Source organism: Vanacampus margaritifer, chromosome 13, assembly GCF_051991255.1.
Source record: "Vanacampus margaritifer isolate UIUO_Vmar chromosome 13, RoL_Vmar_1.0, whole genome shotgun sequence".
Classification (NCBI taxonomy): Eukaryota; Metazoa; Chordata; class Actinopteri; order Syngnathiformes; family Syngnathidae; genus Vanacampus; species Vanacampus margaritifer.
The window spans coordinates 6,990,009-7,566,724 of NC_135444.1; the positions used below are offsets into that span (position 1 = coordinate 6,990,009).

General features: G+C 38.6%; 32 protein-coding genes and 1 long non-coding RNA gene across 58 annotated transcripts in view; 23 read left to right on the forward strand and 10 right to left on the reverse strand.

Annotated features, from left to right (window-relative positions):
* Positions 1-30,047, forward strand: part of rabgap1l (RAB GTPase activating protein 1-like) — a 95,783-nt gene extending 65,736 nt beyond the window's left edge. For 3 of the 5 annotated variants that reach the window (XM_077583946.1, XM_077583947.1, XM_077583948.1), the window contains 10 exons: positions 1,565-1,708; positions 4,653-4,694; positions 11,124-11,252; positions 22,225-22,317; positions 24,045-24,155; positions 24,350-24,454; positions 25,702-25,785; positions 25,865-25,936; positions 26,510-26,710; positions 27,733-30,047. In XM_077583946.1, the coding sequence (XP_077440072.1) occupies positions 1,565-1,708; positions 4,653-4,694; positions 11,124-11,252; positions 22,225-22,317; positions 24,045-24,155; positions 24,350-24,454; positions 25,702-25,785; positions 25,865-25,936; positions 26,510-26,710; positions 27,733-27,888 (1,137 nt within the window). In that variant the 3' untranslated portion in view covers positions 27,889-30,047. Of the gene's footprint in view, positions 1-1,564; positions 1,709-4,652; positions 4,695-8,371; positions 8,565-11,123; positions 11,253-16,676; positions 16,924-22,224; positions 22,318-24,044; positions 24,156-24,349; positions 24,455-25,701; positions 25,786-25,864; positions 25,937-26,509; positions 26,711-27,732 lie in introns of those variants that run through there. The other 2 variants (XM_077583949.1, XM_077583950.1) reach the window with 2 other exon arrangements.
* Positions 30,048-52,720: 22,673 nt separating this feature from the next.
* LOC144062139 (uncharacterized) lies at positions 52,721-57,165 on the forward strand. Its single transcript, XR_013296343.1, has 3 exons — positions 52,721-52,797; positions 55,577-55,709; positions 56,779-57,165. It is a non-coding gene; the product is annotated as an uncharacterized LOC144062139 (long non-coding RNA).
* Positions 57,166-62,222: 5,057 nt separating this feature from the next.
* Positions 62,223-76,385, reverse strand: arrdc2 (arrestin domain containing 2). 3 transcript variants are annotated; one of them, XM_077584506.1, is made up of 9 exons: positions 76,272-76,385; positions 73,080-73,129; positions 72,382-72,642; positions 66,702-66,919; positions 66,516-66,618; positions 65,485-65,741; positions 65,217-65,379; positions 64,704-64,870; positions 62,223-63,411 (listed from the first exon to the last, which is right to left on the reverse strand). In XM_077584506.1, the coding sequence occupies exons 3-9, from the start codon at positions 72,638-72,640 to the stop codon at positions 63,358-63,360; spliced, it is 1,221 nt and encodes a 406-aa protein (XP_077440632.1). In that variant the 5' UTR covers positions 72,641-72,642; positions 73,080-73,129; positions 76,272-76,385; the 3' UTR covers positions 62,223-63,357. The 3 variants fall into 3 exon arrangements, with proteins under 3 accessions (XP_077440632.1, XP_077440631.1, XP_077440630.1); XM_077584505.1 differs by lacking the exon at positions 76,272-76,385 and having other exon boundaries at positions 73,080-73,215; XM_077584504.1 differs by lacking the exons at positions 72,382-72,642; positions 73,080-73,129; positions 76,272-76,385 and adding an exon at positions 68,028-68,508.
* Positions 76,386-77,717: 1,332 nt separating this feature from the next.
* uba52 (ubiquitin A-52 residue ribosomal protein fusion product 1) lies at positions 77,718-79,147 on the forward strand. Its single transcript, XM_077583233.1, has 5 exons — positions 77,718-77,852; positions 78,287-78,398; positions 78,566-78,652; positions 78,743-78,845; positions 78,995-79,147. Exons 2-5 carry the CDS (start codon positions 78,296-78,298, stop codon positions 79,086-79,088), a joined length of 387 nt encoding a protein of 128 aa, XP_077439359.1. The 5' UTR covers positions 77,718-77,852; positions 78,287-78,295; the 3' UTR covers positions 79,089-79,147.
* A 646-nt stretch (positions 79,148-79,793) lies between these two features.
* Positions 79,794-126,881, reverse strand: LOC144062171 (homer protein homolog 3-like). 3 transcript variants are annotated; one of them, XM_077583230.1, is made up of 10 exons: positions 126,451-126,881; positions 124,373-124,418; positions 109,721-109,877; positions 106,211-106,342; positions 104,403-104,510; positions 94,346-94,482; positions 89,412-89,568; positions 85,692-85,805; positions 83,860-83,940; positions 79,794-82,114 (listed from the first exon to the last, which is right to left on the reverse strand). In XM_077583230.1, the coding sequence occupies exons 2-10, from the start codon at positions 124,393-124,395 to the stop codon at positions 81,929-81,931; spliced, it is 1,095 nt and encodes a 364-aa protein (XP_077439356.1). In that variant the 5' UTR covers positions 124,396-124,418; positions 126,451-126,881; the 3' UTR covers positions 79,794-81,928. The 3 variants fall into 3 exon arrangements, with proteins under 3 accessions (XP_077439356.1, XP_077439357.1, XP_077439358.1); XM_077583231.1 differs by lacking the exon at positions 124,373-124,418 and having other exon boundaries at positions 126,451-126,880; XM_077583232.1 differs by lacking the exons at positions 109,721-109,877; positions 124,373-124,418.
* A 2,516-nt stretch (positions 126,882-129,397) lies between these two features.
* On the forward strand, positions 129,398-134,991 carry klhl26 (kelch-like family member 26). The gene is made up of 3 exons (XM_077583229.1): positions 129,398-129,894; positions 131,232-131,414; positions 131,957-134,991. Exons 1-3 carry the CDS (start codon positions 129,845-129,847, stop codon positions 133,551-133,553), a joined length of 1,830 nt encoding a protein of 609 aa, XP_077439355.1. The 5' UTR covers positions 129,398-129,844; the 3' UTR covers positions 133,554-134,991.
* Positions 134,992-136,264: 1,273 nt separating this feature from the next.
* crtc1b (CREB regulated transcription coactivator 1b) lies at positions 136,265-154,831 on the forward strand. 2 transcript variants are annotated; one of them, XM_077584728.1, is made up of 14 exons: positions 136,265-136,450; positions 137,802-137,918; positions 138,385-138,510; positions 141,055-141,116; positions 141,326-141,420; positions 141,935-142,005; positions 142,089-142,132; positions 143,333-143,556; positions 143,901-144,052; positions 145,051-145,269; positions 145,574-145,660; positions 147,647-147,733; positions 147,816-147,990; positions 151,188-154,831. In XM_077584728.1, the coding sequence occupies exons 1-14, from the start codon at positions 136,325-136,327 to the stop codon at positions 151,397-151,399; spliced, it is 1,797 nt and encodes a 598-aa protein (XP_077440854.1). In that variant the 5' UTR covers positions 136,265-136,324; the 3' UTR covers positions 151,400-154,831. The 2 variants fall into 2 exon arrangements, with proteins under 2 accessions (XP_077440854.1, XP_077440855.1); XM_077584729.1 differs by lacking the exon at positions 145,574-145,660.
* A 2,528-nt stretch (positions 154,832-157,359) lies between these two features.
* comp (cartilage oligomeric matrix protein) lies at positions 157,360-174,415 on the reverse strand. Its single transcript, XM_077584035.1, has 19 exons — positions 174,198-174,415; positions 172,394-172,467; positions 172,134-172,185; positions 171,256-171,404; positions 170,335-170,472; positions 168,013-168,090; positions 167,654-167,806; positions 167,279-167,383; positions 166,136-166,243; positions 163,858-164,017; positions 163,632-163,750; positions 162,565-162,617; positions 162,299-162,492; positions 162,057-162,235; positions 161,782-161,830; positions 159,820-160,016; positions 159,484-159,656; positions 159,256-159,395; positions 157,360-158,814 (listed from the first exon to the last, which is right to left on the reverse strand). Exons 1-19 carry the CDS (start codon positions 174,256-174,258, stop codon positions 158,756-158,758), a joined length of 2,241 nt encoding a protein of 746 aa, XP_077440161.1. The 5' UTR covers positions 174,259-174,415; the 3' UTR covers positions 157,360-158,755.
* A 1,687-nt stretch (positions 174,416-176,102) lies between these two features.
* On the reverse strand, positions 176,103-187,514 carry tmem38a (transmembrane protein 38A). The gene is made up of 6 exons (XM_077584036.1): positions 187,028-187,514; positions 182,629-182,785; positions 180,110-180,294; positions 179,923-180,010; positions 178,086-178,203; positions 176,103-176,700 (listed from the first exon to the last, which is right to left on the reverse strand). The coding sequence occupies exons 1-6, from the start codon at positions 187,149-187,151 to the stop codon at positions 176,497-176,499; spliced, it is 876 nt and encodes a 291-aa protein (XP_077440162.1). The 5' UTR covers positions 187,152-187,514; the 3' UTR covers positions 176,103-176,496.
* Positions 187,515-188,720: 1,206 nt separating this feature from the next.
* Positions 188,721-190,460, forward strand: smim7 (small integral membrane protein 7). The gene is made up of 5 exons (XM_077584255.1): positions 188,721-188,813; positions 189,000-189,041; positions 189,125-189,177; positions 189,252-189,342; positions 189,821-190,460. Exons 1-5 carry the CDS (start codon positions 188,788-188,790, stop codon positions 189,834-189,836), a joined length of 228 nt encoding a protein of 75 aa, XP_077440381.1. The 5' UTR covers positions 188,721-188,787; the 3' UTR covers positions 189,837-190,460.
* Positions 190,461-191,829: 1,369 nt separating this feature from the next.
* slc35e1 (solute carrier family 35 member E1) lies at positions 191,830-200,729 on the forward strand. Its single transcript, XM_077584692.1, has 6 exons — positions 191,830-192,230; positions 194,364-194,434; positions 196,698-196,835; positions 196,967-197,092; positions 197,171-197,416; positions 199,979-200,729. Exons 1-6 carry the CDS (start codon positions 191,903-191,905, stop codon positions 200,219-200,221), a joined length of 1,152 nt encoding a protein of 383 aa, XP_077440818.1. The 5' UTR covers positions 191,830-191,902; the 3' UTR covers positions 200,222-200,729.
* A 2,158-nt stretch (positions 200,730-202,887) lies between these two features.
* Positions 202,888-207,169, reverse strand: LOC144062898 (prostaglandin E2 receptor EP4 subtype-like). Its single transcript, XM_077584693.1, has 2 exons — positions 206,402-207,169; positions 202,888-204,129 (listed from the first exon to the last, which is right to left on the reverse strand). The coding sequence occupies exons 1-2, from the start codon at positions 207,131-207,133 to the stop codon at positions 203,878-203,880; spliced, it is 984 nt and encodes a 327-aa protein (XP_077440819.1). The 5' UTR covers positions 207,134-207,169; the 3' UTR covers positions 202,888-203,877.
* Positions 207,170-217,233: 10,064 nt separating this feature from the next.
* Positions 217,234-226,153, forward strand: LOC144062772 (FYN-binding protein 1). Of its 2 annotated transcripts, XM_077584466.1 has the most exons (16): positions 217,234-217,308; positions 219,236-219,791; positions 221,488-221,590; positions 221,752-221,807; positions 222,004-222,041; positions 222,256-222,287; positions 222,816-222,897; positions 222,972-223,134; positions 223,312-223,441; positions 223,522-223,538; positions 224,228-224,288; positions 225,117-225,159; positions 225,316-225,481; positions 225,617-225,650; positions 225,782-225,819; positions 225,900-226,153. In XM_077584466.1, the coding sequence occupies exons 1-16, from the start codon at positions 217,306-217,308 to the stop codon at positions 225,953-225,955; spliced, it is 1,578 nt and encodes a 525-aa protein (XP_077440592.1). In that variant the 5' UTR covers positions 217,234-217,305; the 3' UTR covers positions 225,956-226,153. The 2 variants fall into 2 exon arrangements, with proteins under 2 accessions (XP_077440592.1, XP_077440593.1); XM_077584467.1 differs by lacking the exon at positions 223,522-223,538 and having other exon boundaries at positions 224,193-224,288.
* A 266-nt stretch (positions 226,154-226,419) lies between these two features.
* Positions 226,420-230,819, forward strand: pex11g (peroxisomal biogenesis factor 11 gamma). The gene is made up of 5 exons (XM_077585184.1): positions 226,420-226,630; positions 227,571-227,768; positions 228,881-229,059; positions 229,849-229,911; positions 230,007-230,819. The coding sequence occupies exons 1-5, from the start codon at positions 226,568-226,570 to the stop codon at positions 230,206-230,208; spliced, it is 705 nt and encodes a 234-aa protein (XP_077441310.1). The 5' UTR covers positions 226,420-226,567; the 3' UTR covers positions 230,209-230,819.
* A 204-nt stretch (positions 230,820-231,023) lies between these two features.
* Positions 231,024-239,714, forward strand: LOC144062652 (uncharacterized). Of its 4 annotated transcripts, XM_077584250.1 has the most exons (4): positions 231,049-231,132; positions 234,390-234,486; positions 237,177-237,327; positions 237,976-239,714. In XM_077584250.1, the coding sequence occupies exons 3-4, from the start codon at positions 237,222-237,224 to the stop codon at positions 239,100-239,102; spliced, it is 1,233 nt and encodes a 410-aa protein (XP_077440376.1). In that variant the 5' UTR covers positions 231,049-231,132; positions 234,390-234,486; positions 237,177-237,221; the 3' UTR covers positions 239,103-239,714. The 4 variants fall into 4 exon arrangements, with proteins under 4 accessions (XP_077440375.1, XP_077440376.1, XP_077440377.1 ...); XM_077584249.1 differs by lacking the exon at positions 234,390-234,486 and having other exon boundaries at positions 231,024-231,132; XM_077584251.1 differs by lacking the exons at positions 231,049-231,132; positions 234,390-234,486 and adding an exon at positions 234,522-234,953.
* A 2,252-nt stretch (positions 239,715-241,966) lies between these two features.
* On the forward strand, positions 241,967-251,334 carry LOC144062981 (amyloid-beta A4 precursor protein-binding family A member 3). The gene is made up of 11 exons (XM_077584836.1): positions 241,967-242,213; positions 242,727-243,648; positions 244,024-244,054; positions 244,364-244,509; positions 244,573-244,659; positions 245,925-246,101; positions 246,867-247,046; positions 247,354-247,566; positions 247,847-247,966; positions 248,246-248,386; positions 249,307-251,334. Exons 2-11 carry the CDS (start codon positions 242,740-242,742, stop codon positions 249,376-249,378), a joined length of 2,076 nt encoding a protein of 691 aa, XP_077440962.1. The 5' UTR covers positions 241,967-242,213; positions 242,727-242,739; the 3' UTR covers positions 249,379-251,334.
* A 2,839-nt stretch (positions 251,335-254,173) lies between these two features.
* Positions 254,174-257,058, forward strand: abca7 (ATP-binding cassette, sub-family A (ABC1), member 7). The gene is made up of 3 exons (XM_077584837.1): positions 254,174-254,264; positions 255,060-255,306; positions 256,296-257,058. Exons 1-3 carry the CDS (start codon positions 254,197-254,199, stop codon positions 256,395-256,397), a joined length of 417 nt encoding a protein of 138 aa, XP_077440963.1. The 5' UTR covers positions 254,174-254,196; the 3' UTR covers positions 256,398-257,058.
* Positions 257,059-257,572: 514 nt separating this feature from the next.
* r3hdm4 (R3H domain containing 4) lies at positions 257,573-267,089 on the forward strand. 2 transcript variants are annotated; one of them, XM_077584650.1, is made up of 8 exons: positions 257,573-257,820; positions 259,232-259,389; positions 260,509-260,633; positions 260,762-260,879; positions 261,469-261,554; positions 261,869-261,954; positions 263,544-263,599; positions 265,201-267,089. In XM_077584650.1, the coding sequence occupies exons 1-8, from the start codon at positions 257,780-257,782 to the stop codon at positions 265,302-265,304; spliced, it is 774 nt and encodes a 257-aa protein (XP_077440776.1). In that variant the 5' UTR covers positions 257,573-257,779; the 3' UTR covers positions 265,305-267,089. The 2 variants fall into 2 exon arrangements, with proteins under 2 accessions (XP_077440776.1, XP_077440777.1); XM_077584651.1 differs by lacking the exon at positions 263,544-263,599.
* A 1,900-nt stretch (positions 267,090-268,989) lies between these two features.
* Positions 268,990-322,255, forward strand: arid3a (AT-rich interactive domain 3A). Of its 3 annotated transcripts, none has more exons than XM_077584715.1 (9): positions 268,990-269,283; positions 286,202-286,836; positions 288,807-289,086; positions 308,564-308,636; positions 310,574-310,757; positions 312,617-312,864; positions 312,968-313,258; positions 314,756-314,845; positions 316,977-322,255. In XM_077584715.1, the coding sequence occupies exons 2-9, from the start codon at positions 286,499-286,501 to the stop codon at positions 317,117-317,119; spliced, it is 1,647 nt and encodes a 548-aa protein (XP_077440841.1). In that variant the 5' UTR covers positions 268,990-269,283; positions 286,202-286,498; the 3' UTR covers positions 317,120-322,255. The 3 variants fall into 3 exon arrangements, with proteins under 3 accessions (XP_077440841.1, XP_077440842.1, XP_077440843.1); XM_077584716.1 differs by having other exon boundaries at positions 312,971-313,258; XM_077584717.1 differs by lacking the exon at positions 316,977-322,255 and adding an exon at positions 314,909-315,045.
* Positions 322,256-322,860: 605 nt separating this feature from the next.
* ctdspl3 (CTD (carboxy-terminal domain, RNA polymerase II, polypeptide A) small phosphatase like 3) lies at positions 322,861-329,512 on the forward strand. 2 transcript variants are annotated; one of them, XM_077584182.1, is made up of 11 exons: positions 322,861-323,161; positions 324,465-324,570; positions 324,762-324,902; positions 326,099-326,207; positions 326,407-326,518; positions 326,732-326,818; positions 327,526-327,588; positions 328,276-328,355; positions 328,455-328,581; positions 328,676-328,771; positions 329,041-329,512. In XM_077584182.1, the coding sequence occupies exons 1-11, from the start codon at positions 323,006-323,008 to the stop codon at positions 329,104-329,106; spliced, it is 1,143 nt and encodes a 380-aa protein (XP_077440308.1). In that variant the 5' UTR covers positions 322,861-323,005; the 3' UTR covers positions 329,107-329,512. The 2 variants fall into 2 exon arrangements, with proteins under 2 accessions (XP_077440308.1, XP_077440309.1); XM_077584183.1 differs by having other exon boundaries at positions 322,861-323,143.
* A 777-nt stretch (positions 329,513-330,289) lies between these two features.
* On the forward strand, positions 330,290-339,365 carry LOC144062891 (uncharacterized). The gene is made up of 5 exons (XM_077584687.1): positions 330,290-330,400; positions 332,077-332,372; positions 334,826-335,386; positions 337,042-337,255; positions 338,917-339,365. The coding sequence occupies exons 2-5, from the start codon at positions 332,099-332,101 to the stop codon at positions 339,107-339,109; spliced, it is 1,242 nt and encodes a 413-aa protein (XP_077440813.1). The 5' UTR covers positions 330,290-330,400; positions 332,077-332,098; the 3' UTR covers positions 339,110-339,365.
* A 1,833-nt stretch (positions 339,366-341,198) lies between these two features.
* Positions 341,199-344,165, forward strand: ndufs7 (NADH:ubiquinone oxidoreductase core subunit S7). Its single transcript, XM_077584122.1, has 8 exons — positions 341,199-341,290; positions 341,795-341,831; positions 342,119-342,190; positions 342,310-342,430; positions 342,720-342,899; positions 343,231-343,277; positions 343,463-343,551; positions 343,937-344,165. Exons 1-8 carry the CDS (start codon positions 341,275-341,277, stop codon positions 344,032-344,034), a joined length of 660 nt encoding a protein of 219 aa, XP_077440248.1. The 5' UTR covers positions 341,199-341,274; the 3' UTR covers positions 344,035-344,165.
* A 1,091-nt stretch (positions 344,166-345,256) lies between these two features.
* Positions 345,257-349,449, reverse strand: gamt (guanidinoacetate N-methyltransferase). Its single transcript, XM_077585234.1, has 6 exons — positions 348,619-349,449; positions 347,406-347,551; positions 347,240-347,303; positions 347,095-347,162; positions 346,898-347,008; positions 345,257-345,499 (listed from the first exon to the last, which is right to left on the reverse strand). Exons 1-6 carry the CDS (start codon positions 348,797-348,799, stop codon positions 345,359-345,361), a joined length of 711 nt encoding a protein of 236 aa, XP_077441360.1. The 5' UTR covers positions 348,800-349,449; the 3' UTR covers positions 345,257-345,358.
* Positions 349,450-352,893: 3,444 nt separating this feature from the next.
* Positions 352,894-370,184, forward strand: dazap1 (DAZ associated protein 1). 3 transcript variants are annotated; one of them, XM_077584652.1, is made up of 14 exons: positions 352,894-352,926; positions 353,703-353,806; positions 355,822-355,862; positions 357,010-357,176; positions 357,574-357,639; positions 358,802-358,909; positions 359,103-359,151; positions 361,869-361,951; positions 364,394-364,541; positions 364,669-364,701; positions 365,028-365,177; positions 365,456-365,620; positions 368,038-368,127; positions 369,372-370,184. In XM_077584652.1, the coding sequence occupies exons 2-14, from the start codon at positions 353,775-353,777 to the stop codon at positions 369,536-369,538; spliced, it is 1,299 nt and encodes a 432-aa protein (XP_077440778.1). In that variant the 5' UTR covers positions 352,894-352,926; positions 353,703-353,774; the 3' UTR covers positions 369,539-370,184. The 3 variants fall into 3 exon arrangements, with proteins under 3 accessions (XP_077440778.1, XP_077440779.1, XP_077440780.1); XM_077584653.1 differs by lacking the exon at positions 352,894-352,926 and having other exon boundaries at positions 353,584-353,806; positions 358,805-358,909; XM_077584654.1 differs by lacking the exons at positions 352,894-352,926; positions 368,038-368,127 and having other exon boundaries at positions 353,603-353,806.
* Positions 370,185-371,001: 817 nt separating this feature from the next.
* LOC144062633 (dipeptidyl peptidase 9-like) lies at positions 371,002-384,917 on the forward strand. 3 transcript variants are annotated; one of them, XM_077584209.1, is made up of 21 exons: positions 371,002-371,119; positions 372,993-373,083; positions 373,725-373,969; positions 374,313-374,425; positions 375,738-375,911; positions 376,335-376,503; positions 376,586-376,696; positions 376,810-376,938; positions 377,413-377,474; positions 377,619-377,719; positions 377,860-378,037; positions 378,112-378,271; positions 379,082-379,161; positions 380,139-380,309; positions 380,552-380,687; positions 380,889-381,034; positions 381,194-381,340; positions 381,463-381,615; positions 382,326-382,468; positions 383,348-383,459; positions 383,796-384,917. In XM_077584209.1, exons 2-21 carry the CDS (start codon positions 373,028-373,030, stop codon positions 383,886-383,888), a joined length of 2,679 nt encoding a protein of 892 aa, XP_077440335.1. In that variant the 5' UTR covers positions 371,002-371,119; positions 372,993-373,027; the 3' UTR covers positions 383,889-384,917. The 3 variants fall into 3 exon arrangements, with proteins under 3 accessions (XP_077440335.1, XP_077440336.1, XP_077440337.1); XM_077584210.1 differs by having other exon boundaries at positions 371,002-371,104; XM_077584211.1 differs by lacking the exon at positions 371,002-371,119 and adding an exon at positions 372,720-372,866.
* A 283-nt stretch (positions 384,918-385,200) lies between these two features.
* On the reverse strand, positions 385,201-388,380 carry LOC144062634 (angiopoietin-related protein 4-like). The gene is made up of 7 exons (XM_077584213.1): positions 387,865-388,380; positions 387,670-387,780; positions 387,502-387,589; positions 386,426-386,539; positions 386,249-386,344; positions 385,889-386,170; positions 385,201-385,810 (listed from the first exon to the last, which is right to left on the reverse strand). The coding sequence occupies exons 1-7, from the start codon at positions 388,300-388,302 to the stop codon at positions 385,650-385,652; spliced, it is 1,290 nt and encodes a 429-aa protein (XP_077440339.1). The 5' UTR covers positions 388,303-388,380; the 3' UTR covers positions 385,201-385,649.
* Positions 388,381-401,951: 13,571 nt separating this feature from the next.
* kank3 (KN motif and ankyrin repeat domains 3) lies at positions 401,952-432,977 on the forward strand. The gene is made up of 12 exons (XM_077585048.1): positions 401,952-402,084; positions 417,339-417,411; positions 417,931-418,016; positions 419,208-420,983; positions 423,488-423,587; positions 423,715-423,942; positions 424,009-424,099; positions 424,357-424,576; positions 426,184-426,330; positions 427,530-427,726; positions 429,345-429,446; positions 431,713-432,977. The coding sequence occupies exons 3-12, from the start codon at positions 417,980-417,982 to the stop codon at positions 431,770-431,772; spliced, it is 2,958 nt and encodes a 985-aa protein (XP_077441174.1). The 5' UTR covers positions 401,952-402,084; positions 417,339-417,411; positions 417,931-417,979; the 3' UTR covers positions 431,773-432,977.
* A 1,688-nt stretch (positions 432,978-434,665) lies between these two features.
* LOC144062784 (GTP cyclohydrolase 1-like) lies at positions 434,666-436,282 on the forward strand. The gene is made up of 4 exons (XM_077584492.1): positions 434,666-434,670; positions 435,855-435,886; positions 435,964-436,048; positions 436,153-436,282. The coding sequence occupies exons 1-4, from the start codon at positions 434,666-434,668 to the stop codon at positions 436,280-436,282; spliced, it is 252 nt and encodes an 83-aa protein (XP_077440618.1).
* Positions 436,283-437,271: 989 nt separating this feature from the next.
* LOC144062512 (phosphatidylinositol 3-kinase regulatory subunit gamma-like) lies at positions 437,272-457,912 on the forward strand. Its single transcript, XM_077583960.1, has 12 exons — positions 437,272-437,873; positions 439,629-440,227; positions 443,493-443,627; positions 443,879-443,981; positions 444,199-444,297; positions 445,801-445,981; positions 446,171-446,293; positions 446,396-446,535; positions 446,669-446,845; positions 447,027-447,095; positions 448,908-449,069; positions 449,146-457,912. Exons 2-12 carry the CDS (start codon positions 439,996-439,998, stop codon positions 449,333-449,335), a joined length of 1,611 nt encoding a protein of 536 aa, XP_077440086.1. The 5' UTR covers positions 437,272-437,873; positions 439,629-439,995; the 3' UTR covers positions 449,336-457,912.
* A 2,661-nt stretch (positions 457,913-460,573) lies between these two features.
* Positions 460,574-468,681, forward strand: LOC144062458 (gamma-interferon-inducible lysosomal thiol reductase-like). Of its 2 annotated transcripts, XM_077583851.1 has the most exons (8): positions 460,574-460,703; positions 461,202-461,350; positions 463,459-463,647; positions 463,737-463,808; positions 464,123-464,212; positions 466,451-466,603; positions 466,852-466,920; positions 468,503-468,681. In XM_077583851.1, exons 2-8 carry the CDS (start codon positions 461,207-461,209, stop codon positions 468,560-468,562), a joined length of 777 nt encoding a protein of 258 aa, XP_077439977.1. In that variant the 5' UTR covers positions 460,574-460,703; positions 461,202-461,206; the 3' UTR covers positions 468,563-468,681. The 2 variants fall into 2 exon arrangements, with proteins under 2 accessions (XP_077439977.1, XP_077439978.1); XM_077583852.1 differs by having other exon boundaries at positions 460,587-461,350; positions 466,451-466,658.
* Positions 468,664-558,448, reverse strand: pde4cb (phosphodiesterase 4C, cAMP-specific b). 4 transcript variants are annotated; one of them, XM_077583846.1, is made up of 17 exons: positions 558,286-558,448; positions 546,566-546,613; positions 535,788-535,990; positions 486,519-486,710; positions 485,528-485,564; positions 484,436-484,509; positions 484,305-484,354; positions 483,967-484,079; positions 481,509-481,602; positions 477,926-478,098; positions 477,763-477,861; positions 475,335-475,499; positions 475,152-475,251; positions 474,859-475,013; positions 474,019-474,141; positions 473,713-473,895; positions 468,664-472,689 (listed from the first exon to the last, which is right to left on the reverse strand). In XM_077583846.1, the coding sequence occupies exons 2-17, from the start codon at positions 546,578-546,580 to the stop codon at positions 472,165-472,167; spliced, it is 2,301 nt and encodes a 766-aa protein (XP_077439972.1). In that variant the 5' UTR covers positions 546,581-546,613; positions 558,286-558,448; the 3' UTR covers positions 468,664-472,164. The 4 variants fall into 4 exon arrangements, with proteins under 4 accessions (XP_077439972.1, XP_077439973.1, XP_077439976.1 ...); XM_077583847.1 differs by lacking the exons at positions 535,788-535,990; positions 546,566-546,613; positions 558,286-558,448 and adding an exon at positions 533,333-533,535; XM_077583850.1 differs by lacking the exons at positions 535,788-535,990; positions 546,566-546,613; positions 558,286-558,448 and adding an exon at positions 510,483-510,625.
* Positions 558,449-559,856: 1,408 nt separating this feature from the next.
* On the reverse strand, positions 559,857-568,628 carry cist1 (colon, intestine and stomach enriched 1). The gene is made up of 5 exons (XM_077584918.1): positions 567,986-568,628; positions 567,590-567,643; positions 564,254-564,523; positions 563,888-564,051; positions 559,857-560,486 (listed from the first exon to the last, which is right to left on the reverse strand). Exons 1-5 carry the CDS (start codon positions 568,032-568,034, stop codon positions 560,442-560,444), a joined length of 582 nt encoding a protein of 193 aa, XP_077441044.1. The 5' UTR covers positions 568,035-568,628; the 3' UTR covers positions 559,857-560,441.
* Positions 568,629-568,933: 305 nt separating this feature from the next.
* Positions 568,934-576,716, reverse strand: part of mpv17l2 (MPV17 mitochondrial inner membrane protein like 2) — an 8,443-nt gene continuing 660 nt past the window's right edge. Inside the window, exons 2-5 of the mRNA XM_077584917.1 lie at positions 574,250-574,411; positions 573,778-573,854; positions 571,986-572,114; positions 568,934-570,467 (exon numbers count right to left, since the gene is read on the reverse strand). Coding sequence (XP_077441043.1) covers positions 570,363-570,467; positions 571,986-572,114; positions 573,778-573,854; positions 574,250-574,411 — 473 coding nt within the window. The 3' untranslated portion in view covers positions 568,934-570,362. The remainder of the gene's footprint in view (positions 570,468-571,985; positions 572,115-573,777; positions 573,855-574,249; positions 574,412-576,716) is intronic.

Below are 576,716 nucleotides of genomic sequence, written 5' to 3' on the forward strand. Positions count from 1 at the left end.
TATGTACAATTACATATGATTGTAATTGATTAACCACACTGGCGCAATTGGATTAAGAGGTTTATGAGCGATTCAAATCTATCTTCTAATACTATCAACGATTCCAATGTAGCATTGCAACTGATGTTCAGTTTCAATTTACGCTGTCAGAAAAGTTATTTTTTCAAAAGGGGACATACAATATTAAGGAAAACTGAGTTTTTATGAGACATTTAATTGGGTGTCTGACGGGTCTACCCAACCTGCACACCCAACAGCCAACTACATTTCTTGTGTGCTTTGTCCTGTGAATGTGTGAGCGCTTTACATGTCATCATTGCATTGCCAAATATGGCCCAGTCCTTTCCAGTTTAAAAAAAACTGCATTATTTGTTTAGTAGTGTTTAGACTTGCCCTTAAAGCTCCTCCAAAGCACCGAGCTGCATATTAGGAAAAATAATTTCAAATGTACAGTACAGTATGTCTCATCTTGCATCAATAGAGTCAAGTCAATATTCTTCTGAATATTGTGGTTATGTCAGATACAGGTTATCAATATGGGCATTGGTCAGAAACCTTACATCTCCAAAACCGTCATTTTTCAGGAAACTAAAGAGTTGGCATTTGTTGAGCCAATGCAAAGTACTCAAGTTGGCACACCCCACAATAGAAAGGTGTGGAAGGAACATTGGCTTCTTTGTATAATAAGAACTGCAAAAAATTATTTATGAAAAAATATTTATAAAAAAAAAATCATATATGTGCCATAATTATTGATTCTAGTGGTTAGCCCATGCCTGTCAGAGACACATTATACCACGGTTTGATCAGAGGTGGCAAATCCAGGTCCAGAAACTAAAAACCCTGCCACAGTTTGGCTTTAGCTCCAGGTGTTCGCTACCGAGCATCTAGCTTGCTCCCATGGTGCTCTTTTACTTGCTACTGTGGCAGGGTTTGTACTTTCAGGACCTGGATTTGCCACCTCTGGGTTTGATCTGTGTCACCTTTAACATAATACATTTTGCTGTGTGCAATAAAGGGGCCCCTTGCATTCTTGGGTTTGGTACCTATTCACTTTTTTTCTTTAATTTTTATTTTTTTTCCAACATTTATTTATATTTTGGGGAATATATTTGTGGAGAAAACTCAATGGATGTTTGTCCCTGTTTTTCCAAGAATTGTTTGGGTTAATAAAGAAATCTTCCAACACATTTATAATTTGCGTCAGTTAAATGTGAATTTTTGCTATAATAATGTATCGGATTATATAGCGCTTTTCTAGACGCTCAAAGACACTTCACAATGGAATGGATATGTTATCTATGCACTCACACATTCACACTGTGGTGGCGGTAAGCTACTTAAGTAGGCTGGGGCAGGCAGACCGAAGCCTACGGCCCCTCCGACCATCACCAAACATTCGCACCTTCTATACAACAGTGTGAGTAGCACTGCGGGCCGGCCCTGTCACTCTCCTGCACAAATAGCAGGGGTCCTCTATTGCATAATAGTGTTGACACTTTTTTTTTCTTCCTGTTTACAAAATCCCCCATCTTTCCCCCCAAATACCTGTCTTCTTTTCTAGGAACAGCTCCCCGATCTGTGGTCCCATTTCCAAGTACTGAACCTGGAAGCACACATGTATGCCTCACAGTGGTTCCTCACTCTCTTCACTGCCAAGTTCCCCCTGTGCATGGTTTTCCACATCACGGATCTGCTGCTTTGTGAGGTATAGTTGGAAGCAGTGCACTATATTATATTGAAGTTCTTGAGATTGGTTAAAGGTCTTTTTTTTTCTAAGGGGAAATGGTATCAAGGAAGGATTGGACAGAAAGGCCGGAGGTTAGTTAGTGTTTAGTATGGGGAGTTGTCAACAAGAAGGGCAAAAATACAGCTGAAAGGAAGTTGTTTGGATCATGCACAGCAGGTGTTAAAGCCCCAAGTAGAAGACACCGCTATATGACCATCAGCACCAATCCATAGTGCATGCACCCTGCCCTTTGATTTGATCTGTCTAATCAATAAAGATGTACCTATCAGGCTTTTAGGTTGATAAAATCGTACATAGAAGGCTATTAGGAATCCTGACCCTGATTGCCGATATTTTGAAAGATAGTGTCTGTAAAATCCAGTGTTTTCTTGCTGTAGCTAAAACAAATACATTCATTTTGTAATGGTTATAATAGTACCGGTATGCAAGTGCATTGTGTGCATTAATAGCAATTTCTCTGTCTACAGACCACTCAAAGTAATTTACAATACAATAACTAAATCATATCCACCTGGTTAAGTAGATGAGAGCATCAAAACATGTCTTCCCTCAGCAGCTCCTTAATATCACATCTCATACCTAAAATTATTCATAGTGTCATCGCATGGGATTCGATTACGCTTTCCTTCAAATCACCTGATCCCACTTATTAAAGGTTGCATCGCAGAGTATATTCCTTGATTACATTTGGAATCCCACCTAGTGCTCCATCCCACGCATTGAACAAGACCTTTTTCACAGCAGTCATTGTTTAATGAAACAGTCAATAGTAGGACGGATATCGATTTCGATCAACCTTTCCACAGAGGTGGTGCGCGGAGTAAGAAGAACTCATTACAAAATGGTGAGAGTCGGAATGAATGATGAATGTTTTTATTATAGCTTTTTATTTGTTGGCACATCCTCACAGGACTAAGGTTGGGGGTTTGAATCCAGGCTCCTGCCTTCCTGTGTGGAGTTGCATGTTCTCCCCCATGTTTATGTGTTGTTTTTTTGTTTGTTCTTTTTTGTTTTGATACTCTGGCTCCCTTCCTAGCATGTGTATTAGGTTCATTGACAATTGTCCACAAATGTGTTGACAGTATAATGATTTGTACCTTGTGATTGGCTGGTGGCCAGTCCAAAGTCAGCTGTGATAGGCTCCAACACACCCATGACCCGAATGAGGAATATGTTAACTGTATAGAAAATGGATGGATCACCTTCGTAACATAAATGGGACTTTCCACCCTAAAGGAACCATTTTCATGATGGCTCTTCAGCCTTCATTTACTAGGAAGCAATCTGTCAACGAACAGATGGACAAATAACACAAATAGGTTGTCACACATTATTTTGCACTTTTGCCAGCAATTTCGCCTTGGCGTAGGTGGTATATCCATCTGTGAAGTTTCACTTATATATGGTTGTTTTAGCATTGCTTAAAGGGTAAGTCAAACTTAAACATTTCTTGACAATAATATGTTATATGTGACCTCACTAGTCTAAACATGACTTTCCGATTAATATTACATTTGTGGAATATGAATTATGAAGCAAAATCCAGCCATTTTTAGCCATGTCAGTGGTCGGCCATTTTGCCACTTACTGTCGACTGAAGATGACATCACAGTTGCTCAGGGCATCGACCAATCACAGCTCACCTGTTTTCTGAAGCCACCCTGTGATTGGTTGTTACCTCAGACCTGAGACCACCTGTGATGTTATTTTCACTTGACAGCCAATGGCAAAATGGTCGCCTTCTGATATTGATAAAAACGACTGGATTTGAACACAATATTAATCAGAATACTGTATTTAGACTAGTGGGACTGCATAGAACTACCAGTGTCAGTCTAGAAATTAATATTGTTTCAATATTCAAACAATTACAAATACGTTGACTCATTTTGGTCAAAAATGTCATTTGTTTTTCACTCTTCATCCCTTCTTATTTGATTCCTCCTACTGCCCCCAGCCGAACAATAAGAAGCTTCCCAGTTTTTCTCAGCCAATGAACCGCATGATAAGAATCTGTTCGTTAAACCTCCGTTCTCATCTCCTGCTACTCTGACAGCTGTTCTCCTCGTGTAACATTTTCTCCCTCCCATCACTGTTATTTATGCGTTCACTTTTCCCTTGTTAAACACACACCACTGGAAATAGAAATAATTAGATAATAATAAAATTTGAAAAAATACTCTTGTGGAATTCTTTCTTCAAGATGTTCACTGGGCTGTGTGGTCTTGTGAGTGGAGCATGACATCATGCATGATTACAGTTGAGATCAAGTAGCAGGAAGAAAGACTTTCATAGTCATAATGAACACATATCACATGCGCATTGCATTTGCTTACATTACTTTTTGGGAATGTGTTTGAAACAGAAAAGCCAGAATGAGTTTAGAATTTTCCACGTTGTGTATCATTCCGCCGTTACTATTTCTCCTCTACCTGCCCTGTCACGTTCCCAGTCTGTAACCATAACCCTGTTTTTTTTTTGTGTGTATTTGCCGTCCCCATCACTAACACAAAACCTCTTTGATCCTGACTCAGCATTGCAGCGCCATCTTGAGGCCTCTGCATATCAGTGTGTGAAGATGGAGCTCCCCCTCGCTTTCCTTATTTTTAGTGCTGTCTGGATATTTTTAGCTCTGTGTTGCCATGTGAACTCATCACAGAGACTAAGAAGACGTGGGTGTTCCCGCAGAGCTCCCAGCTCGACATTCTCTTCATGTGTCGTAATCACATGTATGATGTATGTGAGAGATTCTATTCCAAACAGAAATTCATATATGAATCCGTTTTTGATGTGTGTTCCTGATTTGAAATAAAATGAGATATTTTGTTTTTGCCTTTTTTTTTTTAAATCTATATTCTCATTACTGACCTGTAATGATGTATTTAAATGTGTTGTGTTCCAGGGTCTGAACATCATCTTCAATGTTGCCTTGGCTCTGCTCAAGGTTAGTTGCTCAACTCATTCATTGACACACGTTCCATTTACAAGAATTCCAATGTTACTACCAACAACATTTTATTAAAACGTACTGTCCACATACAGTATAGGCTTGAGCGCATCAATTAACATTTAAGTTGTATTATTAAGCAGCGATCATTGGGATATACAGTAACGTACGTACAGTGCTTTAATATTGTTTTGTAGAATTGAAAAGTGGAGAGTGTCCCTTTATCAACTTCATTTGGTATTTGTCACCACCTGATGTGCAGCTGTAGTAGCTGCAGCTGAGGAATAGGACTTTAAAAAAAAATAATCTGTATTTTCTCTCCCCATTCCAAGTTAAGGTTTATGATTTTACACGTTTGATACAGGGGGGTGGGGACCTTTCTGCCTTGTGTCATATATATAGCTAAGATCATCTGTCAGTTACTAAACGTTATACATTTTGGTGCTGAATCTCCATTTTCAGAGAAGAGAGAATATTGATGTCAATAAACCAAAATGGAACCCACGGCCTAAAATGAGCACAAGGTTATTTCCTCAACCACTTTGTTGTTGTCTGTGTGGTGAGGAATTCCTGTTTGTTGTGTTACCAGATCTCCTTGTGGTTGGTTGTATCGATTTGTTCAGCACATGCGTATGGCTGGTTCATTGTGAACAATTATTCATCATTTTTATTAATGTATTGCAGAACTTTTAAAAGCACACGGAGAACACGCCATCCTCTGTTATATAGGTTTGGTGTCTCTGGTATACATTGAATTTCATAATAAATATCAGAGAATGAAATTAAATCCTTAATAATAGCAAAACAATTACCTGAACATGAATCATCTTTAAAAGGGATAGAAAGAAGTCATAAAGACTTTTCTCGTCATACACATACCCACTCAATTCCAGACAGGTAAAAAAGGAGAAAAACATTTTTTTTAACAAATATGGCTTGTTATTTAAGCTTGTGATCATGACTACATTACAATGCATTACCTAGTGTGCACTGTTTTGCATATTTGGCTATTGCTGGTCATTGGTTGTGATGGCTTGCAAAATAATATCCTCTTCTGTTCTGAAGTCAGTGCAGTGCAATAATTTAGTTCCTGTTGGCGTCAGAAGCTCATTTTCTAGAATTGTGCTGTCCGCATCTTGCACAGCTACTGCAATTACACCGGGGAACGCAGTTTTTGTTGAGTTAGGTCTGACATTTGCAAATTTTTGGGTTACAATCCAAAACTGATTTCACGTGATCGTGTCAACTTTTGGATGTTTAAAAAAATATTTATAGGAACCCCTTTTTCTTAAAAGAAAATAAAACAAAGAAATATGTGTGTATGTATGTAAATAAAACACTGAGAATAGTTACAAGCTTTTAAAACATAACAAACAGCATAAAACGAAATATAACTAAGAACGTTGTGCCCATGGTTTCAAGAAAATCCAGAAAGGGTAAGAGGAAAAACAGCACTCATCCTCTTAATAGCTACTTTGCTAGCTTTCTTTTTGCATATCTTGATGGAGTTGCACATACCTCTCACCATCCCAATTGTGACTGCCAACACAATTGGCCACATAGCTGTAGATGAACAATAGTCATCTCTTCTTACTACAGTCTTACTATAACTAATCAGTAACATTTTGCTCATCTGGAGGATTTTCTGTGGAGAAAAAAAACAACTTACTGCAATTTTGGAATCAGCATTCCATTTTTAGTTTGAATCTAAGTCAACTGATTCTCCCAAACCCCCCAATTGTTTTCCAGTGTGTGTGTTATTGTTGTGGTCTTGTATTGTCGCACAAGTTGTATGCAAGTAGAGATGAAATGAATGTTTTTTTCTAAATAGACAGTCAGTCCCTAGTTTCAGTTGAATATAAGCATTTGTAGTAGTACCTAGTAATAAATTTAACAATTGGCATTCTCTATTTCTGGCAAGTGCGTATTGTGGCGTGATCGTGAAAAAGTAATAGATGATCAGACAATACTAAAGTAAGAAACAGTTTCATTCATGTGCCAATAATTCTACATGAATAATCACGTAATACCATGCAAGTTCAAATTATTATTATTATTATTTATTAATCTAATAAATAAATACATGTGCAAAGCAAGCTTAGGCTAAGGATGGAAAATAATCAGCCTTTAAACTATGCATATTGACATTTTTCTGATACTATTAATGTTTTATGTAATCATAATCAAATAATTATGCATTCCTATTCAATGTCTTAGCAATAATATATTTTCAGAAAGAGATACAAAGTGGTTGCAGTAACAATTGAGGTTTTGAGGTGGGTGGAATGGGATTCCACTACCAGCCTCCTATTGGCCAACCATGACGACATTCTATCCGCTTCTCCCTCCCTCACTCCCTCCATTGCGTTCTCCTCGCGCTCCCTCCATCTGGCTCCAGCTCCCTCCCTTTCCTGCTTTACCGTCATCATCCACATCACTCCTTACTCCCAGAATGTAAGGTGTACCATCAGCTATCTGGACCTGGAGGAATTTTTTGTTGTTTCTTTTACATTCTGTTCTTCCTTACCAACACAAATGCTTGTGTGGAGCTTCTTCTCGTCGCCTGCAGTTTTTCATTCTGTCTCTATGCTTTGACCCACAACCTCTGCCTCCACATCTTTAGTCATCTGCTGGATATATATTTTTGCAGCACGCTATCTCCGACCACCTAATTGGTTGCAGCAGAGATGACATGCTAGCTGCTAGCTGTTAGCATCACAAAGAGGGAGTGATGGCAGGACCGGCAGTGTTCTAGAAACACTGTGTGTTTTCATGCTTCTTTTTTTTCATCCTTTTGCTTTGCCTCGCCCCAGTTCCTGACCAGAACAATCGCTCCTGATGGCACAAGCCTATTCATTGACTCACAGATGCATCCATTTAGCCTGTGTTGTTGAGAATCAAGTGACTTTCCACCACTACAGAGCCTCTGCTAATGGCGATCTGCTTGAGGAACACCGTATTGCTTTCTGCACAGCAACTGTACTTTTTTGAGTTTGAGATTTTTCTACCTCCTCTCTAACAAGTGCCACAGCAAAAGGATCTCCGTCCTGCTTCTCTCGTTTGAGGATTCATACTGTTATATTGCTTGTTTTGCATTTCAAAGATATTCTGCAACCTCCATATTGGAAGCACACTCCATGCTTCCTGAAGGATATTTTTTCTCTTCCTTAAATCGAATGTCGAAGGGAAAATAAGAAAAAGGCGGAGTACTTGTCCATTACTGCTTTTTGTTGGAGCAGTAACCCACGTGTGGAGCTGCTTTGTTGCTTAGCAACGACATACCGGATTGTGGTTGTTAGTGCAGCAAGTTAAGAGTGGCTTGCAGGTGAAGACGGCGTTATGCAACAAACGGCATCACTTCCTAGTTTTTTTACTCTAACATTGGCGCAACGGTTGGTCACTTGTGGGCTCTGTCTTTTCATCGTTATTATTAACATAGGCTGTGAATGTGGCCATACTCTCCTCTGACCCAGTAGTCCAGTCCATACTCTTCATTCAGCAGAACTCCATCAGTAGGACTAATCAGTGGATAACTACATCTTTGCTACGAGTTCATCCGTCCTCAAACTCATATTAGGGGGACATTCGGGCGACACGCTGGAGTCATACGCCTCCTTAACCCCAAAGAGGGACTGCCCTTCTCCCTTGCCCTCTCCAACCTCGCCACTATCTCCTCTACCCTCCCCACCTCCTCTATCGGCCCTGACACCTCCTCTGCAACTCCCAGCGGTGCGAAGGGCATTGGAGGATGGAGAGGGAACGGCAGAAGAAAAGGCCCAAGGCAGTCAGGCCTCAGCGGATTCCTTCTGTAAAGTGATGGATCTCCTTGGGATGGGACATCGACTCTTTGTCCCCAAGCTGCTCGCGGTGAGAGTGGGGACTGGGAAGATTCCATGTTCACAGTTAGGAGGAGGGCAGGGAAGGGTTTTTGTATTAATGTAATCAGCTTCTCTCTGTCCACCTGGTAGCATATCTGTATGTGTTCCCTAAAGTTATATATTGTAAGTCTGGTTGGGTGACTGTATGAACTCTTCACTTCTTTGTCTGCATATGAGTTAGTTGTCAAAGGTAGGACCAACTGACTTACACTAATAGAGTTCCCCCACAAGATGGTGGTATTGATGTGTTTCATTTGGTTGGCACATAGTGATATTACTCTTTATTTAAAAAGAAAAGAAAAATGAAACTTATTCATGAGTGCTAGCTGTTCTATAATCAAAATGTCATGATTGAAGCAAGGTGTCTTGTCCTTGTTTTATTTTATTTTATTTTTTTTGTCTTTTTTTGTTGCATGTTGTCCATTCATTGAAGAATTGTGTATTTTGAGGATCTTAGTTAAAGGTGTAGTCCAAATGATTTGTTTTGGCCTGTCCATGACGTTTCTGGGCGGAGACTCAACATTTTCCTTCTAGCCAACGAACTACTATCAGTGGCATATGCAAATTTTGCCGTGTGAACACCCGCTCCTGATTGGTGGAATGTTTCCGCAGACATGTTAGGAGTTTGAGTCCCGTGTCTTGTCTGCATATGCAAATTCGGCTGTGCGAACCCCTGCTCCTGATTGGCTGGTTTCACGCTCGTTCATGCTTCCTTGAGCATCAGTTTTGAATGTTGTGTTTACAAACAGCAACAAAAGAAACGTCGGGCAGCACCTTTAAGTTTGATATGTTAACTTTGAGATTGTTATGTCACTAGTCTCACAATTCTGGGCTGTTTTAATTATTCGATCGGGACACTTTGATATGATTTCCCAGGAAATTGGGTTTAGAGTAGATTTGTGCAAAACACGCACAGTTCAAAGTTTGATTTTGTCTATATATGAGATGTGTCAGACATTTTCTGGGACGTTACAGAAGCCAAACTTCAAGTTTTCCCATTCAAAGTAAACCACCTGTCATCTAACAACCTTTTCCAGTTTTCTCTGCCAAGCCTTCATTCACCGGATGCCGTCACGGCTATCTTAATGTTGTCAAAATAAGTCCCCTTGAAAAAATTGGGAGAAAATCACAGAGCCAGATCGAGTGAGTGAGAAGGTTGCTCCAGCATTGCAAAATTGTTCTCAGCTAGGAACTGTCAGATGCTCAGGGGATTGTGAGCAGGTGCGTCATCATGGTTGTCCTCTCCTCTTCTCTCACACTGAGCAAAGCAATCGCCACAGGATCCTGTTGCACGCAGTCCTGGAACTTTTCTGGCAAAACTCATATATATCATACATAATTGTTTAAAATTCATTTGGTCCTGATCAGCCTATAATATGGTATGGCTCTTAATCCCCTTTTTTGCCAGTTCCAGCCTGAAACAGCCTGGTTCTGCTCTGTCACTGTGTGGTCACTTTTCCATTGCCGTGCAGTTACAATAGAACCGTTCCTAAGAAGTTCTTCCAACCTGCTGTTATAACGCAGGCCGAGCAGGGCCGTGATGTCACTATCATCTGTTTAGCTGACAGATATAGGCATTTCTTAATCGAACTCCGCTGTGCACACCCATTTCCTGGTTTTAAGCGAGCGAGACTTTGGGTGCCTCCAAATCATTAAAATACAATATATACCTTACACATATATTTTACAATAACCAAATGTACAATTTAATTTCATATATGTACCAGATTATTTTAACCGCCTTAAAATAATGTATAAAGCCCATCATGAAACTTTACCAATTAACATGCAAATCAAATTTAAGAAAAGGGAAAGTGAGTACAAATTAAGACGAAAAAATATTTTTTCCAAACCTAAATACAGAACAAAACAAAAAGAACGATGTAGTTCAACTCATGGTGTCAGTTTGTGGAACAATCTGGATTATAAAATTTATTATTATTATTTTTTTAATTATAAAAGCTCAATTACTGGAGAAAAAAATATATATATAGCACAAGGCAATGCTCTTGAATCATTTTGTTTATCAAATAGCTTCTTGACTGCTTAATGTCATTTATTTTGTGTTGACTATCATTACTCTTATTGTTATTTCATTTTTATTCTATTTTATTTATTTTATTTTTTGATCAGGGGCAGATACCACAAGTTTCACTTATTTCTGTCCCCTTTCATTTCTTTTTTAAAGAATAATATTGAGAGACCAGAGAGATGGCACTTAGACAAATTTAGCCCCCCCCCCCCACCCCCCAAAAAAACATTATTATTTTTTTAGGTTTCTAATTTATTTCGATGTTTTTGATGTTGGTTTTGGTTCATCCCTCCCTATTATACTGTATGTATGGGTTTAATAACTCAAAATGGTGAGAAATGTATTCTCTGATCCACCCCGTGTCCATATGTTGCAAGTGATCAATAAGTGTATTTATTTCTATTGAAGTGAAGTACAGTAAACAACGAAAAGTCAATTTTGAAAACCAACAAACAAGTATGACTAATATTTCCCCCTGCCTCCCCTCTCCACCTGGCCCGACCTGTTTTCCTGCAGACATCCAAAGAGGATCTCTTGCAGGCCGACTTTGAAGGGGCTCTCAAGTTCTTCAGAGTGCAGCTCCCCAAACGCTACAGAGCTGCGGAGAACGCCAGAAGGCTGATGGAACAAGCTTGCAACATCAAGGTTTGGCTCTTTATAAGCACATGCAACAAGCGCTCGTCTTCTTTTTAGCCAAACATTGATTTCAGCCTGGAATGTGTTAAACTATTGATAGTGAACATACAGTTTACACAGAGTTTCTGTCAAAACTAATCAGTACAGTTGACAATTTATTCAGCTTCCTTGTGAAAACCGATTCACTAGAATTTTAACACATACCACAGTATTCAGGCTAATTTTTACCGCTACAATTTCAGTTCGCAATATTGCTCATCATTATTTACTTTATTCCAGTTTTATCAGATATGATGCGGCTTCCATGGATGGAGGTCATCATTTTCGTACTGCCTTTTACTGACATTGCTCTATCTGCTCACACACAAACACGTTATCATCTTCCTCCTGACTTGAATTAGACTTACGGCATTTGGGGAATTTGCTGAGGTCACCAAAGACCCAAACGAGTACACAATGTAATAGATTTGATTTTGTGCCTGTGAGTTGTGTGTGTGTGCGTGTGAGAGGGAGAGATGAAGGAAGGGAAGTTGGCAGAGAAAGATGGAATAGATAATAACTTTGCCTCCACCCTTTCTCCCAGTCACTCCCATGTTGCTCTCCTTGAATTGACATACAGTTAATATTTTACATTTCAGGCATTTTTCTAGTCTACTAGCCAAAGACACGAGTGACTTGGGGTGTTTGGCTTGTTGGTGATCCACATGGCTGTTTTGGGGTGACTCTCGATACAGGCAGGGTTAGTATAGTTTTGAAATTTTTCATTTTAGTTAGTTTTGATTTCGTTTTGGTTTTTAAATGTAGTTAGTTTTAATTAGTTTTCAAGGTGGTTCTGTTTTTATTAGTTTTAGTTATTTCATAAATGCTTAGTTTTAGTTAGTTTCAGTATTATTTTTAGTTTTTTTTGGGGGGGGGGGGGGAATGTGTATTACTTGTGCGCAATATTTGAAAAACACCAAGGAAGTAACGTCATCTGAAGGTGCTTTTCTATTGGCTGCTGCTAGATGACATCACTTTTGTGTGACACACTTTCAAACGTCCTTATTCCGGTTAATATCCAAATAAATCTACTTGAAATCTCATTTAAAATCATCCCCAAAGGACATTTTTACTATAATTATTATAATTACTAGTTTTTGTTAGTTTTGTAAACATAAAATGTAGTTTTAGTTAGTTTTCGTTGTTTAAAAAGCATTTTTGTTTTTATTTTATTTCGTTAACAAATTTGTTTTTTTAATTTTAGTTTTAGTTTTTTCGTTAGTTTTAGTTTTTTCGTTAGTTTTAGTTAACTAAAATAACCTTGGATACAGGACATCATGTTATGTTTATCTCTGGGGCTTTAGTATTTTTTTGTTCTCTAATGCAATATAGTTCCTAGCAAAATGAATTCTCATTCTTGGTTCAGTATTTTACTTCCATAAAACACTAAATGGAAAATCCATCAAATAGAGTAATTTCTCCAAGAACGTTAACCGAACAATTATGGGGGAAGTTTATCAGTACGCCAGTTTTTAATAATTCAGCCGCAGGGCCGGTTTAGTACCGTAAGAAAATATATCATGTTCTTGTCAGATGAAGCTGTTGTGTGCTCTTCTCAGAGTGATTTTTCTCAAGCCTTCATCCACCTGAAACATCTTTTTTCTACTGTCTACTTTTAGACAAGTCACTCTTCAACCTGTGAAATAGAATATTCCCTTGGGCAGTACGATATTGAGAGAGTTCTTCAGAATGAGAGACTCAGGAAGAGAGGAGATGGATAAGAAAGAATCCGAGGGAAAAAATGCGGCTTCCGCTTCTAGAACAAGATTATTTTTGCTTTTGACTGTTAAGTTAATACAAGCCAGCTAAGTCAAAATGATTACCAACGTTTGCTTGACCCAGTATTTTTTTAACTAAATACTGTGATTAATATTTTGAGATGGACTAACTGATAAAACTACATTTACAGGCTGTCAAGCACATGTTTAAGCATGTTGCTGTAATTGCTCATATGAGTTAATTTCAGTCAATCAGAATGATGTGTCTGCACTGCTAAAGGCAATAATTTTGAACTCCGACAAAGAGGAATGTCCGGACTGTAAGATTCTCCTGCATCACCGCAAAATAAAAGTCACATTGGAACTTTGATCAAAATCAGCTCATGTTAAATCTAGCAAACAATAAAAAGGTTTTCAAGGGAAACAAGCCCAAAACATTGTTTTTCCTCACCCAAAACGTTCAGCCTTATTTATTTATGTATTTATTTATTTATTTATTTATTTTGCACCTTAAAGATTCCACTGTACTGTTGACAAAAATCCTGGAAACCGTTCCATGCCTAACCAAGTTTAATCTATCTTCAGCACCCTCCCCCCCCCCTTTTTTTTTTTTACATGTTTTTCTCTGTCAACGTATAAAGCGGATCAGCTGAACTTTGTAAGCTGCTTAAAATAGCGAACGCATTCCCTGCCACCTTGGCTTGATCAGCACTAGTTGTAAGGGTGGCTTAGCTTTCTTGAGGATTATGTGAGGAATTTGAATTTCTCAGGATCTTAGGCATCCTTTGGACTGAAGCTAGTGTGATGACTTTGTGTATTCAAAACTCATATATGCTCTGCTTTTGGCTCTTAGGTCTTTAATACATACAGATTTGAGGAAATTAAAATTAATCACATCTTAGAATTTTGAATAATCATGATTAATCACTTAATTTAAAAGACTTTTTATCAACATTTTTGTGGCGGCCGTGGCTCAGGGTGTAGGGACGGTCGTCCAGTAACTGGAAATGTCGGCTGTTCGATCCCCGCTCTCCCCCAAGTCATGTGTCGTTGTGTCCTTGGGCAAGGCACTTCACACACATTGCCTCCCTCCAGTGTCACTCACACTGGTGTCTGTAAGATGCGAATGATTGGGTGTGGTTGGAAGGGCCGTAGGCGCACACTGGCAGCCACGCTTCCGTCAGCCTGCCCCAGGGCAGCTGTGGCTACTTAAGTTTACCACCACTAGAGTGTGAATGTGTGAGCGCGCGAATATTGCACCCACCTTGAAGCGTCTTTGAATGTCCAAAAAAGCGCTATATAAATCTAATGCATTATTATTATTATCATCATTTTTTGCCCACCAAATTTCAAAAGCACATGTTTTGTGTTAATTGTTTAGACATTTAATGTTACGAGGACGTCTTCAGCATTTTTTGTTCCACTGCACACTCTTATCCTCCTCTTTTTCTATTCTCTTAATTACTTGCATAATTTAAAATTAAAAAAAATTACCCCAGTAGTTTGACATTTATAAAATGCTTTATATATATATATGTGTTTTTTTTAAAATAATATATTTATTTATTTACTAGTTTGTTTTTTAACTCTTTGACTGCCAAAAACGTTAAATAACGTTGAGTAAAATCCTACGGAGGAGCGCCAAAGACGTTAAAAGACGTTCACCAAGTTTTTTGGGGTTTTTTTTGGAAACGGGTGGAGGAAAGCCTTGGCCAGCTGTGCTGAAAGTATCAAGCAGATCTAGTTAGTATAATGACTATTTTTGGCCCCTAGATGGCAGCGATGACTCTCTTTGGACAAGATTGGGTAGGCGTCAGTAGTAGAAGACGTGAGGCGGAGCTAGAGTGTTGAGGGGACAATGGCTGAGAAAGCGAAAATGGCGACCGGTGGCAAGCAGCTCACGCTTGATCGTTTTTTTCAAAGAGAAGCATCAACCAGTCCTAAAGAGCACATTGATGACGACGATGATGATGATGGTGACTCCGAGGTTGACGCCGAAGTTGGAAGCGTTGACGCGGCGGCTATGATCACGTGATAAAGCCTCACCGGCTAGCGATGCTAACGCCGGAAAACGCGGAGCACAACCGAGCACTTCTGCACAGGCGGACGTTCAATCGGACGACGAAGAGTGCCCCGAGTCCAATGCATATTCATCGGAGGAGTGGGTACAGTCTGATCACGGAGAAGACACTGGTTATGGACTATGATGCCACCATGAATGGAGCGGATAAGATGGATCAGAACATCTCTTACCACCCGGTATAGGAACTGAAGGACATGAGGAAGCCAGACGTAACACCACCGTAACGTCACCGTATCATGATCCTGAGAGTAGACTTGATGGCAACATGGCCAAACACACACTGCAGTATATACTTGCTATTCCCCGGGAAAAAAAGCCAGCAAAAAAGTGTAGTGTCTGCAATCGCAGTGAAACTAATCTGTTGTGCAAATCCTGCTGCGTCCCCTTGCACGCAGGGGAGTGTTACAAAAAGAAAAACTGTATTTGAAACATCCACACAATTGTAAATAGTACCACAGTTGCACACATTTGTAAATAGTTTGCCAAATTGTTTTGTCAAATTGTTACACTGTTGAATGTAAATAAACGTATTTTGCTATCAAAAAACACTTTTTCATTGTTGGTGGTAGTGTTTTACAGAAGTAAAGCACTGTTTAGGTGTTTGTGGCATCACTCATGGAAAAAAAAAAGGTGTCAAATTCACTAGAGTGCATGAAATAATATTGTTTCACAAAAAGCTTGATTTCTCCGTATTTTGTTTCAAAACAGTGCATTTGGGTGAAACTAACCATTTTCTATTGTTGATTACTGAAGAACGGAATAAGGTAGAAACAAACTTTTTCTGATGAAAGATGAGAGTACAATCTTTCATTTGGTAATATGTGTGTTTCCATAGTCCAAACACACAATTTTCTGTGGACCTTGAAAGATCAGTCAAAACGCTTAAATCGGCTGGCACCCACGGCATCCCTTTTCTGAAAACGTCTGGCAGTCAAAGAGTTAAATAATATATAATGCATATAATAATAAAAATTCCCACAATGCATTTCAATTGGTGTCAGTTGAATTCCTTAAGTAATTAGTAAGAAAGTAATTAAGTAATCATGGCTGGCAATTACTACATAATTGCAGCAACAATTAGGTCATTGTTCACAGGAGTCAATTCAGTACAACACCCAAACAAAATACATGGGATACAGGTTTCACCGGACTGGTAGTGTAAAACAATTACAAATGACTTTCTTTAGCGATACAGTACTTATTCACATATATATTTTACAGCTTCCATAATTCATGTGCATCTGCTAAAGGGGAAGCTTGTTTTGGCATCATAAAAGCAATCATATGTAGTCATGAAAAACAAGTCATTCTGCTTGACGACTTCCCTTTTTATGTGGCTTGAGTGTAGGTGTGAACAAAAGGTTTAGAAATAACTCTAATGAAATAAATATTTCAGAGTGTCTCACAAGGAGAGGGAATGATGAGGAAAAAACATCATCCACCTTTGTCATGCACCGCTAGTGTTTCAGGGAGGGGATTGACGGGGGAGTGGGAAACAAACAGGTGTGTTGTACTGTTCGCTCACTCCCCCCCCCCCCCCCCCCCCGCTCAGTGGGCAGGGCTCAACTCCTGAGTGAGAGACTCTTGAAAGCAGTCGGTCGCCTCCTCTGCTTTCAGAGAGACGCGAGAGCTGTCAGCAGCACTCCTCCCTACTCTTAGTTCATTTCTTCTCTTCCGCTTCCTGCTCGCTTCTGGGTACGAGCGAGCGGCATTCGAGATGATGCAGGAGGTGTCCATCGTGGTGGCATACGATGCTCATGTCGTTGAGAGGCCGGGTGAAGAGGACGCTCTGGCCCGTTTGGTTGCCCACTCCCGACCTGTCAGAACTCCTCGACCTGTGGTATGTCCGCTTAGATTTTTATGCGTGTTGGGATTTAATTTCCACTGTAAATAAGAATTTGAGACCTGAAGTGGAAACTGTTGTTAAATTGTTTATTAGGCTCATACTTATGTGCAAGTGCATGTTGGTGTTTTTTTACTGGTGGTGGCAAAGCTTTTGTCAATCGGTCCTGCTCCAAAGCGAGATTTGTTTCAATTACAATTTCTTACATCTGAATTTGGAATCAATGGAGACCTTGTGTGTGTATGTGGGAGCTGGTTTGTTTGCCTCACGTGGCTAATTGAATTCCATGGCCTAGATTTTCCTGGGATGTCCACTTGCCTTTGTCCTTATTTCAATATTCAAACTCTTCTGGACTGCCATGGGGCCGAGGCCTCATCACCAAACGCACACACATGCACACACACACTCATTTAGCAAGATAATACCCAGTACAACACTCAAGCTTCGGCATGTGATCTCGACCTGGGGACCAACTCCAATTTCAGTTGCAAGGATTCAGGTCATGAAATCTCAAAGTGAGCCCGGTACCATCTCCTGCAGCACCACATCTTTAATCGCACTACCTGAGTTATACTGAATATTTATTTTGTAACGTGAGAGAGGCTGATTTGTATGACGGCCACGTAAAAATGTGTAATATTCCGAGAAAAATACCTCACAAATTTACGAGAAATAAACTCGCAGATTTTGTAGAAAAAAACTTGAAGAACGAAGTGCTGGCTTTTGTCCACCAGGAACTATATAACGTGAAGATTCGTAAGCAATCTTTATAAAATGATAAGGCAGGATGGAGACGGATTTCTAAACTTTACTCATTACACGCAGAGCTACAGCAAATACACTTCCTGACCCCATATCAGCTTACTAACACTTACAACCAATCAGAAGCTAGCAGACTTTAGGTAAATGCAAGTGAATGACTGAGAACAGCAGATTCAACTCATCAATTTAGTGACTTATATCCAACGCTTCAAAGTGTGAATGCTTAATATGATACAGTTGATCTCTGCTATAGCAATTACTCTTACCCTACTCCTTATTGGTACAAACTTCTGAGTCTGCTATACGTATTTGTCGCAAGTTTCTGAGTTTTTTTCTTCTTCTTTTTCTTCACTTTGTAAATAGACACCTAGAGCACACAACACAACAAATTTGCAAGTTTATTTCTTGTAAATTTACGATTTATTCTTTTCTTGCAAATTTGCCACTTAATAACGTCACACATCTGCGATTTTTTTCTCGTGAAGTAGTGAGGATTGTTTAAGAATATTACCCCACCCACCAAATAAAATATATATTAATGCTAATACAACGTCATAGATTTGAGCATCTTACTTATATTTTACTACTATTAACTTAAATATTTTTTGTAATTTGGATAGCTCTCAGTATAAAGAGCAGTTATACACCCATCACAATATCACACTTTTTTTTCTGGTTTTAGGGTGTCATCTCGATAAATTATCAGTGAAGCTTTAGCAAGGGTAGCACAGTCTTCTCAATTCAGGCCTTATTGTGTTCACAGTGCTGTGGTTTATGCCACAAAAAGTTAGCAACGGGTTATCTTTATTGCCACTTTTCTACTGCCCTGCTGTACTAGGCTCCGCTTGCTTTGTTTTTTGGCAGTCTGTGTTCCACTTCAAAGTTGTACCGCTCCAGTAGTCATGAGAAACTATGAAAAACACACCGCACTGAATCAGTCAGAAAACACACCCTAACAACAATGAAGAAGAGCCAGATTGTCTGTTTAATTCTTTGCATGTGGCTTTTGACCATGCAAAAGGGAAAAAACTAAGCAACAAAGTAAGCTAACATTAGCCTGTGTGTTATTTGTCTATTTCCTATCAATCTATCCTCAAAGCTTAAAATGACGCCGCAATTCCAAATCTGCTCAACTGTTGAGTAATGATTTACATCATTATATGGTATCAGCTCAGCAATCTCGGAACCCCAGTTGACCAGGCACCGTAAATAATACCTGATAGTATCTGGTTGCACCTGTTTTTGCTAGTGGAAATGTGTCAATAGTGAGTAGAGCCACGTAGATACTGCAGTGGAAAAGGGGCGTGTTGAGTTTTTTTTGTTTTTTTTTACCCTTTTCCACATTTCAGACTTCGAACATAAAAATATGAAATTACTTTTGATTTTTTTGTTTTTGTAGATCTTTGTATTTTGTCCAAATCATGTACCTCTTGGCTGCATCTCTGATCAGTACTCACATTCTTTGGGGGCTGAAAGTTTAGCGAGACGGCCGAGTCTTGTTAGGTTTATGGTGGACTCGTATCCCAAGGTAAAACTTAGAATGAATTGGAAAATATCCTGGAGTATAGTAAAGGGAGCAGAGCAGCCTGTCTGCCATTATTATAAAACACAAAATATGCTGTATACTAACCTGCACATTCAAACAAGATTCAATAACAAAGAGCTCCTCTTAATATTCATGTGATTGTAGTTTGCAGGAATATTAAACTGCAGCTCTCAGTGAGTCAGGTGATTTGATAACACAAACAAGACGCAACTATGCATCACAAGGGAAGAACACTTGACCACAATCCCCAGACGTAACATTTGGCACTATGGTGATGTCGTTTCCACACAGGGGAGATCAAATTACAACCTGCTTGAAACCGACACGCACAGAAACAGCTCAATATCTGAGAGTCTTTCGGTTGTCTCATTTTTTCCCCAGCTGTTTTAGTTGAAACAGCTCCGTTTCAGATTATCTTTTGGAATCCATCAGTAAACTGGTTGTGTATTTGATGTGCGACGTATTGGTTTTATAGGAGTTATCTGAAGTGTTGTTTGCTTTGTAGGTCAACATATTTTAGCTCAACACTGGGAAAAGGTTTTCTTAAGTTCCTACTTTCAAAATGTCTGTTCTTGATTTGAGCTTTCCTACTCTATTTTGATACAGGCAAATGATTGTAACGATTTGAGTCTTTCTGCTGTTTTTTTTTTAATGGCACAAAAACAGGTCAGAAGTACTAACTTTATACAATCTTGTATTATGTGCATGCTCTACTCTACATCTTGAATGTTTTCCGTTGATTTTGCAAAAATGAAAACGAGAAACTGTGCAACACAAGCCACAATACCACAACACTGTCACAAGCAACAGTCGCTGTTCGACGTGACAGTTAGTTTCAGAATATTATTTGTAGGGATGTTCGGTATCACTTTTTTTCAGACTGATGCCAGTGTGAGTGTTCACTTTGAGTACTCACCAATACCTAGTACATTTGATATATAAAATGTCATTCAACACAATGCCCCAAAATTATAAAGTGCTTTTTTGTGACACAAATGATGATTTGCCGATGTGGCAAACAGCCGCAGTATATCTGCAACTACTGAATCAGGAGTTTTTTTGTTTTTTTTTAAAGAACACAATGATTAGCAAATGCTTTTGAACCTATATTCACTTGAATACACTACAAAGACAAGATATTTAATGTGCAAAATGATTGCACGTTTTTGTTTTGTTTTGTTTTTCTTTGCAAATCTTATTAATTTTTTTACTTTGATGCCTGCAACACATTCCAAAGAAAGCTGCCATTCCAAAGAATTGAGGGATTTCGACATCCATGATCTACTTATCAACAAAAGATTCATGGAATCTGCAGAAATCTCAACACGTAAACGGCAAGGCCAAAAACCAACATTGCTTGTGACCTTCAAAACCTGAGGCGACACGCCATTACAAACCGGTGTCATTGTGTAAAGGATATTGACTCGTGGGTCAGGAACACTTGAAAAAATCCATTGTGAGTTAACACAGTTACATCTGCAAATGCAAGTGAATACTTTAGCATGTAAAGTGAAAGTCATACAGTCCCCTCCAAAAGTATTGGAACAGCAAGGTCAATTCCTTTTGTTTTTGTTTTACAGTAAACTAAAGACATTTGTATTTCAGATCAAAAGATGAATATGAGACAAAAGTTCAAAAATCCAGCTTTTATTTACATCTAGATGTAAACAACTCAGGACAAAGCACCTTTTGGTTAAAGCCATCCACTTTTTAAGTGGACAAAAGTATTGGAACAAAGATTATTAAATAAACTAAAGTTTGTAACATTTTATATTTGGTGACATAACCCTTACTTGCAATATCTGCATCACTTACAGTAATTTCTGGACTACAAGGCGCACCTGACTATAAGCCGCAGGTGTTTTAACTCATTCCCTGCCATTGACGGCTTTAAACGTCAAAAATTCATTTGAACTATTTCTATTAGTTTAACATTTTTTTTCCACTTTTGTTAACAAGAGTATGGAAACCTAGAATTTTTTTTTAGAACAGATATGAAATGTGTAATTAATCGCGAGTTAACTAGTGAAGTTATGCGATTAATTACGATTAAAAACTTGAATCGCCTGCCGCCCCAAATTTTTAATCTTTTCTTTTTTTTTATTCATTCACTGCCATTGGCGTCAAAAATTTATTTTAACTATTTCTATTAGTTTAACATTTTTTTCCCACTTTTGTTAACATAAAAACCTAGAATTTTTTATTGTACATTTAGGACCGATTAACTAGTTAACTAGTGAAGTCATGCGATTAATTACAATAAAAAATGTAATCGCCTCTTGCCCCAAATCTTTTTTTTTTTATGAATTTATGGCAGTGAATGAGTTAATGTTAACGCACCGGGTTCCCGCTACTTTCTTTTCCACAATGAGGGCACAAATTGTTTCCCTCTCATTCTGTCTCTCCTGCTGTATTTGGGCTCACTTGGTTTGTTTTGCTCTGCCTGACGCTCTTGCTGCTTCCTTGATAGTGCGCCCCCTTGTGATCTGATGGATAAGCCGCACCTTTGTATTAGCCGCAGGGTCAAATGCAAGTGAAAAAAGTAGCTGCTTGTAGTCCAGAAATTACTGTACTATTTACTGTATCCTCTTTCAGTTCTTGTTTGTTTCTGAAGGTTTCTCCCTTCAGTCTCTCTTCATGAGGTAAAATGCATGTTCTATTGGGTTAAGGTCCAGTGATTGGCTTGGCCAGTCTAAGTAAGACCTTCCACTTTTTCCACCTTCTGAAGTCCTTTGTTGTGTTGGCAGTGTGTTTAGGGTCATTGTCTTGTTTTGCAAGATGAAGCTTGCATTTTTCTGTACATTGCCAGACATTCTTCAAAGATCAAGCTACTGGTGTCGCTGCACATAATAGAAATAAATATGGAATTCCCTTTTGACTAATCTTTGACCATTCCCTTCCGAGTTAAATATAAGAGCACCTACTTTGTATCACGAGGCACTGACGCTGGATTTGTGTACATCACATTAATTGTGCATTTGTGTTTTTAGGTTCCAACCAAGAAGCTCAAGAAGTTTGAGAAAGAATATCAGACTCTGAGAGAGAGCCAGCTACAGCAAGAGGACCCCATTGACCGATACCAGGTACAAATATACACACCTTTAGGATCAGTGTACTTCTCTTAATGTAATGTTTGCTTTAATATGCATTTGCAAATTGCATTGCACATTTAGTTTATGCGAAATATGCCATACAAATCAAATTGACATTAGTTTGTATGGTGGTTAAGTTGAATATGTTGTTTCCACAAACTCTCCTACCCTCACTTTTTAAGTGTATTATTCTAAGTTATAATTAGCATCGTTGCTGGGATTAGAATTGTGTGAGTGCTCCTTTCTCAAGTCCTGCTTTCTATTTTGCGTTATTCAGGCTCAAAATGTGACTTTTATCACTGTTAAACATCTATCAGATCTATTTTTAGTGCTGTCAGAGACCTTCTGCACTTAAAAATGTTTTTGAAGATTCACACACTGAAACTACTGTAAGTGTTCCCAGTTGTATTGGACGGTTTTATATTTGACTTTTCTCCAAATCAGTAATTATGAGAACCATTTTTAAATTGAATTCATTGCAATACTTGGTAAAAGTAAGTCATTTTCTACTCAAGTAGATTGTGCTTGCTTAGAAAAAAATCTAACGACACCGAAAACCTTAACATTCTCTTGTACTGACTGTTCTGAAGTTACTGAGAATTGTTGAAGACAAGTGGTGCACATAACAGAGTTTGAGTAGAAACTGCAACCGTTTGCTTTTGGAAAGTAGGAAGGAAACATTTACTTTTGATAAGATGTTAAACTGCATTTTCCTCTTCCGCCAATAGTGAGTCTGTACTGTATAAGGCCGACAAGCAACTTCCTTTTTGAGGGGCTACACCATATCACCATTGTTCTGTGGTTTAGTAACTCTTCATTTTCTGTTCTGTTGCTGCTTCTTTATCTCGGTCCATAAGAGTGACAAAAGCCAGAGTAGGGAGAGAGAGAGAGGGAGGCTGGAACTTGCTGGTGCGAGACGGGAAACTCCTATCAGGATCATGTGTTAAAGTTTAGTTTGTGCTGCTGCTGCTGCCTTGATAGCAAGACTCTGGATTGCAGGTCGTGGTAAGATCTTTCTGCTCCCTCGACCGGTTTATTGTAAGAAGATATTGCATACCTTTGTGAGGATATTCACATGTGATATCAGGCAATTGTGTTAATTTCCCCAATGGAAGGATACAAAGTCAAAGAATTGTAAACATGCTAGTGTAATTGAAGAGATAAAAAGATTCGTTGTGGGCATGTACAGCAGTAGAATCTACCAGCAGGACCTCACTGTAATTGCTTTAATTTGACTTGTTACTGACAGGAAGCGACAAATTGGATCACGAGAGTGACATTCAAACTACCCCTGCTACTTGCACCAACTGATGGTCTCATAAGATAACCAAGGAATGAACTTCATCCAAACTCATACATTCGTGCATATGTCAGAATTTGTATATTAGGATCGAAATTCGAAAGAAATTGTTGTTGTTGTATAAAAATTTTCTGTGTCACGTGGCTGTGTCATTATTAAGTCAACGGTGTCATGTGAGAGACTTTTTAAGGCAGTCATGAGATTCCAGTGATGGGCTACAAAGATGATGTTGTTGCCAAAGACTTTCATCTGTTTTGGATTGTGTTTTTCAGATGAATTTTACTGTTTGAGATTTATAAAGAGAAGCCATTTTTCTTATAAGAACACTTCATACTGTCAATATAGTTTGTCAATATCTCCATGGGTCTCTTATCATCTGTCATACAGTATGTCGTTGTGTATGTGTTTGTGTTTATAGAGGGAGAACCGTCGTCTTCAAGAGGCCAGTATGCGGCTCGAACAGGAAAATGACGATTTGGCCCATGAACTGGTCACCAGTAAGATTGCCCTAAGAAATGACCTTGACCAGGTAATTACAAATCAAAGATCTCGTCTTTAACAAGAATCTTTCTAAGGTGATCATGTATTGAATCTATATGCAGTGTTATGTTGAATAATGTTTCGGCCTGTATGAATACTGCTTTAACTCAATTTGAAAAGATGGCAGAGCATCTGTTGTGTAGTATGACACGGCTGTATGTTTGTGTGTTTCTGTGCATTCAGGCAGAAGACAAGGCCGATGTTTTGAACAAAGAGTTGCTCAGCACAAAGCAGCGTCTGGTGGAGATGGAGGAGGAGAAGAGACGACAGGAGGAGGAGACTGCTCAGGTAACAGCTCCTCTATCGCTGCCTTTCCGCAGAATTGGCGCATCAGAGGAATTGCAGTAGAGGCGCCATTTATTTGCAAAGCTGGAAATTGCCATGTCCACTGTGCACTTTCACGCAGATGTTGAAAAAAATGTCGATAATTATGAGTGCCATGTTAGTGACAACCTCTGAGACTGTTGCTTTTAACTAGGGGTGTCAAAATTAGTGCAGAAACGTCCACGTCAAAATTTTGCAGTAATATATTTAATCATAATGCATATATCTGTGAAGACTGGGCTCAAGTTGTATTTTACTATTTTAATCATGTGCAGAATTTCACAAGTTACCTCATGTTAAAGATTAGATAGCTCTTAATATGAAAAGAAAAATGCACTGAGCTATCACCAATATCTTAGAAATGCAATTATGCCATCTTGTGGCAGAAAAATGACCTCAACGTAAATCAATATCACATTCATTTTTTTACAGTACAGTACATCTTTTTTAATTTTAACTCAATTTTATGAATTATTTTGAAATTCCTGTATCAATGACTAAAAGATGCAGCCATATGTCTATTACTTTAAAAATTTTCTCCACTTTTATGTTAAGAGTATATAAAATAAATATTTTATCGTAACAGATATCAAATGTGTGTTTAATTGTGAGTTAACTATTGAAGTCATGTGATTAATTATGATTAAAAATTGCAATCGCCTAACACCCCTACTTTTAACACAAAGTGCCATGAGTAGTGACTTCCTTTTCATACAGTATTTCGTGTTTGCCACAATAGTGAAAGTACAATAAATGTACTCTGCATCACACAACGAGGTGTTTCATTGTTTATCTTATCTAGATAAATTATAAGTAGGGATGGGCAATTATCAGCATTAGGCCGATACCCCACCTCATTTTAAGGTATCGGTACTTGCAACGCCCTCTTGTGGCTGTTAAACAATCAGAAACTAGAAATTAGAAGACTAAAAAATGACCATTAATTTCATGCAATTTCCTTTTAGTTTTGTATCGGTATTGGTGAGTGTTGACTCCTCAAGAGTTGAGCACTCTATTGGCATTGGTCTAAAAAAAATGGTATCAAACATCCCTAATTATTGGAATAAAGGATAAAAGATATAAAAGATAAAAATGGAATATTATCATTGGTATAAAAAGCTTTTGAATGCAGCCTATCAGATGCTATTCGACTGTCATTTTAACTGAAATGTTTCTGTTCTTTTTTCCTTGCCTGTGGATGACACCATCAGCTGAAGGAAGTGTTCCGGAGGGAGCTGGAGAAAGCCGAGCTGGAGATCAAGAAAACCACAGCCATCATTGCCGAGTACAAACAGGTCCGATTATATCGTCCGTTCAACTTCATCGAAAGTTCAAGTCTTGTGTGTCGTGTAAACAGCTCGCTGTGTGTTTCAGATCTGTTCCCAGCTTAGCACCAGGTTGGAAAAGCAGCAGGCGGCAACAAAGGAGGAGCTGGACATTGTCAGGGTGAGATTCGTTTCATTCACAAGGCAGCAGATGCAACTTTGTCGCTGTTCTTTAGGACTGTGGCGCAATTCAAATACACGCATCGAGATTGACTTTTCATTAAGTTTCCTTTTCGTCATCATTCATGATGTAACAGAAGCGTCATTCGAGGCCACTTAAACATATTAACGTTTTGACAAAAAGAAACATGATTCTTAGCAGAAGTAACAAAGATGCCATGCGTTCACCTTTCACAGATACTTTCCTGCAAGAGCATATCATTTAACATGTGTGCGTGTGTGTGTGGTGTTGTTTTTGTTACATAGTGGGGCCAACATTCTGGGATTTGACAGAGTTGTGGGGCCCAACAAAATGGCCCCACATGGACAAGTTTAGACCGCTTTTTGAGGGTCAAAACTTGGTTTTAGAGTTTAGGTTTGAATTGGGTTATGGTTGAGGTTAGGGTAAGGAATAGGGGTAGGCAATCATTTTTGATGGTTGGGGTTAGGGGAAGGGGCTAGGAAATGCATTATGTCAATGAGATGGCCCCACAAAGATAGTAAAAAAAACTTGTGTGTGTGTGTTTCTGTGCAGAGCAAAGTGACAGGTTGCGATCACTGTCGAGACCTTTTCACCACCCTGGGCTCCCTGCAAGTGTCGTCTCCAAGTAGTGACAACGCAAGCTCGGAACCGCTGGACGAGGAGAAGGACGCACTGAAGGAGCAGCTCAGGCAGATGGAACTGGAGCTGGCGCAGACTAAACTGCAGCTGGTGGAGGCCAAGTGTCGCATTCAGGTGAGCAGTGTGGGGGACCTAAACTCTGCTACTGTGCTCCGGCTGAAGCCTTGTCTAATATAGCTTGAAATAAATTCATCAACTGCTTTGACTTATTTGAACTTCATTTTATTTTGCAATTTGTGTTTTTAAAGGAATTCACCAGAACTAGTTTTACCTTCCCTTCCACGTCTATCCTCTTGGTCTTAGTTTGCAAATTCCTTTTTCCTTAACTTTTTATTATTGTTGTTGTTACGTTCATGTGATTGGGTTGTTTGCTTTTCATTGTCTGGGATTTGTGTTTTAGTTGCACTTTGTAAACATAATTTTTAAGGTGCTATACAAAAAAATTTATTATTATTATCATCATCATCATCCTGAAAGTCGGTCTTATTTCAAGGTATCAGTATGTCGCCCTCTTGTGGCCGTTTTACAATCAGGAAGTAGAAATTAGAAGGCAGAACAATATAGAATTGCTATTCTGTTTTAAGGAAAATTGCTTTTTGGGCATACATAGGTAATTCCTTAAAATTATCATCAGTCATTGTTATTATGGGAAGAAATAATATGTATGAAAAATACTAGTGGTATTGATACTTGGAATTGGTGACTAGTGACTACTGGTAGTGGTATCAAACATCCCTAATTATTTAATAAATGTATTTCTTTGTAACCAGCGTGTGGCATTCTGGTGCCTATGAACTATGTAGAAGTGGTGGCGAAGGGAGCTAAAAGTTCGCCTCGAGTTTTAAAACATTTTTCTTGTCACAAGTAAAATTTGAACATGCATGTTTTCTTTGTTTATTGAAAGTTTTTGAACTTGAACAAACCCTGACGATTCCTGACAAGAATTCAACATTCGCTAGAGTTGCAAACATTCACCCCTCAGCAGGCTTTTAGTCAAGCCAAAGATTTACCTAATTGAAAAAATAGTGCTTTGCCGCCACCATGTGGCATCTATAGGCAATAACAAATATTTTTCTTCTTTGAATAGCATGTGTTCAATGTACACATTTGCGAGTTGTGCTCATGTGACCCCGCAGGAGCTGGAACATCAGCGAGGAGTCCTGATGAACGAGATCCAGGCAGCCAAGAACTCTTGGTTCAGCAAAACGTTAAGCTCCCTCAAGAGCTCCGCCGCATCCTCGTCCACGTCGTCGTCCCAGAGCCCGAGTTCGCCAAAGGAAGGCCCGGCATAGAGTTGGACTCCTCATCGCTTCGGCAAAGAACAAGTGCAGTGTTCCTTTTCTGCCTAGCTGGACTGTGGCAAGATAGAAGAAGGAAAGGGGATACAAAATGGAAGACTGGAGCTGGTCTGTGTACAAAATGGCCTCCTTTGCAGATGACGGACTTTTCGTTCTGTTTGGTCCGTTTTAGCTCGCAAACCTCACTAAAAAGCTGGATGGCTCGTTAGTGAGGTCGTACTGCTTTTACACAACTATAGAGATTTCATTTGGATTGATTATTGTGTTTGCGGTAGCTGATGCTCGTCTTAAAAGCAAGATATTGTTGTCTGTGATGACGCAATAATATCACGAGCTGAAAAGCAGCAAATCTACTCTGAAAAGGAATACTGCATTGAGATGCAACCCACAACACAACATTTGTGTTTCCTCTTTGTAGAATTCTAACTTAATGTTCTAACAAATGTTTAAAACGAATTCTTGTTGGTTTTTTTTAAATAGCATTGTACAGTTAAAAAAAAAAGTGTTTTTTTTCTAAAGTTTGAAATGTTATTGTGATCCGTGTAAGCACAGCGTGTTGAGCGTGTCGAGTCGAAACGCTGACGAGCCAAAACGACGTGTGCAGACCCTCGTTCGTCTGTTTCACTTCTGCCTCCCCGCTCAGGAGTTTTATCGGACTCCGCCAATGTCATTTCATTTGTTACCCACACATCCACATGCTGCCTGCAAGAATTTCCTTTGCGTTTTTAAGGAAAGCAAATTTCTATCGAAACAAACAAAGAGGGCATGTTCTTTCTATAGAACATGTCTTTTCCGTCCTTTGACGGTTTAATTCTGTTTTGAATTATATAAGTCACACTTTAATGCATATCTCTGCTACATGTTGGCTACCAGTTTAAGTATTAAGTTTTAAAATCGTTCCCTTTTCATCCCAACCTGCAATGTTCCTGTCTTTACTGCCAAAATTGAAAAATGCATTTGCACGCCTGCACCATCACCTTGATTGCTTTTCAGCATATTAATAAGAAGAATATATAAATATAAATACCTCTGACTGTTGTGGAGGATGGTGACTCCTCTGCTCGGTGCTCACATTTAACAAGCCAACTACAGAAAAAAAATCCGAGCTGATGTTTAAGAAAGAGTGACAAAGTTTTATGGTAATTTTTATTTTTTACATTTTATTTTATTTTATTTTTAGAAAGAGTCTATGGGCAGTGCAGTGGCGTAGTGCACTAGTGGTTTGCATGTCTGCCTTTGGGGTTTGAATGTGGACACTGGAGTGTGCATGTTTTTCCTGTGCTTGTGTGGGTCTTCTCGGGTACTCCGATTTCCTTGCACATTTAAAAAACAAGCACATTGAAGACTAAAGTGTCCATAGGTATGAATGAGAGTGTAAATAGTTGTTTGTCCATATGTGCCATGTGATTGGCTGATGACCAGTCCAGGGTGTGTTCTAATGAGGAAGAGTGCTATAAAAGTAGATCAACAATTAGAGTTTAAAAGAAAAGTTTTAGCTTTAGCAATTAGCTTGCCGAGTACTCATTTTTTTATGCCAACAAGTTACTTTTATCCAGCCTTTGTTGTATACGTGTGCGCGTGTATGGCCACTTCAAGCATATTTGAATCTTTTCAACTGGCCGCCTTTTTGTTGCTGACTGAAGCCGTTGTTCGTGCCAAAGCAGCCTCCCTGGTCCTGTTGGGTTTTGTTGGACCCTCCACCGGTGCACGTAAAGTAGCTGCTGGCCATCAATTAGCCTGATTGGACCAAAAGGGAAACGCTGACATTTCCGTTCACATTCCGTCTGCTGGTTGTGACCGTCCAAACAACAAGTGGTGTCATGTCAATTTTGGCCCGGACCCTCGTCATTTACACGCACTAACATAATTTTAAGATGTTGGTCGCTTTCGAAGTTGTTTGAAGCACAGAGCAGCCGCCCGTTTCCAATTCACTCAAACTGTTCACTTTGAGAGACTTGTTCTCAAAACCTGTTTGCTGTTAAGTAACTATCTGATCTGCATTAATAAATGTCCGTGCTTCGATTCATTTGTGCGTCAATGTTATGTTCATGTAAATGTCTCAACTGTTCATTTCCGAGTCGTGCAAATGGCAGGACGTTTTGTTCGTTAACTGAAGAATAAAGAGGCTTTAGCAAATAAAGAGTGAAATCCAAGCTCTGTCTGTCTGATAACGTTTGTGTATTTGCTGGGAGCATCTGTGGAGCTTGTTGTCATGGTGATGTCAAGGTGGGCGAATTGGGAATGTAACGTAACATGGTTAAATATATATTAGCAGATGTTTGAACAATACTTTTGGTTTCAAGTTCGCACAAAAACACCACTGGATTCACAAGTGACTGTTGGGTGAGGTAAGTAAGCTTAATTTGTATTGCGCAGAGTTAAACACTTAACTCACACTTGACTATGTGGACTTGTACCTCTTTTAGATAAACAGGTATGCTATTAAATCATGGTACATACTTTCGGTCTGCAAAGGCGTAGCTGTACAGTAGTTGAGACTGAGTGTGGTTTGTGCTGGGCATACGTCATACAGCACACACGTGTAACTATATCCCCACTAGAGGGAGCTCTACTATCGCAATAAAGAATTGCGGACTTGCCTTCCTTCTGTAGTGAAAGAGAGCAACGTCAGTTTGTAATTGGTTCAAATCTGTACATTCCATGTATTATTGATAAAATGTTTTTAAAAAACGACAGGATTTTAAGGAAGTTAGAATATAAAAATAGACTCTATTGTAGTGTGACCAATGCGTTGGACATGGCAACATTAAAGACGTCATCCTCAGCATCACAGTTGCGACAAAATATATGACATTACAAAAAACTGGATGTCCTCCAAAACTGTTGAAAGGACAACAAGTAAAAAGGCTGGCTGGCAAACAAGTCAAAACTTGCTTGCAAACTATGCAATCACGTTTGCATTTGTAATGTTTATTTGTATTTCCCAATTCCACATTAGATCTTTCGGTTATATGAAATTTGTGAATCCTTTTTCCTCCTACTCCTTATATTTGCATAATTATTATTTTACAAGCGTGCTAATGTTAGTTTGGTTTAAGACAAAACAACTTCTTCAAATGTAATCACGTGAAGCTGAGACTGATTATAACGTGGGTCACATGATTGATCGGCTTCGTCCACTAGCAGAGAAAGCAAAACAAAGAATGAACAAGTTATTTTGCAAACAGTTACTTGGCTTTCTAAGCCTCTCCCCTTCATTGGACTCGCCCATTCTGCTCTGATGGGATTTTTATTGGGAACAAATATGATCTTGCCCTCCCAAATTTAGTTCAATGCAATGAACAACAACTTTTACACAACAACAGCATGATGACCTACTTTCATCTCCGTCACGTTTCTCCAATTCATTCTGTATTTCCACAGATGCTTTTGCAAACCAATCTCGGTTTTGATTTTACCCTGATTCAACAGCAAAGAGATGAAAGCTAGACGACAGTTTTCCAGGGGAGATGAAGGAGTGATTTTTACTTTTCTACAAGAACATTATAATCTTGCTCTTGCAGTCTTTGAACAAACTGTTGGTGCTGGTAAAGCTTTGTCACTATCCAAAGCATTTGCTGAGTCAAGCTTGTTGTTGAGTTTCAGTGCAGCCCTCTGGATAGACTCGATGGCTTTGAGCAAATGCCTGCTCTAGAAGTTCGGGAGTTTCGTTTTTTGAGAATCCTGCCATGGATAATAAAAATTGTACTTGGTGTTGGAGCAGTGTGCCATTGACATGCTTTGAAAAACTGCATGGCCGCACGTCTGTCCAAATGTACCCGAAACAAAATTGTACAAGGAAATCGTCTGAGGTGCAAACAATTTTCTCAAACTGCAGTCACATCTGATCACATTAAGTTAGCTCATGAGCTGGTTTCTCCTCATCATAAGGACAGTATGGGGGTCACCTGTCTAACTTCACAGCTGTGCTCTCTCTCCCTCAGTCTCTTATTACTGGCTGAGTCATAGTTCACATGAACAAGTGGTGTTTGCATCTCCAGCAGACATTCCGCTGATTCATGGACACAAGCAAAGCAGCCAACACGTGCTGACCAAGTTTAGAAAACAATCAAGTGAGTATAATTCATTTACTGTTTTGTTTTCTTGTACAAAACAGAACAATAAGTGAATTAGTGGCGCCAATGTGGGGCTGTTGTCTATTATTATATTCCGGCATGCAAGACTAGGATTGTCTATGCTAACATTTAGAACAGATGGATTAAATCCATAGCTGCCATTTGTGTGACTCTGACCCAGATGATAATGATCAATATGATTATAAATAGTAGAAGTAGTAGTAGTACTGTACTGTCTCTTAATGTCAGACTAGTGGGATTGTACTAATTAGGGTCTGACTAGCATTTTTGCTTCGGGGTTAGCCTCACAGTTGAGATGTCATAGGTTGAAATTTTGGCTCCGACCTTCCTGTTTTGGAGTTGGCGTGTTCTCTCCTTGCATGGCTTGTTTGGCTTCCTTCCACTTTCCAAAAGCATGCATGTTAGACTACCCGTAAATGCACACTCAAATTGTCCAAAGTCAGAAGGTTTTTTGTCTAATATGTGTCTGACAGGGGACCGGTCAGGACGTACCCTGCCTATCACCCACTATCAGTCGGGTGAGCGCCCCCACGCCCCTCCCTTGACCCATACGATGATTCTTATATGGAAGCAATGGTATTAATATTAACAGTTGCAAAGTACAGTTTTGTCTTTGAAAAGTTCTGTACAGACGACAATGTCGAGCCTACCGAGAAAAAGGCTGCAATATGTATGAGATGAGAGTTTATAATTTCACTCAAATAAAAGTGAAATGTTTGAATTTGGAAATTTCATAAACCCTGCTTCATAATATTAGCATTTTTTTATGGCAGTAAAAGATACACCGAATTTCATTCTTCCTAGAGTTGGTTAAAGCACACCAAAAAAATGAATATTTTGGAATAGATATTCAAGGAAGTTCTTCACTCATGCAGCCAAATTCGTCAAAATCCTTGTTTATCTATAAAATATTCATTTTAAGTAGGACACCCACTCGAGCGTCCCTCTCTGCTCACCAAGCATACCACAACCAGCAATTTTGTTAACCTCTTTGATCCCAATGTCCGCATTACATTTGGTCCATCTCCTTAGCCATTTTTTGCTCTAAACGACTGGAACACTCTGCAATGTATAAAACTCACCTTATTCATCCTAATATCATATTATTATAACGTATTGTAATGCATCAGAAGTTTGTTTATGTTTGTATTTGCTTTGTTTTACTATACTCAGGTGGACATGGTTAAATGAATGGGGGGCTTTGATTTGTCATTTTATGTCAACAATTATTAAAGAGGATATCCTTGTCAAAATTGACCTGGGGCATACTTTGTATAAAAACTGAACAGTGTGGATATTAGGTTTAAAAATTGTCAATTGTACAGTAAACTTCCCCAAGTCCATATCTTTCATGTATTTCACATCAGACAAGCACGGATGTCAATTTGGTTCTGGCAGCTGCAGGGCGGCCGGGACATGATGTTCCAGTGATCAGGTTCTCATTGCTGCCATGTGTAGACCATAGATAGACTAGACTGCGCATGCTGCCATATGATGGTCATCATTACACTCTAAGTGGAGCTGTATGGAGTTATGCAGTACACTACAGTGCTGCCAACGTAAGAAAATGACCCAATGAGTGAATGCGGGTCGCATTCCCTCATTGGGTCACTTTCTTACATTCTTTGCAATGAACTGCTCCAAGTGGTCTTGCAGTCTCAACACGTTTATGCTAATGAGGTCTCCTGGTGTTTGTTCTGTTTCTGTGATCCTGATACGGCAGATGTTTTGCTGAGTGAATGCGGACTCCTGCTTCTGCACGTGATTTTCGCAGTCCTGCCTGTCAGGCAGGATGATCCATTTTGTAACAGTAACAAGATCCTCTGCAATGCTTCCAAGCTGGATTCTTCACAATCACACCTTCTTCCAACAAAAGCTGTCTATTTGGCGCTTTGTAGCCTTGAGGTCCAAAAGGAAAATAGAGCATAAAGAACAGTTCCACATTAAAGTCAAAGGTCTGTTTACGAGACCATGACGCGTCCCTCAATGTAAACAGATATGTGTGCATAGTAGAGTGCATGCATACTGTACATCACTACTGCTGCACATACAAACTTCCTGACTCAGCATGGAAGTGGACATTGTGATTTATGGCAGCTGCGCACGTGCGCGACTCACATTCGAGCAGCAGCCCCGAAGTCAAAACACACTCGTCATGGAAACAGGAGAAAAACAAGATGCACACATTCAAATAGTACGAGAACATCGTGGAAACGTGACGGATGCTAACGAAATGATAAGATGCTCCAGTGTGTTTACCGCTCACCAGGATGTGCTCACTACCGCTCATGAGCTGTAAACAAGCCTTAATTAGAAAGTCGAGCTATTAGATTTCCAGCTGACACCAGAGCTGCATGTTTGTGCACATGATTTGGCCCGCCAGAGCCCGCAAATAAGGACCATAAAAAGACTTTGGATTGAATGTGTTTGCACGGAGTAGTTGAGCACATAAAAGAGTCACACAGCTGTCGGGACCAAAAAGTGAGCAGATTGTTTGAAAAGTCAACAATTACAGCTGTAATATCCATGACCACTATATCGGTGAAAACTGTCAGCAAGGAGCACGTTTTTACGTGAAGGGAACTTTCAAGTCATTATGACTTTTCTGATGTTCTCTTGGGCTGCCGAGACAATAAGATGAAGACAGGAAACTAGAAGGAGGAAAAGGGTAGGGGTGGCGGTGAGTGGTAGCAGAACCGGTCTGATCCAGTGTGGGTTGCGTGCGTGCCCCCTCCTCGCTCTCTTCCCTGACTCAGTCGCCGCCGCCGCCTCCTCGAATGCTCCGTCATGTGCTGATGGTCACCAGGAACAATTTGGATACGCATTCCTGACAAGTGGAAGGGGATCCAAAGCACATTTAAAGCCCCCCCACCAGACCCCAGCTGATGTCGGGACACTTAAGGTCTAGTAATGACAGGCAGGTGTTCCCTTGCAATCGCAGGAATCTCAAGGTGACCCCTGTTATTAAATGTATTGATGATCTTGCACGCATGCTCCACATTGCTTTGCTTGGATGTTTGCTGTGCTACTTAATACGAGCCTATTTAGCTTGCCCTTATCTATTTATACTGTATGTGCTTACTAGAAAGTTTCAGAAGAGAGCACGCGGACAGGAAGGCCATAGACAAGATTTGAACCCAGAACTTCAGAAGTGTGTGGCCAACATGATAACCACTATGCATCCATACTGCCCTACATTGCCCCATGCATTACAGTACACACTTGAATGAAAGTACATCAGTGAACAGTTTCTAGTGCATTATATTTTTGTAAACCCTGCAACTCTTCCACAGAAATTGAAAATTGAAAAGGAAAATTTGCAGCTTGAGATCAATGTAGCAAGTGCATTGTAGAATATGATTTAAGCAGCAAAATGGCAGCCATGCCGGCCCCCAGTCAGATGAGAGACGGCAGCTCCCTGTGGCCATGAACTGATTCAACAGTAGCGGCATAGTGTAATGGTTGCACTGATGGGTGGTCCCAAGTGAAGACAACAAAAAGAGTTTATTGTTCCGATGGAGGTGGGCCGCGACACATCATGAACGCTGCTTGCAGCAGGTTGGCGAGGTCACGCTGGCTGCAGATCACACACATCATGAGAACTGCTGCTATTAGTGGACTCAGCCGGCTTGCCAGATCCTAAACTTATTTTCATACTAACCCTTCTTCTACTTTCAGTCAGGATCAGAGGCACAAACTATTAATATATTTTACAGCTTCACCGTTACAGCAAATGAGAGTCTCACACTGGCAACAGGTTGTTCGTGCTTCTTTCTACCAAACACACGTACAAGTTTCACCACGTTTTGTCACTTTGTGTCATCCACAAGCAAAATAAACTAACCACTCCGTCAAATAGGCCGCTGCCTTTTTGTGTGTGTGGCTTTTCTTATCCCCAATATCCATCCATCCATTTTCTTGGCCGCTTTTCCTCACTAGGGTCGCGGGGGTGCTGGAGCCTATCCCAGCTGGCTTCGGGCAGTAGGCGGGGTACACCCTGAACTGGTTGCCAGCCAATCGCAGGGCACACAGAGACGAACAACCACACTCACATTCACACCTAGGGACAATTTGGAGTGTTCAATTAACCTGCCATGCATGTTTTTGGAATGTGGGAGGAAACCGGAGTACCCGGTGAAAACCCACGCAAGCACGGGGAGAACATGCAAACTCCACCCAGGAAGGCCGAAGCCCGGACTCGATCTCACATCCTCTGCACTGGGAGGCGGACGTGCTAACCAGTCAGCCACCGTGCTGCCCTATCCCCAATATAGTATTGGCAATTTAAAATGTAAGTTTCACTTGATTCTGTTAAACTTGACAAACCTTATTAATATAACTGTAAATTGACTGTGGTAAAACACTGAGCTCCAAAGCAATGTGAGAAGGAAGTCCGTTTCCAAGCCGAGACGACCTCAGGCTGCGTGCATGCGTGTGCGTGCACAAATGTACATGCCAGCTCACATGACTCATTTGATGAATAGTCATAAAAATCAAGTGCTCCTTCTTCAAATCCAAATCCGCCTTGCCGCCTAATCCAAGTCGTGAACTTTTTGGGCAAAGTCTCTCCTTGTACCAGGGCTGAAAATCAGTTGCACCTGGACGAGGGTGACGCCGTACCACTTTAATTTTTCCATTGCGAAACTCCTCAGCTGTGTTTGAATTATTTTTTCCTGACAATTAGAATGTGGCCATTTCCTTTACGACGAATGGCTTTAAATGTTTTATGCCGGCATGCTCAGCAGGAAATGTTTTGAAAATATTTTCTGCTGTCAAACCTTCTAGACGTGTATGTATGTTGTATTTGTTTTGGACTGCATATGGCATTCAGCACCTATCCATGAACTGTCACTTATTTTTTATGAGTATATTCCTCTGACTGATGCAAACAAAACGTCACATCTTAAACATGCTTGTTTCTGCCCCTAAGCATTGATGTCAATCTTCATGAGAACTACAAGAAATATTTTAGTACAATGGTACCTCAACTTATGAACTCAATTGGTTCCATGACCTCGTATGTAAGTTGAAACGTTCTTAAATCGAGGTAACGTTTCACACTGAAATGAATGGAAATTCAATTAATCTGCTCCAGGCCCTTTTGTGATAAATGCAATATATATATATATGTCTCCCTAGTTTCAATTGGTGTGTGGTTGAAAATATACTTCATTACTATGTAGAAAATCCCACACTAAATAAACAAGTGCTTAGTGTGCTATAACTTTATGAGAAGAGGCAAGAACAGCTCCTCCACTGAAAAAAGAGTCTCCTTCCAAAATAACATTATCTAATTCACCTCAATGAGTAAAAAAACAAAACAAAAAAATCAGCACTATGAGTTACGCACAGAGCCAATGATGGTTAAAGGAACTTAAATAGTGCGAGACCCACGGCATGACTCGTCAGCTCACCCATGCTGAGAAGGTTCATAAAACAAAACATGTTCGTAAATAGAGGCATTTCTACCAAAATTGTGTCTGTAACTTGAAAAGTTCGTAAAACGGGTCGTTCGTAACTCGAGGTTCCACTGCAATTCATAATGGGCACAAGACTTTGGACACTAAGCTATCAAGCGAGATAAACAACGCAGGATAAAAATTTAATACAATTTAAAAAAAAAAAACTAACCTAAATAGATGCATGGATACGACCCTGCAATACCTTGAGACCCAGAGCTCGGCAGTAAATGCACATCATTGGTGCTCTTGGAGAAGCTCCTGTAAATGATCGCTGTGCTTTTCCACAGATTAAATATCTTGAGAAATGTCCGGCGGTCACACTCACAGGGACACTAAATTAAATATAGTTGGGCTCGTTTCCACATAGCTGGAGTGTTGGATTGGCCAAAGTTTGCCAGAGCGTGACATGCTTGTAGTTCTGTGGCCCGTGTGGATGTGTTGGCGGCCTGCATGTCTAAAGTGTCTTCAGTGTTCATCGCTGTGTGAATGTCTCCTGTGTTGCTGAAGAAGTTGCATGGGCGACGTTCAATGCCTGATCATCACTGGTCACTCATTGGTCAGAAGCTTGCTTATCTTGGTTGGCGATCAAATAATTCTGCCTCTCTAAGAGCTGAAGGAGCGGTGGCACAAATTATGAAAGTTGGGAAAATAACAGGTCTGACAGGAATTAATCTAGCGGTGGTGGTCTGGTTGGTGGCCTGGTGGGTGGTGTCTGGTCGGTGCTGGATTTCACTTTCCTTTCTTTTCTTTGGTCCTTCCTCGGGTCTCCTGACGGCCTCACGACTCTGGCTGGAAGTGTTCGGTTTAGGTGAACGGTTTGGGATTTTTTAATAGGTTTTAGGTGAACTAATTAATACACACACACTCACACGCACGCACACACGCACACACACATACTCACCCACATACAAAAAAAAGAAAAAAAAGAGAGCAATGATGATGACATGTCAAATCGGTCAAATTACCAAATGAACAATACTGAGCTCTCCAGAAAAAAGGAAAAAAAAGAAAAAGGAATGAATCAAGCGGCCAGAAAAGTTTTAGGTGGCACCAAACATTCCGTTTCCACTTGCTAATGCAAGTGTGAGCGGTTGTCTGTCTCTATATTTGTATGGGTACTTGACTGGCAACTGAGCTCCAGCTCCCCGTGACCCTGATCAGGCTAAGCGGTCTTAAAAATGGATGGATGGAGTTTCCAATTTGGAATTACTTTGAGATTCCCTTCCCAGGACATTGATCCTCTGTTCAAATAAGGTCATGGACTTTGACTAGTGATTGAGATAATAAGAACGAGACGTCCAGAGGTGGGTCAACAGAGTAGAGTTTCTATCGTCCTTAAACCTTGCGACAGTTTGACTTTAGCCACAAGTGCTATTACTCAACTGGCAAGTAAACGAAATCATTTGATTCTTAAAGCAAAACTGTGGCACTGTTTTTTCTTTCCAGACCTGGATTTGCCATCTCTGGTCTGGCTATTTGAAATAAGTGTGAGCCCTTGAAGTACAACCATAAAAATGTTGAAGGGTTATGTTGCTGAGCTGGACTGTGAGCATCTTACGTTTGCCCAGGAGGCACTGGAGTGGATTTCTAGAGAAAGGCAGGCCAGTGGAACCCAATGCCATTTGCTACTGCAACCTAGATAAGTCAAACTGGCAGCCAATAGGGGAGAAACAACAAGAGTTAGCACTGTCTATGTTGCAAAGATGTCCATGTGACACTTGAGTATCAGCAGAGGGTGACGCATGCGCTCCCTTTATGCTGACAGCTATTATGGCAATGATGCACGAGACAGGGTTGTGAAAACTTAATAGGGCAGTTGGGCCCTAAATCCTTGTACCCTCCTGCTAACCTTGCCAGTGAGAAGCAGCACAAACCGGAGTGAGCCAGTGCCGTTGGCTACCTCACTCCCGACGCCTCCTTCTTCCTCTTACTTCTTCCTCCCATATGTGCACACACTCACGTGCTTGCGAGAGCTATTGTGTCTGTATTTGGTCGCTAATATTTCAGTTCTACAACTTTCTCTTGATGCGAGATAGTTTATGTTTCCTTTTAAATGTGTTTGGACACAAAATGTTATACACTTTCAGTTCCATCATACTGTTTCATACTTCCAAGCCTTTGTAGGTCATTTGACTTGACTTTTGTCACTCTTACAAAAGAAGCTCATAGTAATAAAGTTGTGTCTATTGAACCACAATGTATGTTTACATGGTGCTACAAGAAATTGAATTATTCGGTTAGTCTGACTGCAAATATTTTTAATTGAATTTCTCATAGCTGCGCTCGCAAACCTGGATAATGTGATTAGAAGCCAAGCTACTGCAGCAGATAAACAGCAAACCAGACAAGGTTAAATTCGTTTACACACGTTTATTTTGATGTGGAATGTTGACAGCCACAAATAAATGAGCAAATGGTTGTGTTGAATGTTTATATAATGGAAGAAGTCGCCCAAATCGTTCACCATACTAAAAAAATGACATGCTAATGCTAATGGTTAGCTAACCTTGTCTGCTACTACTCTTTCTCCTTCTTTGTGTTACCCAGCAGTCTGGATTACCTGTGGCACCCTGCTGCCTCTCACAGGTCAGTCTTAGTACTACTACAGAAAGCTGGTTTGTAGAGAGTAAACTGGTGACTGTCGATGGAGATGCCGTCATACATGTGGTGTGCTGTGTTGATCATCTCAAGTAATTGACTGGGGACCAATTAAGGGTGTCTGCCGTTTACTCACAGTCAGCTGGGATCATCTCCAGCTCACCCTTGATCCTAAAAAGAAGACTCAGTCAAGGATGGATGGATAGACGGATGGATTGTTGATCTATTTTAATGACTTAATAGGTCAACAGTAATAGACTAAATACAAAGACGCTAAGCGGCCAATAGTCAGCTGTCTCAAGCTAGACATGCACTGTGAGAAGAAAGCCTGACTTTGAGTTGGCCGATTTCCTGTGTTACCAACTAGCTATATGAAGGCTACACAATAAAGGCTTCTTTACATACACTCGATGCATTGTTTCGGGTGGCACATCTGCGGCAACACATGCTGCGCGCCGCAAATTGTTCCAGCGCATAGAATGTCGCACAGATCTTCTCGTGATTGGTCCGTTTACTCACATGCTTTGATGCCGTACTCAGCTTGCCGTTGCGAAAGGTAATTCATGATATTGAGATAATACAGTAATAAACAGTGAAGTTCGTTCTTTGTGAGGCTCTTGTACAGGAATCCTAGCTTGAAACGCGCACTGATACCTGTTTTCATGGAAAAATAACAAGATTTTATTAACGGAAGCAACGCAAAATGGTTGCCCTCAGACTTCAGCCGTGAGTGACGACTGGCAGTGCATTTTATATGTCTGCGTAACCATCTTTGCTGCCGCCTTTTTGATCAAATTTGTAATACAGTTGAACACATGATCTGGTCATGTATGAGGTGCATTTGTTTAAGCACGCTATGTTCCACGGTCTCCATTGTTGTCACTTTGTTGCTTGTTCCTCAAAGTAAAAGCGGCTATGGTAAGTTGGCAACTGGTATTGGATAAAAATTGCGCAATAGAGACCACCCTGTCATATCTTGCTACAGGACTAAAATGGAAATTCACTGGCCTAAGCGTGAAGAGTGAGCACATTCTTTCCTTTGCATTGCAGGTTATTAAATGAAAACAACAATTGAAGCCCATCTTTAGTGTACTGGCTGCAACCTAAAGTGAAACTTTATGCCTGACCTTGCTGTCCTAATAGGGAAATAGAGAGATTTTCCCAGTCAAACTTGAGAGCACAAGGCACATCCTCCAGGAACGCATACTTAGATAACACAATGATACACAGGAAGCACTTTTGTGCCATTTTGTATAACACGCAAGTCTTTAGCATTTGGCTGCCACCAGCTCAAACCAGCAGCTGATGCTATCACTTCTTGAACAAAACTCTGACCACAGCTATACTTTTGTCAATGTTGCCTGGCACAAAAATAACTCAAGAACTTTAACTTAAAACCCTAAGAATGTACCTCCATCATCCACAAGTATGGTTGTAAATAAAAAAAGCCCTTGAAGGGGGAAAAAAATCATCAAAAACAAATGATAGACTTAGGGAATCTAAGGGAATGAGATAAGAAATAAAGTTCAACTGAAAAATCTAACGTGTTGAACATTATGATGGCCGATTCTCATTTTAGAAACAAAAAGTAGAGAAAGTGCCAAGTGGCTCATGGGTTTGTTGTGCTGGCCAGTCAACCACTTGGGCGTGACCTCTCACCCACTTGGTCTTGTCATTTCCCTCCTGCAAAGACATAAAAACAGCTGCCTGTAAACACTGTTTGGGTAAAGCACTGTTGTGGCACAAAACATTTTTCATCACTTGTCTTTTGTCATACTTTGCAGTTCATTCAAATGGTTGTTTTATTTTGGAGAGTGCTCAGGTGGATGTTTTTAACATGTATCTGAAAAATCTGATGATGTACACTTCAGTTTAAAACACTGATTATGTTGGTGATAATTAATTTCTGTAAATGTTTGCCAACATTCCTAGAAAATCACAATATCCTGGTGAGCTATTTTTAGAGGGCTACTCATGGGGTCCTCGGGGGTACTTGGTGCCCTGTTCTAACACTGATTTTACTGCTATTTGTGTTTGGGAGTGTTTGCCTTCACCTGCTGATTGCTGACTCACCAACTCAAAGGAAATGGAAAAATACTGTCAACATTAACAACATCAAAGACGAAGAACTGGCTGGAGGAGTTTAATATGAGTATCTAATTGTGTCATGACATTTAATTGCTACTTTTACATAAAGTCTGCAAGTAGGTCACCTGTCATTCACAAATTGTGAGACTTTTGTGGTTTTTTTTATTTGTGTATGTGTTCTGTCTTGTTTCTTCTGTTGTTTAAAGCCCTCGTGACGTCACCACCACAGCCCCAGATAAGGTGTTGCGTAAAAGCCGGGGGAACTTTTCGCTCGGCTCTTATTGGCTGAGCACGCGCTTGTTTTTTGTTAAATTTGCTTGACAACAGCTCAGCCAATGAGAGCTGTGTTGATGTTCAACAGCTGTCCCCGCAGCAGACATGCACGCACACGCGAACACTGTCGGGGTTTCATTTCCCTTTTTGTTTTTCCATCTTAAAGCCAGTTTGTCTACTCTTTGCAAAGATCATCTAGCTCCTCCTTTCAGTCATGTTAAGGAGAGAAAAAAAAATGTTGTTTTTTTTAAAACGACACAAAAACACTTTTGTTCATGAAATAACAAGTTAAACTACAAATAATTCTAACATGCAATATTTATTTGTGGGCTGATTGGAGCTAATGTATACACGTTGATCAGTTTTGTTTTATTTTCATTTTTATTGTTTGTCGTTAGACCTTTGTGCAATTTTTATTGCAGTTAATAGGCGCCAGAATTGCTCGTGAGTATATGAAGTTAAACACACTCGCAGATTGTAAACAACAAAAACATTACAAGGTCTCTGTGTACGAGACGCGCACACACAGTGGCATGCACATCCTCCATATGTTATTACACTTGAATGCTATAGTCTCAGCACAGCTGGGGCTGGACAGAGGAAGTCTTGTGTGCGAATGTGTGTGCGTGTGTGCGTGTGTGTAGGGGGGAGGTCAACTAATACTAGCCTGCTGGTATTTAAAAAGCAGTTGACACTTGCCTGTCACGCTCCTGTATGTTGAACTGTACACTGTGTAAATGTGACACTTGATTGCATGCATACTGTACATTTCTCTATTAATATGCATAAAATATGCATCCAGTGCATGCAAGTGTGTTGCCTTGTAGCACAATTCTGATCCGATCTGCCTGCCTGTGTATGCATGTTTTGCATGGGGGTCAAGTGACTTACCTCATCTGTGTGTGCTCGCTTGTCGCCTCATTGTATGACGTCTTTGCTCATGTGAACAAAGACAACACTTTGCATTACAAATCAATCTGTTTTAACAAAAGATATGCACTGACCAGCCACAAATTGACACAATCTACTGATATCCCGTATTATATTTTAAGATGTTTGCCAAATAAATCTGCCTTTATAAGATAATGGTTTTAAATTTTCAGCAGTAAAAAGTTTTTAATTTGGTCGCTTCATTATATTCCATGAACAATTAATACCTTTAAAAAACACAGTTTTCCACTTGCTGTCGACTGAAGAGGAAATAGGTAACGACCAATCACGGCTCACCTGTTTTCTGGGTTTGGTCAGCAAACTAAGCTATGATTGGTCGTTACCTGTTTCCTCACCTTCAGTCGTAAGTGTGCAAAGCAAGTGGCAATATTAGTGTTTAACTCTTTGACTGCCATGGACGTTAAAAGACGTCAAGTAAAAACCTACGGAGGGCCGCCAATGACGTTAAAAGACGTCATCCAATTTTTATTTTTAATTTTTTTGGAAACGGGTGGAGGAAAGCCTTGGCCAGCTGTGGTGAAAGTTTCAAGCAGATCTAGTTAGCCTAATGACTATTTTTGGCCCCTAGATGGCAGCAATGACTCTCTATTGACAAGATTGGGTAGGCGTCAGTAGAAGACGTGAGGCGGAGCTAGAGGGGACAATGGCTGGGGAAGGGAAGAGAACATGGCGACCGGTTGCAAGCAGCTCACGCTCGAGCAGTTTTTTTCAAAGACGAAAAGCATCGACCAACGCTAAAGAGCACATTGATGACGACGATGATCATCATCGATGATGATGATGGTGACTCCGAGGTTGGAAGCATTGACGCGGCAGCAGAAGACGTGAGGCAGAGCTAGATGGCTGAAGAAGCGAACAATGGCGACCGGTTGCAAGCAGCTCACACTTGGGAATTGTTTTCAAGGACGAAAGGCATCGACCAACGCTAAAGAGCACATTGATGATGACGATGATCATCTTCGATGATGATGATGGTGACTCAGAGGTTGACGCTGAAGTTGCAAGCGTTGACGCGGCGGCTATGACGACGTCATAAAGGTTCACCGGCTAGCGATGCTAACACCGGAAAACGGGGAGGACAACCGAGCACGCTCAGGCGGACGTTCAATCGGACGACAAAGAGTACCCCGAGTCCAATGCATATTCATCGGAGGAGTGGGTACAGTCTGCTACTTGCTATTCCCCGGAAAAAAAAGCCGTCAAGAAAGTGTAACGTCTGCACGCGAAAGGAGCCATCGCAAGTGAAACTAATCTGTTGTGCAAATCCTGCTGCGTCTCCTTGCACGCATGGGAGCGTTATAAAAAGAAAAACTGTATTTGAAACATCCACATAATTGTAAATAGTACCACAGTTGCGCACATTTGTAAATAGTTTGCGAAATTGTTTTGTCAAATTGTTACACTGTTGAATGGAAATAAACGTATTTTGCAACCAAAAAACACTTTTTCATTGTTGGTGTTAGCGTTTTACAGAAATAAAGCACTATTTAGGTGTTTGTGGCATCATTCATGGACAAAAAGAAGTGTACAATTCACTAGAGTGCATGAAATAACATTGTTTCCCAAAAAGCTCTTTTTCTCCGCTTTTTGTTTCAAAACAGAGCATTTCGGTGAAAGTAACCATTTTCTATTGTTGATTACTGAAGAACGGAATAAGGTAGAAACAAACTTTTTTTCTGATGAAAGATGAGAGTTGAATCTTTCATTTGGTAGTATGTGTGTTTCCATAGTCCAAACACAACATTTGGACCTTGAAAGATCAGTCAAAATGCTTAAATCGGCTGGCACTGGCGACATCCCGTTTCTGAAAACGTCTGGCAGTCAAAGAGTTAAAGTTATTAATTGTTCATGAAAAATAATGACGTTATAACATTAATTACAGGCAAAATATTATCTTCTTAATGTTGAAAATGACTTAATGTGTCAAGTATCACTTTTAACCTCTGAAAATGTTGGATGCTTCTGTTTTTTCCTCTCCCGCCGGTCTGTTTTTCTTTTATAATGATAAGTGAGATTTATATTGTGCCTTTAAAAACACCTAGGGATGTTTTTGTGTCCAAACATTTGTGAAGCAATGAAAGTTTTCCCTACTATGATACTTATTCCAATTGAAATCCATTGATTGTTTATGAGGCCTGGAGTCTGTGCGACAGGGAAGCTGAAAGGTGTTGTTGGCAGGAAGTTCTCTTGGCTAATCCATTTGTCATCACGCTTGCAGCATGTCCACAAAGCGGCTTGAAAACATTGTTTGCCTTTCCCTCGTGCATCTCTATCACGAGTCTTTAATTGTCTGTCCATTTATCACAATTCAGATCAGAGTGCAGATTAGATTCAATTCATTCCTGGGCTTTTTAAAGTACAAAGATTCATCGTTGTGTTTCAACGGCGCACGTGACTTTGCAGACACAAATGCAAACGTCGCTCGCTTCATTGCTTGCTAACATTTGAGCTTATATGCTCTTTTTTTCTATTTTACATCATCCTATGGTGGCGCTGCAGAGGTTGTTTTTGCTTTAGTAGCTATAGGTTTCATAATAATTCTCTTCTCCCCATCACTTCTCTCAAGTTACAGCGTTGCGTGACTACAGACTTGTTGCGTAATCCCTCAGGGCTGTTTTTCAGACTTTTCTATATTGTATGTTTTTCAGTGCATTTGACAAGTAAATGACCCACGAGCGGTCTTGTATAATGTAATGCAGATGCGACCCTGCATAACTCACGCCAAGTTGTCTGTTGCCATTCCAAGAATTGGCGAGTAAATAGAAGATGGTGAAGATGAATGCATACAAATAATGTCATCTTGACATTTTTGTATTTGGGAAACTGGATGGGAAAAAAAGAATGTCATCTATGTTTATCAGACATTTTCTCAGGAAAGTTAAAAGTTGAGTTTCATTTGTTTGTTGAGGTAATTAAACCGACGAGCCAAAAGTGCAAGGAATCTGTGTTGTTTTTCTGTCCGTGTGTGTGTGTGTGCATGCGAGAGAGAGAGAGAGAGAGAGAGAGAGAGAGAGAGAGAGAGAGAGCGAGAGAGAGAGAGAGAGAGAGAGAGAGAGAGAGAGAGAGAGAGAGAGAGAGAGAGAAAGAGAGAGAGAGAGAGAATCTCTGGCCTCCTCATTGACATAAAGGCGCTTGCTCTCGATTCTGCAGTCTGGGAACTCTTCTAGAGTCACATTAACAAGCTTCCAAAAGTCAAGAACACCGAGGGGCCCTTATGTTATTTTGTTTTTCAGGACATCAAGCTCAATATATTGTGGGAAGGGGTTGTTTTTTCTTGAAAGAAATGTTGCCTTCCAAAAATGGATGTATTGGAAAAACATCGACAACCCTTTGCTTTGCCTTTCCTAATGAAGTGCGTATATGTGACCTGGATGTGGGACTACATCAGCTGGTTGACCTTATGACCTACCCAGCTGTACTTTTGACTTCAGATTCAGATGAGGGAGGGGCCCTGGGGGATTCCCATGGGTCTCCCTTTTTTATGCGTGCCAAGTCAAATCTGTTTTTCACAGAAAGCCGTCAGTCCAGCAGACCTCGTGTTTGGCTACACTACACTACACGTGATCATTTAACACTCATTCTGTTTATATTAAATGACAATAAAATTAAGTAAATAAGATTTAATTCATCAATATGTTGAGCAAAATGTTTCCTGATGGGAAATAATGTCTTTAATGAACTATTATAAGACTATAGAATGAATGAATGAATGAATGAATGAACTAGCGCAATAAACATTAGGGCCTATTTTGTTGTATCTGGTGGAGAATTTTCTATTCAATTACTATTTCAATACAAAGCACATTAGTGAGCATGTTCCTCACAGTTTGGGGTTCGTACCTCGGTTCATTTTTGTTTGTTTTGAAAATGGACGAATGGATTCTGCAATACAAAGAAATCCTCTTTGGTAAAAACAAAGGCTGAACCAATTGAATCATCTTAGTAGAATGTGTTTTCGCCTTTTCAACAAACAGCTGACAGCTTGCTCAACTGGTTTTTAAGATGGAAACAGCCACACGACACAACGAGCCTCCCTCATGTTTTTGTGCTGGAGGACTCCCTGTTGGCCACTCGGCCAAGAAAGAGAGAAAAACAGACCCCATCAGGTTTCGGCTTTCAGCTTCCCCTCACAGGACAGAGGAGAAGACGCGTTGAGGAATCGGCTGCTGAGGGAAAAGCCTGTTTTGTTGCCCTCTGACATGGAAGCAGCAGGCGCTCTTCTGAAGTAGCACGATGTTGCGAGGTGGTGGGTGGAGGCCCGGGATGGTTGTGACACTCACGATTCCACAAAGTCACAACCAGTCGCCAAAAGTCTGCTAATGTGTGCGCCAAGACATTCATCAAGTCGGCACGTGTCAACTAGAAAAACACCTGAGGCATACCTGCCCTGAATTTTGACTCCTTATAAACTGTAATAGCATTTTTTTTTAAACATTTTTTTTTTAAAATCTCTACATTATAGCTGATGTTAATCTTCAGAATTAAATTTTGGTACTAATCCAGATAAAGCAGTAAATCAAAGCATTCATGTTGACTTGTTTGACTGAGTCAAGAAATGCTGAGTGAGGAGGGAGAATTGTGCACATATGTCTTGATATGGAAATTTTTATGGTGAATTTTTGGAATGTGCACTTTTTTTGCATAGCAAGCCACTTCCTGTTCAATCTGGGACACTTCCTGTTGATTTTGTGGCACTTTTGGGTCACTTACTCTTGATTTTGGGGTACTTTCAGGTCACTTCCTGTTAAATTTGGGGCACTTCCTGTTGATTTTGGGGTACTTCTGGGGCACTTCCTCTTCAATGAGGTGCACTTCCTGTTGATTTTGTGGCACTTTAGCATCACTTCCTGTTTAATTTGGGCCACGTCCTGTTGTTCTTGGGGCACTTCCTGATGATTTTGTGCCACTTCTATGTCACTGTTGCTTTTGGGGTACTTTCGGGTCAATTCCTGTTCAGTTTGGGACAGATCTTGTTGATTTTGGTGCACTTCCTGATGTTTTTGTGACACTTCCAGGTCAGTTACCGTTGATTTTTGGGGTATTTTTCGGTCACTTCCTGTTCAGTTTGGGGCACATCCTGTTGATTTTGGGCCACTTCCCTGTAACTTTTGGTTGATTTTGAGGCACTTCTGGGTCATTCATGTTAAATTAGGGTCACTTCTTGTTGATATTGGGCCGCTTACCGGTCACTTCCTGTGCAATTTGGGGCACGTCCTGTTGATTTTGAGCCACTTTCCGGTCATTTTCGGTTGATTTTGGGGCACTTCTGGGTCATTCATGTTAAATTAGGGGCACTTCCTGTTGATTTTGGGGCACTTGTGGGGCACTTCCCTTTCAGTTGGGGCACTTCTTGATTTGACTTAAGCTGTTTCTCAATATGCGTTCTTATCTGTTCTTACATCCTTGTGATATCGTGAAACGTCATCAGTCACGGCCCAAGTACTGTTCCAATTAAAAGTACGTATACAGCAAGAACGCATGGAATACCCGAATGTTGTTCTTTTCAGCTAGCTTAAACCAAGGGTGCATCGGTTGTTGCTTATGAATCCTTGGTTAATAAATATCCCAGCTGTGTAATTGTTAACTTACCAACTGGGCACAGCACTTCAGTCGTGATAAGGATCGAATCTGGTTTGTCAAGAGGAGCATTACTGTTGATTTCATCAGCTACTGAGCAGCACCTGATGCACAACCTGCTCGTTCAGAAAGTTTTATTGCAGCTATGGCTCCAGTCTCATGCTGTTTTTTTTTGTTAAATTGACACAAGGGACAGCAGTTTTCCAATCACTAATGAAAAGTAGGGATGCTGAAGTGTCACCGTATTAAATAAATGCATTGAAGTGTGTTGCAAGACAAAACATCAAAACAACCACAGGCTATGTTTCCACTGACATCAGCAAGATTAATTTAACTGCACCTTTGTTCTTAGCTTTTTGCCAAATGGCAGCTGGTCTCTCTCTCTCTTTTTTATTTCTTATTTTTATCATTAAACCTTTGAACAATACTTGGCCAAGAAAAGACTGCAGATAAGTCAAATCAGAATTTCTGTGACCCTTGTGGGTAGCTTTTGATCTACGACAAGAACATTTTATAATGCTTTAAAAAAAATAAAAATAAAAAACAGTAACAGTTCAGTCAGCGCACACATTCTGTGTGTCAAAGTATTTTTTTGTTGCTAATGTTACATGTACATTGTGTGATTTCCGTCACACCCAGAACAGTGATCGAAGCTTATTTAAATTCTCTGTAAACAGAGATGCTTTTTTCCCCCCTCCTGTCCAACTTCTGCTTCCTTCCTCTTTGAATTTCACACACCAGTCAACTTTATAACACCTGAGGTTAGGCACATACAATAAAACCATGACGGTGTACTCCTGACTTCATCGATTCTCATCCACTCTCAGTACACAGTGATTTAAAATACGCTTTATTATATCTGCACGATATACATGTGGTCAGCAATATGAACAAACAGTAATTAATAAAAAAGAAAAACTTGCATAAATGTAGCTAATACTGGAAAAATGTAGAGGCTTTACCTGATAGTGGTTGAATGCCTTTGTCCTGCAATGAAACTGCAACTATTTATTCTTCTTTTTCTCAAAAATTGCGAGTCTAATATACACTGGGAGGAAAAATGCAATGAAATTTACTCTAAAAAAGCTTGAAATAAAATTCACACGGACATTGCTTGTAATCTTCACTCAGAATATTAAGTAACATTTATTCTACAATCACTTATTTTTATAAATTACTCAAGTAATCTCACTTGCAATACTCACTTATAGATAATACATTTCACTCAGATAAGTGTTGCAATTTGAGGCGTGCACCCTGTACTGGGCTCCGGAATATCCTAGCGTACATATTGACAACCGTCCACATACACACATTCACACCAGTTGACATATTCAATTAACCCAAAAATGCATTTTGGAATATCTTAATGTGTTCCATTTTTGTATTTACTCATGGTCATTATACTACTGCACATAAATAGGAGCAAAAAGCATGTTCCGAGTCACATGACAGACATGCCATGACGGAAAGCTAGACTGTTGAATTCGAGGAAAGATGTGAACAAACCCCCCCTTAAGTCACCTTTGTTGCGATCTGTCTGCTCTGTAAACACGCCCCAGCGTTTCTGCTGAACTTCACACTGACGTTAGAAAGTTGGCCAGACCGGGTCCACTCAAGTCAGCACAAAGCTCCACATGCACAACTCCACGTGCACTCAGTCATGAAAGAGAGAAACCCCCACCTCCTTAACGTGACTCCACATCAGCCAATGTGCTTTTTCTTTGTTTTTGTCTTCCCTCGCTTATCGGTTTGTTTACTTACCCATAAAATCTGACGTCAGATTCGAGCCTTTTTCTTCCAAGGGATCATCATAAATTGATAAGAAATGAAAATGATTCAAAGCTCAAGAGATCATGCTTGCAACCACTTTCGATAAAGAATGGAAAACTGAAAGTTAACCACGAGTAGTCCTGCATTTATTAAACTTGAGAATTGGTAGTGAAAAATATCTGATACAAGTGTCCAAAAAAATGTTGAAATGATAAAAACCTATCTACTATCTTGAAAAAAATCATTTTATTACATTTCATCAGATCAGAGCTGAAATTTGCAAAATAACAAGTACATTTCCCAAAACAATTGGTACAAATAGCATAACGTCATGGATTACCTGCACAAGCCAATCTCTCACTGAAAATCCTTAAGTCTGTAAAATGTAAGCCACTCAGGGGCGAACATTTGAGATGCTAACAAATATTGATTTCACGCCAGCATTCGTTCAAGGTCGCAGTGTTTCCTAACCCGCCTTAATTGTTCTCTAAATAGTCTCAATGGTCAAGGAAATTTTGAACATTTCAACATTCAAAATTTCCTTGAAACACGGAAGACAAACTGATTAGAGAACGTTTAGGAAACACTGCAACCTAACACTAACAAATTCTGACGTGAAATCCATATTCGCTAGCGTTACAAATTTTCATCTCTCAGTGGGATACGTGCTTTAGCTCATCTCTCAAAAGGAAATAAATGTGTCAATTAGCATGTCAGTGCCATTAGAACGACAAGTCCTTGTGTCACTGTGTCCGGATAAGACAAAGAAGTGAAATGTTGCTCAGTCATGGTGTCAATATTACAGCATATTCTGGAGGGATAGATAAAATACTGATGACAATTATTTGAATTGTAAGTTACACCAATTTATGCGGGAGATTGATTGCAAGGGATTGGACAAGATTCACTGTGTTGCTTTTACTGTTTGGATTGTTCATTTGTTGGCAGCCCGTCTCATTGTGGAAAAGAAAGGAAAAGACAGCGCTGCATAGCACAAAGAAAAAGAAACAAAAAAAAAAGTAGGAAAGTGAATGTAGGACAGTCTCCTTGTGGAAGGAGTGGGAATTACAGTGCACTTTATGGCACGTGCGCTCTGGCTCTTATTTGATCAGGAACTTGCAGTTGTCCTCAGCGTCGTCTGCTTCTTCTGCTGTTTTGTCTTAAGACTTCCTCGATAGATAGATAGATAGATAGATAGATAGATAGATAGATAGATAGATAGATAGATAGATAGATAGATAGATAGATAGATAGATAGATAGATAGATAGATAGATAGATAGATAGATAGATAGATGAGCTCAGTTTCTATAACAACCTCTTATAGCAAGCAATACCAAGTCCCAGTTAGGCAGATTCGAATTACATTCAGAATAACATTTCTATTTTTCGCATCTATAAGCCACTGTCAAGATAAACAGGAGGAAAGTCAAGACGAGGGAGTTTGATTTGTGAACTTATAAAGAGGAAATACAAGACCCTAAAATCCATGTAGGCATGATCCTCACGTGTGTGGGCTTTTCACCACAGAGTGTGATGACAGGATGGTGATTGCTGTGGAAATGGTGTGACATGACATCACATCAATGTCATGTTGTTTAGAAACCTCTCGCTTTCTCTCTCATGTTTTTTTTTTTTGGAGCAGTTTGTTTCCTTTACATTCTATTTCTGTTGTTAAAAAAAGACGGCAATTTCCTGTCGACCAAAGCAACAGTCAGCAGTACTGTGTGCTACTTCCACACTCTCACTACCGGCTGATCCATCATGGCAGAGGTGGCAAAAAGTGATCATGTACAGGATTGTACTGTAAAGAAATGGAAAATGACACCCTGTGTTTTATAGTCTTTTAACATTTTTAATAACTGAAATGTGAAAAAAGAATGGAAACGCTTGGTCAGCTGGCTCAGGAAGAGGTGCAGTTCTTACGTAATTAAAGGGGAAGTCAAATATTTTCTTTACAATAATATGTTCTATTCAAAAAGAGCCCCCTCTTTCCCACCCCCAGTCTAAACACTATTGTGTGTGTGGGTGTGTGCGCCTAAGGACTCAGCTTTCGAATACCACATACCCAAACCCAGAACACAGGTGAGTCTTAATTGGCTTACTACTTATTTGATGTGATGTAATTTTCAGATGACTGTAAGTGGCAAAATGGAGATGGAAACGGTAATAGCAAGATGCGAGGAGGTCTGGGGCTTCTCTTAAGGTGGTGGTTGATTGGCTGGCTAATGTTGACGTTAGCTAAGATAACATTTTTGTCCATTTTTGAAATAGCCGCTGTTAACCACAACAAAACACAAGTAGTAGTCTTGCTAACACAACACACTTTGCCTATTGTACATCCCAGTGTATGATGGACTTTCATTAAATGAGAATGAATAACATGTGCTTAAAGTGTGTGTAGATTCAAGTTCAAGATTATTCATCACATACTCAATTAACAGGTTTTACTAGTAGTCAAATAACAGTACAACGTTGCAATATTCACATTTACCGTCACCTAAATAAATAGGACTGACAAGTATGTTCCACCATTGCAAGTCAATGTGTTTGGTTATACTGTGTATCCATTTTTTGCAGAATGTATATTGTACAGTACAGTCCAAAAGTTTGGGCACACCTTCTCATTTAATACTATGCTTTATTTTCATGACTATGTACTTTGTAGATTCTCACGGAAGGCATCAAAACAATGACGACAACTATGACAACTAACGAACACATTTGAAGTTATATACTTAACAATAAAAAGGTGAAAATAATCAAATAAATACATAAATAAATAGCCCCTCTTTTCTCTGATTACTTTTTTGCACATTCTTGGCGTTCAAAAGTCACCTAAAAGGGTTTTCCAACAGTCTTAAAGGAGTTTTTTCAGGTAAGAATATCAAGAGTATGCAAAAACATAACCCGGGCAAAAGATGGCTATTTTGAAGAATCTATAATATGAAACATGTTTACAGTTATTTCAGTTATATCTCCAAAGAAACCAGTCATGAGAATAAAGCAAATAGAATAAAAAAGTATGTCCAAACTTTTGGACTAAACCGTATGTAAATTTATATTTGAGGCGAATGAACTGCTACACCATCAGTGAAAATTATACAAATCTGTCAACAACAATATCACAAGCCAGTGAATATCCGATGAGCGATGTATTTGTGTTATAGAGTATAGGCTACAGTGAACTTCCCCGTATGTTCACAATTTGGCATTCACAGTCTTCTTTAACTCATTCAATGCCATTGACGGCTATAGACGTCAAAAATTCATTTGAACAATTTCTATTAGTTTAGCTTTTTTTCCCCCACTTTTGTTGACTAGAGTGTGAAAACCTAAAAGAAAATGATTGTACATTTAGAACAGATATAAAATTTGTGATTAATCGTGAGTTAACTATTGTAGTCATGCAATTAATTACAATTACAAATTTTAATCGCCTGACACCCCTAATTTTGAATAATTTACTCGCCTGACGAAAGTAAAAAAAAAAAAAAAGATTATTTAAAAAAATGTCTAGGTTTTCATACTGTTGCTAATAAAAGTGGAAAAAAATTTAAACTTCAAATTATTTTTGGACTTTTATAGCTGTCAAAGTGAATGAGTTAACTTGATCCTCCAAACTCCAGATAAAAACAACAAACAGCTGCCTAGAGTAAGAGAGCATTGTCATGTCGTGTGGTCTAAATCAGTGGTCCCCAACCTTTTCTGTACCACGGACCGGTTTAATGTCTGACAATATTTTCACGGCCCAATCTAAAGGTTTAGCTGATAAAGACAAAATAAAATGACAAGAAAAAAACTGTGGTATTTTCTCTATAATAATAATGAACGTAAATCTACTGTGTAATCATGTGCAACTTTATTAACGTTGTCCGTAACGTCGCACCAACAACAGAGTTGTCAAGTGAGATGGATGTAACAGACAGAATCCGGCCACTTTTCAAAATAAAACATCATTTTCGAAAAAAATAAAAATAATGCAATTTTTGTTCTTTTGGTACCAAATGACTCACAGCCCGGTACCAAATGACCCCCGGCCCGGTACCGGGCCGCGGCCCGGTGGTTTGGGGACCACTGGTCTAAATCACATGAAGTCTTTGTTGACTTACATTTGAATTGTTACTTACTAACTTTTATTTTTGCTTTATTAACCTCGTCTTTCAAGTTGTTCTCTTGCCCAGTTTCTTTTTTTTGTTTCATTCTGAATGTCATTTTTGAAACATGCAATGGAATTTAGTTTTGTTGGAAGAATATATTTGGCGCCTCCTCCTTGCTCTATACTGTGAGACGCACATACTTTTCTTTCTTGCACATCGTGTTCCTTTTGCACTGGTAAACAGAATGATTGAGCAATGCACGTGAAAAGGTTGTCTTCTCATCAGCTCTCCTCCACTATTGTTTTCTTCATGCTCTGTCTCAGGACTACGTGCTAATCTGGTACCGTTTCCAAGAAAAATACATTCCTCCGCGCTGCTTTCATGCTTGTCGCATAATGGCGAGTACGTTTCTCATTCCAGACCTGGCACATCGCCAGATGCTCCATCCAAACATCCGCACCACGTGCAAGTGGGGGAAGTCATTACTGTATGACTTCTACGCAAATAACACTCAGGGAAGACATTCGCACTGTCTGACTAGCAACACTGGGTTGGATTTGACTATTGCTTCGTAAAAATATCTTTGTGTCCCGCAAGAAGCCCTCTAGCTACTTCATCTTAACTCCATCCATCCATTTTCTATAGTTAGTCCTTATTAGGATTGAGCTGTGACCTATGCTAGCTAACTGAAAGATTCGAAACATTAGCTACTAGCAGGGCAGGTGTGCCATGACATGACATGTGCTTCCCATTTTGCCCCCCAGCTCGACGCCCATGAACATAAGAGGCATGTTTTTGGAATGTGGCAGGAAGCCAGAGAACCCACACAAACATGGGGAGAAGATGCAAAGTGCATACAGGGAGGACAGAGCCAAGATTCAAACACCAGGCCTAGAAGTAAGAGGCAGACATGCTAACAACGTTTCACCGTTTTGCAATAATAAATGTATTTTCAACTACAAAAGCTGTGTTGTATGTTCATGACCTCATCCTGCAATGAAGTATGATGTATATTAAGTGCATGTTGATTTTTCCACTCCCTCCTTCCTCATGTTTACTTTTTTCACACCAATGAAACTCAGGGCGCTAACAAGCGAACCGCCAGTCTTCCCATTCTGTCTCCCTCTGTTGTGTGTCATTGTTATTTTTTGTGTTTTTTTCCGGACAAATTGTGTTTTTACATACTTGGCCAATGAATCTGATGCAGATGTTGGTGTTTATATATATATATATATATATATATATATATATATTTTTTTTTTAAATCATATATTTAAATAATTGTTTGGATGTTTAGCATATTGCCTTTGGATCTGAAATGTGCTGATTAAAATACATCTTTATTTTTGAGTTTTTATGATGTCTGTAAAGTGATGTTCTTTGGTCGTACTAAAATCAGATAATATGACACAAATCTCAGTGCATCTAAACTGTATGTAGAAGTTTTTTAGCCAATTAGAAATCTATCAGCAATTTCTGCTTAAATCAGGAGTTGGTCGACTTGTTCTGCCTCAGGTGGAATGAGTGCTGTAGTCGTTAGGCAGAGTCCAAAATAGACGTCTCGCTTGCCTGCCAAAGCGACTTAACGATGCCTGCTTTAAATGGGGTTAGTTCCACGCAGGTGTTGATTTGATACTTAGTGTCTGTTACTAGTTTTTCTCTTTGGCTTTATATCATCTCTAAAAATTCACTCTGGCTGTGACGAGTGCTATCTACCCAAGTCTGACGTTTGACTTATCAGATAAAATTCACCATGTGAGGTCATGCATTTGTGAAGAAAGCTGCCAAACAAAGCGTGCTGCAGACGTCTCAAACAAAGGGAGACAGATCGTTAACAACAAAAGGCAACAATACATTTTGCAAAACTAGGACTCACTTGCAAAACAAACAGACAAGGCTACTTTTTTCCAGCTTATTTTGGGATGTTGTTTACTACAGTCTGATTTTTTTTTCTCCCCACTTTCAGAATGTAGAGTTTTGCGTGCGGTTCTTTCACTGTGGTGGGTATTCTCTGTAACCCTTCTGAAGTTCCACGGATTTCCATGAAGTCTTGGATCGGAAGGGGAGTGCAAGTCGATCCCCACATCTCTCGTTGGAGTCAACAACATCCTGACGTCACGCCGCCTGCATGCGGACCGCTTTCAGCGGGAAGTGGGCGTCTGCATGCAGCCCTTTTATTGGTCAGATCATCTTCTTGGCCTTCACATCAAAAGAATAGTTCATAGCAACCACTTATGAATTTCCTATTCATCGCACGCAGAGGAAAGACACTCCAGAGACTCCCAGTGTAGGAATCGATGTTTACTGAAGGGTGAACTGAATGCCTATTTGTTCTTTTATTCGCTGAGAATAAATAAAGTTCATCGTACTGTACATGCATAACCAAACAAAGTTCTAATTTTCTCAATTTGCATATCATTTGAACTCTCTTAACTCATTCACTGCCATTGACAGCTATAGACTTTAAAAAATTCATTTGAACTATTTCTATTAGTTTAACATTTTTTTCCATTTTTGTTAACAAGAGTATGAAAACCTAGATTTTTTTGTACATTTAGAACAGATAAAAAAATTGTGATTAATTTTGAGTTCACTAGTGAAGTCATGCAATTAATTACAATTACAAATTTTAAAAGCTTGATGTTCCTAATTTTTAATAATCTTTCATTATTTTTATTTTATTTTTTGCATTTTTTGTTTAATTTTTAATAATCTTTTTTCTTTCTTTTTTTAAAGAAAAGATTATTAAAAATTAGGGGCGGCAGGCGATTACAATTTTTTTATCGTAATTAATCGAATGACTTCACTAGTTAACTCACGATTAATCACAAATTTTATATCTGTTCTAATACAATCTAAAAATTCTAGGTTTTCATACTCTTGTTAGCAAAAGTGGGAAAAAATGGTAAATTATATATATATATATATATATATATATATATATATAGTTTATAGTTTAGAGGCTGCATAGAGAAGTTTTTATGGCACATCATTATTGTGCCATGACTCACCAGCTTCAAACAAAATCTGGGCGGCTGGGGCTTGGTTGGAGTGGATGGCGGGGGTGGGCGTGGGGGTGTTGGTGTGTTTTTTTTTGGGGGTCTGTGGACCGGTGGGGTGCCTGGCGGGCCTGCCGTGCCCCGTCCTGCTGCGTTGGGTTGGGGGCGCAGGCCGTGTTGGGGTGGGTCGACGGCTCCCCTCTTTGGTGGAGATTTTCATGCATACCAGATCCACCACACCAGCATCTATCGAAATTCAAACACGCTCTGCTTCCTCCTCTGGTCGTTGAATCGATGGAGGCTGGTGTCTGTGGATCTCACTCTGCTTCATCTGTCCTTCCTTCCTTTCCTCAGTCTCTCCTTTGGTCTCTTGAGGTCTCCCTAATTTGTTGGAATTTAGATGTTTCTGGGGTTGGTGAAAGACTCTGGCTGGTAACCCGGTGGGTAGTAGGTAATGTCTGGTCAGTGCTGGATTTCACTTTCCTTTCTTTTCTTTGATCCTTCCTCGGGTCTCCTGACAACCTCATGACTCTGGCTGGATTCTGAAGTATTCGGTTTAGGTGAACGGTATGGGATTTTTAACAGGTTTTAGGTGTACTAATGAATACACACTCACACGCACACACACGCACGTGCACATACTCACCCACATACAAAATAAAAATTAATTTAAAAAAAGAAGAAGAAGAAAAAAACGATTCAGCTGCGCTGGAAGAGGGAGACATGGAAAACAGGCTGGATAGTGGCTCTCGAGGACCGAACATGGTCACCCCTGATCAACACTTTATGAGCTATGTTAAAGCAGAGATTTGATGGGGAGGGGCGGGGGGTTTGCGGGGGGATACTTGAAATTACTGTCAAAAGTGAAGGAAATTGACAATTTTTCTGCCAAAATGAAAAGAACAAATCCATTTGGCAAGAAATCGTGGGGAGCAAAATAATGAATGAATGAATCAATGAAATAGCAGGGCAGATCTGGGCCTTGAGTTTGACACCTTCAGTGGGCAAAGACTTTTCCAGACATGAAATACAAAATCTAATTTGCCTTGTAAAAAAACAAAAAAAACTAAAAAAAATACATCACTCTGATATGCCAGAATAGGAAAAGCAAATGCGACTTGTTTTGGTGTGTCTGCCACTGGCGCTTCCAGCCATGTTGTGATGGGGATGGAATGTACAATGCAACACCAGAAGAAGGACAGGTCAAATGTGTTGATTTTGAACTTCCTGACAACCTTGACAATATGCGTTGTGTTTACGTTTATTAACAGCGACGTCAAAATGACTCTAACAGGTCCGCGATAAGATAAGCTCAGTCGGACAGTTTAGTTTGAAAAAAAAAGAAGAGGAAGTTTGGAATCAAACGTCCTTGGGTTGTCTGTGTAATGTGCAGCAGTTCAGACCAAAGATGCAAGCAGTAAACAATAATCATGTGGCTTTGAGTGTATTTTACAATATTACATAAACATCTCACACAATAACAAGATACTGCACACTGTATAGTGTATCTCATTTGGTTTCCAGTCATGGAATTTTCGCAGACATTAAATCAGCCAACGAGTCAAGAAAAAATATGTGCTTCATAACAAGGAAAGAAAGATGAAGGATACAATTGAACATTTTATTAGCTTTACAAATGGGCATGGTCACACTATCTGCTGTTTTTCAAGTTGACATTGTGCAAAATGTTCTTTGCCCTGAGGATTCTTGGAAACTTTATATCAGGAACAGAGTATAGTCATTTTGTGTTTTAGACTGTAACCACACTGTTAAAAAAAAAATAATAATAACTCTTAGGTTCAGTCCCAGGTCCGTTATGTGGGTGTCTCTACTGGTCTAGTTATTGCTACTACCTCCTCCATTCTCTTCCTTCTCCCCCATAACTCATCTACTTGTGACGTTCACCACTGATGTTGCTGCTGTCATGCATTACCTTCTTAAAAGGCAATCCATGTAAGAAAGGCCAGGAATACTGGAAATCACCCACTCGCAATTATTGTGCATGCAGGCTACTCTATAAGTCGTCTTATATTTGTTGTCTGTATGTTTTGCTAATGTCTGCATAGGAAACTATATTGGAATATGACCCTATTTAAAAAAACAACAACTGCATTGCCTCCTGAGGGCTGTGACCTTCTGATGGTCACATGGTTTGATGTTTATTGTTCTAAATGTCCCCCTTAACGTGCAAGTGAGTCTCCGAAGAAGTTGGTAAACAGGTTGAAGGTCCTCTGCTCAACATGTGTCATAGATCCTTGCATAGCAAATCTCTAGCATTATGCATTATATATTGAGCTCTTGTAAATGGTCCAACCATGAAAGACTCTTCTCCCTTTCTGTTTGGGTTGAGGGTTTTGATGGTGATGGATGCAAGATGTTAAGCAAGGCAGTAGTGCAGCATGTACTCAAGCAGAAAAGTTTTTTCAAAAGGAAAACAAGACAAACAAGGCTCAGGGAAAAACAATAAAATGAACAAAGTACAACAAAAACAAAAATCCAAATTGGGAGACACAAGGGGGCCAGGCTGACGAGCAAGAAAACAAGACAAAACATGACACAAAAGTAAATATAATCGAAACAACATAAATACAGATCATTACACATTCACAATTTACCATCACTAAAAAAATTCAATTATCACTCAAAATCAGTCCAATTCAATGTCAGTTAAGACAAATGATAATGATCACATATAGACAAACAACATTTACACCTATTAACGATTTAGAAGAAGTATGTCACAAACTGGACTTAAGTAATCTTATGTTTTGTAACAACAATTTTTTTAACAAGCATTTACATTGCACAACACAAATTATGGACAGAAACAAAAAAGTTTTACTGTGACACAACCGCTGTGTGCTGGAAAGCATTGCCCCTCCAAAATGTAATCAGTAAGGAGACAGAAAAACTATCAAGTGGTAGTAGCATGTCAAAGCAATGTTTCAAAGAACATTTGTATCTCACTGACGTTCATGTGACCAGCTAAACTCAATTACACGCTGGGCAATCAGCGGGGATTAACAAGAGTGCGGGTCTGTGTATGTTCAAAAACATCATTGCCTTTATTCATTCATTCATTCATATGTCTTTCCCAGATCCTATAGTTCAAGCAAATAAAGATTAATTAAACGTTTCCCTAATTTTCAATTTTTCTCAACTGGTCTATTTTGTCAAATTAGTAGTAGTACAAAGTAGTTTTAAAAATGGATGCCATGCATGGACTTTTTTAGTACAGTATCTACTTGTGAAAAATTGAATTCCGCAACAACAACAATTTTTTTTTTTTAATACATCTCATGGGGCGGCCATTTTATCACTTGCTGTTTGCTCAGGCAATGTCCAATCACAGCTTAGTTTTCTGAAGCTGAGCCATGATTGGCTGTTACCTGAGCCCTGAGCAACTTGTGATGTCATTTTCACTAGATAGCAAGTAGCAAAATAGCCGCCCCTAGTGCACCAAAAAAACAAACAGCTGCTTCCTGAAATGAGTCAAAACGGGTGGATTTTACTGCTTAATTCATATTCAGCATACACATATATTAAATCAGAATGCCATGATTAGACTAGTGAAGGTGTATATTATTGAAAAAAATATTTTTGCATTGACTTCCCCTTTAAATTAATTATATTTGCTTCATTATAATTCCAAGACAATATGCAGTTATGAATATTTACTATACTGTATCTATTATGCCATATTCCCATAATATGTATCACTGACACAAAGGCACATTAGGGCCACATTGGAAACGAAATAAAACAATAGTTCCCGTAGTGAGAAAGCAAAAACAAAAAAAAGCACCTCATCTTTTACGTTTTTTCAGACTAAACTGAAACATCTTCAAAGACTGAAAAAAAGTAATGAGCCAAAAAAGTACAGTACTGATACTTTTTCAATTGGAGTAAAAGTTGTCAGTAAAAGTAGAAATGCCTGAAAAATCTTCCAAGTACTACTGGAACAAACTATTTGTACTTTGCTACTTCCCACCATTGGTTCTAACCTTACAGAGTTTCTGCAACTTGTTTCAAATCCATGTTTATGTCTTTATGTAACACGGTGTAGAAATCAGTGAGCAGCGCGTGTTATGTTTACGTATGGTAAAAATAACCAGGATCAGCGTTGAGGCAGAACAAACAGTCCAAGAGGAAATGAATTCCACATTTCCCTCAGTGTGACATGAGGCATTGCGGCTACGGCTAACAGCACGTGGACGTTTTGGGCCTGAAAAGTGCACAATAAGAAATGTCAGTGGCACGACTTGAGCCTGGAATTGTTTTGATCCGCTGGGTGTGGCCCGCTTCCAGGAAGCTGTGCCTCGGGCAAGAATATATTTTCTGACTTACTTCCCTGCTGAACATCGTGTACCATTTCACTCACATGCGATATTAAAAAAGGGGAACACAAGTGAACCATATAATTCAGTTTTGTTTATTAAAAACAAAAACAAAATTAGGAAACTTTGGCAAGGTTGTGATTTAACATTTGTACAAAAATAAATTTCATTTTTAATTCATGATATTGGTATGACACAGCTGACACAGAAAATGTCTATTCATGACTTATTTTTTCTCAAATTGATTAAAATTCCTAATCCCAGAGTCAGTATTTGGAATGTTCTTTGTCCGTACACTCCAGAGGCATCGCTGGTTTAAAGCTTGTCTTAAGTGTGTTCTGGTTGAGCTTTCCAACGCAGCTCAGACCAACGAGGCATCTGGCTCCCATCAAAAGCTTGCAACCACAGTCCAGAGGTCTGCAGCTCCTCCTTTTTATTAGCAGCTAAGGGAGCTTATCAGTCAGCCTCTTGCCCATTTTGTTTCTGCTTTTGTGCTAACAAAACTCACTTGCCACTTCCAAGTTGCGCAATACAACTGCTTTTGTTCAACAACTTCCTCTTTGACAACACATGTTTAAGGCATATGTAGTTTTCCCTTTGACATATATATTTTTTTACTGCATGCATAAAACACATTTCTGTCTTGCTCTAACCATCAATACACGTTACAGTATGTGCTTGGTTAACAGTAGAAACGGTCACAGGCAAACCTGGCAAAAGGGACGTAGAGACTGAACAATAATTGCACTTCTCTTGACACCGTTGAAAGATGACAATGTGATGGCAACCGTCAGTTTACATTACAACAAGGCACTTTTTGACACAAGTAACCCCTTCAACAACATGTCCCAAATTCCTTAAATCTCAATTCAGGTGAGGGAATCGTTGATTGGGAAATGCGTGTCGCTCACATCATCAGGATTTTAGAAAAAGAAGAAAACAAATCACTGATGTGGAGCCGCTGCTTCCATCTCAGCAGATCCGCAAAGAGTCCACGTAAAGACTGGAAACAAAGCAGGGGGGGTTGTGCTCCTCCGTCTAAGCCCCCAGCGGTGGCGGCGGCGCCGCCTTTCACCGTGGCGCTCACCACAGTCTCTCAGTGACACTGGTACGGCCAGGTGCCACTTTTCAAAGAGGAGGAATCGAATACATCTCCCGATTCATAGGATTAATCTAAAGTCGCTCGACACTCGGGCGGGGTCTTGCAGTTCAGCACGTCATGCAGCGAGGCCTCATGTGGAACGGCTGAGGGTTGGGGTCAACCTGGACAAATATAGAGAACGTCATTAATGCCTACACATAAACCTCAATGACATTTTAGAAAAACCAACACATACTATAAACTAGTTGTTTTTTTTTAGGACCGATACTAGTGCGAGTAGGCAAAACTTGAGCATTCACTGATACCAAGTACAGACACCACTACACTTTTGATGTATACAATTTCTCTTAAACCAATGAAAGATAATTTTCAATACAAATCTATCACAAAATAGCTTTTTCTTTAAGTTGCATTTGATTAATAGTAATTTTCCAGCCTTTTTTCCATTTGTTCATAAAATACATATTTTGTATAGAACACAGAATAAAATTAATTTAAATAATGAAATAAAATGAAACAAATAATCCAGTTTCCAGGAAAAGTCTTAATTAAAATATGTGATAGTACAACTGACACTGGTATCGTCCGCCTATCTCAATACTTTGAACATAGGCTTTACACAATCAGGATTTTTGGGCCGATCAGCAATCAACAAATTTGCATGGGGGACAAAAAACAATCTTCAAAAATTGCTGATTAACATTAAATATAACATGCAATGTTTCATTTCGGGGTTGCCGATTAATGATGTCACTGATTGATCAGGCAAGTTAAGACATTACAGCCACTTTGCATAAAATGTTAAATATCGTCAATCAGTATCAGTACTAGCTCATCTCGACTATAAACGCTAACCATAAAGCCTTTTAGCAAATCACAATCTGGAGAAGTGCATTTCATTGAAAATTCTACTTAAAGGGATACTTGACTCGTTGAGCCGTTTTTTTTCAACAGTAAGAAGATTTTTCGTCTATAATTAATGTGATAACTTCATTATTTTTCATACCTTTAAAAACTAACTTTTCCACTTGCTGTTGACTGGAGATGATATCACCTGTGCTGAGGAAAGAGGTAACGACCAATCATGGCTCAGTTTGCTGACCAAACCCAGAAAACAGGTGAGCCGTGATTGGTCGTTACCTCTTTCTTCAGCACAGGTGATGTCATCTTCTGTCGACAGTAAGTAGAAAAATGTGTTTTTAAAAGGTATTAATTGTACATAAAAAATAATGAAATTATCAAATTAATTCTGGAGAAAATATTATTTTTTTTCTGCTGAAAATGGCTCAACGAGTCAAGTATCCCTTTAAATAGGATGCGAAGAAGACAATGCATACGGCGTTCTCAGAGATGTCCGCATTTGTTTCCATGAAGTGACAAATTTCATATCAAGTCGAACCAGTCAAAGTAAGTCAATAGTGCGTGGGGGCGCATGTTGTGTGCTCTGGCTCACCTCACTGTACACAGGCGGAGGTCGGAAGCGGAACTCCTGCACGAAAGCCATGAGGGGCCGCTCCAGGATCCCACTCAGATCTTCGGCCGGCTGCGGCGCCGCCGCATTGCTGTTGCTGCACTGCTCTGCCTCCCCCTCCGCCACCACAGAGCTGTACTCTGGAGGAGCTGCGGGCAAACAAACACAATTCATCTGCTGGTCTGACTCAGAACAGAACAGGTCCAAACGTGAAGCTGCTGACTCATCACTGCATTTCCAATGATTGAACCCGCATGACAAACTACTGAATCTCATCAGAAAAAAAGTTTTACGTGTTGGCATTGAGCCTTGTGGCAAGTTCACATTTAACAACTATCAAACCGAATGCCCACGCGCTAAATCACCTTGACAACGTTATTTGATTATTTATTTTCAATCATTTTAAGTGATGCCGTTGCTCATGTCATTGCGCGGATTTGGACTAACAACGTCCGGACATTGTTCCCGCCCCTCTATCGTGAGTGTGAAACTTACGCTCAGGCTGCTCTGGGATGGCCATACGCAGCCACTCCAGATTGACGCTGTACTGGCTGCTGACGCTCGAAGTCCTGCTTCCAAACGGATGGAGCGGAATGGTGCCGATGACCAAAGGCAGCTCTAAAAACAGCTTGGAAGTTCCCGGGACATCGACACACACCTGTTGATACAAGATCAATAAAGTCAACCCATACATTCTAGTGAGGTCTGAGAGGAGGGCAGTATTCGGCAAACAAAAAATGTAAACAATCGTGAGGCTGCTCACCTTAAGCATGTATTCCACTTTGATGATGCGGCACTGCAGGATGGACGGACCCACGGGCGGGATCTTGATAGCGCGACCGTGCCACGTCTCCCTGCACCTGGCGCCCACCACGTCGCCGCTCAGCGTGGCCACCACCGCGCGCTTCTGCTTCATGGTGCCACGGGCGATGAAGGTCTGAGTCTGAGTGATGTACGCTTTGGGCACGATTGACCGCGAAGTAGAATTGTCAAACTCCGCAAAAACAGGTATGACCTCGCCTGCGGAGAGGAGGAGAATGTTAGGATTGCGTCAACAGATACAGAAATTATATGAGCGTTACACATCAACGTACATGTTTACTTTATTATAGTGAATCTATATCGGAGTGAATGTTTCACAGGGAGAGGAAGTCAACGCAAAAACAAAAAAAATCTTGACAATAATGTTCTATGCAGCCCCACTTTTCTAAATATGGTATTTTGGTTAATATTGCGATGGTGGAATATGAGTTAAGCAGCAAAATGCAGCAGTTTTTATCAATGTCAAAAGGTCGGCCATTTTGCCACTTGCTATTGACTGGAAATGACATTACAGTTGCACAGGTTTCAGGTAACAACCTATCACAACTCAGCTTCAGAAAACAGGTGAGCTGTGATTGGTTGGTACCTGAGCCTTGAGTAACTGTGATGTCATCTTCAGTCGACAGCAAGTGGCAAAATGGCCGCCTCCTGAGATGGATAAAAACGGCTGGATTTAACTCATATTCCACAAATGGAATATTAATCAAAATGTCATGTTTAGACTAGTGAGGTCACAGGTTGACCTCCCCTTTTAAAATGCGATTTCTTTTTGTAATGGGTTTTGAGGCTTCAATATATATATATACATTATATATGGTCTCACTACCCCATGGGTGGATCTGGAACGGGGGGTAACATTGTTTATCTATTAATCTTTGCCAATTAACATGGACCAGACCATGAAAAGTGTCCATTTTGAGTTACCAAATATGGTTCCCTGAGTGGTAATAGGTTTAGTTGGCACAATCTTACCTGGTGTGTAACCTTTGCGGTCGATCTTTGCAGTAACAGACACTTGTCCAAAGTTTCGGTACCACGTCCGTGCCATCTTATCCTTCGTTCCGGCCTGTGGTGCCTGAGAATAGAACGCAAAAAGAATAGTGAGTGTGCTTCAAAAACAATTAGACCAGACTAGAACATAAAGATGAGGAGGCTCACCAGCAATGCTGGTGTGTTTATGTCAATGGGCTCAATGACAGTAAACTCCTTCTTGATCTTCCTGACGGTGGCCCAGGGTCTGTGCAGCTTCACTTTGACCCAGTAACGAATGCTGCCATGTTTGCCCTCAAAGGAGGTGACTAGCGTCTCCTCTGGCAGCTGGAAGCTGAATGGGAATTCATGTCTGCCGGCAGGAAGGATATTCCCTTCGCCATTATCTGAGGGAGACAAATGAGACCAAACCCATCAACTTTAGTCTTATTTTTCCCTTCCATTAATCATGTTGTTTACATGAAATGCTTAGCCAGAAACTGGTAGTCAAGCGATTAAAGGCATCATAAAAGTAGATCTTTCTTAAATTTGTTTATCTTGTTTCGCACTTACTCATTTGTAAATCATTAAAAATTTGAGGCCAAGATATAACAAACCAAATATCAGCAGAAAATCATACAAGCCTCCGCCGAAATGCAACTCTCCTTCGCCACAATTGGCCGCATTGCTCTTAAGGGGAGGTACCTGCACCATTCTGCTGACTGGGAACATGTTTTCCTCGAGCCCTTCTCAACTGATCTGTTTTTTCCCTCCACTTGCTGTCCGCGAAGACCCACGGACACGTGTTTTTGTTTAAGGCATACTTTGTGTTTGCTTCCCTTTGTTGCTCTGAAATTCCCATTTGATTTCCATTACAATACATTCACTGTCAAATTCTATTGATGGCTCGAGTGGGTGAATGTGTTTTGGTACACCTGTAAGAATTAGTACTTAAAAGTACAAAAAAAATGGTGCCTTTGCAGTGAATTTCCACTTTGTTTTTAATAAACATGTGCCCAATGAATGAATGAGCAGGAGAAAAGAACCCAAGACTGACTAGCTTGAGATTTGTTTTCATACTGAGAGGTTGGTTGCTGCACAATGTTTGCTCACTTCAGCAAGTTTGCTTCACTAATAAGGAAGCACTCCATAACAAAGAAAACATCTCAACAGTGTATTCCTATTGAAATATGAACTTTGAATTGAAACAAGTGTGCTTCAACTCTGCATGAACACTACTGTAAACACCTATGAAGAATCAGCAACATGTATAAAAGTGACGAAAACACCTAATCATTTTGAAGAACAAGGTGCCACATTGGGATTTAGCAACCACACACCGTACATAGTTTCAATGACACACCTGAAAGTCTCTTCTAATAATCAACTCTTAGGCATTTGCTTGGAATGGGGGGACTCTGGCACCCTATTGTGATGCACATGATTGAGTGCACCTCCCAGAGAGGATGCAACCTTCACACTTCACAGAGAGGAGAGGACTCCGAAGTGACTGACCTGCCTGCAGCAGCACCTCTCTCCGGTTCAAGTACTCCACCTCGTCGCTATAATTCTGCGTGTAGGCGGTGCTGGATCCGGCCGAGCGCGACTCGGTCCAGTGCACTTTGGCGAACCCTTCAGCGTGGAGCTTCAGCGAGTCCACGCGACTCTGCCCGGTGAGCTCCAGCACCACCCGGCCAGACACCACATCCCCGCTGCTGTACACGGGAGGACAGTCCAAGTCCGGAGCGTCGAAGACGATGTCCAACTTTTTCAACTTGTCGAAAATCATTGTTGCCAGTCGTCTTAAGTTATTCCTTTCGGCGTGCGGGGTAGCGAGTGAAATTAAGATGATGTTTGCGCTTGCTGGTTTAGAGTTGAGACTGTTTTGCAGTTTCATTTCGAGGCCTTTTTGCAGGAGGAGAAAGTGGGCGGAGCGTCCGTGTAGATTCATTATGTAAGCCTCAGGAGAGGTCTGTAGGCAGGGCGATGATGCCTTCACGTACTCTTCCTTCGCAACGATTTTTCAGTACTTCTATTATTTTTCGTTAATAAAAAATGGTTGTTTGCATCAGTTCCTGGAAAAAAATAATGTTGGCAAGTCTGAGATCAATGACGTTTACTGAAAAGGATTTTTTTTTATTACAAAATAATAATAAACTCTTTTGTTGCTGGGGCCATAAACAAAAGAGCAAACGCCCAGCGTCAAAAACATGTCCAGGCAAAGACAAACTACCAAAAGTCCCTGCGATGTCAGCAGTGTGGACTAAAAACGAAACAAAAACATAAAGGAAGACCTTTAAACTTATGTCTCATTCAGATTAATAACTTTAGTCTTCTCTGCTAGTGCTACTTAATCATTGTTGAAGTGATTGTTGCCATAGCGGCCACATTTCCGGGTAGACTGTGAAGACAACATTAAAAACATGCAGACTGGGTGAGGAGGAGGTTGCAGCGAGGAAAACAGGGTCTGATCATCATGACTGGTACGTGGTTCCAGGTTCTTAGAAGAAAACAGGCGTATACTGACTGAGCATGCCTCAGTGTTATAGGCCTCCCAGAAGAGGAAAATACATTCACGCTGGCTAGACCAAAGCTGTTTACGCCGCTTCTTCCATGTCACTTTGGTCACACTGCCAAGAAACTTGCTAAACAAAAGTATGCAGTAGCTGCTACTCTCAATCAATACTAAAACACAATTATACATTTCCTCTATGGTCGGATACATTTCCAAAAACAAAGCCTTATTGACTCCATTGCCCTATATCTGTTCACAAAATAAGAGGCCTGTAAAAGGCCTATTCTACCAAGCCAGGTGGGGAAATGGAACCCCCTGCCAGTTGGCATGTACGTGGTTGCTTGGCCAAACTACAGTGATTTGCTTAAACTAAAAAAATAGGTCAGCAGCAGAATGAGCAGAGTGCTGCTGATATTGGGCAGAAAGCAGATGCACTATTTGCTGCCCTTGAAGGATTTGACTGTGCATGCTGCAGGACACAGTATTAAAGGGCATAGTAAGAACTGGGTCACTTAGCAGAAAACATTACAAGAAAAGCCCTTGGACTCAGAGAATCAATCAATCACACTTTAATTCAGTCCTGATCAATTTAAAAGCAAAAGTCTGAATCTTGGAAAACAAAGTTGTTTACTTCTCTGTTCACTGGGGCGGGGGAGTTAGCTCTTTAGTGCCCCCATGTGTCGAGTTGGATGTAGTGTTCACTTGGAGCTGCAGAGCACCATTTGGCTTGGCATGTTTGAATGTGAGGAAGCATTACACTGTTGACTGTTCTATGCCAAACAACAACTGCCCTTTCCTCTTCAGTATGTCTATTTGTGGAAAGACAAACTAGCAATAGGCAGCGCCGTAGAAGTCAATGTTTGAGACTGAGTTTTAACCAACATGGCTTTTAAAAACCTTTACAACTTCCTGCTGAGATCAGCACACCTGTCTCACACTTGTGAGGTTCGGGGGGTTGAAATCTCCTGCTTGCAAGTTCTCCCTGTGTTTTCTGTTTGTTTTTAAATTATGAATGTGAATGCTTGTTTACCAGCCCTGTCATACAGCAGGAAATTGTCTTGTTCAGACCAGAACAACTTTTCTGAAAATAAAGAAAAATACTAGAAAATACTCAACACTCGAATGAAAACAAACTACAAAAAATGCACGTCTGGATAGTTTTGGACATGAACTAAAGCTTGTAGTGCCACCTGCTGGTAGGTTCATGACAGATGCCAGCATTGCTCCTGATGAGATATTTGAATAACAGCCTGTAACAACCTGATCGTCAAACTGCCTTTGAAAATAACTTTGACCTACAAAACACTCTCCATAAATGTATAGCTTTTAAGCTTAGCTCGTGGAGTGAAACTAAACTGTAAAAGATCCACAACTCCTACCTCACCAAGAGTGCTAAAAAAATCCACATGGACTACAACAGACGTTCTGACCTAATCCAATCATATGAACCACGTCTTGCCTTTAGCAAGTGCTGGAAGAGGGCAAGCAAAGGGTACCATGTGTTGTTTTAACTGTCGTCATTGTAACGCTTGCCTGCATTTTCAAACTTCCCCCACCCATCACCCATTCCGTCTTCCTTCCTTGTTGCACTCTTTCCTCATGCTCTTGTTAGAGCAGATTGTAAACATTGAACCATAAACACTAAACTTTCATCAGTAAAAAAACAAAAACAAATTTGTCTCAATAAAACAACTTAAACATTTCAGAAATAAAGAAAAAAACAGCAAGACAACGAATTGGGTCTACCACACAAAGGCTGTAAACAATTTGTTGACACTAGCTTGTTAGTGTTGAAAATATTAATTTTGGCTCAAGTAACTGGGTCATGTTAGTGAGCAGATACACGATCATTCACTTATTTGTTGTTCTGCCTTGCAGCTAAACAGGGCAGTTTGTGTAGTTAAGAATTTGAAAGTTGGACATTTCTCACACTGGGCAATCCGTACAGTCCTCAGGCACACCTGACCTATTGTTTAACTAGCATGAACACTCCATACACTTTCCAGACCCCAACATAGACATAAGACATATACTCGGGCTCTGTGCCATGTTCATCCTCAAGCATGTGCATGGGCATGTAAAATAGCCATGAAGTTTAAATTATGCAATTATTCCTTGCACCATGTGTCAATTCTTCCTCGCATAATGTTGGGGAGTTTATCATTCGAGCTGGTAACAAAATAATTGAATGAAGTCGGGTAAAACATAAAAAAAAGCACATTTGCATCACGGTCAGAAGTTCTGGATTTGAATCACAGCATGGTGTACTTCCCATCCTTGCATGATAGGTTTGGTCAGTTCATTCATGTGAAGTTTCAACATTCATGTTAAGTTTGCTGAAAACTTTATACTGCACTTGAGTGTGAATGTGAATGTATATGCGCCCTTATCTGTGTATAGCACATAGATGGCTAGTCCAAACAATCTGAAGCATCAAACTAAACTGCACTGTGTTCAAAACACTTGATGAAACATTAACTGCCACCTACTGTTTACTTACTTTGATATTAACCTCAGGTTAAATTTCACTTTCATATCTGTAGAACTAGTTATTGGACTTGGATAGGGGTGGGAATCTTTGAATGTCTCACGATTCGATTCCGATTTTTGGGTGTGCGATTCATTTCAGAATCGATTTTCGATTAAGAGCGATTTTTGATTCAAAATGATTTGATTGACAATGATTTTTGCTTCAATTTATAGATGCTCAAGGAATTGTAATGATTTACTCTAGTATGACTCGCTAATGCTAATTGGTGCTCTACTTGTGGCACTTTTATCACTCAAAAGCTCCATCCTGCAAAAAACAACTTTTGATTGAATAACTCAATCGTGACTTTTTCCTTCTACTCTCTAATGTGGCTACAACTTAACAGTGTATCAGACCGCGTGGAACCACACTGCCCCTAAGTAGCCAAATCGGGTACAACATGAACAGCACTCCCAATAAAGGCACACACAAACAAAGGGAAGACAGTATAAATTTTATTTTATTTTTTAAAAACGATTTTGGGACATTTAAAATCGATTCTGAATCGTACTAAATTAGAATCGCGATTTTTATAAGAATCAATTTTTTTTGGGCACACCCCTAGACAGGGTCAGAAATTCCAAATCAACAGTTGGATGCATGCTACCTAGAAAGATTATATTATATAAAGTGTTTAGGATGCTTTAAATATTCCATAGTTTTTAGAATTATGTAAAAGTGAGAGAGAAAAATATTTATTAGACATTGTACTGCTATGAATGGGATGTCCTTACATCCCTAAAACCTGCTCATCTTCACCTTTGCAAGTTTACGTGACATTTTAAGTTTTATTAGTAAAATTGTTGCTAGTTTCAATAACTGACCTCGGATCAGATGCTGCCTCTTCCTGAAGTAAGTGAACCTGGAGGTGTAGTCGTTATAGACGGAGTTCATGCCACGATTCTCCAGCCAATGTGCTGTAGCTACACCTCGTCCTTGCACTTTTATGGAGTGCACTTTGGTGTCCCTGCAGAGCTCCAACACCACTTGGCCCGACACCACCTCTCCTCCAGTGAAGGCAGCATCGCCCTCACCATCCAGCTCCAGTTTGAAAGACTTAATTGGGTTCAACTTCAATGACATGTCTGTGTCAAAGGGAAATAACAGAGGCAAGATTCAATTAGCACATTGAATAGTGTCCAGTTGTTTTCAGACGGTAAAAAATAAGAAAAGAAAAAATACCCATCCCATGGGATGGGAGAATTAATTCAACATTCAATACGTATTATTTATAGTGTATACAGTTCAACGCAACAAAACCAACCAATGACCACCACTGCAAATACAAATAATCTATTTAAACTATTCTTGTCTCGGTTATTAATACACATTCTACACGTGGTTGCCGGTTGGCAATAATAAATGGGCGCTTGCATACTTCCACAACCGTGAAAACACACGGATTAAATGGCAATGCCAAATCTCAACCAATCAGACTTGTGAAAGTCGCTTCGCACGTTACAAATGCAGACAGCTGTTAACAACTCGTTGTAACGTCACGCTGACAGTAAAAACTACTCACCAGTATGACATGGGGAATCCTCTCGAAGGACGAAAGAGAACTTGAGAAATCTGCAGGGAGAGCGCACAGTCGTATGCTTAGGCAGTAATCTTTAAATAACATGTCTAAGACTGTCAGGCTTGAGCGCCCAGTAACTGTTTCACTCCTCCACCAATCACAATGGTCGCACGTGAGTCACGTCCGCCCACAGCAACCGATTAGTATGTTTGACATTTCATATTAAGTTTTCTACCTATGACTTGTTTTCCCGTAGGATTTTATAGAAAAAATGAATTTGTTTTATACAAAGAGCAACGTAAAACAAACACGCGTTGAGGTAACTACTTGCAAAAATTGATTTATTGGTGCATGTGACTGCGCTAAACTTTTACTTTGAAGGCATCGATATGTCGTCGATAGTTAGGCTGGATAGGTTCAGTTTATTTTTATTCCTTCAATTTCTTTCAACTTCTGACACGCACTGACTATAAACACCACCGTACTTTATTTTAAACATATAGCAGTGTATCTGACGATCCAGGAGTTATAGGAACTACACGTATGACGGTTGATTGCAGTCAAGTAGCAAACTACGGTATATGAATCTTTTTGTCATATCTTGAGTACCCCGTCACTCACGTGTTAATGATTCTCCAAAAGCAGAACCCAAGTCTTAACTTTTTCTCTTTTTTTTTTTTTAACTCAAATGAAAAATAAAAAAATATATGTTGCATTGAAAATGAGTAATCCATTTCAAAATTGTGAATCAAAATAAATCATTAAAAAATTGCTTTATTTTGTAACGCTGATACATTTACAACCAAAAATTGGAGCTCCTTTGAATAACTTGTAATACATTATCATATATTAAACTTATCAGGAAGAAAACAGTTAACAAAAATAATGTTCAGACCCACAATAGCAGTTTTACTTTCTTTTCATTATTCTGATCTTGTCTATGCCCTCTTAAAGTTCCCACGTATCCCTATTGAAACACTGGTCTGTATCATGTTTATTGTCTAATCATCGTGACCACCATAAAGTGCTGACCACCATGAAAGGTTTCTGCATTTAGTTCTCAGCCATGTTGGAATCCCACCTCGTGATTACTACTGTAGTCCAATCATCTTATTTTGATTGTTACTGATAACATAATTTTTTTAACACAGTAAACCAGTGTACCTAGATGATCGAGTCTATTGTTTGCTATCTGTCTATCTTCTAAATTTGTCACACCACTAAAAGTGTTGACAGCGCTGTCAAATTTGAAAATGACATACTAATGCAAAATGAGGCTTCAAAATCATGAAAAATAAAGCAGTTCTCTATGACATAAGCCTTTACTCATTCACAGCATATTCACAATACACAATATACTACAATTTATGAATAAATATTTTTTAAAAACATACAACAGGCTATAATTCAGTAATTAATTACATTAATAATTGTACCTGGCTTCAGCCAGCTAACATTCAATCTTGTACCCTAACTGCTGCTGTTGCGCCAGGTTATTGAACTCCAAATTCACTTTATTTACATTTTCTTGCCGGCCAACGTTTTTTGTTTTTACAAGCCTGCATATCAAGGTCAAGGCTATGTTGCCACTACAACGCAGATTGTTTTTAGGGCTCATGTAATGTCAGTTTTGCTGAAGAATCTTTCTGCAAAACTCACACCAAGTGCTTCATCTTGAAGTTGATAATGTAAACAAGGTTGAAGTAGGGCAGTCAGTGCAGAGTCTCTCCGAATATTTCAGAAAAGGTTTATGTTTAAACCACATAACTGCAAAGGTTGGACATTAATATTGCTCTGCACACTTTTTGCATATGTATTTGAAAATGTTGATTTAATTAAAAGCCAAGTTTTAAAAACTGCATAAACTGAAAGAGCAGCCAGGTCAAGTGAATTCCTGGAAATGCGGGAAATATTAACACATATGAACTACTTTTGAAAATCCCTTGAGGTTAGGTCCTTCTTGGAAAACTTCAAATGTATTCTTAGAAGCACTCAACAATTAAGTTTTACAATCGCCTCACATGAGTAAATGAATGTTATGTTTTACGTGTTTATACAGTATGTTTACATATAAACGTTTGTTTGGTCCGAATGGGGATTGGGAACTGTTGTGTGCTGAATATATTTTGTAATGATCCTCATTTCAAATGCCCTTTAACTCATTCACTGCCATTGATGGCTATAAACGTCAAAAATTCATTTGAACTATTTCTATTAGTTTAACTTTTTTTGTTCTCCACTTTTGTTAGCAAGAGTATAAAATCCTAGAATTGTTTTTCTACAATTAGAACAGATATAAAATTTGTGATTAATCCTGAGTCAACTAGTGAAGTCATGCAATAAATTACAATTAAAAAATTGTATCGCCCGACGAGATGATTTAAAAATTAGGGGCGTCAGGCGATAACAATTTTTTATCGTAATTAATTGCATGATTTCTATAGTTAACACACAATTACAAATTGTACATCTGTTTTAAATGTACAATAAAAAAAATCTAGGTTTTCATACTCTTGTTAACAAAAGTAGAAATAAAATGTTAAACTAATAGAAATAGTTAAAATGATTTTTGATGTTTATAACCGTCAATGGCAGTGAATGAGATGATAAATGTTACATTATAGTTATCAAAATCTACAATCTGCATTGCCTATAAAGTAGACATTGTTACACATTTTGGACAGTCCTCCAATAGGACTTGATGATTTTGGACTATGTCTACCTGAACCAGGGCAGTATACAGTATGTACCTTTCTTTCATTTGTATAATATGAAAAAAAACATTGCGAGACACTCAAATTAAACATTCAAAACAACTATGAGGAACAGCACGTTCTTCGTCACACTATTATGTGTCATTGTGTACAGTATTAGTGAGGCCGGCTGAGGTTTCTACCAGGTTTATGTTGTTTTCCTGTTCTGATGGGACTTTCTAAGCCAAGTGGTCTATAAATCTATATGGTTAGAATGTGTACACATTTTAAAAGTTATGTTAATTATTTCTTATTTATATCTCTTTTTGTAGAGCAGCATCGTGGCAGAGGGGTTTGTGTCCCAGTGAATGAGGAGCTAATTTGTCTAGAATCATAAACCCCTGGCAAGGTCACCCATGGCAAAAAGATCCTGGTGAGAAAGGGCCCAGACAAGGTACAGCTCATAGATGATGAATAAAATATTTGCACATCGATTACCCACCCCGGAACACACGTCGCCGGGGCCCTCCTCTGGAGTCAGGCCTGGAGGTGGAGCTGGTTAGCAAGTGCCTGTTGGGCCATGGAGCCCACGCAGGCCGAGACCAGAGAGACAATGTGGGTCATCCTTCCTGTGGGCTCACCACCTGTGGGAGGGGCCAAATAGGTCGGGTGCGCAGAGAGCTGGGTGGCGCCAAAGGCTACGGTAGTATGGGGTACCGGACACCAGAGGACAGGCTGTTCGGTGTCTGTATGACTGGTGTCAGTTTGGTCCGCATTGCCGGCAGTAAGCCGGGTTCATTTTCTGGGAGGTTTTGTCTCCACCCAGGCTGCCCTTTGTCACCGATTCGCTTAATAACCTTTATGGATAGAATTTCTCAGCACTGCCAAGGTGTGTGAAATGGTTGGGACCTCGGCTAAGTGAAAGAGACTAGTAAACCACTATACCATCCAAGACACTCATTAACATCGACAGGTAACTTTCCAAACTCCAGAACTTTTGCGGCAGGCTACTAAGCCATCGTGTTGTTCAACATAATGTTTAGTAGACAGTAGAGTCAGTAAAATTACATTTTGACACAGTTAAACAAATTATTTAAATTTAACATATTTACGTATGACGTCGTTAACTTACTCCAGTGGTGGCAACTCATCACACTATATTACATAAGACCACATTTGCCTAAAGAGTGCATAATTGTCTCAAATTATCAGTGACTTTTCAGTGTTAGTCTGTTTGTTTGTTGTTTTTTTGCCTCCAAAGGTGTGTTAAAAAATGTCACATAATAATTTCTCTTTTATTAATTTACTTCGTACTTGTACTGAATATGAATAGAAGGGGAGGAAAAAATGATGTGACCTGAACAACAAACTGCTAAATTAGCAAACGATGACCAAAAGAAATTACAAGTTAGTTGTATGTTTCTTCAGAAGAGATGTTTGAACGGCAGCAGTTGGCAACTTTTAGGCTGGCAGACACAGTATTTACCTTTAATCAATTTGTAGCCGTCGACATCAATCAAATCTCTGGATGGACGGGGAATATCTTGCTTCTCTTGATCTGTGAATTTTCTCTGACTCACATTCCTTCCTGTAGCTGATGTCCTTGATTATTCTGCCTTATTAGTCAGAACATTTCAATTAAAATCTCTGCCATAGTGATTGTACGTCTTGCTATATACGCATTTTCACGTCATATCTAGCAAATGCAGAGTAATGCTGATACTGATTGTAAATTGAAATTATTGAATAAAGTAAAAAAAAAAAAGCAGAGTAATGTCGGTCTTGACGAGTAGAAAGTACGCGTTTTCCAATTAGTGAGTCCTCAGAAAAGAAATACTCTACTCACGATAAGTTTAAATATCCGTAAATATGTTAAGTATATTAATATATTTATTTTTCTTATTTCAGAAATCCCTACCACTGACATTGACTGGCAAATCTCGTAGAGAGAGAGAGATTTTTTATTTATTTTTTTAAGGTAAAATAAGGGATTTTAATTTGTAGGAGCTGTGGCAGAGGAAGTGACGAATTACTGAGACTGCTTTTTCCGGTCTCTTTTCGTTGAGGCTCAGCTAGCGGCCGGGTGGGTACACATTTTGTCCAATTCTTATGTCGCCCCTTAAGTTATCGAAATACACATTATGCGGGCAAAACACACACACCGTGTTCATGTTATCACGGCGTCACCGAAGTCTGAATTGTGACAAAAAGTCTACATCTCTAAAGGCCTATAGTGGGAATAGTTTTCACGCTAGCAGTCAGCATGTGGCGAGGCCTCTGCTCGCATTTAGCACAATTAGCCTTAGCTGACTATGCTACAAACTTTAAGTCAATCCACGCCGGCTTTGTCATAAAGCTTTCCACTTTGTCATAGAAAACGTAGACTAACAGTGACAACGATACGTGTGTGAGTCGCCAACGGCGTGTGTTATTTTAAGCAGCCGAGAGGTTTGAGAATTAAGCTGCTCCGCTCAAAACTCGGCGCTAACATTTCGCTTTACTTGTGATACTCTTCAGCCTGCCAACATGCAGATCTTCGTGAAGACATTGACGGGCAAGACCATCACCCTTGAGGTCGAACCCAGCGACACCATCGAAAATGTCAAGGCTAAGATCCAAGACAAGGAAGGTGAGTCACCCATAAGTATTTAGCAGTCACATTAATACGTCCAAATTCGTTCTGAGGTTTATTAGACTAAGAAGACCTCGATGGATACTTGCAATTGTTTTTCATTATCCAGGGACACGATTATTTATATTTTTTTATGTATGTTAACTTCTAATGAATGTGTGTAGGAATCCCCCCTGATCAGCAGCGTCTGATCTTCGCCGGCAAGCAGTTGGAGGATGGACGCACTCTGTCCGACTACAACATCCAGAAAGGTAGCAGTTCATTCAAATGTTACTTTGCTAAACCGTCTGGGAAGTCATTTAATATGCAAGTGACCTTTTTTTCTAACCTTCCTCCAATAGAATCCACTCTTCATCTGGTGCTGCGTCTGCGCGGTGGCATCATCGAGCCTTCTCTCAGACAGCTGGCTCAGAAGTACAACTGCGACAAGATGATCTGCCGCAAGTAAGTTGCGATAACCCTTTTTCACCCCGTAATCAATTCCCAACTGTGATTGCTTAGTTTAAATTGGGGCTTAATTTGATGAGTTCAACTCTGCACCAACATGCTTGATTGGCATATTTATTTGAATATATTTGACTCCCCCTTCTCAGGTGCTATGCCCGTTTGCACCCACGTGCTGTCAACTGCCGTAAGAAGAAGTGTGGGCACACCAACAACCTTCGCCCCAAGAAGAAGCTGAAGTAGACATTTTTACTGTATCAGCTGTGCTCGTCACATTGTGTTAAATAAATTTAGGAAAACTACTTGACTGGTTGCAGTAATTCATTTAGTGGATCACTTTAATTAATCTTATGGGTTTTTTTTAGAAGGCGGGAAGTTTGCTGAAAATAATCCTAGAGAAATAATAGTTTTGGAGAATGTCAGGTCTATTTTTAATTTACTAACAGAATGATTGGAATCATGTTGGAAACCAGTTAACTGTCTCAGTGCTGTGAGGCTTTTGCTGGCTGTTGACACATTTCCAATCGTTTTCAGGCCACATGACTCGGGCCGTCCAAATTTCACTGACAAATTTGATCCATAAATGTGGTTAAATCACATATTTGCTTTTTAACTCTTAATATTTGTTTTATACACTGAAATTGATCAATCTTATTTTATTTTTGCTGCCTCTGCACATTTTTCAGTCAGACCCTTATTTTGTAATGTGGATGAAAATATGTATAGGTGGTTTGGAGAATGGATGCCTGCTGGTTTACATAAGATACGACCATTGCAAGACACTGACAAATTTAGAATAAAATAGCCTTTTTGCATTCGGTACAGATTGCACATTGTAACAAACAACGGTGACAGCTGAATCTTGCAGTACAGTATCCACAAATCTTTAAAAGTTTATATAGTTTGCTCACATGGGCAAAGGATAGGGATGCTAAATGAAGAACATACTTGTGTTAAAGCATTGATTTTAATTCAAGACTATTACAAATAAGCATTTCAATCTCACATACAAAGATCTTCAAATTCAGTCATGAGAAATCAGCATTGTGACCTTAGTAGACCACATTCACTTTTTTTTTAATTTTTAAACAATACAATACTTAAAAACAATTCAGTCGTACATACAAAGATCAAATAAATTGAATAACATAATGCAATGCAAAAACTATCCTGTCCTTGATGGAAGGTGGTTTGTGAATTACAGTTTAGGGAGTGACAATTCAGGTTCTGTGTTGTACTGTTTAACAACCAAAGTTCCAAAGTAGTCTGTAAAAAGCAAACAAATTACTATATCATTTCTTATTTCTGGTCTTGTATTGCCAGTTTGTCAGATAAGTAAAATATGAGGTGGAGTCAAATCAAAGCAAATAAACCTAAATGTGATGACGGTATGCCTACTTGTTGCATGTCAACAATCAGAACAATACTAATTGTGAATCTACAATACTTTTTTTGTAATGCTAAGGAATGTCACAAGTGTAATTGGTCCGAAAATAAAAAATATATATTTTTAACTTTTTAGGTAACTTGGACATAAGTCGAGTGTAGGATAAACTCATCTTATTTGAGATTGTACACCTCAATAGGCTCATGTGCTGTTGAGTGTTTGATAAACTAGTGATCAGGATGAGGAGCCAATTTATGGTGTGTTTTTTGTCTGTTTGTTTTGGTCAAGAATGTAGACGTGTTGTATTCATGCCAAAAAAAAACCTCAGATACACAAACTAAACATTATTGCTAATTCAAGAAGGCTGGCAAGTGTCTGCTGAGGTCAGATAAAGCTGACTATGCTGAAAATGAAATCATAGTGGAACTTGTTAATGAGGCAGACAAGATGTTCCAAGTGAATAATCTTATCTGACCACTTAACATAATCCAAGTCGAGTAATAAACTCCTGATCCATTAAAAAGGTTAATGGATGATATAATGAGGTAAAATTCTCGATTTTGCGACGACCCTGTTTAAATCACATTTAAAGCAAGTGAAATATGTCATGAGCTTTGCCAATAGCCTGCACCTATTTGTACCAAGATGACATTAAATTGAGGACATACAAAACTTTTCTTTGCGATGCATCAATTTCACAAAGTTGACAGGCAAGTCAGTAAAGTACCAATTTAGTCAACTACTGCAGTTGTGCTTATTGTTTAGTCAAGTTGCGTGCACACATAATTCCTACAGTTTCACATTACTTGGTACTGCAGAGATGATGCAGCGTTCTCGGCTGAAAGTCTTTTCTGCAAGTCTTGTGAGGAGTGTGGTAAATAGCGCTGCTAATGCTGAAATGAATCACTGCAATACTGACAAAACAAAATCAAACTTGGCACAAGCATTAAAGAAGTGCAGCTGTGTTTGGACCTCAACATTGGCGCAAGACGACATCTCAAGTGAAGAGACGATGACGGCGAGTGGCGAGGGGGTAAAAGCTGCCAGCCTGGTGCTTCAGTTTAGCAGCATTTCTCTGACTGCAAGCCATCGATCAACATGAATAATAAAGGGAGAGGAGAGGAGAGCAGTCGAAACAAAGTGAGGGAATAATGCAAGTTGGTGTTCCACAGCTAGATCGGGGTGCTCAAATGTGAGTCCAGACCAGACTGCTGATAGTGAACTGTGGCTGACTTGTACGGTAATCGGGCCTTTTTATCTCCATTTGTCCCTTCCCTGACCTTGTGCCAACCGGGTGCATTTTCCACAGTCGAGGATGACACTGGAAGTCATTTGGAAATCATGACTAAATGATGCCTCGCATGCATAAATGTTGTGCTTAAAAACAAATATTTCTGCTGCTACAAATGTCTGGTTTGCAAAATAAGTAAATCTAAATAAAACAAAACTTAATGGTTTTACTCTACTACTTAGTAGCTTGTTTGTCGCCACTCTAAATTGGCCTGCCATGTTCGTACTGTAATATAAAGCACAGATGCTTTATTGTGCGCAATGCACCTATGAGAGGTTTCTCAGGCATGCAATGATCTTATAAAGATCTACTGTAAACTGCTGCGTCGGCGAAATACAAATGAGATCAGAGTAGAGGAAATGTGCCTTGACTGTGGAGATGCACCCCGCCTGCCTGCAGTCAGGACTACTTATCAACAAGGTTTACTAGACTTTGTCTTAAGTCGTTCAGGTCGCAAATTTTCACATCCAGGGCCTCGAGGAAATGCCGGACCTCCACCTCTGCCTTCTTCTGTTCCTCCCTGCTGGAGGCCAGCGTCTTTTCAGTGCTCGCAATTTGACCCTCCAGCTCGGTGTTTCGTCTCTCAAGTTCCTGCAAACAAATGGATGACCATTAATTGAAAAGAGGCTCCCATGGATGGATGGATCCCATCCCAGCTGACTTTGGGCAACACACTGGACTGGTTGCCAATTCCATAGCACATACTGTACACTTCATACTCACACCTTTGGGCAATTTAGAGTCCCAGACCTGTGAGTCAGACATGCTAACCACTAGCGCACCATTCTGCCCAGCCAGAAATTCACTAATTATGTTAAAATAGAATATAAATTATTTTTTTAAATATATAAAACTCAATGAACTGACAGTGAAGCAGTGAACTTGTTAACTTTCTCAATGATCGAATGCCCATCCGTAATTGTAGATACAAAACATCTGTTCTCCTAAACTAAAGCCCACATTCTCTGAACATTGCTTTTGTCAAAGTACTCCAGTTTCGACAAACAAGATTGCTCACGAGCGCTTTTTCTGTTTGACTTTCATTTATGTACAGCTGTGGCGTTGTGCTCTATAACTATAATTGAGCCAAGCCGAGTTCATTTTTTGTATATGTTTTGCGTACCCGACTTGTACCAGTACCAGACTATATAAAAATAGTCCAGTTTCTGCTTCAAAGTCAGTACATTAATTATTTCCCATCTTGCAATGGGCTGATGTAAAATTTTACTCAAATTGTTCCCGGCTATTTTCTCTCTTCATCCGTTTATAATGCAGATTTAAATTGGAAATTGAGGTCTTTATGAAACAGCACTGTGTGCTGAATTATCAATCAACAGTTTATGAAATAGGCACAAAGACAGCAAAGGTTACGCATGAATATACATAAATCAAAACTGACACCGGGGCTAAAAATGATAGAATACCTAATCGAGGCTAAGCAGTATGCATTGGCCGTATTTTCTGCATTGAGATGGGGAACATCGTTTTGCTCTTGATATCCAAAGCCTTCCAAGGGAACCAGACAAAACCATTGAGCAGTAAAACTGCATTTTCTATTAGTTTGCTGTATCATTAGCTTGTTGTTGGTAATTTTTGGCACTGTTTAACGCAAATATGACTCCATTGAATCCATTTATTTTCACATGTCCTCACTAGGGTCATGGGTAACTGAAGTCTAACCCTGGAATGGGAACCATTCATACTCACACTTTTGGACAAATCTTCATTAAATCTATCATACATGCATTCTAAATATTAATAAAAAAAAAAATCTCAGTCCCCTATGCATGGATCTGTAGCTCCACGAGAGAAAAAAGTCCTGGAGCTGTACCTGCCGGAAGTGGCTGGAGACCCGATCCCAGATAAGCAGAAAAAGATTGATGGATGGAAGGTATTTAAGTTTAGCCTGGTACATCTGCCTGCATATTGCAATTCATTTTTGTGCCAGCAGAGACTGTCATTGTTCAGCAAAAGCGACACGCCAACAAAGTAGAATGCTGCATTTCTTAAGTCTCCTTGGTTAGGATCCAGGTGTGACTATGGGCAAGGGTTACTTGATGAGGTCTATTTTTCAGCAAGGCTCTCTACCTCTGTCCCATGAATAGTGGTATTTACTGTTTTGTCCCACAGGGTTGCTTTCTAATCAGATGCCAGACAAGGAGGAGATGGAGTGAGAATAGCAGTCTGTTTGTTAATGGCAAGGTTTCAAACCTACTCTACAAGTGTTATGTACGTCATAAAAGAAAAAAAAAGACAAAGCTTTTAGTCAAAACACTTGACACCCCACAAGCTGTTCCCCGTTAACTGGCATAAGAAGTGAGAAACAAACAACTTACCTGGAGTGTCTGTATGGCCTCTTCTCTTTCCCTGGTAAGCTCCCCCACATCAGTTTTCTTGCTCTGTAGACTGTGTATCTCCTGTAAACGGTTATATCAGAATGTCACTTGGGAAGCACCATCATGGTTAATATTCAACATGACTGCCTTTTGTGTTGTTTTTTTCCCCCTCATTAAACAGGTTATTTATCACACATCTTTAAAGTTAGGCCCAATGGGATTGTGCACCTTGTTTATCTGGTACGTACGACAGACAAAAGCAACAACTTCAAGGGACTATTTCGCTGTGATTTCATTGTGAATGTTTCCTTCTTCCCTCAATTGAGGTGTAGTCCAGCTAGAGCTTTGCAACTTATTTGTATTGCTGTATATAACACACAGCTCAAATTCCAGTGAAGTCTGGTGTGAGCTTGCGAGATCATCAATCAACAATGTAGTGTAGTGTACACCAGCAAAATTCCAATTATCATGTACGTTAATTATAAAAAAAACTAGTTCTTAAAAAAAAAAAAAACACTTCCTTTGTAACAATTTGCCCCAAAATATATTTACAGTAAGTCTTTTTATTTGAACATTTAAGACTGAAACATTTTTTAATTAGTAGATTAACACCTTAGCTGTTCATAATGGGAACTCCTGCAAGCCTCTGGCCAATAGTTTTCAGACATGAATCGGGATTGGGTTTGAATTCCCCGCCCTCTGTTTGCGGATGTGACGTCATGTGCACATTTTGGATGTAAAGAAGGGAAAATGCAGTTTCATTTTTTGGCCACAAAAAATTCGAAATTAAATTTTATGCATTCAGTAGCTTTAAAGACGCAGTACAATAAGTGACCACGAGATGTCGCTATAGCATAGAATGCAGCAGAAATGCATGCATTTAGAAACACGCACACTATGGTGGCTCAGAGAGACCACACTTCGCAAGCCTACCACCTCGGCAAGCGACGGTAGCTTAACATAACGCCGACAGACCGAGCGAGACGGATTTAGTCGGAGCAGCTAACAAGAGCGGCTAGCGGGAGAAGCTAGTTAAAACAAACAAAAAAAAACAACGCTAGTTAAAGCTGAGAGAGCAAAGCAAAAGGTGTCAAGCGACGGGAGCCCGAATTACGGGACTCTGTGACTACCACTTGCAGGCCCCAGCTGCGGAAGGTAAGCGGCGGTCTACCCATTGAGTCCGACACTCGATGCAAGCACCACCAGGGCTAACTAGTACGTTCATGAAGTTGTCTTTTGGGCATCCGTAGCAGGAAGATGGCGGCGAAACATGGCAGCCTCTAGTAAGGTGAGACTAGAGCCATGTAAAATAATTAGTGATTACTAGACCTATGATCATAATACAAAAAAAAGTATGTATATGTAATACTTTTTTTTTTTTTAATAGTCGTTTTTTTTAATGAATGAATTATTACTTCACCACTAAATGGTGCTAGGGATCATGATATTGCAGGAAACAGAGGTGGTCCTAGAATAGCTATTTACTGATTTCTCCAAAACAAATAGATACAATTGAAAATGCAAGCTAGTTTCAGACTAGAATAGAACAGACAAAAATAGATGAGATATTCGCACCAGGTTGTTGCTCTTCTCATTATTCTGATAATGTCTGTCACATCATCAAAGCAAGGTCTTTTAACTCCAGTCTCATTCATTTTGTTGTGTTTAGTAACCATCCATTTCGCAGACCTCATGAGCTTCTCTTACAGCAATATACCAACAACATGAAAATTATATTTGCTTTGAACTTTCACATTTAACGTCAAATTAAGATAACGAACAAATGTGGACGCTCGTGCTACAACCTGGGAGGTTTGTGTCTTATATTTTACCTGGTCTTTGGCACTAAGCAGGGCTTCCAGCTCCTCCAGTGAGCGGCTGAGCTCCTCATCAGTGTGAGCAGCAGCAGCAGCAGGATGGCCAAGCTGCGTCTCCAACTCTGCCACCTTCAAACACAATGCGCTGATAATTAATAGAGTAACACATTTCATCGCTGGGATATTGCACATAACAACAAGGGTACATGCTCGGATACTATGCTGGTGTATTATTTATCCATTACTTGCTCTTTCTACAAGTCGACCTAAGGTGCAAAAGTAGTTTCAATTTTGCAGCATTTTTCATGAACCTAACTTTCTTCAGTAAAAGTCACCTATTTACTGTAGGTGGGCTAGATAATTTTTCTTCTCTAAACATGGCTTAGTTTAACCTTTCGAGCTGTTGTGATTTCAATTATAAGCAATACAAAAATAAACAGTACCGACTCGAATAACACCAGATATGGTGTTTTATTTTATTAAAATGTGTTGCCTTTCATAAATTTAAGCACAAATGAGGAGGTGATGGTTAAAAGAACATCATCCATCAAGTGATCTCGTTATGGTGATTATCCAATGAGGGGCTTTGAGAAGGTTAAGTAGACCTAATGATTGGCTGCTCATCTCCTGTGCAAACATGAATGGGAGCACTATTGTAGTCTAGGTATACTCTATTATTTTTTACTCTACATGCCCCTTGTTGTTTGACTGGCAGTAGTCACAGCAATGAAACATCAAATGTGACATTGAGAACACTTATGTAAGCTGCTTTCCTTTTCTGACTCACTTTGAAATTTTAAATATACATTTGGAAAAGGAAGAAGAAAAAAAAGCAAGCAAGCTATGATGTTATTAAACAACTAAGTCAACTTCATGGTTCACTGTGTTTTCAGTTTTCCATCCTCTAGTCTGAAGCTTTAACAGTAATTGGAGCATTCAATTCCCATCTGAATACGCTTATTAATAATAATTTTAAAAAAACTATGCAACTCTAATTTAAAAAAAAAAACTGTATACAGTACTCGTTTACTTATTGTTTATGCACCTACAGTAGTGATCTAAACAATCATTAAAAAAGCTCTCCAGTGTAAGCAAATATAGCTTCTTCTATAACCTTCAAGGCTTTCTTTGTACTGTACTTCTCTTATGATCCTTTTTTTCTGCATGTTGATGTATATAAATACATTTAAATATGACAAGGAAAGATAAATAGTGCAAACTTGACTATGTTTGTCATCAAACTTATTCTTACACAATACAACGTAAACCATTTAATCAATTAGTGGCTTATGACAAAATCAGTATAGAATTTCAAATTTTGCTTTAATTAAAAAGATTGATAATCACAGTTGAAATGTTTTATATTACAAAACAAGATATGGATAATGCCGTTTGTTTATTCACCTTCTCAATAAAAGTGAGCTGTTCGAAGCTTGGCACTGCGGGTTGTAAAATGAATGTGCAAAAGTATACTCAATTGTGCAAAGCTGCCCTACCATCTTGCGTAGAGGAAGCAATTCCAAATCTGTGCATGACTCATTTTGATTATTGCAAAGTGGTGATGCATAAATTGCACCCACCAATGTTATTGCTCGCTTCTGTGCTTAATGAATGAATGCAAAGGTGCATGAAATGATAACACGTGCTAAACAGGTTCCTGGCCCATTAGGACAAATCCCCGTTTTTAATTTTCATGGAATTGCTCCATATCCTGGTGGAGCCTCAGAAAAGCCATGCAGACCCACTTGTGTTTTCTGTACTTGACAGCGACTTTCTCCCTAAAGCGCAATCTCTCTCTGAACGCCACATGAGTCAACAGTATATAAGGGAACACTGATCTCTATCAAACTGACTGTCAACAAGGATAGTCAGATGGCATTTCATTAGGTACACCGTACACCTTTTGTATTTTGTGTCAATAGAAGCTATAACAACAAAAAACATTGTTAGATGAATTGGTCCTAGACTGTGTCAGTCAAAATCAGGCAACTCTTAACCTTTCAATGGGAGATAATTTTTTAATACAGCATTTATATTGGATCTCATTAGATTGTGCAGCAATCCATCACATACCAATCTCATATGACACATTTTAATGTATGTGCATACAGTAAATAATAAATAAATAAATAAAAAAGACTCCTCCACAAAACAATGACAAATATGTGACAAGGGATTTTAAAGGATCCCTGGAGCCTTAAGGTAATTTATCATGTTCCTCTAAGTGGGGCAGGAAGGGAAGGGAAGCTGGACAGTATAGGGTGTCTACCCTCCCCCCTGCCAAACCCTGGAGGCCTGCTCTAGTTCCAGCCACCTGGTTGACTTTGCAGCAGAGTGTGTGTCGATGTGCGTGTCGATGTGAGGTATAACCTTCAACCTGACTCCCACTGATGGAAGAACCCGAAGTGACAATAGTTTTTGCCAAAGGACAGTTGTTGCATAACTCTATTTAGTCACCTTGTTTTGATTGACCAAGGCCAAATTGTTCGCTTCTTGACTTAAAATTTAAATACTGGCCCTGCAATTATCACCGAAGCCTGTCAACAAAACTATCCTGAATAGCGAGGGGCAGGATAAAAAACGCCAACTGGAGGAGATAGAGTTTACATGCAGTCAATAACGAATTTCTAAACTTGCACAAGGCCATGTAAACACCCGCAAAAAGGCTAAATATTCATTAAAAGTTGAATATCCATTGGAAGTCTGAGGGTCTGGTTACTTCAGTCTCCTTATAGCTGCTAAACAACAACAAAATACCTATCTGAAATGTTTATGTTTTAGAGAATGAATGAGAGATTTACGTTTCATTCAAAACTTTGATAAGGTCACATGATGCACAAGTTCAATTTCAAGGATAACATTTGATCAACACATACCACTGGGAAGATGAACTGATGGAATCAATCAACAACTTGATAATTACTCAACTTGATATTCGATAAATCAACATCTTGATCATCTGTGTCCTAGGGAATTAATAAACTTCAGCTTCATCCTGTCAGCCCTTTTTCTGTTCGGGTGTAACTATACATGTTGTAAACTATGTTGAAAATTGTCACAATGATTGTCCGAAAGGAAAAATAAACAATGACGTAGTATCAGTCAAAACGTGTGACTTATATCCGGTCTTGTAGTCGCTCATTCGCAAAATCTGTTTCCATCGCCAAAATACCCATTTTCCTTTTTTCAATACGCTTCAAAAACCACCCCCTCCAAGCGTAAAAACTTTTTTGCGAATTTTGGGCCTTTTTTTGAATTTCCATTCAGTTTCTGTTTTGCAATTCTTGAAAATTCGAATAAAAATAGGTGGATGGAAACCCACCTATTGATTGATACAGTAATTTCACAATAATTTATACAATTGAGTTAAAACTAAAAAGATGTACATGCTGTAAAAAAAACTAATCTTAACACTCCTACTTGCGATCATTAAATATTTGCAGGAGGACATCACCACACGACTAGAGCACTGTTTCTCAGCCCCGGCCCTCGAATACCCCTATCCAGCCTGTTTTTCATGTCTCTTTCAGCCAACACACCTGAGGATCATTATCAGGCTTCATGCAGAGCTTGCTGATTAGCTAATCGTTTGAAACATCTGTGTTGGACATGGAAAACAGGCTGGATACTGTTACTTGGGGTACTTGAGGACCGCGGTTGAGAACCACTACACATTCAGGTCCTAGCCACCTTCATATCAGGCGAGGGTCTAATAAAGCTATGTAATTTGCCCACCTGCTCTCTAAGGCGATCCGTCTCCTCCTGGTACTCGGCCAACTGCTGCTTCCACTGCTCCACGCTGCCGTTGGCTTCCTGCAGCGCTGCCACCAGCTTAGCATTACTGTCCTGTAAGGTGAAGAGCTCTGCCTCTAGGTTGATTTCACACATGGACCTAAGGGCAGAAAAAAGTGTGTTTTTGTTAGGAGTAGTCACATACACACACGCGCGCACACATCTAAGTGTACACCCAGCAGCTGAAATCAAATTCATTAATTCAGTTATTTCAAGACACAACCCTGTCATCCTGTTCGTAAAGTGAATAATTGTACTCACCTTTTAGGTCTAGGGAGATATTGTGTAATTTGGTTACTAAACTACTTTGATTTCTGCCTAAATTGGAGCACAGTGTGTTATTGGGGAAAAAAGCTGGCTGTTGAAACCTGAAACCCAAAGTAAAATGCATACCGAGCTGCTGTGTAACCACAAGCTCATACTATTGACATATGAGATGAATAGAGGAAATGGTGCATAAAAGGTGATAAGAATTTACTGTCCTAACAAATTATCATTAGATATCTTGCATGAAATATAACAAAAATAACATTTCTTTTTTAAACAAGCTGTCTGCTGTAACCTAATTTTCCCCTTTGGGAATCAATAAAGGATTATCTTATCTTGAATACGAAATGAAGCAACCAGACAAATTTGAGTTTATGTCTTGTGCTAAGCACATTCAGTATTTGCAAAGCACCGTTTTATCCTACTATATATCATTTGTTCTGCTTTGAAACTGAAGGGCAAACAGAGTGCATTTAAAGTGCTATGACTAAAAAGCCTTTAAAAATGTGCACACTGCTGCTCACAAGGCTCTTCTTTTATCTGATATAACAATGACACAAGAAAATAAGTGTCAATGTTCATCTCAATCTACCTCATTGAGAGGCACATTATCATGTAAAATGTAAATATAAATGTAAAAATACTCAGGTAAAAGTCAAAGTACCAATATGAAGTAATTTTAGCTTACAATAATGTCTTGAAAACTTCACTGGCATGCAATTGAGAGAATAATTCCTCAGTCAGTGTCATACTGACCCAAGTATAATATAATTGGTGGACCAACCTAGACAGTAGGCACACCTCTGACGTTTTCTTATTGCTAACAAGCCTCCATTAAAAGGGGAAACATTTCTTGACAATAATATGTTATATGTGTGGAAGTGTGTGTATGTGTTAGGAAGCAAAATCCAGCCGTTTTTATTCATCTCAGGGAGCGGCCATTTCGCCACTCGCTGTCGACTAAAAATGACATCACAATTTCTCAGAGACCTGAGCAACTGTGATTTTCACTCAACAGCAAGTGGCAAAATGGCCGCCTTCTGATATTGATAAAAACTGCTGGATTTTGCTTCTTAACTTATATTCCAGTAACGCAATATTAACCAAATACTGTATTTAGACTAGTGGGGCTGCATAGAACATATTATTGTCGAGAAATTTTGAGGGGGTCGACTTCCCCTTGGGACAGTGTGTAGGATTTCTTGATTTTTTCCGTTAATTCATAAAAAAACAACAACACTATTATTTTCAATAATATGCAAAAAAAAAAAGTTCTATCACACTCAACGTACAATTTTTTATATATAATCATACGTCTAGTAAATCGCTAATTATATTATATAAGTTGGAAGCCGAAAGAGAAGAACTTGGTGGTAGGCTTGCAAAGTATGGTATCTCTCTGAGGCACCGGTGTGTGCATGTTTCAAAATGCACGTGCTTCAAACTTAGGTCATCGAATTCTATTACAGTAGTTCACCACTACATGGTTCCAAAATCTAAAAAAAAAAGCTGTGTGCTGTACAATAAGCACTAAAATTATTTTGTTTGAATCCAGTTAAAGGTGTGACTGACCAACGACCATGTCTTTGTTATTTATTTTACATTTAATTACCACTCTACATTTGTATTGCCTAACATGAATTAAATGTAAAATTATACTTCCAATCTGTAGGGAGAACCACAGAACGAGTTCCCTATCCATCTATCGATAGCCTTAATTGTATACTTTTATAGAAAGAAAAAAAAAGCAGTCATGAGCTGAATTAGATCATGGAGGGAAGTCACTATTGAAATGAAATGGTGGCAAAGGTCAGGATTTAGTGAGAGTATCAAATAAATCAGAGAGCTTTGAAATGCATTAAGTCACATCTTTCCACAGCTTAGCAACCGTATAGCTACTCACCATAGCAACAGAGGGAAAGACCCTGCACAGGCTTATAGGAATCATCATCAAATAAAAGCATCTGGGTAACAGTGGCTCAGGAAGTGTTTTTTTCTTTTCTTCTTGATATCATACAGACCACTGAGAGGGCCAAGGCACACAGAACAAACAAACACACGGGTTCAAACCTCATTCAAGAAAATTGGAGCTCCTCACTAAAGCCACCATTCAAACATGTGATGCGTTTTCCAAAACACAAGGACACAATCTCCTCTTGGCAAAGTAGTTTTTTTCTGAGTGGAGCACTCATTCAGTGTCTGCTCCACTTAAAGATGTGTTCTCATCCTCGTTACATCACTCAGCTGTGTGTGGTTTTTTTTCTGTGTATGACAATGCATGTGCAAGGAAAGGCTGGAAAGCTTTTTGTATAGTCATCTGTTCAAGAGGAAACATTTTTACTTCTAAGTGAGCACGCGCACGCACGCACACACATACATACACACACACACACAACCTTATAAATGTTCCACTGTAAAATCAGTGACAATCAGAATTCTGAGTTTGGATGTGTGTGTAAAGGGCAACTTATCTAACAAGTGCATAAACAATTCTGCCTGTGGAAATAATCTACTGTGTGGAGCATGCATTCATCTACCTATTATCGGGTAATAGACACTTCAGGCTCAATTTCACTTTCTGTTCACCTTTCAGTCACGATGAGCCCCTTTTAAATGGCACTCATTTAGGAATCAGATCCTTAGTACCATATTGGCTTTCAGCTCATCTCTGGAGTCTGGATGGATAAGCTCAAGTGTTTTTAGGAGACATTTCACCACATGGCCACTGTTACGTTTATGAAAATGTGTTGAAGTTATTTAATTCGGTTGAAAGGTGAGCAGAAGTGCAGTATTAAATGGTCTATCTTTAATTACGGCCTATGTGGGGACCTTATTTAGCACTACACGGGTGAGGCAAAAATATTTAAAAGTATGACAGTGCAGTTTTACACCACTAGAAATTACAAGCACATATTTGAATAAATCGATATCTCTCTGGCAATGTCAATGAAAAGTACAAACACAATTCCGAAAAAGTTGTGACACTTTACAAATTGTAAATAAAAACTGAATGTAATTATGTAGAAGTGCCAAATTTTTTATATTTTATTCAGAATAGAACATGGAGAACAGGTCAAAAGTTTAAACTGAGAAAATGCATAATTTTAAGGGAAAACTATGTTGATTTTAAATTCCATGGTGTCAACAAATCTCCAAAAAGTTGGGACATGGCGATTTTCATCACTGTGAGGCATCACTTCTTCTTACAACAGTCTGCAAACGTCTGGGGATCGAGGAGACAAGTTTCTCAAGTTTAGAAATAGGAATGCTGTCCCATTCTTGTCTAACACGCGTCTCTCTAACTGTTCAATTGTCTTTGGCTTTCTTTGTTGCACCTTCCCTTTTATGACGCGCCAACTGTGCTCTATAAGTGAAAGAAGTGGACTGCAGGCTGGCCATTTCAATATCCGGATCCTTTTCCTACGCAGCCATGATGTTGTAATTGGTGCAGCATGTGGTCTGGCATTATCGTGTTGAGAAATGCAAGATCTTCTCTGAAAGTGATGATGCCTGGATGGGAGCATATGTTGTTCTCCAATCTGAATATACCTTTGTGCATTGACGATGCCTTTCCAGATGTGGAAGCTGCCCATGCCACACACACTCATGCAACCCTATACCATCACAGACGCAGGCTTATAAACTGAGTGTTGATAACAACTTGGGTTTGTCCTTGTCCTCTTTAGTCAGTATGATATATCGTGATTCGTCTGACCACAAAACAGGTTTCCTCTTTGCCATACTCCATTTCTTCTTAGTCTGCTTTAGAAATGGCTTCTTCTTTGTACTGTCGAGTTTCTTCTGGCAACGGCGGCTGGCACGGTGGATTATGTTGACCCACAATGTTTTCTGGAAGTATTGCTGAGCCCTTTCTGTGATTTCCCTTACAGTAAGCATTCCTGTTTGCGGTGCAGTGCCGTTTAAGGGCCCGAAGATCATGGGCATCCAGTATGATTTTTCGGCCTTGACCCTTACACACAGAGATTGTTCCAGATTCTCTGAATCTTTGGATGATGTTATGCACTGTAGATGACGATTACTTCAACCTTTTTGCAATTATTCGCTGGTAAACACCTTTCTGATATTTCTCCACTATCTTTCTGCGCAACGTTGGAGGAATTGGTGATTCTCTACCCATCTTCGCTTCTGAGAGACACTGCCACTCCGAGAAGCTCTTTTTATACTCCAATCAAGTTTCCAATGGACCCCATTAGTGGTAACTGGTCTTCCAGTCGTTTTTTTTTTTTTTTTAGAAGTGCAATTGACTTTTCTAGCCTCTTATTGCTACCTGTCACAACTTTTGGGAGATTTTACCATGAAATTTACAATCAACATATTTTTCCCTTAAAATGATACATTTTGACCTGTCATCTATGTTCTATTCTGAACAAAATATTGAAATTTGGCACTTCCACATATTGCATTCAGTTTTTATTCACAATTTGTATAGTGTCCCAACTTTTTGGGAATTGGGTTTGTATTATCTTTTGGCTAAATCTTGGCTATAGCGCTTGTGTTGGAGATGATCTGAATTTGTGAATTTATTTTTTATCAACATTGGGATGCTGAAAAAAATCTCGTCAAAGAGAAGATAATGTAGGTGTTATTACCCTTCAGATAGCATCTTCTTGACTCTCTCCTTCTCCACTGTAAGCTCCACTTCTGCACTTTTACTGCGAAACAGCTTTTCCTCCCCCGGCCCGTTCACTGTCAGCAGTGGTGGAGAATGACGCTCGTCCGACAGCTCCTAGACCAACAAGAAACCATAGAAATAAAGTGTTTCACCAAAATAATTATTTTGTTGATGTTTTTTTTTTTTTTTCTCCAGGACAGCACAGTGGATAGCAAATCTGCCTCACTGTCCCAAAAATCTGGATTTTAATCTTGTCTCCAGTCTTCCTGTGTGGAGTTTGCATGTTCCTGCATGTTTTCATGGAGTGGTGACTGAACTTATTTTTTTTAATCAAAATCATATCAAAAACTATAAAAATGGGACCCATTGCCGCCCTGTTTGACACTCAGCATTAAGGGTTGAAATTGGGGGGGGTTAGATTGCCAAATGATTCCCGTGCGCGGCCACTGCTGCTGCTCACCATTCCCTCAGGGAATGGGTCAAATGCGGAGAACAAATTTCGCCCCATTTAGGTGGGTGTGACAATCAGTGGTACTTTAACTTTAAAATGCATTTCTCAAAAGGGAGTGCTTGAGAGAACCTTTTCCTGTTCGAAACTAGGGCTGTCGCAAATGATTATTTCACAAATTATTTTTGCGATTGTAAATTGCAGTTTATCACATCAGCAAGCAGTTGCTCTAATACAAACAAAATAGATAAAGATAATAAATAGTACTTCCAATTTTTAAAAAACTTTGCAGCTTGTACTAGCATGCCTGACATGATGTTTACAGCATATATAAATATTGCAAATCAAAATGAAGGGGATAATCTGGCCTACAACATTTTTGCTATATGTTTAGTGCACTTTAAAATAGAACCAAAAACTGTGCACCACCATGTACAATCACAACAAGGAAGTTATAACTGAACATAACATTTCACAGGTAAAAATATTTCCCCCCAAATGTTCGGTATTTGCATATGCTTTGACGGTAACAAAAAAGTCAACCTCATGAAATTCGGTTAAAAGGGATGTCAACCCAAACATTTTCTTTACAATTATATGTTGTATGGGCCCCCAATATACTAAACACGACAATCTGATGCATATTGAGTTTGTGGAATACGAGTTAAGCAGCAAAATCCACTCGTTTTTATCCATCTCAGTCGGCGGCCATTTTGTCCTGTAGTGCCACATGAGATGAAAGTGAATGGATTTGGCTGCTTAACTCATATTCTACAAACACATTATTAAACAGAATACAGCGTTTAGACTAGTAGGGCTTGACAGAACGTATTATTGAAAAGACAAGTTTTGGGTTGACTTTCCCTTTATGAAATGAGCACGTTATGACTAATTTTCCAATTTATATTAATTGCTTTTGATGTGAACATGGCCACCATGTAGGCACATTTCAAATATCTGACTGAGATTACTGTCCCTGTCCATTAGAAATAGAATCAGACAAACAGTGCTTTCTTTTTAGATGCTTGAGTATCATGTCATATCGCCAGGAAAGGCAACTTCTGTCTCACAGGGTTTGCATCACATTTCTCTCTAGTATTTTTGGTGAAATTCTCAACATTTCGGGCCCCTTTGATAAGGCTGGGTCTTGATGATACAGTTAGCGGCATCTTTTTTGGTTCCATCATGGCCGGATTACCACTACTGCGCACGTGCGTCAAATACCGAAGGCACACAGCAGTAGCAACCGTGAGAGACGACTGAGTTTTGCGCGAAAAACAAAGCTTAACGCAAGACCATCAAACTTTCAGTTTTTGTTGATTACGGCGGCACCATATGGACAAAAGTGGTAGTGTTTTGTGTGTAGGAAGACCACATTTCCATGAGGACCAGCGCATAGTGTCATTTTTTAGCTCATACCAGCTAGTGAAAGCCGGAAATACATGTTTGTTACAGTACAGTGTGACACTGAAGTTGAAGTGAAAGTATCCCAAGCAGCATTTTTATCCAGACATTTGAACAGGACTTTTGCTGCATCATCATTAAGTTCGAACAGCACGCGTCAAACTAAATTAAAAACGATCCAATATACCAACAAGTGCCTGTGCAGGGATTGATTGCGGATGTTGATAAGACATCATGCACAGGTAATATGATTCTAGCTTAGAGGCTCGGGTTTCAATTGATGACAAGTCCATTGGACTCTCTCTATAGGACCAAAGGGGAGACACGACCGCATGGAATTGATTTGTCCCATTTGCTCATAACAACATAAACACACATTAGATAGAGAATGCTATAATAATACTGGAACAATATCAGTATTTCAATTCAATATAAGTACATTGTTCTTTGTGAAATTACATGACTACAGTAATTTCTTGACTACAAGCCGCTACTTTCTTCATTTGCATTCGACCCTGCGGCTAATACAAAGGTGCGGGTTATCCATCAGATCACAAGGGGGCGCACTATAAAGGAAGCGTAAGAGCATCAGGCAGAGCAAAACAAACCAAGTGAGCCCAAATACAATAGTAGAGACAGAACGAGAGCGAGACAATTTGCGCCCTCATTATGGAAAAGAATGTAGCAGGAACCCTGAGCGGGAACATTAAAACACCTGCTGCTTATATGTGTAACAAACTCTAGTATTCCCCAGATTTAGCTAGCGCGGCTTATAGTCAGGTGCGCCTTGTAGTCCAGAAATTACTGTACTGGGAAATCTGAAAGTGAAAAAATGTATCACAGCTAAATGCAATACAAATGGGGATGAAAGCAGTTACTGCTTTTTAAGTACTATGATATTTACACAGTATTATTATTTTATCTTATGTTTTTAAAAAACATGTTCTAGTGGTTGAATACCTATAATTTAATGTTTTAATCAGGAAAAGGTGAACTATATAATTTTATTCATTTGTTGTAAAACAATACATTGGAAATGGATAACAAAAGTTCATTATATTTAAGGTAAAGAGTATCGACATACAGTACTGGTGTAGCAACAATTACAGAAACTTAATTACAAATACCTGTTATTTTTGGAAGCTGTGCAAAGCTGTGGTTTTTGAGTTTCTTACCACACAGATTTTCCAGAGGATGTAGATTTGTTTCACGCATTTCTAGACTCCCTCTCATCTCATTTCTTTTTCTTTCTGTGCAGAAACCAATGCCAGAAGTCAAATAACAGCTGCGGCATTACACTCCTGCACTTACTGTAGAAAAGCCTTGTAATATTAATTTGAGCGAGCTTGTCCATATTCCCCCAAGGAGTATGGCGTATTATCTAGTATTTTGCAGCCCTGTCCGTCCATATGGAGGCATGTAATTAATACACAGCCCACACATGTAGAAGAGTATGACGCCCCAGTTAAGGAAACTAAAAGCAGCAAAATCAAAGTACAAGACAACTGTGGTCAAGCTCTAAGGGATTGTCTGTGAATACACAAAACTGAATAATTCACTGTGTGGATCATGTTTTTTTAAGTCATAAATAGGATTACACATGTGCCACGTTTTTCCCCTTCATGTTGTCCTCTAACAGGCTGAGTGGAAATGAGGCTTGAGATGCTCTTGCACAAACTACCAAGTAACAGCTCATTAGTCAAGTTCAAAGACTTGACAGTCTCTTTTAGAGAATTTGTGAATTTCCTGCTCTCGAGGGTTTTTACATGACCAGAGAAGCATATTAGATGGATTTTTCCAATAAATGTAATTTTGCGTCAGAAGGTGCAACATTAGTTGCTGTACAAGAGTAGAACAAATTAGGATGACGTACAATATAAGTGCATGAGTGTGTTAAATTGGATTTTACATTTTAAATTGCTGCCAAATGACAAATCTAGATTAAATCTAAATGAAGCCTGGTTTGATATTGCATATTTTTGATGAAAGCTATGATCAAACAGCCTGGATAAGATTTTTTAAAGCGATATGCTTTTTGCAAGGCAGTAGCCTCAGATGGATTCATGCCATCAAATACTGAGTTTGCATATTCATGTTGTGCTTGTGTGTACATTCTCTGGGTACTCTGACTTGTTAGGTTAAATTCCCGACTACCAGTTTTTAATAGGTTAGAATGTGTGTGAATCATCCAGTCAACTGTGAGAGCCTCCATCACATCTGTGACCCGAATGAGGACACGCGTGATACAGAAAATTGAAGGATGGATACTCTTTGCAGTTTCATCCATAATATACAGTATATGGACTTTTTTCATATTGATCATTTTTAATATCATGCTACTTACTGTAAATCTAATGGAGATATCATTTCATGAATACCTTCTTCTCCACCACAGAAGACAAGCAAAAAACTAGCTTCATCATCAATACCATATTATTGTCAATAGCCAAAGGCACACTAATGAAAATAACATTTCCTTGCAAGATGTCTTTGCACTTCCAGTGGTAACAAAGACTCTTACTTCTCTTTGTGGAAACCACAAGCGAGCGGTGTTCTAAAGTTACAGTACATTTGCTCTCAAGTCAGATTTGATCAGACTGCAGATTAATTATTGAGCGAGATCATCCATGCAACACAGAGATGAATGACTAAGAATACCATAAAATACCAGCCTTAATATTGCCTTAGGAGTTTGTGTTAACTTTCACATACCTGAGACAGCTGACCAGGGTGTCGATGTCCCATGATGCATCAATGCAAAGGAGAGAAAGGAGATAAATGGGAAATAGTCATTATGTATTTGCTGGATGTGGAAGAACAGAAGTGAAAAATTTTAACTCATCCAGCTGGGTGACTGGTAGATGATCCCAGGAAGTGTAGCAGTCATAAATTTAGGATTTTATTCAATTCTCAATCTTAAAAAACTAAACTAAAATCATGACAATGAAATAAGAAAGCAAAAAAGACACATGCACTAGCATCAATTACATGTCCAAATAATGTGATAGTAGGGTTGTTGTCAAACTAAGTGAAGAACATACTGTACAAATTTTGGGAAGAGTCTTTGCAATCTGAGATCTCAGAAATTTTAAATATGAAGTTGCTGTCCAGAGAGCTTTTATCGTGATGTGTCTGCACTGCTGTTTTTCCAAGTACATTACACTATTTACTTATTTATCTAAGCCTCAGTCCATTTTGCGCTCTGAGCTTATATAAAACTCTTGTCTCCCCATTCTGGGCTTCATTGAGACCACAAGCCTCCATCATTTATTCATGGCTCCATGCATCAGTACATGCAAGGCTTGCCTTGAATCACCTGTGTCCCTCACGGCACTACACACACACCTGCTTTAGCATGGTTTCAATGCCAAGATATTGTTTTAAAATATGGATGACTGGCATTTATTTCCCTTTTTGCCTGTATCTGCATAGATGGGCTATTGTGTATGATGTAGGTTACAATTAGGAGGCAGACAAATATGACAGTTGCTTCTGCATCCAGCTGACATGACGTACTTCACTATATAGACAAAAGTATTGGGATCCCTGACACAAGTGCATGAAGTGAAAACGGAAGCAAATATGGAGTTGGTCATGTCTAAGTACTATCTCCTTCTTCTGGGAAGTCTGTCTGTTTTGTCCATTTACCCAGAAGAACGTTTTTGAGATCACTGCTATTGGACCTGTGAGAAGACCTACTCGCTATCAATCCATTTTCTAGGTCAATTATTCTCAAAGTGTGGTAATAGTCCATACTTGTAAGCGTTGAAGAACAAACTCATGACTTTCAGCATGGTGACAGCCACTCTACCACCTGAGCCATGCCACTCCTTCTGTATCTTAGTATATTGCTATTAGACAGGTGGAATCCTCGCACCGCCAACAGACCGGTTTTGGTCTAATTTTGGCCACACCAGCAATGCAGTATAGTGACAATCAGCAGATGTGGCATGGCTCAGGTGGTAGCATGTCTGTCTCCCAAGCTGAAGGTAATGAGCTTGTTCCTCAACACTTACATAACTTTTTTATTTTATTTTAAATAAACTAGTAAAATGTACTCAAAATTCTCATGTAAAATTTACTTAGAATTTCCGAGTGAAAAAACTTTACTATTTTTTTCCAAGTAAATATTACTACCCATTTTTTACAGTGTTTATACTATAGTACGTTTGTTACATTTTAAGAACTGTATGTTTTTATACTTTTGTTTTGCAACAATGTCATTTTGTTAATATATATATTTTTTTAAATCAATTGAATAATTATTAAGTACATTTCTTTTATTTAAGCAGGGCAGTACGGTGTCAACTGGTTAGCACATCCGCCTCACAATCCTGAGGTCGTAGGTTTGAATCCGGGCCCCAGCCTGTGTTGAGTTTGCATGTTCTTTCCATCCCTGTGTGGCTTTTCAGCAGATGTGAATGGTTATTTGTCTATTTGTGTGCTGCGATTGGCTGGTAACCAGTATAAGGAGTGACCTGTCACTCACTCGAAGACAGCTGACAGGAACCAGCATGCCCGTGACCCTTGTGAAGATAAGCGGTTCAGAGAATGAATGTTCTTTAAGCACAATGCTAATGTTCAATATATGTTTTTATCCGTCGGAGGGGCTGACATTTTGTCTCGTACTGCCACCTGCTGTTGACTGAAATTGATGTCAAAATGCCCTTGAGCTCGCCTTGTGAATGCTATGTGGCCACACCCAGGAAACTGATGAGTCGCAATCTGAGCCCATGGGCACTGTGAAGTCAATTTCAGTTCACAGCAGGTGACAGTAAAAGAAATAATGCAAATGGCTGCCCCCAGAGATTGATCAAAACGGGTAGATTTTTCTGTTTAATTCTTATTCCACAACCATAATGTTGATCAGAATGCTGTGCTTAGACTAGTGGGGGCACACAGAACATTTTATTGTGTACAAAAAATTCTGACACAGCTTCCACTTTAAAGGGACAGTGTGTTGTGTGTATTTAGTGCCATCTACTGGTGAGTTTGAAGCACGTGCATTTTGAAGCACATGCACTACGGGTGCCTCAGAGAGACCACATTTCGCAAGCAAAAAAGAGCACAATATTGTGCATTTGTAAATAACAGCAATGCACACAAACAACCTATAATCTCTAATAACTCTTAATATTGAGACACTTACTTGCTAATGCACACACACATTGAGTTCCTCCACATATTGACTCGATTCATAAGCATGTTACATTCCCCTTCATCTGACCTTTAATGTGGATTTTAAACATAGAAGGGCCAAAACATGCTGTATGAAAATTCAACTGCACTAAAAAAAACTAACCACCAGTGGGTGGTAGAACTGCACAAATGTAAATAAACTTGACATTTTTAACAGATGTGCTGCTTTTAATATTGTGACATGACTTATGACGATATTGTGTCAGTTTTAATATTGCGATATCAGAATATTGCCATTATCGTTACATCCCCACAAAAATGTCTGCGTAAAATAAAGAATTCAAATTCATATTCGGTATAATAAGTTCTTCTGACCTTTTAAAACACTACACCTTACTGCCTGCTGTCCTTATATTCCAGAGGCTGCAGTGTACACATCTGCTCATGTAACAGACCATCTTAAGCCTAAGTGAAGTGGAAAATAAAATAAGACCGTTTTGCAGATTTTTCCACTGTATGACAGATGTATTTTTTAATGCATTTTTTTCTATGGTGCTTACAATAATTAGAGTCAAGGGAGTCCGAGACCATTCTAGCTGACTTTGGGTAAGAAGTTGGCTAAACCCTGAACTGGTCACCAGCTAATTGTAACATAAAGACTAAAAACAAACAAACAACATGCATTCCCACCCATTGAAAAGTCTTCAATGAGCTAAACATGCATGTAATTGGGATGTAGGAGGAAGCCGGAGTACCTGTAGAAAAACCACAGAGAGAATATGGAAATTCCAAAAAGCAGGGTCTGAGCAGAGATTCAGTCCCTGAACCACACCCCTGTATTGTTTGGTTCCGGTAAAAAAAAAATGGTTTGTCCCCACCCCTCAAAAACGTTTATTCATCCAGGTATGGCAATTGAGAACAGATTCTCAAGATTCTCAGAGCCCATATGGCTGCAGACAGCAGACTATTTGCTTTATGTAAAAAAAAAATTGCGACATGCCCCCCAGTGGACTTGTTGACTGTCATAGTATTCTGCTGTTTAGGAATGGATATAGACATAATTGATGTTGCACATTGCCAGTCTACTACAATACTAAATTCCCATCACACATTCAATGGCAGCTGCCTCATCAAGAAATCAATACATGCTGATGTGTCTAGGTCCATAATGAAACATGCTCCGAGCTAACAGTGATATCCCACTGTCATCAATCCATCTGGTTAATTTATTTGCTATGAAGCGTTAAATAATTGTTTCTAGGTTTATTCACACCAAGGGGTGAGGTTTGTATGTGCAGCTTTATTTAGACCACACTCACTGTTCCATCCATCCTACAACAGCTCTTGTATGCCAAGCAGACATGCAGAGGCAGGAATGTCATTTCCCACTCACACTATTACAAAATACTTGATCTCCAGCTTGAGTTTGATTCATACCTTGAATGTCGTGACTTGTTCTCTGTCATTTCAATTGTGATATGCAACCAAAATGTGACCCAGAAATATTCTTTCAATTATTGGATTTGTACTTTACTATAACTTTAAAGCTACTGTAATACAGAAGTACAATTACAATCATCAAAACCAACAATAGCAGAAGTAAGTGACATCCCAGCTTTCGGAAATGTATTGTGTTGAACATTAACCTACCAATCTTTTGTCTGTCAACAACCTAACACATAAATGTGAGAAAAAAAATTATTGAAGTTATTTCTAATTGTCAAGAGTGATGACAAAATGTGTTTAAGTTAGACGTGTACAAATTAATTTCTAAGTATTAATCTCTTATATTAAGGAGTGTTTTTCACAGCCTCTTGATAAAGTCATTTTGAGTGTCAAAGGAACTTTGACACGGTCACAGAGATATTCCTTTCTTATGTTTACTACTGTGGTTGTAGTAACCAGTGTTTAATAATAATAATAATAGAATTAGCAACAAACATTTTAGAAATACCTCTTAGTGTGATGCAGTGCAGTAATACATACTGTGTATTTTTACATGAATGTTTGATTCGTCATATATACCTCATTAAATTGATCACTTGTGGTCACCATGCTGTGGCTGCTTGAGGTGTTTAAAAAAAACAGGCACTGGTCAAATACTTAAAAGGTTTGGGTGCCAAAACCTGTGAGGTTTCCTCCACGTGACTACAACTGAGTGCAACATTGTGTGCTACATGTTAAAGAAACACATTGTGATTGCAGGTTGACTTTTTCTTATCAATAGATCTGACAAACTTTTATATCCCCAAAACAAACCTCCAACATGTCAAGTCTAGCATGAAATCAAAGACGTTGGCAGGATAAAATTTTGTCATTGTCCTCCAAACAGCAGCCAGATTGCCTTCAATTATGAATGATTCAGCTGCTCTCCCTTCCTCTCTATTATGCTTTCACTCAGTCCAGGCTATTGTCACCCCTTTAAAAACACCTTCAGCTATGCATTTTCCCAAAGTAGAGACCTTAATGGTTTTTAAGCATGAAAAATCCCTCCTCATTCTGTATATGTTTAAAATAGAAACAAATGCTTAGTGTTGATCTGGATATGCTCCAAGATGCAGTCTTGGCTTTTGGTTAAATAAATATGCAATACAAATTCTCAAAATTTACTAAATCAATATAAAGAATAAGCCTGCCTTTGTTATATTATATAACTTTGATTCTCTCATTTAAACTTTTAAAACATTTAACAAGAATAATATTCAGACCCACTGTAGCAGTGTCATTCTTTTTATATGCAATTTCAATTTTAATGAGACACTGGAGCTGATGTGGCTGTTGTGATTTTGGTGTGGCTGTGCCAAAAAAATTTCGTCCCTGGGGAAACAAGTTACAGCGCACATATACCATTTTTTATTGATGCACATGAAATGACTGAGAATATTTACTTATCTTGGAGATATATTATTAAATGTTTCCATGTACTGTGAAAAAAATGTGTAGAATGAGCAGAATTAAACATATACAGTATGAGTAGACCTATGTTATCGTGAGACAACAGCGTTAGTGTAAACATAAGTGTGCGTAGGTGCTAATGCTTCACCTGTGGAGCAGCGATGTTGAGCGCAGGGTTGGCCAGTTCGTACCTCTCCTGGGATTTCTCTCTGGCCAGCCGGGCCGCCTCCTTCACCTCCTTAAATTGCTCTGCAAACTGAAGGTGGACAAAGAGGTGAAAGAGCTATGCCTGCATATACCCAAAAGTCACTACTGCAATAAAAACACACAAATGAATGCTTTACCCCAATCACTAAACGAGCAGCTGCTCACTCGTCCAATCACAATTCACACTCAGACACCTTCAATCAGTTCACTGCCTCACACACACAGTGTGTCTGACTTGATATAACTCTAGCAAGAATCCATGAAGTATGCTCAGTAGCAAGGTCGTTACAATTTATTGCAAAGCCTTTTTTCCACCAATGATATGCTTTTTTTAAATACATAGTAGTGAGAGTAGCAACCCCGCAATTCTATTACGCGAACTGTAGTTAGACTTAAACTTTGACAGTTTCCGACTGTCTGCAAGACAGTGAAGGAGTCTGAATGTGATTGGTTAAGCGTCTGTATGTGATTGGATAAACAAATGAGTCAGCGGGTGGGGCAACTGCACCCACAGCCAGTGGAAAGTATACTGTGCGTCTATGATGGGGAATTAGGAGACTGAAGGCAAACATTTGGCAAACACTTTAACCCATTAAGGCCGGAAGCGCGTGACCACGCTTCTAGCGTTAAAGCCGGGAGAGCGGATAAGTCATTTTGTCTTGTTTTGACCAAATCTTGGTCTCTTAGCTTTACATTACATGCATCAGAATATACACGAGAAGGTGACGTGGGCCTCGTAGCATGTCCTGGAATTTTATTTGAGCATTTATGGTTGGCGCAGATTCGTGGGAATTATGAAATAAATGATGCGATTGAAAACGGCACGGGAGGAATTCAAATCAATGTAACGAGTAGACCAGTGGTGTCCAAACTCGGTCCTCGGGGGCCGGTAGTCCCGCAGGTTTTGGATATTTCTCTCCTCCAACACAGCTGAAGCTCATCAGCAAGCTCTACTAAGCCTGATAACAATCCTGTTGATTGAAACAGGTGCGTTGGAGCAGGGAAACCTCCAAAACCTGCGGGACTACCGGCCCCCGAGGACCGAGTTTGGACACTGGAGTAGACAGTGACATACTGTTAAGAAATATGTTTATAGACAATGAGGATGTTGAAAATTTTTGCGTCACTGTAACAAAATGGACGACGAATAATTGCCACCCGATCCACCGAGGTTATTACAACTGCGCTCTAGTGTTGAAGGTAAATATATATGGAGTTATATATCCGCAGATGCGACATTTGTTTGTTGTTGTTTTTTTTATATTGAAGGCTTATAATAATACATTTAATAAATTTGAAAAACGCCACAGGTGTAAGTTCTAAAATGTTTTTGGAATTACGTTTCTATCTGCTTCAGGAGCTGAGATATTAATTATTTTAAACATTGTTGAATTTTCAGGAAAACTTCAGGTTTTTAGGGGTAACTCAAAAGTCACCCATAGGTTTTAGAGGCATGTTTTTTTTAGGCGCTTTAGGCCTTAATGGGTTAAAATATATAAATGATGTCATCAGTTAATTGACGTCGACTGAAACATTAACTGAGAAAAATCTGAAGTGGTTCAACCCCTAGTGTGTACAGTACTAGGGTATTTTCCAAAATACAGCTAGAAGCTATTTTTTTCCAATCTACAAAACTGCTGTCAACCATGTTATCAGGCTTAATCTTTACTGATGTGTACATCATAAACATTTCCTAATCTATTTTGCTTATAAAGCCACTAATCAATAAAAGTACATTTTCATTGTTACCTGCTGCAGCTGCTGCTCTGTAGAGAAGCCAAGGCCATAAACGGTGTTGGCCCGGCTATCTGCCCATTGACCAAACTTCTGGGAGGTTTTGGTGAAGGTCATGTTAGGGGTGATGGTGCTGTTGATGATAGCCTATCGCCATGAAGAACAAAAGAACAACAAATAAGGAATGTGAATAAAGTAGCAGAGAAGTTCAAGTAGTTGAACCCCAGTTGACGAACTCAATCTATTCTCTAAAGGTCTAGATACACCAATCCAATGTGACCGGCACATGTACCTTCAAGCGCATGTGCGAGAAGTAATTCCACTCCATACCATCGGCGGCGGTAGTCATTATTCCTAAAGGCAACCGTAAACCGGGGGAGGGATATAAAAACGTAAACAATGCATACCGATTACTTTTTTCTCTCATGATATCCTCCCACGAACCAAAGAGACAAAGCCATCTTCCCGAACTTCTGTCTCGACAGACATTGTACGTTCAAAAGCTGAGGGGTACAGCAGGGTGACGATGCGCAAAATGAGCGGGAAAAAAATGGTCCTGGCTTTCCACCAGTACTGTTTATCCGTGTTCGACACTTCCTCTTCTTGCCCCATGCGTTGATTCGCTAGCTAACAGCCAATCACAATGATCAAATGCCCCAACGCCGATTCAACATGTCGAATTTGCTGAAAAACGTCCCCAGACGTATTCCAACTCGATCTGACTTCACGACGTATAATTTATACACTCATAAGACGACGCTTGCCGTCGGCCCAACGCTGTCCGACTCCCGACGTCGGAGTGGTGTACTAAGCCTTAACATTTACAAACCAAGATAATGTTTTCCGCTGAAATGAATGAAAATACAATTAATCTGTTCCAACTTCAGAACAAAGAAATATTCACCTTATTATTTTTATTTTATTTTTATCAGCATTTGGTTAAAAATAAATATTGTACAATATTGAAATAAGTAAAAGCAAAAGTTTTTATTTTCTTTGGGCTGATTTAGAGCAAAATAAAATAAAATAAAGGTACACTCTAAAAACAGTTAGGTCAAAAATAACCCAAGTACGGGCCAAAAATGGACTGATCCTCTATTTGGGTCAATTTGACCCAACTTTGAGTCAAGAAATGGGTCTTTTAGTGTAAAACAACTCATAAATATTGGTCAGATCTTTTACTTGGGTCAAAAAATTGGGTCATTTTGTATAAAACAACGCAGAATGTTAGGTCAAATGGACCCATGAAGTGGATTGGTCCATTTTTGATCCCTAATTGGGTTACTTTTGACCCAACTGTTCTTAGAGTGTACCTCCAACGTGTAAGACACACAGCCAATGACGTTGACGCAGCGCAAGAAAAGGCACAACTGAGTCTTCTGCAGCCAAGCCAAGGTTGTCCGTAAACCAAAAGTAGCACACAGCAAATTATTAAGAATAGAGCTACTACCAACATTAACTGCAGTGTTCATGCCAGGCACACAATGGAATTGCATATAGTACATGAGAAAATAAAATTGCATTTTAATTGCATTAAAGCAGTAAAAAAAATTATATATTCTTTTTTCTTATACATTTTAATTACACCAACTAAATCTTCACCTACAGTATCTGTTGTATGATAAAATTAGCAGGGAAGTTTCCATGCTCTCAGACACATACTTTTATCAAGCTCCTCTGTACTTGCTCTCCAAAGGAGGTCATTTTCAATGACACATTCTTCACAGGCAGTCTACTCTTTAAATACCAAAATGGTTATGTTCATTTGTCATTTCTCTTCCTTAACTTGCAAATGCTTCCAAAGTGGTAGTGGGACTTTTTTTTATTTTATTTTTTTACATGGATTTCATTCATCATAAATACAGGGGTGTGCAAAACGGTATACAATTAGGAATGTCACTTTACTTCAATTCATCATACTGGAGAAAAATAGAAGAAAATACATTCACCATATCTGTCACAAATTTCACAGATGTTATTAAACTGTATACCTACTTTTGCATCCCCCTTTATAATTTTCTAATATTTAATACTCAATATGATCCCTCAAAGGGGAAATTCAACTCACCCTGCTGTAAATTTTGTGTTGCACACCACAAAGAGCGCCTGATTACACACATGCAGGGTTCCAGAGAGCAATTCAGAGTGAGAGTGGTGTGCAAACAGTGCTACACTTCTTGAGCAGTGGAGTGGGGAAGGTGCCTTGCTCTCGGGTACCTCGACAATAACAAATAGCCAGGCTCCAAGCCCAAATGCTTACACTTGAGCTTAAGATGCATAGCAACATCTATCATTGTATCACGTTTCATCATCTTCTGCTTGTTGTACGAACAAGCATAATAAGTTGAATCTGTTTCGACGAGGAATGTTCTGAACTTGCACCTCGGACAAGGAAAGATTGTTGTTGTGATAGACTGTAGTTTCCAGTGTCTACCCAGGGATGAGGAGCACAGAAGAATTAGTCTGAGAATCTTCATTTGAAAAGACAATCAGAAAGAGAATATTTTTGGCTATTTAGTGAATATTTTGGGCCATTTAGTGAATATTTTTGTCCCTTAAATGTCTCAGATTTCTCCATAATGAGAGCTATCATGAAATTTTGAACTGCAGTAATTAGTAGTCAACTACTACAGCAAACAGAAAGAGAAAAGGGGTTTAAATAGATTTCTGGTGAATATTTCATCTAGTTTCTCCGTAATGACATATCAGGAAGTTTTGTGTACAGTAGTATGCAAAGGTCTATCATTTACAGCTACTACAGCAGTCAGAATGAACAAATGTTATAAATTATTTGATTTAGAGGGGTGGGGGTTCATTATGCAATGGAAATAACGGTGTTTCCAGAATAATTATTTACTGATTTCTCTCAATCAAATTGAAAATGAAAGCTAGTTTCACTATCTTGATTTAAGAAAAAAAAATCAATGATGTACACTGACAGGCCAAACAATGAAATAGTATTCTACTAGATGCATAGTAAATGGTATGTAATGAAGTGTGAATCCACTGTTTGTGAGAATTTTGTTCAGTTAGTTAAGTGGTGAGCCGTGAGATTTTGACTGAAAAAAAGGTTGGGAGACAGAATAGATGTCACATCCCTCAACCATCCAATAAAAAAAGCTAAGTGAAAAAGCTTGTAAAATATATGTTCACTAACTTTGTCAAGTGAACCATTTGATGGGAGGGGATTAATCTAGCAAAATGCCAGTTGCTTTAATCTGTCCTTAAAAGCTTTTCAGAGCAGTGTCAAGAGATGCGGTGCTTTACACAGTGGAAGTGCAGATACAATTCTTAAGCGCTATAAATCATCTGCAGTGATGTCAACACACTCAATGAAACTTAGTCCTGCACGAGTTCAAGCGCTGTGTGCTGCTTGATTACAGAGAGCAAGATGATTTCTCTGACCGCTCTAGCAACCCCCTACATGATTCTCACAGTCTTTATGATGCCTTTACAAGTGTGATCTATGCATGACTACTGTAGTGCTGATATGGATACTAATGTGTGTGATCGGCTCTCACTCACTTTAGTTCCGCCAACGCTGATGATGCGGTAGACATTGCGGTTGGCGTCATAGAAGAAGGACACTGTGACGGCATGCTTGCTGGCCGGCAGCCAGTTGCGTTTTGTAGCCGGGTCAATCTGGAAAACATGAGCTCGGGCGCTGAAGATGGGCTGCTCCCTTTAAAATACATGAATATTGGATGTTAATGACCCAATTCATTCACAAGCCCAAACACAGGAAACATGCTTTACTGTTAGGGCTGCACAATTTAACGAAAAAATATCAATATTGCAATATTGGCCCATCCAATATGCATATTGCATTAATATGGAATTGTATGCTTTTACCTGGATTTGACCAGTCAGACAGAAACTAAAATGTGCATTACCATCCAATAGTTGAACATTATCTAGAGTAATTACAATCAATCAATTAAGAATGCATTGAGCGTATTTTGCCGCAATAAAAAAAATATTATTCTTTCATTAGATAATAAAAATGCCACTTCTTCAGGTACATGTTAAATATCGCAATAATATCGATATCACTATATTCAACAATTATATTGCATATCACGTTTTTCCAATACCGTGCAGCCCTATTAACGATGCTAGTGTTACTAACCTAGAGTGACAATAAAGGCCAAGAGGAGGAAGTATAAAGTATCTGTTCCTACCCCAAGAGCTCATTAATTTCATTATCAATATTAGAGGTAGACCCTTTTAAAAAAATGTGGATATCCTCGAAAAGTTGAATAATTTCCAAATTTCCATTCAAACAGTCAAACTTTCATAGATTATAGATACAGGGCCCACAATTTAAGTGATTTCAAGTATTTATTTGTTTATTTTTACATAATTTGGGCTTCCATCTTATAAAACCCACAAAAATAGAATTTAAAAATGTTTGAATATGGTAAAGAAATCACCATGTATATAACAGTGTTTTGCATTGGGCAAAAAAATGGATGGATGAATGGTATTTTCAAAACGATATGTCAATCTTCAGTAGTTTGGGAATCCCTTTGCCTTAATCACTGCCTCGATGCGCCGTGGCATTGCCTGGGGGCCCTGTTTGCCTCTTGCATCCTTATTGTAAAGTTTGGATTGTGACAATTTACTCCAAATACAGTATAATGCAATGAGTTGCGTCACAGAAAGGATTGTCATTAAAGTGGGTGGTAGCGATGTATCTTATATTGCTAAAGGGACAATGGAATGCTGTATAAGGTGGCGAAGATGCATGTAAGCAATATTTCAATCCTTTTATAGCTCTAATAGCATTATCTCCGTATGCAATAAGACTATCTTATTGCACTTTTCTGATGTTAATGAGGATAATATGGGCCAGCGAAAGCACTGGTAATATGAAGAAAGTTCCTTTATATGGGTCAGCAGTGGCTATATGAAGCATTGTTCCATGTAGATTTGCTTGAAATTGCCCAACATTTGCATACAAACAATAGTCATTGTTGCTGAAGCTGCAATCCTAGACAAAAGCAGCAGAACCAAGATGCTCCCGAGTGTACTTTTTGTCCACTCTTGGACCAGATAGAGACTGAGTAACTGATGAAACAAAGCGTAAAAATATACAAATTTAGCAAAAAAAATACAACTTTACAGGTCATGGTTGGCTCTACACATTAGTTGGTAAACGTTAAACATTGAGGTTGTCTGTAAATGGTCAAATCAGATTGCAATTGCTGAGAGCAGGTTTTCCCTGTCACCTCCATCTCACAGATGGCTGAAATAAATATACTACAGAGTTGGTATCAAACCTGAAGGGACAATGTTTTTGGCTGTAGATAAAGTATTTGCAGAAGCAACAAAAAGGAGCTGAAGAGAGAAGACAAGACATGTACGCTAACGAGCCAGCAGCCAACTGGAATGCATACTGTAATTTAAATATATCTCAGACTAATTAATTTCCCCTTTTGATTGGAGAACAGCCAGGTTGCTTAATTACTGCTTAAAAAACATGTATCATTCTGTGCGGTGATTCTCAAGCAGAGTGCTGTAACACACTGGTATGTGTCATATTATATCTGTCCATTAATCTCCTTCATTAATTATAAGCAATGTGTGCATTACGTTTGCGCATGCGTGAAAATCAAGTTTTTAAAAAAACTTGCTACCAAACAAAGCTGTCATTTGAATGGATGAATGAAAGTGTTTGCGTAACTGCACACATTAAAGCTTGCAAGCATTGTTTAAACGACAGGTGCACTTAGTGCCATTTTTAAATGTCCTAATGGAGTTTATCGGCAAAAACAACAACATTGCAAAGCTCAAGAAGACGGAAGTGTACGCCTGTAAACCTCTGTTCACTCTTCCCATTTTCCAGACAGAAAAGAAAGATCCAAACGGAAGTATAAGAGACTAAAATTGATTATTTATTTTTTTAAACATTTATTTTGTCAATATCCTGAAAACGATGGAACAGAAGGAAGCATTACAAAGCTTGCTAGCGGACGTGCATGTAACCAAACTAATGGAGTGACAGTCATTTAAGAACCTGCTTCTCGCCCCAATTGACCCCTTCAGTGAAGAAAGCTCCTACCCGTCTCTTGATCGCGTCCCGGTGTTGTGTCCTCGATACAACTCCCGGTATAGCACACACATTCAGTCAAATAATAAGTACTTAAATAGGCTTAACTGTTGTGTCCTGGCAGAGGGCAGTCAGTAACGACATGCTATTCATGTTTAAAATAGATTCAATAAAAAACATAAACTTTCCAACTAGGGATGCACGACAATGCTATTTTCAACCGATTCCAATAAACCAATAATTTAGGAAGTGCTGATGTCGATAACCAATAAGTAGGTCGACAATTGTTTGCAAAATGAAATTGACTAGAAAAATACTTTCAAGTCCTAACGTGTACAAATACATTGAAATATTGTGTAAAGAACCATGAAGCAGCATTTTATTGATATCTCTGCTTCAAAGACAACCACTAACTCATTTTGAGTTTGCCAAAACAAAACAGTCATGTTTTAAAAATGCAACACAGAAAAGAAAGCCCACACTGGCGACTGCCATGTCGCCATGATGCATCTTCTGTGAACACAAGGTTGTGCGCATTATGTCACAAATATGCAACACCACCATAGGAGAGGGGAGGGGATGAGGAGTTGGGCACAACTTGAGCCACAACCACAATAGATGGACCAACATGACATGTCTATTATTATCGGCGAATTTCATTATTATCTGGTTTATCTGTATGACGTCAAATTGGTTGATAATTGCCGATAATTATCGGCAGCTTTGTTTATTATCTGTTTTATCTGTTTGACGTCAAATTGGTCGATAATTGCCGATTATTATCGGCCACCGCTATCGTGCATCCCTATTTCCAATGGTTGAATTGGTCCAAATCAGCACTTCCCCCATTAGTTTTCAATGACAAGTTAGTAGCAGGCTACCAGCCGGCCTACCCATAATGCACCGCGCTGCCGAGAAGCGCACTTCGCTTATTAGAGCACCTGCACTACTAATCCATTACAAACTACTGTTACATTACTTTTAAACATTATCTTGTTTACAGATACAATAAAGACATAAAACAAAGTGGATGCTAATCTGCCTGTTAATCCCCCCCCCAAAAAGAAGATCAATACGAGAATCCATAAAGAAGTGAATTGTTAAACAAAATCCAAATCATAAAATTCTGTGAGGCAGTAATGCTAAGTACTTAACCACTGTGCAGACAGAAATTTGAATCAGACAAGAAAAAATGTGCAGGCACTTTAATGCAGTTCAACAAGATTAGCGATGGGAATAGAGAGAGTCAATTTATCATATTCCTTAGCTTTGTACTCTGCAGTAATTATCTCTTGTTATCAATCAAATTGTTGGACTGTTGCTATTTGTTGCAAAGCAAGCATGTGCATGACAAAAGAGGAAGAGAAACGCTCTTGGCTAAAATGATGGCTTTATTTCCAAAGTGATGATGACAATGTGGCCAGTTGTGGACATTTGTGTGGTGGGTGGAAGTGTGCACTCCAACATGGTCCTACACATTCCTTGAATGTCATTTGTTTGGCTCAAAATAATCACATTTACTGACAGAGCCGAAAAAGCAAAGTTTACAAAGTTTAGATTTAAAAAAGAAATGCTGATATGTTAAATATATGATAAATGTCGAGATATACAAAGCTGACAAAAGTACTGCAACAACCAACTATCACACTATCAGGAAAAACTGCAGGAAGATATGGAAAATGTGTCCCTATCACAGCTTCCAATCTTTTGGGAAGATGTTGGCGTATGTCGGGGGAATTTTTGTTCATTCTGCCAGAAGAAAATGTGTGATGTCAGGGGTCAATATTTACTAGGGCTCAATCCCAATACCACCCCTTACTGCTCGTCTTGTCTCTCAGCCCTCGGAATGTGCGTTCACGATGACGAATACGTTTCTGAATTATCCGTAAACTATAGGGTTAGGGTTACAGACAAGGGCTGCAGGGCCCTTTTCATGAAGGACGCTGACCTCCCTAGGTTCTCCCTGACTACAGTCATGCCCCCTCGGCAACACAGGCGGAAACCATGGCGGAAGTAATGGCGACACCAGGAAATAACAAAAAGCAGGAGACACATAAATGTAAGTATGTAAATATTTATTGAATGTCCTAGTAATGATAGTGGTTTTATCAGATGTTCTATACTTTGGCAGAAATTGGCACAATTGCATGTTTTGGTAAACGCTCGCTATTGTTCCATCTGTTACGTAACAACCAGCACGCAGCTGCAGTGGCTCGAGGCGACGATATAGCAGATTGGATAGCAATAGTTCGTTTCCAATTTCTAGCCGGATTTTTTGTTTTTGCCTTCCAAAAGAAGTAGAAGGGAGATAGGAGAGTTTATGATTGAGCTTAATGAGCCCGTTTCATAGAGTAGTACAGCATAGATGGGCATTTATTTTAAATTAATATTCATTGGACTTTACACCACAACTGGTACACACAATGTGTTTTGAATGAGCCTGATTCACCGGCGGTCAACGGCAGCATGTCCTCCACATCCACAGCATACCTCGCATTGTTGCCAATTTGTGGGGCTGAGAAAAAAAATCCAAGCTTAATTTGTTTTGGTTGCAAAGCACTGCCGTTGTCTCCTCCTGCATTTTTTTTAGGGATGCACGATAATGCTATTTTCAACCCATACTGATAAACCAATAATTTAGGCAGTGCCGATGTCGATAACCGATAAGTAAGCCGATAATTGTTTGCAAAATGAACTTGAATACAAATATACTTTCAAGTCACAAATATGCAACACCACCATAGGAGAGGGGAGGGGTTGAGGAGTTTGGCACAACTTGAGCCACAACCACAATAGATGGACCAACATGGCATGTCTATTATTATTGGCGGATTTCTTTATTAGCTGGTTTATTTGTATGACGTCATATTGGTTGATAATTGCCGATAATTATCGGCAGCTTTGTTTACTATCTGTTTGACGTCAAATTGGCCGATAATTGCCGATAATTATCGGCCACCGATATTATTGTGCATTCCTAGCATTTTTGTCTCCTAAATTCATAGAACGTATTAGTGAAAGATGTTCCATCAGGCTTAAATTGCTCAACACCAACGTAAAGAACCAATTTTGTCCATGGCTTAATGCACATTCGTCGTGTGCATTCTTTCCTTTACGGGAAAAAAAGTCATGTCTACACTTCAAGACAGTTAAAGAAGGCAGCTTCACATGCAATTTTAACCTGGCTCCCCATTCTTGTTGTTTATCATTTCCTCAGTCCTCACAATCACGACTTGTCGACTCTTTGTGTCTTCGTGTGCAAACTCCTTGTTTTTGTTTGTGTCAACACCTGCCCAACTCTATATCTGATTACCGTCAACCAATCACCTACTGGTGTTGTGTTGGATCCGATAGTGGGGAAAGATGCCAGTCCCACCTGGCAGACCCAAATGTTTTATGAGGGTCTGATATAAACAGCTTCAGTGATCTAATCATTAAAGTAATGTGACACATTTTATGACAATAATAGTAACGGTGATTTATGATTGAAAAAGTAATTAGATGATGTGTCACTGGAAAAAGTAACACAGTTAGTAACACAATTTATTTATAATGCCAAATGAATATTTGATTAAGAGGTGTGTCTTATGACTTTCTTCCATCAAAGCCACCAAGGCACTGCAGAAGACCTGGAAGATATCAGGTCAAAGCAAATAAAAACAACCATGAAGTGTTTGTTTTTTTTCCTCGATAAAACCAATTACCTGACTGAATAACAGACAAAAGAAAATAAGCCAAACTGAATTAATTATCCCAGCAAACGAGATTCAGCCAAAATTCCCACTCTATCGTCCTCTCATCTTAATGAGAAGTGATGATTGACAGCTCATCAGCTCCTAGTCGTCACACACCAATCACACGGGATGGAAATTCTGTCATTTATTTGGCTCGTCTTGTTATTGCTTCATGAAAAGACTCTCGGGCTAATCAGCTCAGACAGGAATCATCACATGGAGGCTTGACGAAACGAGCAGATTCAACCAGGATTTAAGTCTCCCCCTGAGGTGAGGACGAGCAAACACTGCAGAGCAGCTCGACAGTTGTTGGAAACCTGTCTGATGCGATAATCACAGTTTCACGTACCGATACTTTGCAACACATCAGAACCAATTAACCTGAAAGTCTTTAACTTTTTGCTTTCAGTAACTATGAGTTTAAATCTGAATGCCAGGGGGGAAAGATAAACCTATATTGAACAACTGATAGCCGTATAGAGGGCAGTAAAACACAAAAAGGGATTGATAATACTGTAGAGCCACAGCACATCTTACGCAGTATTACCTTGAGGCAAATATGTCATTTTTTGTTTGTAAGTTACTAACTATTGCCCCATGTTTTTAAAACCAATGCAATTAATTAATTTTAAGTTACATTACATACATATTATTCAAATGTATAATTTTGCAGCCTGGCTAGTGTCTCAGTATTCAAGTTCCATGGTTATGTGATGCTAATTATAAGTAACAATGCTGCATAAAATTACAAGATATATATATATATATATATAATTATTATTTTTTACACTGTCATGCACAGGCTTATGATTTATTCAGCACTCTGCATGAAAAAGACCAAGAGAGCGCTGGAGGTTGACAACAGACTTGTGAGCAACCAGGCCATGCTGTTTGATGGGACATTTTATTGAGGGCAAGCACTTATTTTACATTGCCTGTAAAGAAAAAATATGGCTTCGTCTGTGCATGAAAACACCAAAGAAGACGCACAGGCACAAAGAGACACCCAACTCCCATCCGATAATTTTAGCCACTTTTCACAGGCAGGATGGGGCAAAGACAGTTTAGAGATCAGGAAACTGTTGTAACAGTTTAACTGTGCAAGATCATTGGCCAAATATTTCTGCTTTTATCATTCCTAGATGTGCTGTCCTGCATGTTTGTGCTTCAGCAATGATGTGGTCCGAAAATGTTGAAATTACTATTGACCTTTTGCACGTGATGTCACCGCCCCAATGGGAACGCCCCCTCCGGGACGCTGGACGGCAAAAAAAAACGCTTGCCTGTATTGTAACCATTGAATCTCGTACAGCATAAAGTCCTTCATCTCATCAATTATCTCATAAAATGCTCATATCTTGCTGTGCTGTCGGTTGTACAGATAGACAAGAGACTAAACCAAATATTGCTTTTTTATCGCATACCTACTAATGAAGACAAAAGACGTAGATGGATAGCAGCAATCAACAGAAAGGAGTATTCACAAATTTGCAGCGATCATTTTGTGCGAGGTTAGTAGAAAAATGTTCAGCCATTATCTAGTAAACTTACACTCTAATAACTAAGAATTACGTGTTCAAAATCACATTAGGGAGCCAGATAGCTAGCGTCCACTCCAACTGCACGTAGACACATCTTAGTTTTAAAATGTATCTTCTTCAAAACTATTAAGTGCATTTGACCGTTTAATAATGGGGGATTTTGTTTTTGTGCTTGGAGTTTTTTCACTCTGGAGCCGGCCGGAATCATATTCATGAAATGACTGCATAGCTTGCCACTACCAGTCTTTTTTTTTTTCCAAGCTGGTCAACATAACATCATCACAGCGTTTCAATACAGAACGGAATGTGTCAAAATAAGTCAGCTATGATGATCAACAAGTTTTACCTTTGCATTACGAGGTATATTGTCCCCCCGGTGCGAGCGTAGCATCTCATCCTAGAGACCGCCAGTGACAAGTGTTTAAATCAGCTCCGGTGTAAGGAGGAGAGCCGGTTAGACACCGGCATTGACTACATAATGATATAGGTCATGCGCTGTGAATTTCGGCAAAGTCGCCGATTTGATTAACTTGGTCAAAACAGCAGGCGACAGAAGGTAAGTTGTTTTCAAACTAGCGATCTCCAATTTAAGTAAACATCGTGCTCTATGAGTCCCGACTAAATGTGCAACTTCAACTGACAGGCGAACTTTGGTTGAAGTAGTAGATTCCATGGCTCCATGGGCAATAATAACTTTTCATTTGTAAAATAACAGTCGCCAAGTCACTAAGTCGCTCTGGGTCACGTCCACTTCCATTCAACAATCATTTCCTTCTGCCGTCCGTCATAGGACAGTCACGTGATCACGTGACGTCGGTGCAAATGGTCAACATAATGAAGAAAATGAAAAAGTTCAGCCACTACTGCTGTTTTTTGTTAATTGTTGATTGTCACTATGGGGGTCTTCTCCCCCACGCTGCGAGTCACTGGCCTATATTCTGTGACAGGTCATCGGAATCAATCAGATACCATCTTTTCCAGGTCATCCGTTCCTCCACCCCCACTGTCATACACACTCATTGCTGCTCATCCATGCATAAGGGCACAGCGAGCGCATGCAGATTACAGTTCAGTAATTAAAGGGGTCGCAAACATGTTCACTTATGTTTATTTAAAGGCATTGTTTTCTTCTTTCGCTTGTTACTACTTTGCTATGGATGCATTACTCAGGTTTGTTTCTGTGCTTTGGTCACATCCACAAGTTAATGGTTGGCCTTTATTAAGTATGCAAATGTACTTGACTTCTTCAATGAAATGTTTAAGATTTTGTTTTGAAAAGGTAAAGTTTTTATTATTTCACAGGAGGAAAAAAAGAAGGCCAATGAATAGAGGGTGTGTTCTATGGCCACTAATTGATTGTCTGTATGACGTGCAATGGCTGTGGGCCAATTTCACATTGTTACAGTATGTGTGTTTAAGCATAATTGTGGATATTGATGTCAGACAAATTCATTGTAAGGAACGACATTTTGTGACTCTCCCCTACAGAAAAGCCTGACATGACAGCATAGCGACCTTTCCTTACATTTCTATGGCAATTGTTTCTATGTGGGTCTTCATCATTTGAGAGCAGCATTAAATCATGATTAAGAACAAATGTGTTCACGTTGTTTGTTTCCAGTTACTATTGATTGCGCTCTGAAAATGTCATTCTTCAGTAAAACAAACACAAAAAAGCATTTTTAAAATACAAATAAGAAAATATAATCTGGTGTGATATAAAAGTAATGTTCAAACAGGGAGGGACACAAAATACATGTCTTGAAATGTGGGGGGCAAAAGTAACATTTTGTAGAATCTGAATAAATAAATAAATAAATAAACAAACAAACAAACAAACAGTGCCCAGAAACATTCATGACATTAGTATGTAGAAAGGTAATTTGTGTTAGTAAGTATTACTAGTTCGGAGTCTTTCATTATATAAAGCCACTTTTTCTTTCAAAAGAGAAAATCTAGCTCAGTTTTGTTGGGTTTTGATATGTATTTAGGGTCAGAAAGACAGTCAGGCAAAACAGCTCCGCTGGGATTGCAGTTCAGACAATCCAGTGAGAGAACCAGATGGAGTCCTCCAGCGGCGCTAAATACTTTGGGGAAAACAGTTTTTCATGACTTTCTGGGACATTTTTATTCCTTTTGTCTGTGTCTTTGGATTCCTGTGCTGCACAAGTGCGTGGCACGGTGGGGCTTGTCACCCCTGGATGAGCTGATCTGGTGCCAGCTGATGCTTGTACAACTATTCCCTGCCTCAAAGAAACAGCTGAAGTTTGGCCTTGAGAAAACCTTTGTTTGATACTTTGCCATGGTCAAGTGAAGCACTATCTGATCTGAAAGCTCAAGGGTAACATTTCCTTTAAGTCACAAACTGTCTTCAAATGAAGAAGCACATAAGCCCGAGGCTGTCAGCCACACTCATGATAAATGAATTAGCATTAAACTATTAGATGAATGAATGATGTGGGTGTACAGCGCTGACGCAATGTAGAGCCATGAGACTGTTGAAGCTGGACAACAAGGTCAATGCAATACAATTCTGCTTGTTCAAACTGTCCTCTATGCTCTTGCATTATATAGTAGTGCCTTGACAGGGTTTCCTTCAGTGTTTAATCAGCCTGGCGTGCGCCAGGTTCCCTCCAAAACTGCGTGCCCCGCAGCCAGACTAAGAGTGTATTTTTTATATGCACCTCGATTTCACGAATTAGCTATTTCAACTATTCGATTTTTAAAATGACGAAGTAAGCGTATTTATTTTGTTTATTGCCCAGCCGTAGCTATCATACTGAAATGCTAAGCTATGTAGTTGTTTCAAATACACAAAGTGTAATTTTTTGTTTAGTTTGACGATGAACTTCAACTGTGAGTAGCAATAAACAGTTCGCTATCTGCCAAACTGCTGCTTGTTGCGAGTTTACTTCCACCATACGGGTATCTCAAGTCTGCATTCAGAAGTCAAAGCAGAAAAGTTAGCTGAACAACTGCTCGTACCTTGAAAACCTGTACAGTAAGTGGAGTCACTCGTATCTCAAGGCAACATTGTACTGTAGTCAAACTGAAACAAATTACTGTACACAATTATTTATCTTGGAAGTAAATTATTTATTCTGATATATACTCTCGAATACTACTGCAATCTTTAAAATTGGGACTTGAGAGTAAATTGAAATCTGAATAACCTTGAAGTTGCATTTTAGTGATTTCAACTAGCTCATTGTAAGGGACTTTTTGAAAAACGTATTACGATCCATATTGTATTTTATTTAGTAACTGAGAAAATACAACATACATTAATCTGTTCTTTATTTGCAGCAGACTGTCGGCAAAAACGTTAAAAAGTGCGAGTGAAAGTACTGAACGCCATGCCGCACTGCAGTGCGATGCAACACAAGATTGACAGTTGACACATGCCGTGATGCGGCATGCCCTCGAATTGAAAAAAAACAAACTTCAAATTCTAGAGCGGCGTCACGTCAACGTGGGAAGGCACATCTACTAGGAGAGTGGCTGGCGGAGTGATTTCAGAGCGCTAACGGCAATAGACCGACCAGCTGGAAAATCCTTCCAGTTGCCTCCTGGTAGGCTCCAACACAGACACTTCCAAATGTGTGAAACCTTGTGCATTGTCATCCTTGTGTGATGCCCTACAGCGAAAACTAAGACAACCAAGCGTAGAGTGGAAAGTCCTTTACCCTACTGATGTAATGTTACAAAAGTAATCATGGAATCCGCAGAGATGTGCCCTGAATCTGACCGGATACAGATAGCTATTAGCAATTGCTACATTGACTCTTCATGCTCGCACTGTCCAAATGTGCTGGTGATGTGATGCAGTAAAATATTACTTTTAGAATACAAGTACTCAGAGCTGGTGGGGCGGTGGGTAACCTGTGTGATGTTTACGACGTCATCTTCCACAAAATGTGCCATACAGTACATTATGTTTGCTCTTCAACCTTGGTCTGTCCTGGATTCTGTATAGCAGCCAGTCAGCCACAATGGTGTCTAAATGAGCACATCAGTTGTACACTTCTTTTTTTTTTTTTTTTACCATCTGTGCATTAAGAAGACACAAACTTGGTCCCTAAGGACTGAGGGTTTTTTGGAGGTCTTGTTGTTTTGGCAGACTTTGTTTCGTGTGAATTTCTCCCAAGGGTTGCTTTCTTTTGAACGTTCAGCCAACTACTTTGCAAAATAATAAAAAGAATCGTATAGCACCTGGCCAGACAAACACCAGCACCAAATATATTCCTTGCCCTATATATTTTTTTTTTTGCACAATAAAAGGAGAAACTCAAAAGCACACAAAAGCTGAAATTCTAGCAGACAAGGAGAGACAAAGGACTCCACGTGGAAAAAGTAGCACTTATGTGAAGGTCAGACAGTCATGCAGGAGAACTGACAACCTTTCCTTTTGAAATTTCTTTCCCACTGTAGTTAGTTGGGCTGTCAGAGGTGTGTAAAAAGTGTGCTGTGTGGTTTTATGCTGCATGGCCAATGGCTACACATGTTGAGCCAGTTCAGAGTCAATATGTTTTTTCTTTTATAATCAATTACCCGTTTTGACTATTACAATATTGCATATATAATGCAGAGATAACCCTACTGATATTCGTGCTTGTGTGCATGCGTATTTCGAGCAATGAAAAATAGCCGTCCCGACTACTTCCTGTTTGTGACATGCCAACACACCAATGTAATCAAGAGCCCTTTATACCCTTAAAATGCATCACTATCAAAAACAGTTGTTACCAATAGATTGGCAAAAAGAAAATAGAGCACAAACTGTCCATAATGTGACAATATGTCGGCAGAAAAAAACGTTGGGGCCATGAGGTACCTCCAATGATTTACAACTGTACTTAACCTTATACAGACGCTCCCCTACTTACAAACATTCGAGTTACGAACAACGGTACATACGAACATGTCTGCGCGCAAGCATGTCAAAAAATGTTCGGAAAGAGATGCTGTAAGTTAGATTTTGTATTGCGCACATTTTTCTGAGTACTGTAGTACTTCTTTCCGCCGCTAATACCGACGCTTGGCGCTGTGAGAGCTCACCCAGCATTGGAGGCTCAGCAACGTGTCGAGGAGGAGGAAGAAGAAGAAACGCCTGTCGCTCATAGATAAAGCCATCGCACTCTTCGAGCAGCAAGACCCAAATATTGAACGTTGCACAAAGGTTGCAAATCAATTGAATGATGCCATACAGTGCTACCGCATCATTTATGATGAAAAAAGAAGAAAACTGTGCAATCGTCGTTAGATCGCTTTTTTCGGCCAGTTTCTAGTAAATCCTCCAAGGAAGATACTCATCAACCTTCATCTTCTTCTCCTCGACCCTCAACTTCTTCCTACATTGAAGTTACGGAGGAGGAAGTAACTTTTGAAGCCCATTCCAGCGACGACGAAGAACCTCTCATGATATAAAATCCTCCTCTTCCTCCATCAAATCCTTAAGCATCGAGTACATCTTCCAAAAGTAAGTTAAACTTCATTTTATTTATCTTATTACGTACATGTACATACTGTGTGTCTCTCGCTCTCTCTCTCTCTAACATGCGTAGTACAGTACTGTACGTATTCTCTTTAAACATCAATTATAATACAAAATATAGCACTGAAGCAACTTACGAACAAATTCACCTTACGATCGCTCGGAACGTAACTCGTTCGTAAGTTGGGGAGCGTCTGTACTTACATACAGAAAACTACTTTGGAAAGTAGAACCGGAAGTTCAATGGTTTAACTTTAAAATACGGTGTTAGCATGTTTAAAAAGCACTTTCGCTTATTCAGCGACGACTGAATGACGAATACAGTGTAATTGGTATTGGTATTGCATGTGTGTATTTTTCGAGAGGGAGACCTCGATGCGATCCGCTTGCATTAAAACGCAGCCCATTTTTAAAGTTTTATATCAATCAGCAGCTCTGAGCAGCTCATGCTTGAGCTGTTTCCTTTCTTTGTAAGCACTGGGCTCCTTTTGAGGTACTCTGAATAACAGACGGGCACATTTGAACAACGCTCACAGGGTACATGCTCGCCTGGGGCACATTAATTTACTGTAAAAAGGCGTATTAAAAGTATTGATACATGGTTTTATGGATCAATATTAGGCTATAAAAAGCAATATCGGTTCTATATTGATATATCGATATTTTAAACCCAGCCCTAGTCTTTTATGACCACTCATTATGGTCATTAAGTAGATTTATGATCATAGTGACTTTGCCCAACCTGCTATGCATATGCAAGATGAATTGTTTCACAAATCCATGGTAATAAGGTGTCAGAAACTATTACAACAATGTCAGATACTTTAAGGGAAACAGGTGGTTGATGACTATAAAGTATTTTTTTTCAACACAGACACAAGGTTTAAATGAAACCACTAGGAATCACATCACACACTCCACAATGAGAAACATCAACAGGTGGATCGGGAGATAATTGTTTGAAAAAGTAGGGATGGGCACAGTGATCACCATTAGCTCCAGAAGAAGGCCTGTTGTTTCTGGAGACTCATCAAAGTTACAGACATCATTGCAAAAGCTCCTACGCTATAAAGGACTGACAGAACAAAATGTTGAGGAAATCTGAAGAGCCAAACATCATTTATATTCACAGATGAATCAATTATCAATGAATGAATCAATCATAAATTTACTTTTGACTAGTTCTTATGTCTTTGATGAACAGCATCATTAAAAGTGATGCTCATAATCACCACTGCCATCTTAACCATTAGTGAGACGGTATCGCTAATAATAGAGTAGGTCATTACAGATCACTTGTTGCCCATCCCTGCCATACACGGCTGTGAGACAAGGGAGGCAGGGGTGTGTACGTACCTCTCTCTGTGTAGTGGGTACATTTTATTGCTGGAAGGCAACTCCTCTGCAGCACAATCAAAAGAAAGTCAAACACACAGGGTAAAGAAGTTAAGAGTGCAAAGAATGATGTTTGACACAAGTATTTACGTTCAGGGTCCAATATACAGTGGAATCTCTAAATTCAAACACTTCTGGAGGTTTGCAGCGTGCACAGCCTCAAAATTTGCTCAAAAATTGTTCAACAGACATCAAGCAAGAGTTTAACATATTTCTCACAATGATTCAGCTCGGTTAAAAGTGAACTCCACAATGTAATTTGCTTTTTGAATTAGTTATTTTGTAATGATAGCCAATCAACCGGAAAGAAAAGCTATTGCAACATAGGAAAGTGGTATGTATGGTAACCTAATAAAGAAAGAAGAAAAAAATAGTATATCTTTTTTTTCTTCTATTTTTGTTTTCCAATGTTCAAATGTTTGTGACATTCCCTTGGCGTTCATAAATGAACCCCTAGGTAGGTACGGATCGTAAAGGTCTTATAATGGATATATTCAAGGGTACAGTAAGTACAATAAAGCACAAAGGGTGACAACATTGGACTCTTTTAAAGTACAAATCAGATTTTACTGTCAGTGTATAAAAGAAGTACCCACATTTGCTTGTATTATGTAACATTCAGTACAGTTAAAGCTGATCAACTGTATCTCTTAGATGTTGGCATACTGTAACAATTTGAACAACTTCAATTTACCCTATGGATTGGACTTTAATAGGGCACAACAAAAAATGTAAACAGTAAGTAATGAGGTTTTTTATGCAATGCTTAACTTTGCTTTATACTTACATAAAAGTTAAGACTGAATATTTGTGTCTTAAAGCATCACCAGGATATCACCAGGAATAAAGGTTATGGATGAAAGTCTTGATTCTGAGTGGGATTAATTCAATGTTTATTCTTTTCTATGAGAAATGTGTTAGGAATTTTAACAGAATGAAGGTTAACCAATCTCCCAGAACAGATAGTGACCAAATTTAGAGTTTCTACTGTTGTGATCAATTTATTTAGTGAGAGCTACTTAGTGTACAGTTATTTTACAAATGGTTTGTTATAAGCTACTTCTGCCCTACAAGATATCAAAATAAACATAGTCTTCATCAGCGAAGCTGAGCAGGCCAGAGTGAAATGATGGCACTGCTCAAACTGCTAAATGTCAGTGCTGGCTGACATTTGCTTTGTTGGGACGTGAGGTGGCATTCGCAAATGTCAGTGGATGTGGATTATCTGATAATGCGTTTAATGTTTGTGGATAGAAATCTTACGTGATGTAAGAGGGTCATGGATGTCGTGTTTGTATGGTGGAGGGCTGTCAACTTGATGATTTGTTTGATTTCTTAAATGTAAACCAAGAAGAAATAAGAGTGCTACACTTGAACAATCAACAGCAGTGAAGAAAATAACAATGGCAAACACAACTAGTAGATGTGATTGCATTCTGCCCATTGTGCTCATGTGACGGTTTGACTTCTAGCTACTAAGAGGAAACTGATTTTGCACCGAGGGTGACTGTGTTTGAACCAAACTATTGGCAGCAAGCATAAGCCAAACCAAATATACACTCTACAGCTGAAGAGACACACAGCACAGCTTGAGCTTCCGCATGCAAATAAACCAAGTATCCACTTTGCAGTAAAGCGGTCCACTAGTGTTTGATTGTGTGCTGTGGATGGAAATAGAGGAATAGAAAACAGGAAATTAGCGTAAATTGCACACATGGGTAACCTCTGTTTATGTGTTTCATCACATGACTGTGAAGTTGGAGCAACCTGAACCCATATTAGAACGCTAAAAGTCCCTAAAATGGTAATTAATAGTATTTATTTGCATGTCAATCATGACCTGTATGTTTGACCTTCGTGGGGTCACGCGGTTGAAACCAGGTCAAGATTTTAAGTTTACAAATGCAGCCTTTTCAAACGGCGAAAAACAGAGACGCGAGCCAAGTCGTGCAAATTTCCTAATGCTAAATTCACTGTTATGATGTCCTCCATTTACCCCAGACTACAACAGTGGAGGGAACATAAGACGTCAAACTTACCCCATGCTCCGAGGATCTTCAAATGAGAGCTGAACGCCGAAAGCGTTTCCACTGAAAACCCCCGTCTATTGTCCAACCTCGGTTTCCAAACTGTTATTGATTTTCCGTCAAAACGCTCCAACTAAAATTTTTCCTCGGGGGGGGGAAACACTTCCGACTCCCCGTTTTTCTTCCGACAGGAGTCCTCTCTTCTCGGCTTGCCTCCCTTTGTCCCCGGCTTTCCTCAGCCAACAACGCCGCGGCTGTGACTCCGTGCGTAATTACGCACCGGGATCTGTTTGGCAGCTCTAGAGTCCACACGGAGAGTAGAAAGACGCGAAACAGAGCGCTTTTGGTCAAAGTTCCGCCGGGACTTGAGCTCGGTTCTTCTCCCGCCTCTCCGCCAAGTCACACTGGGATCCCACTAACACCCATTGGTGGGACCTTGGAGTATTATCAGCGCCATCTGCTGGTAATAGAGCGAAAAAGCACTAAGCACCCCGCCCCCAATTCCATATTCAATGTCAGTGTAAAAGCACCCCAAAATAAATCAAATGAAATACAAAACAAGATGTGTATCCCACTTGTGGTATTCTGACTTTATGAATGTAATAAAGCTTAACTTGTCTGAGAGGTGATCATTTTAAAATGTGTTTATTAGGGTGCTTGTGCTTTGCAGCTGTAAAACTGCACTGTATCATATTGAGAGCTGTTCATCATATTTTGTTTTCCTTCTTTAACGACTTAGGGTATTAGAAAAAAAGCTCTCTGTATGATGCAATGCAGTTCTACACCACCGACAACCACTATGGATGGATGGAAAACAATGATTAAAATGTTTGCCCATTTTCTGACACGTTTACAGACGGTACCAGTCACAGAATCATAAATAATGGTTGTTTGTGCATTTTCTACACTGTCAGCTTGTAATACACCCTGTTTTTCAATAAAGGAGATGGAAATTAAAACCGCTTTTTTTTAAATCCAATTAATTTAATTGACAAAATAATCAACAGATTAATCGCTAATTAAAATAATCATTAGTTGCGGTCTGAATTTCAACCACAATGTATACAAAAAAAACGATGGGGTGAAAAAATCAGAAGGCCTTTGACTCATTCTTTATTTAATCTTCACAGCCCATTTCTTCCCCCATGAACATTCCAGCTGAGAAATGCTTTAAAAGAATTAGACACACCTTATTAAATATAATTTGGAGACAGAAGTGGCTTTTGCTTATGGAGGCAAAGCAGAAGAACAGAGTCAAACGGAACGGATAAGCAATGAGAGCAGTTTTTGCCCGATTTTTTTGTTTTGTTTTTATGCTCTGTGGCGATTTCTGTACAAGGTAGTACAAACATTAGATCTTGTTTACAGTATTATGGAGGACAAGCTGAACCAACAGACCTGTGCTCACCACTGGCAACCAAGTGTGCTGACACAAACGTGTCTCTTTGGTGAAGATGTTAAAAAAGGAATTACCTGCTGTTGTGATTTTAGACCAAACTTGACAGTGACACTTTGTGTCTATTAGCATAAAACAGTAAAAACACAGCATGAACAGATGATCTTTTGACAGTAAAAGGAGGAATTTCAGTAAAGCAGCAAGTGTACCAATTTAGCTGCATGAATTCTTTCATGACTTTCCGCATCAAATGACCGCATACTCTCACAAAATCATCAGAGAATCCCTGCACTCCATGGACAAACAGATATAACAGGCTTGATTCGAAATATTGTGTGTTGGCACCGTAAGGCCGAGGGACGCTCATAAAGCTATTTGGTTATTGTGACAGCTGCGAGCGACTGTTTGAAAGCACTCTATAAATAAAGATGACAATTTTTTTTATCCTTGATATCCATGAACTATAATATAATAATCTCTTCCTGCTGAATAGTAAGACGGTTCAGCGCACAAGTAGAATGACTGTGTCTTACTAGAAGCATTTATCCACCACTACATGACATTTCTGTAAATACAGTACACTACTAACCCTCTACCGAACCACTTGATATTAACTAGTCAAAAGAAGTAATTAGCAGCAACAGTAGTGCCAAAGTTATCATACAAGTGAGGACATTGAGGGTACTAGTGCATCAACCTTAAGATGGATACCATCAAGCCGTTTGATTTCCTTGATACCAACTAAAGCATCAAAGCATTGTTTGTTTATTTGGCATCTAGCTTAGACTGTGCTTGGAGGCCAAAAGTGGTACTTAGTGGGAAAAAAAATTGTATTAATAAAACAGTCAAGTCTTTCTACTAGTGTGCCATAGTTGTTCTATTGCTAGTGCGCTGATGTTTTTTTTCTCTTTCCTTTCCTCTTGTGGTGAAGATCAGGGGACGTTATTAATGTGTCAACCGTGGGTGTGCGAAGCCCTTTGAGACTCTTTTGTGATTAAGGGTGTAGCGTTTCAGCTCAGTGCAGTTGAGACAATACACGAAGCAAGAACAGACATCCACGCCAAAGTGGGGGTTCTCGACAAAGCTCGCCTTTTATTCTCTTCAAAAGAATTCGCCCGGTGGAACGTCACACGGTGGCAGAATGAGCCGTGTGACCAGTAGACGTTTTTTAAGTGCAATAAATTGTCTTACGATTAGTGCACCAAGATAGATTACCATGGATGTTGTATGAATGCTCAAACAGCTTTAAAAGCATTTACTTGATCATCAAAGAGCTTTCAGCTTTTATTAAAGGTCGTCTATAATAGAACAGATTCACTTATATTCCTTGATATTGATGCATTTGCGCATTTATTTGACAAAACTGATATCCAATTTATGGTTGTAGCCTACTTGGGGGCTCAAAGTGTCACTAGTAATTAAACAAAATGTTTCTCGTAAAAACCGTTGAGTAAAGCAGTCGTTCTACTCGTGTGCCCTAACATAGTGACATGGATACCAAGGCTATCAAATAAACGCCTTTTTGTTTTCCGTATTTGTCTACGAAGCCTGAGTCGTCCTTACTAACACTTTGGCTAAATGGGTGTCTTATTCACATTTGTATTTTATTTACAAGTTTGCGTTTCATTTTATATTGGTATTTTCTTTTTCTTTTATTCTTCTGGAAAGATTCATTAGGCATATCTGTTTGTAGCATATGTTCTGTACATTAGAATAAAGTTAAATAAATTGCAAACAAATAAAATAAGCTACAAAAAAACAACAACCCCACTGTGACGTATCGCTTACCGATGCATGCTGCGCCGCCAAGCGACCGGAAACTGTCAATACAATAGGAGGGCGTTGGAGATGTCGTCACCGGTCACATCAGGCGTCAACAGTCGATCGCTTTCTGCTTTTCCTTGACGACGCTGTACACTGCCTTTAAACACCATGCCCTGGCAACGTGTTTATTTCATTTTCTCATGAACTCTTGCAAAATGCTCTACGAGTTTCACCGTGTGCTAGAAGATGGCGAAGTCGGATGGTGGGGCTATCGCATCGACACATTCGCAGAACAGGTGAGTGAGTCGGAGCTGATGGCTGTGGCTTGTCCTCGGGGCTCGGTTGATGGTTCTTTTGGCATCGCCTTGTACCCGCATTCGAGCTAGGGCTGGACTATAGGAAACACCGAGGATCAATCCGGGCCTCCACTCTTGCCGGAATTGTGCTAGGCTAGGAAGAGCAAGACATTGGTTAACAAATTACGAGCAGAGCTCAACCGTTGCGGGCATTTCAACTGCAGTGTTAATTTCTTATGTTCCTACATTATTTATTCAAGATGAAAGCAAATGGTGGGTAATGACAATACTGCTGTTACAAATCGTAACAGTGTCTAAAAATTAGGGGTATGAATTGCCTAGTACCTGGCGATTCGATTCATATCACGATTCAATACCGATTAATTCCGATACGAATCTATAAATTGATTATTGTGATTTTTTTTTTAACTCAAATTTAGAAACTACTGATCAGTAAACTTGTACATGTACACTGTAAGATTTGTATGAAAATGTATTTATCTGAAAATTCAGGTTGCAGTCTGTTTCATGTTTGAATAGCACTAAATTAAGATATTAAGGCTTAATGTTCCATTTATATAATTCTGCCATGCTTAATGTGTAAATCCTAACCCTAAGTAAGACGTTTTGTTGAACATTCTCAACAATATTCTCAACAATATTCCTACATACCAATAAAAATACTGAACACATAAAAATATCGAACACACAATTACATTGAAATTAACACTTTCTTGATTTTGAAATATGTATTAGTCAATATTCAGATTTTTTACCTCTTAAGTTTTACTGTGCTGCAAACATTTTTCTGTTTGTTCGTCAGGTCCTTCCATAAGGAATGGCTTGAACGAGATATGAAGCCCAACCAATGTCAAATGCCAGATTTGATACTTTGAAAAAACAAGAAGTAGCAACACAAGTAATACTTTCTTAAACGTTTAAATAATACAGAATCTGCATCTGAAATAATCACTGAAACTTATATCATGATGATACAGGGCCAATGCCAGTTCTTGCAGGGCCACTACCCCAAAAAAGGCTTAATATAGAGTTCTGGTGACATTTGTTGAGCAATAAAGTGTCACGAAGACACCACAACATTCTGCATGGTATTCACTGAGCAACAATGTTTACTAATACCAAATAATTCATGCTGATCTACTATAGCGACTGCCCTGCATAAAGCTAAGTAAATTTTGCCAGTGAAATAATTTCGACAGCGTTGTTACATTCAATTCCCTTGTCCGGCAGACCTAAAATGTCCGCCTAATTCCGTGGAAGAATCTTGAGAAAAGATGAGTTACTTGTTTCACTCAAAGGTCTTTTTTCTGTTTCAGTATGGCTAGCAAGAATAGCACCCTCCGCTGCACGTTTTCAGCCCCCAGCCACAGTGCCACTCTCCTCCAGGGCTTGTCGATATTGAGGGCTCAAGGTCAACTTCTTGACGTGGTGCTGGCCATCAATGAGGAGCGCTTCCAGGTTCACAAAGCTGTGCTGGCCGCTTGTAGTGATTACTTCAGGTCAGTGTGGATCACGGGACTATTTCCGATCCCATTTACATTTAAAATTCAAAGCACTTGACGCTCGCACTCAAAGCAAAACACTTAGTGCAACTAGACTGAAAGTAATTTGGTGGGGAGTGAAAAGTAATTCGCTGGAAAATGTCAGACACACAATAAAGTTCAAAATGATGTTGTTTAGAATATATTCTGACCTGAGTATGTATGTATTCTTATTGGCCGAACTTCACAAGTACAGAAGTATGTTTACCAGATGTGATCACTAATACTAAAACTAGAGTCACTAGGACATAGTTTTTGGAAGAAAGAAATGGAAATAAATAACATGACTTTTGAATGGCAATTAGATATAAAGAGGGTCTTGGTGCGGGATTCCCTGTGCAGTCTAGACCTGTGGGATGATTCAGAACAATATAGAGATGTCAGCCCCTTGTGTTTTCATATCATTAAGAACTCTGACCTTAAGGAAAGAAGCTACAGAGTATGATTTCAGACGAAATATTATGTAAGATTTACCATTTGCACTTGAATTTATGTTGCAGAGCTATGTTCACTGGAGGCATGAAGGAGTCAAATCAAAATACCATTGAGCTGAAAGGTTTGTCCGCCCGGGGCCTAAAGCATATTATAGACTTTGCTTACAGTTCGGAAGTCACTTTAGATCTGGACTGCATTCAGGATGTCCTTGGAGCAGCTGTCTTCCTCCAGATGGTCCCTGTTGTGGAACTCTGCGAAGAGTTCCTCCAGTCAGCCATGAGCGTTAAGACATGCCTATACATCGACCAGATGGCAACCACCTTCAGCCTGTCTTCCCTCAAGGCGTCGGTAGATGCCTTCACCTTTCGCCACTTCCTTCAAATAGCCGAGGAGGAGGACTTCTTGCACATTCCCATGGAGCGCCTCGTCTTCTTTCTGCAGAGCAACAAGCTGAAGAATTGTAGCGAGATTGATCTTTTCCACGCAGCTATTCGATGGCTGCGGCATGATGAGTCTCGTCACGCCCAAGCCAGCAATGTCCTCTGCCATGTGCGCTTTCCTCTCATGCGTTCGTCTGAGCTGGTGGACAGTATTCAGAGGGTCGACATCATGGTGGAGGATGAGCAGTGCCGCCAGTACCTCCTGGAGGCCTTCAATTACCAAATTCTTCCATTCCGACAGCATGAGATGCAGTCACCACGCACGCTCATTCGTTCCGACGTCGTGTCTTTCATCACCTTTGGCGGCACCCCGTACACCGACAACAACTGCACAGTAAGCACCAAGGTTTACTACCTCCCTGACATTGCTTCCCGACAGTTTAAGGAGTTGACTGAGATGGACACGGGGCTTAGCCACGCTTGCGTCGCTGTCCTTGATAACTTTGTGTACGTTGTGGGCGGGCAGCATTTACAGTATCGCAGTGGCGAGGGGGCTGTTGACAGCTGTATGCGCTTCGATCCGCATTTGAACCAGTGGCTACGTATCCAGCCAATGCAGGAGGCCCGCATCCAGTTTCATCTCAGCGTCTTGAACGGGAAACTTTATGCCACTGGAGGGCGCAATCGATCTGGGAGCCTGTCATCTGTGGAGTGCTATTGCCCAAAGAAAAATGAGTGGACCTACGTGGAACCATTAAAACACAGGATTTGGGGTCATGCAGGGACTCCATGTGGAGAAAAGCTGTACATCTCCGGTGGTTATGGCGTCTCTTTGGATGACAAGAAGACTCTTCACTGTTACGACCCGACGTCTGACCAGTGGGACTTCAGAGCGGCCATGAATGAACCTCGAGTGCTGCATGCCATGATATGCTGTAGAGATCGGGTTTATGCTTTGGGTGGACGCGTGGACCGTGTTGACCGCTGTTTTGATGTGCTGGCTGTCGAGTATTACGATCCACAGAGTGACCAATGGACCACAGTCAGCCCGATGAGAGCAGGGCAGTCTGAGGCTGGCTGCTGCTTACTAGATGGAAAGATCTACATTGTCGGGGGTTACAACTGGCACCTGAACAATGTCACAAGCATCGTCCAGGTGTACAACACAGAGACTGATGAGTGGGAAAGAGATTTGCACTTCCCCGAATCCTTTGCTGGCATAGCTTGTACACCAATCATACTTCCACAGACACATGTTGAATATCTGACCTCTTGGCTGTGATCATGTGCGTTATTCAGGCTCATGGGATTTAAAGGGGAAGTCAACCCTCCAAAACATTCTTGACAATAATATGTTCCATGTAGCCCCACTAGTCTAAATACAGTATTCTGGTTAATATTGCATTACTGGAATAAGAGTTAAACAGCAAAATACAGCAGTTTTTTTTAATCAACATCAGAAGGCGGCCATTTTGCCACATGGTGTCTAGTGAAAATGACATCATAGTTTCTCAGGTAACAACCAATCACAGCTCAGCGTCAAAAAACAGGTGAGCTCTGACTGGCCGTTGCCTGAGCCGAGCCACTGTGACGTCATCATCAGTCAGAGTAATTGGCAAAATGGCCGCCCCCTGAGATGGATAAAAACGGCTGGATTTTGCTTCATAACTCATATTCCGCAAATGTGAATTAATCAGAATGTCATGTTTAGACTAGTGAGGTCACATATAACATATTATTGTTAAGAAATATTTAAGGTTGACTTCCCCCTTTAAGACAAGGACCATAAATGGTAGTCATGGAATGAAGTGTTTTTTTTTTTTACTAGATGTAGGGACATAGCACAATACATTTTGATGTGAAGTTCATACATGATTACTTGATGTGACTTCACGTGTAGTCCATCTTTTTGTTGAATTTCATATTATAATAATTTCACATTTGATTTGGGGCCATTTGATATAGCAAATTATGTCCAATCAGTCATTATTATCAACAGCAACAACATTATTACTTGATCAGTGAGTTAATCATTTTCATCAACATTTATCATACAAAGATGAAATCATTTAACTGTTAACTCAATGGCATTTTAAAAAGTAATTTATGGGTTTAAACCTTATTATCTGTTTTATTTTTTCTTGTTTTTATTCCATGAGTCACTAACCAACTTGCTAAAGGATCTATTTTACAGGCCTTGCCTTGATTTGGATCAACTGTAAATGAACTATATACTGTATATCTACCGAGAACCAAGTCCTTAACTTAATCTTTTTCTTCCTCACTGTGCTCTTGTTTACCAAGCTACTTACTATCTTTATATATAATCCTGTGTGTGGACCTTTTGTGACAGCAACCTGACACATTAGTGTCTTTGAAAGTCAGCTCTTAAGTGCTTTTGTCTTTGTGTATGAAACGTTTGTGTCTTTTGAGTTGATATTCCTAGCTGCAGTCAAGGGATCTTTCATTTGTGGCTCGATTTTGACTGCATTTTTCAAAACACAAGGAGACATTACTAAAGTTCTTTTGAAGGAAAATGATGGCCACAGATCTGAGACAATGACCGCAATGCACAAGCTGTTAAGGATATAATGTGCACTTTGCCCATGTCAGTAAAAGCACATTGTTTTTTGAACATAGTTTTTTGAAGTGCAATATAAAGAACTCCCGTCACATGAGAATGTAATCATTTAATAAAGCTGCATCTTGGTTTAAAACAAGCTCTGTGTTTTGTTCTTTGGGTGCAATGGAGTATGAAACATTGTGTCAATTAGCAACTGTGGATGTGTTTGTACTCATTTACATTTTCTTCACAATGCAATCAGATAATTATGCACCCATACTGTATGCCTGTTTCCATAAATTACTGTACAGTTGGTCAGAATAAAGAGCTATCATATAGATTCAACCACCACCAGGGAAATTAATACATGAGTGTGTATATGTATACAGTATATTGTTAGCAGTACTCTACTGGTTCTGTTTGCAAAGTTTAACGAAGAACAGATCACCGGAGGGATGGAATCTGCACTCTGGACCATCCATACACAAGGCTTGTTGTCATTAGAGTTGGGTGCAGTGACATGGGAGGAAATTGAGTTTTAATTCCGGGACCTAAGAGACAGGGTGCTAAAAACTAGGAGTCTACCGTTCAGCCCCCTTTGAACCTTGCTTTCACAAACTTTTGAATTTTGTTTCTTCCTGGGATCCAAACATAGAAAAATATCTTAAGTGTTTTGTCATAACACTAGCATATACACATAGATTTAAAATAAAGGACACAAAATACATTAAAATTACAAAAAGCTAATTGCCAAGATTTGTTTTCATGACAATAATTGATAGTATTATGTTCACTAACTGATTCTCGTTTTAATGCTGACCTAGCATCAGAAAGCAGACTAAAACAAAGCAAAATAGACAAACTATACAGTGTCATAGAGTTACATAATATATAACTGTACATCATAGCACAGGGTGAAATGTGAATCAAGGGTTGGACAAAGACATTTATTTTTGACAATTCTGAACATCCGGGCATTTCTGCTATTTCCCCAATGCAACGCTTCCTTTTCACAGTGAAAACAAACAGCGGATTTTACTGCGTTTGCCTGTGACTATCGTTACAATTTGACTTGCGACGTAAACTCGGAATTGTTCATACAAAAGCAGCCATTTGTCACCATCTTGTGGTACAACAATTTTGAGTGAGTGGTGAGGGAGGGAACTCAACAGTATTTCACTTTCAGTTAAAGTAACTAACTGGTTTGGGTTCTAACCTTTTGAATTTTCCCGGCCCTTTTCACTGTTGTGCAAGGTTTGTCGTTTAGACTTCTCAGAATATGACAAGTGCCTCACGATTGAGATCCACATCGGCTAGTGAAGATTGACTTGACCAAAACATGTGGACATATTGACAAGTAAAAGGTGGGCGCGGCTGCATGGTCCGACCCCGCCTTCCCGCGCTCGGAGGCGCAGACTGTGCGTGATGACGACACCAGAAGGCCTCAACGTGGTGCGTAACGTAACATTCCATTCAGAGAAGAGGGAAAGATGGCGTCCTCTAACAATCCCCGCAAATTTAGCGAAAAAATCGCTTTGCATAACCAGAAACAGGCGGAAGAGACAGCGGCGTTTGAAGAGGTCATGAAAGACTTGAATATCACCAGAGCGGCACGGGTAAGACGTGCATAAGCCGTTTTTCGCATTTTGTTGCAACGCCGTTTGGCAGCTCTCGAATGCTGTGAAAATAAATGTGAACGTATATGCGCTAAAAGTGAACGTGTCTGTTGCAGCAACAAGAACCGCTACTCTGGATGACTATTTGACGAAAAATATGCAAGGAAAGCATCCAATAATAAACACACCTTTTGCGCTAATTAGCCCAGTTAGTGCATTGGAGCTGAGAATGAATGTGCACCTGTCCTCTAGCTGGTTGATGCGAACAGGCACCGCTGACAGTTAATTAGCAAATGAATCGTTTGGCTTGTAAATCACGACTTTACAAAGCAGGCAATTAATTGACGATAAACTGTCGGTATTGATGGAGAACCCTGAAGGGTTTATGTTGGCAAGCCGAGCTAACGTTAGCGGCAATCAATGTTAGTCGCCTTCTCCAGCTGTTCTCCAGCTGTGGTTTGTTTTGATCTCGTCCTCTACCTAGCGCTACATTAGCACGCTAGCACAGCACTCATTTTAAAACAGAAAAACATTGAAAATACATTAACATTTAATTTGACATCACTTTTCATTTGAGCTGGGTTCGCATTCGACAGTTGTTGTCATGATTATCGATTCACGCCGAATAAAAATAATCCACGAATTAATAAATTCCAAGAGAAATGTGGCTTTAACAACGAATGTATGCAGTTTTATATTGACATTTTTTTGTCTTGTAATTTTAAATGCCGAATTTGTAGGATTTTATATTATATCTCTGTCAGATTATTTATGATAAAGAAAACAAATTTAAAAGTATATTTGAATTTTGTTCTTATTTAAGGTGACTTTAAAAAAAAAAAGTGATTTCAACTGAGTAAATTGAAATCCAATATTTTATCTGCATTTTTGGAAATATAATTTGCTTCAGTGTAAACAGTTGTAATGAAATGTTAGTCACTATTGTTAAAACAACATTTTTGGTCTCTGCGTTTCCATTGGACGGGACATCATTTCATTGCATTAGATCATATTATTCCATGTTGACTGGCTGGAGAGCACTCCATCCTTGTGTTAGTATGAACCTAAATTAATTTGGACTGATAAGGAAATGTCTGTTGCAAATCATTCTGAACATATTAATAGTTGTCAGGCATTAATAGACATGAGTTTACTTACTATGGAAGATCTTGTCTGAAATGATTGCCATAACATCCTCATCTGCCTGATGTCATCAGGTTTCATCTGTCAGGTAACAAATGCATTGTCTTTAACTGGGGACTAGTAGGCATCATTCATTTATTTTGCATTACTTTTTGTACCGTCAGACCCGCCATGCACTCATGCTGTCATGCAATTTTACTTTGCACAGTTGCAGTTACAGAAGACCCAGTATTTGCAACTAGGGCAGAATCGTGGACAGTACTATGGAGGCTCACTGCCCAATGTCAATCAGATTGGGAATGGCAACATTGACCTGCCTTTTCAGGTGAGCCCTTAGCCTTTCTCGGCTGGTTTGTTTTTGTCCAGAGAAACCTTCAGGAAAAATAATGAATGGTATATAATTGGGTTTAATTAAAACAAAAAGCAATCCAGTCTTAGATTGGACTTTTTTTTTTTTTTTTGTGGTAATGCTTAACAGTTGCTTTGGTGGACCAGGAGTTCTTTTGGATCTTGTGGTTCACAATGAAACAGAAGCAAGATGTTATCATCAGTTCTTCACTGCATTGGAATTTGGTTTTCAAAAATTGTAGTGTATCATTGCTTGTCATGGCTTTCCATTCTAAGATACATTTGCCAGCTCAAGCTTCAGTATGGGCCCCATGGCTTGACTCATTTTGAAATTAACACATTTGCACCATTAGTCCTGAGACCTTACTGGTATATTTTGGTATGTTGTTGTGTGAGATAGCTTCATTATTGCCCTCAGTGACCTGTGAGTGTGTTCTCCCTAGAATTCTGTGTTGGACACCAGTCGCACAACAAGGCACCACGGTTTGGTGGATCGCGTTTACCGTGAACGAAATCGCATCACATCTCCCCACCGCCGACCTCTTTCAGTTGACAAACACGGACGACAAATATCCTTTTTTTATGTATATGCTATGGACAAAGTATTGTTATTTGCTTAGTTTGAACAGATACAGTAATTCTACATGAATCCATGTGTGTATCCAATATTCAGCAAAGCCAAAACCACTCTGAATTGAGTCATAACACTGGATTTGTATGAGTTGAATTAGTCCACAGTCCAGTAACGGCTCATGTAACAAATGGATTCTAAGCATGTACCAAAGATTAGTGCTATGTGAAAGAACAATTATATATACATTATGTGGTATAAAAAGTCTACCGTAACATAACTCTCCATAGTTTTTTATCTTATTATTTATGTGTTGGGTATTGGATTGGGTTATTTCTGTTGCTGCACTGATGTAGCATCTGAGACTGCAACCCAACAACAGTCAATTTTTACTACGTCATATTTGTGCCTCCAAGTATGACAAATCAAGTTACACTAAATCCAACTATTACACAAATGTAATAACTGGATTAAGTGTGAGTTGATTGGTCATGCCTGAGTGCAGGCATATGTTGAAAAGGCGACTGTCAATTGTTTTTTTTATTACGCCGCCTCAGGAAGAAGAAAATATTTTTGCACCCACTCAACTCTCCGCCATGACTACAAAAAGTACACTTCTGTACAGGCGCTAATTATCCACCACTATTTGAGAAGTACTGGGTTATGCTCAACGCTGTTCAAGTGTGAACTGAGTTCACTAAACACGTACGAATTTGAGATTTGACACAACAGTGACTTTAGACACATTACACCTTGTACGCTACGCCAATATTTTATGAGACATGATTGAAGTTTAATGTAATGCAGCAAAGCCTCTACTATGTGGTAGCATTTTTACATCACCTGCAAATACTTGTTAACAGCACTGCTAGCGAAACATGATTGTAAACAAGCTTAGCAGAGAACAAAGTGGTAGCATAGCCCACAGTGTTGGTGCTGAAGAGAGAACCGCAATGCCATTGTTTTTTTGTTTGTTTAAAAAAAAAAAAAAGTCATAATGCCAAACGTTGGCTATTTTCTACCACTACAAGAAGACATGACATGAAGAACTGTACAAAGACGGCATGAAGTTGTGACAAATATGGAAAGATACAATCAAATCAACAGTCATGAAAGGGGGGGCGCAGTACATGGCACGATGCTACCTAGTTACTGGTAAACGGTCTTTCTCAGATCTCTCAAACCTGAAATAGATGACCAGCTTTTCCTGTCTCTCAACGTACTTAACGCGTGAAACATAAAAAAAAAAAAAAGTAAGTTGTTATAAGAGGTTTCATTTCATGTTCCAATGTTCCAACAAGCTGCCAAAAATGTGTTCCTAAAACATAACCTCTGAAGCTTTCATTAGGATTTTTACTGGTTTAATGATATGCATGCTTGAATGTAGAAGTAATTAAATGATTTCTCAACAACTAATCAATTATCAAATGAATAGTAAAAGTAAGATACCACTTTTTTCAGACCAATACCAGTACGAGTACTGAACTCTTGACTGCTGTAGTCACCAATACCGATACCAAACACCTATACCACTAGTACTTTTGATACATAGCCCCCCCCCCCAAAAAAAATAAATAAAAATAAAATAAAAATAATGACAGATTGTTTTAAATAAAGACCTATATTTCCCAATATAGTATTTTTCATTAAAATTGTGTGAAATGAGTGTGTCACTCATGCCAACAAATTAATCCAATTATTTTTGAGAACCGATTAATTATTTAGATATCTTTTTGTAATTTAAAAATTTCCAAATGCTCAGAAATTCAGCTGGTGTTTAAAAACTTTGTTTTTACTTTGTAAAACAATGGTTTACATTTTTACCTATTTTCTGACAAGTTAGGGACCAAACCACCAAATCATGATTAATGTTTTCTGCACTGTTGATTTGAAATAATGTCCTGGTTTTGAACATAAGAATGGAAATCAAAACATGTTTACCGATTTTTAAATCCGGTAACAAAATAATCAATAGATTAAAAGATGATTAAAATACTAGTTTGTTGTGATTGTACTCGAATGTTAGTTGAAGTACTTTATTGTATTTATTAAAAAAAAATTGAACGCTTTATTACATTCCTTGAAAAGTGGTGGTGGTATTACCGCTTTAATGGTATTTATCTATTCTACTATAAAAAAAATTCTGCATTTAATTTTTTTTTTATCATTTTATTTTCTGAATGAAATAAGAGAAACTTGCCATGATGTTCATGTAGGAGGATATGTATCATTATGACGTTATAAATTTACCTGTTTTGGAATATAAAATGATGTCTCTCATACAGCAGCACTAACCAAGAATAGAGTACTAAACATTGAATATTGTTTTATATTCTTCAAATGTCGTTTCCCCACAGAAAAATGTCTTCCCCTGTGTGAATAGGGGGATACTTTCTGTTACTCTTCTAGCTCAAACCGTTGTATTTTCTTTCTTGGAATAATGTTGTTGATTGGCTCTATTTGGCCTAATGAGCCAAGAGGCAAAATTAAGATCTGGACAATTTTTCATTCCTTCTTCTTTATTAGCCCTAACTCGATTCACATCGACAGCTGCCCCTACAGCTCAGTTTACCTCTCCCCGCCACCAGACACAAGCTGGAGAAGGTAAGCAATCTCCCCTTTGCCATTTTCCAGAATGAAACCCAGGACAGGCAATATTGCCAAAATTAAATTACATGAGACTCAGCTGCACACAAGCTGTGCTTTGGGCAATATAATGTATATTTGTAAGGGAGCAATTGTTTTTATAGGTAGGATGTTTTAAATACACTATACTGCCATTGAGAAAAGACGAAACCCCATCTCTCTTACAGGACAAATTCAGACTCTGCCTTACACCAGAGCACCATGAATCCCAAACCTCAAGAGGTGTTTGCCGGCGGATCACAAGAGCTTCAACCTAAACGAGGTAATGGATTATGTGGTCGCAAAAACTCCACAACTGCTGTTATTAATTCATTGCCGCAGTCCTCATGCACAAAATGTCACAAAGCCGCATGGTCTACTTAAGCGGGTGCAGATCGCGACCAGTCGTCAAATATTTAGATAGCTGTAAAGATACAGCCCCGTTGCTTCAGCGTGCTGCTGCTTCTGTATTTGGCCTGCCTCCAGAGGAGTGGAATCTCTGAATGGAGCTGACTCAAGGTGATGGAGAGAGACCGATCAATAATTCACTGATATTCCATGGATTGTGTGCGAAGCCTTGATAAAGCGAAACCTTAATTGGTTGGCATCCACCCAGTCTGCCTGGTGGTCACCTTGCTATTTTTAGGCTCCCTGGAATCATGAGCACAGCGCCGTAATCTGCCTGACTGGCCGGGATATTGATGACTCATTTCTGGCCCTGATGTGAATCATTGTGTGTTTTGTCATAGCAAGCAACTGTGTCTGGATGTTTGACTAATTAGTACTGCTGCTAACAGTGCCTGGGACGGAGAGCTTGGAGACAAATGCAGACAGCGATGCACAGAAACAGCTGTGGGATGACGAAAAGGTACAAATGGAAAAGGAAAGGGCTAGTTTGTTTATTTTATGTTAGTTCACATATACCAATCTTGAGGTGTGTCCTGTCTTCAGGGGGATTCACCAAACCACAACACATGTGATGTCCCAGGAATCAAGTGAGTGTCTATCATACATTGGGTTCTCTTCTTCTTGGAGATTGAATCTTTGTCAGAGAGAACTTTCTCAAAAGTAAGGGTGTCAAAATTATCGCGTTAACTTAAAGAGCCTTGCACTAATTCTTTTAACGCTCGATTAACAACTGCCCCTTATTTGGAAATCCTCTACTGAAGGGAATTCCTGTCATGGCACAGCAGAAACGTCTACGTCAAAATTACCCAATAGAAATGCAGTGTACTACACTGGAGCTAAAACACACAATGTTGAAGGGGCAGAATGTTAGTGTGGAGTCGTCATTTGCACTGTGTAGCACTGCCGCCGGTTCTTTGCTTTGAAAGAACACACTCGTTAGCAACGAGCTAGGTTGCTCCAGCTCTCCAAGAGGTGTCCGTGGCACTCTTAAACCCTGTGAGAACCAAGAGCCGAATGGATGCCGTCTTGTCAGTTGGAGTGACCTCAAGCCACTTGATCTTTAGATGTGAGGCGTAGTTTATTCAACAACTCCAGAAAATAGCTCGTAAGTGTAACACATAGTCGTGCTCTATCTTGGCTCGCTCGCAGCAGAGTGGCTCTGGCTTCAGGCTTGCAGTAAAGCGGTGTCACTTTACAATCAATGCGCATCCAAGAACTTAACAAAATAAAAGCATTCAACGTCGTTCAAAGGAGTCACTGTAACACAATTTAGCAGTAATAAATTCAATAATAATGCATATATTTGTGGGGACTGGCGTCAAGTTGTATTTTACCTTTTTTTTTTAAATGCAGAAGTTCGCAAGTTACTTCGTATTAAAAATTAGTCAGCTCCTAATATGGAAAGAAAAATGCACTGAGCTGTCACCATTGTCTTACAAATGCAATTATGCCATGTAGTGACAGAAAAATTACCAACACAAATCAATGTCACACTCAAAAAAAAGAAGAAAAAAGTATGTATTATTCTGAAATTACTGATTTAATGATTAAAAAAAATGCAACCATATTTCTATTGGGTTTTCATTTCTTCCCACTTTTATGTCAACAAGAGTATGAAAAATTTGAAAAAAATATTGTACACTTTATTATAAATTTAGATTTAATTGAGATATACAATGTGCTTTTAATCATGAGTTCACTATTGAAGTCATGCGATTAACTACGATTACAAATTTTAATTGACTGACACCTCTACGAGTCAAAAGTAATTAAAAATGTTTTTGTAGCATTTTCCCATCACCGGACCAGGAATTGAACCCAGCGGTGCTGCCTGCTGCACACAACACAGGCGGCTCATTGCCTGATCTCACCAACATCCAGTTCCCTCCACCGCTGTCCACCCCGCTGGACCCTGAAGACACAGTTGCCTTCCCGTCCCTCAGCTCGTCCAACAGCACAGGCAGTCTGACCACCAACCTCACCCATCTCGGCATCAGCGCTGCCAGCCATGGTATCAACTGCAACAAATTGTATTTTCTTAATTTTATTTTAATTTATTTACATTTTTATTAAAATGTATATATTTCAATTCATTTGTATTTATTTGTATTTTACTTTTTTGTTTTTTTACATAAACAGCACAATATTTTCGAAACAATAACAGCAGAAGTTCACTTTGGCTGATGTGTAAACTGTTGACTTTTGCTCTTTTAAGCACTGCAATTTCTGCATAATGAATCAATATGTACAGTATAGCGCAGCAGTTTCTTGTACAATCTGCACTTTTGTGCAGGGTGTGGGAACGCTACTGTTTTCTGGAATTCTTACACATGCGTTTTAAAATTTTTCTCCCAGGCATCCCTCCGACGTCTCAGCCCTCCATGACTGTAACAGAACAGCGCCGCCAGCCTCCCGTGGTGCCACTTACACTAACCACCGACCTCCATCTTCAGAAGTCCACACAGCAATTGTCGCCCACCCTCTCCTCACCTGTTAACATCACACAGGTGACATTTTGCTCGCTTGCCTTGACTCTTTTGGACTGGACTCTTCTTATTGGTTGAATTTATTGTGTTTATTCTTGTGTTCCGAAAATATTCAAAGATTACTTTGTTAGGGATGTTTGATAGTACTTTTTTTCAGACTGATACCAGAACGAGTAGTTAGTCCGACACCAAGTCCCGATTAGCCTGGCAAGCCACACCCACTTTCTTTTTCAAGTGGGTCTGGACAGGCATCCGTATACAACGATTCGGCACCGAAAACAGGCCAATCAAATTCGTCTATTCGCGTTGATGTCGTCTTCGCTAACGCTGTTCCAATATCAAAACAGAGTGACTCATGACACCATGAATCTTCAATTTTTTCCCCACAACAATGGCATAAGTCTTTCACTACTGTTTCTCTTCGGCTGGTAGCCATTTTGGATTTTTACTCTAAAATAAAAAAGAAATACTTCAACAAGTCACTTTTCGCGCATCGGTTCAATTCCACTGTCTGTTAACTTAGGTTTGCCCCACCTCAGAAATGCAACTGATAGGGCGGTTGACCAGACTCACTCTCCTGCAAAGCTGCGAGTGAGTAGTGCGTTAAGTTTACTTATGAGCACAACTTGTGTCATAATATCCAGTGAAAACATGCAATGTGGTATCTAGCCTGTCATCGTTTAGTCGCAAAACTTGTTTCCAGAGCCAAATTTTGCATTTTCCGGTTTCTAAATTCTAGTTCCTGATTATAAAACGCCACAAGGGGGCGGTGTCACGAAATACCGATACCTTGAAATAAAGCTGTGTATCGATCCGATAGCGATACCTCGTATGCATTGGTAATTGATGTGGATCGACAACCAGTAACTAGAGTAAGAATCTGTCGTCGCACAGTGTAGTGTACAATAAATAATGGAATGGGAGCGCTCTGAATTGTAATCGAGTCATGAGGTGATTAGAGATTCCTGAGATAACTTCTCAATTCAAATCATGAAATACTTTTGCTACTTTTCCAATAGATTTTTCCAACGGAACAGCAAACCCTGGAGCAACAGCTTTCCCAGTTCCCCCTTTTCAACCATCTGACTGCTCAGGCCCAGGCTCAGTTGCTCAGCGACCTGCAGAAACAGCCGCCGCAGGGTATCCAGCTCATCACCCTGCCCACTCTTCCATCCACTGGAACAGGCACTGCCAACAGCCCATCCCCGGACAGCCAGACCTCAGCCAGCATCAGCTCGGTAAGACAGCAAGAAACTCAATGCCGGGTACTCTAGAATTACAGAGAACAAAGATCATCACGTACTGTACTGGATCTTTAATTTCTTTCAACCACAACTTTTTCGGCTCGATAGGATGTGTGGCTTTTATTGTACAATCACATTTGTAAAGACCACTGATGAAGCGGAGTATCTACTAAGTCATTTTGCTCTTAGTGAACGCTCCGTAATGACTGAACACTTTTCTGAAGCCACCTCGCGTCGTCGAGATTTGTGTGTGACTAGCCTGGATCTTAGCGCTCGCTAACCCTCTTCCCTCCAACAGTATCGCAATCAGACTGGCTCACCAGCCACTCAGTCTCCAACCTCCCCAGTCTCCAATCAAGGCTTCTCCCCCGGCGGCTCGCCTCAAGTAAGAGCCCACCCAGCAAGCTAGCTGCTTTTTGGGGAAGGGCTTTGTTCCTGGGGGGGAAGCTAATACTTGATAGGCTGCTTTTCATCCTTTTGTATCAGTCATGGTGTACACATCTCATTTCCTCATCACAATTGTCACTGTTTGCTGTGCATGACACTACGGCCAGTTTGTTGATGGAGGTCCTGATCTTTAGACTTCCTCAAAGAGTCATTCACCTTTTCCTCATTATTTGGAACTCACAGACAGATGTATTTTAGCAGCTAGTTGGAGCCCAGTTCTCTGTTAACATCTGTTATTCACATAAACATAAACATCTCTATCTCTTTTGGGAGAAAGTCATCACCTTTTCCGTAAAACATTTGGTAGAGGGATCAGGGATCTTCCATGTGTTTTTACACTTAATCCTTTCACAGCAAAGGGTGATATAAAGGAAGGAAAACAACTTTGGGACTACTAGTTAAGTTTAGGTAGATTTTATGTTGTTGGCAAATTTATGTTTTTTTTTTTAAATAATCTATATATTTCTGTATCTTATTATAATAACTTAAAAAGGACAGTTTGTATAGTTTCTTTTTTATTTTTCAATGTTCATTTATTTTGAAAATCAGCTATTTAAATAATATGCAAAAAAAAAAGTTCTGTCACATCAACGAACATTTTAAAATGTAATTGTAGGTATGGTAATCAGTGATTATATTACATGCGATGTGCCTCTCCTTACAAGAGGCTGACATGTTTTACCACCATCTTTCTGCTACAGATACCCGAAGGAGACAAATGTAGTAATTGGTGGACAGCCAGTCACGCACAGTTGACTATTTGCAACTCTTAGCTCATCATATGTCCTTTAACCCCTAGGCGTTATTGTGACCATTTTTTGGCTTTTTGTTGGTTCTGACCAAGCCATTTCAAAATAAAATACTGCCCACGAGTTAAGGTCAAATTTCAGTATTATTTAATCATTTATTATTATTATTATCCTAATCAAATTGCACGGCCTCAAATTGACCAATTTGTTGCTAAGGCCTGGCAGCCTAATAGAGGGGGGAAAAATATGCAACCTGTAGTTGGTGTAATAATTGTATTGAAGAGGTACAGTGTATTAACTTGAGTGATATAAAAAATGAAGGTAAATAGAGGGCACATAAAAGAAACGTAAAAAGGGTTCATGGGACGTCATCTTAATCAAAAGAAATGAATAACCAGTTGACTGTGTGTCCATTATTTATTATTAAATAAATAGCTTATAAATAAATAAATAATTAATAGTTATTTAATAAAGTTGTCGGGCCTTACATAACTGAAAGGATTATTGACTGCATGTAAAATGAGTCCAAGAATCTTGTCATAGTGGCCTAGTTGTAGTCCCTGCCTAACTGTGCTGTCAGTAGTGATTTTGTCAGCCCTCAGCCCAAGTTCCATTTGAGTTAAACTAATTCATCTGTGTCAGTTCAAGAACTTATTGTCATTCCAAACCAATATGATCAGAATAGTGATAGTGGTTCTGTGGAGGGACACACTAATGGAATTTCCCCTTATCAAATGTCTGTCCTGTGCCATGAAGAGGCCTGCTGAGGTCAGTGCAACAAGGCAATACCGTGGTTGGTCTCCAACAGTTGGCCGGATAAACAAGCACGTCATATTCGGGCCTCACGTTTCGCCAATGTCATTTTGTGTTTTATTGCATCCAAGCAAAAGTGTGTTGAATCTTAAACCTTGTCAAGGACACTACCTGTTCATTTCATTCATCACTTGCTTTCTTTTGGAAAAATCCGATCACTGTCAGGCCTCCTCATGAGTGTCACCCGCTTCTGTCACTGCTCAGTGCTATAGTTGTGACACCTTTCGCTTGCATTTTCTGTTGCTTGGAGTGTCTGCTTTAAGCCTGGATAACTTTACATATGACTAATTAGACTTTTTATATGTTGATGGTGTTCTTTACATCCAACTTGAATTGTGTGGCTCCCTTTATTCTTCTTGCAGCACATTCCTGTAGTGGGCAGCATATTTGGCGACTCCTTCTACGATCAACAGGTGGCATCGAGGCAGACCAACGCTCTGTCTCACCAGGTGACTTTAACGCATAGCAGTGGACACAAACAGAAGTTTGGGGCATTTCGATGACCTTTTAAATGTACTCAATCTCTTAAAGTTGGAGCAGTTCAACATGATTGAGAGCCCCATAAGCTCTACCAGCCTGTACACGCAGTGCTCCACCCTCAACTATACTCAAGCCGCCATGATGGGTCTCAGCGGCGGCAGTCTGCAAGACTCGCAGCAGCTTGGCTACAGTAGCCATGGCAACATTCCCAACATAATCCTAACAGGTAAATTGTGCACTTGTCTCACACTGTGCCACTTTTGCACTACCACAGAGTCTGTTAAGGATCTCTGGTGTTCTTTGTTAAAGTTCTTTCACTTGCAGTCGCTATCTCATCCACTTAAGCTGTGGGAAATTGGAATACAATATTTTGTAAAACCAAAAGTACAAGGATTTAAAAAAATAAATAAAAATCCAGTCCATACTGGAATGACTTCATTTGTATGACAGGTTCTATTTAAGCAATTTCTTGTTTGAACAGGATCGGACTTGAGTGTGGTCAGTGAAAATAGTTCATCTTTACAAAAAATGTGATTAGCCTCCCGAACCTGTAATTCATGATTTAACAAGGGGAAATTACTTTTTCCACACAAGGCCAGGTAGCTTTAAATAGTTATTTTTAAATGCAATTTATGTCTACTTATCTTAGTGTGATATTTACATTTGTGTGATGATAAACATTAGAGTGGGGAAATATGTATTTGGTAACCGCTAATACGTTTTCACCGCAGTGGACATTAACATGAGCATCAAGGCTAATGCTAATACGAGAATTGTGATGACTGATTATAGAAAAATAGAATGGCAATAACCATGATAATGACAATCACAGTTGCCCTTATTGTATCTCATTGTATCGTCAAAATAATTTTGTAACTATCGCTGCATTGCTATATATTTCTTGCACAATACTATAATAGCTGAGGTCAGAAGTTTACTAACGCTCTATTAGTATTAAGTTTGGGCTTTTAATTATATATTAACCTTTTTTTATGGTGGTATTATTATACAATGTGTTTTAAAAATAGCATGTACAATTTAGAAATAATAAAATAAATAAAAATCAGGGTCAAAATTACATTTTTTTAAATTAAGACTTTCATAACTAACATCTACAAATCGCTGTTTTGAGTCCATCCATGTCAAACAAATCTTTAATATGCTGTCAATCATGATCACTAACAAGATGTTGTTGTTGTTTTTATAACGGGGACATTCTAGAAGCTTCGGGACCATTTACTAAAATATTTGGGTAATGTACATAATGTAAATACTTTTTGTTCACAGCTGGTCACTGCGATATCATAATCATATGTTATCACCCAGCCCTACATTTATTGCCCGTTGGATGATAATTGACAGGGTGGGGGGCTGACCTATATGCCTGGTCCCAAATGGTTAGGGACCACTGCAGTAATTACCTTCAATAGGAAGTTGGGAACATTCCCCTGCCAACATGGCCGCCACGGCCCATCAAGGCACATCTGTTAACTGTATTGAGTCTGTGTTCTATGTAGTCTCTCTGATTATTTGTGCCACGATGCCAGTAAACCACAACAATGGCAAGTTTTGGAACCAGAAGACTTTGAAATCTACTTTACTGTACACAGGGATTTTTTCGAGTGGCACAACGAATGATTAGTTTGTACAACCCCTAATGTACGCTAGATAATTCCTATCTGGGAAAAGAAGAGCTCAAATCAATCATGAAATCTTAATGACATTCATGCCAATGATGAGTGTATGTAAAATTCTGACCACAAATAGTGAGTTCACTAAAACCAATGACCCTGACAACCAAGGTGATCTTGTTAGAACTAGAAATTGTACTCAGGTTTTTGTAAAGCATTGTTAATCACACAGTGCAGTGTATTTTGAATTGTTATAGATCGTGTTCTTTCTTCATATCAATTACAAAATCTTTGTTCTAAATTTCATGTAATGCTAATTAAGGATGTTCGACACCACTTTTTTCAGACCGATACATTTACTCAATCCTTCAGTAGTAACGATACTAAGTACCGATATCACTAAAGAAGAGAGAAAACTGAGGCACCTCAAAGGTGTTCCAAGTAAAAGGCCTTTATTGCCACATGGCCAGTTGATTAAAAATTGCTAATGCGTTTCGGCTTGGTAGGCCTTTGTCAGGGCAAGCTAAAAAGGACTGTCATACAAATGCTTATATAGAAGTTAGTCACATGTTCACAGTGGGATGGACACAGTCAGCTGGTACTCGTCATCCAATCAGCAAGCAACAAACAACCAGCAATACTTTTAAAAGTCAATAATAATAAACATGAAACGCAATATACGATTTACAATATATAATATACAATTATTTACAATGTCTTTTACAGAAGAGATCTTAAAGAAAAGGAAATTTAGGGGCTCTTAAAGTGAAGATCCAAAAAGACTCCCTCTGCAGGATTATTTTTAATCTATCTTCTCCCCTTATCAACTCAGGTATATCACTAGTACTTTTGATGCATAAAATTTAGTATTAAGCCAATGACAAATAATTGTGAAGAACTTTATATTCCAATAGCACTTTTCATTAAAATTGCATGAAATAAATGTCAATTTTCTATTACCTTTTTCCTTTTGTTCATAAAATACTTTTTTTTTTTTTTTGTAGAACGCAATAAAATGAATTTAAATAAATAAACAAAATGGAACATTTCAGTGGCCAGAAAATGTCCCAATACAACTTTGAATGGATACTGGTATCGGCCGCTATCGTGAGTACCCGTTAGGGCTGTTACCTTGAAATAAGGGTGGTTACTTTCCAAGCAATGATGCATTAAAGGGGAAGTCAACAACAACAAAATATTGACAATAATATGTTCTATGCAGCCCCACTAATCTAAATACCGTATTCTGGTTAATATTGTGTTAGTGGAATATGAGTTAAGAGGCAAAATCCGGCAGTTTTGATCAATATCAGAAGGCGGCCATTTTGCCACTTGCTGTTAACTGAAAATTACATCAAAGTTTCTCAGGTAACAACCAATCACAGCTCAGCTTCAGAAAACAGATGAGCAGTGATTGGCCGTTGCCTGAGCCCTGAGCAACTGTGATGTCATCTTCAGTCAACAGCAAGTGGCAAAATGGCCGCCCCCTGAGATTGATCAAAACGGCTGGATTTTGCTGCATAACTCATATTCCACAAATGTAATCAGAATGCCATGTTTAGACTAGTGAGGTCACATATGACATATTATTGTCAAACAGTGTTGAAGGTTGACTTTGCTTAACCCCAAATTGTACTGGTAGTTTTTGACTGCAGTACTTATTTTTCCTTGTCATACTTTTTTGGGGTATAATTTTATGGTCAAATGTCTGATTCCATCACTGGGGTAAAGAAGCAGCAGTTTTTCATGCCCCGTGCACACCCACATGTCTCTTTGATGTCACACATTGCAGTCACAGGTGAGTCTCCGCCGAGCCTATCCAAAGAGCTCACCAATTCGCTGGCAGGCGTTGGCGACGTCAGTTTCGACGCGGACTCTCAGTTCCCTCTGGATGAGCTGAAGATCGACCCCCTGACCCTGGACGGACTGCACATGCTCAACGACCCTGACATGGTGCTGGCCGACTCCGCCACCGAGGACACGTTCAGGATGGACAGGCTGTGACGTGAGCCGCTTGGCTGACTGGCGGCGAGCAACAAGAAGATAAAACACTGGAAGGTGTGAATGGAGGAGAGACAAAGGGCAGGGTTGAAGCCCTCTCCCTTGTTGCATGGCCATCCAGCGGTCCGACCTCGCCCTCCACTCGGTAAAAGCCCTTTGACCCGATGACGCGCCACCAAAAGACTGCAGGGAAAAGGGACCCCCTGTGGCTTCCGGGGAATGGTCTGGCTGTCCTTTTGAAAAGAGATTGGTCGCTCAGCGCTTTGGCTAGCACGGCTGTGTTTACAGTGTACCATTAAATGCCGCATATTTTCCAAAAACGCACATTTCTTTCCTGTTCATATTCACTTTAATATTTGTTTTTATTTATATTTGCTGGTAGCAGGAAGCTGCAGAGACATTGGACTAAAGCATACGTATCCTATTGGTCATGTTCAAAGGAGAGAAAAAAAAAGCTGTTGCTTTTCCTGCCTGCATCAAAAATTTCGGGTATTCAACAGCTATCACACTCAAAGCTTTATTTTTGACAACCAAATGTTTGTTTTTTGTTTTTTTAATCATGTACTGTGTTTTGATGCCGTTTGTATTGATGTGTTTTGTTTATTTATTTTGTTTGAATGTTTTTCGTCTGGTTTCATCCGATGCCAAAATGCTCTCTGTGGGCGTAGTGTAAATCTGCACTGATGTAATTTGTTTATTTATGACTTTTGAATATGTTTCAATTGTGTGTGTGTGTGTGTGTGTGTGTGCGTGATTACGCTACTTGTTTAATGAAGGAGTGCAAAACCTCCCCATAGTTGCTCTTCAGTGTTCGACGTGCCATATTCGTTGCTGTAGGCCAGAAGTCACACCTTATGCCGGAAAACATATCGGCTCCAAAAGCAGGGTTGTTTTTAGAAGATCAGGTATAATCACGTAACTGGAAAGCGTAATTAATGTTCTGAAAATGAAAAAAAGCCAACAGACTGCTCTTTCAGGGAAGGAAGCTGTCTGTTGTGAAACTGGCGAACTCTCAAATCTGAAATCTTTTTGAAGTCGTCACTGTGAAAATCACCTGATTTTGCCTTACATGAGTATTCTACTGTTAAGTGTCTGATGTGACAGCATATTTTCGTAACTTCTTGTAACTTTTTCTTGTATTTGACAGAGGCATATGTTTTGTTCAGTGCTATTTGTGATTATGTTGTGTAAGGTCTGACAAATCAATGTACTGTATTTTGTAGCGGTACACTTTATAGCCAAATTATTGACGTTTTATTAAGTGGGCGATGGGGGAAAAATATCTAAATGGGGAGGAGCGCAAATATGGGGAGGCTTTTTGCTCCTTAAAAGGGAAGCTCTAACAAAAACACTGTTCAACGTTACCACATGAGGAAAATGGGCGTTTATTCCTAGGAAATATTTACAGTACCTCTATTGAGTGTCTTAACATAGAAAACTGAAAGGCGAGCATAAAATGGTCTTTCTAGAAACATATTTAGATAAATATTTTCCATTAGTGTGAGCTCCATTTCATGTTGTAACCAACATGAATGGTGACTAAAACAATCAGGGATGTGGTTGAATCAAGAACTGTTTACAGATTTTCCAATTCATGTTTACAAAGACTTAACATCAGCTCGCTCTACATTCAGATTCAGCAGAAAACGATCCATGGTGGCCTTTTGTCAGAGTTTCCCTGAGAGTTGTTTCTCGCGCAGTGTGATCTCGTTTGGTATATTCTAGCATTTGTGTACAGACATGCTGATCATTTGTGCTTATTACTCAACTCTTGGGATCAAGTCGCAGCTCCACAGTCGAGTGGGGCTCACCACAGTCTTTTTACTGTTAAGCATGGATCTGCTGTACTTTGAACAGATGTTCAGGTGGTTCCTATGCAAGCCAGACTAAAACATGACATTTAAAGGAAAAATCCATCTTGGGGGTTCCCACATACAGTCTGCCACATATCAGTAGAGATGTTGTTGCTCTTATACATGTGGCTAAAACTGAGATGTTACAGAATGGTATATTGCAAACATTCAGTTCAATAGTGCTTTGTAGGGTAACTAATTTTGAATTAAGTTTTACAATATGAGTTTGCTATCAGTACTTTTAGCTTTCTTTGGTCAATAGACTTATTTGTAACTTTTTTATTTTATTTATTTTTTTACTTTTTTAAGGTCAATCTAGACTTTTTTTTTCTTTTTTAAGGTCGATCTAGACTTTATTTTATTTTTATTTTTTTACTTTTTTAAGGTCCATCTAGATTTTATTTTTTACTTAAAGGTCAATTTATACTTCTTTTTTTTAAAACTTTGGTGGCAAATTTTCACATGGAGACACACAACATACTTTGTTCAGGCTTAGATAAAATAAAATCATTAAAAATGAAAATAGCCCCCCCCCCCCCCAAAAAAAAAGCTGTATGTAACGAAAACCGGAGCTGGATTTTTCCTTTTTAAGACTGCCATCTTCATTCATACAATCAGTGTATGTTTGAGTCAAGCTGAGCAATGGCAGCCTTCGGAACGTCTGTCATTTCTGTCTGTGATGCTAAATAATCCTTCTTGTACCTTGTACATATACACTATAGCTGAAACAATGCATGAAGAATCTGACAGTTGAACCCTCTGAATGAAAGCTCGGTGTAACGTAACGCTGTCGCAAAGTTTCGAGGGATGCATGTAGGGCTTCTCCTGTGCGACAGTTAATTCTGTTCCCTGTTTAGTGACCTCCAAGTCTGTATTATGCTACTTCATGACTCATAAAAGAATGTACTAAGTGGGCAGTATCCTAGTTGCCAAATGACACGGGGAGTCTTGGTCAAACATTTGTTCTTTCTCTTCCTGCTGTAGCATCTCACCGCATACGAGCGCGTTTTCTCATAAGCAAAATGTGGCCAACCCTTTTGCGCTGCAGTCTTGTCAAGGAAATGGCCGCAGGGTTCCGTCTCGCCAAGATGGCAGTTTGGCATGTGCACCGTTTGTTTTGCGTTAGTGGACCTGAAGTTTCTGCGTCGCAGTAGGCCGCATGAGCTGATACACGCTAAGCAGATTTGTATCCCATGTACGCTGTCACTCTTCTATGCTCAATTAACACCAGATATGATTGTTGTTTTTATTTGTTTCTCTGTATTTGTTATCTATCATGTCAGGTTTTTGGGCCATGTGAAGTGTTTTGTTCCTTCCCTCCCTGTTTTTGTGCAATGTTTAGTCCTCTAGTTGCTTGGCACTTTATTTGTGACTTCCTGGCTTTTGAACAGGGACTTATTTGCCTGATTTGAATGCTGACTGTTTCACACCAGATGTATACTCCGAAGATATTTTCATGTCAAAGAAAAGATGAATTCTCTATTTTTATTTTGTAAACTCTATTTCTGCTTGTCTTGTTGTTGTTTTTTTGTATGTGTGAAGACTTTAGGGGATGCAAATATAGAAAGGGCTTACTCTGGTGCAGCTTGCGCTCTTGTGTTGCAAAGGAACGTTGCTCCGAATGTAATTCTTGTAGGTCGTTGAACCCCCTCCACACACACACCTGCACACCAAATCACCTCAAGCTTTATGTTGTGGTTATCTGTTTTAAATAAGAAAAAAAAATCTTGGCTGGAGAATTACACAAACTGCCAGTGCTGCAATCTAACTCCAACGTTAGTGAAAGCTATGTTTATGATGTCACAACAGCATGCTTTATATCCGAATCTTGCTACACAAGATTCTTTCTGCAAGAAAACAGTGAGGATATGGTGTATTTGTTACAAAGGTTTTTATTGTGTCAGAATTTGAAGGTGCTCTTCAGCTTGCTTGCTGATAGAAAGTATGCTTGGATGAATAATGTGGAACCGACACAAGTTAGGCAGCTAATACAACTTTAACGGAAGGAGAATGGCTACACAGTTCATTATGGTTTTGCAAAATATAACTTGTTTACCAGTTAACATTTTGTTCTTTTTTTTTTAAGGCAGGAACCCACCTGTGAGGTCGTGTAAGAATTTTGCAATATTAGGTGGTTGCGGTGACATGCCAATGGTAGGAAAAAAGCGATAGAAACTGCAGGATGGACAGATCACCTCAAAGTATTGCTTTCTTGATCTTTTGGCTTATATGCATGCTTTGATTTGAGATGTGTCTTACCTGCAGGACTTTAGCACAACATGCACTCATTTTGGCTTCAAAGTTGATGGAGCTGAACTGTCACAAAAAGCAGAGGAAGACATTCTGTGTTTTGAAGGTGTATTCTTCAGTCGGTCTTTATTGCTTGTATGTTTTCTTTGGTCTGACTAAACGGTCCCTTTAAATCCAAGCGGTTTTCTAAAGAACTGTACAGTTCATTCAAAAGTGTAAAAGGCTTCAGAAAATGCCGTTTTGAGTTCCTCTTAAAGCTTCTAGTGAGAATAGCATTTTAGCACTGTTGTCCTGTAAGTCGTAGTAAAGATTCTGTAGGTATTTATTTGTTGCCATGTGATTCTCCTAATGTGACCGTTTGTTTATAAGCTGAAAGAAAAATGTCAATTAAATTGAATGTGGATGACACATTTTTCTGCACATAGTCTTGATTTGCAAAATGTTCCGACTGCGAAACTCTTAACATGGCAGCGTGTTGCTGTGGACATGCATGATGTTTCAACCCTGCTGTCTATTGTCTTTTTTGTAATCTGTATTTCCAAATGCAAATTTGAAAGATTATTTTGGATATGTGCATGCTTGTGAAATGTTAAGTTTGATTACCACTAAAAGCTGTTGAGTAACGAAAAAGTACGTTTGTTACTTAAGAGTGCATGTTTCAGTTTTCTTGTTAGAAGTTTACATACACTCATGGACAAGAATCATTCATTTTGGGCCTTTAAATCATTTGAATCATTTCTTTTTCTGGGTGGAAACTGTCAACAGTGTCAAACACTTTCTTTTAGTACAAGAATTGGATGCACAGGGGTGTCAAACATACGGCCAGTGGGCCTGAACCTGCCCAAAAGGTGGTCCGATCTGGCCTGTGAGATCAACAAAAACTGCAATTTTTCGCTAAAAATTAACTATTGTTGCTGATTTTGCCCACTGGAGGGCACACCGACTACACTTAAATGACATTCTGAAATATGGCTGTTACTCAGGATTAGATTTTTTAAATAATGCTCCGCCCAATATATATTCAGATTATTCTGTATTAAGTTAATAAATGGGAATATTTTCAGAAAGTACTTGTAATTATTTGCCAAAAAACACACACACAAAAAAAAAATACTTCATTATTTACAGCTTGTTATGCCACGGACATACTGGTCCAAACCACCTGGATCAAATTTGGGTGAAAGTGGCCCGTGAATTGAAATGAGTTTGACACCCTTGAGTTACTCTAAAAATAGATATGAATGGAGGGAGCTAAAGACCATAGTTCGCCTAAATCTTTTAATACATGGTGCTAAAGGTCCTTGAATGACTTTTAAATTGAAGAGACCTGTTAACCTCTCATAGTCATGATTGATTGCAGCTGGTCGTTTCTATTTGCCAGCATAAAAATAATATTGAACATCACTAAGCGTTGACACCCCCAAATTTAACTTGAATTGATGTGAATAGTTTGAGCTTGGAAACTGCAGTTGTTTAGAATTGGATCCAAAAGACTTTCTTGACTTGTGTACATCTACAATTCTCCCTCTTAAAAGGCCCAAACTGCCAACCTCAGATCAAAGCAAATAAATTTGGATGTTTAGGAACCACCAAGGCTCAAGCCTGTCCTGAACTGTAAACTACTGAAACACTTGTGTCCTCACAACTATAGTTTTATATCACCATGGACCAAGAAAGAAGCCGCAGATGTGAAATGGCCACATTTCAAGCTTTTGGATGTTGGGAGGAGTCGAGGTGAGACAACTCATTTTGATACAGCATTACCTGTACATACACATTGATAGTAGTAGGCATTTTTTCTGGAGTAAGTCAGCCCACTATCATTGGTACCAATAATGAATGTTGGACTTATTGTTTGGGCTTTTATTTGCAATACAATGCACAACATGTAAAACACATGAACAGATAGATATTGACTATTGTAAATAGGCCTACTAAAATGTAAATTTCTCTCTTTGTTCCACTCTTTCCCTCTGTCCTAAGTAGAATTTATATTGTACATTCAGTCACTTTATTGTGTATATTAGCACCTTGGCTTTATTAACATGCCCAGGACACAGCAGCTAGCTTCTTCTGTTCCAATTCAAACAGAAGACGGTTGTCAGTCTAACCATATGGAATTGTTCCTAGCTTGAAATTTGTCAGTTAATGCCCACCATAACAACTTAGCTACGATTAAATGCAGAAAAATGTGGAATGGTAATGATGTGTTGGTATTGAATGGTACAAGTTAAAAAAAAAAAGTGCCACACATCGTGGTTTCTGCCAGATACTTAAACCACAACTATTGAATACCACTAAGGTAACGTATTGCTCCGTACTCATAGCTTACGTTTCAGACAAGCACTGTATGTTCTTTTTACACTTTTATAGAGGCTACTATACTCTTTCAATGTAGGGGTGCTTCAGCACCCACAAAATATGGCTCAGCCTATTAAACATTTATGGTTCTGTGCCAGCAAATCGTCACAGGTTTAAGTTAACCCTATTCCCAATTCTAGCAAGAAGAGCTAAAGAGGAAGTGAAGTAAAAAATGTTCTTTGCGATAATTTGTTGTATGCGCCTCCACTCGTCTTAACATTCTATTCGGATTAATATTGTTTGTAAGTGTTATGTATTAAGCAGCAAAATCCACCTGTTTTTATCTATATCAGGAGGTGGCCATTTTGCCACTTGCTGTCGACTGAAAATGACATCACAGTGCCTCAGGGCTCATCTTGCAAGTGTCACATGAAAAATCCAGAAAACAAGTGAGCTGTTTTCAGGTAATTTCACTGCTGTTACATGGACATATATTTATCCCAAATTATGCCAGCTGTTTCAAGGTGAAACTCACAGGGACATTTGACTAAATATTAGTGGGGGTGTATGTACTGTCTACAGTATATTAGAGCATTCAAGTCTTGATTTAAAAAAAAATGAATGACATGCCCTTGATGTGTGTACTGTACATAAACTTGTAACCCCAATTAAATTCGACCAAATAACTGGCATACTTGACACATACAGTATACAAATACAGAAGACTGCAGAAACATAAAAGAATGTTACCAATGATTACCAACTGCAGACTCTGAGCATCATTTACCAAAAAGTTCCCAATTTCTTTCTTTAGTGGCAGTTTTTCAATGACTTCTTAACAAAAATATTCTGTGGAATTTCCTGACATCTGTTGTGTATTTTCTGATAAGTTTACATTAGTCTGATATCTGAATGGATGTTGGTGAAGCTCTGAAGGGCTTGTTGGCCATTTCCTTCAGGCCACCAGCTGAACATGCCGTGCACGATAGGTATCGAAGTCTTCTGGCAAAGTGTCTGCAGACAGAAATACTCAATTAGCTGACCAATTTATAGTTTTGCTGCATGGACAGAAACAAACTGCTGTCTTGCTGACAAAGAATAGAAAAACTAAGGTCAAAGGTCAGAAAACTTTGCATTTGTGAGACCTTAGCATTTATGATGGTTTCTACTATCATTTCAAATAGAAATCAGACAAAATAGAGGTCAATCAGCATCCTGGAAAGGATTGTGTTCGAGGCACAAAAATGTCGGGATGCAACACAATCAAACAATCAGAGTTCGATCTTAATTCTTAGTCTTCACAAGACATTTTTTTCAATTGTATGTGGCTGGCTCTTTGGAAACAATTTGGAGACCCCTTTTTTTGTTTCACCCTTACTGTGCCCTGGTGCACAAAGCTTGGGTTAAAAGAGGAAAGAAAATAGTCACACTTGTGAGTAAAAACACGTTGCTCACCATTGCAGCGGTAACGCAGGTTGGCCCAGATGATGTTCTCCTGGGAAAAGCAGAAGACTCCAAGTCGACCTCCCCTCATGGTGGCGTCTATGATGACGCCTGTGTCTGCCACCATCTGAGGTCCCTCATAGAATCGAACCCTGTACCCCAATAGAGAAGAGAACAATTTTTTCCCGTTTGCAAAAGTGTGAGAAACTTTTTTGCTTTTGCTTGTTGCAACTCCTCTACCTGATGTATCCATCAGCGGGTCGGTGCTGGAGGAACCAGCGATAAGAAGTCTTGTCCTTCCAGCCAACATTGCGAGCGTCTTTCCACAGCAGTTTCACCTGGTTGCTGGTGTCGCCGGTGTGCCACAGGGCATTCCTCAGGTTCTCACCGGGGCCTGTGTTGGACTTGACAGCCTTTCCAAATCCACCAACGAAAACGAGTGTGAGTCTCTTGTGTAAAATCGAAAAAATCTCAAATCCCTATTTGTGATGTCATCATGGACTTTTCCCAACTCCCCAAAAAACATCATGTTAACTTTGAGCAGTTGCATAAAAAGTCAGGCCTTCCACTGATTACCTTGAGTTGGATGCCCGGTTCTGCCACGGCTCTGAAAGGGTTGGCCTGCCAGTAGATCTGCTCCACCTGCTTCCACATGACCACATAGAAACTGGAGCTGTCCTGGTACCCGAAAATAAATCCTGCGTAGTCGTCGTCTGTCACTGTGTTGACATGAAATGTCCCTTCGAAATCGACACCACTGAAAGCAGTGTAACCTGCCAAGGAAGAAGTGCTGCTTTACCATTCAGTACTGTAGACTCTCCTGACCATACACTTAGGGGAAATAGAGCACAAAATGTAGTTGGAGAAGAATGCAAATCATGCAAATTAACCTTAACCCCATATTAATATCTCAGCCAAGAAGATCATACTCTCTAAAAAAAAAAACTTCCCCAAAAATTTATTATTTACATTTTCCTGCATCTGTAATTCAAAACATCTGTGGATCTGTGACTACATTTAGATACAGTATGCAGAATTTGCCTATCTATGAATCTATAAGGTTTTCTGACTTTCTTAGCTTTCTGCCACCAATGTGAAAGTCAGTCCGCATACACTCGAAAAACAGTTGGGTCAAATAACCCAAAATGGTTCAAAATGGTTCAAGAATGGACATCAAATTAAATTAATAACCCATAAAGAACCTTTTTTTTCCCGGGACGGGAAAGGGGGGGGTTATGACCCAACGTTTTGGTTTAATTGAATAACCCAATTGAATTGGGTCAAAAATGAACTGAGCGACACAATTATTTAACCCAAAACAATTAAATGACATTTTGTTTTATTTAACCCCAAAAATTGGGTCAAATTAAATTAATAACCCACAAAGCAACCCAATTTATAGTATTTATTTGACCCAACTTTTTTGTTAATTGAATAAGTCAAGGGCGGCCCGGTGGATGCCTGGTTAGCACGTCTGCCTTCCAGTGCAGAGGACGTGAGATCGAGTCTTTGGCCTTTTTGGGTGGAGTTTGCATGTTCTCCCCGTGCTTGCGTGGGTTTTCTCCGGGTACTCCGGTTTCCTCCCACATTCCAAAGACATGCATGGCAGGTTAATTGAACACTCCAAATTGCCCAAAGGTGTGATTGTGAGTGTGGATTATTGTTCGTCTCTGTGTGCCGTGTGATTGGCTGGCAACCAGTTCAGGGTGTTCCACGCCTACTGCCCGAAGCCAGCTGGGATTGGCTCCAGCGCCCCACGCGACCCTTGTGAGGACAAGCGGTTAAGAAAATGGATGGATAAATAACTCAATTGAACTGGGTTAAAAATGAACTGACCCAGCCTTTTGAGTTATTTAAACCAAAAAGTTAGGTCAAATTAAATAACCCACAAAGCAACCCAATGATATGGGTTGTTGTGATGTGGGTTACATTTTTGGGGTAAATTGAATAACCCCAAAAGTTGGGTCAGTCCCTTTTTTTGACCCAATTTGTGTTATTTTTCACCCAACTGTAAGGTTAGAGACCTAAATCCATACTTTCATTTCAATTACTGATCATATTCTACAAAAGGAGCTGCATTGTGTCTTTGTAGAGAGAGTCTAAGTCACATACATATGTGCAAGTTACAAGCCAGTCTCAAGTTTTAATGTTCAAGTCTCAAGCAAGTCCCATGTTACCATGGGGGGGGGGGGAATCAAGCAAGTTGACACAGCACAAAAAGGTCATAAGTCAAGTCCTACAAGCTTGCTTAGTCACAACAAATATTGGAGTGAAAATAAAACGTTTCTCACAAATCTAAATCCTTTTCTCTCCACAACTGACTGCTAGCAATGCTGCTTTGCTTCTTTTGCATTCAGCAAAAATGCAGATTCCCCAACTAGAAAAAAAAAGACTTGTCAAGTCATGTAGTTCAAGTCAAGTCTCTTGGATATCAAGTCAAAGCCAAGCCAAATTGGTGTTAGAGACGGGGATTAAGAAGATAGGCTGGCATAGAAAAAGACGACGTGCTGTAGTGAGCCGAAGTAAAAATAATCTTACCAACAGCCAACCCAGGATCACTATTCATTGTCTGGACAATCTCTCTCCCCTGCTCAATAATTGAATAAACATAGTGAATTGAGTACATATTTGGACTTCCAGCACTTCATTATTCAGAACTGAAATTAAAGCATGGTGTCATATTTTGGTTGAATTAACTTCATTCCCAGTTATAAAAATGAAATTCTAAAAACTGTGCTTAGGCTATAAATACTGTTAAGTGCAAAGAGGAACATAAGATGGCAACAGTTTAAACAGTATGAAATGAAATTGACCTGATCCAGCACCACCCAGTTGGGGTCAATCTGAGCGTCGCCCTCCGGATCTAAGACCACAGTCTGATACTCCCTGAAATCAGTGAGCGTCACCTCGGCGTTTTCAGGACAAACGTCGATGGTGTCAATGATGGTGTCGTTGTCGAAATCCCATTCACACACGTTACCTACGCCATTGCCTGGAAGGAGGCATGAAAACAGATGTGAATGGGAAGGATTTATTCACCTGCTGCAATCCGTACCGTCCGAGTCCTCCTGCAGGGGGTTCGGGATCAAACGGCAATTATCAGGACCCGGAGGCAGCAGGTCCGGAATGCCGTCGTTATCGTCGTCGTCATCACATTCGTCTCCTTTGCCATCTTTGTCTGTGTCGAGCTGGGAGCTGTTGATGACTGCTGGGCAGTTGTCTCGAGAGTCTTGATGACCGTCACCATCACTGGGGGAGATCGTCTTTGATTGACATGTGAAGGATGTTGGTCACGTTTGGAGGCGTTTGATGTCATGGTACCTGTCTTTGTTAGTGTCGCAAGGGTCTCCGATCAGGTCGTTGTCTGCATCCGACTGGGAAGCAGAAGGCGGTTTTAGGTTTGCAACAGAAATACCATTTAAAATGGCTAATCAGGGAAGTGTGATTTAATGCTGCCGACAGGGTTGGGAGGGTTACTTTTAAAATGTAATCAGTTACAAGTAACCTGCTAAAAAATGTAGTTAGTAATGTAATCCAAGTACCATAATATTAAAGTAATGTAACTGGATTACTTTTGGATTACTCCACTATTGAGCATGCTCAAGATAGATAGAAAGATAGATAGATAGATAGATAGATAGATAGATAGATAGATAGATAGATAGATAGATAGATAGATAGATAGATAGATAGATAGATAGATAGATAGATAAATAGATAGGATAGTCATTCAATGAGGATGATGATGTGTGACAACGGCAAAATTAACTTTTATCCCAGTCACAAGTTTAGCCATGTATATGTTGTGTATGATGTTTAAATAGTGAATTGGTGCGAGGAAGATTTGTTTGGAAGTTGTAACTCACATTATGGTTGTAGGCTAGCGGGCTAGCTAGCAAGAAGCTATAGCGCGTAGCATGCCGCTGGACTCTCAGCTCAAACTTATGAGTAAATTCCAGTGAATACCGGTCGCCATTTCCTCCTCCCGGCGGTGAAGCTTTTTCAAACTGCCCGCGTGTGGAGGACACGACTAGTCAGTTCATTCGTCCCCACCTCCCCGACATGTAGCAACGGTCTTCACTTGCCCTGTCACTCTGTCTCTCTCTCTTTCTGTCTCTCTGTCTCTCTCTCTCTGTCTCTGTCTCTCTCTCTCTCTCTCTCTCACCCTTGCTCTCTTTCGCACTCTCTCTCATCGTAGAAATTGTAATCCCTCGAAGTAATCCCCATTTTTAATAAATGTACCTATAATCTGATTACATGTTTTTTCCTGTAACTGTAACGGAATACAGTTTAAAAAAAAAATTGTAATCTGATTACGTAATGGCAGTACATGTATTCCGTTACTCCCCAAGCCTGGCTGCCAAGTATGTGTTAAACAGCTATCTGACCTGGTCTGGGTTGGGAACGTAGGGACAGCTATCACAGGCGTCTCCAACTTTGTCTCCATCACGATCTATCTGGTTAGCATTGGGAACTCGTATGCAGTTATCCAGGTAATTGGGGATTCCTGAGAAAAGTGCAACCAGCAGTCATCTACAGCATGTCCATATTCTTTACAGATGTGACAATACATTCGCAAGCACAATTACTAGGTTCAATGTGAAGTATACGAACCATCTCCGTCGATATCTTCATCACATTCATCGCCAAACTTGTCCACATCGGTGTCCTTTTGGTCATTGTTTTTGACAGCACGGCAGTTGTCGCAAGCATCGCCGAAGTCGTCTTCGTCGATGTTCCTTTGGTCCACGTTTGGCACCAGCACGCAATTATCCTGTAGGCAAGCACTTCAAATCCTGAAAAGGATCTTGATTTGTGGACAAACAACTATATTTGGAAACTTAAAAGGATGTAAAACAAAATTTAAAAAAGAAAACGTTTTTCCCACCCAACTGGCAAAGAAAAACAATGTTAGTAGTGAAAATGTGTAATGAACATAGGACGTAAATGTAAGAAAGTGCACTCCTGTTATCAATTTTTTTTTTTAACTCATTTGCTCCCAAAAACGCATAAAAAATGTTCTATTTTAAATATTGCCATGTTCCAAAAACGTATTTATACGTTTTTTTTAATGTTGTGGTTTTTATGCCAAAGCATACAGAAGGCTTTGATGCAGCCTCTGACCTGAAGAGGTCGCTTAAAGCAATGGTAATTATTACAAAAACGGCCAGCAGGTGGCAGCAGAGTATAAAAGATCAACCAGGGCCATGTTGCAACAAGTTCTTTTCCCCAGTGTTTTCAACAGGAATGATTAATAATGATAAAAACTTAGCTATTCTAATGCTAATTGATGCAAAACGGAATATACTTCCGGAATATACTTTTTTTCCTGATGAAAGAAGAGACTCTAATCGTTCATTTGGTAGGTTCCATGTTTTTATAGCAATAGAACACAATATGCTGTGGGCCTTGCAAAATCTGTCAAAATCCAGTAAAAAAGCCGGGAGCGAAGGGGGTTGCTTCAATGAAAATGGCTAGAAGTGAATGAGTTCAAGTTCATTAGTTCATTTATATACTCTCTCTCTCTCACACCCACGCATGCACGCGCACACACGCACGCACGCACACACACACACACACACACACACACACACACACACACACACATTAAAGCTATAGTAGTTATAGATATATATTATGTACATACAGTTGTGCTCAAATTTCCCCCTACGGCATGTACATTTATGAGCACAACTGTACACAGTAAATTCTGTCAAGTACATTTGACTCTATTTAGAATGGGATCAAATAGACTCAGTTTTAAAGTAACATTTACACTTGTAAGACAGTAAAATAAAGAATAGAAAAAAATAAAATAAAAGTCACTCAAGGGTTTACAACCTTCAGTTTGGGACACAGACAATCTAATCCCTGAGCCACACAGCTTCTGCTGTGTTTTAGTATACCGCTTATGTCTTATGAATTTCGTAACTCCAAGAGATATAAGGAAAAGAGCATATAAGCAAACAGTAGGATGGGCATAGCCCAGGTGGTAGTACATAACCCTATGGTAGTGGTTCACTTATTGTGAATTCACACATTTTTATTTGGTTCCATGACTCATACAATGTGGGGTTTACCTCGGTTTACCTCTATATTTTACGGGTTTGTCAGAGATTACCCCCACCCACCTATTTTCGATAGTGAATACCCCATAAAATTCTTTATCTATGCTGCAAAAAAAAAAAAAGTCTTGTAATATTTAAGTAAATAAAAATAACTTTCTTTAATTCAACACAATCTAATAAATTTTTAAACAAAATATAAAATATTTGGTAAAGAAACATGTATCATGATGTTCACATGATCAATCTGGGATTGTTCCACTTTGATTTGCTCAGGAAAGGCGGGACATTCTGTACAATACTTTAAACTGATTGGACGATGCGGCATTGTGCACGTTTGTTTTGTCCAATTACGGCCACGGATGAAAATGTCGTCTTCGGAAAAAGCACAAACATCTTTACCAGATAAAAATGCACGAAGCGCCTCTCGCTGTTCAGCCTTCAACAAGGAAACAGTTGTTAATTCTGCATGAACAGAATTAATTGCAGCGTCTATTCGTCCATGTTAGGTTTGTTTGTTTGCCCCGGCGTCGGCACTGGCTTCCTGGTTTGTGTGTGTTTCGTTCCTCCGCTAGCCACCCACCCTCCCTCCTCCGTGCATTTGCACTTGCAGGAGAAGTAGAAAAACAAGTTAACTGAAGGCAATTAACTTCAAAGACGCCACTTATTTACGCAACTCTGCAAAAATAGCTCATTAAGGTGACAGACAGTATTAGCGGTTATTTGATTTTTATTATTTATTTATTTTTAACGATCTCTACTTGGTAGAAATTCACCTATCGTGGGCAGGCGTGGAACGAATGTTTTATATATTGTATTGAAAGAACCTGGGTGTTGGGTATCCCATCTCCATCTGCATCGTCATCACAGGCATCTCCAATTCCATCACGATCAGCATCCTCTTGACCAGAGTTGGGCACTGTGAGACAGTTGTCCTGCAAAGAAAAAGAAGGTGAGCAACAAGCTGGGCAAGACGCGTAGTTTGAGTAATATTTGGATTTATCTGCTTGACATTTGCTTGACACTGATTCACTTATTTGTATTAGATTTTTTTTTGGTGCCTTTTTTTGTTCCCCGTTTTCCATGGAAAACTACGGAAGCGTAGAGCATTCACTTCAGGGAGCTTAGTTTTTTTGAGTATTTTTTTTTGTTTTTTAGAAAAATATTTTCATCTGTTTTTCTGAATATTTTTTCTGTTTTTCTGAGTAATTTCTGTATTATAAAATAATTGTTTTTCTGAATATTTTTTGTTTTGTTTTTCAGATTTTTTAAAAAAAAAAAAGGTTTTCCCTCAGAGATTAGAGAACAAACCACAATAGAGTATACACATTTCCTTTATTGAGAGCCAGTAAGTAAACATGACCATCTTATTGCATATGTGTGCGGGAAAGTGTCTGCTTCCGTGAATAGCAAGTCCGCAACAAGTAACTTGGAATTCAGAGGTAAAAAAAATAATTACTCCGGAAAACAGAGCTCGTGTTCTGTTTTTCTGAGTATTTTTTTCCCTGTTTTTTTTTTTTTTTTTTTCTGTTTAAAAAAAAATCAGTTTTGTTGAATATTTCCCCCCCCCCCTGTTCTTCTGAATATTTTTTTTCAGCCTGTTTTTCAGAATATTATTGAAACTGAAGAAAAAAAATCTGAAAAACAGAAAATAAAAAAAAATACTAAAAAAAACAAAGCTCCCCCAAAAAATTTGCAAAAACAAGAGTTGTTTTTTGTGTGAATGCAATACGCTTCCGTAGAAAACACATTTGGGGGGTTTAAAATATTTTTTTCCAATGCGTTTCAATGAACATCAATTATATGCATATTTGCTGTATACAGGCAGGCCTGATCCCAATCCCCAGCGAACAGCGGGTGTCCACTGTACATCACAGCGGATACATACTGTATCAGTTCATCTACTGTATAAAGGAAGTGGGAATCGAAATCGCACCCCCATGTGTCATTTCCTAGTGCCTGCGACTCACCTTGGCACAGTTCCTCTCAGCACAGTCCAACTTCTCATCTGGGAAACCGTCAATGTCGATGTCAGGTCCACACAGGAACCCGTTTCCTGCCCAACCAACTCCACACTGTAAGCATGTTAAAAACTTTATGAGCTGCACTGTTTTCGCACTACCTGTTTTTAAACTCAAGCTCTTCTATTTTCAATATACTTAAATAGAAGCATTAATACGTGTGAGAGGAAAAAGGATTGGTAAAAGCACAAGTACTAATTGAACGTCTCCCCCTAAGCAAAAGTAAAAAGTACAGAGTGAAATGTACATCATGTACTTAAAAGGCAGAGTGCAAATATGACTCACAGTGTTGTCCAAAAGAAGAAGAAAGTGCAATTTGCTCACTTGACATTCAATCTTGCCATCTCGATGGATGATGCACTCGGCGCTGGCGTGACAAGGGTTCGGCTGGCCGTTCCCACACGCCCTCTCAGGCCTGCAACCCCGTCGCTGGTCACCCACGTAGCCCCTCTTACAGGGGCCGCATCTGAAGGAGCCCTGACAGAGGAAACAGCGCATCAGCCATTATTGTGAATTCCATTAGTTTGTTGATTCTTATGATCTTCAGTAAATAATACTTTGATCTTGATGACAATATGTAATAATTACTACATGCTATTGACTTCAAGCCAACAACACTTGACACAAAAGTGGAGAAAGCATATTTTTGATTTGCAGGTTTCACAGAATCAGTAGCTACTTACTGGAGTATTCATACAGATGGAATTCTCGACACAGCCGCCGTTTGTGTGGATGTCACATTCATCAATGTCCTTGCACACCTTTGTAAAATAAACAACCACAAAAAATAACATTGCGCTTAAGAGGTTTTTACATGTGTTCTTATCTAAAAAAAGAAAAACTACTCCTAAACTACTACTATAGGCTATATAACACTATTTCTCATAAAGAAATTAACATAGTTAGGTGCATCTCAGTAAAGTTGAATATCATACAAAATGTCATTTATTTCAGTAGTTGAATTTATAAGGTGAAACTCATTACACTACTACATATTGAGTGAAATATTACATGATTTTATCTTTTTGTCATTTTGTTTATCATACCTTACACCTAACAATAACCACAAATTCCCATCTCAAGAAGCCAGAATATTACATTAGAAACAATTAAAATTGGCATTATGAACAATATTTTACTGTGTGATTAATGAATCTGTTTATAATGTATCTATCCATCCCTTTTCTGTACTGCTTATCATCATGAGGGTCATGGGTGATCTGGAGCATATTCCAGCTGAATTGAAGCTAGAGGTGGGACCAGGTAGCCCCAAAGGACCACATGAGTAGCCTGCCGGCTGTTCAAAAAATAGCTCACCAGTGATTTCCCAGGAATGTTGTTATAGTGATCATTTCAAAGTGTGAACACAGAAATAAAATGTTGTACATTGATATTTTTCAGTTTGCCAATTGTTATAAGAAATCATTAATATGGTCACTGTCTTCACATATATTATTAGCATTCATTTGTAATGATAACATATAAGAAGTAGGACTAAACCGATTTGGATTTATTTATTTAGCCTATGCCCATTCTATTTGGCAAAACAAAATTATGATAACAGATTAATTGTCCGATTAATAAAAAATATATATTTATATAAAGAATAAAATAACTTTTTTGCTCCCTTAAAGGATCTTTGTGCAGTTTGTCACTTTGTTACTCGTTCATGGTGCGCGTGCGAGTACATCCACGATCTTAAGTGCACGCCACATGTCCGCTACTCCACAGAGACGCGCATGACGTCACCCTCCACCACTCCTTCCCTCCCCTCCCCAAAGAAACTGTGGAGTGTGAGGGTCCGCACACTCTCCTATAAAGGGAAGATAAAAGCTGATAGGTGCAGTCAGAGTAAAACAGTCAGGGCTCTTCGTACTCATTGGTAGAGCATGCACGATGCAGAAAAAGCTTTAATATTACCTTTTTAAACTGCACAATGCATCTTTAACTCTTCCAAAAATAAAGATATCAATAACAACCAGAATATTTGATTATTACACAATATTTTTTCCATTAGTATTTGTTTAACTTTACTTTAGAGAGGAAAAATAGCAACAACAACAAAAAATTAAAAATGCAGATTTTCACCTATTATTTTTTGGGCATGAGGTTTGAGGTGTGTGTGTGTGTGTGTGTGTGTGTGTGTGTGTGTGTGTGTGTGTGTGTGTGTGTGTGTGTGTGTGTGTGTGTGTGTGTGTGTGTTTAAATAGCTTTTAAAACAGCTAATATTGGTCGATTAAATTGCTCGGGCCCTATTGATACCACCAAGGTAATTTGAGGGAATTTGTTATTTCAGAAGTGTGTATCAAACTGGTAGCCCTTTGCATTAATCAGCACTCAAAAAGTAGCTCTCAGCTTCTAAAAAGTTGGTGAGCCCTGATCTAGTCATCAATGTACCGAACATGCATGTTTGTGGAATGTGGGAGGAAGCTGGAGTACGTGCACAAAGCCCACGCAAGCATGCAAACTCCCCCGTGCTCTGTAATACAGTATGTGGACTACTGAAATTAATGAACATTTATACAATAATCTATCTATTTGACAGAGACGTGCCTTTGGAAATAATTAACCCAGACTATGTTTGGTGCTTACTCATACTGACTCTTGTTCGAAAAGACTTAAAAACTGCTGGGCGCTGAAAATAGAGTTTTGAATCGCTACTGCCGCCTGTGGCCAAAAAATGAAACTACACTCCCCCTTTTTCACATATACTATGCGCACATGACGTCACATCCGCAGACAGAGGGCGGGAAATTCAAACTCGAATGCAGTCTGAAAACTATTGGCCAGATGCTTGCACAATTACCCATTGTGAACAGCTAAGGTGTTAATCTACTAATTAAAAAACGTTTCAGTCATAAATGATCAAATAAAAAGGCTCATGTAAAGATATTTTTAGTTACATACTGCAACTTTAATTTTAATCTATTATACTGTAATTGTTTATATGATTTCCCACCATTCTCCATGAAACCAGCTGTACTCGATATGATAATGTTGTTTACCTGCTTGTTGGCAGTGGCGTAAGCGATGCCGATGCCGTGCACCTGAGGTCCATTGTATCCCGAGGGACACGAACCACAGCGGAACCCCGGGGAAGTGTTGATGCACCGCACACCCATGTGGCACGGTATCACAGAACACTGTTATGCAGCACAGCAGTTAGACAGAACATTTCAGGTCAACAGAAAAGATCCACAAGCAAACACGCATGCTATATTTGGAAATTGGAAACATTTGATTACTAGTACACTACACACTCAAAAATGCCGGGTAGTTTTATAACACTCTCTCTGGGTAGCTGTGGATTTTGATCAGATAGGATTTCTTTAGGAGATTGGGTTTGTATCGCTGAAGATGGTCACCATTTTGGACAGTTTTGTCGTGGAATTACGTTGATTTAATGTCACACTCCGGTTGGTGGTGGCTAGATGGCTCAATGGGTAAAACTGCTGACTTAAGACATGGGAATTAAGACTCCAATCCCAGTCAGGGTAAATGGTAATGTCTAGTTGGGTCCCCTCGGCAAGACTCTTTACAGCATATGTGAATCCAAGCCTGAATAAAAACGAGTTGACCTCAGCCTTGTCAACACCACCGGAGGAGGGAAAAAATCCCACAGACGCATGGAAACATTTTGTCTTACCACAAGTGTGGAAGTAACTATACTTGCAAATGGGAGATAATTCGTTATTGTCTTTAAGTAATGTTATGATATACCAATATGTTTGTATTAGTATTGATATACTTTTGTCCAGAGAGTTTACCGTGCACAAGCTACTTCCACAAGTCGAGGGTTACCGGTGTTAAATCAGGATCATGATACATTGTGTCATTGTTTAATTCTCAAGCCTCTGAAGTTGACTGATTGAAGATCTTTAGCAGCATAAAAACTCTATCGCACGTTTTTTTTTTTCTCTGCATACCTCATCCACATCAGCGCAGTGGGTGCCATTACCCTCCATGCCTTCTGGACAGGGCCCACAACTCGGACCATGAGGCGTCTCCGTACACCTTAAACCAAGGTAGCAGGGGTTGGGCACACAGGAAGGACGAGGGTGCCCCCTTCCCATCCCTGAGGTGTCAAAGGCTCATGTGACTCATTTTGACTTTATTACAAAAGCCCACTTGCATGGACAAAACACTCCTCACAAAAGGTTAGCGAAGTTTAGGGACGGACTTAAAATGCTTGATCAACTTTACAGGTTACAAATTTCAAGGTGAAAAATATGTATTCACATATTATTAATCATATCATTATTAACACAATATAAAAAATGTAAAACAAAAAAAGTTATATTTATGCCTTTATTTTGTAATTTTGAGCTTTTATTTTGAAATGCTCAATACAAATCTGAACATTATATCAAAAATAATTAAATTGTAATATAATCAACATACATACATTTAAAATTACAGTACTGTATTTTACTGGCAGCAGTGATCCAGTATATAATCAGTAATCCAAAATAAGTAATTAACTGAATATAAATTTACAGCATTACACTGTAAATTATAGATGCAGTAAAAATACAGTACTTGATCACTGATGCCAGTAAAATATGGCAATTTTTACAGTAACAAGTTTTACAGTGGAATAAGATGATATGTCGATTTTTTATCAGTGTTTTTAATTGTAGGAGTAATTGTTTTATTACTTTTGTTTTAATGTATGGGTTTTAACTTTTTAAGATGATATGGCAGTAATTTATTGGAAATTATTTTGTGACCCCACTGAGTCTGGGGACCCCAAGTTGAGAACCGCCGGTCTAGTCTACATTATTCAATACTAATGGTGACTCACCACAAGCGTCACACTCCATCACTGTATTCTTGAGGAAAACCATCTCTTTAATCTGTGAAATACAAATAGTTGCTAGTCATCAGTTCAAAGTTTTTCAACCAACATTTTTATTTTAATTACAAAAAAAAAACATTTCCATGTTTTCTACCATCTGTGTCAGAACAAATGCTTCATTTTCATTAAATTAAAAGAGTTTGTTACCAGGTTTAAAAAGTTGTATTTAAAAATCAAAGTACTTATCAAGTGTGAGGGTGGATTACCATTTGTTTCAGAAGATCTTTAATCTCCAACAGGGCAAGGTTTGACATTTTAATCTGATTTATAATTTCACCATCTAAAAATGAAAGAATAACAATTTTATTAAATCTGTTGGATGGATGTATTTTAAAACAATAGCGGATTTGTAAATCATCTTTACCACTTCACAAGGAGACCGTATATACTGTATATCACCATCAAATATATTTATAATAAAAAAAAACTTTTTAAAAAACTGAAGCAAATTACCACTAACATAAATCAATTGAGGTCAGTGATAAATGCAGGGAAACTCAAAAAGAAAATAAATAGTAACGCACAAAATAAATAAGTTGACACATATCATCAACACACATACAATTGACACAAACCAGCTTTAGGGGTCTCTGTGTGTTTGTGTGTGTGCATGCATGTGAGGGTGCACACGTATTCCCAAGCAGGAGTCTTAATAGCTGACATTCCAGAGGCACCGCAGATCTGACTTGAATCCACCACCTACGCATTGACTACATTTTAAAGAGGAGACAGAAATGCCGCGATGGCAGCTGCATGATCGATTCAGCAGAAGTTTTTTTTTTTCTAAAGGCAAGGAGCACAAGATTCAACGGCCATCCTGATGTTCCTACTGTATTAAACTGAAAGTAAAAATGTAATCATCAGTTCGAATAGCAATTAGATAAAGATTTGTTTCTCCATTTTTGTTTATGTCCTCTGGCTGACATCTAACATTTTGGCTTGCTGCGTTTACAGAGTGTAACTATCAAGTTTTATGTTAGCAAAACAAGCTCTTGTGGAGCGGACCAGCAACATTCTGTTTCCTCCTTTGATTGACAAAATGTATGACCCAAAGATTACTGTAACGACATGCAAGCGATGCACAAGCAATGTGGATAACAGATGTACACTCACTTCTAAACAACTGTGTTAATTAACTAGATAATTATAATTGGAACGTTAAGGATGCAAATTCAACACCTTTTTTTTCCTTTTTTTTTTTTACTGCTCGTGAACTGCACATTACATAACATTGCGCAGTTATTAATATAATATTTGTTCTGTCAAAAAGCATTACAGGGATTGTGTATTATTTAATGCCATCTAGTGGTGAACTAATAGAATGCAACATTTGAAGTGTCCCCAGTGCCTGGGAGAGACCACACTTCGCAAGCCTACCACCAATTACAACCAATTATTATTTGGAGTGAGCAAGCAAGCAGCCCGACGAGTTAGCAAGAACTCGCTGCAGCGGCTAACGAGAGCGGCTAGCAAGAGCTAGCTTGAGCGGTTAGCAGGAGAGGCAAGCAAAAGCTACTGAGAGCAAAGTAGAGGGAAACAAGCACCTGCAGGCCGCATCTGTGGAAGATAAGCAGTGGTCACTAACTACATTCGTGAAGTTCTTTTCCTTCGGGTAGTAGAAAAATGGTGGCGAAACATGTCAACTTCCAGAAAGGCACAGTGCGACCTATGTCATATAATTAGCGATTACTACACCTACAGTCCATCCATTCATCCATTATCTGAAATGTAAAAAAAAGAAGAGTATTTAAAATGAATTGTTAGTTCACCACTAGATGGCGCTAAATAACACACACAGTCCCTTTAAAGGCAACAATGGTTGACCTCTGTAGACACTTGTTAAGAATATACCCCTCCACACGCCCAATGATATTTTTCTAAAATGAAATGTTTGTGTTCCACTGTAATTAGATTTAGTTTCCCCTTTTGAATAAAAAAAATAAAAATAAAATTAGTGATGGTTTAAGTGCCCAAAGCCAACCAACCAGGACTTTAAAAGCATTCTCTCACCTCTCTGCCCTGCAGCTTTTCCTGTGCAGAGCACCCAAGTCAGCACCAGAAAACAAAACATGCTGCAGCCCTTGTCTCCCTCCTTTAAGCCTTCTGCAAACCTGTTTCACAGTCAGACTCGCTTTCTCCTCCGCCCTGCTTTGGCTTTTATACCCCGCACTCCTCCAACATAAAAAGATAAATCAACAACAAACCAACAACAACACGACCCCCACTTGCAGACCGTTATCCCCAGTTGCAGTGCTCAGCCCCCCCTGCAGGAATTCCAAGAAATGATCATCCACAGGGTTTCGTGCATAACAAGCATCATGTTAATACTCAACTTAAATGGTAGAGTAATGTTGAGGATGGAGATGTATGAATAGCAGAAATTTAGGAAGGCAAAAAGATGTCCCGTTCAATAGAAAGTGCACAAAATGAACATTTAGGAAATTAGTTATTTACTGTTTATCATAGTTATTCTATTCTATTCATAGTCTCATTTATATTAGGGATGGGCGAGTTCCAAGAGCAGGTATGGGGTTGATATATTGGTCCTCGTGACGATGTGGCTGTTTTACAGCCAGGACCTAGAAATGACAAGAATAGAAATTTGCCATTCATTTCATGCAAATTTAGGGAAAAATGCTGTTTGGATTATGTAGTTATTTTTTCATATTATCCGTCATTGTTTTTGTTTTGTTTTGTTTGATTTTATGTATCAAAAGTGGTATTGGTGTTTGCTATGGTTGTTGGTGACTATTCAACAGTTGAGTTTTTTCTGGAAAAAAAAAAGGGCACTGACATTCCTAATTAATGAATTAATCATTAGATCTGTTTGATATGTTTTTGCTTTTTCCAGCAGGTATTGCAACATCAATAGATCTACCTTTTCCTTTGTTGAAAAAAAAAAATACCGTGCTGAATGTCCTTATTTCCATATCAAAATGTAAACAGATGTTTGTGATCATCATTAATTTGCAGGCCACATTAAAAATAAATAAATAAATAAATAAATAAAATCGATTTGTTTACTCATGTGTGTGCATGTGTGCGTGCTGTTTGTCTTAATGTGCTGAGCAGATGGCACTAGCATTCCTTTGCTCTTGATCACCTTGATGATCTGTCAGCATCACCATGAGTGGTTTTCGCAAAACAAAACAAAAGTGACGCTTCTGTCAATATTTGAAAATTGGCGGTGAATGCCATGACTGATGCTTTACTGCTTGAGCTGCAAGAACTTGTCAGTTGACAGTGTGTGTGTGTGTGTGGGGGGGGTTAAGACTTTCTCTATAGCGTTGGCACCGGGCCAAAACCTCATAAGTCACAATTGCTAAAAAAAAAAAAAAAAGGGTGTCATTTTTACGAATTATTGACCTACCTCTAGATTTGAAAATGGCTTGCATCGCTTTAATGATGCAATGTTAATGGTCAAATTTTTGGCTTGACTGCCAGTGACGGCTATAAATGTCCAAAAATGTATTTCAACTATTTCTATTAGTTTAACATTTTTTCCCCACTTTTATTAACAAGAGTATGAAAACCTAGAATTTTTTTAATTGTACATTTAAAACAGATATAAAGATTGTGATTAATCGTGAGTTAACTAGTGAAGTCCTGCGATTAATTAAATTAAAAAACTTGCCCCCAATTTATTTATATTTTTTTTACTGAATTTATGGCACTGAATGAGTTCACGATTGATGAGAAACTTAAGAAGAAAAAATAGAAGGACTAAATTGGTTTCCATTCGTCAAATGTAATCATCAATAACTGGGACAGGACTAACAAATCTGCTATATTCAGATATTAGACATTCAGATTATTAGATTTTGCTGATGAATGACGGAAACATTTAGGGATGGCCATTTCGCATTACAAAACCTTTCTTCATTGTCATCCACTATATGAAGAAAAGACAAAACCCAAATTTTTCTTCATTTTATTCAAATACTTTGATTAGTCATAAGTGTCAGGTAAAAAGTTATTTCTTTTCACATTATACTTTCTTCACATTTGTCTGATTGAAAAGGACTTTTCTTTCCATTCTGAAGCAAGTCAAATGGACCAAAAAAGAACCACTGACACTCCAACAATGATCCCGCTCGGCCTGAATGTGGATGACCACACAGACGAGCATAAACGGGAACCTTAAAAATAGCTTTCAAGTGGATGATTGTATTTACAGTCCTTATGAGATGTAAATGAAAATGTAAAATTCAGAGCACAAGCACTTGGCTCGAACAGAATGTGTTTTCTACTTCTTAGGAGACTCCATGGAGCGAAAGCCATGTTGGCACATGAGACGCAGTTTCACAGTCTACTCGGCTTTCTTGGTTTTTCTCTTTCGAGCGCCTTCGCTCAGTTCCTCTTTGCTTTTGAGCGACGAAGGGGCTGCGGCGGCGGGAGCGTGATGATGGTCTTCCTCAGAGCCACCCAGAGGGGAGCGGAAGAGCACATGACAAATCCATGACTCAATGAGGGCAAAGGGGGAGCCGTGAGAATGGCGAGCAGTCATCCACACCTGGAAGAGAGGCAAGAATTTTTTTAGGTAACTCCTTCCCAGTCTAAATATGCCATGTCAATAGTAGACTGGTGTCTAAACAGCTAAGGCTTTTTTTTCAAAGACAGTGCATCTAAAGCTTGGCGCAAATGCCGGCAGATACTGATTTTCATGCGAGCCCATGGCTCTTTGCATGTTTGCCAATTTGGCTGATTGAGTGTTGATGAAGATGCGCCTGGTGGAGTGAAAATTTGGTGTTAAAAAATCGAAGTAAAAGTTAAGTCTGCTCAGACCATGTCTAAGTGCCGGCACAGGGTAGACAGATGCTGAGCTACGTAGATATGTGGTGGATGTCAAACTGGTTATTTTGTTCATAATAATTTGAAAAATGGCCACCAAACATTCTGAATCTTTTTATTTTTATTTTTATTTTTATTTTATTTTTTTTTATTTTATTTTTTTTATTTTTTTTATTTTTATTTTTATTTTTATTTTTATTTTTATTTTTATTTTTATTTTTATTTTTATTTTTATTTTTATTTTTATTTTTATTTTTATTTTTATTTTTATTTATTTTTAAATTATTTTTATTATGATTATTTTTCTTATTATTATATTTATGAATGAGGGAGTACTGATACCAGGTATTGGTATCAGGCAAATACCAGGACTTATTTTAAGGAATAGGAACGAGAAAATTGCCAATAATTTAATGCAAATTTTAAGAAAAATGCTATACAGTATTTAGTAAAATTATCTGTCATATTTTCTTTTACATTTTATTTTATATATCAAAAGCATGGTGGTATCAGTACTTGGTGTCAGTATTGTGATTACTCAAGAGTTGACTACTACTCATACTGGTATCGGTCTGAAAAAAAAAAAGTAGTGAAAAGCCAATACAGTTGAGGGGTGGCAAACGCATGCTCAGGGTGGGGAGCTGTTTCCAAGTGCCCACTTCACGGTGCAGTGCACTGCTATATTGAGACTGTCATGGTACAACTAGTCAGCTGTGAGCACTCCCACAGCAGCGCAGACCTCCCTCTCTCAGTTCTGATGGCTTGCATTCATCTGCAAAATTACCTACACCCGGCCTCCAAACAGTTAAGAGTTCACAAAAATAGAGCCCCTAGAGTCATCTAAGTTCTCAGGTATTCAAAATGTCCGCAAAATTAACACTTTAAGAATTAAAAATGGGAAGAATAGTAGCAAAACACAGTGGTGGTCTAGCTTAGTAGAATTTATTTTATTTTTGCTAAAAGAAAAAAAAAGTTATCTAAATGTAGGACCCTAACTACTTAAATGTGGTAAAAGGCCAAAGATTACATATTGTACCAGTTTTGCTGTTGTCAATTGTACACTCAAATAAAATTAATAATACAATAAAATGTGTTTACGTTACTGACCTTGCTGGTGGCCATGAAAAGGGTGAAGACGATGATGAGCATGCTCCTGGACACTGGAAGCCAGTGAGCCTCCTGCATGGTGAAGAGGATGGCTCCATACAGGCTGGCCTTGGTAGGGCTGCAGAGGCCGAAGAAAATAAAAATGATGATGTACATGCGTGACTTTGTCCACATGTTATTGAATGCGTGGTAACTTGTGGCTTTGTTTAGATTTTGACAGGTACCCATATTAGGCAATAACTCGGCCTCGCGTCTCGGCATGTACGTACTTATATTTTCTTAAAAGATGGCTATGTGTATTTTAAAACACGTAGGACTAGGTGCACAAAATAATAATAATGATAATAAACGCCGGTCCAAATCGGCCTTGGATGCCCGCGGCCGTTCTGAATTTTTCCCGAAATTCCCAATGGTCAGTCCACCCCTGCTTGTGGATGTCAAATTTGAGGTCAACGTATTTAATTTGATTAGTCGTGCACCTCACTAGATACAGTATAAATCATTTTGCACATCGCTATTTTTATATCTCCTTCTACATTGTTTTATGTTTAAGCATGTAGAGTAAGCTACCTTAAAGTAGCAATACATGTTATGACTATAGCGTGAAATCATAAACACAGAAACAATGATACGGTGTCGTAATACTTGCAATGCATCTTTAAGATGCCTTTGTAGCAGAATTAACTGGAACATTTGATCCTTGCATCTGTACATAGCATCCAATGGTGGGTTATTACCCTTTACAACCACAAGGTGACACAGTTGAGTCAGTACCAAGTGATTACATTTCTTACACCATTACTTTAATCCAACAAGGTTAATACAGACTAACAGCAGAGTTTTGTATTGTATATTCCATCAATGTTGGTTATTTGACCGATAGCTAACATTTATAATGCATAATAGTGTACCATTTATAAATTTATTTTTAATTCACTGCTAAATGAAGAATTGAATGAAACAAGCTGACGATAATAATATTATTTTTTCTCTCCAAAAAAATAAATAAAAAATAAAAAATAAAAAATAAAACAATATATATTTTTTAATGACATGGACGGAAATAAATAAGTGAATAGCCAATCAATGTATGCATTCCGTAGGCAAAGTATGGCCTGGGTGTTACATAAAGTTGCATTATCAAGAGTCCTGTAGTATTTGTTGCATTAATGTTTTTTTATTCTATTGTATTTATCCACTTTTTAATCATTTTGCTAAGTAAATAATTGTTTATTGTTAATAATAAAGAAATAAAATATGCATAGAGTATAATATTGAAAGTAAAATAAACTGTTTAACATATACTGTACATGCTTTTTCACTTAAAATAAGTTTTAAAAAAAAATCAATTCAGCCATTTTCTATAGCACTTATCCTGTTCAAGGTGTGTGTGGGGGGGGCTATCCCAGGTGACTAAGTAAAGGGCTGATTACACCCTGGACTAGTCATCATTTCAAATAACGCATTTTTTTTTAAATGAGAAAATCTATTATTTTTGTATTTTTTTTTTTTTTTTAATCGTTTACATATTGCTAATGTTGGGCAGAATTCTTGCATCTCTAAAAACATACACTTTTAGTTGTATGCAAATCAATTTAATTAAACTAAAATGCACGCAATTGTGAGGTAAAGTTAGACTATCCTAAGACAACCCACCAAAACAAGAAATGCGTTTTAAAATGATTTCCAATGACAGTAAAACAATTTCTTGACAGTACTTAAAATATGAATGCTTTAGTTAGTAACATTCCAAACTGCTACAGTCAGTGACAGCACTAAATATAGCAAATAGTAACAGTTTTATTCCAATAGGACAGTCATGAAAGAAGAAACTTACAATGACATGTTGAGGATCTCGTTGGTCTCGGGTCTCCACATGCCACGCAGCAGCTGTTCAAAGTTGGAAATGAGAGCCACTCCAGACCCTGTGAGGATAAACAGTGGATACGATAAAGGAAGGATTGCATATTTGAGTCTTAGACATTTGACAATTTGACTGGATCAATACTCTTCCAATACGTTACCTTTGACATAACCGACGATGACCATGACGAAGTAGCCATGGTGGTAGGCGTGGTGGGCGTGGTGGACGCCGGCGGCAATCTTGCGAGTGCGGACGACTTCCTTCAGGGCGACCAACACCAGCTTGACAGGCAGGAAAGCCACACATTTGTAGAAGAGGTTCAGTGGGCAGTAGAAGATGAGGTACCTATATTTGGATGTGACAGACCGAAAAAACAGATTTTATTTAGTAGCCGACTGCTTTGCACTGCCACAGGTGTTTAACAGAGTTCTAAGATGGTGCCACGATAGATAGTTTTCCCCTTGAGCCAGATGATAAACCAGCATGTCTGCAAAGAGATGGCTTGCTTTATTTTATTTTATTTATTTTATTTATTTTATTTATTTTATTTATTTTATTTTATTTTATTTATTTATTTTATTTATTTTTTATTTTTTTATTTTTTTATTTATTTTTTATTTTTTATTATTATTTTTTAATTTTTTCATAAATGTATTTATATTTCTCTCCCTCTCAGTGTCATGTCTGGGAAGATCTGGTTTTGGTTGAGGGTCCCGATTAGTCCTGAGTGGGTTCCTGCCCTTCCGCGGGTTGACCAATCCGGGCCCTCAGCCACTTGTGCCTGGCCCCAGGTGTGGCTAGTTACCCCATTAGTTTGGGTGTATTTAGTTCCCGGGTGGGGATCATTGCCGCTTGTCATGGTCACCGTCGGAGTTCTGTCTGTCACTTTGATTTTGTATCTTTTCAGTTCCTTGTTTAGTTAGCGTTAACCAGTACCCTGGTTACTAGTGTTTTCTGTAAAATAAAGCACGCCAGTCTCGCCCGCATTCCTGCTGTGGTTCTCCTGCCTCCCTGCATTTTGGGTCCTCCACCTCACACGCCAACAGACACCACGCCGCTCCATGACCACACCGTGACACTCAGTTTTTCAACTTTTCTGACACACCTCATCAATGTCAAATTTTAAAAGGACAATTTACTCTCACTGTTCTGTAGACCTTCACAATCTAATAAGAAAGGCTATATGAACAAATGTTACCTTTGCAAAGGTAAATTGCTCAGTTCACTATCACAAATGTCGTTGTGTCCGTTAATTGTATTTTTCACCACCACAAACTACAACAATTTTGTCCTTGATGCATACATTTTATAATACTGTAATGATTTTTTTTAGAGTCACAGATGGTGTAGAAGTGATTCATGTGCCTGAAAAATGTTGGTGTCAAAGCAGTCATTCAAAGAGGAAGTCAACCGTAAACATTTTTTGACAATCATATGTTGTATGTGAGCTCACTAGTCGAAAGATGACGTTCTGATTAATATTACACTTGTGGAATATGAGTTATGCAGCAAAATTCTGCTGTTTTTATCCATCTCGAGGGATGGCCATTTTGCCACTTGCTGTTGACCGAAGATAACATCACAGTTGCTCAGGCAACAGCCAATCACAGCCCACCTGTTTTCTGAAGTGAGCTGTGATTGGTTGTTATCTGAGACCTGAGCAACTGTGATGTCATTTTCACTCGACAGCAAGTAGCAAGATGGTTGCCTTTTGATATTATTAACTCAGTCACTGCCATTGACGACTATAGAAGTAAAAAATTAATGTGAACTATTTCTATTAGTTTAACTTTTTTTCATTTCATTTTTATGAAAACCTAGAAAAAATGTTTTGCTGTACATTTATAACAGATATAAAACTTGTGATTAATCGTGTGAGTCAACTATTGAAGTCATGCGATTAATTACGATTACAAATTTTAATCGTCTGACGCCCCTCATTTTTAATATTTTTTTTTAAATGAGGGGCGTCAGGTGACAATTTTTTTAATTGTAATTAATCACATGACTTCACTAGTTAACTAACGATTAATCACACATTTTATATCTGTTCTGAATGTACAATAAGAACAATTCTAGGTTTTCATACTTTTGTTAGCAAAAGTGGGAAAAAATTGTTAAACTAATAGAAATAGTTCAAATGAATTTTTGACATCTATAGCTGTCAATGGCAGTGAAGTTAATAATAATAATAATAATAATAATAATAATAATAATAATACATTTTATTCATAAAGTGCTTTTCAAAACAACTCAAAGACGCTTTACAGTTTAAAATACATATAATATTGATTTTTAAAAAACTGCTGGAATTTGCTACTTATTTCCTATTCCACTAATAGAAAATATTAACCAGAAAACCGTATTTAGACTAGTGGGGCAGCATAGAATATATTATTGTCCGACAAAAAAAGTTTGGGGTTGACTGCCCCTTTTAGTAAATGTTGTTGCTCTGTACTTGTAACATGTGCAGTGACAATAAATCTGATTCCATTGATTGATGGCTGGAAGAGCCTCCAGCTCCCCGCAACAGGATAAACTGTACAGCATAGAAAATGGATGGCTGGATGATTTTGGGGTAGAAAGCCCAATAAACAACTGTGGCGGTGTTTTCACATGTTAACCTGATGTGCTCCAAGCGTGCAATTATTAAAGGGTAAAAAGTGAGTCGTCCTTCACCAGATAGCAGAGGCCAGCAGGATGTGGCTGTTGTGTTGGAAATAGTCAACGGGGCTACTTCCCAGCATGATGTCAGCCAGAATGTAGCTCCCAAAGCAGTAGAGCATGGCACAGAGCCACGAGGCCACGGGACTCCTGCGAGAAACCTCCACGGAGCCTGCGCAACACAGAGACAGATAAGTAGAGGGTGTCATCAGTAATTCCATCACGTCATCTTGAGAAATACAAGAGATTTGTCTCCTTGTTTAATACTGGAATCATATTCTTGGTCAAGAGCTGGTGCCTTCAATTTAAACTTTAGTTGCTAAACATGCTAACCAACCCCACCCCCTTGAGAACTTTTCGAACCTAATGACACAGTCCATTTCCTCTGAAAGACACACATGTCTTTACATTGCTCAGTCCAGAGTGACACTAATTGAACACAACAATGCAACAAATAGTGTGATGCAGTGTAGCTAAAGCCATGACAGCAATTCTTGTATTGGAGCTCACAACTTAGCATAATGGTTCATGCATTTTTAATGTACACAGGAATAAACATTTTCCATTTATTTTTGGTTTGATCCAATTTTGTAAACACAGTAATGTAAATAATAAAAGGGATGGGCGAGTCCATTTTCAAGGCCTCTGTACTTGCGACGATGGTCAATACTAGAATTAGGCGCCCTCTTGTGGCCGTTTTACAATCAGGGACTAGAAAATAGAAGAATAGAAAAGCCAATAATTCCGTGCAATTTTAAAGAAAAATGCTCCTATTTATAGCTCTTTTTTAAAATTGTATCTGTCATTTTGGGGGGTTTTATGTATCAAAAGTACTAGTGGTATCTGTACTCTGTATCGGTGACTACTCAAGAGTTGAGTACTCTACGACACACAATTAAAAAAAATTTTTGGTTTGGGTTAAAAGAAAATTGAATGCTGACACAAGATCTGTTAAAAGTATTTATGTGACCTTTTCTTTTCAGAGGACTCCCATGCAATGATTGTCTTTTTAATGTTAACATGCAAGACGCTGGACTTGCTCATTTTATTTGAAATGGATCTGAGATTACATCCTCTTTACACATGTAATTAATTTGCTTCAAAAGAACAATAAGTTGTCCAAAAAGTGTCTCCTTTTTTTTGCTCATTTTTTTTGTGTGCCTGCCGTTTCTGTAGTTCCTGTGACCTTAAACGATGCAGTCACCCTTAAAAGTGGTTATCTGTGCAAGCCGCGTGTGTCTATGTGCTGAATCTGTGTCCACGCCCACAACACTATCGAGTGTTCGCCCCTGATAGGACACTTTTATCATAACTCATTTAACAGTATTATGTTGGTGGGAAAATACAATGTGATGAAATTGTTGCTATTAAGTCAATGATGTTGGGAATATTTGGCTCATTTGACAAGCAACATTAACAGTCAACACAGAAACGCGTCAATCGATTGTTTTCTAGTGTAAACTGAGAGTTTCTTGGAACACATCAGGATCGCTTAAGACATTGTATGCTTGTAAGATACATGTAGTAAACAACCTTACGGGTACATTACACACAGACAGTTAATTAAGAGGTGAGCAGAGTGCTTCTCACAAACGTCCAGCAACAGGTGTGCGAGCGTGTCCTGGTGTTAATTTTAAGAAATCTGATGCTGAGAAATGCCATCCTAAGAATAGAATTTTCTCCATTTCTTCCTCCCCCGCTGTGCATGTGTCGCCCATGTCGAAACCCTTCACCCCAACATGTCTCTCCTTGATGTCTGTGTGTAGTGCTAAAAAGCTGCGCTCGTGTTTGTTGAAAAAATAAATAAATAGTAGGGGTGTGCCAAAAAATAGATTCTCATAACAATCGCAATTCTCATTAAGTACGATTCAGAATCGATTTTAAATGTCCCAAAATCGAATTTATTTGAATTATTTTATACTTTCTTGCCTTTGTTTGTGTGTGCCTTTATTGGGAGCGCTGTTCATGTTGTACCCGATTTAGCCACTTAGGGGCAGTGTGGTTCCGCGCGGTCTAATACACTGTTAAGTTATAGCCACATTAGAGAGTAGAAGGAAAAAGTCACGATCAAGTTATTCTTTTTTTTTTATCTTGAGAGCTCAGTATTGTTCATTTGGTAATTTTACCAATTTGACATGTCATCATCATTGCTCTTTTTTTTTTCTCTCGATCAAGTTATTCCAATAAAAGTTTGTTTGTTTTTTCAGCGTGGAGCCATTCATTTGAGTGATAAAAGTGCCACGAGTAGCGCGCTAATTAACATTAGCAAGTCAGACTGGAGTAGATCATTACAACTCCTTGCACATCTCTAGATTGAAGCAAAAATCATTTTGAATTAAAAAAAAATTCTTAATCGAAAGTCGATTCTGAATCGAATCACAGACCCAAAAATCGGAATTGAATCATGAGACATTCCAAGATTCCCACCCCTAATAAATAGCCATGCAAATAATCGCAGCACAAGTGATTTGACTGACATGAATTTACAAAGACCTCACGAAACACATGAAAATACATTTAAGCACTACATAGGCATGAACATATTATGAATATAAAACATCTCATTCAGAGGGATAAAAGTTAGAATTGTAGCACCACTATCAAAAAAATGGCACTTTCTTTGCATTCTCATGGTGAGTCATCCTAATTGCAAATCTTTTCTTATTTTAAAGGGGAAGCCAGTCCAATTTTCTTTACAATATGTTGCATGTTCCCTCATTAGTCTAAACACAGCATTCTCATTAATATTATTTGTAGAAGGCAGCACGGTGGCTGACTGGTTAGCACGTCCGCCTCCCAGTGCAGAGGACGTGAGATCGAGTCCGGGCTTCGGCCTTCCTGGGTGGAGTTTGCATGTTCTCCCCGTGCTTGCGTGGGTTTTCACCGGGTACTCCGGTTTCCTCCCACATTCCAAAAACATGCATGGCAGGTTAATTGAACACTCCAAATTGTCCCTAGGGTGTGAATGTGAGTGTGGTTGTTCGTCTCTGTGTGCCCTGCGATTGGCTGGCAACCAGTTCAGGGTGTACCCCGCCTACTGCCCGAAGCCAGCTGGGATAGGCTCTAGCACCCCCGCGACCCTTGTGAGGAAAAAGCGGCCAAGAAAATGGATGGATGGATTATTTGTAGAATGTGAATTAAGCAGCAAAATCCCTCTCAGGGGCAGCCATTTTTCTACTTGATGTCGACTGAAAATGACATCACACTCGCTTGGGTCTCAGGTAACGACCAATCATTGGCAGTCATGTGACGGTCACATGACCAAACTCAGAAAACAGGTGAGCCGTAATTGGTTGCAATTACCTAAGCGCTGAGCAACTGTGCTACTGAGGTAAAATGGCCGCCCTCTGAGATGGAAAAAAACTGGTGGATTTTTCTTCTTAATTCTTATTCCAGAAACGCAACATTATTCCGAATGCAAGTTTAGACAAGTGGCGCTAATGACAATCAATGATCTAAAGGTGAGTGCCTGTCAATAAGCCACGATAACTCATGTAAACAAATGGTAAGTAGGTGTTGAGGGAGGCTAGTTCGCTTCCTAACTACTGCTGAGGTGTCCTTGAGCAAAGCATCAATCCCCCTAACCATTTAGCCGAAACTTTAGCTGAAAATGGATGAATGGATGGATGGGCAGATCATATGCAGACTGGTGGGATGAATATTAACTGTTTAGATATGCAGTAAGTGATAGTAACAATCAACAAACTGTGTCTAAAGTGTTCATAATAAAAGAGTAGAAATAGCCGCTCCGAGGTTTAAACCAATGAGAAGCTGAATGGCAACTTTCCTTCAGTTCAAAGCGTAGTAAATCGTTCCATGTTTAACATTCAGTCCACATAGCTCACAGTTAGTCCTGAAGCCTACAAGAGCACGGGGGGCTTTGTGGGGCCGCTGATGTCTATTTCAGGCTCTTCTATTTTTTGCCCAAGTTTCTGGCATGCGTAGGTCTTCTCTCACATTTCATCCGCCTAAGACTCTGCCGCTCAAAGGACTTAAAAGTTGGACAATGTCAGTAGTCTAAGTGCTTAAATTCACTTCTGTGATTTCCTCAGCGTATGTGACTTTCCCCCAGACTGAAGCAAGATGAGTTTTTATAGCTGCACACTTTATGTAACAGGTCAAGCTCTTTGTGGAAAAAGGGCACTTGCCATATCAAATCAAAAGAAAGTCCTTGTAGGGATATTGTAACAGAGAGTGGTTGTCATATGAAATGCATGATGAAGATCAACACTCATTTTACATTTCTGATAGAATAAGAAAATAAACGTTTGCATAACAAAAATGCTTCTACAATTTTCTTAGTTTGAAAATCACATCTAATCCACATATTTGTGTTATATTTCAAATGAATGAATAAGTGATTAAACAATCCAGCCCTTGATGTATATTAAAAAAGTGTTCTTCTGACTCTCACCTGGCTCATACTTGAGGTAGAGGATGGACACGATGTAATAAGCCACATCAAACACAGGAAACATTCCCATTTTGGAGAAAGCTTGAGCTAAATCTCCCAAATTGAGGACAGCCAGCACATCCATGTTGTTATCAAGGTGATTCCTCGCTCTTATTAATGTCCAACTGCGCAGTCAGGATCGGAAGATCCCCCTTTCCCACAACCCGGTCCACGGACTCTCCACCAAGCCCCCCCGGCCTCGACAGTGAAAGGCTGAGACACTCAAGCCTTCCTATTAATACCAGTCATTCCCGCATCATCATCATCATCACCACCACCATCTTCATCCTCATCGGGGCCAGCTGCTCCGATTTTTAGGCGGCAGGTTTGCACAGCAGCTGCTTCAAAAGCGGCTCCTGACGTCTTCAGCACCCCAAGGCGCTTTTGCGGGGGGCTGATGGATACACACACATGAATCGAAGCGCTATTGAGACGATATATATATATATATATATATATATATATATATATATATATATATATATCTATATATATTTTTTTTTTAAATTCCCCCCCGTCCCCCCTCCAGAGGATTAAATACGTGACTCTAATCCCAAAGCAGCTCTGCACATGTACTATTATCATCGGATGTTCATACGCCCCCGCGTGATAAAGCATAGACGATACATGTTAACAAATTGAATTACTTGCAAAAAAACAGTGGCCATTTGCTGACACTAGATGACACTACAACACCGAAATAGACACAAGTCTACCGTTCATGCAGGAACCTTTTTTTTTCTTCTTTTTTTTTTAACAAACAAGTTATGCACGCCGTTGACGTAGGACAAATCTGCATACATCGGTGTGTAGTAACGCATTAGTGAATGTCATAATATTTGGATACAAAGGACTTGGCATAGATTATCAAAAGTGATAGCAAGACTCATAAAAGTACATGGGGGGGGGGGCACTCTGATTAAGAGTTGAAGTACCGATCCTACTCCTTCGCTTGAGAAAACGGAAAAAGTACAGCTTCCGAAATGTGCAAATTACCAAAGGAAACATATTTATCTACCTATCTATCTATCTATCTATCTATCTATCTATCTATCTATCTATCTATCTATCTATCTATCTATCTATCTATCTATCTATCTATCTATCTATCTATATAAGAAAAAAGTTACAAATGAAATTTTAGTGTCAATTATGATATCCCTTTTGACAGCCTGGCACCAACCACCCAAAAAAAAAAACTTTCTGACGGTCATTCCATTGTGGAAAAAAAGTATTTTATTTCTAACAAATATAAAATGAATCTTTATTTACCTGGTCAAAATAGTAGAAACACTTACCATTTTAATCTTGATTTTACAAATGGTGGGAGTCAACGATCTATCCGTGCTGATTTAAAACCTGTCACACACCAAAAAACATTTATGTTTTTCAACTTGTAGGTCAATATTTGCTTTTTAATTATCTGACAGGTCTTTCAAGGACTTCCTCCTTCATATCATGTTGCAAAATACACTCCTAAAAAAAGTGTTCTTGGCTCACGATGTCTTTCACCCTTTTAAAAATAATATTGCAAAAATACAAAAAAAATCTTCATAATAGGTATGTTGTTAAATATGTTTAATGCCGGCTTTGACTGACAATGTGCTCTGCGCCTTAAATACTAAATTGAGGACTAAATCTGAAAACGTTTACTGAAATCCTATTGGTCACATTGCATGGTGCGAATACGGAAGTGAGGCGTTAGCTTTAATGTTGACACGATGATCGGAGATCTGCTGCTGTTTGGGTAATTTTATTAATTCACACAAATGTACACGTTTAACACATTGCGATGATACATATGTGCCTAAATAGTCGCCTTTTATGTACGTTTGAATCAAGCTGTCGCTGACTAGCTCCCTGCTAATGCTACCTCACCAGCAATCTGGTGCGTATCCAACACACAGAAATAAAAGCTTGTCTTATTTTCCAGGACCTTGTTGATCAATGCAGGAGCTGTGCTGAATTTCAAGCTGTGAGTACAATTACTAAAATGGCATGTTATTATTACTGTACATAATATGGACGTTGATCAGTACGAGTTGAATTGTGTTGTAGTAAACGGAAAGAATCACATGGATTTGGAGATGAGTCCAGAGGTCCAACGACAGGTGTGTATATAAGTACAAGGAATGAAAATAATGTGTGTATTATTTATTTGTTTGTGTCTATATATTTTCTGCAGGTGAAAACATTCGAGAGTTCCTGCTCAGCCTGCGATACTTTCGCATCTTCATTGCACTGTGGAACATCTTCATCATGTTGTGTATGATTCTGTGAGTAAGACTAGCAATTAATACGACACACTATGCAGTACTTCCATATCCACACTGGTGATTTATTTTAACCAAATGGAGTTTCTGTTAAGTATATTAAATTGTTCTAATTTGTTAGTTTTTTTTTTGTCCATTCTGCTGTGTTCCTTTGTGACCATACTTTGGGGGAAGAGAGCAATTGATGGAATCATGGATAGGATAATCAATTCTAAAAAGATTTGTTAGTTACTAGTCTAGTAAAAGCTCATATCAATAAATGTGTAGGACAAATGTGTAAACTTTAATCTACAATCTCAATTATTGCTTTTACGGTAACTACGAGACATGCTCTTTAGAACAATCCATAGTTGTGTAGAATATATTTTAGAGCTCCGCACTTTTAAAGCTGAATCTTGTTTTCAATCTACAGGGAAGTCCAGAAAATAGAATGTAAGCTTGTTTTGCTGTTTTTTCTACAAATTATTTTTAATCTTCACAGGTTATTTGGATCATAAACATTGGTGTAGCTGGACTACTACGACCAGGCGACAGAATTTTTTTTTTGAGATGGATGCTCAAAATCCCCTTGTCTTATGTTTTTTTTTCTTTAATCTGTTTATGCTCCCCCACCCACCTGCATAATTATACAGAAATGTATATATTGCTGTGAGGGAGGGTTTGCCATTTGTTGTGGGCTTCTATTGTTTCACATTATGTTATTATTCTACCCTTATTGCATAAAATTAATGGACTGTCTTCTGTCTGTTCACTTTACCTATTTTTAAAGTGTGGTTGAATGCCAACATAATAGTAAATGTTTCCCCCTGATCTTTCCTTCTGTCTTGTTCCCACAAAATTACGTCAGAGTTTGGTTTAACCAGTTATCAGTCGTATGCCTTTATCTTCTAATTTTAGTGACACACTGAAACTTAATTTTAAATGCTTGTTTCTCATCTATAAATGGTAATTTTGACCGCATCTAAGAGGTGTCTGATCCTACGCTTAAGATTGTCTGCTGTTTTGTTTACTGATGCGTTCTTTGAAGCGTCTCAGAGTATTTGTTCATTTCTTCTACTATGTGCCTATAAGTAAATGATCGCTAGTAAATGTGTCCCAATAAAAATGGATTATTTCAGTGACTTTTTAAAGAAAGAAAGGTAAAAAAAAAAAAAGGAAAATTTATTTGGGGTTGATTATAGCTATACGTCCAGGCCCTGGGAAAGCAAAGCAGTCTGAAATCATCCAAGTGTTGGAATGAGGTTTTCATCGCGATGTGCCTTTTTCACCACTTATAGCAGTTTATGTTCTTTCCTAAAAACTCAAATTTGGTTACGTCTCTGCACAATAGTTTGCCAGTAGCACTGTGGAACATCTAGGTGCTCTTTCGCAAATTTGTGTCATTCAATGACAACCATGATCTATTCTTGTTCAATTAAAGGTAAAAAGGTCAAAGTACCACTGTTTGTACTAATGGTAAAAAAAAATAATAATAATGTCAACAGAGATTTTAGCATGTACTCTTGGAGTCATTACATTTTTGTATAATATTGATATACTTTTCCTTGCAACTAGGGTGTCCGTTAAGTCTGGGTAAATGGTAAAAATTAAAAACACTTCTTAAAACAATTTTATTCAGTTGCAATGTTGCTAAATAATATTTTCAACATGATTATGATTACCTTAATGGTTTGATGCGCTTTTCAAAATTCAGGTGAACTAAATAGAATAGGTCTGCAGTTGTATGTGTATGTATGTATGTATGTGTATATATATATGTGTGTGTGTGTATATATATATATGTGTGTGTGTGTATATATATATATATATATATATATATATATATATATATATATATGTATGTGTGTGTATATATATATATATGTGTGTGTGTGTATATATATATATATATATATATATATATGTATGTGTGTGCGTATATATATATGTGTGTGTGTTTTTTTTTTTTTTAAAGAAAAATCTAGTAAACATGTTTGTATTTTTAAAAACACAACAACAAACAGGTTGCATATTAGTACCCATTTTCATTTAGAGTTGAAACAGTTGTGGCATTTGTGGTAAGTGCATACATGATTCAGTCTTTTTGTTTTTCCCCCTTTATTGAGATTTGACATTCACACTGGTCACATCATTGACATGCATCATCATTGATATGCAACGCAAGAGAAATAAAAAACCTTAAAAACATAAAATGAAAAAGAGACAAAGTAATAGCATAAGGCGCAATACATTTTCAATTAAGGTCAACTAAAGACAACTTACCTTTTCTTGTTTGTTTTGTCAATTTAAAAGTATTAATTTACAAATCTAATTCTGCAAGAAATACGTACCGTATGTGCACGGGATTAGGAAATTCTTATTTTGTGTAAGTCAAATATCCCAATGGATAAAGACTTGTCATCCTGTACAAAATGTGTAAACAATCCTGCTATGACGCACTTAACGTAAATATTTCCCATCATGCTCTTGGATGATTTGACAATCCCCGGATCTCCGCCTCCTCCGCTTCCGTGGCGCAGCAACCACGCCGCCGGTGACGCGTCACTTGACTCCGCTGTGAAAGATGGCTGCGGTGGAGCGGACTCAGGTCAGGGAAGGGTTCCGGATAGTTGTTCTTTGCGTGTTCTGGTACACGGTCAGCTCGGGCGGCAACGTAATCAACAAGATCATCCTCAATGGATTTCCGTACCCGGTCACGGTGTCTCTCTTCCACATTTTTTCTATTGTTGTCTTCCTGCCGCCGTTGTTGCGGGCATGGGGAGTCCCCAAAACAGAACTGCCAAAGAGGTACTACTGGTGGACCATTCTGCCTTTAGCTTTCGGGAAATACTTCGCATCGGTGTCGGCTCACTTCAGCATATGGAAGGTTCCCGTTTCATATGCGCACACTGGTAAGTACACGATCGGGGAAGTGCTTGTGTCGAATCCGTGACTACTCTGTGAATAGCATCAGCTGATGTTAGCTCCTGTGGCTAACGGGAGACTATATTTAACTAAAGTGCGGGCCTTTTAGTCGGCCTGGTCGTTGTAGACAGATTTAGGAACTTTTGATGACGAAAGCCTAGACACACGCAGTCGCGGAAATCATAAATTAGCCGTATATTGTCTCCTAGCAACCCGAGTATAAAATGAGCGCCTATTCACCATTGAGCTGAACATGGTCATGCTGTCCTCGTTTTATCTTCCTATAAATCAATGGTTATATTTCCAATTCCATGCGAAGTCATGTCACATTTTGTTGTTGCTTATCAGCTTGTATGTAATGTACCTGCATCACTGATATCGATCCACTAAAGACTAGCTCATGTTATTTTTAAGGGGGAAAAAAACATTTAAAGGGATACTTGACTCATTTAGCCATTATTTAGTCTAGCATTAATTTGATAACGTCGTTAATTTTTCATGTACAATTAATACCTTTAAAAACACATTTTGCCACTTGCTGTTGACTGAATATGACATCACAGGTGCTCAGGAAACAGGTAAAGACCAATCATGCCTCACCTGTTTTTTGGGGCCCCGTCCACACAAAAGCCAGTTTCAATGTATCCTCACAAGTTTCTTACCGTTTAAGCCGTTCGTCCACATGACGGCGCAATTTCGGAGCTTGAAACCGGGCTCCAGAGTGGAAAGATTTCAAACCGCGCCCGTACGCGTCCGTCTGGACACCATATGCAGGATACTCCTCCAGCGATGACGACGCATTGTCGCAGATTGATGACGTATGCGTCAATTCTCGCGTGACTGCGCGCGAACCGTCAGTCTGTCAACAACAATGGCGGATAGCCGTGTCATAGTCGTTTTTGCGCAGGCTCCTTAGCTTGCATATGTTTTTGCAGCAAAATATTTTGCTTCTTTATTCCCACGTTCAACAAGCGGTGTTGTACTGTGCCATTGTCACTTCTCATGTGTTCGTCTTTTTCATGTTCTTTTGATACATGCAAAGCCATGTTTGTTCTGTAGATTGCAATAAAGTTAGGGGGAAAAAAGTGGCCGTTTTCTTCGCTGATTCTTCTATGCTTTCCGTTAACTCCCTGTGGCTGCGCTACAGCGCCACTCTAGACTTGGCATATACATTACAGCCGTTAAACGTCCTCAGCGTCTTCTTTTGGACACACGCTAGTCTTGAAATGCTTCTGTGTGTACGAGATTTGTTTTGACTGGATGGGGCCTCAGCAAGTGACAAAATGTGTTTTTAAACGTATTCATTGAAAATGAAAAATAATGATGTTATCACATTAATTATAGAGTCCAGTCCCTTCAAGACTTTTCGCAATAAAACAAAAAAAGGCAACAAAACAATAAACAGATACAGAAAAGATAACAGGTGGATTATGTCAATGTGATTTAAAAGTATACTAGCATTATAATTTTTCTGAGTTTGGTCATGTTCCATTCGTAAGCCGAGCCATTTACCTGTGCCTTGAGCAACTGTGCTGTTATTTTCATGGATAAAACGGATGGATTTTGCGGCTTAATTCAAGTTCCACAAACACAATATTAAGCAGAATATCATGTTTAGACTAGTGTTGTACTTGGGGCTAATTAGTACCTGCTGGCACTATGCACATTAATTTCACTGCCTTTGACAAGTATACTTGTCAATTATTTTTTTTCCACTGGGCTAGATGGGGGAGATTCTGATAAAACTCCACTGTCAATGTCAAACTTGGAAACAACTTTACTGACGCACAACCACCAGTAGATGACATCCTAACCAATTTTATATGAAATAAACACATTTTGAGAGTACTGGGGGCAATGGCTGCATTTTGTGCAACCAAAATTTATCTACAGTCGTTTATAAAAGAATGGGAATTTTGAAATTTTCAAAAATGGTTGGCAGTGAATGAGTTAATCAACAGAGCAAAAAGATCATTCATTAAAGCGTACACTGTACATGCCCAAAACATTTACACCAGATTTTTGTTTTCCCGATTTATTGCACAGCTTAATAGATATTGTATAGAGCGACAACAAAAATGAACTCCAACTCTTTTTTTTTTTTTTTGTCTCTGTTGCAGTCAAAGCCACAATGCCAATATGGGTTGTACTTTTGTCAAGAATCATCATGAGGGAGAAGCAAACCACCAAGGTGAGTAGCCCAAGTGCAACCAAACAAGGCTTGCTCTGTTTAACCTTGCACTCTTTCTGCAGTGGTGATGTGGCACAGTGTGCAGCTCGTATTACATTATAGTATAGTCATGACAACATCAGCTTTTTAAAGGGCAGGTGAGGAGTTTTTAGTTCTTCTCTTTATCGTTACCAAAGCAATGAACGGGGTTGATGCTAAAACAACAACTTACTTTTGTTTTCATACTTGGTTGTGCTTAAAGTTTGGCAAGCCTGATTTAATTTCTGTCAAATTGCCATATAATGTGAGTGTGATTATCGGACCAAAACTAATCATTGATGTAACAAAAAAAAAAAGTCCTGAGGCGGATGCTGTAATGTTTTTAGTGGCTTTGTTGCGTCTTACATCTGTGTGTCATGTTTACTTTGCACTCAAGTGCTTGGAAATGTTGCTGAATATGATGTTAGGCCACAGGTCCTGTTGGGACTGGTGCAAGAATTATAACTTACAGTAAATGAAATGAGAAGCTGTCTAATAAATGTACCTATCAGTATTATACAGCCCATATACCTGTGGTTTGTTAAAATGTATCGTTCTCAGTATTGTTTCAAAGTGAGCAGTTACACATGGAGGAGGAAGCAAGATGAAAGCCACTGTAGAAATGCGAATGCCTTTTTGCTCCGTTGATTAATATGCATTGTTATTGAAAAAAAAAAAGTTCTAAAATAGCTCACCAGTGGTTGGGACTCTGACTTAGTAAGAAGCATTAAAACAACAAAAAAAAAATAGTCATGTTTGTTTATTTATTTATTTATTCAAGCTTGACATGGTACACATTTTTTATGTACCAAATATTCTCTACTGGATTTAGTTTAACAATAAAATAGATTTAGTTAAAAAATGCTATTTGTATTGACCTAAATATATATTTTTAAAAAAAGCGTCATTTTAGAGCTGTCATTTTTATTAAGGGTGGGAATCTTTGAGTGTCTCATGGTTTGATTCGATTCCGATTTTTGGGTCTGCGATTCGATTCGGAATCGATTTTCGATTATGAACGATTTTTGATTCTGAATGATTTGATTGACAATGATTTTTGCTTCAATCTATAGATGTGCAAGGAATCGTAATGATCTACTCCATTCGGACTCGCTAATGCTAATTAGCGCGCTACTCGCGGCGCTTTTATCACTCAAAAGAACGGCTCCAGACTGAAGAAGAAAAAAAAGAAGCTTTTATTGGAATAACTCTATCGTGACTTTTTCCTTCTATTCTCTAATGTGGCTACAACTTAACAGTGTATTAGACCATGTGGAACCACACTGCCCCTCAGTGGCCAAACCGGGTACAACATGAACAGCGCTCCAAATAAAGGCACACACAGACAGCATAAAATAATTTAAATAAAATCGATTTAAGGACATTTAAAATTGCTTCTGAATCGTACTAAATGAGAATCGCAATTCTTATGAGAATCTTTTTTTTTTTGGCACACCCCTAATTTTTATAGCGTGATACTGCGATATTTTTGCTCACTGTTATCATACCGTCAGAATCTAATATCGGCCCATGCCTAGTGCCGTGTCAGTGTTTTGTTGAATAGAGAGTAAGAGTCCTGGCCCCTTGTATGTAAATGTTAAAGCAGAAGTCAGGTAAAAACAAAAAAAAATCTCTTTGCAATAATTGTCCAATGTGCCGCAACTAGTCTAAACATGGTATTCTGATTAATATTACATTTGCGGAATAAGAATTAAGCAGAAAAGTCAACTTGTTTTCATCCATGTTGGAGGTGGCCAGTTTGTCCTTTACTGCCACCTGATGGCGATTAAAACTGACATCAAAGTGCCCACAGGCTCAGCTTGTCCAGAATGACTTATTTAGACAAATGGGGGAGATTATTGCAAAGAACATTTTTGACTTGACTTCCACTTTCAATGAGGTCCTCAGTTCAGATTCAAGAAGCTTAAACTCTTGCGGGGCAATTTGTATGGTGTTCATTTCCTAATGAGCGACGTAAAGCGAATTTGCACGCAAGTCGCTGTATTCTCTCTCTAACCTACGCTAATGCCGTTGAAAAGTCCTGACTTGAGTAAATAATTTTGATCTAAAAACACTTGAAGGCCATGAATAAAATACAGTCAAAAAAAAAAAGACGTGTTAACTGAGCGTGCCTTCTTGCACCATTCGCAACCCTGAATCTTGGGTTATGTTATTATTCTGACTTGATCAAATAGTTGATCTGTGTTTTGTTGTCTGCATCCTGTATGATGTGTCCACACGGAAGGTGTACATATCTCTGATCCCCATCATTGGCGGAGTGCTGCTGGCAACAGTGACGGAGTTGTCCTTCGACGTCTTGGGCCTGATCAGCGCTCTGGCTGCCACGCTCTGCTTCTCTCTGCAGAATATCTTCTCCAAAAAGGTATGCGCTGAAATTGTTGACATGTGTTGTTGTGTGAATGTGGGTTTGTTCTCAGATTTTCCACCAGATAAGTCTTGTCTAATTAGAGACAGACATACGAAGCAATGTCCTTTATGTTTGTTATTTTCCAGGTGTTACGTGACACACGCATCCACCACCTGCGGCTTCTCAACATTTTGGGCTTCAATGCTGTGATATTCATGCTGCCCACCTGGGTGCTGGTTGACCTTTCCGTCTTTCTCGTCAATGATGATCTGGTGCGTACTTTTTCTGCCGCTTTTGTCTGGATTGTCCGACCCCGAACGCCGTCTGAATATCACGCGCTGTCCTCGCAGTGGGACACGTCGGGATGGACCGGAACCGTCCTTCTGCTGCTCATCAGCGGCTTCTGCAACTTTGCTCAGAACGTCATCGCCTTCAGCGTGCTCAATCTGGTCAGCCCGCTCAGCTACGCGGTGGCCAATGCCACCAAGAGGATCATGGTCATCAGCATCTCCTTGTTTATGCTGCGCAATCCTGTCTCGCTCACAAACATGCTGGGCATGATGACGGCCATAGTTGGCGTCTTTCTATACAACAAGGTGAGTCACCTGACAGAGTGTAGAGTTTTTGTATGCTACCTTACCTTTCTCAGGGTTCCCGCAGCGTCTAAAAAAAAAAATTCTTAAAAAGTCTCAAATTCAGAAACTTTAATTTTAGTCCTTAAATGTCTTTAAAAACCCATATTTTTATCTAAGGTCTGAAATTTTATTTACCAAAGTCGTCAAATTTACATCCGCTCCGTCTATTCTGAGAAAAAAAACGTGTGCGCTGTCTGCGCTTTTTGACAGGTGAAAATGTCATATGTGGACAGCTGCATGCACTGTTGTCACAACTCGTCACAATAAAGCTGTTCTCACAGCTGGTATATGTATGTACTTTTATTTTGTAGGTACCGCAGGAAGTGTTCAGTTAATCTTCATGTCGTGTGAGAGGGGACAAGCGTTGAAACTTAGCGTTGCTAGTGTCCAAAGCTAACTTGGCTGGAAGCTCATTTGAAAAGTTCAGCATTGGTAAACATCGACGGGCCTGAAAATGATACACTTTTTGGCGAAACACACCATTTAGAAACCAAAATATGAAACCTACGTTAATCGTGGTGAAGCAATGAGAAAATGGGAACGTACGGTGACGCTATATTCCCAGCTAACGTAAGTCAAGTGTTAACCCTCCTGTCAAACCACCTACAATTTTACTATTTAAACACCACAATAGCAATAAAAACTGCTAAACTTGTCATTTGGATAGATGTGTTGTTTTTTGGGGGGTGCTTGATGTCAGGCACCGTCATTAGGAAGTTTCATTTAATTACTATGTGAAGCTACCGCTGCAAATATTATTTATGTCAATGTCTGTCCGTCTATGTGAGGTGAGCAGTGTGACAATCAGTAGTACCTATTCTCCATGAAACTAGCAATTGTTTCAATCAATTCATCCATCCGCATTCATCCAGCTTTTTCTGTCTTTCTATAAATATACAGTATACAAATTGTGCATTTCAATTTATGCATGGGTTTTCGTTGTTTGCAGTCCTATCCCATGCAAATAGCGGGGTCCACTGTATCCAAAATATATTGTAGTGATCTTTTTTTTATTTAGTCCTCATTAACCTATTTGGAATTGAATTAATCCAAAAGTAATAAATATTACTCAAGTTGCATTTTTTTAACATTACGGTTATTGGATTAGATTATTAACTAGATTTTTATTATGTAACTAGAAACTGTATTAGGAAACGTTTGAAAAGTAACCCTTCCATCCCTGCTTATAAAGTATAGCATCATGTGATCATGTGACTGTGCATAGATAGATGGTGTCTTTTAATTCTGCTTGATTTTGTTTTTCAAAATGCATCAAATTGAACTGTTAAAATGTGAAATATTCCAAAAGGGAGCATGCTCCCAGACACCCTTAGAGGGGTTCAATATAATTCTCACCTTCTTCATCCCTGATCCGTTTTTATGACAGGAATGCACATGATTTTACTTTTTTTTTTTTTTTCTCCATCTGATGGTAGACTACCTTCTTTTTGACACTTTTAAAAAAAGTTTTTTTTACTTTAACACGTCTATTATATTTACGAGTATTGCACTGTAAAATTTTGTTTCATTGACCGTGACCGTAGTCATTTTAAGCAGTCAAATTACCGGTAAACTCGACATGTCATACAAGTTCCGTGTGTTTGAATGTTTAAATTAAAAATATATATTTTGGTCTCGAAGTTGGTCTAAACTTTTTGCCATAATGGTCTAAAAAGGTCTAAAAATGAACTTCCTGATTCCTGCAAAACCCCTGCTTCCTATCATTACCTCATTTACTTAAAGAAACGTATTTGTAGGGCTGGGTTTATCAAATAATTGATATTAAATCGATTTTCCTTTTCAAGCCAGATACCGATTCATAAAACCATGAATTGGTTATTTTAATATATTTTTCCCATAAATTCTAAAGAAAATACAATTTTTTTTTTTATCTCAGTTTTCTTGAAATTTACTGTTCACGTGAATTTAAAAGCATTTTTTTACATTTATGAAAGACCTGACTCATTGCACTTTTAGACAATTCTGTTTTTTTTTTTAAATATTTGCAATTATTGAATTAGAATTATGAAAATATTGTGATCTCATCCTTGCTGAGTTCAATGTTTGTGTAACACTTAACACATATTAAAATTAACTTTGGAATTTAATTCATTCACTCCCAGCCATTTTCACTGAAGCAACCCCCTTCGCTCTTGGCTGTTTTACTGGATTTTGACTGATTTTGCAAGGCCCACAGAATATTCAGTTCTATTGCTATAAAAACATGGAACGTACCAAAAGAAAGGTTAGAGTCTCTTCTTCAATCAGGAAGAAAATGTATATTTGTAGCAATTACCATTATAATATAGCTAAGTTTCATCATTATTCACAAACCTGTTGAAAAGACTGGGGAAAGAGCTTTTTGCGACATGGCCCTGGCTGATCTCTTATACTCTGCTGCCACCTGCTTGCAGTTTTTTGTAATAACTACCATCGCTTCAAGTCGGAGGCTGCATCAAAGCCTTCTGTGTGCTCTAGCAAATGACAGTCATGTAATCATCCGACCACTCTGTCCCCAACCAGGCCAAGTACGACGCCAACCAAGAGAAGAAACTCCTGCCAAGCAGCAAGCAGGACCTGATGTCCTTTGACAACCCGATGTTCCAAAAGCATCAGACCAACGGGTCCGTGCCTTTCTCCCATGGTTCATCGAAGCAACAGCAGCAACAGCAGCACGATTGGAACAACGTGTTGACCGACCACTTTCAGTACAGTCGCCAAACCTACACGACAAATTCCAACAGCAACCACCAGTATGTGGTATAAAAAAAAAGAGGCTGCACTTGCTTTGGCTCGCTCGCATAGACATTAGCATGCGTGTGTAGCCGCCGCCGCCACAGCAGCAGCAGCGGCGGTGGCTGCGGTTGTTCTCTGGTCTGCTCCACACGAAACTGCGTCGCACACAGGAAGAGGGCCGGTGACGTGACCTCTCTCATGCTCCTCCATGTCCAAATCGTGCTGTTTTCCACTCTTACTTTGGTCCAGACTCTTTTGAGTGGTCGGGCACGCAGCAACGCTCGTATCAGATATTTTCAGACACAAAGACGTCATGGGTTTTTGAAATGATCAATTTGGAAGGGAGTGATGTCATTTGCAACTGGGACCTCACACACAACGTCTGTCATGTTACTTTTTTGGTAACAAACAAAGCATAATGGAAAGCCTTATTTTTTTATTTTTCTGGCGTTTTGGAAAGGGGAGGATAAAAACTGTAAAGACAACCTATTCATGTTTCAAAACATTTAAAAATAAATCAATAAACGGATGCGCATAAAATATTTGCAGATGAAGTTCACGCAAAGCAATCATATCCTATCAAACTTTTGATTCGAAGGAAGTGCGAGATGAGTTCTTATCCCCAGAACGGTTAGTGACCACTTCTCTTTTCTCACAATAGACCAACCGATGGCATCAGCCATCATTATATGTGTTTGGAAAAAGGAATTTAGGTTTACAAAACAAAGCTTCCTCGCCCGTCTTTCCGAGGAAGGCCATCACTGTTATGGAAGTGAGTTTGAGGTAGGAAAAAGTGTTGAGTAATTTTCATAATCAGTGATATTTATTCATATTCAATGCTTCACAGGCAGAGGGTGATATCTTCTCTCCTGTCCAACCAAAGTTGCTTTGTCATATTCAATTTTTTTTAAACGGTCTCTAGTTTGCACATATTGAAAGAACAAAAGGTTCTGCCGAGTGGTCAAAGGTGAAATGTCCGTCGTTAATAGTCACTGGATCGATCTGTAAAGTTAGCCGAGGTTTGGTTTGTGCAATAAAAAATAGAAATGCCGACCGAGATGGACGAGATTATGCTCAAATACCGTGTCACGTAATCTCGTGATTGATCGTGTATTTATTTTAAATTGACACTGAGCATTTCAATGCAGCAATATCAAGTGCGCTCCAAGTTTTTCTACTGTATTTTCTAATGCAAATGTCTCAACAGTTGACGTGAATTTATTTCTGCTGTTCTTTATTCTGCGTGCACATTTGTTTGTGTAATCTTGAGGAAAAATCAAATTTCCCCAAGGAGGTCAAACGTTTCAAGTTGACCAAATATGATTGGCTGTTGTCCCCACGCTCTTCTCGTCTGTTTACTGCTGCCTGCTGCAGTGTACAACTTGAGTATCTGCAAAACCTTTAACAATCTACACTAGATATATTTTTAATATCTCACTTTGTTTTTGTATTTGTCTCTTGATTTCTCCCCAAAATCTGTGGATCTGCTTTTCTACCTGAAAATTTTCTTTACAATAATGTGTCCTACGCAGTCCCACAATTGTAATTAATACTGTATTTGTGTAAAGTAAATTAAGCGGCAAAATCCATCCCCTTTTTATCCATCTCGGGGCGGCCATTTTGCAACTTGCTGTTGACTGTAAATGGAGTCACAGTTGCTCAACAGATAACGACCAATCATGGCTCACCTGTTTTCTGAAGCTGAGCCTTGATTGTTTGTTGCCCGAGCAACTGTGATGTCATTTTCAGTTGACAGCAAAATGGCCGCCCCCTGAGATGGATAAAAATGGGTGAATTTTGCTGCTTAACTCATATTCCACAAATACAATATTAATCAGAATGCCGTGTTTAGACCAGTGGGGAGTAAATGGCTTGACTATTGTATTTAGTCGTTTCCGGGCATCAAGCTTTTCAAGTTGGGCATTTTTTCTGGCCCATTCTATAATATGTGGGCTCACATCAGGCTTAAGTTCTCCAAACATAAAGCAGAACGTTTCCAGCTAAAATTAGCTTTTAATAAACGGAGGAACACACCAAAAATTAAACAGAACTTTACTACTTCTTGCAAGTAAGCAACTTGGAGCTTGTGAATTTTAATGTGAAGATCGGAGCCAATAAAGTGATGACACAATCTGAGCAGCATGTTGGAATGTCACATTTGCAAAATTCATTGATTTTGTTTTTTTTGTACTTAACTCATATTAAAGACCAAGGCCTCACCTTGTCTTTAATGTTCATTCTATAATTTTGTGATCATGTGCCAGCATCAAGTTTGACTCCAGCAGATGCTTATCAATAGCTTCATGGACTCTTATTTGTCTTATCAGCTCATTGTCATAGAACAAAATGGTTGCTCACTGGGATGTACAATACTTGTCAATGAGGGGGTGGCTTCTTTGTAAAACTTGTATGATTATTATTTTTGTGTGAGTTTTTACTCTGCTAATGTTTATAGGTTTTTATTTATGGTTGTCATGGTACAAAATGTTTTACAGCGGTGCAGCTATGAGCAGTTGTTTCTGCTTGTGATTAAAAATGCTATTTTTAAATGTTCAAAAAAATAAATAGAATACTGGACTGTACCAAATGTCTTTCCTCGCATAAATGCAGTGTTGGGTGGCAGCAAATGGCATCAATCCGCAGCTTTTAAATAATCGGCTGTGCCAAATATATAAATAAAAATGAATGATTCCAAATAAGGCATGCAAAACTTTAATTTGAAGTCGTTCATGACTTTTGTACTTGCATACGTCACTGATGAAGTCAGCGGTTTGTCATATTGAGAAACTGCTGGTGCCCTTATCAAGTTTGAGAAGCAAAACAAGCCTTCCCTATAGGAAAACATTAGACTGCACATCTGGTGGCTTTAAAATACTGCACTATTCAGATGAAACACAATCAACAGAAGTGTAGCTACTTTTCAATAGATAGAATAGATGACACATTGTTTTATTTAAATAAAGAAATGTGAGCTTATTGAAGAATGTCCATGGATGACTTCCTGATCTGGAGAGCATGTCCAAAGCTGGAGCGGGAAAGGAATTTTGGAGTCTAATCTTATTTTAATGTGGTTTCAATTACAGTACATGGAGGTTGAAACTACAGATGTCACCCACCCGATAACGATCCAACAGATGTTGGAGTTACAGAATGTTTATGCTAATCATGATGAACCAAGAACTTGTCCTCAGACATCCAACTTGATGGATTCTCAACAACTCACGACAATGCTGAGTGACAGTGAATGGCACAAATATTCAATTAGACCTTTGTTTTACTGTAAGCATGTATGCCCTCATAGCATTTCCACACATCCAGGATGTTTTTTTTGTGTTGAGTTTGCATTTTTTCTCTGTGCTTGCGTGGATTTTCTGTGTAGTCCAAGTTTCCTTCGACAATCCAAAACGTGGATGCCGGTAAACGGAAGAATGGTGGTCACTCTCTTTCTGTGTCTGTTCTGTGATTTACAGGTGATCAGTCCAGCGTGTACCCCGCCCCTCACACTTAACTCAACTAGGATAGCAGCTCCCCTCTGACCTTGAGTGGGATAGAAATTGGAAGTCATTTCTATGGAGCCCTTTCCAAAAGTGCCAAGTAGCAAAAGTGTCTGTGCGCCTCATTCAAGCTTGCAATCTCTGGATTTAAGAACTGCCGCATGCATGTGTGGTATTGAGACAATAGAGAATTCAGGAAGTCCTGATACTAGTTTGCATCATCTTGGTACGTTCACAATAAAACAGACGACCTCGCGTGGGCAGGCTGCTACTGCCGCGAGTTCGACATTGTCTGGACAGACGTAGTATTCGTTGAAACAGAGACCTCCTGAGGAGGATGTAGATCCAGGGGTCTAAGATGGGGTTAACGGATGCAATCCGGATGGCTGCCAGGTCGGCTTCGGAGTCATCTTTCAGCATGAGACGGTTGGCGAACACACGGACCTGAAAGAAAAAACAAAGTTGCTGCAATTGCACGGTAGTTGCTTGTATAGCTTGGCTGCTTATTTCCATCAATCACTGAAAGTGAAGCTATTTATCAACTTTGATGACATATTAAAAGATTTGACATTTGTACTTAGACCACTATTGTGCAAACCTGTAGTGACACTCATTGGGTGGCAGCCATAAGCTCCTTTAAAATGACAGAAGAGTTAGCCCACATTATAATCAAAATTCTAAACACACTGTCATGGTTTGTGTTTTTGTCTAGCTTGGTTTCATGCTATTCTCTTGTTTTCCTGTGGTTTGTTCCACGTCGATCTCATTATGGTTTTGTGTCCACCTGTTCTCATAAGCCCCATTTATTTGTGTCTACCAATCATCACCCTCAGCCACCAGGTGTTCCTCATTGTCTCGTTAGTGTGCTTGTATTTATGCTGCATTCGAGGAAGTTGGATTTATCCCAATCGGAGTGTCTGAGTTATGATCTCCAAGCCTTCAAAGCCACTGTTAACAACAAAGATGGCTGATTCCGATTAATTGTTGTTCTGGTTTACACAGTCAGTCCAAATAAATAAGTTGTGTTACGTGAAGTTACTTATTTCAAGTAACTAAATTAATCTCATAGAGTATTGGCAAGTAAAGAGATTTATCAATAGCGTAAATTATGTTTTGCCATTAACGCTGTGTTTTAATTATGGGACTGCTGAAAGCAGCACATATTACTCTCCACCCTAGAAAATCCCGAGATTTTTCCGCAAAAATGCGGCCCGTACCGTAGATCGCACCGGGACAAATGAGGTATCAAACGATGCGGCTCGATCTGACTCGGTGCGGCATTACTTTTCTAGGAATTCCGAGTTACCATGGCGACGCAATTCCCCAAAAACTCCCATAGGAAATGAATGGAGAAAGGGGGAACAAATTACAGATCAAGCACCTTTTTCCAAGACACGCTGCGCACGCATACGTTATCCGACCGATACGAACTTTAGCTCATTTTGTAGGAATTTTTCCCATCTTTAGCTCAGTGTCGAAATCTTTTTTAAGGAATGAAAGCTCTCCCCCCTGTTCAAAGACAGTGAGTGAATTAGGCTTCTACCGCACTCTGTTGACCAATTAACTTTAGTGGCGGAAAAAAGAAAAGTCTACTTCTATTTGCAAAAGTTTCACTTCAACTCGTGACCATGGCCACAATCTTTGCTCACTAGACATCAAATTCTCACATTTTGTAGTCACGAGTGTCTTCTTTCAGACAAACTAACTTTTATTTGGCTAAGGTGTCATTTAGTACCTTTATTTTCACTTTAAGCGAGGACAAGTCGGACGAACTCGCCTATCTCTTCCATGTTAAATTCAGGCCCCTTTCGCTCTTCATTTCTGATAAATCATAAGTTTTCAACCTGCTCTCATTTGGTCATTTTTCATCCGATTAAAAAAATGAGAACATGCTCGTGTTCCCCAAACCCTTGCCGTTCTAACGAGCCATTTTTTGAATCTGTATCTTGAACCGTTAAGTCATGAGAGGCTTTTGTTCAAGGGGTGTGTCTCTCATACAATCTCAATGGAATGTGGGGCGGTGATGGCTCCAAGTCAAAAATGGGTGTGCGTTCTTAAAGCGACAGTGAGATAGTTTTAGTTTCTGTTGATTAGGGTTAACTTCCACATTTCTTGACAGATTTTTGTCGTTTGAATTTTAAACTGTTCAGCTCATTTACATTTTTTTAAATACATTTTCAGGGACAGTGAAATACTTTTAGTTGATGTTGATTATGGTTAACTTCCACATTTCTTGAGCGATTCCAGTCGTTTAAATTTTAAACTGTTCAGCTCATTTACAAAGTCAAATGTGTGTGCGTGAAAGTGCATTTTTCTTAAAGGGACAGTGAGATATTTTTAGTTGATGTTGATTATGGTTAACTTCCACATTTCTTGAGCGATTCCAGTCGTTTAAATTTTAAACTGTTCAGCTCATTTACAAGAGTCAGCAGTCCCATTCAAAATTTCCGCGGGAATTTTTCTAGTTTAATATGCAACTCATAAATTGTGTTAAGGAAATATTCATTTACATTTTCACTTAACTTTATAAGAGATGCTGCTGACCGTGGAAACACTTTGCAGTTAGCACCTTTAATTTTTGTTAGAAATTATATAAGTTATGTGAAAATTAACTTTAAAAAAAAAACTTTATTTTGATGCCAAAAGTGAGAGCGTCTGCTCGTTACTTTATTCAAGTATGGTATTCAGGTATAAAAGCCGATTCGTCACCACTTACCACGAGTGGAGCAGAGCATGCCACAACAGCGAGCGACGTCATCACCAGCACGGTCATGATCTGGATCTCGGCGGCGGAGGAGAGCGCCCTCCACCTGTCCCGCATGCTGCTCCGGCCGCTCTCCGTCCTCCTGCGCACGCTCCTCCGACGCATGAGCAGCAGCGCGCCGCACACCGCCACGTTGAGTGCGGCGGTGCCCACGATGAGCAGCACGCTCACCGCGCCGTACAGCACCGAGTACACCGCGGCCACGGGCTTGGGAGTGCTCAGGTCGATGAAGCACCACGTTTTGGAGCGTTGCAACGTGCTCCCCACCATGCCCATCGCCGGGAGGCAGCAGAAAAGGACGTTGGTGGCGTATATGAACGTCAGGAAGGTTTGGGCAAAGCGGCGGTCCACCCCCCAGCGCTGGTACAAGTAGGGGCAGCATATTGCCAGGTAGCGCTCCGCAGCCATGGCGCAAATGATGCTCAAGCCAGTCAACCCGAAAAAGAGCAGCAGAAAGGACTGGAAGGCACACAGGGACCCGCCTCGGAGCACCTGCCGGTCCAAATAGTTGGCGATGGTCAGCGGGCTGGCCAGGCATGTACCCAGCAGGTCCGTCACAACCAGCCCGCACACCAGCGTGTAGAAAGCAGAACTTCTCCTCTCTTGTCTCGACATCGAGAGAACGACGATTGCGATGATATTCCCAACGGCGCCCCCGGCGAACATTAAAATCGGTAAAGCCATTCCTTCCTTCCATTCGTGAGCCAGCAAAGTCTCGTTTGCGGAGAAATAACCGTGCGTAAAGTTGGGACGCCTTGGGAGCGAATGCAAAAAGAAACTCGCGTTTGAGAGCAACATGTCTTTTGGGGCCAATGTGGATTTGGGAGCGCAAAATAGTGCCTCTTAATGGTTGCAGACGCACATGTTGCTGCGTTTTTACGCGAATGGGACAGTAGGTTTGGCAAGGCGAGTTAGGCGACCTCCCACTCAGCAATCTGAGTGGACGAGAATTTATTTTTACGCGATTTACGGTTCATTTTGTCAGCCGTCAGAGATGACGTCACCCCGCCATCGTTGTGTTGTTGGCAGCGTGTCAGAAGGGGGACTGTGCTGGGGAAACCAAAAAGATTAATTAGTTGTGTATGAAAGTCTGCAAGTCTTTTGGAGGTCAAGCCTGGATCACATTTTTCCTCCTTTGTTACTTAAAGCAAAAAATAATTTGAACAGAGTCTCAGCCAATGGTCATCTGTTCAAAGTTCTAACTTTTGGAATAATATGAATTAGAAAATATAATTTATTGTGGAATCGAATTTATTTTCCAGAGAAAACAGTACAAAATCAAAATAAATATAATGCGTGTATTGTGTCTGGCTAATGTCTCAACTCAAAATATAATTTAAGCATAGCTATACTTTGTCACACAAGTGTAGCGTTTTGTTGAAGAACAAGCCCAGTGGATTCAACCATGGATGCACTACACTAATTAGGAGAGAAGTTTTGTGTGGAAACTTTGTCAACCGCGCATGCAGGCGAGTTTGTGTTTGAATTATTTGCCATAGTTAGAAAATTAAGTCTACAACATGTAGGCCTACTGTAAATAAAGTGAAACCCTACACTGAACGAATTGACTGTAGAATTTACAAGAAATAACTGGCAAAAAAAAAGTTGTCTGCTAATTCTTGTAAAATCTCATTTAATTACTGTAAAAAAAATATTACAGTATGTTACTGTGTATTTTTTTTAGGTATTTAATGTATACTGTCTAAATTACAGTTACTTACTGTAGTCCCTATTTACTCTTTTTTTTAAACAGCAGTTCACTGTAATGATAATCTAGTTTAAAACTGTTTCTTGTATTCTAATTTACTGGCAACTAAATTTCACGTTGAAATATTACTCACCAATTTGCTGAATTTCTTGTCCTCTTCTTGCTCTGGTAACAATACAGGATCCTCTATTTGCTTCTTCTCCTGTAGAAATAGACAACCCGCCAAAATCCGACAATCTTTGCAGTATTGTCATGTAATCCACATATAGTATATACATGCCAAAACATAGTTGCTGTAAAATTCACAGTATTTGCTAATTATACAGCAAATTACTGTTCTTTGTTTTTACCCATAATGCACATTGTTTTACCCATAATGCATTGTGGTATACAGTTAAATACTGTAAAATAAAATAAAAACAAGATAATGCTGTAATTTTTTACTGTAGATTTTACAGAAATTTGTTACAGTGTACCTGTAAAATATTGGGGGAAAACTCAACTGTATAATATTTATCTATTTGTCTTCTGTTATGCTGCAGGCCAAATTGTTTAATTATTTACAAATCTAGAAATAATGTGACCCCTGGGAAATATAAAATCAATAAAGTTTTGGTAACAAGTGATGACATGTAGGCTAAAAAAATAAGCTGTGGTTATTGCTGAACATGAAGCTTCAAGGGTTCGACTCTAAGGTTCAAAATCTCAGCTTTGTTCCTTTTTATTTCTCGCTAGCTACCATTGAAAAATCCAAACCTGAACACCAGAACAATAACCATAAGCATAATTATGAAAACCTTTATGACATGAAGATAACACTTGGTGACGGTGAGATGATTACCGAAGACTACATGTCATTTCTCGCCAATATATCATACACCAAAGTAACTTTTGCATGTTTTATACATGCCAGTGTACACGTTACATATTTTGGTTCAACGTAGCAGATATTTACAATTGACATGACTGTAAATGGTTGCATGAGGAGCTGCAGCCATCACACATTAGTACTGTGTGACTTGTGTTTACAGTGAGGAGCATCGCTGAGGGTCTCTGTCTGCAGCCGGCCTTAAAAGACCACATAGAACATTTACCCGAGACGCAAACTTCACCTTCTCAGTGCTCCAGACACGAGTGAGCTGGCAGCCTCCCTAAGGACGACAAAGCACTTAAGTGATGCCAAAGCTTGGAAACTCCACTACTGCCTGGAATGTCCCTGACAAAAACACTGAATCATGGCATGAACAAGCTGTCTCTTTCTGCTTTATAGTTCTCTTCAGTGTTATAAAGGTAGTCGTTTATCTGTCAATGATCTCTCTGGCAGAATATGCACAACTAGAAGAGCTGAGTGAACTAGATCGCAAATGCTCTTTTACTTTTTTTTTTTTCATTGGTTTTTAGGTATAGTTTAAAAAAGGGAAATTCCCAAACAACTGTTCAACCTTCCTTCTTCTTTATGGCCGTATAGTTACAGTAATACACACCTAAATATTTTTAAATAAACCCCGAAACTCATGTATGAAATTAATTGGCAAAGACAAAAACGAAGGCCATTATTGCTATAATAATAGTTAGTTTTGTGAACGTTATGAAGGTTTAGTCGATGCCACGCTCTAAATGTTATTGTGGAGTTGACAAGTCGACTAGTAAACTGGTCGGTACTGCCTTAAAAGTTGCTACACCATCTAGAAAAAATGTTATAATTATTTCATAGTCAGATTTAATATTGTTTCAGTTTTGTTTAAAAGCTACAACCCTAACAAAATGTATTGTTAGGGCTGCAGCATCCATCTGTACCTACCAGGCTTTATATCTGTTTAATCATCAAGCTTTTTCATCAATTAAACACATTATACAACTGCTTTTAATAACATTTTAAACATGCAAACAACAAACAACAACGTTGAGAGGAACCAGTTGAGGTGGCTCGGGCATTTGGTTCGGATGCCTCCTGGACGCTTTCCTGGGGAGGTGTTCCGGCATGTCCTACCGGCGGGAGCCCCCCCGGGGATGACCCAGGACACGCTGGAGAGACTATGTCTCTCGGCTGTCCTGGGAACGCCTTGGGGTCCCGTCGGAGGAGCTGGCTGAAGTGGCTGGGGAGAGGGAAGTCTGGGCTTCCCTGCTAAAGCTGCTGCCCCCGCGACCCGACCCCGGATAAGCGGAAGAAGATGGACGGACAGACGGACGGACGGACATGCAAACAATACATTGAATTGTTAAATTTTTATTTATTTATTTATTTTTTCAATTATTATTATATATATATTTTTTTTATTATTAATTTAAATTTACATTTTTTAAAAGGGACAGTGCAGTTTCACAAAAACATGATGAAACATGGTTAAAAAAAATAAAATAAAATAAAATAAAATCCAGAATTAGCCAAAAGGCTATTTTTCATCTGGAGCCCTCGTTCACAATATATGACAAACACGCAGCATATTTGTTGCGAAATCTGGTCTGTTAACACAGCAGCAAACCAGCTGTGTCACAGATGTTTTACATAAAATTTGAGATGCCTTTCTGCCAAACACTTAAAAATGGATACAAAAAAGTTTGGTACTTGAGGTTTGTGGTGAAGGGAAACAACACTGCTCACTCTGGGAAGTGAGTCAAAAACGATGGGAGAATCCCAAGGAAATCCAACTTTGATGGAGCTGGCCTTACACAAGCTTAAGCAAAACTGTGAAAGTTGGATCCAAAGTGTGTTTATAAACAAGGGACGAACCATGCCACCCATGGTTGAATCATAAAAACACTTTTACATGTGAACTGTGGTTAGTGCATACCATCACTTTGAATGAAAAGAAGAGTTGGCCTGAAATAAAAATAACTGTTTCCCATCTAATCATCCGCTTTAAATTTGGCTGTTAGCTTAACGGTTGTACCCCTCATGGGCGAAGACGGCAAAATGTTATCAGAGGAGTCTAAATAGCATCTTGTTTGTTTGTGTGGTCATTTTCATCTCATCCTTTATTTAAAGGGGACAATCATAACTTTTCAATGTGGTTGCATACGATCTTCAGAGCCACGCCAATCTAAATCCCTATCGAAAAGCTCACATCTCGCCCGTCTTCTCTTATCAGCAGGTCAACGCCAAAATGTAAACAGAGCTGTATTGAATTTTGTTGAATATACAGCATAGCGTTAGCATCAGATATCATAAGGCAATGTTCGAGGGAGTGTCAAGTAGTCGACACTCAGATTTGTGGTTTTCAGAGGACCAGCTCTTCAAGTAGGATCCCAAACGGCGCATTGGAGTCCGCCCTCCAGTGCTAGACCCCGATACAGGCCATTAGATCCCCGTTGGTGAGTTTTGTCCCACTGGGAGGAGGTGCTGAGGAAGACTCATTATATAAAGGAAAGACAATGTCCCCTGGCTGGCCTGGGAACTCTTTAGGATTTCACTGGAAAAGCTGGACTAAGTGGCAGGGGAGCGGAAAGTCTGGGCTTTTTATTTCCGCCTCTATGGCCTAATCCCAGATAAGCGAAAGAAGATGGATGCATGGATGGGCGTAAATGCTAAACAAATACTTTATAAAGTGTTATTCCAGTTGTGATGCAGAAAGCAGCTTTCTTTACAGCCGTCTTTCAAAATGTCCACCACTAGATTTTTATGTATCCATTTACTACAACATTTTCCCATTTTTGTGTGCGTCATTTCCGTCTGCCTTCCCGTCAGTGGCGTAAATATCCACTACTTGGTATCTAAATTAAAGGCTAATCCTTCTCATTTAGAGAAGATTTGGGGATCATCTTCATCTGCCTGGGAATTTAAGACAAAATAGCTGCGTTTCATGAGAAGATGTGCCGGAAAAGCTCTTGGCTAACACAAATACAAGTCCGGCAGTCTTCATGCCAAATGTTCATTCAACATAGTTCAACGTGCGCATTTGTATCTTTTGAGCATAGGCATTTTTGCCTTATGCAAATGAAAAAAGTACGGTTTATGCTACCATGAAGACTGAGGGCGGAGCCAAGGCATGTGAATTGGCTACTCAATGTTGGCAGTTTCGCAATTTTTCCAAACCTCTAGTAGGAAAGTGCGGAACTTATAATGTGTATTAAACACTTTTGACTGGAAAATTTATTTGCAAGCATGTTTGAACGTGCTTTCAAGTACATTTAAATGTATTTGTAAATGTGTTTGAACATAGTTGTAGGCTAAATGCTAAAAACTTTACATTTGTTTCCTACATTACAACGATACGTTCATTAATGAAGTACGTACACATTGTTTATTCGTAATTTTTATAGTTTATTATGATGTCATGAAGTGCATGATTTCCGTTAAGCATTTTTTTCCCATAATGCCACGGAGTATGCATATTATGGAGAGGAAAAAAGCCTGCGAGTATGTTTGAACGTACTTGCAAATACATTCGAATGTATTTGCTGATTTGTTTAAAGTTATTTGCCATTCAAAAATGTTTACGCCACAATGGCGGTTCCATGCTTCTGTACTTATTTTTTTTTAATAAGAAAAAAACTTGTTTAATTCCACACTTGTCACCCAACTATTTGTATGAAATCAAAAAAAGTTGTTTTTTTACTCCTATATGTCTCATTGAACTTTCTCTTCTCTTAAATGACTTATAACCTTCAAAGCTGCTGATGTAAACTGACAGGGATTTTATCAGCTTCTCACCACGTCTATATCAGTAACACATATTTCCTGCTGATCATACATTTCTGCGTTGTTTACAAATGGAAAGAACACTTTACAACTGTAGTGGGCACTAGAAAGCAGGCACTTGCACTTTCCTACCAAACTTGGGTTATTTAAGATACGCTGAATAATTTTTGTACATCATAAACAGAAGTGCTTTTAACATTTCTACTCGTCTTAGACTTGTGGGTTTTTTTCATGCTTTCACCCTTTTAGGAATTTCAACATTCACTTGCTAAATTCAGTTTTTTCTTCTCCTGTGGTCATGATATTTCTTAGATTTTTTGAGCCAAAATGTAGATCGTATAAAAACACGTGCCATTTCCTCCAGTACAAAAGTGCTTTTTTTTGCACTTTTTTTCTCCTTCATTTTTCAACTTTGGCTATGGTTCCTTTCCCAGCCAGCCCCTGAGAGAAACACATGACCGGACCGTGATCTGCCAGTCCTCTTCAAGAGGTCTCATGAATATGAACTTCCCAGCGGATGTTAATGTATCACCAATGAGTCTCAGACGACCTTTGACCCTGAGCCATTTCAGGCTTGAAGCGAGACAAACACCAGGGACGTACTTCAAGCAGGTGAAACAAACAAAACTTTGCTTACTCTTGTATTTTTTTTCCCAGGCTTCCTGATAACAAATTCAAAAGTCAGATTTGTTTTTCTTATTTGTAGTAATATGGATGGATGAACAGTTGAACACATTTCAATTCGATTGGCTTTGTTATCTTCCAGCTTCTACTGGCTGAGGATTTCCCAACAAGGCTTGTGGTGATGGGGATGCGGCAGTCTGCCGGGGGATGTCCTGTGTTAGGACAAACTGGCGTCGAGACATGGCTGTCACCCAACACAAGATGTACACCGTGGCTGCCGATGACAATAGCGTCACACTGTAACCAGCAACACAAGCAGAGGTGATGATAAGCCGCTGTCAACGTTGTCATAATGATACAGCTGCCTGATAGCATTTTTGATGACCTCATTCATTAGCAGAGAGGCAAACTATTGCGGTGCACTATGTTGGACAACTTAATCCTATTTTTAATTAATACCTCTGACATTTCAAATGAAAATGGATCATCATTATATTTGAAAAATATTGCAAATTCATTTGTGATAAAGCTCTTGTAATGTGATGGAACTCATTCAACTTTTGGCCGGGGTGTGAAGTGAACGTCTTTCACGGTGTGTTTGTCAGATCTGAGACAGTATTTGTGTTCTGGTTGTCCAGCTGTTCCAGTTGTTAGACCGCTGACGTTCTACAGAATAGTTTTACTGGAAGTAGGAAGCTTTGTCCTCGGGACAGCTGGAACTGCTTGTTATGTGAGCGGAGCATTAACACCATTTAACAAATCTTTCGTTTACGTTGATTCTTTCGTGATGTTTCGTAAAATTTTAATCATCGTAGACATTCTTTTTCACACGAGCTAACTACTTGTATTTATGAGCAGTGACGATTTTAAAAGGACGCTTTGTTTTTGTGTCCAAGTACTGCTGCAGAGGTTATCCATTTGAGAGTGAGCACTGAAAACGCTTACGGGAATATGATACTGTGTCTAAGATTTACTAAGTCAGTTATTGAGGAGCTAAAAGATAAAGCACCAAATAAAATGTAAGCAAAGTCAAAAATGGAAAAGTATGTTAAGACAAAACTAATGAGATGAAAGAGGTCAATCGTCACATTGCCTAAAGCTAGAATAGCGCAGACTTTGCCAATGTTGATAGCCATGTAGGCTACTTCCTGTTTCACAGAGAGGACCTCTTTTTTTTTTATTCGCCATCTGAAGATGAATTTCTCTAACAAAAATCTTGGCAAACCATTTTGTATTATTTTTTAAAATGTTCTAATTCTTACCAGGCTACTCTATGGGTCATGGGGAATGTCCTGAAACATTAGCTTGGATGCTAGTAAACCACCCTTTACATTCTTGTATTCACGAATTGCGTTACGTGTGTAAAATGTTTCATAGAGTCAAACTAAAGGGGAAATCAAGTCAAAAATGTCTTCAATAATCTGTTCTATGCCCTAACCTGATTACCCTTACCAATACTGATAACGATCCTGATCATGAATCAGGTGTGTTAGTGGAGAGAAACATGGAAAACAGGCTGAACCGAACCAAAAGCAGTATACTTTAAGTGCATAATATAGACTATACTTAAGTATACCTAAGTTTATTTTTCGAGTGTACTTATTCTTGTACTAAAATTAAACTTTAAGTAAACTCCTTTGGACTAAATTAGAACATTTTAGTGCACTTAAAAGTATACTTAAGTATATTATAAAGTATATTAAAAAGTATACTTAAGCATACTTTCAAGTATACCTTATAATATAATATTATACATTATAATATAATTTAAGTACACCATTAAGTATACTTGAAAATATACTTTGTGATACACTTATGTCCACAGTTTAGTTTACAGCAAAAATCCCAGTGATGAATTCACAGGGATCAAACCGGCAAACTCTTGAACCATAGGTAGCAACCTTAAGCCCTAAGTTATCCAACCACATGATCTTTAGGGATTTATACATAAATATAACCTATTGGTACAATATGTAAACTTTTAGTATACTTACAAGTACACTTAATATTTACTTGGTGGAGTACACTTCCAATAAGTACAAGAAAAGAAAACTGGATGTGTACTCTCCTAATTTTGAGTATACTTCAGAAAGTACAAGTACATTCTAAGTATATACAATATGTAAACTTTTAGTATATGTTTTAGTATAGTTACAAGTACACTAAACATTTACTTGGTGGAGTATATTTCCAAAAAGTACAAGAAAAGCAAACTGGAAGTATATTTTCCTAATTTTGAGTATACTTCAAAAAGTACAAGTACGTTCTATGTATCCTGGATTGAAGGGTGACCAGTCTAATGTGTAGTTACTATTCAGCTGGGATAGGCTCCAGCTTCCCGTGACCCTGACCAGGACAAGCCGTGTACGAAATAGATGGATTGTTACACAATTGATTAACCCAATTGGCTGAATTTGTTTGACGCTGCCTCAGGTTGCCACGGAGATTCTGTGAGGTTCAAGGCCAAGCTGATTGGTGTGGAAACGGTACTCAACGGCAGTGGTGACAAGATGTGCCAGGGACTCAATGAACAAACTAAAGGTATTGGAAATGGATTGACTCCCACATCAATCACTTTTTACACACTAAATAGTGCTGGGTTGCTTTCCTAACCCACTCACTGGGTTAAGTGTTGCTTTGCAGCGAATGGAGACAACTGCAAGGAAGCGGGCCAAGCGCAAGCAGAGCGTTTGGCTGAAAGTCTCATCGAGAGGCTTGCAGATTGTGGACCAGCAAACTGGGGTGAGTCATTTCTGTTGACAAGTATTGTTTATCCTGTGCACACCTGCTTGGAATACCACACTAAGGCCGGTTTCCCACTTGCTGGACAGTTCCCACGATTCCCTTGGAAAGGACTGAAGAATATTCCATGAAAAAATGAAACACATTTTCTTACTTTTTTTAAATTTGCAAATTCAAAGTATCGTGGAAAATGACTCTTGTCCCCAAAAATACATCCATCACAACTAAAATGATATTGAAATTGGTTTTGGATACAACATTTAGAAAGAAGATCAACGTCATCCACCAAATGTTTTTGGACAATTAGTTCTCGCAATATACTGTAACGCTTGTGCCACAGGTTCACATTGGAAATCGTTTTTTCTTTCAGAATCCCAGCAGCAAATAATATTCCCCACACAACCATTAGAGGATGCTCGATCTACTACTGTCCCATCTTCACCCTCAAGTCCACTTGCTCCGATACACCTGGAAACATATCATTGTGGGGATCAGCAGGCATGACATCGTCATTGCCTGCTATGGTCTGCCAGATTCCCGTTCGAGGCTCCCATCCTGCGGTTGACACTAGCACCCCTTTGTTACTTTCCCTTATTTAAATGAATATATCGTTATCTGACTTCTGCTCAGTAGGAAACCCCCATGAATCACTCTGTTAACGCATGACCTCATTTGACATTACAGTATTGTATCGCCTGACTTGATTGTTCTGTAAGAAATACAAACCACTATAAACAGGATGAACTTTTTTTTAAGGGAAATGCATCGCTGTTTAATAAGTACCATTTTGCCTCATTTGTGTCTAAACAATAAATTTATGAATTTTGTATTGAAAATATGTGTGAAAATCATTCATCAGTTGCTAGTTCTTTATGGACTACTTGTGTGCATTAAATGCTCTCTAAATGATGGTTTGTCGATATTTAGCAAATAAGAACATGGATGGATCTAATTAAATGACAAAATATATATTATATTAACATGCTGCATTATGGCACTGCAGGTGGTTTGTGTTTGTCACTTCCTGGTTTTCAACAAGTGCACTGACGCAGGTCACATGAGTCTGCTATCGCCATCACTGCACAACATGGAGCGCTTTGCCAGCAACCTGCTCTAAAAATTCTGGAATCAGCTAACAGAATTATGGTAAGAGAACTTCACAATCTTCTTCTTATATAATATTTATATAATAAATATAAATATATAATATAGCAGACATGTTTTGCCAGATTGATCAAGGCGTTGAATGAAGTGAAGAGGGTGAGGCTTGAATGCCTGTCAAACTGGGTTTGACAGTGACATTTACTAAATTCTTTAACATTTTAAATGTGCCTTTTCCAGGATTTTTCTCATATTTAAAACAATTTTATTTTGAATGATATTGTCACTCGCTCATCATTATTTACTTTTATTATTTAAATAAAAGTTAAGTGCCAAGTAAAGTGCCTATTGGAATCATGAAATAAAATTTAATGCCACGATAGGAACTACTGTACAACCACAATAATGAACAATATTGCTACATTATGCCCATGTCTATAAAAGCATTTTTTTTTAAAAAAAGGCACGTTAGCTACAGCACTTCATTTCATCATTTAGCGAGTGCATCCAGTCTCATCCAGCTTACAGTAAATCTTAAAGCTGCATGTCGATGCGGACTGAAAGCAAAGTTTGTATCTGTTTCCTTTGTTCTATGTAAGCAAGTTGAGTAGCAGTGAATCTTGCAGCTTATTGGTGCAGCAGTGTATGTATCTATAGCAACCAGTGCAGGATGCTTGTTGAGGTAAAGAAGTGTGCGGTTGCGTACACTTCCTTCACACTCTGGCTCTCCAATGGTAACAACTTGTAGGTCAGGGGTCTGCAATCTGCGGCTCTGGAGCCATATGTGGCTCTTTAGTCCCACTCCTGTGGCTCCCCATGGATCTCTACAAAAATAAAGTAAAAATTAATATATATTTTTTACATATTTATTTAAAATTTTAGATAAAATATTACTTAAATTAATTAATAATTAAATAAAAATTAAATATGAAAAAAAATGGCTGAGTCCAAATTTTTAAGTTATGAATGGTAGATGAAAAAGTAAAAAAAAATAAAATAATAATAAAAATAAAAGGGCCAAAAATTCACCATAAAATATCAAAAAAAGTTATTTGTGGACATAAAATGTCCACAAAATTGCCAAATATCTCCCAAAAAATTGCAAAAAAGAAATTTTATTAAGGCAGAAAAAAAACTTTTTAAAAGTAACTATAAAATGTCAAAAATCAAAAAAAGAATTCCTGAAAATTATCATAGAATGTATAAAAAAATCCCTCCGCCATACCCCCCCCAAACTAAATTTTAACAAAAATGTCCAAAAACAAAAGAATAAATCCTGAAAATTACCATAAAATGTCTACAAAATTGCCAAAAATATCAGAAAATTGTTAGCAAAAAAGGCAGGAAAAAAATGTCAAAAATAAATGTCCAAAATAGGAAGAAGAGAGGCAGAAAATTACCATATGTCCATAAAATGTCATACAATGTCATAAATTTGACCGAAAGGCAGAAAAGTCTAAAAATGCATGAAAAATGAACTATGAAAAATGACCACAAAAAAAAGTAATCCAAAAACGGAAAACGAAAGGCAGAAGAAAATGAATGTCAATGTATTTGATGCTGCATATTTTTCCTGTTATGGTGCAGCTTTAATGATCTCTCAGTGCATTAGACCAACACACTGTTTCATTCATCACAATGTTCAAATGTTTTGCGGCTCAAGACATATTTTTGGTTATTTATTTGACTTAAAATGGCTCTTTTGACAGGAAAGGTTGCTGACCCCAGTTCTAGGTGTTCACTCAAAAGATCCCTTACGTCAAGGCCTTAGCTATTTACCTCTTCTATAAATAGGGTATCACTAAACACTTTTATACATAATCATCCGTAAAGGTTGACTTTTATTTTTAACTTGTGTATCTGGTTGTAAAGTGGGTCATGTGTCTGAAAAGTCGGCAAGAAAAGTCCATGTTAAATGGCAAGAGCCAAGAAGGTTTATTGATGTGTGCTTTGTTGTTGTTGTTGCTAACAGGGCGACAGTGTTGACGTCAAGGCTTTGCGGGCCAGATTCAGCAGCAGCGCCAGCGCATCACACGCCAGCAGCCGGGACAGCAATTCTCCCAAATCTCCACGGCCTGGTTTTGTGAGAACGATACCAACAACAACAGAGGACATTTTCCGGCCTAAAGCGCCTCCTACAATGCTTCCACCTTTGACTAATCCAGATGTGAAGTTCCAAAGCGAAGAAGCAATGGCACCCCCCACCCCATCCAAGCCTGTTTTTTTCCCTCAGTCACCTCCCAATACAGGAGTCCGAACAGTTGTCCAGTCTACGGGTGGTAATAAGATTAAACAGACAGGACAGATGCTAGAACAAATGATTCTGAAGGGGGCTCCACCAGCTCCAATATTAACCCCTCTCTCCCTGCGACTGAGGACCACAAGCAATGTCATTCCATTAAGGAAGCCGCTTCCCCCTGAGGGACCCAATCCCTTGAAACCCAAACGACCACACAACGTTGACCTGCAGCAATTCCTGAACATCACCCAACGAGCTTGGCCACTTCCTGCTTTGAGGACAAGAGAAGGTGAGTGCGTAGAAGTGAGTACATTTTTTTAAACAGCAGTGGACAAAAGAACAAGACAACTGTAAAGACATGACACTTTTGCGAGAACGTGGTTTGCTTACACTACACCTTGTATGACCATCGGCATTTATGGTTCACTCAAAATGACTCAAAACACAGTCATTAATTTAGGTGACTTAACTACACACCAGGGTTATTATAGTTTTGCATTTGTTATCGTAGTTAGTTTTTTATTTCTTTTTTTTTTTTCATTTTGTCTCATGCTTTTTATACGGAAGAGGATTAGGGCCAGTGAAGAGAAAAACAAAGGCTGGCAGGATTCTGACTTTAATGTCAGAATTCCGAGATTAAAATGAGAATTCTGAGATTAAAATGAGAATTCTGATTTTAAAATGAGAATTCTGAGATTAAAGTTCAAATTCTGACTTTAAAGTGAGAATTCTGAGAATAAAGTGAGAATTCTCACTTTTAAGTCAGAATGCTGACAAGAATTCTGAGATTAAAGTCTGAATTCTCACTTTAAAATCAGAATTCTGACATTAAAGTCAGAATCCTGCCAACCTTTTTTCTCTTTTCTGAATTTAATCTCAGAATCCTGACTTTAAAGCGAGAATTCTCATTTGAATCTCAGAATTCTGATTTTAAATTGAGAATTCTGAGAATAAAGTGAGAATTCTCACTTTCAAGTCAAAATTTTGAAATTAAAATCTGAATTTAAAAAGTATACTACAATTTCAACTAGTTTTTTTTCTGCAGCGTTTTCATTCTTATTTTAACTCATTAATGCAAAAAAAAAAGAATTCAATCATGGTTTTTACCCCCCCCCCTTTTTTTTAAATAAATTTGTTTTAATAAATTCTCTAGTGACAAATTTGACTCTATCTAGAGTAAATTTGACTCTATTTAGAGTGGGATCAAAGAGGCTCAGTTTTAGAGTAATATTTACACTTGGAAGAGAGAGTAAAATAAAAAAAAATTGAAGAAAAAAAAGTCATTCCAGGGTTGAGGAAGGAACTCACGATCTTCTTGGGAGACTGACACACTGCCACCTGAGCTATGCCCCTCCTACTGTTTGCTTATCTCCAAGAGAAGACCAAACACATTGTTTTAGGTCTCTCGGAGTTAGGAAGATTCCAGATGACACGATATGCTAACACATATGAACTAAATGGCTCAGGGATTAGATCGACTGTCTCTCAAACTGAAGGTCGTGAGTTTGTTCCCCAACCCTTGAGTGACTTTTATTTATTTATTTTCAAATTGGTTATTTTACTCTCTAAATATTATGATAAAACTAAGTCTATTTGGTCCCACCTTAAATAGAGTCAAATTTATTCTACAAAATTTAGTGTATAACCATGGCACACCCTAAAGTGAAAATGTCGAAGGTGTCCCCAAAGAATCTGTGTTTTGTGTGTCCACCATAAACCAGTTGGGCATGGTATTCTCTTCTCGTCTTCACGTTTATGAGACATTGTACCCTGTGTGCCAGAAAATACCAATTATAGAATATAGCTTGCCAGGTGCAAGCTGCTCCAGCACACCCTAATGAGGACACGTGTTATTTTAAAAAATGAAATAAAATGGTTGGATGGATGGTCTCCGAGAGTGTCCTTGTGCTTCCTTGTCTGTATCATTGTTTTCAGTGCTGTTTCTCCTTCCAAAAATGACATTGTCACCCCAAATGGTTTCTCAGGCTCAGAAGCAAGACAAATATTTGTACCTGGAGTGACCAGTCCATTAAATCTTCCTTTACGACCCATCAAACCCAGCAAGCTGCAGAACCAGGTTACCTCTGTGTGAGTATTTGGCCGATTCTGGGTCAAATCTGTGTCTGATTCATTTGCCTGATGTTTGGATCCAGAATTTCTTACAAAAATGTCATTTGAATTTAATATCAAATCAGTCCAATTCACCCTAAATTAATGTGACACCCAACATATTGCGTTATTCACTGCAGGGAGGTTGACATCTACCAAGATACTTATGATGATATTGCAAGCTTGGAGGACAAAGGTAAAAATAAGTGAAATAAAAATAAGGTATGATTATGTAGTTTTATCACTGAACTCAGCTCCTTGCAAAAACAGTAACTTACATTTTTACATTTCAGTATGATTGCCAATTTACCTGCTTGCGGCTCACATTTTTAATTTCTAATGACTGCTGAGATACATACTTGTATGTATTTATTCATTTGTCTATCTCTCAGAATCCAACAGCAACAACAGCTCACAGTGGACAGACTGGGTAAGGGCAAAAAGCTGTGATTAAAACAATTATAAATCAGAAATAAATGTAATACAACTGTGAGGTCAAATAGTATCTTCTGAATAAAAATAAATAAATGAAAATAAAATAAAAAACAGGCACATGCTTAGGTCAAATCTGCCAAAATATAAACATTTGCTATGTTGGGAACTGCTCATTATTGATTTTTAAATGCACATAATCTGTCTTGCAGGATGAAAGTGACATGTACGAGCATATTGAAGAGTAAGTTTACACTTTAAAATGTTTACCAATAAACCAAAAGGAGTGGAAAAATGGAAGGAAATCGCTCAGAGGACATATTGGCTTGTCAGAAAAACTCTGCTGTTTCTGTCATTGCCGTGGCAACACAGACCACCTATGTCAGTGATTTGTATTATTGTTGGAATAGACAGAACTTGTCTGAGTTTGTACTAGCATCAGGGCCAACATTTACAATACTTAAATTTCCCACAACGGGATCATCAATGTTTAAGTGTCATGTTGAAATGTGCTCAGATGTTGTTTTACATTTCGACGCCTTCTTAAAATAATCGCCTCAGTCATTTTTTTCAGGGAACAAAATTGTTTAACCATTTGCATCATGAGGAGATGATTTAAGCACAAAATAATAATATTTTTGCATTTAAGCAATTATTTTAAGAGGGTGACGATTTGTTAGCTTGGATTCTTAGCCCAACCAACAAGTAGCAATATTTTTGACATTGATGTTCCTTTTTGTTGCCCTGCTCCAACAAATATTGGATGAAACAGGGATCAAGTGAGGCTGAACTCTGATGCTGAAATGAGAGTGCAGGAGCAGAAAAGAGAAAATGAGTTTAGGAGAAAATTCCAGGTAGGATTCTGTTACGTAACATCCAAACATTTTACATTAAAGCCAAAAATTAAAGTTCACATTTTCTGTCGTAGCTGCAAGCTGAGGAAGAAATTCTCTACATTGCCACAGCTAGTCACGACTGGTACGGTGGAGGCAAACTGGACCTCAGGGTGCGCCAAGGCGAGAGTGTGGAGATCCTCCGAGTGAAGAATAACCCAGAGGGCAAGTGGTTGGCTCGCTCCCTGAATGGAAAATGTGAGATTCACATTTTTTAGATTATTGAGGTCTTGCTAGTGTGTCATTTTTATAATTGACTTACTATAACGCCCTCACATATGGGAAAGGAGATAACTAAATGGTCCTTGGCGAACCAGATACTGATGCTTGATAATAATCCATTAGTACATCCTGTCTCTGTATTGTTGCCTGTAGATGGATACATCAGTAACACATGTGTGGATGTTGATTATGACAAAGTGAAGCGTAAATTGTTGGAGGCGTCAACCTTACCTCCGCCTCCCCCGGATCCACCACAGTTGTTACATATGGAGTCCTATAACAGGTGTAGTATCATCTCTTTACACCGCAGCATCTTAAAATGCACAACTTTTTCATTTAATGTTTGCTTCTTCATATTTGCAGTTTGAGACGCAATCAAGGTAAGTGACAAAGTGCAAACAATGTACAAGTACTAATGTTTACCATTAAAGGAGTTGGTGTGAATCCTTATAAAAAAATGCTCTCAGAGCCAGCCCAAGACATAAGCAAACTAAGCAGCTTGTTTTGGCCAGCTGGTCACTGGGGGCCCCCAAAAAGAGCGATTTTTTTTTTTAACACATTGTTAGAGAAATGATAGGGTTGATGAATCCTATGTCAACTTTTCCTATTCCTCTATACAAGCTTAAGAATTATATTGTAGTAGTCAAAAAGTGGGGAAGGGTGTAGAGGCAAATTAAATTTAATTAATAAATTTGCAAGAAAAATAAGTGCCAATTTTGTATATATGACTGTAAATTGCACAAAAAAATATGTATGACTAGCCTTTTTGTTTATTTTATATATTCATTTCAGTTTACATATTTCTATTTCATTTTCAAATAGTATTATCCTCTATGAGTGTTGGTTAATATTAATGTTCAATAAAGTGTTCAAAAAGAAAGGATGGAAAATAATAATATTGCAGTACAGGTAGTCACCATCTTGCAACCTTTCTTCTTTGCTTACTATTTTATCTAAAGAGTAACACTGCCACCTAGCGTTATAATGAGTGAACACAACACACTGCTTCACAAAACAGAACTCAAGACGTGCAGCAATTTGAAGAACACCTTTTTATTTGTGTCCTCAGATTACAATGCTGACTTTCATCTATCAAATGAGGATTTTCCACCACCACCACCTGCAATTAGGTATAACATTTAATACTTTGTTGTTCATTGAAAGAGAACTTGAAACGACTGTCAGAGTAGCCTGCCGCTTCGTTCTTGTACATGTGTTCGTGTTCTCAACATAGCAGATAAAGAGAGTTATTTTTTTCCTTTCTGTGTGTAAATTAAATGACTTAATTTGTGCCATATGCAAAAAAAATCTCTCACCATCAGCAAATATTTATCATTTGCTCAGTTTATATAAGTAGCGTTTGAACATGATAAGAAAAGGTCAAAAAGACCAAATTAAACTACTCAACCTTTTGGAGACGTCTATAAACAGGAAGGCGTTTGCAGAGCAATACTGTTACCTAGTGGTATTTGATAGCATATTGGCGCAATGTTTTGTATGCATATCTGGTAATATAAAACAGTAAATCTTGAACTTTGAAAGTGTTTTGTGGCCTTGTTGTTCTAAGAGCTGTATAGGCCTGTACAGTTCTTAAGTATCGCATCCTTTGTAACTCTTAACCCTTCATTGATAACCCACAGGGGTGGTATTTAAAAAAAAAAAAAAAAAGCTGAAGAAAAATCAAAACACGCTTTTGTAGTTTATCCTTTAGATGGTAATTGAGCTGAAACCTCATGAGATTCACTGACATCACATGATGATGGCGTTAACGTTCCTTTTTGTTTGACTTTTCAGTGATATTTTTCCAAATTGTCACGGTGGGGGAGGTTTTTTTTTTTCATTTGGGACATGTGCTTCCACAAACAGGATCTTACATTAAAAATTAAATTAGTGCTGACATTTGCAGTAATCTGTTGACAGAAAACAAGCAATAAAATGTTGTTGTTTTTTTTTTACAGTATTGATGCCACCGTGGAAAAGGAGCTAAGGAAAAAATTCAAGGTACAGTATGAAGTTTCTTTCACTTTTTTTTATTGTTCATTAATGTTGGGCAGTTAAAAAATATGACAAAATGTGCTGTGAAAAGTATTCTTGTATAGTTATTGTGTCGTTTAAGAATGGATAATGACTTGATGTTATCTGTGCAAAACGTGTCAGTACGAGGGTCCACTGAGAGTGTTGCAGACGGTGATGATGGATCCTAACGGTGTCATGAAAAAGCCAGGAGGGAAGGACCTTCGTGTGTCTCAGGGGGATGTTCTCGACGTCATACAGCTCACCAACAGCAAGAAAGTTCTGTGCCACAACCGCTCATCAGGAAAATGTACGTCAACGTATCATTTTTGCGATAAATTCTCATTTTCTAACAAATTAATATATTAAAACATTCTTTGTTGAGTGCACATTGTCAGCATTTGTTGAGGCTGTTTTAAAGTTCTTCTTGTGGTATTTCTTGCAGATGGCTATGTGTCCAGAAAACTTCTAGTTCCACTGTGAGTTAATCTTACTTTCCAACTAGTCAATGGGTCGTGTGGAGACAAAATGAAACGAAAGACTTTGTACAAGGAAGCTTTCAGGAAGATGAATATTATTGTAATCAACACCTTATCATCCTCATTTGCAGGGAAGGGGACGTTTATGACGATGTTGATTATACCAGTGGTGAGTTGGACGTGTCCTTAACAACAACGATTTGCTGCAGAATTGAATTTTCTTATCATCTTTCTTTTTTTCTCTTTCAGAAACACATGACATTGACCATACACGGATTAAGCAATGTCAAACTAAACACAGATAGAGAAATACATACTTATTGAGATAAATAATAGGATGGAAACAGACTGAATAAACCTGAGAACCAAAAGTACTTGTTAGATAGTTGGGGGTGGGGGGTAAGATTTTATATAGACTATCAAATTAGAACAAATGCAGATTTGATCATTCAACGTTGTTCTTATACCTTTTGCTTGGCTTGACCTCTGAGATCAACTCTAATAAACACTCTTATTTAAGTAAAGTTGTGTCTGATATGTTGACCGCATTAGAATTAAGTGTACTGGAAAACAGCTGCTCACTATTTTGGTTTATGATGCACATGTTTATGACAAGAAGTTCCCCAATCATGTCTCGAAATCAACAAATAATAATAATAATAATAATGGAAAATGTATCGCTGAACAATAAACTAGTTGTACGTTAGAGGGCAGTAGTGTCGAACGCGTCGGAGCCAACTTGAACAACTGTATGGAGATCGAGAAGGTCGGTGATCGACTATTTGAGTCTGAAGTGTTACACGGTCGAAGTCCAGCAGACGTTTAGAAAACAAGGATGTAAACTAAAGTTTAAGATGTTTTACATTAAAGCATGAAAGTCGCGTGGGCTATATTTGTATATTATTTCAGTGTCAGACATGCAGCACTCTGTCGACTGCCTTGTTCGGGTGCTTGAGTCCTACAGGGGAAGAGATAAAGTCGTGAGTATTACGTGCACTAGAAGTAACAAGCTGTGACACCTGTGATGAAAATCTCCAAAATACTCTATTCCTGTCAATTCAAGACGATAAACCCCCTCTTCATTCATATAATGTGAAAACGGATCTATATTTTATACCGCACAATTGATCCGTAACTCGAATTAGTATGTGAACTGTGTGAAGATCAAGAGGATATGGATAACAACAACATTAACAATAATAATTATGTTTATTATACTTACAGGTAAGGTCTTTCAGGACATTTGGTTTTGCAAGTAGATTTGTATTTTAAAAAACGGTGGATGGTTGGACAGACTTTCTTTAATTTTCTTTTAACTATATACACAACAGTGCACGATAAAACAAAAATTTTGTTGCACGTCTGCTCTATTAAAAACAATGAATAAATGAAATGAGCAGTATTCAAATGAAAACAGCCCTTAGGGAAAGGTAACTGGTCTAAAAGTTAAACATTGGGGGAACTTCTGTTTGTGTACTTTGGAGATTAGTGTTGTAGTGACTTAGGTTGAAATCTTTCAGCCTGATAACGTCTCTAAGCAAACTGTGTTAAAATTCGCTGAACGTATAATCTACTGCCTATTTTACCTGAAAGATATAATTTTCTTGACCTAATTTGTTCTTGATTTCTTGTTAGACAAGAAGCTCTGTTTTATGGTAGACCAGTACCAGTAGTTTTGGAGTTGGAGGCATTCTTAAGTGATGTCTGCCATCTAGTGGCCAAAACTGTTATCCCAACATAAACCTCTTCCACTACATTTTATTTTCATAAGTCAATCGAGGGCCACTCCGAGGATGTGCACGGGCTTGCCAGTTGCCCAGCTGTAATATAACGTGTAAAAATGTATTCAACAAAATATGTAAATCAAGAATATAAAATGCTGTCACTGAATTTCTGACAGGAGGTCTTTTCTGCTTACAGATCAGGACACTCTGCTATGGCTCCCAGCTGGTCGGCGGCATTCTTTCACGCAAGGCAGCGGCAGATGCTTCATCCCACAACCTTGGAAAAAGTCTGATGCTGTTTTCTGCTCAGCTAAGCCACTGCAGGACGGTGTTGAGGTTGTTCGATGATCTGTCCATGCTGGCTTATTCCACCACTTATGGATTTGGAGCCAAGGTGTCTTTTTCTTCTTCTCATGGTGACACATGTTGTAAATGTAGTGAAATGGTTCAAATAGTCATGTTTGCTTAAGTAAGCAGCATGGTGTGATTATGATTAGCACATCTGACACACAGTTCTGAGGTTCGAAAAAGGAAATAACATTTCCTAGTAAGATTTGCTCTGCTAGTTATTCTACACCAGTGATCTGCAACCTGCGACTCTGGAGCCACATGTGGCTCCCTGTAGATCTCTAAAAACAAACAAAAAAAGAGTAGATATTAATATATTTTTTTACATATTTATTTTTACTTTTTGATAAATGATTCTTTAAACAGATTAAAGATTTAGATTTTTTTTAAATGAATAATTAAATATCCAAAAATTGTCAAAGTCCAGAATTTTAAGTTGTCAGAAAAAGAGACAAAAAGGAAGAAAAAAAAGTTTAAAACTTGTTTTTACTCCTTGAATTTGCCCAAAAAAAGTCAGAAAATTGATTTTAAAAAATAGTCAGAAAAGAAAATGTTAAAAAGTAACTATAAAATGTCAAAAAACAAAAGAAATCTCGAAAATTACCATAAAATATACAAAAAAGTGCCCAAAAAGTCATACATTTTATTTAGTATTTTTTTTAAAGGCAGAAAAGAAAACTTTATCAAAATAATATAAAATGTCCAAAATCAAAAGAAGAAATCCCGAAAATGATCATAGAATGTACATAAAATTGCCCCCCCCCCAAAAAAAAAAAAAATCGGAAAATTGATTTAACAAAAATGTCCAAAAACAAAAAAAGAATTCCCAAAAATTACCATAAAATGTCCACAAAATTGCCAAAAATGTTAGAAAATTGATAGGAAAAAAGGCAGAGAATTGCCGTATGTCCATAAAACTGCCAAAAATGTGAGAAATTTGACATTAAAAATGTATCAAAGTTAAATTATGGGGAGAATCCACAAATGGAAGACAACAGATCTTCTTAAAATATTGGATGCTGCATATTTTCTATTATAGTACAGACCGAAATAGCTCTTGGGCCCTAAGTACATTAGACTAACACTAACACAGTTTTGTTTAAATGTCAAGGTGCTATCATGTGATGCCAAAACCAACATGTTGCATGTCGTTTGAAGGAGAAAGATGGACTGGTACGCTGGATATCAGTGCTCACGAATGTGGCTGACCAGCTGTACTACCCGTGTGAGCACGTGGCATGGGCTGCTGATGCCCACCTCGTTAGAGTAAAGTCTGACAGATGGTGGCTCGTCAGCACGTTGCTGTGGGGAACATCGCTGTTGCTGGGGATACTTAGGTGAAGTTGTCTCTACTGTTGGAGAAAATGATCTTTTCCTCCGCGTGTTCGTTTTCTTTCGGGTAGTGAGAATGTTGGTTATCCGAATGCATGCTGGAGATCGATGAACAGTCACTTCGAAGCTTTTATTTCTACAGAATATGCCGGGCACAAGTGAGTTCCCAGACAATGGCGGCAGCCTCTCACTAGTGCGAAGATTTCAGAGGACTTACAACATTCTTTTACTATCTTGAAGGGCGGTACCACAAAACCCCCAAGCCCCCAGCCCCCAGCCCACCCGGAGTTCACTAGACATGAGATAAGACTTTTACAGACATCATTCAATACACATTGACTTCAACCACAGACAAATGGTCTATTGTTGTGGAAATAAAGGAGGCCCTACAGACATAACGACAGCCGACATGAGATAAGACTTACAAAGAAATCATATTAACACATTGACTTCAACCACAGACAAATGGTCTATTGTTGAGGAAATAGAGGAGGCCCCCCAGACAAACCGGCACGAGCAGAAATTGCGACATCACTCACAAAGACACATCCACAGATAAAAGTTCTACTGAGAAAATAAATAAATTAAAACAGTTATGACTAAATCTGGGCAGAAGACCCTCTTCACTACCAAACACAATATGATTTTGTCATCATTTCAGTTCATGTCAGTGGTAGGTGTACCTATTGTTTACAAACAATAAAAAAAATGTTTTTCCAATATTGTGAAAGTAGCAATTAAGGCTCGTGCACACATTCAGAATTCAATTTTGATGCAACTTGTGTGCTCTTCAGGTCACTCAGAGTTCTGATGCTACTCAAGAGGGAGCTGAGAAAATGTGACAAAGATGGAAGCAGGTGATGTGTCTACAGCTTTCTTTTCATTTCAGAGTAAAGAATGACAGCATATGAGATTTTTTGTTGTTTGAATTGATCTTTTCCACCTCCCACAGCCACAGTCAGATTCATCGGCAGATGCGAGCGGAGCTGCTTTCCATCCTGGGATGTATGACAGACCTCAGTAACGCCATCCACTGGATGCCTCAAGGCTTCCTGTGGTCAGGACGATTCCCTCCTTGGCTAGTGGGACTGATGGGGACGATCTCCTCTTTTGTTGGTTTGATCCAGATGAAAGCGGGAGACTGTGATCAGTGATAAATGCTGTTTAGCACTGCAGCAAATAAAGCATTCATCATAGATGTGATTCATTAATTTTCCATCCCTCCATCATAGTCTCTCCAGCATGTCCTGGGTTGGTCCCGGCGGCCTCCTCGGGGTGGGAGGCTGAGGAACATAATCGACCCTCCAGGTCTGCCAATCCAGAGGCACTCTCCCCAATGTGCATGCGATGTTACCCCACGACATCCAGAGCTTTATTTAACTCAGCCCTACCCCAGACAGATGCGCCACAAAAGGGCAGGCACCGCTGAATATATTTACCTTCTAATTCGCCTCCTAAACACACACGTACTGTCATTAAAATAATTCTTCTTCTTTTTTAACATCTCCACAATTTTTTCTTCCTTTACTTTTTCTGTGCAATAGACTTTTCTGGCAAAATGGTGTTGAAATGATTTGTTTTTCTTTTTGACACTGGATTTTAAATTTTCTTGATATGTCACTGTCATCGTGTTTTAAGGCATGAGCAGCAATAATGCTAAGTTTCTTTAGCATCTTCACATTTGAAGCAAGTATCAGGTATAATATGGCATTTAATAAGTTATATATGTCTACATCATCCAAATCTAATAAACTAGTAAATCAAAGAGTTGTGTTTTTTTTTCTTGTAGTGATTTTAATACAGCATTTCCTTTATATGCAGATACTTTGCTTATGTTATAGAGGGAAACAATTGTATTAATCATCCGTTTAATTTTATATCACAAGTTATTTAAAAATACAACAGTTCTTTCTTTCCCCCGCGCACAGATCGAAATGCAAAACACTCCTGCCCTCTTTCAGCCTGTGTAACAAAAGCACCTCCCCCTTTTTACAGATCATCCTCGTGTGCTCTTTATGTTTAATTTGTTCCTCTTACTTGTTCATTTTCTCCCAGATCTTCGATGGAGATTTCGACAGGTAGGATTTATTTATTTTTTATTTAACATTTAACAGGTCCGAGAGCAGGATAATTCTTTTTTTATTTATTTATTTGTTTTAACTTCCAACCGCCCCGCATCGGTCCTAAACCCATGCATCCTTTTTTTTAACATTTAACAAAAAACATCTGCCCACCTAGCGTCGATCATAAAAACATAATTCTGACAACGGGCCGGCAGTAGATTCGTAACTCTAGCCTAACGCCTGTTTACGATCTCATCCGTTGTAAAGTACGTTGGACAGGGGAAGCGTTACAGAAAAAAACGGGAGAGCACTTTTATTTAAAATACAAAACAGTGGGCTAGGCGCCACGGCGAAACAAAAACATTCTCAGCAATCTCCCTCTTTAGATACTTTTAAAACCCATATATATTCTTTGGCTTTTGGCTCACCGTTAGACTTGCCATTGTTTCGGTTCTTTGTGGTGTGTTTATGCTGTATACGGTTTTACGAAATTGATGCTTATTTTATTTATTTATTCATGTGTTCATTTATTTACTTATTCACTCACTCATTTACCTTCATCCTGTTAATTTATCGAAAGAAAGTTAATTTGCTTGTATGCTTACTTAAAATTGTTGTATTTTCTTGTTTTACTTATCTTTACTACATGACCGATTTCTGTTCCATGTATAGAGCACTTTGTATACAGCAATGCTTGTTTTAAAGTGCTTTGTAAATAGAGTTGAGTTGAGTGTTTAGATCAGTGGTGCCCAAGTTCGGTCCTCGAGAGCCCCTATCTAGCCTGTTTTCTATGTTTCTCTCCACCAACACACCTGATTCAGAAGAAGGCTTCTGCAAAAAGCTCGCGGATGAGCTGGTCATTAGATTCAACTGCATGTATTTTTAAGCTACAACCAAAGTTATTTTAGTTAACTAAAACTAACGAAAAAAAACAAAACAAAAATTCAAAACACAATTTCGTTAACAAAAATGCGTGAAAAAAAGACTAAAACTACATTTTATGTTTACAAAACTAACTATAATTAAAGCAAAAATGTCCTTTGTTTTAGTCTTTGGTAATCAATTTAATGCATGAGCCTTTGGGGATGATTAATTTTGATATTAACCGGAATAGGGACATTTGAAAGTGTGTCACACAAGTGACGTCATCTAGCAGCAGCCAATAGAAAAACACCTTCAGATGACGTTGCTCCCATGGTCTTTTTTAAATAGTGCGCACAAGTAATACACTGTAAGGAAGATCAGCTTTTTCAAGCGAGTTTACAGACACTTACAACCTTCTTATACTATCTTGAAGGGCGGTACCACAAAGCCCCCACCAAACAGCCCACCTTGAATTAACCGGACATGAGATAAGACTTTAAAAACATCATCGATTACACACACTTCAACCACAGACAATGGCCCATTGTTGTGGAAATAGATGAGGTCCCAGTCATGACGATAAGACTTTAAAAACATCATTGATTACACACACTTCAACCACAGACAATGGCCCATTGTTGTGGAAATAGATGAGGTCCCAGTCATGATGATAAAATTTTAAAAACATCATTGATTACAGAAACTTGGCAGAAATTGCGATAACACTCACAAAGCTTTACTGAGGAAATAAGGAAAATTAAAACAGTTATGACTAAATCTGGGCAGAAGACCCTCTTCAATACACTTAAAAAAATAATAATAATACTGAAATTAACTTAAACTAAAACTAAGCATTTATGAAACAACTAAAACTAATAAAAACTAACAGAACCACCCTGAAAACGAATTAAAACAAACTAAATTTAAAAACCAAAACGAAATAAAAACTAACTAAAATGAAAAAATCAAAAACTATAATAACCCTGGCTACAACACATGTTGTGCATAAACCCTTTAATGTAAACATACCGGCCTAATCCACATTAACATGGGTCATAACTCTAAAATAGACAGAAACTTCATCTCCTAAAAAAAAATCTGCAGATTGGCATTGAAAAAGACATCATAATACAAAAAACATTATATAAAATAAAATAGTGTTTTTTTAATGTCTGTATTTTATTTTTCAATACAACCTTTTACAAAGCCAATACTTGTTTCAATGTCAATGCAGCTTTTTCCACAATGGCATTTTTTTTTTCAATACCAAATCTTATTGTCAGTGTCGGAAACATGTGACCTCTAGCCGAAATTCGTGACTTTGAGCTTTTTTTTTTTTTTTAAAGCAAATAATCTTTTAAAACAAATAAACAACTTTGTAAATTAACTATTTAGTTGAAGGATCTTTGTGCAGTTTGTCACTTTGTTACTTGTGACTGCCACCTCTGGCCCAAAGCGTAACTGCAGCATCTGTGTCAGGCTCCTTCATAGTGCGCGTGCGAGTACGTGCACAATCTTAAAGCGACAGCCACAGTTGACAAACAAAGACACGATTTCAAATGCGGTAAGCAAAACTCCGCCCCTCCCCAAGGAAACTGTGGAGTGTGAGGGTCCGCACACTCTACTATAAAGGCAAGATAAAAGCTGATTGTTGCAGTCAGGGCTCTTCGCACTCATCTGGGCAATGGTGGAGCATGCATGATGTAGAAAAAGTTTTAATTTTGCCTTTTTAAACTGCACAATGCACCTTTGAATATCAACCTTTGTGTTTTTTTAAAGAAAACTAACGTTTTGAAAGGACATTGAGGAGGGTTAAAACAAAGCATGCCTCATTGGTATTTGATCATTTGTGACCAGCGGGTGTGATGTATTATTACTTTGGCTGCAGAATGCTGTCTTTTGGTTGACAGGCAGTTCAGATGTAAACTGTCTGCTGGCACTCTTGAACAAAAATGAACAAGAACTGTAGTTCAAAAGCTGCTCACAGACGCCAGCATGAGCGCATTCTCAACAACGTAATCAAGTAATTGCTTTGCTGACATTGCTGTTTGTGTTTATGGAGCCGAATAATCCACTGAGTTATGAGCGAATTATTGTCAAAAAATTAATCACAAGGATGTAATTCCATGTATTGATATTAAAGTTGATTTTTAAAATAAGAAAAGGGGGAGTACAAGAAAATTCCATGGTTATATGACTGAAGTAAATGCTAGCTGAATAATGCTGAAAATCTGGTTTACTCTTGTTTGGCCATCTGTAATGTTATCATGCGTTGCTGTTCCTATGAAGAAAGTAAACATACTTGGTATTGTGGCTACACAAAATTGGATGCAATATATTTTGATTTGAGGACAAGGTTACAAAGTTGTGGACTTGAAGGACACACTAGAAATCGTGTCTCATCACAGGAAGGATACTGCACATCGGGTGGGGTTGGTGGGCTGGTCCCTGGATGTCTTTGGCGGGATCTTCTCTGCCGGGCGGCTGTCTGGTGAGCGCTTAAAGGTATTGGGATCCTTGAGTCTGGTGTCTCTGGATGTTGAAGATGTGTACCCATTCACTGGCACCACAGTATGGAGCATTCATGGATCATTTGCTGAAAAAAGTGGTGGCTGAGCGGGCCAAAGCGGGCCGTACAGAAATAATTAAAAAAAAAATTACTGTACTTATGGTAAAAATATTTTATTTTGAAAAGTGACCGGATTCTCTCTGATGCACGGACTCTTGATGCATGTCAAGATGCTAATGATCTCAGTTGCGTAGCGCTTATGCTAATCAGCAAGTTAGCAAAATGAGTAAAAAAACAGACATATTTGGAAGGTTTTTCTGCAGCAGAGAAAAGGCCCAGTGATGAGACAACACATGAGCCTATGACCAAGAAGAAAAAGAAAGGTGCATGGACTTAAAGCTACAGGTGATTCCCACGCATGATGGCCCGCTCTGTGGCGAGCGGCTCTTAATTTAGCGTTATGGTGAGTGAGTTACTTATGAACTTTAGATTTGTTCTGTGGTGCCTTGTTATGTTGGCGCATTTAAGGAGTTCGCTGCTAATATGGTTACATAAAAATTTGGCTTCACATTTATTGTTATATCTACAAAATACCCCAGTTTTTGTGTTGCTTGTATCATTCATAAGCATTACCATAGTGACCTCACCATATTAAAGCGTTGTTGTTACCCTTGTTATGCTGTTTGTGCTGCTAGTACAGGCCTTATATTAATCAGCCACCGAACAGTCTAGCCACACCCCCAACCGGTCCGGTCCGCGAAAGTTGTGGACTTGTATGAACCGGGCTAGTGGAAAAAAAGTTGGGCACCACTGACATACACAATATCACCATTTCTCTCAAATATTGTTCACAAACCAGTCTAAATCTGTGATAATGAGCACTTCTCCTTTGCCGAGATAATGCATACCACCTCACAGTTGTGCCATATCAAGATGCTGATTAGACACCATGATTAGTGCACAGGTGTGCCTTAGATTATCCACAATAAAAGCCCACTCTGAAAGGTGCAGTTTTGTTTTATTGGGGAGGGGGTACTGAGTCAGTACTGACTGGATTTCTGAGCCCCCAGAACCCCCCCAATAAAACAAAGCTGCACCTTTCAGGTTGCACCTTTTATTGTGGGCAGTCTAAGGCAAGCTTGAACAATATTTGAGAGGAATGGTGATATTGTGTATGTGGAAAAAGTTTTAAATCTTGGAGTTCATCCAAAAAAGTGGGAGCAAAAACAAAAGTGTTATGTTTATTTATTTATTATTTGAGTATATAATGAATGTAACATATTTAGTCTTTCTGATTTAGGACTTGTTCTGAACCACAGGGGAGGGGATGGATCATGGAAGTACCCCTTTTAGGATGTCCAAATTTGGACATGGAGGTGTTGTCCAGAATGAGATAATCCTTTTGAAAGTGTGCTGATGACCTGTTAAATATGGCGGGATGCAACGTTCACTCAGATGATGCTCATCTTTTGACAAGATGCTAAGGAACCAATAAAAATGGTGGGACCAAGAAATTACATCAGGGCATGACCATTTATGGGTGTGGGTGACACCGGAAGCAATCCCAAATATGAGAAAAGGGGCATGGTCAAAAGGGTGATGCCATCTACTACCGACGTAAAACTGTCAAAATTTGATGAAAGCAGAACTTTATAAGGCTGTCATCTATTTCCCAGGGGGTATCTTCCCATCTTTTGCTTTTTATATAAATTGGGATCACATCTTTGGTGATGTTGAGTGTAATTGTCAGGTTCAGATGTAGACATTTATCAAATAAAGAGAGAAGAAGCATCTGGTTCCAAATTTATTACTCATGAGCTTTAATTTATTACTCATGAGGAAGAGAAAACTGCAGCCTTAGTTTGATCGGTACAGAGTCTCTTGGTTCATCATTCAAATAGTCCCCTTATATGTATTAATTGGGGCATCTGATTACATGACAGAAAGAGAAAAACAACTCTTATCTCACTTCACACTCTCTAGGTGCGGCATGCAAGTCCAGGGGCCCTGGCGTTCACGTGCGTCACGTCTTATCAGTTGTCCTCACTCGGCAGCTGAGTCATCCACTTGCAACTTCACCCAATACAATAACACTCCTTTGCAATACATAACAATCCTAAACAAAAATTACCACACTATTATGTTGACTTCTTCTATACTTACACTTCAATGTATTTATGTTATCACTGCAATGTGTTTCCCAAGAGGCAATTCACTTCAACACGGCAAATGTATAATAATCCTCCAAAATAATTCTTACATTTCCCTCCTGTTTATTCTACATTTGCCTCCAAAAAATTTGTCATCAAAAGAACTTCCATAAAGGCTTTATTCAGTTGAATCATTTACTGGATGACAAACTTAAACATTCCATCATGTCCCCTTTCTATGTTTTAAGTTTTAAGGTGTGTAAAATGATTGAACAACGTGAACTTGGTTTGGCTCCTGTTGTCTTTTAGTGATAGTTAATGTCAAATTTTGGGGGATGTGAGGAGTGTCTGGGGGGCCGGAAAAAACACTAAATATCTCACCAAGTTGGCAACATTAATTGTAGTTGAAGGATATGGCTTGTGGTCAACCAGACACACAAGTACAGTAAAACAGATACGTATAATTAATTTGATAATGTAAATGATCTGAGCTATGATCTGTTTTTTATTTATTTTAAATTCCTTGTGTTTTGCAGATGTCCAGTAGCTTCCTGTAAATAAAATACGCATTGACCTCCAACATGGAGCACTCAGACCCAGAGACTTGGTGTCGAAGACCGGAGGACGGAACGCAGGACACAAAGTGGGACGCGGAAGCCCAGTCTTTGCACCATCATCATAAACAAAGTGAGAACAGGCTATGCCTTTAACCACCAACTAAACCATTAGAAGCTGACAACACAAAATGCCATTTTGCAATATAGATCTTGTTGAAGAAAATAATCTTTTTTTTCCGCGTGTTTGTTGTCTTTCGGGTAGAGAGAATGTTGATTATCTGAATACAGGCTGGAGATTGGTGAACAGTTCCTATTTTTACAGAATATTCCGGACACAAGCGAGTTTACAGACAAATGGCTGCATTCTTCTCACAAGTGTCCCGATTACAGACACTTACAACCTTCTTATACTATCTTGATGGGCGGTACCACAAAAGCCCCCACCACACAGCCCACCTGGATTACAAAGGACATGAGATAAGACTTTAAAAACATCATTGATTACAGATACTTCAACCACAGACAACGGCCCAATGTTGTGGAAATAGATGAGGTCCCAGTCATGATGATAAGACTCTAAAAACATCATTGATTACAGACACTTGGCAGAAATCGCGACATCACTTACAAAGACACATCCACATATAAAAGTTCTACTGAGGAAATAAATAAATAAAAACAGTTATGACTAAATCTGGGCAGAAGACCCTCTTCAATCTGAACATGGCCTATATGACATACAAATGATTTGGTTTGTTTTGTTCTTTGCGTCCTACAGACGACCATCAGCTGCCGGCGAGGGGAAAAGCGCTTCCTTTTGTGCAACAGGTGTGGACCTCCAAAGTAAAGCAGGAGTTGCCAGAGCCCCCCAACATTAAAGAAGAGGAAGAGCAGCTTCAAGGACTGGAGGAAGCTGATATCACACACTCTTCAGCTCATGTGAAACGTGAACGTGGACCCACGCCATTACGGCTTCATCACGGTGAAGGAGACATAAAAATAAAGGCGGAGCCTGTAAGCAGCGTCCAGACAACAAAAGCTGATGAAAACCTAAGCAGTCGATTCGAATTAGACAACCACTTGGGTCCACTCCGGCATGCTCATGAATACGTGAAGTCAGAGTCTTTTGAGAGTGATGACACAGAAGAACCTTTGAAGAACAAAAAGTTGAAAGAGTGTGGCACAACGCCCCAATTTGCCTGTCACGTTTGCCGTCAAAAATTCCAACTGTGGAAATATTTGAGAGCACATATTGCGACACATGTGAAAACACACACAAAACCCACAGGGGAGAAAACATATTCCTGCTCATTTTGTGGTAAAATCTACTCAAAAAGGAGTGCAGTCACCGTACATGTGAAAATGCACGCAACAGAAAAAGAATTCTCCTGTTCAGAGTGTGGTAAACGTTTCACTCGTAATCAGCAATTGACCAAACACATGAAAGTGCACACTGGAGAAAAAACTTTTCCCTGCTCAGTTTGTGGCAAAACATTTGCATACAAGGGCAATCTTTCAGTACATATGAGGATACACACTGGAGAGAAGCCATTTTCATGTTCCGTTTGCGGTAGTCAATATTCTACTAAGGCTAATATGAAATCTCATATGCTAACACACACCGGAGAAAAAGCATTTTCGTGCTCAGTTTGTGCTGAAAGTTTTGCAAGGAGTGATAATTTACAAAAACACATGAGAACACACACTGGAGAAAGACCCTTTGCCTGCTTAGCTTGTGATTTAAAATTTGTCCAAAAGGAACATTTGGTGGCACATGTGAGAACACACAGTAGTGAGAAAACGTTGAGCTGTGGTGTGTGTAACCAAAGATTCTCTCGTAAGCAACAAGCTGACAAACACAAATGTAATGTGAGACAACCAGTAGCAAATAAAGCGTGGAATTAATTTGCAGTAAAATATCTGATTACTCAGGTTCAGGGCTGGCCCTAAGTGAGTTAGTGCCCTAGGTGAACCTGCAGACCCCCCCCCCCCCCCCCATACTCAACTACCCATTTATTTTAAATATTTTTAAAGCCAGCAAACTTTGCCTCGCTTTGGTGAACAGAGTAGCATAGATGTAATGGTGGCGTAAACTAGTTACAAGCAAGCTAAGAAGCTAACTTTATGTTCATGTTTATTTTTTATAGATAATGATGATGATTTGACTGACATACATGTCTCTACCCTGGGCCCATTTTTCCCTCCTCCTTTTACCGCTTACTTAATGCAGCACCTGAGGGCTTGGACCTTTTCCTTGTAAATGTTTTTTGTTTGTTTTGTTTTTGTGTGAGTGCGTGTGTGAGGGGGGCGGGGGTTATATTTTATATATTATTTATTTATTGCCCTGCAATTTGGTGCCCCCTCCGCTAGATGGCGCCCTAGGTGACCGCCTAGTTCGCCTATGCCCAGGTTGATTGGAAGTCAGAACAACATATAATGTTAATGGGATGTTTTGAAATGAAATGTATATTTCTTTGATTGTATTTGCTTCATGATTCTGAATAAAATACTCACACACAAAAATGGGACCATATTCTACTTTTGTAATGATTTCGGAATAACCGGATAGCGGACCCCAGAAACGCAGAAACACAAAGGGTGTGGATTGACAAATTTAATAGTACACAACGGAATTCTACAACACAAAGCGCTGGACGAAGCCAGGAGAAAAACAGTAAACAAAAGTCCCGAAGAAACCTCCCCAGCCAACTCAAGCCTTCTAATGCCAGAATTATCATCCTAGACACGTCAGGTAAAACTGTATCACGTACTCACGCGGTTCATTAGGGCGGGAGGCAGGGGTGGGCAGAGTCTCTTGGACTAGGCGATGACCATTCTTATCCTACAGTTGACTCGTTTGAGTGTCAGCAAAGAAGAGGCGGCCACCCGGTGGAGATCCGGCCGGGACTTGCTAATCGCCATCGCCCAAGTAGCTGCCCGGCCTATCAGGGGACTCATAATAAAAGCAACATTAGCATTATCGCTCGGGTATGTCTGAGGTTGTTGGTAAAAAACAATAATAATAATAGAGCAATGGTGTAAAAAGGGGCCAAAATCACCGGGCTCACCACCGTAGTGTGCAGGGAGTGAGAGGACCGGTTCCCTGAATGGAGCGGCGCCGCGGACACACCTTGCTGGGAACCGCTCCCTACCGGCATTCGCTCCATCCGAGCAACCAACTCTTTCAGCCTACGACCCAACATGGTGACAACCCCCTGAAGTTCGGTGATGGTTGTCTCCTGTTGGCTCACCCAGCACACCTGATTAGCCAGGGTGTGTTGCGTCGACAGGAACACGCAACCGAAGGGCACAAAGGTGGAAGCGCAAGAAGTGGGACGTGGCCCACATGTCGCAAACATGAAACGGAAACAAAGTTGATGTGTGAAAACTAGGAAGTCGGAAGTCCCGCCTCCTCCGAGGCATATACCCCATAAGGCGGATAGAGGCTTCAAAAGTCTTGGCCTATTGGCTATCCAGTTATATATACAGATCAGTGCAGCGGCCAAAGAGGAACACAATCAGTCTCCCGTTTAAAATTGCGGATATATATGTGGATCTGAAAGACACATGTGAAAATCAAGAAAATGTTTGTGGATTTGAAAAACACGTGAAAATGACGAATATGTTTGTGGATCTGATAAACACAGGTGAAAATCGCGAATTTATGTGTGTGAATTTGGCTTATAACGTGGGGACCTAAATGTTTGACTCCGCCCACGCAGAAAAGCGTAGTCTTTAAAACAACAACAATATTAAGAATAATAATAATCAAAGTTTTAACATTTTAACAAAATTTTAATTTTAAACAAAATTCGTGGTTTATACTGCCACCGTCTTATGACGTCACGTTTATTTATTTTACAACACTTTATGGAGCATCGAAAATTACAAACCCTTCAAACCTCAGTCAGTCGGGGCGCAGCTAACTAAACTGACAGAATGTTGACCTGTACATATTTCGAAATTGTTATTTTGAACAAATTATCCCTCGATTTGAATAAATGTTATTGTATTATATTTAAATAAAAAAAAATGTCAAAACTTAACTTTGCAGTTTCTTCAACAAACTTTCTTGGATTCGTGATTGACCAGTGTTTAAGTTGGAAAAGCCATATTCACCTAATTAGTAGTAAAAAATAAAAATCTATTGGTGTTATTTGTAAATTGCAAAGTATAGTTAATCAGCACTGTCTTAAAATGCTTTATTATAGTATAATACACCCTATCCACATATTGTATATTGTAATATATGGGGAAGACAGTACCCTTCTCACCTTCAAAAACTTTTATTCCTGCAAAAGAGATTCTGCAGGATTGCTACTTATATGTGCATGTAAGAATGGTTGTTATGTTGGTTGTATTATTGTTAATGTTTTATGTCATCTGTTTCTGTAAAACGCTTCGTTACAGTTGCAGCAATTGTGAGAGTACAAAATACAGCCGTGCACATTTTAGAAAAGATCGATATGTTCTTTATCTATTGAGCAGGTCTGTGCCACGCTGGTGACGTCAAATTGATGCATTCAGGTAATACCGTACATTTCCATGTCAATACTACCCCGTCTTGGATACGATAAACAACATTAATGTTATTACTGACAACGTGACGTGATTTAAATTTATATTGATTAATATATCCTACCTAATTAAAATTAATGCATATACGCAAAAAAAATGCAACTCATTCAGCTTGCGAAGCTTCCTGGCGGTTAAGTGAATTATTTGAACAACAATAAAACTTGAATGCACCACAATTACGAGAAAACAGCGTCAGCGAGTAAATAATGAAGTCGAAGTGTATCTTCAGAAGAACATGAAGAAGAGAAAACTTTGAATTTATAACAACCGAATCCTTCAATTTTTTTTGTTGAAAATACCACGTTTTATGGTTTCGTTGCTGTTAGTATGACGAATAAAATTCACTTCTGGGCAAGACCCCAACAAATTTACATGTATTCGCACCAAAAGATATCTTCGTCTGAACACAAAGAAAGTCAGATCGACTCGAAATATCAGGTCAGATGTTCTTTCCTTACTCCACGACTACATTCTGTTCAAATAGTTGTTTCGTTGCGTTCATGTTCGTGGCCCCACAAGTTGCCTGCTAGCTCTCGGGTTCATCCATGCTCAAATGAGTTAGCTCACGGTTCAGTTCAACTTCTGATCGTTTTTATTTGATATTCACCGTTAACGCCAGTCATAAATGTATTCAGTGTGACAGCTAAGAATGGCATTTGTATTACACACGTAAACACACATGTACTGACAAACTAGGGTTGTGGTTTTGAAGTTTAATTTATAGACACACGTTCTGTAGATCATGCGAGTCCTTCTCGTACTTGTTGTCATTGTACTTTGTGCTGCTTATCTCAATGGCCAAGGGCCAGGTGTGTGTGTTTTTTAAAGAGTGCTGCAGAACTAGCATTAAAAGCATCGTATGTATTGCTGATCTGCATTCCAGTGTAATTGCACACTCATCTCATGTCCAAGTTTATGAATAACAGTTTGGCTTATTTTGACTTTCAACAGGTTCAGTTGAAAAATGGACGCAGACCACAGCATTCTTGATGTATCATCTTCTGCACTCTCAGACAACCAGACGACCTCTATTGATAGAGGACCTGGTTTTGTTGAACTCGATTCACGGGTGGGGGAGTTGGACTCATGTAACATGATCGAACCTCCTCCTTTAGACTGGAAGTCCGACTCCTCCACTGAAGCTGGCTCAACAGAAGAACTGGACGACAGCAGCTTCCTTTCTCCTGGCAATCTGGAAAAACCTAGTTCAGATGACCTCCATGTCAACTGCACCATTACGCCACCTGATGTGAACCAGGAGGAGCTTGTGGCAAACAACACAGAGTCAAAAAAGGACAATGAAGTGGAAGTGGAAGAAGATGTTGATAACCTCGAGCAGACAACACATGATGATTCAAATGTGGGGGATGAGAAAGCTAATCGAACACAAGGTGATGAAGACCACACCCGTATCCAAACATTGCTCAGCCAACTTCAGATGATGGGGGAAGATGCTCATACTTGCCACAGAACACCGCCTTACTTTACTGAGTATCCACACTCAGAGCCCTGTGATCTTGCGGCATCTTCTTCAATATCAACATTACCGGAGGACAGCACCGAAACCACTGGGTTGTTATTTTCTGAAAGCCACCAGAGTGATGTGTTGGGACTGCTGCAGTGCACAGACATCGGCGCGACCCCCTATCCCAGCTGCCTCCCCATCACAGGGGAAATGGATGCTGTTGTGTCTGTTTCCTACAACCAGGAAGACACCCAGAGTTACTGGGAAATGTATGGGAATAGTCAACAGCAGCCATACAGGGAAGACGACGCTGTCAACTTGCTGCCTAATAGTGACTGTCCTGAGCCAGTATGGGTGAAATTGAGGGAAGAGGCTAGAGGGGAGGAAGTTTCTGCAGAGAGTGAGCAGGTTGGTTAAATTATTGTGCCAAGTTATTTACACGTTTAAGTAATTTGTTCGTTAGCTTTTTTTATTTGAAGACCACATTCTTCATCAAATGTCACTGTAGTTTAAATTTAAAATGTGGTGTATCTGACAATAATGTAATGTGTTGTTGCTTATCTGAGGTTGTATGAATGAGTGTTTTTAATGAAATTTGTTATAATCATCATGCGTTGATAGGTACAGCCTAAGCATTCTATTGTTCTAATACACGTTATCTTGGAATTTTGTTTGGGTAACATATATTTCAGAATTGGCTTTGAGCAGGCCAAAACAGATTAATTAATTCAATTAATAGCAAGTTTATGATTGCAATCTGGTTCTGTTTTTTTTTTTTTTCAGAATGTTGATGACCATCCTTCATACAAAGATGGTAAGTCATGCTTTATGATTTTGAAAAGTAAGAGGCTGTACAATGCTTATTTTGTGCCTTTCCTCGAAGTGCAAAATTCTAAACCGTATAATATATATATATATATATATATATGTCCTTTTAGGCTCTTAGTTAATGTACTTTGTCTGCATTGATATTTTTATATAAAACAAATGGCGTGAACAGATGTAATTATTGTTTTTGCAGGTCATGTCACAAGTAACTGAAGCAATCAACCAGTATTAGACTATTTTATCAATTGCATCAAAAATGGGTTCACTAGTCCATGTTTTGTGCCTTACCTTCCAGTGCCTGGGCCATGCGACCCCGAAGATCTCTTAGATGGAGTCATATTTGGTGCCAAGTACCTGGGCTCTACACAGCTCAAGTCTGAGAAGAACCCATCTACTAATGCCCGTATGGCACAGGCTCAGGAGGCGGTGGACCGTATTAAGGTAAAATCCACTGTGTACGCATGCTGTACTTTTGAATATGGCATGAGCTCTAATTTATTTCAGGCTCCAGAAGGGGAAACACAACCAATGACTGAGGTGGATCTGTTCATCTCCACTCAGAGGATCAAAGTTCTCTCTGCTGATACACAGGTGGTATTTTTTTACAAGTGTTTTTTTTTATTTGGCAACATGTCAACAAAATGGTTGGGACTTGACTTGCCAACATTTAAATATCTTAATGTTTTGGAGCTAAACAGATCGATTGACAATCTGCTATTCATGTTGATAGTGTCTGAGGGAATTGTCACATCTCCAAAAAAGTTTTCAGAATTAATAAACAGTGTATTTCTTGAGTTACCCAACGCTGCATTTTTAAATTTGGTTTTACACCTTATATTATTCCTATCCTATTATCCTTCCCAACATCAGCGCAACGCCTCCCCAAAGTCATGTTTGATTGCTATTTAAAGTAGCTTTTTTTTTAAAATCACTTAGTGCTCCAGACTTAACTTTTTTTTCAGCCAACGGCGTTGAAATGTGAGAAGGAGGACATTTTTCACTTCAAATGTGGCAAATGTGCCACCGTGAACTGCATTGACTATATGTGGAAACGCGGCACCCAGGACGCTCGAAATGCGTTCGTCTGCACGTAGCTTAATAGTCATGAGAGCTCAAGGACGTATCTGGCGAGGAAAGACGCATCTTTCATTCGCTCGTGATTTTCACTCTACTGTTGAGACATGCTTAGCGGAAAAAGAACTGAAAAAGTGGAAAAAACCGAAGAGTTAAATTGTGCTTGATGATTGATGCGTCTAAAAGAATTTTGGGGACGGGGATCAATAAGTCATGACTTCAACCCGTCAGCCTTTCTTTCGGATGTTAATAATATGACTGAAAGGGGGAAAACAAAACAAAAAAGATACAAGAAAAACAATGAGGTGAATAGGCTTTCTAACCGGAAATTAATCGGCATGCAAACTTACTATTACTATCTTGAAGAAAACACACCTACTCCGATGTATCTAACCTAACTATTTTCACTCATTGTTGTATTAAAAAAAACTGTCAGTTTCCCAATTGTTGTGACTTTCCATTTTGAGCAGACATACTGTAATGCTGCGAGGCTCCTGCATAATGAGGTAGAGTTCAAGTGTCCAATAGAGTGAAGAGTTTTTGAGTAATTTGTAAAAATAACAGCCCATATGGTGACTGACCAATACAATTGTTTTGTAACAACAACAAAAATGAAATGGACCAAATTTGGATGTAGAAGGTTTCTGTCTGACAATCCAGAGAAGTGTGGGCTATTACTTATTATAATCAATTATAGATTTCCAACCAGTTTCAAGGGAAACCAGACTTTTCTGTCTGATTTTCAACAAAATGAACCTTTCATGTGTCCTGTGTCCACCCAGGAGGCCATGATGGATCACTCCTTGCAGATGATTTCTTACATCGCAGATATTGGCGATATCGTGGTGCTGATGGCACGCAGGAAGCGTAAAGAGCAGGAAATGGCCTCATCTTCGTCCTCCTCTTCCTCCAAAACTCAGAAGTGCTCAATGATCTGCCATGTATTCTGCTCTGTGGATGTGAGTTTGTTCTTTACTTGGAAATATTTAAACCTTGCGCAATATTTACATTTTTTCTTTTATTTATTACATCTATCACGTGCAAGGATGCTTTGAAAACTGTTTGTATGTTGGTTACGTTACTTGTTACAAGGTGCAGTTACCCTGTTGACATAAAATTACACGGCTTCTTCTGCATCGTTTACTGCGTTTCAGTCATCAGGCCAATTCACTTTTTTTTTTCTCCAGTTTTTATTTTGCAGCAACAAGGATTGTTTGGGGAAATGTAACAGAGTTTTTATTTAGGGAATGTAGTGCAGTAAAAGTTTATAGAAATATGAATAATTAAGTGAATTAAAAATATGTGGGAACTGTAAAAATTAAGTAAATATAAGATATGTGAAAATTTTACTTGAGTAGCTGCCTGCTCTAGTACTCCATTGCCAGACTGAATTATTGGCTGTTGTGAGGATTGCTGGTGCCATCTAGTGGTGGAGTACCTGAAGCTCATTCATAAGCAACATCAGTTGGCTGGGAATTTGGAAAAACGTGTAAGTTGTGGCACTTTTAAGTCAAGTTGCAGCTGTAGTAACAACTGGAGGTAAGGCTGGTAGTGTTTTGTTTTGTTCAAGATCAATGTTGTTTAAGTCTTGATCTATATCTGATCTCAAACCACCTTGTGGCTTGTGATCTGTCTTGATCAAATTGGACTTTATTTGATTTTTACTGTTAAGACTTCATTAGATTAAAAACAGTACCAAATGTTCTCTCTCTGTCTCCATCCAGGCCCAAATCATAGCTCAGGCTATTGGCCAGGCATTTGGAGTGGCCTACCAGCAGTTTCTTCAAGCCAGTGGCATCAAGGCCAGCGATCTGCAACCTGGCGAGTATAGTGACTACTTGGAAAGTCAGGAGCTCTACAATGGAGACCTGGCCCACTTCTCTGACTCCCAGAACATCAGAGAGGTATGCACAGCACGGGTATTTGTGTCAACTAGGCCAAACTGCTTTTTGTTTAGACTCACCTTTTTTTTGTCCCTTATCTTGAATGATTTATTTGTGTAAGTATACTCCTTAAAGTACTGTGGCACTATAACACTTAACCCTGCATTAATGGTATACTGCACCGTTTAATTAGATCCAATATAAGAGCTGCATCAGAAATTCTGCCTTTACAAAGATAATAATGCTCAGTTTTAATTGGCGTTGAATTAACAGAATGTTGATTGTAAATTAAAGGATTAGGCTTTTTTTTTTTCTTTCTGTGGCTCAGGTTGCTATCACCAAGGCACCCGGGGAAATTTTGGGCTTGGCAGTGGTGGAATCAGGCTGGGGCTCGATCGTGCCCACAGTGATGGTGGCCAATCTCCTTCACGGAGGTCCTGCTGAGCGCTGTGGCGAGCTCAGTATCGGTGATCGCATCATGTCTGTCAATAGCACGAGTATGGTGGGTCTGCCCATCACCACCTGCCAAAATATAATCCAGGTAAAACATAGATAAATACTATTCTGCCATGAAGAAAATAATTTGGCTGTTTAAATCTTACAGAAAGTGTGTATTGAAATGCAAACAGTAAACTACGTATAAGGCACTTACAAACAAAGGTGATGTGTGATGAAATAATCATTCTTGGTCAAGAATCCACTTTAATTAATATAATTGGATATATTATTATATTAAATGTGTTATGATGGTTTACAGACCTGATTGTAACATTGACCATTACACTGAGCACTCGGCTATTCAAACTGTGTTTGTATCACAGGACCTGAAGAGCCAGAAATATGTTAAACTCAGCATTGTCCACTGCCCTCCTGTCACCATGGCGATTATCAGAAGACCAGATCCTAAGTATCAGCTGGGTTTCAGTGTGGAAGACGGCATTGTAAGTCATATTCATGTTTTATTGTATTCTTTCTGCTTGGTTGGGATTAAAATGCTGATCAGCTACAAAGATTTTTACGGTTTGGACATTCCCAAATGAATGAAATTTAATACACAGTTAATTGGCAAACATGAACAGCTTTACTTGGGTATGTATTTGAATGAGTACTTTTACCAAAGTCGATTTTTACACAATTGTGCTTCTGCTCAAGTACAGAATGTGAATATTTTTCCCAAATCTTCCTTTAAAGTAAAATGCATCCATTTCCCCCCTCCTCAGATCTGTAGTCTAATGCGAGGTGGTATAGCAGAAAGAGGAGGCATCCGAGTTGGACACCGCATCATTGAAATTAATGGACAGAGTGTGGTTGCCACAACACATGACAAAATCATTCAGACCCTTACTAATGCAGTAGGAGAGGTAAGTGGTCAAGTAGGGATGCACCGAAATGAAAATTCTTGGCCGAAACTGAAGATGAGGAAAACAATTCCGACGGCCAAAAGAAATGATAATTTCATACCTTAATAAGGTAAATAAATTTTTTTTTTTTTTTAAATCTTCTGGGCTGGGCCATTTTCTGTATTTTAAATTAAATAGTTAATTCTCAGTTCATGTTATTTCTTAATTATTTTAGTTTGAATATACATATTTAGCTGAGTGTATTTGGGGCATTAATTCATACCACCATAATTGTAATTACACTGGCTCATGGTTATTGTGCCAAACCAAATACCTGTTTCTAAGGTTTGCCGTAATTAGGCTTTCTCATGCATTTGGCTGAATGAAGATTTTTTATTTTTATGGTTCTACACATTTGTTTGTATTCAACTTAATACATAAGCAACTTGTCAAATGTTTTGAGTCACTCCAAATATGCGGTGGACCACTCAAGATTGGATTGACATTTGCCAAGTTATGAAGAGTAACGGTGTTGATCATTTTTTACTTATACTGTAGTAATAAATAGCCATTGAGAGGTGGATTCTGAACGGACTGCGAGCTTAGCGTTTCTGGCGGCGCGTTTCCAATGTTACAAAGTGTGCCAATATTGCGTACTGTGGAACTGAGAGGTTAACGACACAGCCAGCTTCCAATAGCTTCTTGTTCTCTGCCCCCCATAAATGCCATCTTTGCCCATGCTTCGGAGCGATGCGCATGCTTTCACGGCCAATGGAGCAGCCCTTGGTTTACCCGGTAGGGAAATTTTGGCTCTGGGCAATTTTTGGCGGCCGAATTTTCAGTGCATTCCTACAGTCAAACTTTCACAATTAGATGGTGAGCACTCTTTGGGTTGCTGTCTGTCAAGTGTTTTTATTTTGTTTGTTCCCTCCCCCCCACAGATTCATTTGAAGACCATGCCAGCCTCAACGTATCGTCTCTTAACTGGACAGGAGCAGCCAGTTTTTCTTTGACTCATGCAACTAAACAGTGTTATAAGATCTACAAACATTTGCCAATCTGGCACATTTGCGATTACAGCATCGCCACCTCGAACACAACTAAGTACAAGAGTTTCTTTTTTTAAAATATATATATATTTGAGTTGCAAACACACCGAGTTGGATTTCTAATACTTACGTTAGTTTATATTTCTCATGTATGAAACAAGGTTGTAAGTAGGTGAGATGAAATAATGTGTACTGTAGATGTAGTGTTTTACACTTAATGGATTTACATGATGATCATTGATAAGCATATTTTGCATCTAATGGACGTTTTTGGTCTTCCAGTTTGTGTGTTTTCTGTGTGCCTGACCTGAAAGTACTCAGAAAAAGTAAGTGCCGTTATACTCCCAGTAATCACATCACAAGAGAGCACTCTGGTGTCATTCATATAATAGCTATCAGACGCTCTTGACAGCAAATAATGCATATTTAAGGACGACTGCCATTTCACATAGATGTACAGTATCTATATTTTTTAAGTAAATTGCCATTTTGGATATTCAGTAAACAGATCTGTAGATTATTGCCGCTGTAGTTATTTATTGTATGTATGACAAGGTTACACACCAGTAGTGGTATACATGTGCTGACCACAACTTTAGAATCACCTGCACAACATAATGAGAACATAATAATGCAGAATTTTGATTGTGATAGTCAGAGAGATTAATTTAGCGATACAGACGTTGTGTTTTGAGCTTGCATTGGTGCCCCTGAGAGAGTGGGGGGTTGGAATTTGCTTTTGTCCAGAACCCTGTTTCTATTGATTGTGAATAATTTATAACCTCCAATAAAACTTTTATGACTGGGGGAGTTCCGGGTTTCCTGACCCTTCCACTTCCACCCAATCTCTCCTAGGTCCCCACCTACCTACCTTTTGCCTTTTTCTAGGATACAGCTTTTTTTACACTTCAAAAAGCATGTGGAAGTGCTGAGGTAGAGGTGGAAAAGAGGCGGTTTGCAACGAGGTAGGGTTGGGGTAGACTTGGCGGGGGTTAGACTTTATGAGAATGAGCGCATCCTTTCCAAAGGGATAATGTCACGCCATTGCCGGCCGTTCATCACCTGTTTCGACCAACCAAGTGTTCCACTCACTCAAAGAAGGTGAACAATTTGTAAGAAAATGCCGCAATCTGAATGGAAGCGTTCCAATTTCAAATCCAATTCATCTTTACATGCCCAGCTTGAATCTTCTTCTCTCATTCCTTTTCTTAATTCTTAATTCTTAATTCTTAATTCTGTACAGCTTGAGGTATGAGATGACTAAGAGGTCCCTTTAGCTGACTACTTCTGTCCAGCATTTTCCCCAGGTCCTCCTGCTGGTGGCACTTCACCAGGGAGGCATCCCAGAGGCATCCTAGTCAGATGCCAGGGCCACCTCACCTGACTCCTCTTAATGCTGAGGAGAAAGTGGTTTTACTCCGTGGGGGCAATTATTTTTCAGGTGATGTTGAAGGTGGGTTTATTTGTTGCTAAATGACGTTGCCATTGCATGATGTCAATGTAATGATGCACATGCACTGGCCTATTACTCAAATTAATTGTCCATCTCGGGATAACATGATTAAGAATATTTTCATTTAGTTTATCGTCATCATTTTATTTGCAAAAATAAAGCAACACGTGTTTGTTACATTTAATCATAATTATGTATTTGTATTATTCATTTGGTTTTAACTGTGACTACTTAACGCTTTAAACATAAAAAGTAAATTTAGCAAACAAGCTGGTAGAATGAAATACATTGAATCAAATGTTAACATAAGAGCAGTTGTTTTCATCTGTGTTTTCATGTAGCCAAAGTTGCTAAAGCTTTACAAACTAATTTCAACAGTTTCAAAATTTAGCAAAACATGGCAGATTTTGTGATGTACAAGTGATACCAAGATAAATACAAAACTATTTGCTAACGTGTAATCTGTACAATGAATTTAATATATATATATATATATATATATATATATATATATATATATATATATATATATATATATATATATATATATATATATATATATATATTAGAAGGAAATTAAAAGGTTGTTTAAAATAATAATAGAGACAAAAAAAAGTTTTGGACACTTAGAACCTTCTGAAGGCAGCATATAAGATTTTTGTATTGTAGCTCCGAAGTGGAGTGTTCAAACTCCCGGACAAATGGGCTTTAAAACGGTATGACTTTTTCTGTAATCTCATCTGTAAGGTAATTTGCCCAATTAACATATATGTGGCTGTCCGGCGTTAAAATGTTGTTTTAATTATCTATGTACGTCATTTTAATTGCTCACATAATGCTGTCATTTGTGGTAACAACAACACACATACAAAAACTGACGTAACGACATTTAAATACGTACAAAAGGAGGCTGCCATATAACAGCTTTCGTATAAACCCTTTCCTCTGAAGAGGAATAAAAAATATTTGTCCTCTTTGCGTGTTCCAAAACTTGAAGACAGATTTAATGTAAGAAAAAACACCTTTGCAAAAATGATTTTAATCTAACAGAGATCTCTGGACATCTTGACAGTCTCCAAACATCACATAACAGGTGGAATTTCAGAGTGCCGAATGTGTCTCTTCCGCGTGTAAAATGGCTTCTTATAGTTAAAACCGACCGCCTCCGCGTGTAAAATGGCTTCTTATAGTTAAAACCGACCGCCTCTCTTTCATTTGTAGACAAAACATACTCTCTGGGTACTTTTCCAGGAGCGATGGCGAAAACAGAGTCAGGGGTGCGTGTTCGAAACAGATTCTGTTCTCAAGGACCAAATGTGTTTTCCCACAGAGAAGGAACTTCTAGACCAAATAATATGTCCCAGCTTAAGGTCAAATTAATACTGAGTTCAACACTACTTGCTTTACACGTCTATAAAACCTTTCAACATGGTTAATATAAATAATTAAGATGTTAATAATGTATAACAATGGTTAATATATGAAAATAAAGAATTTAAATGTTAATAATATGTAACACCTGCTAAGCATTTTTCTTCATTTTAAAAGCACACGCAACAGCTCTTCGAAAATACGTGCAAGAAAGTAATTACGTTTCCTGCTTTCAGGAGGATCTGGGGATAAATGGTAAATGGACTTCGAAAACTCGCACAACAAAGTAATTACGTCTCCTGGCATCAGGAGGATTTGGGGATAAATGGTAAATGGACAGTTTTTTCCTTTTGTTTTGTTTGTTTAAATAAAGGAGGATTGCCAGTCCTGAGCAGACCACACTGGCCAGTCACGAAGAATAAATAGGTCTACGGTAAATATGGATTTATGTGAATGTGTGTTTGGCTGTACGTATATAACTATAAAGCGTATGTAGGCCTATGTTTATATCAATTTATTTCAATAATTTGTTTCAAAAGTACGATTTGTATGTTATTAGTTCACCACACGCAAAATGAAGTATTTCATTATTTTATTTGTTTAAATTTTAATAATTGAGGCAAAAATTTAAATATTGCATGTGACCAAAGAACAAGGAAGAAAAACATCTTAACACAGACGAAAATGTGTATTAAACATATGCCCTCATACTACAGCATCAAGGCGGCGTGGCATGAGGTGGTCAGCCTTTGGTTCCGGTGATTGTAGCCCTATAATATTAGTCTTCAGATGCTCTACATTTCTGTGTTAATTCTGTGCTTCCTCTTGACAATGCAACATAAATTTGTCAATGGTGTTCAAGTCAGGCGAGCTTGCTAGCTTGTTGATGTGGGACTTCCTTTCCGACTGAATAAATGCAATTTAATTGGTTGAAATTTGATCTGTTAAAATATTGTTGGGTAACACCAACGAATGAGAATTCCATTAGTATATTTCGAAGTAGAATGACTCAATTTAATGGGTGTGTGGAAGATTTCATTGTCAACATAATACAAAGCCTGTATCACTCATGGTGTGTTCTGTGTTTTTTCATTTGTTTTTAACAGTGATGGATATTTTTCAGCAGCTTGGCCTCCTGTTTTGGAAGCACATCACCTACCGCAGAAGACACAAGGTTGTTGTCATAAATTAAATTATTTCCATGCTTCTGGTTGATGTATCCATAAATAAGCATTTAATAGAGGGGTTGCTGGTAGCGATTTTCTAACATCTTAAAATGTGAGCGACCCCAAACAAGATGGGGAAATGGACCCAGACAGGAACTGTTTGATAAAAGAAAAGTGGGAGAGGGGGGCAGTTAGCTTGATGATATATCTGCTGAGTCATGTTTTAGTAACAAGGTCGTGTATGAGACACGACTTCAGGGTGTAATTAATACTACGAAACGTGATGGAACAAAATGTTTGAATTATTACAAGGTAGACTTCAGAAAAATCTGGCAAAATTTAACCTTGTCTTTGTTATATTTGATGTGCAAGTTGGTCGTGAAGAGGAAGAAACTAGAGGAAAAAGCCATTTTAGAAGGGTGCTGAAGAGCTATTTGTTTTTTGTTTTTGTTAAAAAAAAAAAAAGAAGCAATCTACCATCACTTATTACAGCCACAGTTACATATTGTTTTTTTTCCCAACAAGTGAATCATTTTTGTTTTTGTTAATCAAAAGTAGATTTGTATATTTGTGAGCAGTCTCAACATGTTCATATTTTCATTTTTGCTCTCAGGATAAGCCCACCACTGGCATGGACCCAAAGGCGAAAAGGTTCATGTGGAACTGCATCCTCTGCTTCACCAAAGAGGGAAGAGCTGTCGTTCTGACCTCCCACAGGTAGAGGGGGATATTTACTTATCCATTATAAAGTCATCTGTCATGCCGGAGTATAATAGAAAGGTCATTGCTTTTATGTTTCACTTGTATGTGGTCAATGGTCGTTTCCAGTGTCTCGGCTATGGACAGCACTTGAAGAACAGGTAACTAAAATTATTTGTGTGAATATGAATATGGCAAACTTGTTTAACGCCATTCACTGTCGACGTGCAGACTCTCCCCATCCCTAACTGGTTCACCTGCTACATTAAAAATCTGAACCATTTTTAGTATTGTTGACAGCAAAAATAAATCCTGATCTGAGGGCAAGAGTAATAGATAACACAAAAATGTTTACATTAAACGAATCCCATTTTTGGGAGTTTTTTTTTTTCCTTTTGGTATTTTGCTTGACTAGCGCAGATACTGCTGGCCAATCGAAGTGGCTCCCCTCATTTGCACTAAAATCAAGGTAGTGGAAGTGCACATTCAAGCAGAAATTGACTCGCTGGGTATGGAGGACCAATAATGCAAAAATAAAATAAAAAAAATTGAAAATAAAAACAGGCATAAAATAAAAAATATGAATGGAAATAAAAACAACAAAAATATATGTACATAAATAAATAAAAGTAAAAAATATTAAAATAAAAATGAGATTCCCAAAGTAAAAATAAATATGGAAATATAAAAATAAATAGAATTAAATATCAATAAATAAAGCCGCTCTGCTGTCTTATTTCATGCTGCAGACGCTGTCAGCATGAAATGCAACATAAAATGTTGTTCAAATGAAGGGGCGGTCCTAAGTGTGTTTTTGTTGGATTTCATTGTGTTGGGCAAGCTCCCACCAAATCTATAAACTGGAGTTTGAAACATTATAATAAATGTTGATGTGAATTCATAACAAATTGCTCTGAAAAGGGTTACAAATTAACTTCCCTTTGTTAATGAAACAGATTTGGTGATGGCTACACCATCATCCTTCGCCTGGCAGACAGTGATTTCAATTCAGACACGTGCCCTGTCAACAATTACATCAAGAACACCTGCCCCATGATCGAGCTGAAGGAGTGCCACCAGAACGTGCAGCAGTACCAGCTTCCAGTGCACGCCTGCAGCCTGGCTCAAGTGTTCGGTGTGCTGGCCAACTATGAGGAGGTGGGAATCAGTGACTTCTCCGTTTCAAAAACCACCCTGGACCAGGTGAGGACAAGACTTGATCAAACAGTAAACATTTGTTGGACAGACTGAATATTGTGTGAAGGAATGTGCTATGATTGTGCAAAATTCTTGCTTTAATGGTAAAGAGATAGTGTTGGGATTTACAAGGCAGGGATCACATTGTTTTTATTTTATTTAGGATTTTAAGTTTAGGTAGGTGCAAACAAATGCATTCAAAAAAGATTAAGATTACAAAAATACTCTGTTTATGTTGATCCTTACTGAACTCATTGATATTTAATTAAATATAATTGTGGAGCTCTAATATAAAATAGTAAAAAAACTAAAAAGAGGTTGCAGTGTTAATTAGCAAGATTTAAATGCCCCATTCGAGTGTCTGCCCAAAGCCACACCCCTCACTAACGGCCACAAATGTGATTTCTCAATCATGGCCATTTTTAATCACACACGATTATCCAAGTGCACAGTAGAATAGAATAGAATGACTTTATTATCATTGCACCAAGTACAATGAAATTGAGGTTTGCAGTCTTTCGCAAGGAGCCAGCAAATAAAAACCTATAGAACTAATAAATCAGGCAATTTAAAAATAATCTAAAATCTTACAATGGCATTCGCATAAAAGGTAGTAGTGATATGCAATAGTCAAAAAGAAGGCACACATATACAGCTTCGACACAATACATAACAGCTCTAGTATTACTAAGCTAGCATTAGCACTGTAGACACGCTAACGTTATCTACAGCTGATACTAGTGTGGCAGCATGAATTTTTCACAATGGAATGTTACTATAAAAGTAAATGTTAGCCGTTTCAAATTGTAATGTTAATTATTTATCAATAAAGTTGTAATGCCAATTATTTATCAAAATTAAAACCGTACTTTTTTCATCCAGGGTAAAAGGGCAGGTTCTTTAACACCACTTTGTGGCTATGTGTACACGTGACTGCTTGAACCATTTCTCTGAAATGTGAATGAACCACAACAAACATATTCTCTCTTGCCTAGGTCTTTGTCAACGTTGCTAAGGAGCAGACTGATGATGAACAGCCCACCGACGTGAACATCAAACAGATGATCTCTCAATTAAGTACTAAAGGCCATGTGTAATGCAAACAACAAATATTCAAATATAAAAAAGTGCTTTAAGAAAATCTGTTTCTATTTATTTTGCAACTAAATAAATTCTAGCTGACTTGACCAAATCACACAATTGAAACATGTTCAATTCAAACGCATATGACTTGATGTCATTTCAAAGCCATACCCGACACGAATAGACTAAAATGAGTCCAAAAAAAAAAGAACCAAACCGGATTCAGGTGTGAAAAGCTTGACTACGGATGTACTTCTAACGTGTCACACTTGAAACTGAACGGTTGGCTTACCCGTGGGATGGCCATTTATTCTCAAAAGAAGTGGATAATATGTGTGCTATGTATGGCCAATGTGAATGTTTTCACCGCTGCCAGACAGACGTTTTCTGAAATGTATTAAATGTTATGTGGGTTTCACTTGAAAGTTGTGTTAGATCATTGAAGTTTTGCATGGGAATTCAGTAGGATTTTGGTATGTGCAATGCAATACAAAAAAAACTATTTTTGCAAGACTTGAAAAAGCGTAATTTTATTAATGAATGTTGAATAATATATGTCCTTACTTGCCCTTTTTAAAGCACGTGTATCACAATTACAACACCATTGTTAGTACACAACACAATTGTTGTGGGCAGCCATTTCATGACTAAAAATAAATGGAACAATGGTTGACATACATTTTGCCTTGAGTACTGATTTTAAAACTAGCATGTGATGAGGCCAGTTAACAGTGATCTGAGCTAAACCCTTATTACAATGCATCATGCTATTTTAAAATAATTGAACTATAATAATGGAAATGTAACTTTTCAATGCACTGCAACATTATGAAATAAAAGACCATTAAATTAAGTTGTTTTTTTAAACGTATTGATGTATGGGTTAACCCCTGGGCGTTATTTGACCATTTTTTGGCTTTTTGTTGGTTCTGACCAAGCCATTTCAAAATAAAATAACACCCAGGGGTTTTAATAAAGAAGATGAATGGATAGATGAATGAATACAAATTATGTTTAAAAAAAAAAAACAACTACAAATGTAAATTTTCATGGGTCCTTAGTCATGAACTAAATGATCTATATATTACTATAAAGTCCGGTTAATATAAAGATCAGAGAATAGTCTACGTTTCAAAATTTATTTTGACACCAAATCTGGCAGGTAGTGAAGTGAACTGCCGTACGTCATCGTCTTCCGGTTTTTGAGGGAGCAGGTCGGGAGAGCTATTTTTCTTCGTGTAGCTTTCGTCCAAGCTAGATAGCCACTGCTAACATTTCAGCCTGAACACTACGGTGCTTCGAGCCGCTGCTTAACTATTGTTTTGACACAGAATTTAGTAACATCTCTGTTTGGCAAGCTTTGTTAAAATACCCGAAACAGCCCCTTCGCAATAAGATGGTCGTTTTGACGAAACACAATGAAGAGGAGGATTACATGTGAGTGAAAACGACTCGTCTCATCCATTAGCTGCTTTGCTAATGTCCATTTAAATGGACATGTTTGTTTCCTTTTGCGACTGTACACTGGACGAACATTTCGCTTGTTCTGGCCACTAAATAGAACTGCCAAAATGATTGTTGCTAATTTTCTTTATCTTGAGTTCCCGTGTCATTCATAGCACTGTTGGTTGTAGCGTTGGACAATGGAAAATATATCCATCCGTCCATCCATCATCTACCGCTTATCTGGGGTCGGTTCGCGGGGGCAGCAGTTTTAGCAGGGTCGGTCGGTGCGCACCCGACTCCTTTGACACCTCCCACAGGTGGTGAGCCCATGGGAAGGGGGACCCATATTGCCTTTTCGGGCTGCGCTCGGCCCGGTGTAAAAGACACCTACGTTGAAATTCACTTATTCTTTATTAAATCCTTTAAAATAAATAAATAATGTTGCACGTTAACTGAAGCATTGTGCTGCCTATTTTAAGCCCTAAACGGTAAACATTGCATCAGCCACTGCTACTGCTACTACTGACCTACATTCTCTGGACACTTCATTGGGTACCCCTGCACAAGCGAATGTGATCCGATGTAATCACGATCATAATAAAACTCAGTTTTGATTGACAGTGACACCGAGGCAGAAGCCACTCATGTTGCTAAATAAGATGAGAAGAAAAGTAGCAACAGCTCCTCTAGACGCAGGACTGTACACAATAGGCATGCATGTAAAAAGTCTAAAATTAATATCCATCCACTGGCGTTTTTGTGACGGATCTGTTGGTACAGCTCTTGCATATCAGATAGTATAAAATTAAAAAGAAAAAGAAAAAAAAGTCTATTTTAGTGACAAATGGAAATTAGTTTATTAAAAGTGTTGCTCTTTTCATTTACTTTTGGGATTTACATTTACCTCTTTTTTTCCATTGCTGATGTTTTTCACATATAATAAGAAAATAAGTCCTACCTCATGGAAATATGTGCCTTTAGTCAAAACATGTAAAAACACTTCTCAATAAATGACCATTTTTAATGTTCCAACAATTTAACGTAAAACAAATTGTCAAATTGGTCCATGTGCAACTCAACTAGACTTAAATTGTTTACAATGCACTGTACATTTTAAACCATTTTCTATGTTAAATATACATAAAGCATTGACAAATATAATTATGAACCATTCCTCCCTTCCATCCATTCTTTGTACTCATTATTTCACTCGAGATATACCTCTATTAAAGACATAAATCCAGTATTGCCTCTATTGTGTCTTTAGAACATGTATCACTGCTGACTGGGGAAGAACTGAAAACCAAGGTTAAGTGTAACATAAGAAAGAAAATGTCAAATTAAGGAGGAGGCTGCTTACCCCCCCGTCCCCCTCTAAAAGATGTTTTTCTTGTTTTGGCAGCCTGATTGAGGAGCGTAAATGCACCTCCCTGCCCAATTCTCCAGCCAAGCGAGCATGTCCCAACAAAAAGAAGCAGTTCTATATCAACCAAGCCATCCGCAATTCTGACCTCACGCCACGTGCCAAAGGCAAGAAGAGTCTGCGCCGACAGGAGAACAGTAAGATAATTGACAACACGAATGATGCTAAAAAGTTTCATCCAACTAGGCTTGCACTTACAGTACAGTAAACCGTTATTATAACTAAACTTCCTTAGCAAAGTAATATTAGACAAATATGTGGCTTTAGCCTTTGACCCTGTTAGATTTTACTACACCAGTTTATTCATAGCCATTTTTGTCCATATGGCAGTCTGTAATTTTCCAAAAATTATTATTTATTTTTTTTACTGGATATGGTTTTTAACTATCATGAGTTCTTGACATACTATAAATATCCATTAAGTTTTATATTTACCCCCCAAATTCTAGTTTGCTTACACAACACGTAGATTAAAGAGCAACTAAAACAAGATGAAGGGTTTTCTCCCCCCATTGTAGTGCTGTTCAATTTTTAATAACACCTTAATAAGTACCTGGCTCACCAATTACCACCAAATATAAGTAGCGATAGTCGGCCCAAGTGTTCATCAATAATGGGGCAGAGGTTTTATTATTAAGGAATGTTTTATATTAATGTCAACCATTCTATTGTTATACACAGTTTGAATGTACTTTACTTTAATAATCGTTTAGTAAATTTAAAATATTTACACATCAAAAATAAAAATTCTACCTGAATAAACATTTAAAAATATTCCATTTGGTTTTTTAACTTACTGTTAGAGGAAGCACACGTAACACACTTTGACAAGTCACCAACAATGTAAAAATAATATAATCTGGTAGAAAAAAATAAAAAAACATTTTACCCAAATTGTATGATTCATTGAGGTCGATAACAAGGTTTACATGGATTTCAATTGGCCTTTTTTAAATTTAAAATATATATATAAGCAATAAATTATTGATATCTAAAGAGCTGAAGTTGCAAATGACAAAATCAGGCCAAAAAAAAATCCCTCCTTTGGATAGATTGATTACATTTGCATTACCACAGAAAAAACGGTCCCAAAAAATATAGCAAGTTGGACATAAATGGCCAGCATAGAGCCCATAGTGTTCATCAATTTGATTACATACATTATATTAAATGGAAGTTTTATTGATTGAGAACAGTCTTGAATTATTTTCTACATTTCATATCTGTCTTTCTAAAAAAAACAAACCAAAAAACAGCACGTTACCTTGCCAATCTTCTTGAGAAGGACGACGAGTGTCCCAAAGATGAACTGGAAGTTTGCAGCAGTCCAGCAATCCCGTCTATCTTCACGGAGGCCTGGACCAATGACAACTACATCGAGGTTGGTGCACACACTACTTCAATAACTGTGAATTGTGGTCTGTTTGCCTCTAATGTTTTTTTTTTTTTAATTCCTGATGCTGGATCAGATTAGTTTGAAATTTGTAAACCCGCTTCTTGTTCTCTCAGCCATGGAGTGACTTCATGAATTGCTCTGGAGAAGAGCAGGAGAGGCTTTTGTCTCTGCTTGAGCAGGAGGTGATCAAGAAGAAACTTGGCAGTTGTCCCCTTAAAGACCAGAGGAATGGTAATTTACCTTCAAGGTTTCCTTTGGTGCTTGAGTTTCTTGTTGTGTCAAAGATGTGACGAGAATCCTGCTCACAGCCTGATTTGACCATTTCTGCGCATTTCCTCTTGATTTTTGTGTAAATGTCTCTTCAAAATTATTATGCTCGTTTTCATTATGCCAAGTTTAAAATCTTCATCACAGCTATAGTCTAGTGGTGTTTTAAGCACATTGATTTTGTGCTGATTGGAGGGGAAATTAATGCAGGTTTTCAGTCAACCCTTCTGTCAAATGCAGAATTTTACTTAATATATACACTTTTCTTTTAGCTGAACATGGCAATTACGTGTGATATAGGCTCCTACAGCTGGCAAAATGTCAACAATATGTTGACAAAAAGTAAAAGTGTCTTGCTTCACTAATATTCACAGAGAACGCATATCCAGCGTCAACAAAATAACAGCACGAGAAATACTAAGCTATCAATAGCAATGTTAAAAAGCCAACATTAGGCATGGCTGCTATATTGATTTATGTCAAATAGTTGCTCACTAATTGATTAATTGTTGTGGCTTAAAAAAAAAAATACTGGTTGTTTGTCTTTCCACAGTATACCCTGCCTTCACAGCTCAGGAATGTTTCCAGAGAATCGATCGGAGACTGCGAACAACTCTGAGAAGGAAACAAATCCCCATGGTGAGTATGCATTTTGAAAAACATTTCTTCAAGTTATTGTCCGTCTTTACTCTTACGGTTGTGTTCAGAAAAATAACTGTTTAAAATGAGAGTAAAACTCAAAATCGTCATAATAAGCTTACATTTTCATACACGCTAGATAGAGTATGGTAAGTTCAAATGTTCATGCTTGTAAATGTGGTTTCATGGGAGTCGATAACCAACATTAAGCTTATTCCTCTGCAAAGAATCGCAAGTCGTTCAGTATTGAAGAAGAACAAAGAGAGTTGGTTGCTTCTCTTATCTCTCATGGTTGTTTTACATTCTCCTCACAGGGAACGCTGGAAGTGCTTGAAGGAAACCTTTTGAGCTTCTTCCTCGCTCAGCCTCATTCAATTTACACTACCAACCTCAACAGCAGGTATCGATCTTTTCGCTTTTTTGGTTGTTGTTTTTTTTGCATGTGCACGAAAGGCCTTCTCATTGATAATGAATTATTCAACATTCTTCACCGGGAAAATAAGTCAAAGTAAATCATTAAAATTGAACTTAAATTTAACAGTAAACTGAGTCACATTCTGCACATCTTGTTAAAATTTGAGATAATTTCAGCAAGAATTGGCAACATTAGGGCTATACAGTACCGTAAATGTCTCTTATTTTATTTTTTTTTTTAGAACTGTATTTGTGAACTATTGGATTCATAGTAGTGTGCACTTATGGATTCCAAAACCCTTTTGCTTTTCTACGTGAAGTGTCAGCAACTAGGGCGATTTTGGAAAATAATCTATTTGTATTTTTTTTTTTCATTCAAAATTGCGATTGTGATTTAACATGTAATGATTTTCTAATGTATTTTGTAACAAACAAACAAGCAATTAATTAATATTTATTACAAACAAACAAAAATCACATGATCTTTTATACATTATACAATATTAAGCCAAAGGTAGAGATGGGCAGGTGGAGCTTCAAGAACCTTGAGGCTTTCCTTCAAATTGTGCCAAAACAGATTTGGAGCTTTGGTGCATCCGTGAAAGCAGCAACATAAGTGACATCTAGTGGACGAAAGAAGTAAAAGCAACCTATGTCACCAAAGAGTAAAACATTCACTCACTCTTATCTTTCGGCAATTAAAGTAAAAATAAATATGATACTGAGCAATGTATTATTTACAGAAGACTGTTAATTAAAAAAAAATAATAATTTTTTCCATAAATAAACTGAATATGTTAGACATGTGCGCATCAGGTTTATATTAATATTTTTTTTATTATTATTTTCGTGAAACATAATATGTAAACATGTGGACTGCATTTCCTAAACACTGAACTTATCATCTAAATAAATAAAATATACATACAGTATATAAAATAAAAATAAAATAAAACTTACCGACCTCCAGTCAGTAACATCAAACATGCTTAAGTGTAGGAAAAGTAAAATCATATTTTCTTACATGACGTAACATCTTCCGATTTCAAAAATGGCTCATGGGATGACTCCATTTTATTTATAAAGTGCTTTTACAGCAGCTGATGCTGTAACAAAGCACTTTACAGTGCACCTGAAATCCAGCAGGCATTACATTACAAGCAACAGCTGCAGTGATTATTATATTATTAGTTATGTTTATTCATGAAATTGGACGAAGCGCCATATGGTCACATACAGACGTCACATATTTATCCTTTTAATATGTGATCGGTGACAATTTAGCCAGGTGCTTCGGTTTACAAATCATTTGACTGGAGGATGTGTTTTTTTGGGTCACCGCTCAGTAGCGAGCACACTATTTTGCCCACGTGTGTTTATTTGCACTTGGTGCCCTTTCGTAAGATTAAAATAACAACGTAAATCTCTCATACATCTTTTGTCTGATGATACTGATACTGTAGCAAACCAACAACATTCCAAGAACATGTGCAGCTCAAATCACATCAGGTTGCAGTTGATTGCTTCTTTGCACAAGTGATTCACCGTGATGTGGATTTCATGTTTGTGGCTCAGCTTTGAAAGGCTGCTGCTCCATGCCGTCTGCCAGTACATGGACCTCGTCTCTTCAAGTGAGTGTGACTTCAGGATCCTTCAACCTAGAACGCAGAGAAAAAGTCTACACACCCCTCTTTAAAAAGCCAGGTTTTTGTGATATAAAAAAATACACTAACATAAATCATTTCAATACTCTTTTCGCCATAAATGTGACCTTTAATCTGAAGTATACAAGTTGATTGGAAAAAAAAGGGGGGGAGGGGGCGGAACTCAGATAATGTGGTTGCGCAAGTATGCACCCCCTCTTATAAATGTACATGTGGCTGTGTTCCAAATCAAAAAATCACATTGAAATTTGTGTGACTCAGCACACATTTGCCACCATTTAAGTGCCTCTGATTGACCCCCAAATAAAATTCTAGTACAGGGGTCAGCAACCTTTCCTGTCAAAAGAGACATTTTAGTCCAATTTTGAAAAGTTTTTTGCTATCAATTTTCTGAATTTTTTTTGGTAATTTTCTGGATTTTTGGACATTTTATAGTAAAAAAAAAAAAGTAAATCAATTTCTGACTTTAAACTTTAAAATTTCTACCTTTCTTCTTTTGGTTTGGGACATTTTATGGTTACTTTTTGAATGTTTTCTGCCTTATTTAATCAATTCTCTGACATTTTTGGCAGTATGGTGGACATGGACATTTTATGGTAATTTTCTGCTTTTCCTTTTCTTTTTGGACATGCTATGGTCACGTTTTGGACATGTTTAGGTAATTTTCAAAACTTTGTATCTATCATTTCTATTTTTCTGACATCTTAAAAATGTGTCTTTTTTTTTAATACTAATGATTAAATAAAAGATAATTAAATGCATTTTTATTCAACCTATGATTAAATAAAAGCAATTAAATATATTTTTATCTAATCATTAAATTGATTGTATTTAATTTTATTTGATGATTAAATTAAAAATCATTAAATGCATTTTTATTTAACTAATGATTGAATAAAAAACAATTAAATATCTATTTTTATGAATCATTAGTTCATTAAAAAAAAATATTGTATCCAAAAAATAAAAGTAATTCGTTTTTATTTTTTCTCTCTCTTCTTCCAAAGAGTTCCACAGGGAGCCACAGGGCAGGGACTAAAGAGCCACAGGTTGCAGGCCCCTGTTCTAGTAGAATTTCCTAACACTTTTTTGCTTTCTAGCAGGAGCCTGATAGATTTGTGTTATTTACAAATATTCATAATCCCCTCCACTATGACTAAGGCTCCAGTTCCAGCTTGAAGCAAAACAGTCCCAAAGCCACCAACATGTGTCACTCAGCTTTGGTATTCTTTTGTTGATAAGCAGCACCTTTTGGAATTGTGGCCAAGAATTTCAACCTTGGTTTCATCATATCATAAAGCAATTTCCCATAACCATTCAGGAGATTGCATATTTGCTATCGTAACATTTTGAAACCAAGATTGAATTTTTCGGCCATAATTCTAAATTTTGTTTGCCGCAAATACAACATTACTCATCAACAAAACAATACCATGAGGAAATATTTTTCACAGTACAACCATGGGACATAAACAATTGGAGCAAAGCTATTATTCTGTATGGATAAGGTCAATAAAGTCTAAATGCTTTCCCTGGTGTCTTTTAAAGTCCATTTGTTGGTCTCTCAGGCAGTGACTTGAATGGGTCTCGTCAGACCGAAGTGGTGAACAAACAGGAGGACTTCCTGCCACCCGCGCTTCTGATGTCGGCCTATTTAGACCAAAGGTGCTAAGAGGAGGCCCACACTCACCAGTCTGGCCTTAACGTAAGCAGGAGCCCCGTGACAATACCCTCGGAGTGGCTGACCCGGTCAGAAAAATGTACGTACGACGGTACCTTCTGCAAGGCTGAGCCTGCTTACAAAAAGAACGTGGGCCTGTTGACTGCTGGCCTGTTGAGTAACTTGTGAATACCTATGAACAAAAACTACATCTTCCACCTCATCAATTAACATGATACATAGCAGTTTTGGACACACTGCTGATCACACTGCTTTAATTTAGTACAATACACTTCCTGTGTCCAAAAAGGAAGTTTTTAAGTGATGTTAATATTTGGCCATTCTGCAAATCTATGAAATCGCAAAATCTGATCACATTTTTGTTGTGTCCATAACAGTACTTTTTAGATTTCCTTCTTCATACATTATGTGATTAATCATAACTGTTTGTTTGTTTGTTTTGGTCAAGGGTTGATGAAACTCTTTTATTTAATTAACTCTCATTGTCAATGTTTCCACTTATGTAATGAAATACATCAGAAAATCCAAAAGATATCTATAGTTGCATATATAATGGTCATCTACGGCCATGCATTTCTAGTTAAATAATGGTTTAATAATAGTAATAATAATAATGCATCAGATAATAGGATTTTTATCTCCACTTTTTGTATTGACTTGGGAATTATGTATGCAGTAGTGAATACTTTTAGGACCTTGCCAGCTAATTATAAACCTTACACAGAAAAAAAAAAATGTAAACAGTGACCTTGTAATATGACAACACCAAATGAAGAAAAAAAATTAATATTGAGTGGGGAGGTGTGAAACAAAAGTACTTGAACAACTGGCCTGAAGGTTTAAATTAATGTAGTTAGTGCATGAATATTGAACATTGAAATGTCTCACCCTTGTTCTAGATAAACAAGAAGATACATTGGATGGCCTAACTAGTAAGAAAATGGGAAAATATAAATGGGAGAGAATTCTGTTTGCCATTTTATCACATGCATGTTACAAATGTTTCAGTTGAGCTGCATCAAAATGTCTCAGACTTGAGGAAAATAGTAAAGCACGGTTTATTGTCCATGTAACTAGGCCATACTTGTTGCGTACATACATTTAGTCTTGCTGTGTAGTCAGACACAAGGCCATTGCTGGCAGATACAAATGACTTCTTGGTGACACATACTGAAACACCGCTACTTGTTTCGACGGTGTACTGAATGTACATGAAACCTCTCCTGTTGATACAAACATAACATGATAATACCTGCTTAGTGTAGATTTTGAAAAAGCACTTCTGCCTTACGGAAGCAAATCTATTTCTATTTATACTTGAGTAGACTTTAGTAACAGTTATTTTTAAGAAAATTAAGTCTCACATTGTTTTTTATAGTGTCTTCATCCAACAAAGCTTCAGCTGTTGGCCTTTGTTGTCAACAACCAAAGTTTGTATGAAATCTACTTTCTCAGGCTTGTATGATTTTGTCATCGAATGTCATGTTGTAATTTGACTTTTGTGTGCCACACTCACTCTTCACAGTATCTATCTTTATTTGCCAACATATCCAATCAATCATACTGTAAATACTAATCGTGTGCCAACATTTGGACTAGAACAGCCTTTAAGTGTGATAATTTTACACACAATATGTGTATTCGTGTGTGCTATGGTGCTTATTTATAACTATCATTACTGTTGCAAGGGTGTATTCTCTTTTGACTATGTGCATGAGAATCCTGAAAGCCATGTCTGAATTGACATTTTAATAAACATTACTTTCAAGTGCTTCATCCTCTGCTCTCTCTGTCGTTTGACCTTAAATGGGTATGAACGTTAGGCTGGCAGTTATTTTTTACTGCTGTCCATTAGGCGTCACTGTTGTACATAGAAATGCAACACGGGCTACATTTGGTTGAAGAGGCTAGTTTTTATTTTTTTATATCATATCCTTGATTTCTAGCTTATGAACGACGTACTAGTGCGCTCTTTTCGTCACTACTACATGACAGTACATGGGGACATCGATTTACTGGGGGTTTTGTACAAAGTATGTACAGGCAACATGTCAGTGTGGCCATAAATGTTGGGACACTGACACAATTGTTACCTTTTTAACTGTAAACACCACTACGATGGATGTGAAATGAAACTAACAAAATGTGATTTAACAGTTAATTGCAGACTTCACCCTTAATTTTGAAATGGTTACTGTTCCACTTGAATGCATTGTTCATTCCTTGATAAGAAGGCAAACTTTCCTAGAAATAAAAGCCTTAAAAGGAAAGTAAACCACCAAAAATCTTTACAATAATATGTTGCATGTTCCCCCATTAGTCTAAACACGGAATTCTGAATACAATAATGTTTGTGGAATGTCAATTATATAGCAAAATCTGCCAATTTTTTTTTAAAAATCCCTCTCAGGCAGGGACGGACTGGCAAAAATAAAATAAAAATCTAATAATAATTTGGCCCTGGCATTTTGACTTAGGCCCACCGGCACGGTCCAGCCTAACTCTTGCCTAACATGTAGTTCTACCACCGATGTTTATTGATGATATTTCAGTTTACTATGTATATATTCAAACTGGATTAATGGACTGTTCCCTCTAAATTGTGGGCCAGTCTCTTGGGGTAAAATGTAGGTAAATAATCATTTAAAAAGCACAGCATTGGCCTCAAAAGAGGCCGGCCCACCGGGCATCTGCCCTGTACGCCAGATGGCCAGTCCAGCCCTGCTCTCAGCGGTGTCCATTTTAACACTTGCTGTCACCTGAAAATGACGTCACAGTTGCTCATGGCTTAAGAAATGACCTATCACAGCTCAGCTTCAGAAAATAGGTGAGCCGGGAATACCTGAGTCCTATATGTCATTTTCAGTCGACAGCTAGTGGCAAAATGGCCGTCCGCAGCTGTGTATATTTATCAGAATACCGTGTTTAGACAAGTGGAGGTGCATATTATTGTGACTTCCTCTAAAAGCCTGCTATTTATAATTTTTTTTATGGGATGGGATGGGGTGGGGGGTCATTTTATTGTATACATTATCTTGTTCATTAGATAATACACTTAATAGATAATTGACTGCTGCAGTTTTTTTTTATTTAAATGTCATTAAATCTGTTCCTGTTTACACAAAAGATAATCGTTGATGTTTTGCATTTTGTTCCCATCCTGTTACGAATGTGAAATGAAGGTGTATACTGAACAATGATTTTAATACAGAACATAAATAATATGTAAAACTCTACATCCTCTTTTGCTCTTGTCATAATTACTGCATCCACATTCTAGATGGGAAATGACATGTTAAGATTAACAGTAATTGGCTTTAATTAAGTGTGAACAGAATAGGCATTTTGGACATAATACGGCAGTTTTTGAACAAATATTGAATGTCTATATTAGTCAATAGCCATACAATATTTTCATATGCAGCATTTTATTTATTTTTTAACATTAAATGTATTATTTTCCACAGTGAAGAGCGAAGTACCGTATGCTGATATTATTAGGCATTAGGAATGAATGACTCCATGCACTCCACCGGTGCATTGAGCAGCGAGCGACACCCCCCTCCTCCGAGGGGGTGGGGGTGATGACTGAGGGGTTGGCCCCTGCTGATTCAGAGGTTAGGAATTTGCATTTGATTGCTGTTTGTCAACCAATGGCCTGAGTGTGCAGGCCGGAGTCTATTCCCCACGCCTCCGTTTGTCTACGTGTGTGTATGTCCACGATCCGGGCTCTCACATCGACACCCAATCTCTGAAAACACAATTACACGCCAAAGCTGAAGGTCGTGGTAGATACCATGCAGTCACATGCAACGAGTTTACTTGTAACAGATAAACACGGGAGCCGTCGCTCTTCTTTTTGTTTGTGGGGCGTTTTTTGCCCTCTGCGTGTCATTTAGGGGAGTCAGGGAAAATCAGAAATGCTTCTTCCGGTCCCGAAGAGTGTAAAAAACGAGCGGAAGTCAAAGTGGTAAGTTTAATATTTCTTTTATGAACACCGTTTTATTAATGGCGTAGTATGTGTTTATAGAGCACCACACTATGTTTGTGACTGTTTTGCTCGCTGAATGTATATTTTTCATCGATACGTTATCAGTCAGCCTGATCGATAACCAATCGCCCGGCGGCGGATGGAGCCAGTGCCAAATGTCACCTCGCCAGTAAGATTTCCACCTACGCCGAATGTCGCACTATTTCGTGCCCCCCCCAAAAAAAAAGCTTTACAGACGTTCGAACGTGTGTCTACTATGAACCGTTGCTGTGTTTGAATTTTCAAAGAATATTGATTAAGCTATATCATCTGTCCGTGTTATTTATGCTCAGTAAAGATGGTTGAGGGTTAACAGCTAATATTTCCGATCCCCTTACCCTTCACTTCACGCTGAAATTTCCCTGTCAGTGTACAACAGCTTGGCTCTAACAGTTTTAACAATCTGATTATTAACAGTATTATCCGGTAAGCTATAGGCTAGAGAACGGATAAACAAACTGCTCATTGTAATAGATTCGAGGATAAAAAGGCGAATTAACGTGTTTTCACATTTAGCGCTGTCATGGCAACTTGCTGGCTCGAATTAAAAGGCACCAATTGAGAGTTGCTGACTTTTACAAACGTCATGTGCCATAAAATTGTGTAACGTCAACCCCCCCACCCCCCGCCTGAAATAAAAGACAAACTACAACACTTTCGGGTTACTATTTCTTGTCACAGATTACTTGCTTTTAAATTTTAGCAACAGGCATTTGTAACCAGGAAAATGCAACCTTGCAAGTCCAGTAATTAGCCCTAGCTACTACAATTTACATTTATCCATGATAGACAGAAATTGACTTATATGTCACACCTAATTATTTAGTATGGGTCTGACTCATGTTGCGAAAATAAAGTAATAATGATACAATTGGGAATAAAAGATGGCTGAATAATAAAGTGATGGTTATCGATCCCTGGTCCGATCTGGTATAAATGCTCTCCCAAAAATATCCACAACTATGCTAAAGCACTCTAAAACTGTAGTAGCTGTGTAAACTTTGAAGGCCAAAGTCGGTTAATGGCAAACCAAGTCAAAACATCCACTTGACAAGTCCAACATATCAGGAGAAAAGAAGAGATGGATGCCTTTACTGCATCATTAGGGTGGAGGCACCCTAATGTATTTGCTTGTGCGATGTTACAGGATGTCTGAAGGGCTGGAAAACTAGAAATGCATTCTTGTGGTGGATGCCACTGGGCAATCCTTCCATTGTTTACTTGCCATAAAAGTTAGACAAAAGAATCAGGTTCTTTCTAATACGAATGCCGGCTCCAATCAAACTGAAGGATATTGACTCCGTTATATCTACAAAAAGAAGAAAATAATTTTTGGCCTATGATGAAATCTCAAGTATTGTTACACAAAAGTGTTATGATAGTAAAACTGTGACCACCTGTTGTGTGCCAGCAGATGGACGACTGGACGAAAACGAGGTTAAGATTCAAGCCCCCCAAATCAAACTACTTGTGACACTAGCTGGCATTTGGTTTGTGGGTTGTGTGACACTTTCTCACTGTGAGTGGTGGGGGGGGCACAGGAAGCTAGTCTTCTGTAGGTCTTTGTCTCTGCCCTTAAAAGCATAAACACTTCTTGTCTAATCTACTTGTAAATGCTAGTCCTTGACCAACAGCAGTTGCCAAGCTTTTCTGTGCCTCTTGTAAACTTTTAATACGTTCTCGGACTCCCATGTTAAAGTAATGTCTCATTCATTTATGTCTCATTTAACTTATATTGAAAATGGCCAAATGTCCCTGCATTTTGGGTACCCCTGTCCAAGACAATTATGGTGTAATAATTTGGTAACTTAACTTCCATTTTAAGTGTTTCATTTGACAGGAACATGGTTATGACATATCCTAGACATGATGAAACTGAAAAAATTAACACATACAGTATGTGCCACAAATGATAGAGTCAGAAGTAGGTTTAAAAAAAGGGGGGGGGGGGATTTCCACCACTGTCACGATTAAACATTTACCAATAAATGTGTACACACTGCATAGCTTAAATATCTCACACCCCCACCGGCGTCCAATCACCTTAGAGGCTTGCCTTGAAGTTGCCACTCTAATCTGTTTGGTCCAATCTGGCATATGCTGTGTTCTTGTGGGCGCCAGCAAGTTCTTGTGTAAATGCAACAGGTCTGAAGTGCCATTATAAAACTAGGTTGACATAAGGAAGCTTCTGGAGCCTCTGGTAAATGTATCCTTGCTGGCCAAGTAGTTTAGAAAATGGAAGGACAGATGGATGCTATGAGATGTTTGGCATTTTCCATGACCACTTCCAATGTTTGTTTTATTGTGACGCTACAATTGAGCTGAAACTCAAATATGTAATAAATTTTCACCACAAACTGTTATAATAAATCAGTCTGGTGACCAGTGGTTGTGTGATTGCTTTAGCTCAGGGGTGCTCAAGTTCGGTCCTCGAGAGCCCCTTTCCATGTTTCCCTTCTGCAGCACAGCTGAATCTAATGATCAGCTAATCAGCAAGATTTGCAGAAGCCTGATAACGATCCTGACCATGAATCAGGTGTGTTAGTGGAGAGAAACATGGAAAACAGGCTGTATAGGGGCTCTCGAGGACCAAACTTAGCTAATGCTAAATGCTATCTTTGTTGACAGCTCAAAAGCGCTAAACAATCAATACACTCACCATCATCTAACGTTTTTTGCTCGGCCCGGCAGCTATTGGAAGCTGGATGTGCCGTTAACCTCGCGACGGTCCCCCATTGTAACATTGGAAATATGCCGGTGGAAAAGCTCAGCTTGCGTTGGGTCCAAGGTTATTTTAGCTAACCAAAACTAACGAAATAACAAAATTAAAAAAACAATTAAAAAAACACTTTCATTAACAAAATAAAATAAAAACGAGAATGCTTTTTTTTGTAAAAAAAAAAAAAAAGGAGAAAATTAACTGAATTATTTTACATAACTAAAACTAACTATAATTGTAGTGAAAATGTCCTTAGTTTTAGTCTTTGGTAATTAATTTAATACATGAGCCTTTGAGATTGATTTGAAATGTGATTTAAGTATATTTATTTCAATATTAATCGGAATGAGGACATTTAAAAGTGTGTCGCACAGAAGCGACGTCTAGCAGCAGCCAATAGAAAAGCACCTTCAGATAATTTTGCGTGTTTGACTTTTGACCTCAATGGCTCGCCTTGCCTGCTTTTTCATTTAATTCAGCCGAAACGCAATGCTAGGTAAGAAGTGTGTTACGTTTTTAATTTTTTTACTATGGTGTCTATTAAATTTTGTACACAATACACCCATTTTTTTTAAACAAAAACTAATACTAAAACTAACTTAAACTAATCTAAGCATTTTTGAAAACTAACAGAATTTCCCTAAAATAAAAAAATAAAAAACTCAAAATTAAATAAAAACTAACTATAATGAAAATTCCAAAACTATAATAACCCTGGTTGCGTCTGACCGCAGCAGATGTAGTTAGATTAGGTGTAGGAATTGCTATGGCAACTGTGTGATTGACATCCCCAAAAAATGGGATGCCGGGAGGGGACTTGTTGGCAAAATCCCCCGGGACCCGGGACACAAGGCTCAAATGGGGACTGTCACTTTTTAAAATTGGACGACTACTTTGGTTGCTTCTGTTGATTGATTTTGATCAAGCTTTTCATATCTAACAATGGACTGGATGCCGTATTACATATCAGCATGAAGTAAACGAGGGAATGTGCTTTATACGAGACGATAGCCGCCATATGTCAGGGGTGCACAAAGAGGGTGAATTGTGTTATTTCGATTAGTTGTACTGCTGTGTTCTTTGTGGTGTTCTGCACACTCTTGTTTTAGTTGCTTATTTCCCTGGAGTGCATTTCCATCGCCTTCCTCCTCAACCCCTAAACGGCTCCCTGCGGCCTCTTTTATTCCAAGCCCATGTTTGGATCGGTCCTGCGTTTAATCCAGCTCAGGTCTGCCTTCCGTATGAATCCTATGTACGTATCTCACACTCTGTTCGTTGTGCGAATCCTTGCTTGACATTTGTGGACTTAGTTCACTGAATACCTGAAGTCTATGGCAGCCGTGACCGATTTTTAATCTCAACTGGAGGCTGTTTGAGAAAGCAGCAAGTGTAATATGCAAACATGTCTGTCAGTGAGGCAAGCGAGTGGCACATTCGGGCGTGAATAAATGACTCCAAGACATGTGCGGACTAGACAAACTGGTCTGACGCCTCTTATTATCAAACTCTTATCCTTGGCGAGACTATGTAGACTGTTATGTTGTCATGACATTCAAATATCCCCCTGAGGTTTGTTAAGGGTGTGGGCCAAAACTTGCTTGAATGTTTCAGTAATTAACGTCTTGCATGTGTCTGAATGGATTGCATTTCAGTGAATGTAAATTGGGTACAAGCATTTTTTTTTTGTGCCCTAAAGAAGACAGAAGGAGCTTGGCAGCCTTTCAGCTGCTCTGGTGCTAAAAGCTACTTTTCTGAAGGGCCTGCGCAGCACGTGGAGCTTTAACTGTGTTGTTGTGCCAAAAAGCACAAGTTACTTCACTTCTTGGGCCGGCGCCACGGGGGAATCCCTGACCGTGACGCAGGCAAAGAAAGGGCCTTGTAGTTCTGGGATGCCGCGCAGTTTTGCAAGTGAGCCGCTAGGAACAGTTGTAGGTCTTGTTTTCAGTCCATGTATGACACCAGCTGGATTGCTCGATCCTGTTACTTGTCTGCCTGGATACTAGCATGCATCTGCATTCTGAAACATGCTCTTGTGCCCGTCAAACCTGATCCTTTGGCATTTCATAGTGTGGAAGACCTGGATCATTGCCCACTATGTTAAATCAGTCTTCCTCCTCTTTGAACAGACTTGTTGGCAACGTTGCACAAGAAGTGTGTATTATTATTTTTTTTTACATAAGAAAATATTGTTTGGAAAAAAACAAGTACTACCTGGTGTGATAAGGCACATACCAAAATAGGTGACAAACCACCACTGGTCTCTCATTTACCAACTGATCCATCATTGAAACAACATTGGAACTTAATTGGACATTACATGGCCAGTAATAACTGTAATTGACAATTCACATTTTCCAGAATGACACTCTGCATTCTCCACCTGGCTTCAGTTCTCTGTTTACTTGCTGCTGTCAGTCTCCTCTCAATGAAATTTGTCTCCTTATCATGGCCAACAAATCAAGTATGTTTTTTTTTTTCAGGGTCTATGCGATACCAATTATTAGTAGCCAATAACTGATATTTGGAGCTGAAATTCATTTGCAGTAAAAGAGAAAATACTAGCGTCAAAAAATAACAAATACAGTACCGCAACTTTGTTGAAATGCCATTAAGCATGTTAGATAAAACTTTTCAAATGTTGAACGTTTTTCTTTTAATTTTAAACAAAGACAGAATAGACAGCTTTGTTTTAAAATTAAAATAAAATAAAATAATGTGTTAAGCTAATAAAAGTTAAACAAATTAAAAGCTCCCTAAAGTATTCTACAGTAAATTAAGTTTTCCTTCATTTCAACATAACTAAACTTTCACCTGTTTTTGTTTTACCGGTAATTTTTAACAAAAACAAAAAGTGCAGGCAGTCCCCAGTGTCAGCAGCGTCTCTTTTAAGGCTAAGTGAAAATTTAAATAAATTCATAAAAATAAAGTTCCATGGCGTTTACCCAGTTATAGAGTGCCGCATGCTTGTGAACATAGCGAACTTTGGGTTTGCTTGCAAAATGTTTCATAAGATATTTGAAGACAGTGAAAATGGACTGAACATGTTCAAAATTTCTTTGTGACAAGAAAAACTGTGAACATCTTTGCAACCCTTTTGTAGTATTTTACAAACTCTTGACAAAACCCCCAAATTTACTATATTCGCAAGCATTTGCTACTCAGTGAAATATCAGCTTTATCTGCCTTCAGAAAATTTGTAAAAGAAAAGAAAAAAAAGGCCAATGCCGATATTCATAAAATTCCAAATATCGGATAGACTGATTATCAGCCGAGCTGATTATCAGCCTATCTCTAATCTAAGCGTGGGTCATCTTCCTTGTAGTGCTTTTGTAATTTTTCTGTGAGGTGTTTTTTTCCTGCTTACTCTTGCTGGCCTTAGCAGTGCCTTAGGTATGTTAATATTAATATAACTACAAATGAACACAAAATATTAAACACAACCAGGAAAAAAACGGTACTCACAAGCAAAAATAAAGAAATCACATCAAGTAATTGTCTATGTGTTTACTGTTTTAAGTAGTAATGGTGAGAAAGCATATTGTAATTTTACTGTGATGCAGGCAAGCCAACAAATCTGCAACAATCCATCGTATGATGTGCTGTAACAAAGGCGAGTGATCACATACTTCTATGAACAACTAATTGTAACAACTCATTCTATGACGTTCTTTTGTCTCCGTGTAGAAAAACAACAGCGTAACAAGGCCTGTGATTCTCAGTAAGCCATTCGGTTCTGGATGTCTCCATGTTGTCAACATACATCTCAATCTAAGTATGTGCCATTCTGCAAACAAACGGCCGGACTGTGCCATGAAAAAGAAGGGAATAGGAAAAAAACAACAACAACAAGTTAATCCAGTTGGGGATGTTTATGCCATTCCAAATGAAGTTGAAACCCCCCCACACCCCCACCCCCACCCCCACCTCCTCCTCTTCTCTCACACTAGACGTACTATCATCAAAACGTCTAGAGTTACCAAAGCAGTGTTGACTCTGCGAGCTACGACATGCAGGCTGCGTTCTCAATCTCTTTTATCGGCAGCGGTCTTTCTAACACGACAGGATTTTAGATGCTTATCACTCAAAGCATACAGTTGACATTGTAAAAGAAAAATGTTTGAAGTATTTGGCACCTTGGCACATTTTAAGAGCCCTGGTTGTATTGAAGAAAATTGAATGGGCAGAGTTTCACCAAGCAATACAGTATTACATCACTTGTAAAGTATTGCCAAAAGAAAGTGACGCAAAAGTGCTTGAGTTGAGCCGACATGTGATCGTCCCCCTCCGAGTTTACCGTATTGCTCCACTCGAGCTGTCAGCCGACAGATTTATGTTTGCTCTCATATAAAGTCAGTGGTAGGCTCTCAACAAGGCGCGGTCAATATCTACCAGTGCAGCAGTCAACAAAAACGGCAGAACATTTCAGCTGAATCAGCAAAACATTTTAGTTTGTACTTTATCCGATGACCCCGGTTTTATTTATTGTAATATTCCTACCTCGGGAGCCGATTATGTTTGTCTAGTCCCATATTATGACTATTGCACATAGATATGGGGAACAAATTCAATGAAATGAAAAGGGGGCAACATTTTGGAAGGTAGCAGTCAAAAGTACTGTAAATTTCAACTATATAGTCACATACTGTACTTTATTGTGTACAGCTGCAAAATTAGATACAATAGAGTGTATTTATAAAAAAAAGAAGAAGCCCATTTGCAGTATTATTAACTCATTCACTGCCAGCACAGTTAAAATGGCTCTTTGATGTCTATAGTCGTCAATGGCAATCAATGAGTTAAATATTAATCATATTATTATTTTGATTTTGATAGCTGAATTTCAACACATTTATTAGGGCCTGGCCAATTCAAACATGGGCAAACTTTACCTTTATGTACTCCAACCACTTGCAGTATTTGTATACAAATAAAAACGGGTTCATTATTTATTATTTATTTGATAAGGTCATTATATGGACCTTTTATGGATCTTATTTTTTTACCAGCAATGCTGCCACTATTTTACGCAACTGCTAGTCACGTTTTGTTTAAAAAAAGAAAAAGAAAAGAAAAATAATAACATAATAAAATAATAAAAACATAGTGCAGCATAAATCAAACAGATATGTGTTAAATATGACACACATTCAACTACTAATTTACAGGGTTTTTCCTGTATACAAATTTGAGAGGCGGCCACCTTATTAGCCCGCCACCTCCATCTTGAGTGACTGATAATAATGAATGAATGCTTTAACATGAGAAGTCATATTTTTATTGGAACTATACATGGAATTATTATATGTTGCCTGTAAAAAATGAAATCAAGTCAGTTGAATTTACAGAATACATGCACGTCATGGCGGATTAGGATTAAGATTAGGGATGTTCGATACCACTTTTTTTCCTGACCGTAGTCACTGCTACTGATACCAAATATCGATACCACTAGTAAAAAAAAAAAAAAATCCCCACCCATAAATCACAGATGATTTTAAAGAAAGAAATGTATATCCCAATATTTTCCTTAAAATTGCATGAAGTTAATGGCAACTTTGTATTGATACATTTCTAATTTCTTGATTGTAAAACAGCCACAGGAGGGCGGCTGATAATGGTATCGGTCACTGCCGTGAGTAGCGATACCTTAGAATAAGACCTGGTATCGGTAGTCCCCCATCATAGTCAGGATGATACCACCTCTGCCTCAATTTGAGCCAGGAAAAACCCTGTTAAATATCACAAACACACATATGACAAGGATTAATGTCCTTATAACTTCATTAATTAAACACATTGCACATGTCAGGGAACTGAAAATATTTTTTTATAAGCAATATTTTGACAGTTGACACCCGCAAACAGTCCGCAAATAGCAAAAATCTGGGTATAATTGACGTAATTGAAAGACATGTATGTATGTTTACATTTTTTAAATAATTGGCAAATTAATTGGTAATCTGTGTTTTCTTCTGCTACAAATCAGTATAATCTTAGTCTAAAAAAATCCTGATATTTATGTTGGTTCCAATCAGGTTGTTAATTAGATTTCTTTTTATTGTCATTGACTGTTCCATTCCCCATTTACTATAAATGGAACACATCATGCTCCGCGTGTTTATTCCTGCATTATTTAGTAGATCATTCCAACAAAATTGCTTGCACTGATCATGTATGCTGTCGTTTTATTTCCCCGCCCTGAAGGGGATCACAGGATTATTTTTGCTGTATGACCATTTAATTTCTAGAATATCTGAGGCTAATCAGATTTGGCTCACTGTGTAGCTGTGGCTCATTGGAAGAGGTCAGTGGAAAGTGCGTGACCAGCCTGTGCGACACTTCCTCAATGATCTTGTTGTTGCTGCAGCCCAGCTCAATGGAGCCTGTGTTATTGCCATGCGAGGTAATACTGCAAGGAATGTGAGAGAGTGATGCATAATCAAGACCAGCACCACTGACCGACTTCTTGCGCCTGCATGTTGTTTTTGTAATAGAGGATCATTAGTGGCTACTGTTTGCCGCTTTGTATGCTGTTTTCACACAAACACGACGTCCTAATAACACTCGGTGTTGAACCGACTAGTCGACGTTTCAAACGACGCAGCCAAATGTACTAAATTACTCATCTCTAAATTATGACTACTGTATGTTGTAATCCTTATGCTATAAGCAAACATTTTTACAAAAATGAGGCCGTGTCAAAATTTTTAATAACAAAATAATAATAAAAACTCCAGCACTTGTCTGTTTAAATGCGTTCAAGCACATGTTTATTAAACAGCTTTTGTGTTTTGCAACATGTTTAAGGTTTTTTGTTTGCCATCAGCTTTTGCACCAACTATAATGCCAACTCCCAAATAGGCACTAATTCGCGGGCTAACTGTTAGCTCACGGGCTAACCATTCACCCACACGCTAACCCCGGGATAACTCCCAAATAGCCGCTAAAAAGCGGGCTAACCTTAAGTTGTTAATTCACGAGCTAGCCGGTTAGCTCGCGGGCTAATAGCTGCTAATTCGCGATCTAACGGTTAGCTCACGGGCTAACCATTCACCCCCACGCTAACTCCCAAATAGCTGCTAATCCGCGAGCTAACAGCTAGCTCGCGTGCTAATAGCCACTAATTGCTTCTTATTGGCTGTTAGCACTGCACAAGCAACCAATAAGATGGTGCTGTGAGTGGGCCAATGCTGCAGGGAGTCAACAGCCGCTGACTCAGAGTAGACGGAGGAAAAAAGCTCCCATCGGAGCAAAAATATCAGCCATCAAAACAAAAAAATAGGCCATTGCCGATATTCATAAAATGCTGAATTATCTTTACTCATTTGTTTTTATGTGTTTCTATGCCGATCCATTGAAATGTCTTCACATGAAACTAGTCATTGGCACAAAAAAGTTGGTGACAGCTGTTGTGTGTTGAAAAAATACTGATTCGACTTAACCCCTAATTTATAAACTGTAAAAAAAAATCTTTCAGCCATTATGTTTTTGTAATTTAAGGGCACACATAAGTACATGTTTTCAATTGTGAACGTATGTTCAAAAGTGAATAAGTCTTTGAGGTGAGTTGTTCAAACAAAAGGTAAAATTTAAATATGTGAACTTGACTTAAAGAAGCCAGATCCTGGAGCTACAAAGCCATATTAATGCGCCACACATACAGTATAGTGCCGGAAAGTTACGTTTGTTCTAAATTATATTGCCTTTAGTGGAGTAAATCAATACTTTTATAAACACTCTATCATACTTTAGTTACATACTTAAGTTAAAAAAAAAAAAGACGATTGAGGAACTGTAATCTAAACAAAGATTGTGGTGGTGACTTGGCGGAAGAACACACCAGATCAGTCAGCTATCTGCCGCTAATTGCTGGTTGAACAGTCACCTGCATGACCAGAACTCATACTGTTGTGCTGAAAGTCTGACACAATTTATATTTAAAAGTTATGGACAATTTATGTTTATCTTTCTTTGAAGTGACTTTAGCCAAAGGGAAGAGTTCAAACCCGTTACTTAAAATAAACCTACCAGTTATTTGCATTCTGGTTTATTATCTATTAAAGGTATTTTCCCCTAACTTCCCCTAATGCTAATATGTACTTTTTGATTAGCTGGGAGCTTCAATATGCATTACTTAAAATATGACATTTATCAACCCAAGCCTTTTTGTCAAAACCAGTAAAGCAAAAGTCACAGTTACAATATTGTGTTCTGCGATTGTTTATACAGTTTATTGAATCTGTCCAATCAAAGAAAAGACTACCTTTCATCAGGGAGAAAAAAAAAGTTTGATTTTGCCATTTTCTGTTCTTTAGTAATCATCGGTAGAACGTAGATGAATTAATTTTATGAAATTCAACCGCTTGTAACATAATCTTGAGGAAAAACATATTTTTGTGTACAAAAACTTCAAGCAGAAAAGTGACGATGCTAATATTTTTGCTGTTGTGACACCGCTAACATCTGAACAGTGGTTTCATTACTTGGGTTGATTAAATTCAGTAATTATGGTACTTATCTGTCACAAAGTTTGTGAAAAACATTTGAAACCTATTCCACAGGAGGCTGTTATTTGAGTGTCAAATGCCAGCAAGCGGTATTGGCTTTTGATGTGAACGAACATATGCACAGTCAATGTATACATGTGAGGCGGTCCAGGTCTCTTTATCTAGTTGGAGTTAGACCCTTAGCTCAACTTCTTATCACCCTGTCCTGTTTGCTTAGACCTTGCAATCTTCTACTCCAATGTATGTGGGTTTAAAAAAAAAAAGAGAAGAGGATTAACCCATTAGCTGTCATCGTTTCTGCTTCTTTATCCTCCCTACCCCCATTGAGGAACCTACTACCTACCCAGTTAGCTGACATCACTTGAGCCAATTAAGGTGTTAGTGAGGGTGTTGCATGTATGAGGATCCCCCACCCCCCACACACACAGAATTTTATGGCTGAATAGTGGTACACAATAAATCCTATGTTTTTTTTCCAAAGTTGGAAAAATCTACATACAGTAAGTCAGATGTAAATTGTAAAAAGTAGCACTTCATTGGAACATTGTTTTTGTTTTGTTTTTAAGTAAAATGGTAATGGCAAATATTGTGCCGAGTTTCCTTCCCTTTTTGTATATTAATATTGTGATTAATATGGCGTTATAACAGCAACAGTTCAGCTACAGTTAAACAGCAAAATCTACCTGTTTTCATTCATCTCCGCTTGCGGCCATTTTACTGAAGATGACATCACAGGTGCTCAGGGCTCAGATGTCATCTTCAGTCCACAGCGAGTGGCAAAATGGCCGCTGTATGGGATTGATATGGGTGGATTTTGCTGCTTAACTCATTTCCCAGAAACGCAATATTAATCAGAATTCCGTGTTTAGATTTAGGGATAGAACATATTTTTAAGTTTAAGAACATTTTTGGGTTGACTTCCCAAAAATTGGTTAAAATAAAATCTGGTTCTCAGGTTGTGTTTCCTAAGATCCACCCTGATCCTCTTGTGAAAGTTGTGATTGATTAATCATGTCTGTACATTTAGAAGGGTAAAGGCCAGTTTGTGTGCAGCAGAGCAAGGAGAAAAAAGGCAGGCACTCACTTGTACAGCTTTGATTGGCTGTTACCTGAGCAACATTGATGTCGTTTTCAGTCGACAGCAAGTGGCAAAATGGCCGCCCTGCTTAACTCATATTCTACTAACGCAATATTAACCAGAATACCATATTTAGACTAGTGGTGCCACATATACCTGAATCATATTTTGCTATTTTCATCCAATTATTAATGTCAGCCATTATATTTATTTATGTATTTATTTTTTCAGCTTCCATTTGGGGAAGCAGGGTGAACATTCATGATGGCGCAATGTCATTTGCATCATCTAGCATGTAGGAAATCATGAAGGATGAACGGTGGCACAAAACAAAGCGACCACTTCTGCTTCCTCCTGTACAGGAAGAACCAACAGGAGAGAATAGCTTTAGTTTAGTCACTTCTTTCTTTTCAAATGACTTATACAACACATGAGCAGATGCTACGTTGGGGGAGGGCGGTGGATGTTAACACAGTGTGCATACACAGTGCTCACATTCATTCTGTTTTCAAATTAGCATTTGACGGACATGCAAAAGAGATTTAGGGTAGTCCAATTTAAGACTTATCTGTACAATATGATTTGTCTCTGTGCACTCGAGTGTTGTTCTCAGGTCCATGTTTATGACTCCCAAGTAAACTCGTCACTTCAGTCAAGCCAAATGTAGTCCGCCAACGTCGGCGCAGTCGACCGTGTGACAACTGCAGACCCTCAGCGATCATTTAAGCAGTTAGAATGCACTGAATCAATATTGAATATCTATAGCCTGCTTGGCTGCATCTGCTCCGTCAGTTGTCACTTCCTTAGCCTCGGAAGGCTCTTATTTCCTTGAATCACATTTCTCAGCCATGTGACATATAGACTGGCGCTGTAGGGGCTTTACCTTTTATTGAAACTGGCCTAGCTGCTTGACGGTGTGTCGGAAACTGACGACATGTAAACACGGCTTTCTTCAGTCATACCGAAGCCTCAGTGCAGCTGGCTGATCCATGACAATGATTGATAACTGGTCGATGGGATCTGTTGGTAAGTTGTTGATTAATAGAACAGTGGGGTGTCTGTAGCTCAGTCTGTAAGAACTGGGCTCAGGGACTAGAGATCAAACCAGTTTGAGTCAGGTTATAGGCTCTTAAGTCATTACATTTGGACTCGAGAGAGTGGAGTTTAACAGGGTAAAAAAAATTGCTCTGAAAGGATCTTAGAAATATTCTTTAATTTCCAATCAGTTCAACATAATTAAAACAATTCTAGTTAACCAATAGGAAAAAATATAAGTGAAAATATGTTACAAATGGTTTCCTTAATTCAATCATCCATCATCAATCTTTCTTTCAATTAATGAAAACTTTACTAGGGCCAGACCGATTAATCGGCCGCCGATTATAATCGGCCGATGATTGCCCTTCAAACATTGGTCAAAACTATTGGCCAATTGTGCCAAATGGCTGATTATTTTCCCTCTAAAACGTTAGAAAACGTTTCTGACGCTGTAAAAAGTGCACCATTTTGCTTGCGTATCATGATTAGCAACTAGCAAGTGTGTAGCGTACGTTATTCTGGTTATTCTGTTGTCCCTAAGCGTCCTTTAAGCTGTTTAATGACACCCCAGTTGGAGTTAACTGTAAAACTAAACACACGACGATAAGAATTACATCCACTGTATATTTAAATGCAAAACATGCTTCATTTTTAAAACATTGCTAGCCTAGCGCTAATGCTAAAAGTGAAGGGAAGATCCCATTCAAATGCTAACAGGTAGTTAGCATCGACTTCAGGAGTGTTTTTCATTCAAATAATGAATATCCACACACAAATGATGTGGGAACACAATTTTATGCATTAAATATATATTATTAAATAATTGACAAATTAATCGGTAATCTGTTTTCTGCCAAAAATCAGTATTGGCATCGGCCTCAAAAAATGCATATGAGTCGGGCCCTAGAGATAACCACAAAATTTGTCTTAGATTTAATATGTTCTTGGTTTGGACATATAAACAACCAAAAAAACAGAAAACTGTCATTCCCAGTCTTTCTTTAAAATTGCAAACTGACTGCATGGTTCGAACTGTAATTGACTGAATTTAGTTTTGCACAGGAAGTGCGAGTGATGTCGTGACAGGTGACAATGAAATGCAAATAACGAGCAGCGATAACAGGAATAACTGGCGTCACAAAGTTCTATCTCTAGCTTTTAGCCATGTGATTATGTGAATGCCATTTGTTGACGGTTGTTGTGTAGCTTAATCTTAAAACTCTAATCTTTAAAATAAAAATAAAACATAAGCTAGCATAAAAAGATAATGATATGGCTGTTCTGTGTCCTTTCTTGTTTTCATACTTTATTTCAGAATATAATAAAAAAAGCTAACAGGCTGATATGGCTTGATGCATATAAGTACAACATTCTAATGCCCAGAGTGTGTGCATATTCCATGTTCAATGCCTCAAAAAATTTTTTTAAATCCAACATCAGCCAAGTCAAGTTGTGCTTGCTTTGTTTGTAATAATATCAGGCACAGTGCATCCAGAGCAGCCTCATCCTTCAAGCTGTCACGCAGTGTGCTGAATGTCTGTGAAAATGGAGGACTGTGTTATGTATATAGAAGGCTGTTTTCACTCTGTCACTAAATGAGTAATGGTGCTAAATCTGCTCATGAATGCTAATCAGCACAGTATCTTCAAGTTTTGTGCTAGCTACAATTTGATCTTTGTTTCTTCTTCATTCTGACTGACAGTCCTCACGAACCTTTTCACAACCAAAATCCAAAAAAGATTGTAACTGCACTTCTTTGCATAATAAATCAAGGATTTCTATTGATAACAGATCTTTGCTGACATTACAGGTTTGATGATACCTACTTTTCATAGAGCAACTATGGCACTACGCCATGTTTACTGACATTGCTTAGTCTCACTAGTTGGCTGAGACTAATCTTGGGTTTGAGCCAGCCGGGCAAATAGAGTGAATGTTTGCCGTGAGTGCTCACTTCCTTTTGTAAAGTCTGCAATGTTTTGGTCTTGTGTTTTTTTTTTTTTTTTTGTGAGTCATCCTACTACAGCACACCTTGAAAAGAAGACATGAAGTCTGTGACATCACCATATATTGTCTGCAATCACTCGATTTCTTCCACCAAGCAAGTTCTCTTTCCTGCTTGGTTTGCTTATTAGCAGGATTAAGGAAAATACCTAATGTAGAGTAGACTTTCACAAAACTTTGTATAGAAAGTAAGTGATTAAATTTTGTTATATATCCAGCAATTTTGTTAATATTAAAAATTAGAGATGAGAGATTTGGGGCCGATACTTGGCTTTATTTAAAGGTATCGGTACTCATTAGGGCTGGGTATCGATTATAATTTCCTCAATTGATTCGATTTCGATTCACGAGAGTTCCGTTCGATTCAATTTCAATTTTTGATTTCTTTATTTGATTCGATTCACTTCAATTCAATCTGATAGTGATTAATTATTGAACATCAATTCTTAAATATCAAGAACATAATAAAAACTTTACGTTTATTAATGAAAGTAACACGTGTTGTAATCACAAACTGACATCAGCAAGTATGAGATTAAAAATATCTTCAAATTTTCAAAATTCTAATTCAATAATCGTAAATATAAATTAAAAGGATTCTGAATTTTCTTAAAGTGCAATGTCAGGTCTTTCATAAATGTAAGAAAATACTTTAAAATTCATGTGAACAGTAAATTTCAAGAAAACAGTAAAATACAATAATAAAATTGGCCTTTAAAATTTAATTTTCTTATGAATTTATGGCAAAAAAAAGTATTAAAATAATCAATTCATGGTTTTATGAATCGATTTTAGGATCGAAAAGGAAAATCGATTCGATATTGATAATTTGATTTTTAGTCCTATTACTCACAATGGCAGCCAATACCAATATACCTACCCTCTTGTGGGCATTTTACAATCAGGAACTAGAAATTAGAAGAATAGAAGATTGCCATTAATTTAATGTAATTTTAATAAATATGCATTGCTATATTGGGATATATAGATGTTTTTTCTTTTTTATTATTATCTGTGTTTGTTTTTTAGGAGGATTTTTTTTATGTGCCAAAGGCACAAGTGGTATCAGTATTTGGTATCGGAGACTACTCAAGAGTTGAGTACTCTTACTGGTTTTGGTCTTAAAAAAGATGTATCAAACATCCCAATTAAAAATCACTACTTTGAATGTCTTAATTTCTCAGTGCCTAATTCATGAATCTTAATCAGCAGACGTTAAGCAGGGATTTATTGACTGTTTTTGGATTTTGGTTCTACTGAGTATCTTCTGGTTTATGACTGAAGTTGCCTTTTTTTTTAATGGATATTTGTAGTAAAAAAAAAACGGCAAAGCCAATTTACAAATTATGACACAAACAAAAATAATAGTGGACTTAATCTATACACATGTTTATAATCAATACGTGTAGTATATCGATAAGACGAGAATCATGCAGAATGCTATAGAGTCAAAATTACTATTTAATATTGATGAGCAATAGTAACGTGACACAATTTGTCTTTGTCTCACAGGTTTTTGTAGTCGCTCAACAAGGGCCCCTATTCTACCTGCGCTTCTCCTGGCAGCCCCGCATCCATCTTTACATCAAGACGAGTGAAAAGTCTCCATCGCAAGATTTGGACCGCTTCTATTTCTCCTCAAGAATCAATACCTTGTCATCCCAACCACCCTCACTATTCTTCAATCAGCTGCTAGCCACTGGCGTTGCTTTCTGTGGGCAGAAAGCCCGACCATCATCTCCAGACAAACCTTCAACTGGTGCTCCCTCAGTGGGGGAGGGGGGGGAAGCAAGGCAACTCCCCACAGAGATGAAGCTGCAGGCCGTCATGGAGAACCTGCACAGGCAGCAAAGGGCCAAGCTGTTGATGGAGCAGCAGCTTCAGCAGCAGGCAGCCGTCCAGCACTCTCACATCCACCAAGGTGGAGTAGCCGGGGACAACTCTATCAGCAGCCCGGCGCCTGAGACTGAGCAAGCCCAGCTGGTGGCCTTGGCGGCCATGCGTGCGGCGGCGGCCGGGTTACAGAGGGTGTCGGACAGCCACATGTTGGAGCGAAGCAGCGGGAGCGAGGAGGAAGGTGACGATGACGACAACGACGGGGAGGAGCAATACAAAGATATGATGGGGTCGGACGAGGAGGAGCAGATGTAAGAATCTAATTGTTTAGTTCATAAATGTACTTGCGAGTTTAATTCGATCCACGTCCATGTTTGTAACTTAAAATTATTTGGCTCTCAATTCGACTTTCCCCATTGAAATGAATAGAAATGCTATTAATCCGTTCCAGCTGACCAAAATAAACATTGCCCAAAAAGAAAATAATTTGTAAAAAATTAAATAATAGATTTTGGCCTACTCGAACTTGTGGAAAAAAATATGAAATTGTCCAAATGTGGACATGAAAATTCTGCCCGAAAGTGACAATATAAAAAAATATTGCTAAACTGTATCCTTTTCACCACACTTTCCTCACCTTTATCTACAGTTTCGATTTTTGAATGTTTTTCATAGTACTGTACCTACAGTGTTGGGAGCGTAACTTAAAAAAGAAAAGAAAAAAAAAAGTTATAGTTACTGATAATTTGCTCAAAAAAGTAACTGAGTTAGTAATTGAATTACTTCATAATAAAAGTAACTCATTGCCGGGCAAAATAACTATTTTCACTATTTTTTTCTTTTTTTATTTTTTATTTTTTATTTTTTATTTTTTATTTTTTATTTTTTATTTTTTATTTTTTATTTTTTATTTTTTATTTTTTATTTTTATTTTTATTTATTTTTATTTATTTATTTGTTTATTATTATTTAGTGTTCAGTGTTGTCACAAAGTGACATCTGATATTGTCAAATGCTTCATCTTATATATTTTATCATGTCAGGTGTCAAAAGCCAACCAAAATAAAATTCATGGTTTAAGTTTATTGCAACACCTGTCCAGGAGTGCTTGTAAATATCCCCACCCTGTGCAGCTATGTAAGTGACATGGCAAAAAAATAAATAAAAGAAGCAAAGAATCAACGGAAGACTCGTCAGATTGAGCACTCGTAAGTCAAGTTAGCAGTGTACGCTAGTGTTAATTTTATCAGCCATTTTAAAATGTAGTCTCAGTTTTAGTCCAGTTTCAGTCATGGTTGTTAATCTTGTTAGTATTATTTGGATTTAGTCAACCTCATCCCATTTTTATTTAGTTGTTTTAGTGGACTAAAAGTCGAGCATTTCGTCTCTATTTTAGTCCAAGAAAAGATAATTTTATTCCTCTAGTTAAGTCAACACAGCTGTTTTAGTCTCGTTTTAGTCAGGACAGCCGTTTTACGCTTTCACTTTTTTTTTTTATCAGTACTAGATAATATTGAAAATTTAAATCTCATCTAAATCTATTTCACATAACTTTTCTTCTCATCTTGTTGATGAAACACATCCAGACATGGAATATGTTTTGGTTAAATTTTTGTATTATTTTTTAAACATTGTTATGGTTCAAAGACACGGTCAAACAACAATGCTTGCATATTTGATTTGTTAACTATAGTTCACTTGCAGCTCCTAGATTAGCTCACACATAATTCTGCTTTAACTTGTAATCCTTCTGAACCCGACAAATATAACATATCTCAGTTAGCACAAATCCAATTTAGCACACACAATTATATCAACAAGTGGCTCTTATCGCTACATGCTACAAGCTAGTAAGTTCACCGACATTAGTCTACAGATGGTGTATTGTTATTGTTGGAACGTTATAGCCGTCGGTTTATTGTTACATTATAAACAACGACCAACCAAATTTTTTTATTAATGACGACATGTCTCTTCAGGTTTGTTGCATTTTTTTTCCAGCTTGTGCCCACATTCCTTTCCCTTTGGTTAACATCACACATAAGTTTTCTCTCTCTCTCTCTCTCTCTCTCTCTCTCTCTCTTCCACTCTTCACTTCAATGTAGTTGAATTGATTTTAGTCCCACTTATTGTTTGTTAATGGGGGTTTTAGTCTCATCTATTGTAGTTTGTGTCACGTGAAAAATGTGCGGTGACAGAACTATTATCATGAACAAATTTTACTAATATACACCCTTTTTATTGCTTTAAGATTAATATTGCATTTCCAACCCCCACACAGCAAACAAAAGTGGGACGAGGAGGACTTTGAAGGCGAGATGGAAGAAGACTTTGATGACGATCTAGCGGCGGAAGGTTTGCCCACAGGCCACAATGCGGTGGTGCCCGGGAAAGGTATTCTCCTGCTGCCCCACCGCCAACTCCATCCTCACTCCCAGCTGCTGAAGGCTCGGCCCAGTGTTGACCAAGAGCCCCGCATAGCCATCTTGCCTCCCCACGCCACACACAGCCATCTGGGTCAAGACCACGGGGAATGGACCTACGAGGAACAGTTCAGACAGGTAGGATCGCATATCTTGATCTGTGTGTACTACAGTTTAGGTATATAAAAGGGTGTTTATCTAAGTGAATGCTTGGCTTGCATCTTAATTCGTGAATTAATCAGAGTTAGGATCATATAGAGGACCAAAATTGCCAACATTCAAAATAAATAAATGAACTAAATAAATAAATGACTAAATAAATAAATGACTAAACAAATAAATGACTAAATAAATAAATGACTAAATAAATGACTAAAATATAGATAATAGATATAAAAAATATAATTAATAATAGAAGGAAGTCTTGCCGGCTTGAATGGAGTCCAACCCAAGACATGCTTAGGACCGCACCCTCATTTGAATAACATTTCGACCTGGCAATATGGACCAAAACTGCCCAAAATTCAAAATAAATAGATGACTAAAAGTGAAAATAAAAACAAATATAAAATATATAATTCAAACATTTTATTCAAATGTGTGTGTGTATATATATATATATGTCTAAAATTAAAAGTAAAACATTCAATATGTTGGAAATTTATTTTAATAAACATGCATCATGGCATTTCGACAAAGTTAAGAGTTAGAGTTGGATTTTTTTCCTTTTTTTTTGACGCCAATATTTTCCATTGTACTGCAAATTAATATTGCCTCCAAATATGGTGTTGCCCTCCTCCTGCTAATAATCGGGATTTGTCCTAAAAAAAAAAAAAACATATCGGTCTATCATTACTCAAAACCATGTCACTTCCATAGCTGCACAGGGTGCGGATATTTACGACCACTCCTGGACAGGTGTTGCTATAACTTAAACCATGAATTTTATTTTGGTTTGCTTTTGACACCTGACGTGATAAAATATATAAGATGATGAAGCATTTGGCAATATCAGATGTCCAAACTATTGTGTCATTTGATCTAAGTATGCCACAACCACCATCACAGCTGAAAATGAAACTAAGTGCAGTAAGAAGAGATGGGAGTGCGGGGATGCATACAACATCTATGCTGTCGGGTTTTACTACTCAAGTGCTTACTGTAAATATACAAGTGGGCTGAACATTATAAGGGAGGTCCTGGTGGAGTATGAGAAGAAGAAGAGATTTAGAACTGTCATCAGCAAAGTTGACAGGGCTGCTGTCTGTTGAGAGTCTAACTTTAGCTGAAACTGAAAGAAATTGCATGTTCATCATGGATTTTCATTACAAATTGACATCAGCAAAAAAAAAAAAATATATATATATACTGTGTGTGTATATATATATATATATATATATATATATATATATATATATATATATATATATATATATATATATATATATATATACTTCTTTTTTTTGCAAAGTGCTTTAATCTTGACTGGTGTTTCTCTCTTCTCTAGTCTCTTATGAAACGGATCTATCTTAGTTCAGTGGTCAGCAACCTTTTCTGTCAAAAGAGCCTTTTTAGGCCAAATAAATAACAAATCTGTCTGCAGCTGCAAAACCTTTGAACATTATGATGAATGAAACAGTGTGTTAGTATTAGTCTGAAGTACTAAGGGCTGCGGAACTAATAAGAGCTGAACCTATATAGAAAATATGCAGTACTTAGTTTTCATTTATTTTTAGACTGTTTCTGCCTTGCTGTCAAATTTCTGACATTTTTGGCAGTGTTATGAACATATGGTCATTTTCTGCCTCTTCCTTTTTTGGACATTTTATGGCTATTTTTTGACATATGTTTCTGCCTTTTTGCTGTCAATTTTACAACAATTTTTGTGTACATTATATGGTCATTTGGGGGATTTTTTTTGTGTGGACATTGTACAGTTACTTTTTGAAAAAAATTTCCGGCTTATTTATTTATTTATTTTTAATTTCTGACATTTTTGGCAATTCCCCCCAAAATTAGGGTAATTTACTACCTGCCTTTCTTATTTTGTTTTTAGACATTTTATGCTTACTTTTTGAATGTTTTCTTTTCTGCCTTTAAAAAATAATAATTGTTCTGACTTTTTTGTTGTTGTTATTTTGTGTACATTATATGGTAATTTTCTGCTTTTCCTCTTCCCTTTGCGACATGTTTATTTATTTATTTATTTATTTATTTATTAACTCTTTCATCTACCTTTCATGTCTCTTTTTATGGCAGCTTCCAAATTTGGACTGACATTTTTTCTAAAATATATTTTTTAATCTAAATCATTAATACATTTGAAGAATATTTTATCTAAAAATGTTAACTATGTAAAAATACATTTATAGGCTATATATACATATTAGTTTCTACTATATATTTTTTTAGAGAGCCATAGGAGAGGGACTAAAGAGCCAAATGTGGTTCCCGAGCTGCAGGTTGCAGTCCCCGTCTTAGTTGAATCCACTTCCATATTGAACCTAAACTGTTAGTTATATATCAACTAAGCTAGCTCTCTCCTCGCATGCATGTTTTTTATGAAAACTCATAAAACATGTTTGACAATGAAGTAACTTGTTTCTGACAGCTCTTTCATACCAGTGAGCTATTTTTTGCCTGTGTAAATGTGTACTGTGAGTGTAGTATGCAATTTAACATATTAACCCCAATGTACATGTGCTTCCCTTTTAAACATAACCATACATTCTGTAACTCCAGACATATATCTTGTGATTATAGTGTATTATACTTCCCCTAAGACCTGTGCTTTGCGTTCTAAATAGCTCGCCACTCCCTCCAAGTTGGTGTGAATGTGGTGAATTAATCCACTCGCCCTGCAGTTGGCGGTTTCTGTACATCAGGTTCTATATCTTTTTATCATAACATGTCAGTCAGCGGCTCTGCTCGTAAACAGTTGTGTATCAAGACATGCAGCATCTTGGCTGGCAAGATAGTGTTGATTTAAACTCAACCTACACAGAGTCGCGTTGCTCTGACTGCAGAAACAGAATGGCATGAGTATTTTTTTGTTATATGGTAAAAACTCTCCTTACTATGCTCAGCTTTGCAATAGTGAGATTCCAGTGTTGCTGTCACATTCACACTGGAGTGGGTCAGCCCTGTGATTAGTGCGAACTGCAGATGTGACCAGTGATAATACTGCAGTGTGAATGTGCCATGCCCGTGTGAGTAAAGTTCAAATGACCTACCTGTAATAGTAGAGGCAGTTTTCCCATAATAATTCTAACATCATACTCATGTAGTTTGGGCTGTGATTTAGATTGCCTATGTTTTGTGGTTTCTTCTAATCATGTGAACTGAAGTCTGTAGTTAAATCTACTGGCAAATGTTCGTGGATCCCCCCCCTAAATGCATTTGGTAGGAGTTAGTAGTAATCACGAATAGTTTGTCTAAGGGTTCACTTAATGTATGGGACAAAAATGCATACATGTGTAATGACACAATGGAAACAATGGAAGCCTGTGTTAGAAAAAAAACTAATTTTGGACGGGCTCTAAACTTTGTGCCTATGATTGTAATATTGGTGATCTGAAAGCACTTTGCTGCTCAAATTCCAAGCAGCACATAACCTAAATATACTACTCATTGCTTACAGTACATGATTTAATGTTTAGGTTGAGCACTTTGGGGGCACTGGGTGGAGAGGAAAGAGTTAAAGCTGTTTAGTTTATTTTTGGGCAGGTGGGTGGAGGCTGCTGGAATGTGCCTGAGGCAGGGTGATAATGTGACCATTGGAACCTCAAATCCTCAGTAGAAACCTTATGTTGGTCTATCAGTCGATGGCAGATGGGACGGCTTCCAAACCCGACATTTCCCTGTCTTTCCTTTAAAGCACATAAGTGTGTTAAAAAAAATACGCACAACAACAGCACACATTATGTCAATTGACTGATTAATAGGGAAAAGTAAATGGAGAGCAAGAAAAGTGAACTTAGTTTACTTTACAGCCATAGGATAGGATTGGACTTTAATAAAAGGATTAGAATAAATCCACCAATAAGCCAAATACAATTGAAAAATACCAAAAAATAAATCCAGCAGCAATATTATTGTTGGACATTTATGATTGGCTGAAGTGATTTGAACATCATGACTGTTAATATGTTTATGAATTCCATCAGGTGTAACAGAATTGCGTGTGGTTAAAGTAAGGAACAGATACTTCTCATCCAAAGCCAGGAATTTCCGAAAACAAGTATAAATAAATAAATAAATAATCGAAAAGATTGGAAATTCAATGGTTTATATAATAAATATACATTATACAGTATATTATTATTAGGAATGGGCGAGTGCCGTTATCAGATTGCCTATTTCAGTATCAGTATCGCGACCACCCTCTTGTGGCTGTTTTATGATCAGGAACTACATTGTTGAAATGAAAGGAATACATAATGTCCATTAATTTCATGGAATTATAAGGAAAAATGCTACATTGGAATATACAGTATGTTTTTTTTCTTTAAAATTATCTGTCATTGTTTGTTTTTTTTGGGGGGGGGGGGGTTTATGTATCAAAAGTACTAGTGGTATCACTACTTGGTATCGGTGAAGCTCAAGAGCTGAGTACTCAAACTAGTATTGGTCTGGGAAAAAAACTGGTATTGAACATTCCTAATTAATATAATGTAAATATTTCACAATTAATAATCATTAGTGAAATAGCACTAAATACTATTGGTGTAAAAAAAAAAAAAAAAAAAAAGGTGGTGTGGGTCTCAAGGCTTCCCTTCTCCAGTCCCAGGGACTATTTCTGTTTTGACAGCATGCATGCGATTGAGGGTGTGTCATTTTCAGAGGTCACCCTCAGTGCTCCCTCAGCCAAAACGTGTGTGCGCAGGTGTTAGTCTAATGCTTTATAGCAAGATCGTATATATCTTTATTTCATTCATTAAATGAGGCTGGGAGGACAAAAACAAATTTTTAAAATCTTTTTCAAATAGCTTCCGTATTTCTAAGTGCATCCCCACTGATGTGCACAGCTTTCACATTACCACGAACAGTATTGCCAAATTAGCGACTTTGCCACTATATTTAGCAACTTTTCCTATTTCTCAATCAGCTATTACAAAAAAGACTTGTGACTTTACTTCCCAGTAAGAAAAGGACGGATGAGTGGAATCATTTTCACGTTGTTTTGCTGCGAAAGGAAAGGAAATCCCAATGGAAGGCAATCACTGAGTCAATCATGCAAAGCCTTGCCAAAGACATGCGTTGCGTTGGTATCTGTTGCAAAAGCAGTGACTTATCGACATGATGGAAACTTTTCACCCGAGGTATGTTCTTATAAGGTGCATATTTTGTAATTCAGTAATTTCAGTGTAATTTTTTAATTAATTTTTTTTTATCAAAGCTTGTCTGCTATCAGGGAAAACCAAATCAAAATTTATATTAATTTAAATTAAAAATTGGAGCTCAGAATAGTTTTATTTGTTTGATGTTTATTTTAAGACCGTATCGCTCAGCCCTGGTGACCTACAAAAAGTGGGTCCTTGACACATTATGTATTATCTGGTTGAGGACGGGCAGATCTATAATGGTAAATAATAGCGTGCAACGTGTGCAGCTTTGTACTATAGATTAACAGACAACAGAATCTGAATCAGCTCGTGCAGTAGTTGTTGCATGCCAGTATTTTGTTATTTATGTTGCCTCATCCACATTTATTGTTCAGGTTTGTCCTTATTTTTCCATCCTTGCTTTTTAAGTGCAGGGCTTCATCAAGTAAGTGATCTTTAAACACAAATAGGTTTTATGTCAACTTGTTTTCTCCCTTCATTTTGGGTACACTTTTGTTTGAATGATTGTGTATTAGCTTCACCGCTGAAAAAAATAGTTCATGCCCCCTTAATAAGCAGTATCCTCATCAGGCCCAAAAGGTTCAGAGGCCAGGCGGCGCATTTGAAGTTAGTCTGTGTGGGCCTTAAACACCAGCAGCAGGGCAGATGGAGCCCAGATGGACAGTAAAGAAGGGATGTCTTTAAAAATTCATGGCACTCACCATGATCAGGGTGAGTGGAGGGCATTTGGCATTAAACATTAAATTGCTCAAACACACACACACACACTGTGTGAGGGGGGGTGGGGTTGACTGTGACTACAGGAAGTATAGCTTGAATGAGAGCCAAGCAGGAGCGACACTTATTGGGATTGCCTGTCAGCTATTTGCTGATACAGCTGTCTAATATGAGCTTGTTGGCTTTGTATTCCACTGAAGTTTGCTTGGAATCCTTGACATCTATCTGTCTTTTATTCATTTATTTGACCATGTAATGTGTATAAACATAGCCAGCCATTGGAGAATTGAAGCTAGCATTCTCAGATAAATGATTTAAGTCTGACGGATTCGTTTTTTTGAATAACAAATACTACAAACGTTGGGTTTAATCAGCACAGCTCATCATTTAATTGCCCTTCCACACCCCTGTGCAGTAGTATCGATTTAACGAAAGGCTTGATGGGTATTGTTCATGTCATGAAAACAAAAGGCTGTAAAACAAAGGCAGCGGCTGCACGGGAGGACCTGTCACCGTCTTCCTGTTCAGTGCGAAGGGGTGGGGGGTGTTCAGCATAAGTGAAAAGAGGCTCGGTTAGGAGCAACAAAACGACAGCCAGTTGCTAGTGAGCTTTGAAGCTGTTCCAAGTCGGGGGTGTAATACAAGGTTGTTTTGACAGAAGCACTGTGCGGTATTTGAACCACGTCCAGCGCCTTGCAATGTGCTGTGTGAGGCTGATGTCAAGAAGTGTGCAAGCAACTAATACTGGAAACTTGGCAACCGCTCAATAAGGAGAGAGAAAGGGGGATTGAAGTAGGAATGTAAACAAAGATGGGATCAATTGGATGTCCAGCTCCTGCATGTATTTTTATTATTAGATTTTAACAAATTGCCACCGTGGTTGTATGCCCACCACCCCCGCAACAAAGTCATAGGAAATGAGGAAATGGCCATTTCTTCAGCAACAGCAAAGCTCACAGATGCCTCACATCCTCCTTTGTCGTTCCCACCACATTATATATTTTCTCTCCAAACAGCAAGGGTGCTACTTGCCTTCTCACCTTGTGGCCTCGTGTCATAATACAATCCTGGAAGTAGATGTTCGCTCAATGCACAGAGCCGTCAAACAAAAGTTGCATGTTTTCATACAATGACCCAGAAAAAAGCATTCATTTGAACCAAAGCGTTGAAATTGTGATGCTGCCTTCAGATGTCCCTGAAAAGGTAGCGTGTGTTGAAAGCACTAAGTCTTGAAAGAATCAATTAAGTGCTGGGTCAGACAGTGAGATTCTTGGACAATGTTTTGAAGGTCGGAATGGCTCTTTGTGCGAAATGTCACTGGACGTGAGAGCAGAAAATAGACATAATGTTTTCAATATGGCTGCACAATGAAAAGCCCCGACAGGATGAAAAGCACAACAAACTTTTCATTGTCACTAAGGAACCCATTAGGTGTTAGATCTATAATTGTCAAGGCAAGCTTGCATTACGCATATGCACACACACACACACACACTTTTCTTTCATAACACACTCGCTTATGACAATAAAAATACAGCCTTTCTTCCTGAATATGATGCATCCATTACAAATATGCACTTTTATTTTCCAATATGACTTGATAGTAACACCAGAGGATGCAAGTTTTCTGCACATCTGTGTCACAGCTTCGATTTTCAAATTCGACACCTAGGTATAGGGTTTACTGGTGAACAAAATGAACAGGGAGAGTAGCATTTTCATCAAATATGGCTCCCTTTACCTTGAATTCAGAAAGTGTTGTGTTTTTATTTTCCCCATCTCCACACAACTTAAGGAAGTATCCCTTTAGTTTTGCTAGCTAGATGGACTTGTGGGACTTGTGCTGGGCTAGAATTGCTCAACTCTGCATTAAGATGGAACCCAGGGGCAGCTACAATGAAAACAGCTGAGGCCCCAGAATTGAGCCCTGTGGAACACCACACATTCTATTACACATGTGAATTCATGTTGCACATGTTCGTCCGACCAATTTCTTATTTTGCTCGACATAATTAGTATGAAGGGATTACAATAAAGAAATCACACGACGTAACATCGCAACAGCCACAAGTCGACTACTGAGCGCACCAAATTCCCTGTAGCTCAGATAGGCCAATCAATGTATCGTGATCACCTGCAGCCAATGATGGCCAAGCAGGGCATATCATCACGAATCACTTGAGTCGGGTGTGTGTCTTGACCTTAGCTGAATCCCTGAGACTGACTCACTGTACCCCTGGGGTCTGATCGAACCCAGGTAAGAACCACTGCTCTAAATGTCTGTCCATAGGCGTAAATCTAAGCGTGAATGGTTAATTGTGTAGATATGCCCTGGCTACAACTCACCCATGACACTAACAATTATAAGCAGTATGGAAAAAAGATGGATGGACGTATAAGATTTGTGCAATGCCGTGAAAAAGTATTTGCACTCTTCTCAAGTTCCTTTTTTTTTCATAGTTTCCCCAGTTTTATATTTGAGATATTGAAATGTGAATATTAATTAACCTCATTAAAAATAAAAAGCAATTTGAAATGGTGATTTTATTGCTTAAAAGGGAACCATTTTAAACTATCTGGCCCTGTGTGGGGAAAAAAAGATCTCATTCAAGACAGATTACCACCAAGCATGTTCAATCAAGGAAATGAAGTTGGCCAAAAGATGTCAAAAAGCTACAAAGCCATTCCTGTACTTTTAGGATAATATTCCATGGACTGATTAGATGAAAGTTGACTCACATTATACATGACATAAATAGAACGCAGCATTTCACTAAAAGAACATATTACTACCAGTAAAACATAGTAACACATTTTAAGTGTGATGGTCTGGGGCCGCTTTGTTAATTCAGCACCTGGACGGCTTGATTTGATTGAAAGAATCATGAATTCTGCTCTTTACCAGAAAATCCTGAAGGAGAATGTTCAGCCTTCAGTTTATGACGTCAATCTGAGGCACATTTGGCTTCTCCAGCAGGACAAAAATCCAAAACACTCTAGCAAGTCAACTTCTGAATGGCTTAAACAGAAGAAATATTAAGATTTTGGAGTGGCTTAGTCAAAGTACGGACTTGAATCTATTTAAAATGTTTTTGCATGACCTTTAAAAGGCATTCCGTGTTAGGTTGATTGAAAAGAATGAAAGGTTTCGATTTTTTCATGTTGTTTGTGAAATTCTGCCCTTGTCTTTTGTCTTGCAAAGAAGAAAGATAGATCATGAGTGTGTGGATGTCAGAAGTGAAAGTCTCACTAAATCTTTGAATGAGGAAAAAAAAACGTCTTTGACACATGTAATTGAATATTGTGCATCGGGTTTTGGTTTGATTTTGTGCACAAGCATGTTTGGGACAAATTGAGGAGTTCCTTGAGGTCAAATTGCAGAGCCCCCACCTATTGATTAGTGGTGGGCTAGGCGAGGTGGCCACAACATCTTCATCTTTGATGAGCGCCATAGATATCAGGCCTGCATGCGGGCTGGGTGGGCCAGATATGGTTTAAAGGCCTCGGCTGTCAACCATTAAACTCAGCACACTGCTCATCTATCACTCTGAGTGACAGTGTAACCAAAACCTCAGTTTTTTAGCCCTCCTGGATTAGATTAAATATCTCCCTGTATGTCTTCATCTTGTTTGCATCAGTGCCCTTTGACAGACGTTCCTCTCTCCCACCGTCTGCTTTGGATCTTCTGCGCTGGCTGTGAATAAATAACTTTATCAAAGAAGTCAAATGTAATGATTATATATTGCATACTCTTTCAAGCATTGACTTGAAGAATCTTCCTCATGGATAATTGACAGCGAAATTATACTGAAGGGTTGACGTGGGTGTGTTTAACCTTTCTAACCGCCCCTCCGTTCAGCTTGGCCTTGCCCGAGTTTTGGCCTCTATGGTTGGGAGGCTCGTCTTCAGCAGTGTGGTTTGAAGAATTTGCCCACAGATACTCAACATATGGCTGTTGCGGGCCTGGGAAAGCTAGTCTTTATTTATTTCTGATTCTTATCCAAATCTACAAGACATGCTATCTGATAGTTGTGTGGCGGAATGCAAGCATGGAGTACATGCTCAATCTCCCCTGTCTTCACCAACTGATTTTCCCATGCCAGCACTGTAATGGCATTGTTAACTGAAATGGGGGAAACGTGTGTTCTTTGGGCCATTTAGCGCATGAGATCACAAACATTTGAATATGGTCTCAATGTGGATTACTGTTTATGTGTAAATAAGGAGTGTCAAAAATAGTGTTAATTTAAAGTTCCTTTTTTTTTTTTTTTACGCGCGATTGATGACCACCCCATACTTGGAAAGCCTGTACTGGGGGAACTCCAGTCGCAACGCAGCAGACATGTCCACGTCAAAATTTAGCAGAAATAAATTTAATAATAATGTATGAGACTGGGGTTGTGTTTTACAATTTTAAAAATGTGCAGAAAAAAATAAATTACTTCATGTTAAATATTAATAGCTCTTAATATGAGAAGAAAAAATGCAATGAGCTGTCACTGTCTTACAAATGAAATTATGCCATCTAGTGGCACAAAAATGACCAACACAAATCAATATCATGCTCGTTTTTTACAGTTTAGTACATCTTTTTAATTTTAACTCAATTTTATGAATTATCATACAATTACTATATCAATGATTACAAGATGCAGCCATATTTCTATTATTTTAACATTTTCCCCCAATTTTATGTTAACAAGAGTATCAAAACTTAAAATGTGTATGTATATATATATATATATATATATATATATATATATATATATATTGTACATTTAGAACAGATGTAAAATTTGCGATTAATCATGAGTAAACTATTGAAGTCATGCGATTAATTAAGATTAACAATTTTAATCGCCTGACACTCCTAGTGTAACTACAAACAACGGTGATCTGTAAAAAAGTGTGTTAAAGACACAAGAATAGCCGTGTAAGTGACCAGCTGTTGCCAACTAGTGGCCTGGCATGCATATTACTGCGTTTAGTCTTTTTGCCGATTGTTCCAGACATTTGCGAGTTACTTGCTGTGGCGACCCCTGATTGATAGGAATAAACTAGAAGTAAAAAAGAAAAAAAAAAGTTTCAGCAGCTTCTGTGCACTGAACAAAATATGATGACAAGTGACATGAATGCACACAAAATACTACGTTGTGTGGCGCAGTGTTTACATGTAAGTCTCAATCCTGACACATTTGTCATCCTTTCAAGTAATTTGTGCTTCAACCGATCTCTCCATATATTGATCTGTTCTAAGGCAGTTTCTTTTCGCCCCTGACTGTTTTCTTCTCCTTCATTCACCATTGTTTTTCACACTGGCTCTTTTGTCGAACAATTGTGGCATCTTTTAATGACGTATAGGTTGGATGTGCGCGACCTGAGCAGCCATACTGCATTCACATCATATTAGGAAGGCATATTCTTTTTTCTTCTTCTTTTTTTAAAAAAAGAAAAGAAAGAAAAAAAAAGGAAGGCATATTCTTGTACAAAAGGGAAATGGGTGGTATTTAAAAAAAATAATAATAATCTGAATTGTATCGTTCACATTGCATGAAAAAAAAAATCTGATACATGTCATATATGGGCAAAGAAAATTAGAATTGACCTACAACACCTCTGATTCAAATGATCAGCTCTTCAACAAGCTCTGCAGAAGCCTGATAACGATCCTGATCATTTGAATCAGGTGTATTGGAGGAGGGAAACATCCAAAAGATGAAGGATAATTAAGGAAAAGGTGGCTATTTGACACATACAAATATGTGATTTCTTGAACAGATACACAGCCTCTTTTGTGCAAAGAGTGATTGTTACAGACCGGGCTACATCAGATCACTCTTTGACAGAGCTTGTTTGTCTTTGGCTGGTGGCTCAGCCCCTCACACTCAGTCGATGCGCTTGAATTTATGAGGTCAGCTGGTCACTGCGGATTATGATGCGTTTGATCCTGCCTGTCAATAAAACAATGTTGAATGCAACTGCAGTAAAACAGATCCATTGTTGCCGTTAATTGTGCGCTGGAAGGGGGGGCGGTCGCAGAGAGAGCGGACATAGATGGATTCATTATCGATCTCAGTTTATGGACACACGTAAGAGATGTTTCTGTCACGCTGCTTTTCCTCCACATTTTCCAGCTGAATTCAACTCCATATAGAAACAATGTCGTATGGGACTGAGAAGGGAAGGCGTCTGTTTCCTGTATTTGATTTGAAGTACATTCCAGTAGGTGTTGTTCACACTGCAAGCAGTGATCTACTACAAGAAGGAAATGTTGCTTTTCAACACTCAATACAATTTGTGGGCATATTGACATTGTATTTTATACATTTCATTGCTAATCTCTATCGCTATGTCTTGAAATGTTAACATTAACAACACTTTCCGAATTTGTGTACACTGATTCTACAGTGCTTTATCAAAAAAAGGGTGACCATATTTTGTTTTGTTTTTAAAAAGAGGACACAATTGAACACCCACCGCGACTGTGACTCAGGTTTGGTTTGGGAGCGTAGAGCGCTACCAATGCGCTAAAATTCTGGACCGCCGAGACAGCTCAGTACCTAATTCGAACACTCAGCAAGATAATGTAAAAAAGTTGACCTACTTTTTTCTTAAAAGACAAAAAAATAATAATATATATAACACACACACTTAAGAACAAATTCCACCTTTTTTTCTTTCTTTTTTTAACTCTACATCCCTCGCAATCGACTTAGCACTCCACACTCTTAAAACATCAAAAATAACCCAACTATGGGTAAAAAATGGACCGATCCTCTACTTGGGTCAATTTGACCCAACTTTAAGTCAAGAACTGGGTCTTTTAGTGTAAAACAACTCATAAATATTGGTCAGATCCTTCACTTGGGTAAAAAGAAATGGGTCATTTTTGTAAGTGGAGTCGAATTGACCCCTAATAGCGGATCGGTCCATTTTAGAGCCATAATTGGGTTACTTTTGACCCAACCGTTTTTAGAGTGCAAGGTAACAATACGGTGCACTCCGCCTCTATACCGTGCAAATTGTCAGTCAAATTCAACACATGCTAATTGGTTCCTTTATAAAACTATGAAAACAGGACATTTCATGAATTTACAGTCAATAAGATTACATTTGATCACTCTTCATCAAGTCATGAGGTAAAAAGAGGGTTACCCAATGTAAAATGCCTAACACAAATGTTAGGCCTTTGCTATAATCCATTAGTGGGCTCTGACTCAAAACTTGGCCCCTCTGACTCAGCCCTCTCTGTTAAAGTACAGTCAGATTGCTAACCGCAGAGCCGCATAGCATTCTGCCCCTGCAAATGTAGTTCTAAAAGGTCCACTGAAGGGTCTTCTTTCACTTAAACTCTCAAATTCACATGCAACAAGTATATACCAAATACAAACTCTTCAGGCTTTTTAGAAGGTGGGTTCCCGCCATTAGTAACAAAAATACAATTGAATTAGTGTATTTCATAAAAACCAGGCTCCCACATACAGAGGAGTCTTTTCACTGTGGGTCTCATAAAAAGACAATACTGCGCTGTATGTTCTTTGAATCAAATAATATTCATACATGTCATTTGTTTTGGGGAGATTAAGGGCATCCATAAAAAAGGCTGTTGCCTGATACAATAAATACACTGTTTGAAAATGGCTGATCATGTGTTCAAGGGCTGTATCAACTCCCCGACCTAGACCCCTTTTAGCTACATTTCCCCTCCCCCATCTTTATGAGTCACTTAGTACTCACTAAGTTTACTTATTGCACATTTCTTTTCCACAATCCATTCCCAGTCCAGATGAGCAGGGCTTCCTGTCATTAAAATAAAAATAAAGTCATGTTCATGTGGAGGGTAAATGCACAAACAGACTTTGATTAACAAATGGAGTAACTTGTTCTGCAACATTTTTAAACAATATCTGGTTTCTGTTGCGCAACAACCACCATATAGAATTTGTTTGTGAATAATGCAAATCACATCTGGTTACCAGCAATCACGCAACCTAACAACTTGACTCATTGCAAGAACATTCGTTGACGAGATATCCAAAAATGTGGTTTACAATAATGTTAGTCAGTATTTAGTTTATAATGTAAAACATCAACCACCTATGTAACCATTTTTTTTTCAAGTTGACAACAAGCAAAAAAACATCAGTTAAAGCGACGACTTTGTTGTAGTTTTATGCGTTTTGTAATGTTTCAGTTGTGTCACATTTGGTGTATGTTCTTACTAGTACACGTCACAATGCTCTATTTTCTTTTTGTAAAGGAAAGATTCAACATTAAAAAGAATGCTTGCTAAGTCATTCAGCCCTGATCGAGAGCTTGCAAAGTTGTAGACGATACTCCACTCTCCTCTGGGTTCTGGTTTTCTGTTGCAAAGCCCTTATTATGTGCTACGTGACACTTGTGTGCCGCTGGCTTACTAACATCCATTTGCATTAACAGTGGAGCAAACCCTCCCCCTGCACTGAAATAAATCCCCTCCCCAAACAGTGTTACTTTCCACCAACATGTTGATGACTGCAAATCTGCAGCAACAGGCTGCTCTGTAGTTACTGATTATTTTCATCATAAACCACTTTGTTTAGTGTCTGAGGCCTCCTCATAATTTATCAGCAGAAGGGCAGTTGCTACACAGCCAGGGTGGGAACTGATCCGCATGTGTTACACAAAATGCGTGTTTTTCTCTGGCTGGTGTGTGATACAGTCTGATCCGTATGTACCTTTATTTCTGGTGAATTAAACAAAATGCATGTTCCTTTTTCCAGGGACATCAAGTTAAAATGCAGTGCCTTTTTGCTACGATCCATTTCTTGCAGCGACATGAAGTGATTCCGAGCCATACCAGTTGGCCCGGTTCATTGTCGTTTTTCTAGTTTCTTCTTGTTTATCTGAACAGCAGAGCTTTAATCCAGGAGGGGGCCCAGCCCCTGCTCACACATTACAAACATGAAAACCATACAGTAAGCCTACACCAACCACACCCAGCTCTGCCTGATAAGGTATGTGTGTGGAGTGTAGCTATAATGTGCATTAGCAGTATTTATAATCACTGAATCAGTGAGAGAGAGAAAAAAACACAAGACAAGTCAATCTAATAGCAGTGCACATTGAAAATTACAGGAGAAACTGACAAAAAGAACGTTAAAGTGAGTATACATTAACAGACCATAGAACTGGATGAATAAATAGTGTGGCAGCCATCTTATTTGAGCAATTTAGTGTTTAGAAAAGCTCAAATTGGGGAGTGACATTGTTCTTGCGGGATCCATACTGGTTGTATTTGGTCAAACAGGTGGCCAATTCAGAATTAATTCTGTCTTGTAGAATTGAGTCATAACTGAAGCCTCCAACCCACCCACAAGTAAATTACCACCAAAATAATTAGATGATGAATTGATACTTATTTGTGTCCATTGTGGGGTATGTATTTAATTTAATTTATGTCTTAAGGTAATTCAAAAGTGGAGTGAGACGTGCGGATGGTTAAATTTCAACAGCCTAAAGAGCATGATTTCAGCTAGCTTCTTCCACTCAGAAACTTTTCTCTGCCATCTAGCATAATTTTCCAAACAAAAAAATAAAATAAAAATTCCTAATAGTCTATGTCTTTGGTCGCCATAATGCCAGAGGCTCATTACAAACCACTGGTTTTAAATTAAGAAAGCCTCCAAAAACGTTATTATGTATAAATGAGAGAACATGCTATGGTCATGGTTGTAAAATGTAAACTGAAATTAGGTTATGTTCCGTTGAAGAAAGAACTATTATCTCAACTTTATTACTTTCAAAGCTGAAGTCATATGAGCATAATCTGTCATAATTTATGTTCCGTTCGCCTCTTTTGTCAACTAAAATGAATGAGTCAGTCAAGTCAATCAGGGTTGGCAAAATAGAATGTGAAAAGAAATGAATGTGAACTGATTGATCAGGCATTCTGTAATTGAGGTGCGTCATGAACTGCTTCGCTGCTCCTGCTGTCCCATTTACAGTGGACAAGACACCGATTTGGCTCTTTTGCTTTCTTATTGTTGCAGCATTCTGTGATTGTCGCCGGTAGTCTGACACAAAGCAGGATGCGTGTCCACGTCTGTGTTAACAGTGAACACTGAATGGGACTTGAAACTGGATACAGAATAGCCAAAGGGGTACTGCGCAATTCTCACGCTTAACTAACTAGTGTGCCGGGAAGCCTTTATACTCATTCAATGACTGGCCACAACTTGGTGCACAATCTTAAGAGGTCCAAAGATAAATGATCGATTTAATGTGTAATCATTGACCTTTTCGCTAAGTTTTTAAAGGGATATTCAGTGATCCCTAACGCCATTTAGTGTTTAACTAATAATTCATTCATATAAAAAAAAAGACTGTTTATGTCAATAGTATGCAAAAAAATATATGTTGTATTGCATAAACATATTTTTTATATATATTACCTTACTAGAGCTGCTATGTTTTGGCACCATCTTTGCGAATGTAGTTAGCCCGGGTGGTATTGTATCAAGTATCGGACCCTGTGGATCGACCGCAGCTTATCTTCCACAGCAGGTGGTTGTCACTAACTCCCATGATTTGGGCTTGTCGATTGTCACTTTCTGCTTTGCTCTTGCAAGCTTTTACTAGCTTTTTTGTTCTTTTTTACTAGCTCCTCCCGCTAGCTGTTCTTGTTAGCTGCTCCGGATAATTCTGTATCGCTCGGTCTTTTGGCGTCGCTGTCGCTGAGATGCTCGTTTGCTCGCACAAAATAACAATTGGTGGTAGGCTTGCAAAATGGAGTCTATCTGAACCACCGTAGTGTGCGTGCTCCTGCGTGCTTCTAATGCTATTCTTTGACCACTAGATGGCGCTAGGGATCACTGAATGTCCCTTTAAGAGTGAAGTCAAGTCAAAAGAATTTTTTACAATAAGAGTTTCAATGATACCCCACTAGTGTAAACACAGCATTTGGTTATTATTGAGTTTATGGAATGTATTAATTAAGCAGTAAACTCAAATCTCCGGGGGCAGCCATTTTGCAACTTGCTGTTGACTGGAAATGACATCACAGTTGCTCAGGGCTCAGGTAACGACCAATCAATGTTCAGCTTGCGAGCGTCACATGACCAAACTCAGGAAACAGGTGAGCCTTTATTTGGTCATTACCTGAGCCCTGAGCAACTGTGGGGTCATTTTCAGTCGAATGCAAGTGGCAAAATGGCCGCCTCCTGAGATGGATTAAAACAGGTGAATTTTTCTGCTTAATTCATGTTTCACAAACACAATATTAAACAGATTACCGTGTTTAGACTAGTGGGGCCGTATACATATAGAATGTATTGGGGAAAAAAAAAAAAAAAAATTAACATGACTTTTTTTTAACAATTTGCTTATTGTTGTGGTTGTAGTTTGCAACGTTGTAGCACTGGACGCACTGAACAATAGTAAACATTATTATCTTACGGTCTTAACATTAATCAAAACTCATCATATTGTATATTATGATGCAGTTTTTATTCATCTTTGATCAGATTGTGCAGGTGTACCGCTACCAGCAGCCAGTTAGTGTATGAAAACCCCCAAAACTTGAATACCTGCACTGGATACTTGAGACAGGTTGATCAACCGTCCATGTCTCCATACCACAGTAAAACCACCAGCCACTTGGGAAATATTTGTTTGTGTGACAAAGAGGGGGAGCGATGTAGAGCAAATAAAGAATACGTGGTGGTGGGGGATGAGAGTAAGGGGTCATTTCCAAGATTTATGGTGCGGCACTTCCCAAAACGCATGCATCCTGTAATTAAAACTGCCCCTTGTCTCCAGCAGCCCTGTACATTAGCAGGAATCCCCCCAACACCACCCCGTCTCATTTAGGCCCATTCAATCCAGCAACCCCCCGCACACACACACACACACACACACACACACACACACACACACACACACACACACACACAACGCATACGCAAGATAATAAGATCTGATGGCAGCTTGAAGTCTCTAATGAGGGCTGAATGCTACAATGAGGGGCAGTCTGTTACTGGTTAGAGGCCACTTGTGTCACATCCTACACAACTTCAGCTGTACAAGCTTTTCATTTCCTCTCGGTGGCAGCTTTAGCTGAGCACAAAACACGTCGCTGCACTCCCATCCATATAAGGTGGCATCGATCATAGCACACAAACGCCTAAAGAGGCAGTGTGTATTATTTAGCACCATCTATGGGTGAACTAATAATTCATTAATTTAAAAGAACACTATTAATTACATGATCGTAGGTCTAGTAATTGCTAATTATATTAGAGAGGTCTCACCACGCCTTACTGCCATGTAAGGCTGCCGTGTTTTACCGCCATTTTTCAAATACCCATAGGAGAAGAACTTTGCTAGCATAGTTAGCCTCTACCGCTTGTGCGTGAATACAGTATTAGGATGCTTGTCTCCCTCTGCTTTGCTCTCGCTAGCTTTTGCTAGATTCTCCTGCTAGCTGCTTTTGTTAGCCTCTCCAGCTAGCTTGTGCTAGCCGCTCTTGTTAACTTCTCCAGTGAGGTCCTTGCTCGCCGCTCTCGCTAATCGGATGGTCTCTCTGAGGCACCATAGTGCGTATGTTTCAAGATCACTGCATTCTATTAATTCACCACTAGATGGCACTAAATAATAAACACTGTCTTTTAAAGACAAAAACCGCATATTAGTGTTTTGTTGCTGTCAAGTTTGCTTTTAATGCAGCTATTACAGGGCTCGATTAAAGTACAGTTGCTAAACACAGACTGTAGTTGTTAAATTTTTCAGAAAATGTATGAAACACACCTGTATTTCACTGGTTGTGTATTAATCTATGCATAGTGTTTCAGTTAACTCAAGCTTTGAGAAAGGGTGGACCAAAGATTAACCCAGCAACGCAATGATTACACATGATCCAACGATGCATATGTTTCAGATGCTTGATGCAGGCTGTTGTGTTGTCCATTTGCTTTCAAAAGATTAATTGATTACCAGAATAGTTAATAAAAGATTCATTTTCCATCAGTCGGAAAATCAATAGCCATTTTAGCTCTGGGGCTTAATGGTCGTGTCATGTATGTGCAGAGGTTAATGTCTTCCTGTGACGTTTGTGAGGGTCAAGCCGAGGCTCAAGTCCGCTCACTCCATGTTGGTGCGATATTAATGGTATGATCAATCCCAGTTTCACTGCCAAACTGGACCTGCAAAAACAGCTATAAGCTCAATAGGGTCCTTGTACTCCCCTGAGTGGGTCGCTCACTTTTACTGCAAACTTTCACTGAACTTTCCGGCACTCTGAGCCCCTCCAGCAGATGGACTTGCATGAGGTTTTCATCAAGGCTGACTGGACCAAATCAGATTCCTCAATGTTGCTCTTTGCATGACCAGAATGTGGACGAGAGTGTTTTTCATATTTTAACTCTTTTTTTTTTTTTTTAACAGATGTTGACACCAGTATTTGCGATTTGCAACCATGTTCTTCTCTGTTCAGTCCTTTTGTTTTGACTGATAACCATCTGTGGTACTTGTATTTTGTGAATAACCCCTCTTGTAACTCCTTTTCCTCTCCACAGCTATATGAACTGGATGGAGATCCAAAGAGGAAAGAGTTTCTGGATGACCTCTTCAGCTTCATGCAGAAAAGAGGTAAGCAACATAGCAACTTGGCAAGAAATGCTCAAAGTAGACTGTGGGATTAAAATGGGCCCCATAAATCGCACCTCTCCTCAAATAATAATAATGGAAAAAATACTAATATAATTAAATAAAACTATGAAATATGTAATATACAAATTATATGCCACAATATTTGGATGTAATAATCAAAATCATTTGAAAAGTTACATGATTTTGTAAAGGTCTTATATAGTGTTTTTCACACAATTATGATTTTGAAAATGGGTTGTTGTTGGATCAGTTTGCAAAATGGAATGGTGTGACTATGAATGGATCAATTTGATATAAAAATACTTTTTTTCTTTAGCTAAATTTAAGTTAAGTGTAATCGACAATAGAGGTGTGCAATATGGACAAACATTTATATACTAATTTTATATACTGATATCAATATATCATAGCTGTCCTGTGAAAAACACTTATGTCCATTTTAGTCTTTTTTTCTTTTCTTTTTTTACATTTTTACATTTATGGAATGTAACTGAATGCAGACATCCCAAAAACGTGAAGGGAAAAAAATAAATAATAAATAAAGTGTTTTTCACAGGACAGCAAAGCTATATATATATATATATATAATAGTTGTAACTTTATAATTATTGTAATAATTGTAATTTCCATTAGAATTACATGAAATTAATAAAAAAATTCTGCTATCTTTTTTTTCTATTTACTTATAAAATACATATTTCATATAGACCAAAAAATGAAATGGGCGTAGGAGGTCTGGGGGGTGCTGGGGTAGAGACACAAATATCCAGTGGCCAAATACCATTGAAAATATTTCGTAGTCCTACAACTTTGAGGAATGCAGTGAGGTGTAAAGAATTCAAATAAAGACAACACAGTGCTTCAAGTAACATTCAAGCATGTCTAACATTTATCCCGTGAAAGTGCTCCTAAATTAACTGTTTCAGAGGGTGACTTTTAGGAGCATAAGATTGACAGCTTCTTCTGACGGTGCGACTGTAATGCCTCAGTATGACCATTAGGGGCATCATATAAAAAGAGTATGTAGTTAATTAAATTACGATATACTGTTATGTCGTACGATGTCGTTATATTGCTCTCTAACTCTAATTTGTAGTGCAATTTTACCACTTTTGCAAGAATGGCGGTGGCTTTTTGGTGACAACTAACCACTGTTGTTACTACAATTGTGGTGCTGAAGTAGATTAATATCTTGACGCATACTGTAACAACAACACATGATCTCTTGACATTATATGCAGCCTGTAGTGTCAGACTCAGGCTCCTTCACTAGATAGAGAGTGAGTGATACCTCATGTAGGGTCGGCCCAGAGCCGTGTGCTCATCTTTCCCTCAGCTGGGTGGGGTCTTTATTCAATTCAGAGATGATTGCTTGATGGTGGTCATATAGCCTCGTTCCCAGGATGCGCTTGCAATAAAGCCATACATTGTATCAAAGCCCAGGAAGAAGGGATCAGTTTACCTTCACTCCCTGCACACACATGTGCACACACTAACCCAACATCCAAGCAGAAAAAACAACAACAAAAAGTGCAAACTTTTGTGTTTTACCAGTTTGGCATCAGAAATGCTCAAGGGTTCAGTGTGTATCAATGTCAAGTCATAAATACCAGTGTGACAGGTTGGTGAATAATGGCTGATATAGATCAAGAGGCAACAACTAAAGATGGAAGACAAAAGATGTATGTTTTTACAATGACACAAAAATCTACAAGTTGTGAGTCACAAGCATGCTGGGTGGGTCTACTAAGATTGAACTGAGAAGCTGAGTGCGCCCTCTGCAGGTCATTACTAAGTCAGTTGGATTAATTGGTGTTTTGATACATAGCAATACCCTTCTGAATGAAAAATTATATTTGTTTGATAATTTAGTTGAATGCAAGATAAGCATGCTGACAGGAGAGGTCTCGTTACAGGAACCCCTGTGAATCGGATTCCAATCATGGCCAAGCAGGTCCTGGATCTCTACATGCTCTACAGGCTGGTGACAGAGAAGGGGGGCCTGGTGGAGGTCATCAACAAGAAACTGTGGAGGGAGATCACCAAGGGACTCAATCTGCCTACCTCAATCACCAGCGCAGCCTTCACCCTCCGCACACAGTCAGTAATCACACCTACACCTCGTGTCCGCAAACCCGTTTTATGGCGTCACAATGTGTCCTCCTCCTCGTGTTACGATTTCATCCTTGTATGAGCAATTGAAAGTAATGTGGTTAATATGTTCAAGTTTATATTTATTATTACTGCTTTAAAGAATAAATCGCTCTAAAAATTATTACTTACTTGGCAGTGACATTCCAACAATGTACATTGCACACATATTTAAAAAAAAAAAAAAAAACACACACACAAAAAACACATTTTTAGTACTACTGGCCATTTTCATGTGAAGACATTTTCAAGGATCAAAATAAATATAAATGATTAAAAATATCACTCGCCATAAAAAGCACTTCAATGAGCTGTGGTCATTTGTATACAGCAGCACACAGTGCAGTGTCATACAGTTTTCTATCCATCCATTTTATGAACCAGCTATCTTCACCGTTAGCCATTAGCTTAGCCTTAGGTCAGCTCGGCTGCCCAGGTTTTGTTTACGTTGCCTCCGCCACCTACAGCGCCTGCCAAACCCACTGGTCGCGCAATCTCATCCAGAATGTTGAAAGTGCGGCGAAAAATCTCTAGAACTCGTCAGTTTGTACTCTACTCCAATGTAGATTAAGTCCACACGGTTGTAGTATCCAACAACGAAGGTAAAAGCACAGTTTAAAAGGAAAAGGCACGGGGACGTGCACTCGTGAAAATTTGGACCTCAAGTTTCAATATTTTCAATAAATATTGTTTTTAGAGTCCAGAAAACGTCGGCTGGTTGGTTGTACGTGAACAACCTATATAATAGTTTTTTTTTTTCAGTTACCACATTGTGAAATTCGGGCATGCAGAGCGTTTATTGAAATAAAATGCTCTGGGAAAGCTATGTTGACAAAATGCCGCCATATTACCTCCTACAGTACGTCTTGCAGCGGAGGCTTGCACTCTTAAAGTGACAGTCACCAGACCAACGTTGGTATATGTAAGGCGGCTTTCACTATTGGTCTAATTTTGCAGTATCGGGGTTCTCCTGTGCGAAGTTTGCATGTTCTTCACTTGCGTGTTTTTTTCCCCCCTACATACTCTACTGTGTAATCTGGGGGATATGTTCCACATATGCAATAAGTGAAAATCCATACAATTGTTTTATAGTTTTACCCCTCCAACACATTTGAGTTTATTAAAACACCCTTTTTGAGCACATATTTGACCACAAAAAAAACTAATTGGAAGCATAAATTATAGAGAAAACATTACACGCACTAAGTCGTCTGTATACATGCCTATAAGAGGCGGGGCCTGCTGGGGTTGCTTGTGATGTTGGTGAGTTGCGTTACTGGTCTGCCGGTGTTTAACGGTTAAGTGCGCTAAACGGCTGAAAGGAAAAGAGAACAACAACAAAAACGGTGAACCGCGATATAGCAGGGAAACACTTGTGTGTGTGCCTTTCAAGTGGGGGAGGGGGTGACCACTACCACTACCTCTCACCCAATATTGGTCGCAACTCTTGCTCAACTGCAACCCAAATGAGGACAAGTGCTATGGAAAACTGATCATTTTTGTTCTTCTGTGGGAAGAAGCTTCACTGATGACCTTCACCTGTTGGAAAACTACAGATATAATGAGGACTTGAAACTACACTTGTGGTTCAACTCCGAGATCATTTTACATTTGACTTAACATTTTATTGAAATGTTGAGGTGGCAACTCATTTGAATGTCAGCCCAAATGTTGCATAGGCTTATTGATGAAAAAGAAATCATCAATCAAAAAACTCATTTTATATTCACACTATGCTTCACCATTTATTGTAAAGCTTTCCAAAGCATCTCCTTGTTCCTTTAAAATGGATTTGTGGTTCCCATCAGATACATGAAGTATCTGTATCCTTATGAATGTGACAAGAGGGGTTTGAGCAACCCCAACGAACTCCAGGCCGCCATCGACAGCAATCGACGGGAAGGCAGACGACAGAGCTTCGGCGGCTCCCTCTTCACCTACTCGCCCAACGGGACCCCCACCATGCTGTCTTCGCCAAAGATCTCCACGCCCACCATGGGTTTGACTATAGGCACCAATGGGGCCTCGCTCACCCCCATCCAGAAGATCAAAAAAGGTGAGCGTACATGATGTTGATGTTTGGTAATGGGAAAGAAAGAATCAGTCCTTTCCCAGTTCGTTTTTTTTTTTTTAAACACGTTCCCCTCTTTGTTGTCCAGAAGAAGAGGGCGGGCAGCCTTTCCATGGAGTTGGTGTGCCGCGCATGCATGTGGGAGCCCTGGCAGGTCACTCAGTGGCTGCCGTGCAGGCGGCGGCGGCCCAGGCGGCGATGGCGGCTCAGGTCGCGGCTTTAGAGCAGCTGAGGGACAAACTGGAGGCCGGAGAGCCGCCCGAGAAGAAAATGGCCCTGCCGGCAGAGGAGCACCATCGACTGCTGCAGAGAGCGCTGCAACACAACTTGTTGGCCATGACGGCTCAGATACCGATGAACATCCGCATCAACCAACAAGGTACTGGAAACGGCATAATCAGATAATATTGTAGTTTGTATTAAAGTTCTTTTGGATATTCTCATTCATCCAGGTCAGTCCTTTATCAAGGCATTGATTCTCCTCATTACTGTTTATTAGCCACTTATTGTTGTTTATTGGTAATGTTTAATGGTTAAAAAACAAATACTAATGGGTGAGTAGTGATACCAGGTATCGGTATCAACTGCACACTCCCTTCTTCATGTCGTCACATTCCGCACATCGAGGGCGGGAAATTCGAACCCAAATCCAGCCTAAAAACTATTGGACAGAAGCCATTGTGAAATGCTATGGTCTTAATATGCTAATTAGAAGATGTTTGAGTCATAAATGGTCAGAAATAAGACTATTGTAAAGATATTTTGGAGCAAATTGCTACATAGAGCAGCTTTAAGGTATCAGTACTCGTGGTGGCTGCCGATACCTAAGGCAAACAAAATCTGACTTTGAAATAATCCTCCTCTGCAATAGTTGACACTACACTGCTGCAGTTCGACATATTGGGAATCTCATCATATGCTTTAAGAAAGGTCTTTGTTCACTTTTTTTTGTCATGGTGTTAAATAAAATGTTAGATATCAAAAGTACTAGAGGTATTGTGATTACTCCAAATGTGAATACTTATACTGGTATCAGTCTGAAGAAGAAAAAAAAAAGGCACAGCCCTAAAAAAAACATATAAACTTTAACAATATCACATACAAATGTTTGTGAATGTCTTATTTTGATTAAACAAAAGCTAATCACTCTGCTTTTAAAGACTACTGTACGCCCAAGAATAATTACTATAGGGCTGAAATTTTAACTTAAAACAATTGCTCTAGTCTAAACCACAACTTTGTTTTTTTACACCTCTAAGTAGTATCGGTATTCCTAATGTGATACACTAGTACATCAAGTCACAATAAAAACAGCAAAAGTACCAACATTTGCTTATGTAATTGTGTAACACTTGAAAAGGGCACTTAAGCATTTCTTTTCTTTTCTTCTTTGAACCGTTTTCTTCTTCTTTTCCTGTTTTGCTTCCAAATTTTGCGACATGCTTTCCACATACCCTTTGGTTGGTTTCAGTTGGTGTCTAATGTCTGAACACATGCTTGACATGTTACCACAAACCACGACACCTGTAGGTGGGACAGTGGACCTATATGTTGACCTTTTTAGCGTACAGATGTTTAAAAAAAACAAAAAACATGCAGGCAAACATGCAACCATGCCTGTCTGGGCGGGGGGGGGGATTTCCTCCCTCCCTCCCTGTGCTCTTAGTTTCATGTCCGCAGATGTCTGTCTCGGTATATATTTTGCATGGTCAACTTGCAAAAACGTTAAATGTGTAGATCCACAAATGTATGTACCCACAGTTGCAAATGTGAATAATTGGTGCAGCTGGCTGTCCACGTTGAATTTTGACTTGAATTTTGACTTTAACATTGATTTTACTAATACAGCTTCCCTATTTGGTTGTTGGTGTTTCAGATGGCAGGCAGGACTCTGCTGTGAACCTCACTACCAATGGCACAAACAGCATAAGCATGTCAGTGGAGCTCAACGGAGTCATGTACACTGGTGAGTTGCTGTATCGTGTTGCACTCAAAATATACTTTACTGCTGCTTTTCTTCTTGTTACAGGTAAGAAACTACAACAGTATTATTTAATGCAGTTTAATAGTTAATGAAGTGTCCTTTTTTTTCATTGATTGTTTTTGTTTATGGAAACACATACCGTGAATGGTACGACACAATTTACTCGAGTATAAAACCATTCATAAATATTCGACATAACTTCACGTAACACAACGTACGTGACAGTTATGCCGCTATCTCCCTGCATGAAATTATACGGTGAACTACTGAACTGTATGAAATGCTTATGAAATAAAATAAATGAAGCAAAATTGTTTGCTGGAGGTCAAAATGAGTTTTGAGGGCAAAAACTAAAAATTATTTTTCACTATCCGCCATTTTGTTTGCTTACTTTCGCCTAAAACACCTTCAGGTCAGAACTAGGAAATAACAACCATCAAGGCTTCGGAGCACGTGTCGAGTCATCCAAGAAGAAATTTCTGAAGCGCGTGTCGAGGCGTCATTCATTCCAGGCAAATGACGTCACCGTTGACGTTTGAAACTTCATGGGTTCAGGAAGTGATTTGACTTTTCCCGAGTTTCACAAAAAAGTTGCGTGTCAGTGTGTGTTTTGAGCGTCGCAAATTTGCCCTTAACACGCTTTGTTTTGGTCATGAAGACTGCTAAAAATAAAAACATAAATAAATATGAAGGTTGTCCCCGGTTTGGCAACACTAATATGGAATGACGCGTTACTTTCACCGTCATTTGCATTTAGGTGAATTGCTTGTTGTGCGCTAATGGCGTACATACCAACAATCAGCTTTGTTAATCATTCATGTATCATAACAACAACTATCAGTACTCATAAGCACAATCCCCATCACTTCAGTATCCATAAGCACAGTTCCCGTGACCTCAGTTTTCATGCAATCAATGCATCATTCATTGCTATTAAATTTCCTACAGTATTGCTAATTTTCATAACATCGCATTACCCACACAACTTTAACGAACTCATTAACTGCATGAGTGTAACACACAAATGTACGTTCAGCAACTATAAAATGTTTAAAATATATACAGTATTTTAAACAATACCCAAATTAATAACACACAAAACAAATATTACAATTACAGATAAATAAAAATAAAAATTGGCAACTAAATCACGTGTAATTGTTCCTAAGTCAACACTGTCGCAAGACAGCAAAAAGGCAAAGTGGTTCAAATTACAGTTTTAATTTCGGCCAGGTGTGCACATGAAGCCTCAGGCGCAGAACCAATTTGATGGAAATCTTTGAGCATTCAAAAACCTTCATCTGCCCATCACTAGTCTTCCAATGCAGGATGAATACAAGTAATTTAACGAGTCAATGAGAAACACCTGGGCATGACACAAGTGACTAAGGGGGGTGATTGGCAGACACAAGGGGTGGGGATTGATGCAAACAGGTGGACACAAAACCATAATGACAGACATGAAACAAGCCACAAGAAAACAACAACATGAAACGAAACCAAATTGCTGTACAACCAAGACACATTTTTTTTATCATAACAATATTTGTTATTTTTGACTATAAATGGCACTTTTGTCCTGCGTCTTATACTCGGGTGTGACAGTATACATTAAAATTAGAGCTCGGACCGGGACCCAAATTCCTCATTCCCTAATTGTGTTGACGGCACAAATTCCTCATTCCCTAATTGTGTTGACGGCAACGAACGAGTTCCGGTTGGTTTCTAAACTTGCGTTTTTCTTTTTTGTTTAAAATAACTCACATTGTGGCCAAAAGGTAGAATCCTGGTCGGATATTGCACCTTTTGGTGCTGTAAATAGTAAATCCTTGTTTTGACGGATGCCGCATGCTAAATTACCGATATGTCACTCATTACTTGCCATGACGACTGTCTACTACTACTACTACTTTTTCTTGCATCTCTTTTGACTTTTGTCTTAAGTCAAAGTAAAGGCGTCTTGTTCTATGTAATTTCGTAACACAAATACAAGTATATGACATGGCATTTGATAAAAGGGGTTAATGTTAAAATGCTACCAATCGTTTTTGTGGAAGAAAAAGGCCACATTTTGTTCTCTAATTTGGTTTTGACTGTTCTCTTTGTTTTGCAGGTGTCCTTTTTGCTCAGGCAGCAGCTGGGTCAGCCCCATTGGGGGCGTCCCTCTCCAGCAAGCCTGTGGGCAGCCGTGTCTCTCCTCATCATCTGCAGCAGCAGACCACACCTACCTCAACCTCCAGCAACCCAGTGTCTTAACAAAGCCTCACTCAGCCTTTCCCCTTGATTTTTTTTTTCTAAACCATGCTACGTAAAGCCAAAAAAAAAAAACGACCTCATTTTCTATATAATCTACGCCAAAAAGAGAAAGCATACACAAACGAACACAATCCCTTGAAATACACTCTCAGGTTCTGTCATCAAAACACCTCTTTTGTTCTTCATCGATTTTGGAGGAAGATATCCCAACATAGAGCCAGTATATGTTAAACACAAATGTATGTACAACCTGTGAATTATTTATTTCTGCATACATGTACAGCTTGTGGAAGAGCAAAATAGAAGTTAATAGCCAGGAAGGGGTAATGCACTGTTTACACTTACAAACACAGCTACTGACTGACAGTAATGTTTTATCCTCCAGATGAGCGATTCTTTTTATTTGACCTTTTACTTGTTGTTCTTTGTTATTTTGACTTTCATTATAGTGTTTTATCATTTTAATCTTTATCAATACTATCGCTGCAGGAAAACATTTATATATTTAGAATTCTATCGAAAGAAAAGAGTACAAAATATCTTTTATTTTTAATCAGAAAAGCTTTAAAAGTATATGTCGTGAAGCAATGCACCACTGTCACCTACTTGTGTGTAAAACTAGATACCTTATGAACACAGCAGCCGTTGCAGAGCAGTTCTTATTAATATATTTGACGACCAGACGAGGTGATAGCTCTGAATTCATGCATTGTACACCCTCCACCCCCCACTAGACTAGTGTTGAAGGTAGTTCATCAAGCTTAGCTATTTTCACTGAGTAAAATCAGCTTTTGCTTTGGCCTTGATGGCATCGACATGACGTTCCTGCAAACTTCACGTGATTCATACTCGGCTTGCTCGCAGAACAGCTCGTTTGTATCTTAGTTTGTTTTTCTGGTGAAGTGCTTGATGCATGCCTGTATTTGTGGGAAAACGGATTTCCTTTCAGAAATGCACAGGACCTGCCTGTCCACTTAATCCTTGTTGTGGTGAAGCGACGCTCACTTGGACAATCGGGTGTCAAGAGGCGCTTAGCTGCGTCTCAGAGGACCTGATGTACAGTAGTTAAACTTAATATCTGGCGCTTTTTTGTTGTGTGTTTGTGTTGTAGATGTCAGATACATATATTTTTGTGGGTGTTTTGGTAAGCATGACTTTGTGCTTCTCGTCTAAGTGCTTCTTATTGTTATCCTGCTGTTTGGAGGACCAGGTCATCCTCAGATTTCCAGATCATTCATTCATTTAACTTTTGTTACCTCTGCAGTGGTTGTCAACCCTGACCACACAAACAACCTCATTCCTACTGAAGATAGGGCGCCGTAAACTATGCTTTGCTTCTAGGTTCTTTTTTTCCGAGGCTTTAAACAGTATGAGATGACCAGTTGTCACTGTCGCTTTGATCAGAGTCTTGCTTTTCCGCCTCGGGCCACCACCAGCTGCTACGTAAACATGTCCAAGAGAATTCTGCACTGCTCACAAAGTGATTGTATAATCCCACGTCACCAATTGTACTATTTTTGAAGACGAAATAGAATTTACACAGGAGTATTATGGACCTACTGAAGAGGGGGGAAAAGAATACTGTAATGTGAGAATAAGGTTATATGATTACGAGAACAGTGTCAAAGTATGAAGGGAAAAAAACAGCTCAATCCTTGCATAGAGTTTTCATATTCTCTCTGTGCTTGCCTGAGTTTTCTCAGGGCATTCACATTCCCAAAACATAAATGTTTGGTTAACTGCAGACTCTTAATCATCCATATGTGAGTAGACAAGTGCTATAGAAAATGGATGGAACGTACACTATTTTTCAGACTGTTACGTTTACATATGTGCTTTTTTTTTTTAATTGAATAACTTGTAACTTCTTGTAGCTTTACAATTTTGTAAAGGTTTTTCTTGTCTATTTTTTCCTTTTGAGAGTTGCCATAATACTCCTTCATCGGACCATAATAAGAACGTTCTGCCCCTTTTCCACAAGGGGGCGCTGTGTCTCATCATTGCCAAATCAAATGTGAGCAAGAGTAGCATAAAGCACAGCTGCTCCTTGGTGTCATAGTAGGTCATATATTCTTTTGAAATATCACCATTTTACGAGGTACCAGCTGCTACTACAAGTCAATAAGTGATTGAACCTGTCCCATCTCATTCTAGGTGTTTACTGGAAGCAGTGGGGGGTTTTTTCAAGACAAAAGTGACAAATTACGAGGGTGACCAGATTTTCAAACTGAAAAATTGTGACACCATAGTTTGGCCAAAAATCAAATATACACTAATAAATCTTCACCGGGAACTATCTATAAGAAATGTAATTGATAGTCAACCTGGTGACTGGTGGTTGTGTAATTGCTTTAGCTAATGCTAAATGCTATCATAGTTGACAGTTTATCAGCGTTAAACATGTCAATGCACTCACCATTATCCAACTTATGTTGCTCGGTCATCAGCTATTAGAAGCTGGCTACCTCGCGCCGGTTCCACATTGGAACACTGGAAAGATGACACCAGGAAAACTGACTGACGACCGTAGCATTAGGCTAGTAGGGCTATATTTTCCATGATTCTTACGCACAAAAGCAGGAAGTAGTTTTTGTTCCAGTTTGATGAAAACATGCCTGTTAGCAATTTGATATAGCTAGACTAGTCGTGTGAATTGGTATGACAACTGTGTGATTGACAAACACATGGCCCAAACAATTGGCTTGGTGACTGGCCAAAAAATTACAATAAAAATGGGACACTGGGACATCTGGTCACTAGCCCTTTGGAAACGATTTTCTTACCTACATGTGGTACTTTCAAAAACTGAAGTTAGGTTAATATTTTGTGACAGTTGGTAATACTGTTACATTTGACAGTATCAGGTTCTACAAATATACATTAGCAACCTCACTTAGCTAACAGCAGGCTTCATTGTAACATCAATTGTGGTTCAGTGGCGTAGTTAGAGGACTAAACATCCGCCTTCTTGTCTTTTAATGTTTAAAATAGTACTCATGAATATATGACATTGTATGATGGAAGTGGCTTGAAGGTCGGATTCTTAGAGTCGATTCTGTGAAGGTGAAGTAACAAGGACAGATAGTGCCTTCTGACCTCTGAAGCTGAGCTAACGTTTATACAAAGCATATAAATTCATGACCCGCATCCATATTAGATTGGGGAATAACTACCGGTGTGAATTAATCTACTGGGCTTTTCTTACATCGCGTAAACTAGAGCTTTAAGTTTGGTATTACATTATGAAGTACTTCTATACTATATTACTTTGTGAAATTATTTTGGTTTTGTCTTAAGTAGCGGATGTCAGAGATGCTGTAAAGAGCTGACAATCAAATCAACGCGCTCTAGTAAAAAGCATCTGTTAGGGGGAGGGATGCTGTAGAAAATGAAATTCAATCAATCTGGAGCTAAAGGATCAACATTGCTTCTTCTTCTTTTCCACATTTGCCTTGCTGGCCTTTTGCACCCTTAAGGCAACATTGAAGCACCTGCCCCGACCCCCCCACACGTCCTTTCTTGCCTCCTGTATGGATCTGTGTTTGTTCGAGCAGCTCTGCAAGATATTTGCATTTGAACAGTTGCTGTTTTTCTCTCTCCTTCGCAAACAAATGCATCTGCAGTGTGAGGTTGCCGTGTTTTTTTTTCTTTTTAGTGTGTGCCGGTGACAATCAGCAGAAATTGTAATTTGTGACACTGTATACCTCCTTACGCTCTTGAACATCCCTTCAGCCACTGTTTGACACCTTTCTACCTCAATGACTGACATGCTGGAAAAACAACCTAGACGATCATGATATTGATTACTTTAGCCCTCCACTAATGACCACAGACAATCAGATATCAGCTAATTGGGACTTCCGTGATTTGTTGCCATTGCCGTATGCAAAGGAAGGTTGTGATAAGAGCGGGACATAGTGGAATGGTTTTGAAGTGGGACCCTCCAAGTGGTTGGGTAGATTCACAGTATTTTCTTTATATTTGGATTCAAACAGCATTTTAAGTGTGGATCTCACGTGTTAAGATTGGCTCTTAAATTGTTACACTTTGCTCTTATCAGGCAGGATCCTCCATGTAAAATGGAACATTTCTGGGGGAAAAAAAGTCTTAGCTCAGCAAAAAAAAAAAAATTTTTTTTTAATGCAGTTAATTTGGATTAAATGCAGTCTTTAGTGCATTTACAAGTTTTGTGTAGATTGGATAGTTTCATTTGACCCACGTGCTCGCTGTGTATAAAAATATCATACTTAATGTCTGTCATAACTTGAAATATTGCTGCTGTCAATCCCTTCATGGACCATTCACCACCACTTTTATGGGTCTGAATGCGTCTGGAACATCACAGCTGCCTCCGCATCGGAAAAGGTGGACTGCAGACGATGATGATGACAAAGTAACAAGATGCCTTCTGCTGTGACAATTGTATGAATTAACATGTATTACTAAGATTCGTGGAGTAGAATATTTCTGAAATATGGCTTTTTAGGGCTATGAATTATATCATGTATGTTTGTTTTTGCTATTACTTTGCTTTTTTTCGGATGCTGTCGCAAACCAGCACAGAGAGATTACATTTTAGAGCAGATTTATTAATTTAGAAATGATGATGATGATGATGATAATGTGACTATTTTAGGGAAGCACGTGTGCTCGCTCCTCACGTCTTCAGTTAACTTCAGAACTTCGGGAAATGAGGCATTGTGTCTTGTTTCTTAAAACTTCTCAGGAAAATCTACCTCTACCTCCAGTTGGATGCATTCATCCCAGTTGGGTGTCAAGTTCCAGTTTAGTGGGAACACAGAGAGGGCATGTTACAGCCCAACTTCTGCTGATGCAACAGCAGTGATCCCACGGCTTATCATGCTTCTCGAGTACCACTGTTAGCACCACAAGTAGTCTTCAGTATGTTCACTTGATGTGTGCTTATTCCTTCTTTATATATACATACACAATTTTGATGAATGGGATGTTTCCTAGTAACCTTGGTAACAGTGAAGTGGGAAGGCAATGCAACATTTTTTTCTCTCTCTCTTGAATGGCGAAGAGTTATTCTTGCCTATTTACTCAATATGTGTTTGTGTGAATACTTTAAATTTGAATTTGAAATTAATAAAATATCAACTTTCTTAAATGTCACTACAGCATATGGTGTTTTATTTAAAATGTTATGTAAGTTTATATATGAAAAGAATATATAAATGAAGTAACCCTGTGTTCCTCTTAAACAATTATTCACATGACAGCTTTTCATATCCACTACATTGAATGTGCTGAATATGCATTTTATATGTACGATAAGCGGAAACTCTAATAAGCGACATGTAACGTGGCCCAGGGGGGAGCAGTAACTACAGATTAATAGAAGCGAGATATTCCCCATCCATGCCTTACAGGAATGATTAGTTGTGAATGAGTTATCTTTTACCAGCCTAAAAAACATGATCTTCAGTTGTTTTAAAAAAAACAACCTCAGTATTTCTCAATTGTTATCATGAGCAAATTTAGCATAACTGACAGTTAAAAAACAAACAAACACTTTTAGGCGTGTATTAAATACATTTTAGAGAATGTGCTTTTTCATTTTACTATTTGTATATATTTATTTGCTTTTTTACCTTTAGTTAAATATATAAATATATATAAAGAGAGAGAGAGAGTCAGAGTCTTGCCCAAGCACCGCCCAGTGACCGTGACCGTGCTTCTAAACCAATCGCACCCCAGCATATTTAAATGTACACATAGGAGCGCACGATTCGAGACTAAACGGGGATTGGGGAGGCGGAGTTTAAGGAACTCGTTGAGGAAACGATGGAACGCAGCAAAACAGTGAGCAGGAAGTATTACTTATAAATTTCGTATCGAGTAACTTTATGTGAAACGAATAAAATGAGACTCCGGTCACAAAGAACCGTGACGCCCTACACGGAGACGCCGAGGAAAACACGCCAGCCGACCAGCAGCAAAGCTACACCGACACCGAAACGAACTCGTTCATCAGTACCAGAAAGTCCATTATCAGAGAAGGTAACTCGAATTTACAAGGTAACTTGGATATATTAAATTTTAGCACGTCTTTCTTCGGCGATTACCTAATATTTACCCTCAACGTAAACTACACCCGTGCCTTTATTTACAATTTGGCGCAACCAAACTACCCGTGCTAGGTAGCTAATGCTAGCATTCAAATGTTGTGGTCTCAAAATGGGTGTCGAACAGCCCGTCTGCGAACATATGCTGTCTTTGCTGTACAGCCGTTTGATTATTAATTAGATACGCAAGGCAACACTGAATTTTAAAATTTCCACGTGAGCTGTACGTTTATTTGAGTGGCTCGGATTAAATCTGCTCAATTCAACATGCTGTATGTTTTTGATTTGTGGTGGGCGAGTCATTGTGTTCCCCCTTCTGTTTCTTAACTTTCTTTGTAAACACTAGATTTTGTGTACAGCATTTCAATCAATGAATGTCGCCTATTAGAATGGTTGTGTTGTCCTGTTGACTGTATTGTGAGGATTAGTTGAGCACCATGTTGTGCAGACTGGGTCAGCTTTAAATGGAACCGCTCCACGTGAGGGAATCCCACGAAGTAGGTCAACTTGCATGCTGTGCCACACATACTGCGCAATTGAGGCATGTGGCAGTCATATTTTATTCATACACAATGTTAGTCACTCAAGGTGAGAGTATCAATTGTGCCTTCGCAACGGCCGCCATATTGCTCCTCCCAAGAAAGTTTTCTCCGCATACGATCCTATACATTTGCAGTATCGAAATTGGAGAATATTTGAGATAGTACTTAGTAGAAACAGCATGATTTATGATGTTTTAACTTTGTTAAACATAAACAAGAGGGCTTCATTCATTTTACAACTTGCCTTAAATACATGTCTAAAATAGGGCCAGATCGATAGAATATATATATATTTTTTTTTACAGATTACCGATTAAATCTGCCAATTATTTAAAAATATCGATTTAATGCATAAAATTATCCTCCCACCCAATTCCTTTTCAATGGGTGTCACGTATGCACAAACTTTCACTATTAAGATTATCTGCTTTGAATGACAAATCCATTGACATTATCAACGGATTTTAATAAAGTATACAAAGTTATTGTATAGATTTATATGTCAATAATAAAACCATTCTTACTTGTATACAACTGCTGCAAAGCGTTAACCTTTTCTTTCATACATTTGATCTTTTGTTATTTTCACAAATCTTGGGATTTATTGTGCTAACCTGGGAAGTCGATGCTGACTTCTTGCATAATCATTGTTTACCTTTCATAATGAAATGTAATGAAGCTGCCAGTGCCCAACCAGAACCTGTTATTGTGAAGGTCGAAGTGACATCTGATGCTGAAGATGTCCCAACGCTGACGAGGCGCCTGCTGCCCCGCGGGCACCCGAGAAAGAGAGCCATTGCTGCGGTTGACAAAGAAACCGGTAATCTCCCTACCCACTTTTTGGTGCCATAATTGTATGCGATTTAATAATGAAGTTGTCAAATTAATTGTAGACAAACACTTTTTATTGCTGAAACTGGTGAAATTAGTTGCGTATCTCTTTAAAATACCAATGATGGTGATACAGACCCTTTAATGCGCTAAGCTTGTTTTCTGCATCTAACTTTCAAGATTCCGACTTCAAGACTCCACCCAAGTCCATCTTGCGCCATGAGCGCATACTGTCCGAGATAGACCCTGCATCTCCCCATAATTCAGCAGCCGGGAAGATCTACTCCCCCATCGTTCGATTCCTTACACCCAGCAAAGAGAGTAAGTAGAACCTCATGCTTCCTCTATTGACTCGTTTTACATGCCCACTACTTGCACTCACTGACAGACTACATAAATGAAATGCCTCAATTTTATCGTGCACGAGAACCATTGCAGCTATAACAATGGGCTGTGTATAATAATATTCAAACAGGGCATGTGACATTTAAGTGAAATATATGGCAAGACTGGTCAATAAAGAACTCTATTTTAGAAGTTAACATTGTTTCTTCCACTTTGTTTTTTTTGTGTCAAGCGATTTATGAACATTAATAACCTTGTTTGAGAACTGGCTAGTTTACAGCACTTTGCTCCCCCCCCCCACCCCCTTGAATGTAGAGATTAAGTTTGCTGCTTTTCGGTACAGGGGAGGCTGTAGTCAGGTGAGACGCCAGACTGAGGCCACCCCAAAATCTAGAAAATCGAAAACTTTTTGTCTTATCACCTTTTTTAAAGCTGTTTTGTAACAGTTTTTTTATTTTTTTATTTTTTTTTTATAAATAACTAGAACATATAAACAATAAATAATTGATTGATTTCAGTGTGTTTAATCCCTTGCATCTGACCATTTTTCTGTTTGCGGTCCTGAAATGAAATTTTGGACACCCCAGCTCTAAATTATTTTATCTCAGTGATCAAGAAAAGTTTTGTTATGAAAATGTTGTTATTACATGAAAAGTTATAATGAAATCAAAGGCATCTTCATCTGAATTTCAAGATAATTGCATTACCAAGTATTGGTGCTCAGTATCAGCGAGTAGTCAAATATAAGTGCTCGTACTCGGTCTGGAAAAAAAGTGTTATAATGGTGCATCACTATTATACGCAGTTTCCCCCTGCATTAATTATAGTGTAGACAAGGGTACTTTTTCTATGTTATCTATTTAACTGATTGTTTGGTTGGAGATATTAGTGCTGAAAAATGAGTTTCAAATCGGCCCTCTGAGGTTAACGCCAATTCTGGCACACCTGAACTGAACGGTGGCCGTTAGTTCAATGGCACGAGATCTGTGTAATGTAAATGTACAAGCTTTTTTTGCCCATGTATGTACTGCTCAAGGCGAAATATGAGAGAGAGATTTCAAGTGCATCCATTTGATGTTGTATAAATACTTCTGCATAACTATTGTTGTGACATGATTTCCAAACTGATATTAAGTGACAAAATAATTTGTCGTTTTTTTTTTTAAATTCAGATTACAAGAGTCCAGGAACCAATGTGTTGATGAGCCCTGAACAAGGAGTGTTTGGTTATGGCTCCATTGACCTCCTGGTGGGCGACGAGGACGACCACATCTTCAATCCGTAAGTGTTGCACTCGGCCTCTCTACGTTTTTAGAGATTCCATGTCTCTAACTTGTAGTGTAGGTTTGGCCTAGATCTCATCTATGTTTGTGTCAATTGTCATCCTTGCTATTTTCATAATCAAAGTATTTGAACATACGTTAGGAATTTGTTAATTAAAAAAAAGACACCATTGTGTCTGTCAACATTTTTTTTCCAGCTTCACTTTCATCAAGAACCTGCCTTCACAGTCCCAATATTCCCAGCCCAGACTGCCTGTTATCCCCCCCAAAACCAGGAGCACCCCGGAGGCCACGCTTGTGGTGGACCTGGTGAGTTCCACCCTCTGATGTACTCTTGACAGTCCTGACTACAGACATCCTGGCTTGTAAAATGCTGTCGTAGCAGTTAACATTGTTGTTTTTTAAATAACATAACAATTGAAACTTTTGAAACTATATTGTTGCATCCTTCCTTTCCTCAAAACAAGACAAACTGTTGATGGTGCATTCACCTAATCCAATGTGCAATGTTTGTACTTTCAGGAGGAAACTTTAATGTACGGCTCTCTGAATGTGATTGACAATGCAGAATATACCTTCAATGCAGCTTTTCAGGATCATCAGTATAAGGTGAGCTAAAACGGGATTATTTTTCGGACTATAAATCAAGTAGCACCAGTCCAATAAAAGAAGAAGAAGAAAAAAAACATAAATCGCGATAGACTACAAGTGACATTTTATGGGAGGGAATTTTATTTTGTAAAAGCTGAGTTCAAGTCGAGCGAGAACTGGCATCCAAAATCACCATTCCCTTATGTTGACTGCAGTGAACGAGTTCTGATTGAATTCGACTACGGAATCATTGTTCTTTTGAGTTTAAAATGGCTTACCTAAACAAGAATCCCGTATCGTCTTCGGTGGTGACTCCAATTAAGATAAGAAATGGTCATGAAAATGAACGAGCATATTGTATTGAAATGTAAATATTGTCGTACGCATTCCATTTCAGAGGAAGGTAGTAAAGCACCAAGTCGCAGGGCCAGCCAAACTATGGTAGCAAAATTAGACTTCTAGTCAGAGAAATATGAGAATAGTAACAAAAGTGTGATTATGTGGAATGTTGTGCAAGTTTTAGTATTATTGTTGTGCACATTCTGATGGTAAATGGGGCTAATTTTTATGACTAAAGCAATGACATTGTGTATGGTGGCTTATTAATTAATACCCATTAATTTATTAGCATGAGCATGTTTTGGCTTCCCAAAGAGATGTTTAAGTAAAATGGCTTCTTCTGCCTTGACTCATGGCAATAAAGTCTTTCTATTGTATGTTAACAGGTTTACATGATCCTGCGACCACATCTGAAGGAGTTCCTGCAGTCCATTGCAAAAGTATATGAGGTTTGTGTCAATGAATGTTTGTGCTAATTATAGTCAAAATATTAAAGGCCGTCCTTTGTAACCAACAACAAATGCCAACCTTCTTTTGAAGCTCAAAGCTTTTTCTTGAGCATTGATTGAATGCAAAGGGATACCAGTTTGGCGCACACTTGTGGAATAACATTGCACAAATTATATTGAATAAGTTTATAATTGATGATTTTCATGTATGTGAAAACACTACTTTTGTCTGTGTGCCCTGCGATCGTCTGTCAACCATTTCGGGGTGTCCCACGCCTACTGCCTGTAGACAAATGTTTATGTTGTTACTTGCGTGCAATTTTGGTGTCTGCGAATACAGGATGTTTTATGTGTTAAGTTGGTATAACGTGTGCTACTTGAAATATCCATGGAAATAGACAGCTATAGGAAATCAGATACAGTAGGCATTAAATTGGTCACTTGGATGTACAGTGTAAATCCAGCCTCAGATACCTGTATTGAGCTTGCAGTTATTTCCTACAAATACAAAAAAATGACAGACATTATTTATTACCAGTAAGCCATTTCTAGTGTAAGCATAACCTTTTCTTTGCTTGATTCTGATAGCTTCTGACATGGCACTTTTGAAGCTGTAGGGGGAGCCCTAGAGCTCCTCCCTTGTACTATGTAAGTGTCTTATTGAGAAGTGATCCTCCTGTGTTGCAGCTCTTTGTTTACACCTGTGCAAAGAAGGAGTACGCTGAGAAGATTGTGGACATCCTGGACCCGCAAAGGAAGCTCTTTCGGTAAGACTTCCTGATGGTTCTGCTTTCACTTTGCCTATTGTTTGGAATAAATGAAGAACACGTGCGCGCGCTCTGTTTCCCCACTGATGGTCGTTGCAGCCACCGTCTCTACCAGGATGAGTGTGCCTGTGTCCAAGGGCACTACATAAAAGATCTCAGCATCCTGGGGAGAGATCTTGCCAAAACAGTGATTTTGGACAACGCACCCCACACATACCCCTACCATGTCAGTATTACACAGATTGACAAGACCTGGTATGGTCCGCCATGTTGAATGATGTCAGTTTGATTCAACTTGAGATGCCGTTTTAATGTTGCAGTTGCTGAACACGCTCCCCATCAAGAGTTGGTCTGGTGAGTCGGATGACCGAGAACTCCACAAGCTCATCCCCTACATGGAGAAACTGTCTGCAGCGGTTTGTGTTTTATCTTCACTCAACACATTTACTGCTAGTTTGTTTGCATCTGTTATGGTTATTTATTTATATATATATATATATATATATATATATATATATATATATATATATATATATATTTTTTTTTTTTTTTTTTTTTTAATCCTGACAATACCTGATTTGTTTTTTCTTCTCTCTAGTCAGTTTTGAATAAAATAAAACTGCAGGTTATCTGAAGCAGCAGCCTTTCCACTTCCACTATCATATAATCTGCTGTGTTTTTTCAGGAGGATTTTCGGGAGGTGTTGAAGAAGAGGAAGGATCACTTCCACCGACTGCTGTCGGAGGACTGACGTGACCCACCAACCCCCACCCACCCCCACCCACCTACTACCTACCCAAAGCACCACTTCAACTACACTGCTTAACCTTCACAGCTTATGTTTGCATTCTTGTTGCGTGTAAGTCAAAAGCAGAATTCAGTGTGGTTACCTAATGTGCCGCCCGTTGCATGGTGGTGTGAACATGCATGCCTTGTGTCTTTCCCTGATCACCTTTAAGGACGACATCCATATTTAAATAATGCTGCTCCTTGTTTCGCACCACATTTTCATTGAATCATTCCAACGTGTAATGGACCCAGAGGTGAAACTTGAAATGACTTGTATATAATTCTCCTTTATTTATTGTTTGGTTTGATAAATCCTTTTTGTTTTAGATGTTGAATACAATAAAACTAACATAATAGTTGGAAAATAAGGATTATGTGTCATTCTTTTGTGTGATTGTGTGAAATATTTGTGGAATTTACCAACACGGCACTTAAACAAACAGCAATGATACATTCTCCTCTACCATCACCCTTTGGAGCCCGAATGCGACGTCTAAGTCATAAATTGTTTGTAGGCTGATGACACGGCTCTGTCTTTTGGACTTCTCAGCTGGGTTTTCAGCTGTGTGTTTCTGGTGCTCTCAAAACAAAAACAAAACCAGTCTGTAAAAATAAAAGTCTCCACTTCCCGTGCAGCAGGAATGAGATAACGATAGCAGCTAGTGGAAAAGATTTGTGGAACCGATAATTAAACTGCACTGTTCCTATCTAACTTTCCATCCATTTATTTACCTCTGTTATGCTTTATTATTGACTTCTCTTGTATATCTTAAAAACATGACAGATTTTTAGTGTGGATGTTAGTCAAGTGTTGTTACAGACCAATTTTGATTACACTCGCTGAATTGTAATCTGATTACTGTATAAACAGCAAATCTTGAAGCTGACTATTTACATATCTTTAAATATGCATGTAATAGTTATTTGAGCACTACATATGAACGCAAACACTTAAGTAATAGTGAAAGTTTGGATTGGGGCTGACTGAGTCCAAACTGTGAGTAATGTGCTTACCCTCCTCCGGCTTCATCTCCTCTGCTTTATTTGCTCCATATGGTGTTTGACATGGTACCCGGGAAGGGGGGGTGCTGTGGGCGGAGGAAAAACCTAGTATTTTGTCCGTCCTGAAATTTGATTCACAAGTTCTGGATCCTTGCAAGACAAAAAGAAAAGGCAGAGGGGGAGGGAAGAAAGGGTTTATTCTTCTAACCACCAGAGGCGTCAACTCAACAAACAGCCTGCAACCTACTGGAAAGGTAAATTCTATTAATCCTTGTTTTTGTATGTAGTTGACTAGTTAAACTAGTGTGTGACCCAAACGAGGTCACGTTGTTTGATTGGTCTTTCCGATTGTAGCTGCAACAGAGCAACGCAAAAGACAGAAGTCATAATGACTTTTCATTGCGGTTAATTTGGACTAAACTTGGCGGACGTTGGCCCAGATTTTGTTTCATTTTGATTCACTTAGCGACTAAGTTTGAACATTTTGGCCCCACATTTAAACCACACTTTAATTGGAATTGCACAACACAGCGGGAAAGTTTTTTCTCTCCCCCAAAGAGGGAGAAAAGGCGCACTATTCGATAGTATGCGTATTTTCCACATGCAGGCGACCACTGATTACCTCCACTAGCATTTATGTGGTTTTGAATATTCCGATTATGGTCAGGTTATTGGTTTTGAAAAACGTAAAAACATGCAGCGAAGTCAGATCCTCATCGTAAATGTGCGCCAAAACTGCTTCACTTACCGAACGACATCAGGCTTGACTCGCCGCACATGTCGTTGGAAGTCAGCGTGGGTTTGAACCAACAAAAGGAGACGCGTGGTGGTTGTTATTGTGGCGTTAAAGTCATTTAACACATCCACGCGTAGCACGCGTGGGCTCATTTACTACTAAATGTAGGCTATCAACGATCAACACGTTTAGTTCGGACATTATTATGCTGTATGTGTAATTCTACATTATTTGAAGACTTCAAATGCGAAAGCAGACATTTTTTGTGGGTGATTTGAGTAAAAATTATTTTAAGATTAAGAAGCTGAAGGTAGGTGAAGGGGAATTCTATTGAAAATGTATTTGAAGTCATTTAATTGTATAAGCAGACAACCCCCCCCCCCCTCCAAAAAAAGAGTTCCAAAAAAATTCCAGCATTTAACTGAAACTGTAATTGTCATGTTTTTTGGGGGTGCCCATCGCAATCTCACACTCTTCCGGCCAGCCACTCAGGCCACAGGTGGCAAAATTTTGGGACATTATTTCATGTGGCTTACAAAGGCAAATAAAACATGTGCGTTGTTACTTGCAAATTGTCGTCACTATTTTAACAACACTGAGATATGCAATATTGAAAGCCTTTTTAAATTAATTGGCAAATAGTTGAACCAACAGTTATTTCCTAGCTTCTGATTTCAATAATAGTTATCCATCAATCTGTTTCCACGCAACATCAAAATGAGAACTATATATAATCCGTGATTATGTAACACTTGGTAAACCTTTATTTTCAATTTGTTTTACGTAATCATGGTTTGGTTTTGGGCATTAGAATATGCATCGCGGAACGATGCTGATAGACAGTCTGCTGGCCTTATTTTTGTCCAAATGGCTCTAGCCAGCTAGACAGATGTGACTTTTTTTTCCACAAAGGCCTCCTTCCACCACACTGACCCAATTAACATGACTCGAATGTGAGTCAAAGTAGGGCTCCTTCCTGGAATCGTTTAATAGTTTTCCATATTAGGGATATTCTCTGGGGTTATGTTTACATCTCTCCAGATGTATTGTTTGTATCATCAACCTAGCTGAGATAGGGCAGCAAGTGAGCTGGAGCCTACTGGGGACAATCACTTTTTCTTTTTTATGAATGGAAGGAGGTAAAATCTTTGACTCTTTTTCTCTTGTTACGGTTGCCTATTTGCATTGTTTTAGTCAGGTGCCAGGCTGTGTGACTATGAACACGTCAGGGCTGAAGGCCGGCGACGGGCAGAACGCGAAGGAGCTCGACAGCATGAAGGAATCCATCAGCGATATCATCAACCAGCTCCAGGACATTGACCCCGCCAGGCTCTCCTTCTCCCCCTTCCTGGACCTGGACACACAGATCTGCATGGCGCCCGTGTCAGACAGCCCAGAGTCCTCGGTGGAGGAGCTGCATTCGTCCTCTCATTCAGCCTCTGGCTCCCAGCGCTCCCTGGAGCCTCCACCATTGGCCGAGGAGCCAAAGAGTGAGTTAGCACTTCTTCAAATTTTTTGGTGTTGTTTTGTTATTTTCATTATAGTCCTGTGACCATAATGAGGACCAACTAGCTGAGAAAATAGATGGATGGAAGTGTTCAAAAGGTCATCTGACTTTGAAAGACAAGTCAAAAAGGTTCCTTGAAGGCTACTCTTATTTGATTTGAAATTGAGAAATGACACCACATTGTCACCATGCTGACGTTATAAGCCACACGTACCACATAATAGTCATGACCACATTATTATAGAACGAGGACATGGGTGGAGCATCCATCTTTGCACTCAGCCTTCCAATTTACCTCAATGACTCTCTACTTAAAACCTATCAGGATCATGCCCTCACTTGACTGTCTAATAGAACGTAACTACTTTAGTCCCCAGTACAGTTTGTGTGACACAATTGCTACCACTGCAAAAAACTCATTGGAACAACATTGTCGCTATATGTTAATATTCGCCATAAAGATTACCGGTAAGAACTTTCAGGTATTTGCTACAGATCTAGTAGTCTAATTAATTCTATATAGCTAATAGAAGGGATGGTGATTGGTCATTATCTTAGCCCTAAGCAATTGTGATGTCATTTTCAGTCAACAGTAAGTGGCAAAATGGCCGCCCTCAGCGATTGATAAAAACGGGTGGATTTTGCTGCTTAATTCATAGTCCACAAATGCAATATTAATCACAATACTGTGTTTAGACTAGTGGGGCTGCACATAACATATTATTATGAAGAAAATTATTGGGTTGAAGCACTTCTCCTTTAATGCATTAGCACAGAGGTCAGCCTCGAGGGCCGGACTCCAGCAGGTTTTGCATGTTGCCCTTCTCCAACACAGCTGACATATGATCAGCTCATCAGCAAGCTCTGCATAAGCCTGATAACGATCCTGCTGATTGGAATCAGCTTGTGTTGGAAGTGAGAAACCTCCAAAACCTGCAGGACTCCGGCCCTCGAGGACCGAGATTGCCCACCTCTGCATTAGCATGACCTGGATGACTGAGAAAAAACAAAGCCATTTTTAGCAAACACATTGTTGTTTTTTTATTTATACAGGAACAGCAATTTTAAAATTATTTTTGGTAAAGCTACCAGGCTACTAATATACACTCACAGAAATGTTCAAGCCTAACTTAAGATTTATGTAATTTTTTTACATGACAAATTCCCATTAACTTTTTTTTTTAAGATGTTAACAACAATTTACCAGATAAACCTTATACTGTATGATACATATTCATTAGTCTATTAAAGCCTATTTATTTGAAATGCATAATCCTCGGGTGTATGCATCTAGTATAAATAAAGTACAATTACTCTAAATTAATAATAATGAGAGTATTTATTTAAAATACATAAAGTATATTGTTTGAATTGTGTAATCAGGTTAACAATACACGATAAATATACTGCTATGTGAAAAACACTTATGTCCAATTTCCCCCCATTTTTATTTATTTATTTATTTTACATTTTTATGTTTTGTGGAAACTGAATGCAGACATCCCAAAAACGTGAAAAAAAGAAAAAAAATACTTTATGAATACTAAATCCATAAACCTGAGGATTATGCATTTCAAATAAATACGCTTCATTAGACTAATGAATCATATAAGGTTTATTTGGTAGGTTTGTATTAATATTATTTATAAAAAAAATAATAAATGGGAATTTGTCATGTAAAAAAAAAAGCCTAAATCTTAAGTTAGGCTTGTAATATTTCTGTGAGTGTACAAAGTAACTTTAAAAAATCCAATAAATCAGGCTTGCACTATTTTACGCACACACCCAACGTGTATGTGTGTCTAACCAATGCAATTGGTCCTCCCGTTAGATATTAATCATAGATTGGCTTCTTTTGGCGACAGCCAAGCCCACAGTAGGAGAAAGGCATTCTCACACATGGAGGCAGCGCTTAATATGCTACTACAGTGTGTGTGTATGTGAAACATGGACACATCACCAAATAACAAACCCCCTACTACCTGCTTTGCTGAAATGGTAAAAGAGAAAACAATTTCGTCTAACTGCAATTTGAGACAGATAGTCACCAAAGTGAGATCTCTACATAAAATCTGCTGAGAAGTTTTTGCATAATTGCTAACAAATCAACCTACCAACCAGCATCCACACAATTCCAACTTCAAACATCTTTGAAGGTTAGAGTTGGAAGAATCATAGTAATGTAGATTGTAGAATGTAGATTGGATGCCAAATTCTGTCATGGGAAACAATCAAAAATACATTAAATCAAAGCAAACTAATAATTACAGTATATTCCAGTATGTAGTACTGGTTTGTGATGTTCTGGGAATTGAAAAGATGTGGCAGATCATCAGCTTGACATCTCCAAAATGTTGATGAGTGAGAGCCTCCACAGGGCTGATTTGACAATTTGGTTTTGGATGCTGCCTTAATATGTCCCTCTGGTTTGAACAGGCTCGGCCTCCTGCCACCCGCGACCCAACAATGGCCTCCTCGAGGAGCGAAGGAGAGACGGCCACACAGAGGAGGGAGCGCTGGATCAAACTCTTTCCACTCCCATCACCACAGAGCACAATTTGGCCGGCGCCACGGAAAACTGCATCAGCGCTCCGGCCCGAATGTCTCAGGGAGACATCCCCAACGGCACAAACACACCAAAATGGAGTCCAGCATCAGCTCATCTGGACTGTACAGCGGATGAGGTTCGACCCCTGATGGGTCCACCACCGGACAGCGTAGAGCTGACAGTGTGGAGCCCAGAAGGCGTGCTGGACACTCGCGAGGACGCGCCCGAGCCGTCAGCCGGCGGTCGGTGCTGCTGCGTGTGTAAATGCTGTCAAAGCGGCAGAGTCCCCGCCTTCCTCTCAGTTTTGGCATCTTTTCTGTGTACATCCGTCATTCTCTACACGCTCCATACCTACGTCCACATTGAGCCCCCCGATTGCCCCGACGCGGCCAGCCGGATCATCTTCACCCTCTGCTGCTGTGTGGTGGCCGCGCTCCCCATCGTACTCGGTAGGCATCACTCACAACAGACACACCTGAAGCATAAAGATTAGAGAGGATTCAGTTTGTCTGGCCGCCTCGTCTTGGAATGTTTCCATGTCTCCTGTCCTCTTTCATTTGGTGCACTTTCAACCTCAATGCAGCAGATTTCCATTTTTATTGCAAATTTTTTCAATATCCTTAGTTCACTTTTTGTCCTCACTAGTAAGACAATTCAGCAGGCAAGAGCACACTAATAGTATTTATGTTCTCATTCTTGTTTGATATAAAACTTTAATTGCTCAACAGTCCGCTGGCAGGCTAGTTCAGTACTCACACTTTTTTTTACAAATAGATGGACATGTAGGTTTATTTGACTGGCGCATAGTTACGCACGCGTATTGTAGTTGCTCCAATGGTGTACAATAGTGTCATGCAGTGGAGTTAAAGATTTCACTGGTGCTAAGATACAGTAAACCTTGTAGTGAGAATTAAGAACACTAGTCAGGTCTCGATTAAATGCTCAAAATTGTGTCACTTAAGAATAGAACCTGCAAGAAGGCGGTGGCCTACATTTGCAACCTAAATTGTTTGTTCCATGAAATCTTTTCACTTTATTTCCAATAGTCTATTATCTACACGCTCTACTGTTTCTCTTGGCTGCACTGCTTACAATTGCATTGTATGTGTATGTGTATGTGGATGCTGTTTGTTTTTGTTTTTTTGTGTGTGTCCAATCAGATTTCAAATTCTGCATGGGCACCATGCAACCAAAAGTCATCCTTGCCTGACAATGTCAAGCTGGAGTATTTGCATGCAGGCTATGTGCATTCAAATGAAGGCACAGGGAGGGGGAAAAGACAAACGCACTTAATATTAGCTTTAGTTTTCAACAATGTTTTGCCATAATTTTTGTTAAGAGAATTCTCTGTTCTGGAGGCATCTTGTCTTCTAAATTGTTCTTAAGTCGGTGCAAATGGTCAATAGTCTAAACAAGACATTCTGATTAATATTGCGTTTGTGGACTATAAATTAAGAAGCAAAATCCAGCCGTTTTTATTCATTTGAGGGGGCGGCCATTTTGCCACTTCCGGTCAACTGAGGATGACATCACAGTTGCTCAGGGCGACCAAACGCTCTTAAATAGTCAAGTCAAGTCATCTTTATTTATATTTATAAATATAACCACGATGAGGAATATCTTTCTTGTCTGAATCTGTTGGCCGTCGTCATTAATGCAAAGTGAACTATTTGACAAAGTAAGGGTAGAAAGCTGAAACTGAGCTGTGATTGGTTGTTACCTGAGACTTGAGCAACTGCTATGTAATTTTCACTCGATAGCAAGTGGAAAAATGACGGCCTTCTGATAATGATAAAAACTGCTGGATTTTGCTTCTTAACTCATATTCCACTAACGCAATATTAATCAGAATACCATATTTAGACTAGTGGGGCTGCATAGAACATATTATTGCCAAGAAAACATCCCCTTCAACACTCAAATAATCAAATAATTATTAATGTTAGAGGCAATGTTTCAAGTATCATTCCTAATTGCCATACAACTATAAAGGGAAGTTAACCACTGTGGACAGGTAGTGTTTCTTTCCTATGACGGTATTTGATAGATGACTTTATTCTGGACATCAGCTGACATGTTTCTTCTGTGCCCCCTTTCACTCCAGCGATGTTGTTAGGTGCAGTGTGCCGCTTCTGTAGCGCCTCGTTCAGTTTGCACGAGTCCCCTCCCACAAGACATGCGATCCAGCAGCTGTTCGTCACTGCATCCCTGCAGTTATTATTCCTCTACATCCTCAACCTTGTCGTCATGGCGGCCTATATCCCTCAACAGCAGCTCAAGTCGGTACCAATATTGGTCGCCATGTTCATTCTGGGAAGGTAAGGAACAATGGCCCAATTCTTTCACAGGGAAAAATATTTTTAACAATTAAAAAGCTAAATGTAAAACACTCCTTGCTGGAGAAAAATATCAATCGTATTATTTTCCTTTAATTTTTTATCAATGTAGAAATAATCAAATAAGTAATTATTTAATAAAAAAAATAAAAATAAAAAACATTTTTATGATTTGTTTTCATGCATTTTGTTGTAATCAATCAATCATCTAATGCAGAAGTAGGGAACTCCGGTCCCCGAGGGCCGCTGTCATGCCTCTTTAGATGTCTCCCTCCTCCAACACACCTAATTCAAACCATCAGCTCATCAGCAAACGCGAATAAAGCCTGATAATGATCCTGATCATCATCAGGTGTGTTGAAAACAGGAAAGACAGTGGCTGTCGAGCACCCGGAGTAAATTATTAAAAAATAATAAGTCCATTTTATATAAGCAAATTGAGTAAAAATGACTAAATAATACAGCAAAGATTACAGGATTCTTGGTCAAATTAAAAGCTCAGTGGGCCGCCCATCCCTGTTCACCAAGTACTGCAACAAAAATATAAAAGGCTAAACTTTATTTTGACTCAAGTACCATTTTAGTCACGTAATTACTGCATGTGATTCATTCCATAGCAAATATTTACACGTAATAATGTGGTCACTGTGCATTTAAGTATTGTTTTTCACTACTTCTATAGTTTCTTTTTTTAACCATCAAACAAAGAATTACATGTTTGGGCTTTTCAACCATATGGTGCAACCTACACTTAAGACAAATGCTGGGTTAAAATAAAATTGTACTTGACTGTTTGATGTGTTAAGAGAGTCTCTATTTTAATGTTTTTTGTTGTTTTTTTTGCTGAGGAAAAAGTTGAGTTGATTAGAATTTTCTCACAGAAAGATTATATTAGAAGTAACAGGATCCTTAAGAATAGTGTAAAACATTTTACCTCAAAATTATCTGAGAAAATAAGAGAGAGCAATAATTAAATATATATAATTACAGCCAGTACAGTCATGCCAAAGGTGTTTGTTGAGGTCATGAAGGGTTCTGTACTTTTTGCATGCATTGAAAATGATACTGAGGTCCTCTATCCAATGACATCACTTGTTTATTATCTTAGTGGCGAACAAAAACTTTAACTTGTGCCGTGAAAATTTTCCTCATGTAAAATATGTACTTCAGCTCAGTAAATGTTGCGAAACAGAATTAGCGAATGAACTTGCCTTTGAGGGAAATTAAGTTATTGCTCCCATTTATAAAGTTGCGGTTCTTTATAAGATGTCCACCAAAGATTTTTCGCTGCCAGTGCTGGTTATGATGTGTGTGTCTTGAACCAGAGTTGGTCTATTTTTGACTCAAAACGACCACAATTACAATGTCATCAACAAAGCCAAACCCTAAAAGCTACTGTAAGTCAGACTTGTACACGACAAAAGTAGTAGCTTGACCATCTTGAACATTACAATTCTGCTGGCACGTGAGTCAGAATAAAATTTGAGCAAGGGCTGTTTTGTCGGCAATAGTTCAGTGTTTGCATTGTGAAGTTATCGTGTTGACATCTGCTTATTTCTTTGATTAGGTACATTTACATAAAAACAAATCTTCTGTATGTGTAGTTGATTTTTCCGCCTTTGAATTCTTTCCTTGTCCGACAGGCTTATTTACTGGGTCAGCCTAAATTTGTGCAGCTCCTGGCGAGGCTTTGGCTCCGGCCTGACCGTCTTCCCGCTCATCATCATAGTGGCTCACAATATGTTCCTCCTGTACGACCTGTTCCTCAGAGGGCTGCTGTTCCCCTCCCAGGACGTCTTCTTTAATCAGCTCACCACATCTTCCTGGTTGGGGTGAGACGTCGCAGAGCCCGAGCGGCACAGCAGACGTGCTGGCCACAGACTTTCCGAACTCTCAGTGAGGACGCGTGCGCTCTTCTTTCAGGAGGAAATGTCTTCAAAAATAATTCATTCCTGTGGTCTGCAGTCCGGCAAAGCTGCAGAAGTTGCCACGATAACCTCGGAGTCCTTGATGGCTTCCCTTGTGATTTCTCTCCTCCTAAAACTAGACTTTTTTTTTAAATTGTTTATTATTTGAAACTCAAGAGCTCTTTGCCTGCTTGTGGTGGTGGGTGTGGGTGGGTGGGTGTGTTTGGGCGGGGGTGGGGGTGGGGGGTGCTTTGAACTATGCCCAAGTCTTCCAACATGTGTCCTTTCAAGCTAATCCAGTACCTTCAATATTTTTCATGTCTTCAACTCTCATGTAGCTAAACACAGCAACAGCTATCAGTTTTTGAAAGCTCTTAAATATAAAAAGTGTTGTTTATATGAAGGCAGAATAAAATCCAGTTGTGGAAAGAAATGTTGGCTGCTTCAGCGTATAGTCTGGGGAGCTATTCTCAGAAAAACGCGTGTGTGCGTGCAGCATTGGGACTGTCATTATGTGTGCTCCAAGCTGCCCTTCATCTGCCTCCTACTGGCGTCCTTTGCTGCTGATGTTGCTCTCTGTGTGCGGCGCCTGTAATGAGGCCAAAATAAAAATAGAAAACCAACAGAAGACTATTAAAAATCAACTTGATTGCAGACTATTATTTTGGCTCAACTTTTACATCGAAGGAAGTTCTTCCTAGCTCAATGGAGGAGAATATTAATATACGCATGGATAAAATTGTTGATACTACTCTGTTTATAAAAGAAAAAACACATTGGTCACATAAATAACTTGACTCTGACAAAAGTAATAAGAAATACAAATGTAATGAAAACTAACCACGGAAAGTCAAATATTGCTTTTGAATTGTGTTTCAACAAAATGTTAAAAAAACAACTCATGAAACAGGCCAGGACAAAAATGATGGTACTCCCAAATTGTTGTTGCACAACCATGAGGCAATTCTTGCACTTTTTGTAACTTTTAATGAGACTAATTTTGATTAATAGCTCTTTTAAAAGCATACTTGCTGACAGCTCATGTGGTCCTTTACCCCTTTAAATCAAATCATATTTATGTGTTTTCAATAGTCCAGACTTGAATTTATTTTACAGAATATAATAAACGCATGGTTTGAAGTGATGTTCTGCATAAAGAGGCATTGCAGATGACTTAAACTACCTCTCTAAAGTTCAGTTACAGCACAGTTCATAAACCCAATCTACGGACAATTCTGAACATCCGGGCGTTTCAGATATTTATGCTTCCTACTGTGAAAACAAACGGTGTATTGCATTGTTTTTGCCTGTGACTAACATACAAACCGGGCAGATTGTTAAAGTAGTCAAATGACATTTAATCACATTTTGATATCAAAATAATCCTCACAAATCAAATTACAACCATGTCCAATGCTTTAAGAGCGGTATAGATTCATTACACCAAGTAAGACCTCCTTTCTCACTTGATGTAAACTCGGAATTGTCCATAGTTTTCAGAATGTAATATTCCCCAAACTAGTAGCTGATTTGGAATTGGACAAAAGCTGTATGTGTGTTGTAACAGCATATGACTCTTGTTCAACCACTAAAATCAAGATGATTCGGTACATTGACCTGTACACAACATAATAGCAGGTCCTTAAGTTCAATGGATGAGCATACTGCTCAGAATGCACTTTATTTACTGTATGTACTATGTATGTACAGTATGTGTACAGTCGAACTAAGAACGTGTGGCCTGTGGGCCATATTTGATTTCCCACTACTTTTATACCACAAAATGTATATATGTATGTATTTTTTTTTTAATAGATACTGTAGCTTTGTTCCATGAAGTCAGCCGGTAACAGAACAGCACTTACTAAAATCATTTTTTGGAGAAAAAAAATCAATTAAATTAAAAATAAATATATATAATATTATATATATATATATATTTCTGGAAAATATGTACATAAATATAATTTATTTAATTCGTGACCATATCCTTTTGATTATCAACTTGGCTCAGAGCCGTAACGGCATCGCCCCCTAGCCGTGTGAGCAAGGCATTAACACCACCCGAACTGTGACGTAAACACATTTCCAAAGATGGCGGCGTTGGTCGGTATGTAATGTTTTGGCTGAAATAATGCACTTTCGTTAACCTCATCGCGCTTTATCACAGTGATTTGCATATTGCGTTTGAAAATTTGTTGTACCAAATCTCACGTTGTTGTGTTTGGTACTGGGCCGGTCTGCGTAGCAGGACCTTTTAAGCGCATACGCACGCTGACCTTGCTGCGTCTGTATTAGCTTGGTGGCTAACAATTGAGCTAAGCAGACCGCTGTTGTACTTATAAAGCACTGCTGTGACGTGAGAGGAAAGTTATAAACAAACAGACGACACACACTCCCAGAAGACAAGAATGTTGTTATCGATTGTTGAATTTTATTTATGTTCTAGTAGCTGATTCGCATCATCGTCATCGTTTTTCTTGAGAAACAATACAATATGAATATGCAGTAAAATGAATTGTTGTCATACTTCTAGCGTAACAATTAAGTGACATTAATACATGAGTGATTGACAATTCATCTAAAATACTAAATGTCGACTGTTATTTTGCAGTGCCTCGCCTTGCCATGTCTGGCAGTTTTTGTGCAAGGTAAGTCGCATGTTCTTCCGATTGAAAGATGGAAGTTTTAAACAACACCGAGGATGGTCATTTGAGCTGAACACTATTGATTAACTCTTGGTTTGTATTTGACAGCATGACACCAAACACAACAAGGTTCTGTCATCATTTCAGCTCAGATCAGCTATAATGGCTTTCTGCCACCTAAAGTGCCTTGGCATCTATTGTTTACAAACATTATGCAATGTCCTCAAGGACCTTAACGAATGTTTATAATTAGATTTTGATGAATGTTTGACCAGCTCTTTGTTCCGCAGACCCATTTCATCGTTGTTTCTTCAACCGAAGAGTCTGCACAGCACTGCTAAAAGCGAGAATACCACCACAAGGTGAGTTGCTTGTGAATGAATTGAAGGCTAAGATTTCCAGGAGGGGGCTATAGCTCAGTGGCTACATTAAATGTTTTCGCCAAAGTACCCTATTACAAGGTACTGTGCTCTCCTTACAGTGTGGTACCCGTCCGAGAAAAAAGCACGGCAGTGGCAGCTGCCAAACCATCGTCTGTGGCCAGCAACAAGGGCGAGTATGTCATCACCAAACTGGATGACCTAATAAACTGGGCACGCAGGGTGAGTCGACGATCTTTTGTGGTTGTTCATGGTTCATCTTGAATTCCAAGGAATCAGGAACTTGTGCCTCACATTCATTCAGCAGCACATACACATTTTTTTTGAATTAGCATATGAAATGCCTGCTGAGTATATATTACAGTTACATAAGCACCGGTTCCATAATAGTACAGCTTTTCATGAATATGATTTGTACAATTAATATTTGTATTCGGTTTTTGGAACACAACATGTATACATTAAAGGTCCTGCAACAATCAGCTATTGTGTTTACTGTTTACCCCTGCAGAGCTCTCTGTGGCCTATGACCTTCGGCTTGGCGTGCTGTGCGGTGGAGATGATGCACATGGCGGCGCCCCGCTACGACATGGATCGCTTTGGTGTGGTTTTCAGAGCCAGTCCCAGACAGTCTGATGTCATGATTGTGGCTGGGACACTGACCAATAAAATGGCCCCAGCTTTGAGAAAGGTGTGGGGGGGGGGTATCTACTGAGGAGATACTAATCTTCTGCTATGATGCCTGTATTGTGTTTAATAGTCCAGTTACATCCCTTAAACACCAATAAAAAAAATCTGGACAATGTAACTTGATGTAATGTCTCAGGTTATGCATGTAGACCCTAATGAGGGGTCTATACTATACTATAGAAAATTGATGATGTTTGTGATTTCGCACTTGATGACACATACGGGCATACGGGACCTTGGGCAGGCACTACAGAGATGGATGGATGGATGGATGGATGGATGGATGGATGGATGGATGGATAAAGAAGTCAATGACTACCTCTTTTCTACAGGTGTATGACCAGATGCCTGAGCCAAGATATGTCATTTCCATGGGAAGGTAAGATGACCACTACAGTTTGCTTGATTGTAGAATGCAGCATGCAGATCCAGCCTCCGCCACTGATGTATCTTCTTCAGTGGCCTTTGCTCTTTTCTTCCGGCTGTAAATTCATATTCAAGTGGATATTTCGTTTTTCAACTTAGTACTGTTATAATCAAGGCTTTACAACTTTTCTCATGCAGCTGTGCAAATGGAGGCGGCTACTATCACTACTCGTATGCTGTCGTCAGAGGCTGTGACCGAATTGTACCAGTGGACATTTATGTTCCAGGTATGCCAATTTGCCATTTGTTACGTACTTAAGAATTAGGATTAACGTAGTGTATACATTATTGTCCTATTGTGCTTTTAATTATAATACAGTGTAACCTTTAAATGAAATGCATTCAAACTTGCTGCAATTTATAATATTTTTGTATAGAAAATCATGAGAATGGAATTAATCAGTATCTAAAGCACAACCATTTTAACCCGGGATGTTTGATACCACTTTTTGTGAGACTGATATTCACCGACTCACCGTGTTTAGACTAATGGAGGCACATACAATATGTTTCTGCAAATAACATATTGTATGTTCAAGTCAATGAAAACTGGTCATAGAATAAAATACTAATTTAGTTCTATGCCCCACCCTCAATATCTGCTCTTCACAGGATGCCCTCCCACTGCAGAGGCTCTCCTTTATGGAACATTACAGTTGCAGAAGAAGATCAAACGTGAGAAGAAGTTGGCAATCTGGTATCGGAAGTGAATGGGCTTTATGTACGGTCGTGTGTGTGTGTACTTGGGCTTTAAATGTTCTGGTTTCATTTGGAGCATAGCTCCTCCTCAATGTAGATCTGCAAGAAATCACCTTAATAAAGTCAATGCTATTTAACATGAGCTGTACTACTGTTTTGTTTTCAACCCAAATAAGCCTGTTCATTTTTGAGTGGAATCAGATGTCATGTCTGCAGGCTAGCTTTGTAACATCAGAATGAAAATTTCAAACTTTATCATATTCTTTAAATTGGTCAGGTTGGTATAACCATGGAGTTTTAGATTGTCCCATGTGCAGGGTCGGAGAATCCAGTTCCAGCTAGTAAAAACCCTGAAACAGTTTGACTTTAGCTGCAGGTGCTTCTACTCAATAGGTGGAGACAAACTCGTTTACCTGCCAGTTGAGTAAAGCAAGCAAAAAAAACAGCTAATCTGTGGCAGGGTTTTTATTTTCTGAATCTGGATTCCACAACCCTGCTGCCATGTGTACTTGGCAGTCGTAAACCTCAAGTACATCGTTTTGTCACTAGGTGGCGCCAACTCCCAACTTGAAGTAGACCAAAGGTAGAAAAAGAAAAAACGGACTTGTTTTCATTGCAACTTCACATGCTTTTGTTACAATTTCTGTTTTCACAAATATTTAAGGAATTAAACAGAAATCTAGCAAGTTTTCTGCTTATGTCATATCTCTAGGACTAGTGTGATTTTATTTGTGTGTTACGTCACAATAGAAAATTCCACTAATAATAAACAAGCCTGGAAAATGTAGACACCACTGCAATATCGGTTTAGCTGTTTTTGCTATTTGTATGTATGTTTGAGTAAAATTAACCATTTTGTATGCTATAAACTAACAACAATCTTCTAAATCCAAGTGTCATTTAGGCATTTATTTAAAAATGGTCAAAATGACAACAAAATGCCGATTGTAGTTTCCCTACCTGACATTTTCTGCCCATCTAATGACAAATTTCTTAAGTTTATATTCCCGTGTTTATTTGACATGTATCTTTAAACAGAAACATATACAGTAGTTACTTTGTAGCATCCCAGTATGCCGCACAAAAGAAACATTTCTCCCAGTGCTTATATTGAGTCAAGTGCTGGTTACATTTGCCTAATAAAGTGGCCACCGTGTAATGTAAAAGCTTTCCCGTTAATTCTCATGTGACATGCAAGCATAATTTGATCAATTCAATGACCCATGGACATAGTTGGCATGGACTTGGTTTTATTGAAAGAAGGTAAAGACAAGAAGCGGGTCAGAGAGGGCACATAGTAAAGAAAAGAAAAAGGTTTCAGCTGTGTTTTGCACTTTACTCTTTGATAATGGTGGGGGTGATCATCTTATGGAAGGAATAGTATTTGCACTCAGTGGGAGGTACAATGTCCATGGTGGTAGTGCTTATCTTCTCCTTCTTGAAGCCGGCTTCAAGCAGTTGAGGCACCTGGCTCTCCTGAAATTATTAACAGTCGCTCAGGAAGGCGCGATGGTGCCCTTATCGACAACCTTGAACGTATTGCAAAATGTTGCAAACGTTTGCCCCAAACTCGAGGCTGATGTACAGTAGATGTGCTCTGCACCTGAACCACATAAACCCTTTAACGGCGATCATAAAAACACAAATCTTTTCAAGAACTATATGGCTGAAATATTCAGATTTGAGAACTCGATATTAATATTTTACAAGAACAACGGATTGATTGTCCTGTTTGACACCAAGAGTGAATGTTTACCCTTTTAGTAGACAATTCAATTGAATCCAAATGGTAGGGGTCTTAGTTCATCTGACAGGTCCTTTAAAACCTCATAAAAAAACGAACTTTGTTCTTGCTTTAGCCATATAGCGGCTGAAAATGCCTTGTGTGTGTGTCCAAGATAAACGTGGCATGTTAATCTTTACATGTTTTTAAATGTATGTCTTCACTTATGGATAGCATGCGGAGAAGAAGACTGAATCGATTTTATTGATCCTAAAGCGGAGAAATAATCGTAAACAAAGTACAAAATTCATCTCAGGCCTAATCTGCAGTATTTTTTCTTCTTCATTCCACTCTTGTAACAAACACCAAAGCGAACTTAGACGTGAACCGAATTATACTGTAACTTTTTAAATTGTCATATTTTAATAACCAGCCAAAACTGTTAGGTAGAAACTATGCTAAAAAGCAGGGTGTCCAAATTAGGCTGGGGGCCGTTTAAGACCGCTATCCATTTTTCAGCGGCCCGCGTCATATGATACAAACGACATTTTCACATTGTCCACAAGGCGAGTTAAAAAAATGAAGGTGGACAGAGTGAGAAGTGAGGGTGTCAAAAAAATGGGTGCCACTACAACTTAACAATTTGGTTAATATAGTGTTGATACATTTATGACTAAAACAACACAATATCTCTTCAAAACACTGAAGTGAAATAAAGATAAATCACTTTTAGAAGCAAAATAGTTTCTTCAGCTTTCTGCTCTGTATCAAGGTCCAATTAACAATAATAATCATTAAGCAAATGTTTTTAACGGTCACTTTACTCTGAGAGGCGGCGATGGGATTCGGTCGTTGTTCAGTGCAGAGGTGGATCTAGTATAGTGGGATACAGGGCCAAAGCCACCCCAAAATCTTGAAAGCAATTACGTAGCAGCTTTTCAATTGACTACAAAATATAAACAATTGATTGATTTCAGTGTGTTTAGTAAATTAAAGAATAGCAAAGTGACCCTTGCATCCTTCTAAATTTCTCTATTTGGCCGTCAATTGAAGTTTGTACACCCTTGCCATAAACATTCACCTAGACAGATTGCAATCGGCTTTGCAACGTTACAGAGTGACGACCACATTTGCTGATGAAAGCTACTGACCTGAAACATGGTCTCAATATTGTTGTATTTGCCCTTGAGCAGCTCGCCCCAAGAGGTCAGGTTGCAGTAGGTGAGGACACCGCCGGGTTTCAGCATTCGGTGAGCGTGACCCTACAGAAAGACAAATCAGACCTTCAAGCGGACCAACAATTGTAACTTCATGCAAGCCAACAAGCTGCTCCAAATTGTGTACCAACCTTGATGAAGTCAAACTGGTGAGTGTGCCATGTTTCCTCAGACAAAGGATAAGTGTCATACAGGATTCCTGGAAGAGAGACAAAGTGAAGTGTACAAGTGCTTCAATAAGTGCACAATTCCTTTGCACCTGCTGTGATTTCATACCATCAAAGTGGTTATCTGGCAGGGTGGGTACAACCTCCTCCCAGAGGCCCTTGAGGGGGACAACCTACGATAACAAAAACGTGTTGCTCAGTAACATCTTTACATGTCAGCATAAGAGCAGTAAAAAAATAAAATAAAATAAAACTTCAAGTGGAGCTCCACAGACCTTGTGTGGTTGAGACTTGGCCCAGTTCTCCAGTCGGGCAAAGACGCCATCGTTGCACTCGATGATCCAGTGCTCCTCAATGGGGAAAGACTCCACCTTGGTGGCTGCAATGGCCATGCCGAAACCGATCTCCAGAACCCGGCCGCCTACATAAAATGACAAACACCAGCAGACCCAATTGTAAGCACCGAAATCTTGGTGATATTTCAAGTGATTACTTTAAACTTGACATCTAAAATGGCCATAGAGTTGCAGTGATTTAAAAATATATATATTTCATAGTTTGCTGTTCAAGGAATTCCAGTTGGTTGGATGTGACTGGAAACCTTACAGGGTTCCAAGAATATAAATAGATGAGAGTAGAGGCTTGACATTTTTGTTGCAGAGTTCCTGGTGATTTATTGGCCTTTAATTACTTAGACCACTTGGAGTTAAGTCAGAATTTTAAAATGTAAACTTGACAAAATAATGAAATATTTATGTATGTATTTATATATGGGCGTTATTTTGTCTAAATGAAGCATTTTGTGTCAATGTTCTTTAAATACATTTTCTGATTCATTTGTTTGTTTTTCATTCATTTCATTTGCATGTACTATCAAAAGAAAAATGTTCAAATATTATTATCATTATTATTATTATGAATGAACTATGAATGGGAGTGAAGCAAATGTTAGCCTACGTGCAAAAAAACAAAACAAAAAACATTTAAAAAAAAAAAAATACCAATACTGAGAAAGTTTGGCAACTGACACTTGTCCTCGCACATGGGAGTGTGTGAGTCTATTTTCACACAAAGCAGAGATGACTTGAGCTAAATGCCCCCGCCCCCTGCAGACATCTTGGCCAATTTCCACGACAGCTGCTGGACTATTCTGTTCACTATCCCCACACCAAAGTGTGCTCCAGAGAGTTGATCAAAAAAGGAAATAAAACTATTGTTAAGTCAGCTCAAGTACAACCCCATGTAATATTACATAACTTTATTTATAGCACATTTTCCTTCTCCCAAGTTACAAGGTGTTTCACTTTAAAAACATAAACAAAACCAGTGAGCAAATTATGTTAAAAAATAAATAAAATGGAAAAGAAAAAAGTAATCCATATAAATAATTTCAAAATACATGCTTTATCCCTGTAGCCAAACATCGGACGGAACGCTAGCATGCAACGCCGCGTCCGATAATGGAAGCGTGAAGAAAGCGCTCTTTACCTTTGGAGGCTGCCACCGTTGCCAGGGAGTGCATGTACGGGGTCTCCCAGCGCTCCATCACGGGCTTGCCCATAATCTCCAGGTGAGTGTCGGCTTCATTGTAGCCGGCGTTGGCGTCGTGCCACGAGGGCTTGCAGTCCTCTCCCTGGGAGAAAATGGGCAGGTCGGCACTGGTGCTCATCTTGTTTACTCCCTGGAGATGGTTGGGCCGGCCAGACTGAGTTCACGGCGAAGTGGGACGAAAGGAGAGAGCTCGAGGTTTATATCAGGGCTGTGGAGTGCTGACGCTGCGGGGGTTTGAAGGCACGCCAGGTCAAAGGCGAGCACTCCCTCCAAGATTGTCTCAAGATCAGATGAGTCACTCGATTATAATTTGCATGCTTGAGGCCTCAGATAAAGCGAAGGTGCGAGATAAAACCAAGCGAAAGAGAAAAACTTTGATATGTACTTTGTGCAAAATTGATTGAACTGTTTTTGAAAATGTTAAAAAAACAAAACTGATTTATTTATTTATTTAACGTCCTTATTAAACAAGCTGGTAAAGCAGGGTATCAAACTTGCAGTCCGGGAGCCATTAGCGACCCCCTGTCATTACTCTGTTTTTAGTTGTCTTTCTTTATTAATGAATTAAGAATTATTAATAATAAATGTGGGAATGAAATTGTATTCAAATTTATTTTTAAATGTCTTCCCTTGCTGGGAGTTCAGCATTCTTAAAAAAAAAAGAAGGAATTTAATTATACAAAAACAAAAGCGAATTCCAAATGGCAAATGAAACAAAACGTGGGGCGGACAACAAGGCAAAAAAACTGGCAGCATGACGGGAGGAAAACGACAATGAATCGACGCAGACAGAGGGGAGACAAGAGACTAAATACAAACAAACACTAACGACACAACAAGACACACCTGGGGCAAGACACAAGTGGCTGAGAACCCAAACATGACACACATTGTTCTTTCTTATGTGCACAAATATACATAGTGCCCTCTCTGTTGGCAGCATTTTTTGTATACATTCCTTAAACCTGGTTAATGTTTGAATAATGCTTTAATACCTCAGTCAAGATGGATTCATAATATATATATATATATATATATATATATATATATATATATATATATATATATATATATATATTTACACTTATATATATTTGTAAATGTTTCATTTAAAAAAATAATAAAATACACGATTAAAAAAAAAAATCCTAAATACAGCTGAGTTATTATACACGTCACAGCTTTTAATTACATTTTTTAAATTGAATGTCCTTTCATTCTTACTGGACTCCACGTAGCCCCAATTGGACAAAGTACAGCCACACCTGGTATAATTACAGTAGCCCACATAATTGCAATCTATTCACTTAAGTGCTATCAGTCCAACAGTGAAGCAGTTTCTGTTTTGAAAATGGTATCGTCATTTTGAAGCAGCTTCTTGCTGCTAATTGTTAAAACGGCGCACCAGCATTTATTGGTCTGCAGACTAGCGTCAGAGTGGGTACTCTTACTTTTTCATCTTTGAGTGTTGTTAGTTAGGCTGTACTTTTCAAGTACATTAGTGTACTTTTTTAAAGCACGGTTCAGTTGCATTTAGGCCAACTATGTTACTGTATTGTAATGTTGGTCATTGTGGCGGTACTAAGGAGTCATGTACATTTTTAGGTTGGTGTAAAATGTCGGAGAACCGCTTTATAGGCCCAAACAGTTCCAATGTATAGAGCAGAATTTCACTGGTTTTGAAGTTCACTCACACAGTCCATCTGTTCCAGGCCTCAGCTGTTTAAATGCCTCCCCTCGGTGTGCAAAAATAATGAACACTGCGTGGTTTGCAACCACAAGTGTTCCAGGTGTTGATTCTACAGTGATTGTCACTATAAATGATATACATTGCTGTTGAAACCACTACACTAAAGTTTATAGTACCAAAAATTTGTCAGTGACCATTTTTGTGTGTGTGGCCCTCTTGACAAAAAAAAAGGAGATTTTTTTTTTCTTCTTAAAGAGGAATTTAACCCAAAAAATGTCTTTACATTAATATATTTTAGGTGTTCCCACTGGTGTAAACATGACATCTGATTAATATTGCATTTATGGAACATGAACTAAGCAGCAAAAAACACCTGCCTTTTCCCCATCTCAGGGGGCGGCCATTTTGCCACTTGCTGTCGACTGAAAACTACACCACAGGCTTTAATGCTGCATTTGAGGATGGTTGAAAATTGGATTTATTCCACTCGGATTGTCCCAGTTCTGACCTCAAAGTGTTCAGAGTAAATGTAAACAACAAAGATGGCTGATTCCAATAAATTGTTTGCTAATGTATTCTGGGTAACACAGTCATTCCAAATCACATTGTTTCACATGAACCAATGTCAAATAACTAAATTAAAGTAGCAATAAATAAAGAGAAATAAATATCTGTTTAAAATATTTTGCCATTCACGATCTGTATCTCCATATGGGTTGCCATTGCTGAGTGACATAACATTGAAGCAAGTCAATTTTTCCGACTTTGCAACTCTGACCTCCAAGTACATTAGGGGCGTTCCCGTTTGCACTTATTGGTATGAAGTCTTCCCATTTTCCTCGAATGTAACATTAGGTAACAACCAATCACAGTTCACCTGTTTTCGGAGTTTGCTCATGTGATGTTCACCAGCTGAGTCATGATTGGTCATTACCTCAGCCCTGAGCAACTTGAATATGTGGCAAAATGGCTGCCCCCATAACATAAATTAAAACGGACGGGTTTTGCTGCTTAATTCATATTCCAAAAACACAACATTAGCCAGAATACAGTGTTTAGACAAGTGGGGCTGCATAGAACATATTGTAAAGAATATTTTGTGTTGACTTCCCATTTTAGACAACGGGCTCAATTATATTCTGGAAGTCAATCTGACATGAGTGTCCAACTTTCATGGTACATTTACAATGATGTCTAAACATTTCCCCTGTGCAACATTACACGTGGCACAATGGCACTCCAATGGGCCAAAACAGTTCATTTTGCCCTCTTCACATCACCTCGACCATCATTACCCATCATGCACTTCAGGCACATTAGCCCAGGCTGAGTGGGGTTTACTCCTCACTGAGAGTCCTCATGTAGTCATAGTTTTATGTCCACCTACCTCTCATACGGCATGGGCCTCTTTTGTTACACTGCTTTTGAATATTAATGTAAAAGCACACATTCATGCCCTGCTTTCTGTCGACAACAACATTACTACTCATGTCACAAAAGCTGGCCTTTGCCCAGGATTTTACAGTCTCTAGGGCAGGTCTTTTAGCATGCAGCGGATGTAGGGGTCTCAAATTATCCCCCCCTATTCTTTCTTGTGAATTCCTGAAAATAAAGCCACCCCTTGGAATTCCGCCAGTGTTGCTCTGTCTTCAAGAATGTGGCTAAGGAGATGAGAAAAAGCAAAGGTCATGTACTGCAGGCAAGTGTTTCCCAAACTTGATTGAGCCACGGCACCCATTTTATGTCACAAAAGGTGTCAATACTAAACATAATGATGATATGTATCTTGTTGATGATCTATTACAGCACAGGCACACTAGTGTCGGAATCAAATGCTTGCAACTTGACAATGTTCAGACAATCAATGGAGACTTTTTACTGCAAGGCCTTTTGTGTTACTACTCTTGTGCGTTGATATTTGGCAAACCCTCTCTTCATATGGGCAACATATTGCTGTCCTCAGCATTGTTTTGTCCATCTCAAAGCAAATATAATGTCCACATGCAGTTATCAGCGGTAAAGGGCAAACAGATAATCATTATCAGCAACTGTGGTGTTTTTCACCTGATTTCCTTCATTTACAAGTTGACTCAATGTAGAAGAATGTGAAAATATATAAATATTTTGTGCGTGTGCCTTTTTTGCAAGGTTTTGTGCAAGGATATAGAAGATTGAAGTGAGATATTGTGAACCAGTTGTCAATTAGAAATACATTAGGCTTGGGGTAGTTACATTTATTCAGAATGAATTATATATTTGTGTTTAGATGTTAAACATCACATTGAATTTTCAAATGCATCAAATAATAGACACAAGCCCCTGGTTGTTAATGTACCCATAGACATGACAAGTGTTGCCAAAACGGCTTTAGAATCTCACTTTGGAAAGAAAGAAAGAAAAAAGTTTGATTTTCAACGAGTTGAGCCACTAGGCGGCAGCAGCAGCTCATTCTTTCAGGCTTTTGTCTTCATGAACAAGGGTCACAGGTCACCGCTATCCTTGTGCCATCCATCCATCCATCCATCCATCCAACCATCCATAAATCCATCCAATAGGTAAATTAAATCACTGACTGTGCAAGTGTACCTAAAGTTACACGCATGTTACCTAATTTTTGGGTCTGTTTGTCTGCATTTAATTTATGCTTACAGTCTTTCTATTTACAGGAAATCAGCATCAAAGTCTTATTTGCATTCACAGACTATCTACCATAACGATATCTACAGTGTCAATCTGCTCCTCTATTTTATCCTTGCTTAAATCTGCTAATCTGTAGTAAATCTAATAGTGTCTACAGTGGGGGGCAGTATAGTTTATCTGTTAGTAGACTAGAGATTACTACAGACTAGAGATTTATAAATTATGTAATAAAGTTATTCTTTGTTGTATACTGATCTATATTTCTTTTGTTTTCTTTAATGTTAATAAGGATACAACATTATGCATAGGCGTATTTATAATAACTTCTTAGACAAATTGATTTTTTTTTTCTTGTTTCTGAATCCTGAGGGGGGCCGGGGGTTGGGGGCGTACTAAAAAAATGATGCCCTGCTTGTCAAATGTAGATTGATCTAATTCAGTTTGACAAAATTGACACTAATTTAAATAACTGACAATGTGAGTGATGAGGTTTCATATTTGCAAGCTTTGTTATTATTTCCTTTGGTTATTATTATTATTATTTGTGGTCATCATCCAGTAAAATAAGATCCCCGGCTGCTGTGGTGGCGGTGCAGTGTTCCTTTAAATGCGGTGCACTCTGCAGTGTCGTCATTGCGCAGAGCAGTTTTGAACCAAAAAAGCGGAGTGACCTTCCTTCCTTCGCTTTCAGTCTGAGAGGGGCAGCAGTCAAGCGAGAAGCCGGCTACAGCTCACACAGCCCCCCACCGCTTTCGCCTCAGAAATGAACAACAACTTAATCGGCGATGAAGTTGGGTAAGCTCCTTTTTACGAAGCGCTCTTACGAGGGATGTCGTCCTTTTCCAAAGTCTTTTTCATAACTTGCACTACCAGCTCTCTCATCGAGCTGTCATCTGACAGCTAGCAATTGCTAACGAGCTAGGTTAGCTTCAGTAAGTTAGCGAGAGCGCTAGCACTTGCAAATATAGGCAAAAAGTGGCATTTATGATGGGAGTTGCGAATAGGGCACCTTGAGCAGATATGCCCAACTTCAGCGTTGGTTCTTGCCACTTTGCCTGTCGCGGAAATGTGCCAAATTGCCACGTTATTCACTTATGCCGGTTGTTGTTTTTGCTCTCGGTTCGAAGCATCTGAGCTAGCCAAGCTAACGTTTGCCAGCGGAGCGTAAGTCTGACTGACTTGGCCAAGAGGACACTTAGCGGGCACCGCGGGGGGATTCGGCATCCGCACCTCGGCTCGTCCTCCAGTTTTCGCACAGTCGTCAAGTCTGTTCTTGACCACATTGAAATTGAATGAGCTTGATAGTGCGGATGTTGAACTGCTCGTGAAGTTGAAGCGTCCCTCCGACCGGGACCACCGTGCCCAGACTGGATACAGCCGGCTCCAGCCTGTGTCATTTTACCACCACACGACAAAAAATGGTGTTAAATACATAAACAAATGCATAAAATGGTGTTAATATCGCAACCTGTACTCCGAATTTAGTCATACTGCACTGTTCTGTTTACACCTGCCTACTGTTTAAATGGCGAACCTGACTGCACTTATGTACTTGACCACTCGTGCCTCTGTCTTTTTATACTAATGAGCTACACTATACATCTGTGTACTTTACTGTTCCACCTGTGTAAATGACAGAGTAGTCTAATGTATTTGACTATCGTTGCATTATCACATTAATCAATTTTAGATACCATTTTAATAAAAAAATGTGCAAATGCTCAGAACTATACAATTCCGTAGTCCTCCATGAAAGTCGACTTTTTTTCTTTCTTTCTTTTTACACAAAGAATCGAAAGTTTTACTTTGGGAAGCAAAACATCATAGCCTATTTCTGACATGTTACAGACCAAACCAATAACTTAATTTATGTCACTGTCAATTTGAAATTATGTCCTGATTTTGAATAAAGGTATGCAAATAAAATAATTGTTACTATTTGACGATTTCCGCCTGTGTACAGTCTACCTGACAGAGTGCACTTATGTATGTGACGGCACTTGTATATCGCTGCCGTCAAGCCGAAAACCCTTTAGTCACAATTTGGTAAATGTTCTTTTTTTTTTTTTCAAAAATCTATACTTTTGGTCAGTCCACACGTGCATGTGTCATTTTTACGAATATTGACCAATCTAAAGTTTTAAATGGATTGCTGTCTTTGATGATACATTATTAAAGGTTGGAAAAAAACATGCTGTTTTGGGGGTCTCCTGAAAAGTGACGATTTTGGAGGTGCAAGGTTTTTGATCGACACCAGCGATATCTGACTGTATGGCACTGTACTGTTGGCAGCCATTTACTTGACTTTTTACACTGTACCTGGTTGTGTATTTGGCTGTTAGCACTAGTGTATACAGTATATGTTTACTGTTCAGTTTGTATACCTGACTTTATGCACTTGTACTACTACTGTACTTGACTTTATACTGACCTGCTACAGTGTGCACTTGTGTACCTAAGCATTTACACATATGTCATCAATCACAAGTGATTGTGTGCACATGTGTACTCTTTCCGCCTGTCTTAACTGTTTACATTGGTGTATTTGACCGGGCACCTTTGTTTTGACTGTGTACATTTCTGTAGTTGACATCTATCAACTGTCTATCTGACTCTGTACACATTATGTATATATGTTTATCTGTATACCTGATTGTGTACACATGTATGTTTGACTGTTTGCACCTGTGTACACATATAAATGACCTGCTCGCACTTATGTAGTTGATAGTTTACATCACTGTACTTGACCTGACTGTTGACACTTTTCGCTATCCAGTAATTTTGAACTTAATTTGTTTTCCTTGTAGAAAATTATTTGTTGGTGGGCTGGACTGGAGCACCACACAAGGTAGGTATCTTACAATATTTTTTAAGCGGGTGAATGCTCAGCTAATTTGCATGCAACATGTTGGAGCCATTTGTCTCCGGGGCAGAGTGGCACACTTTGTTGTCATAGAGAGAAGCTGGCTTCTAGCTTATTAGGACTGGAAAAGGTTAAGCAAAAGCATACAGTAATTTTTCTTACGTGACCAAAAGCAGAGCTGAATGTTCAAATTATTGTTTTGAAAAGTTTCTTGTGGTGGCCCTCAAAACTACGACCAATAGTGTGACAGTGTATTGAACTTAAGAGCATTCTTATTGAAATAATTATAGGCAAAAATTTGAGTCATTTGAATAGATGTTTTGTTTAATACAATCTACAGTAATTGCGGTAACTCATAAATGACCGTGAAGAACGAGGTTTTGCTCATCATTGGAATAATACAAAAAGCTTTTTTTTTCTTCATGACTCTAAATTGGGTTCTTCAGTGACCTTTTGACATAAAAGAAATTTGAGCGGTTTAGAATCTTGCTCAATTTTCGTGACTCTTGATAAAAATGACTCGTTACACAACCTCCTCAGAGATGGTTTCGCCTGTGCCGAACTCTTCACTTATGCGTTCTTGTTTGACCACTGTGTAACTTTGGATGTGTGTGTGTGTGTCTTAACGGCAGTGTAGCATAGAGATCACAAGCACAGCACTGTGGAACTCAGCTTGGCATTGTCCGCAGGGCTTACCAGCAATGAGAAAAGCAATTACAGACTCCTCATTTGTTGAAACTTGCTCACTTCGCCTCACTGGGTGTGTGCTGGCATTTTAGGGTTGTGGCGTGTGCTTGGTACTATGTAAGATAACATTAGGTCAGTCCTTTAGGAATTTGGATTCTTGACATCTATGTTTTTATATATTTTTGTGCCTATTTCTTTTCTTAAAAAGCATTGATTAATTACAATGACGAGAGGTAATTTTATAGCTGTTCATTTGCCTTAGAACACCTGCGCTGAAGGTGTTTTCCCAGCTTCATTTATCATGTCGAAAGCATGCATCTAGCCCTCGTGTTCAGGAGACAAACAGAGCTGAGTCATGTCTTTCATAACCATTTCACATTTGTAGTATTGCCGTGTTTGTGTTTTATCATTCATTTCTTTCTTTTTTTTTTTTTTTTCCCCTCAGAAACCCTGAGAAACTACTTTTCACAATATGGGGAAGTGGTAGATTGTGTTATAATGAAGGACAAAACAACTAATCAGTCGCGAGGCTTTGGTTTTGTCAAATTCAAAGACCCCAATTGTGTACGGACAGTGCTGGAGACAAAGCCACATAATTTAGATGGCAGAAATGTAAGTATTGCACATGAAAGACTCCTGAAACAATATATGCGCATATTTTAATATCTGTGTAGCCGTAACCAGTTAGGCTGTATTTGATTTTTCACAGTTGCTAGATGTTTGTTAAGTACAAGTAAAATATATATTTTTTTATGTGGAATACATGCTTTTTGCAAAGACTGACATTTGTTTGCACAACAAAACGTACCTGTTCAAAGTCAAACTGACTAATTTGGCAGTTCACGTTGTAATTATCTCTGCATAGAAATGCTCTGTTAGTTTTCTGAACTGTATCCAGCATTATTCACCGTAAATGCAGTATTTCCTCAAGCATTTATTCAAATAAGCCAGTGCGAAAAAATTTGACAAGCTCTGTTGATGGTTAAACATTTCCTCTTTGTGCTGTCAGATTGACCCGAAGCCATGCACTCCTCGAGGAATGCAACCTGAAAAGTCTCGAACAAAGGAAGGCTGGGTAAGGAGAATCTAATTTCTTCTGGCCAGACAGTGCTAGATGAGCATGCTGCAATCATAGATCAATTATACTTATTGTTGTATAGTAATAATGTTTAGCCACAAGTTCCACAACTATATGCGGTACAGCTAAGAATGAAATTCGTAAAAAAAAAAAAAAATTTTAATTGGATTTGTTTTTGCGAAGTCATGATTGCATAGTTGTGCTAACTAAGCAAATAACCAACCAACCAAATAGCAAACCGCTAGCATCGGGCCAAAACCTCCTATAATCAAAATCTTCTAATTTATATTCATTAATCAGTCAAAATATTGTTACAATATTTGATTAAAATGAAATGTAGCCTCCTCAAAATTACAAGACATAATGACATAATCAAATAGCGGTACTCGTACTTGTATTGACAAAAGTGTTGTTGGTGCATCCCTAATGGCTACCGATTCCTAAATTATTTTTCGTACATGCATCTCATAGGGTTGATTGACATTGTAATTTGCAGTGGTGTGAAACAGGACTGCACTAAGCTGTTTCTGATATTTTGGTGATTTAGCCACATGGAATGAGTGAAGTTTGTAACAGCTTCTAAATATATGCCTTATGAACCAGAATCACAATTATCTAATATATAACTACCTAATAGTTGTGATTGTGAAGGTGATTTCTAAAATACGTTCCTGTAAGCGTTTTCACGGGAAAAGAAGCCAGGTGAAAATAAATTGTTCAGTTGGCGTCCACTTGGGGGGGTTACAGCCATTGAGTAGCAGATGAGTAATTGCCTTTTGTTACATATTTGTCTGCAAGCCTGGGTTCTGAATGTCAGAGGCTATTGTGAGTGAGGTCCTTTTGGTCCTCAATGTTTTACTGGCAAAGCAAAAGATGCATTTGATTGAAGTCATTGATGTTGGAGCAGCCTCGAGCCTTTACAGTTTGAGTGCAGCGCAGTGCCATTGTGAAGAGAGTGAGCGGAGGAAGCCGTCCACCGTGTTCCCTGTTCTGTGGAGACTAGTGTTTGCATTGACATGACATGTTAAGAATTATACCCCAGGGCAAGAGGATAACCTAATTTCTTCTGTACTGCCTGAATAGATGATGGCTAAGCGGCCCTTCCCAGAGGGATCCCTTAACAGACATTGTAATCCATACACTCCTTGTTTTCTTTCAGAAGGGCACCAAAGCCGATAGCAATAAATCGAAGAAGATATTTGTAGGTGGAATCCCCCATAACTGTGGCGAGCCTGAACTCAGGGACTATTTCAATAGGTTCGGAGTGGTGAGTATTGTTAATTAGATAATCACTTCATAGTGGCTTTATGGACACATTCACAATTCATACTTGAGTAATGAAAAAAGCACGTTTCATGGAATGGGAAAGAGCAATGTGATATTTGTCTTAATTTAGGTTAACAAAGAAACTTGTCTGCTTTTTTTTTAAATGGCCATTGTTTCCCTTTGTCCAATTCAAGGTCACAGAGGTGGTAATGATCTATGATGCGGAGAAGCAGAGGCCCCGAGGTAAAAGCTGATCCCGTTTTCACCACCCCCCCCCCCCCCCCTTCCATACCTTACCATCTTAAATCTAATGACAAACTATTCTGGCCCAAAGAGAAACAGACCATTCAACTGTGGAAATGACATTAATTTTAATCACTGCAGTCCTGTGTGTGTGTGTGGGCACTCCATTTGAGGTCATACCAAGCTATCATAGCGTTAAATTTTTTTTTTTTATAATTTATGAATTACAGTCAAGAAGAAGACATCAGTGGTATTGCAAAAATACTTTGTAGCCTCTTTCAGATGGAACCTTTCGTATAAGTGTGTTTTAAAATATTTTTGACCTTGAACATGACAAGAGACTGATTAACATTAAAATTATCTTGAGTGAATGTGATAAGATTCTAAGAGTTCATACCATTAGAAAAAAAAAAGGTAAAAAATATTGTGCAAATATTGTTTGCATATACCCACGCAGTTCAAATTATACTATACTAAAAACCGTGGTTCCTAATTTTGAGTTATTAAACTGAAACTTAGATTAGGTTTCTTAACACAGTTGCATTTACTACGTCTGCTACAACTGTTTAACTTATTGTTGTTTAAGACTTTTTTTTTTTTTTTTTATCAAGAGCACATCGAGTCAGAGAACATAAAATAAAGTTGCCCTGCCTAGAGAAAAACGAAGAGCAAAAAGTTAATGGCAAGTCGTTAGCAGATGCTTTGACGGGCAAAGCATCAACTAAAAGCGGAAACGTTTGAGGCAGCCAGATGGTCAACATGCAAAAGGCGCTGTGAACAGTTTGAGCTTCAAAGGGGGATTTGACCTTCAAAGGGGTCTCAGTGATGAAGGTGCTCTTGTGTTTTACAAGAACAAAGGTTTTTGTGTTCGCTACTCAAAAAGGTCTCCTTATGAACTCACTGAGAGTGGAAGTCGCATATCACAGAATTGCATCTAGTTAAATCCTACACGTATAGTGACGCTTTGTGCGTGAATTGCCTGCCAGGGATTCAGACCAGCCACCGGCAATGTTAGTGTCAGGCACTGTCCAGTGAGCTCCAGTCACATCTGTTTCATCTACATTTGTCCTACATAGCAATGATGCTGCGACCAGTGACCCACAACATGTTCTGTGTTCCCGTTTCTACTCCATTCATTTGCCCTCTGTTTGGGAGAAACAGAATAGTTTGTCATTGGAGCTTAACATGATCTAATGCACCAGTTAAGACCATTGCACAATCTTTAACGTAGCTTGAACACATTAAATTCATTGGATGTTTAGTTTCGGAATAAGTTTTCTTCAACCTTGATTTTGCACATAAATGATACATGTACCTTAAATAGCATACATACTATGTTTTCCCATGTGTAAAAATGTTAAGTATTTTTGCAAGTGAGCCCTTTCTATTTTTCTTTTCCTCTGTGCCCCTTCTCCTTGTGAATTGTTTGAATGTGATTAACTCTGTCTTTTAAGAATTGTCTTTTCTCCTTTAGGTTACTGTGCATTGATTGGTACCACAGAGGTACAGGCCTTTTTATATATTTTTTTATTTTAATTCCCAAACGTCCAATTGGTTATTGGGGTGTATACAAAGTCGTATCTGATTCGAACCGGGCTGAAGGTTTAACAAATTAACATTGAATCTAATTGTTAGATGACAAACAAAAATGCCACTAAATGCTTTCCATTTTGTGTAAAATAGTTATAGGATCAAGAAAATGTAGCACAGAATGAATAATTATTTAGTATAGTATATTATATTATAGTATAGTATAGTATAGTATAGTAATTCATCTTAGCAACAAGTCCAATGTCTCCCAAAATGTTACTTGAACTAGGATCATAGCATGGTTCTAAATTCAGATTGAGGACATTGGCAGATATTATTAATATCAATAGGCCACACAGCTCGGGGATGCTTGGCTGGAGGTCTCTGAAATCTCTGTTTGTTGTCTCTCAGGATGTTAAAGCGGATTCAGGTTAGGTCCCCAAGTAGAGATGGGTTCTCAACCTAGTTCTGCCAAAGTAGAAAGTTAATCTAATTGAAAATGGAACACTGGCACTTAGAAAAGTATTCCTTTTTCCCTTAGCCTGCCCGATTAACGTGTTAAGATCTACATGTTACAGGTCTGTTTTTTTTTGTGTGTTCCTGATTGTCTTTGTACATGCCCCATGAAAACTTCAAAAAGTCATTTTGGAAGACCAGTTATGGCCTGTATCTTTGTGTTATCATTTGTAGTGTTTTATTATTCAATTTTGGCTTATCCTGGCTGACTCAAAAGTAAAATATTAAATTTGGGAAAGCTTGGAGAAAGCTTTAGGCATTCTACAGTTTGTGTTTCTCCATGTTTTTGTAATGCATTAACAATGGCTGCCACAAGTATGTGCTCCAAAGCAAAATACCCAGGACAATTCAAGGTGGGGTTTGGATGAAACAGCATAAAATATGACGATGTATTGTATTGCTAGTATTATTTATATAATAGAGTCACTAATTCTTCATGTCAAACAAGGACTTGATTCTCAAAATGTTCCAGACTAGTGTTTCCTTCAAACCACCATGCTGTATAATTTTGGATCTTGTGTTGTTTTGCGTTTGTGCGACGTCATCCAAACCCCAGGAGCCTCTTGCTCAATCTTGACAGATCCTCACTCTGCCGAATCCCAATACTGTTCTTCATCTTGTGTTGTCACAACCTCCCCTGCTACCTTGATTCACTCTTCGTCGTTGGCTAGGTTTTGGATTTATTACTTTCGAGGCCGAACAATCAGTGGACCAGGCTGTCAACATGCATTTTCACGACATCATGGGCAAAAAAGTGTGTAGTTGTAGTTTTATTTTAACCTTCAGATAAAACAGAGGCTTGGGCGACTGATTTTACATTACAGTATAATGTGACGCGGTTACTTACAATTGAGCTCATTTCCAAGTTTGACTCACATTGCAGGATTTTACAATTGGGCTTCTTAATTTTATGCTTTAGCCACTGACAAATGCTGTCATGTTTTGGTATTTCTGATGTTTTCGCCTAAGGCTCTGTTTAAAAATGACCGCTCCTTTAGGATGTGTTAGGTGTAATTTAGTTGACCCAACAATTTCATTCTCAAAAGTAATTTGCCACAAAAAAAAAAAGTTCAATTGTTCATGTATTACTAAGTACATAATTGTAATTCAATAAATACAAATGATTCACAGCCCACTGAATTACAGAATATAATTCACCTAAAGGATTGGTCCAATCAGTTCTGTTTCTTTTGTTTTTTGATATTTGGTTGGCTGGTCACTTCCACGTCAACATGTCTTCTTTTACATTAAAAAAAAAAAAAACAACAACCAAAAAAACTCAGTGACCTCAATCAAAGAATCTCCATACTGTGTTCATCCACCTAGAAATACAAAATTTTGCAGGTCTCTAATGTCAAAGTTGAGGAATTAAGATGGCCACAAAAAAAAGAAGTTGCTTTCACAGTGTGTGTCAGATGTATTGTGTTTAGTGTGGATATGTAAATCAGATTAAGACAAGCTTTCCACTAGGAGAAAATAAGTAAATTATTCACCATTGTGCGATATTTAAGTGTGCCTTCTTGCATTGTGGCTTCTATTGTTTTATGTGACAAACATCACCCACCTAGAGGCTTGTTTGAATAAAACTAGTGTGTTAAATATCCTATATGTTCAGATTGGTCTAATGTAGTAATACAACAGCCATTATAGCAACTATCTGTTTCCACTTATAAGTGGCAATTGACACGATCTAGTTTTGTTGTTGTTATTAAATTGATGACCCACAGTAGGCACCCAGGAAATCTTAATTAAAATGTTACTTTCTATCTCATTGGTAATGGATTTAGCTCAACCTGTAAACTGTCCTCTTAGAAACCCCCCTTGACTTTGCCCTGATTTTTCAGCAGGCATCAAGGCTCAAGCCGCTCAACTTAATCCATTGTTCTTTACTTGACATTACCTTACGCTGGGACTTGAGGGAGCTTGGGAAGTATGAGTTACAAAATTAGAAAATGGAGCACATCAAACTGAGGAACAAATCCCAGTTCTGCTGTTGGGGACTTTACAGGAGTCATGGTATCCATCACACGAAGCTGTGATGCCCACGGGAGAAAGCGCTCTGGTAGCTGCTGGCGGCAGGGGCCACTACCAGACGTGCGCGTAATTGGGTCGACAGAGAAAAAAGAGATGAGGCTGGGGTTGCCAGCAACACCTTAAAGCTGGGTGGAATTTGTGATTCATTTTCCTCCTGCAAGGTGACCCCAATAACTCAACCCCTCAGTCTATTTCTGGTTGGCTCCCCCTTAGTCTCTGCCCGTTTCTTTGAGCTGGTTAACTGTTTGTTGCAGTGCCTTGACACCTAGTTTTGTGCTGTAATATAATAATAATAATAATAATAATACATTATTTATAATGCCCTTACATCACAATATCTCAAAGGGCTACAAGTTGAAAAGAAAATGGTGTGCATTTTTATTTAAAAAATATATATATATGTAAAAGCAACAATATTGAAGTAAATAAGATATACATAAGAATGTAGGGTTGGTGAACTATTTTATCACTATCAAGTAACAAATAGAACACAGAAAGCACAAGATCATTAGTCTTTGTGGCGTTATTTTGTGTCATGTCACTTTTGACATTTTTGACAAAATTATACCTTTTGACACAGTATGAAGATTCAATTTTATACTGAAAAATGTTCATTTGTTCTATCTGCATGTTTACCTTTATTAGTTAGAATTGCGATACAATTTTCTCTTTACATCATCCTCCTTAAAAAGTATTCCAAATAGAAATAAATTGAGATTCTTCATATGCATTAGATGGAGAAAGGTAAGTTGTAATTTTACATTAGAGTACTATAATAATTTATAGAAGGCAGTTCATTGAGGGAAAAAAATCTATGTTTCTCAGGTACATTAAATGTTTAGATAAAAACATGTGTATGTTTTAAAAGTGTTTCATTGATATTAAATTGAGATTTATTTATTTATTATTATTTTTTAATATAACCTAACAAACTTGATTTGTTGTACCTGAAACACATAGCTATACTTCTCTCCTGGTTACACAATAATTTTGATCTAGGCATTCAATCCATGTTAATGTCCTAAAGTAAAACATTTTAAATTGGCCCCTAACACCAAGATTTATGTCTTAAAATGTCTGTTAGGACAGATCTGACTAGGCGGGCAACTTCATGGGCCATTTACTGGTGTTGCCAAATGTGTCCACCTTGTCCTTTGTCCAGGTTGAAGTAAAGAAGGCAGAACCCCGTGACAATAGTGCTCCTGGTCAGCTAGGCCCAGGCCAGTGGGGACCCAGGAGCATCTTGAGTGCAGCAAATGGTTGGCCAGCACAGCCTGCCCAGGGTTGGCAACACCCTTATGGACCACAAGGTGAGTGTAAAGAAGCAAATACATAGGCATGATAAGTGTTTGGAGTAAAAGCTGAACAAGTGTCTACTTTACAGATGACAATTTCTCCCTTTGTCTAAAGTATTGTTTTATTATTTTGTCTCTGAAGGCATTTGGGTTTCCACTACTGGCCAACCTATAGGTAGGGTCTCAACCTCTCCTTGCTTACAACAGCAACCAAATATTTGCTTATGTTCTCTCCATGTTATATTTACTTAAAATCAAGTCAGATTTACTTTATGACAGCAAAAATACTTCAAATCAAGTCCTTGCACACTGTGGCTTTTTGTGCGTGCATTAATTGACTTATATCTTATGTTTGTCATTTTAGCCCCCCCCCCCCAAAAAAAAAGAAACTGCTCATTAAAATGTTAGGCCAGCAGTCCCAATTGTAAATTTTCATGGCACACATGCCTGGTTGAATTTCTACAAAGTGTTCCTAAGCAATGATGTTGTCTAATTGATCAGGTGGTTATGGACCTCCATTAACAGCTGGCCGGGGAACCCCCACGCAGCCCCCTTCACCTTTTAGTGCATTCCTGGTCACCACCCCAGCGGGCAGCTTTGCTGCACCTCAGGGCTACCCTCCGCAGGGCTTCAGCACAGCGCCGCCATTTGGTGAGTGAGGCTAACACGCTCATTGCAACCACATACAGAATTGGCACATGATATAGTAGTTTGAAAAGGTACATTAAATGAAATTATACAGTAAACAAAACACATTGGATAACTAATTCATTGTAGTTTCTGATACTAGTCTTAATTTTATATATCCACTGACGTGTCCCTATTTTTTCCACTCAACAGAATGTAGAAGACACTTCATAGTAAGATGTGTTTGATACGCTAATTATGATGAGAGAAAAGTCAATAAGAGTGTAATTTTATTGTAACAGGTTACAGTTTTGGCACTCCTCAAGCAGAACAGTATGTTCAGCAGGTTCCTCCTCCACCTACTACTCCAGGAACTACAACGTTGGGCTTTGCTCCCACCACTACACCAACTCAGGACTTGAGCAAAGCTTCCTCTGTGCAGCCTGACTTTCCATATAGCCAATATGGTAAGAAACGTAATTGTGCTTTTTGCTCTTCCATGCCTCTTTATCTCCCATTTTAATTTTTATACATCTTAACGGACGGCCATGCCACTAGATAATTTTTGGCCACAACTCGAGTTCTTTTTAATGCATATGCATTATTGACATCAGAAACACAGAGCTTGCTATCGAAATAATTTACCATTAGCTTAAACAGCTCACATCCATGCATACATGTTTTTTTTTACACACATGAACCCCACTTCCACCCGAGTTGTGAAGTGGCTGTCATTTGTGTAAGGTTTCTCCAGCAGGGCTGTGGTTTGGTAAAAAGGTTGCTAGGTGTTGGTTTAAATTAGATCATCCTGTCTTGTAATGCTTGTTGCTTAGCACTTTTATTTAATTCTTGACAGATTGCTTACATCCAACTTTGTCGAAGTACTTATGCATTTTAGTTATTGCAGCCCTAACACTCAGTTCTCCTTTTCAAGAGGCTTGTTGACTTCCATTTGTGGTCTCGGCGTGTTTGCCATACACAAAACCACTTGGAGTTCAGCTTGTTCAATCTTAATGCTGAAATGCCTTTCAACATTTTTCAACATGTCTGGCATGTGTTCATACCAGACTTGCATGCTTGTAACTGAAAGCAAACATATTCACTTACTATGCATGCAGATTTGACATTTTTCTAATCATTTGTCATTTTATCTGCATTGTTATTCCACCCAGTCTTTGAGCTTGACTGTTGTTTAACATTACCTTTGAAGATGTTAAGCAGGGGAGGTTTTTGCCAATTTTTAGCAAGCGCAAGATAGACGTCCAAAAAATATGGCACGGCTTAATTTCAGCTTTTCCATAGTACTTTTTTGCCCTACGGAATTGTAATTAAGAAATTTAATCTTGTGGCGAACATACATAAGATGCAAGGTTAATCTTTTACACTTAGTTACATAAATATTGTGTCAGATAAGGGGCAATTATATAAGAGAAGTTACATCCCTTATTTTCTCAGACCCGACGACCTCACTCAGTCTTGACAGTTATCCATTCGTGTGTTTTTATTTCCGGTTTGTGCATTTCTTTCATTCAGTCTTTTGCACTCAGTCTTTCCTGCATCCCCAGGCCTCCACTTAATAAACCAAATTGTGCCTCACAAGTTTATTTAAATTTTTTTCCAAACCCTAAAAAATCCAATTTAATATTTGACTGGCTAAATGCTAAAGGTCTGCTAACATGACATCATCTATTTAAAAAGACCTCTGTGGTAGAATTAGATCAGGTCCAAGGAAAAGGGCTTGTGCATCTTTAACATTACCTCATTCACTGCCATAAATTCATTAAAAAATTAATTTTGAAAAAATTAGGGGCAACAGGTAATTAAATTGTTTAATTGTAATTAATCGTATGACTTCACTAGTTAACTCACGATTAATCTCAAATTTTATATCTGTTCGAACTGTACAATGACAAAAATACTAGGTTTTCATACTCTTGTTAACAAAAGAGGAAGCAAATGTTAAACTAATAGAAATAGTTCAAATGTATTTTTGACGTTTTTAGCCGTCAATGGCAGTGAATGAGTTAACATCTGAGCTGTAACAGTAAATGAAATACATGTCCCCTAATGCCTAATAGAAATTAGTTAAAATGAATTTTTGACATTTATAGCCGTCAATGGCAGCCAATGAATAAAAAATAAAAAAGAAGAAAATATTATAAAAAATTTGGACCGTCAGGTGATTAAAATTTTAATAGTAATTAATCGCATGACTTTACTAGTTAACTCACGATTAATCACAAATTTTATATCTGTTCTACATGTACAATAAAAACAATTCTAATGCTTTTCATTCTCTTGTTAACAAAAGAGGAAAAAATGTTAAACTAATAGATATAGTTCAAATGTATTTTTGACGTTTTTAGCCGTCAATGGCAGTGAATGAGTTAACATCTGAGCTGTAACAGTAAATGAAATACATGTCCACTAATGCCAGTAAATTTCTGGCAATGGTCCGTCACTTGGCGCGGCACCAAATAAAAGCCTCTGGTGTGCATTTGACAACCACACCACAATTTTTATATGCACCTCTGCTTATGTTGCTATCATATACAGTTGTATACAAAACCACCCCAGAATCATATCCAGTCGCTAATTTAATAGGCTAAAAATAAATGGCTAATTTATAAGGCTGTCATTAATGAATGATTAAAATGGTAGTAGGCCATATTGCCAACGCCAGCCTTCCACATCAAAGTCCGCTCTCATGACACCCCCCCCCCCCTCTCAAAATACTGACTTCCCAAGTGACACATAACCAGATAGAAGTGTAGAGCCAGAAAATGAGTAGAACTGTTAAGCTGTCACGTTATAATAAGAGGGATACTAATTAGTTGGCCAGTATAAGGGTTCAGTCATCTTGGTCTCCTCGTCTCCCTGATAGGCTTGGGTAACTACCCTCAGGAGCGCTCTGCCTACGGACCAACGCGTCCTCACACTTATGGTCAGGATGATCAGGGAGGATGTAGTGCAGGTAGGTGCCAGCATCATATTCTCCAACCACAAAAGTAGCATTTCTTCACTACTTTAGTGTCTGTACTAAGACACAACCTGGTTCTTTGGCTCTTTTGCATGTACATTCAATTGTATGCATGTATAGTAAAACACGGCCATTGGTTGTGAATGTAATTGAACGCACCGGTAATTTACCATCAAATTAACTGTTAGAGCTCCAAACATGTTGTTTCCCTCAGTGGCTACTGCTTTACTATACCTAAACAAATCCTCTTTTTGTTTCTGTCTTGTCTGCATTGCTGTTCAGCTTACAAAAAGGATGATCTAATGGTCAGAAATACATTTTTGTTCATGTCTCAGTTATGTTAAGGTAGCACCCATTTACCCGGCACTTTACCCTCCACGTCCTTATTCCACAGAATATCTGAAGCTATTTAAAAACGCAATTATAATATATTTAAAGACAACAGTCTACTGTTTTTTGGATTCACGTTTTTATCTTTGACTTGATCCTAAAGAAGTCCAAAATGTGTTTTCTCTCGATCGCATTAGTTCATATTACTCTTTTTACAGTTAGGTTAGTGTTTTATGTATCTGTGTTTGTGACCTAGAAAATATCAATCCGATGGAAATAAAATAAAATCACCCATAATAACCAGCAAAATTGAGTGTCTATGGTGCTTGGCCTTTCTTTACTGGGTGTCACTGATTCTCATCTAATTTGCAGCGTGATGGTGCCACCTAGTGTCCAAATAGAAGAATGTCAACTGATAGGTCAGGATGCTTTTTGCACGTCGGAGGCATGAAGGTCTTCTGATACAGTTTATCTCTGGCGAGCCAGCAAATATGCAACTAACATTGAATTTCCTTCCTAACAGCAAAAGGGACGTTGACAAAAATCGGGAGATTTTATTCACGTAATGCCATGATAGCACGGGCGACAGACATTAATTTGTCGCCGGGGTGGAGGGGGCTGATGAAAACGGACCGGCCGTTCACAAAACTCTACACTAACTTTTTCACTGGTAGTACAGTACTGGTGCTACCAACACGGGATTTGGTCGCACCCTTTTTTGGGGAGGTACATACAACATGACCCTATTTGCTGATGTGTAGTCTTCTCAATTTCCATACCGTAGTTATGACGCAAGGAATGACAGTGACTCAAAATATGATATTTCTGAAATATTTTACTGTGCAACAAGCAGCGGCTGGCAAAACATCTATCTTCCCTGTTGCTTCAAATCTTTTCGTCCACCGCAGGCTATGCTCAGGACCTGACTGCATTCAGCCACACCTTTGCAGACCCGAGTCAGACAACGGCCTCCTATGGTTCAGCACAGCCCATCACTGCTCCACAGTCCGCCGCCAGTGCGTTTGGAAGAGGGCAGAACCACAATGTACAAAGCTTCCATCCGTATCGACGTTGACTGTCACTTTGGGACAAGGATGTTATGTAAAATTCTACACAAAAATGATCTGGGGGGCGGGGGAGGAGTCGGGGAAATGTGTGTTGGATTGTTCTTTGGATTATTGTGAAATGGAAACCTCAGTGAAAGTAGGTCTTCCAGTTTGGTCAAAAGAGTTGTAAAAATATTTTTCTTTACCTAATTTAAGAAAAATTCATCAGAAAGATGCTTTTATGTCCAATACTTCAACAATGTTTTATAGTAGAACTAAAACTACTTTGCAATAATTTTGATTGTCGCGTTGAACACTAGCACATAGATTATATGGAAAGAGACTTGCATATAAATATGTATATTTATGGTTGACACAAATGAAAACAGGGTTTTGCATTTCCCCAGCTTTAAATTCTAGGGAAATTGTTTTTGTTTGGTCAATATTGTTTACTTTCTGAGCCTTTCAAGTTTGTTTGAAATTGAGATTATTGATATATATTATACACAAACTGTGCAATTTTTTAAAAAGGAATTTTGTACTAAAATGTACACTTTGCTTGTTTTTTTTTTATTATTATTTAAAGATGTAGACTTCCCTCAGGTGGCGGTTTTGGGTGCGTTTTGCACTTATGCAAAAAGGACAAATTATTATTAAAAAAATACAAAGTTTTAAGGATGTGATTTGTCCACTTCATTTGTTTTGGAATGTTGAATGAACCACTCCTAATCTAAATTGATGTTAGTTGGGTAAGTATCTCTATAGGCGTTATAATACCCTTGTATGTGATTATGAGTTGCTTTATTACCATGCGGGGTAACCGAATGCACTTAAAGAGCCACTGTCAGCTTTAACTGCTCTCTGACTTGAGCCAACCAGGGCTGCCGCTACACCAAGGCTAGGCGCAGGCAATTGACAAGTCTAAACGTCCGGGCATTTGTGCTATTTTCACAATGCAACACCTTCATTTCCATGGTGTAGTGTATTGCTTTTGTCTGTGACTATCATTCAAAACAGGCATATTGTTATAGTAGTCAAACATAACGGAATTTTGGAATTGCCAATAGACCCGTCTGAAGTCTGTGTAAGCCTCTTCAGCATTTTAGTTGATATATATTTGTATTAACTGTTTTCTCAGTCCCCATAGGTATTGGTCAAGCCCCCCGTTTAGGCCGGGAGAGAGAGAGGGGGAAAAAATCCTAGAGCCGTCCCTGGAGCCAACGTTCAAGCTGCAGTGTCACTTCGCCCTTTCACTTTTCCTGACGTCACCATCAATACTTCACAAACCTCACCCATTATTAAAATATACAGTATATATATAAAATCAAGAGGGGTTGAATGCAAGTTTTAATATAATGGTGAGTGATCTCAAACAATCTGAAGAGTTTCAACGAGTTCTCCCATTTCTTGTTTGTTTTTTTTAAGTTGAAAATGAACACTTCTTTCGATTGTTTTAACATCCGGGTATTTGGATTCAGGTGACCTACGAATTTCTGTTTCGTCACAGCAGCGAACTTCCTGCAGTCTTAAATTAGCGCAGTAAAAGCCTTAAAAAAATAAAATAAGTTGGCGCAGACCTCAACTTTCAACTCAGGGTAAGGTCAAACAAGGTCAGTGTGTGCGCGGCTAAACCCAAAATGTGTTTCAGTGTTTAAAAGTGTTTCTTGAAAGTGGTGTTTGGTACATTGACATGTTAGCACGTCGTCGCTAGCTTCTAGGGGGCCCAAACAGACAGATTTAAAGGCACACAACACGATGTTTTTGTCAAGTTAATACTTTTAGGTTGCCATTGATAGTTATTGGTGTGGACAGTGGGTATTCGTAGCTACTGTACTGTAATGAAATTATATTATGAACGAGTTGGGAGGCGTATCAGTTTAAGTCCTTTCACTTTCACAACTACTGCACTGTATATCTTGACTAGTTGAAACTGCTCAAAATAGACGTGTACTGTTACCATCATCGGTATACATTGATCACTGATGGGTAAAGTGGGTTTCCGATTTTAACAACGATGCTTATTGTTATAAAGTTGTTGTTTTTAATTTATTTTTTAAAACTTGCTTAATGCAGTTACTTCACAGTTACGCTTGAAAATACTACATACTACATTTTCATGCGTTCTCGGATCCCTTGAAAAGCTTTATAAAAATAAATCATAAGCTATTATTGCATGACATTGACCAAGTTTATAATATAGTAGGCCTACATGTATGTGGCTTCACAGTCATAACGGCATGCTGAGGGAAGTCATAACTAATGTGGCTTGTGGCTACAAAACAAAAATCCCAGCGTAGTCACTCTTGACGTCTAGACGAAGCCATCCTAGGACCTGTAAAGTCAAACAATCTGTTCCAGGATACTGGTAGACTCGTGGAATTGTTTGGATTTCAAAAACAATTATTCATATAAGAACTACTCTTCCATTAGGGGCCATGTTTGAAGTTACATTTTCATTTTAATGTTCTTAATTGTCACATCAAGCACAATATCACTGGCAACTTTTAATGGCTTAAGGAATAAAGCAAAGGTGAATTAAGTCACGTTTATAATTTTGATGTTTTTGTCACTTAAGTAAACAATGTTAACAAGTATTGCCATTGATTCTTTTTGTCAAATTACAAATTGTGTGACCTTCAGGGGTGTTTGACGTCTCAGTTTTCACTTTACCAGTGGGATAATTAAGTTAATGACTGATGGTGATGCTTGCAATATTTTACATGTCTGTGTTTGGGTCAACAACTTTTAAAAAATATATATGCATGTCAACACTTGACAAAGCAAAGTTTGTTAGGCCATAGAGAAAAGCAATGGATGATCCAAGAATTACAAATTAGCCTGTAATTACACAAAACTATTCATACATATTAATAAATTTATTAATCTGAAATACTATGAACCCCACTGTACCATGTAAACGTTAAACTTAATGCTGGAACTTCAAAATATTTTTGTGCATTGTAAAAAAAAATCTTTAAAGGTCACAATCTATTTTATGCCTCCAATACTAAGTCATGTTTTTGACATATCTGATAATGCATGAATTTCCTGTTCTGGAAATGACCTCTAGTTGGAACTTTGTATCCAGTCCCAGGCAACAGAACAGTTTGCAGTATGCAGGGCTTAGTAAAATGTGTAGTGAATGTGTTACATTTGCCAGAGTACCGACACAGACGTGGAAGTGTCTGAGTCACGCAGCAGTCACACAAAGTCAGACTCCAAAAGATCACCTTGCTGTGGACTTAAGCGCAGAGCTAAGCTGAAGCGTAGTATAGCCACGATGAAGCAGGACGCGTACATCCTTTCTGAACGGGCCCGTCACCACAGTAACGGAAACAGTTTACCTGTCGATAGCATGTGAGCTTAGATTAGAACAGATATGTTTTGTGTAATGTTTCAGTTAGACCAGGTTCTTGTCATACTTGTGGTTTAACGTGTATTTTATTTGACTTGATCATCATGTATTCACCTTCTGTTCTTTAGGGAGCCAAAACTGGTTCAGGGCCATCGAGCAGTTCATGCACATTGTTAAGAGGCTGAAAACTGACGACAAGAAAGAAGACAGCCAGACAAGGTGTGGACATTTTTCCATTTTATCAGCCTTCATTTATTTCCTTTGTTGCAGTGGAACATCCAAATTTGAACCATTAGAAAACTGTACTGTAAAGTAAATATTGTAAAGTACAAAGACAATATTAAAGCTAAAACTATTCAACTTTTGAGAATAACTAACAGACAGGTCATGGAGAGGGAAGAGGAAAGTGTTACAAAGTCAAATACAGTAGTGACAATTTACAGGTAATGTTGGAGGTGTGTTAACACATCTTGTGCTTATTGTTTACCTAATAGGTAAAAGGAAAGTAATCATATGCTCAATATGGCATCTACTTGGTGCAATAGTGTTGATTTTTCATTGGTCAAGTTGTAATGAGCAGCTAGGCCCTCTCCTATTTTGCTTTTGCATCACTGCTAACCTTCTGTGGTGACATCACAAAAGCTTAAGAACAAAATAAACCCACTTGTAGGGTGAATCCTAGTGATGCCCGCTGAACTAGTCCCAAGAGATTTGCTGACGTCTCGCATAACGTCACCCATGAGGATTGATAACCAAGTTTGTACTTTTTCAGGTGACTTTTTTGTGCTTTATATTTCTAGGTTTGTTATGACTTTTGAAGCATTTGACTTTGGGGGTTGTGATATGAATTGTGTCCACAGCATTCGAGAAGCGCTGGCAGGCATGCCGGTGGTGAACGAGCTGTCAGATAGCACAGAGGTGGTGGAGATGGAGGATGTAACTTCAACCCCCTTCCAGGTGCAAAAGCACACGTGGGTCGGTCTTCGGAAAATCATTCACGACAGTCGCAGGAACATATGCATGCTCGTCAACAAGGCGCCATTTGAATTCCACTTTGTCCAGAAGGACGAAACCAGCACGCATTCCCATCGGATCTATTACCTCGGTAAGATGGATAAAAGAAAAGCTGGGGCCAAACACCATTGTTTAAATGACTGGTCTTTCTCAAGATGGGGCGATACATTTTGAGTTTTTAGGTCTGGGTAGGGTGTCCAGAGTTTTCACCACGTTGGCATTTTTTAACATTAAACATGCTACACATGCTGGATACTTAACTTTCTTCTCTTCGCGGCTCTTATTTTTAGTATAAGTAAGCCACTAAAAAATGAACGATGGGCTGCAAATGGCCTACAGACCAGACTTTGGAGACTGTTCGTTCATATGCCAATTTGTCATCCAGCACATCCAGTGGCAAGATTTCCGAGTTGCTTTGTTGCCTCATCTCACAGGTATGCCGTACCACAGTAGGGACGTCTCATTACTCTGCTCTGACATTCCCAAGAAGGTACGCAAAGAAGCCCTTCTCATTCTGACATGGAAGCATATGCTTGATCACTTTCAGGTACGCATGTTTTTATTTTAACGCCCTTATTTTAGCAATAGCTACCTTCGTAGTCTTTGTACAATATTTGTTAAGATGCAGAATATGAACAAAAGTAATGGGACAGCTTGTCATTTCATCCACACAGGTGTTTGGCTTTTCTTTTTTTATTATTATAATTTTGCTGTATACACTAACTTATCCATTGCTGCTATTTACTTAATTTTCTGTGTAACAATAACACAAGGTTCAGACTGGCGTCACAGTTTGTAATAAATTTTCTATGGGGGTAGGGGGGTTGATAACATTAGTATTATTTTTAACCAAAGCTAATAACTATTTTTACTTCTTCTTCTCCTTTCGGCTTTTCCCTTCAGGGGTCGCCACAGCAAATCAGTTGCCTCCATCTAAGCCTGTCCTCTGCATCCTCTGCCCTCACACCAACTACCTTCATGTCCTCTTTAACTACATCCATAAACCTCCTCTTTGGTCTTCCTCTAGACCCTCTGCCTGGCATTTGGAAACTCAGCGTCCTTCTGCCAATATACTCACTATCTCTCCTCTGGAAATGTCCAAACCATCTCAGTCTGGCCTCTCTGACTTTCTCTCCAAAGCCTCTAACATGTGCTGTCCCTCTGATGTACTCATTCCTGATTCTATCCATCCTGGTCACTCCCAAAGAGAACCTCAGCATCTTCATCTCTGCCACCTCCAGTTCTGCCTCCTGTCTTTTCTTCAGTGGCACTGTCTCCAGACCAAACAACATTGCTGGTCTCACCACAGTTTGATAAACCTTTCCTTTCATTTTAGCTGAAACTCTTCTATCACACATCACACCTGACACTTTTCTCCACCCGTTCCAGCCTGCATGCGCACGCTTCATCACTTCTTTTCCACACTCTCCATTGCTCTGGACTGTTGACCCTGAATACTTAAACACATCCACCTTCTTGGTCTCTTCTCTCTGTAACCTCACTCTTCCACTTAGTAGTTTTTACTCCTTGTTGGATCAAAATTTGCGACCCAATGTGCGGGGTCAAATCTTCAAACCAATATGCTGGGTATAAATGACCCAGCATAGGCTATATCCATTTTGCACCCAGCACTTGGTAATATATTTCACCCAATTTAAGTTACTCGAAACTGAGCAGTTTTAGGAATATACAATGGACAGTACAAAAGACAGGGGACATTTTATTGGAGCAAATGGTCAATTCATGCCACTCTTAAAGTAGTGTGGTAATGTTTCCTTTTGTTGTTCTATGTTCCAAAACAAACAGATTGTTGGTTGGCCGGCATAATCACGAGTGTGTCCTGTCTTCCCTTATCTCAGGCCACCCCTCACCCCATTATTTTCTCAAAGGAGGAAGAGCTTCTGCGAGAGAGGAAGCGCTTAGGCGTGACTGGCATCATATCTTATGATTACCACAAGCCTACAGGACTTTTTCTGTTCCAAGCCAACAGCAGTCTGTACTACTGCTTTGATGGTGCAAATAACGATTTCAAAGTGGGTTCCAAAATTGTCGCACATTTTCAACGCCATATAGACCAATAGGAAAAAACAACAACTTTCGAGTCATACAGAAAGAACAATGCAAACTATTTTATATTCTATGTTTTGTGCATTCCTTCACTTTGCATTTACAGACCTCAACAAACATTTACTCGAGGCACATTTTTCTAAGCTTTAGTGAATATTTTTCAGATATCAACATAGATAAAGGAAGGTAACTTCCATGTACAATTCTGGATGGCTATGTCTTCACTGTATTAATTAATAGCAGTTAAAACATACACATTTTACATTAGTTATTTTTTTTTAGGAATTGATGCATTCAAAAGGGTCTTATAGGTTAATTTAACCCGACACTAACGAGTGTGCACATTCAGCTTTCAGTTTTAGCTGACTTGTTGCTCTTTTTGCATGCAGCAAGCTCCAATGGACCCTTGTGAGCTGAATAGTCAATGTTCAGGGGCACGCATGGATGCCAAAATCTGCCCCGCCGACTCAAACTTTATCAGTTTTGTCCACAAAAATGATATTTGGCTGAGCAACATCAAGACGGGCGAAGAAAAGAGGATCACCTTCTGCCATAAAGGTCAGAAAGGCACTTTTCAGACAGTTTCACAATGTAACATTGCTTCAATGGTGCATTTAATGTCTTTGAAATGTAATTTCAGGAATTGATAAACCAAACGAGGATGCAAAAACTGCCGGCGTCGCCTCTTTTGTCACTCAAGAAGAATTTGATCGTTTCACTGGATACTGGTGGTGTCCAGTTGCGCAAGATGGTGAGCAAAGTACAAAATGTTGGCATAGTTTGCAAGCCATGTCTTTGTTAAGCTATTAAAATTTTATATGTTTGCCTTGTCTTTGTTTTCCTGCGTTTTTATTGATGTCTCAGAATCAGATGGTGGAAAAACACTGAAGATTTTATATGAAGAAGTGGATGAGTCCGAGGTTGACATTATCCACGTCCCATCTCCAGCTCTGGAGGAATGTACAACTGATGTCTACCGATACCCACGTGCAGGTATTTTTTTCCTACAAAGCTTTAGTTTATGGGTAGTGAAGACTTTTATTTGATTGTTTTTAACTATCTCTTAGTTCTTGTAGCCCACTGGGCTACTTGTAATTAATGTGTCCAGCACTGTACAGGACACTGTTAAGTTTTATTTGGGGGTTAGGCTTAAAGCGTAAGTTCTAAGAAACATCTTACCGTTATTATTTAACGCATTAATGATGATTTTCCTTCATGAAGCTGTAATGTACCTTTGCCCCCACAAGAGGGAGCAACCACCGTTTGTTATGGTTTGATATGTGCATTGAATGTGAATAGGAATTGTCTTCGAATAATTTTTGAGATTTTAATTTTGACTTGATTGCTCAATCTTTTTATTTTTTTAACCAACGCTGACTCTGATTAGCTACAGTAAGGCTCAATGTGTGGTTTTACTGTGTAATGGTAGTATTAAGTATGCTCGTGTATAACAGTGCTTATTTACAGGCAGCAAGAATCCGACTATTACTCTGAAATTAGCTGAAATCAAGATAGACAATCTTGGCAATGTGAGTGCTCTCTTGTTTTGAGAAGTGTGGATGGTTCTTGTTTGTTTGTATTGTCGTTGTCATCCATTTTGGATCATTTTTATTAATCTCGATGCTGTCCAGCACTGGTAATAAAAATGATCAATAATTTGCCCCTCTCTCTAGATTGTCAGCACAAAGGAGAAAGAGTTGCTCATGCCCTTCACGAGCTTGTTCCCCAGTGCTGAATACATCACCCGAGCTGGATGGACTAAAGATGGTCGATAGTAAGTTTCCGTAGAAAAAGGTGGAGAAAAAACCCCCAGCAATGTCATGATTGTAGGTCTTACTAAAGCTGGTGCACCTTAATAGAGAGTACTGCCACTGTTGAAATTCATATGGTGACTCTTGGTCACTACTCTCTCAGTGCATGGGCAGCCTTGATGAACCGACGACAGCAGCATCTCCAATTGGTCCTGTTGCCTTTGTCGCTCTTCATTCCTGTGGACCAGGACAACACCGCCAGACTGGAGAGCTTGGAGGCTGTTGGGGACACAGCTCACCCGCTCATCATTTACCAACAGATGAGCGACATATGGATCAATGTCTGTGCTTATTCGGAAAAATATAGACCTCCATATTATTGACATAAGAAAAAGCTGCAATTGTGTTTTTGTAGGTCCATGATATCTTCTACCAGTTCAGCCAAAGCAGCGATGAGGAGATCACATTTATCACTGTAAACGAGTCCAAAACAGGTTTCTGCCACCTGTACAAGGTCACCACGCTGTTAGAACGTGGCAGTTACAGCTGGACCACAGGCTACTCACATTCTGAAGGTATCGTTATCGGTAAATCTACATATAGATCAGTGGTTGTTAACTTGGGTTTGGCGAGTCGGTCTCAGGGGTTTGGTTGAGGTCAAGACATACCCCCTACTTGCTTGGCCTATCTGTGCTGCAGGGAATTTGGTGTGCTCAGTAGTCGACTTTTGACTGTTGTGATGTCATGTGATTTCTTTATTATTGTAATCTTTTCATATTAACTGTATGAAGCAAAATAAGAAAGTGATCGGACAAATATATGCAATTTGAATTCACATGTGGGTGTTCCACCAAGTTCAATTCTGGGGCCTCTGCTGTTTTCCTTGGGTTCCATCTTTAAAAAAACAAACCAGCAGGGGTTATTTTAAATTGCTCAAAAACAGCGGTGGTTATTTTTAAATTGCTCTATACATACAATTGAGTTGAGTGATTTGATTCAGTGTCCTTAACTGCATGATTTACAATGCCAAGTTGAGCAACAACTAGCTACCTATCTAACAAAACTAAAGGAACACTTCGGGAATACAAGAAGGCAACGCTTTCTGAATTCAAGGTGAAGAGAGCCTGATTCGATGAAAAGGCAACTCTCCCTGTTCATTTTGTTCACCAATAAACTCTAGTATAGGCTTCCCCCCCTCCCCCCCCAAAAAAAAAATTCAAGACATACTGTAGGTATAGGGCCTATAACTATGTCTTGAATTTGAAAAAAAGAGTCATTTCCCAACAAGGTTATCAACCACTGATATAGATCTAATGTTACCTTACTTTTCATATTAACTGATTAATTGTAAGATTTCTTCTGTTGCTAATCTCCACTATCCCCAGATAATTTCAAATGTCCAATCAAGGAGGAGGTGGCACTGACTAGTGGAGAGTGGGAGGTGATGGCCAATCATGGATCAAAGGTTATATCTATTTACGTAAAGAACCACACACTCACAGGACATTGCGCTGTAAAGTACATTTGCCTGCGGAGCAAAATTTTACAGAGCAATGTAATAAACTATGCATTTAAAATTAGTCAACTTTAGGGAAAAATTGCCCATAGCTTATTATTTATTACCTATTTTTAAAAAAAAAAAAATAAAAATTTAAATCTCTTCTGGAGAGCTCAGTATTGTTCAAGTGAAATGTCATCATCATGGCTCTCCCCTTTTTTTTTCCGTATGTGTGTGTGTGTGTGTGTGTGTTTTCATACGTGGAAAATTTGCACAATGGTCCTCCGTCAAATTTTGTGCAGTACAGTATTCCCTCGCTATAACACGGTTCACTTTTTGCGGTCTCGCTGTTCCGCGTATTTTTTAACGTGCAATTTTGCATGCATTTTTATTTTATTTTTACAGTAATGTACCTATTTTATAAAATTTATGAAGGTTCGAACATTGAGAATGTTTAAACAAGAGAGAAATGTGAGAAAATGTAAATGAATCGATGAGATAAGTGTCTGTGTGTTGAGGGGTTTTAAAGCCTTAAAACATTTATAATAAATGTAAAATATAAGGCTAACTACTTCGCGGATTTCATTTATTGCGGGTATTTTGGGGAACCTAACCCCAGCAGAAAACGAGGGAACACTGTACTCTAAATTGTAGGTGTAAAAAATGCAACACTGTTATTCTAAATGTAGCTAAACTAAAATTATCTGAATAAGATATTAGGGTGTATTCGATATGTAGTAAAACTTTGGAATGTAAGCTACATTACAAGCTACTTAGGGTGCCATTGAGTACCATACAAGTAATGGTGGTAGACCGAGTAAATGTTTTAGTTACACACAGTCATTTCAAAAACTTGCTCAATAATGGACTGTATGAACAAACAAAAGTATGATTCTGATCATTTTCCCTCTTTCTGTGCTATGCTCTATTACGTGTTGATGCAGCGTTTGTCCAGCCCTCAAATTTGGGTCGATGAGGCCGAAAAGTTGGTGTACTTCCAGGGAACGAAAACCTCACCCCTGGAGCAACACCTGTATGTCGTGAGCTACGAGTCACCAGGAGAAATTGTGCAGCTCACTAAGCCTGGTTTCTCCCACAGCTGTTACATGAGCCCTGTACGTAAACGCAACACAACACACAAAAGACATGTAATAGGTGTTTTTCCGTTGCTAATGTCCGATGTATGTATAGACGACAATCTGCTGCTAAACTTTATTCAGACAGAACACGCAAAGTTATCCTTTAGAAGTTGTCGACACAAAGTTAGGGTTGACCAGTGTGGAATTGTTAGTCAAGAGCTCTCCTGTGTGTTGAAAAACAACAACCCCCCCCCCCCATACCCCCCCGTTTGTCGCAGACATTTGACATGTTTGTGAGCCACTACAGCAACCTGACCAGCACACCTTGCGTGCACATCTACAAGCTGAACAGCACAAACGGCAACCCGCTGCACAAAGTGCCGGAGTTCTGGGCAAGTCTGATGGAGTCTATTGGTACAGAATAACTTATCTACCGTCAATGTGTCCTTGAAATAGGAAATACAGTGTTAAATATGCGAAAAATATACGAGTAGTTAATGCTACCTTTGAAAAGGTTCATAATTGTAACTGTAGCTGTATGTCGGTTGTTTTGACGCATTTTTCATGTTCTGCGAAGATTTCTTGACAAAACTATTGCCACGTTTTTACTTTCAGATTACCCACCCGATTACGCTCATCCTGAGATTTTTAGCTTCGTGGGCAAGTCTGGCTTTCAGTTTTACGGCCTCTTGTACAAACCAGACAATTTGGTCCCAGGGAAGAAATATCCCACTGTTGTCTTTGTCTACGGTGGTCCTCAGGTTTGAGCTCATTTTATTTGTAACAGTTACACGCACACATTATTTGATGGTATGAAATTTAAAATTTATTTTTGCTGTATTCAACAACAGATGAATGCTCTTCACGCTATTTTTATATTAGGGCCTGTTTTGTAATGAATTCTATATTCCTTTTTTCAGGTCCAGCTGGTAAATAACTCATATAAAGGCTTAAAATACCAGATGATGAGCAGGTTGGCGTCGCTTGGTTACGTTGTGCTCATTGTCGATGGGCGGGGCTCCTGTCAGCGAGGACTTAAGTTTGAAGGAGCGGTGAAGGATAAAATGGTATTTACCTCTGAATTCATATGAGAGGGAAGAAGCATGCCACTTAAAGCCATTATTGATTCACTCTAGTGTTCTTATCAGAATTTAGGGCATACATTTAACTGTTGGTCCACCTTCACCAGGGTGAGGCGGAGATTGAAGACCAGGTGGAGGGTTTGCACTATGTAGCGGACAAGTACAAGATTGTGGACTTGAATCGCGTTGCCATCCATGGCTGGTCCTACGGAGGTTTTCTCTCTCTCATGGGCCTCATCCACAGACCAGACGTCTTCAAGGTACTGTAAGCAAAACGACCAGCTGTCGAAGCTTTTGAAAAATACATTTCCGAGAAGAACTTCATAGTTTTTTTTCTCAGGTTCCTCCCGACTTCAGACTTGTGGCTTTTAACTCATTCACTGCCATTGACGGCTATAGATGTAAAAAATTCATTAGAACTATTTCTATTCGTTTTTTCCACTTAAGTGAAGTTTTTTTGTTGTAGTTGAGTATGAAAACCTAGGAAAAAAATGTGTACATTTAGAACAGATATAAAATTTATGATTAATCGTGAGTTAACTAGTGAAGTCATGCCATTAATTAGGAAAAAATTAATCGCTTGACGCCCCTAATTTTTAATAATCTTTTCTTCTTTCTTTTTTTAAAGTAATTTTAATTATTATATTTTTTAATAATCTTTTCTTTTTTTTTTTTTGAAAATATTATTTAAAAAATAGGGGCGTCAGACGTTTTTTTTTTTTTTAATCATAATTAATCGCATGATTTCACTAGTTAACTGACAATTAATCACAAATTGTATATCTGTTCTAAATGTACAATAAAAAATGTTTTCTAGGTTTTCATACTCTTGTTAACAAAAGTGGGAAAAAATGTTAAACTAATAGAAATAGTTCAAATGAATTTTTGACGTCTGTAGCTGTCAATGGCAGTGAATGAGTTAAATGACTATTTTTTAAATGAAATAATAGAAGGCTTGTGGTGTCTTTAGGTTGCCATTGCAGGGGCTCCAGTGACATTGTGGATGGCCTATGACACGGGTTACACAGAGCGGTACTTGGATACCCCCGAAAACAACCAGAAGGGCTACGAGGCTTGCTCAGTTGCACTTCACGTCAACAAGTTCCCAAATGAGTAAGAGCATTCATTTCAAAATGCACTTGTCTTTAGTTCACACGGTTATACTAGAATACTAACATAGAAACCAAAAGAAAGATCAATGGCCCACAACCAAAAGAGTAACTTTTAAGAAGCTTCTCCGGTTTGATGGGTTATTTTCATTTAGATTTCTTATTTGAATTATGTATTGAAAAATGTAGCATTGTGGCCGGTACTCATTTTGTAACATAATATTTTTGTGTGTCCACATTGTTGTTTGTAAAAGGCAGTGGCGTAATATCATGCTCAGAGGGCCCCCGTGCAAAAAAATCAAAAATGTGGATAAGGGTGTAGCCTACTTTAAATATATATTTTTTTTATCCTTTTTTTGTTTACTTTAGATTTGTACACTTAATAATTTTATATTATTTTTGTTTAGAAATTAATTTAGGCAACTCAAAATTCTGAAGAGTTCTTTGGCAGCTTTCATATTGCGCCCAGCCCAAAGAAAGAGTCGGAATTGCCACCATTACCCTACAATGATGTTTAAACTATCATAAACTGAGAAGTAATAATAAATCCAATTTACTGAACTTCAGCTAATAAAAATCATACATTGATTTATTTTTGTGCTCTGACAGAATGATAAAAAACAACAACAATGAAAGTGGCAAATAATGTAAAAATGGGCTGCACATTCTTGAGACAATTAATGACAGTAACTGAGACGTGCACCTGTCGATGTGTCTATTCATCAGTTCCTTGTGCGCAAATTGCACCAGCTATCTCAGCTTGAAGAGTGCCTTCTCCACACTGCTTGTTTCTCACAAATCCATGAAGTTGTACATGAAGGTCATTTATGTTTGAGCACTGTATGAGATGTCAAATGCTGAATCTTGCTGGTAAACCCCACAGACCAAACCGACTACTGATCCTGCATGGATTTCTCGATGAGAATGTTCACTTTTTCCACACCAACTTTCTGGTATCCCAACTCATCCGGGCGGGGAAACCGTACAGCCTCCAGGTAGGAGCATTTTCTCAAATGACATCTTTAATTTGCTGTTATATGAATCAATGAACACATTATCCACTCATCTAACAGTACAAACTCAACACTGGTTTGGGAAGTGTGTAAAAGTATATGATCATTTCCTGCTAACTGAACAAAGAAACTCATTCAGGTTGATCTGTATTGACAGTCAGTGAACTACTCACATTTACTTTCCAATCACCGTTTATGCTATTCAAATGTTATTTGTTTGAGAATGTCACTCAACAAACAGTATTGGCGATGTGAATTGCTTTGCAAATCCAGCTGGCCTCAAAGTGGCATTTGTTCACTCTGTGTGTATGTCTTTAGGTTTATCCCAACGAACGGCACAGCATCAAGTGTCCAGAGTCTGGAGAACATTATGAAATCACACTGTTGCACTATCTTCAGGAGAACCTCTGATAACCTTTTTTTTTTTTTTTTTTTAAACAAGCACATTACTGTACTCCAGCAGGGGGGGCAGCTCTGCATCTGATGTGTTAAATACACAGAAAAGTTTGAGCAATGTGTTTTTATGTTCCTATTTTCTACTTTTAGAAAGTACTTTTCAGTTTTATCTATATATACAATGTAACACAGACTAGCGATCTACCAGTACTTTTGTTTTCATTTTCCATTTTGCTCTTTCAATAAAAATTTGCACATCAACATTACACTGGCCTAAACATCTTTGTTGGCGAGGAGCTGCTAACTCAGTCGCAATATCAATGAAATTTGAAAGTCATTATAATGTTTTGATCAACAAATTAATCCACCCCACAGCTCTTTGACCAAGGTCAAGTGGTTTGACAATTCTTACTCCCAAATAAGTGCCATAATTGCATCAAATTATTGTTGCTCTGGTACTGTTTTTAAACTCCAAAACAGAAGGCGCTTATTCACCTGGAACTGCAAGATAATGGAATGGTTTGCAAATGCAATATTGTGTTTATGTCTAAAAGTATTGTATTTGTGTTTTCTCTGTGTTACAGACTTATTTAAAAATAATCATGCTCTTGCGGTATGTTCATAATAACACCATCATGCCACATTAATCTTCACTCATTAAAAGGATATTGCCTTGTAGTTGGTCTTAAGTTAGTGCCTTTCACACAACAGATAATTAACTAGGTGTGTCCTTTTCTCCTGCTAAACAGTGGATGACTTTATATAAAATCTCATCAAAAGACGAATGATATTTTTATTTAGAAATTAAAGGATTAAGAACTCTTGTTTCTTTCACAAGAGAAGGCCTTTGTTACTTTCTGCCTTGAGGAGCATAATCTTTACACCTATTTACTCCCCATTAGTAGGGGAATTATGGCTGCCTAAACCAGTATATTGTTTTTGTACTTTACTAAGCAATAGTTACAAAATACTGAAAAATAAAATACCAAATGCACTTGTATGGGTTTTGCTGTGCTTTGAATAAATGTGAATGTCGACTTCCAACTGTTTCTGTTTTCATTATTCAGGAGACAAGGCACCATAAATCTACTCAACACATTAACTCTCACTTTTCAACTGAGACTGCGCTTATCAGCTTGTATTTTCCCTTCAGTTTCTTGGGGGGTGGGAGTGGTGGAGGAGGGTGACGTAATGCTCGTCCCCGCTGACATTTAGTGTTACGGTAGGACACAAATGTGAATAAGGGATAGAAACTGGGTGGAAAAAAACAAGAGGTTGGCTTCGAGCACAGCCCAAACTCCAGCTCAGACCCCAAGAAAACTGAAAATAATAATAATACAGTTTATTCAAGCGCACATATGCGCACCGACACTCTGGCTGCAGTAACGCTTTAGGCCAGAGGTGGCAACCATGAGTAAAAATGACAAACGCCACAAAGCATCTTATATTAATAAAAACTTTTACTTTCATTCCGTTCTTACAAATGATAAACTTGATACTTGAAATATTGAAGAAAATAATACACAACTTATAATTATCTTATAAAAGCCCTTATAAAGGGAATATTTGTTAAAGTCAATGTGACAGAAAAATCTTATGGCATAGCATAGAAACATACTTAAGATCATTCAGTGCAATAAACATGATAAATGTGCGCGTTAAGTCTGTCAGACAGTTTCATTCACAAGTTGTTCAATCACTAAAGCTTGTTTTCCCAGCTTGCTTTGGTCCCCTATTGTATTTTACTCTAGACTTTATTGCTGTTTTTTTTTTTTTTTAAACCCGTGCAAGCTTCATGAGAGTTGTCCTCAAAGAGTTGTTTTTTCCCTTAGTGTTGGTCCAAAACATCCTCCTCGGCTGCCACCTGAGCAGGCCGGGCCCTCTGGGATATTTGCCGTTGAGGTTTGCGGCGCCGCAGCTGTTGAACCACCACCCTCCTGCAACAAAATGACCGGTCACAATCCAGTCTCTTGTTTTGTCTCGCTTGACGTGAACAGATTAAATGAAGCTCCCACCTGAGTGAAGCTCAGCACAGTTGACATCCACGGCAAGATCATTGTCACGGTCGGCTGTGGAGAAAGGAAGACCCGAGGAGCCCGTCAGAATGCTCCCCCCCTGAACTCCAGACGTAGAATCTTGCTCGAGGTGGAGAGCGTAGTTTTTTTCCTCGCCATCAAGTTGGAAGCGATAGAGACTTGTGTGAGTCTCTCCCGCCCTATCCGTGACCTCCACCTGTAGCAGGTACTGGCTTTGTTTGGAGATTGCGTGAATGTTCTCCAAGCCCAACCAAAACTCACCTGAGAGGAAGGAAATCACTTATTATTGACTGTAAGGTTTTGCCATACAATTTTGTGTCATTCCGAAGGTGGTCTCACCATTCAGGCTACCAAAGCCATTTTTGTAGCTCTCCCAAAGCTGGTTAAAGTTTTGGGAGCCATCGAGACGTTTCTGGATGACGGTCCATCCACCTTCTGTGAAGGCGACAAAGACAAGTTGAGTTTTCAGGCTGAATGTTGGCGATCAGAACAGGTTTAGGGTTCTTCTTGTCTCACCTGAGGTCATTTCGCAGAGGACATTTACGAGCTGCGAGTTCTGTGCTTGGATTGTGTAGATGCCGCTGGCTCGTTGCCCTTGTACGAACAGATCGTGGCAATCTCGAGCAGAACCTGAACGAAAGCAACACAAACATCAGATGGTTGTACAGTACAAGTCTTTAGCTGCTTAGCTACTGTTTTTGGTTGCTGCTATGCACATGTTGATGCCAAGAGGAAAGATAACATTGTTGAGATCATGCAGCGGACGCCGATGCCCTCCTGTCTTTCCCTGACCTTTGGACTGCCTGCAAACAGCGCTGACAACATGTCAGGCTGTTTGCTTAGGGTGGCAAAGGTTTTAAATAGCCCATCCTTTTTGCTGGTGCTGAATGACCAAGGTTATTTTAGTTAACGAAAAAACTAGAACTAAAATTTATCGTTAACAAAATAAAGATGAAAATGCTTTTTAAAAAACTGAAACTAACTGAAATTAAAGTTTACAAAACTTACTAAACTAATTATAATTATAGTGAAAAGCTCCTTCGTTTTAGTTTTTAAGGATGACTTTAAATGTGATTTTAAGTAGTATTTATTTTCAATATTAACCGGAACAGGGGAGTTTGAAAGTGTGTTACACCAAAGTGACGTTAACAGGGCAGAAGCCAATAGGAAAGCACCTTCAGATGACGTCACTCCTAGACGACAATTTTGCGTGCTTGACTTTTGGCTCGGTTCGCCTTTTTCATTGAACTCAGTCGAACTGCAACGCTAGGTAAGAAATGTCTTACTTTTTCATTTTACCACGGTGTTGATTGAACATTGCGCACTAGTAATGCACATTTAACTAAAACTAAACTAAAATACAAACAGAACCACCCCGAAAACTAATTAAAACTTAACTCAAAACGAAGTAAAAACTAACTAAAATGAAAATTCCAAAACACTAATAAACCTGGTATGAGACAACACTGTCAAAGGTGTATTGAACTCTTGGTTTTGTTGTGTCCACTACTGAGACCTTAACATTTGATTGCAGCTCATTTGAAGAACTTCATTTAGAATTTTTTTTTTTTTTATCAAAATGATTTACTGACCTGTTTGGGTATCCTTCGGTGTTGAATCTCCCTTCAGTGTCGCCTCTTCATGCCTGCGTCTGAGGATTCTGACTCCCCTGTGTGCAACCTGTGGTCAAAGCAGTCTTGTAAATCGAGATGAACAAGAGCGCACGCGTGCGTTTGTCCGGTAGGACGGAGAGGACTCACCTTGTTCTGCAGTGTCAGCAGGTGTAAACTCTGCTTGTCCAGTTTGTCTTGTTGCTGCCTGATTTTGTCCACCAGCTGGTCGATTCGCCTGTTCTGCGCTGCCATGACTCTCTGGAAACACACATCGGAAGAGACGTCGTATAACTTTCTGATGAAGACATGTTTGATTAACAACGGAAGCGTCTTTCTGCTCACCTGGATGAATGACTTTGTTGAATTGCCACCTCTGATGCTGTCATCCGTTGTCACTTTAAGCGCTTCATCCACTCTCTCCTCTAGCGCGCTCATGCGTGAGACGATGTCCTCGTTCCGCATCATCACCTCCTTCACCTTCCCACCCATCCTTTCCTCCTCCTCCCATCTGACCTTCGCGGCTTCATCTCGCTCGCGCCGTTTTCCCTCCAGCGCCACGATGGTGCCGTTCAAAGCTTTCAATCGGCTGTTGACATCCCTCATCTGGGTTTTGGTCTTGTCCACGTGCTCCTTCAGACCCTGGCCCAGCTGCAGCAGGCCGTGGGCCACCACGTTGACGTCGTCCCACGAGGCATGCTTGTCCCCGCTGTCCACAGGGAAAGCCGCCGCTGCGTTCAAAAGCAGCACGGGGACGAGGAAGGCAGTCTGAAGCGTCTTCATCTTTGGCTTGTTTAGATTGGATTACTCAGCTTGTTGTCTGTTGTGTGCCGCAGATGGAATTGTAAGTTTTTTTTATAGCTGAGCGCTGCGGCTTGAGGACTGTGTTGATTGGCCACGAGGCTTGGGAGGTGGACCCGGAGGAAGGTTGAGGGTGTGGAAACATGTCAGTACTTGTAACATGATGCAATTCAAGCTGTACATTTCTGGGTGATAGAGATCAGTTTGTCTCAGTTTTCTTAAAATATTATGGCACTATAGTTTTGTGAAGGTGATGAAATATTTTGGTTGATTTTTGTCGCTTTTTGTATGAACTGTGGCGCTCCTGTTGTGTTTGTTTCTTAACAATGGTCATGTGTCAATGTGACCCGTTCTAATGTCTAATAAACACGAAAATACCACATAACGTAATGTGATATTTTTAATATTTAATAAACAAACAAAACCGAGGCACGCCGACTAAATTCAACGTAAGTTTTTGTTCCCCCCTCTACGGGTCAATTTGATTCACAGCATAACATGAGTATCAACATCAGCTTCATTCATTTCTTTAAAATATGTCACAAAAAATACCAAATTAACATGGATGAAAAATATAAAGTACTATACATTAATCCATCTATTCATTTTTCATACCACTTGCCCTCATAAGGATCAAGGTAACCCGGTGGGTAGTAGGTAATGTCTGGTCGGTGCTGGATTTCACGTTCCTTTCTTTTCTTTGATCCTTCCTCGGGTCTCCTGACAACCTCACGACTAGCTGGATTCTGAAGTATTCGGTTTAGGTGAATGGTATGGGATTTTTATAGGTTTTAGGTGAACTAATGAGTACACACTCACACGCACACACACATACTCGCACACATACTAAATAAAAATTTATAATAAAAAAAAAAATAGAGAGCAATGATGATGACATGTCAAATCGGTAAAATTACCGAATGAACAATACTGAGCTCTCCAAAAAAAAAAAGGGATCAAGGTTCTAATTAATAATTGCCTGCAAAGTTTCAAAAACAGCTGAAATATACTTTGTGTAGCTTTGCAAATCCATATTAAATTCCCAGTGAAAATTCCCAATAAAGTTAAAAATAAATACGGATCAACTACATAGAAAAAGCTAGTAAATATTGTTTATGTGGATGGGTGTAGGGGGCCAGTAGCTGCTAGTTCTCAAGCACGAATCCGGAATGCCAGAGAGAACTTTGTGAGAAGTAGGGGAAAGTTCATCCCGCAGGGCTCTTTACACCCTTGCTCCTGACATCAAAATCCCAAACAATGGCACGCACATGAAGACACGCACACCCAGACACAAGTCACGTGGTTTACATGCGGTGCAAATTCCGACACACATACACAGTGGATTTAAGCAGACACAAATTTCATGATCATTTTAAAACGTATTTTTACCAAGTAGGCCTATAACTCAATAGGCAAAATCTTTTCTTTTTTTTTAATAACGTATACTCTGGCCCGTATATGTGTGTATATATATATTTTTTTATTTTTTATATATATATTTTTTAAAGTAAATTGTAATCCCTACAAAGTGACAGGTCTGAAGAAGTTCCTTGTTGGTGTGGTCATTGCCAACAAAACTTGCAACTTTTAGACAAAGAAACACAAGAGCCTTTTTGTACATGTGTCGAACTCAAGGCCTGGGGGCTGAATGCGGCCCGCCACATTTTTGTGGCACGTGGAAGCAAATAATCTGTCAACTTCCATGAGCCTTGAAAATCTGTACCAAATTTCAAATTGTCATGTGTAATAAATAGCGTAGAGAGTTTGCACTTTGCTATATATATATAAATATATATATTTGTTATATATTTATTTACCCCTTTCACTTTTCCCATAAATGAAAACAATAGTTAAACTATTTTGCTTGGATTCTGATTTCAAAACTATGAATCCTTTTTTTCTTATTTTTGTATATTATTATTTTAGTGTAACATTTATTTGGTTTCATCATCATAGTGGCCCCTAAGGGAAGTAGTAACAAAAAATTGTTAGAACCGTGGCCTACTGTATATCATTGTTGAGCAAAGTATGGATTGTGGGTCCCATATGGGCTGCTCCGTTCTGTAACCCGGCCCAGCCAGCATTTACATGATCATGAGTCCTGTAATATTTGTTGCATTAAAAAAAAAGTTTTTTCTGAAGTTGGTTAATTAATATTTGGCCAAGTAAATAATTTGTTACAATATATATATATTTAATATTACACCTAATTTAAATGTGTGTATATATTTACATTACATCATTGGTTGATTAATCAAATCAAATTCATTCTGAATAGTAATATAAAAATAATAGTTTTTTTTGTTTTGTTTTTCCATTATTAAAACAAACAATTTATGTTTTCTTATTTACCTACTTTAAAAACATGCGTTATAATTTTCTGCAACATTTTGTAGCCTGTGTGATTTTTTTTTTTTTACGTCCATTCATCCAGAAGAAGAGTGGCGCGATGCAGAGCGCGTGCATGGCAGTCCACGGTGCTCACGTAGAGCACGTTTCCCTGCTGCATCTGCTGCTCTGCACGTATCCTCTAGCCTCCTCTCATGCCTCAGCTGACGTGAGGCAGAGCGCAGTGGCCGTAGCTGTGATCACACAATGTTCCATTTGCACGTGAGCATAAGCTTTCTTAAGACAATCTTTTCTCTTTGGTGAAAGAAATCATCTTCATTCAAATGAGCAGTTTTGTCAGGTGTGGACTGTAATATCACTATCCGTGTTGTTTTGCACAAAACCCATAATTTTATACAAAACAAGCCAACAATTTTGTGTCATATAGGCCAAATGTGGAAATCTCAAATGGTCTTTTTTTTGACTCAACTGTTTTTAGAATGTTGGTTTTATTTTGGGGACCAGTCTTTTGTTTATGCTCTCAGTACATGTTTCTGTTCTTTCTGTTGAGACACTTGCATAAAGCAACAGGAAGGAATGGAATACTCATGTAAACTTTATTTATATACTGTTTGATCTTGTTAAATTATGTAATTCTCGATAAGTGTCAGTAGTAAAACTCATATACAGACTCATTAAACAGTACTTTTTTCTATATTGGAAATCATTGTTTTGTTTCAAATGTCATAAAATCATGAAATATTTCACTCTTTGAGTAGTGAATCAATATGTGCTTAACTTTTTTTGAATTGACTCCAAACTGTGTTAATCATTACTATTATGTAAAGTAACATGAGAGGTATCCTGTCTGATACACAAATGTCACATTACAATCTGAGCATATCCTCAAATACATTTTGTTCAGATAAACAAAAACAATAAAAGTAAATACATTAATTTTTTTCTCTTTTTTTTAATTGAGAGAAGTAAATACATTAATGTGTTAACAAGTTTGATTCCAATAGCAAATATGTAGCTATGTGGTCATGTTCTACACTGACTTACTCCACCAATTAAAAAACCCCAAAAAAAATGACATCAAGCCCAAGGTTGGACAAACCTTTGTACTCAAGGGCCACATTTAATTTTTAAAATGAACAAATAGTCCAAGTCATTTATTTAGTTTGTTAATTATAATTAATCATTTTATACAATTAATTACAAAAATTTAAAGTACTACAATTCACCGGCCGAAACCTCATAAGCCACCATTTAGTAAATTTCATAATTCCCCCCCAAAATCTATAATATTGGTCAGTCCATATCTGTGGATGTTATTTATTTATTTCCCCCTTCTTTTTTTTTTTTGATCAATCGAAAGTGTTGAAAATAGCTTGCTCTCTTGATGCCATGTTCATGACTTAATGGTTGAACAAACATGCCGTTTGGGGTCTCCTCAAAAGTGACTATTTTGGAAATACAAGTTTTTGGCCCGACACCAGCAAATAGTTTATTTTATTTAATTTTATTATCACTCTGAGCGGCCTTTTGATATACAGACCCCCCCCCCCCCACGCCATCTGTGCACGTGGTCCTATGTGGCTCCCCGTAGTGCTGATGAAAATTTTTGTCCCCCTCCATTATCTAAGTTGTCCATCCCTGATTTACAGTAAATCGACAAATCAGTTATACACTAATCATCCTATCATGACAAAGATTTCCCTGAAACATCATCTTTCAACATCATACCCTTTTCTGCAGAAAATAAACCACCCGACACAATCAGTCAAATCCTTCTGAATAATTTTGGATCGTTTTCATCCTCAGAATATCCCCAAGCATTCCCGAATTGTTGCTCATGATCCGCAAGGCCGCTCCATAAATGTCAACACCATATGTCTGTCCCATCACATCTGCACGTGCATTGTACACGAGCTTGTGTGTGATTTTAGACACCAGTGGGTTAGTGTGTGAAAGGTGAAGCCATCGTCACGTGATGCTCTGTTGCATCAGCCTCTTTGAAAAGCTGCAGCTGGATCACAAACAAGAAGTCTGTACACTCCCCAGCCACAATAATGCAAAAAAGACGGTCTTGATTATTTTTTTTATATCAATGCAAGTAACAACTTCAGTCATAAACATTAGCCATTTGTTAGTTAGTTAGTTGCCTGTGTTCAGAATTTAGCCGTGGCGTGCCACAGGGATCCATGCTTGGACCATCACTGTTCAGTCTTAACAAGCAACTTGCCGTTCTCTAACAATTGGAGATGAATGATAGATTTCATAAATGATGTTTGTCTGTTTTTATTTCCATTTTAAGTCTATGCCTTTCTGTGACTCTTCCAGTCTCTCTGTTGCGACCAGCTGATGACACTGTGTGACTCTCTGAGCTCAGTGGCCATTTTCTTCTGAGAACATCCTGTTTGAAGCTTGGCAATGGCGAGGTAATGTTGACTTGTTACAGTAGTTGTTTCCTTGGTCTCATGACATGTCAAAATGTTTACGTCCAATTAAATTCACCTGCATTGGTGCACTATTAGCTAGCCGACGCACAGACACGGTTTGTGTGTCTGTTAGCAGGATTTTTCCCCTTGGCCCGGCCCATCATAATGACAAAGTACTCTACTCTTATCATTCAATTCTAAAATGGTACACTTCACCTTTACCACGATGTTACATAGGTCAACGGGCCTAAAATAGATTGCTTCAGGGTCCCGAACGGTGCTCAAACATGCGAGTTCACCAATGTTTAGAATGATTTCCTACTGAATATATACTGTCATGATGAATTTACCACTTTGTTTGCGGTCTGGCATCATCTAAAAGGACTAGTATTTTGACATTCATGCCAACCAGTTAATGGTCTGTGTGTCTTCCCTTATGTTCCTTGACCTGATTTATTTATTTATTTAAATCTCAGTTAAGTTGTGGTGCTGCTCTGCTTCGTCAACATGCAAAAGGAGCTGCTTGTAATAAAAGCAATTGTTTACATTTGTATGTTATTGAATTCACTGCCATGAGGAATTCATTTCCTCCTGGAAGTCAAAGCAGCTGCTATTTACACTCCAAAGGTTGAGTCTTCCTCCATTCATCACTTACATCGTAACGACCTTTTACCCAGATTCCACTCATAGAGTATGTATCCTTGTGTCCCAGCTTGTTCTGGGCCCTGTTTTTTTTTTGTTTTTTTTTTAAGAATCCCATTCTTCAGCTTGCACTTTAACCCAGAAAGCATTGTTGTTTTTCTGTGGACTCTGTACAAAACCACACTTTTTTTTTTTAATGAGTATACCGCGGGATAACACTGTATTTACACAGTGACTACATTAAAACTCAAGTCAAATGAAATGTTTATAGTATGTATATATATATATATATATGTATAATTGTGTAGTGTTCAAGTCTGCTCAAGACAATTCAGTTGTATTATGTAAACATATCCTCATAACTCATCAACAGAATAGAGAATACATTTAATGGCTGACAAGTCCAGCACGTCCATGTATAGAACTGTTGTTTCTGACTGAGTAATGGTCAGCTATCGAGAACAAAACAACTACAGCGCAACATAATAGAGGCCTTTTGCCTCATAAATTTGCAAGTTGTATCTGGACTCAGGTTAAGATAACTGTAATGCCAAAAGCATTCCTAATGATATGTAAGAAATATTCAACAACTGCAATCAAAACAACTTTTGCAAGTTTTATTTGAAACAGTCATCCCTCTTGCAGTTTTAATGGTTTGATCATTCCTAAAAAATAAAAAAATACAACAAAAAATTCCTGTTAATGATCCTATTTCTTTGTTTTTACTGGCACTTCTGCTAACCTTTGATAAGTTACATTTTGGTTTGCCCTATGACTTGCATCCAAATACTTGCAGATATTCTTTCATGGCATTCATACTGACCTCAGCAGCTGCATTTTTACCCCTGCCCTCAAACACGTTTTGTAATATTTATGCTTGCCATAACAATAACAAACATTACCAAACTAAATTCAATGATGTTAACGCCATAACAGTCTTTATACAAATTTAGAATTCAAGAAAGAAGAGATGATGGATGAGTTTAACTCATCATATCACATTAGAACAATTATAAACAATAATTATTTATTATACTATATCAGAATGTTTATTTGATCTATTATTAAATCTGCAAAGGAAAATTCAATATCAATACTTTCAGATAGTAAAATCCTGTTGGTTTGTTTCGTTCGGTGAGGTATTATCTAGAATGAAGATATGTTTGTATGGATTATGTGATAATGCAATCCAGTGCTGCAGTAATCTCAGTAGCATTCGTCATCTGCTATTTCTGAAGAAATTGGGTGTGACTGCTGAAGAGTTGACGTACACCCTGACGGAGCCTTTCATTTTCTCAGCTATTAACTCAAATTGAGCTTTCTTTCAACCCAGAGGCTTTCTTACTCTTTGGCTATAGTGGCTAACTCCCCACACCTTCCGTCTTGTTCATTAGCGTGCTTTTGGGCCATGACCTCCGCTGCGAGCCGGGTTCCGTCCTTCCCTCACACAATTTCGTTCACCTTTTACCTAGAAACCAGAAAGCCGATGGATGTGGGAAGACACGCTGATCTCTCATTAGGAGTTGCAATGGTTCAACTCAACCCTGATGAGGATAAGGATAAATGATGCAAAAAGATTTTTTTTTTAAAATACAGATAGTTTTAAGCACATTCCTTTTCTATAAAACTAAGAAATGTATCAACTTACAGTCCTTTTCCAACCTGAGGACATTTTTAATAAATGGATGCAAAAATTCAATATACTGTACATAGAAGAGCATAGGCAAACTTCAAGTTACGATTGAAAAGCCCTGCTGGATGCTTTCATTTGCTGGCTCTAATACATAATCGAGCTGTTTCCGTATGTATTACTACTGTATTTCTGAAGGAATTGGGTGTGAATTCTGAAGAGCTGACATTAAGATAGAATGCAATGGAACTTAACGCCCAATTTGCTGTAAGATAACATGGCTGTCACGGTGTGGTCACGGAGCGGCGTGGTGTCTGTCGGCGTGTGAGGTGGAGGACCCAAAATGCAGGGAGGCAGGAGAGCCACAGCAGGAGTGCAGGAGAGACTGGCGTGCTTTATTTTACAGAACGCACTAACCAGGGTACTGGTTAATGCTAACTAAACTAGGAACTGAAAAGATACAAAATCAAAGTGCCAGACAAGACTGCGGGGGTGACCGTGACAAGCGGCAATGATCCCACACGGACTGATCACCACCCGGGAACTAAATGCACCCACACTAATTGGGTAACTAGCCACACCTGGGGCCAGGCACAAGTGGCTGAGGGCCCGGATTGGTCAACCCGCGGAAGGGCGGGAACCCACTCAGGGCCCTCAACCAAAGCCAGATCTTCCCAGACATGACAATGGCATGTTGCATATTATCTAAAAACTGTTACTGTACATTTGTCATAGTCACAGGTGCAAGATGACTAAAACTTATCTATGCACCAAACTGGTTCCTTCTTAAATACTGTATATTTAAGATAAATATATGTAAATATTTTATTTAAATATATTTAACTTTATAAAGTTTATCTTACATAGTGCTTGTACTGAGAAGAAAAAATGCTACGAGAGCAGACTACCAAGAAAATGCTACATTAGCATTGGCTAATGCTAATTAGCTGTAGCTAGTGCCAATAACACACTGATCTGTACTGGATAGCCAATAGGCCAAGACTTTTGAAGCCGTGAGGCCGCCATATTACCACTCAAAAGAAACGTTTCTCGGCATACGATCCAATACATTTACAGTATCGAAATTGGAGAACATTTGAGACAGTACTTAGTAGAAACAGCATGATTCATGATGTTTTAAATTTGTTAAACATAAGCAAGAGGACTTCAGACACTTTACAACTTGCCTTGAATCCATGCATAAATTATATGCTTAATGATGTTTACTTGAGGAAACTTGTGTATTTTTTATTAAAGAATTATAACTGTAATTCAACAAAAGATGCCTCTGCCAAATCTAATATTGGGGTCTAACTGAGCGATAAAAAGAAAAAGGGGGTCTTATAAATAATATAAATAAATAAATAGTGACCACCTCCACCCTATACTAAGAGCCTACAAGCTGTATATGTCTAATTTGTACGCATACTAAATATTTTATACAATAGTCTGCTCGCGAGATACGAGGGGTAAGATGGCCGCACTGTGGCTTCAACAGCTTCCACGGGCGCGTATGGGCTACCCAGTAATATACAGATCATTACAATAACAGAGAATGTCAACTGCGGCTGACTTAAGTTCTTTATTTATTTATTTATTTTTAATATATATATTTTTTTTACCTTAAACCTATTTTGACAAAGTAGTAGAAAGTACCGAAATTAGTTTTCAAATGTAGATAATAAAAATTAGAATGTCGACAGAAATGACTTTCTAAAGTACTGAAAAATAGCATATGAGCATAAAATAAACTTTACACCATCATGAAAATAATATTTATGTATAAAAGCTATAGTTGACGAAGTAAATAAAACAATACTTTTGAGCTTTGTGTAAACAAGTGTTTGTTTGTTTTTTTAAAGCTTCTTCCCCTTGTTAAAGACCTTGAAACCAATATAAAGGTGTTTATGACTTCTTCTTGATTTGTCCACTGGACTCTGTCGAAGGAAAGTAAAAACATGTTTTGCTGCCAACGCACATGGACTTTGATGCACGCCTGGAGGTGACAGACAGGTATTGTGCTAACTTCATTGTGTTTACACATCAGCACTCTCGCTCAGGTGGGAAGGGGCCAGGGGGAGTGATTTTATTGTTCTGATAAAGATCTGCTCATGTTTTGGCCTCCAACTTGCAAGGTCAGACTGGAAAGTTTGCACGTGTCATGCAGGGTTTGTGTGGTGATACACGTAAATAGTCAGGTAAACGTTACACGTCACATAGCAAATAAATCAAAAGTAACTCTTGGCCGATGACCTTAAAATAGTGCTGGATTTTGGCTGCGCCTCAGTGTTTGTGTGTTGTGGTCAATCAGGGTCACTGTGGGTTTGAACATGTGGGCGAGAAGTCAAGTTGACCTGAGGAGGACTAAGGAGGAAGATAATGAAAACTTCCTCCATCTGTATAGTTCATTTGAGCAAACATGAAAAAGAAATAGCTTGTTGTAAACTGTAAGCTTATCATCTGTTTTCAAGAGGACATAGGAGGACACGGTATTTATAACCTTTAGATACAGTATATGCAATAGTGTTGTCTCAAACAGTGTATAAACTGAAACATGCTGGAACTTATTTTTGCTTTCTTGTGAATCACTGAAGGAATATTTAGTCGACCTGGGTCAGTATTGCGCAAAAGTGCCTTTGGTATTCTTATCAGAATCACTCAGCCAACATGAAAATGTAGCAGAATGTCTTTTTATAAGCAGCCAAACATGATAAGTCTGTAAAGTACAGCAGCAATCTTGGAAATACGACGAGGATGACGAGGTCGTCATGTGAACAGCGACTAACGGCTGACGCGTCATTCTGGTGTGTTTGTGTCACTCACGTTGTTTTTGTATATCACTTAATAGATTATCATTTTGCAATCAAAAACCATTCCTAATTGTTTTAGCTACTATAGGCGTCTCGAATGCAAAGGTTGGAGGCAATCATAGTCACTTTTCTGCTTGATATGTTTTGACAAAAAGTTATTTTCCAGCGGATTTTGGGCAAAGTGGCTGAATTTCTTAAAACTTACCTATGCTCTACTACAGATTACCAGAGAAAGGAAAAATGTAGATTACAGGCCAACGTATGGTGAAAGAAAGGATTTGCTTTTGACACACAAGATCATCTGAAGCAGGGTGAAGGTAATGTCATGGCTTGCGCTTGCATCGGGCTCACTAGTCTTTATTGATGACGCAACTCATGGTAGCAGCACAATGAATTTTATTCTGAAGCCTACAAAACTACGTTCCTAATTTTTTCTTTAAAAAAAAGATTATTAAAAAATTTAAAAATAATAATTACAATTTATTAAAAAAAAGGGAAAACATTCTTAAAAATGAGGTGCGTCAGGTGATTTTTTTTTTAATCATAATTAATCGCATGACTTCACAAGTTAACTCACGATTAATCACAAATTTTATAACTTCTAAATGTGCGAAAAACATTCTAGGTTTCATACTCTTGTTAACAAAAACTAATAGAAAGAGTTCAAATGATTTTTTGACGTCTATAGCCGACAATGGCAGTGAATGAGTTAAATGGGAAGTCAACCTTTAAACATTTCTTGACAATAATATGTTATATGTGACAACATCACTAGTCTAAACATGACGTTCTGATTAATATTACATTTGTGGAATATGAGTTATGTAGCAAAATCCAGCCATTTTTAGCCATCTCAGGGGGCGGCCATTTTGCCTCTTGCTGTCGACTGAAGACGACATCACAGCTGCTCAACTCTCCGGTAACAACCAATCACAGCTCAGCTTCAGAAAAACAGGTGAGCTAGAATTCGAGAGTTCTTGCATGAAAGCTGAATTCAGACATGGTTCAAGTCACATTATTACTTTTTTGTTCGTTTTTATATTTGCTCTCAAGTGGCGCAATTCAGGTAAGTATAATGGCAATGTCAAGAGAAACAAACTAATGGAGTCAGATAGGAGTTGGGCCTCTTCCAAATGCAGATACAAATCTGAGACTTAAACGTATTGTGTTCAAAATGTATTCTATTGAGGGATTAAAATGTTGTAGCCTTCATTTGCCTGTACTTTGTGTTTTGAGGGTGTTCGTCTCTGATGACTTTATAGGATGTCCTCTTATTTCGGCTAGGTCACAGTGACCTGCCAAAACCCTGTATTGTTGTTCATCTGAAAGCCACAGGAGAGCCAAGATTTCCTTTTGGACGAGTTTGCAGTCAAAGTCACGCATGCGCAGTTTGAGTCACTATGGAGACAATAAAGTCCATTGATTGGGGATGGGAGTGCTGTGGTTGACTCACTGACTCCAGATTAATTGTTTTTATGTTCTCATTTTATTTCCTTGTGACACAATTCAGTCTCAAATATCCATTTTCTTTGCACAAATATTGCATAACAGACAAATCTGATGCTTACCGTGATTTGTAGGCCTACTTGTATCTATTGTTAGTTCGATTATTGAGCTTAATCTCTGGCCCTCCATGATAATGCTGACTGCATGTTGCACGTTTTCTACGTCTAAGCTTTGAGCAATGACTTCTCTTCCCTTTGATGTCACTGTTAGATGATTGACGTCACATCCTCAACCTGTATCGCTATTATTAACTATATGCCATAAGTAAATGAAAGTGTAGTTTAAACATTTTTTCCTTTTCTATTTGGCGTAAATCCACTAAGTGAATACAAGTACTGTATTTCTTGACGAGAATGCGTATGAATTTTGTCTTCAGACTCAAAACTCTAAGCATAAAGCATTAGCTCCCCCTGCTGCAGCAATGACAACAATGCAGCGCGCAAAGGAATGTGAACTGACATACAGTGCGCTGAAAGCAAGCTCCGCTGCTGCCATTCACCCCATGGACCGACACCGCCTCCATGCGCCAAAGTGCGGCACTGCAACACTCTATCCCCCATAATACTGTTCTTAAAGGGTCTGGAATAAAGTTGTTTAATTCAATTAAAGGGCTTTTTTTTATTATTTTTTTTACTTTATACATTTTTATTTTATTTAACAAATGCGATTTCAATTTTGTCCTCAAAAGGCCAGCCGTGGCCAGCGAACTGGCCCTCAATGACGTCAGCCTTTTTTTTCGTCCCCTGATTGGTTGCTCAGAGTTAAACACAAGTTTATGTGCACATGATTTGAACATAAATTTGATGTAATTGGTCTAACGCAGGGATAGGCAAGTTCGGTCCTAGAGAGCTGCAGTCCTGCATGTTTTCTGTGTCTCCTGCCTCCAACCCAGGTGTTTCAAATCAGCTCATAATTACGTTCTTCAGGAGCCTCTCAGCTGTGTTCGAGGAGGGAGACAACAAAAACATGCAGGACTGCGGCACTCTAGGACCGAACTTGCCTACCCCTGGTCTAGCGTTAGATGACCTAAACAGCCTAGAAGAGGCACTCAAAGGCAAAAGCAATACAATACGCCATTCGTTTTCACCGTGTAAGTGGCGGTGCATTGTGGAAATATCAGAAGGGGCCGCCCGGATGTTCAGAATTGTCCAGCAAAGTTGGTCTAACAAAACACATCTGTAGCGATCAGCACACTGAATACATCGAAATAATCAGCATCTATAGTGATTTAGGAATTTTAAAAGAGTTTATGTTACTAGATAAATAGTTCCTATTTGCTCCAACTGGTGTTTGTGGCGCAATTGCTACATGCTGTTATAATATAATGTTATAATGCGTATAGTATTAGGTTTATACGTGATAGTGTAAGTCCAAAGCCCAGGGTTTTTGTGACTTAGTTATTTTGTTCCAACAATTCTGTTCATAAGTCAGGACTCGGAAAATTAAAATTACGGAAAATTACGAGCAAGGGCCACCAATTAATTAAATTGCTAATTGTGAGCTGCACATTTTCTCAAATTATTTGGGGATAAAGCCTCTCACTGCAATGGACACAACCACGAGCTCTACAAACCCTATGGTTTGGTCATGCGCTACAATACCAGCCACAATCTGAACTACACTTTTTTTTGTTTTGTTTGAGAATTGCTAACTCGTACCTAACAATATAAACAGTGAGCTCAAAATAAATTCTGAAAAAAATGAGGGTGGTAATGATAATAGAGTTTTAACTTTGAGAATATTAGCTGTTGGTAAGGCAGTGGGTGGTAGAAAGCAAGAAAAGTTCCACATAATATTTTTTATTAGTACAGATGTGTACTAATAAATCGATCTGGGAGAGGTGGGAGGATAGTGTGAACAAACCATTTTTGTTGCTAATGTACTGTATTACGTTTCAACAAAGTACTGTACTGTATATTAATACACTCCCTAGCTTGTTTACAAAGGACACATTAAAAAAATAACTAATAATCTCTTAAATTTTGGGGACTTGGGGGCTAGGATTAAATTTAGAGGTGCTGTAACACACCCACAAATAGAATATAAACGTCCATGCAGTGCACCCAGCAAAGGTGAACATGAACAGTGACACAAAGCCAACTGATCACAATGTTTTGAATTCGTGAAAATAAATGTAAACTATTTTTGGTTAAAACCTGAAAGTGCGGGCTAATCATCATCACCAACGACAATCTTCCCCCCCTTTTCTATAAGCGTTGGCTATTTTATTTTGAAAGTCCAAATCGGAACCGCTCTCTCTCTTGCATCAATGGACACTTCTCTTGAACTTTTAAGGGGCATGGGAGTTCTCTTTCTTTTCCCCTCCCGAAAAAACGTTCCTTGCTTTTTCGAGAGGCATGAGCAGTCCCAGTGTGACGTCTCGGCCCCGGAGACAAGTCAGAAGGTAAGGAAGAGGCGCGGGGTCGATTAGCACATATCGATACGCCAGCTGATTAATTGGCTGCCTGATTTACATTCTGTTCGCTCGAATTAGAAACTTCACTTACGTGTTATGGTTCTGACTACTGGAACAAAACGTTTCTTGTGTTAAACTATTTACGCTTATTTTTTTATGTTAATGCTTCACATTCCTGCTCGCAATATTTATGACAATCATTACTGACTTTTCAAAAATGTATTAATGTAAACATCATCTTGTCTCCATTGGTTGCGTTGTTTTGTTTACCATCCTCACCAAATCTCAATCCAAAATCAGTGCAAATGAAATATGGACGGGAATGACCAAAATTCTAATAGTCTTCTCTTGGTCTTTCTTGTTTTAACGCTAAATTAATTTACCACTTTGAAATTAATTCTTTGGTTCTTTGGAAATGTACTAATTATTTATGAGCTTGTTTTCCTCAGATGGTTTCACTCAACAAACATGTGAAACCCCCCACCCCTGATTCTTACTTACTTCTATTGACAGAAGTGTTGGTTGCTTGCTGAGTCTGACATATGTGATGCTGCAGCTAAATTGTTGTTACCATGTCAATAGTTTGATTGTTACATATTCGGCAACAATATCATTGCATTTGATTGGGTTATTCTGCAATTGCAAGCAAATCTCATCATATCCATACTACGCACGTCAACATCTTAGGGATCTGATGGCAGCTTCCTGATTTTGGAATTCTGGAAGTGAGAAGCAAATGTAAAAATATATCTCGCACCTAAACGGTAACATCATCCACTGCAAATGATGTTGCCGCAGCCCCTCTGCAAAGTATATTCAATCTCCATGTTTCTTTCTGGTCTTGAATAATGTAAATGTCACAATGTCCTCATTAGTTCTGGTGTTCGAGTGTTTACACAGTAAGAGGGGGGAAAGGGTGTGACCCAAAATAAATCACCATTGAGAGTGTGCCTGTTTTGGTGACCTCAGGATTGTGTGTTGTTTTTTTTATCAGGCCATCAGAATAAACAGTGCAGGATTTGTGCACCCTATTGCTACACTTAGAAATGGACAATTGTTGTGATTTGTTGTTTACTGTGTGATGAGTTCACTTACCCTGAGTGACATAAAATGGACCAGTGGATTGTTGGTTCTTCACTTTGAATGTCCTGAAGGTACCTGTGAGGAGTTAGTGACTAGTGGGTTCTATTTCATCCCTGCCGACCACCAGAGACGGTGCCTAACATACCTCTAAGGTCAAACACAATCTAGATTGCACCTAGGTGTAAATGTGAGCGTGAATTGGTGTTTATAATGTGCCCTCTGATTGACTGGCGACCAGTCCAGGGCATACCCTGCATCTCGCCCAAATGCGGAAACGTGCTGGAGCTGTCCTTCAACCACAATGTTGCTAACAACATTGTGCTGTTCCCTCGGGCGTCTTTATGCAACTGTCTTGAGCTTTGACTTGCTGCTGCGGCGCCTCAAATAGACGCTGTGTAAGTTTAGTCAGACTTGTCAGGAGGCCAGAGGAACTCTCTGGTTCTACACAGACAAACACCGCTCCATAAGCGCGCTCCTTTTGTGTCTGCAGCCGAGTTCGTTTAATCATTTAATCAGACGCTATTAAATTTAGCTCTGTGGTCATGCAATGCATACCGCTGATTTCCATTTTTAGCCCTATTATGAGTTAATGTTATCAGCCGTCCAGTGCAAATGCTGTCACATGAGGTAAGAAAGGCTGAACTCCAGAGCATGCGTTTGCCACGTTTATTACCTGTAATGGCTGCAGGCCTCCTGCAAAGTTAAACTAATACAGTATGTGGAATGCAATATTTGTGTTAGTTTGCCTGCATTTCTTCGTTAGCAGGTTCTCTCATGGTTTGATATTTTTGCATTCAAAACAGTTCCTAAGAGTCTTAACTCATTCACTGCCATTGATGGCTATAGACGTTATAAATTCATTTAAACTATTTCTATTAGTTTAACATTTTTTCCCACTTTTGTTAACAAGAGTATGAAAACCTAGAATTTTTTTTGTACATTTAGAACAGATATACAATTTGTGATTAATCGTGAGTTAACCAGTGAAGTCATGCGATTAATTACGATTAAAATTCTTAAACACCTGACACTCCTTTTTAATAAAATAAATAATAATTGTAATAATTGTTTTCCAATTTTTAATCATCTTTTCTTTCTTTTTTTTAAAGAAAATATAAAAAAATTAGGGGCGTCAGGCCTTACCATTTTTAATCGTAATTAATCGCAATTCACTAGTTAACTCACGATTAATCACATATTTTATATCTGTTCTTTTAGTTATTTCAAAAATGCTTAATTTTAGTTTAGTTTCAGTATTAGTCTTAGTTTTAAAAAAAGTGTATAACTTGTGCGCACTATTTACAAAACACCATAGGAGCAACGTCATCTAAAGGTGCTTTTCTATTGGCTGCTGCTAGATGACATCACTTTTGTGTGACACACTTTCAAACGTCCTTATTCCGGTTAATATCACAAATAAATCAACTTAAAATCACATTTAAAATCATCCCCAAAGGCTCATGCGTTAAATTAATTTACCAAAGACTAAAACGAAGGACATTTTTACTATAATTATAGTTAGTTTTAGTTAGTTATGTAAACATAACATGTAGTTTCAGTTAGTTTTCGTTGTTTAAAAAGCATTATCGTTTTTATTTTATTTCGTTAAAAAAGAAATTGTTTTTTGAATTTTAGTTTTATCCTTCATTTTAGTTAACTAAAATAACCTTTGACAGCACACATTTCCAAAACCATATAGCCCCTAACTCGATGTTTATATTTTTTTTTTATGTGGTTGCTATACGAAGCTAATGCTAATAACACTGTTAGCTAATGTTAATCTGTGCTAACACTGCATCTCTGCTACCATTTGGCTTTGACATGATGGTGTGATATCAGCAATACTTCAAAATGGCTGATTTTCACTTAGCCTAGCTACCAAGTCATGGTTTAACGAAGAGTGCGGAGGCTATTAGAGCCGGAACAAAACATCCGATATTAGAACTGTGTGTCCTTTTACAACCAGTGACAGTGAGTGTGGGATAAGTGAGTATCGAGCCTGTAACTTCACACGCCTGTCCCGCCATTCCGGCATTCACTGGTCACGCAGACGCTGTCGTGACTCTGGTGCTACAAATAATGTTGGCTAACTTGTTCCCCCATTTCTATGTCTGTGTGTGTGTGTGTGTTTTTTTTTTTTAGCAGAATAGTGACACTGCAATAAAGTGGAAAAACTTTTGGTTTTATGATTGTGTAAAAATGATTCTCAACGTCCGATTAATGAAACTAATAGCTCAAAGCCACATCCTCAGAAGTAACAGAATAGCCCTTTGATGTTTTGATTAATCACTACATTTTTTTAAAACAATGGCTCCAGGAAGAACACAGTTAATGCGTACAGTGTGGGACAAACAGCAGCAGCATAAATATTCAACAGTAGAACTGGGCAGCAGTGGAGGATGTGGTGGTCTAAATATGGAGATTACACCCTATTATTTACGAGTGCCCAGGCTGATGTCACTAAATGTTCAAGCCGTTTTCTGAAAACCCCAAAATACGTAGTTTGATTTTGTTATTCTTTGTTATCTGGTTGATGTTGTTGATCCCAAAATATGAATAGCGGAATCACGAAGATGATTTGTCTGAAGGCAATTTTCTTCACATTGAATTTTAATTTAGCGACACCAGATACAGTTTTACCACAGGCTTGGAATAAATGGAATTTGTTTTGAGCCTTTTCTGTGGCATTCCAATTCTGTTACGATTTGAGTGAATTAAATCGCTTTGGAGAGTTGTGGAATTCCAATTGTGTTTAGCCTCTTGTTAGCAGTAATGAGGGACACATCGATGTTTGGAGAAAGCGATGGCCGGGCTGCAGATTTATTTTCTTATTACCCAGAGGAAAGTCTTGTTTGGCCGTTTGTGTGCTAGTGTGTGCTAATGCTATTTGAAGATTTTTTAATAGGGCTGCTTATTGTTGCTGTCCTATGAAAAACACTTATATCCATTTGTGTGTGTGTGTTTAACATTTATGTATATATTTATATTGAATGCAGACGTCCCAAAAATGTAAAAAACAAACAAAAAAAAAACACACAAATGGATAGGGGTGTTAAAAAAAATCGATTCTGCAATATATCGCGATGTTACAGCACGCAATTCTCAAATCGATTCGATATGCGGTCAAATCGATTTTTAAACATCATTTTTTAATGGGAATATTCAACTAAACGTCTTACTTAGGGTTAGGGTTCACACTTTAAGCATGGAAGAATGTTATATTAGTGGAACATTAAGCCTTAATATTTGATTTCAATGCTGTTCAAACATGAAACGGATTGTTTGTTAAATAAAGTGGCTCACAGTTATAAGTCTAAAGTTTCAGATGAATACATTTTCGGACAAATCTTACAGTGTACATGTACAAGTTATTAGTATTTTCAAAATTTGAGTCTTAAAAAAATCGCAATAATCAATTTATAGATTTGTATCAGGATTAATCGGTATTGAATCGAATCGTGATCTATGAATCGTGATACGGATCGAATCGCCAGGTACTAACTAGGCAATTCACATCCCTACAAATTGACAAGTGTTTTTCACTGGACAGTGACCTTTATAATGTTTTCGACAGTGAAATTGTACCCCAAAAAAAAAAAAAACAGAACAATATGGACTCTGTGGCCAAGGTCATTACAATACAGTAAGAGTCAGCCATGCTGTTGTCGTTGTTGGGAAATTGGGATGTATTTTGAGGTACAACATACTTTAGAAGTATTTACAACTGTCTGACAGTTAACTATATTGGCGAGTATAAAAATAAACGGCGGCGCTCATGTTGATGGGACTGCAGGAGCATGTTGGCTGACTGATGCGTGTGTAATAGTCTTTGGACGGACTTCAGGTGAGGGATTGAGCTATTTCGAGGAGCTATTTTATCGTCATGGTAATTTTAGCTCCATGACGTCGTCTGATTGTGCCCATGGCCAGCAGGTTGGTGACCACTGATCTAGCACATTCTAAACAACTACTTGTATGAAGTTCTAAAATTCGATTTTCGTTTTATTACCTGGATTGGTGATTAGTACAGACGTGGTCCGCCTTTTATCCTTGTTGTCTGGGACATGCTCCAGCTCCCCGCAACCCTGAACAGCAGGACAAACGGAATGGAAAATGGATGGGTGGAGGATGTAATGACCTGAATGTTACTTTAACATCTGGACGTCATTTTTTGCAAGGTGAGGATCAGTACATATGGCATTCGCTTTTTCACGTCATCTTTCTGTTTTCACTTTTTTTAACGGCAGTAAGCGAGATCATTTCTAACACAAGTGAAGAGAATATGACTGGAAATAAAAACCTATGTTTTTCGCGAAGGAATGCGAGGATAGCAACCATTGAAACATGCTCCAAAACATAATTTTGAGAATATTTGATTGGGGTAACATGAGTGCAGTTTTTCAATTTTTGCCTACAGAGAACGCTCCTATTCATTGGCTCCTTGTGGAAAATTTCCCCTGCCCTATGATGTCATTACAGAAGGCCGAACTAGGTGTTAACAGCGCTACGTCAAAGAACCTAAAGCCAACTCGAGCATTCTCATAAAAAAAAAAAAAGAAGACTTTTTTTTGTGTGTGTAAAAGCTCTGACATAATTTTGCCATGGCGTGCTCATACTGGATGTCCGTGACAAAGGAAAAGACAACAAAATGAGAGAAGGTAACATTTGCTTTCTTTCTGGCTGCGTTTGTTTAGTCTGCTCAGCAACCTTGATGTTTGCGGCAAACTGTTGAGTGTCAACACCATTGAGAGAAATCCCTCACAGATTGTAGTCTGCTGAAACGAGCTAAAAAGATCAACTTGTTAAACAGCCGAATATATTATCTGACGTTAGTGACAGAGAACACCAATTAGACGGTAACTGAATTAGTCCATTCTGGGAAACTGAATTACAAAGCACATCTTTTTTTTTCTTTCTACTGAGAGCATCTCCACAGTGACAAAGGTGTGTATTTGGGATGTCTCCACACTGTACCTTGTCATTATGCCAGCATCAAAGATGTGCTGCCGTGCTATAATTGTTGCACGTGACGGAAATAACATATTTCTGTTGTTTCTGATCCAAAAAACGCTGCTGCCATCTGGTCCGTTTCCGTGGATGTAAGATGCAAACATCTGGAGGATGCGCTTGCTACTGTTGTGAAGAAGACTCAACGAGGTCAACGCAAGACGTTTGACTTTCGGTGTGTGCTTGTTAGAAAACACAAAAGAACGAAAGAGGAGTGGAAATGAGAGAAAACAACCACCAACGATTTCAATTTCACTTGTTCTGAAGAACAAAGCGTGTGAAAAAGGGAGAACCAGGTGTGCTTGTTCCAAAACGCAATGTGACATCAGCGATGATGTATTTGGGAAAACTCGTTTTTGTGAGGCCTGCTTTGCTTCAGAGACACTTCCAGCGTCGGGACGTCTTTAGCTGTCTGACTGAATGTTGCTACTGAGATGCAAACTGTGAGCTCTTTGGGGCCTTTTTGGATGAAAAACGATGCCAGGAACGCCATTGTTCTCAAAATGACAGACAAAATGTTGCTATTCTGGGGAATAATTTGCGTCTTGTCACAGCTTTGGTTCCTGTGGTAATACATTTTTGGGAGTGTTGCGACTTCACACGCAATGCTGACGCTGGAATCTTTTTCTTCATTCACACCAACACAATTATAGTTTCCTTCCTTGTAATACTACGTATTTTCATTCTTAGCACATTGGGAAATATTTTGCTAGAATCAAACAGCTCGTTTGGGGTGGGGAACTTATTACTCATGCATTTCTTGCATGTCCTCAAATATTTGACTTTTTCTGCAAAAATCAGAGTCGGAGCCAAAACAAGCCCCAACACATCAATTTGAACAAAGTGACCACTGAGAGAGTGTGAGAATGATAAGTTATAACTAGGCTGACCAGACGTCCCGTTTTGGCCGGGACAGTCCTGTTTTTGAGCCTTGGGTCTCACGTCCCAGAAGATTTCGCTGACCTCATTGTTTTGTCCGGATATTACTCAGATCCTGTCTCAGCATCCCGTTATTTTTTTTTTGCCATGTGTATGTCAATCACACAGTTGTCATAGCAATTCATACGATAAATCCATTTAAGTGGAAGTCAACCTTCAACACTTCTTGACAATAAAATTTGCTAAGAGTATGAAAACCTAGGAAAAAAAATATTGTAAATTTAGAACAGATACAATTTGTGATTAATTGTATGCTAACAAGTGAGGTCATGTGATTAATTACAATTAAAAAATGTAATCGCCTGACGGGCCTAATTAAAAAAAATAAAAATAAGGGGCGTTTAATCGTAATTAATCACATGATAATTTTATATGTTATAAATGTACAATAAAAAAATCTAGGTTTTCATAAAAAAATTTAATGAAATGAAAAAAAAAGTTAAATTAATAGAAATAGTTCACATGAATTTTTGACGTCTATAGTCGTCAATGGCAGTGAATGAGTTAATATTACATTTGTGTAATATGAGTTATGCAGAACAATCCAGCCATTTTTATCCATCTCACGGGGTGGCATTTTGCCACTTGTGGTCGACTGAAGATGACATCACAGTTGCTCAGGGTCAGGCTAATCACAGCTCACCTGTTTTCTGAAGCTGAGCTGTGATTGGTTGTTACCTGAGACCTGAGCAACTCTGATGTCATTTTCACTTGATGGCAAAATGGCCGCCTTTTGATAGTGATAAAAACTCATATTCCACTAACGCAATATTAACCAGAATAGCGTATTTAGACTGCATAGAACACATTATTGCCAAGAATGTTTTTTGGGGCTGACTTCCCCCTTTAAAAGGGGCTTTAACTGTTAAATTCTTTCCTATATTCTCATTCACATCTGCATCTCATCGGTAGCAGCAAAGTGCAATTTCTTCAACGTTCTCACATGAAAAGATGATGTGATGATGTACTCACTTCTGTGAGACACTTGGAATACACACGTTAGCTTCGCTTCACATTTGAAAACACCCATAGAATAATCGAACTTGTGTCCAGCTGGTTCTCAAACAATCTCACCAAACACTGGTCAACTTTATTAGATCGACCGTGCGACATTATGAACCTGGACACAGTTGTGAGGGAACGAACAGAGCTTCTGCTATGAAGGAAAACAACGAGGCCTCACAAAACACAGCGAGAGTGTCGCCACCAAAGAGGCATAAAGCTTCATTGTGGTGTCACAATGCGCTCGATTGTGCTTGCTGGACAATCTGGAAGGAAAAGGGAGGGCCGCGTGCACCGTTTCAAGTCAACCTGACTGTCGTGGAAGGATGTGATTGAGGCAGGAAGTAGCTCCTTGTTTTAAAATGTGGATTGTAAATAGACAGAAGTGACGGTGGAGTCAACACTGTGATGACGAGCCATCGTTAGCAGGGGTGGGAGGATTACTTTTCAAATGTAATCCGTTATAGTTACAAGCTACCTGCTAAAAAATGTAGTTAGTAACGTAATCCAAGTACCATAATATTAAAGTAATGTAACTGAAGTACTTTTGGATTACTCCACTATTCAGTATGCTCATGAAGACAAAATAAAAATAAATATCACTACAGTATATATTTTATAGAATATTTGCGGGTGATAGGGACCCGGGCAGCCTACAAATAGTAAAAATTAAAATTAAAGTTAAAGTAAAATTAAAAAGCTTGTAGGCTATTAATTGATTGATTGAAGGCCATATGCTTTTTTCAAACTGTCACTGAAAGCAACGACACCTCACAGTTAGATAGACAGACAAACAGATAGATGTGACATCAACTGCAAAATGAATTTTTATCCCAGTCACAAGTTTAGCCGTGTATATGTTGTGTATGATGTTTAAATTGTGAATTGGTGGAAGGAAGATTTGTTTGGAAGGTGCAACTCACATTATGGTTGTAGGCTAGCGGGCTAGCTAGCAAGAAGCTACAGCGCGTAGCATGCCGCTGGACTCTCAGCTCAAACTTTCGCTCCGAGTAAATTCCAGTGAATGCCATTTCCTCCTCCCGTCCGTGAAGCTTTTTCAAACTGCCCGCGAGTGGAGGACACGACTAGTCAGCTCGTTCGTCCCCACCTCCCCGACATGTAGCAACGGTCCCACTCGTGCTGGAGTGAACGCGCTCTCTCTCACTCTGTCTCTCTCGCCCTCTTTCGCACTCTCTCTCATCGTAGAAATTGTAATCCCTCGAAGTAATCCCTATTTTTAATAAATGTACCTGTAATCTGATTACATGTTTTTTTCCCTGTAACTGTAATGGAATACAGTTACATTTTTTAAAATCTGATTACGTAACAGTGGTACATGTATTCCGTTACTCCCCAAGCCTGATGGTTAGGCACCGCCTCCGGTGGTCATCGGGGATGAAGTAGAACTTCCCGCGACCTCTGTTTCATGACGGTGTGTGTTGTGGTCATGCTGGCTCTATTTGTTCAGCGCTGAGTGGTTTGCTTGTCTTTTTTTGCAGTGTTTTCCTGCTGCCTTCAGGAAGCAGCTTTCAGGACGGCCTGATGGGCTTCCTGCCCCCTCCTCCTCTCCCTCCCAAACACTCCACCATTTCCACCCTGAGTCCTACTGGGAGACAATGGCAGGTCTCCTGCAGGGGCACGCAAGGGTGGGCGGCGGTATATGAGTGGGATTTATTAGGGGAAAAGTGTCCTTCCTGACAGGAAGCAGCATGAGGCCCTTATAGAAGTTGAATCTCCTTCCAATGAATTTCAGATCAGGGGATTACAATTGGGATAACATGAGTACAGAACTGAATTATTTTCACGCTGAAGCTCTTGACCGGCACGCGGATAACAAGAAGGCCTTTTATTGTTGAAATATTTAAATTCATGTTTTAGATTGAACGTTATTTGTGTGCAGATTAGTGCGTGAGTGTTTTCTCATGTAAAGTGGTCAAAGTGTTTGCCTGTTCAGCTTTTAGTCCCTCCGCCCCCTTGCCAGGGTCGCTCTTTTGCCCTGACGTGTCTTTTTCGGGAAAATGGGGCGGCGTGGGGAAATGAGGTCATTGGTGCAAAACATGATCCCGAGAACCGAAACGACGGTACATTTCCTCTTCAGTGAAAATTTGGATGACCCAGTGTGTTCTCATTTTCTCCGGTTTCTATTTCTGTGAGGACATTATTGGACTGCGCCGCCCGTCACATGTTCCTACACCGCCTGAGAGGGAAAAATATCAACCTGCATCAATAGGTTCTCTTTATGGTCTATATAATAGGGCATTTGTTGTTGTAGAACTCTTACTTGTTACCAATGCATGTTTGTAGTGCAAAGTATGAAGACTTTGGTGCACACGACTAAGCATGCCATAATGGCAAGAACAACAAAATTGGAACATATATGGATTGGATATACAGTACAGGCCAAAAGTTTAGACACACCTCATTCAATGTGTCAATTGCTTTATTCTCATTACTATTTATATTGTAGATTAACTAACAATGAACATGTGGAGTTATGTATTAACCCCAAAAAAATTTCCCCAAAATTCGATTCTAGTTTCTTCAAAATAGCCCGCTTTTGCCCTGATGACTGCTTTGCACACTCTTGGCATTCTTACCTTTGGGAACTCTTTCAATGCTGTCAGAAAACCATTTCAGGTCTTGAAGCTCATCGAGGGAAGGCCAAGAATGTGCCCAAAAAAAAAAATCATCAGAGCAAAGAGTGACTATTTTGGGAAAAAAATGGAATATAAAACATGTTTTCAGTTATTTCACCTTTTTTGTTAAGTACATTTTTCCTCGTGTTCATTCATAGTTTTGATGCCTTCAGTGAGAATCGGCAATGTAAATAGTCATGAAAAAAAAATGCATTGCATGATAAGGTGTGTCCAAACTTTTGGCCTGATATATTGATATGACAAGCAAGGTCACATCCTGATGTTATTTCTAGTGTAACATGGATATGACATGAAAGGAAAACGATACCAACAACAATAGGGATGGCATTTGACAAAATATCTCTGAATGGTAATCAATAATGATGGATTTCTTTGCTTTAAGTAGCACTGATTGTTTTTTTCACCATGGAAATTGTGTGAGCGCACCACAAGAGCAAGATGAATTTTGAAGTGATGGAATTGGAAGTGTTAGTGGAAGACAAATGACTGAGTTCCAGAAAATAAATCACAATTCAGCAATCACATTCAAACAAACAAACATGTCTTGTCAGATTTATCTCGTCCCGAGGGCCCATTCTGCATCACACTGCGGTTAAAAACTTGGGACAGCACACCCGAAAAACTGCTCTGGAAGAGGCCAACAGCAGACAACTGTCACTGTGCCCCAGATGCAAGCAAATACAATTGACAGCATCTGACAGGCAGGTGCACTTAAATATGCAAAATAAGACGATACAGTTCATCTCGATTTGCGTATACTCTTCAGTCACACAATGCACAAAATTAACTGTGTGACAATTTAGCGTATTTGGTAGACTCATTCGGTAGATCAGCTTCCGCAGCGGTTGAGCAATCAAGTTTGTGACCGTTTTTTTTTAATGCGCATTTAATGAATCACGCAATAAAGAGAAAGAATCAGCAGCGCCTCTGCTGGTCATAACCAAGTAGTGCACTTTTCTTCTGCATCAATCCCCAAAATAAACAAATGGGATACCCATGACCAGTAACATCCACAGATGAGCTAAATGAAACTACTTGTCGAAGGCTTTTTTGAATGCACATTTTTGTGTGTACTAAAACATTTTTTTGGTTTTCACTGACTTAATTTGGGCTGTCCAACAATTGTATGTGGGTTTTTATCTGCTCACAGCTCAGGGCGTCGAGAGAAGGAATGCAGCTTCACCATGCACTCTGTAATTTGCTGCCTCTCATCAAATCAGACAGGAGCGTGTGTGTGTGTGTGTGTGTGTGTGTGTGTGTGTGTGTGTGTGTGTGTGCGTGTGTGTGTGTGTGTGTGTGTGTGTGTGTGTGTGTGTGTGTGTGTGTGTGTGTGTGTGAAGAGTAACACGTTAACAACGGTCATGTGGGATGAGGAGGGTGAAGAGTGTGGGGAGTGAGAAAAGAAAACACTTCAATGCAATGCGTGTCACTTAAGAAAATTGATGAGGGCAAAAAGTGAACATAGATCAACATTTGGAACCGAATAAAAAAAAAAATGTGGAAGCTTTTATTTTGGGACTTTCTCTAACAAAGAAAAATTGACTTGATGTTATACATAAAGCTTGTACTGTTATTGATTTGTATGCTTATTACCGTACAGTGGATATAAAAAGTCTGCACACCCCTGTTCAAATGTCAGATTTGTGAAATAAAAGAAAGCTCGCAACGCTTCACAATTTTTGTGACCTGTGATGTGACATGTAGAGCTCAATCACAAAAATTTTAAGGGGAAAAATAAAACTATATAATGTACAATAACTTGGTGGCATAAATATTAGGGGTGGGAATCTTTGACTGTGTCACGATTCTATTCCGATTTTTGGCTCTGCGATTCGATTCCGAATCGAGTTTCGGTTAAGAACGATTTTTGATTTTAAATGATTTGATTGACAATGGTTTTTGCTTCAATTTATAGATGTGCATGGAATCGTAATGATCTACTCCAGTCGGACTCGCTAATGCTAATTAGTGCGCTACTCCCGGCACTTTTATCACTCAAAAGAACGGCTCCACGCTGCAAAAAAACAACTTTTATTGGAATAACTTGATCGTGCCTTTTTCCTTCTACTCTCTAATGTGGCTACAATTTAAGTGTATCAGACCGTGTGGAACCACACTGCCCCTAAGTGGCCAAATCGAGTACAACATGAACAGTGCTCCCAATAAAGGCACACACAAACAAAGGGAAGACAGTATAAAATAATTTAAATAAAATCGATTTTGGGACATTTAAAATCGATTCTGAATCGTACTAAATGAGAATCGCGATTCTTATGAGAATCGATTTTTTTGGGCACACCCCTAATAAATATGCACACCCTCGACTAATACTTTGCTCTAGCACCTTTTGAGTCTATCAGTATGCCACACCTTCATGTGGCAATATTTACCCACTCTTTGGATTCAGGTCTGGACTCTAGCCCCGGGCCATTCGAAAACAATCTTCTTCTGCTAAAACCTGAATGAAGCTGCCACCAACATGCTTCACTATAGTCTAAGTATTTTGTTCTTTTGTTGATGAGCAGCAAAACATACCTTTTGGAATTATGACTAATAAGCTTGCTTACTTCTTTTGCACAGGTTTCTTAAAAACAAACAAACAAATAACTTAAAGGCAAGTCAACCCCAAACTTTTTTTTGGACAATATTATGTTTTATGCATCCCCACTGGTCTAAATATGGTATTCTGGTTAATATTGTGTTAGTGGAATATGAGTTAAGCAGAAAAATCCAGCCGTTTTTATCCGTCTCAGGGGGCGGCCATTTTGCCACTTGCTGTCGAGTGAAAATAACATCACAGTTGCTCCAGTCTCAGGTAACAACCAATCACAGCTCCGCTTCAGAAAACAGGTGAACTCTGATTGGGCGTTCGTTGACTGAACAACTGTGATGTCATCTTCAATTGACAGCAAGCGGCAAAATAGCCGTCCCTTGAGATGGATAAAGATGGCTGGATTTTGCTTCATAATTCATATTCCACAAATGTAATATTAATAATAGTGTCATCATGTTTAGACTATTGAGGTTATAAATAACATATTTTTGTCAAGAAATGTTTAAGGTTGCCTACCATACATCATTATCATACATTTTGAGTTGACACAAATTTGTCACGTTGTATAGACGTATACCAACTCCTGTCATGATAACGTTTTTTTAGGATGATATAATTTCTCAAAAAGTATCAAAATAAACAATTGACCGTAGAGCATAATGAGTCACTTTAATGATGCAAAAGTATGGAAGATTTTTCTTTGTCACATTTTTTTTAACAGTGGTGTGAAGATTTTTTTTTTCAATCCACTGTAAATGAATGGCCATTGACTAACAATACTGCTTGCATTACACCAAAGTTGATTGAATTTGGCAAAGTCAAACATTTTCAGCCAATTTCCAATTTGTTTGAGACAAATCAGTGGAAGTCTTCAAGCATGCTTTTGTATTTAAAATCTCTGGATTGACGTAATTGCGGTGTGCCTTGTGGGAAAACAAACAAGTAAACATTGCAAAAGCAGGAGTAAAAAAAAAAAAAGTGGTTCAATTCATTGCTTGTGTCTGTTTTGGACCAAAATACATTGCCTGAGGTCTCACCCTTGAAAACTGTGTGCATGCTTGTGTGTGCGTGCGTCTTGTTCATTGTGTTCTGTACTGAGACAAGAAACAGAGCAACAGTCAAGCAGAAACAGTCGGTAGCTGATAAGACGATCCTGTGCAGAGACTGCCAGAACTTGCAACACGTTTTATTCTTTTCACTGCCCACTGGGGACTATTTATGAATGAATCCACGATCCGTCATTGCCCATTACGATTGTCCATTACGAGTGTCTTGTCATTTGTGGCTTTTCTGGTTTTTACTTTGACAATAAACTGTGTGAGTTGACAGGTGTGCGCGTGTATGTGTGTTATCAGTAGTCGGTCAGATACAAGGACGACTGGCGTGTTTCAACAGCGGGTTGTAGGAATGTGCCTGGGGCTGCTCGGAAACACATCTGCGTGTGCTTGAAGCTAAATGAATGACTGCGTGTGCTTGAGGTTGTGTTTGTGATGTTTCTGTATGAGAAACAAATATTTCATAAATAGGGATTTTGGCATTAACTCATTCACTGCCATTCACGGCTATAGACGTCAAAAATTTTAACTATTTCTATGAGTTTAACATTTTTTCCCCCTACTTTTGTTAAGAGTATGAAAACCTGGTGCCCCTAATTCCCCCCAGAATAATTAAAAATGAGTCAGGCGATTCAAATTTGTAATCATAATTAATCGCATGACGTCTTTATCACAAATGTTTATATCTGTTATAAATGTACAATACATTTGTTTCCTAGGTTTTCATAAAAAATGAAATGAAATGGAAAAAAATGTAAACTAATAAAAATTGTTCACACGAGTTTTTGACGTCTATAGCCGTCAATGGCAGTGAATGAGTTAAACTCTGTTGCCTTGTCTCTTCCTTGAAAGTCTGGTTCTTTTAAGTGTATCCCAAACATCTACGCATTACAGTTCAGTTGGTTTGGAACACTGGTCCTAAATCTGACTTTTCTTCTTTTGTAGGGTGGACTTCAGCAGAGCAGAGGGAACCCGCCTGGACTCTAGCTGCATGAATTCTCCATTTAGCCTGAACGAGGTAAGTCCCCAAGCATCAGCCATCAATCTGCATTTGATAGTCAACAAGTGCTCATGCCATTCATCTATACCTGCAGTGGAATGCTTTTGTGTCCTACAGCAGAAAGAACCCTCATGCCAAGAGGTTAGAAGATTGACATACTGTTGAAAAGCAAAATGCTTATATATGAGTTTAACAAAACCTTCTATTCATGTGATGGACTACTTTCAATTCACTCACAGGGGGTCACACAAGCACGAGCTTTATGAAAACTCAAGACGTATTTGGACTTTACTGAGCAGTTTGGTCTCATTTTTACGTTCTCCCTGTATCAAAAAATGTGGATAGAAGTTTGATGGTCATTATGACATGTATATGTTGTCAAATTGACAGTAAGTAAGAAGAGAGCGGGTTTGCCTTCGGGGCAGCAATGTTTTCTTTATAAATCAAAGTAAGTAGGGGAGTGCTTTGGACGTGACATCAGTTTTGCTTCCTTGTCACCGATGACAAATGCAATCATGTCACTGTATGTTTTCTTAGCCAGGTGTTGTTTGAGGCTGTGCGTGCTGAAAGGTCCTCCACCTGAAAGATGACTCAGTCCGTGCAAGTTAACCCAAAGCTGCCTGGTAAGTTCATCAGAGCATGTTCGTCAATATAATAAAATTGGATGCAAGGCTGTCTTGTTTAAGTTTAGAATAAAGGATTTACCTGGAAATAGAAGTCATTCTTTCTTAGCTGGCATGCAAATAATTGTTCACGTTAACAAGTACCAAATGAACTTGAATCAGATACTTATTGTACTTTCCCCCCCAAAACACTTTATAGTTTAACAAATCTAAAAAAAAAAAACATTTGATCAACATGGTAAATGGAGTGCACTTTTGTAGCAAATTATCTACACCACATGGTGTCCAAAGAGCGTCACAAAGCCTCATTCATTCACTATTTGAAGACGTATCTACAGTATGTATTGAACTGTTGACTTTGTTGACGCAGCAGTGTTTATCTACGGAAAGATTTTCTTTTTAGCTTAAATTAAAATAGCTTACTTCAACGTCTTGGGTCTCTCGTCGCACCCTGGCCAACTGTAAAATCCAGGGTGTTTTTCTTGCTTTGGTCCACTAAATCCATCTGTATTGTGTCACACCAGCTAGCTTAGCGCTTCACTAACCGGTCGTCTCCCGTCCGGCGTCCAGTGTCAATAGCGCTTTCCATTGTTCATTAGCCTTGAGCTAGCTAGGTTCGGTAACAAGCTAAACAAAGTGTGTTTGCATTTAAGTGTGCACTGTGTGTAATTCTCCTCATTTTGTGTGTTTAGTTTTAGAGTAAACCTCAACTGAAGTGCAATAAACTGCTTGAAACCAGCAACATTGGACTCTTTTTGAGGGACTAGCTGTTCGCTATCTGCCAAAACTGCCAAAATCTGCTTAGGGAGGGCAGAATATAACTATAAAAGCTATAAAAATTTATAGTTATCTACATAAAGTAGCAGATATAGTTAAGACACTTTCCTTACAATTCAAAACTTAAAAAATAATAATTTGTCATTCTGTCTTGGACAGCAGAATGGAGTAAATCATTATTCTTTGCACATCTATAGATTGAAGCACAAATTATTATCAATCAGAATCGGTAATCGTTTTGAATTGAAAATGGTTTTTGAATCGGATCGCAGAGCCAAAAATTAGAACCGAATCGTGAGAGAGTCAAAGATTCCACCCCTAATAATGGCATTACTTTTAATTGTTTTGAATGTCTTCCTGGTGTACCAAATATTATTGTGTGTATGCGAGTCACATGTCCAATCTTCCTTACAGACTTGGCCTCTCCGTTTCTCTACTCCAGTCAAGAGCGAGTTGACCAGCCGGCATCTTACTCTGTCCAAACGCCGTATGGTTTCCAGCTTGATCTGGACTTCCTGAAATATGTGGAAGAGATAGAAAGTGGGCACAACATCCGCAGGGCAGCTGTCACATCTCGTCGTTCCGGACGGGGGCTCAGAAGCTCTCAGAGATGCGTGGGGGGGCGCGCTAGCGGTTGGACATCCACGGAGTCTCTTTCCTCTCCTGCTAGTGAGGATGGCAGGGTGCCTCCCCTGCCGCCGCCAAGAAACCGCCTTGGCTCTGCGCCCTGTGAAGTGCTTTCCCTCTCCCCCGTGACCCTCCTCAATGTCCCCCCACTGTCCGCCGGTGCCAAAGTACCACCCGCTCCACCACAACGCAACCCAAGAGTTGAGCGAACTCTTCTGGAAACTAGCCGGCGACTACAGCAGGAGCAAAGTCATCCCAACGGCGGGGGCCGATTCCAGCTTGCAGATCCCCCCAAGCAGCTGTCCACCTCTTCGTCAAGTCAGCCTCTGCAGAGCAGCTGGTCTAAACCTAGTCCTCAAACCTCTGGACTCAGCACCCCTGCTACTGGCACTGCAGTGCCCCCCAGCCAATTGCAGACAGTTAGAGAGCAGATGGCGACAGCCTTGAAACAACTCAAGGAGATGGAGGAACGAGTAAAGGGTGTCCCAGCTCTACAAAAAGAGGTGGCAGAGCTCCGTGCTGAGAAAGACATGCTCTTGTTAGCACTCGAGGAGAAGAAAGCAGCCATGGATGCGATCCCTCAGCCACAGAAACAGTCGGTAGAATCCTCCACCCAGACCGCAGAGACGTCCCAATCCGGCCCTATCATCCAGAGTCGATTAAGTTGCCCAGCCTCACCTGGTCGCAAAGGCCACGGAAAATCCGAAGAATTGAAAAAGCTTGCTGAGAAGTTTGAGGCGAAGGACGAATGTGCGGTGGAACTTTCATTAAAAGCTGTATCCAAGGCTCTTGGGAAGCCATGCGTTGACAAGAAATCAGTGGCTGTGGGAGATGATCAGCCCATGGACTCAGTTGTTTTCTACTACAGCCGCGGAGTGAAAGATGCCGCCGAGGGAACCGACATCCATGTTTGTGAGAAGGGCACAGCAACTGATAGTCCTGTTCTTCGTGAGGAAGGAACACAGGTCAGCGCGGAGACAGTGGAGGTTGGAGTTTGGGTCATGGAGTCGCTACTTGGGCTGACGTCTGAGGCGCAACGTGAAAGGGACACCTTGCAGGACACCATTAAATTCCAGCAGGAGTCCATCACGAGTCTAGAGAGCCAGCTGTGCCTGGCAGACAAAGATCTGGGAACTCTCCGGGCGCAGATTGAGGAGAAAGCGTTGAAAGTCACGCTTGAGAAGGGAGTTCTTGCCAAACCAGTTTCCAAGGATGCCCAAATTGAGACTACGTCCTCTACCCTAAAGGACGCTGCCATCTTGTGCTGCCCAACCGTGACGGACGTATGTGTCGGCAACAGCTTTCCGGCAGACCTGATCGAGCAAAGCATTCAAACAGATGCTACAATGACATCAGAAGAACCAGTTTCTGTTGTTAAGGCTACCGTTGGTTGCCAATACGAAAACATGCTCGATGACAAGACTGAAGACCAGAAAGTTACTGTGTTAAAGAAAAGACAGCTGACCTTAAATGATTATAAGATCTTTCCGGAGGAGGAAGTCAATATGTCTGAGGAGAGAGAGGAAGACCAAGGGGACATAACGACACGCAACAACAAGACAGGTACCTAAACATTACTGTAATCATCTTTGCTTTCACATCTACAGTTCACTTTCTTTGCTCCAAACCAGTTGATGGGTTTCTAAATGTTTTCCAAGATACTTCTGTTTATTTTCACAGTCAGCCAAAATGCGTCACAACAAACCACGAGAGATTGCGCTCTTCTTATTACTCACAAAAATGTAAACAGAAAGGTTTGGTGTATTGAATAGTGATCAAAACGGCTCTACAAAAAACAAATGAACCACGCAAAAGTCAAATTTAGCGATGTGTAAAAGGGACAAATTTAAGATCAGTACCCAATAAATTATTGAAACATCTTGTCGTGAAAAGCCGGCTACTTCGCTAGGGGAAGTATTTAATTTAATAACTAAATTCTCACAGTTATCAGATTATTCTACTAACTGGACAAAATCAACACTTCTACCTATTACAGAAAATTCATGGAACCCTGCAAGCCAGGACCCACACTACTCATTTCCTATAGGTAATTTAAAATACTTAGGCATAAAAATCTCACCTAAATTAACTGATTTAATTCATTTAAACTTTTCTCCACTTCTGGATAACATTTATAGTGACTTGGAGCGCTGGAATAATCTTCCTATTTCTCTAATAGGACGAATAGCCACCATTAAAATGAAAGTTTTACCTAAAATAAACTATTTTTTCTCAATGATTCCATTTAAACCTACGGCTAAATGGTTCCAGTTGTTGGACTCAGCCGTAACAAAATTTTACTGGAATAAAAAAAAAGCAAAGATTAGTCTATCTACTCTTCAGAAAAGCAAATCCAAAGGTGGTCTAGAGGCACCAAATTTTATGTACTACTATATAGCTAACCAGCTACAATATATCGTTCTATGGGCACAACCCAACAGAGACACTAACTGTTGGTTGGAACTAGAACAGAAGGATTGTAATAACCTCAGACTTCGAGATTTACTCTTTATTACAACATCAATTAAGCGCCATAATTGTTTTAAAAACCCAATGATTTCCGCCACCGTGACTGCCTGGTGGAAGGCACTAGAATTGACAAAAGCCCAAGTGGAGCCCTGTGGACTTTCTCCCCTATGGCATAACCCCGACTTTCAACTTAACAACCAACCGTTTCATTTAGCTGTGTGGGAGCAGAAAGGAATTACACATCTCCACCATCTCTTCTCAGATAATATGTTTATATCATATACATCCTTGCTCCAAAAATACAATATAGAAAACAGAATTTTTTTACATTATCTACAAGTTAAAAATATGATAAAGAAAAAAATTCCAACACTTCGGGGTACGCTCCAACCGCCTGTTTTAGCTAAAGATATTAACAAGCTTTCTCCGACAACAACAAAAAAACTTTCAAAAATATATAAGTTACTTTCATATACTGATAAAATGTCTTTACCCATCTCGAAATGGGAGACAGGCTTGTCTATAGCACCGGAACCTGACTTTTGGATTCAAGTTTGTGAAAACGCATTTAAAATGACAAAACACACAAATTTACAACTTATCCAATATAAAATTATTCACAGAACATATATTACTCAATATATGATGAAGAAAATGGGACTCTCAGACTCCGACATTTGTCTCCAATGCTTACAAAACACTACAGACACTTATGTTCATGCTTTATGGTTATGTACTCCGGTTATGTATTTCTGGACTAAAGTCTTAGAAAAACTTTCCGCTATTTTGGACTGTAGGATACCTTTATCTCCAAACTTGTGTTTGCTAGGTGACCTAACAACAACTGACTTACCACATAAACAATTTCAATCTACACTTGTAGCCCTTACTATCGCTAAAAAAACAATTCTTGTTAACTGGAAAAATAAACAAACTCTGAATATCGACCAATGGTCTAACCTCCTCATAAATCACATTTTAATGGAAAAAATATCTGCCTCAAATAAAAACCAAATATCAAAATTTATAGAAACATGGTCTACGTATATAGAATATTTTAACCTAATTCCGGTTACTTAATTCTGTCTGTTAGCGAGAGCCACTACATCGTGATAACTTACATTGATGTTTCTGCATCTGGCAATTTATTATTATATTATATTATTAGTATGGGATTTTTTTTTAATGGGCTTTAGGTGAACTGATGAATACACACACGCTCGCACGCACGCACACACACACACACACACACACACACGCACGCACATACACATACTCACCCACATACAAAAAAAAGGGTGTATATATATATATATATATATATATATATATATATATATATATATATATATATATATGTGTGTATATGTGTATATATATATGTATATGTATTTAAAAAAAAAAAACAAAAAAAAAACATTTATTACATTTTTTTTAATTGATTTGTTGGATTTTTTTTTTTTAAAAAAAAAAAAAGGAGAGCAATGATGATGTCAAATCGAATGAACAATACTGAGCTCTCCTGGAAGAAAAGAAAGAAAAAAAAAAAAGAAACATCTTGTCGTAATGCTTTCATATTTCATCCCTAATGCAAACAGGTATGCTGAAATCAATCATGAAGAAAGACGGCAATGCTGCAGGTGAAAATCGCACAACAGGCAAGAAGAGCTTGCAGTTTGTTGGCATTTTAAATGGCGGGTGAGTGTTCTACTTTAAAAATTACATTTCAAAAATGGCATCAAGAATGGCAATGCGTTTTTCCCTCAATATTTGCAGAAGGCAGGTCAAGCGTGAACTTTAGACCTTTCATATTTGTATTGATTAGGTACGAATCAACATCCAGTGAAGAAGAGGAGGATGACGAGGAGGAGGAAGAGGGAAGCTCCTCTGAAGAAAGTGGAGAGGGGGACTGCTTAGACAGCACGGAGGAGGAGGAAGTGGATCTGGAGGAAGAAACGTCGGAGGAGGAAAGAAACGTCAACCTGGATGAGAGCGACACCGACGAGGAGATTCTGAGAACATCAAACGGCGCATCTGAGGGCATCAAAGAGAAGTGTGTACTCCGCTGTCGTGTCCATTTTGATCTTGGCAATTAAACAACTGTTTTGTTTTGTGACAGGTTTGAACTGAGCTCCAAAATGCGCGAAGCTTGCCTCATTCTCAAGAATCACCTCAATGATGATATTCAAACACTGAAGAGTAAGGAAGCGGTGCGTCCCTGCTTGCTTCTTTTCATTTTCTTTCTGGAATTTGTGCCAAATGTTGACGGAAGCTGTTTTTAGCATCAACCATTCAGACGTATTACATTCATTCCCAAATAGGAAATGAACTGAACAGATGCTAACACTGAGGAATTTTCTTAACACCCACTGGGTGTTTGGTAGTTCGAAACCATCCACGAAAAACAAACATTCCAAGCTATCAACTAGCATTCTGATGGATGTCGTGTTGCCAAATGTACTTGCAGCTTGCCAGCACTCACATGGTCCAGCTGGAGTGGTTCCGCGTTTCCAGCGCCAAAACGGCTCAGCCTTCGCAGGTCTCCGACTACCTGATGGCGTTCTCCGAGGTGTCCGCGCTGCTGCTTGAGCACGTCGTCAACATGACCGATGGCAACGGCAACACCGCTCTGCACTATAGCGTCTCACACTCCAACTTTGGTGTCGTGGACCTGCTGCTGGACACAGGTTAGAGATTACAGCTCTGTTTAGCGGTTGTCCTGTTATTTTATAGACCAAAGTGTTATGATATTTCAAGCAATTATTGTACGCACGCAAGAAACTTCTTAAGCACTCAACCAGTCTAATGAAATGCAATACAAGCGCTGACTTTAAAAGATAAAATATGAAATTCAATTTAATTGTACTTGCGCCCCAAAACATATAAATATGTTCTTTTTCGAATGTTTTACGTGTCCCAAAGATGTATTTATACGTTTTTTGTTGTTTTAGTTTTTTTTAAAGCTAGAGCAGTGGTGGGCAAACTCAAGGGCCGGCGTCCTGCAGGTTTTGGAGGTTTCCCTGCTCAAGAGGATTGTTACTAAGCTCATGCAGAGCTTGCTGATGAGCTGATCATATATCAGCTGTGTTGGAGAAGGGAAACATCCAAAACCTGCAGGAGGACTTCGGCCCCTCGAGGACCGAGTGTCCCCCACCCCTGTGCTAGAGCATACAGAAGGCTTTGATGCAGCCTCTTTACTTACAAGAATGGTTGAAGAAATGGTAATTACACAAATGGCCAGCAGGTGGCAGGAGAGCAGAAGAGAGGAAGCATGGCCATGTTGAAAAAAAGTTATTTTATTCACATTTCTAAATAGATTTGTGAATAATTATGAAACTTAGTTATATTCTAATGCTAATTGCTCTAAAACGGAAACAGATAGAAATATACATTTTTTTCCCTGATGAAAGAAGAAACTATTTTGGTATGTTCCATGTTTTTATAGCAATAGAACACAATATTCTGTGGGCCTTGCAAAATCGGTCAAAAACCAGCAAAACAGCCCGGAGTGAAGGGGATTACTTTAGTGAAAAGGGCTGGGAGTGAATGAGTTAAGTTAAATTCAGATTAACTGCATATAATGAATGTACGGTATTGGATTTAAACAAGTTTTAAACCACTATAAAAATAAAATGGAACTGCAGTGCAGTTAGGATTGTTAATTTGATTATATATATATTTTTTAAACTGACAGATAGACCAGGTCATTTGTGGATTAGGTATTAAAAAAAAGTTAAAATGTAAATAATAATTTACATTAAAATGTACATGGTAATTTTTTATATTTAAGTAATTAATTTAGTTAATTAACCAATTATTTAATGCATCAATAAATAAATATATTATAAAATTATTTTACAATATTCTTATTATGTTATTTACAATAAATCAACCAATGCGAAGTTGGCGGTAATCAATACATTCCAGTTTTTTTTTTATATATATTACAAGACATATATAATAATAATGGAATTACTTGGTGGGCCATTCTAAAGAATGAAGTTGGTTCGGTGTACCACTCTAATGCAAGACAAGCAGTGGAATCAAATTCCTCTAATTTATGGAACTAATAACCAATATTTTCCTTCTTATTTTGTTGACCTGACTAAAAATGTACAAAATAAGAAACTATTGTGTGTGTATGATGCATTTTTGTTGTACATTGTTGCAAACTGCATACTGCAAACTAATAAACAACAACAATAAGCATTATATTAATAATGGTGAGGTTTTTATCTCATTACTTGCGCTTTGTTTGCCTTTGTTGTCTCAATGTGATATTTGCATATTCCAGGCTTGTGCTGTGTGGACAAGCAGAACAAGGCGGGCTACACGGCTATCATGTTGGCGGCTTTGTCCACTGTGAAGGAGGACGACGACATGTCAGTGGTCAAGAAGCTCTTCAGCAGGGGCAACGTCAACGCCAAGGCCAGCCAGGCATGTGATCAGCCACTTTATCTGAATATCAAATCTTAGCCTTGGACAACAACATTGGTTCCGGAGTTGATGTGAGACCATGTGACTTATTTAACGGCAAATGTTATTTGGTCAGATTGCGTGCCAGTAGCCTTTAAAGAGAAAATCAACGCCAACATTTTCTTTTCAATTATATTTTCTATGCACCCCCACTAGTCTAAACACTGTATTCTGATTAATATTTTGTTTGTGAAATATGAATCAAGCAGCAAAATCCACTCGTTTTTATCCATCTCAGGGGGCGGCCATTTTGCCACTTGTCAACTGAAAATGGCAACACAGTTTCTCAGGACTCGGGTAAGGACAAGTGGCTCAGCTTGTGAGTGTCACATGACCAAACTCCAAAAAACGGTGATCAGTGATTGGTGGTTACTTGAGCCCTGAGCTACTGTGATGGCATTTTCAGTCAACAAGTGGCAAAATGGCCGCTTCCTGAGGTAGATTTTGCTGCTTTTTAGTCATTATTACACAAACGCAGTTGGTTCCACTTGAGGTTAAATGTGATCAAGCAAATGTTTAGCATAGTGTCACATGACTCAATTGTGAGAATGTTTGTTATCTTATCTGTCGGGGTGATTTTAATCAGGTTGTGAACTGTATGCGACAGACATGCATTCCGGCACAATAGGAAGTCATAAGACTGTCTGGCCTCGCGTCCCGGACTTTAAATCCAATTACTTGATGCTTGTTTTTGTGCAAAACATCGCATGCGGTAAAAATCTACAGACTATTTATAATGTCCTTTTAATTAGTCTCACAATGTTTTCCATTTGGGAGCTCACAAAATTGCCATTTAAGAAGAGAATCAACCACTTATGACGAACTTTTGGCTTTTTAGGACAATGCATGCTCTTTCATGACACTTCTCTCCATGTTAAAATCATTAATTGGATACAGAAGAAACAAGAACCTTAAGGGTAAGAGAGGCACGCTTGTTTTTGGAGGGTCACGAGTTTCTTCAGTTATCCAGTTTTCCACTAGCACAGCAAATTAAACACAAACTACACATAGCTGCAAGCAATACGCTCTATTTCGGTGTGGGTTTTAATTTCACTCATCCCCACTATTTGACATAGTGGTAATCGAGGCTTGTATAAACATTTTGTATACAACATTTTGAAAAGTCCCTGCACGTGTCTTATCATTCTCTACCTGCGCAGGCAGGTCAGACGGCGCTGATGCTAGCCGTGAGTCATGGCCGTCAGGAGATGGTGGAGGCGCTTCTGGAGTGCGGCGGCGACGTCAACGTGCAGGACGATGAAGGTTCCACGGCGCTGATGTGCGCCAGCGAACACGGCCGAGCTGAGATTGTCAAACTCCTCCTTGAACAGCCTGGTTGTGACATATCCATCGTTGATAATGTGAGAGTTTGATCATGTGAACGTTTGTTTTTTACACACAAAAAAAAGAAAATGAAGGCAAAATGCTGCTAAATTCAATATAGATTTTTCACAGAAAGAGTAGTCTGGGGGAAAAAAAATCCCAGAAAAAATTGGCGGGGAAACCAAAATGTTAATTTTAATTAAAAAATAACAAATACATTATCTAATAAATTATTATTAATATTTTATAATTAATATTAAATAATAAAATATTGAGAGAAAAAATCACAAACACTCAAATTCACGGGTGCTAAACTGCGGCTATGCAGCGACTGTAGTTTTAAATTGTGATATCATCAATCACCACTAGATGGCAGAAATGGCTTACTACTTTTACCAGGTCTATACTGCCATATACTACAGTACAACATAAATAATACATTTTTATGCAACAGGGCCATTAAAAAAATCACAAGTACTCTATGTGGTTATTTTGTTGTTTGCCTTAAATATAATAAGATTAGGAAAGTGATTACTGAATCTTTTATACATGCAATGAGAAATATGTTATGAAACATGAAATATTTTAGAAGCACATATTTTGCACAGATGTACATATTTTGTCCATATTTAAAATAGCATTTTAGTCATACATCTGGTTAGCAAATGCATGGCCCTATGTGACTAGCACTGATGAAAAATGATGGCCCCTTCCAGCATTTAATAACTAGAATACCACGAGATTTTTCTGTTTAGTCATAGTAAGAACTCTCAAAGTGGACAAAATTTGTAAAAGTTCCCCCAAGGGGTAGTTCATTTTCAACTAAAATGTAAATGTTCAGAGTTTATTGTGTAATATCCCAATAAAAAAATATCTGAGATGAATATAAATCAGTGCATGAAAGGAGTAGTTATTGTTTTATGTCAAAGAACATTCCGTATCGATTTACAGTTAATCTTGTGTTTGTGAAGGATGTCAGCTCGTTCCAAGCATGCAGACTGCTGGATCTGAGCTAAAATCATGTGACTGTGTTCACATCTGTGATTCAGCTTCAACTATTCTCAGGAAACCGCTTCTTTGGACTTTGTTCACTCCCCTCTCTTAATGCTTTTATTTCCATCCCGGCAAAATAGAAGGAGAATCCGATCACTTTTGTCTGTCACTTAACCCCAAATTGTGCTGCTGACAGGACCCCACAGTGAGCGACTTAGGGAAAAATAAAAATCACATGGTGTCATTCATGTGCATTAGTTAAAAGTTTGATGAAAATAAGGCTTTACCAATCAACCCTTTCAACCAACCATTCAATCAAACCAAAAGAAAACATATTATATTGTATTAGTCAGGATGCTTGGGAAAAACGTCCAGACAAGCCGACATTTCCGATCTGACTTTGAGCCAGAATGAGTTGGCTGCTGCTGGAATGTGTTTCACTTGTGCACAGCTGGACTGAGGGTGGGGGGAACTCCAACCCCACACACGGTCACACACACACAACATGACAAACCAGGACTTAAAGCAATGCTACTCTTTCGTATATCAGTTTTGGATGAAATCGTTTTTAAGTTAACTAGAACGTTTTTGCAGTTCAGCGGTTTCGGTTTAGTCTTTTCCAGCGTTTGCTTAACTTTTTGTTCTCCTTCCATTGGACTGCAGGATGGCAGCAATGCTCTCTCCATCGCGCTGGAGGCGTCTCACAACGACACTGCGGTGCTGCTCTACGCCCATACGAATTATGCAAAAAGTCAGTCTTCTCTGGTAAGTGCACCTCCTCATTTGCATGACGATTGTACACATACTAACAAAGCTGCTACATCATAAAACCTCAGGCTACTATTAGATTTTGTGTTTTAACAGTAATGAACATGAACACGTACAAGCCATTGCACAGTACTCTGCTGCCCCCTGTTGGCAGCATCATGCTCTTGCATAGCCTCTCCTCACTACAGTACTGTACACTATTTTGGATATCTTATTGGAAGACATTTAACAAATGTACCATACATAGAAAACACGCTCTCAGGTATTTTTGTTTTTCCCCCAAACCCTTCCATTCCATCCCATAGCCCAACTCATCCACTGAAGGACCCTTACAAATACAGCATACACAGTTGGAATGAATCACCGGACTTCAAAGAAATATAGACCAAACACATACATATGCATAAACATAAATATATACATATACCAATTATTAAAAAACATACACACAAATTAAGGGGGAAGGATTGGAGGCTCAGTCATCACCATCAGAAAGGGTTGTCGAAGCTTCTATATGATTTAAAAGAGGTGCACAGGTTTCTTCAAAAGCAGCCAAGGAACCCTTGAGGGAAAACCAAAGTTTCTCAAGTTTTATAGAGAGTAGCAACCCTTCAATCCACCCGTTATGAGATGGAGGTTGAGAACATTTCCAGTTAAGGAGTAGAAGTCGCCTCGCCGACAAGGTGGAGAAGGCAAGAACTGTCCGCAAGGGTTTTGTAGCCACTGAGTGTAAGGAGGGCGCCAAACAAAGCCAAAAACGGGTCGGGAGGGATACAAACGCCATAGGTGTCAAAAATTGCTGACCAAAATGTGGCAAGCCTGGGACAAGACCAAAACGTATGGGAATGATCCGCTGGAAACAACTTGGATCCATCACACATGTCGGTCGAATGGGGTATATGCCTCAGAGGAGGCGGGACTTCCGACTTCCTGGTTTTCACACATCAGCTTTGTTTCTGTTTCCTTTTTGCGACGTGTGGCCCAGTTCTTGCGCTTCCGCCTTTGTGCCCCTCGGTCGTGCGTTCCCGTTGACGGGTGCGAATGTGTAGTGTGTCTCTCAGTTGTCCAAAGCATTCCAGAGAGTGAGAGCCGATGCCCAGGGGTGGGGGTGCGAATGTTGGAACGCGGCCATCAGTTGCCGGAAAGGGCGCTGATGTGTGAAAGTCGGAAGTCTGTGGCATCTACAGTTTATCAATATCCGGAGGCAACCATTTTGTCACTTGCTGTCAAGTGAAAATGACATCATAGTTGCTCATCTCAGGTAACAACCAATCACAGCTCAGCTTCAGAAAACAGGTGAGCGGTGATTGGTCATTGCCCTGAGCAAGTGTGATGTCATCTTCAGTCAACAGTAAGTGGCAAAATGGCCGCCCCCTGAGATGGATAAAAACGGCTGGATTTTGCTTCATAATTTACATTCCACAAATGCAAGATTAGTGAGAATGTTTAGACTAGTGAGGTCACACATATATTATCACACGTTATCCAAAAAACAACCCCAATGATGCTTTTCGAGCATTTTTAACTCATCTTTCAAGGCAAACAGAATATTGTGTGCTGTGACTGCATAAACATGGTGGTTAGTCCGTTCTTTAGTAATCACCATTTGCAAATAGGTCATTTGAGTGACATTGAGCAAAAATGGAAACGATAAGGCGAAAGCAAGCTTTTTGTGAAAAGATACATTTTCTGCACAACAGTGAAACTAAGATTTTGTGTTTAGTGATGCTCTGTGAATTAGATTTAATGTGACAAAGGCTTTGATCATTCACGTAATCCTTGAAAACGTTGTATTTCATCCGATTTGTCATGTTTCATTGTAATTTCATACTACCGGAAGCTCATTCACGTCACCCTTGAAAACGTTGTATTTCATCCGATTTGTCATGTTTCATTGTAATTTCATACTACCGGAAGCCCATTGAAAATAGATACAATGATGCCATCTGCTGGCCATAGTTAGTGGCTGTTTATGATTTCACAAGCCTATTGACCAGGCTGCACAACACGTTGCACTTCCCATTGAGTAAAAACAAACAAAATGTCAATTAAGGTTTTGACGGCATTCATTGGGATTTTGTATGCGTCATTAAGTATTTTTGGCAGTAAAAGAGTTCATGTCAAGAAATGTTTAAGGTTGACTTGTCCCTTTTAATTCAGTGTACAGTAACTGTGTATATACCGTGTACTATTTGTGACAATTTTGTAGGTGACATGCTGTGAGATTTTTCTCATGTAAAATATATGCCATTTATTGTTTCAGGGAAGTCCGAAAGCTCCGAGGAGCCCGACCAGCAGCCAAAAGTCATGGCCTGCAGAGTAAGACGGCAACAGCAGAAAACTGGATCACGAACTGGATCTGGGCTGTGAAAGGCTCCACTGGAATTGGTTCACGTCTCAATGTATTTATATATTGTAATATGCCCTGCATTTAAAGTATTGTTAATATGAGAATATTATTTTTCCATAAAGTTTTATTATGACTAATGAGCTTCTTGCATGTCAGTTACAGGAGATTATTTGCACTCCACTCACATTTTATAGTCAATGGGCAATGCACACTTGTAAGGTCTGCCATTTTCAAGTTCAGGACTGTATTGCAAAACAATTCCTTGAGAAAGTTGACGTGAATGCTGCTAGAGTAGCAGTTGCTATGCAGAAATACTGTACCAAAAAAGACATCACAGTACATTATAGAAATTCTCAGATGTACAGTATGTATTGGACTGTACATTTGATTTGTGACAAATGGTATCTTGCATGCCCAAAAAGACACATACCTGTACATATAGCCATGGAAAAAACACTTTGTTTTCTTCAATTTCCGATTCATTTTAATGTCTGGTGCCACTAAAGATGTGCCATGTGACTAACAGACAGAAAAGAAAACATATAATTCCTAAAATTAGAACTGTTTTGGGTAGTATCAAGAAAACCATGGAAATGAAACGCTTATGAGCTGTTTTTGTTTGTTGTACCAGACATTTAAAATGAACAAGAAACTCAAGGATTGTCTAATAAATGTATTCATGACTGTTCTGGATACATACATGACATTTCCGATTGTGTTTCTTTTGTCAAGCTATATTGTTTGCCCATACACGTTTTACAGTAAGTTCAGGTCCGAGATGTCCCAGTTTCCAGGAAGTCAGCATGGTTGGTTATTATGATCAAGTCATTTGGGATCAGCTCCAGCTCTCTGTGATCCTGGACACGAAAAGTGGTGTAGAAAATGTATTCTGGTGCGATACATTTTGCTGAAGTTCAATTTGTGTTGTTATCATTTTGCAAATGTCCCATCTGTGATCGGAATGATTATTGAAGTTTGTTAAATGTTACTTGTGATGGTTTACAGACAAATGTGCGTTGTCTCCTGCCCTGATCTGTGAACATTCTCAGCTTCACTGTCTCCACTAACTGTCTATACGTATATTTTAGTGCTCATGAATAAAACATCAATATACAGTATATAAACCATGTATATCTGTTGAAAAATAAAGCTATATGAAAACTTTTTTGCCAATGAAATCATCTCCCAGACAATGCGTATGTTTGCCGACAGGCACACTTAATTGAATGCAAGCTCATCTTTCTTTGTGAGGGCATTCGCGCACACGTAGTGACCGAGTCTTGATTTTTGGGTAGGCTTTGTTCAATGTTTCAAAACGTTGCAAAGACACTGGTCAGACACTCTCAAACCGTTTTTTCTTGTCGCCATCAAAATTTGAATTTGTTTGAAAACGGTTAAGCAGCTACAAAAGATGACATATTACGATGATGGGAATAGAAGCTCTTTATTATTGTTCTGAATTACAAACTACAACTACTTGCAGCTGAAGGCCTGTTGACGGGCATCATGGCCTCTTTTGTTCTGCTCTCCATCATGATTGATGTGATATCCTGCATGCCTTCATAGGTAATGGATTTTGCTGTGGGAATTAGTGTCAGGCAACTCCTCTTTATTCAGGAAGGCTTGGTTCATGGTAAACAAACCATCGCTGGTCTAATATGTGATGAAGGAAAGCGACAAGAGTGTGGGAATCCTAAGAGTGTTCCAGGAAACAATACATTGTGTTACCAGTAGTCATGTGGAAACATTTTGTTCCAGCTTTTACTCCACACCAAAGAGACAAGACATTGCTTTATGTAAAATTTGTCACAGTTTACACACATTTTCACAGATAGTAAACAACATTCCTGACAGAAATTTTCCCAAAATAAAATTCCCATTTCTAGCAACTGTTATTTTTCATTTTTATTTTATTTTAATTTTTTTAAGAGTTCAGTATTCATTCGGTAATTTTACCGATCATCATTGCTCTCTTTTTTTAATGTATTTTTTAAAATTTTATTTTGTATGTGGGTGAGTATGTGCATGTGCGTGTGTGTGTGCATGTGTGCGTGCGTGTGAGTGTGTACTCATTAGTTCACCTAAAACCTATTAAAAATCTCATACCGTTCACCTAAACCGAATACTTCAGAATCCAGCAAGAGTCGGGAGGTTGTCAGGAGACCTGAGGAAGGATCAAAGAAAAGAAAGGAAAGTGAAATCCAGCACCGACCAGACATTACCTACTACCCACCGGGTTATCAGCCAGAGTCTTTCACCAACCCCAGAAACATCTAAATTCCAACAAATTAGGCAGACCTCAAGAGACCAAAGGAGAGACTGAGAAAAGGAAGGAAGGACAGACGAAGCAGAGTGAGATCCACAGACATCAGCCTCCACCAATTAAACGACCAGAGGAAGATGCAGATTGTGTTTGAGTTTCGATAGATGCTGGTGTGGTGGATCTGGCATGCATGAAAACCTCCACCAAAGAGGGGAGCCGTCGACCCCGGCCAGGACAGAGTAAGCACAACATCTCAGGGCCCCCCAGGCCACAGCAGTGCCAAGGGACAACCCCCGGACCCCGCTGGGTCTACCAGCCGCAGAGCAAACCCAGGAGCCAGGAGCGCCCCTCACCCCATTGTAATTGTATTGTAATTGCAAAAAGATGAGAGCCGACATTCCACATTTGATGTGAAATAGTTTTAGCTGACCAAAAAAATACAGGGTTTAAATGACTGTTTTGCCTAAAACCACTAGTAGACTAAAACGTTAACACGTTTATTTATTTAATCATTTTTACTAAAACTTGACGAATAAAATTATGCTTTCTCCGACTAAAATGCTAGATTTATAGTAGACTAAAAATGAACTAAATAAAACAAGGATGAGGTTGACTAACCATGGTTAAAAAAGAATAAGCGGAATTGAAACTGGGCTAAAACTGAGACATTTTAAAATGTCTGATAAAATTAACACTCAAAAACAGTATATGTGTGTATACTGTATACATACACACATGTGAGTAATTGTACAAGGCAATGGATGCATTTTCTGCTACTTCTTCTACAAACTATATTCACTGAGTCAAATGCTGCTTCATGGCAAATGATACTTAATGATACTTAATTAATAATAACTTTTAGGCAACACACCCTGGACTGGTCGTCATCCAATCACAATATTAAAATAAAAACTAAATAAAAGAAATATAGTTAAAAAATAAATAAATAATAATATCAGATTAATCACATTTTAGAATTTGGATTCATCATGTTTATCAACATTTTTTCCCCCGCCAAATTTTAAGAGCAACTGTTATGTGTTAATTATTTCGACATTTAATGTTATGCGGACATTGTCAACATTTTTTGATCCACTGCACATGCTCATCCTCCTCTTTTTCTAATCACTTAATTACTTGCATAATTTAAAATGAAAAAAAAAAAGACCCCAATATTTTGACATGAACAAATATTTTGAATGTCATACACAAACATTGACTAAATGCTTTACTTTAATGCATGCAGTTGTGTTTTTTTTTCTCAAACACAATCTGTGCTACTTTTAACGTAACCGTCCGCTGTCAAGCTAAAGGATCATCTGCGGTCAAAATTAATAGTATGATGAATCTGCGTTAATACATGATCAATGCAATAATTTTTTTGTGATTAATCAATGAGTTAACTTTTAACTTTGACAGCACTAGAAAAAACACTTGCTTGATCCACTTTATATTAAGGCCAGTCTCAAGAATCGACATAAAACTCTCTCCTTCCTCACGTTTCCTTTTTTCCCATCTAAGAAACTCGGGCACTAATTCGTGAGCCACCAGACATCCCATTGTGTCTCCCTCTGTTGGTCATTTAATTTATTTTTTTGTGTTTCTTGGCTGGATTGTGACTATGAAGACAAATTCCTTGTGTTTTCAAATAGTTGGCCAATAAATCTGATTCTGAAATACAAATCCATTCAACTACTGTAACAGCATATTGAACTTTGTGATATGAACCGGGTGTTTGAAATCTTAAAAATGTTTCTCGGACTGAAATTATTTTTATACTGTATGACTTCAGGATTGCTGAAATGTACAGCAGGAGGCTTCAAGGTATTTTTATTATTATTATTATTATTATTGATGTTTTCGCAATATGATGAACATCTAAAGTGTTTCTCACTCTCCAGTCCAGGAGCGTCTAACCAAACAGATTGCTTCAGCCATCCAAGAGGCACTGGAGCCTGTGGGTGTGGGCGTGGTCATCGAGGCTGTGTGGGTACTGGAAGACTTTTCTGTCTTCTTCCTTTCAAATCTTCAATGTATGGCTTTAACTTCAGGAACGTGAAGGTACATTGAACAATGCTCATTCATTTCAGTCACATGTGCATGCTGATGAGAGGTGTACAAAAGAACAACACCAGCACTGTTACAAGCGTCATGTTGGGAGCATTTGAAGAGGATCCCAAGACCAGGAAGGAGTTCCTCGCCCTCACTATAAACAAATGATTTATTTATTTTTTGTAGTCAGTTGGCAGTTCAACTGAGGTAACTCATTTAACAAGCAATGTGTACAGATGTTTAAGTCCACATTGTCCTTATGTTAGTGAATTGCTATCTCTTGAGGACCCCCCCCCCCCCCCTCTTTTTTTTTTGGGGGGGGGGGTGAATATTATTTGAATTTGTTTAATAAAGTGCAAATTCACACAGCTATCCTTTATTTTCTTCACTTTATACAGTAACCATTATCCAATTAAGTTCTCACTCAACACAAAAGCAAATAATTAGTGTTGTTTTCAGATTGAAACAACAACAATATTAAATGCCTGTTTATGCAAATAGATTGACCACATAATTGGCTGGCCAAATATGTCCTACAATTATTATTATTTTCTTAACATAGTGATGATGTGAATATATCAGAAGAGTTGATTACATTTACTTTCTGCAAGGAAAACTGGTTACAAAGTACTTAGATTTAACTAGAAACAGGCAGGTTTATATGAAAATACATTTACTTAATAACAACATCATATGCTTTTATCAAAATAAACTGGTTGATGTATTGCACCAATTATCCGAAAAAGAGAGAGAAACCCCCCCCGCAACCAAACCCTTGTGCTGGCTGGGATATCACCGAGAGGAAAAGAAACGTGGGGGCTGCGTCTCCTGTTTTGTCTACGATGACCTAACATTTTTTTTAACCACTTCCTTCCACACCACTTCTTTCATTATGTTGATCTGTGAAGTGGAACGTAATGCTGGCAGAGTAGAGAGGTCAGGGGCTCCCACTGCCTAGATACATACAGTCTAATATTAGAACATTTCCTTGATTTGTTAGCAGCATCTCTGCTGATTCCTAAGCACATGGCAACAAGCTGGCCAATAGAATTTCAGGAGCCCACTAAGCACCTCGCTCTGTATAGCAACAGTGGCATCCGCCTTTTATTTATTTATTTTAGAGCTTCTTTTTTTTTCTCTCTCTTTCCCACCGACTCATTCTCATGCTTCTGACCCCCACCGCGCTGGCACTCTATGCACTTCAACTGTGAAAAAGAGTTCCAGTCAGAAGAGAGCAGTGCTGCGTTTATCTTTAGCTTCTCTTACTTTAAAATAACAACATTTTTATAGTTCTTTATAACCCCTTTTTTGGTTAGATTTTCTGATATACAGTCATCTGAAATGTCAGCATTTTTACCTGACACTTCAGAAAAGTTTAGTTTTCTTTATTTTCAGCCAAACAATAAACAAAAAAGGGCAAAGTCCTGGAAAAGACTTCAGCATAATGAGGACATTAATTGTCTCACTGGAGAAAAAAGACATACCCGGGAGGAATGACGTCGCTGGATGAACTTGTTTTCAGATGGGATAAACAAACACCGGGAGGAGAGGATTTTCAAAGATGGAGGATACAGGAGAAGAGGCGGTACAGGATGGGAGGATAGGAGGAGCGGAAGGACATAAGATGGCGTGAGGACCGAAGCCGGTGGTTGGTTTGATCTGAGCCACGTGTGCGTCCGGCAGCGTCTCTTCGCCGCTTCATGGATGTCGACGAAACGTTTGCTTCCTCTCATGGCCGGTCTCTTCAATCCTGGACCAGGTAAGTGCGTACCCCAAGACTCTTGGCATTGCCAATGATAGCTCCTTTTTTTTTTAAGGCAATTTGGGTATTGCCAAAAAAAAGTTGCCAATGTAAAACTTCTACATTGGTTTAGCCGTCATAGCATCCATTCGGGGCAAAGAGGAGTATGAAGGCTTCATGCAAATATGGCGATTGTCAACCGTCCCATCTGCAGAAACGATTCGATCCTTCGTTTTTATGCGGTGGATATTAGCTACTCAGTTGCTAGAGTCATCTCAAACAAGTATTTATTTCACATTTTACCCTTACTTTTATATTAGAGCAATTTTGGTAGATCTTTTCCATGGATTTACAAATGTATCAATAATGTGCGAAGTCAGCAAACAAGTCATCATTAAAATCCATCCTAATTGCATCTCGAATCTTTGACTTGACAGCTGCTAACAGAAATTAGAATACGCAGTTAGTAGATGATAACAAGATAATCTGGAAGTTGCTTTGGGACCCATGTCTCAAATCTTTTAGAGCAAAAAATGACGTATTCAAAACTGCGTCATGTCCACATTTCACTCGAAATATTTCTTGGTCAATTTTCAACGTATTGACGTTACGATCTGCATCGGTCTATAAATTCTGATTCAACCATATGCTTCTTTTAGGAAAACAAACGACGTCACCAGTAATTTGTTATATGATATAAAGATGACGGCGCTAATTAAATATAGAATATATAATATTTCTATTAAATATAGAAAAGCAGTTATTTAATTGATTCGAATGCAGAATATATAAGACTTAATCAATGACCTGGATTAAGGTTTTTGTGCTATTTGTTTTTTTTCAGTTGGGAACCAAGTTTACATCCGTGTTCTTGTCCCCCCCTGTCCAACTCTGTTTGGATAGATTAAGCATAATTAATATCAGTTTATCATTTTTGATGAAAACAACCCCCAAATGCAATTGTAGTTACAGTTTGTCGAAGCGATAAGAAAATCCAACACACCTCATATCTGTTTGATCCTAATTAGACAAGGTGGAGCATCATAAATTGCTGACTAATTCCAGCTGCTTGCGAAAAGATTTAGTGAATTTTATTGTCTTTCTATGGAGTGGGCCATGATGGGAAGGGGGGGGGGGGGCATGGCTAGTATATTAAATGTCCTGCAACATTAAGGCTACGTATATTGGGGATTTAAATACGGATTGAATCATTTGGTTGTTTGCATATTTTTAATGTTGTGTCGTCCTTGACGGAGTAGCAAAACAGACATTTTGATATTGCGTTATTTTGTGCAAGATTCTATGTTTTTTGACTACTGCGTCACACATTATTGACATATATATATATATATATATATACAGTATATGTATATATTACACATTATAAAATGTTGTTGGGTAATGAATATGGATTTTTTTATTTTTATCAAAATAAACAGAAAATGTCAACGGCAAATTTCTGTAGAATTTTTGATGTGAAAGACATAGCGTTTTAAATCTTAAGAGCGAAAGCGGAGCTATTGAAATGTATCTGATACATATGCGCTTAGACTGACTGACGGACGGACGGACGGACGGACGGACGGACGGACGGACGGACGGACGGACAGACAGACAGACAGACAGACAGACAGACAGACAGACAGATAGATGGATAGATAGATAGATATTCATTCCGTAACAGAAAATAAATAAAAATCTACAAAGGATTGCATTTCTTTTCCTAAATGAAAAATATAAACGATGCTGACTATGTACTTTTCCCATTTTCAGGCTGCTCATCGGTCACTTTCAAGCAGGTTCGCAGCTCAGCAACTGATATCAGGACCTAAATGAGCCACTCATTGCACCAAGCAGGCACGAAACTCCAAAAACGACTTTAAAATGCAAAGAGCCCTGGATGGAAGATCTACTGACGATGACTCCCTGCTCAAGGATGTGCTTCAACGAGGGATTCCGTCAGTGGAATGAGCACTACCTCCTGAACAAATGGCATCCATGAAATCTGCACTGTCTCCCTCTCTATCATTGGCAATGAGTGTAACTGGAAGCTGATAGCATGTGATCAACAGCACCGAGGGACCCTGCATCCTGCTGCTATACCACCTCAATTGAACCTAGCTGTATTTGTCGGGGGAAAATGGCAGATGCAGGTTTCCGGCTCTGGACAGCCGACGAGTTCCAGGCTGCTGATTTTCTGACGTCACCGTTCGCATCACTCAATCTGATGGAAGAGAAGACCAACCAAACGGGGGATGAGCCCGAACCTCATTCTGCACGTCCTCCGATAACGTCATCGCCATTCAGCCAATCACAAGAGGAGAGCGGGATATCTTCAGCTTCATGCTCTTATCTGTCACCAGCAGATCAAGGTAAAAACAGCTGATCTATTGCGCTGTGGCAAAGCAACTGTGTACATTATGGGAATAAATTACAGACAATTTATGAATCCTAAAACAAACTGATTCATATTTACTGTATAAAACTGACATCTTTGTGTGTGACAAAATACTACAATTGAACCTCTAAGGTTAATCACAATCTGTTCTAGGACGCTGGACAACCTCCAATTTGTAAAATATTTTCTGCTTAAGAAAAACAAATAATCAATTCCAGGGTCAAAATGTTCTTTCCTTCTGTAGACTCCTTGTTGAGTCTGCTCATTTCTGTAGATTAAGCAATACTTGCTAAACGGAGGTCTCGACGTATGCTGAGGTCTTGCGCAATGTGCTGACATCAAGCAAGATGAGCAATTTCAACAATTTAGAAAAGTATTTGACCCGACAACACCTGAGGTGACATACACTGCGTGAAAGATGAAGTATTTTGTTAAAATGGTACAGAAACAGCCATCTTCTTCTTTGGAAATAGTTGGAGAAAAATTCTAATCAGTCAAATCACAATTAGGATCCTTTGCTAGTGGAAAGAAATATTCTTGTCCAAATATGACACGATTAGAATTTAATCTTTCTATTTTGTTGAAGATTACCAATGCCAGATGATGATTGACAGATGGTTTGTCGGATTCAGATCACCTGTCAAGTATTTTGTGTTTTCCAAGGACAAGTTCACAGATGGCCCTGTGAAAAACCATCTGGTTAAAATGTGTTTGTAGATTTGGAATAAACAAGATCACTGAGTAAGTAAGTAAATATAAGATATAGAGCTCAAGATAAATACAACCAAACATATTTGTTAGCAAACCTTGAAATTGGTTTTTGGATCAATACATTCTATGGCAAATTGTGCTACAAAATATTCCCATACGGGCCCTTAACTATGACATTATTTTCAGATGCTAACTACACTGATAGGGTCTGTGCTTCGGCTGCTGCATTAAAGCGATGACACTTTTGCTCTGGAACTGCCAAGACACTGGCTGAGAACCCCAGTTGGGATTGATTATGCAAATGAGCCCCACTGTTTTGCAAAAGTGTGGAACTGCCAATATGGAGTAAAGCGTTTGGACTGGGAAAACATTCAAACGTATTTGCAAATATAATCTAAACAGCTAAGTTTGACATTTTGTTGAATGTTATTCTTTTTTAATGGGCAAAAGTGTTTTATAAAATGAACGAAGACAAAATTATATTTCTCTTCTTTTCTTTTTTTAATAATGAAAAGACCCCAACATGCAATTTAAGGCACATTCCCCTCCTTTAAACATGGAGAGTGAATTACAAAGTAGCATGGGTCCAGAATATTGAAATATAATTAAAGTAAGTTAAGTACCAGCTGTCAAACTTATTTATTAGCCAAACTCATGCACATTGGTCATGCTAACAGCTAGCCGCTAGCCACTTACGTAGTGTCGTATCATACAATGTTAGCGTAATTAATTAGCGTTCTCTAAGCGTCCTAAATTAGCGTTTGAACATGAGTTCGGGATAGCATTGTGTTGATGTTTGTCGCAACTACAATGTCAATCAAAGACATGTCGAAAAGGGAAGTCAAGCTAGCCATTACGCCACGACATGGGCAAACTTCAAAGAAAAAGTCTACTACGGCTATTTGCATTGCTGTCAACGTATTACTGTATTTGGTAAACTTTATTGTGAAGTTAGGCTTAACGTGTTACGTTGAGTATGTTTCAGCTTTCTTGACATGTTATGTCAGGACGTTATCGACTGTGAATGCGCACTTTGTTTTGTTTTTTCCTCCCCCCCCACCAACCAATCCGCGGACCCGAACCGTGGGGCCTGATCCGAACCGCTCAGTAGCCACCGATACAATACCAAATACTGATACCACTACTACATAAACTCCCCGCCTCACCCCAAATGACAAATACTTTTAAAGAAAGACTTAGATATTGCAATATAGTATTTTTCCTTAAAAAAAGAAAATTAAAATAAATGAATGACAATTTTCTATTCCTCTAATTTCTCATTTCTAGTTCCTGATTGTAAAACGGCCACAAGAGGGCTGCTGATACTTGTATCGGCCACCGTCACGAGTAAAGATACCATAAAGTAAGGCTGGTATCGGCACCGATACCGTTACCTGTTATTGGTACTCACCCATCCCTATTTATTTTGTATAGCACTATTCACAGACACAGGGTGTAAAAGCATGACATAAAATATCTACACTAAATAAATAAATGAATAAAATTTAATTAAATAAATAAATTAAGTATTAGGCAGCACGGTGGCTGACTGGTTAGCACGTCCGCCTCCCAGTGCAGAGGACGTGAGATCGAGTCCGGGCTTCGGCCTTCCTGGGTGGAGTTTGCATGTTCTCCCCGTGCTTGCGTGGGTTTTCACCGGGTACTCCGGTTTCCTCCCACATTCCAAAAACATGCATGGCAGGTTAATTGAACACTCCAAATTGTCCCTAGGTGTGAATGTGAGTGTGGTTGTTCGTCTCTCTGTGCCCTGCGATTGGCTGGCAACCAGTTCAGGGTGTACCCCGCCTACTGCCCGAAGCCAGCTGGGATAGGCTCTAGCACCCCCGCGACCCTTGTGAGGAAAAAGCGGCCAAGAAAATGGATGGATGGATGGAAATTAAGTATTAGTGAGTTAGGGCCTTCCTAATAATACCAAGTCATTCATGTTATTCCTTTAACATGCTCTGGCTATATACAGTAATTTAACAAATCTCTTTGCATGCCATCATCAAGTGTCAAAGGTGTAAACTTTCATCAACTGCTAATACCATGTGGTGGACTCTGCACACATATAAATGTCACCCGCGCAATGCCATATACTGGGGAATGAAATCATTTCTTAAATAGATCGAATACATATATGGAAAGTCTAAAGACACACTTTAAAGACGCAGACACAATAAACACGCTGCAGCAGCAGCTCGAGTCTGGCAGTGTAACATGAAATCTCTGCGCAGGCAGCTGTTGTTTGTGAGGCGAGGCGAGGCGAGGTTGAGCTCTAAGCAACAAGGATTCTGGCCCAGTGTGCCCGAGCATTGAGGAGTGCCAGTTCTGGTATTCTAGGAAGTCAGACAGTGTCACCTGTCAGTAGACGAGTCTGGGCAGTGTCTCCCTCCTCCATGGTGATGTACTAAGCAACACAACCAGATCACTTTCTGGACTCCTTGTCAGTAGGACAGCGGCGATGACACGGTTCAGATGGTGAGCAGCATGGCTAGCACGGGGCCTTTCTACATTTGATGTTGCAGTGTTGTTGGAGCCAAGGATGAACAGGAATGACAGCGAGGCTCAGTCTTCGAAGGCGTTTGTGCACGACCTTTCCACCATCGCAGATGCTGATAATGATGTGTTTCAAGACTTTGGAGACGTCCCCAAGGAAGACGGTACTCTCTTCAACTTGCTTAGTCAAAGGGAATCTCTGATTTGACAGTATGCATTTTAAAACGTGGATCTACAAATAGAAGTTTTCCAAAGATATGAAGTTGTTACCACTAACTTGACATACTTTTAACGAACCAGACACTTGGATACACAAGCATGCACTAATAATTAATAATAATAAAAAATTAGGAAATATCTTTAACAAAACTATGTGGGAATGTACATTGTGAAGTATTGACTATTTTGTGGGCAGGGATCCAACCCAATAACACCAAAGCAATGGCGGCAGCATGTGATTCCTGCAGTGAGCAAAAGCAGCTGGCTGATGCGGAGTGGTACTGGGGCAACATCTCAAGGTGCAACAGGCTCTTCTCTCTTGATAGAAAACATGATCACGATAGATTATGGGGGCTTGAATTGGTCAGACAGAAACTTTAAATGAGGCTTTTTAATACATGCACGATGTAGAGATGGGCATTAGACAAATATCAATTTATTGTTCATAAAGTAACAGACTGACCCCAAAAATGAACATTGGTTTACGAAATATTCCATGTTGGTGTTGTTGACCAGAGATGAAGTGAATGGAATGATGAGAAACACACCCGATGGCACATTCTTGGTCCGTGATGCCTCCAGCAAGGTCAAGGGAGAATATACACTAACATTGAGGTAAACAATTTTTTGTCTTTTGTGCTGCATACACATTTAAGGCTTGCTTTCAAGAAAAAAAGAAAAGAAAAATCCAGCTCTGGAGGTAGTTGGGGGGATGGGGGATACAGATTTTATATAATTTCTAATATTGCTTGTTTCTAGACACCATAGAGTTCTGAAGGACTCACTTAAAGTTTAATTGATATAAATAATTTTATTACTGATAGAAAAGTGATCAGATTGAGGTTAATGCATCCTTGCAATTTTGATGGATTGATTTATAACGACGCTGCTTTCATGTCAACGTGCTCATTTTCAACAAGGAGCAGTAGGTTGGAATTTATCATATGGTTCAATCTGATGACTATTAGCTCAGGCTCAGCCTCCTCACATATTTCTGTTCCAACTGTTCATTACACATTTATTGTGTGAAGGCATTCACATGTTATGTATTCTTACACCTTCAACTTCATTATATCAGCTATCTCATTCCTCGCACTCATTTGACAGGCTACTCCTTCCACATTTTTGGAATGATTCTCACCATTCCAACTTTAACATGTTCAACAATTTCACTCAAAGTGTGCTCGCATTTTTCTCATTCCAAAAATGTACAGTTTTCCCAAAGGTAACCATTTTTCAAACAAAAATTTGCCATTCATTTCTTATAGCACATTTAACATTACACATTTATATCATTCCCATTTGACTAAATTCAAAACCTTCAGCTCATTTAATTCACCTAACAAAAGATTTTTAACATTCCAAAACAAAACCAAATCATATCTACCAAGTACCAAATATTTCACATTTTCCACAGTAATTTCCCTTAATGTTCACCCCAAAAATTCACAAATTAACATTTTCTAGATTTTTCACTTCTTCCACACACCCCTCCCACACACACATTCATTCACTGATTCACACCATTCCAATTTCATCTCACTCCAAAAATTCATGCGATTCAGGACTACTAATTTTGTCATTTAAAAAAAGTGTAAAATTTTTCCACCAAAATTTCACTATTAATTTCCTATGACACATTAAATTGAGCAGATTCAAATCATTCCTATTTGAAATTTAAACCATTCAGCTCATTCAATTCACCTTGGGAATGATTTTCAATGTGCCAAAATTTCCCCCCTGAGCAAAAATTTTCACCATTAAAATACCCACACAATTCCAGGCGAGTGTGTATCATTTCATGACATTCAATATCATTCCTCGTCACTCGATTTAATTCCAAATGATTCCACGATTTTTAATCTAGTCTCTCAGCCTTCACACGCAATTTCTCCAGAAATTGCATTCCCTAGCTCTAAAATAAATGAAGAAACATTCTTTATGTTCCCTACCCACAGTCAGTTAGCTCGCCATTTCTGCACCTACGGATCTGTGAGACTTTTGTTTTAGACTTTCACAAGGTGATGAGGAGGAATGTGGGGTCAGTGATTTACAGTAGCAATGCTCTGTGCTGTCAATGCTTTTCCCATTTTATGTACCGCTACTTGGATCTTACAGGAAAAATGGCTCCAATAGACTGATAAAGATCTTCCATCTCAGCGGGACATATGGTTTCTCTGAGCCGTTGACCTTCCCTTCTGTAGTGGACCTTATTCAGTATTACCAGAACAAGTCACTGGCCCAGTACAATTCCAAACTGGACACACGGCTGTTGTTTCCTATCTCTAAATATATGCAAGTGAGTTTGTTGTTTTGTATTCTGTATCATATTGAATATGCATTTATGATCTAGTTTATTTTAATTTTTTTATTACACTCATACCAGGAAAAATAAATAATGTAAAGCAGCAACAAATGCAAGTAACTGAAAATGCATTAGGGGTTTATTCATAAAAAAAAAAATAAAAAAAATCTGTCATCTATGCAGCAAGCTGTGATGGAGCTCGACATTGATGCAGTTGGCGAACGGCTCAAAATATTTCAGGACCAATATGAAGAGAAGAGCAAAGAGTATGACCGTCTCCATAAGGAGCTGAATCAATCATCACAGGTACAACCGTACTTATTACAACCACACAAAAAGTGCAAACAAAATATGATCGAATTGCCCAGTTCAATATTGGTCAATATTATTTCTCTCTCTCCAATGTAGGAACTGCAGACTAAACGGATGGCCATTGAGGCATTCAGTGAAATCATTACGATTTTCGAGGAGGAGTGTGAAACGCAGGAACGTTACAGCAAGGAATACATCGACATGTTCTTCAAATTAGACAACACCGAGACTGACAAGTAAGCAGCCAAACACTTTTAGTTGTTATCATTCGCTTATTGAAAATGTTACAAAATACAATTATAAATAAAAGGCTCTTCAATAAATCCATTTGCTATATTCTTACTAATGTTGTTATTCTCCTGCTTCCAGAATGCAGAACAACCCGGATGAGCTGCAGTCCAGAGTGGAGGAAATACATAACAGCAAAATGAAGTTGGAGGAGGAATTAAGGAGGAAGGTGCTGGCCCACACGGAGGTCGACCGGAAAATAAACCACTTGAAGCCGGACCTTTTGCACCTCAGGAGGATCCGAGATCAATATTTGTTGTAGGTTTCCATTTCTTTGATTCAGAGCTGTTGTTTCTGCTTCATTAAAATGTTTACATGCTGATGTGGCCAGTAATATATACAGTATATATTTTTATGGATTGGCTGTAATTTTCAGGGTAGTTTCTTGGTACTGTCTATTCATCTAAGAGAGCTACACTAACTTTGCTTTCTATTACAGTTGGCTCTCTCAGCAAGGAACCAGGCAGAGCCAAATTGATGACTGGCTTGGGGTACGGAATGAAGAAGAGTGAGTGTCAGCATTTAGACACAAAACACATGTAAATTACCAATGGTTGACAATGCTGTCAAATGTCAATTGTAAAACACAGCTCAGGATGGCAATAGTGGCATCAACCAGGTTAAATAATCGCTCAGCAAGAATGTGACTGAATCCAATGCTGAAGACGAATGTGACCCAGCATAATGAGTTCCAATGTGAAAAGCCCATTGTACGGAGAGCTCTCGGTTTACATTGTAGTTCCATTCCCACACCTTTAAAAGGAACCCTGACTGTCATGACAAGTTTGCTCTATATTGTTTATTTGGTTCTTTTTACTAACATAACTATGAGATTAATTTTTCAAAAATAATAATACTTTTTTTAGAAACTTTATTTGGATGTACGCCGCCATTGTTATTTACGTCGCGACGCATTCAATGCGTAGTGACAGAGAATGGCGGGTGGCTCTCTGCCGAGCAATGTGAAATGCCAACAAAGAAAGAAAGTTAAGCCTCCGTAGCGTTCCTAAAGAGACGATGGAAACTATTGAATGGGTCTGGTGAATGACGAGAGCACGCTGTGAGGAAGGGTGACTCTCCCGATTGCATGTTGTTTCTTTAGGAACGCTACGAGGCTTATTGCTTTCTTTATGGGCGTTTCACATTGCTCGGCAGAGCAAGCCGCCATTCTGCGTCATTACGCACTGAATGCGTTGCGGCGTGAATAACAATGGCGGCGTACTTCCAAATAAAGTTTATACAAAATGTGTTAAACTGGAAATGATTTTTGAAAATTGAATCTCATAGTTATGTTATAGTCATGTTAGTAACAACCAAATAAATAATATAGAGCAAACTTGTCATGACAGTCGGGGTTCCTTTTAAAATAATCCTAATTTTTATCCAACACATGTAGTCTCTATCACTAATGCAGAAGTAATGTTATAATTATTGTGAATATTTGTACTGTATGTTACGACGACGCATTAGGGCCACATATAAATATATTTTAAAACTCGCAAATTTGCCACTTTATAAAGTGGCAAATTTCGTAGTATGCTGATAGTATGTTGATAATTGTATTATTTTTTTTAAATCCACACCATTAATACTAAACAATAAATAATCAAATGAAAAAGTTCTCTATGGATAACATGTCATGGTCCACCCTACACAAAAGACATAAAGTACGCCACTGAAAACTTGCTAAAAAAGTGCTACAAAAAAAATAAAAAATTGTGACAGTAAGGGGCAGAGCTATGTGTTGGCCGCTCTCAGGCCACCCCTAATGACCACCCATAAATCTTGTCCAGGGCAAGATTTTGATCAAAGTAATTCGTAAGTAAAGTAATAATAATAAACACACATCCGCGGAACACAGAATCTGTCTGCCTGCATCTTGATCAAATCCATCAAAATTGGTGTTACACCACCTGCGCCACAATTTAGACCTCGTCCTATCTAGTCTAAAATGTAGTCGACTTTTGGTCACCAAATTGCCAAATGTGCCACAACCTATCAAAGTGTAGCGCAGTCTACCAAATTAACAAACACACAAAATTAGACTTGAAGATGAGTTCAAATTGGCCAGCCCACTGAGAAAGTTCTGGCCCTGTCCCCTGTTAAATTTCAGCTACGTACGTATTTTGGTTAACTTTACTTAACTTTTGTACAAAACAGAAACAATTATGTTTCTGGTTCTTAACTTACTATAAATGTATTGACGTACATTAAAAGTAAGGTGAGCAGAACACGAAAAAGACCAAATGAGAACGCTCACCACAGGTTGACTTTACAATGTTTTCTTCAACAAAACTGACTCTTCCTTTTATTTTGGTAGCCCGTACACTCTAGCAGACGACACGCACCATGAGGAGAGGACTTGGTATGTTGGAGGTATGACTCGGAAGCAGGCCGAGGAGCTTCTGGAAGGCAAACGAGATGGCACCTTCCTCATCAGAGATAGCCAAAGTCAAAAAGGATCCTTTGCCTGCTCTGTTGTGTGAGTACCTTTACATTTGGTCGCAATATTTCTAAAGCGTAACGTTAGCGAAAGTGACAGCTGTCCTCCTGCACAGTGCGGACGGGCATGTGAAGCACTGTGTGATCAACCGGACATCCACAGGCTACGGCTTTGCGGAGCCCTACAACCTGTACTCCTCACTCAGAGAGCTGGTCCTCCACTATCAGCACACATCCCTGATCCAACACAACCAGCAGCTGAATGTAACCCTGGCCTGGCCTGCTCTCAGCCAGCAGCCCAGCTGAGAAACCACCAGCACGTCACACTGATAGCACTTTCTCAACGCTTCACTGTATAAGCACTCAAAAAAAAAGGAAAAAGAAAAAAAGTGAGGGACACCTTTAACCAGCTCAAATTGAAAACATTATGAGTGTTTTTACCATTTCAATGGGATTTTTTATTATTTAAATACTGTATATCCAATTTATGTCACATCAAAAATAGAAAAAATAAATACAAATAAAAACAACCATTATGATTTCCAATGTTCCAAAGCAGTTTACCGTAAATGATAAAATACAGACTTGCTTACATGTCAAGTTGATTAAGTTCTGTTTTGGGGGGCAACAATGGACAAAGAAAGAATTAAACACATTCAACCCGAGACCGGGGATGGGCAAAAATGTTTGTGCTCAAGGGTCACATTAGATTTTTAAAATGGACAGATGGGCCAGGTCAAAAAAATAAATAAATAAATCTACAAAATTTACATTTTCAGTTGATTATTTTAAATTAAAATGTGCTATTTTTAATGTATTACTTGGAATAAATCAATTACCCAATCTATAAGTTAAATTAATTAATGCATGATTATGAAATGCATTTTATGAACCAATTTCAGGCTAAAAATAATTGCTAAATTAATTCAAGAAATAGTACACGACTCTTGACACTGTAAATGCTGGGTGGGTCAGATTAACCCTATAAAGCCAAATGTAACATTAATTACAAGACATTTTGAGCCCTCATTTATTTCATGAGTATAATGTTTTTTTCCCGCCATTAAAACCCTGACGAATCTGGATAATCCATTAGAGGGCCCAGCGACCTTACAAGATCGCCCCAATTGAAAAAGGAGAGACACCTATTCTTATTATTATTGGGAAATGTTCTTTTTGATTTTTGGAGATACTAATATGTTAGATATGTCTGTTTATGGGCTTAAAGTAAAAACGAATTCCTGAGCCTGAACTTTTTCCGGGGAGCGGTGGTGCAGTGTCCAACGTGCCGATTCGTTGTTCGACCAACATCAAGCCATTAGTTACTATTCGATTTGTTGCCGTGGATGGACTGGGCAATTTGGGAAAGTCATGAAATTCCCGATGACCAGTCCTCCCTAAGTGTCAAGTCGTCTCTTTCATTATCCATTTATAGTATGTGTAGTACTGTATCGCACTGCGGGTTGCAGTCCCCTCTCGTGGTGCAGCTATGGAATATTTTGGTATTCAAATATCCTACAAAAAATTTAATTGAGTAATTAGGTATTTGGATAAAAATAATAATTTTACATGGTAAAAGAACAATTATGAATACAGAAGACATTACAAATATATTTCCACTTACTAATGATCGACCAACTTTCATTTCTAGATAATCAACTTTTTATTTATTTTTTATTTTTTTTTACTTACATTTAAATTGTGCTTAACAGCATATTATTTTCCTCTCTAGAAAGTTAGGGAGATTTTAGGCAAATCTCTCCCCGTGGATTTTGGAATGACGTTCCGTTTAATATTAGGCAACCTCCCTCTATGCCCACTCTTAAAACACATCTTTGTTCTTTGGCGTTTGACTCGGCATGAGACTCATCATTGTTTCAATGTTTTATAGTGTCTGCTGTATTTTGTTATTATTTTATTTACTTACCTACTTGTGATATTTTATTGACTTATTCATTTACCCACTTAAGATAATTATGAATTCATTTGGTGTTATTTTTGTTTTACCTCTCTTTATTCCATGACTGATTTTAACTCCATGTATAGCACTTTGTATGAAATGAAATTGAGTAGTTTTTGGTCTGTGAGACATCGTGACATGACGTCAGAACCGCAGTTATGATTTTGCCGACCGGCAAGTGCACAATTGAGTGAGCTCGGTTTATTTAATAGGAACGGCAACTGTATCCGGCTGTCAGCATCAAAGTGTGCAAATCATCCCGTCGATTAGACTGCCTTAGAAAAGTAGTCCGATGACTCTGCACTTCTGCAGCCGCTAGCACCGTTAGCACGCTAACACTGTAGACGCCCTAGAGACTGGCAACAGGCGCCGTGCCAGCGTAATTAAATCTTCTTTTAGTGCCCTTAATTGGTGATTGAACGTGATTTCTATATGAAGTTGTTTTGTTGACGTTGGTCGCAATTGTTAACGCCGGCAATAAGAACGGCAAACATACATTACGCAGGACGAGTCAAGTCATCCGTTGCACCGTGGCCCGCGACTGGCAAAACGCTTCTGGGAACAACTTCAAAATAAAAGCATTCATTGGCATTGCGCTCCACATATTACTTGGTATGGGGAAGTTTATTTTTAAGTTGGCCTTCTCTCCGCATTGGCGGTGTTTTGGAAATCCGGCACCATGCCGGAGTACTTTAAGCCCCGATTATTTTTGACAGTTATAAATGTACGAATTTAAAGCATTGTGATCGGATGTATCAAATATGACACAAATCAAAAGTCATACATGGAAGTTGATTTTCAAAAACAATTTTTTGGTTTGTTTGTTCAAAAGGACCAATAAATCCCTAAATACAAAATTTAGAAAGAATTGGAATTTTCTCTCATACATTTCATGGTTCAGGCTTTATAGGGTTAAAGAACTGATTGGGCCCTACGTGGCCCACAAGCCATATTTTGCCCACCCTTGGCCTTGCCTACGATGTACTGGATTGCTTCATTCGTCTGCCATGTTAGACATTTTGTTATTTAAAAAAAAATATATTTTTTCAGAGATGCACTGATTGTCTGACTTGCTAATTCTGATTGACTCAGTGAAAACTTTTTTTCTGTAACGTAAAACAATCTTTGAGAAAATATAATTTTTTTCCGGAACTTTCAAATAAAAATCAAGAATATAATTGATTTTTCCAAATGACAGCATCTAGTACGAGAAATCCATTTTGAGATTTTGTTTAAGTATCTAAACTATATCTAGGAATCTGTTGTAAACACATGCATGCACACGTGCGTTTCATATGTTGAATTTCGTGCATACTTGATCATGATTTTTAAAGATTAAATAACCGAGTTGAACAAAAAAAAAAGAGCTACATTTTCAATGTAATAGAATCTCTCTTTAGGTTATGCCTGTGTGTGGTAAACATGGAATTTATTTAATATTTTAGATATAGTGTATAAGATAAGATGTCAGATGGGGAAAAAATTACAATAAAAAAAAAGCAACCTACAAATCCACTTTAAGGTTATGTTTGGTCCCTGTTGTATCTTTAGCCACAAAGACGATGACGTGCTTCATTGCAGCACAATGAGAAGAAGAATTGAAATATTAACTCATTCACTGCCATTGACGGCTATAGATGTCAAAAATTCATTTGAACTATTTCTATTAGTTTAAAATGTTTTCCCACTTTTGTTAACAAGAGTATGAAAACCTAGATTTTTTAAAATTGTATTATAACAGATGTGATTAATCATGAATTAAATAGTGAAGTCATGCGATTAATTACGATTAAAAATTGTAATCGCCTGGCGCCCCTCATTTTTTAAAATCTTTCCTTTTTTAAGAAGATTATTAAAAATTAAACAAAAAATGTTTTGTTTTTGTTTTTTAAAAAGAAAAGATTCTTAAAAATTAGCGGCATCAGGCGATTAAAATTTGTAATCGTAATTAATCGCATGACTTTACTAGTTAACTCACGATTAATCACAAATTTTGTATCTATTCTAAATGTACAAAAAAAATTTAGGTTTTCATACTCTTAACAAAAATAAAAAATAAATTTTTTAACTAATAGAAATAGTTAAAATTATTTTTTTAAAGTCTCTCGCTGTCAATGGCAGTGAATGAGTTAAAATGAAGGAGATGAGAAGTGACCTCAAAGCAGAATAATGATTACAATGACAAAAGCATAACAGATACAATATGAACTCAAGCTAATTGTATTGAAGTGTTTGACTGATTCCAATGCATCTGCGTCTGTCGATCCAGGTTAAAAGATTTGGAGTGGGGAAAGTAGTCCGGGAAATTGTGGATTAAAAGTGCCTTTGGTTGGTTTTGTAATGATATTTCCATTTGCGCAGAAAAAGCACAACAAAAAGTCCGTTCGGTTTGTCGGAAGGTTAGCTTTTAGCTCAGCCTCGACTTCCGCTTTTGAATTTTTGCTTCTGTCGACGAGCAGAACTGAAATCCAATTACATTCATCGGTGCAGAGTTGCAGTGTTAGGATGAGTTCTTTGAAGCATTTGTGAGGTACAATCAAAATAGTGGTCCCGAATAAGGATCCTTAGTCTCTCTAAATGTGTTTACATTTCAGATCTGTCCAGGTCCTGTCAGCCCTGGACAGCTTTGCTCTTCTTGATTGTGCTCTCAGAGTGGAGGCGGATTGGTGCTCATCAAATAACACTTAATCACTCAAAATTATTTTTATAGTAAGAAGCTAACACCATCAAGTATTATGTATGAGCTAAATGGAAAAGGCAGTCTTAGGGGTGTGTATGTTCAGTCAATACCGTGTCATTATTGGTCTGTTGCGTTTCACCTACATTTCATGTTCTCAAGTTTGAAGCTGTTATTAGTTTTATTTTTTATTTTGATTTTTATGACTCAGCACTGCTTGCTCTCCGCCACTCAGTATGTTAGGCAACATCGCACAGATGCTGTTTCGTGTGCAAGACTAACTAAAGGTTGTCTATGGCAGGGGTTCTCAACTGTTTGGGTGTTGCGACCTCGGGGAGGAGACATTTTTTCCAAGGACACCCTTATAATTCTCGCACAACTACCCTGTGTACCTGTAACAAGGGTCACCAAACTTTTTGAAACTGAGTCTTATTCTTATAGATGCTACCAGTTTGAAAGGCTCATGAAATAACAAATTACATTTATTTAAACAATATGTTATTAAAAATTATTGATATTTGTGAGACAGAATAATGAGCTAGTGTAAAGTTCTGATGGGAACTTTCACCGACTCTTTTCTCTTTAATCTAATCTATACTAATAACAACCAAGAGACTGCATACTCTCATTTGAACTATTTACTGGATGCCAGAAAGATCGAGTAAACATCTGTGGAGCATTTTCTGCTAGACAGATGCGGAAGAAGGTCTAATGTATTCAACATGGTTTCTACTCTTATACTATCTTGGCCTGGATGGCTCAGCCTAGTCCATGTGAAAATGTGTGATCGATTGATTGATCAATCTATCTATCTATCTATCTATCGGATTCATTTTCATTTAGCATTTAACCCCCCCCCCCCCCCCCACACACACACACACTGATTACTGTTTATTACGTAACCAGTGATTGGTGGTTATTTCGTACTTTGTATTCGTATAGTGATTTTTTTAAAACGGGGGATTGATGTTATTATTATATTATGTTACCGGTTCTATCATTGTTTTCCAAAGTAAAAACAGATGTTTGCAAATGTCTAATTTGGATGAAACACAGAAGATAATCAGTCTTCTTTCATAAAGGACTACATAAATCAGTGAACAATTACTGTTGATATACTGAAATCAGAGAGTATATGGAGAATTGTAAATTAAAGAATGGCTCCAAACGATTATTAAAATAATTGTCGATTAATTTGATAATCGATTAATCGATTAATTTTGACAGCTCTGGTGTTAACTGGTTTCAACCAGAAAAATGCGTAGATGGATAGGAAGACACCAAGCCAGTCCTAGCTCAAGTCACCTTAAGAGGCCTGATCGAACAGTAGAAAACAGTATACTGTATACTATATATCAATATGTGACACTTTGTTACTGTACGTAGATTATAAATCTCCGCAAGTGTTTGTTTTGAAATGATCACTTTGACAACATTCCTATGAAATTCCAATGTCTCATCATTGGTGATCTAAAACAAGCCAGTCCTATGTGGTGCCCATGGGTTCCATGTTGGTGACTCCTGTCATAAGAATTACTGTTATAATCCTGAAAATAAAACTAGCTAGCCTGTATTTATGCAGGGATGTAAGATTTTTGTGATGTGTCACAAGAATATGAGAGCTTTTAATAAGGGAGGAGTAATATTATAGTTTGTTTTATTGGCTGTCCCTGTATGCAGGTATTACGCACTTTTTAAAAATGATCCCAGAGTCCCCATAAGTCCCCTGCCCACAGTTTGAGAACCCCTGATCAACAGGATGTTGTGTGAATACATATGTTGAGTGCTTATATTCTTCTTTCTGTTATACACATGATCATAAACCTAAACAGGCAACAGCGGGTGCTTGATGAAAGAAATGACGTACGCACATCACAGGACTTGCACAGCGGCTCTAAAATGGGAAGCACAGAATTTGCACTAATGCATCTCAATTGATGTAAATGATGATGACCGTGTTCAACGCGATCATGTCACGTTGTTGTCGATGATGAAGCGAGCCGATTTGTGATGGTGCTCAACGTGTTGAGTGAGCGGACTCAGAAACACTGTTTGTGTGCGGCATCTTAACCATGTTCATGACGGGATTTTATTATTCTACGTAGACAACTTTGTATTTGTGGGGTCTCTCTGTTCGTGTTGTGTTTCATTACTGTGTGACGGAAAAGAAAGAAATCGTTCAATGCTCTTAGAATGGTCACTTTTCCTTCGAGTAGCGATTACACTCGCCAGTGAAAGCTCAGTGGACTCGCCATGTGCATGAGAAAACTTCATTTAAAAAGGGTAGCCATTGAAATGTTCTTTGAAATACCTCTGATTTTCTTACAGGTTGAAAAAAAACAATACTCAGGCCTTCAAATTGGGTTTTGACTGATTTGACATATTGTGCAAGGTACTACTAGTTTGTGGTTTGGTTGATAAAAAAAAATGTATGGTCAAGTTGATAGTGATCATCAGTAGTGGGAGAAGTCGAAGGAATTTGATTAATTTAACACCACTGTGAAGACAATTACATCACAAGTCAGAGAATAGTTGAGATTTTTTTTCAGGGTTAGCATGAGGTTGGAAGCTGGAATATTTAAAAAGCCAAGAGTGGCTAATGTCCCGTTGGTCATTGGTGTGATTAAAGGAAGTGTTACAAAGAGAGAGATGTTATCTTTTCATGTTGTCAATTTGTCAAACAGAAACCACTAGGGGGGGAATCTTTGAATGTCTCACGATTCGATTCGATTTCGATTTTTTTAGGTCTGCGATTCGATTCAGAGTTGATTTTCGATTATGAGCAATTTTTGGTACAAAATTATTTTTGCTTCAATTTATAGATGTGCAAGGAATCGTAATGATCTACTCCAGTCTGGCTCGCTAACGCTAATTAGCGAGCTACTCGCGGCACTTTTATCACACAAAAGAACGGCTCCACGCTACAAAAAAACAACTTTTATTGGAATAACTTGATTGTGACTATTTCCTTCTACTCTCTAATGTGGCTACAACTTAACAGTGTATCAGACCGCGTGGAACCACACTGCCTCTAAGTGGCCAATTCGAGTACAGCATGAACAGCGCTCCCAATAAAGGCACACACAAACAAACGCAAGACAGTATCAAATAATTTAAATAAAATTCATTTTTGGAGGGGGTTGAATTGCAAGCTTTAAGGTGTACAGCTACGCAAAGACTGTCTGTCACCACTCTAATCTCCGCCATTCAAATGGCGGTTAGTTGGTAGCTTCTAGGGGTGTTAGAAAAAATCGATTCGGCAATATATCGCGATATTACAGCGCGCAATTCTCGAATCGATTCAATATGCGGCCGAATCGTTTTTTAAACATTATTTTTTTTAATGAGAATATTCAACAAAACGTCTTACTTAGGGATAGGAGTCACACATTAAGCATGGAAGAATGTTATATTAATGGAACATTAAGCCTTAATATTTGATTTCAGTGCTGTTCAAACATGAAACAGACTGCAACCTGTTTGTTAAATGCAGTGGGCTATAAGCCTGAATTTTCAGATAAATAAATACATTTTCATACAAATCTTACAGTGTACATGTACAAGTTAATTGATTAGTATTTTCTAAATTTGAATAATTTTCCCCCCGCAATAATCAATTTATAGATTTGCATCGGGATTAATCGGAATCAAATCGAATCGTGACCTATGAATCGTGATACGAATCGAATCGCCAGGTACTAGGCAATTCACACCCCTAGTAGCTTCGCTTTTTTTTCCCACGCATGCGCAAACGTTATGCGCACTTCGCTTATAGAAAAAAAGACAAATCAGGAGAATTATTTGGCAAGAAAAATACCCTGTGACTTTCTATATTTGGGACGATTTTGTTTCCGTTTGAGCTGTGCGTATGATCAAATACCTCTTCTTGTTTCTGTAGTACACGCAACAAAGTGCGTACTGTTCTTGAATTGTTGCTGTTGTGACCGTAGGAATTTGTCCCTCTGCTTTGATCCAAATCATCTAGCTGCACTTAATAGTCAATTGCTGTGAAGAAATATATGTTCATGTAAATGTTTGTTTACTATTTCAATTATGCAATGACACTGTGCGTTGTATCGCGGTAGCTTGTCTTTTTTTTAGAAGTCAGTCTCCTGAAAAAATGCGCTGGTTTAAAATGTTTTAGTTGGTGTAAAACTCCTGTCCTTCCTTGCCTTCTTACAGATTTCCCTTTGTCCATGTATGCACTTTAACTACCAAATAAAGTCAAGATGTATAAAGAATAGTGCTTATATCGTCACATCATTTTTCAATATTCTTTTGTCCCATTTCAGGCAAAATTGAAGAGTGAGAACTGGTTGAATTAACTAAATCTTTCAGATCATGAATGATGAAGTGTTACAAACAAGTTATGCTCAATTTTCTTTTATTAGAAATTTAGTTTGCAGAGCTGCACTTCAACCTAGTATTCATTTTTTTCCTAATATTTTGACCAAGGTGGCCAATACACTACAAAAAGCAGTTTTACATAATTGGTAACTACAATCGTGGTCAGAAACAGTGTTGAAAATGCACAAAGTACACTATTTAGCAGTGACGTGCAGGCTGCCAGCCACAGTAAACGATGCAGCGCACTGCCTCTCATTTGCCGCACAACGAAAAACGGACAATTACAAACCTGTCCGAACGACCGGAAAGAATGTCATAAAGTAAATATCTTCCTGTAAAACTGCCTAATTCCTCACAAAATTAACACCATGTAAAGTGAAACAGCCAGTTAATCAAAGTCAGTCTTTCTTTTTGCACCATTCTTTGTGAAAAGTATGAATAATTATTTGTCCCTTACTTTGCTGAAGATCTGGTAACTAAGACGTTGGTCTCCCATCCTTCAAAAGCTGACGTTTTCCCTCAAAAGAAAGGCGTGAAAATAGTTTTATATTCTCCAGAGTGGCATTATTTTACCGCTTTGCCGTGCACTAAGTGTGTTTTGAATTCACGAATGCAGCGATCTATTTGCGTAAAGGACTTTTCTACTGGGAAACTGACTACGCATGCGCGAACACACATCGCTACGCGGACAGGGCTGGGAAAAGCACAGTAGCGGTGTGCCTTCAGAAGGATAATTTTTGCAGCATTTTGGCCTGCAGGATGAAGTAATGAGTCATTTTTAATTGAGGTATGAAAATCACCTAATGTTGTCACTTTTAAACATATAGCCAGTGTAGGCTTTTTGAAATGAAAGAAATAATTAAAATAAATAGAAAAAGCCAAACGGTTTCAACTTTCATTTCAGCCTGGGGTAGACAAGGCGGTGCCTACCTTTGCTATCCTGACCGCAAGTCACTGGTATTTAGTAAGTGTATACAGTGCTGTTCACTAGTGTATACAATACCTTACAGTATACCTTATAATACTTAATAAATAATCATAATTAATACCTTAATACCTTAGCATATGTGTGACTTCCTGTCTTAAGAGTTTTTTTTTATTTTTTAGATACATAAAAACAGTCACTCTGTCCATTTTTTTGCCTTGAAAGCTAGATGGTGGCAGTGAACTTCAGAATAAGCAGTGAACAAAAAAGAGCCCAAGTGCTTGTTTAAAGCTACTGAACGTAGAATATTCCATTTCGAATCGCTACTACCACCTGCTGACGAAAAATGAAACTGCACATACCGTTCTTCACATACACCACCACGCAAATTACGTCACATCCGCAGAGGGGAAATTCTAACCCGAATCCAGTCTGAAAACTATTGGCCAAAGGCTTGCAGGAGCACCCATTGTGAACAGATAAAGTGTTAATCTACTAATTAGAAGGCATTTCACTCATAAATGGTCAAATGAAAAGCTTATTGTAAAGTTATTTTGGGGGAAAAAGTTCCATATTGCAGCTTTAAACATTATATTTACCACTTCCAGTTGAGGTGTACTGGGAAATTATACATTAAACTAAGAAAATGACAAGCTGTTGTTGTTGTTTTTCTTAACCTTAAGTAAAATTATTATACTGTCCCCCAGTGGTCAAGACGCGCAAATTTTTATTAATTTATGTTACAGTATGTTTTTCTAGTACAATAATGTGGAGTGCTAATCAATAAATGAGAACTTTTAAAACATGTTTAAAATTGTTACAGAAATGCTGATGTTTTAGGGCACGCCACAAGGTGAGGCTAATGAGGCTTGTAAGTGCAAGACATAAGATTATTATTATTACTATTAAATATGTAACGACGGCCCTCGTGAGGATTCCATTCATCGGTTGACTTTTGCTCATGCTGAGCAAGCAACGGCACAAAAAGCAGCAGCTCGCGCGGCCTCTAGCGGCCACCAAATTATTAAAAACTAGTAAGATTATTTGTTGAATCTGCACTCATGAGTGCTATTTCTCCCTCTAATCAGCCTGCTAATCTCCATATTGGCCCATTATTATTATTATTATTATTATTATTATTATTATTATTATTATTATTATTTGACCAGGCTGTAGAGTGAATGATGGTCCGTGAACTCATCATTTGCTCCAGTCACCATGGATGGATCATGAACCCATGAACATAATATAATAGAAATAATAATTGTAGTAGTTGAAATACTAGTAGCAGCATTGTGTATGTCTCTAATCAAGTTCTTCTGCCTCATCTCCACACTCAAACTAATTTAAAAATAGTTTTTTGTTTGGTTGTTTTTGTTTTGCTCCGCTCTTCACTGTAAATTGAGTTCACCAGGGACCATGAACTCATCATCAGTCTTTCGCACCTGACTGTAGTCGACTGATTGTGGTGAGCAACTGGCCTGGGCATAAGCGAACTATTCGGTCGCCTAGGGCGTCATCTAGTGGAGACCAGGGGGCACCAAATTGCAGGGTAAAAATAAATAAATAAATAAAAAATATTTTTTTCAAGTCAACTTTATTCATATACCCCTTGATCACAAACGAGTCTCAAAGGGCTTCACATGCCCACAGTTGACAAATATTTTTTCCCCAAAAGCATTTACAATGAAAAGGTCCAAGCCCTCAGGTGCTGCATTAATAAAGCGGTGAAAAGAGGAGAAGGAAAAATGGGCCCAGGGTAGAGGTTTGTATGTCAGTCGATCATCATTATCTATAAAAAATACACATGAAAATATCGTTAGCTTCTTAGCTTGCTTGAAATTTGCTGCCTTTAAAACAAAGTAGTCAGTCCAGTCCAGATACCTGCAAATAGATTTGCATAAATCATTGTTTCATATAACCACGTTCAATTATGCAAGGTAAGAATTGTGTACTGGTTTAATGTAAATAAATATATAGTAAAGGCATACTTTTTAATGTTTTTTTTATTTGTAGTTGTCTGTGAAATTTGGTATTTATTGTGTGGTGTGCTATTGAAATGTATTTATTTTGCGACGCGGGGGCAGATGGTTGGTGGGGGCGGTCAACAATCTGCATTTTTGCCTAGTTCGCCAAATCACTTAGGGCCGGCCCTGGACTGGACTGAGCAGATAGTTTGGGTCTGTCCCCGCTCCCTATGCTTGCAGTGCACTCCATGCGCCTTTCCTTCCTTTCTTCCGCCGTTTTTCTTTTTCCCATCTAGCAGACATGAAGCCCACGGCTCTTGTTGCAGCTCTTGTGGTCGTCCTCCTCTGCCATGTTTGGATCTCAGCTGCGTCTCATCCTAAACCGTCTTGTCGATATCCTCCATCGCAGTGGTGTCGCTCCCTGCAGATTGCTGTTGAATGCAAGGTGAGTGCAAGAAAGGTTGTAACATTAAGTTAGAATACACACATTCATTGACACTGTCAGAGCAGGGTTTTTGTTTTTGTGTGTGTGTGTGTGTGTGTGTGTGTGGGGGGGGGGGGGTTAAATACAGTGATTATTATTAAGATACTGAGTTGCAGTGGTGGGAAGTAATTAAAGAAGAATTTGTTACTGTTGTTTTCAGGTGCACTGTACTCTTAGTGACAGTTCTTTAAAAAACAACGTTCAAGAAGGGGGCAACAATTTTTCATCAGCACTCCAAGGGGCCATATAGGACCACACGCATCCTAATCAGATGTGTGACAAAAACGTCATTTTAAATATGGACAAAATACATGCATTATTATTATTATTATTATTATTTGTACATCAATGAATTTCATTTTTCTCAATCTATACATTTCTTAGTGCATGGATCCAGCCTTCAACAACAAACGATTTGATGAAAAAATAAACACTTACTGTGGTTTTACTTTTCCAGTTCAAAGGGCTCTCATGCCCTTCATTACCCTTCATGGACAGCACAACACTGCTGAGCATGCCCCCACAAAAAAACAGCTCACTAGGATTTTTTATATATTCAGCTATCATGGTTGTCTAAATCCGCAACGAAATATTAGGCCTACTTGCATTGTATTATAGGGCAGTATATGTACCCAATGTGGCTAAATATGGAGCTACAGTGGAGCTAACCCGTGTCTGCCATCTAGTGGTCAATGGTGATGAACTACAGCCAATACATTCGTAATTTAGATTGCTTTCTTCTTCTTTTTTCTTCATTGAAAACTATACAGTAGAACACATAGCGAAAATTCACATAAAATGAGGGCCATTGATGTCCATTGGATTTTTGTTTTGTTTTTTGCAAACCCCCCAAATTCCTCCTCCTCTTCTTCGTCTTCTTCTTCTTTTTCTTAAAAAACAATAACGACAAAAACGCTGATAAACCTCTAATTTTCACCCACAAAAAAATATTGAATTTTTTATTAATTTAAGTTGCAGGTGCCACGTATGCAGGGGTCTACTGTGGTAGAAGAAACTTGGTTGTAATTTCCCATCCCCCCAAAAAATATTATTAATATATATTTTTTTAAATCAAGAAACCACTCAGTGTGGTCTCGGGCCACCAATTTCCCATCCCTGGTTTACACAGTGCAATAGTTGCAAGTTCAATGAAAACAGTATCTTTGATTTGAGTTTAAGTCCGATTGAGCTGAATAGAGTTAGTTGGTGTGAGTTGTAAAATGAGAGTCATCCTTCAGGCATTAATGGCCGATGCTTATGCATGTGACCGGATGGACTGTTCTGGCCTAAATTTCATGAAGGGATAAATTAGATTTTAAACAGAATGTTTGGACTTTTTGAGACTGTTTTTGTCTGTTTTGTCTAGTCGAGTGGTTACGGTGGCACATGATCGTCTGACAGTTCTGAGGTTCAAATGTTGGCTTGGGCCTTCTCATGAGGAATTCGCAAGTTCTCCACAAACTTCTGTGGATTTTGACCACGCTAATCCAGTTTCCTAACACATCTCATGTTGATTGAAAACTCTATGTTGTTCATTAGTGGCTTTGGTTTAGTTGGTCTAAACATCCCCGACCCCTGATCAGGTCAAATTCATACCCGTGACCATAATTAGGTCAAGCGCTGTAGAAAATGGAGGGATGGATATTCTTATAACCATTTAACTCATTCACTGCCATTGACGGCTATAAATGTAAAAAATTAATTTGAACTATTTCTATTAGTTTAACCCCTCCCCCCTTTTGTTAACAAGAGTATGGAAACTTAGACATAAAAAAAACAACTTTTATTTTATTTATTTATTTTTTAAATAAAAGATTATTAAAAATTAGAGGCGTCAGGAGATTCATTTATTAAAAATTAGGGCAATCATAGTATAATACTCACGATCAATCAAAAATGTTATATCTGTTCTAAATGTACAATAATTTTCTTCTAGGTTTTCATACTCTTGTTAACAAAAGTGAAAAAAAAAGAGTTGAACTAATAGAAATAGTTCAAATGAATTTTTGACGTCTATAGCCGTCAATGGCAGTGAATGAGTTAATGTTTGTGTTCTTCCCCTCCTGTAGGTACAGAAGCAGTGTATGGAACTAAGCGCCATACGTCCAAAGGAGGAAGTTCCGCCGGTGTCTGTCACTCTTTACTACGAGAGTCTGTGTCCAGCCTGCAGGGTTTTCATCACTCAGCAGCTCTTCCCCACCTGGTCCATGCTGCAGGAAATCATGAAGGTCACACTGGTGCCGTATGGCAATGCGAAGGTGCGCCCATTATTTGCTAGTACTTCCTAGTGTTATTATTAGAAACAAAAAAATCATTCCAGTGTTTTCTATACCTTATTTCCTTGCAGGAGCTGGTGTCAGGCAACACTACATTCGCCTGCCAGCACGGGGAGCCAGAGTGCCGTGGGAACATGATTGAGGTTATACAGACGTGCTTTAACCATTTAGTGGGGCAGTCGTTCCAAGAGAAGATAAAAAATAAAATAAAAAAGAAATTAAAAAAAAGAAAGAATTAATTCTAATTCAGCTTATTTTTTTACTTCAATTGTATAATTGATTTAATTAGAATGAACGTTATTTAACTAATAAAAGTTATAGAAATAATTAAAATAAAATAGTTAAAAATAAGTTATATGAATAATGTTACTAATGCTAAATTTAATTTTGCCCTTTGCCCACTGCACGTCGAATCAAATGCCCTTTAACACTTGTTATGAATTGCTCCTCCCCTCAGGCCTGCATCCTCCATTTGACCGGCCCCACAGCTTTTCAGACGATCTACTGCATGGAATCCGCTGCAGATGTTCTCAGTGCAGCCCAGCCGGTGAGCATTTTCTATTAACTCATTCACTGCCATTGACGGCTAACGACGTCAAAAATTAATTTCAACTATTTCTATTAGTTGAACATTTTTTTCCCTACTTTTGTTAACAAGAGTATGAAAACCTAGAGTAAAAAAATATCGTACATTTAGAACAGATGTAAAATTTGCGATTAATCGTGACTTAAATGGTGAAGTCATGTGATTAACTCTTTCACTGCCAGACGTTTTCAGAAACGGGTTGTCCCCACTGCCAGCCGATTTAAGCATTTTGAGTGATCTTTCAAGGTCCACAGAAAATGTTGTGTTTGGACTATGGAAACACACATACTACCAAATGAAAGATTGGACTCTCAGCTTTCATCAGAAAAAAAAGTTTGTTTCTACCTTATTCCGTTCTTCAGTAATCAACAATAGAAAATGGTTACTTTCACCGAAATTCTCTGTTTTGAAACAAAAAATGGAGAAAAAGAGCTTTTTGTGAAACGATGTTATTTCATGCACTCTAGTGAATTGTACACTTCTTTTTGTCCATGAATGATGCCACAAACACCTAAATAGTGCTTTACTTCTGTAAAACGCTTTCACCAACAATGAAAAAGTGTTTTTTGATTGCAAAATACGTTTATTTCCATTCAACAGTGTAACAATTTGACAAAACAATTTCGCTAACTATTTACAAATGTGTGCAACTGTGGTACTACTTACAATTATGTGGATGTTTCAAATACAGTTTTTCCTTTTGTAACGCTCTCCTGCGTGCAAGGAGACGCCAGGACGCGCACAACAGTTTACTTTCACTTTCACATTGGTCCGTTTTGCGTGCAAACGTTACACTTTCTTGACGGCCTTTTTTTCCGGGGAATAAAAAGCAAGTAGCAGACTGTACACACTTCCTCCGATGAATATGCATTGGACTCGGGGCACTCTCCGTCGTCCGATCGAACGTCCGCCTGTGCGTGCTCGGTTGCGTTCCGCGTTACGACACCGTCATAGCCGCCGCGTCAGCGGTTCCAATTTCGCCGTCAAGCTCGGATTCACCTTCATCATCATCGAGGATGATCACCGTCGTCATCAATGTACTATTTTAGCGTTGGTCGATGCCTTTCGTCTTGTAAGTGTAGAGCTGCTTGCAAACGCTCGCCATTGCCCGTTCCTTCCTCCATCTAGCTCCATCTAACGTCTTCTACTGCCGCGTCAATGCTTCCCAACCACGGAGTCACCACCCTCATCTTCATCATCGATGATGATCATCGTCGTCAACAATGTGCTTTTTCAGCGATGCTTTTGGTCTTTGAAAAAAACGTCTCGGGCGTGAGCTCCTCGCGACCGGCCGCCATTTTTCCTTTGTCTTCCATTCTCATCTCCTGCTCGACGCTCTAGCTCCGCCTCTACTGACGCCCACCCGATTTTGTCAAAAGAGAGTCATCGCTGCCCTCTAGGGGCCAAAAATAGTCATTAGGCACAACAGACAGGCTGGAAACTTTCACCAGACATGCGGAAGGGTTTCCTCTACCCGTTTCAAAAAAAAAAAAAAATCATTGGTTGACGTCTTTTGACGTCATTGGCAGTGCTCGGTAGGTTTTTACTTGACGCCTTTAAACGTCAGTGGCAGTGAAAGAGTTAATAATGATAAAAAAAAAAAAATCGCCTGACGCCCCAAATTTTTAATAATAATAATAATAATAATAATAATAATACTGTATATATATATATATATATATTTTTAAAGATAAAATAAAAAATTATTATGAAAAATTTGGGGCATCAGGCGATTAAAATTTTCTTTAAAAAAGAAAAGAAAAAAGATTATTAAAAAATTAGGGGCGTCAGGCAATTAATTTTTTAAATTGTAGTTAATTGCATGACTTCACTAGTTAATTTTTATTAAAAAAAAATTAAAGAAAAGATTTTAAAAAAATATAGAAAGAAAAAATATTTTTAAACTAGGGGGTTTTCATTCTCCTGTTAACAAAAGTGGAAAAAATGTTAAACTAATAGAAATAGTTAAATGAATTAATGGCAGTGAATGAGTTTAAAAAATTAAGATAAATAAATACAATTAGGTATAGCTACTTATTAAGATTTACAAGTTGGTGCCAAGTTATTGAAATGCTCTTTCACCTGATCACTTTGAAACTCCTCAATGGGGAATTTGAACAGGAGTGAATTGAACGACCTATAGGCTAATCCTATTTTTAGCCTTCTTTTGCGTGTACGTGTGCGTTGTTGTTGTTGTAGTGTCTTCAGATGCACGCCCCCGCCGTCTCCTGGGCCAGCGTCGACTCTTGTGTCAAGGGAGGTCTGGGCCGTAGACTGACACACGCCAACGCGGTCATGACGAGAGCACTAAGCCCTCCGCACATGCACGTCCCCTGGGTCACCTTCAACGGGGTAAGAGTCTCAAACGCACGCTTGGAATCGTCTCAGCAAGGAAAAGTCAAACCAGGTAATCACAATTGTTTACAGACAATATTTTCAATGGGTAAGTTCAACATCTGACAACACTACATGATTTTACATAAATAGTCATTATTTGGAGATTCATTACCAAGAAAATGATCTTTTGGGCTCAAAAATGATTTGAGTGAGTAAATAAGTAAAGAACTGATGTCTCAGACTAAAGATGAACTGTTTGGCAGGAGTTCACAGAGGAGTATGAAGACAAGGCCATGTCCTCACTCTTCCATTTGGTTTGCCAACTTTACAAGGTGAGATATTATTGTTGTTGCTAGTACGGTTTTTAAATATATTTTAAAATGTTTCTTGTATTTGATTTTCAACGATTACCTGATGAAATGGACACTGATTGATTTGGACTAGGGATAGACCCATTAGCAGTGCCGATATTTCGCATTTTGACGAATATCGGCTTGTTTTTTTATTATTATTATTTTTTTTAAGTCAGAAGGCCAATAAAGCTGCAATATCACTGAGTGGTGAATACTTGCAAACTTAGTCAATAGTGGGTTTTTGTCAGGGCTCACAAAATGTTGCAAAGATGATAACGGACAAGTTTTTACTTGTCACAAAGTTTTTCTTGTTGAAAAGAAATTTTGAACATGTTCAGACAATTTTTCCACTGTCTGAGAGCATCTTTGGAAACATTTTACTAACCCTGATGAAAACCCCAAATTCGTCAGATCAATTTAAAATGGGTTAACTTCAGGGAACTTTTCATTTATGATTTATTTAAAATGTTACTTTATAAGAGAGTGAGGGGAGAACAAAATGCTCAATGACATTTCAACAAAGTTAAGTTTTTTGTAAACATTTTTTACACTAAGATTTTCTATTTTACTGCAATTAAATATCAGATCCAAATATCGGTTATCGGCTTCCTTGACTACCGCTACTACAGACGCTCCCCAACTTACGAACGAGTTACGTTCCAAGCGATCGTTCGTAAGGTGAATTTGTTCGTAAGTTGCTTCAGTGCTATATTTTGTATTATAATTTATGTTTAAAGTGAATACGTACAGTACTGTACTACGTATGTTAGAGAGAGAGAGCGAGAGACACACACAGTATGTACATGTACGTAATAAGATAAATAAAATGAAGTTTAACTTACTTTTGGAAGATGTACTCGATGCTTAAGGATTTGATGGAGGAGGAGGAGGAGGAGGAGGAAGAGGAGCATTTTATATCATGAGAGGTTCTTCGTCGTCGCTGGAATGGGCTTCAAAAGTTACTTCCTCCTCCGTAACTTCAATGTAGGAAGAAGTTGAGGGTCGAGGAGAAGAAGATGAGGGTTGATGAGTATCTTCCTTGGAGGATTTACTAGAAACTGGCCGAAAGAAGCGATCTAACGACGATTGCACAGTTTTCTTCTTTTTTCATCATAAATGATGCGGTAGCACTGTATGGCATCATTCAATTGATTTGCAACCTTTGTGCAACGTTCAATATTTGGGTCTTGCTGCTCGAAGAGTGTGATGGCTTTATCTATGAGCAACAGGCGTTTCTTCTTCTTCCTCCTCCTCGACACGTTGCTGAGCCTCCAATGCTGGGTGAGCTCTCACAGCGCCAAGCGTCGGTATTAGCGGCGGAAAGAAGCACAACAGTACTCGGAAAAAGGTGCGCAATACAAAATCTAACTTACAGCATCTCTTTCCGAACATTTTTTGACATGCGCGCATGCGCGCAGACATGTTCGTATGTACCGTTGTTCGTATCTCGAATGTTCGTAAGTAGGGAAGCGTCTGTACTCTGTATCGGCCCTGGAAAAGACATATCGATCGGTCTATCACTAATTTGGGCATGCTGCGATGTGACTGTGTATCATTGCAGGGCCTGAAGCCTCCAGCCTGCAACGGCGCACCGGTCCGACTTGACAGAGGCTTCTGCTGAAAATGTCTCAATTAACTTGACATATATTCATTGTCACATTTACATTGGAGTCATACTAACACATTGCGTAAAAAATGATAATCATGAAAAAGACTGTGACATCAATTTCCAAATAATTTATTGGCATTTCCCCTCAAAATATGCTAACGTCCAGAAAATGATTTGGTTTAACAGGACACATTTTTCTTTGACGAAAATGTCAAGTAGCAGATCATTTGCACACAAATCGATACTTGTAGATTTGATCTTGAGGCTCAACATATGATTAAACAAACAATTAAATGTTCTGCCCCCACCCTGCCCAAATTTTTTTAAGTACTTTTCCCCCAACAGACAAGAATGAAGAATAAATAGCATTAAAGAAGTTAGCACGACAAAGAGGCTGAGCAACATTACTAACATGATGGCAACATAAGCTCAACACAAGAAGTGAGCAATAACACCCATGTACACATTTAATACTTTTTGGCACTAGTGTTTATATGTAAAGAACCACAATGCTGAGTTTAACTCACCAAACGTTCACTCCTTTCTTTCCGTCTGACTCAATTAAATCCATGACTATTAAAAGTGATTGTTTAAAACATCCTATGGTTCATATTCTTTTCAGCGTGTCAAAAACAGCACATTGGTCCTTTAACATCCACTGCCAACGTCCTAAGTCACATGATCAATAAAAAGGCTGATCAATAACGCATACTGTGTTCATGAAATACTTTGAAACGAGTGTTTCCTACCAATGCCTGACTAGGAAGTGCAATAAAATGCGTAGTGCTGGTTAACTTCCTGCCCCACCTCTACCTCTGTTGGCCATAAACATTCATCTACACAATGGACACACATTTAGTACACAAAAGACAAAAAGGCGTCAAACTACACATTCGCAAGTCTCGGCTATCAGATTAGAAAGGCGGAGCACTGCTTCTAAGACGAAATCGTCGGTTTTAAATATAGTTATCATTGGTAAAAACTATCACCATAAAGTCAATGACTTTAATACAATCATTCATTTAAAACCTCGAGTGTAAAAATGTAGCATTGAAGGCTAGCAGGTGTGTTTTTACTGTTATTACAGACGATGTAAAAGCGTAGGCTACCAGTGGGCTGGGCAGAGAACGAAGAACTGTAACAAGGACATTCATTTGTTGTATGGAATTTGGTCCTGCCTTTTTTTTTTTTAATGTAAAATGAAATCAAGCGATGGGCTTCTACTTCTCAATAATCAAGCTCACAATCGGATCAGCAGTCAACAAGGTCCCTTTAACATGAAGGTGACTTGATTTATTCATGTGCAGTGCTGCTGACTAAAACTAATAAATTATGAAAATTATGAAACAGTTGAGGTGACTTGATGCTTCATTGAGAACCAGGCACTGTGGTTATGATGTGAAGGCGGAAACAAACACTACGCTGTGAGTATTGATGGCAACAACAACAACAAAAGTCCACTTAAAAGAATGAAAGACAAATGTTAATGTTGCCAAATGTTTTGCCAGTGACACAATGTTAGTGAATCACATACTTTGTTATAGGTTATGATATACATTTTATATTCATAATGAGCAGTTTTATTCATTTGTTTCTAAAGTTGCAAAAAAATGGTCAGTTATGAAAAAGTACATTGTGTTTGTATTTTCCAATACAAATTTTCAAATATGTGCTCGTTATTGCATTTCAGTTTTGTTTAAAAATAAAATAAAATCCAGAAGTATTCATGTTAGTGAACGTTGTGAGTCACTGACAAAATATTTTGGACTGTTTATTTGCACCAGTTTGAAATGATGAATGGCAGGCCAACAAGGTGGAAAAACATGAAAATGTAGCCTCTTTTTTTTTGGTCTTCTCATGCAATCAGCTGACAAGAGCAAAACTACAACATTACCTCATTGCCAACCAAACACATCAGTTGGAATACAGCGTATGTGGGTTATATGATTGTTCCTATGCAGGATGACACACAAGATGAAGTGAAATGGGGAAAAAAAAGGTAGGCAGGATTCTGACTTCATTCTCAGAATTCTGACTTGCCTTTTTCTCACAATTTGGACTTTCTGACTTCCACCCACAGTTCAAAGCTCTACGTCACAAAGTCAGAATTCTCACTTTAAAGTCAGAATTCTGAGAATAAAGTGAGAATCCCGACAACCCCTTTTTTCCCCCCACTTCACTGGCCCTAATCCTTTCCCGTAGATGTTCCATCTAGTTTGCGAAATACCAAATCAGCAAAGTATTTTTTATTTTCATGCCTGCTTTCAGGCAACTTGTACTGTATTTCGGACGTGCAGGCCTACAGAGGGTGAAGCCCTTGGTCACACATTCAAAGAGCTCAGCGACAGAAATGGTAAAGTGCTACTGCGGACTGGAGGCACCCTGATCACATAAAAACTAAATGCTTTTGAACCACATAAAGACACGGCCAGCGAATGGACAATGTAGAATTGTTAAAAGTCCTAACATGTGAAAAAAGGGCACCATATAAATTAATCTCAGCTTTAAAAAAAAAAAAAAAAGAGCTAAAGTTCAGACTACAGGTGGTGTCTTCTTCAGTGCTTAATCTCAGGTGCTACAAGATGGTCTCCATATATATATTTATACTATACTGTATAACACAGTATGAATATATGTATACAGTTAAAAGCTGCATATGTATATATTAGGGCTGCACAACATCAAAAAAATATTGTCAATAAGTTTCATATGGATTCGATCTGACTCTGACCGGTGAGATGCAACTACAATGCACATTGCCATCCAATTAGAGAGCAATACATAACATAAAACAACTTGAAAAATTATAATAATAATACAAAAATATAGAGATAAATAAATTATGACAATCATCTAAGAACACACCGAGCCAGCTGAGTTTGCCTCATGAAAAATGTATTTCTTTCATTAGATAATAAAAAGGCATTTCTTTCGGTATATGTTCAATATTGCAATGAAATTGATATCGCAATATTCAACAACTTTATCGTGCAGCCCTAATATATATACGTATATATATTCGATTGCTCTAGGTGCCCAATTTAAAGGGTTTCTCAACTGGTTGACAAGTCCCAGTCATGTGTAGCTTTGAGGTAAATTGGAAGAGGGAATGACTTTGGGGTATGCACAACATCCATGCTACATTCCATTTGTGTTTCTCTTCATACCCTGAGGTTTAGGTCCATCAGTTCTCTCGCTGCTCCTCAACAGTTCAAATATCACAACACCTCAAACAAAAAATACAATTACATATCATTTCAACAAGATAAGATGATGAATTGTTTTAAAATGGTGCAAAATAATTTCCAAGACCCTGTCATACCAATGCAGCTCTCAAGGAAGACATTTCTTTTACCTATTGTTCTGGGAGACAGTCAATCGTCCCAATCCAAGTGATGCTCCCAAAGCAGGATGGGAAACAATAAAGATTTAAGGAGGCACCCAAAGAGAGGACGATATAAATATGAAATTAAAAAGAGGGGGATCATCCCTCTGTCTACAGAGAGTCTGTCTCCAGTGTAAAAGGACTGTGGTGATTTTACAGACTTTATTGGTAGGTAAGGGCCCGCCCTGCCTCCTGTCTGTCTTTTGAGCAGGGCAGGTTGTGCTGGTTGTTATGTGCCTTCATCCAGGCAGGGGGCGCTGTCCTCCTCCTCACCGTTGCGTCCCTCTGGACTCGGTGAGGTGATCGTCCTGTGAGGGTGGGGGCTCTGCAACGTCAGATTGGTGGGCCGTGACAGAGGAGGCGAAGGAGGGCGATACCTGCTGCGCGGGTCCGGGGACGTCGAGGGGGAGGACGAGTCCTGGTGCCGCTCCGCCTCCAACTGGGGGTCATCCTCGAGTGGACTCTCGAGGTCAGACTCCAGATCCTCATCCTCTTCTTCTTCCTCCAGTGTCAGTTCAAACTGGAACTTGTCCCCGCTTATCCCCGTCGACAGGTTCGGTCCTCCCAGACTCGCTCCCGATCGGAGCTCAGCGTGCGGCTCGTCAGGACTAGAAGGTGAGGGGCTGCGTGGGATCATGCTCTGGTACCACTCCCTGTTGTCCTCCAGGGTGTCCAGGATGTCCTGAGCGTCGGGGTGCACCAAGTCCGCCCACGTCTCCCACAGAGGGTGAACAATGTAGTCGATGAAGCCCACCTACAGAAGAAAGACACAAACAATGTCAGCAATATCGACAACAATAATGAGATCCAATGTAAAAGCTGTACCAGCGAGCTTTTAATTTGACAAATAGGGGGGATATTTGCCTTTCATTTGAGATTTCAGGCCATGCTCTTACTCAAAACATGGTATCTCAAATAATAATTACCCATTAAAATGAACATAAATGCCATCCGTCCATGAGCACTCCATATAATTGGACTTTATAAAAAACACAGATATGAAAATTAAATAGAATTAAAATGTAATGGCAATTTCTATTTCCTGCTCGTATCGGATGCCGTTGCCTACAATTGAAGTGAGATTCATAATGTGTCAATTTCCCTCTGAGCTCAAGATAGAGTACATCACTGAATAATGTTTTAGTTCTGCCTACATCCTGCTGAACCATTTGTTTTCAATGTTGTCCCTACATGCTAATTAGCATTAGCATTAAGCTAGCAGGGCCTTTCTTTAAGCACTAGTTTGGCTGTTTTAAAGTGTAATTCTCTTTGTTTAGTTAACAGTAAGATTCAACTGGGTGTGGCATTAAACAGTTTGGAGCCGCAGTGCAGTTTATTTTAAAGTCTGCGCAAGTCAAAGTAAAACGGCTTGTATCTGAAAAACAACAACAACAATTCTTAAGTCATTTATCTCAAGACACAACTGTGTTAGAAACATTTTATGGCAGGATGCAGCAACTAAATCATACAGTGCAAGGCAGTGTAGTGAATTGGCCATACAGCTCTTATAGTGGATTAAATTGTGTAAATTGCTATGTTGTATTGTAGCGCAAATACCTAAAATAAATAAATAAATAAAATCAACAACCAAACATGTTTTGGTGGTGAATGAAGGACACACATGCAACATTTGAAGATTTTTTTTCCCCAAAGCTCATTTTTGGGAGGAAAAAGTTTGTCAGCAAATAAAATATATAATATAGTAAAAAAAAAAAATACAAAACACTGGTCAGCTAGATTGACTCCCAAGTTCAACGCATGTATCAGTGGGTGTTACCTGGCTCTTTTCAATCGAGGCATTGTGTTTGTCACACATGGGACTGATCTCCATGCCCTTATCCCGTTCCCTGTCACCCTGTGTGAAGAATTCCACCATGATGCGGTCCGTCCACTGGCGGTAAAGCTCGAGGGGCTTGGTTGGGTTGCTCAGATCGGCGCAATGAACCATGTTCTGAAGAACCTGGAGGAGAAAAACAGGGTCAATTTTTCTAGCCCCACTCTAAACCATTAGCACTGACAAAGAATGGACTTGACAGTAACAATTGCAAACATTCTGCATTTTGTCAACAGAGGGCGCTCTAACCTGGATTCGATCTGAATAGTTGTCAAGCAGCAGAACTCCCAAGCTGGTCACTTTCTTGGTCTCCACCATTGTTTTCATGTCCGCCAAGAAGTTCATATGTTTGGACATATCTGTGGCTAGCACCTAATCACAACATCAGCGGTGATACATTACAATCGCAGTCGGAAAATAAATTGTAGTATATTTTCTTCATCGGCTATGTGAAATATGCCGGATGATGCATTTTGGAGCATATGGCTCAGAGGTTCTGGATTTGTTTTTCATAATCATTAAATGATCTCATTCTAAGGACTGTAAAGGAGGATGACTGAATAACATACTAGAGTACTAACATGATATAGATGAGTAAAAATAATAAGATTAGATACATTTTAAACTTTTCGCTACTCCCTTTGACCATGTAAAATAAACTGAACCAAGACATCTCTTGATGAGCCTTTCATTCCATTTTTCCTGGTTATGTCTTTGTTGTGTGCTTATATGTTCAATATATCAAATCAATTCAGTTCAAGAACACACTCTTAAAAACAGTTGGGTCAAGAGTAACCCAATTATGGATATAAAAAAAAAATGGACCGATCCACTTTATGGGTCAATTTGACCCAACTTTCTGGGTTGTTTTATACAAAATGACTCAATTTTTGACCCAAGTAAAGGATCTGACCAATGCTTATTTGTTGTAGTCAAAAGACCCATTTCTTGACTCAAAGTCGGGTCAAATTGACCCAAGTAGAGGATTGGTCCATTTTTGACCCATAGTTGGGTTATTTTTGACCCAATTATTAGGTTATGTCCTAAACTGCTAAAAAAATAATAATAAGGGAAAGCACAAAGTCTCACCATGTCGATCACCATCTTGCGGAGGGAATCTCGTTGTTTCTTGCTGAGGTTCTGGAAGATGTCACAGTTGTCCCCTTGGAGCAGTTTGAAGCCCACAGCGAGGTGATGGTTCTCGAGCACTGAGGCATCATTGTACATTAATGCTAACTCGGAACCTGTGACGGAAAAGGTGGAAGCTGCTTCAAATATGTGACAGGGAAACTCATTAAAGAAAGTACTGACTCTCAAACAAAATATTAAGAAAATGAATTGTTTCTCACACATGTTTTCATAATGATTAAAAGAAGACCTACTTGTGTTTATTAGGAACTGGTTCGTGACGCCCGGGTGGTCAACGTCGTGAATGGCACTGGCAAACAAAACAGCCATGATCTCTAAATCTGTGAATACAGCCTGCAAAGAAACAAACATGGTATTTGAAAGGGCATACTCGCAAGTATTTGTCATATTTGACTCCAAATCATTGAAGAGTTCACCTCTAGAGCGGGCGAAGACAAAAGCACGTGTGTGGACTGCACAACATCAGCTGCATGGATGTTGTTGTGATAAGCTACATCAGCTCGGTAATGGTCCTCTAAGGTCATCATGAAGGTGATGAAGGTGTTAATGGGCATCCTGAATGTTTTTAGAAGATCTCGCTCCTGGCAGGGAACAAAGAGAGAGGTCATGTTGACGCTTATTGACAAGTTGAAGATGCCGGGTAGTATTGAGGTTTACTGGATGTAAATACGGCTTAACACGGAGCAAGAAAAAAAGACGTCCCCTATTGAAATGTAGTGAGAGTTGTTATTCCCGGAGAGCCGGGGGGTGGGGGACTATATCTGTTAACACATTCAAACCCAAAAACGTATAAATGTTTTTTTTTTTAAATACTTTTTTCTTCACTCCCAAATACGTATTTATATGTTTATTATGTGTTTTTTTTTTTATGCTAGAGAATACAGAAGGCTTTGATGCAGCTTCTGACCTGAACAAGTCGCTTAAAGCAATGGTAGATATTACAGAAAATGGCCATCAGGGGGGAGCAGAGAACAAGAAATCAGCCAGGGCCATGTTGCAACAAGCTCTTTTCTCCAGTGTTTTCAACAGGTTTGTAAATAATGATGAAACTTAGCTATATTCTAATGCTATTTGCTGCAAAATTGAAAAAATATACAAATATATATTTTTTTCGGATGAAAGAAGAGACTCTAACCTTTCTTTTGGTAAGTTCCATGGTTTTATAGCAATAGAACACAATATTCGGTGGGCCTTGCAAAATCTGTCAAAATCCAGTAAAACAGCCGGGAGCGAACTGGGATGCTTCAGTGAAAATGGCTGCGAGTGAATGAGTTAATGATGTTGCATCCTTTATTTATTTTTGAAGGTTTATGTAGTAACAAATGTAAATACTGTATTTAGTGGGAGAATGAGAACAGTTTTTTCCCAACCTTTGAGCCAAGGCCCAAATTTTTTATTTGGAAAAATCTCACGCCAACTCACCAAGCAAAAATGCCACAAAAGTGGATAGCAAGTTACTCAGATTAATCATGTGCCTTCTGCTGCTTTCTAGCGGGAAAGCATTCTGCCTGTCAGTTTGCGTCATTAGCAGACATTGATGAATAAAGATACATTATTTTTAAGAAATAAATAGTATTTGTGCTTCTTTAGTGAAATTGGAAGAATTTTCCACAGCTTAGACTCTCATGGCACACTAACATGCTGTGGTACACTTGAGAATTACTACACTAAGGAATACTTTGAAACGTGTGTTTGAACATATTTAATGTATGACTCAAATATGATGTCTCTAAATCCCAAATCTTCACTCTGTAACATATCCCATATCTGCGAAAAACGAGAGTTCACTGTAACTCTTCATTTTCTCTGTAGATTCAACTTTTTGTTCCCTTCTTTTTTGTGTATTTGGTTAGGATACGGGTCAGCAACCTTTCCTGTCAAAACAGCCATTTAAGGCCAAATAAATGACCAAAAATAACAATAGTGTGTCTGGAGCCGCAAAACATTTGAAGATTATGGTAAGGAAAACGTGTGTTAGTGTAATGTACTGAGTTCCCAAGAGCTAATGAGAGCAGCACCACAAACGACACAAAAATAGCAGCATCAGTACTTTGATATTAATTTTCTTCTACCTTTCGTCTTTATTTTTGGGACTTTTTTCAGTGTGTAATTTTTCATGCATTTTTAGACTTTACTGCCTTTCTGCTAAATTTCTGACATTTTTGGCAAGTTTATGGCCATATTAAAGGCATTTTCTGCCTCTGTTCTTCCTTTTTGAACAATTATTTTGAAATTTTTTGCTTCTTTTTTTCCAGCAAATGTATGACATTTTTGGCAATTCTGTGGACATTTTATTTAATTATCTGGATTTCTTCTTTTGTTTTTGAACATTTTATAGTTACTTTTTAAATGTTTTCTTTTCTGCTTTTTTTTTTTTTTATAAAATTTCGGACTTTTTGGTGGCAATTTTATGTACATTTTATGGTAATTTTCGGGATTTTTTCTTTTGTTTTTGGACATTTTATAGTAGTTTACTTTTCTGCCTTAAAAAAAACTAAACATTTTCTGACTATTGGTAATTAAAAAAATATTTTATGTTAATTTTCTGTCTTTCTTTTTTTTTTGATATTTTAGGTTACTTTTTGAACTTTTTTTCCCCCTGACATTGTATGTATCTTTTTCTCACATTTAAAAATTTGGACTCTTGACATTTATTTATTTTTTTTTAAATCATTAATTAATTTGAAGAATATTTTGTCTAAAAAATACAAATAAATATGTAAAAAAAAAAAAAAGTCATTTAACATTTATTTATTATTATAATTTTTGTTTTACAGATCCACAGGGAGCCACAGAAGAGGGGGTAGAGAGGTTGCAGACCCCTGGGATAGGAGATGTTCCTACCTGGAAGATGGAGAACATGATGACCGTCAAAGGGCGGTTTCCGGAGTGTTCTGCTATCTTGAATACATCCAGACCCCACCGGTTAAGGTCCTCAATCTCCTGAGGAAGCGAAACATGACACGTGTAACGCATGTTGTCTTTCTGTGTGTGTTTGTAGACGCACGTTGGCCAGCAGGTTCTCCTGTGGGGTGTTGACTCCAAAACGAGGTATGCAGGTGGACGCAAGGCTGGGGCTCTGTGTGACCTTTTTCACACCGCTGATCTGTGACATGGGCCTCTTCTTCTTCTCCTTCTCCTTAGGCGGCGGAGACAGGATCTCCACATCATGTTGTTTCTCTGCAATGAGAACAGAATCCATTTTAGAACCGTAACCACAAAATAGACATATTGTATGTGTGATACGGAGTAGTTTGAGCTGCTTTTGAAAGTACGAAAAAGCAACACGTTTTCTTAGTGGCATTCATGTGCACTGGCTATCATCCAGGATTCACAAATTGATGTTTAAATGTATGGGCCTGTTTCACCACATATTTTTTCATTTATTTTCAATTTTGAAAAACAATGTACAGTAAATTGTGAATTGTTGAAATATTTGAGACTTAAGGAAAACAAAATATGACTTACACTTCTTGCCCAGACTGCATGACGCACACATTCCCCTCAAATACTCTTACTGACACCACACCTCAAATGTGGGTCACACAGTATTATTAAATAGCAATGTGTTTCTCCACTGGGATTTGCTCAGGACCAAAACCTCAAAACCTCAACAAGAAAACGCCTACAGTATATTAATGAATGAAAAGCTCAGAACAAGACCACATGTAACACAAATAGAAAAGCAAATGGTGTTTATAATATAAAGTATTGTCTAAATACAAATGCAATGAGTAAATAGGGTATAATCTACAATGTACACAGTAATACTAATAACAAAAAGAACGTGTCACATCAGGACATGTTGACACAGAGGTACGTGCATGTTCAAAGTGACTCATCAGTTTGTTTGTTTTTTTACATCCAGCAAAATATTCCATGTGCCAGTTTGGAGTCGGAAGATGGAACAACAGTCTTTAGATTACATCCACATAAGCTCCGCAGTATTTCTAAAGGACATCTTTTACATCCAACATCCAAATCTGAGCCCCAAAACACATACGTCAAAGTGCTGGCATCACACAAGGCGCAGTGTGGCCCCGCTCACCTCCCTCACAGTGCCGTCTTTTTCTCACAGCAGAAACCATGGTGGTCATCTCCGAGCGCAGCCAGGCTGGACATCGAGGCACCCATCTCAAAACGCCGCGTGAAGGACAGCCACCTCCTTATTGGGCTCAGCCGCCATTCTCCCGGCGGGCACGGCTGATGTAGACTGATTTTTCTATTGATGCAACATGCCCTCTAATAATATTGCACCCTGTTGCTATGACAACGCCACACAATGTGTTTGGGAATGCTGTCTGTCACCGCGCCGCCTTCTTTTTAAGGGTAGGAAAAATTCTCGTACCATCTGCATAAGGAGCAATCCTCTCCTCCCATCTCTCAACTAGAAAAAAATCTCTGTGCTAATATTGAATTTCTTCTTATAGCCTTGCAATTAAAAATGATGAAATTTGCCTCTATTTAAGTCAATTTAATAAAATAGCGAGACAATTTCCTCCCTTTAGACACAGCACATGGACACAATTGAAGAATGATCTTAATGGCCACATTCATGAACACAATACTAATTTTACACCTCAGACATCATTGATAGATTTGGATTTTTAATTGAAAAAAAACCCCCAAACTTTTTTCTTTATGGAAACAATATAAAAGTATAAAAAACTTGCGATGTTCGATATCACTTTTTTCAGACCGCTACCAGTACAACAACTTTCGATTAGTCACCGATACCAAGTACCAATACTAGTATTATTTTTTATACATAAAATCCCCCCCCCCCCTCCAAAAAAAAACAAAACAATGACAGTTAACTTTAAGGAAAGTCTTATTCAAAATTGAGCATTATTCCTTAATAATGGCAATTTTCTATTCTTCTAATTTCAAATGTCTACTTCCTGATTGTAAAACAGCCACAAGAGGGTGGCCAATACTGGTACCGAACAAAAGTACCGATACTTTAAAATAAGACCAGGTAGCGGCCAGATACAAACACTTGATATCGGTACTCGCCCACACCTAATAAAAACCTTCCAAAATAATTATTGGCGATATTGTGGTCTAGGATTGTGCAAAAGTCTTAAGCCACTAAAAGATTTGTTGTTTGTAATGTCACAATGACATGACAATGATACATAACCCCACTGAAATGTCTCAGTACAGAGCAGACTGTCACCAAAGCTTAACTGCTAAAAAAAGTGAGAACAATTCAGTTTAGGTGAACGGTTTGGGATTTTTTAATAGGTTTTAGGTGAACTAATGAATACACACTCACATGCACATACTCACCCACATACAAAATAAAAAATAATTTAAAAAATATATATATTAAAAAAAAAAGAAAGTGAGAGAGAGCAATGATGATGACATGTCAAATCGGTAAAATACCCGAATGAACAATACTGAGCTCCCCAGAAAGAAAAAAAAAGAGAGAGAGAGAAAAAAAAGGGAGAACAATTCATTGAGCATTGTGTTTGTTAGTTAGTTAGCAAGCTGCCTCCTACTTCATATAGAGGAAGACAAACACACGAGAGGTGACATTTTGGGTCTGGGGGTGGACAGTTTTGTTATCTAGATCAGGTATGGCCAACTTAAATGATGGGGGGGGGGGGGGGGGGGTTTACAATTGTTCGTCACTGCTACTGGGAGGCTGCACACTGTATAACCAGATGTCTGACAAAAAAAAAAAGGCCATTCCATTTTGGTTAATATCTGGCTTTAAAATAAACCAAAGTACAGAACAATGTATTATTAACATATTCTAATGCTCAAACGCATACAATAGATCCACTCTTCCGCAGCAGTTTGAAGCATGCAAAAAAACCATAAAAAACACACACTACTGTATGTAGTTTTCCCACAGTGCGAAGGGAGAAAAATGCTACTGTTGGTGAGATTGTTTTTATAGTGCCAATTTCAGTTGAAATCTTTATAGCTGAGCTTACAGCATCTCTATGCAAACGAGGCAGATAGGTGTGCCTTTAAACTAGGGCAGGTAAATGTGGCCGTTGTGCGCCATTGTATGAGAGGGAACGCAGGCAACTCCCAGCCAATCGAAGCGGCTCCAGTCATTTCTTTTAAATTCAGCACACAGGGAGTTATGCGGTCTTTGATGGCATGTAGATGCAGGAGATTGGTGCGTGCAAAATCAAAATCCGATTGCTGAGGATGGGCAATCGGAGATAACCTTCCACCCAAAATGTTTATAAAAACAAAGCTAGTGGGGACTTATGCACAGTACTGTACATTGTTTGTATTGAACCACAACATTTATGTTCTTTAACATGGATTCAAATCCCAATATATTTTTTTTAAATCAGTGTTTATCCCTCAAAATACGAACCTATCGGCCTCTATGACGCATGTTTTTTAAATCCCCGTATCTCCGGAACCGTTTGCGCTAGCAACGTTATTCCAACGGATTCTAAAAGTGGAGGAGCGGAGCTTTACGTCAAGAGAAAAAGAAAAAAAAAACAGGCAGACTGCTCAAATAGTAGTATGTAAAGGGGTTTAAATAAAACCTATACTGTACTGTCACATTATTGCTCCTGGTTATTTTGTAGTTTGTGCTTTGTGTGAAAACTCACCGAGGAAGGTGTTGGCGATGAACTCTGACACCTGATTCCCTGAGCGACTGGTCTCTGACAGTTGAGTCAGCTCTCGGTTTAGCATCCTCTTAAACTGTGTGGACACAAAAAAAAACATTAAAAAAAAATTGGTTAGTTCAATAATAGCATTTTTTCCCTCCATTGAACACAATCTATTTTATATTTGATAAAATATTGAATATGCGGTATATTATGAAACGTGTACCAAGTTAAATTAAACTCAATCAATCAATAAACATTAGCACAATTCTTCTTAGCATCACTGGTGAGCTATTTCTATAACAGACAAGTGGGCTACTCGTATTCTCCTTGGGGCTAACTAGTACATATTGGCGCAGACACCTCTCTTTATTTGTTTTTTAAGGACAATGCAAAGGCATCCATGCAACTGCAACTGTGTTTCTTTAGTCTACCTGGTGCGTGCGATATTGCTTACGACGAGAAAAAACTATTTGAGGAACTTAAACTTCAAAGAGCCAGCTTGTTTATTCAACTCTATAAGCAGCCAATCATATTGTGCCCTGCTTAGACGTCCCCTCAATAAAAGAAAAGAAGAGCTTTTCAGTGAGAGACAGCAGCCTTGTCGCAGTTTTTGAAACTATGACTTTTTAAACCACATAAATTCCCTCCTTCATTACCAAGAAAATATAAGCATTCAGCATTTATGTTGTATCACAGCACAAGTGGCTATGTAACATCGCTAGCAACTGGTACGGTAAGTGTGACAAGAGGGAGGATATCTGGGTGAGAATACTGTAATGGTGCAGTGGTAACACACATGTTGTATGCCATAGTCACAGGCACACATGTGCATCATGCTTATATGCTATTATAGATGATAATCTTGTAGCAATACCGTTTTTCATTTTTGGAACCTTAAATACGAGCACTCACTCTGTCATGTCGTTCTGGGGTTCACTCATTTATTTGGAATATCAACACAAATGCAACATTCCTATTATAACGTCCTGCTCATCTGTATGTTGCTCACAGCCCCCTGCAAAGCCTGCACTACTGACCAATACGAAGCACCATCCAGATGTAAACAAGGCGCGCTCACCTGTCTGAGTCTCCGGCACAGACAACCCCAAAGAACCAACACGGGCATGTCATTCCATGCATGTTGATCTTTCTCTGCTTAAAATCCAAATCCAAACGGGAAGACAAATCAACGGTTTGTTCTATTCCAATCTATAACTGCTCACTTTACACTCAGCAGAGATGGTTGAAAAACAAAACAAAAGAAGCGCCAATGAGAGTTTCCACAGTCCTGAAGGTGATGCAGAGGTTGGGCGGGTTGTCAGAGGGAGAGTGGGGTGGGGGTGTGCAAAAAGGGGGAGAAAAGGAGCGACTGAAGTCGCCCATTCAAGTACTTTCACACACTGTCAATGAGAAACATAAAAAGCAGAGACTGTGAGAATCCTTTGCCCCTCCCCCAGCCTACACAGCGTTGGCTCCCCTCTGACCAATCAGATTGGTCTCCTTCAGAGGATGGGCAGAAGAGAAGAAGCTGACTCGCCAACTCGGAAATGGAGGAGGAAAGAAGTGGCAAGGGATGGATGGGGGTTAACTCCTTCAGTGAAATCACTCTTCATGAGCAACACACTCACTTTGGCTCTGCCTTCGATTGGTTGATGGGTTAAAGTACGTGAGCTACGCGTAATACATGCTGCAGTTTATTCTAGAAAAAAAAATGTGGGCATAGGGTGCCCAAACTTGAATAAAATGGAGAGCTCACATGTATGTGTGCCTGCTCCATCTTTCTTCGGCAGAAACGTGTTATTCGAGCAGATACAGATATCACACTAACCCAATATTTACAACTAAAACTTTACAATTTAATAAATTGATGGAGCATAACCATCTTAAAATAATGTATAAAGCCCATCATGAGATCCTACCAAATAAAATGCAAATCAGATTTTTTTTAAAAAAGTAAAAAAGAGAGAAAGTGAGTACAAATTAAGGGGAACTGATATTTTTTTCCAAACATAAACACAGAACAAAACAAAAAGAACGATGTATTTTAAATCAAGGTGTTAGTTTGTGGAACAATCTGGATTACTAAAATCAAAACATCTCAGTCTATCTGTATTTTTCTTTATGTATAAAAGCACAATTACCTCTCTCTCTATATATATATCTCGCATATATATAAATATGCAGTATATAGCACGAAATTATGCTGTAGAATGAATTTGTAAATTAATTTGTAAAATTGTTATCTTGAAAATGACTTCGACTTCATTCATTTTGTGTTGATCAGGGGCAGATATCACAAGTTTGACTTCTTTCTGTCCCCCTTTCATGTCTTTTTTAAAGAGTGAAATAAAACAAAAAATAAACAAGAAAAATAATTGGTTTCCGATTTTTCAGGGCCGATACCGATACCAACCTACTTAAGTGCAAAGACCTGTGATTAGGTCCATCTCCTCACCTTATTGGACGCCATCTCGCTGACCGAGTGCCTCGTCTGAAGTGTCTCTAGCTGGTCGAGACACCAGTCCAGCTCCTCCAGAGTCTCCATTGCCAGTTTCTGATAAGGTTCCTCTGAAAGGACAAACGCAGGTCGCAGGTCAGACATTTAAACGGCCACAATTAGTGTGTCATCATTGCTGGTAGAAGACAACTATACTGTACAATAGTTGGATGTTAGAATGAATGTAATACAGTAATTTAATCATAACTAGAGTTTCTGTATTTACATGTTAATGAAAATATCAAACTATATGTAACGACTCGGTAGCCTTTTGAATCAGTGGTGCGAGTACTGACCTGTGTGACATGGCTTACACAGGGGGGGCGGGTTACTGCTTGGCGGCCACCTGCAACAAGCACCAATTGGGAAGATTTGGTAGAAAAAGGCCTTGGATGGCATTCATTCAGTTTTTTTTGCTGGCTCTTACTTGTTTCCCACACGATCTTGCAAATGTGTTAGAGCGGCAAAATTACTTCTCACTGTTCGTAGACTGGCAAGAATCTAAAGAGACAAACAAACATGGAGCGAAGACGCAGGATTGAGTATTTCGATTATAACTTGAGAGGTTGATGCCGAATAATCTAGAAGAGAATTTAGAGGCTTAATCGGTCATGTCCTTTTGGGTCTTATGAGCATCACCTTCATCATCACCATCCTCATCATCACCACCACCATCACTCATACACTATCTCCAAGACACTGAGCAGACTATATAGTTAATAATACCTTTGTGAAATATTTAAATGGTTCATGCGTATTTGACATCGACAAATTAAAATAAAATGCTTAAAAATAAATATTCCTAAATGCACTATATAAAACAAATTAATAAAACAATCTTAAATGGCATTGTTCTATTCGGCAATAATTAGCGTCCTTAAAGGGAAAGTCATCCTTAAACATTTTTTGACAATAATATGTTACATATGACCTCACTATTCTAAACATGACATTCTGATTAATATTACATTTGTGGAATATGAGTTATGCAGCAAAATCCTGCCATTTCTATCCATCTCGGGGGGCGGCCATTTTGCCCCTTGCTGTCGACTGAAGATGACATCACAGTGGGCTCTTTGCACAAATCCACTACTTACCTGTTTTCTGAAGCTGAGCTGTGATTGGTTGTTACCTGAGACCTGAGTGTGATGTCATCTTCAGTTGACAGCAAGTGGCAAAATGGCCGCCTTCTGATATTAATAGAAACTGCTGGATTTTTCTGCTTAACTCATATTCCACTAACAGAATATTAACCAAAGTATTGTATTTAGTCTAGTGGGGCTGCATAGAATATATTATTGTCAAGAATTTTGGGAGGGGGGGGGGTTGACTTAATGTAAGGTTCCCCTTATTAATGTAAGAATAACAACAAAACTACAGCTACTTTTACAGCTAATGTCCCAAAAAGGATTGGAATCAAATTTCTGTGATAAAAATACTCTGAAGTGTAAACAGCCTTATTGTGGGGTTGAATGGTTTTAGCATAGATGTGTGTGCATGCCATGTGAATGCTACCAACCTGTGCAAATGGGGTAACTATCATGTCTTCTCCATGCCTGCAAATACAATCAAACATGCACTTTGTAAGACTTGAATTGAATTTTTTAGTGAGCGTCATGCGACATTTCATATAGTGGGGAAAAGAAGTGCTGTTAACATATCTGTTCTCCCTTTGAGCTTTTTGTCCATTTTTAGTGATCACAGAAGAATAGCCAGATTAGATTTTCATGATGATTACTCACCTGTGGTGAAATTGTAATTCTGAATTTTTGTAAATCAAAAATTTTGCTTTGTTGAACTTTTATTGGTTATTTTAGGATTGGATAGCGCGTGCCTAAACTTGTAAAAACACAAATAATTACAAGTAATATTTGTGATGTAAAAGCTGTTATTTGTCTTCATGCGATGTTTTCTTCCACGGTTTGTTTTCATCAGTAGAACAAGTGTATGTGCAAGGAATAGGGTACATCCATGCATAGGGTGAGGCTATGTTTGAAAAACTCATGTTTAAAAGCGTTCGGGTCACAGCATGCATGCATATTCAGAATGACGATGAAACATCCGCTCGTACTGTACATCCTGCATTTTAACACGAAACAACTGCGGATGTGAAATATGTAACCTCTTTCACTTCAACTTGGAAATTGCGAAGAACAGTCTAGTGATTTTGTTACTGGACGTGTTAGCTTCACTCCACACCGACAGGTATGTGACATATCATTACATGACAAATGCATGCTGGGACTACTTGGGCTTTCCAATTGCTCAGGGGACAACACGGGAGACGAGGTGGTTTAAATGATGGGAATTAGTTCACAGCAATCTTTACAATTGGTCTCACCGAGGTAGCCAACTGACTTCCCATTGTTTCAATCCCTCCTCCCTTCAAAACAAAGGAGCAACATGTATAGGTGGACAAGGTGCCCCTTGTGCCACAGATGGAACCACAGATGGGCATATGAAATACCCCCACCCCAAAAAAGAACATCTCTTCTTAATGAAGTACTCACAAGTCGCTGGCCGTGGATGAGTTGCGTGACATGGTTTTGGGAGAGAGGTCATAATCTGAGTCGGAGCGGTACAGGAAGGACTCGCGCCGTTGACTGTGGGGGACATTGGATTGGAGGACCAGACCAGAACCCGGGCTGGTCTGGGTGTCCAGAGGACTGCGACCAACCGATAGGCCATTCTCCACATCAAAACTAAAAAAAGAAAGAAAAAAGACAAAAGACAAAAGACAAAGAAAGGTACAACATTAAATGCACTGTTTGTGTTTATTTTGCAAGATATATAAGTGAAACTAAATGAAAACTAGGGCAAAAAACAAAGATAAGCTTGTTCAGTGATATAAATAATGAGAAACACAAACAAGATACAAAAAAGCAACAAAGCAGTGGTTGTTGTTATCCTAAATACGAATAAAAATGTTTACTTATTTTTTTTTAACATATCAGTATAACCTCACCCTCTTAAAATAAGTAATTTTTTGCAAAAATTATTAGTTTGGGCTAAATCATCTCCTCATGATCCAAATGGTTAATTTTTTTTGTTTCCTGGAAAATTTGGGGAAAAAATGACATAGGCGATTATTTTAATAAGGCATAGATAATTATTATAACACTGCTCTTGCTCCCTATTTATAGAAGCATGGAACTGCAAATGCGGAGTAAACATTTTTTTTGTTTTGGCAAATACATTTAAATGTATTTGCAGGTACATATAAATTTGTATGTAAAGTATGTTAGAATGTAAAAAATAATAATAATTTTGTAAATACTTTCGAACGTACTTGTAGGCTAAATGCTAACTTAAACAATTTAGCATTTTCCCATCATAATGACACAAGCTATTTATTTATTTATTTTTTAGCATTTGGCCTATATGGTACAATTATTTTCAAAAGTTAAGTTTGTCAATTTTCTTTATTTGCATTTTTATTTATTTATATATTTCTCATTATGTCTGCAGTGCATGATTTCTGTTGTGCATTTTTCCCCATAGTGCCACTGGGTATGCATATCAAGCAAGTTAATATGCTGTGGCATTATGGGGCAAAAATGATGAACAAAAATCATGCACTGCAGACATAGTACTGTACATCATAAAAAATATGAATAAACAATGTTTACTTGTTACATTTTTTAAACATATTAATATAACTTCACCATCTTAAAATAAGTTATTTTTTGCAAAAATTATTAGTTTGGGCTAAATCATCTCCTCATGATGCAAATGGTTTAATTTTTTGTTTCCTGAAAAATCTTTAAAAAAAACAAAAAACATAGGCGATTATTAAAATAAGGCATGGATAATGCAAATGCTAAAATAATAGCATTTTTTTCTTGCCCAAGTTTTTACCATTTAGCCTACAAATACGTTTTTACAATTTATTTAAATGTATTTACAAGTATGTTTTAACGTATTTACAAGTACATTTAAACATATTTAAATACATTCAAATGTATGCAAATTTATACATAATGTATGTAAAATTATTTGCCAGCCAAAAATGTTGACTCCACATTGGCAGTTCCACTTCCCCGACTTTTGTGGGATACAAATGATCAAATTGTTGTGACCTAAAACATAAAACACATTCTTGATCCGTGTAAAACAGAGATTGATTCTTGATCCTTGCAAAATTTGCAAGAATGGTTTCGACCTTGAGACAAGTTGCTTTTCACAGACCCATAATACGCGCACCTCCTCCCCGCTAGCTCATTACATCAACATGACATCAACACTGACGTGAAGCATGTTACATCAGTCGCGCTCCTCACTCACATAACCTCTAGTCTCTGCACCCTTTATTAACCAGTCACTGCATTTAAAAACTGCATTTGCGTTCACTATGTGACGCTCGTGTATTTTACACAGTGCAGTACAGCTATACACATTAATATAATATTTGAGGATAACATTGACTGAAGTCACTTTTTTTCAGGTTATCCATTTTCGAGACACTCGCAATGTCATTTACAAGTGGTAATGTGACTTTAGGTGAAAAATTATGTGCTGAGAACTTTAGGTATTTTTCCTCATCTTTAAATAATAGGACACCCCCACCCCACAATACAAAATAGTGCAGAGGTTGAAGGTTGCTGGACTCTATTTTTAGCACAACCTGTCTACAGCACTCCATTTATAGCAGCGGCTGATAAATGGAAGATGGTTATTATGCAACTGATGCTGAATGAACCAGCACGATTCACAGAGAGAGAATTGAAGAATATGGGGGGGGGGGGGCAGGAAGGCTGCATCCTGCGAAGTGATACAGTGCAGCATCTCGCACCTGATTGGTGCGACATCGCAAAGATGGGCGGGGCTACAGCAGCCCTCACCTCAATGATGATACCCTCTACCTAACCCAGGCTGATTTCCCTCCCCGCCCTTGCCAGCTCAGTGAAAGTGGCCGTGACGAGGCTCCATCAGAGGAGGCCAGTGACGTCAGAAGCTATAAATAGACCTGCCTGGGGAACTGAGGGAGCTGCGGGGGAACTTACGTATGTAGCGCCCCCAAAAACCCTTCACCGAGATACATTTGAGAGGAATTCTTGCTTTATATTGTGGTAGTGGATGCAGAGACACGGTAAGTGCAGTTTTGATGGGACACCCTCAAGATTTACGATGCTTTGTAGAACCCATATTGTTTAGTAAGTGTAGGTTAATGTTTATTCTAGCTGGCTGGTGTGTTCAAGCGATAAATAATGAAGAAATAGCTCCCACTATTGGTGAAAATGGTGCACTACAACAACTTCATCTTCAGCAAAAAACAACCCCTTGCCTGCAGCATGTGTTTAAAATAAAAGCAATGCATCACAATCCAACCCCCAACGGATTTGTGAACTCTTCCTGTAAATAAAGGACTTCATGTAAACAGTGTCTTCACTGATCAGCATGCTTGTTGGTGTTTAAGATCAAGTATAGATAACTTTTTCCATCATTGCAAACTGCCATTGGTCTCTAATGGCACAATTATATTGACAATGTCGACATAACATAAAGTAAAACTTCCCACTATTAAACAGGCAGAGAAAGAAAGAGAGAGAGAAAACTCAACAGCCTGGCTGGCGTCTTGTCCATTCACTCATACTGCACTCATAACAAGATGACCTTGGTGGTCTTCTACCTCCAGCATTGTTCTCCAGTTGTGTGACGCAAATGACAGCCCCCCCTTATTGCTCTATAACTCGCTTCTACTCGACTTTTCTCACACACCCACATCCTAACCTCGGCTTTTGTTCCCAGGATGTGCGGCTAGCATTCATTGCCAGGTCTTCCCTCACTTTACTTGAAAGCAAACAATTGCGCAACAAGTCTCAACAATTGCACACACACACACACACATAATCACGCACATACAAAAAAAAAGAAAAGAGAGAGAGCAATTATGATATACTCCAATAAATGTTTAAATATATATTTTGAAGACATTAAAGAACATCTAAAATCATTTCCGTTTTTTGGGGTGAAATATATTGATTATTATTCGGGGGACTAGTGCAAAGACAATTTAGTATGGATTGGATCGGTATCGGCAGATACTGAACCCAAGGTATCGGTATCGAATCGGTAATAAAAAAAAAGTGGATTGGAGCATCCCTAGTCAAAAGGCTATTGTAAAAATATTTTTGGCCAAATTATCATAAAGAGCAGCTTTAAGGACAATGTTTTATTGGGACATAGAGGTCTTGCCTAAAAATGCATTGTCATTGATTTTTGCATTAGAAGTACTAGTGACATTGGTACTTGGTATCGGTATCGCAGATTAGTCAATAGTTGAGTATTCGTACTGGTGTCTGTGTGAAAAAAAGTGGTATCGAACATTACCAACGGCTACATAAAGTGTAAACTTTTCGACCACTCTAATTTCCTTATTTTGCATAGAAAATATGATCGTTCTATTATGTTATTATTATAACTAAGAATTCTTATATAGACAAAGACAGCGAGGCTCTTTGGTAGTCAAATGAATGCTTCATTCTGTGGAAACAAACGATATGTACAATTTTGAGAGTCTTCTTAACATTATGCAATTAACAGGGATCATCACCCCTTTCCACTGGAAAACAACTTACCGTAGCTTTCATTAACCACTGTCAAGTAAACTGGCAAGTGAATACATATTTTGGAGTGTCATTTACTTAAGCAGTAGTCCAAACTCCCAGTAGACTTTTGAGAACTAAAAGACGAATCCTCGGGAGACCTTCAATCAGTCATAGAGTATGTGCAACTATGTTAAAAGTCAGAATGTCAGGATGGAAAATGCCAAGTCGTTTATGTGCGTGCGTGTAATGTGCTCATGGGAACTGGTGCTGAGGGATTTAAGAAAGATTTACGAAAGAAAGAAAAAAAAAATAAGACTAACGGGCCAGATGTTATTTGATGGCAAATGACACAGGACTGGTGTCAAAGGACAACCCACACATATCTAAACACTTGCTACCTCCTGTTTTCATTTCTTGTAGCGTGGGAATTCGCCGGGAGGCCTCACACATCACACCAGGAAAGAGGCAAGAGGTGAGGAGAAGAGCAAGCAAAACAGATGAGGGAACACTGCCTGGGGTGTGTGTTAGCGTGTGAGCTGTCAAAAACGGCATCATGACGAGCCTGAGTGAGAACCAAAAAGGATTTGTTTTCATCTTCCGATTGTAAATTTGATTTGAAGCTGCAGAAAAAACAGCCATTTTAAACTGGCGTGTGCATTCACCCGTGACTGTTTATGCCTTCATGTAGGACTTGTCGGGCGCAGGCTAGACAAACAACCTCTACGTATGGAACAAAAGCGAATAATACTTAACAGATTCTGAAAGCAAAGTATCAAAACAAGAAAGCCAACGTCGCCCCCTGCTGCCCTTCATCGGTAAAGTCCCAACAGAAGACCAAACCTTCAAAATCAATTTCACATCACACGATAAGAGTAAGTTCCTTTATTTGAGTCTCGCGTTCTAGTTCAGCTGGTACCTCTCGTCCATATTTAGTTGGGATAAGCACGATTACAGCATACACCGCTGCCTGTTGCTCTCCTCACCGACCTGACCGACCGCACTGTCAAAACACTCACAACATCTGATCTCGGAGCAGCTACATGTCTAAATATAGCTGAAGGAAGGACAAGATCACGTTCAAGGCAGGTCGTCAGTTCTGCTTAGCACACATATACACATAGCATACATATGTCCGTGGACTTTGGCTGGGGTGCCCCCAGATAAGAATATTGCGTCACTGTCCATGTGCGTATAGACATAAATAGAACGTGGCCAGACGTTAGCATCATTTTGTAGTTCTTTATCATGATGGAAGAGGCGGCCCTCGGATTTTTATACATACAGAAAAAACGTACCTCTGACCTACTGTACCAGCTTTCCCTTTTACACAATGCTCACTACCTCTAAAGATGGAAAACTGGCAGAACAAATCAGCCATTCCTTGTCGTCAGTGAAGCACATTTAGCCTGCTTTGCTGTTTACAAAGACTACAGTGACATCATTGATTTCCATCCGATATCTCCAGTCTGAATATATCGGAACCCTGAACGTTTAGGCCAAGTAATTGCGGCCCTTTTTTTCAGTCTGACCATTTATATATAATCACAATTGATATTTGTGGACTACCTGAAAGGTAGATTCACTCCTCAATGCAGAAAGGTATTGATCAAGTTGTCTACGGGCGCTGATTAGCTCTGTCCGCCCAGCGGCGCAGAATTCAATACAGTGGCTGATCGGCATTAACATCATTAGAAGCTGGAAAGGACAGTCACACATTGGACCAGCAACAGGCCAGAAACTCACACAAAACACACACACAACCACACACACGGTCAGAGGGCAGTGATTACCCAGACTGCGGTCCAGGCTTAGTTTTGGCTCCGCTATCGATCCAAAAATCGAACAACCTGACATCACACTGATACACAAACTGGATAGGCTAGTTCAGGCCACACACACACACACACACACACACACACGCACACACACACACACACACACACACACACACACACACACACACACACACACACACACACACACACACATTCTACCTGGGCCACTAACAGGCCATGCTGCGCTCTGCTCTAATCATGTTCATATAGGACTAATTGGCGCCTTTCGCTATACAGTGATTGAGTCTGACAGAGTCACGATTGTGCCACTTCTTCCTCTAATTAGCTAAAGGCAACAAAGGAGCAGCCAGTCCTCAAGCTCACAGTGGGACAGATATGGCAAAAACACATTGAGGCGGTTTTATTTTAAGGCCTTTCCTGCCATTTGAGGTGTTTATTCTTTTTAACTGATAACCCTGTCATGAAAATATGTCTATATTTTTGCCATTTATTGTGAACGTGTTCCAAAGAAACCGTAGTCAAAAACAACATTTTTTATATGCTGTTGACTAGTTAACAGTTACCTTTTTATTTCGTATTTAGAAGTGAAAGAGAAAAGAAGAGGAAAAATGCCTATTCTCTTGTAATGATGCAACATTCGTACTTAAACTTAACATGCTTTTTTTTTCTCAACCCATTCACTGCCATTGACGGCTATAGACGTCAAAAATTATTATTAAAAAATGTTTTCCCACTTTTGTTAACAAGAGTATGAAAACCTGGAAACATTTTTATTGTATATTTGGAACAGATATAAAATCGTGAGTTAACTAGTGAAGTCATGCTATTAATTACGATGACAAATTTTAATCTCCTGACGCCTCTAATTTTTTAATAATCTTTTCTTTTTTTTAAATCCTTTTTTTAAAAGAAGAAAATATAATTAAAAATTCGGGGCGTCAGATGATTACATTTTTTAATTGTAATTAATCACATGACTTTACTAATTAACTCACGATTAATCACAAATTTTATATCTGTTCTAAATGTACAAAAAACATTTTTTGTTTAATTTTTAATAATCTTCTTAAAAAAGAAAAAAATTATAAAAAATGAGGGGCGCCAGGCAATTACAATTTTTAATCGTAATTAATCGCATGACTTCACTATTTAACTCACGATTAATCACATCTGTTATAATACAATTTTAAAAAATCTAGGTTTTCATACTCTTGTTAACAAAAGTGGAAAACATGTTAAACTAATAGAAATAGTTCAAATGATTTTTTTTTACGTCTATAGCAGTCTATGGCAGTGAATGAGTTAATACCCATGTCCTAGCCTTTAGGCTAGTTTCACATTGACTTTGCTCACAGGAATATCATTTTAATTATCATTAGTATAGGGCCCAACCAGTTCAGAGTGTACCCCGCCTACTGCCCAAAGCTAGCCGGGATAGGCTCCAGCACCCCCGCGACCCTAGTGAGGAATAAGCAGTTAAGAAAATGGATGGATGGATAGTATAGGGCCTGATTGATTAATCGGCGGGCTGATTTAATTGGCTATTAGGCCCTTAAAAATGGCAGAAAAAATAGCAGATTTTTGCCTCTCTTTTTTTTTTTACATTAACACATTACAATAAAAGACAAATGTATTCAAATATAAAAAAAAAAAAATCTGCCAAAAATGGCCAATTTGCGATAAAGTTGAAGAAATACTAAAGGATAAAGTATTGTAAAACAGTCAAACATTATTTTCCATTAATTGATATCTTTATTGTTGTAAGCGTTAAGAGACCAAAAACAGAAGTTATTTTTTTTCTTCTATTCATTAATTTTTCTAATTAATTGAACGGTTAATCTGTTATCGGATTTTCATTCTGCTAAATATTGGAAGTGGCATCAGCCTCAAAATATGAATTTCAGTCCGGGCCTAATCATTGCTTTTATTGTATTTGTTTCAAATGATACCACTCTTTGTACAATGCACATCATGACTTTATTTTCATTTGCGCACTATACTTGTATGCGTTTACTTCCTCACTTTGTTTGTATTACACCAAGGAGTAGCATTCCAATTATATTGTGCAGTAGAATGACAACAAATGAAGGTTATTGTATTTTATGCAATTCTATTCCAAAAGCTCACCATTTCCCCTGCGTTGACGATCGTTTTTGATTTACAGTCCCGGCACTATATTTGCTGTTGCGGTCATCAAAAAGTACACAGTCACACAATGCCGCCTACTTGCTGACGCCAGTTGTGGCTTCATGGCTGCTACCCAAAGAACAATTAACCACATAGCCGCAGCTCGCTTTTTTTCCCCCCACCAAATATGAAAACACAAAGGGTGATTGAAACTCGCTAACCTTTTTGCATTTCATGGCACGCAACTAATGTCTCATCGCATAAGCATTTAAGCTAATGTGTTGTTGTCCAGTAGAGCAATGAGCAACCGTAGAGTTAGAGCCTGAGAAGCGGGAACTCGGCAGGTTCAGTCGAAATGAGTACCTTCCAAATGGCTGAACAAAAAAAATGAATCGGCAATTATGATCATGTCTGCCTCGTTGAAAATTGGGGTGCTCTGGCAGAACAATTCTTCATATTACGTTATACCAACTAGCCAGAAGATTACAGTAAACAGTAATGCCCTTGCATGTGTTTTTTCTTATTTGTGTTATTGTTACATTACTGTCTGGCATAGTATGACACAGCTTTCATATTGGATCACATGCATGTCCCGACATGCGGGAAGGCTTACGATGACCTGGTATGTCTCATCCCGAGTGAACTGTGTGTCATGTCTGAGTGTGATGACACAGGATGAGGCCCAAAGGGCTTGCTAACCTGCTGGGATGCCACCAAAGTTCACAGCTCATTGACGGACAGGACAGGAAAGATATGCCATACCTGTGTGTGCTGCACATGACATTTCAACGCCTTCTGTGTAAAACGATCAATGTGCAGCTCTAATATGGTGAGCGCACGGTCACATTATTCACATTTTAGGATGTGCCACCAGGCCCCACCAGAGCAATGAGTGAGTCGTTAAAAAAATATATATTTTCTTATATATACAAAATCATGATCGTGGAAAAAATATTTTCACAAGACTGTGGAACAATTTAAAATGTATATAAAAATTATATATAAATTAAAGTAGACTATGTACGTTGTCGAGGTTTAAACCATTTTTATCATTTTTCTTTTATGTAAATGTATTTTTTACTTTAGTTTGAAAGTTAAGAGTGCCTAAAAAGAGATGTCTGATGGTCATGATGTGTTTTTGTTCACTTATGGCAATCCTCAACTTGCTGTATGTTTATAATTGTATGACTGTAACGTATGTCTATAATGCATATTAACATGTTTGTTTTAAAATGGTCTGTACTATTGAAAACTATTTTGTGATGGCAGCATTTTAAGTCTGACATTGATTGATAGCATTAGTTTATTTCCGTTGGGAAGAATTTTATTCAAACCAACTGCGCATTAAAAGCTCAAATATATTGCACTGGTATTCATGATTTTATGTTCAAACCTACAAGATTTCTGTAACTGGTCCATGATGTCCCCTTATACTGTAGGTTTTGCACAGTGCTCATTTAGCGTGTTCACTCTCACTTATTTTTCCAGTACATTTGGAAATGTCACAGATCTCATTAAAAGAATGCTACTTGTTGCCCCCCCCCCCCCCAATATATCTCTTACAACACACAACAGTGCCCAATGAGATAACCATCAGTATGCCACATTTGCATACACCAACGGAACATTAACATAACCTATAAAACCTCAAACCTTACAGTAAAGTCAAGATGAGCCATTTTATATTAAAAGTGCACAAGGTGACCAGTGTAAGTCATATAAGGCAATTATTGTGTGCACTTTTCCTCTGCTGCATGTTCAAAGTGCTATTATACGCACATGTGGTTTCTCCATCAAGCTTATATACTGCATGTGGTTGACTGTGCGATCATTAGCCTCGTCTCTGTGGAGGCGTTTTAGCAGCGGGACAGCCTAAACACACTTTGATCCTCCTCTTTCCCCACACAGGATAAAATGTCTTATTTTTTTCCAAAAGGACGATTCTGAAAATAAGTCACACTTCCTTTGATGAACTGGAAGGCAGAGACTTAAACTGTCTATTTTTTGGCGACAATAAAACATCACTATTGAAGAAAAAAAAGCTGGATAAAATAATTCATATTACTTTTTTAAATTAATGAGCACACACATACCAGCAATTTAATCTAAGCACAATTAATTAAAGGAAAAAAACACACACACAAAATCAGTGGTATTAAATATGCAATAAAAAATTAATTGCAATTCATTTTTACATAAAAAAAACCCTACAATAGTCATCAATTTTCTACATTCTAAACCATTAAGTCACTATTTGTATGCTAAAAGAGTAAGAAGAGGCCATGATTCAGCTGATGGAGCGTCATGAGATGTGATGTATGATGTGCTGGAAAGGAATTTTTTTTTTTTGAAATTTTGTTTTTAATAAGAAGATTCAAGAAAAAAACGCAACGACTTACTCGGCTTTTCAGTCTAATTCATTCACATTTGGACTAGCGTATTCAGGAAAAACTCTTGATTTGACCTTTTTCATGAGAATTATTTCAGCCAGGGAATATGTTAACTGTTTGTTTTTTTAAATATATTTTTATACAACTTTGTCTCCTGTTGTAGGGATTGCAAGAAATGACTACAACAGTTTGAAGAAGTAGTCAGATGTGACAAATTATTGTTGTAAACACATGATGTGATTTCAGAGATTTTGAAGTTTGGCCACTGAAGACAGAGCAGAGTTACGTAATTCACACATTCTGAATAGTCAAGATGAGGTTTGACCTGGCAATTTTCTGCCTATGACTTTTTCTACAACTTTTTGAAATGCTGCCAATTATGGACAAGCTTATCCCCCCTAATTTAAAACTGACTGTTCTTCCAAAACCTTGCATGCTAAGTTCATTAAAGACTCTAAATTGTCCATAAGTGTGAATGTGCGTGTGAATAGATTTTCTATATGTGAATTGAAAGCATACAATTTGACTTTTAAAAATATGTTTAGATATTTACAGTGAATAATAAATATTTTTTATGGATGTGGCGCCTAGTTTGCCAACTTTTGATTACAAAAGCTACAATTGAATGACTATCTCTTAAAGAAATCTGTATTTTTTTAGATGGGAAAACTAAGATTTCAATCAAAAAATAAATGTATTATTTACTGTACAGCAGGGGTGTGAATTGCTTAGTACCTGGCGATTCGATTCGTATCACGATTCATAGGTCACGATTCGATACTGATTAATCCCGATACAAATCTATAAATTGATTATTGCGATTTTTTTTTCTCAAACTCACATTTAGAAAATACTCATCCATAAACTTGCACATGTACACTGTAAGATTTGTACGAAAATGTATTCATTTATCTGAAACTTTAGGCTTATAACTGTGAGCCACTTTATTTAACAAACAATCTGTTGCAATCAGTTTCATGTTTGAACAGCATTGAAATAAATTAAGGCTTAATGTTCCATTAATATAACATTCTTCCATGCTTAATGTGTGAATCCTAACCCTAAGTAAGACGTTTTGTTGAATATTCCCATAAAAAATGTATCTGTAAAAATCGATTCGGCCGCATATCGAATCGATTCGATATGTAATATCGCGATATATTGCCGAATCGATTTTTCTAACACCCCTACTGTACAGGTTTCAATTTGTTGTGTTGACTGGTACCAACTGGGTTGAGGGTGTCCAAGTTTGAGGAATGAGCATTTAACAAAGGAGAATTGAAATGAAACTCTGTGCAGTGACTCCAAATCTTGCCTACCGTCTTCGTTTCTGCACGATATCGATGGGTCTATTGACAGCACACGGTGAACCGCCGATATTCCCATTGCGCATTTTCAAGTAGCGGTCCTGGAACGAGGGGGCCAGATACACACAGTTAGTTGGCAAACTCATGTTTTCGCTTGGTGCTCAGGGGGTGTCCTTCCTTTCTTCTCGCTCTTCGCTAATCGCCCCCTTCCTCCTCTCCCGGCCGCTCCGCTACTCCTCGACTCTTGCGTGCGCGTTCCTTCCCCCTCGCACCGCACCGGGTTTCCTTTGACGCACGGACAGATGGAGGAAAGCCCTCCTCGGTGTGTTTCGGACGCATGCCTCCGATCCAAAGCATGAAGAAAGCCAAGGTAATGCCGGCTTTAAAGAGCCATTTCCTCAGCTAGCTTTTTCATGTGGCTCTCTGGAGCCGGATAAGAATGTGAGAGCGAGCGCTCGGCGGTTCGTTTCAAATCCAAAGTGAGCGGAACTCTGTGAGGATATACTCCTCCCTTGCGCTGCCCCTCTATGGCGCGTTCTACTTGTCTCCTCCTTCCAGGCACATGGCCAGAGTGTGCCTTTAAAAAAACACACACACATGAACTATGTGCATGTGTATGTACAGAATGTGTGTGTTGCAGAGAAAGAGGAGGGTCTGTGGTTGGTTGGGCAATCGAGCTGCATCACGTGTGTCTGAGCAATGAGTTGCAGGAAGAAACGACAGTACTGTAAATAAACCTATGCAGTTTTGCAACAGTGAAAGTTTGTATAATATACACATACATGTCCAATTACTGCTGCAATTTGAAGTTGGAAATGCTCTGAGCAGCATGATAGCACGTCTGACTTGAAGTTCTCAGAGTTATGGTCCGACCTTCCTGTTTGGAGTTGTTTGGAGGGTACTGCAGCTTCGTCCCAGATCCCCCAAAACATGCATAATTAAAACTAAATTATCCATACTGACGATGTGAATGTTTGTTTGTCTCCATGTGATTGATTGGCTTAGACAGGCTCCAGCTCACTTCGTCTTAAGAAGAAGCAATGTATACACAACGGTGTTCCTCAACATTCTCCACAGTAGAAGTAAGAGTTCTCAATTCCAAAATGGGGCCAGCTCATTAACATAAAGATGACCGGAGCTCAAATTATTCCGATGCCCACACTTGCCAGGATGGACTGCCAACTGTGTGAAATGCCAGTGGGATATACTGGAAAGAAATGGCTTTTAATTTGGACTATTATTTTCAAAGTTTTTTTGAAGCTCATTAAGATTTGTTTCATACTCATATTCCCGTGGGGGCTGGCACGGATGCGGCTGGCGGAACCGGATACGGCACAATTGTGCTGTTCACTGGTCTAGCTGCTCCGCTCCTCTGCCCTGCCAATTGCCCTGGATTTAATGCATTTTACACTCATCTTTAACTCATTCACTCCCAGCCATTTTCTCTGAATCAACCCCCTTCGCTCCTGGCTGTTTTACTGGATTTTGACCGATTTTGCAAGGCCCACAGAATATTGTGTTCTATTGCTATAAAATCACGGAACCTACCAAAAAAAAAGATTAGAGTCTCTTCTTTCATCCGGAAAAAAAAGTATATATATATATATATACATACATACATAAATATATATAGCTACGTTTCATGATTATTCACAAACCTGTTTAAAACACTGGAGAAAAGAGCTTGTTGCAACATGGCTCTGGTTGCTCTCTTATACTCTGCTGCCACCTGCTGGCCATTTTTGTAATAACTACCATTGCTTCAAAACCACCTCTTCAGGTCAGAGGCTTCATCAAAGCTTTCTGTATGCCCAAGCATAAAAAAACCTGTTCAAAACAACGTATAAATACAGTGTTTTTGGGACCATGGCAATATTTAAAATAGAATATTTTATATGTCAATCAGTCAAGTTGAGGTGTGTAAATTTAATCTATGTCTCATTTTGAATTTGACACCTGTAACATGTTCCAAAAAAAGCAGTGACAAGGAGGGCATGCTTTTTTTTTTAATCACCTTTCCTTCGAACTGAACTGAGGGCACTAATTGTTTAAGCTTTGTAGGTGGAATTCTTTCCCATCCTTGCTTGATGTGCAACTGAAGTTGCTCAACAGTCTGGGGTTTCCGCATTTCGCACTTCATAATGCGCCACATATGGATAATAACACGCATGTGTGACCGTGTTAACTAATATATCTCCGTAGGCACGCCTGTAAGATTTACTTGCGTGATGCGGGGTCACCCATAACGACACAGCCTGTCGCATTATGTCAACTCTGGTCTGTCCTCTCATTTATTGGTTGTGAAATCATTTGAATCTATACCTCCTTTAGTGTGCTATATGAGAGGATCACCAGTAAGTTACGGCACAGGGATGAATGGACTTGCCGGACCTGATATGTCATCATCTCATCGACAAATATTTGTCTTTTGAGACATAGGGCAAGAGGCTGACGCAGATGTGTTGGCAGGCACGCCGTCCAGAAAAAAAGGGTCTAGAGGGGAGGGAACCTCAAAAACCCGAAACAACCGTACAAATGTTACTGGAGTGGAAACTCTTATGACGGTAATGAGAGTTAAGAAAGTTTATTGAACTTTTGCACTTTTATACTATGATTAAATTTAGTTATAAATGTTATGGTTACTGGGTTCAGATTGTTTATATATGTAAATACTTTGTTATCCTTTTTTGCATAAGAGTCCCTTGGAAGTTTATTCTGGTTGCTATTGGCTGATTTTTGCTCCATTTAAGCAAATACAGGAAGGTTGAGGCTAAGAACCAGATACTAAGCTGGAACAAATCTGATATAAAGGAATATGAAAAATATTATGCTTTTCTGGGTGTTCGCTCTCAATGTTGGATGCAGCAAAAGTGATTCATTTGGTCACACAAATGAAGTAAGCCATTAGTTGAACTTTGATCACACACTATCCCTGACCCCTTTCCTTTGTTAGTGTAACTTGTTCAGAAAAATGTGTACAATTTAGAAAAATATTCTACCTTTACACCAGGCATCCTTAAGTAAGAGTTAAAGAGGACCAGTTCAGAAAGTGCATTGTATCCAAATAAAGCCATCAAATAAAAATAATTAGAGATAGACCAATATGTTTTTTTTTTCCAGGGCCAATACAGATACCGATTAATAGTAGCGAAGGACGGCGATAACCGATATTTGGAGCCGATATTCATTTTCACTAAAAGGGAAAATATTAGAATAATAATCATATATCATAATAATAATATAATATCAAACTTTGAAAAAATACAAACTCCAGTTGTTAAATGTTTTGAATTTTTAAGCATATGTTTATTGAATCTGTAGGGTTTGTATAATATTGGAGCTAAAAAAAATTAGTCAATAGTCTTTGTTTTAAAAATGTAACACAAAGTTCAGGGATCTCCCAGGGGCAGTAGCATATCTTCAAAAGTTAAATATAAACTTAAGTAAATAGCTCCCTATTGTTTTTTTTTACAGTAAATAAAGTTTTCCAAATTTTCGTTCTGAAATATTCAAATATACTTATCGTAGTTTTAATTTCAAACAAAAACAGAAGGTGCAGAGAGTCTCCTTTGTCAGCTGCATCTTTGAAAATGTAAATAATTCCATGAAATGAATACTTTTTCAAAATGATCTACTATCGGCCGTATGAGTCTTCAAAATGGCCGATGCAGATATTCGTCAAAATGCTGAATATCACCACCATCCCTTTAAATAACCCATCCATCTAATTTCTATAGCACTCATCACTAGGGTCGCCAGCCAATGGCCAGGCATGAAGCGTATACAGAGTAGCATAAACATACAATCACATCGCATATCACATTCACACCTATTGACCTATTTACAGCTTTTAATTAAGCTAAGAATCTTGTTTTAGGAATGCGTGTGGAAACCGGAATACCTGCAGAAAACTAACAGAAGCACAGGGAGAACATTTAACTCTTTGACTGCCATGGACGTTAAAAGACGTCAAGTAAAAACCTACGGAGGGCCGCCAATTTTCGTTAAAAGACGTCATCCAATTTTAAAATTTTTTTTTTTAAACGGGTGGAGGAAAGCCTTGGCCAGCTGCTGTGAAAGTTTCAAGCAGATCTAGTTAGCCTAATGACTATTTTTGGCCCCTAGATGGCAGCAATGACTCTCTTTTGACAAGATTGGGTAGGCGTCAGTAGAAGACGTGAGGCGGAGCTAGAGGGGACAATGGCTGGGGAAGGGAAGAGAACATGGCGACCGGTTGCAAGCATCTCACGGTCGAGCAGTTTTTTGGAAAGACGAAAAGCATCGACCAACGCTAAAGAGCACATTGATGACGACGATGAGGCGGAGCTAGATGGCTGAAGAAGCAAACAATGGCGACCGGTTGCAAGCAGCTCACACTTGGGAATTTTTTTCAAAGACGAAAGGCATCGACCAACGCTAAAGAGCACATTGATGACGACGATGATCATCATCGATGATGATGATGGTGACTCCGAGGTTGACGCTGAAGTTGCAAGTGTTGACGCGGCGGCTATGACGACGTCATAAAGGTTCACCGGCTAGCGATGCTAACACCGGAAAACGCGGAGCACAACCGAGCACGCTAAGGCGGACGTTCAATCGGACGACGAAGAGTGCCACGAGTCCAATGCATATTCATCGGAGGAGTGGGTACAGTCTGCTACTTGCTATTCCCCGGAAAAAAAAGCCGTCAAGAAAGTGTAACGTCTGCACGCGAAAGGAGCCATCGCAAGTGAAACTAATCTGTTGTGCAAATCCTGCTGCGTCTCCTTACACACATGGGAGCATTACAAAAAGAAAAACTGTATTTGAAACATCCACATAATTGTAAATAGTACCACAGTTGCACACATTTGTAAATAGTTTGCGAAATTGTTTTGTCAAATTGTTACACTGTTGAATGGAAATAAACGTATTTTGCAAACTAAAAACACTTTTTCATTGTTGGTGAAAGCGTTTTACAGAAGTAAAGCACTGTTTAGGTGTTTGTGGCATCATTCATGGACAAAAAGAAGTGTAGAATTCACTAGAGTGCATGAAATAACATCGTTTCACAAAAAGCTCTTTTTCTCCGCTTTTTGTTTCAAAACAGAGCATTTCGGTGAAACTAACCATTTTCTATTGTTGATTACTGAAGAACGGAATAAGGTAGAAACAAACTTTTTTTTTCTGATGAAAGATGAGAGTCCAATCTTTCATTTGTGTGTTTCCATAGTCCAAAGACAACATTTTCTGTGGACCTTGAAAGATCAGTCAAAATGCTTAAATCGGCTGGCACTGGCGACATCCCGTTTCTAAAAACGTCTGGCAGTCAAAGAGTTAAACTCCAAGTCAAGATTCAAAACCTTAAACTCAGTACCACTAGGTGGACATGCTAACCGCTAGTTCAACGTTGCTGCTCGCCAAAATCAAATTGCACTGTATATATTATTTAGCGCAAATCACTGCTTGATTACACAAGAAAGAACAGTTTACTTCAGGATGCTTACAAATGTCTCCTTTTCTGTTAACCTAAACCAAAGGCACCTGCTAATCCTCCCACTCGTGGCCACTTCCCTCCTTGTGCAAAGCGCTTGTGAAACACGCTGGACCCTCGAAACAGATGTTGGGAGAGACGCTAGGCGAGAGTAAGGGCGTGTTTGCGAGGGCCACCGTGTAACTGAATCCAGCCGCCAAATGGCTTCTGCGGCCCAGCTGGCTGATTAACTCTGTTAATGAGAATAAGCTGTGATGGGCAAGTATGATTTATGTGCAAGTGTGTGTTTCGTGTAGGTGTGTCTACTTCATAAAATACCACCAGTATCAATATATTTTATTGAAGTGTAAACTTTTGTCAGTAGAAGCACAGATATTGTCCATGTTAGCCTACGTACAACAGTATACTAAATATACTGTAATAATAGTATACAAGATAATAGAAACTCAGAAACAGAATACTGTACTGTGTCTGCATCTATTATTTTGCTTTACATAATTTTTGCTGGTTCATGAAGAAAAAACACACATATAAACATTCATATAACCACATCGAATAATTTATAATGAATAGCTTTGAGTCAAATAGAATAATCTTAACTCTATAGTCTGTCATTCAAAAATGAGGTATGAGGAAAGAAATGTGATATTGGAAGCAAACAACTCAGAGCTTCAAGACATCAATGCACAGAAATACAAGAAGCAGTCTGAACTGAAGTCCTGAGCATGTATTTTATATTTAAACTGTTTTCCTATGCATACGATATATCTAGTACAGCGGGGCAAAAAAGTATTTCGTCAGCCACCGATTGTGCAAGTTCTCCCACTCAAAATGATGACGGAGGTCTGTAATTTTCATCTTAGGTACACTTCAACTTCATCTTAGGTACACTTCAACTGTGAGAGACAAAATGAAAAAAAAAATCCTGCACATCACGTTGTAGGATTTTTAAATAATTGATTTGTAAATTGTGCTTCCCTGCTTAAAACAGTTGATGAATTTTTCCAGAGAGCATTTGGATGATCCAGAAGAGGATCGGGAGAATGTCATGTGGTTAGATGAAACCAAAACGTTTTGGTACAAATTCAACTCAACAACAAGGACAACTAATCCATGTTACGGAAAGAATGAATGAGGCCAGGTAAGCTTGAAGTTTGTAGCCAAAACCTCCTTCCATCTGCGAGTGCATTGAATACGAAACATGTCTGTGTCTTCCAGCATGACGATAACCCCAAACACATGGCCTGGACAACAAAGGAGTGGCGACGTAAGAAGCATCTCAAAGTCCCAGAGGGGCTTGTTTAGCCAGTCTCCCTAAAGAAAATGTGTGGAGGGAGTTGAAAGTCCGTTTTGCCCGGCGACAGACCCAAAACATCTTTGCTCTAGATGAGATCTGCTTGGAGGAATGGGCCAAAATAACGGCTACAGTACATTGCAACATTGATTAAGTTCAAAGTATTGTGTTTAGCTTTTTTTTATTGACCAAATACTTATTTTCCACCATAAATTAAAAAAGAAAGAAAGAAAGAAGTGATTTCCAGGTGTTTTATATTTTTTTTACCATTCTGTATCTCACAGTTGAAAAGTACCTCCAGTATGATGAAAATCACATACCTGTGTCATCATTTTAAGTGAGAGAAATGGCACAATCGGTTGCTGACTGAATACCTTTTGGCTTCACCCCCCCCCCCCCAAAAAAAAAATAAAATCAATTTAAATACAATGTAAATATACCTACAAAACTGTGCTTTACAAGGTGGCATAAAGTGAAAGTAACCATTATGATGACAACGAAGATAGTAAGTGTTGCGTGTGCCATCTTGTGGACAAACTGAGTTATGGCATTTTTTGCTGTGTTGTGCATTTGTACTGTACTTATACTAAACACTGACCAGACACTGTAAGACCATTTGCATAGCATAATATTATCCAACAAAAAAGCGGTATGAAAAATCCTACTTTTTACAAAGGTAATCATCCTTTTCTTGGTTGACACTCTCATGGATGGAAGTATCAACAATATACTGTATTTGTTATTATTATGGTTGAAGATGGTATAGAACTGTACGGCATTATAAAGACTGCTGTGTCTAATGCGTGTGATAGAGACCCAAGTTATTTACAACACACACTCAACTATTACAAACAGCTCAGTACAGTTCTATAATGCTGCAAACAACCACAATAAACATGCAGTATTCTTACATCAATACCAATTTCACAGTGTCAATCAAAACTGAGCATTAATATCAAAGAGGCAAAATACTTGATATAGCTCATGCATTACAAATCATAGCAAGTGTTCACAATATTGTGGCTGGCTGAGGTATTTGAACTCATTTGCTCCAAAAAACACATAAATGTGTTTTATTTTAAATGATTAAAGTGTCCCAAAGACATATATATATATATATATATATTTTAATGCTAGAGCATACAGAAGGCTTTGATGCAGCCTCTCAACTGCAAGGAACGGTTGAAGAAATGGTAATTACACTAACGGCCAGCAGGTTGAAGCAGAGCAAAAGAGATAAACCAGGGCCATGTTGAAAAAAAGAGCTATTCTATTCACATTTCTAAATAGATTTGTGAATGATGATGAAACTTAGCTATATTCTAATGCTAATCGCTGCAAAACGTAAACAAGATAGAAATATACTTTTTTTCCTGATGAACGAGAGACTTAAATATTTATTTTGGTAGGTTCCATATTTTTATGCAAAATCCAGTAAAACAGACAGAAAAGAAGGGGGTTGCTTCAGTGAAAATGGCCGGGAGTGAATGAGTTAAGTACCTGCCATTTCTTTGGCAAGATAAGACAAATTTTATCAAGACAATGAAATCTAATGAACTATAAACGTGCATCATCTTAAAAAGTGTACAAATAATACTAATAATTTCTATTCATTCACACTATGCTCTTCACAGGTGCGCAGAAAACAAGGTCATTATTTTGCTTTGTAGAAATAAGACTCTTAAACCTTAGAGTGTTTGCGTCAGAAAGATGCGCTTCGAATAGTCAATCAGGCTGCTGCTGCTTGAGTTATCTCCTCATTTAGGACCGAGGATTCTCCCATTATTGAGTACTTTAAAACAAACAACCTTCAACTCAAGTGCTGTTTGTTCTACTTTGTTGGATTGTGGTTTGGTTTCAAGGTTCGTCTATTTGTACAATTGAATGTGTAAAAACTCAACATGCTCTCGATGACACTGACACGGTACTGAGCATGTAAAAACGATAACCTGACTGCCCAGCAGATGTCGCTCTAAACCAAGAAAATAGTGAGTGAAACTCATCCAACATCCAAAATGAACTTTTGATTGCAGGACACAAAAACACACTGCATTGAAAAATGCGCTTTCACTTGATGCCTCAATATTTCACAGATTTACCAGCACTCATTAAACACAACAACAACAAAATTATATTTGGCAACATGCAGTAATCAATCTGGCACAATCAATATGCATTTGGGAATGGTGACAGAGACATGGTGTGTGTGTGTGTGTGTGTGTGTGCGTGTGTATACATATGTATGTAACACATGTCACATTCACGCGTAATGAGCAGCCAGGCCGGCGGGGCTGAGGAACTATTCCAAGCATGGCGGGTTTATTTTGAGGGCCGCTTGTATTATTGTTTCCCCCTTTACAACTCTTGCTCCGGGTAACGCTGGCTACAGCTGCTGGGTCAGAGTCTCTTACTGGGAGCGCACTGGACAACATATTGAAGACAGGGTAGGGTTCACTTTCACAGGATTTCAAACCATCTTCATTTGAAATTGCTTGGGCTTCACGTCCTCAAAAAATGATGGCACATCTTTTTTAAACCTGAAATGAGACTCATCAGTCAGGTGCTTGCAGGGTGTTCAATTAGCCATCAACCGTCTTCTAATCTATCCTACTTATCCTCTCGGATGTCGGCGGTGTGCTGGAGCCTATCCCAACTGACTTTGAGTGGGAGGCGGGGTACACCCTGGACTGGTTGTCAGATAATCATAGAGCAGACAAACAACCATGAATGTGGTAGGAATTCAAAGTACCAACATATTCCACACGGAAAGCGCAGATTCAAACCCAGGACCTCAGAACTGTGATGCTAGACAGAGCTACCGTGTTCATTTAAATAAGAAGGACTCTCCAAAAAAATACACATCCTCGTTTTTATCACTATAGTAGTTATAGTGTTGTATAATGTTATCCTTTGACACGAATTGGCAATTGTCGTGCCTCGCCGACTTTAAACAATGGATGTCGTTTAATGTTTTGCTCCTTAACCCAGATAAAACCGAGATGTTGATTGTCGGTCCCGCCCGTTATCGGCATCTGTTTACGAATACCTCTTTAAACCTTGATAAATGTATTATAAGCCAAAGTGACTCAGTAAAAAATCTCGGCGTTATATTCAAATGCATTTTTTTTTTATTACTAGAACTGCTTTTTTTCCATCTTAGTAATATTGCTCAAATTTGTCCTATTTTGTCTGATGGTGATGCAGAAATTATAATTCATGCGTTTGTTACATCTCGCCTCGACTACTGTAATCTATTACTCTCTGGTCTTACCATGACCAGTCTTAAAAGTGTGCAGTTCCTACAAAATACTGCAGTTAGACTTTTGCTGCGGACGAGAAAGTTCTAGCAACTTGCATCGGCTTCCGGTTTACTTGAGATACGATTTTAAGGTTTTGTTACTTACATACAGGGCTGGACTGGCCATCTGGCATATAGGGCAGATGCCCGGTGGGTCGGCCTCTTTCGGGGCCGATGCAGTGCTTTTTAATTATTATTTTCCTACATTTTACCCCTAGAGACTGGCCCACAATTTAGAGGGACCGGTCTGTCAATCCAGTTCGAATATACTTAGTAAACTGAAACATCAACAAATATTAGTGGCATAACGACATGTTAGGCAGGAGTTGGGCCGGGCCAGACCGTTGGGCCTAAGTCAAAATGCCAGGGTCGATTCTTTTATGCCAATCCAGCCCTGCCTACATCTAAAATATTACACGGCTTAGCGCCTTCCTATCTCGTTGATTTAATAGTACCATATTTTTTGACACGAAACCTTTGTTTGCAACACGCGGGTCTTTTGGTGATTCCAAGAGCCTAAAAGAAGTCCGCGGGTTCTAGTGCTCTGGAATGCCCTCCCTCATTTCAATCTTAAGACTTATTTCTATACTCTTGCATTTGTCTGAATGATGTGTAGCTGGTGACTGCCGCTGCTTTCTTTCCCTCCTTTCTCCACGGCTTGGGGAGGGAGTTAGGTGTTAATGACCCATTTGGATGCTGCATTACGGGTTCTGTGCTGGTTGACCGGGATGCAATCCGGGGAGGACCATCACTTTGAAGTTGCCGCCACGGAGATAGCTGCCCCGATCGACCGGGCTGGATTTGGATGAGGACCGACTTCCCCGACGTCTTCTTGCTGTGCTTCAATGGACTTTCGCACTATTCTAGTTAATAATGTTTAGTATCACAAACTATAAAAATAAAAATAAAATGCCCATTCGGCATCCATTGCAGCCTGATCATCCTGGGAGGAGGATTACCACTTTTGCGTTCCCTTCTCAAGGTTCCTCATTTTTTTGCCTATTGGTTTTTATTTTTTTAGTTTTCCTTGCCCTCTTGTGGTTCGATTAGGGGATGTCGTTGATATTTGTTAACTGCGGACATGTGAAGCCCTTTGGGACTCTTTTTGTATTTAAGTCCTATCTAAATAAACTTGACTTGAAATAAAGTGCCATACTATACAACTTATGCAATGATAGCAGCCATTGCTTGTAGCATGTGCTAGTGGCCAAGTGCGGACGTGTAGCAGCAGCTGACCCAGCAGTCCAGCAGAGAGCCCGATAAATCCAGCCTGGCCTGACCGGGAATAGAAATGCAATGCAATACTGACTTCAACATGTAAACACACAGGCTATGGCCACATACAGAATGCTGCATGTGTTTACTGTATGTTTCAGCAGCAATAAAGCACAGCCACCATTCATCAATATTCTCCGTCCAATAAAACATATCTGACAGACTGACTGATGACAATGTTACAATCTTAAACATACACACGCTCTCGTACAGGAAAAAAAATGCAATGTAAACTGTACTTTGTAGTCATTTATCTTTGTTTAAAATGCTTGAGTGCAAATATTTCCACATGGTGGAACACTTATTGCAGTGTAATTAGTTTCAACAGTGACATTTATTTATATTTCATGGCACCACATTTGTCTAAAGAACAGGAATGCTCTTATTGAAAAAATTAACCTCTCAACTGATGCAACTCACATGCCATATTAAACCATACTAGTATTTTTTGTTATTTTCAAGACACGTAACTAACAATCCATAAAGCCGAGCGCACCATGAGAGTCCCTGAGGCAAACATTTGCCACACCCGTCAATTAGAATACTTCAGTTTGACGACACACAACTTCAACCTTCCTTCTTTAGGAATGTGAAATATATTCCTGTAAACTCTCGTCTGGAAATTTCTACAACAGTCTAAAGCTAGTTGAGTCAAAAAAACAAAACAAAAAAGTTGTGTCGGTTTATGTTTGACCCAAAAGTGTTTAAAATGAAGGGTCAGCAGATGAATGTTAAATCAACTATGACTAGCTTTAAAAGAAAAAAAGTGGATTCCATGAGCCGGTGTTTGGTGAATGACAATGACATCATCCACTGAGCACAAGATACACGATTGGCAGTCTTGCTAAAACAAAACATCGTCGCCCTTGCCTCTTACTATCAATCAGTGAATCATCACGCAAAGCAAACACTCTCTCTGAATAAAGCCAAAAAACAAAAACAAAAAAACAAAAAAAAACCTACCCCAAGCACGAGTGCCGTCTGCCATGTCCAAAACCTGCCGGAACCCCTTTCCTTGTCAATCTAGAGTCTTTGTTCATTGTCCGATTCAACCCTTAATTCGCACTCTTGGCTGCAATGACAGCAAACTGTACATTCGAACCAAGCCTCTTATGGAAATTCTTCAACTCGAGTTGTTATTTTCATTGATGAAGCGGCGGATGGGTGTGGACTGACTCCATGAGTTTTTTTTTTTCTTCCTCCACCAACCCAAGCAGGTGAGAGACAAAAACAAAAGTAATGCAAGCAGACGCAAGATCAGATTAATCCTCGGGGCCTCAGGATGCGAGGGAAAAAATGTCGAAGAATGTTTAACAGATGATCCGGTGAGACAAGCCAAGACATGACGGGCTGGAGCGTGAATGCCAATTTGTCTTTCAAAAAGGGAAGTCACAAAGTATTTAGTAGCGGTGAAGAATTTTCCTCACCTTCGCTCAAAGCTAGCGAGTTCATGTTTAGCAGCCAAAGCAAGTATACTATGGTAAACAAAACCAAAAAAAAAAGCTTAGTCATGCAATTTCTCTTTAAGTCTCTTGAGAAAGAGGAAGTTGTTGCTCTTGCAGGGTCACGTCCCGCAATGTACTTGGACAGTCGTCCTGGGCTCGCTGTGGAGGACTGCCCACGGAGTCATCAGGGCTGTCCATGAGTGCGTATATTTACAGGCTATCCGGTACCGCGGCGAGGACGCCAGCCCTCAACGCCGAAGACTTGGCATCAAGTTACAGGGGATTCGCTTTTAAGATGCACTTTGCCGTGACTAAAATGTCAAAACACTAACTTAGCGACTATGAGAATGGTGAAGAGTCCAACGTGCCGGCATTTTGGTAGTAAGCCAGCAACAATTGGGGGTTTCACTTTGGCGCAGGGTGTTTTTATGTCTGCTAGCGAGTAGCAGAGAGCTGGTTCAGCCCACTTCTTGTTGAGACATGCCTTCAAAAGGAAGTCCAAACTCAACTGAAATGTTCCTGTAAGTATTCATCAATAATGTTGAGTGGGAAAAGCATAAGGATCCGCAATAGAAACTGTTCTATAAAATTAATAAAACGCATTTACACTTCATATTTTAGTGTAGCAAGGACTACCAGGAACCAGAAAATACATTTTGAAATCAGTATATATATATATATATATATATACAACACCTATTATATATATATATATACATATATATATATATATATATATATATATATATATATATATATATATATATATATAATATCTTATACCACAGACGGACTACAAAATTTTGCGAGATAAACACTAGAGGTTGTCCTGATCCAATACTGATATCTGCTATCGGTCCGATATCATCCCAAAAAAACCTGTCTCAGATTATCTCCTTCTACATCCAAAATTTCAATATTAGCACTTATAACAAGCAGTCCTATGTAACCCAAACGTTTGGAATAAATGGGTCATATTTCTCATACCTACTGTTGCTGATAGGGGTGTTAGAAAAAATCAATTTGGAAATATATCGCGATATTACAGCGCGCAATTCTTGAATCGATTTGATATGCGGCCGAATCGATTTTTTAACATAAATTTTTTTATGGGAATATTTAACAAAACGTCTTACTTAGGGTTAGGATTCACACCTTAAGCATGGAAGAATGTTATATTAATGGAACATTAAGCCTTAATATTTGATTTCAGTGCTGTTCAGAGCTGACCAGTTAATATGCTGCAGTATTTGTGGAAAGACTAACAGCAGTGTCAGGTTTATTTTTTCCCCCCACAATCCCAGCAGCTCAGTCTGCAGTATAACAATGTGTGCAAAGCAATCAGACTCAATATGCTGTAAACAAGACGGGGATTTTCTGAAAGCACCCTTTTTTTTGGCTCCAATCCAAACACAATGGTGTAACCAACTACCTATAAAATTCATCATAACAGAAAAGCAAGGTGAGAGCAAAACAAACTTATTCTGTACCTACAACCAATTTAGCCAGACAAATCCATCTACTTGAAACCAAAATATGTTCATATTTCAGACTCATTTTCTAGAATACGTTCTCGACAGCTATTTTGATCATCAATTAATAATTAACTGCTCAGAATTTCAGCCTCATAACGGTCAATATTCTCATATTTCTGCATTCCTCCAGTGAAAAAGACTTAGTGATTATCTTTATGATTAATTGAAATTGAAGACATTTGCAAACATCTGCTTTTTGGAAAACCAGGAACCACCAACCAATGTTGATGTTTGTGCGTTTTTTGCACTGACAATTTGAAATAATGTCCTATTTTTGAATAAAGAATGGAAATGGGGGGGAAATGTTTTTAATCTGATTAATGGATTAAAACAAACAAACAAATGAATCGACTAAGAAAATAATTGTTACTTGCAGGCAGCCCAAGTACTTTTCTTAAAAATAAAACAAAATGAATCGACTGAGAAAATAATCATTAGTTGCTGCCCTAGCACTTTACTAAAAAAATTTTTAAAAAAATTATTAAATTTTTTTTAAAAACTGTTGAATTGACTAAGAAAATAATTGTTAGTTTCAGCCCTAGCTCTTTCCTAAATAAAAACACGCAAAAAAACTGAGGTCTAGACTAAGAAAAGAACAGTTGCAGCCCTAGCCCTTTCCTTAAAAAAATAAAAACAGATGAATCGACTCGGAAAATAATCGTTAGTTGCAGCCCTAGCACTTTCCTGAATCACTATCCGCATTGAAGGCATTGAGGAGAACATTTTATATGGCGGCTTTTCCCAAGTTAGTTGATCATAAAGACACATTAGTTGTGCAGATGGAAACTATCAGCACCATAAATATTTGTTTCATACAAACGTCTAGAAATCCATCTCCTAAAAGACACCATCATTTCTTTCATACTAATCGACTTAAGTGACCTTTCCTTTATCTACAATACAACAATTCTCCCACTTCCTATTTACAATAGATCTTTTTTTGTACATAAACAATCATTTTGATTGTGTAATTCTGAAATGTGATACTACAGGATATCTTGGCAGATCAATCGAGCGCATAAATCTCAATAACATATCTATCAATACCTGGGAGTGTGCGCCAACGTAAAGCGTCTTTGCAAGGCAATGCTGCGGTTCACCAGGAGTCTGCGTAACAGCAGCGGAGAGTCGCACGGGGACATCCTTGGCGATCCACAAGGCGACACGGATGTTGACTGTGGCTTCAGTTTGCCGGACTGAGTGCCGCCGAGTGACAAACGGCCCGTCTCTCCGGAACTAACCCGGGGGGCCTCGCTCATCTTGCTTTGAAGGCTTCGACGTCTTGTACGGGTTTTCTCATGTCAACATGCAGATCGGGTAATCCATCGGCCAAAAGGAGCTCAAGTTGAACGAGTAACGATGCACGCTCTGTTATGAGACGCAGAGAAGAGAGGAGACGAATCCCTCCTCATGCCGCCAGCTCTGTTTACAAGGTACTGGGCCCTGCCTAAATATGGACAAGCCTCAATTTTAGAGACTCATACCACAGGTACCACTTCCTGCAGACGTAAACTAGTAGCACCAGTTTACATCTGTTTCCTTTTTCAACGCGGTAGGGCACGGACGTTAACCAGCGATTACAGCTGCGGCTGAGGACAAATACCAGAGCTGTTTTGTGTCAACAGGCAGCAGTGCAGATGGACATTTTCAGTAAGGGTGTGCCCCAAAAAAATCAATTCTCATTTAGTATGATTCAGAATCGATTTTAAATGTCCCGAATCGATTTTATTTCAGTTATTTTATACTGTCTTGCCCTTGTTTGTGTGTGCCTTTATTGGAAGCACTGTTCATGTTGTGCCCGATTTGGCCACTTAGGGGCAGTGTGGTTCCGCTCGTTCTGATACGCTGTTAAGTTGTAGCCACATAGAAGCAAAAAGTCATGATCAAGTTATTCCGAATAGAAGTTGTTGTTTTTTTGCAGTGTAGGATGTTAAGATGCTTCTCTGTATACATTCCTGAAGCGTTTTGTATGAATAGTCGTTCTTTTGAGCGATAAAAGTGCCACGAGTAGCGCGCTAATTAGCATTAGCGAGTCAGACTGGAGTAGATCATGACGATGCTTTGCATATCTATAAATTGAAGCAGAAATCATTATCAATCAAATCATTTGTAATCTAAAATCGCTCTGAATCAAATCGTAGACCCAAAAATCGGAATCGAATCGAATCGCGAGACAGTCAAAGTTTTCAGTGCGATGGTCAGTGGGCCCCTCAAGCTTTAGATAAAAAGATAACAAAAAGCCTCAAATTGAACTGAAACGTTAACTACAACCATAAATAAATGTAAATATTACTCTAACAAAAACACACAGAAGTGTGTTGGTGGTGTGAAGTGCACCATGAAACGTATTCACAAAAAAGTGCTTGATTAAAATTCTAAATCACACAGACAACTATAATAATGCGTTTAGAAGACATTATGTAATTTAAACAGTGAGATTGAGGACTTATTTTCAAGGCTCTACACATCCCATAAAATCCATTATTTCGTATGTACTATACACAAGACACATTTACAACCTTAGGCATGGTTAAATTCAATATTTGCAAGTCAAATCTTCAAAATGCACTATTGAGAAGTGGTCAGTGCATGAGCTTCTAAACATAGTAACACGAAATGTGACCATATGATCACCCCCCCCCCCCCAAAAAAAAACCACACGCACACAAAAACAAGTTGCTACATTTTCAACGGGGCCGCTCCTTTTGAAAATGGTCCATAAAACAAACAAAAGCGTTCGACTAAATGGGAGAAAATAATGACAAGGCATTTTGAGGGAGAGGATACAAACACTGAATCCCATTTCTGTGACTAATGCAGGGATGCTAACTCTATATTGGTGTGAGTCACATATCGTTCCTCCTCCCGCCACCGCTCAAAGTGCAAATTCATCATTGAATCTGTGTCAAAACACCTGAAAGGGCCTTGGACTTACAAAAGCAAGCGCAGCAAAACATTCAGCCAAGCAGTTTGTGTCCCAAATCCAAAAGCTTTTACCTCAAAGTTCTGTTTCAGTAAAAGAAAATGAACTACACAATATATTCTGTCACAACACACAATGGACGGTCACTGAAGTCCGCTGGCTGAAAAATGACAGAATTATTATTTTTTTTTTCAATTTAAATTAACATGATAAAAGTCTCGGTGATGTATCAAATTTCATATTCTGTAATAATCTTTCGGTTACTCTAAACTTGATCAGTCTCGGGCACACATAAAGCCGGTTGACAATTAGCTTGTCACATGCAAAAGCCAGAATATATTATATATAGTTTTATTCAAATTTGACCCCTGGTTTACCCCTTTTCTAACCTGACTACAGTGGCCACTTATCGCGGATTTGTATTTGGGTCCAAAATTCATACATTACGAAATTTAATCTTAGGTTCGATATTTCGCGTGTTTTTCCAAGATGATTTGGACTGCTATGATGCCAATCTAGTTGCATACTGTATCCGACGCACGCATAGAAATTCTGCAATGTAAGCCGAATCAGGATTTACCGTCTAAACTGTACCATTGCAAATCCAACGGAAGTGGCCCAGCTGCTCAAGGAACATATCCGTTTCCTTCAGTGGAACGCGTGCAGAAGATCAGTCAAAGGCACGTCCCCAGAAGGAAGCAGAAGAAAACAGATGGAAGGAATTATGGCTGGAGAATGGTTCGATATGGCGGGCCGACCTGGTCCTTACACATGTGCGATTTTCGTCTGATTGCAAGTACTTGGGCGAATTATGCAGTTCAATTAACAAATAAAAAATTAGGCTGAAAAAGTACAGACATAAAATGATATATGTCGCAGTTAATGATTCATTTCAGGAATATTACACAGACATTATAATAAAAAAATAAAAAACATTTGAAAAGCAACAACACGGCATTAATCCAAACAAAATTCATCTTTTGAACTATCTGTTCTGAAATGATATGCCTCATTACTTCTCGTTATCATTATTATCTTCTCATGGCCTCAAAAATGATGATTAACTCTTTCACTGCCATTGACGAATATAGACGTCAAAATTCATTTGAACTATTTCTATTAGTTTAACATTTTTTTTCCACTTTTGTTAACAAGAGTGTGAAAACCTACAATTTTTTTTATTGTACATTTAGAACAAATATAACATTTGTGATTAATCGTGAGTTAACTAGTGAAGTCATGTGATTGATTATAATTAATCATTTTAATTATCTGATTTTGCCCTATTTTTTAATAATCTTTTCTTATTTAAATCGCGTCAGGCGATTAAAAATTTTCATTGTAATTAATCACATGACTTCAATAATTAACTCACATTTTATATCTGTTCTAAATGTACAATAAAATGTTTTTTTTTAGGTTTTCATCCTCTTATTAACAAAAGTGGAAAAAGTGGAAAACTACTAGAAATAGTTCAAATGAATTTTTGACGTCTATAGCCGTAAATGGCAGTGAATGAGTTAAGCATTTCACGGTGTGGAAGACATTATATCAAACCAAGAATTTTGTTTTGGATCAGCTAAGGCATAGCCAAGTGAGAAGTAAGTGATATTTCCCTTCAATGTGTAAAACCCAACCTTGAAGCAAACCAAGGTTATCACCTCTTCCACTACTTGACTTGATTTCATACTTTAAGTGGGCCAACGATGAGCCAGACTGTTGCCTTGACTCAGTCATAACATCTTTCAAGAGCGTCTAGATCGAAATGCCAGGATGCCTCGGCTGCGTCGGCTTAGCAACCCAGAGCTTCTCAATCACAGACTGTAGCATCATACTGTATAGTACATTCGTACATATTATTAAAATAATCATAAAAAGGAAGAGTTTAGCTTTAAAAAAAAAATGGTGTCAATGTTTTCCCTTGTAAGATGTAAAATGCTGTCCAAAAGAACTGCTGAAAAATATCCCTGTCTCACCTGATTCTATATCTAATATGTCATGGGTGACACCCAGTGGTGTGTTTTGGTATAAATGCATCATTTTGTATGACTATCTTTTGATTTTGAATGATCATTGAATCAAAAATCTTATTTTAGAGCTGCTTCTGAAATACAATTAAATATTCTCTATATTAAGACAGACTTTTTTGCAAGGAAAACAGAAAGATATTCACGAAACAGGAGGACTTCTTTTTTTTAAACAGGGCACAGAAAACCAATCTTTACACACTATCTATATAATCGTTCCAAATAAGGGAATCATTTTACAAGTGACAGCTATGGTAGCACTCTGCTGTTATTCACTACTGGGGGAGATGGAAATTATTTTAACACCTGATGGTGAGGAATATAACACCGGAAGGAATGTGTTATTAAAGCTGAGCCGTGTTCACCCCCACAGCTCATTAACAGCGCAAAAAAAATAGACATTTACTTTCAATGTCATATGTGAACATTTTAATACTACTAATAATAATCATCAGCAATCAATAACTTCTATCTTTGGTTTAAAAAAATAACAATTCCTTACTGTGCATATGTAGTTTATTTATTTATTTATTAAGCAATATGCTTATGTAATACGTGAATTTATTGTCTGGGGATTATCTTATCTTCTTTTTTAGCCTCCCATTTATGCCTTCCAAACCATAAAATATCTGAAATGACAGTTTAGATTGTTGAGGAGTGTCTTTCACATCCTTGAGTGTTTGCAGCAGAGCTTCGATCAGTCTGGAGTAGCAAGTTCCATTTACAATGCCTGCTGGGAGAGCCGCGTCCGTGCCAAGAATGCCAGTAGGACTATTTAGGCCAGTACAAAACATTGGGAGTGAATCTGTAGACATTGGAGTCAGTGAGAGATGAGATCTCGGGATAAAAGTCTTGGTATCGGCCCAATCATGACACTGCAACAAATAGTGGAGTTTTTTCGTCATAAATCTTCCGCTACAGTGTCGGCCTGTTGAGGGGGGGCGGCGGCGACCACCACGGGGAGGATACTCCCGGGACCGCCGTCTACCTCTGAGTGGGCTGACGCTTCGACAGACACAACGACACGACTCAGAAATAGCGGGATTTGAACCGAAGACCCTTCGCTTAACGGATGACCCCGCTCTACTTCCTGAGCAACAGCTGCTGTATAAAAAGTGAGAAAAAATGAGCCAGTGCTTCTATAATCCTAAAACATAAAAAAAAAAAAAAGTTAGAATATTGTTTTTCTCCTAGGATGGGCAATCAGTAATACTTAGTTTGGATGGTAAAGGGGGTAATTGAATAAAAACAAATTAAAAGCCTAAATATGACACAAAGTCTGAATTTCTGTATATGCCATTAGTGAGTCGTTAAGGGCTGATTGATAATGGAAAATAATTTAATTGCACCCCCACCCTCCCCCTCAAAATTATGATTGTGATTACATTTTCAATTATGAAGTTTTCTAACGTATTATTCAACAATTAATCTTTATTACAAGTACATGAAACACTATCAGATCTATTATGCATTATTGGATATTCAGGTGTTGGCAAATGAAGCATGAAATAATGTGAAAGACGGTTTACTTCAATTACAGGTATAAAATTACTAAATACTTGCACTTGACATACAGTTTGGTAAGCGTTCATCACGACAGCATAATTCTGGTGTGGTACTGTAAACAGAAGTATGTACTACACTACACTGTACATCATTAAGGCTTTCCCACTATATCTTTTTGTTTCACGAAACATGGTAAGTAAACACAACACGTACACGGGGACGGTTTTTTCCATACACGTTTTTTTGTGTTTTTTTTAGCATACAAAGCTAAAAAGATCAAGCGTGTTAGATACTCGCCTCAATGTCGGAAACCTCACTGAAAGCTAGCGTGGCAGCCGTCTGCCTGCTCTGAACCCCTTCACCCCCCAACCCCCCCTACCCCCCCCCCCCCCCGCTTCTCAGTATAGTAATGACCTGTCAAATCGCAATCTTTGCGATTAGAGATTAGAAAATCGGGTTTCCATCAAATCACAATTACATTGCAAACGCAATTAATAATTCAGCCGTAGGTGAAGATCGTTGATAAGGTCACACTGGTCTGCTCCTTTTCAAGATCAAAACTGAGATTTACAATGAGGCTGCTTGTATGTTGAAAGGTCACAGCATTTGAGGGCTGCTTGGAGATTTTTGTCATTTTTTATTCCGACCTGCAATCCTCAATTCCCTAAAAGTATAAAACTGTCATTTTCAGGCATGATCTTTCTTGGTGATATTTCGAGTACACATATATATTCACAAATATTGTTGGTGCGATCTGGGTACAAGACTGCAAATGGAGGCTTTTTTCTTCTTCTGTTTTTCAATTTTTTTTGTTAACCTTACAGACCCTTAATAAATACTGGACATTATACATGTTTGAGAGTAATTGCTGAAAAGACGGCAAACTGTTTTTCACCTTTTCAGTTTTCTTGATTTTTTGGAAGGGCAGGGCTAAAACCGTGCCCAGTGGCACACTGGCATTAGTCGGCCCTCCCCAACTATATGACAACTGGGCGTCTTCCTTCAAATTTTGAGATACTTATTTAAAATGACTTAGCTCATTTCTACCACTCCAACATGCAGTTAGCAAGCAAACTATGCCTCCACCCAAATCAAATGAATCTTTCCTGGATGCCACGAAAAGTGTTTTGTATTTTGCGTTATTCAGGAGTAGCTGCGTCCGAATTTGTAGTCTGCGTCCCCCAAAGGCCGAATTCGTCACTTCCGTCACGACCAGACCACAAGCCAGTGTCCAAACTCACGCATCATTTGAATACAACCTTCAAATACGGTCACCCCGAGGCCGCTTCAGAGCACACTTTTGTAGCCTACATTCCTCCGCTTTTCTTCTACACCACCCAAACGCACCCCGCGTTCGCACTGGGCGGAGTTAGCTTTTAAATGTAAGCATACATTTTTTAACTGCGTGTGATGCTGTGTTAATAAACGGCTTACCTCTGGTGGATAAACCCACCGCCAGTCTGCAACGTCTGTGTACCTGTTAGCGCGCGAGCTAGCTGGTGGCTAGCACCTTTCGTCATGACTCGATGGGATTCATTCCAGCCACTGGAGGCTTTATAGCAGATTTATTTTTGCCGTTACGGATGTGCATGCATAAACTACAGACGTACAAACGTATTTGATTGGTAGGTGAATGTTTAGGGGGGTGTATTTTCAGCGCATTCAGCGGACACATCCACAGCATCTGGGAGCTGAGAGAATTTTTATTATATTATACTTAATAGTAATAGTTAATTTTCATATATTTAAACAAATATTGGAGACATTTCTAGAAGCTAAATAGTTAGCAAATTAATACTATACAGTAGGGGTGTAAATTGCCTAGTACCTGGCGATTCGATTCATATCACGATTCATAGGTCACGATTCAATTCAATACCGATTAATCCCGATACGAATCTATAAATTGATTATTGCAATTTTTTTTAAACTCAAATTTAGAAAATACAAATCAGTAAACTTGTACATGTACACTGTAAGATTTGTATGAAAATGTATTTATTTATCTGAAAATTCAGGCTTATAACTGAGCCACTGCATTTAACAAACAGGTTGCAGTCTCTTTCATGTTTGAACAGCACTGAAATAAAATATTAAGGATTAATGTTCCATTAATATAACATTCTTCCATGCTTAATGTGTAAATCCTAACCCTAAGTAAGACGTTTTGTTGAATATTCCCCAAAAAAAATGGATGTTTAAAAATCGATTCGGTCACATATTGAATCGATTCGAAAATTGCGTGCTGTAATATCGCAATATCGATTTTTTCTAACACCCCTACTATACAGTAAGGCAGCGTGCAGCTGACTTTCCTGCATGCCCCAACAAGAAAAGCATTATAAAACAGCCTGCTGGATAAATGTGCACAAAACGTACAGTATATACTTCTAATAGCTACTATAATGAAAAAACAATATACTGTACAAGTGATTAATGATAGGATAAACCATCACCATGCAATGGTTCATTTCTGGCTATTAATGTTATAAATCATCATAGTATAATAAAGCTTCTTGATGGCAGGAAAGCGTTGCCACTTATACTGTTATGCTAAATGGCCTCAGTGCCATAAATGGAAGCTGTAATCTATTCTGCCCACATGTTTGACTGATCGACACCAAGACCCACAGTGATGCGATGACTCGGATCCATTATGCCGACATAACGCAATGCCAATAGATTATCTAGAATCTTCCTTACTTGTTTTTTTTAATTTTAAAGAAGCTTAATTTATGGTCGATTTAATTCACTGTTGTGCCAGTCTTTACTAAGCATCACCATAAAAAGATAAGATTTCCCTCACATCTAATGTCTTTAAAATTCATTAGAATTCTAGCTTCATCTATCCTTCCTTCCTTTCCTCAGTCTCTCCTTTGGTCTCTTGAGGTCTCCCTAATTTGTTGGAATTTAGATGTTTCTGGGGTTGGTGAAAGACTCTGGTTGGTAACCCTGTGGGTAGTAGGTGATGTCTGGTTGTTGCCGGATTTCACTTTCCTTTCTTTGATCCTTCATCGGGTCACCTGACAACCTCACGACTCTAGCTGGATTCTGAAGTATTCAGTTTAGGTGAACGGTATGGGATTTTTAATAGGTTTTAGGTGAACTAATGAGTACAAACTCACATGCACGCACACATACACATGCACATTCTCACGCACATACTAAATAATAAAAAAAAAAGAATTTTTTTTAAAGAAATTACCGAATGAACAATATTGAGCTCTCCAAAAAATAAATAAATAAATTCATTAGAATAAAGGGCACTGACAACATTAAAAATGCCAATTTCACTTCCAAAGCATTGTTTGGCGTTGACAGACATTTGTTTTCACCCAAAAGTAATGGGTTTGATTTATGTGGTCTCTTCTAACTTAGCTGAATTGTTTCTCACCATATACATACATACCACCACGACGGCCGATATTCTGTGATAGTGCTATATCCCCAAAAGTGCGCAATCAGCAAGCAAGTGCTGTGCTGCTTGAGCTGCAGACGAATGGATCACAATCTCTATTTGCTGTTGTGATTGCTTTCTTCTCAGCAATACGTGGAGCATCACTGAACAAACCCCACACCTGGCACAGATGAGCTTGCCATATTTATTTGAGGATTTTCCTTTCTTAAAGCTCACTGTGACCATGCAATAAAATGAGTCACCAGCAGAAAGACCATTTTGTTTTTTCGGACTCCCAAAATTATGCGGATTAGGTTTTAATTCTTTGGTTTAAGAAATTAGGGAGGTGTGTGTGTGTGTGGGGGGGGATCCCTATCCCTATCCCTAGTTCAATTTCATGCTAGTCCATTGGACAATGTAGAAGCAGCAGAAAGAAGATGTTAACTTGAGAATGAAGGACCTGTTTGGACCGTGAGACAGCAGTTCTAGTAGTGTAGTGGTCTATAGTGTGTATAAATGACTACAACCAACCAAGAAACCTGGAAACCCTCAGCTTCCTTTGGATATCGAGGGCCATGTATCATTCAGAGCAAGAGTTCTTTCTAAAAGCATGGATTCATGAAACATTTATATATATTAAAAAAATAAAAACAATCACAATTGAACAATAGTTTGAAGACATATATTTTAACAAGTTCTATACAAATGTGCCTTGTCCGGACATTTACACATTGAAAATGTTCACAAAGGGTTTTATGAAAGAGCAAATGGGCATCAGACGGCCATTAAACACCGCATCCAAGGGAAATTGAACAAACGGGTTGATCAAGCAAGCGCAAGGTGGTTTCCTAGAAACGGCTAAATGCTTTCTGCTATGGGTGAATGGTCTGCCTTGGAAATAAGTAAACAATGTTAACTCTCCACTTTCAGCCAGAGCAAGAAAGCTTTAAAAAAAATTATAAATCTATCAGAGGTTAAAAGTCTACTTTTCCTGTCGTATACTAAATTTTATGTAGTATAAGAAAATAGTGTTATTAATAGTCTATTTGTTTTCAAATAGGGAAACTGCCACAACCATTCAAATCAAGATGATGAAGCAAAAAGTATTAGTTTGCATTCCATTTCGTTGCTATTGTAAAAATGAATAGGTGGCATTGTTTTGATCATATATAGCCAATTTCCTCCATTTTATAGGTAGAACATAATATTGCATACTGAGGCATAGCCAACATGCAAAGAATATACTTCAGGATTTTGTTTCAGAAAAACTAAAATATTCATATAAATATATAAATATTAAAGCAAGTGGCTGGCTGGGTGTTTTGTAATTTTACATTTTTGTTATATAAAAGCTACACTTCCATCTTCACAATAATGAGGATGTATTACTTATGAAACGGATCTGACTCATACGTAACAAATAGGTGGGAGTTTAAAAAAAAAAATCATTCATTGAAGCAATATAAGCATTGTTATTGTTCTATCTACACTATAACATGTTTGTTTTTAGTAGTCGGACTAATGGAAGAAGCCGGCCATAGCTGTGCTGCCAAAGTCACACAGGAGGCATTTATGTTGCACTTTTAACACTGCAGAGGCTGATGAATTCAGATTTTTCATATCTATTTATTGTTTGTACCAACACATACACTTTATACAAAATTATGAATATACGCAATGACTCAAGACAGCTGATTATTTTAGAAGCAGTATTCAGCTGTTAAGTCACATTTCCATCAAGCATTATCAGTTACTTAAATTCAATCTATCTTCAATTGATGTACAGTAACATCTAAACCATCTATTATCGGTGTCATCACCATATACAATTCTAAGAGATATCTGACAAGGGAAATTGTTTAATACGATGATCTAATTAACTATCAGGGGATTAACAAAACAATTCCTCTTGTGTGTGTGAAATGAGCCGCAGCATCACTTGTTGACAGCAATGTCATCAAGAGAGCTCAGCTAAGGCGCCTGTCATGCCCCATCAACTTTGCAGCAGCCAATCACATGCGCAATTTTAATTGAAGCATTTTGTCTCCTTTGTCGTGCTGAACAAAAGCTACTGCACAGAAAAACTGTTCCAGGGTGACGTGATGTCGGATGTGCCAAAATGGGAGATACTCCATCAAAATGTAGTGTTATACAAGCCTCTCGTTTGTGAAGAGAAAAAGATTGCTCACAGATGTTATTTCACAAGTTGCAGCCTCAACAGTATCAATGCAAATAACACAAATGCCTTTTTTATTAAAGATGAGAAAATGCATTTGCTCCTTAACTCATTCACTGCCAATGACGGCTATAAACGTCAAAAAATCATTTTAACTATTTCTATTAGTTTAACATTTTTTTCACACTTTTGTTAACAAAAGTAAAAAACTTTTATTGTACATTTAGAACAGATATAAAATTAATCATGAGTTAACTAGTGAAGTCATGCGATTAATTACAATTAAAAAATGTAACCGCCTGAAGCCCCGAATTTTTAATAATCTTTTTTTATTATTATTATTAATTCACTGCCATTGACGGCTATAAAAGTCAAAAAATCATTTTAGCTATTTCTATTAGTTTAACTTTTTTTTTCACTTTTGTAAACAAGAGTATGAAAACCTAGATGTTTTTTTTATTGTACATTTAGGACAGAAATACAATTTTTGATTAATCGTGAGTTAACTAGTGAAGTCATGCGATTAATTACAATTAAAACATTTAATCGTCTGACGCCCAGCATTTTTTAATAATATATTCTTTTTTTTTTAATTAGGGGCATCAGGTGATTAAAATGTTTAATTGTAATTAATCACATGAATTCACTAGTTAACTCAAGGTTTAATAAAAAATTGCCTGAAGCCCCGAATTTTTAATAATCGTTTTTTTTAATGAACTTATGGCATTAAAGTTTGAGCATTGTAAAAATCACAACCTCATTTTTTTTGTATAAGGTTGTTATCACACTTTTGAAAGTGTAAGATACAACAAAAGCAAGAGCAAAAAAAACAACGGATATCATCCTCCTCGCTCGTTGTCCTTGTGTACAAAGCAGTGAGGAATGAAACACATTGGGAAACAAACAAGCAAAGCAGCACCTCCATCACTGTGACTGATAAGGTGCAGAAGGCAGTTAGCTCCCTGGTAGCTAAACCATCAATCACACAACTGCATCTTCTCTGCGTGCACGAAATATAAAACAGGGATACAGCAAATGTTCAAAACTTTTCATCAGTTATTGGCCATAACTTTTTACTTGGCACAGCTGCAGGGATCTGGAGTATATCCAGGGCAAGCCTACTCAGGACATTTATTCAGACTGATTAAATTCAGAAGTGTAAATAAATAAGTGTTTTTAATGCAAATTATTTACCTATACAATGATTATAGACTCACATTTATACCAATCGTCTTATCAGCTAAACAAATGGCAGCAATTTAACATGCTTCAGGTCAATGCAAAACGTCAGATTGAGAAAGACTTTCTCAGACTAGGTCATTCGAAGTGTGTTTGAGCACACTTGACATCTAAAGTCCATCACGTTTGGCTAGTGTGAGTGCTCTGATGCATGCTTAAGTTTACGTGGAAAACGTGACCATGTGCATAACATAGACCTGTCATACAGAATAATCACCAACTCATACAATAGAAAAAAATATAATAAATGCAAATACTGTAATACAAAAAGTCAACAAAATCCACTGCGTGCCCAGTCACGCCACAGGTGCACACAAAATGTTAACCACCGACATACATAGAATACACAATGCATACAAACAAATGCCCACTGAAGTGAGACATGAAACTGATTGGATATTAAAGTATACATGAATGAACATTTTAAATATAACTCAACATCCCCCATCCATCCATCTATCTACAGTATCTATCTATCTATCTATCTGTCTATCTATCTATCTATCTATCTATTAAACTGTGAGGTGTGGTTGCTTTTAGTGACAGTTCGAAAACAGCATATGGCCTTCAAGCAATCAATCAATCAATCAATCAATCGATTTTTGCTATTTGTAGGCTGCCCGGGTCCCTATCACCCGCAAATAGCAGGGGCACTATTGTATAGAATATATATTGTGGTGATATTTATTTTTATTTTGTCTTCATGAGCATATTCAATATTGGAGTAATCCAAAAGTAATCCAGTTACATTACTTTAATATTATTGTACTTGGATTACGTTACTAATTACATTTTTTAGCAGGTAACTTGTAACTGTAATGGATTACATTTTAAAAGTAACCCTCCCAACCCTGCTGATTTCTTTAAACTAAGCGTCTGAAGTAATATTTTGTATTTAATTGAAGCTTGAGGCGACCAAATGAATCAGACTGAGCTCTCTATTCAGTATGCATGAGCTCTGGAGGTGAGCTTTTGCATGCCGCTCGCAAAATGTCACCAATGGTACACATGAAATTGAAAATATGGTTGAGTGTTGTCGTGAATGGTAAATGAAGTACACTTATGTAGATAGTGTTTTTTATCTACACTAAGTGGTGCTTTCAGCACAATATACCTATGTTTACTGTATAAAACTGTATTTTCTCAAAATCGAAATCACAATAAAATTTCAATTATTTGCCCAGCCCGAGTACATATTATGATTATTTGACCGCTCCTCTTGCCAGTTATTCAGAAACATGCCTGGCATGATTTGAATGGCTTAGATGACTTTGAATGTGGTATGGTTGCTGGTGCCAAATGGCTGGTTTGACTATTTGAGAAACTGCTGAATTACTGTGATTTTCACACACAATCTGAGTCTCAGCCTTACACAAAATGGTCCAACAAAGGGAAATCGGAGTGGCAGTTCTTTGGACAAAAATGCCTCAGTAATGGTAGATGTCAAAGAAGAATGGCCAGATGGTGTGGACTGATAGGAAGACAATAAAGACTCTAGAATAGCTTCTCTTTACAAAAGAGTTTTACAGGACATCACAAATGCACACATTTTTTTGCACATCCTGGTGCTAGGGTTCGAATTGGTGTGGACAAAAAAAAAAAGCATGGCATTCTTCTGCTTTGTATCAAAGGCTCTAGTTGGTGTAATGTGTGGGAGATACTTTTGCAACTCTTGTATTACCAATTGAATATTGTATAAACTAGTGGTGAACCTAATAATCGATTAGTATTGTTTGAAATTCTGTCAATTGTAAAACAACTCAGGAAAATGGAATGCACTAATTGGCTCAAACCAGCAGTGACGCTACTGATTCAGTCAACTATTTTGTAGTCTAAGAACAATTTGAAAGTCAAAATTCGTATTTTTGTGCCTCATAAAAGAAACTTTGAAAACTAGTCAGAATCACAGGTTTTTAATTTGTTTCCGATAATTAATCAACGCAGACAGTCCCAAAAAGCTTTGCTGTGCTTGGACGCAAAGCCAATGCACTTATGTCACATATGCGCGGAAAGTAGGCGGCGGAAGTGAAACAGTTTTGACATTAGCAGTAGCTAAATGGCTAGATGATGGTTGTGTCAGGCTACCAAGACGCTACAGATGCTGGTCCGACCTTCATTTAAAAAAAAAAAAAACTGAAAAAACACAGACTGTTCATTGGTTTCCGTTGTTCAAGTACTATCTAGGAAAGTTTGGTGCTACTTGTGCTACACCATAGCTAGCAACAGACTTTGGCTCGCTAGCAAGTGTGGCTAAACACGGTGAGAGTTGCTCCCAAGACAATACTAATCGCCTTTGTGTAGCTAAATGAGCTGCTTCTCTGACAAGTATTGTTCTTGTGAAGGGACGATAAAGAATAATTAACAGAAAGACGGCGAAACCATGCTAATTGCTAAACTACTACGATATGTTCCGTGAAACAACAGAATTAGGTGTTTGTTGATCTAGTACACTTTTCTCATATGTCTTACTGGAATTGCATTAAAGCGGAGAGCATCCAACTTTGATCAACAAAACAGCAGGCAAATTAATAAATGCCTAAGGAGAAAATTGCACACAAAAACGCTACACGGCTAAACAAGGCCAGAACAGGAAACCGCAAAGGAATTACATAATTGTACAGTCGTGATCAAAAGTTTACATTCACTTGAAAAGAACATAATGTCATGGCTCTCCCAAGCTTCCAGTTATTTCTATGACTCAGATTTTTCTCTGATAAAAGATTCATGAATTTTTGTTCTTTTATGACTTTATTCGGGGTTTACAGAAAAAGTGAGCAAATCTGCTGGGTCAAAAATATACATACAGCAATGCTAATTTTTGGTTACATGTCTTTTGGCCACTTGGTTCACTTCAAATCAGCCGCTTTTGGTAAACATCCACAAACTTCTGGTTGAATCTTTGACCATTCCTCTTGACAGAATTGACCTTACCGTGGCACGCCCCTCCCCTCCTGCAGTTCAGTTAAATTTGTTGGCTTGCTGACAGGGACTTTCTTTAGCATTGTCCACATGTTCTCAATTGGGTTTAATAAGTCAGGACTGTGAGGCCATTCTAAAACCTTAATTCTAGCTTGATTTAGCCATTCCATTACCACTTCTTTATGTGTGTTATATGTGGGCCATTGGGCTATTGGAACACCAAACAGTGCCCAAAACCCAAACTCTGAGTTTGGGATGGGTAGCTTTCACATTTGAACCAATATTGTTCCAAAACTCGGTACCTGGGAATTGATACCGGTACTCAACGGTAGCAAATTTCTGTACTTTTGTACTCTAACTTTTTAAAAAAATTTTGTTAAATTTTATTTATTCATTTTGGTGGTCGTAAATGTTCATCATTGTTTAATAGTAAATTATTTTAAAAATAAATACATTTAACAATTACCTTTCAATATATAAAACTTGACAAATAAAAAATACAATAAAATTAAATTCAAATGAGCCAGAGAGGAATAGTAAAAATAAAGGTTTAACATTTTACAATTACTGAAGTGTAATTAATAAACATACGTTAATATTACAAAAAACAATGTGTGAATCAAAGTTCGGTGCAATGAACAAGAGTAAATATATAAATTAATAATAATTGATGTTTTCATAATTTCTTGTGCAGTTGTTTTTCAAGAACGTAAAGCCTGCCGCGCTATGAGCTCGAAGTTTGAACCCACGTTGGACTCAAATATAAAAAAATGACAGTTGGAAGAGGACATGACATGAACAAAGAGAATAACTGGGTTCAAATTAATCATTTGAATGTACCCGATGTGGTCTGTAATGCTCGCTACATTTTGGGCAAATTCTTTTGCTAATTTAAATATGGTCAACAGTAGTACAGTATATCCAAATTACAATGTCTATACATAGTATTCACATGACATCACAGACCCCCACCTATCAACCCAGCAGGCCTTTCGTGGGGTAAAAACGACAATGCAACCAAATGCTGAGGAACGCTCATGTTGCTTACTACAAGTTACTTTGATTCATTCATTTGTTCAAATCGAAAGGATTTTCAACCGACAAAGTCTACCAAAGTGTGTTCTGACCATTTTGGTTAAGCTAAGTGTCATTGTAAGATGGTAAAAATGCTTTTAACATAATGCAATTGTGACATATGTGAGCCGCTAGCCGTGGCTAGCTCTGGCTAAAAATAGATTTGTGGTCAAAGTGTTCGATTTTGAGATCTTTCCAAAAACTCTCTTTAAGGTCTCTTTTCCTTTTCCAGCAGCCCAAAAGTGGAAATTGTTGTTAAAGTGTACTAAAATAAGTGATGAATCAACAATGTTGTTGTTTTCGTTGTAACATGCTAGCGCTAGTAGCTAGTGTGTTCGGGGGAACAAGCTAATTGGTTTGAAAATAACCCGAGATTCTTCACCTCAAATTCACAATTGATAAATGCGCATAGCAATCAATAAAATCCGACAGTACAGAAGACGCAAGACTGTCCGTGTTTGGTGAACCATCCTAAGTATCGGCAAATGTTTGTAATCCAATCGTTAGCTTGCATTTTCTTCCTGATCATGGCAGTGACATGCACTTTATACTTGCAAACAGCTACAGCTTGTTACTGGCAGAAGCAAATCAAGGAGGTCTGCATCAGCATTTCTGGTGAGTACAATGTAATTTTTTTCAAAGTTTTTATCATGTTATTAAATAAGCATCCTAAAGTGGTTATTTGTTATTTATTGGCCTCACCTCTTCCCCCAATGAGTTTTACAAAACTGTATAGCACAACAACAGCAGCAGCACACGTAACTCAACCGTAAGCTATTACACATACTACAAGGCTGACAAAATAAATCGACTACCAAAATGTTCCCAAAAAACCTCAAATTGAATGTCCCTGAACAGACAGCTTTGGACATGCTTTTCTGCACACACTGCATACTAATTGGAGCACGAACAGAGTTAGAACACAAAAAAAGATGATTATACGTAATCAAAAGCTGCTCTCCTACCAAACTTCCAATCAGTCTTAGGAAAATTGTTTTCAAACACGTTTCACTAAAGTACTGAGCAAATCAAATTTAAGGCTGCTAAATCACCATGTCAAGAATCACACTCCAGATGAAAACAATGTTTTTTTTAAACACCCAAAGCAGAAAGAGTAACATAGCCATTGCCTGCTGGCAGGCCTATAGAGCGAATTTAAATTGTCTGGGTTGATTCAGGGAATGTATTATATTCAAACTCTATAATAATAAGTATGTGCTGGCGGTTCTGCATTGGGGGGAACATATAATTCGGTTTTGGAGTAATTGCCTCAGTGTGTGTCTATCTGATTTCCTGGACCTGCTGGTAGAATTCAGGCCACCATGTCGCCTGAGCGCATGGGACAGCTATTGATTAAGCCTTTGAATTCTGCCTAGCAACAAGCTGGAAGGAGTGATATATAATTTTTTTTAAATCTGCGAAGCATCGTTTTTCACTTGTCTAGTTTGACAATGCTTTCGGATAGAGGTGCAGCAATTAATCAACAACAAATCGATTATCAAATAAATTGATAATTATTTTTGAGACTCGATGTATTGTTTAGATTCTTATTGATTTAAAATATCAGCTTCTCAACATTAAAAATCCAATGTCTTTAGTCCTCCATGAAAGTGGAGCGTGTAAGTGTTTTGAATCTAAATGAAACTTTGCTTTTAGGTTGGAAAACAATGGTCACCATTTCTGCTTATTTTTTGACGGTTGTTAATAATAATAATAATAATGCATTGGATTTATATAGCGCTTTTCTAGACACTCAAAGATTCATGCACTCACACATTCACACTGTGGTGGCGGTAAGCTACTTAAGTAGGCTGGGGCAGGCTGATGGAAGCGTGGCTGCCAGTGTGCGCCTATGGCCCCTCCGACCACCAGCAAACATTCGCACCTTTCCAGTCACACCTGTGTGAGTAGCACTGGAGGCCATGTGTGTGAAGTGCCTTGCCCAAGGACACGACGACACATGACTTAGGGAGAGCGGGGATCGAACAGCCGACCTTCTGGTTACTGAACGACCGTCTCACCAACGACCAAACCACTAACTCAATTATAATTAATTTTTGATTTTGTCAATTCTAAATAATGTCCTGTTTTTGAATAAAGAGATATAAATTTAAACATGTTTTTTTTTTATCTGATTCATCGATGAATCAACACAATAGTCAATAGATTAATCAATTATTAAAATAATCGTTAATGTTAATAATGTAGTGGTCCCTGGAGAAGTGGGTATACTAAAAATTTTACTTACCGGTATGTTTACTTTATTTATTTATTTTTTACTTTTTTTTTTGCTTCTAGAAAAACACCCTGTTATAGAAACAGTGACATGTAAGAAAATGTTGTCATTTGTAATTACGCACATCAAATGATCATGAATGAATTAGGAGCAGTTTGTAATGTAAAATGTATTTATTATGAGGCAAACATGATTAATATGTTATCTACTATAACATTTAACTACATCATGCAAGTTAGGGCTAAGCACTATAATACTTTAAATTACTGTATGCTAACGTTATTTAGACCTAAAAAAAAGCTTCACACTGAGATAATCTCTGGTCTGGGCATTTATTACAGTTTCATTCATCTAACATAAGAGTCTAGTATAAAAATCTTTGCAAACTGGGCGAATCATACAATTACTGAAACAATTATGCGGGTTCCCTTTATTATCCTAATCCAGCTAGTTTAGGTCGAAATTGCTAACGTTAGGATAACGTTACATTTCATAACGTTAGCCTAGCCGAAATGCACAGTTAAAATTGCCGACCAAATCCTCCTCTGTACAGTCAGTCATATTTTTGCCAGTAGTTTAAAACAAGGATTTATTTGGAAGCGACTTTAAAACGTACCTGCGAATAATGTTTTTGTCGTATGTACAGTATGTTCTCATTTCTGCCTCGCTCACATTTACGATCATCGCGCAGGAGATTGAGTGACCTGTCAATCAACTGGAGTGACATTGGCATCTTACGCGTTAGCAATAAAGTCCTCGGCATGACCGGCCCTACTTATTCTCTGATCAGTCCTCATGCCTTTAATTACGCATTAAGGCAGCGGAGGGTGATCATGGCTGAATGGTGCGCAAAAATTGCGCATCCAGGAGGATTTAGAAGTGGATAGACGCAAAACTGACTGAAAAAGAAGTAGGTATACGCCTACGCGTATACCCTGGACTACACCACTTCATTATGTGCACGGCACAATATATTGACACCCAATAGATCAACTGTATAAAAATGACATTAAAATAGTAATGGTGAATGTCGGAGGTATTATTTTAAGAATAATATGACATATTTTATTATGGATGCAGTTTTCAGTAGTAATGTACAAAACTGCACTGAATCCTACCGAGAGCTGTTACACGTATGTTGTAACAAATGTGGCAAGCTCAGTATTCCACAATACATTTTTACGCCACAGCAAAAGACAACCGCACTATCTTGAAGTCAATTAAAAGCTCTCTGGCGCTGTGAATGATAAACATACAGCTCTGATATGGAGTCTCTTTGGTAGTGCGAGTTCATCACTTTCTTGGAAGTTCTGAATTTGGAGTGTAATGTGGTTACCGTTTAAGTGAGGAGGGCCAAGACAATCGGGGTTTCCTCAGTACGGGTCGGAGCTTCTCCAGGGTCCTGTTACGGCACAGGTAGCGCTCGGAGTCCGAGTTGATGCGTTGTTTGATCCGTATGTTTGTCCGGGGCTGCCGCCACAAATGCTTGGGTGGTTTGGCGAGCCCGGCTCCCTCTCTGTTCAGCGTCGCGCACTCCATGTTGTATTGTCTTCGCTCGCTAGTTTGCTCTGCTCCTTTGTAAAGCGAATTTCTTCAGTAAGCAGGAGTGGTGGGGTGGGGGGGACTGAATTTGAAATGGACGTTAGAGGAGGTGTGCGCGTGACATGGCGCGCCGCTATCCACGCGCCACACTGATGAAGAGACTGACTGCGCAGCGCTCGGCTTTCTGTCTCCTCCTCTCCGTTGCTCGAGCGCTCAGCTTCCTCCTCCCTCACTTGGCCTTTATGCCACTCTCAGCCCTCCCGGGTCCGAGCTGTTTGCCATCTGTCCATCAACTCTGTCGATTTCAAAACTGGTTTTCTAAGCGTTTAACACACATTTGGGAGGGAAGTGTCACTATGCACTTGAGGCAGGGATTTGCTTGATCTCAGGGGTTTGTTTTACATAAGAAAAATCTCACAGTGCTAATTCTGACAGATTTGGATTTAGGCTTAGTTTTCTTTTTTGAACAAAATGTAATTTTGTTTTAGTCATTATAACTTGTTGGAGCATTTTTCCTGAAAAATGCATGAAATTAATGAATTCCTCTAAATTCGAATTTCTACTTCCTAATCCTAAAATGGCCACTGGAGGATGACCGAAACTGGTATCGGCCACCCTGGTTCTTTTTTGAACAAAATGTAATTTTGTTTTAGTCATTATAACTTGTTGGAGCATTTTTCCTGAAAAATGCATGAAATTAATGAATTCCTTTAAATTCTAATTTCTAGTTCCTAATCCTAAAATGGCCACTGGAGGATGACCGAAACTGGTATCGGCCACCTTTGCAAGAACTGATAGCTTAAAATAAGGCTGGTACCAGGTAATGGTAATGGTGCCTTTTCCTAATATTAAATAAAGTTTTTAGGAATACAACCCAACCACTGCCATGTTTTTAAATAACACAAGCCTAATATACTTTAGTACAGACCCAATTCCAATCAAGTTGGGATCTTGTTGTGTTAAACATAAATAAAAACACAATGCTAGGGGTGTTAGAAAAAATTGATTTGGCAATATATCGCGGTATTACAGCGCGCAATTCTCAAATCGATTCGATATGCGGCCGAATCGATTTTTAAACTTCAATTTTTTTATTGGAATATTCAACAAAACGTCTTACTTAGGGTTAGGATTTACACATTAAGCATGGAGGAATGTTATATTAATGGAACATTAAACCTTAATATTTTATTTCAGTGCTGTTCAATGGTTTGTTAGATGCATTGGCTCAGTTATAAGCCTGAATTTTTAGATAAATAAATACATTTTCATACAAATCTTATAGTATACATGTACAAGTTTACTGATTAGTATTTTCTAAATTTGAGGAAAAAAAAAAATCTCAATATTCAATTTATAGATTCGCATCGGGATTAATCGGTATCGAATCGAATCGTGATCTATGAATCGAGATACGAGGTGTTTGATGAGCATTTCTCAACTTTCCCAGTCTTTTTTGCCACCTGGCCCAGGTTTTTAGAACATATTGCAGCCATAAAATTATAAGTTAATTATTATTTGCGAAAAACAATCAATTTGGACATTAAATATCTTGTCTTTGTAGTGTATTCAATTAAATATAGGTTGAACATGATTTGCATATCATTGTAGCTATTCTGTTTTTATTTGTTTAACACAATGTCCCAACTTCACTGGAATTGGGTTTGTATTTTAATGTTGATCATAATGGCGGCACTTAAGAGAGTCAAGTATTCTTCTCGGTGGCACTTGGTGTAAAATGTTTGGAACTAGTAGATTAAATGAAAACCCTATAAATGTGTAAAGGACCGTTAAGGTATGACTATGCAATTCAAACACAGGCTAACTTGTTATTTGAATAGTTGTGGGGAAAAAAAGAGCAACACACATTTGAAAGAGAGTGTATAAGCTATAATGCCATTTGGGGATGCTCTCTCCTAATCAATGAAGCTCAAACATATAGAAGAAAAAAAAATATTGAGCTCTAGTCTCTGGCAACTGTGACACAGACGTCAATGCGATATGACATATTTTTTATGTTATGCATCGATTAATCAACAAACTAATCAAAAGTTTAGTATTATTATATTATTATAAAAATAGTCATTATTTTTGGTGCTATTTTGAAGTGCTTTAAGTGGTGACTTCTACCTACAGGGGACATGGATCCACAGACTTTGCGTGCATGTACATTAGAGTAGATGCATATTGCATACATACATAACACAAGTCAGACAGACAGTCAGTACAAAGTACAAAAACCAACTGACCGGTGCTCATCATGACTGGCCAATGCTCGACAGTAGAGAGCCTCTAGGCGATGCAGCGGTAACCCGTGTACAGCGGAAAAGCGGCAGGTGTCAGATTGGTGATCCTGGCACGAGTGTCTCCTCCGCAGTGGCGGAAGCAGTAACGGGCCCGAGTAGCGTCGCCTGACCACCTGGTGGACCACAGGGAGCGACTCCCTACGACCCTGCAGAGCAACAACAAGGAAGGAAGAAATGAGTGTGGATGGTTTGTATGTAAAGATCTTCAGTAGGCCAGAAAGGTTTATACCATGAAAATACAGCAGAGTCCAAGGGTTTCTTAAATTTTAAATGTGGTGTAGGAAATAAGAACAAACATGATGTGCATAAAAGCAGTGAGATGAATGATTCAATTCATGCCTGAAGCCCTTATAGATCCCGAGGCATCTGGTTTTGTGTGCATGTGGATCAGCCTCTTATCCAACCCTCCACACATTCATATTCAGCATTATGCTAAGTGGTGTACACTTCTCTCAGGGTCGGCTTTGGGTACATAACAGTGGGGCTCCAACGGTGATATCCATATCATCAACATTAACAAGACTGCTCGCTAACAAAATATAACAATTTAGTTAAACAGCAGTGTGATTAAATTGTTGTTTGTCTACCCTATAATTGGACTCTTTGTCTCTTGAAAATGACCTCCCCATGAAACCACATTCTCAATGTGTAAACAGGAAAGCTGCCGGTGATGGGTGAAGGTCAATAAAACACCAGACCTGCTCACAGCTATGAAACAACTGTGAAATCCTATTAATTTCCTAACCGCAAGGGAGAGTGTACATTGTATCGACCAAGAAAAAAAAAAAACTTTAACCATTTGTTTCAAGCTAATTTGGTCTTTTGTCAGCCTAAAACTAACCTTAAAAGTCAATACAGAAGACTTGTTGGTTATGTACCAAGAATTTGCACAATAGGTTACAAATAAAACATCTCATGAGAGGTCAAGAGACTTTTTATTCCACTGCATAATTCATTATTTTTGGGGCTGGACTGACTGTTGGACTGTTTTTTCACAATAATCATAGTAGCATCAATAATAGTTAACATTTAATTAAGCAAGATCACACACAATATGCCTACAACTGAATGACAGCCATGATGTATGCAGTACAACATCACAACCTTGAGTTTGATATGGCTTTGCACAACAGTTCTACAAGCTCCAGTTAGTTAAAAGTAATACAGGGAGTCTTCAAGTTACAGCGGAGTTCCGTTTCTACACTGTCGATGTAACCCGAATTTCAACTTAAATCGTTTAAGTCGATATCTACATTAAAATACTTTGTACAATGTACAGTGATTTTAAAAAACATTTGCGCGACCCGGAAGACGCCGGAACCTGTATTTTGTGTTTCCGCACGGACATTCATTGCTGACGGACGGCAGTGCGAAGCTAATTCAAGCTTAAACGCGGAAATGTGATGCGCCTGCCTGGTGGCGAGCCGACGGCTGATGGACGTCCGTTGCTGGAGGTAACAACAACGCAGCTTTAAATAACTTCAAAATGCCGTGATAACTGTGGGACATTAACGAAAAAGAAGGTGCTACGGATGAGGCATGGGCGCCGTAAAGTCAAAATGACGTAGTTCGCGTGCGACGTAGCTCGAGAACTCCCTGTAAGCGATTTGTTTGTTTATTAAATCAGTTATTCGGCTTTGCCAAAACAAATAGTTCCTCAAATACTTCTATTAATAGTACAACCATAGAAAAACAAGTCTATCAAAAGTCGCTTTGGAGGCCTATGTGCGTCTAATAAGGTAGTTTAGCATCTAGGTAGCTGTTGAACTAGCTAGCTTAATGGCGTATTCTCCGGTGTCATAATCATTACAGTCCTGTTTGCCAATTTTACAGTCGCCCACAAGATAACAACACTATTTGCTGGTTTAACATTGAGTAACTTTCTACTACCGTTCAATGAAATTTGCCTGACTTTTGCCCGCAGTAAACTAGGATATGCGTCTAGCAGTAAACACTTTGCGACCCTGACAAGGATGAAGTGTATTGAAAATGAATGGATGAACGTTCAACTTTAGCCAGGGGTCGTATTCTTTGCATTTTATACTGCCTCGAGAACGATTGAATGAAATAGCTTGACATACAGCTAGCAGAAATTAAGGGGGAAAACATTATGGACAAGAAAAAAAATGACAGATAGTTGTCGGAGAGATGCTAGTGTGCTTGCTGGCTACTGTCGCACCCCTTTCACTCTCAATCTCTCCATGCCAGCCAGGTGATTGGGATCTTTACAAAATACACATTGGAATTTGAGCTGAATTTCCCCTTAAGAAACACCAATCAGTAGATTATTTTTTTCTTTAAATGGAATGAGTTGCCCAAATTGCCTGGCTGTAAAAAATGTAAATTCATCAATGTCGGGAAGCTTCATACAAACAGACAACACAGCATTAATACAAGCATCTGGTAACCTTTGCAAATGTTGTAAATGATCATTTAAAATGAAACAATGGAGTAAATATAAATTATTTTCAAGCTCACATTGACAATATAAACATAAATAAATAACATTAGAAACAAACATAAAGCTACTTAAAAGACAGCGGATAGAAAACAGCGTCATATGGCAGTATCTTAGATAGGAAGTGTAAACAGAAATGTATAAGTGACTCAATTAAATACGGTTGAACCAACCACAGAATAAGACCACCCTAAAGTTTGTATAATTTGAAAACAGAAAATAAATCTAAAATATTTACTAAAATGTTGTCATGCGGCTTTTTTGAAACTTAGGAGTTGCTGAGAATATAAGAAGCAAACTGCTTGCTTGAGGTGAAATGATGTACATTTTACACAAGTTAAGAACAACCGCAGCTCAACCTCTTTTTGTGTGGAGGTGAACGCCAGCATTGTCGTCTTGACAATTGCGAACATGACAAATCCATTCTGTTTGTGTGAACGGTACACCAAGTACCTTATTTTAAAAGTGTCAAGATGATAGAGGCAGCCAAGCAGACAGACAGCCCAAAATCAATATCCTCTTTGGCGAGGATGTTGAAAGCAATTATACAAGTTTTCTTGTCAACATCAGTTCATTTGAAGGAACATGGTGCATATTCATTTAGCCTTACTTATTTGACTTTTTTAAATGGGATACCATTTTGCCAAGGCTGCCATTTTGAGAGATTTGAAATCCGAATAATGTATGTAGACGAGCCAAAGGGCCGTCAGCATGTTTTTTTTTTTGTTGGTTGAACGGCACGTCTTCCAGCCAAGCAACAGCAGGAAGGAAGCAGCCGGTCGTGTTATCACCTGAACGGTGTCCCGCCACGCGACAAACAAGAAGTGACAATGAGATGGAAGCAGGAAGGCCAGTGTGCAATCAGATGGGACTTAAGATGCACAGCAGGCTTCTGCATCAGAAAAAAATAAGACCATTGCACTCTTATTCGCCACACTTCTGCATTAATCAAGAGGCTGCTGCTGTGTCCATGCAGATATGAATGACTCAATGCCAAGTGAGTTTTTGTATTCAACGCGACAACTTCAAGCCCAAATCACTTTTTGCACTTAAATCATAAACTAAGAGGTGCAACCTATAAGTTTGAAGAAGAGAGGCTTATTACAAAAATGGCCAGAAGGTGGCGGCAGAGTATAAGAGATCAACCAGGGCCATGTTGCAACAAGCTGTTTCCCCCACTGTTTTAAACAGATGTGTGAATAATGATGCAATTTAGCTATATTCTAATGCTAATTGCTGCAAAAGAAATAAGAGACTCTAATCTTTGTTGTTTTTATAGCAATAGAACACAATATTCTGTGGGCCTTGCAAAATCCAGTAAAACAGCCGGGAGCGAAGGGGGTTGCGTCAGTGAAAATGACTGGGAGTGAATAAGTTAAGGAGGAAATCAATCACCAAATTTTCTTTACAATAATATCTTAGATGTGCCCACAACAGTATAAAGACAACATTCTGATTAATATTACGTCTATGGAATATGAGTTAAGCACCCGTTTTTAGCCATCTCAGGAGGCGGACATTTTGTCATTTGTCATTTGAAAATGGTTACGGCTGTGTAAAACGTGTGTTTGGACCCAAGGCGGACAATAACAAAGAAGCAAGCTTACAGGCTTTATTTGAACATAGGGAGCACGCAAGCGTGAATAAAGTCTACAACCAAAAGCAACGTGACACGAGGCCAACGCGGAAAAAACAAACAGTACACAATAACTAGGAAGGTGGGCAGAGAGCTACAGGAGAAGGGGACTGAAAATCGCTCTAAACCTACACAAGGCTGAGGGAGTAACAGAGAACAGAAAATCAGAGTAATACTTACTAACTAGAAAAATTCCCGCGGAAATTTTGAATGGGACTGCTGACTCTTGTAAATGAGCTGAACAGTTTAAAATTTAAACGACTGGAATCGCTCAAGAAATGTGGAAGTTAACCATAATCAACATCAACTAAAAATATCTCACTGTCCCTTTAAGAAAAATGCACTTTCACACACACACATTTGACTTTGTAAATGAGCTGAACAGTTTAAAATTTAAACGACTGGAATCGCTCAAGAAATGTGGAAGTTAACCATAATCAACATCAACTAAAAGTATTTCACTGTCCCTGAAAATGTATTTAAAAAAATGTAAATGAGCTGAACAGTTTAAAATTCAAACGACAAAAATCGGTCAAGAAATGTGGAAGTTAACCCTAATCAACAGAAACTAAAAATATCTCACTGTCGCTTTAAGAACGCACACCCATTTTTGACTTGGAGCCATCACGCGCCCGTGACTACAAAATGTGAGAATTTGATGTCTAGTGAGCAAAGATTGTGGCCATGGTGATGAGTTGAAGTGAAACTTTTGCAAATAGAAGTAGACTTTCTTTTTTCCCACCACTCTAAAGTTAATTGGTCAACAGAGTGCGGTAGAAGCCTAATTCACTCACTGTCTTTGAACCCGCACAGGGGGGAGAGCTTTCATTCCTTAAAAAAGATTTCGACACTGAGCTAAAGATGGGAAAAATTCCTACAAAATGAGCTAAAATTCGTATCGATCGGATAATGTATGCGTGCGCAGCGTGTCTTGGAAAAAGGTGCTTGATCTGTAATTTGTTCCCCCTTTCTCCATTCATTTCCTATGGGAGTTTTTTGGGAGTTTTTGGGGAATTGCGTCGCCATGGTAACTCGGAATTCCTAGAAAAGTAATGCCGCACCGAGTCAGATCGAGCCGCATCGTTTGATACCTCATTTGTCCCGGTGCGATCTACGGTACGGGCCGCATTTTTGCGGAAAAATCTCGGGATTTTATAGGGTGGAGAGTAATATGTGCTGCTTTCAGCAGTCCCATAATAAACAGAAAAACCATTTGCATTACTGGCGAGGACTAAATTACAAAGAGCACGAGAATGTCAGGTTGGCGGTCTCGATGGCAATTAGCAAAGGTTACAATATCTCCGCACCCTTCTCCTGTCTTTCCTGCGCTTAAATACTCTGCTAATGATTATGCAGAGCAGGTGTGACACAGGAAGCTCTGCCCACCACCTCACACCTAGGGCTCTGCAACACACACACACACACACACACACACACAAAAAGGGCAACAAAACAAAGCGACAAACCAGGATGCGACAAAAAATGACATCATAGTTACTCAGGGCTCAGGTAAAGCCAGTCATGGCCCAAATTCAGAAACCAGATGCTAATCCATATCTAAGAAAAATATTTCAATTAAAATTTCGATTAAAATGTGAAATAATATAGAACTAGACTTCATGCCTGTAAGGAAATTGGGCCATTCTTGTAAAGAAAATTGTTGGGTTGACTTCCACTTTAATTCACTGCCATTGACAAATCAAAAAAAAAATTCTACGGGGCTAGATGGGGGAGTATCTGATTATGTTCCACTGTAAATGTCAAACTTGGAAAAAACTTTACTGATGCACAACCACCAGTAGATGACATCATAGAGCCATTTTTTACATAATAAACACACAGTTTGAGACTCCGTAGGAGTAATGACTGCATTTTGTGCAACCTACATTTTTCTACTGTCGATTATAAAAGAACGGGACAAGGCAGAAAGGAGAGAGTCTATTCTGACATTTGCCAGATTCGGTTTATATATAACTATTGAACATATTGAAAATTGTGAAAATTTTCTAAAATGGCTGGCAGTGAATGAGTTACGACAGAAATGCAAACTGGCTGTGCACTTCTTTGGCTACGCAGATTCTCCCATCAGCGCAAGTATTAAGGTTTCCCTTTTCTTAAAAAAAAAAAAAATCATTTTTGGGTGTCTTCTCAATGAAAAGATATAACAACACAATAAAACTAGAAAAATTCCCGCGGAAATTTTGAATGGGACTGCTGACTCTTGTAAATGAGCTGAACAGTTTAAAATTTAAACCACTGGAATCGCTCAAGAAATGTGGAAGTTAACCATAATCAACATCAACTAAAAATATCTCACTGTCCCTTTAAGAAAAATGCACTTTCACGCACACACATTTGACTTTGTAAATGAGCTAAACAGTTTAAAATTTAAACGACTGGAATCGCTCAAGAAATGTGGAAGTTAACCATAATCAACATCAACTAAAAGTATTTCACTGTCCCTGAAAATGTATTTAAAAAAATGTAAATGAGCTGAAGAGTTTAAAATTTAAACGACAAAAATCGGTCAAGAAATGTGGAAGTTAACCATAATCAACAGAAACTAAAAATATCTCACTGTCACTTTAAGAGCGCACACACATTTTTGACTTGGAGCCGTCACTCGCCCCACATTCCATTGAGATTGTATGAGAGACACACCCCTTGAACAAAAGCCTCTCACGACTTAACGGTTCAAGATACACATTCAAGAAATGGCTCGTTAGAACGGCAAGGGTTTGGGGAACACGAGCATGTTCTCATTTTTTTAATCGGATGAAAAATGACCAAATGAGAGCAGGTTGAAAACTTATGATTTATCAGAAATGAAGAGCGAAAGGCGCCTGAATTTAACATGGAAGAGATAGGCGAGTTCGTCCGACTTGTCCTCGCATAAAGTGAAAATAAAGGTACTAAATGACACCTTAGCCAAATAAAAGTTAGTTTGTCTGAAAGAAGACACTCGTGACTACAAAATGTGAGAATTTGATGTCTAGTGAGCAAAGATTGTGGCCATGGTGATGAGTTGAAGTGAAACTTTTGGAAGTACATTTATTTGTTCCCGCCACTCTAAAGTTAATTGCTCCACTCTGGCACTTGCAATACACAACAATGGGAGAAGGCTATTTGTCTGCTGTTTGCTCACTGTCTTTGAACCCGCACAGAGGGGAGAGCTTACATTCCTTAAAAAAGATTTCGACACTGAGCTAAAGATGGGAAAAATTCCTACAAAATGAGCTAAAATTCGTATCGGTCGGATAACGTATGCGTGCGCAGCGTGTCTTGGAAAAAGGTGCTTGATCTGTAATTTGTTCCCCCTTTCTCCATTCATTTCCTATGGGAATTTTTTGGGAGTTTTTGGGGAATTGCGTCGCCATGGTAACTCGGAATTCCTAGAAAAGTAATGCCGCACCGAGTCAGATCGAGCCGCATCGTTTGATACCTCATTTGTCCCAGTGCGATCTACGGTACGGGCCGCATTTAAGCGGAAAAATCCGTGGAAGATGATATAATAACCGCAATAAACCCATTTTTGTAGGATAGTAATATGTGCTGCTTGCTTCGCTTCAGTAATCCAAAAGTAATCCAGTTACATTACTTTAATATTATGGTACTTGGATTACGTTACTAACTAATTTTTTTAGCAGGTAACTTGTAACTGTAATGGATTACATTTTAAAAGTAACCCTCCCAACCCTGAAAATGAGCAATACATATCCTTTCAAACAAGTTTGGACAGTGATGATGAAGTGCATAGTGTTGCATATAAATGCGTCAGAAAGCATGTTTTGATCAATACAACTGAAGCCTGACGGTAAGAAGTCAGGTGGCTCCATCTTCACTCAAAAGAATCACGCTCTCTTATTTAATTCAAGCAGTTGTTTCAATGTGGCACACACTCAAATGCAGTCACTTGTGTCACTCGAGGAGATCTTTGTAATGTGGCTCTCGACGCCAGGCACCTATCTGCATAATTTGCTTCCACAAATTGCCTTTTATATGCCAGCTTTTTGTGCGCTCACTCGGTAAACAAATGACGGTGCCGCTGGCTGTTTCCTGAACACAGTTGGCATTCATAATCTGCCTGTTGTCTTTTACAAACAGGATTAACAAACTACATACCGCTAAGTCTACCCCCCACAGCGCAGTTTGGGTTAAAACATCTTGGGCATGAAATGAAACGTCGGTGATAGACATGAAACAGGGGCAACACCCGAGCACACACTGTGTGTGTGTCAAATGTAATGTTTGTAAGTGTGCCTTGACACAGCAGTGAGCTTGCTTTGTTGAAAAGTGATCAGCATGAATGTGTGCAGTCATCAAACTGCTTTTGAAACGTAATCAGATGGCTCTGGCCGTCTTGCTAGCTGCAGGCTAGCTAGCAACTAGTGGCTAACGCTGGAGCAGACGCTGAATGCTGGCAACGTATGATACAATGTCAGCGTGATTAAGTAGTTTTTTTTTAGCATCCTTAATTAGCATTTGAACTTGATTTTAGGACGACAACGTCTTGTTGACGTCCATGACAAAAGTTTGGAAGACACCGCAACCAGAGTGACTAAAAAAAACAAAACGAGTCAAGTCAGTGGCGGCTGCGTGTTCTGCCATAGATAGTATGAAAAATTGTTGCTGCTTTTAGCTTGATAAGTTTTGCTAGTTTCACACATGAACAATTTTGGGGAACATGGTACTTAATTACACAAAATTGTAACATTAGACATTAAATACAATGTTGGAACGTAAATATGCCTTTTTCTATAACACCTAGGTATTGGTAAATCTCTATAAAAATGTTAATTTTTTTAAAAATTTTATTATGATTCCATGTGTAGTACGGTGGGACCATTTTAGAATCTTTCATGGAAAAAAATGCGTCTTAAATATGCTCTATCACATCAAAGTATTTTTTTTAAATATAATCGTAGGTCTAGTAGTCGCTAATTATATTACATAGGTCGCTACAAAATGCTAACATGTTTCCCCACCATGTTTCTGCTACAGATGCCTGAAGGAGAAGAACTTTTCAAACGTAGTAATTGGGGGTAGACTTTTGAAGTGTAAATTTTATTTAAATTATTTTATACTGTCTTGCTTTTGTCTGTGTGTGCCTTTATTTGGAGCAGTGTTCATGTTGTACCCGCTTTGGCCAATTAGGGGCAGTGGGGTTCCACGCGGTCTAATACACTGTTAAGTTGTAGCCACATTAGAGAGTAGAAAGAAAAAGTCACGATCAAGTTATTTCAATAAAAGTTGTTTTTTTGCAGTGTGGAGCCGTTCTTTTGAGTGAGAAAAGTGCCGCGACTAGGGCACTAATTAGCATTAGCGAGTCAGACTGGAGTAGATCATTACGATTCCTTGCACATCTATAAATTGAAGCAAAAATCATTGTCAATCAAATCGTTTTAAAGCAGAAATCGGCATTCATCGAAAATCGATTCTGAATCGAATCGCAGGCCCAAAAATCGGAATCGAGTCGAGTCGTGAGACAGTCAAAGATTCCCACCCCTAATAATAATAGTGAAAATGTCCATGCTTTTGTCTTTGTCACCATACATGAGCTTTCGCGTTTAATTTTTGCTCTACATCTGTCCAAAAGAAGGAAGGTGAGAATTGTACCTAACTTAGTGACCTTTTTTTTTTGTCTTGCACTCAAAAAATAGTCCATACATTTAAACTAATGCTAAATCTAATCAAAACCAAACTAAATAAAAAGTACTTTTTTTTTAAACTGCTCTAAAAGCTAATAAAAACCAACTGAATTTCTAAAAAGTCCAAATGAAATAAACTCTAACTTTAAATGAAAACTCCAAAACCAATTTAAGACTAGTTGGGTAAGTTTAGTCAGCTGGTCTTCAAACTCCTTCCTCTGATTTCATCTTGGCACAAAACGTACGATCCCGGCTTCAACCAAACACGCGCACGTGCACACGCACACAAACGCACGTACCCTCTCAGTGTGTAGCCACATCATGTAATCAGAGATGAGAGCATTTCATCAGGACACGCTGTTGTTCTACAAACGCATCAGGAGCAATCAAAGCTGCTGTTATTTCCCTAATTGAGAAAGTGAATATTAATTGATCACGATGGCGGGAAGAGCAAGCATGATGACCTTCACGCTGTGAGTCTGATGTTTGTGGGCGTGTACAAGCAGCAGACACAAACTGAATATTTTCTGGAAAAAACACTAAGTTCCAAAGTGAACTGGAAACTTTTGATGGTGTTGATGTGTAAATTATGACAAAAGCATCATGTTTTCTACCTTCTTCAAAAAAAAAATTCAATTCCATAAATTCTGGGTGAGCATATTTGGCAATTTGAATATAACAAATAGTCGGACAGAATCTAATTTTCTAGCAGTTTCATCACAAAACTGGAAGGAAAAAAAAGGCAATATAATCTGAATATACAGAGAAACAGCTAAGACCATTTTACATTAACATTTATACTCCCAGAAGGAAGAAATGGGTTCTCTGACTGAGTACTTCCATTTCCTATGGACTTCAAATGCAACACTGGGGTAATTAATTATTTTGTATAAAGATTAGCTAAATTACTGTTGTTACCCCACTGTGTGTGTGTGTGTGCGTGCGTGAGTGCATGCGTGCGTGCGTCTCTCTCGCTTACCTCAAGCCAAGACATTGATGCGTGTTAGTTGTTGCAGCAAAGCAGCAGCTGAGACAAAGACAAAAAGAAAAACAGGACTGTAAAACGACCCAACAACCACAAAATAATCCAGTATTGATAAATTCACTATTATGGAATGGACTAATATTGCTATAGCACGTTTTTAGCGATAGTGCCCAAAGTGCTTTACAAAGCCTCCCATTAACCCACCAGTGGTCGGCCAAATCGGGGCTCAGTGTCTTGCTCAAGGACATTTTGATGTGGTCACCTGGGGTGAGGATCGAACCCACAACATCACAAATAAGGATGGAGACGACCGCTCTACCACTGAGCCACGCCACCCCCTAACTATTAATCAATTTCTACAGAATACGCCCAATTCACTGTCTCCTTGCTCTAAAAGCAATACAGACCTTAGTAAAGATATGCAGGGTTGTCACTATCGACTATTTTTAGAATCAATTATTCCATTGATTAATCGGTTAAAATCGTATTTTGCATTAACTCATTCACTGCCATTGACGGCTATAGACGTCAAAAATTCATTTGAACTATTTCTATTAGTTTCACCTTTTTTTCCCACTTTTGTTACAGTACACGTTCCAAACAATTTAACATGTCGTAGCCTGAGCAGAGTATGTTATGAGTATTTAAAATGAACTCCAATTCTCACACAAAAGCTCCTTAAATTTTAACAACATGCAAAAACACAGTTTAATGTTTAATTTGGGATTAAGTTTAAAACTAAAAAAAACTTGAGATTAAGTTGAACTCATTCACTGCCATTGACGGCTATAAACGTCAAAAATTCATTTGAACTATTTCTATTAGTTTAACATTTTTCCCACTTTCGAAAAAAAAGTTCCTTGCACATCTATAGTTTGAAGCAAACATTATTGTCAATCAAATCATTTTGAATCGAAAATCGTTCTTAATGGAAAATCGATTCCCAATCAAATCGCAGACCCAAAAATCGGATTTGAATCGAATCGTGAGACATTCAAAGATTCCCACCCCTAATCGAAAGTGTGACAAATATCATCGCATTGTAAGAATAGTATCAAATTTTGCTAATTAATTTAACAGAAAAAGAATGATATTAAACAAAAGAAAACTGGCAAATCACAAGCTTTGTTATTCTTTGACTCCATTCCTGTCGTTAACGCACAAGTGACAATTCTCTTCAAACAATCAATGGACTTCAGTATGTCGAGCACCATCCTTCCTACTTACAGATGCCTGTAGTGTGGATGTATTGTTTTGGTGCAGTCACAACTTCTGGCAATGGAAAGAAACAACATTGCGTATCATTTACCCGACTGCGATGCTTGGCGGGAGCAAGAAGTTAAGAACTGACAAGACTGATGCACGGTTCAATCCCTTTGCTCATTAGACTTTAATTGTATTGAAACAAGTGAATGAACAAACAACAGAAGCCACTGGGAATTTAATCTGAACTATGAATCTCCTTTGGTGTTTGTTAGTTGTTTTTTTTCCATGAATGGAAAAAGATCAACAACTCAGACAGAGGCCCAAATTGCAGTGTCACCACCAAACACCAAGCATAAGTAAACGATAATTACAATCAAATATTTCAAGTTTTTTTTTTTAGAGGCTAACATTAGCATTGCAGTACTTTACTGACTAGCACCAAACACCAATCATAAGTAAACGATAATTACAATTAAACATTTTAAGGTTTTTTTTTAGAGGCTAACATTAGCATTGCAGTACTTTGCTGACTAGCACCAAACACCAAGCATAAGTAAACGATAATTACAATTAAAGATTTTAAGGGTTTTTTTTTTGGCTAACATTAGCATTGCAGTACTTTGCTGACTAGCACCAAACACCAAGCATATGTAAACAATAATTACAATCAAAGATTTTAAGTTGTTTTTTTTTAGAGGCTAACATTAGCATTGCAGTACTTTGCTGACTAGCACCAAACACCAAGCATAAGTAAATGATAATTACAATTAAACATTTTAAGTTTTTTTTTAGAGGCTAACATTAGCATTGCAGTACTTTGCTGACTAGCACCAAACACCAAGCATACGTAAACAATAATTACAATCAAAGATTTTAAGTTGTTTTTTTTTAGAGGCTAACATTAGCATTGCAGTACTTTGCTGACTAGCACCAAACACCAAGCATAAGTAAATGATAATTACAATTAAACATTTTAAGTTTTTTTTTAGAGGCTAACATTAGCATTGCAGTACTTTGCTGACTAGCACCAAACACCAAGCATACGTAAACGATAATTACAATTAAAGATTTTAAGTTTTTTTTTTAGAGGCTAACATTAGCATTGCAGTACTTTGCTGACTAGCACCAAACGCCAAGCATAAGTAAACATAATTATAATTAAACATTTTAAGTTGTTTTTTTTAGGCTAACATTAGCATTGCAGTACTTTGCTGACTAGCACCAAACACCAAGCATAAGTAAACAATAATTACAATTAAACATTTTAAGTTTTTTTTTTGAGGCTAACATTAGCATTGCAGTACTTTGCTGACTAGCACCAAACACCAAGCATAAATAAACGATAATTACAATTAAAGATTTTAAGTTCTTTTTTTAGAGGCTAACATTAGCATTACAGTACTTTGCTGACTAGCGTCACTCACCAATTACTTTTATTACCATATTTAATGATTGACACACATTTATTGAACCATATTTAGAACACATTAAACGCTGTTTTGCAGTAGTTTATATTGAACATGTTTGTTGATTGTTATAAATCAATCAGCATGCAGTGGTGCCTTGACCTACTATTTAATTTGTTCTGTAATCACAATCAAGCAAAACCCTTGTATTTAGACCAACTATCAATCATGACTGAATGGGAATGTCATTAACTCATTCACTGCCATTGACGGCTAAAGACGTCAAAAATTCATTTGAACTATTTCTATTAGTTTAACATTTTTTCCCCCACTTTTGTTAACAAGAGTATGAAAAGCTAGAATTATTTTAATTGTACATTTAAAACAGATATAATTTGGGATTAATCGTGAGTTAACTATTGAAGTCATGTGATTAATTACAATTTAAAAATTTCATCGTCTGATGCCCCTAATTTTTAACAATCTTTCCTTTTCTTATTTAATTAGGTGCATCAGGCGATTAATTTTTTTTTATTGTAATTAATCACATGACCACAAGTTAACTCAAGATCAATCACAAATTTGATATCTGTTCTAAATGTACAATACATTTTTTTCTAGGTTTTCATACTCTTGTTAACAAACGTGAAAAAAAAAGCGAAATTTTTGACGTCTATAGCCGTCAATGGCAGTGAATGAGTTCATCACATCCAGTCCCCAAAAAACACCAACTACATTTTGTGTGACATGTGCTTTATTAAAACATATAGTAACAAAAGGCCTACATCGCAAAAGACCAAAAACCAAAAGTGACAGGTTGTATCTTAAAAAAAAACAAAAATGGTTAACAACTTGAGATACTGAGCAAATCATACAGCGAATCTTTATGGTTAGGGTGCAGTTGCATTGGCAGGTATCAGCTACGCGTCACATTTTATACACATTAACGGAAGAGGCCTGATATCCGTTTTCACGCAAAACAATCGGAATTCTGTCAGTTGAAAGTTCGAGTGCAAACCTAGCTTAAGAGAGAAACCAGCATCAAGAAGAGCTCTTTCAAACTCAATTAAACATCTTATACCCTCATTTGAGTTGGCACACTGGGCTGGAAAAAGTCATAAGTCAGAGATTCGATTATTTTGTATGATTAAAAATATGTTTTTTGTTGAAGCAACTTCTGCAAGTGTAGTAACCGTTACACAAACACAAATTCTGGTCTGTTATGATTAAGCAGCTAAGAAGGAGATGTCCTTGTCTGCAACACTCAAGTCAACCATCTACTGTATAAGTGAAAACAAGACATCTTATGATAGTGTCGTCGCAATGACGCAAAGCAGATAACGGTGGTTTAAACATAAACTGATAAGAGTCTGAGCAACGTTCAAGAGTTTAGTCATCAAACTATAAATTCGCAACGGGCAAAACGTGATTGCTTGTCACACGAGGTTAAACAATTGCTGTACTGTACTGTAGATATCGATCATAAATGCAGTAGCTTTCCAGAAAGGTTCAATTATGTGGTACAGGCTTAACAATGTTGTAAAATAAATAAATTAATAAAATTAATAATAATAATAATAATAACTAGACTAAGTGCAATTTCTGCAAAAATTGTGTGGGAATGCTGAAAGCTGAATGCTAATAAATGAATGCTAATCTGAATGCTTTTGAAATAAATTGAAAGACAAATTAAGTATTAATTGTAGTTGAAAGATAAATGAATAAAAATAACACTTGAACCCGGGAGGCGTGAATTTTTGAAGCAAGTTGAAATTTATATGGAAAAGTGTCATCTGAAAGTACCCTCCATTCATTTTAATGGAAAAATGGAACTAATGATTTCCAATACAAAAATAAATAAAAATTCACTCAATAGCACCACCCAGGAATGCAGTACCCTCCATTCATTTAGATGGAAAACTGAAAGCATGATGGTCAGTTGGTTAGCATGTAATCACTTAGCATAATGACCATAGATATATTTCCAATGTACAGTCAGAGCTGAGATTTGAACCCACAACCTCCTGGTTACTGGTCATTGCATTTTACCAAGTGCGCCACTGAGCAGTATCAGAGAGCTGTTAACGATGTTCAGCTGTAGTATGTATGGAAGTGGGCGTGGAAAGTGGGACTTAGTCCAAGGTCAATGAATGAATGGGGAAAAGTTGATATTTAACATTAAATTGTGCCACTGGTTCTGTGGCAATTCAAAATTTGAAACACAGTTATACAATGAGAGCACTTTGCAAACTAGCAATCAAAATATACACCAAAAAGCTTTTGCACATGGCAAAAAATCGATTTCTGGGTTATAACGAGCAAGCGGGACAATGTGCAACCAAGCAAGAGAATTACAGTATACAGTACACATATTTGTTTTACAACAATACTTAATAGGGGTGGGAATCTTTGAATGTCTCACGATTAGATTCCGATTTTTGGGCCTGCGATTCGATTCAGAATAATTTTTTGATTCAAAATGATTTGATTGACAATGATTTTTGCTTCAATCTATGAATGATCTACTCCAGTCTGACTCGCTAATGCTAATTAGTGCGTGCGCTATTCACGTCACTTTTCTCACTCAAAAGAACGGCTCCACACTGCAAAAAAACAACTTTTATTGGAAAAACTTGATCGGGACCTTTTTCCTTCTACTCTCTAATACGGCTACAACTTAACAGTGTATTAGACTGCGCTGAACCACACTGCCCCTAAGTGGCCTAATCGGGTACAACATGAACAGCGCTCCAAATAAAGGCACACACAAAGGCGAGACGGTATAAAATAATTTTAATAAAATCGATTTTGGGCCATTTAAAATCGATTCTGAATCGTACTAAATGAGAATCGCGATTCTTATGAGAATCGTTTTTTGGCACACCCCTAATACTTAACCATATTGATCATTTCAGATGTACACGTGGATGAAGTATATGTGAGCGCCGCTGTGTATGTACCACGCTAGTTACATCCAAATGAATAGGGGCGAACCCCGCCTTTCTTAGGCACGAGCCAATATCGATTTCAAAGTACTGAAATTATAGCTCTAAAAAGAACATTTTTGAAATATCTGGGTAACTAAAAACTGTTTTTTTTCCCAGACTGAACATAATTTATTATTAGTATTATTAGTAGTAGTAGTAGTATTAAGCAAACTGTAGAATATTTGGTACAGAAGAAATGTATATAAAGTTTGATTGAATAAATAAAATTATTCTTAGTAAGTCAAGTAAGTGGTGAGGTATTCTTCAAGCAGACCCGTGGGCTACTCATGTTTTCCTTTGGGCTAACTAGTGATGCTGGCACTTTTTCTTTTTCTTTTTTTTTTAGAGCATTACACAAATCAACAGAGCAAAAAGGCATCAGTGTTTTCACGGTGTCTCTTTTGTCTTGCTCGCTCTCTCCTTCCTGCACTACTGTTCACCCCTCCCCTCTCTGCTTGCAGGGAGAGAGAAAAAGGTTAATTGGAGGCAATGAACTCCAAAGAGGCGTCTTGTTCACTCAACTATGCAAGCTATACCCCTCAGCATTGCCACCACAGGCAATATTGGCAATTATTGAAAAACCAGTAATCGGACCATGCCTACTTTCAACGTGTCTTTAGTCTTTCTCATGTCATCTTTCTATAGCAACCTGCGTCTTCCTTGACTGGCATGGCCATCTTTTTATGGATTAAAAAAAGTGGTATGATACAAGATATTGGAGCCTCAGAAAATTGCATTTTATTCTTTTATGGCAAGAAAAAAAAAACATGTTCCGCTGGGGGCCCACCCCACTATTTGAGTAGGATTGCACTAGCTCAGGGGTGGCCAAGTTCGGTCCTCGAGAGCCACTATCCAGCCTGTTTTCCATGTCTTCCTCCTTCAGCGCAGCTGATTCTAATGATCAGCTCATCAGCAAGCTTTGCAGAAGCCTGACAACGATCCTGATCATGAATCAGGTGTGTTAGTGGAGAGAAACATAGAAAACAGGCTGGATAGTGGCTCTCGAAGACCGAACTTGGCCACCCCTGCACTAGCTCATTAGGATAGCAGTATTTTAGTTAAGACTTCTCAGCAATAAGTCACATTCATTCAGAATTAGCATTTCTTAACCTTTTAAACAAAGACACACACACACATACTGTACTACTGATGAATATCACCCACTTCCAAATGGATGTTTGCTGACTCGGGCCCATTGTTATGTCTGGCTGCAGACATATTACGATAACAAAATGGAATTCCTCTGCAGGAAAACAAAAAAGAAACTGACATTTATGACTGTCACCTGTCACAGTGACCAAAAGTCTACTATTCCTATCAATAATCTGTTCATAAAAAAATGGCTCATGTACAGTATTTTGTTTTCAGTTCACTAACCAGATGCAGGGAAAAAAAGATTTGGCATGATTGTAAACATTTCCAGATGAGACAAGCAGTGAGAGTATTGCAGCAGCAGCAGTGTGCCACCTATTGGTCACACACAGAACAGTTGTTGGAGAAGTGTGTGGGGAAAGGGCCCTTTCTTGCCGTTTGAAGCTTCACTGCATGCTTATGTAAAAGCGCTCAAGCTTTTTGGGACAACTTTACCGCAACATAACAGCTCGTTGTGCTCATCTTATTCAATTATACACTAACTCTAATTTTAGTAAACGTCCTAAAATAGATTGAGTCCCTTTTTATCACGGAGGATATGTTCCGTAGTTTAGCCACCACACACTTTAAACACATTTGAACTTTTGAACTCATTCACTGCCATTGACGGCTATTGACGTCCAAAATTCATTTGAACTATTTCTATTAGTTTAACATTTTTTCCACTTTTGTTAACAAGAGTATGAAAACCTAAAAAACATTTATTGTACATTTAGAACAGATATAAAATGTATGATTAATCGTGAGTTAACTATTGAAGTCATGCGATTAATTACGATTAAAAAATGTAATCGCCTGACGCGATTAAAAAAAGAAAAGATCATTAAAAAAAATATCATAATTAATTGCATGGCACGAGTTAACTCACAATTAATCACAAATGTTCTATCTGTTCTAAATGTACAATTAAAAAAATCTATTTTCATACTCTGGAAAAAAATGTTAAACTAAAAGAAATAGTTCAAATGAATATTTGACGTCTACAACCGTCAATGGCAGTGAATGAATTAAAACACACCAAACTTATTAAAAGAAAGTTTTTAAATGCACTGTAATGTAAACATATCTGAATGTAAAAAAAAAAAGTCAAATATAGGCTTTAAAAAAAAAAGTGTAATGTTGTTTCGCCTGTGTGATAGATAAACGCATATGCCTTTAAGAGGCGGTGCTTGGTGAGGTGGCTTGTGATGTCGGCGCGCTTGTGTGTGAGTGTCTAGGTGTGAGCTGTGGCCAAAAGCAGCTCCTTGGTAAACATGTTCATGACATTTTAGTGCTCTCGAGGCATTCAATTAATAGCTGAAATGTGCACCGCAACAGTAATAATAATAATAATAATGCATCCGATTTATAGAGCGCTTTTCGACACTCAAAGACTGCCAGTATGCGCCAAACATTCGCACCTGCCATTCACCAGTGTGAGTAGCGATGGAGGCACTGTGCGAAGTGCCTTGCCCAAGGACACAACGACACATGGCTTGGGGAGAGCGGGGATCGAACAGCCGACCTTCTGGTTACTGAACGACCACGGCCGCCACACAGTGGCTCTCCTTTCTCATACGACAGGGCATCACAGCAAGTAAATACAGTAATCCCTCGTTTATCACTGGGATTATGTTCCTGACCAAACCCACGACAGATGAAATCCTCAAAGTAGCAATTCATTTTATTATTCATACAGTTATAATTATATTGCATATTTTCAAGCTTTAGGCATAATACTAATACAATAAGCACGTGAGGTGTAGGTATTATTTTAACGATCTGTGACTGTGACTTTAAATGGCGGAGCCTGGAGTCAGCCAATGACAGCATAGCATTACAAGGCTTTATTATTAGCCAATGTGTGTATCGTTAGCCGGTGTGACTGAACTGTGAAAAAATTGCATTTATTGCATTTTGCTATCCTTGTTCTTTCCTTGACCACTGATGGAATAACTAAAATTTGTTCTACCTAGCAGTGGTACGATACGTTAGATTAGCTAACAATGTTAACGTTAGTTGTGTATCTTAAGCCATTTACGCACTCATTCCTCCCGGCTTGCGCTTGCTGCTCAGCAGTCTGTACTATAACAGTTTGTGTGGAAAAACCATCACAGCAAAATGTCATGATAGGTTAAAGCAAAAAATCTGCGATATTAACTCATTCACTGCCATTGACAGCTATAAACGTCAAAAATTCATTTTAACTATTTCTATTAGTTTTAAAAAAATCCACTTTTGTTAACAATTGTATGAAACCTAGAATTTTTTTTATTGTACATTTATAACAGATACTCAATTTGTGATTAATCGCGAGTTAACTAGGAAAGTCATGCGATTAATTACAATTAAAAACTTTAATCGCATGACGCCCTGAATTTTTAATAATCTTTTCTTTTCTTTTTTTTATTTATTCACTGCCATTGATGGCTATAAATGTAAAGAATTCATTTTAACTATTTCTATTAGTTTAACATTTGTTCCCACTTTTGTTAACAAGAGTATGAAAACCTAGAATTTTGTTATTGTACATTTAGAACAGATGTAAAATTTGTGATTAATCGTGAGTTAACTAGTGAAGTCATGCGATTAATTACAATAAAAAATGTAATCGCCTCTTGCCTTTAATTTTTAATAATCTTTTTTTTTTTTAAACGAATTTATGGCAGTAAATGAGTTACATTGGATATGTACAGTGAAGCTACAAAAACTGAAGTGTAATTTGGTGAGAGACACTTGTATAGTGCAAAAAAAAAACACATTTGAAAAATAATAGCTTAAAAATCTGCAAATTAGCAGGGCCGCAAATGTACAACTGCAAATTAGCAGAGGACACTAATTCAGAGAGGTCAACTCCACCTGCGTTTTGCTTTTGCTTTTTTTGCGACGTTTATCCCAAAAGGACCATTCTTTACAAGGCTTGTTCAGTAAAGAACGGAAAAAGAAAATAAGTGCCACACACCAAAAATATCAAGGATAAGACGGCTCACCTTCAAAGCAAGGAGTCAGCATGCGGGTCACTTTTTAAGTACACGGTGTTCCAAACAATTTAACATTTCGTAGCCTGAGCAGAGTATGTTATGAGTATTTAAAATGAACTCCAATTCTCACACAAAAGCTCCTTAAATTTTAACAACATGCAAAAACACAGTTTAATGTTTAACTTGAGATTAAGTTGTGTGTTTTTTTTCTCTCTCTAAAAAAAAACAACTTGAGATTAAATTTAACTCAATCACTGCCATTGACGTCTATAGACGAAAAAATTCATCATCGACTATTTCTATTAGTTTAACATTTTCCCACTTTTGTTAACAAGAGTATGAAAACCTAGAATTGTTTTTATTGTATTAGAACAGATATAAAATTTGTGACTAATCGTGAGTTAACTAGTGAAGTAATGCGATTAATTACGATTAAAAATGGTAATCGCCTGACGCCCCTAATTTTTAATAATCTTTTCTAAAAAAAAAAAAAAACGATTATTAAAAATTGGAAAAAAATAATTACAATTATTTTATTTTTATTTTATTTTTTTAAATAAAAGATTATTAAAAATTAGGGGTGTCAGGTGATTAAAATTTGTAATCTTAATTAATCGCATGACTTCAGTAGTTAACTCACGATTAATCACAAATTTGATATCTGTTCTAAATGTACCCCAAAAAATTCTAGGTTTTCATACTCTTGTTAACAAAAGTGGGGGAAAAAGGTTAAACTAATAGAAATAGTTACAATGAATTTATGACGTCTATAGCCGTCAGTGGCAATGAATGAGTTAATAATGACCTAATGTTTTACTTTTTCTTAAAGGTAAAGAATGACATTCACGAGCAACGGAAAGGCATTTTCACCTCAACACAGCCAAAGAAGAGAGTGTGGCGTGCATTTTCAAGAAATTCCATTTAAAATGCACTAACTGAAAAGCAGATTTGGAGAATAAGGCAGGCAAAATAAGATAAATGAAAAGAGAAAATGGCACAGGTGGTGTGCGTATTGGACATTTGTGAAGCTTTGTGAAATCACTTATGAAACTTCTAAGTGTTTAAACTAGGACTGAAGAACAATTATTTGCATTTGAAATATACCGGTAATCACGATTTGATCAAAGGTGATTTTCTAATTACAAGGGCTGCGATTTGACTGGTCATTATTACTGTATTGAGAACGGAGTGGAGGGGGAGAAGGCAAAGCTTAACACTGGCCAAGAGGTTTCCGTCTCACAAAACATTGTCATTGGTGTTTACAGATAAAACTTTTTCCACTAGTGTGACAACCCGGACACGTGAGCTGCACCTTTATCTTAATCCACTGTCTGTCATCAATTATCGAATTATTGTGAGTGTGCATGTGAGTTACCTTATTTGTACACTTGTATGACAGTTTATAAAGTAAAAAAAATGTTCCTTAAAAAATTACCTGAGGAAATTCATAAAGATTTTGGTTACTTCCATGACTTCCTACTGTAAGTGAAAAATGTTTTGCCAGCAGGTAGTGTTGGACTTTGGAGCATTTATTGTAATGATGAACATTCGAGACGGCCATTCCCTCTTCCCCTGAGATACAGGAAAGAAATAATCCACGTCAAACCCCTGTGTCTGTCTGTCTGTCTGGGGGGGTCAGCAGCAGAAGAAAGGAAGCAGATAAATGGTAGAGGAGGAAGGAGATGACAAAAAATAAAAGACAGGAGGAGGGAACGGATAAATAGTTGAAGGACATTCATTTCACATTTCTTTGCATAGAATACAACATCATTCAAAACAATGCTGACATTACACATTGACTTCATGAACTAACAAAACGAATGCGACAAGTTAAGGGTGTGAGAATTTACAATCAACGCAATGTGAGCGTGTGTATGCATTTGTAAAGGACTGCTAAGTGACAAATGAACAGAACTGTTTGAATAAAGCTGTCATTTTCTGGAGCAACTTTTAAATGTGTCTTTCAAACTTTTAACAACTTAACTCTGAACAAGTGAACTTACCAGTGAGACGCTCGTGTCGACGCCGTCTTGTGTCCCGCGCGGGTGGCCCAAAAGCCTCCTCTCTCTCTTTCTCTCTCTCTGTCAACACGGCAGCACGGTAGCTCTTATCGTCTCTTCCATTTTTATTGCTGCGCTTCGGTGAGATAGTTCGACTTCAAACCCCTCGAACTGTTCAAACTGGGCTATGCGTGGCGCCCAGTGGCCCTCCGTCACAGTGACGTCCCCCGAGTGATCACATGACACGAACGTAAACAAGCGACACTGTGCACGAGTGCTCGTCTAACTCCGTGACTTGTTGTTTTTCATTAGCAATTTCAAACATTGCATCCTATGTTTTTACATAGATATATTTTGAATATATTGTTTATAATTATTTTTTAATCCCATGTAGCGTTATTTTCTGTTTATAATGCAACACATGATTCTTTTTTTTTTGTGCTGCAATTTGCATTGGTTAAATAAAATAAAGTTGTTTTATTTTAAACAAAGAAAAACGCTCGTCAATGCGATGTACAGTATAAAGTTATGAAATACTAAACTGATTTTTCCCACCAATTTTTTTAATTCGATTGTCTATTGACATCACCAGGAACAATTTTTGCTTCTGTTGAGTATGTTTGTATAATTTTTTTTTAATTTTATTCGTAATGTATGTATCCTCATGGCGTTATGTTCAGTGTTCATAAATGTAAAGTCACGTTTGTTTAATTTTTTTTTAATGATATAGCTCTTATGTATTTTTATTATTATTTATGATTATTTATGACTCATTTTTTTCTGAGGCCACATTGTAAATATTTTCCTTCCCTTATTAGGCCAATTATGACTGAAAGGTAAGAAACATCAGTTTTCTAGCAAAGCACAGCGATCTGCACATTTTATTTAATTCTAATTTATTTATTAATTTTTTATAAGATAAAAATGTTGATTCAGAACTCCAAATGATATATATAGCACAGTTCTGTTACATTGCACTTTTGTATATTATTGATGGTTTCCACCATTTTGACATAATAGTGGTGGTATTAAGAGTATTAATCAGATAAATGCAAATTCAAGGCTCGGGAATCAAATGCACGGCCCATCACTATATAATATTTATTTGTAATATTGCTATCTCTAAGTGTGGGCCTGGTGATTGGCGTTTGTGATGCCATCAAAGGTGAAAGAGCGAAGAAACATTTCAGATAGTTAAAGTATGTCTTGTGATAATGGAAAATAGATATCCTAGAGCTGGACTGGCCATCTGGCATAGAGGGCAGCTGCCCGGTGGGCCGGCGTCTTTTGGCGCTGATGTGGTGACAATGATAATTTTCCTCAATTTTTCTGCAGGTGACCGGCCCACAACGGGCCAGACCATTAATCCATTTACAATATAGACAGTCAGGGGTATCCAGGAGTCATGTCATACAAAAGATTCTGGATATATGTCCATTTTATTTCATGAAACCCTGAGTGTAGACAGTATAAAAAAAAGGAAAAGATCAAGTTCTCTTTTGGGCTGGCGACCAGTCCTGGGTGTACACAGACAGCCGGGATAAGGAGAAGCACTATAGAAAATTATGAATGGATGGGATTTCCAAAGTGTTTTTATTTCACAAACTGTATTGAGGATTTTATTCAAAGACAACAAGTAACTCATGTGACATGTATTTCTTCAAGGTTACATTTGATAAAAGTCTTTAAGTGCACAAAACCATGTGGGTCATGTTGCAGCGACCCTGACCCTTACCATCCGAGCGTGCGTACAGCTGCTGTATGCTGATGAGTCATTCACAGGAAACTTCGGTGTGTGAGAGAGGACAATAGTGTTACGTGGCAGAAAATGCGCTTGAATCAGCAAGTGCAAAAAATGATGAAATAGACAACAACAAAAATCCCAACACAAATCTATTATCAGCTGAGTTATGGTGACACGAAAGAGATTTTTAAATGCTTATATTTTCTTTTACAGATCCACAAATACGGAGGAATCGGCCATCACGTAGCTTAGCTGTTCTTGCAATGACATTGTGACGATACAGTGCCGGTAAGCGACTGATTGTCTTTTGGAAAAAGAGAAGAAGAGGCTGATTTATTAATCCCTGGTAGTGAATTGCTGTACGTGCAGACTGGAGGCGGAGGCGTTGACGGCAACGCTCTCGAAGTCGTAGAAGTCATTTAGAGTAGCGAGCAAATGGAGATCCTTCGTTCATTTTGTCCTGGGAAGAAGAAGAGAAAAAAAGCAAAGTAGAACTGATCCTAAAGGATAGTATGCGTCATGCATTTAATGGTTTCATTTGATGCCATTCAAAATAGCCGACAATCGTCCGTCAACTGATAGGGCACAAATTGAACTGCTTGGAAATGAACATTTCAACAGTAAACAATCTCTCTTTTCTCTGCTGGCTGTCTGGAAGAAATTACAATGTACATTCGTATTCAACTTCACCTGCAACAAATTCAATTATAGTTTCCCCTCTTTCTCACTTCAGCATTTTAATGACACAATCAGTCATGTTGCAACGATACAGTGAGTGAACAGGAAATGCAAATGATGACACTTCCACTAAACTTGGCAGCTTCTTTTGACGCCAACGAGACACGAAAAGTCACCTCCAACTACGCGACCTTCGGGCAACCTTTACATTCCGCCGCTTTCCTCACTGTCACTTCTGCTGTCATTTATTAAGCCTATCTGCTAATCATCACCTCCTCACTTTGCAGAGTCAGTGTTTGTACCCATATGAGCAGGTCACTGCAGGTGGACGTACAATGCCGGCCACTTCATTAGGTACACTTAACGCAATGCAATTTGATCCAGTACAGTGGTTCTTAACCTGGCTTCGATCGAACCCCAGGGGTTGATGATGATGTAAACCAATGAATGATTTGGCAGCAATGCTTCCAAAAACAAAAAAAGCTCAACACAAACACTCCTCCTTTCCTGCTTCTCTGACTTTTTCAAGCACAACAATCCAGTCGGCTTTCCTGTTGACGTAAAAGAGTAAGCAGAAAGCCACAGAGGCGAAGGGGAACAAATGACGCGAATGTGTTTTGAATGCCAGCTTTTCATTCCCCGTCATGGGTGTTCAATTCTCCTGTAGAGCTCGTCACGCCACAACGGTCACCATTCATTCACATTTGGCTCCAGAGTAGACATATCACCCTTTGCTTCATGGTGGCCTCTGCACGGGGAGCACCATGAGTTTAGTGGAGGGGCAAAACAAATTTAAAAGCAAACACGATCTGATACATAAATTTCTATTATTTTAAATTCAAATCAGTTTTGCAGCTAAAAGCCATCATTGTTGACTGCATGTACTGTTAGGCAACATTTTCATTTCCCACAGCGCTTATCATGCTTAATGGGGGTTGCCGGTGAACTGGAGTCTATCCCAGGTGACAGGAGGAGAGGTGCAGCACATGCTCAAAAATGCAACGTACACACAGGAGGACTGGAGCTGAGATTTGAACCCCAAATATGAGAACTGTGATGAAGACATGCAAACCACAAAGACATCATGGCTCCCTAGGCGAGATTGTAACATTGTAACAGTTTACGCAAAATAGAATACGTTCTTCATTGTATTATCGTATCTGGCAAACAAATCATGCAAGTGACGCCTAATGAGACAAACCAAAAAATAGCAACAACTTGACCTCTGGTTTCCCCATGTTCCCTTTTTTTTCTTCCCTGTGCTTCGGGCAATTTTGGTCATTTTGACATATTTAGTGCTCACAAAGTAATCTGGGGTTCCAATCAGATGTAGGAAGGAGTATTTGGTATTATCATCATCATTATTATCAGATTATTATTAGTATTATCATTTTTAGGGTTAGGGTTCATTCTACATCTATCTATCTAATCCATCCATCCAACCCATCCATTGATCTAATCCATCCATCCATCCATCTAATCCACCCATCCATCCATCCATCTATCTATTGATCTAATCCATCCATCCATCCATCTATCTATCTATTGATCTAATCCATCCATCCATCCATCTATTGATCAAATCCACCCATCCATTGATCTAATCCATCCATCCATCTAATCCATCCATCATCCATCCATCTATTGATCTAATCCATCCATCCATATATCTATCTATTGATCTAATCCATCCATCCATCCATCCATCTATTGATCTAATCCATCCATCCATCTATCTATCTATTGATCTAATCCATCCATCTATCTATTGATATAATCCATCCATCCATCATCTATCTATTGATCTAATCCATCCATCCATCTATCTATCTATTGATCTAATCCACCCACCCATCGATCTAATCCACCATCCATCCATCTATTGATCTAATCCATCCATCCATCCATCCATCTATCTATCTATTGATCTAATCCATCCATCCATCTATTGATCTAATCCATCCATCCATCCAGCTATCTATTGATCTAATCCATCCATCCATCATCTATCTATTGATCTAATCCATCCATCCATCTATCTATCTATTGATCTAATCCACCCACCCATCGATCTAATCCACCCAGCCATTGATCTAATCCACCATCCATCCATCTAATCCATCCATCCATCCATCTATTGATCTAATCCATCCATCCATCTATCTATCTATTGATCTAATCCACCCACCCATCCATCCATCTATTGATCTAATCCATCCATCCATCTATCTATCTATTGATCTAATCCACCCATCCATCCATCCATCCATCTATTGATCTAATCCATCCATCCATCTATCTATCTATTGATCTAATCCATCCATCCATCTATCTATCTATTGATCTAATCCACCCATCCATCGATCTAATCCACCCATCCATTGATCTAATCCATCCATCCATCCATTGATCTAAACCATCTATCTATCTATTTATCTATCCATTCAATCCATCAATCCCATCCATCCCATCTATCATCTACCCATCTATCTAATCCATCCATCTATCTGTCCATCCCATTCACACCATCCACACCATTCATCCCATCTATCCATCCATCATCCATCTAATCCATCCCGAATAATTTTTTGGTACACCCCTTCAAAAAGAAGAAAATATTTTGTGCCACCAACTCTCTACCACAACTTTAAATAGTACCATTTGTCTACAACATTTTTGTAAGTGCAATACTCCCCGCGCGCAGTCTGACAATATGACCACCACTGCCACCTACTGCTGTGGATGTGCGATTACACGTTAATCTAGTGAGGCTAGAGGCTAAAAGCCCCCAACATGTTCCTTGGGATGCCCTCCTGGCATCATCTTTGTGTGATCACATCACGTCAGGTCAAATTGGTAAACATTTCCATGCAGTGCCTCAATGGTTCTCGCAGGCACAGCTGGATAACTCCTCTTTAATCTTCCCAAAAAGTCTTGAAAGGTAGCTTGCTTTTTTTGTACCGACATACTGTATCTCACCTAATTTTGAGGTATTTGAGGTCATGCAAACAAATTGACATCCAGTTTGTACGATGCCAAAATTTGTGAGCAGCTGGGATAGGTTCGATGGAGTATATCTATCTCTTAAAGCTATAGCAGAAAAAAAATTTGATTGGTAGTCACAGTTAATAACCGGGGACTGTAAAAAAGCATTTTGAGAACAAAAAATGTTTTCAAACTCACCATGGGCACATCTTCAAGCCTCTCAAAGTCGGAACTCGGTGACTGGATACATTTGACTGTGGCCACGATGAGCAGGAGAGCAAGGACGATGCAGAAGATGGTGATGATGGCGACAAGGCCAGGATTGGCCCTCAAGTCGTCCTCACCAAAAAGTTGAGGAAGAGCTGAGAGGGTAAGAAATACATCATTTGGATGATTTAGGGCTGTGTCACTTAAAAGTCATATGGTAAATTAATGGATGAATGGTTGTTTTTAACTGAAAACAGCCTAAAGATGACATAACATTTTGTACTGTCTGTCTTCTGTGGGAAAAGTTGTCCATGGCGGCCCAAGTGTTTCATTCACTTCTTGATGTAGTAGACTGACCTTGGCTGGTTGATTTTTGGTGAGATGTGACGACAGCCGAGGCAAAGATTGTCGATAGAAGAGGTGTTGTCTCTTTGGAAGTCTGCCTGGCAACCGCAGTGTCATGCTCCTGTATCCTGTTGGATGTTTGCGGAGGCTGGGCTGACGCTTGCGATGTCCCTGTCGGAGGAACTGTTCGCTGCTGTGTGCTGTGACTGGTCCAACCTTCATTGTTTGTTTTTGTTAAAGCGCTCACCAGTGTCTGTTTAACTGTTGGAGAGAAGCTCGTGCCTGCAAATGAACATTATATACATTATTCCTAAAGTTAGTCAATTCCGAATCTGCAAACAAATGTCACACCCACTCAAGACTCCAGTGTACACTTTTGATTTTCAATTTTCTGGGTTGTTATTGCTCAGCTCAACATTTTTGACTGGCGAGTGCTTAAAGCTGCTATCTGTAACAATTTGGCCAGAAATATCTTTACACTAGACTTTTTATTAAATATCTTCTAATTAGTAGATTAACACCTCAGCTGTTCACAATGGGTACTCTTGCAAGGCTCTAGCCAATAGTTTTCAGACTGGATTCGGGTTCGAATTTTCCGCCCTCTGTCTGCAGATGTGACGTCATTTGCGTATTGTGTATGCGAACAAGGGTGTTTCATTTTTCGTCAACAGGTGGCAGTACCGATTCAAAATTTAATTTTCTGCGTCCAGTAGCTTTAAAGCTGCTCTCTGTGACAATTTGGCCAAAAATATCTTTACAATTGCCTTTTTATTTGACTATTTATGACTGAAAAATCTTCTAATTAGTAGATTACGATTAACACACACCGGAATCACCCAATTTATCTAGTCCTATCCCCACTAACTTATAAATTATTATATTTAATAATATATCATTAAAATATAAAATAAAACAAATGAAGAGAGAAAAAAGCAAATGAAAACATGCACTTTTCTTAAAAGCACAGATATTAGTGTAAGTTATAAACCCATATCCATTGCTTACTCAAAAAATAAAAAATAAAACGGTAAAAGAGAAAATTAAGCCCTACACATACAATTATTCTAATCACAATATAATACATTTTCAAAAATTGTACATACATGGGAACATAGAGCATGCTTATACCCATACACATACATATAAGTGCATACAGCATACATACATTATATGCATTTTCCTGCATATACACTCATAGATTAATTTTATTTATATATTTTTGTAGCACTAGATATTTTTAAAACATTTTATTGAACATAGCAATTGATTCACAGTTTTTCAATTCAGTTTCATAATTGTTCCAGAAATTAACCCCTTTAAAAGAAACACACATTTGCTTTAGATTTGTTCTTATCATTGATTTTTTTTTTAAGTCACTTGTGCCCCTTAACCCATTGCAGCAGATTTCAAACAACTTCTGAATACTGTGGCAAAGTAGGTTATTGTATACTTTATTTATTACTTGTGCTAAGTCATAAAATTTGAGAATATTCAATTTAATGAATAACGGATTTGCTGGTTCAATGTAATGTGAGTGAATGTGAATTTTTTGATCATCTCATGTTTCTAACATTACTCGTGTAGCAAGGCAGAGATGAAGTCCAAAGGGGGTTTAAATTCAACAAAAACAAGGTGGTGAGCATGGCACTACTAGCAGGCAAAACAAAAACAACTAAAGTCAAGTGATAAACATGACAAGAGATGTGACGTGGCTAAACAAAAAATGAACAGAGACAGACTGAGGCCCCGTTCAGACGGAAACAAAGACGGCTTGGTTCCTCGAACAAATCTCATACACACAGAAGCATTTCAAGACTTGCGTGTGTCCAAAAAAAGACGCTGAGAACGTTTAACGGCTGTAATGTATATGCCAAGTCTAGAGTGGCGCTGTAGCACAGCCACAGGGAGTTAACGGAAAGCGTAGACACTTTTTTCTAACTTTATTGCAATCTACAGAACAAACATGGCTTTGCATGTATCGAAACAACATGAAAAAGACGAACACAGGAGAAGTGACAATGGCGGGTGATTCAAGTACAACACCGCTTGTTGAACGTGGGAATACAGAAGCAAAAATATTTTGCTGCAAAAGCATATGCAAGCTAAGGAGGCTTCGCAAAAACGACTACGACACGGCTATCCGCCATTGTTGTTGACAGACTGACGGTTCGTGCGCATTCACACGAGAATTGGCGCATACGTCATCAATCTGCGACAATGTGTCGTCATCGAGCTGCGACCGTTACGTCATCGCTGGAGGAGTATCCTGCATATGGTGTACAGACGGACGCGTACGGGGCGCGATTTGAAATCTTTCCACTCTGGAGCCCGGTTTCAAAAGTCCATCATGTGGACGAACGGCCTAAACGGTAGGGGTGGGAACCTTTGAATGTCTCACGATTTGATTCGATTCAGATTTTTTGGGGTGTGCGATTCGATTTAGAGTTGATTTTCGCTTGGGGACGATTTTTGCTTCAATTTATAGATGTTCAAGGACTCGCAATGATCTAGTCCAGTCTGATTCGCTAATGCTAATTAGTGCTCTACTCGCGGCACTTTTATCACTCAAAAGAACGGCTCCACGCTGGGAAAAAACCACAAAACTTTTATTGGAATAACTTGATCGTAACTTTTTCCTTCTACTCTCTAATGTGGCTACAACTTAACAGTGTATTAGACCGCGTGGAACCACACTGCCCCTAGGTGGCCAAATCGGGTACAACATGAACAGCGCTCCCAATAAAGGCACACACAAACAAAGGGAGGACAGTATGAAATAATTTTAATAAAATCGATTTTGATATGTAATAAATGAGAATCGCAATTCTTATCAGAAAAAAATGTTTTTGGCACACCCCTACTAAATGGTAAGAAGCTTGTGAGGATACATTGAAATTGGCTTTCGTGTGGATGGACGGGGCCTGTGAAACCAAGAAGCTACATACACACTCATTAATTAGACAATGAAACACACCTGGACAAGACAAGTGGCTGAGGGAACTGATTTGCTGACACAAGGGTCGAGGGAAGCACAAGTGGCTGAAATCACACTTGACAAGACAAAAGGAGACACAAAGACAACACAACCTGACAAAAACAAAAGGAAACATGACAACACAAATCTAACGTTAACCAGAACAACTAAACCAAAATCATGACCGAAAGAACAAAAACTAACCAAAACATGACAACTTGAAGCATCTCTAGTGAGCTAAGCAAAACTGTCATTAATATTTTTTACTTAAATCAGCAAAACAACAGGACTCGAGATTTTCACTCATACTGTCAACTGAAATTATGAAACAAGCACACATGTTTAACCAGTAGAAATGTTGAAGTCTGACTTACTCTGACTGATGGTCACAGCCAGCAGGGAGATGAGCACCGTCAGATGCATCACTGCTGTATGTTGGAAAAGGAAAAAGCTGGCAGCACAGGCTTGCACACGCACGCACACACACACACACACACATCCTTAAGAGCAGGATGCGTTGCACGTCTGTTTGGCCACTGCATAACCTAGAAGCTTGTTCGGCAATGTTTGAATAGTAGCCGTGTTGGCATGCTATTCCCCATCCCTCAAGTTGTACAACACTTTTACACTGGAGCTGGCACCTTAGCAAACATCCTCATTATCATTGGTATTTATTAATTACATAATATTCATTAGATGTCACAGGCATAAACAGGATATAAGCATGATAGTCCATAAGAAGTAGCACTTCACAAAAAAAAACACTTTACTGTCGTCTCTATCAGTGAATCCGAACCATGGTGCCTGGAGATCTTCCATCTTCAGGTGTGCTGCAGGAAATCCTCCAATTTCTCTTTTTTTCCATTCCGTGATGTCTTGTGAAAATGTTCAAATTTACAATGTGCCTTAGCTCAATAAACGTTGGGTAACACTGTCGTCCACTGTTCATCATTAAAAATGGTGTGACTGTACATTTTGAAAACACAATAATCAGCATTAACACCCATTCAATTGCGCAAGTGCACCTAATGAAGAGGCCATTGGGTGTATTTAAGTGAAAAATCTGTTTAAAGATAAAAATGCATAGTTTGCTGGCTCACGGAGGTACCCAAAGTTGGCTTCAAAACCCAAAAGCAACTTTACTTATCAATAGTCACTGTTTGCTGTTTGGACGAAGCAGAATCGTGTCGTCTACCTAACGTTTGTTTCGACCAATCACGGCAAATGATGAAAATGTCGTCGCTGGCATGCGACTGTTGTGACTAGCTGATATCATGGCGTTGAGTTGATGTTGTCGGTTTTGCAATGTTGATATGCGGATACCACAGAATGAATTGCAGCGTCCAAGTATTCGTCCACCGGTGTCGCCATGTTTGGTTTGTTTCTTCCCACGGCTTTGGCGCTTCTTGTTTTCGTCACAGCTGCATATCCCGCCCCCAAATACAATGTCGCTCTGCGATTGGTCCGAACCACCAGTGGTTCGTATCGGTGGAAATCAATGGATGCGGAACAAGATGGATTCTCTGGAGTTTGTGAACTCACAAATACCGCGAGAATACTTCTAGCAAGAGCAAGGTTAGTCAATAGAAGCATCATTTAAAAATGTCAACCAACAAAAATAAAGACATGAACCAGAAATTAAGTAAATGTTTGTGTTAGTTCATAATACAAATAAGATGCTTTTGCGGTGATGTGAAGACCATATAGGGGCAACAAAATAGGTCTGATATCATTTTGAGTTTTATTTTACAAAATCTAAATAAAACACATAGCCAACACCTTTCCTATTATTGTATACGAATGATTTTGTCAGTAGCGAAGCATCATAAATCGAGCAGTTTCGATGATGAAGTCGCATTGTCACAAGAGTGCATCATGATACTTTGCGTCATACCTGGCAGTTTAAAAGGGAAATTATACACATTTTTGATCGGTCCCCGATTTCCTTAATTTTGGTAAGGCTGATCCCTGAAAACTAAACCAGCAATCTCATCTGTGTCCTAAGTGGTCTTCTTCGGAGATGACTAATAGGCTTTTCATTTCTATTTGAGAGAATTAATCAGGTGCAGTCAAAACAAACCGTTTTTATAGTTTCACAGATATTGTTCAATGTTTTACAATAAAACAAGATGCAGTTTGGTATAAAAAAAAAAATCTGGATTGGCAGGTCAAACTTTTTAAAAGATTGGTGATCGGCTAGAAAATTATGTTTGTCGCACCCCTAGCTTTAACTTGCATCTTAAATTTGGCATCACACACATACAGTACAAGATCCAAATCTTATAATGAACAAACAGTAATTTTACAGTTGACATCTTAGTCTTAGATTATCATGAATAAAAAAAATCACCAAAAAAATGCAGTCTTTTTGATCAACTTGAAAGGGAGACCATGTAGATGGAAAATTAAGCACTATTTTCCAGCGATTATGTGCATGCACACACACAAACTAACAAAGAACTGTGGTTAAAAAAAAAAAAAAGGCCTCTCACACGCATGGCTTCCATGCTGAACTGAAAACAATACATTTAAATGCTTTAGAGTAATAAAATTTCAATGTGGATAAGGTACACTGAAAAAGTGCAATGTTACATATATGATTTTTATGTAAACCTGTTGCACAGTTCAGGATAACAGGATTGTTTGTAGCCGATCCCAACAGACTTCGGGTGAGAGGCGGTGACAACCAATTCCATTGCAAATATGCTATGTAGAACAATTAAGTAACAAAAATATTAACTTGTGTCAAGTTTGATATTTTTTCAAGTCACAGTGTCTAATGTCAATGAAATGGTTTAATTGAAACGTGAACATTTTTAGTATAGCTCAACCTAACAGATATTGCTGTTATACTAATAATTGTGAGAAGGGTCAAAGGTATATTGCACTTGAGGAAAATGCTATCTTACTCAAAGTGACCAATGTCAAATTTTGTATTTCTTGTAGCGCTTCAGTCTGTGGTGGTTAGAAGTCACCACCTTTTCCTTTCCTTTTCTTTTTATCTCGGAATGTCCGTCTGAATACCCTGACATCGTGAATGCAGTACAGTGCCATTAAAAAAACATGGAAAAACGTATTCCAGCAAAGTAACTTTAAGTGTCCACCTGCAGCAGTTTTAACAATCAGAGGAGCAGCCCGTCTTTGACTTCACCACCCGCTTTTCTCCTCCAGAGTTTTGGATGGTGGCAGAGCTTTCGGCTGCACTTCTGCCACACTGCGCTCTGATAGCAACTCCGAGGGCTGACTGTCATCCTGCACACAACATAACAGCGTATTTGCGACATTATAAAGTGGCAAATTTGCAAGAAAAAAAATATGAAACTTACGAGAAATATACGCAGCGTACAATTTGGGTGTTTGTGTCAATACTTTTCGGTGGGGTTTTCAAATAAGGAGATAGTAATTGCTTCAGCAAAGATTAACCAGATGATGTTAAGCATTTGCTCTTTGAAGCCGTCTCGCTTTGTGAAGGTTCACACCCTGAGGATCAAGCCTTTAAGTTAGATTTATTTGTTTTGTTTTTGAGCAGATCAAGCAAATATGCCATGTTCCAAAAACCAAACATAGCAACGCATCATAATAGACCGATATGCTTTTTTCAGGGCCGATACCGATAGATTATCGGTAGTCAGGAGGCCGATAACCGATATTTGAAGCCGATATACAGCTAACTGTTAGCTCGCAGGCTAACCGTTCACCCACACGCTAACTCCCAAATAGCCACTAATTCGCGAGCTTGTCGGTTACCTCGGGGGCTAACCGTTCACCCACACGCTAACCCCGGGATAACTCCCAAAAAGCCGCTAAAAAATGGCTATTAGGTTAGCCCGCAAGCTAAAGCGGGCTAATAGTCATTAATTCACAAGCTAGTTGGTTAGCTCATGGGCTAATAGCAGCTAATTGCTGTTTATTGGCTGTTAGCACTGCACGAGCAACCAATCAGATGGTGGGCGGGGCCAATGTTGCAGGAAGTCAAAAGCCGTTTTACCCCACATGCAGACACACAAAAACTCTTCCTGGTAGTTCGAAATTTTGGCAATATAAAATTTCCAAAGCCTCTCATGACAAAAGTGCTCTCTCTAAATTAAAAAAAAAAAAAAAGTTGTACATTATTTGGTAGTGATTTACCAAAGGCTTTAACTAATATTAATAAAGTATCTTTCACAAGGTCGAGTAACTAAATTAAGTTTGATTGAATAAACAATTTATTTGTGTGTGCTAAAAATTTAGCCTTGTGTATGATCCTTACTGCGAGAGAGTTAATTTGTTCAAATGTATATTTACTTGTACATTTATGTTTACAGGATTATTCTTTATACATTCATACATTTTGGTATTTTTTTGTACAAGTATCTAAGGTGATGTGTCGAATCTGCTGCTCTCCGTCATTCACTTGCATTTACCTAAAGTATGCTAGCTTCTGATTGGTTAGTGTTGATAGGGGATCAGAAAGTGTTGTTGTTCTCTGCCGTGTATGATGACTAAAGTTTAAATTAAGAAGGAATCCGTCTCCAATCTCTATCCTGCCTTTTCATTTTATAAACAGTGTCTCATTAACCCCCATAAATCCTCACCTTAGACTATAGCTACTCTTCGTGTATTTGTCGTAAGTTTCCGAGTTTTTTTTCCTCGCAAATTTGCCACTTTAAAAAGTGGCTCATTTTCACGTTTTTTCTCGGGATATTACCCCCCCACCCCCTGAAAAAAATATGTATATGAACATATACATGAAGATAAAAGTCCCTTTGTCCTCCTACAAGGTCAACTTACTCTGTGTTTTAGATAGGAGAGGTAGGTGTCCCACCCCAAGGTGACGGTGTTGACGTACACAACACGGAATTTGGGTGAGAGGAAATAAAAGTTGATCATCTGAGCCGCAGGCCAAACGCACCAGTCAGCCTGTCAGCAGGAGGAGGAACACAGATAAGCATAAACAAACACCAGACGATTAGGCAGCGCCTAATGTTGACGCACAACAACCCTCCCCACAATAAAAAACTGCCTCACAAACTGGGGCTACAAAAATGAATACATCTTTTTTTAATGTGGTAAAGTGAATTTTTAACCTGCTCGCACAAACAGTAAGACATGAAAGGTGAAAGAACAGCATAATGCACATGCCTCATTTAGTTTGGTGAGATCACATGCTAATTTGAGGGAAAGAGCTCAGCTGACAGCGATTGTGTTAAATATTTGAGCAGGCCAAACCCTCATGACTGTTTTAAAAATGTGCAAAGAAGTTCACTTCTGTCAAATAAAATTGAAACTTGACATGATGGACGTGTTGCAGCGTTTATGGAAGGAAATATTGCTGCAAGAAAGTCACCTAGCATTAGCATCCCCCCTCCCCCCAATGTTTTACACATAACATAGGTCAAAATGAGTTCAAGTTTGACATCTATGCATTTTGTCGATTGAATGCAAAATCCTTTGAAAAGCTGAGGCCTGCATAAATAAGTAATTTGATTTCGGTATTGTAGTGTAAATTCACTACTCATTATGTATTCACCCACTTAAAAGTTGCTACAAACTCATTGCATCACCTGCCAACCTTGCAGAAGTTGAAGAAAAAATTGAAAGGCTTCAATTTATTTTTGTAGATATTCCTACACAGGAACCAGAATTGAGATTTGTCCGCACACATTCCGTGGAGGGTGATTAGCGGCTATTAGCCCGCGAGCTAACCGGCTAGCTTGCGGGCTAATAGCGATAACCCGCGGGCTAACCGTTCACCCACACGCTAACCCAGGGAGAACTCCCAAATAGCCGCTAAAAAACGGTTATTAGGTTAGCCCGCAAGCCAAAGCGGGCTAATAGACATTAATTCACAAGCTAGCTGGTTAGCTTGCGGGCTAATAGCCACTCATTGCTGCTTATTGGCTGCTAGCACTCCACGAGCAACCAATCAGATGGTGCTGTGGGCGGCCCAATGTTGCAGAGAGTCAAAAGCCGCTGACTCAGAGCAGACGGAGGAGAAAAGCGTCCGTCGGAGCAAAAATAAAAAATAATAATATATTGGCCATCAAAACAAAAAAAGAGGCCGATAGTCATAAAATGCTGAATATCGGCGCCCTTTATCGGTGGGCCGATTATCGGTTTATTCCTAGCAATTAATCTAAATTTAACTGCAATTTCAATTATTACACTCCACAATTACAAAAGAGACGAAGACTACCTTTGGGTTGGACTTACACGGCATGGTTTAAGAAGTAACAATTTTTCGCTCCCAAGTGGACTCTAAAATGGTTGCCTTTGCCATTTTGTGTATTTTCTTCCATCTCTTTCCTGTACTATTGTGCTCGTCCTTTTCCTCCTCACCCAAGTGTTCAAATTGAGAGATTCCACTATATTTACTTGACTTTGAAGTGTTTCGTAGCTTTATTTCTATTTGTCCAAATGCTGACTGATTGTCCAGCGCAAGTCATTGCTGGGTTTTTAAACCTTCCACTCTCCACCCTGCACTGCAGTGTTTGTGTTTTAAGCTGCGAGAATGCACACCAAACTAGACCCGCTTGTCACATCTCCACTGATGCCTTGTGAAGCTGCATGCACGTGCACTTACTTTATAAAATTCCCAGAATTTATCTTTAAACTCCTCCCATCCGTGGGATAACGAGCGTCCCTCCATGACCCCCATACCTGCAATAAACACAGTTGTGAGTCAGTCGTGCGTAAGCGAGGCGCTTCATCAAGACAAGCTTGAGATAAATTGCACCCTTGAGGTGAACTCAACTCTTATAAAGTATACAAGAAACAAAGCGTCAGTCATTTGTCACACACAACCTTTGAACTATTTCCGATATGAAAGCATATCGTCTTTTGTCTTACCCCACGCATATCAAGAGCTCAACCTTTGACACTTTTACTCACCTGTATTACCAGTGAGAATGTTCTTGCGAAATGTTTGTTACTAATAAAACACATTTATCCGACACTTGAAAAGAACGCAAAACGAATTGCAGGCAGTTGCCAAATGTGGCGCAAAACCTCTAAATTAAACGGCTGCGTGGCAAAAAACAAACGATGGTTCTCACCTAAAAAGTACCACATGCCAAGTGTTGGCGACGCAATCATCTGGTCCACCAGAACCTTCTTGACCACCGTGTTCATAGCGTAGCCTACAAATCTTCTGTCCAACCATGTGTACCAATAGTGCAGCACTGGACCCATGGAGCAGCCCACCACAAACATACGACCTTTTGGGAACAAGAAAGGACACGGACAAAAATATGATGAGGTTAGAACATACCATATAAAAACAGCCTAAAATTAATAATAATAATAAAAATACATATTCTCCTGATTAATTTCTATTTTGAGTTTTTAGTTTAGTCTTGACTTTTTACTCAGATTTCTATTGATTTATTTTTTATTTTTTTTACTGTGTGCTTTTATTGCCTGTGCGGTGCACTTTGAGGTTTATTTTACAAATGTAAAGTGCGTTACAAATTAAATCTATTATTATTATTATAACCCGAAGACAACATGAGTAGTCCACAGGTCTTTTCTAAAAATAGTTCACCACTGATGGGACACTGTGACTTACTAAGAAAATGTATACAGATTTTTAATCTTTATTTTATATAAACTTTCTTCTGTACTAAATATTCTATATTTTGTCAAAAAATATAATATATTGTGTTCAGTGGGGATAACGCTGTTTTTATTCACCCAAATATTTCAAAAAGGTCATTTTAGGGCTGTAATTTTAATATAGTGTGATACCGCGTTATTCTTGCTCAGGGTTATTATATTCAGAAGGATTATTGTCAGAATCTCTAATATCTGCTCATACCTATTGTGGACTAGTGGATGCATCACCAAACACAAATTCTCCCCCACCTCCAGAAGCTAAGGCTATTAGCTAATGGTAATATGTGCATCCAATAAAACTCAGTGCAGCTCTGCTTTCAGTTTTTATTTAATGGAGAGTTTCACTGCTCCACCTCTAGATTATAAATGAATGTCACTTGTTCAAAACCAACACTGGATGATTTAATGTGGAGCAGGGGTTGTTATTGTGCAAATTAGCTTCACACACAAATAGAGGGACAACAAATGATTTGCTTGGTTGTGTAATTTCACACTTGATGGGTGTGCAGGCTCTCTTGAGATCCAGCTTCTTAACCAACAATTGAAAATGACATTTTTCTCATGAAAGTATGTCACCGGCTTTTACCACATTCAAACTGGAAATTATTTCTGATAATAAAGCTTTAAAAAAATTTAAAAAAACTTTCACCATCTGTGGAGCTCTGAGGTGGTTTGGGAGAGCATTCCACAGACGGGGAGCAGCAGACTGGAAAGCCCTGTCGCCCATGGTCTTGGGTCCTGAGTTCTGGGTGGACGCAGATGGTGCAGATGGCCTGACCGGGTTCTGTCTGATGTGTGCGGTTTGAGGAGTTCTGTGAGGTAGGTGGGGGCTACGGCGTGCAGACAGTGATGGGTGTGAAGGAGAATTTTGTATTTGAAACGGAAATGTATGGGAAGCCATATATTTACTTGAAAAAGCTTAGTAATGGTTGATGCACTCGGAAATTCTAAGTACATTTTACAAGGAGTTTGACTAGAATTTCTGATGTGAACAAACTTTACTAGATTATTTTCAAGTAAATATCAATCCCCATTTTTTCAGTGTAGCAATGGAATTGTATTCCATGCCTGCTGACGAAAATAGAATTCATGGTGCCTTTGTGGGGACTCGCAGGTGCGTCGGAATTTGTAGTCATTTGTTTACATTATGTGAAGCCACCACTAGCTCCGCCCACAGTTATGTTCACAAAAGCTGGACTCGCCATTGGCTCAGAAATATGTGTGGGATGAGCTTTGGTTTAGGGCTGGGCAATAAATCGAATAAATTTGATGCATCGTCATTTTGAAAATTTGCTAAATCGTGAAATCGAATTGTGTTTTCTGGATTATTAAAAGCTGTTGTTCTTATGTTCTGTTACATTCAAATGTTTTTGTGAGTTGCAATTTTGCACAAGTGGCAGAGAATGCTGGATGGGTGGTTTACAAGACATGTTTACAATAGCTACCAACTGTCTTAACATTTTGCACAGGAATAATTTTTGATTAAATGAAATCTAATACATGTTTGTTGGGTTTATTAGATTAAAATCGTAATGCGAAAATTGAGATTTTATTTTTGGGCTGTATCGCCCAGCCACAGTTTGTTTCAGCAAAACAAGTAATAGTATTCTATAATCCTTAATCCTTGTGGTAGTTTGAAAAAGGCATGGAGACCTGTTATTAGGCCGCCTGAGTTGTGTTTTAGGTTATTAAAAAGAAAAGGGAAAAAAAGCATAATATATGTATCTCTTTGAAAATTTATGAAAGCTGATAGGGTTAATTTGACTTTTGATCTTAGTGTCAGCAGTATGAGGATGACATCAGCGCAATATGGTCATGATTAACTGTAAAATTGTATCTGTATCATTCATCAGGCTTGAGTGTGGTTAGTGAAAATGAACTGAAAATTTGGATTAACCACAGTGAATT

Bases quoted from the DNA above. Each gene is read 5' to 3' on its own strand.
- arrdc2 (XM_077584504.1), bottom strand. From the start codon at position 68,463: ATGAATCTACACGGACGCTCCGCCCACTTTCTCCTCCTGCAAAAAGGC. The intron at 66,920-68,027 runs GTCAGTCACTTC...TGTCTCCCTCAG, and splicing joins AGAGGTGCTGCTGCAGGCAG to ATAATGGCGAAGGGAATATC. The intron at 66,619-66,701 runs GTGAGCCTCCTC...TTCTATTCTCAG, and splicing joins TAAACACACCAGCATTGCTG to GCACCACAGGCCGGAACGAA.
- uba52 (XM_077583233.1), top strand. From the start codon at position 78,296: ATGCAGATCTTCGTGAAGACATTGACGGGCAAGACCATCACCCTTGAG. The intron at 78,399-78,565 runs GTGAGTCACCCA...GAATGTGTGTAG, and splicing joins TAAGATCCAAGACAAGGAAG to GAATCCCCCCTGATCAGCAG. The intron at 78,653-78,742 runs GTAGCAGTTCAT...TTCCTCCAATAG, and splicing joins CGACTACAACATCCAGAAAG to AATCCACTCTTCATCTGGTG.
- LOC144062171 (XM_077583230.1), bottom strand. From the start codon at position 124,395: ATGTACCCACTACACAGAGAGAG. The intron at 109,878-124,372 runs GTACGTACACAC...TGTATTTTAAAG, and splicing joins TACCCACTACACAGAGAGAG to GGAGCAGCCCATCTTCAGCG. The intron at 83,941-85,691 runs GTAAAATATAAG...AACCGTTTACAG, and splicing joins TGCTTAGTGCCAAAGACCAG to GAGATACACAGTCTACAGAG.
- klhl26 (XM_077583229.1), top strand. From the start codon at position 129,845: ATGGCGAAGTCGGATGGTGGGGCTATCGCATCGACACATTCGCAGAAC. The intron at 129,895-131,231 runs GTGAGTGAGTCG...TTTCTGTTTCAG, and splicing joins TCGACACATTCGCAGAACAG to TATGGCTAGCAAGAATAGCA. The intron at 131,415-131,956 runs GTCAGTGTGGAT...TTTATGTTGCAG, and splicing joins GCTTGTAGTGATTACTTCAG to AGCTATGTTCACTGGAGGCA.
- crtc1b (XM_077584728.1), top strand. From the start codon at position 136,325: ATGGCGTCCTCTAACAATCCCCGCAAATTTAGCGAAAAAATCGCTTTG. The intron at 142,133-143,332 runs GTGAGTGTCTAT...ATGTTTTTGTAG, and splicing joins TGTGATGTCCCAGGAATCAA to CATTTTCCCATCACCGGACC. The intron at 143,557-143,900 runs GTATCAACTGCA...TTTTTCTCCCAG, and splicing joins CATCAGCGCTGCCAGCCATG to GCATCCCTCCGACGTCTCAG.
- comp (XM_077584035.1), bottom strand. From the start codon at position 174,258: ATGTTTTGTTTTCTGGTGCTGACTTGGGTGCTCTGCACAGGAAAAGCT. The intron at 172,468-174,197 runs GTGAGAGAATGC...TTTCATTTTTAG, and splicing joins AAAAGCTGCAGGGCAGAGAG to ATGGTGAAATTATAAATCAG. The intron at 167,384-167,653 runs GTGAGCAAATTG...ACATGCTTACAG, and splicing joins ATGGCAAGATTGAATGTCAA to TGTGGAGTTGGTTGGGCAGG.
- tmem38a (XM_077584036.1), bottom strand. From the start codon at position 187,151: ATGGATGTGCTGGCTGTCCTCAATTTGGGAGATTTAGCTCAAGCTTTC. The intron at 180,295-182,628 runs GTGAAGGACGAC...ATCCAAATATAG, and splicing joins CTGCTGGCCTCTGCTATCTG to GTACCTCATCTTCTACTGCC. The intron at 178,204-179,922 runs GTAAGTTTCTTC...CGGCCTCTGCAG, and splicing joins GAGATCCTCAACATGTCATT to CCCTACCAAGGCCAGCCTGT.
- smim7 (XM_077584255.1), top strand. From the start codon at position 188,788: ATGATCGGAGATCTGCTGCTGTTTGG. The intron at 188,814-188,999 runs GTAATTTTATTA...CTTATTTTCCAG, and splicing joins GGAGATCTGCTGCTGTTTGG to GACCTTGTTGATCAATGCAG. The intron at 189,178-189,251 runs GTGTGTATATAA...TATTTTCTGCAG, and splicing joins GTCCAGAGGTCCAACGACAG to GTGAAAACATTCGAGAGTTC.
- slc35e1 (XM_077584692.1), top strand. From the start codon at position 191,903: ATGGCTGCGGTGGAGCGGACTCAGGTCAGGGAAGGGTTCCGGATAGTT. The intron at 192,231-194,363 runs GTAAGTACACGA...TCTCTGTTGCAG, and splicing joins CGTTTCATATGCGCACACTG to TCAAAGCCACAATGCCAATA. The intron at 197,417-199,978 runs GTGAGTCACCTG...GTCCCCAACCAG, and splicing joins GCGTCTTTCTATACAACAAG to GCCAAGTACGACGCCAACCA.
- LOC144062898 (XM_077584693.1), bottom strand. From the start codon at position 207,133: ATGGCTTTACCGATTTTAATGTTCGCCGGGGGCGCCGTTGGGAATATC. The intron at 204,130-206,401 runs GTAAGTGGTGAC...TTTTTCTTTCAG, and splicing joins CATGCTCTGCTCCACTCGTG to GTCCGTGTGTTCGCCAACCG.
- LOC144062772 (XM_077584467.1), top strand. The intron at 222,288-222,815 runs GTAAGTTTACAC...TGGATGAAACAG, and splicing joins ATGTACGAGCATATTGAAGA to GGATCAAGTGAGGCTGAACT. The intron at 222,898-222,971 runs GTAGGATTCTGT...TTTCTGTCGTAG, and splicing joins AGTTTAGGAGAAAATTCCAG to CTGCAAGCTGAGGAAGAAAT.
- pex11g (XM_077585184.1), top strand. From the start codon at position 226,568: ATGCAGCACTCTGTCGACTGCCTTGTTCGGGTGCTTGAGTCCTACAGG. The intron at 226,631-227,570 runs GTGAGTATTACG...TTCTGCTTACAG, and splicing joins ACAGGGGAAGAGATAAAGTC to ATCAGGACACTCTGCTATGG. The intron at 229,060-229,848 runs GTGAAGTTGTCT...TGTGCTCTTCAG, and splicing joins CTGTTGCTGGGGATACTTAG to GTCACTCAGAGTTCTGATGC.
- LOC144062652 (XM_077584249.1), top strand. From the start codon at position 237,222: ATGGAGCACTCAGACCCAGAGACTTGGTGTCGAAGACCGGAGGACGGA. The intron at 237,328-237,975 runs GTGAGAACAGGC...TGCGTCCTACAG, and splicing joins GCACCATCATCATAAACAAA to ACGACCATCAGCTGCCGGCG.
- LOC144062981 (XM_077584836.1), top strand. From the start codon at position 242,740: ATGGACGCAGACCACAGCATTCTTGATGTATCATCTTCTGCACTCTCA. The intron at 247,567-247,846 runs GTAAAACATAGA...TTTGTATCACAG, and splicing joins CCTGCCAAAATATAATCCAG to GACCTGAAGAGCCAGAAATA. The intron at 248,387-249,306 runs GTAAGTGGTCAA...TCCCCCCCACAG, and splicing joins TTACTAATGCAGTAGGAGAG to ATTCATTTGAAGACCATGCC.
- abca7 (XM_077584837.1), top strand. From the start codon at position 254,197: ATGTTTCACTTGTATGTGGTCAATGGTCGTTTCCAGTGTCTCGGCTAT. The intron at 254,265-255,059 runs GTAACTAAAATT...TTAATGAAACAG, and splicing joins GGACAGCACTTGAAGAACAG to ATTTGGTGATGGCTACACCA. The intron at 255,307-256,295 runs GTGAGGACAAGA...TCTCTTGCCTAG, and splicing joins CAAAAACCACCCTGGACCAG to GTCTTTGTCAACGTTGCTAA.
- r3hdm4 (XM_077584650.1), top strand. From the start codon at position 257,780: ATGGTCGTTTTGACGAAACACAATGAAGAGGAGGATTACAT. The intron at 259,390-260,508 runs GTAAGATAATTG...ACCAAAAAACAG, and splicing joins TCTGCGCCGACAGGAGAACA to CACGTTACCTTGCCAATCTT. The intron at 260,634-260,761 runs GTTGGTGCACAC...TTGTTCTCTCAG, and splicing joins CCAATGACAACTACATCGAG to CCATGGAGTGACTTCATGAA.
- arid3a (XM_077584715.1), top strand. From the start codon at position 286,499: ATGAAGCTGCAGGCCGTCATGGAGAACCTGCACAGGCAGCAAAGGGCC. The intron at 310,758-312,616 runs GTCAGTAATCAC...GGTTCCCATCAG, and splicing joins GCCTTCACCCTCCGCACACA to ATACATGAAGTATCTGTATC. The intron at 312,865-312,967 runs GTGAGCGTACAT...TTTGTTGTCCAG, and splicing joins CATCCAGAAGATCAAAAAAG to AAGAAGAGGGCGGGCAGCCT.
- ctdspl3 (XM_077584182.1), top strand. From the start codon at position 323,006: ATGAGACTCCGGTCACAAAGAACCGTGACGCCCTACACGGAGACGCCG. The intron at 324,571-324,761 runs GTAATCTCCCTA...CTAACTTTCAAG, and splicing joins TGCGGTTGACAAAGAAACCG to ATTCCGACTTCAAGACTCCA. The intron at 327,589-328,275 runs GTTTGTGTCAAT...CCTGTGTTGCAG, and splicing joins CCATTGCAAAAGTATATGAG to CTCTTTGTTTACACCTGTGC.
- LOC144062891 (XM_077584687.1), top strand. From the start codon at position 332,099: ATGAACACGTCAGGGCTGAAGGCCGGCGACGGGCAGAACGCGAAGGAG. The intron at 332,373-334,825 runs GTGAGTTAGCAC...TGGTTTGAACAG, and splicing joins ATTGGCCGAGGAGCCAAAGA to GCTCGGCCTCCTGCCACCCG. The intron at 335,387-337,041 runs GTAGGCATCACT...CTTTCACTCCAG, and splicing joins CGCGCTCCCCATCGTACTCG to CGATGTTGTTAGGTGCAGTG.
- ndufs7 (XM_077584122.1), top strand. The intron at 341,832-342,118 runs GTAAGTCGCATG...TTTGTTCCGCAG, and splicing joins TCTGGCAGTTTTTGTGCAAG to ACCCATTTCATCGTTGTTTC. The intron at 342,900-343,230 runs GTGTGGGGGGGG...TCTTTTCTACAG, and splicing joins TGGCCCCAGCTTTGAGAAAG to GTGTATGACCAGATGCCTGA.
- gamt (XM_077585234.1), bottom strand. From the start codon at position 348,799: ATGAGCACCAGTGCCGACCTGCCCATTTTCTCCCAGGGAGAGGACTGC. The intron at 347,552-348,618 runs GTAAAGAGCGCT...CATTTTATGTAG, and splicing joins AACGGTGGCAGCCTCCAAAG to GCGGCCGGGTTCTGGAGATC. The intron at 347,009-347,094 runs GTTGGTACACAA...GTCTTTCTGTAG, and splicing joins ACCAGTTTGACTTCATCAAG to GGTCACGCTCACCGAATGCT.
- dazap1 (XM_077584652.1), top strand. From the start codon at position 353,775: ATGAACAACAACTTAATCGGCGATGAAGTTGG. The intron at 353,807-355,821 runs GTAAGCTCCTTT...TTTTCCTTGTAG, and splicing joins TTAATCGGCGATGAAGTTGG to AAAATTATTTGTTGGTGGGC. The intron at 364,542-364,668 runs GTGAGTGTAAAG...TTGTCTCTGAAG, and splicing joins ACACCCTTATGGACCACAAG to GCATTTGGGTTTCCACTACT.
- LOC144062633 (XM_077584209.1), top strand. From the start codon at position 373,028: ATGCACATTGTTAAGAGGCTGAAAACTGACGACAAGAAAGAAGACAGC. The intron at 373,084-373,724 runs GTGTGGACATTT...TTGTGTCCACAG, and splicing joins AAAGAAGACAGCCAGACAAG to CATTCGAGAAGCGCTGGCAG. The intron at 379,162-380,138 runs GTTATATCTATT...GTGTTGATGCAG, and splicing joins TGGCCAATCATGGATCAAAG to CGTTTGTCCAGCCCTCAAAT.
- LOC144062634 (XM_077584213.1), bottom strand. From the start codon at position 388,302: ATGAAGACGCTTCAGACTGCCTTCCTCGTCCCCGTGCTGCTTTTGAAC. The intron at 387,781-387,864 runs GTGAGCAGAAAG...GTGTGTTTCCAG, and splicing joins CAACAAAGTCATTCATCCAG to AGAGTCATGGCAGCGCAGAA. The intron at 387,590-387,669 runs GTGAGTCCTCTC...CTTTGACCACAG, and splicing joins TGCTGACACTGCAGAACAAG to GTTGCACACAGGGGAGTCAG.
- kank3 (XM_077585048.1), top strand. From the start codon at position 417,980: ATGACTCAGTCCGTGCAAGTTAACCCAAAGCTGCCTG. The intron at 426,331-427,529 runs GTGATCAGCCAC...CTGCGCAGGCAG, and splicing joins CGCCAAGGCCAGCCAGGCAT to GTCAGACGGCGCTGATGCTA. The intron at 429,447-431,712 runs GTAAGTGCACCT...TTATTGTTTCAG, and splicing joins CAAAAAGTCAGTCTTCTCTG to GGAAGTCCGAAAGCTCCGAG.
- LOC144062784 (XM_077584492.1), top strand. The intron at 435,887-435,963 runs GTATTTTTATTA...CTCACTCTCCAG, and splicing joins GTACAGCAGGAGGCTTCAAG to TCCAGGAGCGTCTAACCAAA. The intron at 436,049-436,152 runs GTGGGTACTGGA...CATTCATTTCAG, and splicing joins GGCGTGGTCATCGAGGCTGT to TCACATGTGCATGCTGATGA.
- LOC144062512 (XM_077583960.1), top strand. From the start codon at position 439,996: ATGGCAGATGCAGGTTTCCGGCTCTGGACAGCCGACGAGTTCCAGGCT. The intron at 446,846-447,026 runs GTAGGTTTCCAT...TTTCTATTACAG, and splicing joins ATCCGAGATCAATATTTGTT to TTGGCTCTCTCAGCAAGGAA. The intron at 447,096-448,907 runs GTGAGTGTCAGC...TTATTTTGGTAG, and splicing joins GGGGTACGGAATGAAGAAGA to CCCGTACACTCTAGCAGACG.
- LOC144062458 (XM_077583851.1), top strand. From the start codon at position 461,207: ATGAAGCCCACGGCTCTTGTTGCAGCTCTTGTGGTCGTCCTCCTCTGC. The intron at 461,351-463,458 runs GTGAGTGCAAGA...CCCCTCCTGTAG, and splicing joins AGATTGCTGTTGAATGCAAG to GTACAGAAGCAGTGTATGGA. The intron at 466,604-466,851 runs GTAAGAGTCTCA...ACTGTTTGGCAG, and splicing joins CCTGGGTCACCTTCAACGGG to GAGTTCACAGAGGAGTATGA.
- pde4cb (XM_077583846.1), bottom strand. The intron at 481,603-483,966 runs GTGAGGAGATGG...GTGTCCACACAG, and splicing joins GCGAGATGGCGTCCAATAAG to TTTAAGAGGATGCTAAACCG. The intron at 475,500-477,762 runs GTAGGAACATCT...GTTCCCTGCCAG, and splicing joins TCATGTTCTCCATCTTCCAG to GAGCGAGATCTTCTAAAAAC.
- cist1 (XM_077584918.1), bottom strand. From the start codon at position 568,034: ATGGAAGATCTCCAGGCACCATGGTTCGGATTCACTGATAGAGACGAC. The intron at 564,524-567,589 runs GTAAGTCAGACT...GTTCATTTGCAG, and splicing joins GGCTGTGACCATCAGTCAGA to GCACGAGCTTCTCTCCAACA. The intron at 564,052-564,253 runs GTCAGTCTACTA...TTACCCTCTCAG, and splicing joins CCAAAAATCAACCAGCCAAG to CTCTTCCTCAACTTTTTGGT.